The 576,716-nt window shown below is 38.4% G+C and overlaps 16 protein-coding genes and 1 long non-coding RNA gene across 65 annotated transcripts in view; 7 read left to right on the plus strand and 10 right to left on the minus strand.

Annotated features, from left to right (window-relative positions):
- Window positions 1-38,146: 38,146 nt before the first annotated feature.
- On the minus strand, window positions 38,147-40,143 carry LOC148653306 (uncharacterized). Its single transcript, XR_015941541.1, has 2 exons — window positions 39,988-40,143; window positions 38,147-38,714 (listed from the first exon to the last, which is right to left on the minus strand). It is a non-coding gene; the product is annotated as an uncharacterized LOC148653306 (long non-coding RNA).
- Window positions 40,144-58,512: 18,369 nt separating this feature from the next.
- dlk1 (delta like non-canonical Notch ligand 1) lies at window positions 58,513-65,976 on the minus strand. The gene is made up of 6 exons (XM_088648132.1): window positions 65,726-65,976; window positions 65,189-65,297; window positions 64,899-64,959; window positions 64,093-64,223; window positions 63,642-63,783; window positions 58,513-63,033 (listed from the first exon to the last, which is right to left on the minus strand). Exons 2-6 carry the CDS (start codon window positions 65,259-65,261, stop codon window positions 62,292-62,294), a joined length of 1,149 nt encoding a protein of 382 aa, XP_088504258.1. The 5' UTR covers window positions 65,262-65,297; window positions 65,726-65,976; the 3' UTR covers window positions 58,513-62,291.
- A 58,781-nt stretch (window positions 65,977-124,757) lies between these two features.
- begain (brain enriched guanylate kinase associated) lies at window positions 124,758-193,096 on the plus strand. 4 transcript variants are annotated; one of them, XM_088648136.1, is made up of 8 exons: window positions 130,408-130,450; window positions 130,774-130,802; window positions 147,552-147,780; window positions 162,038-162,199; window positions 164,356-164,422; window positions 180,755-180,862; window positions 187,400-187,483; window positions 189,732-193,096. In XM_088648136.1, the coding sequence occupies exons 3-8, from the start codon at window positions 147,710-147,712 to the stop codon at window positions 191,094-191,096; spliced, it is 1,857 nt and encodes a 618-aa protein (XP_088504262.1). In that variant the 5' UTR covers window positions 130,408-130,450; window positions 130,774-130,802; window positions 147,552-147,709; the 3' UTR covers window positions 191,097-193,096. The 4 variants fall into 4 exon arrangements, with proteins under 4 accessions (XP_088504260.1, XP_088504259.1, XP_088504262.1 ...); XM_088648133.1 differs by lacking the exons at window positions 130,408-130,450; window positions 147,552-147,780 and adding an exon at window positions 124,760-125,634; XM_088648135.1 differs by lacking the exon at window positions 130,408-130,450 and having other exon boundaries at window positions 130,480-130,802.
- A 3,413-nt stretch (window positions 193,097-196,509) lies between these two features.
- On the minus strand, window positions 196,510-234,889 carry wdr25 (WD repeat domain 25). 3 transcript variants are annotated; one of them, XM_088648138.1, is made up of 7 exons: window positions 234,815-234,889; window positions 233,132-234,003; window positions 211,269-211,416; window positions 200,150-200,280; window positions 198,144-198,314; window positions 197,601-197,741; window positions 196,510-197,228 (listed from the first exon to the last, which is right to left on the minus strand). In XM_088648138.1, exons 2-7 carry the CDS (start codon window positions 233,783-233,785, stop codon window positions 197,007-197,009), a joined length of 1,467 nt encoding a protein of 488 aa, XP_088504264.1. In that variant the 5' UTR covers window positions 233,786-234,003; window positions 234,815-234,889; the 3' UTR covers window positions 196,510-197,006. The 3 variants fall into 3 exon arrangements, with proteins under 3 accessions (XP_088504264.1, XP_088504263.1, XP_088504266.1); XM_088648137.1 differs by having other exon boundaries at window positions 234,784-234,882; XM_088648140.1 differs by having other exon boundaries at window positions 234,780-234,858.
- Window positions 234,890-235,069: 180 nt separating this feature from the next.
- On the plus strand, window positions 235,070-244,972 carry wars1 (tryptophanyl-tRNA synthetase 1). The gene is made up of 11 exons (XM_088648141.1): window positions 235,070-235,186; window positions 235,761-235,905; window positions 236,532-236,754; window positions 238,252-238,360; window positions 238,656-238,775; window positions 238,944-239,126; window positions 240,271-240,371; window positions 241,080-241,192; window positions 242,257-242,430; window positions 243,763-243,903; window positions 244,648-244,972. Exons 2-11 carry the CDS (start codon window positions 235,792-235,794, stop codon window positions 244,804-244,806), a joined length of 1,437 nt encoding a protein of 478 aa, XP_088504267.1. The 5' UTR covers window positions 235,070-235,186; window positions 235,761-235,791; the 3' UTR covers window positions 244,807-244,972.
- On the minus strand, window positions 243,645-251,172 carry slc25a47b (solute carrier family 25 member 47b). 2 transcript variants are annotated; one of them, XM_088648160.1, is made up of 6 exons: window positions 251,003-251,172; window positions 248,107-248,150; window positions 247,953-248,024; window positions 247,666-247,848; window positions 246,871-247,144; window positions 243,645-246,474 (listed from the first exon to the last, which is right to left on the minus strand). In XM_088648160.1, the coding sequence occupies exons 1-6, from the start codon at window positions 251,037-251,039 to the stop codon at window positions 246,197-246,199; spliced, it is 888 nt and encodes a 295-aa protein (XP_088504286.1). In that variant the 5' UTR covers window positions 251,040-251,172; the 3' UTR covers window positions 243,645-246,196. The 2 variants fall into 2 exon arrangements, with proteins under 2 accessions (XP_088504286.1, XP_088504285.1); XM_088648159.1 differs by lacking the exon at window positions 251,003-251,172 and adding an exon at window positions 250,263-250,666.
- A 4,876-nt stretch (window positions 251,173-256,048) lies between these two features.
- On the plus strand, window positions 256,049-272,082 carry slc25a29l (solute carrier family 25 member 29-like). Of its 15 annotated transcripts, none has more exons than XM_088648155.1 (6): window positions 256,052-256,459; window positions 263,312-263,355; window positions 264,285-264,361; window positions 265,318-265,352; window positions 265,694-265,777; window positions 268,905-272,082. In XM_088648155.1, exon 6 carries the CDS (start codon window positions 268,905-268,907, stop codon window positions 269,658-269,660), a length of 756 nt encoding a protein of 251 aa, XP_088504281.1. In that variant the 5' UTR covers window positions 256,052-256,459; window positions 263,312-263,355; window positions 264,285-264,361; window positions 265,318-265,352; window positions 265,694-265,777; the 3' UTR covers window positions 269,661-272,082. The 15 variants fall into 15 exon arrangements, with proteins under 15 accessions (XP_088504269.1, XP_088504283.1, XP_088504280.1 ...); XM_088648151.1 differs by having other exon boundaries at window positions 264,324-264,361; window positions 265,277-265,352; XM_088648153.1 differs by having other exon boundaries at window positions 264,324-264,361.
- A 4,995-nt stretch (window positions 272,083-277,077) lies between these two features.
- On the minus strand, window positions 277,078-290,839 carry yy1a (YY1 transcription factor a). Its single transcript, XM_088648142.1, has 5 exons — window positions 289,726-290,839; window positions 283,502-283,664; window positions 281,101-281,161; window positions 278,891-279,049; window positions 277,078-278,199 (listed from the first exon to the last, which is right to left on the minus strand). Exons 1-5 carry the CDS (start codon window positions 290,267-290,269, stop codon window positions 278,017-278,019), a joined length of 1,110 nt encoding a protein of 369 aa, XP_088504268.1. The 5' UTR covers window positions 290,270-290,839; the 3' UTR covers window positions 277,078-278,016.
- A 2,345-nt stretch (window positions 290,840-293,184) lies between these two features.
- On the plus strand, window positions 293,185-310,557 carry degs2 (delta(4)-desaturase, sphingolipid 2). The gene is made up of 3 exons (XM_088648181.1): window positions 293,185-293,344; window positions 302,640-303,382; window positions 308,204-310,557. Exons 1-3 carry the CDS (start codon window positions 293,263-293,265, stop codon window positions 308,345-308,347), a joined length of 969 nt encoding a protein of 322 aa, XP_088504307.1. The 5' UTR covers window positions 293,185-293,262; the 3' UTR covers window positions 308,348-310,557.
- evla (Enah/Vasp-like a) lies at window positions 310,409-399,388 on the minus strand. 18 transcript variants are annotated; one of them, XM_088648170.1, is made up of 16 exons: window positions 398,919-399,388; window positions 392,390-392,527; window positions 339,771-339,939; window positions 338,344-338,518; window positions 320,783-320,846; window positions 319,670-319,737; window positions 318,207-319,067; window positions 316,750-316,997; window positions 316,357-316,475; window positions 316,027-316,087; window positions 315,533-315,593; window positions 315,126-315,186; window positions 314,539-314,598; window positions 312,397-312,463; window positions 312,002-312,059; window positions 310,517-311,188 (listed from the first exon to the last, which is right to left on the minus strand). In XM_088648170.1, exons 3-16 carry the CDS (start codon window positions 339,903-339,905, stop codon window positions 311,151-311,153), a joined length of 2,076 nt encoding a protein of 691 aa, XP_088504296.1. In that variant the 5' UTR covers window positions 339,906-339,939; window positions 392,390-392,527; window positions 398,919-399,388; the 3' UTR covers window positions 310,517-311,150. The 18 variants fall into 18 exon arrangements, with proteins under 18 accessions (XP_088504299.1, XP_088504304.1, XP_088504296.1 ...); XM_088648162.1 differs by lacking the exons at window positions 392,390-392,527; window positions 398,919-399,388 and adding exons at window positions 383,770-383,802; window positions 384,012-384,521 and having other exon boundaries at window positions 319,670-319,734; XM_088648161.1 differs by lacking the exons at window positions 392,390-392,527; window positions 398,919-399,388 and adding exons at window positions 383,770-383,802; window positions 384,012-384,519.
- A 6,380-nt stretch (window positions 399,389-405,768) lies between these two features.
- eml1 (EMAP like 1) lies at window positions 405,769-482,787 on the minus strand. 10 transcript variants are annotated; one of them, XR_015941643.1, is made up of 25 exons: window positions 470,817-471,022; window positions 439,304-439,486; window positions 438,434-438,499; window positions 436,527-436,656; window positions 428,484-428,618; window positions 427,688-427,716; window positions 426,252-426,278; window positions 423,266-423,395; window positions 421,307-421,456; window positions 418,604-418,673; window positions 417,890-418,000; window positions 417,524-417,619; window positions 416,398-416,532; window positions 415,850-415,949; window positions 415,107-415,261; window positions 412,919-413,044; window positions 412,282-412,413; window positions 411,633-411,700; window positions 411,103-411,191; window positions 410,647-410,744; window positions 410,240-410,327; window positions 409,790-409,885; window positions 408,361-408,491; window positions 406,902-408,014; window positions 405,769-406,867 (listed from the first exon to the last, which is right to left on the minus strand). XR_015941643.1 is itself a non-coding variant. In XM_088648189.1 (24 exons), exons 1-24 carry the CDS (start codon window positions 482,601-482,603, stop codon window positions 407,889-407,891), a joined length of 2,499 nt encoding a protein of 832 aa, XP_088504315.1. In that variant the 5' UTR covers window positions 482,604-482,787; the 3' UTR covers window positions 405,769-407,888. The 10 variants fall into 10 exon arrangements, 9 of the variants coding, with proteins under 9 accessions (XP_088504315.1, XP_088504309.1, XP_088504308.1 ...); XM_088648189.1 differs by lacking the exon at window positions 470,817-471,022 and adding an exon at window positions 482,576-482,787 and having other exon boundaries at window positions 405,769-408,014; XM_088648183.1 differs by having other exon boundaries at window positions 405,769-408,014; window positions 417,890-417,997.
- A 14,047-nt stretch (window positions 482,788-496,834) lies between these two features.
- pkdccb (protein kinase domain containing, cytoplasmic b) lies at window positions 496,835-504,733 on the minus strand. Its single transcript, XM_088648192.1, has 7 exons — window positions 503,045-504,733; window positions 501,914-502,030; window positions 500,861-501,132; window positions 500,378-500,457; window positions 500,106-500,213; window positions 498,871-499,047; window positions 496,835-497,635 (listed from the first exon to the last, which is right to left on the minus strand). The coding sequence occupies exons 1-7, from the start codon at window positions 503,642-503,644 to the stop codon at window positions 497,532-497,534; spliced, it is 1,458 nt and encodes a 485-aa protein (XP_088504318.1). The 5' UTR covers window positions 503,645-504,733; the 3' UTR covers window positions 496,835-497,531.
- An 8,065-nt stretch (window positions 504,734-512,798) lies between these two features.
- disp2 (dispatched RND transporter family member 2) lies at window positions 512,799-535,700 on the plus strand. The gene is made up of 8 exons (XM_088648193.1): window positions 512,799-513,296; window positions 526,760-527,170; window positions 527,366-527,395; window positions 527,603-527,726; window positions 528,595-528,722; window positions 529,397-529,512; window positions 530,549-530,646; window positions 532,121-535,700. Exons 1-8 carry the CDS (start codon window positions 513,205-513,207, stop codon window positions 535,649-535,651), a joined length of 4,530 nt encoding a protein of 1,509 aa, XP_088504319.1. The 5' UTR covers window positions 512,799-513,204; the 3' UTR covers window positions 535,652-535,700.
- Window positions 535,701-536,643: 943 nt separating this feature from the next.
- rpusd2 (RNA pseudouridine synthase domain containing 2) lies at window positions 536,644-543,807 on the minus strand. The gene is made up of 3 exons (XM_088648195.1): window positions 542,733-543,807; window positions 541,932-542,228; window positions 536,644-541,583 (listed from the first exon to the last, which is right to left on the minus strand). The coding sequence occupies exons 1-3, from the start codon at window positions 543,366-543,368 to the stop codon at window positions 540,585-540,587; spliced, it is 1,932 nt and encodes a 643-aa protein (XP_088504321.1). The 5' UTR covers window positions 543,369-543,807; the 3' UTR covers window positions 536,644-540,584.
- Window positions 543,808-544,432: 625 nt separating this feature from the next.
- pcmtl (l-isoaspartyl protein carboxyl methyltransferase, like) lies at window positions 544,433-550,219 on the minus strand. 2 transcript variants are annotated; one of them, XM_088648196.1, is made up of 9 exons: window positions 550,104-550,219; window positions 548,994-549,130; window positions 548,541-548,645; window positions 548,215-548,246; window positions 547,702-547,806; window positions 547,205-547,325; window positions 546,176-546,261; window positions 545,528-545,697; window positions 544,433-544,933 (listed from the first exon to the last, which is right to left on the minus strand). In XM_088648196.1, the coding sequence occupies exons 2-9, from the start codon at window positions 549,109-549,111 to the stop codon at window positions 544,921-544,923; spliced, it is 750 nt and encodes a 249-aa protein (XP_088504322.1). In that variant the 5' UTR covers window positions 549,112-549,130; window positions 550,104-550,219; the 3' UTR covers window positions 544,433-544,920. The 2 variants fall into 2 exon arrangements, with proteins under 2 accessions (XP_088504322.1, XP_088504323.1); XM_088648197.1 differs by lacking the exon at window positions 550,104-550,219 and having other exon boundaries at window positions 548,868-548,995.
- A 120-nt stretch (window positions 550,220-550,339) lies between these two features.
- ccdc32 (coiled-coil domain containing 32) lies at window positions 550,340-553,939 on the plus strand. 2 transcript variants are annotated; one of them, XM_088648198.1, is made up of 4 exons: window positions 550,340-550,491; window positions 550,972-551,231; window positions 552,643-552,799; window positions 553,235-553,939. In XM_088648198.1, the coding sequence occupies exons 2-4, from the start codon at window positions 550,994-550,996 to the stop codon at window positions 553,413-553,415; spliced, it is 576 nt and encodes a 191-aa protein (XP_088504324.1). In that variant the 5' UTR covers window positions 550,340-550,491; window positions 550,972-550,993; the 3' UTR covers window positions 553,416-553,939. The 2 variants fall into 2 exon arrangements, with proteins under 2 accessions (XP_088504324.1, XP_088504325.1); XM_088648199.1 differs by having other exon boundaries at window positions 550,975-551,231.
- A 19,989-nt stretch (window positions 553,940-573,928) lies between these two features.
- prlh2r (prolactin releasing hormone 2 receptor) overlaps window positions 573,929-576,716 on the plus strand; it is a 5,324-nt gene continuing 2,536 nt past the window's right edge. The window contains exon 1 of the mRNA XM_088648200.1: window positions 573,929-576,716. This exon is cut by the window's right edge and continues 2,536 nt beyond it. Within this exon, the coding sequence (XP_088504326.1) occupies window positions 573,961-575,088 (1,128 nt within the window). The 5' untranslated portion in view covers window positions 573,929-573,960 and the 3' untranslated portion in view covers window positions 575,089-576,716.

A 576,716-nucleotide genomic window follows, 5' to 3' on the forward strand; every position in this document is an offset into this window, starting at 1 on the left:
GCTAATCCAGGCATAATTGATTTAAAGAAATATTTTGTAGAATTTCAGTGATCAGATAATCAAGAAAAGACAATTCAACAAATTACAATCTTGAGATGTAGCAGCAGAGGTATGATACCATATCTTCTAAATGCAGTGTGTTGGTCAATGTGCATTTGTGAATGTATTTGAAAATGATGCTGAGGGAGGAGTCCTTTTCTGAAGGTTGCCAGAGCAGAAGACAGGCCTGGATAAGTCCAGGTGTGAGATAAAGCGGGTCTATTATAGTCCTAAGTGGCTGTCTGAGCAGTAAGGTTACATAGTGCACAAACAATCGGGCTGGAAGGTTGCAGGTTCAAATCCCGCCGCCGGCAGAGGAATCCTTCTCTGTTGGGCTCCTGAGCAAGGCCCTTAACCCCAACTGCTCCAGGGGCACTGTACAATGGCAGACCCTCTGCTCTGACCCCAGGCTCTCTCCCTGTCTGTGTGTCTCATGGAGAGCAAGCTGGGGTATGTAAAAAGATAATTCCTAATGCAAGAAATTGTAAAGGGTTAATAAAGTAATGTTATATATATATAAACAAGCCTAGGTGTAATGGAAGAGAAATCAAACACCCAACATTTATAGATACAATGTTGGAATCCACCTGGGCCATACTGTTAAAATATAAGTCCAGAGAAGCAGTGACCAGGGCTTTCCAAAATATATTTAGAAAGGGAGATTCACCTAGAAAACGTCAGACGAATGAGGGTAAGGAATTTCTTAACAGGCCCCTCCAAACTTTTCAGAAACATGAAAACATTGTGCTTTTTGTGACCTTCACCGATTAAAAGGCTAATGTTGGAGAGAAGTTCAACAGAACTTAAAACTAAAATATGTATTTGACACTCAAAAACATACACGTATTTGGCATATACTGTACAGTAGATGTCATGCCAGACCTCGTTTACTCTTATCACAACGACCACTGAACAATCTTAACCCCAGCTTCTGTCACCTACGCCAGTGCACTCACTGTGTGGAAAACCATCTACACCATCTAGAGCATTTCAAATCTAAATTGTCAAAGTCTGTGTTTAAACAGGGTAATTACAAGAGGGTGATCCAAAATAAAGGGGAAGGTAGAAAAGGGTTATCAACAAACCTTTTTGGATGACATTCTTATCATTAAAGAGTGAGCCCCAGCCCACCCTCTTACAAACTGAAAGATTACCCTGCAGACACTATTAAAGGTTCTTTTGATGCCAATGAGCTACAGAAGATAAACCCGGAGACTGACAGCGTGCATTGCATTCAAGCATTTTTGGGGCTAAGGGTAATTGAAAAATGAATTCCACTTTATTTTACCCCTACTGAATTCCAGTGGATTTCTTTTCCTACTGAACAGAAATTCGCCATCAAAGATGTTTCCAAAGAACACCAGCTCCTGCTTCATGGAACATTTTGCAAAACCCCTTGACCTGGAGGTGAGCTGGGAAGTGGGGCTGGTAGAGATGCATTACCTGCATGTTAAAAAAGGAACGAACATAGTGACAAAGCATGGACCTGCACAAAACCCAGAGACTACGTAAACACTGAGCTGTATATAGCTGAGATGAGGTGTGCTGTGGAAGGACTCAATGTCAGAATGAAAATTTAAAATACAGTCCCATTAAGATGTCCATAAAGACTGCAGGGGGATACACGCCTGATCATGTTTATTCAGGGCCGTCTGTCAGGGTCCTGAGATCTAGTCACGATAAATCGCCACAGAAATGTAGTCACATCAAAATGAGCACATGTTATTGCCGTTTGGTAAGATCATCATCAAGTTGCATTTAGCTTCTGTGAAAGCAGCCAGCATTTAGAGGATGGCAGTAATTAACAGGCACAGGCATCCTTCTTCATACAGAAATGACTACAAATAGTGAGTGGGGTATGGATTACCCAGATCTTCTAGAATTCCAGTCTAATATGGTGCACATATTGGCAGAATATTCAGAGCCCTTTTAGACAAGCTGTACCGCTTTATTAGTTATGAATTGCCACTTTTCAAGAGCTGCGTAATAAAGCTTTTACCACAGTTTGAAGGCCCCAATGAAATATAGGAAAACTGATGCTGCAGCCTAATATTCATCGCCTCTAATGTCTGTTTGGTAGCGAGTAATAATTTTCGATGTGCCAATCCTTTTTCACAGGCACTGATCCCTGCTGTTCAATAGAAATGTGTTTAAATTCCCTGCCTGTCTGTAAGCAGCAAAGTTTAAAAATCAGCACCTTAAGACTATCAAAATTAATTGTTTCCTCACATGAGAAACCTGGGACCTGAAGCTCCCCGACTCCTTAGGACTATCAGAGAACAGCTGTAACTCACACTGGGGCTTGTCCAGGCCCATCTCCCATCCTGGCGACCTTCAAAAACGAACACCCACCTGAACATTATTTTCAAAGACTCTTGCGCATCTGCACCCTCAAACATGCCACCCAACCGTGATGTAGGGGATGAGGGGAATAGGCCCGAAGAAAATGCCCCTAATTAGGGTGTGTGGCTACCTGTCAAACTTTTTGATTACTTATGTATCTACCCACTACTGGGTAATCACACATTGAAGTGAAATACAAATAAAAGCACAAACGTGCACGTTCCCATTGCATTGTTGTCTTATTTTACAAAGCTGTTGTGGTCTTTGCTTAACATCCTTTTCCAACAAAGATCAGAATTTGTATTCTGTGACTTGAGCTTGTCATATGTGTGTAGCCACGTAAAACATCAGTGTCCTCTGTTTTAATTTGCATTAGTGTTGAAGCTAGCTCCAAGTTTGAGCCTTTATGTTACAGAGTTGCAAAGGTAATTGGAAAAGGAACAAAAATAACTGATGCTAAGATTTTTATCATTTTATCTGGATCTCTGGAAGGTCATGAGTTACATGTGGAATACCAAGGGTATTTTGCCATTACCATTTCAGAAACTCTTTTTAATTAAAATAAGCTTCTATAAAATGACAAAAAAAATGTCTCTAGGTAGTAATTTTGTAGTTTGAGAATTGGAACGCTTATATCCCTGAGGAGTGCTTGGCCAGACCTACTGTACAGTGCATAGGAAACCCCAATGTTAAAATCCAGAAATGCACAGCAGACAACTGGTTTGGGAACCAGCTCTTCCTGAAGTAAGTGTGGTTTATGCTTTTATGGAAAGTATCTTGCTGGCTTTCGCAAGCCCATGGGATGCATGGCTTAGGCCAATTCAATTCACATTGCCGCAGCAATTCAATCATACCAGCATCGCAGTGGCTGAGAGCAGTAGAGTTTGGACATTTGCATAAATGTTACTTACTTGTACATGCACAGTTCTTGTGGAAAAGCAGTTCTATATCACACAAATGGTATACACTTGAAACATGTTCAGTACAGTTCTGTACATAAATTATAAATTAGCCTTTAAATAGGACTGAAAATGCATCCAGGAAAATCCTTTGAGCATTTGTAAGCTAAATACTCATAAGAACATCTGTTCCTGCGGGTTTTTTTGCAACTGCTTTTAAATAGAACCATGATGCGCTACTTTTTCCCAGAAATTTTCTGTCTGTTTTTTTTGTTATTATTATTTATGTCTCAACTTAAAAAACTTTAATTCTCCATTTTGTACTCTTAAGCAAAGAGCTGTTCTTTTCCTTCTAGGAAATCTTTCCACCTCATAAATTTTTGTGCCTCTGCAGTCACACATTCTGCAGCCTAGTTTTTATGCTTCTAGTTCACTGGGGTTCCCTCATACCTCTTTCTGCTACATTAAGTTTTACAAGAATGTCTGGAGGCACAAACAAGAAGTGGCCACACAGGACTGCTTCATTTCTAACCTTAACGCAGAAGTATCTTATTTAAAGTAAGAACAGAATATGATACTGATGATATTGAATTTAGTACGCCACTGATTTGTCTGTGCTATTTGCACATTATTGTCAATGACTCACCAAGTGGATTAATTGACTGTCCAAAAATGGTTTTAATGCTTTTACCTCAAACATTTATTTAACCTCAAACATTTGTTTATTTTTTATCAAAGGTTCTGGTGATTTTTCAAGTATTTCAAAACTGGTGTAGGAGAATTTTATTGCTTTCTTGATGACTATTTAAAGCACTAATAGATTTAACTTAGACATATGTTTAATTTGTGATTTTCTTACAAATCCTCTTTATTTGTGATTACTCCAGTTTTATAACATGCTTCCAAAGATATCTTGCCATGAGATTTATCTTCTGCTGTTAGTTATACTGTATGTCCCTTCATTGTCAATAGTTTCATGCAATCTCTGGCTGGTGTGTAATCATGCTGGAGGTGTTTATTGTGTAAATTAAGTTAAAATTCAGACACACTCTCTATCTACATAGTGTGGGGGCAAAAATCTATATGTGTTTGCTATTCTTTATGACTACTTTTTCTTGTAACCCAAATATCGATAACATACTGTAGCAATACTGTAGTATTGTTAAATACTAGCAACGAGATTCAGATGTATTCATTATGGAAGTATGCCTAACCTGACAAAATATATATTTTTTCTAATATCAAAATGCCTCAATTCTAAGCTTAGTCCCTCATGTTATTGTTGTAGGTGAGTTCAGAAACTTAAACACCTGTTCAGAAACACATGACATTCTATTCTAAACTGTGTAGTTTAATGTAACATACAGTATAGACATTTATGTTAGATGGTTTCACATTCATCCACCCCTTAGTTTTTTACATACTGTATGTATGTTTCCTTTGCTTCCAAAATTAAAGTCTAGGAACCTCAAAGAAGTCTGATTTTTACTTCTCTAAGATGCTGTAAGAAAGGCAATATGAGCTACAGTACAACATCATAATATTTTTTAAATATACAGTTTTTAATATTTTTAATAAACATTTGTGTATACAGTTTAATACTGTAGTTGGACCGCTTGTCTCTGTATGATAATTTTATAATGTATTTCTCTCCATTTTCTACCTCATACACTTAAGCTTTTTCCAAAAAACAGCCTTAAAAAACTATACATTCCTAAAGTTTCAAAATGTCCCTCTATCATTTCTTACGTTTCCCCCAAGGATATTAGAGAGTCAACTTTCACAACCTTTGCTCTTCTAATTCTCCTACCTGCCCCCAAGCCCATCTACACTACACATGAGTGACAGGGCCTTCTCTAAAGTCACCTTCCCTAAATTCCTTCAAATCTACACTCAAAACCTTACTTAACTGGTTCTGTTCTTTACCCTTTTGCTCCTACTGTATTCAGTACCCCCATCTACTGTCTCCTCTCATTGTATATTCTCATTGTGCATACAGTATCTTGTGTATTTTTTTCATTGTTGTTGCTATCACTCTGTAAAGCGTTTTGAGAGGCCACCCTTATAGGGCTATATAAAGTAAAGTTGATTATTATTATATAAGGAAGTGTATTTTGAACACATAGTCTACATATACAATAGCATTGCTATTTAGAATAATTGCTATCTTTTATAGTAACTCAGTTTTGTAAAATGGGTTGGATGCATCTTTGCAAACATCGTTAAGAAACAAAGTTAAATGTTTGATATTTTACTATGTATTAAACTTTGAATTAGAAATTAAATTGCTTGCTTGCTACAGCATATACTGTAACATACAAGTGCAACCAAACGTACACACAGCTGAAGCATAAAACACTAAATATGGACTTTACTCCTTGAGGTACCAAGTGGGTTTTTATCTTTGGTTGTGGTGCTTTCACAAGCAAGGAAAGGTGGGAAACACACTGCGAGAATATGGCTTTAGAGCTTCTGTGTCAGAAAATAAAAACGGTATAGCCTCCAGCACCAGAGCAGGTCACCATTAACCCATTTGCTTTTCAGGTGAATTTAAAACAATACCAATGTCATGTTCTTTTCTGCAACAGTGGCATGGCCCGCTCCTCCCCCATCCTCAAATCTCAAATTAGCCGCAGGAAACATTGCTGTCACAAAGAATTTAATGCTTTGGATTTATCTAAAGAAGACGCAGACGATCCTCAGATGAACTCTTACGATGTAGCCATTTAGCAGATGGTGACCAAACATCCTTCTAGTTTAAGTGTGCAGGACAGTTGTTCAAGGAAATAACTTGAAGAATCTGCTGGGGACTCTAATTTGTGCAAGTCATTGCCATCTGAGTTGTCTGCCTCAGGCACCTCTTTCAACCAACATTAAAGCATTGAGAAGAAATTGTGGATAAATCACAGACCTTTCTCCAAGATGTCATTAACAAATTTATTTTTCCTAAGACAAGAACTGCATCTGTTAATAAACCTATTTTTACGGATGTTTTTGTTTTCTGATTAAGGTAACGTTTGAAAGTGAAAATGATTTTGAAAGCTGCTCTTATCTACTCGACAGCAGCCTCAAACACTCTAAATTAGATTGCCATTATAACTGCAGGTGTGAGGAAAAGTACAAAAATGAAAATCCCCGTTTTTTTAAAGGCTTTTGTAGCTTTGAGGACTTCTTTTTCTTCAGACTTTTATGAGCTGATTGATAGTCCTGCACTGTTTGAATGTATTAATACCAGCTCTCTAAATGAAGTAAGCTTGATCTTTTTATATTGTTCGGAAATAAACACCCTTGTTTTTGTGTTACCTTGGAGATAAAGCCCTTTGTCTCAAGCACGTCATTGGATCGCTATTTTGGCCATTAAAAGAAGCATAGGCTCACCTGTTATTTATGCAGATTGCAAGTTTTATCTTTCCTTCTCTTACGTTCAACTTGTTGCGTTTTCCAAAACCTCACTTTGAGAGGGGGCAGGGTGTGTGGGTATGAATTCATTCTGAGAAAAGTGTTTCAGTACTGCTTCATACTGTGTCCAGGCCATGTGCAAGGTTTGATCCTGAGGTAATGAGATGTGGTAAAAATGGGCCAGACGTTCAGACATTTCAACCAGAATATAATTTATTCTTACCTTTGAAAGGGAAATGTGAAGCCTTTAAATACAGTATGCTCTAGTAACAGAAGAACTTTTATTTTTACATTTCGGGTTAAACTGCAGGTTATGGTACACTTGACTAAAGAAACATTCATACTGATTACTGATTAGCTGCTGTGAAATAAATATGCTTGGGGAAGAAGAGTGAAGTGTGTGTGTTTATAAAATTATAAAACATGAGAGACTCATGAATCCAATTAAATTCTCTTTCTCTGACATGACCTGAGATATGAAACACCCACCAGATCCTACTGACAAGAAAAGAAAAAGAAAAGGCTGTGTGAACAATTAGGTTCAGATTTATACGTGAGGTACAGCAGAAATTGTGCTAAAATAATACTGTCAGAATTTGCATTGAAGTATTATTAATATTGCTTCTATTTGGTTTGACTAATGAAATGGGAAAGCAGTATTCACTTGGTGAATAGTTTTCATTTTTGGTTAACAATTTTCATTTAATGTGACTTGGTTATGGTTATAACTATATAGCGTAGATTGATATCTGAGGATCCTCAATATCATACAGTAACTCAAAAGGGTTTATTAAAATATGTTTTAAGTTGTCTGAACATCATAACAAGAACTCTGAGTTATGCTCACTGCTCAGTACTTACTGCTAATAATTTCCTCATCCAAATGTAAAACTAATTTAAAGTTCAGGACACTAACAATGTCTTTTCTAATATATGATTGATAGTTACACTTAAAGTTTTGTGCCTGTTTTTCCATTCCAAACATCCTATCTGGGATGACTCAGAAGCATGAAAATTAGACCTATGTTTCAGGACCATCTGCCAAGTAGCATTCTGAGACTTTGGACATTGTAATAGAAACTCCAATCACAGGGGGTGAGGATTGAGTCAGTGAAGCCATTTGTCTCAAGCCAGAAACACCTCTGATAAGATTTAGCATGTGAAAAAGGAGCACAATGAGAAAATGTTTAAATTAAACTGCTAACATTATGTTGAGCATCTGACAGATTCTTTTAGATTTATCCTAAAAACATCTTTGAGAAAATGAAGATACTACCATAAAAAAATGTCTATGGGAGTGCAAATGTTCCTACAAAGAATAATTTACTCAGATTAGAGTACTGTATGTATTATGGTGTTATACAATACCCAAATAGTTTAATATATTCCCAGGGTGCCTTCTTAGCTTTAATTCTGGACGTCAGAATTCCCAATGATTAGCACATAAAGAAGGACCGCTTCTGTGTTTTGTAGAAGACCGGGTTACAAAAATATTTGAGTGGAATATGGTTTGGTGAAATTAGGAGGAGATTTACGTCCTGTGTAATGAGGGGTTTATAGACTGGCATTGGCAGTTGTTACCTCCCTTTAAGCCGGCAATTGCTGAATGGAATTGTAGGAAAAAAAGAGGAAATATAAATATTCTCATTGAAGACTGTGTTGATCATAGAATCATTTAAAAATTGTCACCACAAGATTTGCAAAAACTGCACAACTGAACACAGGAAGAATGGGATCAAAAGAACATCCTGATACAAGTTGCTATCAGAACTCCATATAGGATAAGAAACATAAATAGGAGCAGATCTGGAGGTTGTGTTCAATCCTTTAAAAATTTGGTTGGGGCGAGTCAAAGGCGTCAAAGGCCTGGGTGGAAAATGCAGACTACTTTATACATTGCCAGTTACCTTCACACAAAAGAAGGAAGAAAAAACATTACTAAATGCTTTACAACAGACAGATCTATTTGAATCCCACATTGCTGTATCAAACCAATTACAACAGTAGTTACGTTTGATTATTTGAGTTTACATAATATTATATTTTTATGGGCTGTTTGGTTTCACAGTGGGTATTTTTCCAGCAGTGAGTTGTGGAGGTAGACCCTTGCTAATTTTCTTCAGCTGTTACAATGCAACTCCATGAGGGATGACTTGTTCATAGTAATTCTATAAAATCCACCCTACTCTAGATCATAGTATTTGAGAATAGGCAGAATTAGTTTTTTTTCTCTTTGCAGTTTTTTTTCCAGATATTCTGACATCTGCTCATTAATGTCTGAATAAATGAATGTTGTCAAGAGTCATTATAATATCACTGAGAACTTTTAAGGCTACTGTAAGCATCCATGATCAGAATTAAAACTAGATTGCATATCGGATAAAAAATAATCACTGTTTAAAAAGAAATGAACTGCAGATTAACAATTCCATATCTCAATTTAGGCAAGGCAAGAGAACGTGGATATGGGTCTATAGCTTTTAGGCCTAAATAATCATTCCCTTTGAAAAATCTGTTGAGATTTCAGCCCTTTTAAAAGTCAAACTGAATGAGTGGGCCAGAAGAGCAGACATTAGATTAGCAGCAAGTTTTATAAAAATAATTTTTAAATGACCAGTGCACTTATGTTATATTAATGTTAGTAGTATAAAAAGTATTACACAGCTGTTTTTTTTATTCAGTAACAAGCTGTATCATAAACTTAAATAGACAATAGAACATGGCTACATCAAAGCTCATATGAATCAGCACTTGTTACTTGTTAAGTATCGATTTATCATACTCACAACTTCCAATCAAAATGTTCACTGAATTGATTACCCATTTGATTTTTACAGCACTATTTTCTTAAATCCTTAAGGGTAATGATTTATTCTCTTTAAAATGTATCTAATCTTCAAAATGTTTTAGGGTCGCTTCAGAAGCCAGATAATGTGAAGTTTGTAATATTTTTTAGAGCTTCTAAGGGGTTGTGTGCATTTATTTAATTATTTTATGAAGAAAAACCAATCAGCCAATTCTCAGAAGCCCCAGCCGTTTGCCAAGCTCGATTTTGTGCTTAATTAAAGTTAAAAGCTTAAGGCTAAACCAAAGGCAATTGTGATTTCTAACTCTAAACCACATAATTGGTGCATTCTTGTTGACAGTGCTGCTTAAACAATCTTTTAAAAAAGTCACGCATCTTCAGTGACTGGTATGAGAAATGCTGTTCCAGTTTATTAAAGTCAGATTGTGTAGAAAAGCTTGATCATTTAAAATTCCTAAAATGTCCTTTAGGTAAAATCAAGGAGGGAAGATTATTTTTCAAGTTGCTTCAAACACATGCTATGAAACAGTGATCACTAAGATTCTTAAAACAATAATGTTGACTTAGTTTTAGTGAGTATGATGTCAAGCACAGTTAACTTGTTTAGTGCTTTAGAATGAGTTCTACTGTAGTTGGTCCAATTACAATCTGAACCCAGCTTAAATAATTTCAGTGTTTTTGTGATGATGTGAAAGAAGACGTTTTCTATAGCTGCCAGAAGAACATATTGTTAGTGTTGGTATCTTAAGGCATAACATATAAATTGATGATTATTATACCTAGTATAATGGAAGAAGTAGAATTTAATGGCACACTGAAAAATAAATCAAATGCAGTGTTTTGGTTATTTAGCCTTCATCACGCATGTGAATTAATCTTTGCTTAATTTCACACCGGCTGCTAGCAGGAGATCAAAGATTCTGCTTGACTATCTTTCATTAGTAGCAGGAACACATATAGCACCTATCCAAATACGGGCCCTTGATAATGCATGATAGAATGTTTGATAGCTCAGGCAGTTTATGTTGAATGTTCTCAAAACTCCCATGCAATTTGTCCAGCTATCCCCATACATGTAGGTACATCAATCTGTCTATTGTGCTGCTATTGTAGGTCCACAAACAGCAGTGAAAAATTTGCTTGTCTGGAACCTTCAACTACGGAGACACGTTTGTTGCAGAATCTGCATGTCAAAGTTGCTCAAGGGAATAAGAGCAGTAAATAGTATCAGATTCTGAACTTTCACTGCTTATCAAATTAGTTTGACAATTAAGCTGATCCACCGTGGGTCATATTATTAACATAAACATTCCAGGTGCAAGTGCTCCAGCTAGCGAAGGTATCTCCTGCAGGCATGCAATGCAGGCAGAACAATTTTCATTTCACTGCAATTGTCATTAAAACCACAATGTGTAATGAAAAACAACAGTTTAATTTTTCGATCAATATCTACTGGCAAATGCAAAGTCCTTCCTTTGATCTTTAAAGGAGTAAGAAATGCATTGCTTTCCAGTGGAAACTACTGATATTCTAGTATTTACAGTATATTTGTATAAGAAAAGAGGTACTGATTTTAAATTAGGAATACAAATTACTTAATTCTGAACCAGTGCCAGCATGCGTAGACTGCAAAGGATCAAGTACAGGTTTATTCCATGCTGAAAAGAGAAGGAAAAAAACACACTGTTTCGGCTGTGGAGCCTTCTTCAGGTGTGAAGCCAACTATAATAAATGCATTTGTGTCCCCCTAAATGAATCTGAATTTGATACTTTTTCCCCAGTCTGCTAAATCCACAATTTTAAATAACCATTTGTTAAGATAACCATCAGATTCCTGTATCATTGTTTGCAACATCATCTTTAAACATAGGAATTAACAGCCATATACATCCTACAGAAGATGAGGATATTGGTAATTCAGCTACTGCAATATTAGTTGCTTTTCTAAAGGATTATAAAGGATAATATATAGTAGGTAAATAACTACATATTCACTAGTGAATGCAAGCAACAGGCTTAAGAACTGTATCATACTGTATGTTACTCAGTTTACAAGAAACTAAACTGACAGTTCTCTAATATTTTCAGAATAAGGAGTACTATGAAATAGTTAATGTTCACTTTAGTTAATACCACTTCTCCATCTGTGTGCTGTAACAGCCCCATTTCCAAAACACAATTTAAATAACAGCGCCAGGTCACAATCTGCTTCACTGTAAGCAACTTGGGGAACTGTAATGCATTTTACAAAGGAAGGGTGACTTTTTTTCCTTTAACTGCTGAGACCATGGTCCCCCCGCCCCCCCCCCCCCAATCAGATCATGGCATTATAGCTGCAAAATTGTTTACAGTAATTATTGGGTTTTTTTTGTGCTAAATGCACAAACCAAGTGTGATGAAAAAATCTTTACGTTGTAAATTGGTGGAATGTAAGAAGCTGAAAATTAACTTCATACCATATGTTTCCATTATTTCATTGTGTGTGAATACCCACAGTCAAAATCACTGCCAAACAAGTATGGATGTACTGTATATGAAACATAGTATTTGTAGTGTACAATTGTTCACTTGTGCCCATGGGTCTGGGAAAATGTTGCTATAAAGCACTCCTGCAGAATACATAAACATTTTAGCAATTTTCATTTAAATCTTTTTGTAAACTGATAACAGAATGAGATCAGATGACAATCAAGAAATTTGGCGGTCCAATTGTCTTACAGGCTTTAAGCATTTTCAATTCATAGCTCATTGTTTGTAGGGGTTAGATGGAGAGGTGGATCAGCATGGGAGCTTAAAAGAAACTCCTATGAGATTATTCCATGCTGAAGAGGAAAAAAAAAGTTTCAGCTGTGGAGTCTTTTTCAGGGGCTTTTCTCCTTTGTTTCCATTGTTCAGCATTTGGGGGTTAATTATTATTTAGAATTATTAATGATCCGTTCTTATTTTTCCATTGTGAACTAAAATAAGAGCAACACATCTGCTTTTGATCAATTTGATGACAAGATTTGTTGATAAATGTGATTATGAAAAAAAGACTGTGCTAGAGAACTAAGGAAAAGTGGTACTTTGTATTCAGAATGTAGGAGGCTACTTTTAAAAGAGCACCATGCAAAAATGTACCAGTTTCCTGCTGGATATAGTAGTGGAAAGTCTGTTCATCTCAGACAATTTTGACATTGTGGAGACTGGCAAGGAAGTATTCATAAATTCTACAAAGCACTGTATACCATGTATTATGTTACATTATATCCACCTAGAATTTGCCAATAGCATAATAAATTTTTACAAATTTAAAATTAAAACTTCTTTCATGTTACTGTCTCACATTCCATGTATCTGCCCAGCAGTAAAATGGTATTTTTCCCTACGTGACTCTGTCTAGACCTTACCCAAGCCCACTTAAACCTGATTCAGCCAAGTGAATAATACAGTATGTGTAACATGGTTTAGAGGCACTGAGCCTGGCCCAGAAGATTTCAAGGCAGTGACCTGAGCTTCTATAAAATATTCTCTGCAAATTAGCCCTAATACAATACGCGTCATACCGCGTTTAACCGTGGCGTACCCCGCGCGTTTTGAATGGCTGCATCTGTATGTACCTTTCTAGGGTTGAGAAGTCATCCATCAAGATTCACCCGGTAGGAATATACTGCAAAAATACGAGTTTCTTTGTGATTGATTTATAGACTCCACAAGGCTGATTCATGGTGAACATTGTTTATTCCCCATAAAAAAGCAGTTTAGATCATCTGGAGTTGAAAAACAATCAATACCGGCAATTACATTCTCAAAGGATCAAATGCTACTGTTACAGTATGTCCCCTTGGGAAAATACGACTCTAATCAGGAAACGTCTCTCTTCTGTATTTTACAATGCAGTTTAGCAACAATCCTCTTGGGGCTGTTTAGAATGGGGCCTCTTTAAATATAAGCTCATTTTCTACATTTGAACTTAATCAGATTTGTGTAATACTTTTGTTTTCATTCAAAGGATAAAAAAAATTAGAATTAAATTTGGGAGCTCTTGTGAAGTCCTATGGTCTTGCTATTTATGGCCCTCCTGAAGTTTTGCCTTAATGAGCCGGTGTGGCTGTTCTCTAGATGAAAGTATTAAAATGCTTTAATTGTTGTTGGCATGTCCTGTTCATGAAATAAAAAGCTGGTGTGAAACTGCCAGCTCAGCAAACAGCCAATTGGAAAATGAATGGCACTCTTCAGTTCTGGGGTTAAATAAGGTCAGGATTAAGAATGACCTGCATGTCTGCAGCAGTTTTTTTTTAGTCAATGCTTTAGTTCACTTTTTAAAAAATGATCTCAGCAAGTCAATCTGTGACTATTGGCATTTTAGTTTCTTCTGTAACCACTGATAATTAGTTTTAATAAGAAAGGCAGTTTTCCATTTTATCTCCACACTTAATGTAATTGTGTGACTAAAGAAACACAGTGTAAATAGTTCTACATCATTGCAAAAATTAGAGTTTGCAAAACCGTCTTTAAAAAAACTAGAGGTCAAATCAAGTTATTGAGGCTTCACTTCCACATACAGTATCAATAAGCCACACTCTGTGCTAACTGTGGGTTTGATAAAGTTCCAAAAGGACCTCAGCAATTAAAGCGTGTGTTGTACTGTATAAGCAGACTGTGATAAAGTTTTATTTTGGTGTGTATTGTTCTTTTAAATCATAAGAACTAAAGGAACTTAACATAGATAAGGCCATTTACTGTAGTCCATCTAGTTCAATTGGCTGCTTGTTGGTTGCAAATCCAACCTCATAGCAGAGACCACCTCATCTACAGTATATAACCTACTTGTCCACTGTTCCCTTAACTGTCCTTAGCTGAGCTGTCAAACACTTTATGTTGCAACAGGAGACTCTGTATCACCCACAAATACATACAGTATTCAATAGCACACATTTATGCAGTATGGCACCTCTGACCAGTCCAAGATTACCTAGAGGGGACAATTTTTGTGCAACTCTTGCAGAAAGTGTCATTCCATGGCCAGGAGCCATATCACCCTACAACTCAAAACTGGCAAACAACTGAAGCTAAACAGGTGTGAGCCTGGTCAATACCTGGATGGGAGACCTGCTGGGAAAAACTAAGGATGGTGCTGTGTGGGTCCTAATGCCTCAGTATAGTGACAGGGACACTATACTGTAAATACACCATCCTTCGGATGAGATATAAAACCAAAGTACTGACTCACTGTTCATTAAAAGTCCCTGGTATCACCTGGGTATATGGTATAAACCTGGTATCCTGGCCAAATTTCCCATTGGCCTTTACCAATGATGGCTTTTTAATAATCCTCATCTCTGAATTGGCTTTATCACTCTGTTTCCTCCCCTCTAATAGCTGGTGTGTGGGGAGTGTTTTGGTGCACTATGGCTGCCGTTGCATCATCTACAGTAGGTGGGGCTGCACACTGGTGGTGGTGGAGGGGAGTCCCTATTACCTTAAAGCACTTTGCGTGGAGTGTCCAGAAAACTGCTATATACAGTAAGTATAATGGTACACCTTATTTAAATTTGTGAAACAGGAAGAACTCACAAATTTTAGAGAAAATTGAGGAGAAGTGAGAATTGGAGATCTCTTCAAGAAATTGAAACCCAAATTATCCTTGATTCAAACCTTCGTAGAATCTAGTTAGATTCTACTCCATTATGATTAAAAGACATAACTGCTGGATCTTTATTTATCTGACCCTCTAGACTGTGTGATGTGTCTGAGCAGATGTTTCAATATATATATATATATGCCATATTTGTGCTTTCATGTTCTACGTTAGGAATTGTTCTTTTCTTAACATGTCATTTATGATAATACAAAAGGCTTTTCATGCTGTTTCTGAAATATAAAAGCACAAAGAGATCACTTATGTTCAGAGTTAAGCAATGAGAGGAAGAGGGTGTGTTACTGCTTGTCTCTCTGTTGAGCCATTCGTAGTAACATCATTTCAAAACTGCGCTGCACTCCCAGGAAGTGCAATGTTACTGTCAGCATCCCTATACCTCCCCTCAACTTTATAAGATCTGAATCCTTCCATTCATTTAAAGATTTATTTACAAGGGTTGTACCGCGTGCACTGAAAAAACCTAATTCCAAATGACACTTTCAGAAAAAAATTATTCCCATTGTTTAACTTTTCACACTGATCATTGTCAGAAACAGCTGATCAGTGTCACATGCCTATTGCATGTGGGAACTGAGAAGAAATATTCAACACAGCAAAGACAAAATACTGAATTTACAAATTAATTTAAGTGGACTTTTAAAACCCCGTTATGTCTCAATGAGTCTCAGTGAACACATCCTGTCTTCTTAATTATGATTTATGTTTACCTTTGCAGCTGGTATTCCAGTGCCTTAGTAACTGAAAGAAATCTCATTTTCTTTATCCACAGTTCCAGGTTTAAAAGCTGAATGGAATCATCTGAATTAGGGTGAAACAGATGTAAGCTCATTAAAAAAAATGAACCCTCCTTTATTTAAGAAGCTAAATTTCACTGTATTCAATTTTGGCCCACAATTGTAGTACTTTCTCAAGTACCCTGCTACATGGAAACTCAAATCAAAACAAATGTATATACTCCCAGAGCAAACATCAAGGAAGGAGAATGTTAATTTTGGTCATGTTTTTTTTTATTTATACAGAAAACAGTTGAATTAAAATAGTTTGGGCAACTGTAGAACTGATTAATTAATCAGTACACTGTACTACATCTATGCAAATCACCATCTGGGGAGTTTTCTTTTGTCATGGATAATTGTTTAGCTTAACATATTCCATATGTGAAATGCATTAAAAAAGTCACTCCTTTCATTTTTTTCCTGCACACTCGATGAACCCTGTTCTTGGCCTTTCACATCTGTGCCAAATTATTTCAGCTTTTCCTTCTGCATTTTTACCATCAATTTGTTATTTGGCCATAAGAAAATTACTGTCTGAGAACAACAGTGTTGGAACTGAAGAGGATTTTTAGAACTGGGTTGAGTGAGTGCAGTCTTATCCAAGATTCATTTGTTTCAGGTCTGTCCTTTTCTCAAGCCATTGAAATATCAAACCAAAACAACAGTGAGTTCTGCAGGTTACATCCACCTGAAATGTACATGACCTGAAGTCAAAATAGGAAATCTTGGCTCATTTAATACTCGGGATATCTGTAGCATTGATAGCATTCCCCGAACTGTATCTGGCTTTTTGACCCCAATTATCCCCCTTCTGCTTGACATGATGCACACTGCCATTTAGAGAGGTTCATTTTGGAAGGATGCTGGTACTTTCATTATAACCATACGATTGAAAACAGGAAAAGTTCCCATACTTTGTGTGCGTCATTGACCCATCTCTCTGATTTGCTTTGACACCAAGCTTATGCTTTCATGCCAGCTGGGGGCATATATGACCAAATTAGTACACTGCGATTAGGTTTTGTTAAAGGGTGTCTTGTGTCTGATAATGTTCACAGCTTTTCCCCCTTTATCATAGCAGCTACAGACATTGCCTTTCTTTTGAGTTGTACTTTCCTTTGACTCTAAAAAGGCTTAGTAGCATTGCTTAAACAGTTAGACACTAATCTAGCACTTACCAAGACTATTGGAACAGCAAAGTTAAAACTGTAATTTTGGCTTTACAGTCAAGCAATTTGTATTTGTAAAAATGTAATGAATATGAAGGATCAGTTCCCATATGTTTTATATTTGGTTAATGACATACACCCATTTGATCATATTAAAACTAAAACATATTTTGTGTTCAACCCAGTGACTTCAAGTTACAGTAAGTTTTGTGACAAATTCACTTCAAGTTCATTTCAGCATTTAAAAGTCAGTATTTGGTTAGACATCACATTGAGCTTTCCATGCGCTGTAATTATTTGAGATTCATGCTTAATTCTGGGCTGTTCTGACTAAATGCAAAAAGCATTCACAATTGAATTTAATTTAACTTAAATCTGGATATTGACTTGACCTGTTAAAGATTTTCTACTGTTTTCTCCTGATGTACTCAACATATTCCGGTGGCTATCTGTTTCAAGTCTTTGTTGTGCTGCACTGCCCAATACGTATGTAAGCATTTTCTCCTTTTCTTCTAAGACAAAATGTTTCTTTAAACTTCTGCATTCATTCTACTGCTTTCATCATTATTTACATCATCATTAAAGATGAGTGAGCCAGTTCCAGAGAAGCCATGATTGATTACTTGATACTTAAATCTCTAAATTCATACATAAAGGGAAACGACTATGTATTATGATCTCCATTCTACATCATGAAAGGTCTGTGTGGGGTTTAGCTTTGCCAAGATTGAAATTTTATTTAAACTCACTTATTTATTGAGTACTGTCTGCTTGGTTTATCCTTGACACTTCTGTATATTGGCATTCATTTGAAATTCTGGTCTCTTCATACAGATTTCAAGAATTAATTTACTGTATACCACAGTTTCGTTCAGACACTGTAGATTGCATGTTACAGCTATAATTACATCCGTAATTAAACTTGGCAGTTAGGAAAAACGATTCTCAAAGTCTCAGATGACACGGCCTACCCATTCTACTCTTTTACATAACCATAAACCCTTTACAAGTAATTCCCCTTTCACTTTGGAGAAATAAAGTGATTCATGTTCTAGCAGCTACAGTATTTCTTTCAAGGGTGGTCTCTCTTTGTTCCAGGTCCTGCAAAGTTAATATAAGACTGCTGGCTCCTCTTTCTTTTGTTCCCTGAGAGTGGAGGGGGGAAGCTTTCCTACACCACCCTTTGCATAATCTGCTTGATTTCAGGTATAAATTTAGCAATTGGTTTCCTCTATTCATATTTTTTTTTTCCATAAGAGGATACATACAAACCTCTGACTGCTGTTACTTTAGGCTTGTGTTGTGTCCAGATGTGGTTACATTTTGGAAGCAGGTTTCTTCTGCTTGGTTCACTATTCCAAACATCCAAACAAGGATATTCCTTGGTGTCAGCAAGTACTTTGGCTGCAATCATGCCTCCACTCTTGGCCTCTTGCAGTAGAGGAAAGTGATCTGGATGGTTGATCAACCAGAAGAATGTTGGCACTGAGTGGGGAGCCTGGACCATCTTGACTTTATTTAGAAGGAGCACTCTACGGCTTGGATCCATGGAGCTTTTTGGGGGATACACGAGGATGCAGACACTAAGTGCTGCTGCTGACACAATCAAATACTTATTTACTGGACACTACTTCCGTCATCGCTCTCTGTCTTTATTTAAGAGAGCTTTTCATAGAAACTCGGAGTGGTGTACCACAGATAGAGGTGAAATTGGGAAGGTTTTTTTAATAAGGAATATTCTAGGTTGTTTTTCTCTGGTTTTGTCCTGTTTCTGGGAAAGCTTACAATTAATAAAACTGGTTTGCAAAAAATACGTTGGATTGATGTCAAGGAACACTGTTGTTTTATACACTATTGTATAGCATTGCAGAATAGGGCCGTATTCAAACTGGCAAGATGACAACGATCACAAATGAAAAAAAAAAAGCACAATCTGGATTGTGCTTTCAATTCATCAGTTGGCTGAGATACTGTATGTAATCACCACAACATTTTTCCCTTGGACACCTGGGACACAAATTACACTTACTTGTCTTACAAAGAGCCTGTTAAAAGATTTCCTATGTGGTGGCATGGAATTCTTAGTAGGAGCCGCCAAAGGAGTCGGTGGTGGAGCTGAGCAGGTGGTTTAATTGTACAAGAATGAAGCTTGATCCATTCATGTTCCTGCATTCCTTGAGTTTCTCCATGTCCTTCCTTAAACTTGAAAGAAAGTCTACCGTTTTCTTCTGCTTTCCAACATAGTATTTTATGTCATAATTGAATGGTTGTAATGACGAGTACCAGTGCGTTATGCAAGCTGTCAGTTTCAAAGGTGAATTTATGTCTTAATGGGTAATATATGTGTGAAGGTGCTGTGGCTGTGTGCTGTGTCTCAAAAAATGTTCCTGCATCCAAAAATTGAGTTGGGACACTCCAAATTACATTTAAAAAAATGTAATAGAAAACAATAGTTGGAAATTTTTGGGAGAGAAAGTTTTGCCCAGAAAATGTATCTCAAAAATTGATGGAAGGTATACCACAATGCAATTCACATATCACAATTCACAGTTAACACTTTTCTGGGTTTTAACCTTCCGGTCTTCAAGAAGGGAATTGAAGACAAGTACAAGTGCAAACACAATCATTTTCCATCCTCTATTTTTCCCTGTCTGAATGTGATTTAGGGGTGGAAATACCCTATTCTCCCATGTAGAAGATACCACTGTGTTCTGCAGAGTGGGGCTGTAGAGCTTCCATAACAACACGCTAAATTTAATGACTAATAGAAATGCTTTACAGCCCCTGTAAATCACAATGTGTAGTAATGTGTAGCAAATAACACACAAACACGGCACCAGATATGTCGAACACTCCGGATATGTGACGTAATCTTTAGAATGCTTTCCCCATTCATTACAACATAGTTCCCATAGTTTGGGAGGCTACCTAAAAAGAAATCATAGCAAGGCGTGTGCAAAATTTGACTGAAAATACAAATGTAATCGAAGTAAGCAGCACTAAAATGTTTTAGCACAGAATTCATTAGTCTTTGAAAAGTAGCTCAGGCTCCTTAAGGAAGCCCTTAAGCATTCTACAGCATATTGGGTATTCTGAAAGTGATCTCCTTTGCTTCAGGAGACAAGTTCAGAAGTTGGCAGCCTTTACAGAGATCTACAGCAGTGCAGTGCTTTTATATGCTCCCCCCTTAATTAGAATTTGAGTACATAACATAACTTTTTTTAATGCTTTTAAAATGCCACATATAATCATGCAAACTGAGTTTTATAACTGGGTATTTTTATGAGTTTTTCTTAAATTTATCAGCTTTTCTTCAATTCATTTTCCTGAAGGAATTCGTTTAGCTGTGTAAACATTTTAAAGCTTCTGTTCTCAAACAGGTATTTCCATAGCACATTTGTCACAAAGTGCAGATGCTTTGCAGCATTTTTTACTCAGTACCAAAACTTGTCTGGTCCATTCTTGACAAGTAACAAGATCAGATCATTGAATTTGTCTAAAATGTCAGTATAGGAGTACAAGACAGTTAGTTGATTTTTCATTTACAAGGTGTGCTGAAAATATTGAGATGCTATCCCACAGAAAAATGTGAAAGTTTGAGGGGCAAAGTCTTAGAAGACTTTGTTTTGAGCTGCGATTTTATTGTAGAATGGACAAGATAGATTCTAAATAATTTAATTAAAATATCCATATGTAATTAAGATTGTGCATGTGCTTAATGTATCCCATTTTTTACGTTTCGGTATTTTTAAAATCTATTCTGTAGCAATACAGGATGTGAGCTCCTCTAGTAAAAAAAAACCCATTCATTCATATTCATTTTACTGCGTGGTTGTTCTTTTTAATGTGTGCAATTTTATATACTGATTTCCCAAATGTTTGTTACAGTGTTCTCCATGGGAGTCCTAGTAGTACAAGGTGATAATCTGATATTCATTTACAGGTCAGTACTGTGCTGGGATATGTACAGTAACTGTTCTTCCTGGGGCACCACTGACATACCACACTGACATCTGCACTCTGACTAACCAGTGCGGTGTTTGGCATGGAGATGGCATGAAGAAAAGGAAAAACTGAATGAGTGGTGAGGTTTTGTGGAAACCATACAAGTAGTGAAATGTTCTGATGGTTTGCCAGTGTCCTGAACTGTCAGGTTCAGTTGCTTGCAGGTAAGTGGTCAGATCCAGAACGGCATTCTCTTTCTCTCATGCTGGATTGATCTAAATTGAATACTTTAACATATTTATATAAAAGTAATATAAAGTAATGTTTTAAGCATGAAGGGCAAGTTCAGTTGATAGAATTACTTACAGCTGGATTTACTTTAAAAACACTGATGTTTCTTTACAGTCAACAAAGTGCCTTTTCCTCAGGCTTCCCACAGGGTAAGCCCAGATGGATGGCGTTGCCATTCCTTATTTCTCAAGCTTTAAAACACTTTAATACAATCCAGGTGAGGCATGGACAGATATCAAAGTCTCCTCCCCTATTTGGATCACGATTTTGTTTTACTTGCTGAGTTTGCAAAAAAATGATTTAATATTAGAGTGCGTCCTTTCCATGGTTAAGTATTTTTTTATTTAAGTTTGTTTCTTGACTGATATTTTGATCTGTGTGTGCGTGTAGCCAGGAATTCGGTTTAATTTCTTTATTTAATCTCTGATTCATTTCTCTGCCATACTCTATGACAAGAAATGAATACATTCCCAGTCTCTTATTCAAACCTTTAGTCTTATGACCCTTTTCCACCAGATACAAGTTATTACAATGGCTTCCAGTTAACTGCATGAGTCAGCATTCCTCTTACTGGAACTGTTATCTTGAAATCTAGAAGATTGCCAGATGCATTGGATATAGCAAGTCCTGAACACAGGTCTGGGTTTAGTTCCAATGTAGTTTTTTTTAAATATGCAACATTCACAGAAAAGTTGTATCAAGCAAACTACATTTCTCTCTGCTCACTGCTGTTTTAGTGTACAGCTCCTGTTTTCTAAAGAAACAAATACCACAGGTCTGATAACACGTAACATGAGACTTATACAGTACACAGTAATATCACACTGCCTTCCAAGGACTACAAAGGCCAGTTGATTGACTTTTTAAATTAGCAGCCTTCTCTACCTTGTGTATGAGATAGTTGCACACTATACAAACTCATACTGCACTTATACCCACTGAATTCTTGGTCGGAAAACAGTACTCCACTAATGACATAACCCCAATCTGACCATTCCCACTTTATCTGTATTCTTATATGCATTACCATGAAAGCCTACAACTTAATAACAATGTTTTTTCATGAGCAGCTTCACCAAAAACGTTCTGCCAATCTTAATATCATATGCTCTATTCATATTCAGCACTTATCACTTATGCTGTTTGTTCAAAGACATTTTAAAAGTTAGTTAAGCAAGACTTAACTCAAAATCCCTGTTGACTATTGCTTATATTCCAGGTGGGTAGCTGCGTCAGCATGCGTAGGCTGCAAAGGAACGAGTAATAGGTTTATTCCATGCTGAAAAGAAGAAGAAAGAGAACACAAAGTTTCGGCCGTGGAGCCTTCTTCAGGTGTGAGAGAGACAGGGCAGTAGGCAAAGGTAAAGTAGCGGGAGAACAAAGGTTGGGAGGGAGGAGGAGTGAGAGGCGGGAGCAGGGGACAGAAAGAGAGGCCAATCAAGAGGTGTGAAGTCAGAATGGGTGCAGAGAGGTGTGAAATGAAACTTCCAATGAATGGAGAAAATTTAAAAGAACAGTAGTCTGTCGTTAAGGGAAGGGAGAATGTGTGATCCTAGCTGCAGAATAATTTTGGTTTCGGTGGTCTTTCTGATGTATGAGTTCGGAAAACTGCCTTTGAGAACACAGATGGAGAGATTAGAGTGGTCGTGGCCGTCAGAGGTGAAATGAGAAACAATGGGCTTGGAGAGATCTTTAATCTTCAAAGCCCTGACGTGTTCTCTGAAGCGGTCTCCGAGTCTCCTTCCTGTTTCTCCAATGTAGATGGCTGGGCATTTACTGCAAGAGATACAGTAAATAAGGTTGCTGGAGGTACAAGATGCTGTCTGGATGATCCGGAATTGTCCTGAGGGGCCTTGAATGAGTGTGGTGGTGGATGTGTACTTGCAGGTGATACAGCGAGCTCTGTTGCAAGGGAAAGTGCCTGGTGTGGATGGTTGTTGAGGGCGGTCAAGGGAGCTGTGAACAAGGAGGTTACGCAGATTAGGTGGTCGGCAATATGATAGGGTGATTAGAAAAGAGGGCCCCAATGGAGGGATCATCCTGTAGGATGGAAAAGTTGTGGTTAATGGTCCTGGGGATAGGAAGTGTGTTAGGGTGGTAATGAAGCACCAAAGGAATGCGGTTGTTACGGCGGGAGTTCCTGATCGGGTTGATGGTCCGGGGGGTGTTTTTGGCTCGGGCAAGGGCCCTGCCAATCACACTGCTGGGGTATCCTCTGTTGATGAAAAATGAGTACATTTCGAGGGCTTGGTTCTCGAAGTCGATGTCGCAGCTGTATAATCGTCGTAGCCTGAGGAACTGTGAAAAAGGAAGAGTTTTTAGTGTGGTTGGGGTGAAATGAGCTGTAAAGGAAGTATCTGTGTGAATCCGTGGGTTTGTAATAAACTGAAGTGGACAGTCGGGGGTAGTTGATGGAGAAGTTGATGTCTAAAAATGGAAGAGTAGTGGATGATATGTTAACCGTATATTTGAGGGACGGGTGGAAGTTGGTGAAATGGTGCAGGAAGAACTCAAGCTGATCGTTGGAGCATGTGGCGGCACCGACGCAGTCATCAGTATATCGTTTGTAGAGGTCAGAGACATAGCCAGTGTAGGAAGCGAAGAAGCGTTCTTCTATCCAGCCAACAAAAATATTGGCATAGTTGGGTCAGCTAGGATCACACATTCTCCCTTCTCTTTACGACAGACTACTGTTCTTTTAAATTTTCTCCATTCATTGGAAGTTTAATTTCACACCTCTCTGCATCCATTCTGACTTCACACCTCTTGACTGGCCTCTCTTTCTGTCCCCTGCTCCCGCCTCTCACTCCTCCTCCCCCCCAACCTTTGTTCTCCCACTACTTTACCTTTGCCTACTGTCCTGTCTCTCTCACACCTGAAGAAGGCTCCACAGCCGAAATGTTGTGTTCTCTTTCTTCTTTTTTTCAGCATGGAATAAACCTATTACTTGTTCCTTATTGCTTATATTGCCTTACAAATTATCCACGTGCGTAGCTATAACCCCCAATTATTCATTTTACATTTGTGCTCATGTAAAATGAATATGGATAAAATGAATGGATCCGTTTTATATTTTTATGAATGGATGCTACATTAACAATTTTCCAGTCAACGGGTACTGCCCCTGTCCAGGGGAAAATTCTATGAATGACATCTGTTGTTTTATTAAGTACAATTTGATGAATATCATAAAGCTTTGGTGATTTAATTTATCTTAAGTATGTCTGATACATCTAATAAACCTGACTCTCCTGTACCAATAATATTTAACATGGATCTTTGTCTCTGCTTAGCCTGTGGCATTTTGGCAATTGCTTCCTTGGTAATAAAGTATTCAATTTCACTTCAATGAAATATTAATTTAATTCATTTTCCTTTCATCATAACAAGGTTTGGCATGACTATTGTCACAACACCTTTGATTCTTGGATAATTGGTTCATCCTTGATTGTTGTTTTGCTTTTGTAATACTGAAAAATTATTTTGTCCTCCATTTTAGTTATTATTTTCTTTGTCTGACCTACTTTTCTATCTGAGCTTGGAATTTATTGTACTTCATCTCTTTAACTCATTCCTGTTCTTTAATTATTTAATAAATTGCTTTCTTCCTTTTATCTCATGTTTTTCTTAATTTATGAAAACATTTTGGCCTGTTTTCTTGGCTTTTATTTACACACTTCTAGGATGAATCTGTTATGTTCTTCAAGCAGAATGTCAAGATGTTGCCATCATTTCTCGACTAATTAAATTTCTATCCTATCCCATTTTATCTATTCATAACTTTCTTTCATAAAGACTGTTTGTTTTGGACAGTTTCAGAAGCATACTTCAAAGCACATATATGACTGATCCTACACTCGAGGAGAGTAGGCTCAGGGGTCAGCACATAAAACTCCCAATGTCTAAAATAAAGTTCAGGAGGTTATACGCAGTCCTTTTAAGACACAACAATAAAAACTCGACACTCAAAAATCCCAGCCCCTATTAACCCTGTGAACATCCTTTAAATACCAAACAAAGCCTTATTACACCCATGTGAGAGTGTGAATTTCTAAACTCTTTATCAGTTAATCAGGAATTACATCAGTCATCCCTACTGTGATTCAGCATGCCACCATATCATATTGTGATCGTAGTGAAATAGTTCTCTCACCTCTGCTTTTCTTGCTCAAACTTGATTGTTCAGAAAGGCCAGATCGATACATCTCCTCTTGTAGAATCCTGAGTCCAGTCACAACCCCCCTACCTATTGCACCATTCAGTGTGACTTTTATTCATTTCTTAGTTGACCGTTTCTGTATACAAGACAAATGCTTCATCTGTTTCATTTAGATATTTCATCTGGAAAACAACATTCCATCTTAATATGTTGTAGTTCTCTTTTTTCAATTGTATAATTTGTACTACAGTATTTATTTTATCAAACTGGACCTACCAAGAGCAACTACGGATTTGAATCTGCCACTGACAATGACTGGACCAATCTCCAGACAAAAACAATTCACTTTTGTGTCTGAGGATATTTTTTCTTCAAATGTATTCATCGCCTTCCTATTGTGTTCCATTTCATAAAATTCCAAAATGATGCATATGCACGTTTTTAAATATGTCAATATGTACTGTATATGTCGGCAAAATCGTAAGAGAAAAAACTGAAATATGTTGATTGCATAAGTATTGAGACACATGAGCTCAATATTTGGTAGAAGAACCTTTAGTCTCCATTACAGCTCCATGTCCTTTTGAGTACAGTAAGTCTCAACCAATTTGGTCTCATCTGACCACAACACTTTTGCAGATCTAGGCAGGGTCTGCATGCCATGATACACCTTCCATTTCTTGATGATTGAATCCATTTTCCTCCCAGAGATATTCAGAGACTATCTTTTGTACCCTTCTTCTAATCTGTGCCTTTCAATGATTTTATCCCTGACTTGCACGGATGGAGTCTTTGCTTAAAATTTACTACCCGACCATGGAACCTTACAGTCTTTATTCTGAAAACATGGGAACAACTGTTACTGCACACAAACAGAAGTTACTCAACTAATTGTGTGGCTCGTGAAGGTAATTTGTGCACCTACTGTAAATTAATTAAGGTTTGCCAACACAGAGGGTTGGAACACTTATGAAATCATGACTTTCCTAGTTTTTCCTTTATATCAATGACCTATTTACTTTTGGTTTATGCTTTGAATGTGTGGAGAAGATTGTGTGTATAACATGCATTAATTGAAACTTCAAAGTGACTGCAAGCTTTAAAGCAAAAAAAATGGAAAACTGTGCAAGGTTCTTAAAACGTTTTGCAAGATACTGCATTTCTTGGTTTTCTTTCATGATTTTGTCATCTGTGCCACATTGGTGTAAGCCTCCAGGCTAGGTGGCTGTCATGAATGAGAATTTTATCTCAACTGTCTAATCTGATTAAATAAAGGATTATTATTCTGTGCTGCTCTTTATGTGTGCTTGGCCAGTGCTCCTTAAAGAACTTAGCCACTGAGTCTCCTGCTCTCCCTCCTCCCCCATCCTTAAATCCTTGTGTGTCCTTCTTTGACCCAATTTAATGACTCAGCAGCCTTCCAGCTGGCTTTTTGGCAAATTTTCAGTCACTCTCTGTGAGACATTTTTTCCCAGAAGCACAGTTTTGCCTCTGTTTTGCAGTTATCAGCTGTCATGTAGTACAGCCAGTGTTATATTAACTGGAAACAATGGTTTAAATGTTGCAGGATGGAGGTAAAGGTTTGGCTCAAATGTGAACGTATTGAGAGGGTACAGGTGAATCTGACAAATGTCAGTGTTGGCATTTTTGTGATTGAAGTCTAACTCTACAAAAAGTGTTGGCACGTTTTATTGTCCAGCTGATCTAAAGAGCTCTGTTTTAAAAGAAAACGTGAAGGGAGAGCAATGCTTGAATTTAAAGTGTGTTTATTCTTAAAATGCTAAAGGTTTAGTTTCACACTATTATACAGGAGATGTTATGAGGACAGTGGCCTAAACGTACATCAGAATTTCACATTTGGAATCTCATTTTTTTAATTATCTTTTCAGTTTTTTATTTTAATTTCTTGCAAGTAATAATGGAACTGTCAGTTTGTGAACAGAGATCTTCTGTAAGAGCTGAAAAGCAACTGCTTTTAGTACACAGCTGGTTTCAAGAGGAGTATAATATTAAAAAAGATCATTCAAAAGTATTATAGTTCAGACAAAAAAGTGTGGCAGCTTATTTTCAAATGAAAAGCAATAAACAAACAGGACTTGAGGATTTTCACAAACCCGCTTGAACATTACTTGTTTCGTCTCATTTATTGCACGCAAAGGACAGTAAGGCAACAGATGTGATTGGATAGCCTGAGTAGTTGTAAAATCCATTACAAATGTTCCAGTCCATGTGCTTATTGAACAGCTGAGATTCAAAGCTGGGGTTTAGCAGCATTCCCCAGTGCAATGGGATTTGTATCAGTCTCACGGAAGTCAGCAAGGTTAAGAGCTGTTAAGTGCTGGTGTTTAAATCCCTGACCCATTAGTCTTGACCTATGGAAGGGGACCAGTCCTGCAAACTCACTTTACCTTGATAGGAAAGTGAGCAGCAAACAGAAACGAAGGTCACATTGCAAGTGGTGACAGACAAAAAGCAGACTTTGAAGAAGCCATAAAGGGTTGTCTATGATCCCACACTGATCATCCTAGACATCTTTTCCCAGATGTTAGCAGAATCTACAGTTGAAGTCAACATACTGTATCAGGATGGTCCAGGAGTGCATCAATAGCCTTTTTTAATTTAATCATATCCCAGTACAAACTCATTACACAAAGTATATGGAACTTCATATGAGTTTTAATAATGCAAAAATACAGTACTTTATATTGCATGTTAAAGTAAAAAAAAATAGCTCTGTCAGAAAAAATAAAGCTAAGTTTCCTCAGTATTTATGCCATCATAAGAAAGAGATAAATAAAGGAAAATGCATGTGGCCAGGATAGGACGTGTTCTGTTGGCATGTTAGACTTTCAAGTTATCATAAACACTGAGAGTAAAATCTGAAGAAATGTCCTGGTGAAACTAAGAACACCCAGAAAAAAAGGTAAGGATTTTTGTAAAAAAATATATATATAAATGGAACATAAATAAAACTACAGGATTCTACTTTTCTTCTTGTGCTGTTTAATAATTTGCAGTTATTTGGAGGTTAGCAAGCACCTGGAGACATCTCTTAATCTTAGGATGTGTAGTGATGCATATCCCATAATGCATGTCAGTACTATAAAGTCCTTATGGAAATACTGCAAAAAACTCAATGGTGCCTCTCTACAGTTTTTTTTTAAATATAGTATCTTGAGTCAGCGGCTGGGAGAAAAGAAATAATGACCAAGTCAAGTGATTGAGTAGATCTAGGTCTGGTAGCTCACTTGTCTCACTTATCCTTTTTCTATAATTACTACGCATTTATATACAGTAAGCTAGGGTGGCATTTGGGCACACTTTTAAAGTACACCACGTTTCTATTACTCTTAATAGCCATGATCCAACAGCCATATGATGCTCCTTTGGTTTTGATTAATCAAAGCTCAGTACAAATAAACAAGAAAAGAGTTCTGAGTTGCATAATGTACATGACTAGATTTGAAATACTGCCACACATTGACGTTGAGCCAAGCTTGAGGTTCCTCCAATGCTGTTTCTATTTGAAGTGGATTTCTCATTTTCTTTCGGGAGGGAACGTACAGTGACTGGGCTCACCAGCCAAGCGCTGATGCAGGGCAAAGGCAAAGAAGAACCAATTCACAGTTGCGCAGCTGTATCACATTAAATCTCCTTTTTAAAAGCAGGGGTTTTGTCACAGAAATTAGCAGCTCTGGAGAAATCAAACCTTGTGTGTTGAAGCCAATTTGGTCATCATTATCAAATAAAAATACCACATTGTGTTAATACAGTAATGCGGTACCCTAGATAGCACATGGAGAACTGGAAGCTTACCTCTATTTATAAGACACTATAAAAAGATTATTTTTATGCCAAGAAATGACATTTTCAAAAGGAAGCAAATGTTGAGATCTTTGCATCCCATGTGGATAAAGAACTGACTGTTGCGCTTTTTAGTTAAGCTATGTTTTTATTTTCAGCTCAAAGTTTTAGAAATCTGGCAATTACCACGTAAGTGGAATTGTGTTTTGCTGTATTATGCCAAAAACGACATCACGGTTTCTTGTCAACAAACTCAGATTGGTATCAAGACCTTGGCCTGTATCACTGAGGAAGGAAAGTCTCTGACCCCCGGTTTGGCTCGGCCAGTCAGGGGGAGCACAGACCAGGGTTGTAGAGGAGTAAATCTGCAGAACTAATTTAAACATACAGTCTGTTAGTACTTCAAAGATCTGTCCCACCAGTGGTATGGTTCGTTCTATAGGAAAACAAACGAAATACAGAATATGTGCACAGTCTGTAAATACTGTTAACAGTTAATCATGAAGCAGCACATTATAGAATTAGAAAAAAATAGATTGAACTTTACATGTACGTTAATTGCATGGGCTGCATGGTGATGCAGTGGTTAGAACTGGTGTCTTGCAGTGTTGGGGCCCTGGGTTCTGATGCGAACCTGAGGAGTCCAGAGCATGGACTTTATTTCTCCCCACGTTCACGTTGGGTGTCCTCCCAGAGTGCAAAGACATACTGCTAGGTTAACTGGCTTCTTGGAAAACGGGTCCTGGAGTGAGTGTGTGTTTGTGTCTGCGTGTGCCCTGAGATGGACCAGTGACCCATCCAGGATGTACCCTGTCAGGTGCCTGTACTTGCTGGGATAGTCTTTGGCTCCCCCGTGGCCCTGAATTGAATAAAGTGGAAAATAGAAGAATGTATTTGTATGTAAATCACAAAGGACTTTAACTTAAAGTTTAAGGATGAAAAGACAGGATCATAACCCTTACTGCATTCATGCTTCAATCTTTCTTGTTTCCTTACCCTAACTTAGATGAAAGCACATCGGAACAAAACCAGTATCTTTCATTCCCACATTCAAAGGGAAGCGGTGCAGTATACCCATGCTGAATTTAGTTTTCAGAACTTTGAACTCACTTTAAATGATTACATGAAATTTCAGACCCCTTTTGCATAGTCTATGAATTCTAAGACACTGTAACTACAGTATTTCATTTTAATTACATGTCTGTGACTAGCCTGCTATGGCACACTTTGATCTGTTTCAGTTAGGCTTTTCATGTTCAGAAAAGATATACATTTCTGTTCCGTGTTACCAACATTTGTGACAGTGAATCGGGTTGTTACTTAGCAGAGTAAACGTCACACCTCTTTCTAAACACATGGAAGACGAAGAAGAAATTTAATCATCACGTTTCTGTAACTATGGAAAGACTAGGTTTAGGAAAGGTTTGATAGGTCATGGAGATAATTGTAGAGTAAATATGAACACCATTACTATAGAGTAGAATGCAGTAGTCTCCCCTCAGCACTTTATCTACAGTAAAAAGTTCTGTATTTGTACTTGGCATGCAGTCAGTGTGTTATAGAAGATGCAATATCATATGCAAAAATAAGAATAAGAAATATGAATCTGCTCAGACAGCTGTGCCAAAAATCAAAATTAGCCCTTTGTGCATTGTCGTTAAATTACCTTTGCAGTGCAGGGAATTACTGTACATGTAAATATTATAAACTTAGTTTCAGAGCAGATTTCTAGAGGTGATATTTAAAAAAATCTTTTAAAGTTTTGGTATACTTTAAATAGAATACACAATCAAATCAAAGCTAATTTCTTTGTGATAAGCTTCATTCTTCAACTAGGTGTGTACTCCCAATGCATTCAGAAGTTTTTAATGTCAGTCTGATTCACAGTTTGACCAGAGTTATTAATGTAATGTATTAATGTACATAATGTATATTTAATTTCCAAAACCACTTTAAACACACACCAGCACACCCTCACAGATACATATACAGTGAACACAGTAATACATCTGTCCCTGTAAGAAAGGAAATAGTTAATGTACCACCCACACTTTGGAAAAATAGGTAAAAATAAACTTTGGACTGTATGAGGTGTACGTGCATTGTACAGCTGTTTACAAAAAAAATATCAACAACAAAAAAAGTTCACTGTGCAATAAAGATAAAAGTAGAAATAAGTTTTTATAAGCTGGAACACACTATCGAAGAACATGCCGAGCTTTGGAAAGCATAACACTTTTCAGCAGCTCCAAGTTCGATCAGGCAGTTGAAGTAATACAGATGAGAAGTTCACATACTCGTCCACTTGGACTGCTTCTGTGAAACTGATTCCAAATTACACTGCATTTTACTGGCCATGAAGTGGTGTGTGTTTTATTAGCAACCCCCTTTTCTGGAATTCTCTCCCCCAAAGGAACACATCCATGAAGAGCCAGGCAAATCATATTAAGGCCTTTTTTTTGTTATTTGAGGCACATTTTTTGGTTATTCTCTATATTGCCTTATTTTAGACATATAATATTTAACTCTGTTTACACCAGGTTCGCTCTTTTAGTGCCTCTTTTAACAACCACTTGTACTGTAGATAACATATATTAATAATTTACCGAGATATAGTATGGTATTTATTTGTTTCTCTTGTAAGTGTGACAGATTCCCTTTGTGACACATTGTACATAATATTCTTACCAGCAGAAACATAGCTCACATTAAGAATAAATTCAATAAATAGCCTTAAGAAAAATATTACTCAAAGGGTTGCACAGAATGTCAATATTTATACACAAGAGAGCTAAAGTGTGAGATTGTCTAACAATACCATTAATGACCATTACCTCAAAATTCTAGCTTATGTAACTGAACAATATTTTTCAACTTAATATCAGACCCTTTGAAAATATGGTAAACAGCCTGTAAATTAATGTATGTGACGAAAAGGTCATAACTTTACTTGTAGAGTGGCAGTGCATCAGTGTTTTATTTCCATCAAATATTAGTTTGTGTTTATATACTCAAACCTCTTTTGTTTCAACTCTGGTAGTTGTGTTAAATATAAAAAACCATGTTGTCAGCTCAACACATTTTAAAGTTATGATACTGACATATTTCCTGCTGATGTCAATATTGTAATAAAATCTGTCGCATACAGTACATTTAAGAAGATGTCACTTCTGTAATGAAGGGATTTTTTTATTTCTTGTGTAGCCATCGGGGCCATGCTATACCTAGCGATAAAAAAATCCTATTCTATTTGTGCTATGCTAAATGCTAAGGTTGCTGCTGGAAGAGGTGTTAGTGGGGCCAGCAGGGGGCGCTCACCCTGTGGTCCATGTGGGTCCTAATGCCCCAGTATAGTGACGGGGACACTATACTGTAAACAGGTGCCGTCCTTTGGGTGAGACGTAAAACCGAGGTCCTGACTCTCTGTGGTCATTAAAAATCCCAGGGCGTTTCTCGAAAAGAGTAGGGGTGTAACCCCGGCGTCCTGGCCAAATTTCCCATTGGCCCTTACCAATCATGGCCTCCTAATAATCCCCCTCTATGAATTGGCTACATTACTCTGCTCTCCTCCCCACTGATAGCTGATGTGTGGTGAGCGTTCTGGCGCACTATGGCTGCCGTCGCTTCATCCAGGTGGATGCTGCACATTGGTGGTGCTGGAAGGGAGTCCCCATTACCTGTAAAGCGCTTTGAGTGGCGTGTCCAGAAAAGCGCTATATAAGTGTAAGCAATTATTATTATTATGCAGAAAAAAAAACATTTGTGTGCCATAGGAGTGGAGGTGGAGAGACTGCATATTGCACCTTGGTGATGGGCAAAAAAAATAAACTAACCTTTTTTTTGTTAGTACTGTATACTTTTATATTAATTTCAAACACCCCATAAAATGGACATTTCAGAGGATGAAAAAGCAGGGCACATTTCTATCCTTTAACAGCACTGAAAGTGAGGCTGCCAGAGTTTTAGCCTGTATTTCAGCAGCAGGTTCTGCACACAATTTAAGGGCTTTAACAATTTCAAAAGACTGTCCTCATTTGGCCTTTGCATGATAACACAGAATCCCTCTGTAGCAAGAACCACATGGACATAAAAGAGGACAGGCAAGGGGGCAATACAGTGTTTAATCTTTACAAGGGCAAGTGCATGAAGCTGATTGGTGCTGACCCAACTTGAAAACATAACCTTGAACCATAAGGTCCAGTTTACTAGTATGTTTTACTTGGGTGACTCAGGTGATTGACCTTTAAGGAGCTCAATGAGTTCCCGCTGATCATTGATTTGTTTTTAAATTAATGTTTGTACCACTTTATCTCAATGTCAATGGCTTTGGAGCATTTCGTGAGTGCTGTGACATAAATATTTGTGAGAGGACACCTGAGGACAGAGGCTCACCTCCCATAACCATTCATTTGTATGTCAGGGTGTCCATGAGAATCTCTTTGGATTGTGGTTAGTTGAAAATTAACTTCTTCAGGTCAATGACCTCTTGCACTGAACTCACCCATAGATTTTTATTAGGAATGTAACTCTGAAACAATTCTTGCGGATGAAGTTTCCACTTCTCCTTTTCAGGTATATGAATTCCTTTTGAGTGAAAACTCAAATGCAAGGCTTATTTCTTCAATATTTTAATAATGTTTACAGCAAAATCCATAGAAATTAGGGCTCACAATTAATTGTACAGACAGATTTATTTTACTTGTGAAAGGAAATGTAAGGTTTACTTTAATGATAACACCTGACTGGCCACTTTAAGGTTTTATAAGCTATTCTCTTTCACAGAAGACATAGTAGTTTAAAATTGTATTTGATATCCTGTGCTGAATGAAGTACTGCTCACTTATTTTTAATGTCCCAATTCCATACAGAGAAATTGTGTGTTATGTTTAGAAGAAGCTATTGTAAGATAGCAAAAATGTAGCTATTTTAATTTCTTGGCACAGAAAAGTGACATATAAATCTCTTTCTCGTGTATATTTCACAATTCTTTTGAGAAACAATGATGAAAATTCACATGACACTGTTTTTCTATCTTTATTATTTTCATTGACAGCTTAATTTATCAAGGTTATTTTTTATCAACATTAGAATAAGCAAAGTTGTGCAACATAAGATGGACAGGTCCCTTTGAGGTAGTTAAGATCTTAAGAGAAAAACAGCCATGAAGTATTGAGTAATAACATGGAATTACAAACATATCTTTCTAAGTAAAGAAAAACAGGAAAAAAAACCCAACAAACATTGCGTAATCTTTGTCTTGAAAAAACAAAATCCCTGGAAGACAAACGTAGCCTTCTAATGTTGGTTTTCATGTATGGACATACTGTACATGGTTTGAAAGCAGGAGGATTTATCTTGTAAAATGTACTCCAGAACTCCACAGTGTTTATCTCACGTACATGTACTGTATCTGATGAAAGTAACACAGGCTGAGTGTGTTCCTTGCAATGGCCAAACAGGATTTGTAACAGTGTTTACACTCTTTAACGAAAACCTCAGATGAACTAAGAAAGGGACACCTAGCTATCAGCTTAAGCATTTAGCAAGTGCTTATTATATTGCAAGCATACTATCTAAATATCCTTTTACTGCTGTTTTTTAGTTATCTTGGCATTTCAACAATGGTTTATGCTACGTGACAGGCTGTAGTAGTGCTAGAGATTAAGCAATCCTGCTACTTTTGGGCACTCACTTATTCAAATCACGTGACTGAGATATGTGCCTCGCAAAGGATTTACTATAACGGATGTGATCAAACAATCTGGCTTAAACAATAACAGGAATCAAAATAGGCAGGACTGCTGCGACTGCCATGGCCATAATCATAGAGTATATCCTCTTGTTAATAAGAAAAGTAAAACTGTTCTATATTCCTCCCAACCAAACGGTCTTTTCCCAATTGCAAATATAATATTTGCAAAGACAGATTGAGGAAAAGCACCATGATCAGCTTTTTTTAGTCCTTAAAGTTGAATGGAGAAACTACTGTAGTTCCAGTCTGGGATACAGTTTTTGAAGTATCTATAATTATAGTGCCTTTAAATGAACATTTGTGACTGTATTTTAACTGCATTTTAAGTTAAACATTTTAAGTTTGAACAGCATTGCTTATACCATATTTCCTTAATTGTTATTCAGCTATACATCAATCCATCCTTTAGCCTCTTATTCCTCATAAGAGTTTCACCAATTCAGACCCTATCCCAGTATCATAGAGCAAGGCAAGGCTAATAGCCTTTTTTCACCATACTGTATGAACTGCATAGACTGGTAATTTGTACATGTTAAGAATGATAGCTTCTTTGCTTCTATGTGCATACTCTACAGTGTGATCTATTTTAACAATTTCCTCCTTTGTTAACCAGAAGGTTGTTGATTCAAGGATCTTGTCCTTTGAATCTGTTTCTGAAAGGCTTCCAGAGAATCAGTCTGAGCTGGAAGGTTGCTCTATACACTTACCATAACTGACAATTACTGTGTACTGTAGAGAATCGTTTGACTTTATTGTGGGCAAAGCCAGGATAGTACAGAAAAAAACTCTGTTGGGACATTTTGTTCATTCCCTTATTGTGTGTTTGATTTCTGACATTCATTCGAGATTTAGATTCAGAAAATTTTAATTGTTATCTGAATATATGAAGTCGTTGACTATTACTACAAGTAAAACATTTACATGTTTGAATTAATGAAAGGCTTTGTGGTATGCTCCATGCTTCTGGGTATCATAGCCCACAGAAGGCATACAACTAAGGAGTACAAAGACAAGAGAATGATGAGAAGGAACTTCTACACGAATAGTAGAAGATGAGATGACAACCGAGAAAAGATGATAGAATAGTGACAGGAGGTTCAGAGAGATGAAGAGAGCAGTAGGTAAAGGTAACGAAATCATATGAGCAAAGTAACAAGCATGAGTGCAGAATGTGCAGAAGAGAAGTTGCTTGTGAGACATGCTCTTGGAGAAACTAATGTGAATCACATCATTTTGGATGAGCTGAAGAAGGCTGGTTCCTGATGCAGGGAACCCAGTCAGGAGAGAGGTGCAGTAGTCCATTCTAGAGAAGACAAGAGTTTAGACCAGGAGCTGAATGAATTAGACTGTTGGGAAAAGGGTAGACCCCGCAGAGCAGCAGTTCCAAAAACAGTGGTAGGCATTTGTCACAGAAGAGATGTGCTGATGGCAGCAAAGGCAAGAGCAATACCACAGCTCCTGTGAGTGGACCAGGAGGACAGGGTGAGAGTAGAGAAACTGAAATACTGACATCACTATCTGAGGATGAAGAAGAATGGGTGATTTGTGTTTGATGTGATGTAAATGTCAACAGGAGATGGCTCACAGATATCCACAAAGAAATGTTTGAGCTACAGACAGAAAGGAAAAATCTGAACATCATTACAATATTTCTTTAAGTGGCCATGTGGTAAAACAGAAAAAAGCCTGCGATCCCATTCCCACATAATCACTTTTGAATTTAAAGAAGTGGGGGAAGGACTGCTGCCCATTTGAGAACTTTCTTCATGTAGATTTTAAATGAGTCATGGTTTTGCTATTTCTGGCTTTGAGCTCTTAATCTTTTCATAAATGTTTTAAAACAGGAAGCCAAGTGTTGTGGATCTGATTTCGCCTGCTCTTTATTGCTCTGAGCTACTTTATGTCACAACTTGTCATGTTATTTCTTGGAATATGTTCTCCTCAAATTTGTCCAATTCATTTCTCCCCAATTGTTTAATGTGTCTTCTTGTTCTTTTCATTGGCCTTGCAAACTTTCTTCTTGGGTAACATCTGTTTCTGATTATTTTCTGTTTTCTTCACAGTCTCCCTTTGTATAGAGAAATGTAGAAAACAGAATAAATATCTTATTGTTTTGCCAGGATTGCAGCAGTCTGAACAGTTGTTCTCGCTTATTTTAACTCTGATTATTTACTGTAGTAAGGGGACTTTGAATGTTGTAGGTCACTAACAGTCAGTCTTGACATTACGTCTCAAAACCAAGAGGAACAAACAACAACAGTGCTACACTGGACATTCTACATAAAATAAATAAATATTTTTTTAATACCAGAACTGTAACATTGCATAATATTTATTTTTCCATTTACGTAGTGGATGGAAACATTGTTGGTTTGCCTCATTGCATTTACAAAAGTACAAAAAGGGAAAAAACGAATCTCCTTTTGATTCTGTCATAAGTGCTGTGTTTACCACACATATAGAGTTCATGGCATGAACTCCACTGTTTTTGTTCCGCTTCATAGTTGATAAATTGCAAAGCTTTTGACCTTAGCTAAGAGTTATAAACAGAGCTTGTCATTAGAAGAAGAAGGTTGTTGGAGAGAAATTAGAGAGATTTTATTGAAGATTGATTGTTCTTTTTTCTTAGGCTCTTTGTTGTGTTTTTAAAAAACCTTCCATACCCTGCAAAAAATATTTTTCCATACGAAAATTAGTTTGACGTTGAATGGTTTGACTTGGTTTGTGATTTTTTGAGGTGTTACATTTATACTTTGGGACCAAGTGAGTTTGTTGGTGCAACATAAATTTCATATGTCATTGTTATTGTTTCTGTCAATGTAGGCCTTATGTTTTCATCATTGTATGGAGAGCCCAAAAACCACTAAAATACAAGTTGTGAAGCTGACAAATTGGTTTGGCTTCTAGTTCCTTGGATCACATATGCTGGAACAGCTGCATGTTATTATACATCTTTTATTGTTGCTGTTGCCAGTTGATAGACTGTGATACTACTGTGTAATGCTTTTGTTGCACCTATTTAATGTTTGTATTCAGGGAATCAATGTTTAGTTGAATTTTGTTCCTTCGTACTACTCAAAATAATACAAATATGTTCTGTAACAGAGGCACACTTTTACCAAACCCTTTTCTGCTGTTACTGTATTTATGTTTCATTTTGGCAAGTAAAGCACATTACTTCCATTGATAAACATTTATGTATTTGATCAGCTGAGCATATTTATGGGAGCCTTTATAGAAAACAAAATCGCTTTATACTGTACATATACATATATAGAATGTATCTGATATCTGTCTGTGTACAGGAAATTGGGCTGTTGCAGGAAAATTGGAAAATTGCAGGGACCAATGGGAAGGCATGGTTTGGATGTTTCCTGGAGCTGAGGAAGAGGTCAGTCTTGGACTATTACAATGATTCCCATCTGTGAATGTGCAGTTGGAACCTGGAAAGTCTGTCTTCTCTCATAGATGTATCTGGTTGAGTTGAAAAAGCCACTTCCCATGAATTATTTTTCTTTCAAGTTTTCTGTTCAGGATTACCGCAGGATTACTGTGGGGGGATATCTTCAGGGTAAGTGGCCAAGTTAGCACAGGCACCTTTGCTTCAGCTGGATGAGGATGATTGGCATTTTGACATGGTCAAGGACATTGGATAGGGTGACCTTCTCCTGTCAGGCGATTCCTCGGATGACTGAAAAGAAAAAGAGGTGGAAGCTGTTCAGATTCTTTTCTGGTTGCTGTTTGTCATCTACAGTACGTTTCATGCTAAGGACATGTGGAAAATTAGCATCTTTGACTTGTGGTAAACAGTAGACTGCATCTATTAACCAATATGGTGTAACAGTTAACCCTCCTCTTAAATGATTTCATCCAACATGGATTGGATTAGACCCATGAAAATCAATGCAAACAAATATCTGTCAAATATATACAGTAACACTTGTTTATGCACGGTCATATGCAGTCCAAAACAAGTGCACCACCATACACCATCCTCTCTGCCTGTCCCGTGCACAAGGTTATTGAACTTTTCTGAGGTTTTGATGACCTATTTTGACCATTTTTGGACTTTTGTTTTGGTTAATACCCATACAAAGCAAAATGGCACCAAAACCTGAAAGAGGGAGTGTAGAGAAAAAAGTACATAAGGTAATGATATTAGAGGACAAATAAATGACTGCCAAGCATCACCCAGATGGTTGCTGCACCACAGTGGTGAATGAAGTGGGTCACATAGTCAGAATGCTTTAGGATCCTTTGGAATGAAAACCACTATTAAATGCAAGGAGATGATATTAAAAATTAATTTCCCAATAAGCAATGGGCCAGAAAGCTGAAGAGAAACCTGTTGCCACTTTGCTTTCCACTAATCTTTGAGTATTCATTGTTATTACTGTGAAAATACAAGGGAATACAAATGATTTATAACCGTTCCTTAAGTTTGTTAATACAAAGGGGTATAATGAATCAGTGATTTTTGCTGAAGTGCTCCACTTTGGAAGCGTTAGTCTAAATATGTGTGATGACTCTTGCATAAATTGTCCAAATAAGGACTGCGCAATGTAATAGAGGTCAAAAACATAAAAAAAAACGTATTTATGTAACCTTAGCTTATGTAAATACAGTGATACTACAATTTATAGTTTCATTAACTACAATTAATAGTTTAACAACATTTTACACAGTTTAAGTTTTATAAAGCTATTATAATTAATGTGTATAATATTCATGTCTAATACTCACACCCCCAAATACAAAAAAGTATAAAGCATGATAATGTGAGTCTTTGGTAACTGACATTTTCTATGAGGATATAAACAGAACAGTATTATACCTTTAACACTCCTCTTCAGTCCTGAAGTCTCCTACAGTTTCTTTATCCTTAAAAACACCTGTCATCTAACCTATGGGGGTTGAATTAAAATTGCAAGTAGATACAAAAAAAAGTTTATATTTACACTTACTTGAATGCATCCCCTAAAACTGGAACTGGTGCTAAAAGCCAAGAGTAAAGTACTTAATGAAACATGATTAGAGAAATGTGAGTTAGAAATGTTGACAATGTTGATGGTGAACATCTGTTGGCAGGTTCTGTGAGAGTCTGCCCTCTGATGGGCCAATCCATTCAGTACATTTCAATTTAGGGGAAGGACATTTAGGAAGGGGCATTGCAAAAACATTCCCAGTCAGAATAACAAGCTGAATACTCTGAGAACCTTTTTCTACTGATTTTGTTTTGTGAACCAGTTTTTCTTGGTTTTAAATTGTCAAAAATGGGACACAGTGGTTTAGCACATAAGCAAGTACTGATTTTATATGTGACAGCAGCTGAAGGTTTTGCACTAAAACACCTTTGGGTGTGTTATTAAACGTTTGCATGAATTATACTTTAACAGCATAAGTACAGTAAGGTAACAAATGGTAACTGGCTATTCATCTAATCTTGTTCATTTGCTTGCCAAAAGAAGTTAAAACTGCACTCTTAGATTCTAGGATAGATCCTCCATTTATGTTTTGTTTTCATCTTGCTCTCTTTGTCAAGCTTTGTAATAATTTTGTGACTCATATTTAGGGTACATACTTTGAGCAAAACAGATGCTTAGTTTGGTCAAAATGGTTGTGCATGGAGGATATGGAGGTGAAATGCATATTAATTTTGTATTTTGTTCTATTTACAGAGATCCCCATCAGACGTTTTAGTTAATAAAATCTTGTACTTGGGAACAGTGTGATCATATGATCCCATGAATTGCATAATAACTCTAAAAAAAGCTTAATCTGGTAAACAATTTAATGGTCATGCCAAGGTTTCTAAACTTTGCACTCCTTTTCAGAGTTTGTATGCTAATTTTTTTTTTAAATGGAAGAGGTTTCAATAAATATGAGGCATTCACGCGGTTGTTATGGAAACATTTGTTCAAGTCATTTCAACGGGCTTTCACATGATCATGCAATCAGATTTTTACCAGTGCTCAGTCTGGTCCTTTGTAAAAAAAAGCAACAATATGTACAGTATGTCATTTCTTTTTTATACTATATCCTAATATTTTATGTAATAATGCACATAAAAAAAAAATAAAGGTAAAGCTCATTATAACAGTATTTACTGTACAGTATGTACTAATACTGTACATAAGCATTAAAGCTAAACCCAATGCTGGGAGGTTTGTTTTGTAAACTCTTATTGCAAGCTCTTTATCACTTTCTGCCAGACATTTAAGCAATTTACTAATGATTAGGATGAAAAGTCACGGGACAGTGGTAGCTGCTTAATATAACGCATTTAGATGTGTGAAGTGTTGTTTCACGTGGCAGGATGTTTACTGAGCACCATGAGGTGGAATGTTCCTCATTAAGTGAAGAATTATGCATGAAAATCGATAAACCACTTATACTCTTAATATGTTTCCTCAAGTATATTAGCTCATATTTATGCATGTCTGTCTAGATTATTTTGCTAACCCCGTTAAGATCGGTCATTCCTATTCTACTGATACTATAATTCTGAAGTGTAGCCTGGTGTGACGTTATTTTCTTTTAAATGACAAAAATAACTAGAAACAATTGTATTCACTTTGAATAAATTGTGTGGCCGGCAACAGGGAATAACTATTTGTACCAGACTCCAGCTAAATATGCTATACAGTAAGTGCTTTTGTTTCAGGTAGAAGTACATCAAGTAATTCAGTTAGTTTCTTGTAGTTGTTTGTTTGTTTGTTTGTTTGTTTGTTTGTTTGTTTGTTTGTTTGTTTGTTTGTTTGTTTGTTTGTTTTGGGGGGTGGGGCTTTTTTCCACCCACTCTCATCATAGTAGACACTTCCATAGCAGGGATAAGGTCTTTTTCAGTCAGTGTGATTTCCAATAACCATTCCAGCCCTCTGTTTCTATCACTTACTGGTTATGTTGGCAAATATCAATCCCATTTTACTTCAGTCATGCAAAGGCTTTGAGTCTTCGGAAAGGGAAACCAAATCCGAACTGTGGTGGCAGGATTCGTCCTTCTCTCACAAGAGCATAAAAAAAGTTAATAAGCATGGAGTTAACTGATCCAAGGATCTCATCCAGCTGTCTCTTAAAAGAATCTAGAGCATTGGCTTCAACCACATACTGTAGCTGGGCAACTTGCAGCTTGTTCCACAATCTCACAACATTTTAATCAGAGAAGTGCCTCCTGTTCTTAGTTTTAAATGCACTCTGTGTACTATAATTTCCACTTGTATCTCTTGTTCAGGTTTCACAGTTTGTAAAAATAAACCCTCTGAATTGGCTTTGGCAGTGCTTTTGAGCATATTGAATACTTCAAAATTAGGTCCTGTTCAAGGCTAAAAATGTTCATTTCTTTAAACCTGTCAGTTGCTTTTTTTTGTTCTGATTCCAGAGGAACAATAAATATTCTGTAATGTTTTATGTGTATTGCACTAATAAATATTGTACTGTATATATATATTAAATAGTAATAGTAAATATACTGTATATGTTTACGAATTAAATACACATAAAATTTGAACACATCAATCCTATATATAAATGTTATTCTTTTAAATATACTATACATCCTAACATTTTGTTTGCCTTATTAGATGCTTCGCCACTTTGTTTAGAAGATGTAAATAATGTGTCACGATAAATACCTAAGTTGTTTTCATGAGTAGTCTCTTTTATCTCTGTTTCCCATTTTTAATATATAATCAATATATTTTTGATACTTGCTTGCAAACCCTTGCACATCTTCATTAAACTGCCAGATGTTTGTACAGATTTGAGCAGAGGTCCTAGTTCAGATCACTGAAGTACTCCTAAATTTCCACAAGTTTGAGTACTTACCCTTTCTTCTCTTTTTTCTTTTTATTGATCAATTCTCAATCCTGACACTTATATCTCCATTAAAGCTGCTTGCAATTTGAGAATTCATGTTTAATGAGGAACTTTATCAAAGACCTACTGAAAATCTCAAGACCATGTCAGGTGCTATTTGTCTATCCAGCACTGTCCCTTCTCACCACCTACATGATATACTGTAGTGACTTTGATTCATGTCATGCAGCATTGAACCACTGAATAATATCAAAGTCCTAGGAGGCTACTCTGGTCATTTTTGCATACTGTTTGTGCATTGTTTTATGTGTTTTTCTGAAAACCTATTTTAATCTATAAAATTAAATAAAAACATTTAATTAAAGTGAACAGCTTTATCATCATATTTTGACACCCTACTTAATTTGGTGGTTTTGCACTACTTTTATGCACACATGTTCAGGATTCTAGATTCCAAAAGAATTTAGACATTTTTCTTTTAACAATTTTGTTTATTAAGTGTTAAAAGGTAATCACAGTAGGAACGGTGTTGTCACCCCCGACATCCCTCCCTAGAGGGCGCTCCACTGCTCCCATTATTGTTTGTGTGATTAAGCTCTCCAGGTGTACCCTGTTAGCGTTATTATTTAAAGATCAGCTCCTCCAGTCCTCGGGGCTCATCATTAGGGTAAGATGTCATGAGGCCCGCCTAGCACCAGGAAACCCTACGTCCGTCTCCTGAGGGCATAGGTCTCATCCCCGACACCTCCCGCTTCCTGAGCCCGGGGTCTGGAGGATCTCGCCCCATCACCCTTGGACCTCCATGTTTTGTCTGTCCGTGTGTTCCCCCCTCCCGGGGATTTTAACTTTGTCGCGTCCCAGGATGGATTTCTAGTTGATGGACTCTCGGACTGTGCTTTGACCTCCCCTTGGACCCGTTTGGATTTGGATGCCATTTTGTCTTCCCCGTACACTGTGTCACGGATTGTCACTATTATTTTGTGCACTATTAAACGCTTGTGTGTTCCCTTTTACCACGCTTCCTGTTTTCTCCAGCTCTTACCGCATCGCATAGGGTCTTCTACAAGATCTGACACGGATTTCAGTCCGTGTTCGTGACAGGTGTCGTCTAAAGGTTTTAGAAACCATTGTTACAAATAAATATTGGTCCCAAAGATCCCAGTAGGGCCCACATTGAACCTTTTTTCCTGTACTTCTCAGTAGTGGTTCTACAAAACATTAGGGATCAGGATAATCAGAATATAAATGAAACTGGTAAAAATTAAATGCATACTGGGTTGTGTCAAAGATTAGCACCCAATTGCATCCAATTGTGCAAATGCATGAATACCTTTGTCCATGCCTGAAATAATTTTGTGTAGTGTGTTTTTAATGTGTGTTATAAACTATTTGAGTTAGTTTATTGTCTTATTGATTTATTTGGTTTAACTTAAAGACAAAAGTATGAATTTATTGCACTCTGTTGTTATGTATTGTTTCTGCAGGAATGAAATGTTATTGTTGACTGTATCCTGTAAATGATAATCAGATTTGAACTATAAATAAAATTTGAGTACTGTGACATTTTTTTGAGGATTCAGAATTAATAAAACCTTCTTTTTATACCTGTTGAGAAGTAGGGTGCCTAGTTAACCAACTCAGATTATATAGCTCCTAAACTCTTGCATGATCGCATGCTGTTGTTAAATAAGGAAAGACATGCTGGGTTTTATTACTAAAGGGAACAAAGAACCCATTCAGGTTTTTGTTGTTAATAACTCCAAGTCCCCAATTCCTTGAATTTTAGTGGGGCTTCAGATAAGTGCTTCATTTTTAGCAATGGCTAAATAAGCATACATCTTTAATGAACAGGATCTATTTTTAGTTTCCTTAAAGAACATTGTTTTTAAATAATGAGCAAAAAGTGTTCTTTTTTGGTGCTTAAGTGGATAATTAGTGGATTAAAAAGATTTACTTGTCCCCACAATTTTAATGCAGCTAAAGGAGCTGATCAGTCTTGGGAAAGGAGCTGTGTGGTAGACTAATTAATGCTGGCAAGTACCTGAAGTCTTATCTAACGAAAGTATGGAACTAGGGTCATTTAAGGAGACTGCATGAAAAGCAAGGAAATCTCCATACTTTATAAAAGTTGTATACAGTACTGTATATATAGAATGGTGATACAGGATATACTTTTTGTGCAACATACTGTAAATACAAGCTGCCGACAGTGAAGACTTCAACACTGATGGGTTTGAATTGTTTACTTAATATTTGATTTAATTGCTTTGAGCAACACATTTGTTAAAATCAGTTCTTGTCTAAAAACATTTTAAAATATAGGTACAGTATTTTTAAAATTTATAGTTAGGAAATCAATCTCTGCATGTTCACACGTTAAAATCTATTAACATAAAGCTTTATAGTTTCTCATATGTCTGCTCAGCTGGTTAAAAAGAATGCAGTCTGTATTGCTATGTATTTCGTGCCAAAGTCCAGCTCAGCATTTTGGAATTGCTAAGCGTTCCCTTGACAAGCAAGTTAACCGAACAATTAGGAAGTGACCTTGTGCTGTACTTCAGACAGCTTTTGAATAGGAAATTCTACAACCCACAGAGCTACACTGTTTCAGTATGCTGACATTTCAGTTAGTAATTATATATATATTTAGATTATTCTTCATTAACCTGTTTTTTGTTAGTTGATTAAATCATCAGAGAAAGATAGGGAAAATGTATTTTTCTTTCTTTTCTTTGAGCAGTACTGTCTGACATTATGTGCTGTTGGCATTCTAACTGAGTCTGTGTCCAGATAATAAAAATACTTGAAGAGTCTTTAAATCTCTTGTGTGACCAGGAGACCAGGAGACCAGGAGAGGAAAGCTGGATTTTTCATGGTCTTAATGCCCGTGTTGCCCCGCCAACATAGAAGGAGTATTGTAATATGAAAAAACACAACACATTACTGGGCAACTGGCAAAGCTAAAATATATATAGATAAAATTTATATATATATATGTAATGCAACACTAATAATTATTCGGATGTGTTTTAAGCCTGAGAACTCAAAATTCAATATGAGCACCAGTTGGATAGAAATTGTTCAAACTAAAAATATGGCCAGCAGCCATATCACCGTGCAACTCACAACTGGCTGCCAATGAAGCTAAGCAGGTGTGAGCCTGGTCAGTACCTAAATGGGAGACCTGGGAAAAACCAAGGTTGTTGCTGGAAGAGGTGTTAGTGGGGCCAGCAGGGGGCACTTGCCCTGCAGTCCATATGGGTCCTAATGCCCCAGTATAGTGATGGGGACTACTGTAAACAGGTGCCGTCCTTCAGATGAGACGTAAAACCAAGGTCCTGATTCTCTGTGGTCATTAAAATCCCAGGTTGTTTCTCGAAAAGAGTAGGGGTGTAACCCTTGTGTCCTGGCCAAATTTCCCATTGGCCCTTACCAATCATGGCCTCCTAATAATCCACCTCTATGAATTGGCTTCACTACTCTGCTCTCCTCCCCACTGATAGCTGATGTATGGTGAGCGTTCTGGCACACTATGGCTGCTGTCGCATCATCCAGGTGGATGCTGCACATTGGTGGTGGTGGAGGGGAGTCCCCATTACCTGTATAGCGCTTTGAGTGGAGTGTCCAGAAAAGCACTATATAAGTGTAAGCAATTTTTATTATTATCTAAAACCTACATTCTTACTGCCATAAAGCACAAATATGTAAAAAATCTAATGCCAGTAGGTAAATAATAAAAAAGAGTATTGCTAGGTTAAAAGTGGTCCTTAATTTAATCTAGAGGAGTTTAGTCATACTACATAATTAAAGAGTTTTACATGGTTGATCATTTGTGATTATTTTTTGTGATTGTTTACCATCAGTCAGCAGGAAAATTAATATCATTTACTGTTTTGCAAACAGAAGACAATTTCATTATGTTTTATGATAAACGTACTCTAAGTTTTTATGATAAAGTGGCTGAACTGTGGGAGCTATGCTGATTTTTTTATTATACACCCATGCCTTTCATCTGGAAGTCATCTGCATGCTAGTAACTACAGTACACAGAAGAGATAAAGATCAGCATTAGTGATGTATGGGCCTACGCATGTATAGCTGTACATTGAACAAAAAATATGAAAATATCTGAAATTCTTGCATAGTATTGGCATGGGCAGTGCTTCAAAGTTAGAGGAATGGAGGTGTAAGGTCAGAAGTCATGGAAGAAAAAATCTGGTTTTGTTTCAGTGCTTTTTTTATGACTGCTAGAAAATTCAAGACAAGCTGAGAGTAATAAAAAAACGTCAATGGTGTTTCAAAATGGGCACCGTATGGAGTTTAATGATTTCTAGCTGTCTAGCCATTATATCAAAGGTTCAGTTCTTGCATTTCAGGGGAAAAATATCAAGGTAGTGCTTTTCTGTAGGTTTTCTGAGAAGCTTCAGTTGAAATTGGAATAACCTCAAGTGACAGCAACAAAGACATTTCAATTCCATGAGACATTATGCTATAGACCACAGGCGTATACGATTACACAGGCATGTAAGAGATATTTATGCCATTTGTTCTGCCTGCTCATAGTCATGCTAATTTATTGTTTCTCAATCCTTGTGCATCAGAATTGACAAAGAGATTTCTAATGTGTTCTGCAAACCAGAAACATACGGTCTAATGAAGTGACTATTTCCACTTAGTTTCTGTTCTAGTGTCTTGGCCCTGGCATTTGGGTTTATGGAAAGGGTTGGTAGGTCACTTTGTCATCATAGATGCTTCGATTGGGATCTTTAAAATGTGATTGCAGATGAACATTTCCAGTGAGTGGGATTTCATGCATGTGTCGTGGTAATACGGTCCTGTGTCCTTAATTTTGCTATTCTAAACTCAGGGTATCCCTTAGCTTTTCAGTTTCTTTAAAACCTCCTTTTAATCCTTCTTATTGTTGATATTGTTACTGTTAACACAGTTGTTGCAAGGTAGTCGGATGTAGGTGTTAAGGATAAAAGGACATGGATTTTAGAAACCTCATTCAGCTTCCTTCCTCTAAATATAATGAAAATTATGTCAGAGTTCTGGGAGTAAACTCACTACTGTTCTGCACCAGAGCTACTGAGGGTTTATTACTCCATGAAGGAACTTATTACTCCATGAAATACAGTAACTGTCATTTTTGTGGGGGGAATGTATTCATTTATGGAATTATGGAATGTACTTTATTAATTTGGCAGATGCTTAGAGACATACATTTATACAGCTGGGTATTTTACTGAACCAAATTAAGAACCTTTTTTAGGAGTATAACAGCAATGGTCCACTTGGAATTTGAGCCCTGAATTTTTCTGCTGGACCAGAGTCCTAACCAGTACTGCATACTGTTACCTTCCCTATTGGGTATCTCTGCTGATCAGTGGTCTCAGAAGACTCTTTTGCAGCAACTATACTGTAACTGATGTTGGAACTACTGTAGCTCAAATGCCTCTATCGTTGTTATTAGCCAGATCTTTCTCTGCTGGGCTACTAGGTGTGGAGGCATCTATTTGCTCAGAACACAGGTAGAAAGAGCTTTGGTTACATAGGTATCTGTCACGATTATAGTCCCTCCTCCTTAAGGGCGCTCTGGCCCTTTCACTTCGGACTTGAATTTCTGTACCTGTCCCCTGTTTCAGCCCGTTCCTAGTCCACCTTAAAACCCAGGCGCTGACATCAATCCGGGTTTTGCATCTGATTTCCGTATCGTGCGAGTCCGGGACCCGGAGGCTCCTGGTCCCGTTAAGGTTTTATTCTCTGTTCCCGTTCCCCTCCTGCCGATTCCAACCCGGTTCCAGTTTTTATCTTGTCTGTTCTTGGATGGACCCCCCGGCTTTGGACTTTGCTCATGTTTTCTTCCCCCGTTGGATTACCACTGGATTGTTTGCCCCGGACTCACCCCCCTGGACACCTGTGCACTTTGGACACGCCCCCCTGTTTTGATCCCCGTATTCCTGCATGACTTTTTCCTAGTGTTTCCTCACTCCATCCCGGATTGTGTCGTCTGCATAGGGTCTGGAAAGAACTGTTCGTTACAGGTATCATTGAGTTGGGTGTTACGCTCTGTGTTGTCAGACATGCAAACATGTCTATGACACTCAATGTTCAGTACCATATGACACCCATATGCTGAGATTGGATGGTTCCAACACCATTTGTCCTTCCATGAACATTCTTAATGAAGCTATAATGTGCAATTTTCTTGACAGGTCTAGTTCTCAATGATTTATCTCCTCTTAGTTGTCCTCCCATGCCTATAAACGAAGATGTTTGGTTTCTCAAGGTATTCAGTAATTTCCCATGAACTAAAAACTTAAAGCTAAAGCTAAAAACTTAAACTGCAAACTGCCTGTTTGGAAGGGAGGATCACCATGGTTCTCCATATGAAACAAACTTGGCATACAGTAATTTGCTACTTCCAATAGCAGAAAGACAGTGCAACTACTTCCATCACTTCATTATAGACTCAAACACAGCAACCCTTTTAATAACTCCAGTTGTCATTGTAAGCTTTTCCTAATGAAATGCCAAACACTTCCACTCCTTTGGGCTCTTCTTGTTGTTCTTGCTCTTCAAGGTGTACTAGAAGTCAACAGCCCATCCTAGCAGCCAGCAGCCATATCACCCTGCAACTCACAACTGGCAACCCACTGAAGCTCAAGCAGGTGTGAGCCTGGTCAGTACCTGGATGGGAGACCTCCTGGGAAAAACTAAGGTTGCTGCTGGAAGAGGTGTTAGTGGGGCCAGCAGGGGGAGCTCACCCTGCGGTCCATGTGGGTCCTTATGCCCCAGTATAGTGACGGGGACACTATACTGTAAACAGGCGCCGTCCTCCGGATGAGACGTAAAACCGAGGTCCTGACTCTCTGTGGTCATTAAAAATCCCAGGGCGCTTCTCGAAAAGAGTAGGGTTGTAACACAAGTGTCCTGGCCAAATTTCCAATTGGCCCTTACCAATCATGGCCTCCTAATAATCCCCCTCTATGAATTGGCTACATTACTCTGCTCTCCTCCCCACTGATAGCTGATGTGTGGTGAGCGTTCTGGCGCACTATGGCTGCCGTCGCATCATCCAGGTGGAGCTGCACATTGGTGGTGCTGGAGGGGAGTACCCATTACCTGTAAAGCGCTTTGAGTGGAGTGTTCAGAAAAGCGCTATATAAGTGTAAGCAATTATTATTATTAATTATCCCCATTGGCTTCTTAATTTGTGTTCATTCTCTGTGCATTATAGTTGTGGACACCCAGAAATAAAGGCCATCTCTGTGCACTGCTGTCACTTTGGGAACTCCCTTCTTTTACTGAACTTTAAGGCCTGGGGCTTGTTGTTGGTTATCATGACAAGGTCCTATGCCATAAATATACTACCCAAGCCTTGTAAATCCCCAGACTTAGTATTTAAGGTATCTTTATTGATTTTTGTATAACTCAGATTAGTAAACAATAATAACTTTGAGGCTCAGGGGTTTCTCAATTATCAGATATCGCCTGGAAGATGACTTCTCCAATCTGATAAGGAAAGGTGTTACATGCTATACATGTTTCCAAAGCTGTGCATCAAAAATGTTAAAGACTTTTGAAGTACTTTTCTGCATCCATTGCAAAGCTTTGTCCGTCTGCTAGAGCTGGTTTAAAAGGTAGGGTTGTGTTGAATGATAGGAGAAGAACTTGGTAATAATTGGTAATCTCATTTCTTTGTTTCTTTAATTTGCAAAGGGCCCAAGTTTCTTTACTTCACAAATCATCTCTCAATTTACTATTGCTCTTAAGCAAGGATTCAATGCTCACTATTTAGTACTCATTGCCTTTTGTTTTTGCCGCTGTGACTCATCACAGTTTCTGTTTCTTGCTCTGCAAGGATTATAAATACTGTTTTCATTCTACCTGTCGTATATGTCATATTCCAACAACAACACAAATTATTGAAGCTGAACCAAGATTAACTACACTGCTTAATGTCTCTTTCCTAGTGTTAATCTCGCATCAGCAGGGTCTGCTTGTTGGCACACCAGTCTCCATTTGGCGGTTTGAACCAAATCTTTGAGCTGACGTTGCCATTAACTGCAACCGATAATTACTCCAACCAGCGCGTCACTCTGCCTGCCGGGGGAAGAGAACAAAGTAATGTTACACCCCTACTCTTTTTGAGATTTGGCCGAGATTTTTCGAGAAGCACCCTGGGATTTTTAATGACCACAGAGAGTCAGGACCTCGGTTTTACGTCTCATCCGAAGGACGGCGCTTATTCACAGTATAGTGTCCCTGTCACTATACTGGGGCATTAGGACCCACCTGGACCACAGGTGGCCCCCTGCTGGCCTCACTAACACCTCTTCCAGCAGCAACCTTAGTTTTTCCCAGGAGGTCTCCCATCCAGGTACTGACCATGCTCACACCTGCTTAGCTTCAGTGGGTTGCCAGTTGTGAGTTGCAGGGTGACATGGCTTGTGGCTCTAACTACACTGCTTAATGTATTGCTGCATAAAGCTCTCACACTACGATAAAAACTGCATCATTGTTCTCCAGGGCATTCCACACGGTATATGCAGGAGCTTTTACTATTTAATATCAACTTGTTGTCTCTTGCTCAGATTAAGTTTCTATGTTATTCTGATGACACTCAACTTTACATGTACACAAAATCAATTACTGCTACTGTGGTATGTGCACTTGTTGATGTCTGTCCAATATTAACACATGACTGCAACTGAACTTTCTTAAACTAAACTGTGACATCAGTTTGTACTCTTGATAACACTTGCTGAAAGCAAACACATTTTGGAAATTAGAACTCTAACTTTTAATTTTGACCACGTTGTCATTTTGTAGCATTTTAGGAACAAGATTTCACCTATGTAACATTGTTCAGTTAAGACTCTTACCCTGATGCTGAAATACTAATGTATACTTTTATTTAATCAATGTTCATAAAGACTCTTACAACACCATTTACATACTGGGTATTGTTTTAAAGTACTTAATAGTCTTCAGTATGTTCAGAATCCTGGGTGTGTGTTACTTAAACTAAATAAGAATACAACTGTTCTGTATAGTGCAATGGCTCCCACTGAAATTCAGATTGGATTTCAGGTTCTTCTGCTCAAATTACTGTATAAAGCACTGAATGGTCTAGCTCCTGCGTTTAGAGAGTACTGTATTACACAGTCTAGGTATTAATCTGGCAGTTGATTCATACCAGGATCCACATATTGGTGATTATGGGAAACACGTTGTCCAATTAAAAGATCTGGCAGTCAATATTTTAAAAACTCGCTTAAAGACCAATGTTTTCTAAAAATCTTTTAAGAACACATTTTAAGAATACACAATTATAAGCTTTTTATAATAATACAAAGTTTCATTTCTTTAAATTTTTGTTCATTTGCATTCATGAGTATTTAGAACACTAAAAATAAATCAATGATTGTTAAAAGAAATCACAAAAAGCTGTCATTTTTGGACTGATACTTGCCAATTGAATTGAGTAAATATACGTTATCTCTGTATTAGTGTTCCAGAGCTGACTATTGCAACAAAAGAACTGTTTATGACAACTTCAGCAAAGCAAACAGAATGTTCTTTTCCCATGATGATGAAGACATTGTGCACTTATTAAACAAAAGTACACTGGAAAACACTAATTTCAGCCAAGTGCAATATTTGGCAAATGCCATTATATAGATTGCAAAATACACTGGAAATAAATATATAAGAAATACTTTCATGTCATACACCCTAACAAGGACCTCCACATTAAAAAAATCAATTCTACTCTATGTCTATAATTTCCATAAATTAAGAGACTATTTATCATAAAATTTAAACGAATACCTCCATGTTCATGGAACCAAAAGATCAAGACACCTGGATGGAAAACCTCTACATTAGTTTCGTTCCCTGTGAAGTGGAAGACAAAGTCACTTCAAAATTGTCAGTCATTTCAAAATGCGCTGCCAATGCTCTAATGTGTCTAACACATGTCTGTGTCCTCCCTAGTATAATCCTTTGATTTACAGTGTTCTTTATGCAATCGTGTTTTATGAACATACTGTCAGCATACAAACAGGAAAAAACCAGAATGCACACCCGGAAGTCACAGGGAATGCTGGCCAGCACAAAAAGCAGTGGAAAGAGTAGAGTCAGATGAATGCACACACTGTACTCCAAAACAGATTTTATTTAACAATCCTCAAGGGCACAATTGGTAAACAAATAAAATATACAAGATCTCCCTGGTCATGTGAAAGGAAGCCCTTCTTTCTTATTACAGTTAAATAAAATTCAATAAACCCATCTGGGCATATACTGTATTTTGCAATTAAAACACATACAGTATACTGTATAAAACGTCATTACTGGACAATATATAAATTACATATAAGTTGATTTACAGTGCATAGTACATTTAATAAATTCAAAACAAAACTCAATATTTTTTTTTAATAGGGGGCTTCCTATTATATGGAATGCCTGTAGTTAGCAAACTCTTGTGTATATGGTGAAAGATCTTTGTCTAGCCAATAGTATTTGCTCTGATGAAATACTGCTAGTTATGAAGCTTGGTGGAAGCAAAAGAAAATAAGGGGATGAATGTTGGAAATGTCAGAAAAGTGTGGTAGTGTGGTCTCTTTTTTCTACGTATTCATAGGTCACTGCTTCTTCACGAAGTTTGTGATCCAGTCTTGCTGAGACTGAAGTAAATCATGGAGTGGTGAGCTAAAGTGATATATGATTAAACAGCAATTTAATAATGCTTGTGATATTGGGTTTTAATTTAATTAATTAAAGAAGGTTAGTTGGAACCAATATCTTGGCTTCCTTCAAAGACACAGCTGGATGACACCCTGGGATCAATAATGTACTGACTTTGGCAGATGGGCCAGTGGGTCCGAATGGCTTCCTCTTATTTGAAAACACCTTTCTTAATTTCTTATGAGATTTCCTCTAATAAACACAGAAGGGGGGCATACATAGAGTATACTGTTTTTCGTATTAATGCACGAGACCTACAGTAATGTGTTTGGATTATAATGTCAGAATGACGGGCCAGTGCTGACATCTGTTGGAATAAAAAGACATGACATTCCACTTATAAGGTAAAATAATTCAATATGGCACATTGGCATACTGTATCTGCAAATTAAACTTGTAAAATTATAGCAAAAAGGCCAAAAAAGCAAATGAATGTATTTAAAATTGTTAAATTATAGAACACAGTAAATTTACAGTATGTTCAAACTACACTACAGTGCATATTTTTGTTCACTACAGTAAAGAATTAGAAAAATCAACATTGACTAAGCATTTGCTATATTAGGTTAAAAAGCATAAATACAATCATCTATCAAATAAGTGACAGCCTATAAAATGTAAATATATTCTAAGATTTCAGTTCATTCCTAATTTTGATGATTTAAAAATATATGAATGAAGCAATCTCATTGGAAATGCTTCTAATATTTTACTCAAGCAGCATAATAGTTGGGACTGCTGCTCTCTTCCCCATATCCCTGTGAGCTGTTTGATACCAAAACACTGTGATTAATGTGATTAATCGAACCACTGTAAATCTAGACTACCAATTAAATCACCAATTGCATTTAATTTAAATTCCACACTCAAAAGACATTGATAGAATTTTTGTTGACCATTGTAGGAAAAGAAATTGTAGTGTTTTGTATTTTTAAGGCAATCAGCATTCAATTAGCCCTTCAGTACATTCTGTAGGAGAAAGATGCTCTGCTTTCATTACACTGCTGTCTCATTATTGGATTATCACATTTTTTAATGTGATCTACAGCAACAAAACATACACAGCTTTGAACATGTGCCAATTTTGCCAGCTGGTTAAAACGCATTTGTAAAAAATAATTGGATGTCTAATTGACAGAATGAGTTCATCTGAATGCCTGCTTTCTGAGGAATTCACACATTCCAGCCAGGAGATGGAAGCAAAGACCACTGAATAAGACTCCTGCAATGGCATTTTCCTGACATTTTTGGGAGGCAGTGATCTAGCATGTTTGTAGGCAGAGATCTACTTTTTTCATGGCTAAGATATTCGAAGAGCAGAACTTGTGAAATACATATGTTTTAGATATCTCTAAAGATTTGACAGCATGTGCACTGATGTCTGGTGAACAATATTCATTGTACACAGAAAGTGCAATGTCTTAATTGTAGATACAAATTTAAAAGTAAATATTGCATCTCTCTTTTAATTATGTAAGTTCCTTATTATTTTGTTTCTGTGGCTTATTATTAGTTTTAATTATAATAAATGTGCTATAAACAAATGTGCATATGTACTCACTGGGGACATTTGTCTGATCTTGGAATGATGAATGGATGCAGATTCTGCCGTATTAGTTTGCATGTACAGTATTTCAGTTGCACATCTAACCTTACCGTGTGTCCTTGATGAGATGATACAGCTCAGTGCCACCTCACTTAAACTGATCTAGAGCTGTTCTCTACTCATAACAAATTCATTTATGCAATGGAGCTCTGAGCCAAGTTCATTCTTAATTGCTGCCATGCTGCATTTCATATCAGATGTGTAATATTATATTGGTTTGTTTGTGAAGGCTGCTTCTGGCAGACACAATATACATCTTCCTGATATACCAGAGATCTGCACACATATTGCTCAATAACAATTACAGTACCTGTGTTTACTTCCATTACTCATGTGTTTATTTCCTAACCATCAATAAATATGATAGCCAATGACACGTTTCTTACACAGCTTTTAAATATCCTCTAATAGGCATTTTTACAACCTGATTCACAAATACCTGAATGAACCACTAAATAATGAACTTGGAGTGTGTGATTATAATCTGTGAAATGATAGATGACATAGTCAGAAATTGGTATTTTGTGCTTTCACAGTAGAATGCATAAAAAGGTCCAGTATCAAGTATGTGTATAACTCATTTGCATATACAGTACTGTACCTGAGATCTGCAGATTTTCATTCTTCCAAAGAAACATACTATTTTTAGTGATTGTCTTAATTGGATCTATTTCAACACCTTACCCATAATAATCAGCTGCTGGAGATTGAAAAAACCTTCAGGGTTATAGTCTTTCAAATGCAGATTTGTAGATTCCTTGTGTATACCACATACTGTATTCTATACAATGCCCACCAGACATATTGGAACAACAATTAAAACTGTCATTATTGTTCTATAGTCCAGTGATTTGTATTTGTGATCATGTTTTAATTAATATTAATTATTATTAATATCAACATTGATATTAATCCATCCAGCTATTTCCTACCAACTCAAGGTCACAGGGGATCTGGAGCTCATTTCAGCAAACAAAGGCAGGTGCAGGGTGGGTACATTCTGGACAGGACAGTTATGGTTAAAGTTTGTATCTGAGCAATTACTGTGCAGTGTTCAGGTGCCAGCAGGGCACACATAAGGAGACTGGATATTACATGCTGGCCCGTGAAAGTTTCTGTGTGTGTCTGAAGAAACAAATCGGTTCAGTTTGTGACAGCAACTATTATGTGTCTTACCTTTATCTACATAACAATTGGCAACAAGGATGGCCGAATTTACCTTGACCCCTCCTCTTCCATTCCTACCACTGCCTGGAGAGCACCCAGTCCCTTGGAAATGCTGCTTGAGAGTATGGAGACATACTGGATCTAATACTGTAAGCCAAGGAACTGGAGCGTCTGACTGATGCCCGTAAACGTGCACAGCTCCTGTATGGCCTTGGGACTCGGGGACAATGCTTATTCAGATCGTTGAGGACTGCTGACTAATACACTGATGGAGCACGAGACCACGGTTTCAGAGATCCTGATGCGGTGCTTTACGTTTCAGCAGAGAAGCTAAATCCCAGGTGAATCTATTGACAGCAGTTGTCTGCAATGTGCAAACTGTAACTTAGGGATGCTGAAATGATAAGGGAGAAAACAACCAATGGTCAAGAACGTGACCGCTAGTTAATGGAAGCTGATGATTTCAGGCTAGCGAGAGCAATTGTAAAGGCTTGTCTTATCGAAAGTGCCACCCGGTGTGCGGCTCAGCTCACAGGAGCAGCAGTGCAGATGCCAGTGCAACACTGTAATCCTCTGTGCCCGATGGACTGTGGATTTGGATGGTGACCTGTAGTGAGGCCATACAACAGCTCACCTCCGCACCAGTGCTGGCTCACTTTGACCCTTTGACATCTCAGCCCTAGCGGTGGGGGCGTTTCTCTCACAGGTGCAGAGAGGTACAGAACGGCCAGTGGCTTCCACAATACACATGTTGAGTTCAGGTGAGCAGAACTATGCAGTGGAAGAGCAGGAAGCCCTGGCTTGTGAATTCTAGCATATGTGCTTGTACAGCTGACCATTCAGGCTCTGAAAAGAACGTTGAGCTCTCACAGCACTCATGTCTACTTCATGCATGGAGCACAGACTGCTTCGACTACACCCCCGGGCAGAACGCCAGCAACACCTGCAACACCACTTCCGGCTCCAGTTCACACCAGCTCATGACAATATGATTCCATTCTCTCACACTCTCTGCCACCACAGACAACTCAAGTACCACAGGAAGATGCAAACCCTGATGTCATCCAGAAGCTTCTTGAACTCGTCCAATCAGGTGTGTCGGAATGGAGGAGCCCCTCTTCTATAACCCAAGGCTGGCCAGCCCTGCATGTTGGGCGAATTTGCAACCAGTTGCCAGGGTGTGAAGGAAGAGCTGTTGTTGGAATGAGTCATGTCAAACACAGCGTTACCGGGAACTAGTGTAGTGGCCTGATATCGACTGCAACATCAAGACAATGTTGAAGGTCAGCACGGCCTGCCTGTTCAGAGGCAAGCTGGGACAGCCACCACCTCCACCTCTGCAACCTCCAACCTGGCCTTCACAGCCATGAGCCAAGTAGACATCTGCAGAGAGCTTCACAATGTACCTCAGCACTCCTGGTTTCTGTGGTAGTTCCATTCCAAATTGCTGGTGTATTCTGTGCCTTGAAAAAATATTCAGACTCACATTTTTCACATTTTGTGCTTCAAAATATACATTCACAATACTTTGAAGTAGAAATTAATATTTTGTATACATTTACCTTACTTACATTAAGAGTAAATTTGAATTCATGTAGGAGCACAAAATTATCCTAATGTTCCACACAGTTAGTTGAGTGCCCCTTCTCTATGTACAATAATAGTGGTTCACAAGATTTTAGAATAAAACCACTTGTGTTTATTAGGTTCTTCAGGCAGTTTGTGAATTTCAAGCAAATATTTAACCATGAAGACCAAGGAGCTTTCAAAATAACTTGGATAAAGCTGTACTGTATATACTGTAGGCACAGTTCAGGAGAAGTCTAAAATAATTTCAAAGATCTGTTAAGCATGGCAGAGTCAATTATTATTAAGAAGTGGAAGGCATCCAGACTGTGCCTAGATCACGTTGTCTTCCCACCATTGAGCAGTTGGTCAAGGCAGAAACATTAAGAGAACTACAGAGTTCAGTCACTGAGAAAATGTTCCGGGGTCAACAATACCCTGGTCACTCCCCAAAGGAGGCTTGTATGGAACCAAGGAAAAAACATCTAAAGCCTCTCGTAGGGTTTTCAAAAAAGCACATACTGTACATGATACTGCAAATATGTGAAAAAAGGATTTGTGGTCAGACAACACAAAATTGAAAGTGTTCATACTTCAGTTTATTTTTGTTACAAATAAGAACACCCAATAAATATTAAACACTGATTAATTACACTTGGAGCATAGTGCCATACAATATGTAATAAGAAATAATAATAACAACCTCACATAGAAAAGAGCAATGATTTTGCTTGTCACTTTTGCAAATCACTTGGCAAATGGGGAGCTATATTTAAGAAGATACATACAGTAGAGAGGGAAATTTTATACTGTAACTCAAGGGAAGAGAAAAGTGATTCTCCAGGGCTTTGCTTTCACTATGTTTTCACTTGTATTGTGAGACTCAGACATTCCCAGACAATCCTTACAATTTTCACAGATTCCATTTCCTCAATTATAATCATCAATGCAATAAATAACCTTGACATATATGTATTTTGTATAGTATCTTTGGGCAAAATCTGAATGTTAGAAATTATAAACCGTATTTGACATGTAGGTTAAAGTACACATCATTACAACTAAGTTTATAATGTTCATAGCATTACAGTGTAATTTAAGGCTGGTGGTAAAAATAAGATAAAAATAAATTTACACCTAAACCTGTTACCTGAAATAGTAAGGTAGTCCACAATCAGTGCTTATCATAGTCTGTGGAACAATACAATAGGATACATCATATTTACTTATTGTAAATAACTTGTAAAGCATTGTCTACTTACTGTTGAAGTAAAGTTTGATCTGGAACACAAAGCCTTACAAAAGTACATAGTGTTTTTGCAATGTACAGCTGTAGTTCATATACAGTATAATATATAGTAGCTGTAAAATACATAATTAAATGGGATAATGATATTGGTCCTTGAACCTTTCCAGGTAATGCAGTACAGTAGGTGTTGAATTCAATGGATTTTAGCAAACTATAAGAATTGTAGTACCTAATACATCAACAGGATTCATCTCGCTAGATAAAAATGTATTTTTAATTACCATTACTGCCATTTCTATTTCTTTTCTCCTAAACAGAAAAACAATTTTTGCTTCCTCCACATGACAGACTTCATAACAACAAGTAAACAGAAAGCCATTTTAGGCCCCCTCTTCACGAACTTAATGATTTTTTTCTTATCTTTCTCTTTTCGTAAAATGCAGCGACGTTGAAAAACTAAAATCTTCGGAACAGGTCATAAATCTTTTTTACATACAGTGTAAAACAGATCACAATGGTGCAGTAGTCTTAAAAGGTGAGCCTTATCAACATGTTTTTTTATTAACTTTGACATCAGGGAGTTCTTCAAGATCAAACTGCAAAGGAAAATAAATATTGCAAATGGAGGGATCGGGATCTAGTCACACTATATTAACAGCAAGCTTATATTTCATTCAGTTGGCAATGCTCACACAATTCATCATCTCACTCTGTCTTTTCTGAGATACCATTATATATTTATAAAATACATGCTGAGCTCACATTTGAAACAAAATAGTCAAAAGGGGGCTAAACATTTACATCACAACATTTAAAATATTTAGTAAGAGAATAAAAAGGAACCATGAATAAAAACACTCAAAATATCAAACAGTGTTAAAAAATAATTTAGATTAAGCACCAGGACTCCATTTGTCTGTGAATTGAGTGTAGCAATATCTAAAAGTGCTTTATTTGTGGGTTTTCCCTGCAGACATTCTGTTTTTTCTGTTGAATGAATGTACAGTAAAGAGTCCCTTTCAGGAAGGCTAAGAACAGTTGAAGTATATTCTTCCCAGTTGGCAATTTATATTAATATATTTCACACCCATAAAACAGGATGATTTATTCTGAGTGTTTTTATTAGAGTTGTTTTTGTTGGCAGCTTTATTTTGCTTTGACACACTTCACAAGCATAGAGCAATGAATCATATCTGTGTGAAATACAGTAAAACTGTTGGTCATTAACCATGCTATCATTAAGTCTAATTCATAAATTAACACTTCAGTTTTCTGCACTGATTGATGTTTTTTAATTACAATGGGTACTTATCCACTAAATGCTTCTCACTGATGTGACACTGCTGTCTGTCAGTTTGTCAAACTAGCACTGTTTTCATTCAAAAGGCTTATTCTTCAATTAGCAAAAAAATGATGAAACCCAAAACAGATGTGTCAGGATAATTCTACCAAAAACGCTTTTTTTATTGCTTTTTTCCTCCAGGGGCTTAGTTTGAAAATCCTATTTCAAATACCTACAACTCATACTTATAAACATACTGGTTTCATAGAAAAGTCGTGAAACCAAATTTAAATTTGTGAGTTTGATCCATCTCCGATTTGTATTTACTGTGTCATCCTAATCCCATTTGATCAAAGAATTCAGGAATTACAAATGCAAAGTCTAAATGGCACACATACAGTACTGATGCACAATAACAAATGCAACATTTTTATCTGTAGCTTATTGGACACATTCTGTACATGATGATATTTATATTTATAAAATGTTCATTTATTGTTTAAGTAGTATGGTTCCTTAGGATAAATCCACTCTTAGGAACAAGTATTCATCCTTGAGCTCAAGTTATGTGATTTACAAAAGAGCCAAGTAGATGTTCAGTGTTTGGTATTTGAATTAAAATTGCCACAATATGTTGATTAAGCATCTTTATTAAAAGCTAATCAAGAGATATGATTTTACTTAATGTAAGAATTGTGAAAGTTACAACCATGCCTTGTTGAAACGATGAAAATCTCTTTCCCTTAGCATGATTAAAGGCAGCCTGTCTGTGATACATGTCTTTATCCATAATTCTCAAAAGACTGCAGTGGCTGCATTGTTAGGAATTCCAAAAAGAATAACACATTAACAGAAGGACTGCAGGTCTCTACCTGTAAGAAAATGAACTGCATGTTCGGAAGACATTCAGGAATAATGTTGACAACTGAAAGAAGAAATTGCCATTGAACCTCTGAAGCAGTGGAAGAAGTAGTAGAGGCTGTAATTCACCATGATTGTTTAATTCTTGACAGACCTAACAGGAGCACAACATGTATGGATTTTTGTTAAGATTGTGTTGGGTATTGAGGTGATTAAGATGGCGAATGAAAGTGTGATGATGTGGGCTTTAAAACAAAAGCAGCTTTGACATACATTAAGGAGAACCTTACTGCTCAACGGCACATCAACAAAGTCCTTAAGTCAATAGGTTTTGTTGCTCCAAGTCAATCCAGAAGTGTACATTTTCAAGCAAGGTGTTACAATGATAGGAGTTCAACAACTCCCACAGTGGGAACGACTTGTCAATTCCATCAAAAAGAGACAACCACAAATGTCTCACCTTCGCCACCTGTCTTCAGACAGGAAGAGTGCCTGAACATCCAGTCTTTCCAGAGATATACAGTATCAGATCTATGAGTCAATGCTTCCAGTATTGTGTTAATGCTCAGGGAGCTGATATTGAAACCTAACTAAATATACCTGTTTTTGTTTTTGACAATATTTTATGATTATCAAAACTTATCAAGACTCTTTAATATGTATTTTTTCACTTTTTGTTATTGTGTTTGACATCACATCTTAAAATGTATTATTCAATAGACCTGACTGCTGCATTTCTTGTGTGCACCAGTATACTAATCAATTTTCATAATAAACAATATTTTTTATTTTACACCAGCAGAAAACTGTTTGTATTTTAGCTTTCAAATGCACAGTAAAACGCCAGTGCTCAGGAAAAGTTGTGCAGCCTCAATAAGTCTTGAGCTATTGCTATGAACATTTGCTTTTCAAATTATTGTACATAATTTGGATTTTTAAGAGGCAGCACAACCCGGTGGAGAGATCAGATTGACGTGTAATGTTTTCCATAGTTGGTCAATTTAATTTTCTCTGGCAAAATAATGTTCATGGAATGCTCCTCCCCATTGTTGGCTTTTAAGAAATGATTCCTCTGCTTTCGCACAAGCTGGCTGTACTTGGCATTGGCCATCCACATCTCACATTTGTTGAAGAAAACGATTCCAGTTGTGCCCAGAACAACAAGACAGGTCAGTAAACCCAACACAATGAAACAGATGACTTGGCTTTTGTTGATGAGGGAGTTGGAGCTGTGGACTGTTTCTTTCATGGTGATCTTCAGGACTTCACGATCCTGATGATGCAATATTTTGTGAAAGATGTGAGAAGGCAAGCTGTAGTGCTGAACATGGCTGGGCTCTTTATCAGAGGGTCTGGAAGCTTTGACCCTGTGGGAGCTGCAAGCTTTTCCTGTAAACCCTGGCTTGCAGACACAGTGGAAATCCCCATCTGGATGCTGTAGGCACCTCCCACCATTTTCACAGGGATGGCTGACACAAGGAACCAGAGTGTCATTGCAGTTTTTTCCACTGAATCTCCCAGGACAAAGGCAGGTGTAATCAGGCCCATGGTCTACACAGGTCCCACCATTCACACATGGGCTGGATTCACAGTCATCCAAATCAATTTCACAGAAATTTCCATTGAAACCCGGGGGGCACAAGCAGGAGGGGTGCAATGCAGACCCGTTATAATCTTGGCAGGTTCCTCCATTTTGGCACGGAGACCTAGGAGATGGGAGCTACAAGTTACAAATGCCAACTGAACAAGTGATCTGATTCTTTTTCATTTAATTTTGTGTGCATTTCTGAAATTGACTGTGTCAACACAGTGAAATTAAACGTGAAATAAAAATTAAACTTTTTGGGAAACACACTGCACTTTTCAGTCTGTTTATAATGCTAATAAAATAAGACTCATTAGTCTGATAATAATGAAGATGATTGTCACTTCCAGCAAACTTATCTGCAAAATAATCCAATTTATCAATTGGTCTATTAAGATATATTTATTGTCTAATATTATTGGGAAATGAAACCAAGGTTTCAGGAATGAAGTAAGAACACATTGTTATTTCCATTCTTAAAATCCATCAATCAAAACAGAAATATTTTATAATCAGCATCTATTCATTTCCAGGTATGGATTAAGCTGTTATATGTTTTAGTGCTATATATGGTTTTATAGAAATTGCCTTTGTCTCATATGCTCTTAGATTTCCTTTCTATGGGTCCCTATTTTTTATTTGAGTCAAGGGCAAATGAGATGAATGAGTACATAGTTCTCAGGTTAGGCTGTTGACCTAAATCACTGTCCCAGTGAAGCTGAAGGTTACCCGTTAGTGAAGCACGGTCCCATCTTCTGCTGACAGTTTTTCCCTGTGTACCCATGTGCGCATATACAGATGTATCCTCCGTTGCCAGTTTCAATGCATGTGGAGTTATTAGAACAGGGCTGTGACATACAGGAGTGGATGTCTACCACATAAAAGAAAAATAAGAGTGAGAGAATTCTGAAAATTATCACTGAATAAGAAACTTGTCTTTTGGTACTGAAAATTACAGGGTCTGAAATAATAATAATAATAATAATAATAATAATAATAATAATAATAATAATAATTATAAAATCATGCACTCAGTTTATTTTCATTTTCTCCTCTTCATTCTAGCTTGTTTGAATGCTGAGAACAAGACAAACTGTAGTATCATGGGACACAAAGACTGTTACTTTATTTATGCTGATTGCAGTTATTTAAAATTGCTGTGTAGAAAAAGAAGGCTTACTTCTGTCACACTGACTCCCCACCCATCCCTCTTCACATATGCACTGCCACGGTTTCTGGCAGGTCCCGTGTAAGCAGCCGGGGTACGGCACGCACTGATCGCAGGTCTGACCTCGCCACCCAGGTCTGCACCTGAAAGCGCCAGCCCTTCACATTTCATATTGGTAAACAGTACTGCCTAGTGACCATTCATTCACCCATCCATTCGTCCATTCAGTAGTCCATTCATCTATTCACCCTGTCTACCAAATTATCCATCTGCATTTAGAAAGAGACATCAAATATCCAAAGTTCCCTTTGAAGTGAGAAAAAATAGTTTTTAATTGAACCAGTGCCCTTTTTTTATTGCATTGCTCCCCCCCAGACACACACTGTTTACTTTGAAGCTTTTACAAGTGAGAAAGAACACAAAGATCTCTGGTGGTGTACATGAAATGAAATTTCAGATTCTGCACTCTCTCTTGGCAAAACATCGACTGTAGAGCTGACCACCCACAGGGAGTTAACCACCCCCCAGCAATATGAATACCAATGTCTGACCACCCACAGGGAGTTAACCACCCCCCAGCAATATGAATACCAATGTCGACATCCACAATAAAGGCACCAAAGTCCATGATCGTGATAGAAGTTGTTGAAGTCCCCAAGACATACACATTAAAAACGAGTGCTTTATTTTTTTAAAAAAAGAATTGGGTTTGCTTTAGAAATCTCAACAATGTTGCCGGTAAGTGTTTGTTGTGTTTTCTTTTCAGTATATAAAATGACGCAGACTAGTTGCTAAATAAAGAAAAAATCGTGCTGTACCTGCACTCTCCAGATGTCTCACAGAAGCCGTTCTCTGGATTGCAACCAATACATTCTGTACCTAAAGACATCGGGTATTTTATAAACTCAATTAAAAGAGAAATGTCTTAATCAAACTACAGTTCTGCAAGAAAGGGCCTTATTGTGGCGTATATTTAAACAGTTTAAATCTTATAAAATACTAGGTTCTGGTTCTCGAACTGTTTGCTTGAGTCAGAACGTGAACGTAAAGAATCGCATTGAATTACTGCTCCATTGTTAAGAGAACGGTAAAAACGATGTTATCTTACCATCGCTGATGCAGACTGTTAGAAGGAACAAAAGGCAGACTGCGAGTAGAGAGTGAAGAGTCGAAAAATCCATCCCGAGTCTCGGCTCTATGATTAAAAGCTCATTATCCTGCAGGAGAAACAATTTTCAGTTTACACAAGTGGACGCTGAATGAAGCGACCGTTTAGCGGAACTGTTGCTCTTTCTGAGCCTCAAGGAAGAAGTTCTGGACGCAGTTAATATATAGACACACAGGAGACCTTCCTTTCAGTTATAGTTTAACCTTCAGGTCAGTTTCGGAAGGTTAATATATGTAACAGTTCCATACAGCTTGGTGAATAACAATTACTTGTTCGACGAGTTTGGGACTTCGTTGTGTGAATACTAAATATACAGTACACAATGTAGAAACACTATATATACAGTATATCACAGACGTCCGAGACTTCGCCGTGTTTAACTGTAACTAAATAATGATTCAAACGTCTTAAAACTCCCCCACTCTCCATACAATATATTAACATCTAGCTTATATTCTTGAAATTTTAGAACAGTACCTGTTTTGACCCGTTGTTCCTCTTTCAGCGTGAAAATTGTATTTTCACTCCAGGATAATGTCAATGGAACGTTAAAGCCATAAAGTCATATTTGACATCTTTCACATGCAAAGAGAACCAAAACTTATTTTTACTTCATTTCAGTTTTGTCTCTTTAGTTACCACGTTTGCACTTCGGCTCAGGAGACAGACTGTGAAATGCGCCTTCACACTGCACTGTTTGGAGAAAGGAGCTGTCCAGCACTCGAACCTCCTGAACGCATGCGCCGCCGTGACAAACTGAGTGGGGCTATAAGAAAAGCAGGTTTAATTACAGCACCTCGACTGTCCGGTGATTAATTAAAACAAGGGTTGTATTGTTGTAAGAAAACAGTGGATTTCTAATTTAAAAAAAATACCATAGTCAAAACCAAACAAAAAAATTGTGATTGGGAACGCCACACTATAAAAAATGCCTTTTTTATTATTTGTACGTTCTGAAAATATTTGTGAGTAAAAAAAAACAATAAGGTGAAAAAGTAATCAAACGTTTAGTAACAGTTGATAGTTGTAGTTATTAAATGAGCTCATTATGCTCCATTCTTCTGGATTCTGAGATACAGAAGAATACTGAGCCCTACGTTTAAAAAAGTAAGCTTGGATCCCAGTTCTTGTACAAGACTCATTGCAAAAACGTTATTTTGTTACTGAAATTACTTAATCACATTAACATTTTATGTTCAATTTCGCGTTCGGCAGTGCTGGATTTTATTGTGCTACTTCAGTTCTGAGCATTGTCATTAAAATGTATACTATAAATATACATACTGCATTCAGTATAAGAGGGTGATATATATACAGTATACAGTAATAGTACTGGATATTCAGTCTCCGAGATTATCACATTATGGTGGGATAATTATATTCTTTACCTGAAATGTGTGGAAGTTCATTTTTACATCGGTAGGATTCGTTTTTGACAAATTAATTGGCGCATTCAATACAAAAATGGCTTTAAAAGCAGTTTTTTTCTTAAAAGAAGTAAAATCCTCTTTAGCACAGGCTGGCATATGCCTTTGGTGTTTTCAAAGATGTCAGAATACATTTTTCTTCAGACAGGAGAGGAACTGCATTTAATCTCTGCTGTCTGCTTTATATGAGTGATAGTGCTTCTTAATATTTTGTGATTCCAATCTAATCCCAGTGACACTGATACCCTTGTTGGCCTGAAAAACAGCAATACCAAACAAAATAAAAAAAAAAGATTTAAAGGCACCATATTCTAGAGGAACATTTCATATAGTATATAAATTGAATTCTAGTCTCTGTATTTTAATATGGAAAAGCAAAGAATGTTTTGTCAAATGTTTTCAGTCATTTATGTAGTATAGTCCCTGGGCTCATTTCTTCAAAGTTTCAGTAGAACTGTAGTTCCAATTGAAATCTGATTAATACAACATTAATTATTTATTGCACACATTATTACTGTTTATTTAGCAAGACTATGTTTTATAGGATTTGGTTAAACACAACTTAAAAATATAAATCTTTCACATACTGTATCTGAATGTTTCTATGGTAACACATAACTCATGAAAATTTAACAGGTGCCTTTCCATTTAAATGTCATTTAACTAACAGAGCCTCCATAATGTAATTCATTTTTCATTTTCCATCCAGAATGTTAAGGCTGGGGTGAAAACATGAAAGATTGCCTAGTATTCTGAAAATGAATCTGCTTTATTCTTTTATTGCACTTGGAATGCAGTTGTGTTTCTACTTTACTATTCCTTCTGTGCCTTTGTTTTCCTTCAGAATGATACAGTAAAGGAAGGATTGTCTCCAAGGCCTGAGTGTTGCAATACATACATTTTGATCAGATAGTAATGAATGATGTAGAAGAAAGTGTTTAACACACTCCCATCTTTTAGCTTGCCTCCCTGTTGAGATACCTCCCAAACCCTGCACTTAGAAGTAGTTTGTGCAGTATTAGAATACAAAAGTAGGCAGAAACCTTTCTTGTCTAGTGATTATTATGCATAAATTTTAGTCAGGGTGATCTTAGAACAGAATGTGCGATAAATAACAATAAATTATAAATAACATTTACTAACTTGACCCTTTTGAATAATGTTTTCAAATGTACCAGATAAATGAGCTGCTCATGAAAGATGAGTACCAATTAGACTACAGTAGCTACAGATGGGCAGTATTTTTAGCATCTTTTTCAATAGTCTTCAGTCTGTCTTAACCTGTCTTCTTGCATAGTCCAGCTGGATTTAAACCCAGGCCTATCAAATCTGAAAAGCTAGAAATCTACTCAGCGTCAGCAAAATATATTTAACGTCAATTTTCTAATAGAACACTAGCCAAAATGTAATGAATTTGAATTGAAAACTTTTGATAGTCTCATGTTTTTGTAGTACTAGTCTTGTCTTGTTGACTGCCCTCTATAGGTTTCAGTGGCTTTTATTACATTTTTATTTCTTAATCAACATACTATTATAGTTTTATAGACTTCCTTCCTTCCTTTATTGTCCCCGATGGGAATTTTGCTTTGCAGGCAGGTACAAAAATAACACAATACATAATACATTTAACAGAACATGAACCCATTAACAAGTGAGAAATATGCATGCTTAAGATGAGAAAAAATAAACTAGCTCCATGAAAGGGTAAAATAAAGGGAAAAGAATAAAGGGAAATTCTTCAACCATACTACTACTACTACTACTACTACTACTACTACTACTACTACTACTACTACTACTAATAATAATAATAATAATAATAATAATAATAATAATAATAATTGCTTACACTTATACAGCGCTTTTCTGGACACTCCACTCAAAGCGCTTGACAGGTAATGGGGACTCCCCTCCACCACCACCAATTTGCAGCATCCACCTGGATGATGTGATGGCAGCCATAGTGCGCCAGAACGCTCACCACACATCAGCTATCAGTTGGGAGGAGAGCATGTACAGTATGATTCAGAAGTGATACAATACTAGTTTACTGTAGTGAGCAATCCTATAGAGACAGCAAGCAGAAAACATAATTTCTTATGAATGCACAGCAGTACATTTTAGTTTTAGAAATAAAATCACATTTCTCCCATATGGTCCTTTGAAATATGTATTACAGTTTCAGAGTTCTCTTCCTCCAGTACCCTAAGGCTTGGATTCTTGCAGAAACAGCATTGTATTGACGAGATGAGGAATGTGGAATATACAGTAGTGACTTAGAATAATTAGGTTACCATTTGAACGTAAACCCATCTCATTATACCTGAAAAGGAACAGTGAAGATCTATTCATTTTGACATCTGGCTTTTTATGTATACAGTACTGGAATTGAGGAATATTATTTTTTTTCCTTGTAAAAGAAGCCTAATTTTTTTTAAATATAGCGGAATACAGTATAAAAGTACTGTACATTCACAAAGCCGGGGAGTTCTAAAGGCTTTCTTTTAATTTTTAATTATTTTAATAGAAGTTTAATTAAATAATAATGTAATAAAATAAAATAATTTATGATTAAAAATGTAAAAGATAATTATGGGGGGGGGGGGTGATTTTGTGCATAGGATGTGATCTCAACCTTAAAATCCATATACTGTACATTTGAAAGAGACAAGCAAGGAAGAAAAAAATCCACAGAGGAGATGATGAGCGCCAGTACATTTTGCTGTTTCTATAGTTATATCTCTATAATCTTCTGATATATCTCCAAAATCCACAGCAGGCATTAACAGGCGCAAAGAAATAAAAGAAATACGAAGAAATCCATGCAGATTTGAGGGATGCAAACAATACCGTTCAATTGTTTTCCTCTTTGTTTTTGATTCACATGATTGGCTTCACAGGTACTGTAAGTGCTGAACAAGCGACCCAGTTCGCAGGTTAGCAAGTTATGCTTTGTTCGATTGAAACCTGCAAACTGAAACCAGAAGATCGTTTGTATCGAAGTCACCACAGGATCAAAGATGACACGATCAATTACCCTTTCCGCTGTGTAATTTTTCCTCATGCCGTAAAATGTTAAGTTTAAAAAGAAGTTGTTTTGGGAGAGGTCTGGTTGTTAATTTTAAGCAGTAGCACTTGCTGTCAAAATGCACGACTTTCCTTGCAGAAAATCTGACCTTTCCGCAAGGTGACTCACAGGCCTATGGATTTACTTCCATCCAAGTAACATTTCTGATGGCTAGCTTGATGTTTTAGAGATAAAACACTCAGTTCTGCTTTCTTAGCTATCCAGTGCTGAAACCTAAAGTGAGTGTGTGACAGCTAAAAAAGGTAGTAATGGAATCTTTCAATAATTTTACATCAGAGATGCAGTGTCCTTTCATACCAACCCATACTGTACTACTACTGTAACTACTGTACCACCATAACTGGTGAAAATGTCCCTTCCCTCTTTTAACTTTTTTCCTTTTACATCACTATTCTTCTGTGAAGAAGTATTTATTTAAGACATAGATTCCCTTCCATAATCTAGCATATTTTTGAGTGACTTTATAGAAGTATATATAGTCAATTCATTCATCCATCATCAAAAAGTAGCTTATCCCTTATTATTTAGTGGCAGTCATAGAAAACTGGAGTCTGTTCCAGAAAACCAGGGTGTAAGGAGGGAAAACTCCTTGGATGGGACCCCAGTCCATTTCACGGCACACAAGCACCTTCAACAGTAATAACTTTTAATATCTAAAAAAAAACCTTAGGCCAATATAGTGCACAATGTTGACTATTAACAATGAACCTAGCCAGCATGTCTACGGGAGGTGATAGGAACACGGAGCCCTAGAGAAAACCCTTATAGACTCAGGGAGAACATGCAGACTCTCCATGGATGGTACTCTTATCCACAATTGAAAACCCAGGATTCAGCAGCTGTGAGACAGCAGCGCCACAAGCTGCTTTGTATTTGTGGGAAATAAGCCAGCCGAAAAAACTGTGATGGTCTCAATAGCTGCTTTTCTGAAAATGACTTATTTGCTTGACTTACCACTATAACCGCTGTATTATGCAGAGGGAAAATTAGAACCCATGCATGGAGAACCCTATCATGTTCTCCTGCCAGTGTCATTCATCATTTGATGTACTGCAAGATCCACAGTACCTTCCTGCATAAATAGTACCAACTAAAGGAGTGATTTGTTGATGAATTAAATTAGGCACACAGCACATTTCAGGGGTTACTAGCTGGGTTACAGGGGTTTACAGTAAATGTGAGCTCCTCCCATCAGGGTATTTATTTAGACTTCCAAGATTTAAGTTTTGTACAGTAGAACTAGGTTATCTTTTATTCCACAATAAAATTTGAGTTTCACTGTGCTCTATTTCCACAAGTAATTCATTTATTGTCATATTTTGTTTTCATCATGTACTTATCTTACAATACATCTCTTCCATTCACTGACAACCCAACTTTTTACTTATTTAATTTGAACTGTGCAGATTATTTAAAGTTTGTGACTCTTTTGTCATGTACTGTATGTTTTTTTTTGTATTTTGTTAATGGATTCTTGTTTTTGTTAAATGTATCATGTATTGTGTCCTGACATACACATATTAATTTTTATAGAAATTTTACTTTCTGACCTTTTCTTCTTCTTCCTGTTTTTTGAGGTACAGTATATCGTTTACAACGCAGTAGTGCATTAGGGACTGTATCTCTAATCAGACTCTATGCAGGTGCACCATTCATTTGCTCCTGGCAGGAGATTATTTCAGTCTAATAAGAGAAAGCTTTTCTGTTGCCAGGAGGTTTATAATTCTCGTGTAAATCTACGTGTCTTACAGAGGTTTTTACTTAGAGCCCTATAAGCCTTTTCTCTTGAGGGTAGCACCGGCTCAGGCTAAAATTAGAAGTTCTTTTGAACTCTACGAAAGACACAAATCGTTACAGGAGGGGAATAATCAATTTTTCCCGGCACAGCATCCCTACAGGACAGCAAAATAACATCAGAAGCTGATAGATGACCACCTTCTGTGACAGATTCCTTCCAAGCAGATGGTTCTGACATCAACAAAAGATTGGTTCCTTACTGTTACAGGGCATGCTGTTACTCTGCTCACTCACTCCAGAGCTGTAGGAGTCCCATGTCACCTCCTGATAGATGTATTGTTTAATGGGCATCTGAGTGCCAGGCTATCAGAATACATTCCATTGGCCTGACAGGACTAATCTCTCTAGTGCACAAAGGTTGGGCAGCTTTTGTATATGAACGTATTCCTTTGTATTGGTCCATCAGTAAATTGCTTTGCAGGTCTGGGCTCTATTATTTCAGAATTTTTTAAAAATCTAGATAGTCATCTAGACAGTCAAGCATTTAAAATTCATTAAAATCAAGCATATCTTAACATAACCTGTATGTTTAGCTTTCTGGAGTCATGCAGAAAATTAGCAGATCCTGTCAGTGCAAACAGTGATGGAATTTAGTGAGAGGAACACTTCTCGTGGGCACTGAATTCTGGCAGGCAGATGATAAACTTGTGGTTTTGTTGGGAATTCCAATGAAAGGAAACTTGACATCAAAGGTCACAATCCACATTGTGCACTACATTGACCTGAGAATATTATTTGACATTTTAAAGTTATTACTGCAGAAGAGTTTACAGAACATCCACAAATACAGCATGATTTACAAAAAGCATACATATTGCACTGACAGTATTCCTGAATAAGGGTACATTTTGTTATTAAAACACAATCAAATACAGAAAGGAAAAACGTATCTATTGATTTTATGTTTTGTTTTACTGCTTTTCATCTAGCCAAGAAAAATTGCTTCTCAGGGATACTTGAGACTTGATTAAATGTTTAAAAGGTCCTCTTCTGAGCTTTGATTAATTACAGAAGGCATTGCTAGGATTTATCTGTAGGGATGCTTGTGTTTGAGGACCTGATCTGAAGGTTAAAACTGTAATCTGTAGCACCTTTTCTTTCTTGTTTGCTGTAAAACCTTTTACAAACACAAATTAAAATTAAAGCTAATTAGTTTTAAGGAAGGATTAAGAGCACAGTAGTGTATTCTAAACACTTGGGATCTGGTTAACGGCCTGGCATAGTGTTTTGACAATGTAATGATATTCTGTGAATTGCATATTCACTATCTTTAGCATTTTAATTTTTCTGTTTTTTGAAGCACTTTGAAATCTTTTTCAATTTACATTATAATAATATTTTACATGATTGAATTTCTTCATTAAACAGCAAATAATCTCAAATGACAGAATGCAAGATTTGTAATGTTAACAATATTCTAATCTTCTGCAGTTTATTTTTACCGAGATATTACCTTGCTTTTTTGTTTGTCTGTCATTGGGTCAATATGCTATATAGTACATGTCCCCATTTGTCACCTCAATTTATGTAGAAGATAAGATAAGATCGCTTTATTAGCCATTTACAATTTCTTGTATTAGGAATTTGTCTTTTTGCATACCCCAACTTGCTCTCCATGAGACACACACACAGACAGGGAGAGAAGCTTGGGGTCAGAGCACAATGTTAGCCATTATACAGTGCCCCTGGAGCAGTTGGGGTTAAGGGCCTTGCTCAGGAGCCCAACAGAGTAGGATTCCTCTGCCAGCTGTGGGACTTGAGCCAGCAACCTTCCAGCTACAGGCACAGATCCTTAGCCACAGTGCCGCTGCTCTGCCCCAGAAGGCTACAAGTTGTGAATAAAAGGGACAGAAAGGCATCCGATTCAATGAAAAATGAGGGACCTTTAATCAAACCTCTGCAGCAATTTAAAACACAGATAAAACCACAGATAAACCTTGAGATTAAATGAGAGCTGACATGAAATGTATCCGTTAAAATATTTATAATATCCCGCAAACTTATTGGAATGAGTATCTTGCATGAATTGATCAAATCAGCTACTACTAGTTGCTGGTTTCAGGGTTGAAGGGCTAGGAAGTGTTCTCTATTGCTGTAGTGGGTTATTCAGTGAAAACACTTTGGGAGTGGCTCTTTGAGTAGTTTCAATAAAAACCTACACAAAAACAAGGATGCAGTTCCACATGAACATTGACCATTATGCATGATATATTTCATGCTTGTGACTTCCCTTTAGTTTAAAGTGTCTTTAGTTTATCTGTGATTTGTATGTGCCATAAAACAACAGTGTCTGTTCTCCCAACAAACAAGTGTTGCTTGTCTTCATCACCTAGATTTTTTCCCAGAAATGATCTTGTGGTAAAGAGATACTATTGAAGACCAATGTCTCTAGAAGAGCCCTCTTATCTTAGTAAAACATATGTGGAAATCTAAAGAGATTTTGCTAAACTGCCTTTTTGGAAACTGAAAATAATTAAAAAATGTATTTTTTTTTCTTATTGTATGGCAAACTTTTTTTCTTCAGGTTTGACTTTGTAATTCACAAATCTGAGGTCTGGCCTAGGGTATTAGAATGCTGCTGAGTGAAGGGTAGTTTTTTCTGTGGGAACTGTACACTGTATTGTGCATTTGCATACTAGGCAGGACAGATTCTCAGAGGATTTTTTTCCACTCCTTGGCAGTGTGTGCCTTCCCTCAGAGCCCCCTCCTTCTGGTAGACATTATCTCAACAGTGTCCCCTAATTGGGTTCACTGGACAAAAATAGGATTTGGCTGGACGAGACGAGATTGGAAAGCACACAGATTGATTGAATGATGCTTTCATTTGTTGTACAGCAGCAAAGCTGGTATTTAATTCCAGTTATCAAGCAGCAGGAACTCACAACGATCGGAGGTGGAGAGGAAAGGGGGGGGGGGAGAAAGCAGAGAGGAAGCATAATGAGACAGGGAAATGAAATGAAAACCCACATGCAATGTTTTGCAAACAAATTAAAAAAATGTAGCCTCCTGTATGTGATCCAATACAGCATCTCCCCACAGAAGAAAAAAATAATTTGATAAGGCCAATAAATGATTGAATAAGATAAAACTAAATTGCGTGGAAGCTCCAGAATAAGAGAATATATCGCCGATTTTTCTTGTAAGCTTCACCATTCATTTAAAGGAACTGGTAGACAGGTGGAGGGAATGGGTAAAGGATCAGATCTGTCAGCATTCTTTTACAGTATCCACATGGGGTTTCCTAAGCGGATCTTCTCACTCGCCAGCTGCTGCTGGCCACGCACCCCCTTTCCTCTTGCCTGAGAAACACAGCCTGTTTTCCCTGATTTCACCTGGCATACGTTATAGGAAGCTGAATTCATCTGACAATGCTCATGCAACTCCTCACTCACATTTTTGCAGGCATTCATTTAGCTTTAATATAAACCAATAAAGTGGAAGTGCAAAACGACTTTCAAATTGCAGATATTAAAAATAGTCAGGAATGGCTGATGTGCATATAATAAATTGTGGTGATATTAAGTTTGTAACGCTCAGTTCTTTCCGGACCCTATGCGGACGACACAATCCGACGAAGTGGGGAAACACTAGGGAAAACGTCATGCAGGAATACGGGGCTGAAGACAGGGGGGCGTGTCCAAGGTGCGCTGGTGCACGGGGGAGGTGTGGCCGAGGCGAACAATCCAAAAGAGTAATCCTTAGAGTATCCAAAAACACACGAGTAAGTCCAAAACCAGGAGATCCATCAAAACTCGGAATTAAAACACGAAGGCCGGGTCGGAACCGGCGGACAGGGAACAGGAACGGGAACCGAGGTTAAAACCTTAAAGGGACCAGGCGCTTCCAGGTCCCGGACTTGCACGATACGGAAATCAGATGCAGAGCCCGGATGAGCGTCAGCGCCTGGCTTTTAAGGTGGGCTGGGAATAGGAAACAGGTGCACAGAATAAAGTCTCACGTGAAAGGGCTGGAGCACCCTTAAGGATGGGGGACTATAATCGTGACAAAATTGTATTAATCTTTGACAAAATTACATTTGAACCGACCACAAACAGTCCATGTGGGACTCAGGTGTGAAATTGAAAAAACAGCCATTGGTTTTTGATCCGTTGCACTACCAAGGGCTACATGACAGACAGAGCTTTCTTTAATCAGGGTAATGGAAAGACCTCAGTGGGCAGTGTTTACAAAAGAAAAGTTTTTAAAGAACGCTAAAGGAATACATGAAATGACCCTCTGTCATACAGAAGCAACTTCATGTGACAAAGACTGAGCAATCATTTTTCCTTCACAGTTTCCACTCCAAATAAAATAATAGAGCCAAGCCAAGGGCTTCAGCTGTGTTTGTGAACTCTGCAGAAGATTTAACACAGAACTACAATAGAGCTTGAACATGTAATATGTAATTATGTTTTAAAATATCATAATATTTATAACAAAAAATTGGGTAATATTTCTCTCTCTCTGCTCTCATGCATAGTTTATTTCCCGGAAACATGTGATACGCCACAGAAGCAACTCTAGTTTGTGTATCACGTAAAGTACTTTGAAGAAGGAATTGGTATGCAATTTAATACTTTTTCTTTTTCTCAGACATCCATTCACCCACGTTCTAAACTGCAGCAGAGGCTGGCGGGCAAGCCGGAGCTAGGAACGAGGCAGGGCACACCCTGGACGGGACATCAGTCCATAACAGGAAAGACACAAACATGCACAGACTTGCACTAGGGCCTGTTTTTTTTTTTGTGATATAGTTGATTTTTTTTCAATCTTTTATGTTTATCATGTTGTATTTGCTGGAGACCCCTTGTTTAGGGCTTGATGTGATTTGCTTGCAAACATGGTGCCATTTTTAGATATATCTGAAGTATAAAATACATGTAGTATAATCTTCTGTAAGAACTGTAGCAGCATGTCAGAATTATATTTCTAATCCATGAGGACTGCTATTGCTAAATTAAAGGCTACCAAATGCCAAAGGTGCACCAACCACATCTTAGTGCTTGGTAAAATTATAAAAAATACTTTTGTTTCCCATAGGGTTTCTGATTGGAAACTCATAGCTCATTTCAAGTAATATGTGAGTGTTACTTTATGGAGCCTTATTCTGTACAGCGAAAAGCTGAGAACACAGCTTGAATTATTTGTTGTTCTTCATTGGTGTGCCTAGCAGGGAGTGCACAATTGTAATAACACAAAGCCAGCAAAATAACATCTGTTCCTCCCTTTGGCTTAGTTTCTTTCTCTTTTAAATTGGAGGGTAGAGTCTCTAGGGGCTTCATTTCTTGAAGCGTTATCAGCATGCCACCTCTTTAAAGGTAACAATTAAATCGTTCTGAAAAACCAAGGCAACTGACAAATTTTATATTTTTTTTGTCTGGGTACAGTTTTTGTTATGCAAATTGTGTCAAGTTTCAGGATGAACCAAACCCTCTCACCATAGAAATTGCAGCCATGTGAGTATTGAAAGAAGGTACTTCACAAGTGGACAAAGAAAGGTATTCAGAAGCTGATTATATAATCCTATTCAAATCAGTGAGGAGAGGAAGTTTGTCATGATCCCCTGTTTTTAAGTGCAATTACATGTTCTGTTTAGAGTGAATATTATCAGCTTGGTTTCTTTGTGTGAAAATGACAGAACAACCTGCACAAAGAAGCCATCATCTCATATCAAAAATTGTTACAGACACAAATCTCCCCTTGTTTTTTAGTAACTAGTACCTCATATACTGTGCATATGTACAGTACATATTGCTATATGCTGTTACTAATAAAGTATGTGCAGTATACAGAACACTTTTAATATGTAACACATATATTTCAGTCATACATACTGTTAGTTATAGGTATATACTCATACAATTAGAATAATCATGCAGTATATTAATATTACTTAGACATACATATGCTGTGCAGTACATATATTGTACATAACCTTCATTTTAAAGAAATTACAGAGATTTTTGTTAAGAGGACCCTGTACAGGGTCCAAAAATTGTCTTAAAGTTTTAAAGATTTACACCAGGTGCAAAATAAAAGTGAGTTTAGAAAGCTAATATAAAAACATTCTTCACAAAAAATGAGAGCCAACATGGCTTCAATGGAGAAAATAAAAAATCCTGAATATATTATCAAAAAGTATTGAGTTTTGAAGACAGATGCCTTTCAATACATAATCATGTCAAGTAGACAACAGAAAAAAAAACAGGCACTTCATGCAAAACAAAAATCAACCACTGACCTTCATCTCAATGAAAGCTCTAGCAAACTGTACAAAATAAAAACATTTAGACTAATATTCTTCAAATGGCAGGACGTAGGGTTGCAACTTGTACTAGAAAATTGAAATGGAAAGAAGGCATTAACTAAATAAATTATATATAAAAAAGAAAGCTCAGAAATGTAATCTAATGTGAGAAGGTTAAACTATATCAATTATTTATATTCCTGTAAGTGAAAAAGTGCTAAGTTAAATACTATTCATTTCTGTTCAAATGTGAAACATAAGCTTAAAAATTAGGAAGGTAGTCCTGATGGTTCATGAAACCATGCCTTATAGAGTGTTTTAAACTAGAAATTGTGGATTTCCAGGGGAGAGCAGTCAAAAAATGAGTACAAGTGGTGTCTCACAAGTCTAAAATATGCAACCTATCCTATTATACTGTACCACAGACAAAAGACCTAACATTTATTTTCTGGGGGGAGGAGGCTACCTTAAATTGGACAGTTCTCAAGAACACATACATTCGTCTGGATCTGCTAGATATGCCAGACAGAGACGAGACCTTCTCGCAAAAAAGGTCCTGGCATGTTCCATTGGGTTTGGACGTGGCAACGTTCCAGGTCACTTGGCAATGGGGATTGTCTGAGTCTCATGAAAACATCGAACAGCCTGGCTTACCAGAGAACCAAGAGCTGCTGTAAATGGATGAGTAATGGGCAGATGTACAGTACGACCCTGGTAAAGATGTGGATATATGGGTAACCATTGTAATATACCAACAGAAGAGCATCTTCCAAAGACCAGCACTTGAAAATGCAGTTACAGTTAGTCACAGTTAGTCTCCTGCCCCCCAATTAACGACATAATGTCTTACTAGGTATTTAAAGAGGTCTTTGCATGACTAAAGTAACATGCCTGTATTTTGTGCTGAATACCTGAATTATGTCAATTCACATGATTTACTGTTGGCTGACTTTCCTCCGCAACATTAGAAAACTTGTTACTAGACACAAACTACTGTAGCTCTCTGTGAAACATAGATTTGTAGAATACAGTTACTGCTTTCCAACAAAAATGACATTGATATCTTGATACTACTTAATTTGTTATGCTTATGTCTTTTGAATTTACTGTCTATTAATATTTTCTAAAAGCCATACAATTTTAAAACAATTTGCCTGTTATTTGCATGGAGTGGTAATTCAGTAGTACTGTAAGTAGCTTTGGCTCAAATGTTTCATAGACAAAGTAGCTTTCCTCATTGAGGTTTTCTTTCACCAATTCAGCAGAAACTGGCCATCCCCTGGCCAATTGCTGCTCAGCATTTCCATGCTTTGCCTGTTCAATTCTGTCTTTCACTAAGGGGATAGATTTCTTTGTTTTCTGAGATGATCGTATTTGTCCAAATTCTAACGTAACATTTTTTTCAATCTAATATAAAATTAAGGATACATTTGTTTGATTTTCAACATTAGTAATAACATCTGTGTCAATTAATTAATTTTAATTAATGTTACTGACAAAAATAGATTTCGTACTCCACAATATTCATAGTGTCCACAGTCAGCTTTAAAAATAACATTTTCAGTTTTGCAGACAAGTAAAGCAAACACAAGACATTATGACATAATCTGAACCAGAACACATGATAAAAATGCTGCTTAATATTGAAAGGTATAACAAAGATCACCATAGACAGTTTCAGTGAAAAGTGTCTATTTCTATTTGATCCATTTCTGGAAGACAGATAAAATCCTGTAATGTTTTATTTGACAATGGAAAGTCTCCGCTGTCATTTTCTTTCTATTATTTTGGACTCACTAGTTACTGCAACACCTGACTGAGTCAAGATCATTTTGTATTACACTTCAGGTGTTAACCTTGACTCTCCTGTGTTACTCAAAGCACTTTCATAGTTCCAGAAATAAAACCTTCTATTCTAAAAATGATTTTGGATAAAACGTGAAGTAGTAAAGTACTTTAAAAACTAAAAAGTACAGCTTCAAAATATGGAGCTGTTACTTTAATATTGCTGAATTATCTTTGGTTGGATTCCAGTCTGTAGGGATACTTTTACCAGTTTTATGCTCTGTCATTCCATGTCTCTCTTGGTTTGTGTTTATATAAAATTCTAAGTTTGCTTGATTTCTATCCATGAGCAGAAGAATACGAACAGCTCTGTTTGCTGACATAAATATTGTTTGCAATTAACAGAGTAGTACTGTAAGTGAAATGCTGTGATTTGATCCATGAGGGTTCTCCCTTTCTTAATATTTGTTTTAATCCTAGGAAACAAGTTATAGGATGTTAATTTGTTCCACTTGCTAATATACTTTTGCAAATTTAGTGTTATTGGGTAACTAAGAATTGCTTGGCAAATAGAAATACCATTAATATTATACAGTATTTTCTGTGTTACTTCACATTCATGTGATTAGGCATTAAGACAAACTGAAAAGACTTCACTGTTCTCACTCTGGATGAAAAAGATAATCATTGAAAATGTGTACAGCGATGTCAGGAACTTGGGTGGTTTCATAGACATGAAATGAAGATACTTGTGTTTAATGAGTGTGGCCAGTCAGCATCCCTATTTTCCTAGGTGTGATGCCCTTATAGCTGACAGTTTGCTGGCAAATGGAGAGGACCTATCAGCCAATGCACATTTAATTGGACTCTGAAGTGGCCACATAAGGATTTTCCTAATGCTGTCTGCACTGGGAGTCCTGTAACATATCTGGCTCAGGCATGAAAACTTTTTGCTGAGTACTGTTAAAAAGGAATTGTTCAATAATTATTACTCCAGAGACTTCCTCAGCAGAAAACCTTAAGTCCACTTTAATCCTACCTCTCAGTCAGAGATCTGCATCAAACACACACGTGTATCTGGCACAAGAAACCCAGCTGTATCTCTCTCCTCTCAGGTAGGTTTTTCTGTGTATTCACATACATTACATAGCTCAGGACATCAACAGTGTTCAAACAGGAACAAATCTGTACTCATTGTTACCCTGTACAATGACGATATCTGGGAGTCCCCTGCCACAGTTTTCGTACTTCACGCTGAAGTAAAGTTGTAAATATTAGAGCTCTGCTATGGAGATTGAGAATTTACTTCTTTACTATAATATGAAACTAACAAGGACGAAAACAGCAATTATTTCTTAATGTTGTACCATCCTACTCCACAATTTTTTTAAAAAATATAATCAAATATATATGTCATGTGGCAATGTGACATTTGTTAAGTCTGAAACAAGCCAATTTATGATTATGGATTGGTATTCTACAGCTAATGACATGCACAACACACAGCATAAGAAATTGTTCAAGTTCTTTGATTGGTTCTGGATTTATAGAGAGCACTGACTAGTCAGGAATTGGTGTCTAGGATGTCAGATGTTATCCAGGCTTCTCCAGTTCTGCTGCAAAGTTAAAGTCCTTTAATGTGGAAGAACTTGATTATAAAAAAACTTCTCAAAGGCATTTAATACTGCTTAGTTCATTTAGCCTTCAAGGTCGTGCAAAACGACTGGTTGTGCGAAATGGTTGGGAGGCTTTTAAACATTACCAAAAGATGTGTCATGTGTAAGAAAAGAAATACCAGACTTGCTACTGATTAAAAGCTATTAGTGCCTAAACTAAAGAAAATTAATATTAATATTAAGCTTAAGCTTAATATTTGAGCTCAGAATGGAATTTCCCAAAGCTTTACATACCTGTAGGAATATCAGTCCTTGAAAGAAAACCGTGTACCTTAATTTTACATGAACAAATTCCCACTTTTATTTTAATCATTTCTGTCATTTAAAAATCTTTGTATTTATATGACAGGTATCAATTTTGAAACTTGTCTAGTTTGTTGCCAGTTTTGCAATTATATGTTTCATCAAAATACTTTAGAATATGTAGAATGTTATGAGATGGCACAGTGATAATATGTATAAAAAGGGGGGAAATTATACTGTACATGTATACTATTGAATACTATTACTTTTAATTGTACATCTAATGTATGACTCCTGGATTGTGCCCATGGAAATATCTGGCCTGTTGTCTTTGGGGCATGAATGCATCCATACAGTATAATGTATGTTGGTTGTGTCTGCATTTCTTAGATTTGATGTATAATTAAAGAACTAGTTTCTGAGCTGAATAATTCCTTGTGGAATGGATAAAAAGCATGACTCACTGCACAAAATATCAAAGACGGAGAAAAGAGGTATTTTTAACGAGATTTCTGCAGTTAATAATTTCGTACCCATCCTTTTTAATCTAGTAGTTCCCTGCTTTCACTCTCAGTAATGGTTTGGAAGCCATTAATGTTTTCGCCTCTCTTCCTAGTTCCTAGTTAAAGGCTGAAAAAGTAAAGACTTTCTTTTATGTGACATGACTCGTTAACCAAAGGCTTAAATTTCAGGGTATTTTAAGCAAGTCTGCATCCTGTCTGTGTAATCAGTGTTATAGCCTCAGAGCAAAAATAGAAATAAAGTGCAATTCACAGTGAAGTGTGTTCATCATTCCACAGTCGAAATACATGCCTGGCTATTTCTAAGTTTATGTCTATGCAGGACTATTGTAAATGTTTGTTGGGCTGCAGCAACTGGTCAGGTAAAACCTCAGACCTTTTTCACACACTGAGTTCTTATTTTGCTTTGACCTTGCGTGCCCTGCTCTTCCAGACTGGACCCCGCTAAATAGGGTAAGTCCAGTCTGGTCACCGCTGTGTAAAGTGGTTCCTTTTTCCCAGGCTGGACCTCGTTAAATAGGGTAAGCCCAGCATGGATGTCATGATGCACAGACTTTTGTGTTGAACAGAACATCTGCTTTTGAATTATCATTAGCAAAAGAAAAAAATGTCTACACCTTTCTTTTTATCATCAGTTGATTTCCTTTTGAGTTTGAAGGGAAAATTAATGCAAAAATGCTGGAATAATAAGACTGAGCCAAACTTTTATGCCACTTACAGAATGAGCTGGGAACTCCATCCCTCCAGTGTCAGGATACCTCTTGTTCCTGGAGAGTGTACAATAGCAGCAACCCTGACTACCTGTGAAGTACAGGGCACAGGACACGACCACACCCTGGACAGGACACAAGTCCATCACAGGGTTCATACACAAGCACACAGGGACAAATCAGAGACATCAATGGACCTAGTAAAGTAAATGAAAGGTAAATATCAACCCTAACAACATTATCTGAACTGTTTAAAAGCTAAGAGTTTTTTTTTTAAATCATCAGGCAGGGATTGCTTTCGAATGCAAACCCAAGATACATCAGTTAAGTTGAACGTATTTGGAATCAGTGAATCATGTTCCCAGACAAAGAAAGCTAACTTTGGACAAAGGAATATTCACTGGAGAGAGATTTTGATTTTTTCTCCAAATTCGAGGTCTCTCCTAGCTCGTTTTCTTTCCAGAATGATACACTACAGATGGATAGAGAAACACTGTAATTTGTGTCCTTGCTTGCCTTGTCTGGGCTTGAAAACAATTAGTGTACTTAAAGAAGACACTGTTCTAACCATCGTTCTGTAACCTTCCAGAGTAAATAATTCAGTCCAGGTGTATTTTTTTTTGCTTCAGACAAAAGAATCAATATGAATACAAGCCAGATTGTTTAATGCGAGGCAAAGTCTCCCACCCATTCCATTAGTCATTTCACCACTGCCACTTTCAGCACATCTGATCTGACAGCTCGTGCTGGGTACTGATCGATGGGTTTTCACTGCATCACAATATCACTGTGAGATGGAGCCTATGGACAGGGGCACACACCATGCTTTTTCTGTTCTTTATGTAAAGCAATTATAAAGCAATTACTGTATATACAGTATATTGTCTCAGAAGTGTCAAAATGAAAAATAAGGGCAACAGGCAATTAAGCATTGTCTAGTTCATACTCCTTTTTATTTTAAAGGAGCTAAGGGAAATTAGGAAAATGGATATGCTACTCCAATCAATAATTGCTTTTTTTGTTTTTAAAATAAAACTTCGGTAATATTCTTGACAATAAATACGGATTTAGTGGTATTCAGCTGTTTGCTGCCTTATTTATTTTTTATGTCAAACACTAAGCATTTTTTATGAAAGACTTCAGCAGAACTCATTTCCATTCATGTCTCACTTAGTTTCACTGTCATAGGTATTGTAGCTTGTTCTGCGAACACCAAAGTGTGACAAGATGCATTTACAGTCAAAATCTGTTTAAATAAATTTGGGATTTGCAAATCTTCTTTGCATAGCTGTCTATCTTTAGGCATGTACAGTACATCTAAGATCCTTGTAATTTTTAGGAATAATTTAGCTAAATGAAATCAGATTAAGGCTTACAGTACATTGAGCCATTTTACAAGCATGGAATGAATTATTTTAGTTGGAAAAGCAAGAAAAATATAAATATGTTATGAAAAGCGTTTAAAATGAATGGTTGGACCAAAAAGATTTAACAAAATATCAATTGTTTTTTTAGTTACACACCCTTTTAAAATATGCATGTGTTTAGACAGTAATAAGAGAAGAGAAAGTGTGTCACAGGAAAATGTATATTGTTCATGTAAAACAGATTTCTATTGGCAGACTGTATTTAGACAAGTTTGCTGCCACCGGTCTGGTGTGCAGACAGACATCCAAGGAGATGTACAAGGTTATAAGTGATATAAATAAAGTCCCTCTTGTCACTTATGAGGTGGTGTGTCTACTGTTGTCTGGTATCACGTGTTATTTCTGATAGATGTTTTTACACAACAGAAGATGAGAAAGGTCTAGAAGAATGAAACTTTGACTATATTGATCCTCCATTGGTTATGCATCAACTTACTAAGCTTAATTAGGATGCAAAATTCAAACACACATTGTTCCTATGAATCTTTTACCCGAAAGAAGGGTGTTTTTTGTATTAATTATTCATTATTTTTGCCAGTAGCTGAAGTCTTGTTTGGATGGTGGTGCTCTTTTTTATTAATCCTTGGAATTCAACATTAGCCAAAACGGGAGTTTGTACAGCTATTGCCAGAATGTTTTGCCCATTTGCGTGTTTTTTTTTCACTGTCATCTTTAATAAAATTCTTCCTCCAAGGGTTTTGTACAACTAAATGCTGCAAGCGTTATAGATCTATTTTCTCCCTATGTTGATTAGCTCTTGTTTTAATTTTAGACACATTACTGAAATCACGTAAATAAAACACAGAAATGTACAGTGTATAGTAAATGTACCCATCCATCTAATTTCTAACTTCTTTATCCAATACAGAGTGACAAGGAAGCAGGACCCTATCCCAGCAAGCAATGTAAATATAGGAATGTTTTAAATACTGTATATTAATTCATTAAGGTTTTGTTGTTTTCTTTGGACCTTGCATTCCTCGGTATTAAACTACAACCATTTTGTTTTGGAAATCACTCATATGATAAAGCTTACTTAAGTAAGATAAAATGCAGTTTTGTTTTTAAAGCCTAAATTGTTATTTGTCTAATTCCTCAGACATTGACACCATAACATCACATTTATTATTCGGACCATAATTTTTTTCTTTCTTTGAAATACAAAACCGTCATAGCACTAATTCCTGTACTAACAAGAAGCCCAGAGCATGGAGTGTCATCAGTGAGCTGTAATAAAAAGAACAGCACTCTGAGATTGACAGACAGCCTGTGCTTATCTGTATTAGTCCAACAATTACTTTCTTTCTTATAGGCAAATAGCAGCACTCCCACTGCCAGTTCAAATACAAATCATCCTGTCTCTGTCAATTCAAGGAAGGAGCTGATACTGAGTTTCTTTATGTTAAATATATGTAATATATACATTATATTGTTATGTGTATGCCAAACATAATGCAAATGAGATTTTTGTTCCATTTATAATCATCTAATTAATTTAGCAGGTCATCAACCTGGAACGTTAACAAAGAAACTCATTAACATGACAAAATACAGATAATTCAAAACTAGTTCAGGTGGGTAGCTGCGTCAGCATGTGTAGGCTGCAAAGGAAAAAGTAATAAGTTTATTCTATGCTAAAGAGAAGAAACAAAAAACAATGTTACGGCTGTGGAGCCTTGTTCAGGTGTAATGCAAAACTATCTGTGCAGATTCCTTATTCTAATTATGACTAATTCCATCATTCTTTCCTGAGTAACAGTTTTAAATAACTTGTTCAAGGAGACATTAGAAATAGACTATTTTTGGATGACTTGCTACAGTATCTAATACTGTGAAATTGCTAACAAATCAGATTTACTAAACTGTAATTACTATTATTAATTATTTATAATGATACCATATTCAAAGGGAAGACAAGATCAAAATCAGTTCTTCTGTAATTTCCTTTTTGGTGCTGTTTATTTCTCTTTTATGTTTTCTTCTTTGCTTTTGCTGAAGCATATAATAATCTGCTCAGTGAAGAACAGGGGTGTCCTGTGCTTCCTAACTAATAGATTCCATTGTATCTGTTGAGGCCTCTAGAGATGTTTTTTGTGACTAAAAGTTAAAAGAATCTGATAAAGGCTGTTATGCTCAGCTCAGGAGCTACATGAAATCCTGCTATAATGCTTTAATTTCTTCTCAGCAAGAAGGAAGATAAATCAACAATAACTCAACCATTCCTGATTCGTAGGTGACAAAACAGTTGCCATGGTAACCAAGACGTTTTTGATGCTGCAGCCTGTATTTCCTGATTTAACTGATGGATTAGAGAGTGACTGAAAGCTGTCAGTCCCAGAGGACATAACTGAATCCTAGTAATGCATGATTAGTAAATGCCCTTTCTGTTTTAATGAATTCTAATTTTAATGATCTCTACAAGTCTGTTTAAGAGTCTTTGCAAGTTTAAAAATTTAGAATTTAGAAACTAAATTCGAATCCTAAACTCATTCTTCAGCTCTTGCCAGTTTCAATTTAAAGAATATTGTAATTGTTGGCTTGCTTGTGGTGAGAAATAAGCACACTGTTGCTTAATCCTTTTTAGGGAAATGTGGAACCACACATTGGGATTTTTTTCTCTTCATTTGTCATTGGAGTAGCTGTGTATGGCTTTTGTAAAATATAACCTATAAATAAAAGTAAAATCCACAAGTGCAATATGCACAGAAAGGGATTGTCTGTGAATTATAGTGGATTTGTGTGCATAAAAAATCTCTCATTGCAAAGCACATTTACAGATTGCATTCTGAAAGCATATTATTAAGAACTGTATTGAAAAGGTCTTCATTACATTTTTTCATGGTTCCATTAACCTTGTAATACATACTGTACACTGTATTCCAAGCAAAATGAAATGTTTATTTTGTTAGGATAGGATATATTTACTTTAGGATATATTGTATAGGATATATTTAGATTCAATATTATACATTTAAATTTAATTTATCATATGCCATACAGTTACACTTCTTGTGCATCGTACTGATTTTTAAAATCAAAGTTCTTTTTCTGTAAAAATTATGTTCGAGTGGGACCCTCAATAAATACAGGATCTATTGTTGCCATTTCGAATTAATAGAAGACTGTGCAGTATCTGATCACCTGTATCAAGTCCCATAGATATGAATGATGATAATATTCCATATTATCTGAAGTTTACTCTTTGTGATTGCTTCTTCACACCACATATTTGAAGATCAAACACAAAATGAAACAGAGAAGAAACACTGTGCTGAAACTTCAGTTTCAAAGTGTTCAATGCCTCAGCAAGAGTGTGATTTACAGGCATGAAACAGTGTTCATTTACTGTACAGTGATTTTTCATGTACAGTAAGAGCATACTGTATATTGTATGTAACAGCATTAGTACTGTTCACATCTGTATGTACTGTATCTGTCTGTATTTTCCTACTCTTAGTTTCTTTCTTGCCTGTACTATACATTATATAAATTCAAGTATTTCTGTAAAATTGATATCCTGCATACATTTGTATAGTGAAAAGGGCAAAAGCAGTACTTCTCTGGGAAATACAACCTTATTGTTTTCTAAATGAAGCGATGACTGTAAATCAGGTAGTGAGATTTTGCTATGCTGTGCTGTGCTACAATTCTTCTAGAGGCTGACATGAACCCAACTCTGACCACTCTGGAATGTGTGCTCAAGGGTTGTGTTGGAATTGCAGTTTCAGGTGAAATATTGCTCACTTATCTTTTTAAACTAGATAAAAGTTTTATTTACCCATGTCATAAAAAGTAATTGCTTTCATTCTTTAAACACAGCTACCCTTTTGTTTTCTAACCTTTTTATTGAGCCAAGAAGTCAATTGACCTACAAGTAGGTCTTTGGACTGTGAACACCTGGAGGAAACCTACTGTATATGGGAATGGGGAGAACATACAACCTCAACACAGATAGCACCAAAGGTCAGGCATTGAACCCAGGGCCCCAACGAATTTGAGGTAACAATGCTTACCACTGGACCACCAAGCCTCCCTGAAAACAAGACCAAAATACATACTGTATTCAACAACTTCAGCTTCAGTTGAAAAACTTGAACATAGACCATCACTTCCTGAATACATTTGTATTTTGAAGCGGTTTTTAAAGTAAACATTTAAATTATTTCTCTGTTATATTTTATGGTTGGTTAATGGTTGGTTTAAGCATGTACAATCACATACTGTATAAAATATCATTTTAGCAGCATCATAAAATATGCAATACAACATCTTTCCAGGACCTGTAGATTTAAATGATTGAGTATGATTTAAAACACATTCACAACAGATTAAACAGAACCTGTGATGTGACTGTGATGGTGTAGTTTTATACACACATACACAATAACTCTGTTATAGTCTGAAGCTGAATATCCCCCTGATTTTCAGGAAGAACTCTACTTAGTGATCTCAGACACAACCTGTTGCTGATGATTGTCCTCGAAATAAATTTAAAACCAGCATTATGTGAGTGTGCCCACTTTTTCATCACATTTGCACCTTTGTTTAAAATTTCCCATGTGAATACGAAGAAGTGGCCTCAAGGTTGGTATTTAAATTTTAAACTGATTTCATATTCTGTGCACACCCGATTGTCCATTGCTAACTAAAAGAATTAATTCATTAGAAGCTCTTTGCTCTCTGCATGGATGCACATGTCTGTGTCTCTTCAAATAAAACCTTTCAAATTTAAAATTCAGCTCTCAAAAAGAAGGTGGTTAATTCATTAAAATTAAAAAATGTAAACTAAAGAGCTCTGTTTCTTGCTTAGTTACATAAATTAAGTGCTTGTATTAGAGAAGGCTGATTGAGATACATTGGCCTGTTTCTCTAAATCATGTTTAATAACTGATGGTATAAAGAGGAAGCACACTTTGTTTTTTTCCACATCTCACACATTCTATGTATTTTGCACCACTACTGTACTTACTGTGATCACTGATCACTGATTTCCTGGCTTTGGCGATCTCAGAATGGGGTCTCATACAAAATTTTAAAGTAGCTTCCAGTAGACCCACTGGTGAGATTCTGTAACAGGAGTGTTTGTTTTACTTCAAGCCTCTCTGATTCCCGGCCAAGGTCAGTGTCTCGTCCTTCAGCGAATATTATTTACAGTACTTCTGTAAGCAAGAGCAGTGCAATAATATGTTGGCTCTTTCTCCATTCCTCGCCTGTGAGACACTTCAAATTCCCTTGACTCTGTTTCATTATACGAACACTTTGCAAGCCCTTCAACTAACGGATTCAGCACTGAAATAAACACTGAACCCCATTCCCTTCAGATAGATATTTAAAATACAAAACCTGAATAATTATATCTGCTACTTTTAAACTAACCACATGGCTGAAGGAGAAGATTTTTTGGGGTACAGTTTCTATTCAGTACTACACAATCAGTATAAATAGTACTCCTGCATGAACATAGGCTATTTTTAGAGATCACTCCCTCATGTTACTGTGATGAAGCCTTTCATTTATGCAAATAGCCCTTCTGCATTTTCCACTGGGAAATTGTTTGTTTTCCACTAGGAAAACAAACACATCTGAGTAGAAAGAAATTAATATATAAAATAATTAAACTGTCACCTGACATACATTGCTTGAGGAGATGTAATTGCTATTTCAAGCTTCAGGACAAGAAAGAAATATGTAGACTTTTCATTTTGTATATTGTGGACATACAGTTTATTATATAGTATGAAATGGGAGGTGGACAATTTAAGGAGATTTCATCCAATATCATGTCACGATTTGAAAGTAATTTGAAATCAATATAATGCGTAGGGTTTATCTTGCAGTGATTCAATTCAAATGTATGTATATGATATGTATATAATCTGTTCTATCACTTTTGGTGCTCTGCACTATTGAAGCTGAAAGTTACGTACTGTACTGTACAGTATATAGAAACATATTTTGTTCTGAGTCAATGCATGAATATTCATTTGTTTTACAAATGCCCCCCATCAATTTAGATATAACTGGAATTACTGAAATGGCTACCAGAGAGTAATTTTCATTCCAAAGAAACAGAAAGACTGAATAGTTATGCCATGTGTGCCACTGTACATCAAAAAAGTGGCTTTCAGGCACACTGTTAATTTAACATTCAAAGGGCATAGTGTTAGGACAACAGATGTAAATGTAATATTGTTACAGTATGTTGCAAAATCAGGGAGGTACAGTAGGTGTAAATTAAAAAGACCAGTTGAGATCGTAGTTTTCCTCACATACTGTAAATTGTGAAAGACCATCAGGGTTGTCTGCACCTGTTAACAATTGCTTCTTTCCTCAGTTTGTCAGAATATCTACAGGGGGAAAGTCTTTATTTATCTAGTCTTTTGAAACAATCAAGAAGAGGGTGAAAGAGAGACACGAGAGCACCAGTCAGAAACTGCGATCTGTCATCAGTATGGGATGCTTTGAAATACATTTTGAAGTATACTTCAACCAGGGTCTTAAACCAAAGTTAACAATTTCAGGAAAGCAGAATATGACAGAATGAAAATAATGAGACTGGGTTTAAGAGCTAGAAGGAAGATAACAGAAATATGACATCTATATTAAAAGGAAGGCAACTGTTAAAGATATTCTGTTCGAAGCTCAGAATAGATTAATCCCAAATGTGAGTCAAAGACAAGGAAGCTGTAAAAGTGTCCCAGATGAATCACTAAATCAATTAAGTAATTAACATTAAGGAGAAAGACAGCATTTTATGTAATAATTTAAAAATAACATTTGTGACAGAAACTATGTAAAATAAATTGTATGAAGAAATAGGGAGGTGTTAGCAAGACCTACAGAGAAAAATATAATATAGGACTGGAGGCTAAAATAAAAAGCAGCAGATTTTTGGTAATAAAATGGCAAAAGACAGAGTGAAAACGCAAAGACTAAGTTCTATTGTTTATTAAATGTTATGAGCTTAAAGAGGCAGATATGTTACAGGTATTAGAAGCTCTTAACATAAAGAAATCTTTATGACCTGATAGTATTTTAACAGTTGTATGTAAAATACATTAATTACACTAGTACTGTATGTTAATCTTAGACCATTATCAAAATGGTTCCAGTTGTAACTTAGGACAAGGGTTATATCTGTTGACTGGAAAATTACTAATGTAGCACCCTGACGATAAAAATCCAAATAATGATAGACCAATGTGTCTTCAAATACTATACGGCAGTTTATGGAAACAAATAACCTAGAGCATCACCTGTGTGGAAGTAGTTTTCTAGGGATTATTAAAAATCGTTTTAAAAAGGAAAATCTTCCTTAATTAAGTTGTCTGAGTTCTAACAAACAGAAAACATTTTTGAGGCTTTTGATAAAGTTGGAGGCTGAATGGAGTAGGAAGTATCTGGAGCCCAAACGGGTGGGTTGTGGTTTCCAGGCCCTGGTGTGGTACCATGAGTGAGGTACAGTACTTCACCACATTGCTCAAGTCCACTCAGCAGTTTAAATCGGAAACCGCACTCCTGGTGGGTAATACCTGCGATGGCCCAGGGTTGGGGGGTGTGATTGACTCCGGAGAAACCAGGATAACCTCTGGCCTGTAAAGCTGCTGCTGTTTGAATATGGAATATGGAAATTCCCTACTAATGATAGGTAAATGGCATCCTATCAGGAAATGAAGTGTCTAGTATTTATTTGTGATAGCCTGTGTAAAATTTTGTTTTATAGCATTCAGTATCGGTAGTTGCGTGGTTTGCATGGCAGGGATGGTGGAAATGGAAGGCTGTATTGTTTATATTTAAATAGTTTTCTTCCCTTTTTTGTAATTTTCTTAGACAGTATCTCAGTGTTAGGTCTAGGCAAGCACATCTCTCAGATGTTTTACTGAGTTTGTTTTCATTTTGTTTCTCTCAAACTGCATGTTCTGTGTTCCCAGAATAATACTTTATATCATCAGCTGCATGCATGAATGAACAGACTTTGCATATTTTCATAAAGGTATTTGTTACTGTTACTTACCTGAGGGCTTGTGTACCGCATTAAGAGCTTTCATGTTTAGGTCTTTTTTTCACAACTTACCAACCCTTTCTGTTAAATCTAGTTTGATCACAATAACCTGCTCCTCTGCTCTTTAAAGTTTTTTTCAAACGGCTAGATTCTTATATAAAGATGTGTGAACACTGGCACTTCCTTTCATGTTTTGAAGAAGTGGTGTTTCACTTGCAGTGATTGACTCATTTACAATATCACTTTTGATCATATCATATGCATTGGTAAAATGTGAGGCAGATTAACCAGTTACAAGAGAGAGGAAGACATTTGTCCCATATTGCCTGTTGATTGATACAAGGGCCTCATCGAGACGTTTCTTGAAAGAAGCCAGGCGACTGGCTTTTGCTCAATTGTTGGGCATCTTGTTCCATACTCCCACATCCCTTTGTGTAAGTAAGCATTCACATGTTTTAATTGCAATTCCACATGTTTCACTGTTCTGTCTAAGGAAATCCACTGGGCTGACTTTATCAATGTCTTTCATTTCTGAAATACTGACATTCAAAGAAATGTTCATCTTATGGAAAGAAGGGCCATCTGTGATCCAGAGGCAGTGTAAACACTCACAAAATCAAGAGGTAGGTCGCCTACTGACACACGTTCCAACACAGGGACATGAGCTGCTTTTTAAAATTCTCTTTTAATTTTTAATAAAGACCCAATTAAGGTTGGCATTAAATACGTTCTATTGGGAATGATTGTTCCACTTTCATGACTTTCATTTTTTCTTCCTTATGCAGTTGTTCAGTTGCTCAAGGTACTGTAGATGGTAACCACATGAAAGTCAACAGTTAGTGCAGCTGCACTTCCCACAGGAAGCAGTGCAAGGACTTCGGGAGAACAAAGTTTGATCAGGTTTAAGACAACAGAATTGCAACAGTGGCTAACTGGTGCAACTGTATTATGCAGTATGGGTATATAAAAGTATTATCCATTTATGTAGTTCAGGTGGGTAGCTGCATCAGCATGCATAGGCTGCAAAGGAACAAGTAATAGCTTTATTCCATGCTGAAAAAAATAAAAAAAGAAAACACATCATTTCGGCCGTGGAGCCTTCTTCACACCTGAAGAAGGCTCCATGGCCGAAACATTGTGTTTTCTTTTTTTCAGCATGGAATAAACCTATTACTTGTTCCTTATCCATTTGTGGGTTATTGAGAGAGAGAGAGACAAAGTTGCTGCCTTAAAGTTCTTTTTTTAAACGTTTTTGGTTGACATATTAATATATTCCATTTACATATACATATTACATTATAAATATTGCTATTTATTGCTATCATATTGCTATCAATATAACAAGATATATAGTTTGTGTATCAATTCTCTGTATCTCTCTCTCAGTGCTTACTCTTTTCAGCTGTCTTTTGATCCTTTGTAAGGCTAGATTATGTTTCTAAAAGTCTGTGGCCAAAGATAAGACTGATTTAAATTTTTAACCAAGTGTATAACAGCATGTCCTGTGTCAGAGACAGTCTTCACAAGCTCCTGATGCTTCAGGAAATTAATAAAGAAATATTTGTTTTCTCTTCTATTTTTCTTTCATCACAAGTGTCTACATTACAGGGCTTGAGATTGATATCCTAATTATGTTTGTGTGGCTCTCCATAACCAGCCAAAGACAACTCTTTTACATTACTTCCAATTTAATTTACATAAGATCGGATCGGAAGTTAACTGAGCTTTAATATGATACACTGGAACAATGCCTGCAACAATATTTTCCACCTCCATCAACCAGGTGCAAATTGATTGACTTGCTTGTGGAATGATGATGCCACATTCCTCCTGCAGTATTCCAGACACTGGTAGACACTATTCCACATTGCACACAATCCATACTGGTCACATGTGGTAACCCAAAATCCTGTTAAATGGCATTTTTTGCCTACTGTCTATAAATATACAGTGCCTTGCGAAAGTATTCGGCCCCCTTGAACTTTTCAACCTTTTGCCACATTTCAGGCTTCAAACATAAAGATATAAATTTTTTATTTTATGTGAAGAATCACCAACAAGTGGGACACAATTGTGAAGTGGAACGAAATCTATTGGATTTTTGAAACTTTTTTAACTAATAAAAAAATGAAAAGTGGGGCGTGCAAAATTATTCGGCCCCCTTGCGTTAATACTTTGTAGAGCCACCTTTTGCTGCGATTACAGCTGCAAGTCGCTTGGGGTATGTCTCTATCAGTTTTGCACATCGAGAGACTGAAATCCTTGCCCATTCTTCCTTGCAAAACAGCTCGAGCTCAGTGAGGTTGGATGGAGAGCGTTTGTGAACAGCAGTTTTCAGCTCTTTCCACAGATTCTCGATTGGATTCAGGTCTGGACTTTGACTTGGCCATTCAAACACCTGGATACGTTTATTTGTGAACCATTCCTTTGTAGATTTTGCTGTATGTTTGGGATCATTGTCTTGTTGGAAGATAAATCTCCGTCCCAGTTTCAGGTCTTTTGCAGACTCCAACAGGTTTTCATCCAGAATGGTCCTGTATTTGGCTGCATCCATCTTCCCCTCAATTTTAACCATCTTCCCTGTCCCTGCTGAAGAAAAGCAGGCCCAAACCATGATGCTGCCACCACCATGTTTGACAGTGGGGATGGTGTGTTGAGGGTGATGAGCTGTGTTGCTTTTACGCCAAACATATCATTTTGCATTGTGGCCAAAAAGTTCGATTTTGGTTTCATCTGACCAAAGCACCTTCTTCCACATGTTTGGGGTGTCTCCCAGGTGGCTTGTGGCAAACTTTAGACGAGACTTTTTATGGATATCTTTGAGAAATGGCTTTCTTCTTGCCACTCTTCCATAAAGGCCAGATTTGTGCAGTGTAAGACTGATTGTTGTCCTATGGACAGACTCTCCCACCTCAGCTGTAGTTCTCTGCAGTTCATCCAGAGTGATCATGGGCCTCTTGGCTGCATCTCTGATCAGTCTTCTCCTTGTCTGAGCTGAAAGTTTAGAGGGACGGCCAGGTCTTGGTAGATTTGCAGTGGTCTGATACTCCTTCCATTTCAAGATGATCGCTTGCACAGTGCTCCTTGGGATGTTTGAAGCTTGGGAAATCTTTTTGTATCCAAATCCGGCTTTAAACTTCTCCACAACAGTATTACGGACCTGCCTGGTGTGTTCCTTGGTCTTCATGATGCTCTCTGCGCTTTCAACAGAACCTTGAGACTATCACAGAGCAGGTGCATTTATACAGAGACTTGATTACACACAGGTGGATTCTATTTATCACCATCAGTCATTTAGGACAACATTGGATCATTCAGAGATCCTCGCTGAACTTCTGGAGTGAGTTTGCTGCACTGAAAGTAAAGGGGCCGAATAATTTTGCACGCCCCACTTTTCATTTTTTTATTAGTTAAAAAAGTTTCAAAAATCCAATAGATTTCGTTCCACTTCACAATTGTGTCCCACTTGTTGGTGATTCTTCACATAAAATAAAAAATTTATATCTTTATGTTTGAAGCCTGAAATGTGGCAAAAGGTTGAAAAGTTCAAGGGGGCCGAATACTTTCGCAAGGCACTGTATACTGTACAATACGTGCTTGCTTTTAAAATACACCATAACCATGAAATATTTTCCTTGTAAGACATATACTGTACCGTATATACTGTCTCTCATCACGTTTCACAGTGACGTGCCCTAATTTAAGGTAGAATAGGTGTTTTTAAGGTTGTCCACTTTAACTTTAGATATACTGTAGCAAGCGGAATTAGAAGCCTATCTAGATACAGGTGGTTCTGGTTTCAGTGTTGTCAAACTGTGAGGACTAATTAAAACATATTCCTATCTTGCATACATTCTGCATTTGCTTGGGACCTTAAAAGTGTGAAGCAGAACAGCAGGAGCCTTTCTGTATACAAACATACAAATGTTCACACATACAAGGAGTTTGGTTACCATGGGAACAGTGTCTGTGTTACCAATACGTATTATTGCCTTGTGGGTTTAACACTGGGTCAGTACACTATCACACACTGTCATCACAGACCATTCTGGAAGTCATTCAGTATGCTTAGAGGGAGTGTTCTGTAAAGGGAGGTTTCACTCAACTGTGGCCATTAGGAAATCGAACTCTCACCTGTTCTGCAGGTTATCTCTGTCAGGATATGCAAATATGCATCTGGACAGAAGCCAAACCCATCATTTTCGAGGCAGCTGCATTAAACTGTTGTAATGTATTGTGTTCCCATTAATTTCTACTTTTGTTTCCTAACTGTATGTTTTTTTCTTTAAGCCTGTGACAGATCTTTTCTTTAACTGCTGCCCTCTGTTGACTTTATTGTTAATTAAAGTATGAATAATCCTGAGCATTTTGATTCCATGCCAATATTGTAATGAGATATTTCTTTTGATTTATGCATATCATTATGAGTGTAATGATGAATGAGGCCAGTGTATGCCTTAGAGATCTGAAGGAAATTAGACTGCAGTTCATGCTTAAAAGGCAACTTTTAAAAGCATATTTTTTATATAAAAAGACGACAGTATACACTGCACTAGCATGCAAATGTTTTTGATCTGGAAAATGAACCTGCTTAACCAAATTCTTATGGATCAGAACGCATTCACATTTTTAAAAAATATCTTCATTTGCATAAGGTTAATTAAACACAGAGCCAACAATTAAAATGAAGGATTACACCGTGGCACTGAGAAAAATTTATGTACATTAATTTTTTCTTCATCAAATCTGACTTTAGCCTCTCACTTATTAATACTTCATATATATGCAGTGTGCTGTACAGGTATAATGATTATCGAACTAAAACATGAAAAGGAAAAAAATTGTTGAAAACACTTTCCATTTCAGCATTTCAGCAATCATTATGATGAGTCTTCAGCTTTACCTGCTAGACATAAAGCTATGTCATGCCATGTCTTATAGAACTATAGGAACTATACAACAACAATTTAAATCAGGTGAGTGTGTGACCCCAGGTGTGGTCCTGTGTTCCTCTGATATTAGTAGCACAGGACTGGAGAGACTGGAAAGTACAGTGCTGCAGCACTGGCAGTGACTGGAATACAAATGTCCAGCTGGAGGCTTACTGAATGATGGAAACACTTGTGAATGGCAATTAAGCACTAATGTTGTCTTGTAAGAGACCTCACTACAATCTTCCTGGTCACTTTTTCGGGCTTTTTTTTTCAAATAAATAAGTAAATCCATGAAAACGTAAACCACATGTAGAATGTTTAATCTTGTTTTTGACATATTATTTCTCCTCTTCAGAATGTGATCGTGACATTAAAACAAGAGTTCAGTCCCCTGAGGATGCACGTGTGAATTGCTGCCAGCTCGGACCCTGGGCCTACAGTCAAAACCTTTCCATACATCTGTTAATGGATCTCTAAGATCAAGGGCATTTTTAAACATCCTGCACAGCAAATGTTTTTGATTCACTGTGACCCAATGAACTTGATGAACCAATTGTTTTCTGGGTTCTATAATTTGTAAACTAAGCCCAGTCTGTTAGGAGATTGGATGAATGTCATGGCAGCCTCTCAACTTGTTATTGATTTCTTTTTTCCTGAAAACAACAGTCTTTATTATATTAGATCAATATTCCGGTACACCTCCAAGGCTTAAGTGAATGCGGAGTTACTTGACAGAATTGATTGAACATGAAACATGAAAACATTGGAGCCACTTCACTGTTGCCAAGTGGTCTCAAGTTCACCTTTGGAAACAGCTACTGAGGAGTCATTAAGGACCATTGTTGATAAAGAAAAATTGTTACTTCTCCTTCCAAAAATAGTTGCTTTTCTCAGAACAATCATGTCTTCATTAAAGGCAAGCCTCTGAAAAAAAACATTAACCTGGTAATAAAAGCAATTTATTTTGATTTAAAATAAATCACACGGGAAAAGAAGCCTGGAGCCCATTTACTCTAGTTTTTTTCACCGTTAAAATTACTGCACATCCATTTTAAACTCATCAGCTAAACTGGCTCCATTTAGAAGACATGTCTTTCGTCACATTAACCTCCCATCAGTTATCTCATCAAAAGCAAACATTCCTCAGGAATTGACATTATTATGTTCATGTCATTCCCAGACCACTGGATGCTCAGGAAGTGCTACAGTATATGCACCACTGTACAAACCAGAATTTTGTGTTTAAATTCAATGTAAAGAATAACTGGATTTTTTATAAAAGCCAGTCCTACTGAAAGTGGTAACAGAAAAAAACGTTTTTATTTAACAGAACCTTTCATTAGATTTGCAACTGTGAACAAGTTATCCATAAATCTTTTAGTGTCCCTCCCTACTTTACTGTAACAGCGCCTAATAATGCTGTTACTTTGTACAGTAAGTGACAATCTATCTTATTTTCATTGTTTTTTTATATTTTCCAAACTTTTAAGATTCTGTTACAGCGTCCATATATTGGTAAAACAGCAAACCTGATTTGTTCATTTTACAGGACCCTGGTTCCCACCTTGACCCACTGTAGTTCGTATATACACAGTTTAGCCTCTCATAAAAACAGAAATCATTACTCATTAAACTATAAATCAGAACTAGTGTACAAATGCAGCCATTCAAACTGTGTGGTACAAACTCGTACTGCACGCAATTACCTACGTCATACCGCGGTACGTGATTGGCTAGCCAAAATGACCGACAGGGGCACTCGTGGTTCATTGGTTGGTTAATTAATCATTTAATCTCTTTAATTATCTTTTAATCCGCTTAGTATTGAATATTTATATGCAATTTTACAATTAAAGGGAAATTTTAGTAGCTGAGCATAAAAAGAAATGATAAACGATAAACTATATTAATTTAGGAACATAAACATATCATGTAAACTGTATCTGGCTGGTATTGGTAGTTTAAAGAAAAAATACGCACCATTATTCCACTTTCCCCCTAAACATTTTGAGCATCAAAGTCTTACATGTGGTTATTTCAGAAACGTTTTTACTGTACTTGCTCCTTCTGACCATATTAAGTGTATATACTTTGTGAAAAGTGATAATGTTTTAACTTTTTCTGCGAATATGCTCGTAATCGGAGTAAACAAAAGTATACTTGTAGAATTTGATTAATACAGAATATAATATGGAATCACGTATCAAAAGAAATTAATAACTATATAATTATCAACAACTTAATATCGCACTTAAAGAAAAGCTCTTTAGCCAACATAGTTTATGCTGGCCCTTTTCATTTGCTTCTATCATACGTTTGAATCTTGAAGGAAATAGATACACCATGCAGGGCTAGAAATGTGTTTTAACACCTGTGAGTGCTCTAAGGAGGAATCACACCATGTCCCAGCAAACTATGGGATGATGTAATTGCTGTTGCTGAACTATTTTGATTATTAGATGGGGTGAGCCATAATTCAGAGAAACAGGCTGGACTTCAGTTCAGGACTGCAAATATGATATGTCCCACTGTGTGTGATTAGTAGCCCACAGACGCCAGGTGTCACATCAGATAATTAGGTAACTTGTGTAATTAAGTAACATCATGCTTACTGTATTTTCTTCATTGCATGATTAGATTTTTGAAATAGTTTAGCCTTTAGCCCTGGAAATGAAACCTCTTCAGAGCCTCTACAGTACAGTATTTGAAATATTCTATTGAAAAGGTGTGTTTTTTTTCTATAGGCTCCATTATGCAGAAGAGAAGACATGTCTTGCACTGAACTAATTTACTCTCGCGAATGGAATACATTTGCCATCTTTGAGTTCTAACTGAAGACTGCAGATCATTTCATTCACAAAAAATACAATATGACTGTACATGGAATTTAAAGAGTGACTAAGTGAAGTTTCAGCATTACCAGATTTAGTAAGTTTTACTTACCCATTCACTGTTTGACTTATAAACTATTCAGAAAAAAAAACACTTCTTTTAAGGTCATAGTCAATACTGAGTCTCCTGTTCGATATTACATTAGTGCTTTCCCCACATTATTAAAGCCCATAACATTTGAGCAACTAATATTTTATAGTTAATGGATGGAGATACCTGTAAATCCATCTGAAAGCTAAATGTGTACTTTGTTGAATTCGTGTTTTGTGCTTAACAGGTATAAGCCAGAATGGATGAATGAATTATTTTTTTCCCTGATAATGGGACAAATTGATCAAATCTGGCTCATTTCAACCAAACGTATAGAACATTTTGGTACATAATGTATTGCATCAGTAATTACAGTATATAGTAATTACAGTGCAATTTTTGTTAATATTTTGTTTATTTTCAAGTGTATTTAGTTTGTTGGCTTTCTTGTTTTGTTCTAAATAATGTTGGACAATTTTGCACTTTGGAAATAAAATCATGAGTTATGTAAAGAATGAAAAATAAATTCTAATTAATTTAGTACTTATAATTTTGGAATTTCTATGTTTGTGAAAACGTAGAAGTACTCCTAAAGATAAAGATGCAAGCTCTACGTTTTCTATAGCCACCTTTCCCATGTGTGATATGTCAGACAACCAGACTGATGTTATACAGTAATTGTAAAATTACAGTACCATTAAAAAGGCACATCAAGGAGGAATAAAAACTGTTTTTAAGCCTTTTTGCTGAAACAACTTTTTTATTTGTTTTTAGCAAAGTTAATGGCAAGATACACAGCAGTTATTAATTATAAGAGCACCCTACCACCAGCCACAGCATGAAACACTACATTAAAGCAACATCTACAGACAGATGCACAGCTAACTATTATTTATGGTGCACAGGAGAAAGTATAGAGAGGAAAGTATAGTGAAGGGCACATCTGAGCCGTGCCGACACAATGCAATTTAAACGAATCCTAGTTTGTTACTCAGCTTCATTCTCCAGCAAATAAAGGTTGCAAGAATTAAAAGAAACATTGCTTCAAATTGATGTTCATGCAAGCCCAGAAGCATTGCTCTGTCATTTTTACTTTTACATAACAGAAGTTATCGTTTCAAAGATCAAGGAATCAAACAGTGCATCTGTTTATTGCTATAGTGTTCCAGTGATAATGAAGTTAAACTGGCATTTTACTGAAATCACGCAGGACCATAATGTTTGTCTGGCAAAGTCAAGAAAAATGAAGACTTCTGGAGCCTTGGGAGCACATATCCTCTGCAGAATGCAGTCTGTGGAAGATATTACACTGTTTCATGGATTGCACCTCTCATGAACAAACAGAGGTGTCCCCATTGCTCCTGTTATAGAAAGATTTTAATATACTGCACTAACATACTGTATGAATATAAGATATTAAAGAAGATTAAGCTAAACACTGCTTTTCTGATATGTGTTTTAAATCCACATTAACAAGACATAAATTATTTTTGTTGTTTTGAGAAGTTTTACATTATTTTATTAAACCATTCTTTTTAATTCTCTCATTTATAATCATCCAGTTAAGGTAATTAAAGCACAGCAGGTGCCTGGAAGAGCTGGAACGAGTGTATTAATGATTTGTAATTCATCGCAACTGCAGCACTTCATAATAAAAATAATTTTAGGGTATTGTTAAATCATAAAGATACTTAATAAGATAACAGGGGGACTCAGATCTTCTCTTTAACACTACGCCTCTCATTATGCATGCATAACCCCTTTTCCAGTTCATTCACAACACAATTTGTTGTGTTTGTAATGTAACATGATGGGAAAAGAAAAAGGAATTCCTTTTGGCTTTGATCTCCTTAACACCATGGATTAAATTAAGGCACAGCACTTCCCACAAAAGGGGTAATGACCTCAGTCATTTGACTGGTGATGCCTTATCTTCCTACCTCCGTGTTGACTGGACACACCCTGCTCTGTAACTGATACATTTTCCATTTTCTTTATTTTATCGTTTAAAATTACAAAAGAATCTTAATTTATGTTGGGTTTTTTATTTGAACAGATCTCACTAATTATACCATTGTCTGTAGTTTGAACTGTATGATTAATATTTTGTGTTATTTGGCTGACACTTTTATCCAAAGTGATTTAGACTTGGGCACTGATGTTATATACTGTGATGTTATGTACTGTATAGTCAGATTGCTTCAGTAAAATATCCACCTATATATTCACCCCAGTATGGCTTTTACGTAAAACCTAGACTGTTGCATGTTCAATGTGCATCAGCATATTGTTACTTGATATGAGAAAATACGAACATATAATGACTTGCATATTATGATTTCAGGTAAAACTGGTAGGCACTCTGTGCTTTGTATTTGAGTTGAGTAAAAATTGTCGAAATGAGATGATCAAGAATCTATATAAGCAGCCATTCAAAAACACCTGATTTTAGTTAATGCAAGAACAGCCAAAGATACTGTATGACCATGCCTGTACTTTGTAAGATCACCTGGGTGCCAGGGTCAAAGGTTGTGAGAAAAGTTGCCTGAAGAACGAGATAATTTTGCTTCTTAGCGATCAGCAAACTAACCTGGACAGTCAAGGAGACTAGCTATGAAAGGGACAGGCCATGTCCTGGTACAGTAGGTATTGGGTCCGCGCACTGTTTTCAGACAGCAGTGACTATGGCAGAGCAGCAGAATGGCTTCCTTGCAGGCATGGAAATGATTTGTACTTATATGAAGTCGTAGACGTAGAGAGAGTCGTACGTTTTATTCACCAATGAATGGCATTTTGCTCTTCACAGACCTGCCAGAAGAAAATGTTAGGATAGATATTTGTGCTATTATGCTGACTGCAGCATCACTCAAACTAACCATTGGAGGAAGTATGATCCTATGAGGAGGAATCTCCTTTAACACAAGCATATCTTTGGTGCAGATTGAGGGAATGTTACTGTTTAGTGATATATTGACAAAGTCTTTGAGTTCTCCAAGCCTATTGGGATGTGCTAAAGTACCAGAAATGCAATGGAAGACAAAACAGCACTAGGATTACAAAGGAGAGATTTCAAGACATCAATATTGATGCAGTAGAAAACCGTTTGACCTGATCTAAGTCCTGCAGATCACTACTGTCATCAGCTGTTTAAAGAACTCTAACAAGTAACAAAAAAGGCTTGTCTTTTTGAAAATAATACATTTCAATATAAATGATGCTGTAGTTTAGTTCTAATGCAATGGACTCTAATCTAATGCAATGGACTCTGCATGCAATGGAAGTAAGATTTATTATCTGGAATTACTTTGTGATTATTTTTCTCACCCTTTTTGTCTATGGGAATGTAGCCACTTTCTCTGGTATATGTTTTGCTGAGGTCCCATACTGTAGGTCTTGTGTGAGTTAAAAACGTTTGCTAAGGAATTCTATATTTTTTTGTTTTTCTTTAGGTACAATTGGTAAATACCATCAGGCCCTGGAGAGTGTTTTTAATCTGAAGTACTACTAATACCTGTAATTTTAATTAATATAGAACCCTATATTTCCTCAGCCTGAGGCATGTTGCTGATTTCTTCATTTGAGCACATATAAGCGAAACATTCGTACAGTATTCATATTCAGTTGGTAATATTTATTACGTTAGCTATTTCTCTTTCATTATTAAAATGTTTTCTGTTTTTACCTCCGAGACACTTTGTCCTTCACTGTTTTTTTTACCCTGCGATACAGAAAAAAACTGTCTTTATTATTTATTTTTGCCTTCGTTGTACTATTATTTTTGCCTCTCTTATGGTTGTTGTATGTCCTGTTCTATCTCTAATGTCCTGCTCTATCTCTACTTGCAGTTCATTATACACCTTTTCCCGAAAGGGACCCTTTACTTTTTAAGTATTTAATTAAATGTTTTCTTTCTCTTTATATTTTTCTTGATTTATTAAACCATTTGCACCACTGCCTTCTAGCCTTTGATTTGTGTGCTCTTCAGATTCATCTATTCTGTGCTTCAGGCAGAAAATCTTTAATCCGTTGCCTTCTCTTCCCTACTGTTTCCACATATATCCTATGCTGTCCCTCTTAAATGCTCTTTCATAGTTTGCTTTCTTGAAAATGATTTTTTATCACCTGTTATTTTCAAGGGTTATCATTATGTAATCGACAAGTGCCTGTAAAAACTTCAGGTGTCTGTAAAATATCTTGCATGGTCCTTCCCTGTTCAAGGATGTTTGAGATAGTTGTCCTAGACCTGAATCAAAATATATTAAAATTAAACAAAGTTACATAGAAAAGGTTATTAAAATATAAAATTGGACATTACGACCACTAGATAGTGCTGTTGAGTGATGGTATTAACACAAATTTAAAAAGTGAAAATGAAGCCCTTTTGCTTCTTTATATCACAGCAACTGTTGTTGCCAGGAGACATATCTTTTTTTTCTGAAGGAAGGAGGTGTGAGCTTTATATTTCATCATTCCTTTTTGTCACAGAGAGATTAAAGTTTAATCAGCACTGAAATTCAGTTTGGCACAAAGACAAATACTGATAAACTGCACTGCAGTGCTAAAATCGACAGACGTACCACCATTACACCACAGAGGAGCTATTAATAAATGAAAAACTGGGCGGCTAGATCAATTGAGTTTGTGCTGCAGTGATGTGAGGTTTTGAACAAGGAAGTGTAATACTGTAAATACATATTGATGAGGTGTTTGTGCAGTTCTCCTCTTAATTAATCCCCTCCAGAACGGTATGGGAGATCGAAATGGACTTTGTTTCTTGCAAATGCAACTAGTGGTGCATTTAAGGGGGTATTGTACCTAACACACTTTCTTCATGGAATTCATTCATTAGAGAAGCTTTCCTACTGGATATAGCCAGAAATGACTAAGGGACAATGCTTTGTGTTTCATAGTAGTTCAGGTGGGTAGCTGCGTCAGCATGCGTAGGCTGCAAAGGAACAAGGAATAGATTTGCTCACACCCGAAGAAGGCTCCACGTCCCAAAAGTTGTGATTTCTTTCTTCTCCTTTCAGCATGGAATAAACCTATTACTTGTCCCTTTGTGTTTCGTATACCATACTACAGTCCATTTAACAAGGGTAATTTATTTTTCCACTGAAGAGGTCCAAGCTTAGGTTTCCATCTGTAGGTAATATGATGTATTTTCAACATCTCTAGGAAGAACTATTTTAATTAAAAAGGATAAACAATCTCCCAGTAATATCAATAAAAATCACACAAAAAAACTTTCTGGGACTCTTAAATTCAGCAAACTGAATGATTCCTTCCTTGAGAAAAACAGGTGTAAACTGAAAATGTTTTAACAAAAACCAAGGCCAGACTTCTGAAAGACGATGACTAAAGTTAAGATTCTAAATGTCTATTAAGCATTATTGTACATTTATGATTACAATAAGTTGTAAGGAAACATGGTGGTTATACATTAATTAACCATATAAGTGAATACAGTATTTTGTTGTTTATTTTTAAAATGTTTATAACTACACCTTTACATGGCATGATTATGCATGACTGAAATGCTCCGAGACAGGGGTTAAATCCTCAAACAAAAATAGAACTTTGAATTACAGCCAGTGGGTTGAGTTGCACCCATTTACACTCACAGATTGGAAATCTGTTGTTGAGTAAAGTGGAGTCATGGATAAAGTAGAGTAACATAATGGCAGTGTGACGAATGGCAGTCTCATAAGGTCTTTCACATTTACACCTACATGGTTGACTCACCTGTTCCATATTGTTGCTATCCAGGTGTATTTCTCATCCCAGAGCACATGGAGAGAAAAGGACACTATCATTAGTACCAGTCATCTTCATAGCTGTTACTCTGTTTTTTATTTTTTTGCGCATTTTTGCACCTCTTTTTTATTTTCTGTGCATGCGGTGACTTTTGTGACCATCCCAAGGCAGTTTTGTCACAGTAACCATACAAATTGTAGTAGAAAATTTCCTGAAAGTTATATCATGAGTGCTGACTATTTTCTTTTTCTAAATAGTGCTTTCAAGCAACTTGTAGGTTGCTGAAGCAATACTTGTAGAAATGTTAAGGGAAACATTTTTTTTAATTGCTTGGCATTTCAATACTGAGCTTGGGGTTTTTTAACACCAGACTACATTATTCCACAAATGTGTCTTGCTGTTGCTACGGTGATAAATGCATTCACTAGAGAATTTCTGATACTTTGCTTGTATTAAAGATACATGATTGAAAACTAAAGATTGTATTGTCCAATACAGAACACAGAACCACAAAGGGAGTGCAATAAGATATGAACTTACATTTTCTCCTGTCCTCTTTAGTAAATGCAGCCTCTTACCTGCATACCAATGTGAGTCAGTGCTATGTTTTCCACATGGCTGAAACATACGGTGAAGAGTACAGGTGTCTATAAATATGAATGAGTTGCTCTTATTTGAAATGCCAGTCATTCCTGTTCAGGACTACTGTGCTTACGGAGGAGATAAGCAGGCTTCACTGTTCAGAAGCCACACAATGAGACTTGCTAATAGAGAAGGATAATTTATCCTGCTTGCTGATTTCTTTATATTAAAATTTAATCTCGAGGATACTGTCTGTGTGCATTTTAGATCATTACCTGCTTAGCCATGTAGGGTTTCCCACTGTATCAATTCACCAAGATTGTTATATAACCTACCAGTTTCTACACAAGCATAACATGATTTAATGAAACCTATGAGAAAGGGGAGTGTTTTCTTTCAAACCTCATGTAATTTCAGACTTTTCTGATATGAGTACAGTGTACTTTTTATTTTAAAACTAACAAGGTCATTTTTCCAAACATTTTATCAAGCCCAGTGGGTTTAAACATGCTTGTTTGTGACTACTGCTGTGTAAATTACCTCCTATGACCAAGTGAGCAAACATCAGTGTTCAGGTGGGTAGCTGCGTCAGCATGCGTAGGCTGCAAAGGAACAAGTAATAGGTTTATTCCATGCTGAAAAAAAGAAGAAAGAGAACACAACGTTTCGGCCGTGGAGCCTTCTTCAGGTGTGCAATAGAACATCAGTGTTCTATCAACAGAATGAGCTGTACTGAAAACCCTTGAGACTCAAGGTCTCATATTCACTCATGACTCTGCAGTACACCAACATTAAGAGTTTGAGCACACGTCTTACACATTTTAAAAGCTAAACTTTGATGTCTTGCTGTACTGGCTTTTCATCAGTGGTTTTCAGCCATTTTATGAGAACTTTACAATGCATCCTGTACTAATATGTCAAATCTGTTTTGATTTGTATGACAATATGATGTTAAATCGAAACAGGTAACTGTTCATCTCTCATTATCACTCATAATGCAGTTTACAATTTTTAATAAAAGGATATATCTGTAGTAAAGAAACATTAAATATGATCACTTGCAAAGATTCCATTAGTCCCTGAAATTCTTATGCATAATCTCAAAATACAGTAGTAATATAAAGTAGGCGACAGATGTCTGTTCCATAAGATGTTATTTAAGAAGTTCAATAACCCTACAAGACATGTAAAACAAGTAGATGTTAAACTTAGGAAAGCATGTATTTTGAAAATGAAATATTCAGTACTATAGAGCATATCTATGCAGCACTAAAAAAAACAAACAAATTAAACAATCTTACATTATTGGAAGACTTTTAAGTGCATTCTCCTGGGAGCCATTAGCAGCAAATCTCCATCTTAATGAAAATCAATATGCAGTACCTTTTTTGTCAGTGTGCTGTGGAGAGTAGAGTCGCATGTACTGTTCGTGAAATTCTTAGGGGTGTAGGTTGAAGTTTTATAACTGGAAAGGTTCTGTTTTTACTTAAGTCCTGGGGGAGTAGTAACTTGATCATGTGTTCAGACCATGGAACTGAAATCACACCAGCCGACCATAAAATTCGAAGAGCAGCATCAAAGTGCTTGAAATGTGAAAAAATATCCAGAGGTTATACAAGCATATCACTAAAGTCATGCACAACATATTTGTGCTTTATTCACAGCATTGTTTGATCTTATTTCCTGGTCCATTAAGATGGCTGGTGTTCATTTTCCACCCAGACCACTTTCTCATGATTCTGTATGACTGTACAGACTTTATTCTTCATTACTGTTTTCCATTTCAAATTATTAACCCTCATACTACCCATTCATGGAATTAGTATACAATGGCAAAGGTATGGTAGCATCCGATTCAAGTAGGATCAATGGTATTCCTAACATTGATGAATTGTAACTGAAAGTAGATTTAAAAAAGAAACTACAGGTGTGCATCAAACTACATGTACAGACATTCAGGCTATTCTTTTTTAGAATTAATATATAGTGGTTTTGGATTTAATTTTAATTTTTGATTTAGACTTGGATTAGAATTTTAATCCAGTAACTGGTTCTTTCTTAAATTGAAAACTGGTTACTGGGTATAAAACAGAGTATATATCAGTGGTATCTGCTCAAGTTGATATGATGGAAATAGTGAAGTACCACAATGTAATTATTGTATCAATGTTCTAAACTCTGCTGTAGTAGTACACCAAACACTTCTGCAAAATATATTAATAATGAAGACTGGCAAAACACCGACGATGCAAAGAAAATTGAACATGAAATAAATAAATTCAAAGCCCATACAGGCAAACTGAGGTTGCAAGATTACTGTAAGTCAGTGATTTTCATAGGAATTCTGACTGCACTATGCAAAGTTGACCAACTGTAAAAGTTCATTGGAAATGTAAACTTAACATATGCCTGAGGATGTGGTGTACTGAAGACCACTGGAAACCTTTACATGGTGAAGGGTATCAGTATAACTGCAAAGGATTATATCTGAACAAACTGGTAACCAAACAGCAAGGAACACTGTAAATAATTTTGTACAATAAACCTCAGACTGGGCAGATAATCAAGGGCGAGAAGGCAAACAGCTCTATGAGCAAGCAGCACACTGTTTGCAGCAAGCAACAGAGGCAGACTGATGAACATAGGCAAGCATGGAACAAGCAAACACAGTACAGGGCATAATCTATGTTCCCTCTATTTTGTTTCTGCTGAGCAGATGACATAACCTGAGTGGCGTAGAAAAGCTGTAGTGCAGGATGCACAGGGCTTCAAAATGGTCCCATGGGAGAACTCAGTGATCGACGGAAAAGACCTAAGGCAAAGTCCAAGGGGCATAATGACATGTACTGCTGTTGCTGATTTTGTGAAAGTTTGCAATAGTTTGGCAGCTAAACCAAAGCAAGTATCTACTATATATATATATATTTTTTAAAGGCCTTTTCTAAGTACTACCTATTGAGTTGACCGATAGTTTATTGCAAAACTGTATTTAACCACTCCCATGAAGGCCTACTTGTTTTGCCACATTATCTGAATTTTCGATTGATTGTTTGCTGTTCAGTAACGTCATTAATTATGCGTGAACCGCACCTCCCGAATGATAAAAAAACTTATGAAGTTCTTGAAGATTCCATTTCCAACGTGCAATTTTTTTTTCTTATATTTCGTTTGATGTTTGTTGAACAGTTGATTGATGTAAATTTCAATAAACCGCTTACTTGTATACTTAGTATTGTGCACGCTAATGCAGTTTTACCACGGACTTTTTTTATTCACAACATGCAACTGTAATGCAAATCATGCATTGCATACCTTTAACTTCGACAGTTAAGTTCAACAGTTCACTAATCACTATAAAAAAAGCAAGTCAGTATGTCACTGAAAATTATAGAAGTCTTCACTTCTATCCTACCAACTGAAGTTTAAATCTAACTCGTGCTGTACACAGCCATACTGTATATTGTTCAGTTATGATTTCTGGCGTCTGTCTTTCAATGACAACCATCGTGTTTACACCTTGTCGAGATTAATATTCTGTCCATTGCTTTGGTACAATTTAATTTTCATGAGCATGTCTAAATGTAACTCTTCCAGACGGTTTTCGAGACTGTGTTTATATAATGCTGCTGTCATTGACTGTACGCTTAACTGACGTTCAGACATAACAGTGATTAACGGAAAGAAATAAATTGAAATAACATGAATGTAATACGGTTCAAATATTATACAATTGTCTCTCTACGCAACTCCTCTCAATGAGGCTACACATTATAAATAGGAAATTACAAAACCATAATATAGTGCGCTATCTTGTCAAAGAAAGTAAATAAGTAAGACTTTAGACACAATCGTAGATACACGTTTGTGTTTGTGTCTCTGGCATTAGCGGGAAAATGGCAACATTCACAGTCACAGTCAAAATATTTTCTGCACAAATTTGTGTTACTTCCCTCTGATTTTGCTGCGCGGCAGTTTAAAAAAAGGTGCGCGGCCGCGTAGTCGCACAGCTTAGAGCAGGGGTGCCCAACCAAAAATAAATGGGTCAAATGATATTTTGATTTTCGATAGCCTAGAACTTCATTCAGATCTGTGCATGTAATGTCGTACATTTTACTGCCCTCGTGTGTGTTTAACCCTTGTCGAATGGGTTGTAAAAGTCTCTTCCCTGAGTGCTGGCTGACACTGGAGAAAAAGGCTGCAGGAGCTCCGTAAATAGTGTTGTGTCGCTTCTTAAGAACGTTCTCTTGGTTATTGCCGCACAAACCCCCATTCGCTACAGTGCATAGTGGAGCGAAACAGACTGGCCTGCAGTTTGATACGTTTGAGTACCTATTTGATAGTTGTAGTATTTGAGCGAAAATGTTGAAGCAAAGAGGCCGAAATTTACCGTTACCACAAGGAATGGGAACATGATTATTTTTCTATACTATCGCATTCGAATCTGCAATGCTAGCGTCAACGTCAAAAAGGGAAATATAGAACAACATTTCAAAACTGCACACAAAATTGAGAGTGGAAAAACTAAAATCTCAACTAGCAGCAGTCGGTTTTCAAGAGGCCTAATACAAGAGGGAAAGCGGCAATCATCTCATCGTTCCGTGTGAGCCATGTCCTGGCTAAACACAAAAACTCATTCAGGGATCGAGAAGTTATTTAAAAAGCGTTTTCTGAGGCTGCTGACTTTCTGTTTGGAGATTTAAAAAACAAACATGTTTGGCGAGGTTCAGACAGCTGTTGTCTGAAATCAAAGAGTTTCTCAAGTCGTCTAAACATTGTGAATATGCCCAATTAGAGGATGACCAGTGGCTTTTGGATTTAGCATTCCTCACAGATTTGACTGAACTTCTGATTGAGCTGAATGTGGAGCTGCAGGGACAAAATAAAAATGTCATCGACATGATCAGCAGTGTCAACACGTTAAAATCTCAAGCTAGGTATTCAGTGCCAGTGCGCACATTAAGGTAGGATATTTTTTTCCTAAAATAGGTAACACTCACTGTAGCATGAGTCACTTGCTTTTATTTGCTGTCATTTTAGTGATGGGTACCGTTATTGTACTGATGTGCCCACAGTCTGTTTTTCCTATATCAGAGGTTCAAATTCATACTAGTAGATCGCGCTTAACTGGAAAATGAAAAAGTAGATTTTACATTAAAAAAGGTTGGGCACCCGTGGTTTAGATTACACAAACCTGTGGTTGTAATGTACTGTATGTAAAATCACCGTGATTGCAAGATCTATGATTTTTATTTTCTAAGGCACGTTTTCTTTTCTTTCCCTACCATGACACGCTGTTCCCAAACGTGTAACTGTGGAATACCATTGCGACAAGACCTCCGCAGCATGTCATGATAGGGACCTCATGTATATCGCATGTACTGTATATTGCGGCAGTGTATATTACCACTGGCGCCTTGGTTCCATACCACCCTGGCACCACTGTCGCAACAAAGGTCTCATATCAGGACATGATATACCCAGATAGGATGTGTTGCGATATATGGACTTTTTGTCGCGACACAGTGTCAGCATATCCAGTCAGGGTTTGTCCTATCGCGATATAGGGGCTTCATGTCGCGACATGGGTGTGACCGTTTTTGTCACTTCGCGATATATGGACTCATGTCGCGACATGGGGCGGGGCGCTTTTGCCAGGGTATATCATATCGCGATATGCAGTATCCATGTCGCGACGGGGGGGGGGGGGGGTGCATTTTGTCGCGGTATGTCATATCGCGATATATGGATATATGACAGTGATGCGCAGGTCGCAATGGGTATCGTAATGCCATCACTCGTGACATGCTATCAGAGTCGTGAACGCGCTGTGGACATTTGCCTGCTATTCAGTTTTGACCTCAGTGCGACTTCTCTTAGATTGATCAGTAATTGGAAACCAAAGAATGTGTTACTGTATATCCAGCGTGCTCATACAGCACACACGGTACACACAGAACTTCCGCTGTGGCGATTTACCCAATCAGAGTGTCGATTCTCACTCTTCACCCAATCACGGCCCGAGCTGTTCGGGGGTTTAGCCAATCACGGGTCTGGTAGCTTTTCCTGCTAGCAGCGCCGGGTGGATCGGCTTGTTTACTGTCAATGAGAATCTACTTTTAAAAAGCTTTACTTATTTGCAAAATAACTACATCGGCTTATTTTAAAATCGTATTTATTGATTCACAATGTCTCTTCGAAATAAATACATTTTTTTGCAATATAAATGTCTCCGCTGCTTTCTGTAATAAATACATGGTATTTGAACACTTTTAATCGTATATTTAAGGTAGGGGAAACACCTTCTGCTTGTACTTCAAAAATGAATAGAAATATAAAGTCTGTGATCATTATATTATTATGGTCGTGCTTTCAATTTTGTTTTTTATTGTTAAATTATATTGATCTTGAAACTAATACGTAAAAATGTGAATATGGGCTCTCGTGTTGTACCAGCGGTAATTTGGAAACTGGTGTCTCTTCACCAATGAAAGGAGTACACAAGCAATACATTTTCGAGAACATGGTTAAAATTAAAAGAAAACACCTAACCAATGAACTAACATAATAACTGCTCCCTAAATGTAAGACTGTTTATTCGTGTAAAGGCTGCAAAGTCTGGGGTCAACTGATCAAAAGATCACAACTGAAAGATCTGATGGTCGTGACTTTGCTATTTTGTACGTCACAGGGTGACGTCACAGCCAGTAAAAGAAGGCGCTATAATGAAATATATTGAACCATCCACCCCACCCGACCAGACTCAGAAAACAAATTGCCCCCATTGTTTTTATCACAATCAGGAGTTCAAGTACCGAGTTTGTTGGTACTGTCCCTGTAAACTTCTTTGTAGATAGTCACGTGATTACACGAAAAAACAAGGCGTTATTTCTCGGAAACGAAAGCAGCGCAAACGCTACTTACAGCGACACAAACCGGCACAAACGATTGCGGTGAGTTTTTTGCTCTTTCTGATTAGAAAGCTCATTCTAACACATTAGTGTGACGTTGATTACTATAAGGCATTGTTAAATTGAAATACAGAAGCTCTGGTCAACATATTGTAACGTTTACGGCCGACAGGCACTGTGTAAGAGCCGGCGTACCAGAGCAGGTGACGTCACCGCCCTTCCCTGTGATAGGAGGAGTACAGCTACTGGGCTGTAGAGAGATAACTCTTTGGCTCACCGGGCTGGGTCGCTGCTGAGAGACGCGGGAGTCCCGGGTTCGAGCCCCCCGTTGCGTTACAATATCTAAAACACATATGTTTGCAGAATTAAAGTAAAGGTATGTCTAGTTTTACTTAGTTGATATCGCATAGGTAAGGTAGTGCTACTGAAGATATGCACCAGTAAAATACTGTGCTTTATTTTTGTAAGGGTTCAGTGAGTGTCCTTGACATTGTATAATCACATTTCCCATTACAAATCTAACAGATTATTTCAATTTTGTTGGAAGTCTATTTGATTAGAAGCACAAATGAGACAGAAGTAAGTGATTGTTGCCAAAGGCACAAATAATTATTTTATATTGCTTTTTACTACTAACATCCATTCTATAGAAGCCTAGCTGCCACATTGCTTTACAATAGCATTTCACAACAGTGACCTTTGTTGATGCTTTGTGGTTTTCTTATTATTGAAGACTCAAATAATTCTGAGGCATTATTTCTCTGCTACTAACAATCATGCCCAGAAAACTGAAAAGGCTTTTCTATAGTGTGTCATGACAATAGTACTGTATATCCTGGGAAGCCATCAAAACTGCCTGCAGGTTTGCATGTATTTATCATTTCTGAGAAGGGATCAAAACCTGTTTCCATGTGCAAAATGGCTTAATATTAATACCATCTAACAGATGGCAGATGGAACAGTGGCTTCAACAAGAAGGCAAAAAAGTAACTGACATGAGGTCTGTGTGCTGAGGAAGGCTGAAAGGCAGGAAAGCAGATTGCCACTCCATTTGTTAAACAGACAGACACCCTGTAGAGGTTCACGTGTTAGTATTTTATGAATATCTGCTGAATAACTCATTTCTTATCAGCTGTCACCCAAGGTGCCATAGACCTATCTTGCACAGGGTTTTAAATTGCCTAATGAAATGAATCACAAGTATTCAAAGATCTATTTTTCATTTTATACAGGGTGATGTTAATTGCCACACTATTCACATAATACTCAAGGCTTTTGGAAAGAATTACAGTACTGGAATTAAATGTCATTCTTCTATTGTAAAGATTAAATGCGATTAAGTCATTGGCAGATCTAGAGAGTCAGAGGAACCTGAAAATATTTGAATAGAAAAATATAAGAATCTCCTGGAAAGAAGGACCATTAATTAGTGATCTACTATAGTGTCTACATAGTTTTTGCAATTTTAATAAACTTAAAGTACTGTATATGTATCTGAAAAGTCTACTATTATATCGTGTTTACGACTGTAATGACCGCAGGGTTTGGTACGGAATGGAGTAGGACTCACGAAAAGGGGTTGAACAACACATTTATTAACCAGAACCGGGGAATGGTACACACACAGGGACAGGGGTTACAGCACTGCACCTACACTAACACAGACACGAAGGGAAGAGTACGCCTCACAGCCCCTGCCCCCTTATAGACAGTTTGGTTTCCCCCAGTCCCCTATTCCCAGCCTGCCCTGCGTGCACATGGCGAGAGGGGACGGAGCAGCCGTTAAAGCGCCCAACATGGGTGCTACAATACTGATTGTTCATTAACAGATTTTGATCCCAATACATCTTCATGTTCTGTGTCAAATTTTTGCCTTTGCAGTATGTATATGGAACATTCCAAAGAACTCATTGATTTAGGTGATGCTGACAGGATAATAAATAAAGCTTTGATGATCTCTAACTGATTTAGAGTGCTTAGCTCAGAATGAATTATGTTAGAAAAGAAAGCAATTTCAGGAGAGACTTTTTTATTTATTTCTTTAATCACATATTGAAAAATATATGTCTTGTCCAATCTTCTGGATATGAGTAGCATTTTTAAAATCTTCTAGCCCCAGTCTTGTGAGAGGAAACACTTCCTCTGGTTGCTAGGCTTGTGGGCTGCTCAGATACTGATTCCTGACATGAGTCTAAGAATGTGGGATGCTCCCTCAGATGCCCTTATCTGCCTGATCCTCCCAGACAATATTAATGAGATGATTTTCTACTCAGTCACAGGAGACCAGTGAAGGATTCCCAGGTCAGGCAGCTAGAATGCTATGTTTTGACTAGAGCCAGTGGTTTGTGGATGTACAGGGGTGAATTCACAGTGAGCACAAGATGGATAAGATGCCCTTTAAGCTCTTTGGGATCCACTGCCAATTGAGAACAGAGTCAGTAAGAATTTGAAATTGTGCTGTAAGAGGCTGCATCCTTCAGATGACATATTAACCATAGGTTCTGATCATTTGCCATTAAAGATCACATGTATAGAATGAGCTAGGATGTTAATTCTGTATAATTTTCCTCTCTGAGCTTCTATGCTCTGACCTTCCTAGTGTTCCCCATTAATTCAATTATTACAGCAATTTATCACTTCTTTACTTGACCTACTGTGCAGTGGGGCAGTTGGCATAAAATGGCTGCTGCTTGTCACCCACGTGGGTGCTGTACTCCAGTTTTAAATGAAGTGAGTCTCCTCCTAAATGCAATAATACTTTTTAGATCATTTCAGGTGAAAAATACTATAAAAGACATGGAAGCATTAAGCAAATTGATTTATTGTATTTTAATTGTACATCAGTTAAAATTAGGATGGATTTTCATCGGCATGTAGGCATTTTGGAAGCCAATACTGTATATCAGTCAATCAGTGCAGTCACTGATTTTGGATTTTATTACAATATAACAGATCATGCAAGTCTAGGTATCAAAAGCTAGTCCTAAATTTGACATGCTATCAGTGCTAATTAATTTCTTCTATTTCAACCACATTAACTGCCAAAAACACAATCAGTGGTTATTTGTTTACATTTCTTTGCTGCAGTGTATTGCAAAATTACTTGCAGTACTGTATTCTTTTCATTATAGCATCCTTTGTCTGGAATCAGAACTCATTGAAAAGTGGTCTAACATATCAAATAATTGTAAGGATCAAAAAGACTGGTAAAAAAATTACATATAGGATTGACCCCAAATATAATTGAGTTTTCTACTGATCACGATTTTCATGCTTGGTGGAGCAGAGGTGATGATCTGGTGTTTATTTTAATCATATTTAGAGAAATTAAATAAGAACCAAATGTACAGTATCAGATTTGCCTACAAATGCTGATACTTAAAGTACAAGCATGACTTATTTTACCTCATTTTACTAGAACTGTCAAATTCATGAACATATATATATATATATTATGAATATACTATTTAGCTTGTAAATCGAAGGGTTGTTTTCTCCTTCCTTATCTGGGTAGATCCTCTCCACCCGTTTCCTGGCATACTCTGGCTTGACCTGCCCAATAACGTAAGCCATGTCCAGCCCAGCTCAGAACCTCCTGCACTGTTCTGTGCCAACCCACCTACTGCCCAGGTACCACCTTTGAGACTCTGCTTCAGCCTGCCAGCTGACTGCCTGCCCCTTCTCCTGACCTGTTCCTGGAGCTCTGCAATGGATCCGGTTCTCCGTAGACCCACTGCTTGGCCCAGTCCAGGACCCATCTGAGGTAAATCCGATTCGCTCAGGTCCTGGTGCATTCCCAGTTGACTGTGCTGGCAATGAGCCTGCTGTCTCCTCTGTCCTAGGTGTGGACCGACCTATCCTGTCCCTGGTTCTCCATCCAGTGTCTGGTCTTGTGAAGCAGAGCCCAATCTGGAGCCCGCCTGAACTGTGAATGCTTGTGGGTCTGTAACACGTCCTGGCCCTCTGTCGCCTTCCAGGTGGGCAGCGCGGCCTAACGAGCAGTGCAATATTCGAATGCTTTCCACCTCTAAATGCTACACAAAAGCACACATGATACAAACTAAAGGCAAAAGGGACATTGGGGGAAAAGCACAGCACACTGTTGTGTTGACCAAAAGTGAAGTGATCCATGGAAACATGTTCATGCAGTCCAGTAGGAAGCCATCATAGAGAGTATCAATGGGTCTCTTTCAGTGCTGTGTCTCTGTCTAAAGGTGTTGGAAGCATTCAAGTTCCAGAGTCTTTCCAAGAAAGGACAAATTGGAAATGCGGTTTTAAAGGCAGTTGTTAAGTATTTGGGTGTACTGGCCAAATTGTTTTAAAACATGCATGATAGCAGGAGCCTTGAAGCTTACAGTGGGCAGACCAGATTTCAGACCTACAGGTAGCTGTAATTTTAGCCATCAACTTTGCTTCACAATCAGTATCAACAGCCATAATATGAGAGAAACTCCAACCTCTCGAACTGGTCCAATAAAGCTGGGCAGGTCATAGTTACTGGCTAGACGGATGTGTGCTGAGGAGGTGCAGGAGTGACAGATATTTCAGTTCTGAAATCCCCAGGTAGTTTTTTCCACCATTGAGGTGTAATGGATCTGGAAGATGGAGAACATAAGGAAGCAAGGCCTAGTCTGCCAGCAGAAGAATGGAGGGAGTGAGAGAGGGTGTGGTAGGTGTCTGAAGATAGGAAGGACTAGAGTGAGTGAGACAGCATAAAGAATTAGAGTTTTAAGATGTGCATGACCGATCATAGTAGGGAGCATAGAAGGTGAGTGGTTTGGGAGATATAGAAAGGAGAGGAAAGGGAAGAAGAGGCATTTAGATTTCGAAAGATAGAGTTTGAGATGACATTCAAAACAATATGGCTGAAAGGAGGAAATATGGAATGAGACATTGGGGTGTGTGAGGAACAAACAAGGGAGGAGGATCTGAGCATTGGCATATAAAATGTAAATGAAAAATAAAACTGATGATAGGTGACATTTGAAAAGCAGAGGGAATGTTACCAATGACAGGCAAAGGAAGAAGAAAAAACTGCAACCTAGACTGAAATAACCGGCAGACATGCAAATCTGTCAGACACATTGAACCAAAAACGAGAGAGTCCAGACTATTTGAAAGCTGGTAAAGGACAATACTTGTGAGAAAATAGATACAGCTTCCTCAATGATTTTAATGAGAATCTGGATTTCACACATCATTTAACATTCTACAAGCAGAAATTGCTGATGACAGCTACCTGCTGATGGGACATTAAGAGCCCTTAAGTGCAAATACAAGCTAGGCAGAAAGACAGGAAACAGAAACCTGACCTTTAAGCAAACAGCAGCAAATACAGTATGTCAGTAGAAGAAAAGGCAGTGTCAGAGTCCAATCATGCTTTCCTTTTGTTGTCCATTCTCTTTTTCTCCTTTCTTCTGTATCATGTCTCTCTGAACAAAACATTTTCAGACTGACCAGACAGGTTTTCATCACCCTGGTTGACGTAGGTCATATTGCTACTGTATGACATTCACAAAGCTAATGAAAAGGCTGAATGTAATGGTGGCAGAGTGAAAGACGCAATCTATCATTTTTAAAGATCTTGAAGGTTACAGAGGTGAGGAGGACCATCAAACCTTTTCGGTTACTAGTAGCTAATTGGTCCAACCATTTCTTGAAAAAGACCACAGCACTAAATTGGACAATATGGCTGAGTAGCACATTCAGGACTCCAATGGCTGTTCATGCCTGTTTTCAGATTTAAAGGTACTTTACTGTACTTTCCATTTGTGTTCTCTAGTTTGTGCTTTCCTGTTGATCCTGAAAAAGACCATTGGGATTTACTTTGTAAAAAGCCCCTTGAGGATTTAGAATACTTGAATCAAGTCCTCTCATAATCTTCTCTGTCTGATCAAGACTAAACAGGCTGTTGTTTTAGCCTCTGCATGTAGGACATTCCTTAATCCTGAAAATGTTCCTAGTTGCTCATTTCTGGGTTGATGCCAGAGTGACAGTGAGTCCCTGTAAAATATTTGTTCCATGCCACAATCCATGGAATTGTGGGATTGTTAAAATATATATAAACATCTGGCAGAAATATACATTGTGCTAGTTCAACGTCACCTTTGTTGTTGCATTTGTCTAACAATAAATGCAATGTTAACAACAAATACAACCATGCTAATTTCTGAGAAGGTAAAATTAAATTAATTGTTGCTACCTGTGCGAATAAACACAGAATATTTACTGGACTTGTAGAACACTAAAGACATTAAAGTTATATTATTAATAATTATAGGATACTAGACCAGAAATATTTTTTTCAGGAAGTTGTATAAATATGCACCCATAGAATCTCTATAAACAAATGGACTACTGAAATCAATGTGACCCTATATTAAAGAAGTCATAGAGTTACCAAAGATTTTAATTTTAAATTTCTGGTGCAGAAAATATTAAAAGAAATAAGCAGTAGTGTATGTTCCTTTTCTTTTTAAACAGCATACAGATACTTAGAGTATTTTGCTTTATTGTGGACATAGGTGTATGAAAATAATACAGCATTAATACTTTCCCAAACTGTCAAGAACACCTCAAGTGCATAACCAAACCCTGTTGCAATACTGTATGCAGTGTTTACAATATATTGTTAGCAGTTGTTAAGTTTCTTTAACACTATTTCTGAAGTACCTTCAAACAGTTTTTCATTCAGAAAGCCCTAAATATTTTATGTCACCTTTATTACATTGAATTACTCTGACATCATTCAAAGAAATAAAAAAAATCCATGAGTTTGTTCGTCTCTATGTTCATGTGAAGTTGACATCTTAAGTAAAAAAAATAGCATTGAAAATGTGCAGGTTTGAAGACTTCTTTGAACTGGCAGGTTTGATTTAAAAATATTTGAGTCTCTTAAGGCTTATGTGGATTTTTCAGTTCTTTTCCAGAAAGCCCTTAACAAGAACCTCTCGAGCACATCCTTCATAGCAGTGTATCTCCCAGTGCATTATAAAACCTCGGAAAGCAGAACTGAAATCTCACAGCAAAATGGGGAGAAGGTACAGTAAGTCCACAGAAAGCTTTGGCACCAGTTAGACTGTCACTCATATTGCCAGGACAGGAACCAGGACAAGGTCAGATTATGGCTTGTCCACAAATTGTGCCTCAAACTCTGGGAAATTGTTGGTGCCTGCTGGCTGAGCATGTGGCCAAGCAATACAAAACCATCTGGGATCTTGGCTGAGTGAGCTGAAAGACAGGAAACAAAGAGCAGTGCTTTCAGACCCATCACTAATAGCCACCACTGAGACTGTAGGAAAACATGCCTGTGCACACAGCAAACATGCATTGTATTTCTGGGGGTTTTTTCATCAGCTTAGCTACTCAGAGGTTGGTCATCCTGTTAGATGAATAGCTGCTTAATTGGAGACTGGAGATTTGCAGTTCAGCTCTCATTATAATTTTGTTTCCAGCCAGAGAGCCCTGGTTTTTTCCATTTACTTTTTTTTGTTTTGGTTCAAACTGAAGCCAATGTCACACAGCCTACAATCTGCTTAGGGTCCATATGAAAGTACTGGGAATTCTTAATGACATTGATCAAAGATCAAAGATCATCACTTTCTACATACAGTAGGATGATTTGCTGTCCACATATTAAACAATGCAGTTAATTTTACTCTGCGAATTAGGATTTTTAACTCAGTTGTTTTACAATAATTGTTCTTTTATTAATAATTCAGAAAAAGTATACAAAAATGAAAAAAAGATAGGGAAACAGCTGTTATAGACAAAGTTGCCTACATATTTTTAATATATATAATATAAAATATCTTTTTCAAGTTTATTGGCCTGGTCGATGATATATCTAAAAGTGCTTGATTCAGTGATTAGACTACACCTATAAACAAAGATTAAATTATATATTACTGCAACTGTTGTTCATACAGAAGAAGCTGAAAATTCCTGGCAGAGGAAAACATACAGTACCTGCACCTACTGCCTGTGGAAAGTTTCAAGGAGGCCATTGACTCAGCCAGCAAATCAATTATGGTTTTCCATCCCAGATCACAACACATTACTAAATCATTCATGCATGTTCCTATCTGAAAGCTCCCTGAGGTCCTTCTGTTTGTTGTTTTGTTAATTAGCTTTGATAATAACCTACTTGTTGTACAACCGTAATTAATTCTATGCATATTTTCTTAAGGTAAAATATATTGGCATACACATGCCCCCTCCTCAGTGCAAAAAGTGGTTTTCTCATAGCAAGGTATATACTATGATATCACAATGAAATGTGATATCATAGTATATACTATTTTCAGCAAGGTACAGCAATAGTTGCATGGTAATTGGAAAACAGTGCTGTAATGGTTATTACAGCTGTGACAAGTGTTTATGAAGAGTATTAAAGTAAGGAAAACCGGATGTGTTTGTACTCTCATTATCCCACAGTACCCCCCACAAATACACTGTTCAATCACTGTTCAAGATGACATTGTTGTTGTTTACACAGATGCCTTTTTTACATGTGTGTTAAATGGTTTCATGTCTGTCTCTGAAATCTTTAATACTGCCTCCAAAAAAATAAAAAGTGTTTGATGTCTGAGGAGCTTTAGTTTATACTCTGCCCTTTATTTGCTCATATAACACAGCAGTTCTATATTTCTGTTCTGTTGTATTACTTACATGCATTTAATATACAGCAGAGGTTGGTTCAACTTACTGTAGATTTACACCATTATAGTAATACTTTCCAGCCCCAAATCTAGCATTATCCTTTAGATTAGGGTCTGATCATTTCAAGTGTAATTCTTTAAAACCAGTGAAAATTAACAGACCATTGAGAGAGTGTAGGAACATGAAGAAACTGACCCTTACTAATGTTTCATTTCTTGATTATTAATAAAGGTTAGATTTATAAATGCTTCATTTATGGATACTTCACTGTTACTAACTTTGTTAGGCATTCATAAAGTGAAATGAGCAATCCCTAAACTAAGGATAAGCTTTTACAGTTTTGGAAAGAGTTTTTCTGAGAGATTCCTTCAGTGATTCTAATGTTGTTTCTGGATATTTTGACTATTAATAATGTCTTTATTACTACTCAAAGGAAGAATTACTGGGTAATGAATGTTTGTTTCTGAGACTGGAATAAATAGTATCAATCTAACTAACGTGCTGATTACAGTGTATTTAAAATGCAATTTTTATCCAAGAAAAGATTTAAGGAGAGTGACTATATGCACAGTGTTTGTTCTTTGATTTTTAATAGTTTCAATTTAGTCATTTTCAATATCACATTCAAACAGTTACATATTGATTGCATTAGATATTGTTTTGATCCTGCTGTAATCAAATGCAATTAAATCAAAGTGCAAGTTGTAAGTAGGGTGGCAAGAGATTAGAAATTCAAGGATATTTTAGAATATATTTGCCATATTCAAAACAAATTTAACACACAGAATTTTCTCCAGCATTAGAGCCTGTGTAGACAATATATATTTAAGAGTATTAATGGATACCTTTCCATAACCAGCTTTCATTTTTATTTCTCTGAACTTGTACTATGAAACAACAAATATTCAATATACCCTACCTATATTGTAATCTGTTATACAGTAATGAACCCACATCAAGAGTATTCCAGAATATTGCATGTCAATTAAAAGGTCAAAATTTAATTTCACTTTCAGTTCAAAACACAGATTACAGTCTTTTTAAGTATGTCATGACATTATAGTCAATAATGTGCATGTCCCTTCCTTGTTAAAGCCAGGGGCTGACTCAGCATTGGTCAAAGAGCCTGAGACCCCTTATTGCCTGTCAGCAGCAGAGCCTCGTTGGAGGAAAACACAATCTTCTTGCCTTCACTACATTACAGAATGCCATGCATTCTGCTGCCTTTGGTGTGTTGCTAGTTTCATGGTCGCTATGACAACACTGGAAGGCCAAGGTGCATAAAGGCAATATTGTGTTGTTAACATCTGAACTACTGGCAGAGTCGCTAAACACAGATTTTACCTTTACTAGCATTAAGAATGTGAGAGGAGAGAAAAACAGAGAGAGGTGTGTGGTATATTTAATTTATATACAGTATGTTACATAATGAATCTGCTATTAGATTTATTTAAGAATTCTGTATGTAACAAACTGCATACTGTATTAACAGCAATAGACATCATTAATCGTTTATACAGTAGATGTTTCTCTAAAACAACCTGCATTTAATTAACAACATAATAAGATGTTCAAAAATGATTTATGACTGTTTCACCTTTTGACATGGAAAGGTCTAGAAATGCAAACAAGCCACATACAGTATGCAATACTTGTTGTGTTAGTACAGAAAAAAAATAACAAAACACCAGATGGTCAGCTGTTTCAGGTGGCTTGCTAACTGTTCGTCTTTATTTTAACTTAATTTTCTTGACAGTATTTCTAAATTAAATATCAGTTATGCAGCACTATGAAGTTGTGATTGTTTCACTGCCATGTTTCATTGCCCTGCAATTATGTGACAATAGCAAAATCAGGGAATAGAATTAATAAGCAGGTTATGTATAGACTTTAAAACCAGTTCATTTGTATTATGTTTTTGCACTCTGGTTTAATACAAGCATGTAAACACATGTAAAAAACATCTGACATAATATACAGTACTATACACTATACTGTATACAATGTACTGTATGTGTTTAATAGGTCTTAATAGTGTGTGAGAGGGGTAGATGTATATACCATCCTACCCACTACAACACATCCTGTGAACTTGTTACCCCTAGGAACTGCACCTATGATGAGGTGAATTGTTTGACCTGTCATCTTGAGACATAGAACTCCCTCAACACTTTACAAGATATTAATGGCTCCATCAATGGCATTTTAATACGCCTGAACCAGGACAGATGATTTCTGTCGCAGACAATAAACAACACTCACTGCATGTCACTGAACTCCATAACTACATTTCTAGCCATTGATTTATAGCACTCTAATTCCGCTTCACCACTCACATCCAAAAAATACCATGTGGCATCTACAATCAATATCCCATACCGTGGAGCCACTGACCTAGAAAACCTACTGTTTTTTGTTGTATCACATATCAATAGGCTGCCTAATTAGCAAATGCAGAGAGAAAAATAGTATATTTTTGATTGATCCCTTGTGTCATTTTAAAATAGATACATATAGTATAAAAATTCACAAAGCCATAAAATGGTCTTTCCTTTTTTTTTCCAAAACAGTGAACTGTGTGGCTTTGTTTTTGGCAATGAAGAAGGTAGAGTCAGCATGGGAGAGGTAATGGGTTTGTGCCCATTTGGAAATTCAGAACAAGTACCGTATGTGATTGGGTGAATAACGCTTTAAAAACAGTGACGCTCACTGAACCATGATTCAGTTGTCAATTCACACAATTAGTGATTGCACATCTCTAACCCCAAAATGCAGAGCCGCTCAGTCAGAGTGGCCAAAGTGGCTTCTGGTGCCCCTCGTCAGCAATGCAGACCAGGGACAGCAGGCAGTAGGCAGGATACAGCCTCTTCCTGCTCATCCTCTTCCTGTTCGCCATTTACAGATGCTGGCAGTGACAGGGAGAACTCCCTTCACTATCACCCGGGTTTCTTCTTCACCACCAGGAGACCAAAAAATTGCAGCTCCAGTGAAGAGGACAGTCAATGTGATACAAACAGTGCCGATTCAGAAGTCACATGCCTCATTAGGAGCTCCACTGAAAGGAACAACAGGGAGATCTTTAGAGGTCATCTAAAGTCTAGCAGGGAATTTTGCAGCTCATGCCCCAGTACAGGCAGAAGGGGCTGCGCTGGGTCCGAGTGCCGGGAAGAGACAGAGAGGGCTGGGAGTGGTTCTGAGCAGAGCTTGACCTCCAGTCAGGGTTCTGATGCCACGTCAGCGGTGCTAGAGCAAAAGATCGAAGCCAAACTTAAGTTCTCCCAGTTCCTGGATGAGGTGACCTTCAGAGTGCTGGATCCCCAAAGCCTGAAAGCCTTCAGGGTTCTGGACAAGAAGGACTCCCATGTTCAGTCAACAACGCCACTGTCTGTCTGCCGATTCTCTGAGGAAACTGAAAGCATGAGAAGGGCGCAGGAAGCTGGGAACCAGCAAGAGCCTGCTGGGAAGGCTTACCTCGAGACTGACATAGACAGCGTAAGGAGCGAGGACACCCCTGAAGCAGCCAGTCCAAAGGGAATCGAAAAGGATGCTCCACAAGAGAGGGAACAAGCAGGTACATCCTCCACGAATGAGATCCAGGAAGAGCCTGAAAAGATGAGGTCCCCCAGTCCAATCTTCAACAGACATCAAGGCATTCAAAAATTGCCTTTCAGGTCTACTTCTTTGCCAAGGGGCTTAAGCTTGGTGAGTACATGCTCTTGGATGTACAGTATGAAACACAACCCCTCTCAGAAAATTGCATACCCTCTCAGCCTTTGAGAAACTGCACTTAAAGATCATCTTGAACCACTTGTAAAACTATTTATTTTGTTCAAAACAGGACATTCCTGCACTTACTGTATTAATGCCTACACAGCACTTTATTTTGGAAACTGAAATACCTGTAATGTATCAAGCTTTCAAAGAAACATCTCATGTACTGTATCTTGATGTGAAATAAATGTAGGAACTAGAAGTGGATCTGATGTTTTGAGGACATCCCTTTTTCCTTTTTCCTTGTTGAATAGTTTTAAAGCTTGCTTACAGACACTGATTACATTTTCTTTATCAATTATTTGCTTTATATCAGCTTTCATCCGTCCTTTGACCTTTCAGATATATCCCTTTCAAAAATGTTTGCAACTCAGCAACAAATGTAGGGCATATTTATTTTTTATTGATTAAAATAATGCTCAGGCTATAATCTTGATGTTATCTATCAACAAGCTCCATTAATTAATAACTATGTTACACAAAAATAAATGCATGTATATACTGTATTCTTAAAACTGCAATATCTGCAAAAAATACATTAGCGCAAATTGCTGTAGCAGGAATGACAATATGAAGTCTTTGACAATGATTAAGTATTATAACTTTTTCCTTTCCGGCCCTTTAAATAACTGTTTTTTGACCTCCTTATCTGGACAAGTTATCGTTAATTCCTGGAGAAAAATTTGACCCAAGCATATTAATTAACCCACTGAGCTCACTTGCCTGAAGTCTTTCATTATCTTGGATGTGTTTTCAATTCTATTCTCAATCGGGGCGCTTATATCTTGGTGCTGTGCTTGCTGTGTGCAAATTTCATTCCTTTCTAAAAGCAGTTCAAAAATATGCAGAAAAATGAATGACAAGCTCTCTTTCTCCTGCAGAGGGGGCGTAGAGGGAGGTACTCATAGTCTTTTCTTAAAGCCTCAAGCAGATCTGCTTTCTTGCGCCAGAGTGAGAGATTGAGTATGTCCCACAATCAGAAGCATGCCTCTGAAAGCACACTACATTAATAATGCACATCTAGTGCATTTCTTTTTTCTGATCTTTTGTTGTGATTTTTAAATACCATCAGCTAGATGTAATTTTTTGGCAGCTGGATTACCTCATTATGTAGGACATAGACATGAAGTAAATGATGAAGTAAAAATGGAACGTCTCTCTTGTTTCTGCTAAGAATTCAGTTTTTTCTATCACCTTAGCAACTGTTCGAGGGACTGAGAAAATGCCTGCACAACCAGTTATATACAGCGAACACCATACCATACTTTTCCCGTGTCTGAGTGAAATGCTTCAACTGCATCCTTCATGCAAATGAATAAAATATGAAGATAGAAATGTGCTTGGGGTATAGAGAGTGCCCCAATGCTGCAGTAAACATTGTGGATGCCTGCATCAGAACACTGTGTGTGCGTGTGTGTGTGTGAGCGCGTGTGGGTGGATGTGTGTGGGTGGATGTGTGTGTGTGCGTTCAGTATTTGCAGACATGACCAGTTGTTTCATAGTCCGTTCTCACTCATGACTGAGAAGCAGCTATACTGTAAATGTGAAAAAAAGACATTCTAAGACAAAATTTGCTCAGGTAGAAAAGTAAAGGTCAGAATAAAATCTTTGTCAGGCAGACAAATTGCAGCCCTTGACCTCAGCTGCTGGATTTTCTCATGTCCATTCACCGATTTGCCTTGTTTATTGTTTTTTTAATTCAGTCTTGCTGAAGGATAAACGTCTGGGTTTTCTTTCACTAGTGCCTAAACGTAATTCGAAATGCAAAACCATTGGATAGATGTTCAGTAACTGAAACTGCCCCCTTCAAAAAAAGGGAAAGTTAAAATCTCAGTAATGTTATCCTTAAATTTTAGTGAAAGTCAATATCGGGAGCACTTCAAACTTGTAATTGTAACGTGAATGTTTTGGTCTTTAAATGCAACACTGGCATTCGCTGCAGGTTTGTTTCAAAGCTGTGATTGCATCATTATTTCTGCCACACTAGTGGTCAGGATGTCGGAATAAAACGTAATCTTAACATTAATGAGCTGTCCTGAGTATAGAATAACAGGAAAACCCCATTCCTTGCCACAGACAGCCAACACTGGATCCCAGTGGTCCCCCCATGGAGCCTGGGTCAAATAATGACTAGCATTGCTCTTTGAAGCTGTAAAACCAGGAAGGATGATAAAATAACATGAAATGAAAAATGACCATATCCTCGGCTAAAAACAAATCAGCAGAGTCAAGCCCTGGGCATTTATCAAGCACTGGATGTCAAATGCTTCTGTTCTACCTCTGTGCTGGTTTAGAGGCATGAGCCCATGAAGTGAGCACAGCTCCCGTCTAATAAAAGGCCGTCATCCAGTGAGAGTTCCTGACATTACCGAGCAGTCTCTGTTGTCATCTTCAAAGATACCTACACGTGAAAGTAAACTGCAGACACACATTTCCAGGTATCGACACCGTAAGAGTTTTTTTTTTTATTCTTGGAGGAAACAATATAGTGCTGGCCTGAATGTTCTGACCCACATCAAACAAGGACATTTATCTACATAATTTCTTCTGTTTCCAAAACTGTATTGGACTCTACACAGTAACATCAATTCAGATCAATCCCTTCCAATACAAATGGCAAAGAATCTAGCACCTTACAGGGCAGGATTCATTTTTTCAACAGTAATCTAACAGTAATGGTAATGATTGGAAAACAATAATATCTGCCCAGCAGACAAGAGTCTTTTACTTTGTAAGCAATTAATTCAAAGATGTCAGCTAATGCTAAACCTTCAGCTCATAGATCTATGTGGCTTGATTGAATCCTATTCCATGAAAATCTATGCCTTCTTAAACAAATGCTAATGCAGTATTGGTTTTGCCGCAATATAAACTTTCCATTCATTTTCTTAGTACAAGTTTGATGGTGTACGGCTCTAGGGAGCTCTTCAACCTCTGCACAGCACAAAAGCTATTTTGCCAACCTAGCCCTCTGAAAAATGTTAAGGTGTTGCACTAAAACCAATCTGCCTGTGAAACTGGTAAGTTGAAGGTTATTATGGGGATCCAACAGAAGCATAAATATCTCAATTTCATCTCTCATTTTCATATTTCTTATAATCCCTGTCACCTGAGCACATTTTGTTTCTTTTCTGTACAACCTACCCAGTAAACTACCTTCATGATTGTCCAGTGGTGTGGGAAGGGGAAATGTGTCAATAAATGTATTTAAAAAGCATTAATGTCTGCAAAGCATTGATGCCTCGCAGCACTGGAGCCGCGGGTTCTTTTCCAGAACTGAGGTGCTTTCTGTGCAGATTTTGGATGTTCTCCCTGCAGTCACATGGGTTTTCTACAGGTGTTCATTTTCCTCCCACAGTGCAAAGAAATACCAGTAGGTAAATTGACTTCAGGGAACATTGGCCCTGGCGGGAATATCTGTCCTGCGAGGTACTGGAGTCCATCGCAGTCCGTCACGTTTTAAAAAACTAAACAAATAGCTTTAAAATATCCCAGGTTGTACACCTGTTCTCCAGAACCAGTACAGTACCTGATACCACTTCCAACAAAATAAAAACGGGAAAAAGATATAAAGTTTTTTCATTTTTATTGAATTGGTTGCTCTGGGGGGTTTCTGGACTGGGTACACACTGAGCACTTATGCAGGCTGTACCCTGCCTGTTGCCCATTGCTTACCAGGGTGGGCTCCAGCTTCCCAGCACCCTGTACAATGATAAAGCAGCTGGATCGAATATTGATATAGCAAAAGCTGTCTAGCTGGTTAAACTTCACGCAGCTGTAGTGAATGTTGCTTGCCCCACTTGAATCCACAACGGGGGGCTGATAATAGGATCCACATGTTTATTCTGTATGTGGACACATTTTTTCCATATATTTTCTCTCAGGTTTGAGTGGAACCTCCTGCACCTGTCCAGGTGCTGTTCCTTGACAGGGGGCAGAATGTCACAATGCCTAAGTGACAAATCACATTCTGTCCCCAGGAATAATGTACCATTGTAATGCTTTTGAGGTGGGTAGTATACGAAAAATCCGAAACCTTTTAGAACACTTCAGGTATGAAAAGCCTGGTATTTACAACTATGTAAATGAATGTCTTCGCAAAGTGGGCTGAGTGTCAACAAATCCTGGAGCAGAAACTGTCTCACAATCAATCATCTCACAGTCATTAATCATACTATGCTATACCAATGACACTTATTTTCAGTATAGTATATTAGAGTTTTTCTTTAGGGGACATTGATGTAATCAGTGAAGGCTTTCTGGATGTGTGTTGTGTCATTTGTTTATGTTTGTTAATAGTTTGTTATATACTTTAACAATAAATTATTTAAGTACCAGCTGCTGTTATAATAATAAGGAACAAGTAATAGGTTTATTCCATGCTGAAAAGAGAAGAAAGAAAACACAATGTTTCGGCTGTGGAGCCTTCTTTGGGTGAGCCTTCTTCGGTTATTATTAGTATTAATAATAATAATAAGTGGTTTAGTGGTTTCCTTATGTTTAAAATAGCGAGGAACTGGTCAAAACTAAGGCTAACACAACAAAATACATAAAGAATCAACGTCTTAGTATATTTGTAATGACTCAATTTTCCATTGGCTCAATGCTGAATTAGTGCAAACACAAACAGAATGGAAATGTAAATGCAACTTGCATAATACCATCCCTATGCATAATGTATGAGGAAAAAAAAACAACCAGTATTCTTCACTACACAAATCACTGTTTAAGGAAAAAAACATAGTTGGTGAGAACAGCATTATTTTCTATGTGTGAAATTCAACAGATACTATTACCTGTTACTTGCTATTCTCTCTTCTTTTTTCCTCTTCAGTGCAGCAACTGAGTCATTCGTTGCCTATGGCCCTTGGGTATAGTGTGTTTCTGCAGTCTGCTGCGATTTTTTCTCGGAGTTAATCTGTCAATTTTTTTCTGCTAATGCAGATGTAGATTTGTTTACTGACGCTATGTAGATACTTGTCCAAAATCATTTGTTAAGGCTGATCTCCGCATGCATCTGCAGGATGAACCTTCTCTTTTATTCATTTAATCTGATTTGGTTCTTTTCAGGCCTCTGACAGCGAGATGCATAAAATAAGGTAAGCTACACTCTTTACTTTTCTGCTGTGCTGATCTTTTCTTCCTCCTTCCTTTTATAACTACACTGCTAAGTGCTTATTAATTCTATTTAAGCTCTTTGTAATCTGTTAGCATTTTCAATGAATGCAGGTCTCAGAGAGAGGCAAGGAAGGGGATACTGTGTAATGATCAATAGAAATGAATTTTTATCCTAATGAAAGGTTGAGAAAATGAACTAAAAAAAGCATGCATTTAGCTTTAGGTTATGTCTTTTTTTTAAAAAAATACAGAGAAATGCTTTGTTAATGTTGCTGGGAATCGCTGATTATATGGCTTGATAGTAAACCCCTCTAGTAAAGCAATTAGCACGCAAAATTGTGAGGGATTCCAGTACATTGAGATTGCTTTTTGTGCTTAAGACAACACAGAGAAAGAAAAAAACAAGCTCTGGATAAGCTCTATACCCTGAGCCCTTTGTTATGGAAAGCTAAGAGTATTGAATGATGTGTAAAAGAAAATGAAACGGGTTTGTTTAAAGACAGCTGTTTAACAGAAGCTTGGAACACACAACATTTTATCTTTATATAATTTGAAGTTACATAAATACTGTATACTGTATATCATTTTTTCTGAAATCCCTCATCTTATGGTGGGTACTAAATGTACAGTAGGTGAGGTGCACAAGTTGTTTAACAAAGGCGTATATAAATCGCTTCTACAGACCCCCTGTCACTAAACCACAAAACTTAAATGCGTTATTTTACAAAAAGGGGGTGTGGTAATGTTACTGTAAGAGTTTTTAAACCACTTTCTGAAAAAGGCAGTAACAACTCTCTGAGGGGAATCTGTTTGCTATTATGAATGTGCATGGGCGTGAAAATGTGAAAGTTACTGTACCTTGTGGAAATTATGAATAAGGAAAAATGTTTTTGTTTCTCTACGCTTGCAAAAGCAGTCATTAGTATTATTGATGTTATTATTAGTAGTATTTTTTGTAAATTCCAAAGGGAACATTATAATTACAATAATCACAACTTGTTACTAAAGCTGCAAGAAAAGTGAACTCTAATATCCTGTATACCTTGGGAATATTAGCAGTCTTTGAAGTTTTCAAAGGGCCTTAAGTGCAGTCAGTCTATCCCCTAGATAAATTTAGCATTGAAAAAATCAGTTTCAGTTATACTACTACAATTGTCCTTGATTAGCTAGACCAATAAATGCATAAGGAATATTATGGGAAGTATATTATGACTGTGTGCATTAATATCGTAAATGGTGCTTGAGAATTTAAACTTTGAACAGTTACAAGAAACTGCTCAGCCATACAAACACCTTTCACAACAGCAAAAGATGCATTGAATATTGTTTTGTCTAAACACTGAGGAAGTGTTAGCTTCTGGCATTGTGCCTGCATTTAATTATATGTAGATTAAGTCCAATATCCCTTCATGCTTGTGTTTTAATTCACAGTTGGAAGACTTCTACCCACTCGGTTGAGTACTAAACCTGTTTGTCAAACCTTGCAAAATGTCTCTAACAGGAGTATTTTTCTCACATACAGTACTTTAAGAATTTCACATTAGTGTATGTAAAATCCATGATTTTGCATTCAGTAGGTCTCCAGAAATGTATCTTTTTGGATTTGATTTCATAGGTTTATCAGTGTACGTCCTATTTCTTTCCTGGGCCAAAAGGAAATATGAATTCTCGAGAAGGGAAATGTGCAAAACACTGCACTTTTTTCAAATCTGGCAAAACTATAAATGGGGTCAAAATATTTTGTGACCTCTTGACTGGGTGGCATAAGAATTTTCACTGCTATTTCATCTAACCTGAACTGTACACAACAACACTAAACTGAAAATGACTCCAGGGTACTGTATTGCATAAAATGATAGCACATACTCTATGTACTGTTGTGCAAAGTAATTTTATGTATATAAATCATTGGAATAATTAACTTTATATATTGAGAGGAATTAGAAATGTAACCAATGTGTCTCAGAACAAATAGCATTTGTTCATTTTTCATGCCTTTTAATATGTATTAAAATTTAAAAAGAATCCAATAAATATCCACTGAAGTGTATCTTCCAGTTAAAGTTCTGTTACAAGTGTTACATTCCTTACAATTGGATTTGTTTAATTTAATTTAACAGAAATATACCTAGATATACCTAAACTCTTCATATGTTTATTGGAAATCAGAGGTTACATGTTATTTATTCAGTAATTTGCTATAATCACAGTAATATGCAGTTACATAATGATAGTACATTGTAATAGAAGAAAGTGGGTTTGTGAAGAATCTACTTTAAATAAACTAGGAGGAGTACTGATCAATCAAAAGGATTTCTGTAGAGTCACTTTCAAAAAGGAAATGAGCACAGGAAGGTTAACTTGCTTAGGTTAACACACATGATGAGTCAATGACTTGACCCAGACAGCTCCTGTTAATAAGCCCTTAACTTGGACTATAATGTCTCAGTATATATAATTTTGTACACTGTATTGAGAGTATTCAGTTATATTTACTTTTTTTCTTCATCACTATTTCTCCATTTGGGTTCTTTGAAAATTCTCAATTCTTTAAGAAGTTAAAGGTGAGGAAAATAGTTTTTTATAAAAGGTATCTAGCTGTCAGTCAACAGGAGACTCTCCTCAGATGTTTGCAAGTTTGCATACCAGACGTTAGTGGGAACGCGCAGGACGTTCTCTATGGAAATTCACTTGCTCATTATAATATCTTTCATTCTACCTTTTTGCAACAAGTATATGAGCTCCAGAAAGTCTGACGAAAAATAACATGAATTAAAATTTAAAAACATGCGTTGTGTCTTCTGGGGGTGATGACAATTCAGAATGGGAATAGCTGTTATAAATTAATTTATCTGTAGATTTAGGCTTTAACCCCCAATAACTGTCCATTAAGTGCAGGTTACATTACATTTTTTTTAAATTAACTATGTGGGCAATGTTTTATAATTGCAAATAGAAATTGAAATCAACATGAGAAAAGCATAATCCCCAAAGTATAGAATTTGGATTTTTTTCTAAGCTTTTCTACAGTGTTAAGAAGTTTCAACCAATATATAAGAAGTCATTTTGACATTTGTAAAATAATAATTGCTGTCTTTCAAACCATGAGCAGGATGGCAGACATCCTCCGGGTTCTTGCCATTATTGCTATATTCAAGGTCAATTAACATTTGAATCCACATAAAACAGAGCTGATTTTAAAAATCAGGAAATCAAAAATAATATCACGTGATGTCCATAAATCTATCAAAAATTGGTTTTCAAGATTTTAACATGTATAGGTCTGTTCTATCTTCTCTCTTTGATGTATATCTCGGCACACCCTCTTTTCACAATACAGTGCAAAAAAACTTTTCTCTTCATTGTTACAATGACAGTGCATTCTCCTCTTGACAACTAGCCACAGCAATGAAACCACAGCTGTCATTACTGGAATCCAATATTATGATGACTTTGAAAGATACTTTGAAAAATCCCCACTGCTTTGAGCATGGACTGAGAGATATAATGATGTTTCTGGGCAAAATAGATTTTCAGAGAACACCTTCAAATTCCACAGGAACTCAAAGGTAGATTTTTGCTTTGAACATCAGCTCTTTATTCATACCACACATCTTAACCACAGTTTGAGCGAAATAGTTTAGATATTGCAGTAAACACTATATTTTATTGCGACTAGTTATTGTGTAATTAATATTTACAGGTATAAAAATGACCATTTGAAACTGTGTTATAGAAAGTCTATATTTCATCTTATTGTAATTTGTTGTTCAGTATGATTGTTTGAGTCCATAAAGAGAAGGAAGGGTCTCTGTGACACATTATAAGTGAACAAATAGGAAATAAAAGTTAGAAGGAGCGAGGAAAGAGTAACCGTACCCCAACAACAAGCAGACTGAAAATGGTTGGATGGAAAAGGAGTACAGTAAGTAAAGGCTATAGAGCTTTAGATAAGCGGTTTCTGAGAGGTTTACCCTAAGCCTTACCATCCCGATGCAGGATTGGTATTGCTACAGTACTGTAGATTGGTGTGCTGTTTAGTAATTATGAATTAGTAAGAAGATTGTTTAAAAGGATGACTCAGACTCTAAAAAGAAAACAACAATCATTTGGATACTTAAAATGAAGATGGGAAGACAGACAAAGTTCTTTGCAGTTAAACACTAGAATGCTATGGTCTGGTACTTCAGTGTCAGCCTAAAGTAGTTTTAACCAACTGTAATTGTTTTTTTGGGAGGAAAGGGTTAGAAGCTGTTAATATGGTTTTCTGGTTCCCAGACTAAAAAATTTGTCTTGGTAAAATCCTGCATCTTGCTATATTGTGCTAAAAAATTACAATTCAATTGGGAATGGTTTATATCAAAGGTCATCCCACTGATTTAGTCATTTAGCTGGTTAACTGTCGGCGCATAGCTCAAGATTGCTATTCAAAATGGCCTAGTTTAGCAAATCCTAAAAGTGCATCAATTCAATTAGAGTATCAGTCAATTATGATGTCAATGCTTTCATCATGTGATGAAGACGGCATTTGTTGAAAGAATGTACAATATGAGTTCCTAAATTGTCTGTTTATGAATATGTATCAGTGCTGTTCAAGATTAATAATTTTAACTTAATAGATGTCCTCCTTTGAAAAATTAGGTATACTGTAGCTAGATGGATGAATAATGAGGAGATTATGCTCAATAAATGGAAATACAAGCCTTGCACTCACAGTATAAAGTTACTGTACATTAATATAAATCGTCTGGTTTCCTGTTTCTTTAAGATAATCCTAGATTTTATTTGATGTTAACTAAATGAAACGTCATATTGTTACCAAAAGGGCTCAGAATTGTGCATTTTGTGATCAAAGGCTTGGAAATAGCAAAAAATGTCACAGCGCAGGACAAGTGCTGTGAAGATTTGTGTTAGATGCTGAACAACAAGCATACAATTTACACTATCTGGACTTGTTTTCTATGATTACACCCTATAGTAGAGATGACCATTGGCATGTAATGGTAGATTTTGGAATATGTTGATGTAAGTTATACGTTAAGACAACAGTACTATCCTATAGCTGCCTTCAACTTTAGAACAGATTTCACACATTTATTGTTTTCTAATATTTTTAATTATCTAACATAGCTGGACAATTGATGTATTATTTCACATTGTAATACTGTAAATAACAACATGGAGTCCTTAAAAAACTCAATTGAAAGTTAATGCTGGATAGAAACCATTTTACAGGTGACCATCCAGGCACAATGCAAATCAAACACTGCAAGTCATTTCTTAAAATGTCTTATTCACTTTTTATGGTGAATTACAATAAACCACCCTCCCCTTTTGTCTTTTGATTTGTAGAGGACATCAACCATTTTCATTCTAATGCACTACATTCCAAAAAATAGTACAGTCAAATTCGTATTATGAAGAAACAGGCTGATGAATATAATGGGATAGCATAATTAAATGTACTGGTTATGGGCATTAACTTGCATGGCGGAGGAAATTACGTGTCCATTACGACTCCCTCTAATGTATGAGAAATATACTGTACTAGGGAGGAATGAACTAAGGAGGCAGCTGCAAGTGTGAAAGCCGGGTGGAGGGAGAGGAGCTAGAAAAGAACTTATTTGTGGATAGCAGATGAATATTTATACAGAAGAGATCTGATGTGTGAGATTACAACTTGCCCTCTTCACAAACATCTGTTAAACCACCCTGTATGTTTAATACATTTCTATAAAATTATCAGTTTCTCTTATAATTAAATAAAATATCTAAGTATAGCAATTCCTGCTGTGAGTTGTTGAAATTCAGCTGATTAAATTGAATTTTCTGACTTTCCAATAAGCTACAAGGAGCTTTGTACATTAATTTAATTAGGAATTCATTTACATAAATTTTACCAGGCCAATTTGAACTGGACAGTAGCTCATCTCATGACCATCTCATGACCAGTTCACCCACGGAACTGCTCTTTAGAGATTGAACCTTTAACAGTATTGCAGAACTGTTTTTCTTTAGTCTTTAGCTTTCTCTGCAAAATATATTTATCTTTTCTGCTCAAAAAATATATTTATCTTTTCAGGTAGCTGATGAATTTCAAAATGTACTTTCTGATTTATGTGATTTAGTTTCCCCCTACTTAATTTTGTCTCAGCTCTTTTCTTCAAATAGTTTTGCTTCATATTACTTCAAGACTTACTTTCCTAGTCTCTCCTGTTTTCTCTTCTTTTCTCTTTCTCAAGTTGGAGATTGTCATCTGTAAAAAGTGCAACAAACTAAACAACTTCAAATATCCCAGATGGGGGCAATGAATTAGTGTTAGAAGTTTTTTCTGGAAGTTTTTGAACAGTTATTTTTTTCTAACTAATTATTAATGTAATGTTACCCTAATGTTATCTACAGATCTCCAAGTGCATGTAATGTACTCCAAGATCTCTGAGTACATGTAATGCTAATGTATCCATGTAATACAAATTATTGATATTAATTAATTTCCTAAATGCTCCTATTTAAAAAAAAAATCAGACTGTTCATTAACTTCCCAATAAGTTACAGTATATACATGTACTGTAATAAACTGAAGAGGTTCCTTTCTTTTTTAAATGAAATTATTTTATACTTGCTAAACTTTATAGTAACATGTCATTTTCTGGATATCTTTTTTTCAACAGGGACATTAGCAATAATAAGCAAAAACATTAATAAGCCTTTTAGTGCAGAAATGGTTAACAGACGTATTAATTGGTGCAAGATTATCCCCACTGTGTTTATCCACCTGCCATAATAATATTGAGTGAATCTGTACTTTGAAAATGAAAAATCCTGTAATAAGAGGAAAATCACCTTAAGGCAAATGTTATAACTTTTATTAGATCTTAGATTCATTAGTGTTAAGGCCATGGTGAGGTGCATATCCAATCTGTTACATTTAGCATATATGTTTGGGTCAAAATGGAAACCAAGGAATTAATGAATCCCAGTCATGAAAGGCCAATTAATCTACCATCTGAAAGGGTGGTCATTGCTTGTGCTATGGACCGTTTCCTGATGAAAGCAGTGACCACCCCTAACCAAGGAAGCATCCATAACACAATGTAGCTCACAGTTTTATACATTCAAATAGAAGCTCAAAGAACCAAGCATAACAAATTTAAGTATATAAAACTAAGAAGTACTACATACCAAGCCAGGCAAAAGGATTAGACAGAAAGCTGCCTATGAGCTAATTTGTCTGAAGATGGGAACTGCTGTCATTCTTCATATACTTAATAATGACAAAATGCATTGGAATAGAGCATTGCAGGGTATTTATACAGTACTATCTTGGTTATGGTACTGGAAAAGATTAATGTTAGCAGGGTAAAGTTCATTCTGATTGTATACCTTCCCGATTTTAACTGATTTCCTCAGTATAATTATTCCTTCCTAAGACGGCATAAACCCCCATATAGCGATATTCTCTCCTCACCTTCACTTCACATAAATTACAGTAATATCTTCACAGCAGCTCACTCTTACCTCTGCTCACAGGTTTAGATTTACCACATGTTACACACAAAGACATTTTTCATTGGTGTTATCCCAGCTGCAACTTTTCAGTCCGTCAATAAGACGAGGAGTGGAATTTGTTTCCAGGAAGGTGCACAAACTGTTGTTGATTTGTTGACTCTGAAGAAAGTAACTGCAGTGAGTAGAAACAAGCTCATCTGAAACCTGGGACATTCAGTACAGACCTGATGTAAGGTGGTATCTGATGGATAATTTATTCTTTAAAATAGACAGTTTAGGCCTTAATCTGATACACATACTAGGTTGTCGTATTGTACATCTACTATGCTTGTGTGATACTTCTGTGTTTCTCTGTTGTAATTTGGTTAGTAAACACCAGATATTCCTTTATACTTCCTATGGAATGGGAAAAGGCAGGAGAGAGAAGGAGTAATGGTCTGTCAGGATTCACAGCAGGCTGTGCATCTATCGCCCACTCTCTATTAGCAGGGCAGCAGCTGCAAACTATGGAAACCACAGTCACCAACGCTGTGGAATAGTGGAAAGGGCTGTAACCATGTTGCTAGAGGTTGATAGGTTTGCATCCAAGGTGGGGCACGTCTATGGGTATTTACACAAATTGTTTCAGTAAAAATTTCAGTTGTATAAATGGGGAGAGTTATTAGTCGCATTGGATATAGGTGTCAGCTACAATCATAAAAACAAAATATACAATGTCTTCTTCTGATGGCCACAGAGAGTTGAATAAAACGGCTGGTGTTGCACAGTGTCCCATGAATCCCAATGTCACTTAATTAAAAATAAACTTTACTTATACTATCATGTTTTTTGCATTATTTCTTGAATACACCGTCATTCTGAACTAAGTAATAACAGATCTTTTTAATCAATGACCAGATATCATTTATATTATCAGATATAATTTAATCAATTATATTTATAATTCACAGGTCTAAATTATCAGGGGCGAAAAGGAACAGTGGGGCCCCAGTAAAGGATTGTTAGGACTGTTCTATCCATGTGATATACAGGTCATGCAGGTCACTTCATTAGTCGTGCAGTACAGTATGTACATTTATTTGGCATGTGTAAAGCTGGATAAGATCGGTTAGTTCTGAATATGAAGGACAGAGGTCTATAATCCACCATTCACTACTTTAACTTACAGTACAGGCAGTATGTCCTTAAGGTTGTGCCTTATTTCACACTAATTCATGCTGATATTTGAAGTTGAGCTGGACAGTGATGACTTGAGATAGCTACTGTAGATGTTCATCTGTCAGTGTCTATCAGAGTTCTCACTACTGTGAGCTGATGATAGAATGCACGTAAGGAAGGCCTTTAAATATGCTGAGAGACAGAATGTTTTCATTTTAACATGCAGTGTTGCGCCAGTATGAGGATGTATAACTTATTTTTAAATAAACTCTTAAAAGCGGTACCCACCATTTCTCTTTCGGTCATTTTTATACTTATTTTGCTTGTAACTTTTAATGAGCTTCAACAAGGCTGGTTAAAATGTTCATTGGATTTCTCTATATAGGTAGAAAAAATGTAGATTAAGATTTTGTTTTTTATTTAAATTACATGAAATACATTATATAGCCATGTAAATAAATTATCCACTTTATTTGGAGGTACAGGCAGAGCTATAAGCTTAAACTGAAATTAACTCAACTACTGTATTCCTGCCTATTTTTATCAGTAACAAAAATGTTCCATAGGTACCAATGTACCAGTGTTAGCACTATTCACCATTTATTATTGCCATTCACCATTATTTATTATTTTGAGAAAACTAGCTTCTTGTTCATCACCAACCCCCTTTCAATGGCACTAGATATAAGCTCCAATTCTGTCTTGAGACAAATATTTTTAAGAAGAGTTTTATTTTATTTTCGAAAGGCTTTGAATTTAGAATTGGTCATGGGTATGGGCTCTGAAAAGAGGTTCAATCTTCGTTCTTCACAACCTCAGGAGATTTTCAGTATCTTTATGTGAGTCGTATAAATACACTCTTCCATTTTCTCACCAGCAGTTGTTCAGTATGCATCTTTAAGACAGAAACTCTGGGCAGGGATAGGCTTAGTCTCTGGAGTGCTCGGGGCTCTGGTGTTGTTCCTGTGTAATGTGATTTAAACAGGATTCATGACTCAACCATGAAGAGGTGTGATTAAATTATCCCTTTTCCGTGGTCAGGAAGTGGAACTATACTGTCAAGATTCCTGCTCCATCTGACAGGTCTTGTATATTACTATGAAAGAGGAGATTATGAGAAAAAATAGCAAATTCCTTCAACGTCTTTGTTTTGCAACTTATGAACTTCCTGTTTTGAGAACTCTCATTCGTTTTCTTGAACCAACTAGACTAAAGCAATGGAATATTTGATTAAATGTCTGTGTATAGATGTGTACTCTACATACTTCCTAGATGTTTCTAACAAGGACATATTTAGTCTCCAGAATTAATTCATCCTGCTTCTATAAGAAACAGTGAAGTTCCTCTTTAACAATGTGACAAGAAACCTAGAGATGAAAGGCATGTAGTTTACAGCAGATGACAGCTTTGCATCTTTCTCTAAAGGGCTTCATTGTAAATGGCCATCTGTCTTTATTCCCTGGGCTCCCTTTCCCTGTGGCTACATGAGTAATTTACTAATAGCAGCCAATTAGAGCTTTTCTACTTTCAGCTGAATTTCAGCACTTACGTATGGCACATAGGCACACATTTGCACACACACCTATCTTTGCTTTTTTGGCAAGGAACCATTGGAACCAAGTTTTATTTTTTAAAACAATTTTCCTTATCCTCACAGGGATACAATTTTGAGTTTTTTTGGCTGCTGAAGTCTTTTGAGTTGCCAGTTCTGCATAAACTTTTAATAAAGGGATTATCTTCTAATGAGCAGCAGGGTCTCGCTTGGGCTGTTTGGCTCAGTAAAGTGAAATGGAGCTTTCTACCTTTGGGCTGGGAATGGAGCCCTGGACACAAATTGTTACAGTTCCAATCCTGTCCAATTAAAAACTGCTTAGACAACTGCTTAATATCCTGCTACTGATTTTTCTTCTTGACTCATGTCCTATGGATTTGTTGAGAATGTTATCCATCATGCTATCATATTAATCCAGTAAAACATGCCTTTGAAGAAACTTACATTACTATTACTGAACAGCTGTCAGTATTCTAAAGCATTGTGACTCCTTGATGTCAGTCACCCTTCCTGAGTAGTTAATTTTTATTTTCCTACTTCATTTTGTCTAAAAATAGTATCCCATTCTTAGTTTTAACTGAACTTCCGCATAGTTTTCACTTGTGTCCTCTAGTTTGTGTTTACCAGTTTATTCAAAAGAAGGCCACTGGGTCCACTGTGCCTTTTGGTGATTTTGAAGACTAAACATTTAAAATGTTCATAACATTCAGCTTGTCAGTGCAGGAAAATGTTTTAAGACACAGAGTGTATTCGATTACTCTTCTCTGGACTGAGTACAAAACAGAAAAAATGTTTTTTTTTTTAATTGGTGACCTAAATTGTATACAATATTCTTGTCCTAAATAAGGACTTGATAGTGCATTGTAAAAATTAATATTACATACTTTTTTTTAATTCTACACTTTTATTCGCCTTTTTATTGTTTCCCTGCAATTCCTAGAAGATGTAAATGATATGTTCAAATAAACAATTACGTTTTTTCCCCAAAAAGAGCTTCTTCATTTTCTGTGCTTCTCGTTTTGTATTTTTAGTTTATGTTTCTGCTACCTGCATGAAATACTCTGCACTTGTCCACATTAAGCATCATTTACCAATGTTTGACAAGTCTTGAATTTTATCTAAAATTTTTAACTTTATTTCCTCCTTCTAAAGTGTTTGCTAATCTTCCATTTTGGTATTGTCTTCCAACTTCATTATAATACTAACCATGCCATAATCTAGATTGTGGATATAAATTAATAATAGCAGTTGTCCTAGTACTGATCCTTTTAGAAATCAAGTGTACAGTATGTTTTGTGCAGAGAGAGGAAAATGGGTTTAACTTAAAATACAAGAGCTGCCATTACTGGAATGTAAGGGGGCTGTAAGTAGAAGGTGAGGGTCTCTGTTATTCAGTAAATTGTGATCACGCTATGGCAAAGGCACATTTACTGTGGTTATTTGAAATGCCATGAACTTTTTATATTTCAATAGTTCGTCCACCAAAGTGGAACAGAAACACTATTGTGTTGAAATTAAAGAAGAAGAATATCCCCCTAAAAAAAACAATGAATAAACAAAGTAAGGAAGACATTGAACCATCTGTTTCCTAGTCTGGTCATGCAATAAGGACTGTGTACAGTTTTCCAATATTCCAAAAGTTGTTTTGAAGATTACAAAGCTTTTCATTCATAACTAAAGAATGGCTAGTCTAGGTACAGCAGTCTAGGCTCAACTCCACAAAAGCAGTTTGGTGTGATTGTCCTTTTCGTAAGCATGCTGTGAGAACATGTATTGTCAGCCTTTTGCAAGATCTGGGCTTATGCCCCACTTCTTCTTAGCAGGCTGCCAGGTGAGGCATTAAGCTGAGCAGAGAGGAGCTTCTCCATCTGCACTGTAGGAGCCAGGGAAACCTTTAGTCCTCACCTTCTCCTCTGTCACTCAAGCACCAACACCTGGCTCCTCTGTTTCTCGTAGATAAGACACTGCTGGCTGATGTGTGCAGTGCACTTTTACCTTTTGTTTTGTTTAGTACATTGGTAATAGAAGATAAAAGGGTTGTAACTGCAAAAGGCTGACAGCCTCAGTTCATCCACGCCAACCAACACCCAGTGAACCCCCAGCATTGCACATACTATTGGCAGGACTTGATTACGTAGATAAAGGCATCTCACAGAAGTTACACTGTTTACTGCTCTTTAAGTGGTAACTTTATGGACTTTTGTATGAGGATATTAGGGACTAATTGTTTGTTCCTTTGTCATATTTAAAAGATGCAGTCTATGATTACCATTTTTACTTGTTAAGAATTTGATGTGGGAAAAATATATTTGGAAAGAATTTACATTACAGATACTTTAACTGCACTGTAACTGCTTAGTATTTGCACTAAGACAGAATGTTTCAATCACAATGTATTTGAGAGTTTGAAGGTATTAAGCTTATTGTGTATCTGCTCTTCCAGTTAAGATATATTAATACACTGGTAGTAACAACACCTTTTTCCATTCTAACTAGAAGGAAACCGTTGAGAAAATGAAAGTATTGTTCTATACTATGACATACCATTTTTCAGAAATTTCTTGATAAACCTATATTCTCACAACTCTCACTAGTACGAGCTTACTAAAAACGGGCTAGAAATGGGTGAATGGCAATATGTTGGGAATTCATCTGCTGGTTTGCTGTAATGTACCTCATTCAGATTAGCGTGTCAGAACTGTATTTAATTATTCCTCTGTGATTCATGGGACTGACACGCATTGAAAAGCATCTTTAACCTGAAAGCTCTGAGGCTAAAAAACAGATGCTGGCTTTCGTAGTCAAGGAAGACATCCATGTTTCTATAAAAAAAAGGGCAAGAGAAGAACCTCTGGGATTCCTTCCGTCAGAATCGCTTGTTTCTCAGTTTTCCATTTCCATTTGGCTGTTGTGTGTATGTTTCCATCAGTGTGAATCACCAGGGGCTGAGGTTTGCCTTTCATGCAAAGTCAAGGCTTGAGATTTGGGATTCCCTCTGTGTTAATCTGCTCAGTGCATTGTATAGGAGAGGAGAGGAGATTCACAGAGCTATAGGATAAGATCAAGGGCTGTATGTCAGCTACTTCATATCCTGTAAGAAGAGGATTATCACAATGGACTGTGAAAAGGTTTGTGCAGTTCCCCACTACACCTGTTTCTTGCTTTGTTGTTGCAATTTAACATTAGGTACTGGCCAAAAAGAACTTGGTATTAGGAAACCAGGGCACATGCCCAATGTATATACAGTATCTAAACAAAGTCCTTTCTAAAGCAATGTCACACAAGTGCTGCTGAAAATGAGTTAAAATTCTCAGTGATTATAGCTGATTTCCAAAAATTGTGATTATCACCATTAGGTTTGTTTTGTTGGCTTAGGCTGCAGTGCTGCTTGAAAATTATTTTTTCTTCTCTCCATCTGTCTTAATCTGCCTGCATCACATCAGTCTGATCGTGTTGAAGAGTGGATGGGCTTTGTCCATCTCTTTCAACTGAGCCAGTCAGAATGTTTTGCCAGTGTGTCTAGCTTTCTCTTGTTGTATTCATTATTTTTAGTCAAAACCACTATTTGTTGTCAGAAATATCATTGGTGTCTAGCCCCACAACAGTTTGGACTGTTTACTTGGGGGATGTCTAGTATTCCCTCTTGGAACATAGGAAAAGAACACCTGCTAAATGTGGGGGAGAGCAGAGAAGGCAACAGCATGCATGATTAACTGTACAGAGCTAGGAAAAGCTGTCAATGTTTAGAGTAATCAGTTTAGCAGTGAGTCATGTCTCTTGGCAAGGCAAGGAACCAGCAAATCCATCTTTCTGTGGAAAACATGCAAGTGGCTCCATTTACACTTAAGGTCCTTGTTGTGTGTGTTTTTACCATGATAGTCTCCTCATTGCTAAAAAAAAGCAATGTGCTAAGCAATATTGAGAACTTTTAGGTACCAGCTTGGTGCAGGATTCACAGTACGTTTTTGTAAAATGAATCCTTGAGTGGCCCGAACAGATCAGTTGATCTAAACCGACACTTCACTTGTCTGAGCTGGCTGGGATAACTACATCAATCTTTTTGCATGTAACTGGAATATGCATTTCATTTCATTTTTCAGTGCAGTGTTGAGTATTGGTATTGCTAAGAGTTACTCTTTTGAGGTTGGATTTTATATGGCCAGGCAGCGTGTGTAAAGAGAATCCATAGGTGATAGAGTAACAATGACAATACCTGCTGGGTGCAAAGAAAAAGTTTGAGGCCCTTAGACTGGTCTGAATTTTCACATATTTTAGACTTGTAATTAGAGCTTCATTAGTCTAAATAAAACATGAAGGTGACCTGATTAAATGTACTACACAAAAACATAAGATATATTTGGAATATTTAATTAATAAAATGAATTAAGGAGTTCTGATATTATTTTACATTCACATATTCTTAATTATCAATTTTTTACCTCATAAACCATTATATCTAAAAAAATAAATAAAAACCTTTCTGGGTTAAAAGACAGGTTTCAATTAAATAAAGGAATTATAGTAAGAAATTGCTTTTCTTTGCACGATATGTTTCTTATGTATAAATAACACTAACATCATAATGGATGAAACAAACTAATCCACAATATCAAGAACTATAGGTTGCACAGAAGCAGATTTTCATTATCTCAGATTATATTTATTCGATTGTATATAATTCCATTTATATTAAGTAGTATGTACAGTATGTCGCATTATCACTGTAACTGAAAATTCTGAGGGAGTCCTGCTCTTTATTATAAGACGTCTGCCTTGCTGAAATTCAGTGTGTTCCACAACCTCAAAGACAAATAATATGATTTATATGAAGTTTAAGTGGTGACAATAGAAGAGTCTGACACTAGTCTGGCAAAGTTTAAATCAGTGGCCAGCATAATGTTTATGGTCACAGAGGCATATTTTAATGATACTGCTACTTCAAAAACATTGCCTTTGTCTTCTTGATTGGCTTTCTTTTCCTACAGTACGGTATGTGTTCATAAGGTAGATGTGCATAGATATTAATTCCTTGAGGAACGTTTATGTTTAAACTCAGGGTGACCAAGTTAGAATATAGGCAGCGGTGTTTCTTCTTTGCAAGGGTGTAGGACTTTTAGGATATAATTCACTTTGGTTCCGCACTTCCCTTTAATGACATCTACATTTACCCAACAGACTTCCATTTACGGTAGCCTAAATAACCTTTTGGAAAGACTGCAGGGATGTTAAAGTTCAATATCTTTCAGGTCTTACACAACCATTAATCTTTAATGTCAGCTGAGAAGGAGAGCAATGAATCAACACTTTATTTGTGTCAGTTTAGTGGAAGATTATGAGGCAGATCTATATTTCTGAAATAGCTACCCAGGTGATTTCATCATTGCAGAGCTTTACTGAATAGCCTGTAGTTTGCTGCCAAGACTGTGGTGTTGGATAACAGCCCCTCTCTCATACTCGCTGATATTCAACAGACGGCTCCACTTAGCGTTGGAATTATTATTATACCATCTTTAAGATGGATTAATCTTCTAGACATGAAGCCATTCACAAGTCATCTTGATAAAATAGTTTTAATACATCCTAATTATGGGTTTTCCAAAAAGATCACATTATAGCTCAAAAACTTTTAATTAGAGAAACTATTTTTTGGAAAGCGATTATACGTACAAAGTAGAATAGTTTGTCTTGATCTTCGGTCTACATCCAGCTGTGTAGTGTTAAGGCACTAATAGCAGTACATCTAAACTGCATTAACCTTTTTCAACTTTCCTTAGTTACTTCAAGAAGTGTCCGGGTTCCATTCTATTCTATAAGTAATGCATTATTATTCCAAGGCAATGTACAATAAAAACAAATAAAAAACGATAAAACATGCTCTTTATTCTCAGTTTATGTTATAATGTCATGCATTAGTTTCTTATGGTTCGCATATTAGCACCAAATGCATCATGAATTGCAAAATGAACGTATTACTTCATCGTACCCATAAATGACTAATATATGTTTTTGAAGTAAACTGCAAAGGATACCAAAGCAATATAGTTTAACAGAAACATGCACTAGAATTAACTAAAACTTAAAGATGCTGGAGATCTAATCTTTCATCTGAGCTCCTCCTATTTCTGCTGCTAGTGCATGCAGCTAAAATCTGCTGGTGAATCTAAAAGTGTACCAATGCAAACAGAGAACTGGATTAGAACCTAATCTACGACCTATGGAAAGGTAGTACAAGTTTGTGGGTTTTGCAGCAAAGGTATTTTGGGGTATTCTTTGTGCATGCTGGAATGGAAGATGTTTTAACACTATGCTTCATTTTTTACATTCCTTTACAGTGTTGTTGAAGATAATAATTTTCTTTGTTTTTCTTAATGTATATCTTTAAAGCTATACAGAAGAAAAAGGAAGTGTTGCCATTGATCAAAATAATACAAACTGATAGAAATGGAATAATAATACCGTGGACGGGATTTATTTTGGTGACCGGAAACCTGTTTTTCTACTCTGTTGGCAGGATCAACACACCAGGTAGACAGCTTCTCCCTGAATCCACAGGGAAAACATAATCCCTTAGCAAAAGGAAGGGAAGGGGCGGAATTTAGAGCAGAGGTCTGACTTCAGCTGGCTGTCTGGAAAGTACACACACATGAAACTGAGAGAAAAAAGAGAAACATGAAAAAAATATATATTGGGAAAACGGCACTAAAAAACTCCAGAAATGGTTGTAAGCATCAGAAAAAAAGGTAAGAGCAATCTCAAAATTCCATCTTCAACAAGCCTCATTTTGGTTCACGGTTTTCCAAACACAACATAAAATTACAGAAGCAAATGACATCTGGAGACACCCGTTCACACATTTCATCGCTTCAGTAACTCACAGTTTCCATTGAGCAAAAGCAACAAAAATGGACCTCGAACCCTTTTCAAATTTATGGGAAACATTTTCTGTCAAGAATGTCTGTGTAACTCTGGTTTAGAAATACCCAGAAGCATTTGTTTTAAAATGAGCCAAACTGTCTTGAGGATAATCAGATCAGACCTGATCAGAACTTCATCTTACTTGTGTCCCTCATGCAATACAGTGTCACTGACGAGATGATCATTAAGATCATAGCCATGTGAATTGACCAAGGACCTCTCACAAGGGCAAATCTGTTTCTACAGTTTGCCTTAAAGACCAAGCTGGAATTGTTCCCTTGAATGTTAGGAAGTAGGCAAGAAGTAGGACAGACATTATCTGCTGAATGCAGAATGCTGATTGATTACTCACTCGCATGTGGACTGCAGTGGTAAAGGAAATCTGATTTCCTTTCTAAAAAATGAAAAAGAGTAGAAGAGAGAAAAAAGGAAGCCGAGTTCGAAAATACACTTAATTCCATTTTATTAATGCATGAAATATGCTACCATCATAGTTGAAATTCATTATGCCCATGGGGTCGAGTTTTCAAATTGTCCTGTAGCACCACTGCTAGAATTCCATTCTGCTTGAATACATCTGTAAATCCGGCAAATCAAACAATTTTGCTTTGAACTCAAAAAGAATAGAAACCAGTGTCTCATGTAGAGGTGATGAACGTTGGAATGCTTAAAAATTATCTTTGCATATTTAGGTATCCATCTTTTTGGACATAAATTCTGTATGTAATTTATTATGCAGATATTTATTGGACCAGAATAAATGAAAATATTTTCTAAAGAATAATGTGGGCTTATCTTAAGCATTTGTCAGGACTACCAGAAAGCTTTCTTGTAAACTGTAAATCCAGAACTCATTATAGTCTAATCACTGTAAAAGAAAGTAAAGGAGCTTGGTTGACCTTGCATTCATAATCTAATTTTTCTCAACTAGGAGACATTTGAATTTAGATTTAAATTATTTCTTGTCAAAATGAAGTGTAAACCACACAGGCAGGTCTACTGAGGCTTCAGACCTTCTTAGACACGAAACATAATATTACAGATAGAGCAATAATAGTGCTCCTGCTAAATGAGTAATATGTTTTACTCCATTGCCTACTTCTGTTCTGTACAAAGAAAAAAGGTCACTTAATCCCTAATTATCTTGGATTTTTCACTTCTGAATTGGATTTAAGTGAATGCAACCAGGACTGATTGTGTGAGACACTGTGCTATTGAATCACTTCAGGGTAAGTGTCCTGAGCCAGAATCCATCACAGCCTCCAGACACTTCCATTTCTGTACATCAGATTATTTCTTCTCTCCCCTTCTCTCCAGCTGCCCCACATTTATGTTGACCAACATCAAATCGCTCAGTATTTCAGATTCATGCATAGACCACTCACACAAACCTGTGCACAGCACAACAACAGGCACTCCCATACACTGTCTCACTGGTGCACACTCTCAATCACAATGAATTCCAGAGTTCCCCATTAGCATAGAACCTTGTTCCGTACTTCGTCAAATTTCATATTTCTTATTTAGAAAAATTGGAATTTCACTTTTTTGGTGGGGTTTATTTCCCTGTGACCATCACTTTTTTACCATGCCATCAATCAAAAGTCATTATCATTCTACAGATTTTGTCAGTGCAGACCAATTGTTTTGTCTTGATGAATGACTTATAAAACTGAAGTCAGGTGTAAATGTTGATTGGTATTTCCCTGCAGGAATATTTGTCTGTTGGAATTTATAAAATTCCTGTTGTTAATTTTTACAGTGATTTTTACACTGATTTCCTTGTCTTAAGAAGAGTGACATAAAATTGGTATGAACATAAGTCCTTGTTTAACATTGCTTTTAGATGTTCCATACTATAGCGGGATTTATCTGTGTTTAGAAAAATGTGTAAATTAATTATGCAACTGTCACAAAAAGGAGAAATTGTTCATGTACAATAAGACAGAGGTTTGCCTTATTATGGTTTTGCTAAATTAAATCTTGGGCATATATATAACTTCTTAGTATTTCACGTTCTTAAATAGTAACAGTTTGATAGCTCATCTGTTGTGTGAAAAGAGGAATAAGACATTTTTTTTACATGCTTTGCATTCAGTTGTGTACAGCACCATTTGTGCTTGGCTCATTTATGAAGCATTGGCTGGGTTGTGTTAACAGCTTGACAAAATAGCTCAGTTAAGCTGTCTGGAAAATCTTTTAAACAATGACAGAGAAACTTGAAGATGTAAGAAGAGTTACGAAACCACCTGGTGTGAAGATCGATGTGATATTAGAACATAACACAATCGGGATCTTTTGGTTTTGGAAAATTGGGAATTGCCACCTATTTTCCTTTCCCACAACCCCAGTTTGAAATTGGTAATTGTCAGCAACAGCATCAGCATAGCGGAGACGAGGCCTGCGTTCTCATTCCTCCTTTTCTCAGAGTTACAAACCGATTTGTTGCACTAAAAGTCCAAAAGCATCTAAAGGAGAGTTGGCGTTGATTGGAGGGAGGGACATAATGACTCTAAGTGAGAGCACCTCGATCTCAGAGGCATGCCAGACAGAGTGGCTGCTGCTACACGGTAGGTGGCAAAACTGCAAATAACCTGCTCAGCTCAAAACACTGGTTGCAATTGACCAGACCTAGCCTGAGCAGTATAGCATGGTCACACTTCGCTGATAGTATCGCCCACATTCAAGCTCTCAATGTCTGGACTATAAAGGAACAGTCTCACTGATGCTTGTACCATACATGTATAGCCCTCTGATCCATAGCAGAACCCCTTAAAGATATATCTCTAGGATAAGACTAAATCTAGATCCTCCTTGCACTATAAGCAGTTTCCATGAAAGCACTCTTTTGTGGAAACATGTATGCTAACACTGATGCTGCATTCATACAGTGCATGATGTTAGAGCCTTTCTTTAATTTGTGGTAGGAAAATGTAAGTACAACTAATTGTTCGATAATTTCACAATGTCGATTCCAGTAAAGGTTTGTGAAAGATGCAGTCTTTTATAGTGTTCTAGGACCTGCAAGCGCATTGAAGTGTGCTTTTTACTTTCTATACAACACTTTTCAGGGCTGATTGATTCTCAGGAGCATTTATTGAGAGCACACTAAAATATTTAGTGAATTCCTAATTAGTTTCAAATCTATTACGAGCCAAGTACTCATGCTTAAAAAAAGGTTTCCAGAGCACTGAACTGCTTGGCTGAGACTTTAAAATGTAATGGTTGTGGCATTGATGAATTAGCATCTTTTTAGATTCCTGGATTATGAAAAAAATGATGTTTAGTAATTAAAATGTTAAAAAAATCTAAATAACCACACATTTTTTTAATACAAAGCACTGGTCTTTAAATTGCTCATCCTTGAATTGTTTCCTGGTTATGATTTGAAACGACCCATTACATGTGAATGAGTGTAACAAAAAATATTCTTTGTTATCAAAGGTTTCAGGTACAGCCTTGTGGAATGTGATTTCAGAAACGTGTACTAGGCAGGTTTACTAAAACAGTCCTAGCATTGCAACAGTAATAATTGTTGATGGGAGATTTATAATTTTACCAATTAGTGTACAGAGCCATAGTGACAGTCTGGGAGAGTTCTTCCTTTTCTTCACAGTTTATTAATCTTGTCACAGAACCTACTATTACTTGAACCCTATCCTCAGCAGTAACCCTGGAGACTCCAGCTGTACATGAAAACCTTCTCGACTTCAATAACTAGGATAGCTCCCCCATCCAATTAAGGTCCACTGAAAATCTGAAACAAAACCTTGACAGCCAGGGAAAAAAAAGTGGTGTAATCAGAATGTATGCCTCTCCGCTCTTCTTTTGTGATTCACGTTTTGTGCCACTGCTGCCTGCTATGTAAAGAGCTGTGTTAATGATGAGAGTAGACAGTGGTATGATATATCTACACTGAGCACGTGCAAAGGGCTGCTATAAATCACTTGAGTGGTATTTTGCAAGGCACACAGATATCGTTATAGTGCCTTTCCCTTACAAATTGCCTCATGGAAATGATATTAATCTAAGGACACGGGATGGTGGTTTGTAAAACAGTGATGAAAATAATTGCACACCTGCTGTTGGAAATGGAGAGATTAACTATGCTACACATTTACAATATGGCAGTGCTGGCAACAACAACAATCCCCCTTGGGTTTCAGGCAGTGATATTTTTGACTCAGTGTGAGCCCTGGACCATTGACCCTCTTCAGCTTTAGAACACAAACTTGAAATCTAGTAATAACAGTCAGCTGGAGACCTGAACTCTCAGCTCTGTGCAGTCAACTCCTGGCTCCTAATGTTATAGAACAGAGCAGTTTGCTCAGAGCATTCTGGACTTTTAGACTGGCTGCAATCCTCCGGTGGATTTGTTTATTCTAAAGATATGACAATTGTTACTAATTAATTAATAAAATGTATCATATATCACTTTTAGTGCTTCTGCAGGTACCAGTGGTATAACGTGTTCTGTGTTTCCATTTTAGTAATATTTGTACTTCACTGGCATTCATACATTATTATTCTGCAAAGTAGGGGCTTTTGTTTGATGTAAGAGAAAGATATTGCCAAAAAGCAGCTCAAAAAGACTTACACTCAGTCACAACATGCTTTTGGAAAATGCTGAGTTCATTGAAGTGAAAATAATGGATTGCTGAAGAATTGTGAAGCAAAAGAGTGGGCTTTTTGTTTTTCATTACAGCTGGGACTTAGGAAAAGCACCTAAACCCAATTTTGTATTTCACTTCCTACAATAAATCACTGAGATTAAGTTGTCAGGCTGAGGTGTCCATTTAATTGCAAGAGGGCAAGTCCTAACCTGGTGTGTCACTACTTTTTGGTTTGTTTCATACAGTATACATAGGTGCACTGGGTGATTAATTTAACAAGCTTTAAAATTTTAGAAAGAAACCGATATATCAGAGACCATAAAACCCAAAGTCTGTTTTATCATAGTGGTAAAGACTTGTCTTGTTCTGTCTTATTCTGGCTATGAAAAGGCTATGAAAAGGCTTTATTGGTATGGTAGTTACAATCCTGTCAAAATGCCCCATTTCCCACATTTGCATACAACAAAAATGATTCTGGAAAGAAACTGATGATAATAAATGGATTTTACCAGCATGTAAAATACCATGTACAATATTCAACTCCTGGCAGTAACGAAATAGTTATTTAATGTAGTTGATAAATAATTAATGTAGTTTTATTACATTTCCATGTGATCAATGTGTTGGTCTATCATGATATTTGAAATCAATGTTATTTTATGGTATGCAGTATGTGTAATTGTATCAGTGGTGTATTATAGGGAATTCTGGGAGTGATTTTTAATTTGTTACACTAATCCAAACTCATAATACAGTTATAATCAAGGTTTTTAAAATTAAAAAAGGGTATTTATCAATGTATCAATTTAATAGGCCCTATATTTAAAGTACAAAATAACTCCTAATCTGTTTCTGATTTTGTTCCATCACAGCAAGAAGCTTACATCTACGATGCTGTACTTTGCTGTATTGTGCAGTTCCTGTGCTTGCAAAATTATGCTGTACTTATTATGAACCTAATATTTTGACATCACTCTCCTGGGTTTTTAAGAGTTTTCAATCCCCACCACCACCACACACTTACACCGGCCTTACATATACAGTAACAGAATTGATGCTCACATCAGGATGTTGCCTTCATTGTATCTTTCTGCTCTGTCTGAGCTTTCTTAGTATTGGCTATGCTTCTCGTAGAACATGCTGTCTTCATCGACCCTCAGGCTGGTGTAATCGGGCTATTTTTCAACAATGGGCACTAAAGGTTTTGTCTCTTGTCACTGACAGTCCAGTGATTTTGGGTTAAGTGCATAGATCTGTATCTACACAGTACATCTGTGCTATGTGCTACTTCTTGTTTTTTATATAGCTTTCAAACAAAGAGCTTTGGATTGTAGCACAGGATTAGTATTTGATAGTACTGAGGTGGTGTTATTCTTCTACATTTTAGCATTTGCAGTTCAAGTCAGAATGCCAGCTTTCTGAATATGACATAGAATTAACCATTGTATGACAAAATTAATATTGCATATACTGAAACTGAGACGGCACACAATTAAATGATTATCATATGTTGTATTACAAAATAAATGTGAAAAGAATCGGGTGCATCTCTTGTGAAAACGAATATGCAGTGTGCTGATTTGATACCACATGCTGAAGCCAAAATTAATGGCTCTCATATATGACATAATTAAATAGTATGTACTGAAATGTAATGTAAAAGCTTAAATGGATCAAATGGGGGCACTATGTTGGCGCAGTGGTTAGTGTTGCTTCCTTGTAGGCTCCCCAAGGAGCCTTGGGTTTTATAACTGAGGTGCTAGAGTATATGTGTGATGTTTGTTTGTTCTCCCTGTAATTGTGTGGGTTTCCTCCAGGTGCTCCGGTTTCCTCTCACTGCCCAGATACATACTGGTAGATTAATTGGCTTCTGGGAAAACTGCCTTTGGCATGAGAGTGTGTGTGTTTGTGTCTGTGTGTGCCCTGTGATGGACAGGGTGCACCCTGCCTTGCGCCTGTTGCTTGTCAGGATAGGCTCTGGCTCCCCTGCGACCCTGTATTGGAGACAAATTTTCTGGTTTGGAATTGGTTCCTCCAGCTAGATAAAGAATAAAGACTGTTGTACACGTGTATCTGATAACGGTCAAGGCAGAAGACTTTCATGAATATACCCTTATACAAAACCTTTGCTGTACTAGGGGGGAAGGAGTTGTGTTTTCTTTTGATATTCATGTTTTTAGAACATTTAAAGGCCACTTAAATTAGATCTCCAGACCAGGATCAACAGTTTTTACCTGTTCTCTGACAACTGGCTTTTCTGAACCTTTTTTTTAAATTGTGATGTTGACAGGCCAAAGTAAGTTTTTCTTCCATTTGTTTATTACATGAAAAAAAGAAATTATGAAAAAGAAGTAACCACAAAACAAGCAAAAAAAGTGTAGTGAATGTGAATATTAATTTGGTCAAAGCAAACTATGTCACCCTTGCGCTATATTAGGATGAAACAGCTGTCTGTGTCCATTTATTTTGTCTTGTTTATATTTAATTTATAAGTCTTTTTAGATGATTTTAGTTTAGAGAATTTTTTAATATTTAGAGCTAATTAACATTCAACAATGGCACAGTTCATTGCAACATTCTTGCTTTTAAAAACCATCATAACTCTGAAAGATGTACAGTACATTGTAAAATACAGGTGTAACATTATTCCTTATAATACTTATACTCCTAAGCATAGATTTTTTTTACACATAAGATTGCTTATTTCAAGACCTGTTTTTGTTCCCTTGCACAAACACAACATAAAAGAGTTACTAAAACTTTAGTATCTCTAGTAAACTTTTTCTAGTAAACTAATAAAACTTTACAATCTCTAGTAAACAAATATGGTAAGGTTTTGACTTGATTTGGAGGTAAAAAAGAAAAGAAACACTTTATGACTACAGTCTGTGTGTCTGATAAGATTTTCACACACTTCTGCCAAAACATTTGCTTTGGTTCATTGTTTCTGGAGAAAGGATGCAGCATTTGCCAGAGCATTAACTTTCCAAATAGCAACTTCCTAACATAGGTGTTTGAACTCAATTAATTTAAAAGACTTAAACATAAAGATAATCTTATAATCTTCAAAAAAGTTCTGACATCTGTGATGAAGATGTTAAGTTCAGAGAGTCTGGAATAAGCTACCCAGCCAGTGGTTGAGACTGGTGCCCTGCCTTCCTTCATGAAATGGCTGGATGAGATCTTCAGATTAATTGGCTACTAACTACTAAGTTGCCTACATGAACCAAATGGCCTCTTTTTGTAACTTTTCTTCTGATCTTAGGTGTTGTAGATACCTAATATAAATACCTAATAATAAAAATTGTGTTCAAGAAAGCCTAACCCACCAGGCATTTGGTGTGTGGTACATAAATAAAGAATAAGAAGGACACAGCAAAGTCTGGATCATACAGTTAGGACAGCTCATCAACAAAGGGCCATTACACATATAGTAGGTAGTGTTCTACAACCAAATAACATGCACAGTAACAGCACATACTGTACCAGCTGTGTATCTTCATATCACTTTTTCTTATTTTTTATACGACGAGGATTGTAGTATGGTGACATTTATGTATTGTTTGACCTCTGTGTTCGACCAGGAAAAACAACAATGTTGTCATAATTATGGATTCAGTGTTCGTAGCAAATTTCAAATTGCTGACTTAGTTGTAAATTTGGAGAATTGTATATGGGGTAAAGTTTGAGAAGGTAGCTACATCAGCATGTGTAGGCTGTAAAGGAACAGGCAATGGTTTATTCCCTGCTAAAAGGAAAAGAGAATAAACAATGTTTCAGATGTGGAGCCTTCTTCACCTGAAGAAGGTTTCACCATGAAACCTGTTCCAAAAAAAACACTAGAATAAAAAATATCAACATAGCATTGGCTCACTTGAATCCTTTATTATGAAGGTCAATAAGCATTAACCAACCGACTGAATGACAGAACAGCACACATCTTCGTGGACTGTTTTATCCCACAGTGTGAATCGGTCTTATTATTCCCTAGATGCGTGCTTCCATTCTGAATGGATGCACGTGTCCTTAGGTGTGGCAGCCTTGTGACTGTTGGGATTCTTGGCCCAACCTATACTACTCTAAAAACTGCAGTCATTGATTAGTTCTAAAAATAATTAAGGACTCTCTAAGCAAAGCAGTATTCAGTTAAAACTAAAATTGAATTTGAAGACTGAGTCTGTTAAAGATAAGAACACTGAGAATGGGTGCAAATGAGAGGAGGCTATTTGGTTCTTGTAGCTCATTTGATATTAAGAATTACCGTATGTAAGAACAGTGTTACTGTACTTCCGAACCCTGGGCAGGTCTCCAGGCGAGGTCTGGAAGCTGAGGTATCCAAGGCGGGTGACGAGGTAGAGTGGTCGGTTATTCCAGGCTGGGTCAAGTCCAGGTAATGGGCACAAAGAGAGGCAAACAAAGCCGAAAGGGGCGAGACAGGAGTGTGAAATCCAAAACCAAAGAGTCAACGTTGAAGGAGTCCAGACGAAGTAGAAAAGGTTTTTTAGGAAGAAAGGGCGAGGTGAGCTCAGGAGGCGATGGAGATCCTAATACCAAGTGATGTTACAGGGTGAACTGAGGGTTCATATAGTGAAGGAAGGGGTGTGTAAGGGAAATTGGATAATGAGGGGCTAACAGAGGCCAGCTGCAGTCGTAACACTGTAGTGTCCAAACAGGACAGGCAACTGGGCTGAACGCCTCCTGCAGTGTGAAAGATGTAAAGGACAAAGTACCAATGTTGCCATTTCAGGTACCCAATCTTAATATACTGTAAAAATATTGTGTTACAACAAACAGTATGTGCTTTATAGAGGTGTCCAATAGTGGTCTTGCAAAACAGCTGTCAGCAGATTTGCAAGATTTTTTTTGCAGCAGTAGCAGCTGAAGAGCTGGAAGATACTGGTGAAGGTAAGCCAGCAATTGTCTGATTTAGCTTTTTAGCTAATGAGTTGAGTTGGAATGAAAACCCATTCTAGCCCTCTTGGAACAGGCTGGACAGTCCATAACCTCAAAGACTCAAGAGAAAATGCAATCGTTCCTGTTCTTTGAAGTTCAAGCTTAACACACTTCCAAGAATGGCACTACTCTAATCTATAGTATTCTTGCAAAATAATGTTATTAACAGAATGTTAAATATAAAGTAATAAGCTGCTTATATCATAACTGCAATTGATGTTTTCTCCTTTCAGGAAAATTGGCAATAACTTCACGCTCATATCTTGGAGATTTGTGTTTCATGGCTGAATAGATGGCTTCAGCAGAAATGTGATTTATGTCAAGACTTCTACAAACAATCTTGCAGCAACAGCACTGCAATTCTTTAAGCAAGGGGCATTGAGGTTTGGACCATTATGGGTAATAGGAAATACGGGTGTTGAAAATGTTGACATAGCAGATTACATGATTAGCTCAAGGGGAGCTAACTGGCGCAACTTCATAAAAAGTCAAAATGTTCATAACCCACACATTGAACATTTATGGCTACAGTAGTATTTGTGGCTTTAAAGATTTCTTTCCATGGCTGGAAAAAAGGAATGTTTGAACCACACAATGTCATCTCTATGTGCTATATTTTGTATATTTATGAATCATCGTTATCATGTTTTTTTAATATAGCACTATAGTTTGTTATACATATATTTTAAAAAGGTGATCAACATTTTTCCCCAAAATAGATTTCTCATTATTTTTTTTCAAGCTATCAATTAATTTTATACCTAGAATTAAATAGTGTGCTTCATTAAGCCAAGAAACACTGAGTAGACTAAGGCTAAATAGAGGGAGGATAAATAAACATCTGGATGGTCCAAGCCTATTCACATAAAACCTTCAACAAAACTAGGCACAACCAGATTTTGGTAAATTCCAAAAGCAAAAATCAATTTAACTTCCGATAGCTTGTGAATAGCTTTTTGAAAGAGGCAGCCTCCACTTCCACAAATATTTACCTCTACTTGTTACTTGAAAAGTCATTATTTCCATTCTTAGTCTGGATAATTTTAATTGAAGAATGAGGATCAGAACCAAGTGGGATTATCTGATTAAATCCAGATACAAAATAAAGTCATTAAATCGCATCTTCTATTCCTGCGATGAAACCATAATTTTATTGTACATGCAGTAAACAAGGTATGCGTATGGCATTCCTTTCTTGGCAATTTGAAAAGAAAAATGCTATAAATTATGCACAATCAATTAGCCATAATACAGTACATTTGCCAATATCTCTCCTGAATTAGGTGCCATTTTCTTTGAACTGATTTCTTTCAACTGATTGAAATATAGCCTGCAAGTGTCTGTGGGTTTCATACACTGGTTCATTAAGCATTTCTACAGAGGCTCTATTAATGAATTCCATTAAAAACATATGACTAAATATTTCAAATTTCTTCACTTATTCATATCCCAAGCTAAAATTTTGCATCTGCACATAATGTAAAACTTGATTACACATCCTTTAAAGCCACATCACCACCATACCAAATTAAAAAATACAGCATAATTACACATTTACCCGTGTACTGTGTCCTTGCAGAATAAATTAAAGTGCAACTGGCAGAATAACCTACAGTTTGGTTAATATACAGCATATATAATGATGCATTATATACATTTATCATTAAAGACATGGTCCCCAGGCTTATGTGTGAATAATTTGACAGCGCCATTACCACCTTATCACCTCATCTGATCACATGTGCAGAAGATAAGCAAGGCGGGGTCTGACTAGTACCTAGGTGGGACACCTCTAAGGAAAATCATGGTGTTGCTGCACCAGAAGGAGAACTTTTCTCTATGGACCTGAATTTCTAAACCATTGGTGAAGTGGTGATTGGACACACTGCAGGAGGTGTAACATTAAACTAAGGACCTACTGTATCTGCTTTGGAAATTATTATTAGTAGTAGTAGGGCCAGTAGTACGTATATTATTAATGATGCCAAGGTGCTGTTCCTAAGCATAAGATTCTTAATTTTGGCTAAATTCAGCTTCACACAAGCTCAATCTGGCCTAGAAATTCTCTAGATTTCATGCAGTCTTCATACTTTTTGTGTAAGAACAACTTTCTTGCAAGATGGGCATTTTGTAGTTACAGTATGTTATGGGTGCCCTACATTCCAGGTTTGAGCCCTACGTACTTTAACATTTGTGAAATGAGATAGAATGACCTGTGGCACCTAGGGCCCAGAGATGCATGAATAGTTATATACTTGTCCAGTATCTGTATCCTGGTGTAAATCAGGTATTGCAGATGTTCTGATAGTACACTTCTGACAGTGGCTATATATGCTGATATCTTTTGGTGACCACATTGATGGCAAAGTCATCAAAATTAATATATTATAATATGGGCCATAAACATGCAAGAGTGGGTATAGAACAGCTCATTTATTAATCAGAATGACATAAATTTGCTATCCTTCAGCCAGTAAGAAGAAATATAACGTGAAGGGGTGGGGGTTTAGGGTGGCAACCTCAGACCACAGACCAGGATGGGGAAACATGGGACAGCCACACATGTACACTCACATAACATGTACACTCACATAACATGTACACAAACCCCTGTCCTTCCCGCCAAGTCCAAGAAGTTAACAATGTCCATGATAATTCCCAAGTATCCCAGAAAAGTTCCCATCTTTCCCAGCATGCTCTCCTGGGGCTGACATCACCTGGCCCAATGCTTGTCTGCCTGGTGTCCCATCACTGCCTGATCAGGGTGCTACATTATCTACATGTCTGTTAAATAAAATAGTTCAGTGCTTCTCCTGGAAAATAAATATTATTTTCCTGACATACATAATGGATTTCTGTACTTGCTGACAAAAACATACAGCATTTGCACAGCCTTGTTAGAAAAAAATAATAGTGTTGATAAAAGTATAACTGAATATAGTACAATTTTAAAATGTGTTCTAACATTGTGTTCTTTGCATTCCATTTGTCACCACTACAAATGAGAATTTAACAATATCATACATTAATGAAAATACCAATGTACTTCAATGAAACATTAGCCATGCTGCTTACTGTTAATACATGTACCAATACTATGTGAATAATCCTAAATACTACAGAGTAAATGTCAAATGCTGAAAAGTATCTAAATGAATGCCTGCTTGCAATTCACTTCAAATTGTGAGCCCATTGAAATGATAGCTTGCTTTTATGTGGCTTGGTAGGTAGAATCTTTTAATGCATGCAGAGTAATTGTAATTTCAGCTTTGTTCACAGTGTGGTTTACAGTAATGTTTTGTGAAGCCCATCAAGGGAGCAGTCATAATTGTGATTCCTTGCCAGCAGAGAAAATCACATGTTTTTCACTTTCAGCCTCTTGGTTGGGAAAACTCCAGGAAAACTCCTCATAAGTTACGGCTGTTTGAGTTTCATAATTAAATGATAAGCTATGCCTGAAATAAGTGATGACTGGGGGACAAACCAAACCATTTCCCCTTCCAGAGACAGTATAGGTTATAGCAGGGACATTTTTCAACAGTATCTACAGGTAATGTGTATTCCTCAGTAACCGCAACACTATCCTCTGTAAGGAATTTCCAAATTAAGAGATCCTGTGCAGATGCAGGAGTAGGTAGGTGTTGAGGCAAGCGAACAATCCGGTACGCCAGGTGCATTCGTGGTCAAAAGGAGAAACGAGAAACGAGAGGCAAGGTCCAAAGTCAAGAGCCAAAGGGGAAGTCCAGAATGCAGAAGATTGCGAGGAACAGAATGAACGCCAGGTAGAGCTCTCAAAGAGTAGACTCAATACCAAGCAGCAAGAAGCAGGTTTGAATGACTTAAATACTGCAGCCGGCCGCACGGTAGGGCGTCTGGTGTTGAGTTAACACATGCGGCGGCGCTTGTAATTATCGCCCCGCTGCTGGCACTGGTGAGCTCTCTTGGGGGCTGGTCTGGGCAGGTTGGCAGTCATGACATCTTCATTCTTGAAGAAGTTAGGAGTTTTGCATCTGACCTTTAGGAGATTTCAGAGGCCAGAGAAAATCTGATATGCTCATACATAAAGCTAATATATACCATTCAGTGTACGGTATGTAATGTTCCTTTCGGTACTCAGTTCCTTATGATTTTTATGTCATTATGTGATATTACTTTCATTGCATGTCACACTAGTTTCACCGTTTCTCATACTCTTTCATTGAATGTCACTCATTTCAATAAATGTTATACTGATTCTGTTATGTGACTAATTCATTCTGTGTCATTTTCAAAAAAGCTGACATTTTGAATTGAGCGGGCCCTCTCATACTGTTATCAGAACTTGGTATGATCAAGTGGAGTTGCCATTGAAATTGAGAGTCATTATAAAAACCCTTGCAGGATTGCTCATTCATCCATTTCTTCAAGGATACAGCCACTTAGGCAGTCGTTCTGGGAATAGTGCGTATAGCCCCTGGTTCTCAGTGCAGCAGAGACCACTTGTTACCTGACTTTGTCTTGTTGGTTGGTGGTGCAGTTCCCTGCAGGAGCAGAAGGAGGATCTGCGGAAGCGCCTAACCTACACGACCCACAAGCTGGAGCTGCTGGAGACAGAGTTCGACTCCACGCGGCAGTACCTAGAGACCGAGCTGCGGCGGGCCCAGGAGGAGCTGGAGAAACTCACGGAGAAACTCCGCAGGTCAGCCATGTCTGCTTGGAAAGCAAGAGCAGGGATGGTCAGCATGCATTACAATGATGAAAAGAGTGCACTGTAAGCACGATGCCCCATGTTAAAACTAGAAAATAATTGCCGCTGCTCTTCTGGTCCTGCGCTTTCAAACTTTATTTTGGAAAGGTATGTTTCAGTGTCCTGGCTAACGTCCATCATGGGCTTGCACAAACTGGTTAACTAAGATTTCACCCATAATTCAACTTATGGAATGGTTGATCACTTCTCTGCCAGACCTGCAATGTAGTGGTGGTGCTGGCTTTTCACATCTGGTCTGTGGTGGTGAAGTGTTTTGGGATCCTTTAGGATGAAAAAAGCTATACATAAAAGCTGGAAATTATTTTTTTTTCTCATTTGGCCTCTGGGCAGTAGCACCAGTATATAATCTTTTGGCTGATCCAATGGGTAGACCCACTTTATAAGTTGTAGGCACATTAACGTACTACAGTATGTTGAAACAGTAAAGCAGAAGTCATGTTTATGCAATTTGCTGTAGGCTGAAGGATGACCTCTTCTGTTCTCACTCCCTTCTTTACCCAGTGGAAGAACTGCAGTTTCAGCAGCTGCCTCATGAGAAGAATAGAGATAGGGGATATTGGTTCATTGCCGAGCTGCATAAATGGCTACTAATGTGCTGTTGCTTTGGATAAAAGCATCAACCAAATAAATTAATAAGAAATTGCATGATCTACTGATACTTTCCAATCACTGTCATTTAGAGAAGAAACTCTAAGCTCCAGTCTTGGGCTCTGGGACAATTCTTGTTGTGAAAAACTTTTCATCTTGTATCCAGAACAGCATGACGATGCAGAATACTGTATCCTCTCATTCTGTCTCTGTGTGTCTAGTCATCCCTCTTATGCTTCCAGATCTCAGCTTTGGCAGCATAAACAACATAAAAAAAATTGAAAAGTCATGTACTTGTGTTTTCTTGCTCAGAGGGCACAGACAGCATGGAGGCATACCTGGGCTATATTTAAAAAATGTCTGTGAACCTATTCTGCTGTCTGCTTTGGTGATCAACATAAACTTCCAAATTCCATCTTGCAGACTCTGTTTGTTACTGGTGTTTCCAGTATTTCCTTTTCTTATTAAAGATAAAGGTAAATGTCCAGCAATCCCTGCAATCCCATGTGAATATTTTTTTTATTTCTTAGCTACTTGCCCTGAACTTTTTAACGATTCAAAACATTTCTGAATAGTGAGATAATTAGAAAGGCATTTTAAACAGGGCTTGGTTTGATGTTTTAGGTCACACAAGGATTACAGAGAGGCAACACATTTCATTAATTTAAACTGTTCTGTCTTTGGCTCTCCAGGGGCTAATAAGCTTGAGGAACAAATTACAAATTCAGTTAAATTCGCTTAAATTTTTCTGCCTTTTTTCTTCACTAAATCTTTAGTAGTACTGCTTTCATGGCTTATGGCTATTTCTAAACAACAAAGATAGTCCCTCCACCTTCCTCCACATCTCTGTTATATTATTAATGTATACAAAACCTCTTGGCTATTCAAGATAGAGCAGAATACAGCAGAAATACAGAAGTTAACCTTTAAAAGGCACAAAACATGGTTTGAAGAAATTGAATAGACCTTAATGGATTCTTTATTCCCATAAAGCCAGGTGATTATGGGAATAAGAAGCCTCTAATGATGACCAAGTTGCTGGTGTAAGTGGACCAGTGGATCAGTAGGTGACACTCTATGGACCCAAATGTCCCAGAATAAAGGCAGGCAACACTGAGTTGAAGATGTTAAATCTAGAGGCTGACTATTTGCTCAATTAAGATCCCATGTTACTGTTTACAAGAGTAGGAGTGATAATCCTTGTCTCCTGGTTAAATTCTGCTTTGGGCTTGCTCAATCTGGCCTACCTATTTTTCCTCCTAAACCCAATGGGTAATGCAATTTGAGCATCTGTATCTTACCTTTTGTGTAGTGAGGCTCCAGGCAAATAAAGTCTCCCACAGAATAATCCCAAGGACTATTACATTTTTTCAGAATTGTCCTTCCTTTTTTAATGAAAGAGAGAAACCTAAGCACAGGCTGTCCATGATATCTGTTTTTAGAATGATTGTTGTCTTTCATTAAAACTGAACAAGACTACTATTTCTTATATTTTCCAGAATACAAAACAGCTATGCAGCATTGCAGAGGATCAATCAGGACCTGGAGGAGAAGATCCACAGGACGGTAGGTGGTGTGGCAGACGTCATAGTATCCAGAACAGTGCGCAGAGGCTGCCGAGAGGGAACAGGGACTAATCGAGCAAATGTGAAATCCAGACAATCAAAGGCAGTCTGACTTTTGTGCTGCTACAGTATGTTAGAATGGCCTGTGGTCTAATAAGAGACGAACTGACCTTATTTCAGAGGTTTTCTTTAATATTCTCTTTTCATGCTAAGGAGCCTAAGCAGAAAGCATGCCTTGCAATTTGGATCACACAGAACAGATGTTCTGATGCTTACCTAGAGCAATTATTAGAAAAACAAATCCTTATATAGTTAGTTTTATTTTATTGATTTCAGATGATAATAAATCACACAAAATAGGTCACACAGCTGAGAATGATCTATTGCAGCTCATGCCAGATTTGTGCTATTAATGATAACTTTGTGTATCCCATTGTCATTGCTGTTTTTAAGATCAGTATTCTTTATAAACAATTCGACACTGATGTCAAGATACCTAGAAGACCTCACAAATTAGGTTATACAGGTGATCTCATACAGTTGCAGATGCGTTTGCTTTAAGGTGGGATGTACACCTGCTCTGGATGGGCCCATTGCACGTTACAGCCTGGTTCAGACTGCTTAGCCAAGTGCTCTTATCTCAAACAACTAATGCTACTTCTGTATATCCCCTAGTTAAAGGTTTCGATATACTGTATAGTACATAATGACAGCATTTTTTCTGCAAATCAAAATTAAAGAGTATTTCGGTTTTTAATTTGTTCTTTAGTTTTTGTTCTTTATATCAAATTTTTTAGATACTTATTTTAACTCAATTATGTCTGCATTGAAACTTGCTTTTTTGCAAGTGTTCTTATACTTTGCTATTGTTCCAGTTCAATAATGCAAATCCAACTCATTTGCTGACGGATGGAAGTTGTAGAGGCAGAGATGATAAAAAGGGTCAGGGAGTGATTTTAGTTACTCCTTTCACTGTTCGTCTTTTTTGCTCCTGTGGCATAACAGTACATCTCTAAAGAGCAATGGTGTTTTGTAAAGTTTTTATCAGCTCTGTCACAATATGTCATTGTGCAGAGATTAAAACTGGGAAACTTTAGCTGATACAGAAGGATTCACACTAAAATCTACATGGAATACAAGAGCCCTTCCAAATCTGATAATGTGCATCTTCATTCATTTGCAATCTTTGAAGTCAGTGACACCTGGCTTGGGAGCCAGAGCCCAGTGAATTAGATCCATCTCCTTCTTTTCTGCCTGCTGGCATGACAGCTTCAAACCTGCTTTGGTGCAGGAAATGTACTTTATTATGGCTAGTTAACATCCCCAGCTGAGACTGCTCCGATCTGTGATTCCATGGTAAATTATGTGTTACAAAAATATGCATATTGCAGTATAACATCACGGATTCATACTGAAACAAAAAGGGTTTGGTTGGAATGTTGAAAATGATAAAATAACACTAAAATGTGAATGCTCATTTGCCATATGAGGAAGAGCATGTTTCGTTAGAGGTTAGTAATATTGACTTTAAAATTAAAGTTTGACTTAAGATGTACAATGCACATAAAATATGTACCCCCAATTTTTTTAACCTATAAACAAAACTGATCTGTCTATTAATATGCTCCAAATGCACAGATACAGTGCATGCATTTTTTAACCTTTTGAGAGCTTTCACATTTTACCGTCTATTATTTATTATACTTACCAGCAGGTTACATACTGCAATTATTGGATCTGGATTTATTTAATGATGATGCAAAAATGAGAGTGTTGCTTTTACATTTGCAGGGTACATCAAGTGTGATTATAGAATCAGAGTTCCATAAATAATATTTGATCAATTTAAAATACATTTTTATCTTATTACAGTATTACAGTTTTGTAAATTTGACATTCTTACATACCACAAGAAAGATGATTAAGTAAATTAGATCTGCTGTAATAAGTATGCAGTCTCTCTTAGTCGTAGTTCTTATTTGCATAGATATTTGCAAATACTCATTACTCTCATTTGCATTTTATTACATATGGACAGGTGTTGTTATTCTGAACTCTCGTTGTGCACATTTGTTGCAACTATTTTTGTGCAAAGACAATTCTCGTTTCATTACAATATGTCTAGTTTAATGTTTCTGTGTTAGCTTAGCCTATTCATATGCTCACATCGAGTTTTTAATACCCATTTTTTTCTACTTGCTATATTACATGTGCTTTTTATTTCCCTGGTTTTCATGCATAAGATGGTGGTGTATATTTAGGTCCAGTAGGAAAAACTCTGCATAAAATGAACGGTCATTCAGGCGTTTGTATTTAAGTACAGCAGATATATTACATTTTATTCATAACTTCACATACTCACTCTTAATAAATCTTCAATGATACTGATAGAAGCCTCATCTGTTCAGATATTTCAACATCTGTTTCCGTGAGAGTTCTGTCTCAGCTGTTATGAAGACAGATATTCAATACTTTATTGCTGGAACATTTTTTCAGGCCTTACTAAAAGCATTTTACCACTGTATTCAGGTGACAGAGATGGAGGCTGGAGGACAGCCTTCACTGTATTGCAGACAATTTATAAAACATAAAAGAGATGCCCCCCCTCCACTGTCAAACACTCCAAATGTTAAGTTATCAGTTTAATAACCGGAAAACTGAGCATTTGATATGGACGTGACGAGAACATGCTGTCTAGAATATGAAGTTGTGACATTTGCTTTGGACATTTTGTATTCCACAGAGAACTCGCAATCTGCTGTTTGTTTTTAAATTAAATATGAATACCGTCTTCAAGTCCTCAAGGCAAAAACAGAACTGATTCTGCCCCATGGCCCATGCGACCAAAATGTGTCTTCACAATAAAAATTACAGAAAATTCATTTAATAATTTGAGTTTAGCTCAGGAGAAAACGGGGGTTAATGAATGTCACAGGGAACTGAAGGGAATGGCAGATGGCTTTGTTTCTTTTGATGATGTCCTCTAGCCAAGTCATGACTTGGACTGTCACTAGTAACGCCCCCCCCCCCCCCCCCCCATACTGGTTAGGTGCCAGAAACAGAGCTCAAGTCCATCTTTTACTGTTTTTCATTTCAGACTCCTTTTTTAAGCTAGCCTGAAAGCTACATGGATGACATCAGGGAATTTTGAAATCAACATAAATGTGCCAGCCAGGACATCAAGCAACAGTTTAACATAACGGAACCTGTACACATCAGGAGCTTATAGCCAACAGCATGCACAGCAGAGGAACCATCACATTTTTGTTACATACAGTGCCTCCAAGCAGTTGTGTGCCATTTATTCATGTATTTATACAATTTTTACTAAAAGATCGCCAATCACACAGACAGTGGTATAAGATTTGGTCATATAACTCTGACTTTACAATTGTGGTATATAAACAGTTTGAACAATAAGTACAATATATAAAGAGGCAGAGAATCTCCTCTGCATTCTGTATTTGCTCAAATGATAAGTAGAAAAGTACTCAGGGTTGAAAATGTAAAAAGAGCCTTGTGCTCCCCACTTGAAGTCCAACACTTCTGAATTGTTTGAGTTCATAGATAGCACTTGCACTGAAGCATTGCATTGTTTTATGAATATTGTGCACTTGACATTAAATAGACTTAGAAGGAGCCAACTTCCCTGTAGGCATTTCCTGTCTTATATTTTATTTTCTGAATCAGTGAGCAGTGTACATACACTGGTACACATACACGTAAACATACATTTTAGCATTTTGATTTTTCTTTCTTTTGCACTTTGTCCAGAATGTCCTTTAATGTTCACATTTTCTTCTGACATTTGCTAGGTTCTAATTTCAGTCATAATAACAGTTACAGTATTTTGTCAAAATAACTTGTGCATCATATACAGTACAGAACAGTGTTTTTACAGATAAAAAAACAAACATTAAAAGATTTCTGCACAGAGAGTTCTGTCCTTCCTAGTCAATCTGCAATCTCTTTATCGCAGTCCATGGTGTGTAATGTTCCAAAATTTCCATAACACATCAAGTGCACCTTTGATGGTCTGGGAGCTCTTAAAATGAATGTTCATCTGCTTGCCAACCATGACAGGATGATAAAAATTGAGCCTGCTGACTTGTGTTAGTAACATTTTGTGAAATAGGTCATAATTACATGTCTTGTTTACAATTTGCATTTTTTCTTCGTACAAAAAAACTGAGTTATCCTCCATAAGGTGATTAATCTGGAAAACAGTTACAAGATGACAGTTTTGCTGTGAGTCCTGACAAAGCTTCACTATAGAAGAGATGGGCTACAAAAAATTCTGTCACTGTATTCAACGTACGAAAACTCCTTTTCATCAGTAGTCATACTGTATCAAAACCATACTTAAACTTTGCAGTAGCCTGCAATATAAATCAGCCCCCAAATAATCTATAATGGGGGCTGTATAATGGCTGTTTTTTTTTCATCTTGGCTCTTAAATACTACTGATTTATTTATGCACCTGGAGACTGTATAATGGAATACAAAATTACATAATTGGGTGGAAGAGTAGAATTCAGTATTGATTCTACCTTTGTTTCAGCAGAGACCACTCTCAACCCATTGCTTATCAGGTCTAACTGAACTGTTACCATGTTCAAAGCAATTACATAATCGAAGAATGACACAATTGATGCCACAAACAATTTGCCTTTCCATGAAACCTTGTTAAATAATTGTTATTCCAAACAAGACAGATATATCCAAGGAATCATATTGTTCAAAGAGAAGTTGATCTGTTGAAGGTCTCCAGAAATGAGAAGAACATACCCAATAAACAATACCTAACAACAGACATCATAGTATAAAAGTAACTGACCCTTTGCTCTTCTCCAAAAATACATTATTTTAAATATGCTTTTAACACAGACTGTATTTTATGGAACACATGAGAAGCCTGCTGCTTTATTGGAAATAATTTTTGGGGCAGACATTCTGAACTGAATGCATGTATGCTAATACTGAGAAAATGATTCAATGAAGGGCTTTCTTGATTCTGTAGTGCTTTACATTAGAGGCAAACTGAAAGCCGTTTATTACTGCTTAATTACTGAATCACAGCATGATGAGTGGTAGTAAATGAACAATTCATGCATAATTCATACCTTATTAGTGAAACATGTAGGGTATGTTTTAGCTATTAGTAAAAACAGGTAATAACTACCTACTGTAGCTATGCTTCATATGGGAATGGCCATTATTGTTGTTAAGTACTAGACTGTCAGTTCTAAAGAGCTAACAGTGGGCTTTCAGGCTACTTTTAAAATAGTGGTGTCATTAAATCCTCTTTCACCAGCCCTCTTGGATTATACCTTAGGATCAAAATAGTATTTCCATTCATGCTGATTTATAGGGGGGTACATTGTCATTCCTCCACCAAATTTGAAGTTGCATTGTTTAAGACAGAACTACATGTGAACATTTCTAGAATGTTTCTGCTGAGAAAAGCCCCGCTAAGCAACAGAAGATTAGTAACCCAGATTTGCATAAAATCCATGGTAAATTCTCTTTCACTATAATTTGAAAGAGTATAGTGACAACAATATAGTTTACCTTCAGCCATTCTGGATTATTTTTATAGACAGGCAAATGTCTTAACATTGCTTTAATACACAGTAGCACTGTGGCATGGAAGATAGCACTGCCTCCTTACAGCTCCAGTGTCTTGGATTCAATTCTGGCCTCAGGCATGTGGAGTTTGCATTTATGCTCCCCAAGTGCTCCACCATCTTCCCTCCTCCCATGGATAGATTTGATTGCCCCTTTCTGTGATGATTTTGATGGACCAGCATCACATCCAGGTGGAGGTGCTGTTATATGATCAGTCCTGCTTTATGGCCCTCGCTTTTGGGATCCAGCATGGGCCCTCGCATGGATCTGTAAGTTACTAATCGCGTATGGATTCTTTTATGTTTTCTGTTAGAATCATTTTGTTGTGTTTCGTTTTTTACCGTGTCACTTTAAGACTTATTATAAAACATTGCACAGAATCTTCCTATGTAGCACTGAGATACATTAGGTCCAGAGTTTACAGACGTTCCTTTGCAATAAGACACCTTTGTGATCAATCACAGATACAAATTAGACGTTGGCTACTCATTAAAGAATGAATGCATGAAAAAAAAGGTTTGCTTATGATCACTCCCTGTGATTTTATTTATAACAGATATTTCTAATCTAAAATGCACTGAGGGTCATGCTGAGCACAAACCCTTGCAAAGGAAGCTGGATCCATCAAATAATTGAAATGCTGTTAATCAAAAGGGTCTGTTTCAGCAGCAGATCTCTCTCTGTACAGAACTGAATGCTCTTTTTATTCTCAGGATGGGTCCATGGTGTAAGTTAAAGTACAAACATATCTGGAGTAATTAAAGTTGATGAATTTCATTTCAAGCTGTGGGCAATGGTTCATTTTAAGACATGGCATCTTATAGCAAAGCTGCTAGAAGGAAAATTAATTTATATTTCGAGGATGCCTCGCTATAGGTGATCTGTAAATGGATTGCACAGCTTGTGCTGGAATTGAGAAGAATGCATTAATGTTTGGCAGTTCATTATCAGATGAATCTCAGCAACAGACCATGGCAAGCAGTACATATATTCAGCATGTTCTTTATGAGCTTATTTAGTGATTAGAAAAGCAGCTATTAAATTCCAATCAAATCCTCAGCACTCCGGGCATTTAAAAAAAAATGTAGGCAATCGCTATATAGAAAAAACGCCATGACAATTATTTTGATTATTATTTCTTCTGTAAGCCTCACATCTGGCAGCTAACACCACATGAATTGCATCCAGTTATTCTCTAGGAACACTACCTTATTTTTTGTGAACATTTGTTTTATATTATCTGAAGGAACACGTGGTATACCTTTTCCTTGAGTGTTAGCTATTTTTTGTAGTGACATTTATTTTGTACAAATGTCTTCGTTATCTCCTCCAAAATGCACAATGCTTGTAGCTTAATCTTTTGATTTTCGTTAGATTTGTCATCATCTTCTTTTTTTAATTCCTCCATGGTAATATGAAGCACACCTATGATTCAAGTTGTACTGTATATGAGCATATACTAATTATTTCAAAGCAAATAAACCTCATGCTTTACAAGGCATTTCTTATAATTTGCTCATTACTGGATTCGGTCCGCTACAATTTGTATTATTTCTTTTAATGACGGCAATATTTTAGATGTTATTAAAGAACAATGTGACATTCCTATTAGAATAATATGGAAGCAGGATGAAGTAGGGAGGACTTGGGGTTTAGAATGCAGTTGTATAATAGGATTTAGCAACAAAGTACAATAATTAAGGCTCAATTAAAAGCATTCACAACATCAAAGGCTCAATTTCATCTCTTCCTACAGCCTAGCTTATTTCATAGTTGTTTCATCTGGGCACACTAAATTTCTGTCAAATGTGTTTTTAAATTTATCTTTATTAAATGTGTCTTTAGAGACCCATGTGTATTTTATGCACTGGTCTTAAAACATCCCCCCATCCCAGCATAGTCATTAAAGAAAAGACTACAAGATCACAAAGTTGATCCACAGGCTCCTATTAGGTTTCAATTATCGATGTGTATTTCAAAACAATATGACTAGGAAATCCATGTTCAAAAAGCATGCCCATTCGTTTAAAGAAATACACAGGGCTTTGTTAGATAGTGCACTCTCTCTGCTATTTATCTTGCTATATTCATTTATTTCATTCTCATCCTGACTTACATTTGTGTCCTATTTTCTGAAAATACACAATAAATGAATATAGATGAAATAGTAAAGCAACCTAAAGCATTAAATTATATATACCCTCTATCTTTCAATAAAGGGTCAAGCAACAGAAAGAGATAGAAATAGAGAAATTGTTATTGCTTAAACAGTTGTAAGATCATGCTTTTAAAAACATAAACTTGCTTCAGTAGGACCCAGTTTAGAAAGATGCACAAAGGCAACCCAATTTGGCTCTATTTTTATTTATAAAAAGTAGAGAATGATGTTAAATGTTATCCTAAAATTATCCTATTGAAAAATTAACAACTAAGGTGAAAGCCAACACAGAAATAAAATCTGTTTTCCAGAATCATATTTGAATTATTTGAAGAATATCTGTGATTTAAGTACGATATAATTGGTCTTTGCTCTTTCTCTGTATGGAAATTGTAGGACTTTGGAGTAGAGCAGGCAATGCTGTCTGTGGTGCTGAAAAGGTGAGATTTGCATAAATTAGTACCAAGGTTAACATACAGAACAGATGCTTGCTCAAAATAATGAGCCCTGTCTTTCACTCTCCTAAAGAAAACTTTTTCAGATTTTTTTATCCACTGGATAAGAAAAAACAAGCCTAAAAAGTTCCTAAAAACAGGCAAACCTGCATCCATCAGCTATAAGCTGTTTCAATCGGCTTTCCTAGCAAGGGTCATTGCACAAACAAATGTAATTTTGTTTTAGGATAAATGTGGTATCCTAGCAATAGAAGCTTCAGTTATTTCGAGGTTGGATTTGTAGATAACTGTGTTGCTAAGACTATATAACCTGTTCTTTTATGCTTGAGAGACCCAGAAATGATTAGCTTTGAAACAGTTTTCATAGTAACCAGCCTTGTATGTTTAACTGTTTTGCTAATTGCAGGCATCATTGAAATATGCAGTACACAAAAGTTTATGGTGATGTTAGTTTCCGAGCATTAGTATTCTCAAAGTAGTGCTTGTTGTTTTCTCATTAGTTTATGTTTTTTATTGACGTGAAAATTACACTCATGGGATATCATTAGAGCAAGAATGCTCAAATTGTGTTATTGTTCTAATAATTAGGCTTTGTTCTTCACAATTTTACATGCTTAAATTTTTTTAAACTTTATGTATGGTTTACATGAATGTTGGCTGTTTCGTGTTTGAATTGCTTCTGTATATGGATTTTTTTCCTTTATATATTTGACTGGTGTAAGAAATTACAATAGCACATCATACTGTAGAGGTACCTGGGATTGATGAAGTAAAGCTTTCATCTTTTATACTACAATATAATATAATAATAACATAAATGTAGTCTAATTTGTAGATGAAAACTTATGATGTTGTTCACTCTTTACTTTGACCAAAGTATAGCTTGTTTGTTACTGCTTGGTTTCAATAAAGTACAATGTTTGTTGGAATCAATGTATATAAACTGCAAACCATTTTTACTCTCCCAGAGAAGTTGCATCAATTATTCTTTCTGGAATATACATATTTCCCCCTCAGGTTAATTCGCAGTCAGCATAACAGTCCCTGGCTGTTATTGTCTATTACTATTACTGGGGAATTCATTATCATATGAGTGACCTACAAAGAGCTGATTAATTGAACAACTAAGGAGGGAAAAACCCTTGATCACTTCTTCAGCACAACAAGGTATGCATACCACACTTTACCTCATACACCACAGAGAAATTCTTATTACGCTATGTTTCAGTTAATATCCACATGTAAACAGAAACTGAAATTAGCCAAGTTTGAGTTGAGCCACTGAAGCCATTGAGAGACTACAAGACTGTTTTGACTCAGCAGACTGGAGTGTGCTCCAAGAGGGAAGAGACAGCACTGATGATATATACAGATATCTGCTGCGAAGAAGCTTGTATTCTAACAAAATCTTGTGTCAGGTACAATACTGATGAGCCTCAGTTTACTAAAGAGTTAAGAAGCCTGCTTACAATAAAAGAAGAGGTTTGTAAGAATTGAGACAGTGAGAACTACAGAAGAGCTAAATGTCAACTCCACAAAGCAATCAGACATGCAAAAGCCCAGTATACTGTAGGAATAAATTAGAACAGCAGTTGGCAAATAATGACTCCACTACTCTTTGGGGGAGCCTTCAGATTATCACAAATTATTAAAGAAACCTCCCAATGTTATAGCAGACTCCCTCTGCCAGAGAGTCTAAACAGGGTTTATTGTAGGTCTAGAAAACAGAGGTTGCTTAATAATGATCATAGTTCATACATTCTTCAGATTCTACTACCTCATTGTCCTCTTCCATTCAGCCACAGCTAGCGCTCAAGTTCTCGGTTTGTTCCTTTTCTTCTTCAGCCTCCCCTAATTATCAAAGAAAAGGAAGTCCCTGGTGTTCACTGATATATTTAATCAGTCTCTGGATCAGTGTAACAATCCCGCCTGCTTTAAATCTGCCATTATTGTTCCTGTACCAAAGAAGGACAAAATAACTTGTCTTAATGACTAGAAATTAGTTGATCTTACTTCCATTATGATAAACTTTTGAACATATGCTACTTCATTATCTTGAAATTATTACAGATTTCATGTAGTGCAAAAGGGTCACTGGATGATGCTGTTAACATGGGCCTTCACTGTATTTCGCATTATCTTGGCACGTATGCATGTATTATTTTTGTGTATTTTGATTCTGTATTTAATACTACTATTCCAGAACTCCTTTACAATTGTTACAGGTGAATGTCTCATTTTCCATCTGCCTGTGGATTTTCAACTTCCTCACAGATAGAAGTCAGCAGGTGTGTCTCAGCCCTTATTTGTCAGACTGTCTGATTGAATTCTGGTGTACTGTACCTCAAAGATGTGTGCTTTCCCCATTCTTCCTTGTACACCAACATCTGCACCTCCAGTCACATCAGACTAAGTTTTGGCGATTACATCACCCCCCGTAGGTATTATCACTAATGATGATGAGACCAGGTACAGAAGGAAGATGAGTCTTCTGGTACCCTTAAAACAGTGAAAATGGTGATTGATTTCCAGAAATATTCTCTAAAATCTCTCTCCCTGGTAATCGATGATGTGGCTGTGAATGTGTTGGAGTCCATTATGTTTCGGAATTTCGGATGTGTTTCGGAGCTCTAATACCCTTAAATGGGTCATGAATATCACCAGTACCACAAAGAAAACACAGCAGGGAATGTAATTTTTTGCACCACTGAAAAACCTAAGAGTCTCTCAACCAATTCTAACACAGTATAACAAAGCCCTTCTGGCTGCCTCTATAACCGATTTGGCAAACAGCAGTGTGTTGCTCGCTCCGCAAGAGGGTCGCTGGCTGTCAGCTACCCTCCATTCATGATTTATACAATTATAATAGATGGTGAGGTAAGATGGCTAATGACCCCTCCCATCAGTACAGCAGACTAATAGTTAATAGCACGTTGCACTTACAAAAATACAGGTAGGCTGTTTTTTTCTTCTGGCTATGATGATTAATATACTGACTTTTTAAAGATTTCTTTGCAGTTCCCGTGCCTAGTATTTGACTCTTCTCATTCCACCAAAAAGTTTTATGTAACATTTATTTCTCTCAGTAGAGAAAACAGTTGATTCTGTAAAAATTAAATTTTTAAGCTTCCTCACTTTCTCTTTATCCTAAGAATTTTAGAACTAGAAGAAAATTGAATATGTATATATAACATATTCAATTTTCTTCTAGTCCTAAAATTCTTTAACAAATCGATTTAACTTTATTAAGTAAATACATCTCTTTTGTTAAGCATTTTGACAATGCAATAGCTCATACAATTTTCATTAGAACCTAAACTCTGGGAACTGTTGCCATGGGAAAAAATCCTGTAATTAAATTAAAAGGGAAAGCTGCTGATTACACTGGTGGCCTTTCGGAGCTCAAGGCTTAGTAACAGCCTGCTGCAGCAATAGCTATTCCGTAGCTGAGTCCTGCAACAAGTCTAAAGAGGTTAAGAAAAATAGGTTTCAGTGAAGGCTATCATCATCTCTGTCAAACCACGAGGCGTGTTAAAGGAAATGACAAATCTTGCTGCCTGCATGTTTTGCCTCTCTCCAACATTGGCAGTAGGTGTCATTCTCATCAGGCATATGCTGTAAAACAAATTTTGTCATATGAATTCGGCTCAAGGTAAAATGCAGCATGTGGTAAGCAGATACAAAACACTGCTCACATGAACAAAGTCTGCATGCTACATGCTGGTGAGCTCCAGTCAGGACTGCAGTGTGGTCCGGACACTCCCAGCACATCGAGTAACAGCTGCATGCCTCCAGGTACTGTAACTACCAGTGTTGTCAATTTAAACTGTTGCACCATGCAAAGCACTTAGAAAGCTTTTACAGCTCCAAAGCAGCAAGGTATTGTCCTGCTTAAAAGATTGTGAAAACGATGCATCACAGAAGTACAGTAAATGCATATTGTTTTTGTAGAGATGCATGTTGTAAGTCACAGCTAAAGCTCTGAATAGAGAATCATGCATTATTGAAATATTTCAGTATTTTCAGGTTGCTTGTTGGACAGCATCCACCATAAATTTCAGTATGCTGGCTACTTCAAAGCTTCATCATTCTCGGTAAATTTGTATTAAAGTCTTTTGTTGTGTTGTAAAGATAAGGCAAGTCTCATTCCCTGGCCAATTAATAAAACAATGGAATGTGAATGGAGTGCTAAAAATAGGTTTCCCTATGTACTGTCTTTGCAGAGAAAATAGAAGGTGTGTATAAAAAGAGAAAATAAAGGATTAGGTGGTGCTGTTCTAACAAGAAACAAGTAATGAATAGTCCTTGGCAGTAGAAGGATTTATATATTATAGATTCCATATGCCTTCTGTGTGAAACACTAAAAGCACTTATCTCTAATGATCATGGGGAGCTTCTTAGATTGTAATTTTCAAATGATGTAGTGCAGACAGCAGGAAGCTAAATTAGATTCTCTTCACCAGCTTTAAGGGCCATAGTGGAAATTGTGCAGTGACTTCAAGGGGGCTGAACGATATTAAAACTGTTGAAGCTTAAACATGATGTGATGACTAATATAGTGTTTGTGTACTGAAATTAAAGTTTAAAATGGTCCTCGCTTAGGAAAATGTTGCTGCCTACATTTATCTAATGAAAATTCCTTCTGTATTGAAATGCACTTGTTTATTCTAGTCACTGGTGATTGAATATTTTAATTCGAGCTATTGTCTGCCCTGGGTCTTGTCTATTGTAAATGAAATTCAGCTGGAAGAGACTGACATTCAAATGGCCACAAGTAGTACATGAGGCATCGATCAGAAAATGTTTAACAATGTCGCTCCCTTATAACATTAAGATGTAGAAGTTCTGGAATCAACCATAGTGTCTAACGGCACCCATTTCAATATTGAATTATTCAAAAAATGATGAAGACACTAATCATCAGTATTTTTGTTACAGGAAATTACCATGAGCTAAATTGTCAATGTGAATTTTCGTATCAATTTGAATTGAAAAATAAATGCCTACAAAACCCAAATAAAAGAATTGAAATGTGGATTTAGGTATTTATTTTAAAACTATAACTTAAGAAGTCACACTGCCTTTACAGAGTGGTTATACTGTATACAGTATGTTCAGTGAGCAATGAATATTTAAAATGTCATTTTACAATACCTGCATTAAAAGGCCAGTTCTATTAACAACTACTGTATATCAAACTGTCCGTTGACTCATTCTATAGGAGCAAGAATTCAGCAGGGAGAGAACTGTTAGCCCACATTCTGTTTGGATACATTATGTGTCGGCAGTGAGGGGAAGTGACCTTTCACTGCATTAATTGTGCATATCTAAGAGGCCAGGCTACATCCCTGTAATAAAACCAATACAAGCATTTCACACCAAGACTCATAAGAAGACCCCACCATGTTCCTATCCAAGTATGCATACTTGTTATCAGTAACCCACTCCTTGTGGTTTTAATTTCATTTTCAGTGTATATTGTACTTTAGTTTATATGCTTCACAGTTTGGAATCATAACTTTAAAACCTGGCTAATGGCAGTGACTCCTATACTAGAAGGTGGGAATGTGGACCTGCGGAACTGCTCACCAGTTAGAGACCTTTACCTCTTTGAAACTGCAGGTTCTACAAGTTATCATGTCTCTCACTAGGGTCACTGCAAGTACTTTACTAGTCACAGGAGTAGTCATCTATCCCTGACTAAGTAATGTACATCCAGCACTGAATATACTCTGCTCATGATTCATTTGGGAGAATCCTAGTCACTACGCCTAGTAATATCCCAGGTACTATAGGGCCCTGTCAGTATCCTTAGTGAGCATCTCTACTGGTTGAGCTACTTCGAAATCCTTATTTGTGTTTTTAAATAGATTAATTATCAACAGTTGAAAATCTATTATATTATCCAAAAAAATCTGTTATATTTAAGGCAAATTGCTTTTTGATCATCTAGTGCTTTCTTTCTGTCTTTTACTTCCAATAAAGAAATATTTTGGGTTCTTTTTTATGAGGTAATAAGTTATTTTTACATGATATTCATGTTAAAAAATGTTAAATGTCATGTTAAAAAAATTGAAACACATAATATACACCCCCGGTCCAAAAATAAGTTAAAGCTGTTGGAAATAGAACCCAAAAATCAAGCTTGCATACCAAGAATGCCTGTGACAGTAACAATTCATTTACAGGACAAGCATGTTAAAGTACATCTTTATTGATTTTGATGGACATTTCTCATAATCACACTCTGTGTATAGTAACAACAATAGGTTGTAATAATAACTGACTTGTCTAGAAGAGATTAATAGTTCTCTGGATAGTTCTTGATAGTGATGATAGTTATTTGATCCTAGATCTTGTTTAAAAGAAATAAAGAGACAGATCCAACAACCCACTATGAAGACTACATGTAGACTACAGCCTTCCTGGCTATTTTCACAAGAACAGGTCCCATATAAAAATGGGAAAATCTTTTTTTATCCTGATTTCCTGGAAAGGATACTCCACATACAGTATATTTGATGTAGCTCTTTTGACATTTCTAGTGGAAAATGTCAGTCTCAGTCATTTAATTTTTTTACTGTTTTATGACCTGCTTAACACTTTCCCATAGACTGATTTTTTTAAAAAGTCATAATTATTAATGAATTGTTTTTCAATAACTTATTTAACCCGAAAAAAAAAATCATCCAAAAATACAATGATCCCTTTAAATAGAGATGACAGGCATGGATCTGAAGAGATCTGTAAGTCACGTTGAGAGCTATGTTAAGGAAACCCTACAAAAATTAACATTTAAAATGTCACATAATTTACTGCAATCCCACTCTGTTGGAAAGCATCACAGCTGGGCTGAGGATGGCAAACCATAAGTATTGTTCAATGTGACTGAAAGATAAGGGGTTAGTGTCTAGTAACATGTCGCAGGAGATTTATGAAAGCTAAGTGTTTGCATTTTAATACCATTACTTTGCTCTTACTCCAGATATTGACATTAGACATTTAATTATAGCTTATTGCAGTCCCTCCTCCCTTTGCACCCAACCAACCATTAAATGAGAGAACCTGAGTGGCAGTAATAGACACATTTTACAGATGTGCCTTTTTCAGATTCAGCATTTCAAACGCAATTCTGGATGGTATCCAAAAAACAGAATGTTACATTTTAAAATAAAAAGCCATACAACCTTATTGTTTTGGCCATCGTCCATTTCAGACAAGACTATGATGTAGCTGTCAATTGTGTCAACAGAGCAGCAATTGATTAACAGGAAAGTTATTTGAACAGTGATCTTAAATAAAAGTATAATACATGATGTCAAAAACCATTATAGTTGAGAATCAATAACATACCATAGAAGTACCTAGCAACAAACAACATAACCTTGCAGGTCAGTGTGCTTATTTATATATTTGTGTAATAAAAAGCCATGGTGACGTGTATTTTCTGTCCTTAAAAGTTATTTATTAATGTAGGCATTGATTTCTGATGGTCCTATGCTGAACTGTACATCCTCCAGGAGTAATGAACCCCATATTTGTGGTATAAAGAGTTAATATGCTTCCCCTTGATTTTGTTAAATGAAGTTCTAATGAAAGTTTGGGAGGGATGAGGGCAGCCGAACTAATTAAGCTCAGCTGTCGCAACCCAAAAGTATTCCTCACGTAATTTCTAAAAATACCAAATACTCCACGTCACTCTCTCCTCTTCTTCGCTCATTTTGCATCCCTCCTCCACCCCATCTCCACCTTTCCAGTGGTCACTTGGTTGCCTTTTCACTTGATATGGGTGTCCTAGCCTCCCCTATGTCCTTTGACTGAGATGTTGGCCCTCAGCCAAGAGGGATAAGCCAAGATTTCACAAACGCAATAAATGATTCCACTTTCACACAATCTTCAGTTGTCCTTCTGAACAGGAGCAAGTGAGCTTGTGCCACTAGTTCTGTGCAAGACTGTATTCTTTTGCACTCAGTTTTAAAATGCCCATTTTCATATGCTGTTATTGCTACACCATGAACCAATATTACAGTGACTTGGGCATGAAAGTTGATTTTTTTCTCTGGTACTGAATTGTCATTCTTTCCGCCTTCAGACTCAGCACCATGATGAGGAGAAGCGAGCGCTCAGCCACGAGATCATTGTCCTCAACAATCACTTGATGGAGGCCAAGATTACCATTGACAAACTTCGAGAGGATAATGTGAGTATTATTGTCCAATTCCAGTGGCTTTTGTCCTCTAGAGAGCTGATTTTACTGATTTCCTGACAAGGCTCATACAGGCCCTTAGAGAACCTACTGTAAACACAAGCAATTGCTCATCTGATTCACTGCGACTTTTGACTTTAGTGAGATTTCTTTCTTTTACTGCCACTTCATTGTCCTGAGGGAGTTGGAAAACTTTTTTATTAATGTGTTTTACTTTTTCTTAAAAGTTAAGAAGCTGTTATGGTGTAGACTAAATTACAGGCAGAGGGGACATCACTACCCCTTCATAGTAAGACAAAAAGAATATAGTTAGTGTGCAAAGATTCTAACATAATTAAATCAAAATCTTTCCTTGCATACAGTGTATATAATTTCCCCCTTCTCTGGTATCTGTAATCTGTTGCTAGCAGATATACTGCACGAGGGTTTCTACAGTCCTAACTGTGTATGCATTCTTAATACAGAGAACAATATATTATAGAAAGATATGATGCTACTTTACAGAAAAAAAAATGTTTAAGTTTTCTTTATAAGAGTTTTTATTCCAGGTGTGTTTCTGAACTAACACAACTGTTAAAATATGTATACCCTTCACCAGACATTTCAGATAAGATCACTTTATTAGCATATACAATTTCTTGCATTAGGAATTCATCTTTTTGCATACCCCAGCTTGCTCTCCATGAGACACACAGACAGGGAGAAGCTTGGGGTCAGAGCACAGGGTCAGCCATTGTACAGCACCCCTGGAGAAGTTGGGGTTCAGGGCCTTGCTCAAAGGCCCAAAGGAGTAGGATTCCTCTGACCGCCATGGGAATTGAACTGGCAACCTTTCATCCACAGGTGCAGATCCTTAGCCACAGAACCACCGCACCACCCCATTTGACCCTGAATAAAAGCTTTTTGTGCTATTTAAAAACTTAACACTTATCACTGAGACCATTTCTAAAACTGTTAAAAAGACCTTGGTATCAAATGATGTGTTAATTTTGAAGCAGAACCTGTTTGCAATTACCCAGCCTGCTGAAATATTCCCCTCAGGATTGCATGGGAGTCTGCCTAAAGACCCTCTAGGCTCCGTCTATACGGATACGTCTTTGAAGCTAAAGGTCTGGTTCTCTATGGAAGCAGTAGCTTATTCCTCTTCTAGAGACATGTAGGGTAGGACTTTAGAAATCTACTGATGTTGAAAAGCACAGACTAGGGTCAACTTTTGCTGAGGTGTCATTTATCAGGTACAGTTTCCCTAGAGTGCTGGTCAGAGATCTGTGGAGTAGAGGGGGATGTGCTCATTAAATGAGTCCACAAGGCATTATGAAAAGAAAGCATTTATTTTTAAAAAATGAAGGGGTTGGAATACATAGTTTTTTTTAGACAAACCAATACACATTGCTATTGACTTGTATTTTATAGTATAAAGTAGCCTTTTATCTGCATGGATACGCATGAGAGGAACAAATGATTTTACCATAATGGTGATACACAGATGACAAAAGACTCAAATTAGGTTTGAATAGCAAATGTGATGGATTAGCCTTCACTAGACTATTATATTAGCTACCCCTGTATTGTTTACTTTGAGTTGTGTGAGATTCACACAAAGTAAGTATTGATATTATTGTTAACTTAAAATACATAAAATTCGTTTTAAGAATAAGTACAATGATGAATAATGCAGGTATACTAAGGTAACAATATGGTTTTTGTGACAATTTATTACATTTTACAGGGAGGGATAACAAGATCAACATAAGTACAGTATATACTGTATATCCAGGGGGAAGTGAATACAAGGGAATTCCACATGAAAAATAAAAAATAAAAATAAAATAAAACAAGCATACCCCAGTGAAGATCTCTGCCCCACCCTGTACTCCTCCCTCCCTCTTACCTAAAAATTTGTTTAAACCCATTCCTTTTCAACAATACTAATCACAATTGATACTTTCATGATGATATTACTCTCCCTTATTGGTACACTATAAACCAAAGAATTCCAACAAGCTGCATACATATACCTCCCTTCATTGGGTTGTTAGAATCGAATACCATCGAACACCATAATAGCAGTTAATTTTATAACATGTGCTTAGGGGAAAAATAAGGTTCCAGTAATAAATGTATTACTTTGAAGTCTCTCTTGACTAGTCTACATCACATGAGGAAGTTAAGACCCTTACTGGCTTACAAAAAAGACAAGTAAGTTAGGGGCTTACTAGTTTAAAAAATTGGATGGGAAGGGGGGATGGTAATCAGACTAGAAAACTTGCTATTTCTGTCCCATGTTTCATACAGTATTTCACTAAGGGGTGCTTCTCACAATCAATTATGCTTGAGCTGAACTCCTTTAGGGGACATGCATCTGTGATTTCAAAGTTCCAAATTAATTATCACTAGAGAAGTGTCTGCATCTTATACCATCCCACTCAGGCAATATGCACCTACAGCAGCAATAAAAAATAATCATAATTGCCACTTACAGATCTTTTCTTTATAAATAAACTCTCAAAAAACAAAATGCACTGCTAGAGAATCATTCAAGGTCTTAGTGAGTCCTCTCAGAAAATCGCAGCCCCTTTCAGGATTTGATATTATATCTTGTTGACTCAGGTTAAAATGTTTTTTGTTCTCTTCAAAATGCTTTGGAGATTGAAGTATGAGCTTTGTGACCTAGCTCGGATTGTGATAACATCTCAAGGTGTTCCCATGGAAGCACTAAAGCATGTGAAAGTGAAAAACTACTTTAATAACTTCTCAAAGGAGCTGTGGTATCTCAGACGGCAAGAGCATCTAGCTCCTGACTGGAAGGTTCAATCCCAGTAGGGGCAGGTGATGTAGCTTGCTCTAATTCCTTCCAGACGGCTCCCAGGTCCACTCAGCCTGCTTTCCAAATGAGTACCGGGGGCTAATCCTGCTGGGGGTAATAGGCAGGCTGGAGCGTGATGCTGACCTAAGCCCAGACATAGCTCCACATTTGAATGTTTTCTTTTGCCATGTTTACATCATACCTGTCATCAGTCAGAGCAGCACTGTTTTTTATTTTGCTGTTAGCTCTCCTGTGTGAGGTAGGTTTGAGCTCACAGCATTTCAAATGACTAATGGCTCTTAGATGTGGGCATATTGTAAAAGTTCATACACAAGTCTTCATTGCTTTCGCCTCGGGCAGGACAGTGGATGAAGTGGAAGGCCACGTTGAATAAAAATGAAACTTTCAAATTAGGTAGATATAAAACTGAAAATGTAATTACATTAATAACAAAACTTCTCTAGCAGCATCTGGCATAAGGAAGGGGAATATGAAGGCAGTGGGAAACAGCTCCCAGGACAGGGGGATGAAAAGGTTAAGACAATAAATCTAATCTCTTCATCTCTACTGTCCTGGCATTTCCTGAAAACAGCTTGGCTGGCTCTGAAGCTGTGGTCTCTGAGGAAGACTGAAAACTGCTTTTAGAATGAAAGCTCACCTCTTTCTCACATAGTGGTGAACTTTCATTCCCAATCCAGTGATCACTTTGCTACCCCAGATGCTTTGAGGTAAATACTGTAGATTCCCACAGAGAATTGTCAAGCAGCAACAGACAAAACATTACGCAGTAAGTGGTAATATCAGTCTCTAAGCAGGCATGATTTGATTTTTCTATCAGTATTTGGTTTCTCAACACTGGAGCACGTAGCCTGAATATTACTCATCTCGAGCTGGGCCAAAGGACAGTCTCCCCAAGCCCCAGAACACATCAACCCTGCAGAGCTTCACTAACTTAAAATCACATTCAGAAATCACATTAAAGGATTTCAGAACACTTTTTTCTGTTTGTTTTATACTTGATTTATGAAAGGTGTACTGTGTCTGTGGCAGGTGTGGATTTTTGTTGTAGTGCTGCAAGAATGTTAGCAAAGAATGAACACATTCTAATGCTCATGCTCAGGTAGGGTTATTTCCAGTTTACATAGCACTACAACTGGTAGTCAATCACCTAATCAATCTGCCTGTTTTAGTGGCAAAACTTACCTTGTTCACAGCAAGATATTTATACCCACTTCACTGACATTATGGTTCTCAGTCCTATCACTAGCTCCTGTGACCATGAGCTTTCTTGTTTGTTATTTCTTTCCTGTGTTTGAATTCCATTCTTGCTTGACTCTCTGCTTGTTCCATCAACCCCAGTTCCTGAATTTCCCTCTAGCTTTGTTTAAGTCGTTCTGTACTTCACTCAGATTGCCCAACTTTCTCCAGTGTTTGGACCTCACACCTGTTCTTCTTTGTCAAGGAGTAAGATGGCATGCATCAACTATCAGAGCTTGAACCAGATCACCATCAAGAACTGATATCCCCTTTCATTAATATCCTCATTCTTGGAGAGGTCCAGTCAGGCGATGATTTTCTGTAAAACTGATCTGAGAAAGGCTTATAATCTGGCGTGAATCAGATAAGGGAATAAGTGCAAGAAACCTCCCTCCATTATGAATATCTGGTGGCCCTTTGGTCTCTCTAATGCTTCTGCCATCATCCAAAATCTCATTAACGATACATTCCAGGATTTTGTGGACAAATTTATGGTTATCTACATAGATGACATCTTGTTTCAGGTGCCTGAGGTAACAGTCCTGGGTAATTACATCTCCTCTCAAGAGATCCAAATGGATCTTTCTCCTGAGAAGTTCTCAATGGAACACAACTAGCAGACTCCCACCTTGCTGAAAGCGTTTTCTTCAGCGTTTCTTGGAATTTGTACATTTCTATCACAAATTAATGTGCAACTTCAGTTCAGTATTGGCCTCCATCAGAGCCTTCACCAAGAAGGGTTCTGGTCAGGGAAGAGTGAGTCCAGGTGCACAGAGGGCTTTCAAAGTGCTGATGTACCGCTTCACCATGGCTTCTTCATTACAATATGGCTGCATCTGATGTGAGAGTTGTTTTGTCTTATCTCAATGGTCAGGTCCATAGGCTGCCCATTTAATCCAAAGTTGCTATCCACTTCTCACAGATGTCTTTGTGAAGGAAGTATTCCGACTTCGTGGCTTTCTATCCAACATTACTTCTTACTGGGGGCCAATTTATCTCCAGATTCTGGTGGGAATTTTGCAGATGACCGAGGATCAAGGTTAACCTCTCCTCTGGATACCAAGAAGAAAGGCAACGGGTGTTAACCAGGACATGGAGACATACCTTCGTTGTCATGTCTCCACTTTTCAGAAAGACAAAGCTCAAGCACTTCCTTAGGCAGATTTTTTGAGGAACATTTTAATCAACTTGTCCACTGGAACATCACACTTCATGTGTGAACAGCTACCAACCTCCTTACCTGACCCTGCAGCCTGGAGCTGCTGATATGCCTGCTTCTACAGGATCCAATACTCTGTAATTTAGTGAAGGCTTCTAAAAGGCAGAAGAGGTTTGCGGACTGCCACATACACTCCATACCTACTTTTTTTTCTAGGAAGAAGGTGGTCATCCAAATACTTTTGTTTACAGGTTCCTTAGCTGAAACTTGTTCTCTTATTCATAGGTTCCTTAAAGATCCTTTAACGGATCAACGTAGTCACCTAAAGGCTGGATCTACCTCATCGACTTGGAAAGTGCCTCTCCCCGGCCTTCCATGTGTTGCTTCTCAAGCCCAGTACTGCGTGCTTCTTGTCACCCTCTTCCACAGGACCAACAGTTCCCCCTCTGGACACTTTTCAGGAACCTATTCCCCAGCAGATCCTGGATCCCCACTGAGTTCAGGGCAGTCTGTGGTACCTGATTCACTGTGGGCCTGATGAAAGATCCTGGGTGCCTGCCCCAATGTTTAGGGCCCCTCACCAGAGCAAGTCCTTTCTGCGGCGCTTGGGCCTCTCGCCCGCTCGACCATTCTATTTGGATTTCTCTTTGAGACCTTTCATCTTCACGACACACATGCAGTTCTTCAACTGCTGTGTGGCTGCGTTGGCTGCACTGCTGCATCATGCCTGTGTCTGCCTGCCTGCCTGCCTGCTTGCTCTCGCACCACCACTGTCTGTATTGCCTTCCCGGAGCTCTGCACCTGTCTTCTCCTGCACCAGGGTCCTTTTTTCAACACGGACGGCCGCCCTTTTCAGGATCAGTCAGCAATCTATTATGCACATATTAAAGAATTTACTGCATCTAATGTATTGCAATTAAAAAATGACTTATTTTTATTGTTCAATAGTTTCCATAAACATAAATGTTTTAAATGCCAACACTGTGTTTCTGCTGTCTGTATAGCTGTTAACGTTTAATGCACCGAGAAAGGGATAACCCCCACTTCCCCTCCCCAAATCCCTTTAGATAGAGATTGAACGTACGGAATAACAAGACACTGTAGTCAACAACAATATAGAGCTGGCGGATTCCTTTTGAACCCATCCTCCCAGGAAGATGTCTACCTGGAACGGACCAGTGAAATTAAAATCCCAAGCATTTATTAATTTAATCTGTCTCAGACCAGGTGTCACTGATCTTCCAGATATAGTAAATTGCACATTTACGTCTCTGTGTTGGTGTTAATGCCTAACATCTTCTTTTCCTAGGACCTTTACAGAAAGGACTGCAATTTGGCTGCTCAGCTGCTCCAGTGTAGCAAGTCCCATTACAGAGCCCACAAGCTGTCCGAGGTGATTGTATTCTCTTTCAATTAGCACATTTAAACGGAGCTGTCAAGTGTTAGTATCAAAGCTCTGGGTGGCTGTCAGGTGGATGAGGCCTCTCAGCATTTTAATGACTATCGTGTAGGAAGAACAAGACTGGGAAGTGGCCTTTACTTACTGAATTGATTTAATTGACTTTGTGGACTCTGGGGTGTATAGTTCTCATCTGAACCCACCACAGTGGTGTCACAAATCACGAAAAGCCACCCCAAATATTGAATGTTTAATCAGCTTTCCAGTTTCCTACATAATATAAAAATGTCAAAGTCCACAACTTCTAAATGATTCCTGTAGAATCAGTCCATTATAACCATCTTTCATTTCCATTAGACCAAATATGCCATTGCTTGAATACAGTGTTGACATATTGGGCATGATCATCAAGGATGATTCTGTGTTGCTATTTTAATATATGCATAAGTTTTAGTTTAAAAAAGTAGTATTAATTACTTCGCCCCTGCATAGTGCAATTCTTTTCACCTATCAAGCTGCCAAGAAATAGACAGCAGCTGACATTAATCTATAAATCTGCTTGAAATATAACCTTATATATATATTAAATATAATCCCTAATCATAAATATATACATTATATATCCTTCAGCAATCATTCAAGCACAGTTTAGATGCTTTAAAAAAGCTAGCCCACTTAGCAAAAAAAATAATTTTGTTTTTCTTAACACAGTCCCAGATCCAGAATATGTAAAGGGCTGACAAGCAAATGCAAAAACCAAACAGATATTTGCTAGTAAAGTACCATTACAACCTCAGAAGCTTGCAACATCATAACTTGTCACACTTTAGCCAAAGTTTGCATTGTGTGAAACATGGGATGCAAATATTGACAGGGCAAACAAGAGATGCACTCAGTTCAATCCAACCTCTATTATACCCTGAGGGAAGTTAGTTTTATGGCACAGTCCAATTCAACAATACAAGGACAGACAAACATTACCAACAGGGAATACCATACAGTGTTACAGGAGATAAGAGAGAAAATAGTTACTTTACATTGTTTGGAGAGATATTGTAGTGGTCATGAAAAATTTCCTGAGTCTGTTACTTTTACACTTAGGGACAAACATCTCTCAGATGGGAGGAGTGTAAATTCACAAATTCAGAAACATCCTTTGTTTGTAAAGATTATTTAGGTCGATTTGATTAGCCCCAAATATTGTGCTATTTAATTTCAACATTTTCCCTATCTTTGAAATGAACGATATTGATGTTGAGTACCAGCAAGGGAGGTTCAATAAAATCGCTGGTCCCATGCTCTCCTGGTCCTTCAGTGTGGTGGTCCTTCTTCACTGCCTAGGAAGCGGTGCTATGCATGCTTAGAGCCTGAAAGTGACTGGGATTCAATCGTGGCAGGATGAACCACACCAATCACATAAGAATTACCTACGTAGTGACACTGTGTAAGACACATCTCACTTAATAAATGAAGCAAAATATATAATTTACTGTATGTATGATATATTATGCATTCTTTCATGCTGATACATTTGATTATTTGCTATATATATGTGGATCACATTACCTTCTTCATTATGTTTTCTTATTAGTAACATTAGTAGTTTAATGTTATGCATTGTGCAATTTAAACAATAGAAATGCATTCCAAGAATAGTACAGGAAGGATTGAGCCACACCCACCCCTTAATGTAATGGGGTTAATCCCAAAATGACCCTAAAGCCTAACTCAGAAATTATGTTTGGGCTGAATCAAGGTCTAAAAATATCACAAAACATCGAACCCCATATTTTTTGCCAAGCAACCGGATTTCTCCTAAGACTGTGATTCTTTTTTTCCTTCTAAAAAAAAAACTGTTTGTATAATTGGAATCCTAGCTGCTCCCGGGTAGGAGCTGTGTGTTTGATGGTGCTATAAAAGACACCTAGAGAAACTCTGTGCTGACAGGGAGGATTTCAGTGGCCTTGTGCTAAAAATGAGAAATAAGGTGATCTACCACTCATCTAATGATAAATGGTTAGTACAGCTTTTACAATTAATCTGTGATAACTGTATGAGATGCAATATAGATATGCATTTGCTTTTTGTGTTATTGGTAATGAAGCTGTCAGTGATGCCACTTGTGCAATCTCTGGATTCTCCCCTAACAACAGGAGACACCTTTGGTCTCCAAGTTCTCATTGTGTCTCCTTTGGCCCCTGTTCCATCCATGTATTGATGTGCATTTCTCTCCTTGCCGCAGTTGCCCACAGAGTTTCAGGAGCGAATCAGCCTTCACATGGAGAAGCACGGCTGTGGAGTATCTCTGCCACTGTGTCACTCCCCATACTCTGACTCTGTACCCACATCTATCATCGCCAAGCTGCTGGAAAAGCCAGAGCCCAACAGCATGCCTTGCTCGCGTGCCTCTAGCCCACAGTCCCGTGAGACCAGCTTTGTGCACAACAATATGGGCAGCACAGAGAAGTTGAACCGCAGGACGGCCTACAAGGGGGATCTGTACTGTAGCGACACCGCGCTGTACTGCCCTGACGAGCGCCGCAGAGAGAGGCGGCAAAGTGTGGACCTGCACATGCAAGACCCCGGCATGTTTCGGCAGCAGAACTCCATGGACAGCAACACCGAAGAGGATGGCTTCCACTCCAGCTTCTCCCACGAGCCCTTCACTGAGTTCGTCACCTCCCTGCCGGCCTCCAGCTCCTACTCCAGCTTCAGCGTTGCGTCAGATGAGAAAGGGAATGCCCCCAGCAGCACCCTCTCGTCCTCCCACCAGGCTATCTACATGGACTGGAGAGAGGAGAACTATGATAGAAAGAGCAACTCGTCCTACGAAAAGGACAGCCCTGGCTTCCCAAAGTCCCACAGCTTCCAGCACATGGCGCATGGGCACCAAAATGGCACCTCACCTGTTTACACTAGAACTATCCCCACATGTTACAGTGAGCCCTACCACTCACCACGCCTGACATCATCTCACAGCATGGGTTCCTCTAAGCTCTATGGGGACAGCAGAAGCACCATCCACATTCCAGAAGAAGACCTCACTGGCCGCTGGAGGCAACTTAGCGTGGAGGATATAAATGCCTATTCCTATAGAAACCCAGGCAGGGTCTCACCTTACAGTTTCTCAGAGCAGCACTTTGCAATTGGTCCTTCTAAGGCCAAGCTGGGCACCCTCTACAGCAGCTTCCAAGAAGGAGATGATGTGTACCGCAGCAGGATCCTGGACCCCTGTTTCATGACCACAAGCCCCAGCTCAGAGCACGACATCGGGATATGCAGTCCAGACAAGGTGCACATGTACAGGACCAAGGAAGACAGCCAGGAATCTGACAGGAGCCTGTTTCACTCTGGTAGCTCAAAGGACAAAGAGAGCACACCTGGCAGCATGAAAAAAGAGTATGTTGACGTCAGCCCCAATAGCTCTGCAGAATCTTTAAACCAAAGTTCACTGGAAGCATCAGAGATGCAGCACTATCAAACAGAGCATGAGAGTCTTTCTGTTCTAAGCAAAAATCAACCACAGTACCAAAAATTTGGGACAACGGGACTTTGCAGGAAAGACAGTCTTACAAAGGCACAGTTGTATGGCACACTGCTCAATTGAAAAGCTTTGTCTTTTTCAGTGGAAGAAACAGTAAATGATTTAGTTCACAATGTTGCTAATTTATCCCAGTAATAACTGGGAGGAACAAATGGCTTTGAACTTTAGCACAGAATGATAGGAGAGTTGTAATGCAACAGAAGGGTTCTCAGGCACATGGTTTTGAATGCATAGCAGAGTTGTAATGCAACAGAAGGGTTCTCAGGCACATGGTTTTGAATGCATAGTTGAACAAGTATGCTTGTCTTAGCACCCAGTGACATAAGCCGGGGAGCCTGGCAGCTTTTCACTGTTATTCTTCACACTTTAGGTTCTCTGGAGATATTTTGACATGTCGTTGCTATGCTCATAGAGAACAAGCATTTCAGACAGGGGTCAAGATTAGTTCATGAGCTGGAGTGCATTGCAGAAGGAGCAGATCACACCATTTTTGAAGGTTTCTTTTTCACACTGATCATTTAAAATGTTTAAAGGATTGTATGGTATGAAGGTACCATATTAGGACTCTTCAAAATGTGTCAGGCATTTTGAAAGCAATAACAGATTAAAACAGTGCTGGATATAGTATAGGATTTGATGGTACAATTATTATAATACAGTTTGTCTGGGCACAGAGAAAGGCAGCTTTGAATATGACTGTTAAAACAATATATACATATATGTATATGGAATGTGTTAAATTCAGATTAGATGCCTCAAACACACCATTTCAAAAACCATTTGTCATAGATAACTATTTCTTACAGGACCTGATTTCTCTCACACTGTTTCCTCTTTTCATGTTATTATTATTTAACCTATTTAACTTTGGAAATCTTAGCTGAACTAGTGGATCCCAAGGAGCCATTCTGATAAGGAGCTCAACTTAAAATGTCAAAAATTAATAGACTAGGCATGCATGGTAGACCAGTGCTTAGAGTTCAGGACTCATAACCGGAAGATTATGGGTTTAAACCCCAGGTGAGAGTGTTGTTAGCTTTGAGCAAGACAATTTACCCAAATTGTTCCAGTGGAATACCTACATGGATAAATGGGTACAAACTTAAGTTGCTTTGAATAAAAGTGTGAGCCAAATAAGTTAGTTCTAACATCGGATTTGGTGGATTCAAGATTCATGGATAACATTCTACTCTTTTTGCTTTTATTAAACTCTTTACTGACATTCCACACTAAATTATTTCCAATTTTTTTTGTAATTGCCTGCACAATTCCCAGTACATTTTGCCTTAATTTTTCTATTTTAGCTGCCAGTTCTGCTCCTAATTTCACATTTTCAGACAGGTAGTGTAAATATCTGTACAGTCCTGGGTACACATGGATTTTAGGCAGGCCAGGATAATCCTCTTTCTCTATGTTGTACATTTCTGAGGATATCTGCATGGGCCATATAGACCTAATACAGGTACCCTGCTATGGCAATTTATCTCACTGTGGTGTTTCTGCAATGCCTTCCCATATAATCCTAGATTGCTTATAAGGTTCTCAGACCTTCACTTGTAAAGCCCTACTCTCAAGCTGCTAACTTGAGAATCGACAGACTGCTCCTGTTGTCATCAATAGGTGACTGAAAGATGATTCAGTATATTGCACCTATGTGCATAGGCATCACTGTAGCTCCTCCATGAGATTTTTATTAATGCAGATGTCTGTTGGAATAGCACAGAATTTGCAGTTGTAACAGAAGGAAGTTACAGTGCAGGAGTAGAGCAGCTCATCTATAAAAAGCAGAAGTTGAAAAAGGAGGGTTTTCATAAACAGACACTTTTTGTTGTATATATTAATTATTCAATTAAGGAAGGATTGGTATTATTTTCCTGTTATGTTGATGTACTTTAGTTTTAGCCTTCCAAATGTTTTCCTGTCCTGTTCTACCTCAGATTTGATTAACATTTTACCATGGAACCATGATTCAGCTGTTTATATTTACATTATAATGCATGTTTTCACATTTTTTGTTGTATGTTACTTTACATAATAAAGAACAATGTTACACTCACACTAAAGCCTACTGTAATAGGAACCCTTGCAATTTTTTCATAAGTATCGAAGCACTGATAGCAGAAGAAGTTGCTCATCACGTGCTAAAGGAATATATAGCAAGTTATTGACTGAACGGTGGTCTCTGGTACAATCACTGGTTAAGCCAAACTCCCAGTTCAAATCAAAGGTGCGCTTGAAGAAAGGAAATTAAGACAAACATTTTTAATTAACATTATTTACAGTAAATGTAAAAGTAGCTTTATGACAAATGATTTTTAATTAAGAGCAGAAATCAATGCTGTACCATTTTTTTATCATGAGAAGGACTTCCATCTTCTAAGGTTAATGGATGACTCTTTTCAATTGCACACACCTCAAGAAGTTAAATACCAGGGAAATGCAATATCTAGCAAATCTTCTGAATCCTCTTCGTATATATAAAACGTAACCATCACACTTAATGGTGACATTGAGCGCTGAATAGCATTACATTTTAAAATATATATATATTTTTAAATAAGCTTTTTTTTTCTAGAGTGCCTAGCTTTTGGAATGTTAGTGTGAGACATCTGCCAAATGAAGAAAAAAAAAAGCTTTACAAATAAATTGCAAGTGAAGGTTGTTTCATAAAACATCTTTTGAATGAAAGAACTTTACTTTGGCCTATCATGCATCCTCCTACAGAGCTTTTCTGCTACACTACATTGAAAGACTGTTCTTTAATTCAATATCAATCCAACTGACAAACTGGCATAACCTCACAGCGTGGGTGTAGGAAAAATATTTCCCTATCAATGAAAAAGATCTATTATGTGTAGGCTTCTCTAAAAGATTAAAATTAATTTTCCTAAATGTAATTATCTCCTTGAAACTTTTTACTGAGAAGATGTGAGGAACTAAACAATTCTGTGACCTGCAATTTCAGCTTCACTGGTTTTGTCCAACATAAAATCCTGGTGGAAGCAAACTTGTGCTAAAGAAAAAAAAGTAAACATTGAGTTGTTCTCCAATTAGGTCGGTTTCTGACTATGGCAGATAAGAGTGCATGCTCATTAATTTTGATAATGAATTTACAAAGACAGTACAGTTTACCCTTTGAAATGTTAATTAACAAAGCAGGCTTTGATCTTTCCCCACTATGCCTTTAATGTGCCTTGACTATTTTGTTTAAAAAATAATTTTGAAGAAGATGCTCTAAAACAAAAAAAGAAAATCCTTTGAAAGTGACATGGTATAAAATGTCATTCTGAAGAGTTTCAGTGTTTCATGATGTTTACCGTCATGTTCAATGTCATTTTTATTCTTTTGTCCAGAATTATAAGGCTGATACATGCTTCTTTACACAAGCCTTCACAATCCTACCAGGGCTTATGTTCTTATACATCTACTCTAGTGAGAGTACACTAAATACTTTTTAGTGAAGAACTTAGTGATATTGCTAACATTCTTTTATTATATTAGCTCACTTCTTCATGAAGTTTACACTGTAAGCAAGTGTTGTATATTTTGTATGCTCATACAGGTGTATCAATGCAATTACTAAGCATTTCATTTCACAGAATCTATCTTTGCTCATTGATGTCCTTATGAAATGGTTTTGGATTTCTGATAGAAGTAGAGAAACTATTTAATGCAGTTCATTTTTTTCTGTTCCATTATACATATATGTCTATTATTTTTGAAGGGTTTGTGTTGTGTTAAAAGTATTGTGTATTGGGTTACGCCTTTTACCTGCCAGCAAAGCAGGAAGGTTTTGTTGCAAACCTGCAAAATTTTCTTTCTGGGACAATAAAAGCAAGTAAACAGTCGGGCAGCTTCAAAGGCTTTCCAGAGATGAGAGGCCTCATCGCCCAGTTCCCACTGACCTTATAGAGACACTATGATAGCATTATGATCACACTCTAATGTCACATCCACAGTGTGAGACCAAAAACTACAACTAAAACAGCAAGTGAAAAAGATAATGTGCTTCTCTTCGAAAGATTAATGTGAAATTGTACAGGAGAGAGGGAAAAGAACAATTTCAGAAGTCTGAAAACATTGGTCTGAGGACAGACCCTAGTGATGGTTATAACACATAAGGACAGTGTAACCTTCAGCGAGATTAATTAGGTAAGAATCAATCATTATGGGATTTTTAAAGAGAAAAATCTCTACAGACAAGGTGATACATAAATCCCCCACACGCTGAATAGTGAATCCACTAAAACTGAATCAAATGAGCGTAAATAGAACCTGAAGGAAAAACCAGACCAACCAGACCAAGGCAACCATACCTAGACATGGCAGTGTAGTCCATCTTGGGATGCATGCAAAGCATTTTTTCGATACAGATATTCATATATTTGGTTTTCCTTTTAATCCAGGCATTATCTCTTAAGAGTGTGTATGCATTCTTTAAGAAATGAACACCTGTTTAGTTATTTTTGAGTCTACCCAAGGACATGGGCAATTACAAATCCAACTGCCAGTTGTGACATTTAGAAAACTGTCATTGCAATGTACCTTTGATGTTTGTAAATTAAATTTATAGAACAAGCAATTAAAAAACTTTGTCAAAATTGTGAATAATAATGACATATTGGACAATCGTATCAGATGCACATTTTTATATAGTCTTTGTTTTTTTAGGGGGGAGACAGTCCATTTCACATATTATCTAATTTATTCCAACACAATGTTACAGCTCCTAGGATGCATCGAGGTGTTTCAGAAGCATGGACGGGGTGGTTCAGCCTTTGTAAAGTGAGTTAGCTCTTTCACGGACACAATGGGGTTCTTAATGTGATGGCAGAGTCCATTTCTATGGAGAAAAATAATATTCCAAAGGCACACAGAATTCAAAGGAGTCATTATATTAGGTATGGCAGAAACTGAGATTCTTCTTGTGCTTAAAATAAACTCTCCTGCCATATATCTGGAGCCCGGACTGTACTGTCACCAGAGCCGGATCAGATGGAAGATGGTCTGGCATTCTGCCACTGGCATCAAAAGCCATCTGCATGAAAGTAAAAGAAGGGCTGAACACAGGCAAGGAAAACAACTGTTAAACCTCACAGGTACTTCAGTTGGGTTCTGAAAAAGCTGTCACGCAAGATATCTTTTTTTGTTTCTTGCTGCCTATGATGCTCCCAGAACAGCACATAGAGTAAAGCATAGCCGTTGCCAGTTCACAGCCAGGTGATGCTGCTAGCAAACTATTTCCTGAATCCCCAGAGAGTGGTGTTCAACAGCCGGAGCATAAAGAAAACTGGAGCATACTGACTTCAAAGCTTGAGCCAGAAGTCTCACAGTCAATTCCACAGAGCTGAGGCTTTGTTAGAGTCCTCTAGTCTGGTATCTTCTGGTTATTGTACACCACAAGCTCTCAGTTACATTGTAAAGTATTGATCTAACATAAAATAAATACATAATTTTTACCAGGTTCAGAGTTGGTTTTATGGATAATGGTACCTTTACTGAACTGAATGGTTTGAATGATCAACTGTTAAGAACCTTAAGAAAAACTCTATGTATGGATAACCAAGAAAATAATTAATCATTTAAGAGACTCGGTCTCAAACAAAAAGCAGAAGATACTAGGTCTTCTGGAAACTGATTTGAGATCAGGGGATTGAATTCATTTTCAGATTACAGTCATTTCAATACCTCTTTGGGAAGGTTTTCCTTTCTGTGTACTGTGCAGCTAAACCATCTTTCTGTAAATCCCCATGAGATTTAACTCTGTGGACACAGTAAGGTGTGGGCAGTAAATTAAAAGACACAATCAGAAAAAACTCAATCATAAAACTCTTCCTAGATGGCCTTAAAAATGAATAACACTCTTATAAGAGAAAACTCTTGCAGCCCTCCTCCTCAGCCCCAAAGGAAGTGTGAGTTTGTGAGCATGTCTAATCCTCAGTGGCAGTGCTCCAATTGCTCCTGTCAAAACATTCAGTGCCAGATATTGATTTCTCCACTCCAGTCACATGTAGCCGCTACAGCTGGCATCACAGGGTGGAAAGTCACGCAGACGCAGGCCTGTTTGTGTGCAGACAGAGTCTTGATCAGCCTGGAGCTCTGATAGTTATAGAAATGTACCGTGCCACTAGAACTCCCAGTGACCAGGAACAATCCGTCTGAGGAGAATTCACAGCCTACAGCATACCCCTCCACCTGGAATACACAACACAGCACAGCTCAGATGAGCCTCACTGCACATCTCATGCAACAAGCCTGCTAGTACGGACATTTTTTATAAAGATGTGACTGAAAGGCAATAACTTAAGTTACACGTGTGCTGATGATTAAGGACTGGAAAGCTACTTTGTGTTCATGGTATACATGTATTTGAGTTCATCTAGGATGGTGGGAGTTCCTAAATTGTTATCCACTGCAGAATTTTATTTGCTGCAGAAGTTTTATTTTTGGATGTTATCAACTGTACTGAGTTATTCAAGCAATTTAATTCTCTTGAATTCTGTGCTCGGTAATTTGACACACACGTGGAAATTGTATTTGTCTTGCTAATATTGCAGCAATCCCAACCTTGTGGCCTTCATAGCGTTTCCTTTTGTTCATCCTATAAGGCCGCTGTGCTGAAAAAAGTGCTATGTAGTTTCCATTTGTCTGTGCAACGAAAGAATCTTCTTGCGGGTGCAGAGCAAGGCTGGGGCATGTATACCGCTCCTACAGAGAAAGAAAAAAAGTGACTGCTGCTCAGTTCTATGTAGTTTTATATTGTATATGCAACCACAATTGAAGAATTGAAGAAACCTTATTTTCACAAATGTGGACATTCTTGCTGGTTTTTGATTTATAATTATTGATCCTCTGAACAACTACAGAACAAACCCTGTCTACCGAATTAAGTCAGAATTCCATGTCTTAAACAAACAACTGGAAGGCCTTTTTTTAAGGCTCCTGTGATGTCGAATTCATGTTTTGCAAAGTTTTTTTCAAAAATTAACTTTTTCAGATGTTTCTTAGAAAAAGCATCCATAAACCTCTGATCCCACCGGATTTTATTTGTTCTGTTCAGCCTACGTTGATGTACACTGTTGGCCAAACTATATATTGCATTTAACTCACGTGGTAAATCTGATTGGACACTTTCGCTGTGGTTTGAAAATCCCAGGCAATAAGAGTGCGGTCAGCCGAGTCCCTGCTGACAGAGTCTGTGCTCGTCACAAAATCCTGCCCTCCGGCAAGGAACTGAATATCCAATGTCTGCTGAACCCCAGCCTGGTATCCGCGGACAACCTGCTGGGACAGAAGGCCACAAGTCTCAGCCCAATCTTGACAGGCCGTACACAGCACTGCAGGTCAGGCACTGTGTTGATTTGGGTTCAATCAAAATCCTATCTAAATTTGCATACTGTAAGTAGCAAAACAAACCACAGCAGTATTAGAAACAATAAAAGCAGAACAGATTGCCTTATCTACCTAAACAATGGTCTGGGGATGTTTCATGCTCATATCCAATCAGGTTAGCTGTTTTCCACTGCTGAAAAGCTTAAAAAAACTATCCATTCTGTATGCATGTGTGATGGATTACCCCTGTAGAACTAAAGAGAGGGGCTGCAATGATAACAGGACTGCCATACGGGGCAGTCAATGTGGTAGAGGAGAGAACGTATATACAGTTAATTTGTTTTATATAATTGATTTTAACAGTGCGTAGCTGAGTTAAGCTGACTTGCACAAGGGTTTTATTCTATCAGCCATATTGTTGAAGCTGATACCTGGGCTTTCTTTAGGAAACAGCTGGGGAAGTCCTTGAATCAATAAGACACCAACTATCAAATAAACTAAATAGACTGAAAGGGTGCCTCTTATTTGTAACATGTCTAATGTTGTTATTTAGTAAGTGGTGTAAGTAGTGTCTTTGTCCTTCATAGTTGCCTGTAGAGCACAACAGTTTGATGAAGATCATCATGTGTGGCAGGCTAGTCTTTCATGGTAATGGTAAAGTTGGCAACAGTTGGCCTACCACCAGAGGCTGTCAAAGACCACTATCACCTGTAAATAGACACACTTGGTGTAAATGTGCTAATTATGCTACTTGAGAGGGAAAGATTACACATTCTGAAATGGGTGTTAATTAGTGAAGAGTTACATAAAAAGCTTTGGGTTTTCATTGTGTTAGCGGTTGTTGAGTCTAGAGAGTGTTTTGATGTACAGGAAGGTGTTTCTCTCATGAGTCTTTGTTGTGTAAGAAGTACTATTCTGCAATTAAGGTTGTAAATTTCTGTGTTTTTGTGTTCAACTACGTTTTTTATATTATGCTACAACAGGTTGTCCAGGATCCAGGACTCCGGCACAATATGTTTGTACAAGAGACAGTAAATACAACCAATAAACCACAATCCACTTTGTTAACACTGGTTTAACACTGCTTTTCTATAAAAATAGACTTCAGCATTTTTAATATTGCTTCTCAGCTTCCTTACACAGGAGAAACTGCCGAATTATTCCCAATCCACAAAAGAATTCTTGAAAAAGAAAAGAGCTGTACTAAAGTGCTAAGGCCCATAAATCCCTTTTAAGGTGTGTAGAAAGGAAATGTTTGGCTTCACAGCAGGAGAGGATGATTTTGGCTGCTTGCACTAGCACTAATGTTGCTACTCAACACTCTGTCTCAGTACTGAAATCATCAAAACCTTCTGGCAGGAGCAGTCATCTTTCCATTATGATATAACCCACTAGGGACTATCTTTTATCTACACTCAAGATTCACCTCCCACCCCTGTAAATACAAGAAAGGCTCTTTGGTTCTTTTAGAAATGAACAAACAGGGTTTTTCAGAGCAATTACATTAAAGTGGCAGTGATCCGATATCCAAGACCCTGCAAACGCATGGTAAGTGCATTAGGGTTAGCTCACTGGAGCTAAAAGGTAAAAAAGCTTGACCACTATGACTCCACAGAATGGCAGTTTTTGGCTCTACAAAGTACAGACAGAGTTGGCTCTTTAAAAGCCGCTAATAATTTGGTCGCTTGAGCCAGGAGGTAAAATAAGCCAGCACTAAAACGGATACAATAAATTACTATACATAATCCAATGAAATTAAAAAAGAAATCTTATTTGAAGATGACCTTGCAGCTTCTGACATCCCAGGCTTTGACTTCAGGGCTGAACCCCCCACAAAGAAAAACATTGGGGTCCCGGGGATGGAAGGCAAGACAGGTCACTTTAAACTGGCTCCGGAGGTTGGCTACCTGCTGTCCTGCGGACACAAACAAAAACACCACATGAACGAACAGAAAACAGCAGATCAAGCAATTATAGAGCATAAATTCAAATCGATCTGAAGATTTGTGATTGTGAAACAGGCCTGCATCTTGTCAGATGCAATAAGTATTAGAGAGAGCTATGTCTAGTCTATTCATTTCTTAAAAAAGGGTTTGCATTCTACCTATTCGCACTGTAATTAACTGCAGGATCTATCGGCAAACTCATTTCTAGATTCGGATTTACAGTGAAGTTGTATTTGAAATAATACCTTATAAGACTACAATGTGACACATTATAACACTGAATTTTCTGTATGTGCACTGTGATACATATTCTTGCATTTATTAATTGAAATGACACATATCTAGTTTTCCAGCACAGCAATACAATTCCCAACTGGATTCATAATTGTCCAGCAATTTTTCAGTAATTAACAATCAATCATTTATGCTCTTTAGAAGCAATGACTGACATTTTTCTATCTAGAACAGAGGCAACATTAAGCAGCTAATTCAACAGCAATCTTCATTAAGATTGTGCATGTGATTATTTTTAGCATACCCCAGCTTTTCGGAGTTCACAGTGAGCCAATATATTATATTGAGGATCACTCATTTTGAGTTTCACACCAAAATGTTAAATAGGCTGTGGTCAGTAAAACACATAAGTGTCTATTAATTATTTTAAGCATCCTTTGCTAAACTGTCCATGCATAAGCTTACATTTCCATTAATTATTTGGATTTAATATTTTTGACAGCAATAATAATAACAACATTTTATACCCAGTGAGTTTATTTTTGTATTCCCATCCAAAGTAAAGAGTATTACACAAGAAGAGTTAGAAATAACACTTGTTATAAAGGTTAGAAACATCAACATGTTTTCAGTCACATTGATGAGGCCAACACAGTACACTGGTTTCTTTCTAGAAACACCTAGATGAGATCCTCAGATCAATAAGGTACTAACTCCAAAAAAGTGGAACTATCTACCTACCACAGTCAGAACCATTCATCATTTTCCTCACCCCAGAAGCCCGTGACTAACTCTTACTTACTGTCTGTGCTCATATGTTCTTATTCCTGTCACGAGGCACTGAATCTCCAAGCACTTCATGCAACTGTTCGACGGACCCTTAGATTTTTTTACTTTGGATAAAAGTGTCAGCCAAATGAATAAATATAAATGAAACGAAACGGGCCAGAAGACAGCATGGTGGCACAGTCATTAGCATTGGTGCCTTTCCGCACTGAGTCCCTGGGTTTAATTCCAGACTTGGGGTGCTGTCTATGTGGAGTTTACATGGGTTTCCTCTGAGTGCACTGATTTCCTCCCACAGTCAAATAAACGTACTGGTAGGCTTCTGGGAAAACTGGCCCACTTTGGCGTCTTGTCCATGCCTTGTGCCCACCGCTTATTGACACTGACTATAAATATTAGTTAGTTTAACAACCCTTAAACCATAAGTAACAGTGAATGCATACTAATAAAATGCCACCATAACCATGGAGGGTGCTCCTTGTAAGTTGTAAAAGATAATATACAAGTACTGTATATTATGTTACTGTACTGTATCTGACTTGCAGTCACTCCTTCTTCTCTTTCTGTTGAGATATATACATACTATATATGCCAGAGTGTGTCAGATATTGGAAAGTACATTTTTATCTGTTTTTTGATAATAAACACAACTCCCCAAAACATTCACACATTGCCACTGTTCTTTCCTTAATCTGGCCTCCTGATCCTAAATTCGGCAGGCAATTATCTTGTCAGTAGTCTTGTAACGGTACTTGGACCTGATTGCCATGCTGACAGCTAAATTTACATTCTGTGTTATACAATGAAAGGGCTCCACTCCCAAGCACTTGAACATGTAGACAGATTCCCAGCATTTAATAGTACAGCCTGAGAGGAGAGCAATTTTATTCAATATGCAAGAAACAACATAAAAATGTTCAACCATTCTGGCAAATTACATGTTTTGTGTTGATTAGACAGCTGAGCAATTATGGCAAACTTCAACAAATGACAAGCAAGCTCCTTCTCGTGACTTGTGATGTGCATTCTCTACAGTTTGGAAGGACAAAATGGCAAGCTGTGAAGTAACCTTTATTTGGCATAATCTTCCACTTCTACAAGCAGCACCATGGATTGTCGAGCAAATTACTTTGTAGCTGTCTGTCTCACCACATGTTTTCAGACTAACACATTTGATTGATGTGTCCAACCATACATTACTGTTAAAACAGTAGTGTGCATTTTCGACTCTTCAAATAAAATGTTCATAATGTCACCCCACACAACTACTTATAAGAGCAACACTGAGCGTGGGAGCTAAGGGGTGGACACTAAATGTGTTTCACATGAAATGACTGTGACATTCACAGTAACATCAAGTGATCCCTTTTGCACCACATGGCTTAATATTTAAAGTCAGAAGGTTTTCTCTGTACAAATTGCTGTAACCTCCTAAAGGTAACCATTCTTCTTTAGTCTGAACTATTAAATATTTAAATTGAAAGATTTAGAGGAATTCAAGAGAAAAAGTCTGGTTTATTTTAATCAAGAGAGAAATCCCGTTTTACAAAGATGCACATAATATAAACAGAAGCTGCCATTCCTCCACCTAAAATGCACAAATCTTTTAAATCTGCTTAGCTCTCAGGAAATTGTTACATGTAACCGTGCAGAATGAAATGCTTACTAGCATGGTATTTGTCACATGACAAATGACATAACACTGACATAGAAATTGACATAACAAATGACAACACAAATTGTTGGAAACGGGGACATGGTAGCAGCTGTAATCGTATGCAACATTAAATTAGCAGTGGGACATGAAATTGAAGTAATGGCAGTATTTTGACTTCAATGCAAAAGCAGTGTAAGAGGGGGTAGAAGGATTTAAAAGGTGGAGTTTAGGTGTCTTACTGCTGTGGGGTAGAAGCTTTCTTTAAACCCAGAGGTTCGGGATTTTATACTCTAAAATCTGGCTGAAGATTTAGGTAGCTACTCAAGGTATGGTAGCTGCTTTGCAGCATAGTGAACTGCAGTGTACAAACGACAGACTTTAAAAATATTTTTATGCTGTGGACAGAGTTAATACAATTAAAAAATCATAATGTTCAGGACGTCTCTAAACATTAACGGTCAGCTACTTTCTAAACAGGTTAAGAAGAAGCAATTTTAGTGTCATGCAGTGCTACACCCTGTATCTGTTTACTTCACTGTGGGAAGTAACAACAGAAAGAAGAAGAATATGACATCTCCCTTCTAAAGCACACATGACCACCTGCTCGAGCAAGCAAGCCTCATGTTACACAGCAACCAACATGAACCCACTTAATCGTCTGTGGAATTAAAAACCTTTCCCTCTTGATGAGAAACAAGCACTTAAGACATCCCCAGTCCTTATCCTTGAGACTCAGTGAGTTTGCTGAATGCAGGTGTCGTCACAGTCTCTTCACTTTAACACTGGGCTTACAATCCTTACTGCTACCTGAAGCCTGCCTGCTACATTTGTGTGCTTCAGTGGCTGCTGCATTAGACTGTTCACATCTTTACCACCTGAGCACTATCACATGATAGACAGAGAAAATGACAGACAGAGACGAATGGATGTTTTATGCTTTATGGGTAGTTTTTTATGCCCTTATTTGACTGCCATCAGTAGTTTGCAAATCATGCTAAAAAGGGCTGAATGTTGATAACCTGGATGCAGCCTGCACATTTGGTAAGCAGCTACTGAATAAGTGAAGCAGTCATATCTTTTTACTAGATATATAACCAGTTTATGTAAAGAATCATTGTACTGTATATCATTACCTCAGTAAATGTGGCCATTCTAATGTTCCCAATGTTTAAATGAAAGCAGTTCAGACTTTCCTGCATCAGCTCAGCTCTCTCAATCCCAGCTTTTCTGTTATTAACCAGGATAGATGCCAGCAAACTCTCAACTGATTTACTTACTCTTTATACCTAAAATCTTCATAAAGATTTTTTTTAGATTTTACATCCAAATGAAAAATGATTCTAGATAAAGTAATTTCAAATCGCATAGATGTGAACTATGATAAAATGACTGCACCTTATCTCAAGGTTTGCTGTTACTTCTATACACCAATGCCCTGTTATTTTAGAGTAGTACAGACAATACTGCCATTCTCCAGAGACTTTACGAACACATGCTGAAGCGACGCACCTTAAGCTCATTCTGTTCCTGACAGACTACAATCAATATGTTTTTCAGATTGAATTAATTGTCAAACAGAGATGTTTTGCTGTGCTCAGGATGTGAGGCATCTCAAAACTGCGTGCTGAAGTGGATGTATGAGTTACTGAATATGGCTCTATGTTCTTTCTCATGGTAAAGTGTGTTGCTCTCTCCAGGGCACTTCAAAGAAATGGGCTGAGACACCTCGACGATACAAGCACTTTTGTAGAAAATGTTTGGAGTCAAATGTTTCTGGTGCTGATGCAAGCAAGCTAAAAGAAAAAAAAAACTTTTTTCAGTCTGACAACAGACATCTAGATTTGCATGATTGCTTTCATCTTTTTTTAAATCTAGGTCACTGCTAAGCAAGCCAATGAAACTGAGCTAAGCAAGCCAATGAAATCCAAGTTCCTTGTTATGCATAATTAGGAAGTCTTCTTTATGTACCAATAACCAGCATCCTTTAGCACAGGAGAGAACAATGATTTGTGACAGAAGAGGAAAATATTCAGAAGAAGTGATGAAATATAAAAGCCATACATCTCCTAATAAGACGAATCATGCTCTTACAATTATTAATCAAATTGGTTTGAGTTGCCTTCTTCAAAAATGCAATATTTGTTACAAATCAATCTCTTAATTTTTTTCTTCACAGAAAGAAATAAATCCTCACTATGGCACTCCACACCAAAATACAGCCAATAAATAAAATCCCTTTTTACTGTTTAACTTTGCACGTGAACTTTTCTGCCATTTTCTTTTATTTTCAAGTAATGGCGAATTCCATTAATCCTATCATAGAGTGATTTAGTGGCCGTGATAATTAGCTAGCTTTCCAAGTCACATTGCAGGTGTAGACATCCCAGAGCCTAACTGTATGTCTGATGTACCATTACATCACAGATCACCTTATTTTGGAACACCCTATCATGAACAACCAAGTAGTTTATTTCACTCCATACATTAATGAAATGTTATAGAGCTTATAGAGTTATAGAGTTCTAAATTAATAAAGGCTATGGAAATCTGAAAAGCAGATGTGTGTGTCTTTCAGAATTCTACCCACACAGTCATCTGATGAGGAAACAAGGAAATCCTCAAGGATAAGTTGCATGTAAGGCCAAAGACACTGCTGGGGTTCAACTTCAGAGCCACACGCAAGCTGTCTTCTGACATCTGTCGGTTGAAGCATGACAAGCATCTTGCAGCACAGCAGATGGTGCTTGTGAACAAACTCCATGGGTCTCCACCACCCGCGTCTAGTGTCCTCTCTCCCTCTCAGCAGAGTGACCGCTGTCAGCAAGACAGTATGTCCCCACAGCAGTGAGACTGCCTGAGCAAGTTCTCGTTTTCCCCACCCTACACTTCAACTGTTTTAGAACTGTGCTGCCATTGGTAATCTTGATCCTAAACTGTACAACAGTTGAAACAAATTCACTTGGGTGATAAATATTAAAACATCAGAGAACCCACCTCGTTATATATATTGTACAAAGGAGGCATATCTGTAAGCCAATGCCAAACAGAAGACAAAAAACACCATATACAGTAAATACATACAATTACACATGGAAAAGAAACCGAATCGTACAATTCAACCTTTAACACATTTATAATTAGCTGAAGAAAATCAGACAAAAACAGTGGGGCACAATTAGGATTAAGCTACAGGAGGTAAAAAGAAACAGGCAGATGTACTCAGTGGCAGAAGCCCAGCATTTTCATCCAGTTCTTTAAGCAACAATACCAGGCAGACAGCACAGAGCCTGCTCCCCACGACCAGAATGCAAATGCAACTATCCTGTTTCATGGCTGAGTGCCTTTGCAATACAGGGGTGCTTCAAAAACCTGTGAAGGAAAACATATCCTGTCCTAATGGTAAAACAAGGAGTGCCAATCCCCAAAACCTACGTCTACTCAAGCTACTACATAATTTTAAATATATACAGTATAAATCTGAGATTGACTGGATTGGAAGAAGTCCTTCATTCTGTATGAAGCATTTGTTTTCATTTTTTCTATATCAAAATCAAATAAGGCTCTGCTGGAGGAATGGTGTGGGTTTCTTACAATATACTCTGAGGAGAGCACACGGAAGATGGTTCCCAAAAGTAACCATTCCCGACAAGATAGCAGGGTTTAATTAAACAACAAAAGTGTTTGTTTTTTTTTTTCACAGAAAACAATTCACTCTATAGAAAAAAGAAAAACAACATGAAAAACAGACATATTTAATAATATATGCACAAACCCATTCATCAGTATGGGAAATTATTAAAGCAACACTAATAATGTAGTTATTATAACAGACACTTGGGCAGGATAAAAGATTAGGAAATCAGAGCCTAGATCACAACTTCTAATGGACATGAATCTGCATCATTTAATCTAGCAGTAGATCACTTAAAATGAACCATGAATCCATACTTTAAGTATAATTTTCTATGCAGATGTTATACCTTACATTAACATTTTCCATTACATTGCAGAAAAAAACACTGAAATCAACAGGGATTAATTCAGGCATATTTGTGGGACAGCGCTGTTAAAGCAGCGGGGAACCCCTCATCAAGTGCTGCACTGTAGAAAGGTCTCAGGTGTGCCGCAGAATCAGATGAGATCATGTTTCAAAACTGCCGATCAGGACCTTTGCTCAGCTCCTTCCAGCAAGATGGCGGGCTTACTTTATTTGGATAATTAGTTTTGTTTTCTGATGTGGGGGACTGGGAGCACTGTAAATAGACTGCACTTGTTTGCTTGGGTGCTTTTGCGGTGGAGCCAGTTTGGAAAAAACGGATCTACTTTGGCCTTGCTCAGGCCACCATAAGCTGACTCACCCCAGAAGTACTGACACCAAACAAACAGTGAGTAACATCCATTTTGAGAGCGCTCTCCATTCACACCACAATACTCACTCATACCTGTGTTTAAGTATTTGAATGTATGTGAAATTAGGTATGTTTACCTAATTAGGTATGTTTATGTACGTGAATGTATATGAAATTAAGTAATAATAGTTACTAGTCAAGCCCTGAGTGTGCACCCTCAGGAACTTATCTAGCAACCACTCAATGGAAGGTGTATTTTGTATATATAATGTTGTATTTTCTGTGCTATCTGTACCCCGTGACAGACTCCTCTGTCACACAGCACCAAACCAAAAGATAAACCTACATTCACTGAAACAAGCTCACGGCCAGGATGGGGAACCCCTGCTGTGAAGGACTGAGAGCAGACACTTTGAAAATGAATGAAATGAACATTTTTTTTTAAATCACACAGTAGACCCAGACTTTTAATCTCGACACCGTACTATGAATTGCCCTTTCAAACAAGTGTCCCATTCGCATTTTCAGTGCCAGCAACAGACGTTCACTTAAAAGAAAGAATTGGCAATTTATTGACAATGCATGAGTCACAACAGTACATGGAGAGTGACAGACAAGATTAAAATTAGATTAAGTCACTGGGCAGAGAGCAGTGGGTTGCCTGAAGCAATATAGTCTGTATTGATTCCCTCCTGGAACTGCTGTAATATTTAATAGGTCTGTGGAAACAATTATGCAGGGAATTTAAAAGAAGAACTGATAAAAATAAAGCGGAAAAACACAGAACACGGTCATAGTTTCTAGTGCCTAGAACACAATGTTATGTTTTATGTTAATGTTTTTACAGGATTTTGTGGCTAATTGTGTGTGCAAACAGAGTCCTAATTTGTGAAGAATAGTATTATCACTGGTGTAACATGATCAAATCAGCACACTGGGACTGATATTGTAGCACTCAACTTTACACTTGGCACTAATTAGCTTAATTTGATTTTTAATTACATTTATATTAGATTTTTAAGCAACGCAGATTATCCAGACCACTGGTTCTCAGATTTGGAAACAAAATGCTTTTAATTAAACACAAGCCACTGCAAGCACTACAACAAAGTTATGACGTAATTAAAGACAGATAGAAAGGCATCATAAAGCCCCCAAATCCAACAACAAATGTTGTCCTTCCTTACATAGATGTCCCATAGGTACAGTCCCATATAAATGTGCAGCACACAAGACAAAAACACTTGACTTGTTTGCAAAATTAAATTAAGTGTAGTGACAAGCCAAACCAATACAGATATAGCTTATAATGTCAAATATAAAAGCAGAGATACAGAATATCTAATAATATTAGCAGAACTTATGGGAGAATGTGTGCAGATACCCCATAGACCAAATTTCTAGGCAAAATGTGAAAAGAAGATGACTTGATGATGCAGACTTTTTTAGTCTGCTTCCCCTCTCCAGACTGCTGGCATGATTCGGGCTGTACAATACGTAATAACCTGCCCTTTTAAATTATACCCTACGTACAGTATACTTATATAATATAAAATTATACTGTATATACTGTATATACTAATAGGTATGGATATATTAATATATGAATAAAATATTAACTTTTTTTACATACAAAGCCAAAATAGTTTGTGAACATTACAATATTCAGCAACTAATTTCAAAGAACTCAAACCCTTCCTTTGTTGTACCTAATGTTGCCAGGGATATGTCTGAACAACTTAAGTAATCAATCACCATGAAGAGGAGCACTTTGGTTCATTTTTCCTTCGGGAAAGAACAATTAATCTTAATCGCTGCAGTGAGTCTCTGAGCTGCATGAGAGCACTCATCGTCCCTCTAAATTCCCAGTGGGGGCGCGGGAGGACTACGCAAAGCCTTCCAGGAACGCTGAAGTTCTGGAACAATTTCTTCTTTTTAAAAGAAAAGCAAAAAATAAATAAAACAATAATAATAAACTCAACCTTTTTTAAAACAGGGCATTAAGAGATGCATGCACAGGGTTGAGTAAATTAATTCTATGCGCTTTTAAGCTGTTCAATAGTTGGGCTGAACCCAAGAGAAGAGAAGTGCGGACCTGTCAGAGCGTCTCTGTGGCTGCTGATAATGAGCAGAGACAGTGTGACGTGCACCCCCCCCACCCCCGGCAGCCCAGGGAGCAGAGAGATTCACTAATGAAAATCTGCTGAATTTTTTAAAGCGTTTTTAACCTTTAGCTAATTCTGATCTGCTAAAGCCTTCAGATAATATCAAATAAAGCCTCCGAACAGCCTCAGATTAATCGCATTTCATAAATGATGCAGAGGGTGAGGTGACCATCTGAACTCTTTAACCCATTGCACTGAGAAAAAAAAAGACTGAAATTGATTTGTATTTTAAATTTGCTCTAAAACTGTTTCTTCAAACATTATTATGAATTCATTTGTACCATTTAATTAGAATTCTGGGATTTGACCTTGGCTATTTATTAGCAGTAAATGCACATGCTAAAGTACTTTTAACACCAAATATAAAGCACTTCATTTACCAGAGCAATATTCACAAACATTTATTCCGTGCTGAAAGGAAAAGAAATGACACAAGGTTTTTGGCTGCAGAGCCTCCTTCAGGAAGCCTTCTTCACACCTGAAAAAGGCTCCACAGCTGAAACATTGTCTCTTTTTTCTTTTCCTTTCAGCATGGAAGAAACAATTACCTGTTCCTTTGTAGCCAAAGCATGCTGACGCAGCTGCCTACTTGAACTTTCACAAACATTTGCCAACTAAGACTTATTGTGCAAAGCATAGTCATCCAACACACTTAAGCTTCAGTTTTCTCTTCACTCTTAATGACGGCCAACTAAATCAGCTGGACTTCACTGAGTTTGCTACATATTGTAGCGCTCACGTGGGGCACTGTAGACATGCGCACGCAAGGCAAGCTGGGAACGGCGGCTGAGGGGCAGGACTACCCGCCCGTATATAGTGGGACGAGGGCTGGAGACGCCCTCTTCCCTCTTGTGTCTGTGTAGGTGTATATCCCTGTCTCTGTGTGTGTAACCCCCCTCAGCGTCTTTAATGAATGTCCTGCCAACCCGTGCCAGAGCCTCCGGCCTGTTTCTTTCTGTCGGCGAACCCCGTGAGCGTTACAATATTGTAGCGCCACACTGGGCGCTTAAGCCATGCGCACGCAAGGCGGGCTGAGAACAGCGCCTGGGGGCGGGGCTACGGGACTGTATATAGTTGGCGGAGACTGGGAGACAGTCTCTTCCCTTAGTGTGTTTTTATGTTAGTGTAGGTGCAGCGCTGTAACCCCTGCGGGGCCGACCGTAAGCGGCAACGGCAAGGGCGCCCGCCAGAACCCCGAAGCGTTACATTGGCGTCAGAAGCGGGGTGGGATAGCCCTTTACCGAGGACGGCGAGTTAAGCAGGGGAGAGTGTAACGCATATGGCCGACAGGCACTGTGTAAGAGCCGGCTTACCAGAGCGGTGACATCATCGCCCTTCCCTGTAATAGCAGGACTACAGCCACTGGGCTGTAGAGAGATCTCTCTTTAGCTCACCGGGCTGGGTCCCTGTTGAGTGATGCCAGAGTCCTGGGTTCGAGCCCCCGATGGTGCGGGGCCGACCTGATGCAGCAAGGGCGCCCGCCTGAACCCCATAGCGTTACAATATCCATCCAAACATTTTCAAACCGTACATACATTTTCTAACCACTTTAATCTAATATGGGGCCGCAGGGGAGCCGAAGCGTATCCCAGGAAGCCACAGGCGCAAGGCAGGATACGTCGCAGTCCATCGCATGGCACAACTGTATTTTATTTTGCACACAGACGTAGTTCTTTTTCTATACTTCGCTGTTTTTGTCATTTTCGAACACTCAATTTCGGAGAATGTAACAGTTAGCCGGTGGCCTGTCAATCAGTCCCACTTACCTGTTTCCACATCGGTCAGCTGTGCCGTGGAATCAAAAGAGCCGCTAAGGACGTATCTCCCGCCGGGAGCCCAGCACGCATCCCGCACCGCCCCGGTGTGAGAGGAGCAGCGACGTAAGAGGCGGCCACTTCCGGCTCCGTCCCAGACCTGTGGACCGCACACAGCAAACCCAGTCAGCCACTTCTCCGCTCCCACAAACCCCCCCCCGGGCTCAGCTTCAGACAAAATAAAAACAGTCTTGAGATCACCAGCTTTCAAACATTATGGCAGATGAGCAGAACCCAAAAAGGGAATACACAACTCGTTGCCAAGTTAATGATGACTAGAGTCACTGGGCGTGGACCGCCACAATCCAACCATTTCTGTAGGTCAGGTTTAACAGTAAGGATGTACTCGAATTGTTCTAAAAACCTAGTGAATTATCTGTATGACCCAAATTGGATGACACTTACAAACGCCTTATAACCCAGTATAAATGAAAAGCACAGTAACAAGTGTTCCGGTGTCAATACCACATAAAGACGTGGAACAAATCAAATTCTTCTCATAAATATCGCCAGTTAATTATCTGCTCAAGCCCAGAGTGGCTCTCTTTGATCCTACAGGTTGTGGTTTCACTCCAAATATTCTCTAAAATTGGCTGGTTGAAACAAACTACACACTCTTACAGTAAAAAAATATTTTTTTCCACATCTTTAGAAATTAATATTTTAATCCCATCTCTTATGCACTGAGATTGATCTAAAGTAAGCATATAAATAGAAATGAATGTGGCTGTTCTTTTGAGCTTTTCTCCCATAATGACCCTATGCTCTTTGTCTGAAATCAAATGTATTTCCCCAGATAATCTTTGTCCAGTATCCTACTTCTCTGAAGCAACATTTTTCACATTTCCATTAAATAGGAGGCATCTCTTCTTGCTCTCTCTGAATTTGTACAGCAGATCTCCCCTAGAGGATTTAACAAGCCAGTGCAGGACTTCAGTGTTCATTGACAGTCTGCCCATCCTGTGAATTTGTTATATATAATTACACTGAAATATAATTACACTGAAAAAGACTGCGAAATGCAGATACATTTCTTTCTGTTTCACATAACAAACTGAGACTCTCCCTGAGAGGCAGTGTGAAAGAGTGCTTGAAATAAAAACAGTTTACTGGCTTTCATGTTTTACAATGCCAGGCAAGCACTACAAAAATATGAGGGTCTAATTTTACTTTCCCGTTTAGACAGGTGCATGAAATGTAACAACAAAACCCTGACTGATACAATAGCAGGCTTCTGGTTGGGTATTAGATGTAGAGAAATGATTGCACAAGGCAGAGCCTAAAAACCTCCACTGAAAGAGGGCAAAAACTCATACTTTGCAGCTGGTTCAAGGCTCGAGACTGGTGGTTTTTGGTTGACAAAAGAGACACTCTCTCTAACTGGTTTGCATTCACAGCATATACTGCCGCTGCAAAAAAGACTGATTCCTTGGGATCTGTCTTTTCAATCCCCTGCCTCCCATCTAAATTACAACACAGCTTTGAGTGAGCCAGGCTGTGTTGTTCTTTTCTTCACCAATCCCCCAGTACCTTGATTCATTCAGCAGAAAGCAGGTTCTCTATACTGGAGAGACATTAAACTAACTAAATCATCAATGGTTTGGTCCTCTAGAACTTAAAGGTAATAACACAAATTAACTAAATCAAACTGTTGGTGAATCCCCGTGGTGTCCCTGTGATTAAAGTGAAAGGTGTAGAAAACACAGCTTTGCGCTGTAAACAGCATCTCATCAATATGTCACTAGGTGGCAGTATTCTACAAATCTCTTTAAATTTAATACAATATTAGCATTACAAATAATGGTGCATACTGATTCCTTGAATTTTTTCATCTTGAAAAAGTCTGCATTTTTAAAATACAACACTTTTAGTAGCTCATACTAAAAGAAAAAATCATTGGCTGCCTCACTTCTGAAGAGAGATATTCCTTGTTTCTAAATGACAGCAAATTGCTGTTGTTACTGAAAGTGAAACGGTGATAATATGATAAAGGTGGTCTTTTTCCACCCAGAAGAGTTGCCCAGTGTGAGTCACACACTGATAATGATTTGCAGGCCTGAGAGAGAGAAGAAACAAACACATTAGAAATTGTTTCCTCCTGTCTTACAGAAAAAAATCATACCATATTTTTAAACGTATACGCAACTGTGGTATCCAGTCTTGAAGATAAGAACACGTACAGCAGGTTGTACATTTTTTCTGATGGCTACAGGAACTCTGTCACGGATCACAATATATGGAATGGAGGTCACTGAGCGGCTTCTTATTTTAAGCTGGTGAGATTTAAAAAGCAGCTCCTGTCAAGCTGCATCCCTTTATACTTGATAGAGCTCCAGGGAGGGCTATGTTAAATTGCATTAGTTCTCCCTGCCCCTGGGGGTCTGTCCATTCCCTGCTTCGTTTACCTGCCACAGACGTCATCACACAATCACACACCACACAATCCCATTATCCCCAGTAATAACCAGGACTCAGAGTTTCGGCCGGGGTGCTGTTATACGCTCAGAATCTTAATGTTCTAAATTCCTTTTTACCATTCTGCACAACTCCACATCAAAAGGCAGTGACTTTCTCATCACAATATTTTTAGCCCCCTTTCCAGAGGATATAGTAATTTTCTTGTGGGGAAAAAAATTTCAAGAAATACGATTTTTTCCCCCCATTTTCAAAATTTTATTTTTGACGGAATATGAAACATTGGTGCTATCTTAGGAATTCCCCAGACTCAAACAGTCCTAATTATTAACAAGAAGTGATGTGCTGAATGTGAGAGAGCTACAAGATTGCAAATCATCTGTAGGCATGGGAAATGTGTTGTAATCACTACATAATTATCTCAGACATATTTGACATTAACATCAGCTACCAGGAATTTCTAACAGCTTAGAGCCTTAATGTTAAACACTGAGCATAAACAGATTAAAAAGGTTTCTTTTTTTATCAGTCCTAATAAAACACAGTTTAATTAATAAAAACGTTGCAGATATTTCATAACCTGGTTAAAAAGGAACTATTTTTCTTGTTTTTAGAATATTAGGTGCCTAACTTTAAATGTTAAGTAAAATAATTTTTGGGTTTTGTACAGAAATGTATGAAAGTGAAAGGAAAAAAAATGTAACTCCACAATGACCTGTCTCTAAAGTAAGTTTTTTTAATCCCCTAGACAGCGGAGTTACGAGTTTTACTCCTTTTGTAATTTAAGTGCCCTTGCTGTTCCTCATTATCTTTCTCTAAAAGGGTAAAAATCATTATATAAAGGGATAAATGATAAATACACAATGTATCATGGATATTCAGCCCTGGTCTTAGTAAATCATTGAGTGTCATCAACTGACTAGGAACACAGCATAAAAACGAGCCGGTACAGAGAAAGAAAAAGAGAGAGAAACACACAGAGGACAGGAGAAGAAGACTGAAGATGAGAGCTCCTTGTCCAGATCATCCAGAAAGACCAGAGTTTGAACCTTGTAAAGAGAGCTTGCTATTTTGTTGACTTTAAGAAACTCTGATTTCTTATATGGAGGAGCCCTTATTACAAACATCCTCTCCTGGTATATGGGTGCATTTCTTGGAACAGGAAATAGGTTTCCCATTCAATTTGTAACATACAGATTTACAGAGAAAGAGATTTAACAGTAGGTCACAGTCTGTTGGTTTAGAAGGTAGCTTTATTTTGGCCCTTGTAGGCTTTATATTAGAGCATGTGAATACTTGGTAACAGTCTGGGTTTTTTGGGGGTGGTTAGGATGTTATGCCTCAGGGACACCTTATTTGAAAATCTGTACAAAGTTTAACTTGTTGTATGTTTATGTTGTGTGTAGTTTAGTGTGTGTATTGCCATTGTAAATACATATTTGTTTAACCCATTGCACCCGAGTTAATACTCTTTTCACCAAAGCTGTACCAGAGAACAAAGAACTGTAAACATACCAAATGTTCTGGTATTTTCTTGGCAAAACTCATTATAAGTTGGGGGTTATGAATATTTAATTTACTCACTGATTAATCCACACAGTCTATTCTTTGTATACTTTCGTAAAGCCTTTTTGTAGCAATATACAGTATGAAGCTTTTCACCCACATGCTCTAGAAATCTTATATTTAAGAGGCCTAAAGAAACAAATTTGTTGGATTAGTACTGTTGGATTTGCTTTAAAACAAAAAAAATGATCACCAAAAATATTAGATACATCCAATAAAGAAAGACACAAAAATACAAGAAAAGGCAGCCAGTGATAAATGAGGGGATTCACATACTGTCAATAAAGCTGTTTTTACTGCTGTGCAAGCGAAGAAAACACTTTTCTTTCACTTTACCAGCAACCACCGTCACTTGCTAAACAAGAAACTGATGACTATTCATAACTGCTACAGCAAATTGTCTGCAACTTCCTAATGTCCAATAGGATTATCAATCACATTTGTATGTGTATTCAAGGGGTGGTTAAAGCATATCTTGTGCAGCATTAGATCAGGATTTTTTATTTTCTAATGGTGGCAGTGCTTAACTTCACAGGTACAGGAAAAAAAACTGAAATAATAAGAATGCAAAGCAAGATGTAATAACAGTGGTATTATCTGTAATTAGGAAATTACATTAATTAGAAGGAATATACAAACTTTGTTGGCCCATTCAAATAACTTCATTGTAAAAAGTGTGCATCATGGAACTAGGACATCTGGTGCATGCTGGGTTCAATAGAACCATCTGGAACAATTTTTTTGAGCTGGACGAACCGAATGCCACCTTCTTTTCAAATCTGGACAACCCTGACACACAACACAGCATAGGGCATCATTCCCAATAACTACAAGATGTCATACCCTAGGACACAAGTGATATTGATGTCATCAAGTACAGTGCTTCACAGACTGTGCAGCGGAATCTAATGAGATCATGTTTAACAAGTGTGGATCAAGAGCTCTGACCCTCTCTTTCCAGCACCACACCATATATTCTGTCCACCGAAACAAGCTCACAATTCACACTGAAATTCTAGTAAAGAAAGTGAAGCCAAATGTTTCTCTTTAAAATGATAGTATGTTTCCAATTTAAAAGAAATGTGTGTTTATTTAAACATAAGTACAATATGTTGTGCTGGCTATTTTAAAGTCTTTTGGTGAGCCACAGGCTGACAAGTACAATAGATCAGAAGCACTGATCTAATGTTTTTATTGATTTCCATGACAACAGGTTCTTCATAGTCCCACATGTATAGGTGGTAAATGTCATTGCTCTACAATGCGCTGTTTTCACAATACACTGTTTCAATGGGCAAACTTAATTTACAAGCACTGCTTGTAAAATCCTCATCATCAGAAGCAGCATCCTTTGTTAATTCCTGATGAAGGCCTCTCCTGGAATCGCCCATAATCTCTACCTTCATAGATACAGTTGATTTAAATATATGCACACACTGAGTAATTATATTTGAATTGTAGTGGAGCAGAAACCTGTTGTAAAAAACAGTACATGGATAACTCAAAAAAATAAACAGTCTCTCCCGGGCTTGTTTTCCTGCCTCCAGACAGAGAATTAATTGAAGCAATGCTGATGCTTCTGCACCTTCTATGCTGAGCTGCAAAAAAAAAAATCTCTGACATTTCTGACAGGCGTAGAAGTCATTACCACACACAATAGCCATACCTGGAGCTTGGCCACTCAGCCACTGACAGCTCTGGAAGAAAGTGTACTAGTTGTGTGTAGCAGAGGGAAATCTCAGCTGGAGACAGTGAGAAACTGACCACATTCGTTCACAGCAAGAATCCTAATGTATCCTGAACAGCCACTGAGTGACATACTGCAGCTTATTGGTCTATCCAAGGCTTTCCCAGCCCTTCTGCAGCGAACCCACACACCTGCTTCTGTTTTCATTCCTGCTGAACGTTGCATTTAATTGAATCCTTAATAAAATAAACAAGTTCATAATTAGAATCCCCGCATTTTTGCTAAGGTTTAAAGTCTTGAGAATCCTTAATAAAATAAACAAGTTCATAATTAGAATCCCCGCATTTTTGCTAAGGTTTAAAGTCTTGAGTTACGTATGAAACACAATAGTTAAAAGGCAATATAAAACATGTTTGGGAACTTAACGGAATTAAAACGTTCATATTAATCTGTTTGTTGGGTCAATTAAGGCTTCAAGAACGTAACAAGACTCAGCAGTAAAAAAGGTGTGTAGTTCCCCTGACCTCTGACCTAAAGTTAGAAGCCTCTTAGACATGATAGAATGTTATTTTACAGAAATCAAGAATAGGTGCTGAATTATTTTACTGTGCCTGATATTTGCAACAGACAAAATACTTGTTTGCTTTTGAAAATAAACAACATCGACATATACACACACAAACAGAATCCTTATACACCTACAGAGAGCCACACATAAACCTCGGGCTCTCTGCCTCTCTGACACCCTGAAGGACCTTGACAAAGACAAACAGTGTGTGCCTGAAGACTATAACGGGATCGCCTAGTCTCACATGATCTGCAATAAATAACAAAACATTTCTTCTGTGATAGTCTTTCGTCTTTTTTTTCCCCCTGAACACAGAAGCATCTTGTGCCCACCTAACGTTACGGAATTTCACAGTCTGTGCTTTGTAATCTATACCATTGTTTTCTAGAAGACCTTCCTGAGCCGCTGGTCTTTAATAAATCAAATGTATATTTATGTTAAAAAAAATACAGCTGCCCAGCTATGTAACAATTGCAGTCCTAAAAGGAAGAAAATCCATCCTACATTCTACTAGTAGTGACAGGAAATCAATAGATCAGAAGCTAATACCTGAATTTAAAACATACATTTTTACTAGGAGGGCACAATGGTATTTTGAAAAACAGCTCGGACGCTCTTTGTGATTTACAATATGATACCGTCTATTTCCACCGCCTGACTTGCTGTTAAACCTTGCTCACATGAAAAATAAGAGGAGGAAATTTAATTAAGTGGTGAAAAGCTTTGTTAATGTGAGGACTAGAGGAAAACAGATATGATGCAAAATGAACATTTGCCCATCCGTGGGTCCACAATTATGATGAAATGAAGGAATGATGACCCAAACTTAAACCTCTCTCACACAGAATAAACAGGTATTCAGACTAGCGAGAAACTAAGCACTGGGAAGTCTTCACCAAGCCTCACAGGGTTTAACAATAAGGGAGTAATGGGATGATTTTGTAAAGCTGCTTGACAGGCAACATCTATCAAGGGTCAACTGCAATAATGAGAAATTTCCCTTCCAACCTCCTCTTCCCCCAGCACACATGCTTTGCAGTACTTCCTTGGATATTAAACCATTAAAAATAAATACAAGCCCATTAGTATTACAAGAGGCTAAGAACTGCTGTTGTGAGAATTAGGCCTTAGGTTGTATTTGTAAATGCAGAGCGCGTACCAAATGTTACATTTTATCACATGACAAAAACAGAATGCTTTTGAACACTTCTACAGCAGAAGGCAACAAGACTTCTGTTGGGAAATTCATTTGGGCTAGCATGGACAGTCAACCATTATCACAATGATTTTAAACATTTAAGATCCATGATATTTCACAGGCTACCTAAGAAGAAAACCAGGAATGTGGATGGGGTAGTATTGTCACATTTCATATATTCATAGGTCACAGAGACCTATGAATGCTGCAATATTGTCTAGAAAAAATGAAGCTCCAGTATCTCTAATCTCCTCCTTACACCTTTTGAAATTAAGCATGCACGTGATCTGCATCATGTAATGTTGGTAAAGTTAATTAAATAGCCAATTCTCGCAGAAGCCAATTAACCAGCATGCCTTTGGGCCATGGGAGGAAACCGGAGCACCTGGAGGAAACCTATGTGAACACAGGGGAAAACATACAAACTCCACACAGATAACAGCCCAGGAATTGAAACCAGGATCCCAGCACTGTGAGGCAGCAATGCTAACCAATGCACCATTGTGAACAAATTGTGCGAGACTGAATTCTGACACTTAGATATTCATTGTTAATTCATTTTTATAAGACCTTGAACGCTGAGACTTTGAATGGTGTTATACACCATTCTTGTTGGCATCTTGAACGTGAAATAAAAGATTTGAAATAGCTTTAATTACTTTAAAAGTACTTGTTATAGTCTACATTGTAACAAATTGATACAAATTATCCAGGTTTAACAATAACAATAAAATTAATATTGTTTCAACTTTTATACTGCAGTTCTAAAGACTTCTTTAAGTTGTACAACCACCTTCAAACTCCAAGTCACGAAATTATAACCAAGCTTCAGGCCATCCTGTTTAACTCCAGTGACAGTTCCACGAAAATGCAATTAGTGAGCTTCCCAGACTACTTTAAATTCAGTCATAGCAGAAATTCCAGTCACAGCACAAAGCTATAATAAACTTATAAAAAATCAATTTGCTGGTAGGGAGTTACTGTATGTTTATGCATGCATATCATCTGAATAATCTATGGGTCATTTGATTTGCTAAACAACTGTATGAAAGGATGTCAGCTGACTAAAGGAGTGACTGTGGCAAAACTGTCTACAGCCTGATACCTCTAGGACAATTATGAATTACTACAGATCACTACATCACCTCCAGCACAGAGCCATATTACTACAGATCACTACATCACCTCCAGCACAGAGCCATATTACTACAGATCACATCAACTTATATTGAACTCTTACAGTATTTTCTAGTGGTGACAAGCTGCTCTCTGTTGCAAATGAATCAGTTGGCCACTAATTAAAAAATAGTAAAAACGATTACCCCTCTAAAAACAAATTAAGTTTAACTGTTTTTATGAAGACATTCCCGCTTTATTGATGTACTTGTCCATGTGTCCATGCATAGTATATATTTTTTTTTAATCAAGGAATTCAGGAAACAAGGAAGTAGTATAGGACTGGAAAAGTGCCAACAGACTAATTTATTTTGCAATCAGTAATATGTTGAAGCACTGCACTGTAACTGGGTAAAAACATTTTGGTTTGTTTTATGGTTTAATTGGTACTTAAGAGTCCTTAAGTGCCATTATGCTTCCACTTTTGCTAATTTTTGGTCATTTTCTTCACATTTTGTCAACACAAGCACAGTCCTTAAGGAACAAAATATTTTTTGTGTTTTTCAAAATGATATGCTAAACAAAAATATTCTTCTTATACAGTAGTCTTAACATTTTGCACGATAAATCCTTTAGTCAAATCATTTCTCAGGGTTCAATTTTAGTCAAGTAACATGCTTTATTGCTATTTTATGTAATGTATAAGAACTAAAATTATCATAAGAGAAGCTGCAGAATAAAAGCAAGCTACTGAAAACAACCACACTGTTGTACACATTATGAAAGTACATGCATCCAGGTTAGTGTTAAATGTAAACCACACTTTTTTAGAACTGATGGTAGAGAGGTTCTGGGCTTCTGTGTTTATAGAGCATCCACCTTTTATTTTCTCGGACATTCCCATTATAAGAAAAACGTGGACCTACATAATGATGAGGAGGTTACAATCTTTGATAACTCAGACCTAGCACATTGATGGCACATTTTGGAATCACGCAAGTCTTAAGACCAGCTAAAAGAATACAAATGTACGTTTTATTCATGCTGTGTTAAGCATCTGGGGAAATGCCAGAGGCTTCAATTCAAAGGTAACTCTGTACTGTTTACCAAAAGATTTATTTCAATATCCATTCTACATTTCCTTGTAGCATGTTACTAGGCATACCAAAGATCAGCTGTCCAATGATTTATCCAACATTAAGGTTAAGTCACAGAAAAAAAAAGAACACAGAGGAGTTTGTAAAACAAAGGCATCATCTAATGAAAATATGACAAACAACAGCTAACTGCTTTCTTAAGTTAACTGTTTTTCATGCTCTGAAACCACATTTGCAAGCAAACATGATTAAAATGATTGCCCTGGGGTTGAAAGTAAATTTTGATTCCTGATTCCATGACTGCCAGTGACAGTCCACTAAATCACTGCAGATAATGCGCCCACAACAGCCCCACTTTATTATGCTTTTAATGAAGGGACATAGGGGCAAATGACACCATTAAACCATAGGCAGGCAATAAGGAATTATTAAAGATACTAATAAAAGCAGCATGCTATAGACTACTACAGATAATTATAGCATTTTCAGAGATGGAAGACGTGCTATTCTTCAGTGCCTGAACTCCACATTAGACACTGACTCCTGTTACATTGTGCTTTAATAAACTTTAGGCTTCAAGAGCTACAAGCTCTTTTTATCAATTATGGAGATGAAAGAAACATCTTTCATGACTTTTTGAGTTTTTCTGATAATATACTAAAAGTTTCATAGCTAGAAATATCCCATTCCCTGGTGTTGACTTATTTTAAATTTTGTAAAGCCTGAAATGGACGAATGGGGATGAATAAAGAATTTTGAACTGAAATGAAATTGCTTTGTAATGGGATCTTACCTGTTTCTTGCATTTAGTTTTTTTTTCAGAAACTATACCTATGATAACGATATTATGTAGTATCTTTTTTAAAAAAAGTGAAAATCTTTTGGATATAAAATGTTATTTCCTCCAATCAGGAATTCCTGAAGTATGGAGCAAGAAAAATGTAAATGCATTTAATGATCTCAACTTACCTCCTAGATACTAATATAAGACAGCTTATGAAAAGACAGTAACTAGCATATCTCAAGAAAGTCTCATACAAAAAGATTGATGGGAATAGAGACTGAAATACTCCAGACTCTGACAAGGGACTCGTCAGATTCCTCAAGGGTCAGTTGGCTGAGGCACACACAGCCTGCCTGTACTGGTCCTGAAATGCAGGTAAATGGACTCTACAGCTTTAAACATCAGCACATAATCTGTTAACTGTCTAACAGCATTTGATTTATGATATGCACATAGCACGGTGCATAAAAAATCATCCCAAGTACAATAAAGCTTGGGATAATAAAGCACAATATAAATGTGTATAGCAGCCGATATGACAGTCAATGAATGACGTTGTAGTCACATTGATACATATGGGACGGGATACTTACCTGGAATATTAAAATGCCACTTTTGACACAGGAAACTAATTCATTTCTATCTTTTGACTAAACAAGAGATGTCAGCTAAGCTGCACTCGCACACTTGTTTAAGTTTTAGTTAACAACATAAACAAGTAGAAATTATGCATTTTGGCTCATATAGCCTGTTTAATAGTAGAAAATTGATCTAAGGATCTTATATAGCTGTTTCGTGAAAGAAGCCAGGGTAATGGCTTCAGCAACATAGCAGAGTACCTTGTTCCCTGCTCCCACAACCCTTGGCATACAGAAGTTCCTGTTCTCATGCATCAGGTTGCATGCAAAACATGCATCATCATTGAGATTAAAAGGGAATGTATTCCTCTAAGTAATAACTGCTTTATTTATTAATAGAATGATGCTATATAAGCAATCAAGTTTAATTTGAAAACTAATTCCAAACAACTTCTAAAACAGGAGTAAAATATTGCAGAGCAAAGGAAATTTTAACCATGCATTTAAGATGGTGAGAATTATCATTGATGACTTTCATAATTTAGGAATGATTCATTTTTTAATTCTTTTTAATCTATTAAAAATGACTTTTTGTTTAAAAGATGTACATGATTATGATATTAGTTGACTTATTGCTAAAAGCGAACAGTGCCATCTACTGCTCAGGAAATAAAAAAATGTTATCATGTGATACCATAATATATGCAGAATGTAAACGTACATATGTAAAACTTATGGTATTAAAGTGAAGCTTTTTCAGCATCTCGCTTTTGAAAAACATTATCCACATCTAAAGCTACTTAGCTACAGTACCACAATAAGGTCACATGTTGTTTATCTGTCTGGCACACAGCAATGCAGAGGAGTTTTTAAATCCTAGGTAGGAGATATGTACACTACTGCTGTGCTATGATTCACTGGCTCCATTATAGAAGTGTTTTCTATGATTAAATGTAAAAGCACCTGCTAAACAAGAGCTTTAAGTAACATCCCTAATGATGATAAACACCCCTTTTAACGGTAAATAGCACACACTACCTTTCTCAGAATGTTCAAGCAACATTTCATGTTATTGGCTGAAAAACACACAACTGCTCGACCTCACTTTGTCCCCCTTTTATTGGTTCTGTCTTTATTTTTTACTCTAAAAAGACAATCACGGCGGTAATCTGTTAAAAGCATCTAGATGAGCTTATTTAAGGACATAAGGAACTTTACACACAAATAGGGGACATTCATCCCATCTAGTCTGGATGATTGAAACACCTGGACACATCAGTGATCGAACTCAGGGCCTCACACATGCAAAGCTTACACTGTACCACTGAGCTACATCTCTGACACCCGGTTTAATTGGCTGTCTGCTTTGACAAATTAAGACTGCTGCACTGACTACCTTGCACAATAATCCTGGTGTTCCATCTGTTGCATAAAACATGATGTAACATTCTCATGCTGTACCATACATTCCTCCACTTAGTCTCATGCAGTGTCATCTACTTTGCAAAACCTAATGTGACTGATTAATTATTTATGATGACTGCTGTTGCAATGATAAATACCACTATTTTGTCTCTACTTAGGAATGGACCAATCCACCTAGGTACAGTGTAGTACACGTAAATCCATTTTAACATATGAATGTTTACTGTTTTATCATAAATATCACAAAAATCTGCTCTGTACAACAATAACAACACAATGGTTTCTGTGATCCTCAGTGCTCTGCCTTTACTCTACCTCATGTTTCAGATTAAAATAGCTTGGCTTTTTATTCTTCGTTGCATCATTTTAAAGACATGCTGTAATCTGTTTTCTCATATTTTATCTCCTGCTGGTAAATCACACATTATTCTACTTTTTATCTGTGTCCTCAGGTACGCAGAGTAATTAGAATGGGAATTAGTTTCAGTGTTATCACCCTAAACCGCTGTGAACAAGTTTCTAATCCAGGGGAGCTCCAGAAATACTGGAGCTGAAATAAACATCCTGAATTTTTTCACAGAAGCACATATAGAAAAGTGAGCGTTTGTCAGTGTCATACCTATGGGCAACCCCAGCGAACACCAGACTAAGAGAACGTTATCAACAATAAGTATCGCTTAGACTGAGAAATCATGATCCACGTTTTGCACTCCTGATCCCGTGTGTGTGAGGGGGCAGGGAAGTCTGGGGGGGGGTAACTTGTCTTACTGATAGCACAGTGAGCACTTGAACCCAAAGGAAAACATTTATTTAGATGGCCCTTTTCAAGCTTGAAGTTTTAAAAATGTTGCTTAGAATGTATAACATGTATCAGGTATATAGCTGCTGCAAATGTCATGAATCGAGTCTTTTGGGTGATTGCTTTGCAAACATATGCTTTGCCCTGACTGGATTTGCTGTCCTGACGAGGATTATTTTATTCTACACAGAGTAGCAGGTTATAAATGAATGACATTCTCCCCTTTTGAATATTAATAGGGAATTAGAACACCAGTAGGAGGTTGTGTTGCCCCACAGAAAGCAGCTAATCAAAACTTGGCTCCTCGACAGTCATCAGCAGCATGTGCAATAATAATTATTATCAGTCTTATCTTCAGCGCTAAGAGGGTAATGAGAAAGATACATTTAATTTACACTTGAATGCCTGAAACAATTCCAGCAGCTCTCCACAGTATGACAGTGGAGACTTTTCATTCTTTCTTTGAAAAGGAACAGAGGAAACAAATATAAACACAGGCTTAAATGTACACATATGTTCTTCATGGGTAGGGAGAGTGATAGCAGGCTGTGCAGGAGCTGAATGGATTCAGATAACGTCATGGGAGAGCAGACACCGAGACCGAGGGAACATCAGAACCTGAATTTTAAATAGCACAAAGACACAAAACACCACTTTTTCCTGATGACAGCATGAGTTTTTGGTGCTATTAAAATAAGTCTCCGACCTTTCCACACTGACCTCTAACCTCTGCACCTGTATGTTAACCCTGTTAATTACAACTGCTCCATCTCACAGCATGTAGCACACTATCATTTATGTGCAGTTCAAAGCTTAAAGTTATTTTTTTTATATCAGGATACTGATATATTGAATTTTGATCATTTGAGATGAAGTTGAAGGCTGTCTGCTATAATTGCATTATATGTAATAACTGCATCCTTCCATTTGTCTTGCTGCTCTGTTCAACTCTTTCCAGAATCTGTCATCGCACCAGGAGCTCCATAATGTAAAGCACATTACTGTTAATGATAATAGAGTGTAGTAAATTAAATCCGGGGAAAGTCTGTCAACAACTGAAAGACTTTGGTGCTGACCCTCACTGCAATGCTAGGAGCCCAAGATGAATGTAAACCACATTTTTATTTCTACTGATATTTCATATTCCCCTCTGAAGTCATGGAATAACTAGACCTACAGGATACTGCATCAGTCTTTGCACACCAGCCCATGGTTCATACTGAATTTTTGCACAGAAAGAAACAAAAGCCTGACATTTCTGAAACAGCATGCTCACTATTCCAAGCTGTTGAAGTGTGTCAAACGCTTTTTATTTTATCAGGAAGAAAAAAAAAATGCCTTAAATTAGTGCTAAACAAGATTTCAATTACAGATACCAGAGAACCAGAAAACAGTGAAAGTGCTGTTGAGAAAGGCTCATTCAAAGCATTTTATTTTTAAGATGTAAAATAACTTGTTAAATAACATTAGCTTTGTTATTTTACATGTTACTTTGTTATTAACTTTGATTCTCCTTTTACTAAATGATCATTTTTGTTAACAGCAGTCACTCTTGTTTTCCTGTGGGTCCCTATAACCTGCTTTAATTACACAAAGTCTCCTAACAAAATGCTATTGTGACTGGATAACAGCATAAATATGCACAGGCAGTGTTTTGCGCTAGGCTCACTTGGGTGGATGTGAGCGACAGTTTGAGCCTAGTGAGGTTTTAATGAAGCATGACTCTTAAGACACCTTTTTCTTAATTCACCAACTCTTGAGTTTCATGGAATGTACTCACAAAAGAGAAAACACATACAAAAACATTGTTTCAGAATATTCCAAAGATGTGCACTTTGTAAAAAAGAAACTGATTTTCCTCCTGAACAAGACAGAGAATATTTTCTAGAACTCAGTAATTTAGCACTCCCAGATCCGAGTGAATCATTTTAGACACAACAACAGCTTTTTATTACAGGGTGACTGATGAACTCTCACGTTAACAGACTCGTGTACTAAGCCTACACTACTCTTCACTAACACTAAAATCATTTAACACATTGGGTTGTACTGACCTCTGTTGGACTACAGCTTCACAACCAAAAACATGTCTGTTCCACCTGTTTTTATTTACTGAGTTTCCCTTCCTAAGAGAAATATAAATTATTTTGCAATCTACATCTGGAAAATTTAACTCCATGCCAAGTACACAGGACATCAGGTTTGCAGTACTAAGGTCTATCTAATCTCAGTAAGATGACACCTTTGAACACATTGTAGCTGCGAGGCTTATTAATAAGGCAGAATTAAGTGTTTCTGAGCTTTCCCAAATTAGGCCCCATTTCTCTGTTCATCTCTGTGGTGCAGCCACAGAGAGGCTATTCATGCAGGGTGATTTAAGGTCCTAGGACAGCTCCCAAAGGGGGATGCACTTAGCTAAGCCTGGCTATCATGATCAATGGTCATCCATTGGCGCCTATCTGTCTAGGGAGTGCCAGATGGACATCTGGACTGCATTCCTAAGTGTCAGGAGTAAGTGACTCATAACTCACCTTGATCAACCAATCAGGGACTGGTAGGGCCGAGTAACCCACGTGGGACTCTGATGCCCATGGAACTTTCAGCCAATCAATGAGCTGAAGTTCCTCCAGGTAAAAACAGGCAACACAGAGATTCAGAAGGGAAGATTCAGTAAGATTCAGTAAGATTCTGGAGAGGATTCTGTGGACTGTTCTAAAGGGAATTCAAAGGAGAATTCCAGGGCAGGACGGCCCAGGAGCAGAAGGCTCCCAAGGGCAGGACATTCTCGCAGCGCGCCTCCTGACCATCCTGAGACTCAGCCCGGACAACCACGGAACGGCCAGTGTGTCCGAGTGCCAGAACTTTCCTTTGTTCTAAGAGTCTAGAGTGGAGGTTGCCAGAGAGTAACCAGCAGCAGGCCTCGTGAACAGGTCGGAACTGGGGACAGCTGAATCACTATTCAGAACTAGCTCTTCACCAGGAACGAACCAGTCCTCTTCCTGACTTGCTGGGACCCACAGTCATCTTTTCTCCTGTGCACAAACTTTGCTAACTAGCCGGTCAGTGAGCATCAGCAGCGCACCGTCGCAAGCCGCACAGCGCAGCCTGGCACTGAGCCAGAGAGCGCGGATTGGACAGCAACAGCCTGCAACTGTTTCTTTGTGCCCGCAGGAGATCTGAATCCCCAGAAATTGGATGAGTATTCAACTTCAATGCATTACAGCTCGAGAATTCAATTGTTATCCCAACCAGTTGATATCAATTTAATTCCTAAGAGTTATGTACTTGTTTCGAGTATCTAATGTAGAAGTTATAACCAAGTTCATTTACGAAACGGTCTAAATGAATGATATACTGAACGTATGTCCTCTTGATATGTGTAACACTTTGTAACTGACTGAATATATACCTTTTGTATTCTGATAACCCTCTCGATAAGATCTGTTAGGTTTAAGGCATATTCTATGTATTAATAAATGTATTCTCGTGTATTAGTACCTGTGTGTGTGCGTTGTTTGAGTTATGTCGCATGGTTGGACTCTAAAGCCATCAAAAGAATCAACTTTGTGATTTACTGCTACAATTAATAATTGTCTCAGTAAATGCCCAAACCCTACAGAACCGGTGCCTTCAGAGAGCCACTACATTACATTTTGGCTATGGCAACGTTACATATTTGGCGTCCCTGAACGGCTATGAATCATTACAACATTAAAATAATTGGTAGCACAGTTGAGGCTTCATGTAAAGCAACTACAATGAGCATTTCACACTTATTTCAGAAACACATAGCCCCCACGAGCACAGAAATGAACACTGAAAAGCAATAAAATTAATTACAGCTGACCATGCCAAACTGTCACTGACTCTTCAGATGGGTTACTGTGAAACAAACTGGAATTTGTAGGAACGATAAACACCACTACAGAAAATGGAAACTGTCTTTCACATGCTGAGTATATTTATTGAAACTGAGTGCCTTTAGACATCTCTGTGTTTCTTTTGCTGTGTGTGTTGTTGATGCAGTGCTATAGAGAGGGCACCTCATCCTGTTTAGAACCATTTCATCGTATCATCCATTGCGTGTGAGGCAGATCATGACGGACAGGAAAAACACTCCCAAAAATAGATGAAGAGTCTTTCAGAGCTGATTAACTTGGACAGGTCAGCAGATCTGGAAAATGAGCCATTTCTCCAAGCGTAAAGGACATAAAAAAGAAGATATGTTACATTATCAGACAAAAAAAAAACAGATAACCTTCGGCTTTCTTTGAAATGAGACTTGCTGATCTCCTTCCAGCACAATCTGCTCTCAGAACACTTTCTGAAAGACAGCATACATAAAGTCATAAAGACTGAAGGATGTGGGGAACAATCTTTAGCTTTCTGTTTAAGCATCCATTTCCACAGTCATCAAAAGACATCACACAAATACTACTGGACACTCTTCCCTTGCTCTTCCGGATTTGCTGTACAATACTTCAGACAGGTTGCTGAGAGTTGTTACCAAACAGAAGACGCATACAAGTTCTTAAAATTTAGAGGCTGTGAATTTCACATTTCTGAATACAGAACGCATAGGATCTAAAATAAAATAAAAATGCAGATCCTCCATTAGAGTGCAGGGATGAATTTATCCTTTCAGGGCAGCATCACAAGAAAAAACTGGTTGTGAGGATTCTAGCTACTTGGATGTGAAAGCAGTCAACTCACATGAGGTGTGAGATAGATAAGGACAAGAGTAGTACAGCATGTACAAACTCCAGGAGGGAGCAGAAATGGAAAACGAAGGTATTATAATAATTATAATAATTGCTTACACTTATATAGTGCTTTTCTGGACACTCCACTCAAAGCGCTTTACAGGTAATGGGGACTCCCCTCCACCACCACCAATGTGTAGCATCCACCTGGATGATGCGACGGCAGCCATAGTGCGCCAGAACGCTCACCATATATCAGCTATCAGTGGGGAGGAGAGCAGAGTAATGTAGCCAATTCATAGAGGGGGAGTATTAGGAGGCCATGATTGGTAAGGGCCAATTGGAAATTTGGCCAGGACACCGGGGTTACACCCCTACTCTTTTCGAGAAGCGCCCTGGGATTTTTAATGACCACAGAGAGTCAGGACCTCGGTTTTACGTCTCATCCGAAGGACGGCGCCTGTTTACAGTATAGTGTCCCCATCACTATACTGGGGCATTAGGACCCACATGGACCACAGGGTGAGCGCCCCCTGCTGGCCCCACTAACACCTCTTCCAGCAGCAACCTTAGTTTTTCCCAGGAGGTCTCCCATCCAGGTACTGACCAGGCTCACACCTGCTGAGCTTCAGTGGGCTGCCAGTTGTGAGTTGCAGGGTGATATGGCTGCTGGCTTATCACCCTGTATTGTGTCCTTGGCCTGTAAAACCTAAAGCCATCCTTCTCAATGATCATACTGGTTGTTGAAAGCAGAACAATAACTGCCTTTGCTGAAAATAGGGGGGAAAAAAAATAGACAGCCAGTCTAGAAACCAACCACTCAATCTTCATTCACAGCAACCCTACAGACATGAGTGAGGATTCTGAGAATGAAATCAGTGATGCGTTAAGTTTGATAATCTGTATTTCGTGCAAAAAAAAACAACAATTGTTGACTTTGTCTCCTTTGAGGGGAAAAACATTTATTCCCCATACCTGTAACCTTTCCAGGACTTTAACACCTATTCTTTTCTTATTCCCTTCTTCCTGATGCTGTTTAAGATTAACTCATGATGACAGTGATGATAAAAAATTGTAACCAAATGATGTAAGTTAATTGCAAAAATTGAGGAATTTCCTTTGAATTCCAAAGAAGAAACCATCTCAAACTTAAGGACTGTCAGAAATAAAGCAATCATCTATCCACACAAAAAACAAAAAGGCTGATGAAGAATGCAATAAAAATCATCAACAGAACAACAGTATGTTCTCCTATGTGAGTTAACTGTAGCTGTACTTACAACATATTAACTTGATGACGCTACTGTATGTCACAAAGCTCAGCACTCAAGAAGATGTGCAGATGTATTGTACTATTCCAAGTTAAATTTTCATGCCTTTTCTGTGAGAATATAGTGAAGCTAATTTCCAAATCAATACTCAGAGGAAAGTGGGGGTTGACTTTTTACTTTATGAAAATCTGCTATGGCTTCAAAGCACTGTATTTAATTAAAAAGGCTGTAAATGGGAGGAGAGAGATACAATGTAAAGCGATCTGTCATACAGGGCTTTAATTACAGCTTTGAAGCTCAGTCTCTAGAGCTCTTATTAAATACTGTAACCTAACAGAAGGTCAGTTAACCTTTATCTAATTACTGACCTAGTATCTCGGGGATGTAAAAGAGCTTTCTAAAGGAGTAGAAAAAAACTGTTATAGAGCGAACATGAATGCAATGTCATGGACAAAATCCAGTCCTGTGAAAGAATTAAACACAAGGGGAAATAAAGAAAATATACACACTGTCATAGTTCAAACTCTAAACATAATAGATTACACTCTCCTTCAAACAAGAGGTCCACGAGACAAAAGGACAGTAAATGCATGCGACATTCAAAGAGCAAACAGGACACTTCATCTACTTAATGATCTAAAATATTTAAAAGCAGAATGGGTGTCTTTTACAGCACGTTTTCCATGTGCCTGCTATTATTTACCAAGGGCAGCCACAGTAAAATACTTGAGGCAACAAGAACATCCCCCGCTCATTAAGCCTTGTAGCAACTCCAGGGATTGTGAGAGGGAGTTGTGCTTTATCGGCCTTGAGAAGATGCTGCACCGCAAAAGATGTTAATTCTCCTCTGTAGTCCACCTATTGACATTTCACACTTGATCAATTCATTACTTTTCCTCTGTCGCCACGCTTTACAATGAAATGCCTTCGCTACACAAATCAAAGGAGTAGTATCAAAACACTATCGAATGCTAAGTTATACATCTGCATGTGTTAACCTGAGGTTCAGGAGTGTCACCATGGATCAACAAAGCCAGTAACACGCCAGATACAGATGATTAAGGCAGAAATCACTCGGCACATCTAGAAATTGTCATTGACTTGCTTTAAAAAATAATACATTTCATGGGTGGTTTTAACTAGCCTTAATACATCTTAGTGGAGAATTCCTTAAATTCTTGAAGTCATGAAACCATGAAGTACTCTGGACTATCTGACAGCACCATGGGTGTGTAATTTTTTGCAATGGCATTTAAATGTGCCATTTCATGTTTAATAGTAAAATACACAATGCATGTGCTTTGCTATTATATTAAAAACAACAAAGATGGCAGCTACAATGGCTGTCTGGCAGCATCAGCCACTATTACTGGCATAAATATTTGACATTATCCACACGGCACCTGCAATAATAGCCTGGGAGCCCCTGAAATGCCAAGTCCTTAGAGAAACATCTGTGTTGCCTCAGTAGGAAACTGCCAGGCTGCTACACTATTAAATTAATTCACTGAGGGCTCAGATGGAGTGGAAATCAGAAATATGTAGTTCTTGAAGACCCCAGCTGGCCACCGCTGTCTTAGTTTACAGCCACAGTTATTTTGATTATGCCCTTATGGATTTATTACAAACTTATTGTCTGCTTTATTCAGACTAGAAAGTATTCATTTGGTTTTATATTTCTGTGGGGCACAATACAGTGTAATAAACAGCTTGATGTTTCATGTAGTTCAGGCTTAGGTCTGTAGGTTTCTGTGCAGTTTCGGAAGGCTGTATAATCAATTGAATTAATCATACATGTTGTTGCCACAACAGCTAAAGGGAATCAGGGCAACAACACAGTGCCATCTCCACCATCTGCTCTACAAGCTCTACAACCTTGAATTAGCTGGAGCTGATGCATTTCCATTCGTTTTAACAAGGAGCCTGATCATGAATTTTAGATGTTTCATTAACCAGCACCCGCTCTCCATTTTACAAGTGCAGTGTTCGACAACATTTTAAAGTTACAATCATCAACCGTCAATCATGACAAAAGTATTCTATTTATCTATGCATGCATCACTTAACCTTTTCAATATGAATAATGTATTTTACTCTGACAAGCTGCAATGTGGCTGCCACATTCCTTAGAGTAGAAAATGAAGCACAAGAGACATACGGAAACATGAAAAAATATATATTGCTTGTCTTCTTAATGATATTTTGAGCATTATAGGTCAATCTTTCAGGCTTTTTTAAACTTTACCATGACATTGATGAGCGTGTTGAAGATGAGCTTATGTTCTACTAATGATTATAATATCTTATTAATAATAGTAATTGTATTATATTGTCTGTATACACATATAAATAACAATAGCAGTGGTTCTTAGTAGCAGATCATGGATTGATTTTTCTTATTTCTGTACAATGTTTGAGAAGTGTCGCACTCCAGTTCACCAAAGGTTTCAAAGCAATAATCAGGGAGCTTATTGCCTGTACAGGCATTCACTACAGCGTAACCACTGTGTTGACATTTTCAAGCAATGTCGTTGTGTGGATTCAACAGCTCTAATAGCTCTGGAGTCAGGCCTAATAACTACCCGAGGACCTCAGGTGAAAAGGTTACCTTCACAGTTTTGTCCATGGAGGCAGACAGCAGGAGGTGACTGAACTGTGGTACTGGGCACCACTGCACAGTGTTCACAGGTCCCTGATGAGCCTGGATATGGAGCCGGGCATGTCTCGGGAGTTCTGTTCTGCCGGGCTTTCGTCCCAGATACGGCCGGACGCTATCAGACACCTCAGTGAGCAGCTTGGAGTCTGTGGCCCCTGCTGCAGGAATCTCAGTCTGTAGGGCTGTCTCTGTGTCATGCTCAGGCATCTGTCCCATCCTCTGCCTCTTGGGCACGTATGGCTTCACGGCTCCCACTGCAACCTGAGGCCTCTTCCGAGCAATCGCGCCCCCCAAGTCCCGAGACAGCAGAGCAGAGGACTGCAATCCCTGAGTGCTGCTTTTCAAACCCACTGGAGCAGCCCAGGGGGTAGAACTGATCTCCTGGGGCCAGTCAGGAGGGAGGTCCCTGTCTGGTATTTCTGTCCCTCTAGGCTGGAGGGCGGATGCTGAACAAAAAGCGTCTCCATGACTTACTGCCTTGACGTCCGTCTTTGAAAAGTGAGAAGCACAGGGCAGCTGGGAATCCACACTTGCACTTTTAGGGAGCGCAGCCTGTGTCAAGTCATCGTCACTGTCAGAATCTTCGTATGCTACAAGGGAACTCATAGCCCCCTACTGAGGTGGATGAAAGGTGCCCTCTCTCTTTACTTCAGTTGCAGAACACAGCCTGCGCAAGTAGGCTGTTCACCAGCATGCCACTAAACACTCCTGGAATAACCAGTCGACAGGCTTAGTGCAAAAGGTAGGGGCCGCAGATGTTCAGAGGCCATGTGGAAATTAAACGTAAATCTTCTTATCCTGTCACAGCTGCTAAGCACAGAGCTCTGAAAATAAAAAAGTAGCATTAAATACAAAATAGTGTGGCAACCATTGCAGGTCCTCCTGAATTTCTGTAGAGATCACAGAACGGTTACAGAATTTATTACAATGGGCACACATCGTTAAAGCTAACTTTGAAGTTTGATAGCTCTTATTTTGCGACTGGGACGAAAGAGGTTGTATTAGTGTTACATTCAAAAACTATTCTAATGCCGAAAAACGAAACCTCTATGTCCTGTTCACTCTTAAGATTTGTTGTACATATAGCACGACCGCCATCTGCTGCATTTTTTCAATATGACATTCCTGCTGCTGCCAGTGACAAAACATTTTTTGCCATTTTTGTGAAATCAAATGTTTTGTATTGCTATATTTTATATACTACATCAGAGACATTTTAAATGAAGTCTGCCCACACAGATCGTCTATATTACGCGGCCGATATATCATCACTTAGCCAATAATATTTAAATGAATGTGCCTGTGCCTAATTATTGTACATTCTGTTCAGCTGCTTCAAGTACTCAAGAGCAAATCTTCAAATTATTCAATGCATGAAGGAGGTCTTGTTTTAAAATTATTTCTGGTCTCCACTTGCGCATGTTTGTGTTTTCAACTCATGAAACATTGAACATTGCAGAAACTCTAAAAAAATGGAAAATGTTTCCAATACATAAATTGTTTGAAAGAAAAGTTTTTTAAAATATAATAAACTAAGCCACTGGAACTTTACATTTAAGTGAGTGAAAACAATAAATTAGTCGTGTCAATCATACAGTACCTACATGCGCTTATGAGACTGAAATTTGGACTAACCGGAGACGCTGCACGCTCGAATCACTCAACCACACGTAACTTCACTTCCTGGTTCAGCCGGGTTTATGTGCTCTACCAGAAACTCTGCAACATTTCCCCGGAACAAGAGATACCCACCTGCTAGTTCTCGCAGTATAGATTTTAAAAAGGGTGTAAAGTCTATAAAATGTATGTTTTATTAATAAAAAAATCAAAATAGATTTATCTGATTTAACTATGAATAGCATGGGCTTTGTCATATTTTATTCACATCATCTTTTCTTTTTCAAAGAAGGTTTGTTTCCTGGAAGACAGTTTAGCTGGTTGCTCGTCTCTTCTGATGCAATTTGAATGAGTGGACTTGAAACCGGTCGCTAAAAACAGTTCTCTGCGGTAAGTTAATTCTGAAAACACAGTCGGATAAAAACGGCAGTTTAATATGTCGAACAATAAGTATGACATGTGGAATCTGAAACGTTTGCTTATCTTGCTGTCCTGCGTTGATGCCATGCCTACTTTTCGACACCAGGCGAGGAGTCAGAAATACTAGCATATGTGGAATCTGACAACCTGTATGTGAAACTATGAAATATTTCATTACCAGAATACAGCCATCCTTAGTATTCATGAAAATGTTGACATTCTCTCTGTTGGCTAATTGATCAGTCTTAAGTATGTTATGGCCTGTAGATGCTTTTTAAGGTGCCTGCTTTTACCATAAAAAGGCATGGTGACGGCTGATACTGCCTGATTTCTTGTCGTTCCCTAGAATCATAGCACAGTAGAGCCAAGGCACTCTTCCAAATCGGCTACAACTGCAAATGATGGAGACTATAGTGTGTAAATTTACAGTCATAAAATAATGTGTATCAAAAAATTTAGGATTCAGAACGAAAGCTTTGAGAGTGGCTGTGGCTGTTATAGTTTCACTTCTATGTTCTTAAAGTTGTGTGTGTATTGTCAACAGGTGCGACTGTGGACTAAGTCGGATTCTGGAAATGACAGACAGTCAGACAGATGGCCCAGCAGGAAGGACTCCAGTAGAGCTGTATGAGAAGGTGACAGCACAGGGAGAGAAAGTCAGATCCCTGAAAGCAGAGAAAGCTCCTAAGGTACGGATAACTCATTTTACCAGCATTGTTTGGTACTCCGAATTCAAGGATAGATTATTCAAAAACAGATTTTGTGATTGTGATTTATCCATCCATCTATTTTCCAACAGCTTTTTCCAATCCAGGGTTGTTGCGGGGGAGCCAGAGCCTATCCCAGCAAGCAACAGGTGCAGAGCCGGGTGCACCCTAGTCAGGATGACATCTTAATCATTTTTCCAAATTAAAGTTTTCAGACTTTTTTTAAGTGGGGATCTTCAAAGATATTGGACCCAGGGATGAGCGGTGGCTCTGTGGCTAAGGATCTGCGCCTGTGGCTGGAAGGTTGCCGGTTCAAATCCTGCGGTCGCCAGAGAAATCCTACTCCGTTGGGCCCCTGAGCAAGGCCCTTAACCCCAACTGCTCCAACGGCTGACCCTGCGCTCTAACCCCAAGTTTTTCTCCCTGTGTGTGTGTCTGTGTCTCATGGAGAGCAAGCCGGGGTATGTGAAAAGATGAATTCCTAATGCAAGAAATTGTATAGGACTAATAAAGTGATGTTATGTTTTTATGAAAGGAAGGAAAACCATTTTCAGGTGTTCACTTCCACTGGGACAGCAGTAAAGTCGCTCTTTGCTTTGTTTTGTTAGGCGGATATTGAAGCTGCAGTGAAGCAGCTGTTGCAGCTGAAAGGAGACTATAAGACAGTTACAGGGCAGGACTACAAAGCCGGCTGCCCGCCCAGCGATGCTCCTGCCCCACAAGACAATGGGCCCTCACCTGGCGAGGGCGAAGGCGAAGGCGAGGACGTGGTGGACCCCTGGAACGTGTCCACCTCGAGCGCTAAAGGGGTGGATTACGACAAACTGATTGGTGAGAGACTCAGCTCTACTAAAGCACAGGAACATGTGCGAGCTGCTGCGCCTTCAATCAGCCTTCACAAACAGCCGTACACTTGGAGGAAGTTGAGTTTAATTATACGGTTTCTCTCTCTCTTTTTCCACTGAATGAAAGAGAACATTTCCAATTGATTCAAAAGAAAAAAAATGTGTTTTTTGGGTGTGGGGGTGGACTTCATCTACCCTAGTGTAGAATTGGTCATTCTTTTGAAGCTTCTTTTCAATGCTAACACCGATGGAGGGCAATCTTTACAGACAGTAGTACTCAGTGGTCAGTCTGCAGAGGTTGTGGAGAGTTTTAAATATCTGAGAACACGTATTGAGGCTGAGTTACACTGAGAATATAGACTACACTTATTAAGAAAGCAAATCAGAGGCTGTTTTTAATGAAAAAACTCAAGAACTTTGATGTTAGTCAAACTGTCCTAGAGATGGCATATAAAAGCCTTGTTGAGAGCATCCTGGCTTTTAACATCCAGGCTTTATACAGTTTGGTATAGAAACCTGGGGTTGAAAACTAAACTGTCCAGGATTGTGAAAATGGCAGGAAAAATAATTGGGAAACAGTAGCACCAGCTCTGCGACTTGTATAATAATACAGTTCTCGAAACATCCCAGCTGATTCCACACACCCACTCCACTCTCAATTCATAATGCTCCCATCAGGAAAGCGTACAGGGTACCAAATTCAAATTCCAAAATTCTGCAATAAAACTCAATGAAGGTATGTAAATGTATCCCCCCCCCCACGTATTTAATTATCCATCTATTTATGCATCACATACTGTTGTTGAGATTTCATGAGATTTTATATGACTATTATGTTTTGCTTGTGTGTTTTGTACTTCTGTGGGAGAAGCCGAAGACAAATTTCCACAGCAGTGGACAATAAAGTATAATCTATTCTTTCTATGTATTCTTCATCTGCTTGACACATCACAGCCCCTCTCTTGTCTTGGAGAGATGACTATTGTATAAGCATTCTCTTGCTTTATAACGTTGTGAACCCACAGCTCCACAGGAAGAACCGGAGCATCAGAGAAAGGATATCTTACGTTAGTAACACTACATGATAAGGCACAAGAAACACAGGAAGCACCCTAAGTAATGTACCCAAAGCTGGGGGGTGCTGGCCACATTTGAGCTTTAAACTAGCAAGATTGGACTTTTTGGGTTCAAAATGCACTTTACATCAGCCCCCTGTCTCAGCCACCTCAGTACCTCCCCTTTAAAAGTACTGTTTGATCAGAAGTTTTCATGTTTTGATGTTGTATTCTGGAAAAAGAATACGCCATATAGAACATTCAGGCTATGTCAATGCAATGAAGGTTTAATATTTTGTGCTATGAAATAAGCTTTGCTGCAATTTAGGCAGTGTAAAGACAAGAATCCCTGCTTCAGTGGTGCTGGAGTGTCCAGAGGTTGAGCTCTGTGCTGTGTGTGACACGAGTCTGTGCCTATGATGTTTCAGTGCGGTTTGGCAGCAGTAAGATTGACCAGGATCTCGTGGATCGGATAGAGAGAGTCACAGGACAGAGACCCCATCACTTCCTTCGCAGGGGCATCTTCTTCTCTCACAGGTGACAACAGATACCCCCTTTCCTATCTGCATTATTTCGAGCTGTATTCTCTTTTTCTTTGTCCTCTCAATGTTTTATTATCATTATGTTGGTCTTCCTTTTAAAAGCTGTTCAGCCACATCATTGGTTTGACTTGAGTGATGTATGGTTTTTGTTTTGATTTTTTTTCCCGGTTTTGGGAAAAAGCAGGCTGTTGTGAGAAAAGGTCTCTCCCTGAATGAACACAGTCTGTCAGTAGGCCAGTTCCCTAGACACGTGGGGGGATGATGGCTATAATTATGTTTTTATTTTGCAGAGACATGCACCAAATCCTGGATGCCTATGAAAACAAGAAGTCCTTTTACCTGTATACAGGCAGGGGTCCCTCCTCTGAGGCCATGCATGTGGGTCACCTCATACCTTTCATCTTCACAAAGTGAGTCCGCCTCTCCATCACTGGACCAGTGAGTTTGTGGCTTAACTTTCACCTTCTTTTACTCCTTTCTGTCATCTGCAAGTGCGTATTTTATTACGGCCTACACATTCCATTTACATGACCTGATCTAGATAGCAGGAAAATAACAGTCCCTCTCTGTTCTCCCAGGTGGTTGCAGGATGTGTTTGATGTCCCCCTGGTCATTCAGATGACGGACGATGAGAAGTATCTGTGGAAAGACCTGTCCCTGGAGGAGTGTCATCGGTATGCTATGGAGAATGCCAAGGACATCATTGCCTGCGGTTTTGACATCAACAAGACCTTCATCTTCTCTGACCTGGACTACATGGGGTATGATCAGCTTTCCAGTTCCACTCAATTTTAAGGAGATCTGAACTACTTTGCTTCTTGCGTTACATTGCCGTAACTGTAGCACGCACTCTCTGTAAGTTAGATTTGTAGAGTCCAGACTTTGTCCAGAAACTGAATTCAGAGCATGTCAACTGCACTAAACCAGAGGTTCCCAAAGGTTTACCCCTTTCATTCATTGACGTCTTAAATCTCAACAGCCTCCTTTGACATTAAGACTTTACTTAAAAAGGAATTCTGTAGAGAACTTACAATTTATTATGGCTATGATTAATCAGAAAACTTTCACAGTAAAAGTCTACAGTACACACAATCTTAATCATATAGGTACTTGCGATTTTCCTTTAACATGCTTGCTGAAACCTCAGTTTTTGTCTCATACAATCCAAATTCTCTCAGGTGCTGTGTCTTTGGGATCACAACACCTTGCACAACACGACAGCTGTTTCCCAAGTGGTGATCGACACTGACCAAACTGTATGACTGGTCAACAGGGCACTGCTGAGAGTGATTGAATGGCCAGGTCCTAACCTCGGGCTCTGAAGCCAGGTGGCGCTGTTTCAAAGCTGTGCCGTGACACATTTTTTAATTGTATGTACAAACACAGCCGGGCTTCCCAATGTTGAATGAATAACACTTTAACTACATTTGTAATGTGGCAGAGAAGCACTGTTTTACAAGTACACTATTTGTTCTTTTGTTTGCAAGAAATACTATATTTTTTTCATTAAAAAAACTCACTTCCCTCGAAAGTTGCTCCCCTTAAAAACTTGGAAACCCTAGACAAGGGCTTGTACTAGAGTAGTAGCTGATTTGTAACCCACAGGCTCATTCAGGGGTAACTGTTCAATAATAAATACCCTTGTATAAACGTGACCACTCCAAGGCAGATCCTAAATCCCTGTTTACTGACCCTTTAAACTGTCCTCTTCACTGTGTCAAATTCAGCTTTACTATAAGTGAATGCCAAATTTACACTTGGGTGAGTCCCAGGGCATTGGTAATGCATGAGTGCAGAATTAAATCAGTATTTTGTTTCTGGCTGTCAAGTTGTTACTAGGTTTTGTGTTGGAATCCAATATTCTGCCTACATATAAAGTGTGCCTTTGATTTTTCTAATCCACAGAATAAGCCCAGGCTTTTACAGGAATGTGGTAAAAATCCAGAAGCATGTAACATTCAACCAAGTAAAAGGAATCTTTGGATTTACAGACAGCGACTGCATCGGTAAGCCAAGCAACCATGTCTGACAAAAACATTTTTCTGACCTGTTATACTTGTTATCCCAAAAGTAAGGCTTGCATGCTATCAATGTTTTTTAAAAACGTCATTTGACACGCCAAGCATTTACCAGTGCACCACTCCTCTTTCTCGGAAGAAGTATAATTTCACATACATGCTGTGTTTAAAAAATAGTTTTCTTTTGATAATCAGTTTCTGTTTTTGCTAAAATGGGTTAAAGAATAGTTGATAGAGTAGATAGTAGATGATGACGTTAACTGCACAGGGGGCAGGCTGGGCATGGTCCTGTTACTGTTGCAGGGCCCACTGTAATGTGATTTGCACCAGGAAAATTGGAGAGGACAGCATCGTTTTTTAAAGTGACCTCTTCAGATGACAGGCTGAATATTACAAAGATGTAGTTTTTAAAATGCTTTCATGCTTTCCAAATGTGTCTTTGCAATCATACTGATAATTATATATTTGAGAGAAACAACTAACACCAGTTTTCACATGATGTTATTGATTTGTGTCTGGAAACCAATAATCTTTACACTATGAAAACAGCAGTGATAAGAACATGCGTAGAAAGGATATGCAGATCAGAGGAAGAAAACACTGGAATATGTTAATTTGAGAATATGCAAGAAAATAGCGTTATATGGATTCTTTTACTTGAAACGGGTTCCTCTAATGCTGCTTTTTTGTCCCTAGGAAAGATCAGCTTCCCCGCTATTCAGGCTGCTCCCTCTTTTAGTACATCATTCCCACACATCTTCAGCACCAGGAAGGATGTACAGTGTCTCATCCCCTGTGCTATTGATCAGGTCAGAAACAGAAAACCTCAGAATCAGCAGCTTGCCCTAAATTACACTGTTTAAAATGTATAACCTCCTGCGTAGTTATGTTTTTTTAGGTGCAGCATAATCTACAATTGCTCATATTATTGTAGAATGCCACAGAAAATACCAAATGTTATGGGAAACTGCTTGATTGATGCATAAGGTGTATCTTATTTTGCTGCTCTTGTGATCACAGAGTTTATTATTAATCTTTCCCACAACAACTCTCATATTACCTTGGCATGGATGAGATCTTCTCAGTCAGAATTATCCAATATTTCCCAACTAGCACCTCCAGCAGAGGAGGTGATGGCAAGAGTGATGTTTCTCACACGGAGGACACTGTAACATCACAGGAACCCCAGAGCTCAAAAGGGGTCAACTGCAGTGCTAGCTGATTCAAGCCCACACAGATGATATTTAGCCAATTGAGCATCACCTGGGTAATTGCAGTCACAAACAGCTAATTACATAGCCCAGACTCAAAACAGCAGTGTCTGGACTACAGACCTCTACCTACCTATGAATTACTTGTTACCCCACAAAGGCTCCCTTTCATTGGCTGCATTTTAAGAGTGGGATAAAACTAATACAGACAGACTGAGACTGAGATTACAACAGTATTTGAAATTCTGCATGGCTTATTTTTACCGTGAGGTTTAAATACCACATAATTCTCTAGGTTTTCCTTTGAAGAATTGAATTAACGTGTATAACTAAAGCAACCTTCAAAGGTACTGTAAGTAACAAGAGACAACCATTTGCTACAACTGATTGACAACTTTCGTAACTCTTTAACGTGGGAAAAAATCAGTCTTGTATTATTAAAGAAATAGAAGTGTTTCTGCCAGAGCTGGTGACCATTTCTTTAATTTTCATTACAAGATCTGCATGGTTCCTAACAAAAGGTTTTGTTTTATTAAACATGTTTGTAACGTCTGTAATTGTACTTTCATTTTCAAGGATGGCAGTCCTATTGGCATTTATTTAGAGTAGCTGTGCGTTTTCTAGAAGCTGCATGTGTTACTGATGCTGCTCCTTGGTCACAGGACCCCTATTTCAGGATGACCCGAGATGTGGCGCCCCGGATTGGGTATCCCAAACCTGTTCTGCTGCATTCCACCTTCTTCCCAGCCCTGCAGGGAGCCCAAACCAAAATGAGTGCCAGTGACCCTAACTCCTCCATCTTCCTCACAGACACAGCCAAGCAGATAAAGAACAAGGTACAGTACTTGTACTACATACAGTATAGGTGTTCACAGGCCCTTACTGCTTGCCCGCGAACTTTATCCGAATAATCAGAGCTAATGTTTGTGACAGTTATTGAAATATGTGTAGTATTCTTAATGAAAGCCATGATCATGTTACCATAGCAATGAGACAACTTTCCATGCTGGAAGAAGAAATGAGTTGTCTGTATTGTACAGTATGTGTCACAATGATACTGACGTCCTGGAGTATTTTCAGATGTGAGGACTGTTCAGCCAGACGTGAGAATGAAGTGATTATCACCTCACAGAATATTTTGCAGATGCCAGTCTTTTAATTTTAGAGCATACTCACTCTAGTTTCTTTTCAAACAAATTGAAATCAAGTTAAAGTTTGCTAGCTGTTCATACTTGCTTAGTTCAGCTGTCATAAGATCCTTTCAGAGGTGGACTGCAGTAATCCCATGAATTCAGTTCCCTTTAGATTGGATTTTTTTTTACATTGTTAGTTACATTAGCTACATTGTAATCAGCAAAAAAGTGTAATTAGTGTAAAGGCTAAAGTGGTACATTAAACGGAAGAGTATGTTAAACTGGTTCTGGGAGGATTGGGGATCAGCATCACTCCTGATTTACTCTCAAGGTGAAGCTCACTGATCTTATGATGTTAAGTGAAGTGCAGCCCACCTTATTTACTTACAGATTTTTAACGACCAAAGGTAAGTTTCTGGTGATGCCAGGTAATAAGAAAATGCAAAAAATGTCCCGTGCACTACATACATTCTTAAATTCATTTTTCTAGGCATGTCTTGTTTTGAAATACATGTCGTTCATCACTGCCTCTTATAAACCCTTTTTCTTTCAGGGTTTTGAGATAAAAACAGATTTTGTATTTTGTTTTTTATCAACCACTATCTGAACTGCGCTCACCCGACCATATTTCTCTCTCATCTCCTCTTGTATCGCATAATGGGTTTGCTGTAATGCTGTGAGCTGTTGCCATATATTATATTACCTGTTTGCTAATAAAGTCCCTGTGATTTCATTCACATTCAAGTTTCTAATGCTAACTATACCCTTCTTTTCAAGGTGGACATGGTTTGTGATTGAACTTTGCCATTTGCACAGACCTCTAAACTAACCAGACAGTTAGGGCTAGATAACACCATATTGTGAACAGGGCCTTAGATCCATTCAAAGACAGGAATTATAAAAAAGACAATCTGGTATTTTAAGTAGAACTCTGTTTTAATTATTCTTTCCCTGAACATGCAGAGATAATAGCAGATGTACAACAAGAAATAGTACCTCAGTGTATATAACTTAATTTATTAACATTCACAATAGATCAACAAGCATGCCTTCTCTGGTGGCAAAGACACGATTGAAGAGCACAGAAAATATGGAGGCAACCCTGATGTGGATGTGTCTTTCATGTACCTGACTTTCTTCCTGGAAGATGACGAACGGCTGGAGAAAATTAGACAGGTGAGAAGGAGGTTTGATCATCCCCAAGCACTCCTGTCAGTATTTCAAGCAGTTAGCCAACAGCTTTTCTGACATTCTGGCCCTCTTATGAGGAATGAGTCTGAATGAACATTGAACCTTTTAACGGCTTATCATGAGGAAAGCACTAATTCTGTTTTGTAACACATTCTCATCCCTAAACTAGTTATGGATTCAGGGACAACTTAGTTGTGAATGTCTGTGACCCTTACTAAACATTATCTACTCCCTGATGATACAGATGTGCTTTGCAGTTGAGTTTAACGAGAAATGTGACAAATACTATTTTTGCAATCTAAAGTAGCAGTGCGTGTACAGAATACAATTTTGGTTAAAAAATAGTGCAGTACAAGCATCTCCTTTGTGCTTTTAGCAATCCTTCAAATTGTCCAACAATCATTTAGGTTTCTGTTTTCTGAAGGTTAAGTAGAGAACGTATGGAATTTTCCTTAAAGAACTGAGGTGCCATTTAATTGGCCTCAACATGTTCCTAAACATTAGGTGCTTAAAATGCTACAGTTTCTAATGAAAACAGTATTTTAACTTGAACAATACAAATATAATGCATCACGCCATTAACACATCTGCAATGTGTTGTTTCATTATGACTGATTCTGGGGCATGATTATTCTGGAAAAACCGGTGATCACATGTTGGTGAGCTAAAAGATCACATGATAGACCTGATCATCGGTTGCATGAACATGAGCTTCTCGTGTTTTTTCAGGACTATACAAGCGGAGCCCTTCTGACAGGAGAACTGAAGAAATGCTTGATAGAGACCTTACAGCCCATGATCTCAGCCCACCAAGAGAGACGCAAACTAGTAACAGATGAGACTGTGCTGCAGTTCATGACTCCCAGGAAACTGGCTTTTGACTACTAATACAAGAAGACTCCCATCTCTTAAGTATATTATTAACCCTGAGGCAAATTGTGGTTTTCAAATCCAAGGAGAGACCATCACACTGCATCAAAGACTACAGCTAAACGTGAATCGATCATGTCATCCAATGCATGGTACATGTTCAATAAAAAAGCCCATTAAATGTGCTGCTGTCATTAATTACAAGAGAAGTTCCTAATTCAGTTTCTGGGGTGTTTATTTGTTGTGGTTGTGACTGAGCAACATAGAAGTGAGTAACTGAAATAACAGAAGTCGCTGGTAGACCTCAGTGCGGTGCATTCAATGCATAATTAACAAATGGAAAGCAACTGATTTACCATGACTAAGTCACATTTGGGAAGTACAGCAATGTTATCTGCCTCAATGAAATGTCATTTTTTTTTAATTTATACAAGCACATTCATAGCAAATAAAGCCTGACAGGAGATCAAAGGCTTTTTAAAAACTTAGTTGAATGCATTTCATCCCATCAATGTTTTACATTGAATTAGGATTATTTAAAAATCTACAAATAAATGTAATCTTGCACAGTGTGTACAATTTGTGATAAGTCATGTCACAAAACATAGGCTAAAACACATATGTGAAATGCCAGCTATTTCTGAGAGCTATGTGAAGGTCAGAGGAGCCAAAACAGCACAAAACGTAAAACCCTTATTAATCCCCCTCTGTATACCCATACGTAAGGCTTTTGGCTACAGAGAGAACATTTCCACAACATAAGGAATCTGCTTCCAGCTTTGTGCCGTCTGATAGCACTTGCAAATACAGTACTGCACTGCTTTTATCTATTTGATCTTATTTTGGTTTACATGGAAATCAAAAAGAAAATGCCCACCTTGTGAAGAAAAGGTGATGAATCACACTGTAATCAGTTTTATTATTTGTATAATAAACTAACTGTAGTAGTCTTAGTGTTTACAATTAAAACAAAAATGGGTATTGCAGCTATGAAAGGCTTGCAGGCAGACTGGAGCAAAGAGGCATCACTGAGTCTGTGAATTCCCTTTCCCAGCTATGCTGTAAGCATTTCGGATTCCCTTTTAGTCAACAGATGGAATGGCCAGACCAGAAACCAGAAAGCCATCAGGACAAGAATCACAGTACCAGACCTGCGTTCGTTCATTTGTTTTGCAGAGCTTGGGTTATTATTTTGGTGCCTTGCACTCCAATGTGCCTCAGCTGAAGACATGCTGGTTTTGCATTAAGAGAACGTGCTCATTCTATTAAAAAATAAAACTTCTTTAGTGCCTCGAAGGGCTGTCTCATATTATTTCCAGTGTCTTTCCTTGTTTTTCCTGCTACAAGGAGTTCTAAGAAAAGCTGTTGACTTGATACCCTCCAGATTCTGACTTGGCCATTCCCTGGTCTACAAAGACTTGTGGAGGAGCTGTATGACCATCTCGTATGCTGCAAACACCACCATGTTGACTGGGAAGGCGCGGAGGCAGTTGAGGCCCAGGCCTTTGAAGAGGACCGTCAACCCCTCCTTCTGGATGCTTTCGGAGATGCAATGCACCATTCCGTTGTATCTTTTTTTCCTCACCCCATCCACCTGTAGCCGGGATTTGATCACGTCCATAGGAGTGCCAATGGACCAGCCACACATTCCTGCACAACCTCCTGCCACCAAAACCGCCCACCACTCTGCAAGAGAACACACAGAACCCATATCGTTAAAGAATCACACCACACGTCTCACTTGAGGTACAGGTTAATTCTAAAAGTGGGTTAGCGCAAGACTACACTTCATGTTTTTGAGCTAGGAAAGTCAACTGGCATGTAAGACAAAAGAAACTTTCCACTAAACCTCTATGTAAAGTTTTCTTTTTCATTCCTAGACAGAGTTCCATGATTTGGATGAAATGCACATCCCCTTGTCTCTTTTCTGTGTTATACTCTTTGCTGAAGTTCTGGTAACTACAGAAGCCTCTTATTGTTGAGGGTTCCTGACTGAGACAGAACAAGCAATCCTGCCAATAATTTAGAATATCCATAGCTCTTACTTATTGTTTCCTGGTAGGTTTTCAAGAGATGCTTTACCTGGCTGGTTTTTCCCAGCTGGTGTCAGCCAGTCACAGAAAACCGAGTAGGTCAGGAAGTATGTAGCAAAGGAGGGGCCATCCCGGAGACACAGAGCTGTGGCGCCCTTGTAAAGTCCCAGCATGCCTTCTTCCCTGGCGATGGTGAGCAAGCAGTGCACAGGGCCATGGTATTTGGGTTTGGAGAGCAAACCTGAGCCTTGAACAGGCCGATAAGGCTCCGTCTGACACTGAAGGCGCACTTTCACGATGTCTGCTGGAGACATCACCGATACCTTAACAGGTTAAAATAAAGATAGAGATTGTTATGCTCATAACCAGAGGCTGCTTATCAAACAGTCAAAACAAGCCACAGAAAAAAATGTTTTTCTTAAACAATTCCCCAGTAGTACATACAGAACTTATGTAATGCCTTCCTGTTAGTAAGCCTGGTCTAATTTAGATAATAAAAATAATTTTAATGTATCCCCTGTAACCGGGACCACCTAATTGTTCAGGATTCCAACAACCTACCCAACCTGAATGCTGATTTCCTGTACTTAGATTTTGTGTTTCGAGATTACTGTTACTATTACTAATTCCTAAACTTTAAAATCCAAAGAGAAAGCAAAAGAGATAGATAGAGCAGGAAGTCTAATTTTAGTTAGCTAAAAAAAATGTCAAAATGAAAAAGGATACAAGGAATGTTGCCATTTTCGCCAAAAAATAAAAGCAAAAGCCCCATGTGTCGGAGGTGCCGTATGAGTAAAGACTGCAAGTCTTTCCACAGACCAGACCCCACATGTGTGTTCTCTACCTGTGCCACACCTGCCACCAGCCCAGCCAGGAAAATGTCACTCTTGGAGGTGGGGGCTTCCAGACTGCCACAGCGCACCTGACGCAGACACTGCAGGCAGTTCCTGTAGGTGCCGAAGGTCACAGAAGAGCTGATGGACACCGTGATCAAAGGCATTGTTAGGCCTTTGAAAAACCCATTGACCTGCACAAGAGTGAGAGCCCTGGATTAGGCACTGGATGCTGTGTCACCTGTTTGATGCAGTAGAGCCATTTTTATTATCAGGTGCAGAATGCTATGGTGCTCACCCCTTCTTTTTTCACAATGGTGTGAATGCATTGCCATGCCCCCAACAATTTTCTTTCCGTTTGTATTCTCACCTGAAGAACAGAGTTTATTTTACTACACTGAAGAACAGGCACAACAACCACAATATGTCTCCCATGAGAATGCAGGATATACCTTAACCGTGTCCAGGGGATAACCCACAACCACTCCGAGGGCTCCTACGGAAAAGTGAAAGTTAATATACAGCACAATCCATCTTAGTAAATGCCCCAACCACAAGTGTAAAGAAGATCCTTTCTCACATACTGTAAATCACTACAGAGGTTTATATATAGATCTTACAACTGCATTTCCTCAATCTCATTTTAGACACATTTTTGAACGTTCCTTAAACAACTTCCATAAATTTATAATTTAGGTCAGGGTGCTTCAACTGACCTGGAGAGCCTCAGGCCACTATGTTTTGTAGGTCACCATAATCCTCCACTTTCTGAGGATATGGAACAGTTCTACTGAAATCAATTAAACAGGTGGTTTGTTAAATTAAGTAGACTGGGGCTCCCCAGGACCAGGGTGGGATGTAATATGGTTTAGGTAATGTCTTCTGAAGATGCTTTTAATTAAAGCAGGAACACTTTGAAAAATACTGATGCAACAAATGTTACTCCAACCATGACTTATGTTTACTGACACTTGTCTGGAAAAGGTCCAGTAGTGTCCAGATTTCCATCGGTTTAGCCTCCTTTCAACCTTTCCCTCCCTTATTTTCACATTTTCCTCAACCCCCCTTTTGCCCCATATTGCTGCTCTCTTGGTCCTACCTACATTTCTGCCTTTGACATCAGTTTTCTTTTTTTTCAGTGCGTAATTAACCTCTACTTGTCTTCAGCAGCTTGTGCACTAACTGGGGAGTGGAGAGCTCAAGTCTTTTAAATTGTCCCGGTTTCTGTCTGAGCCCTTGAATCACACAGCTTTAATTGGATTGATTGTACAGCCTCTCTGACTGAGAAAGCATTTAGAGACTTCATAGCAGGAAATTAAATTCCTTCATTCCACAATAGAAGTGATATAATTGTATGTACTGTCGTAGATCCTTACACTGTTGAGGGCTTGGAATAATGTACAGTCTGTGCAACAATAATGAATCTCAGACTTTTACAAAATGAGATGTCAGAAAATAGTGGACTAAGAATGACATGCTAAAAATATACTGGAAAAATGCACTGCCTTTTTTATGGATAACACAAATAAGAAACTTGAGGGAATTAAATCAAAGAAACACAATATAAGATTGAACGAGTCTCTCCTAGTTGGAAGCCTCTGTTATTTATTTTGAAATGTTTCCATAAACACCTGCCACTACATGGACTTCAATGGAAAAAAGGAAAGCAAGAGGTTTGCGATTATAAACATTGCTTCAAACCCTTTCCAACCCATTACAGTGTAAATACCTAAGGGTAAATAAGGAGCAATTCAGGGCACGTAATAAAGGTTCTATAATGTTAACCAAAACAAGTAATGAAGACCTGCTGATTTACATTCCAAAGCAAGGAAAGGATTTAACAAATGCCAACACCACATACTCCGTTTTAAAAGTGATAAGGCTTACCAGACCACAGTATCGCCAGCCTTTAATGTCGCATGCCATCTAACACCGTCTATAAATTAATCCTATGAAATCGTGGTCTGTTGACCTGTTCAAGGTCATCAGCATTTGTCTGTGTTGTACACCACTCGCCAACCACCAAACAGAAATTATCGACTAGGCCTGTTTCAACACCTGTATTGTATCACGAGTTGTCCAATCCCGTGGTCCTTGTGACTGAGACAAAATGCGGTCGTCACGATCAGAAATTAAATACAGTCGTTAAATTTCATTTTCTCTTGAATCGGATGATAAAAAACTCCCAAATCCCCAAGGTCCGAGTGAACACTAGGGAATAGCAAAATAATCTCGACTCGAACGCCATAATGTTGAAAAATTACACTGCATGCTTTTTGTTTTACCGATGTTATTTATTTCCTGGTGTTTAGAAAAAAGAAGAAGAATATATGGGAAGAATATACAATGGGGTTATTTTTAATTTTAAAACGTTACAGAATACACGACTGATTGAACGATACACAAGGCTGACGCAAATATTTGTATAAACATATCTGTCACAAAAGGTGTCTTGACCTCTACAGTGAGCTATTAGTATTACATTTATGCGGTAACTTCATATTACGTTACATTTCCAAGAACAAATGAAAGGCAAATAAAAGAAAATCAATTTTCAACTATCAATAACAGGCTATTGCATAAAACTGGTAACAGAATGCCGCTTTACCTCCAACAGACCCGGCTAAAAAATCGACTACATGCATCGCTCTTCCTCCCAAAGAAACACTGAGCTTGTCTTTTGCTTAATGTAACTAGCTTCAAGCTACTGGTCTTTCGCGTATGCAAACCGGAAAAAAATATACGTATACTAAACTACACAGGATGCTAAAACGGCTTTCTTTTGATTAGGCCGCTGTTCATCATAGTTTAGAAAAAGCGTATCTTTGATAACAGCAGAAAGCAACTGCTTTTGGGGCATAATAAGCCCTTTTAAAATGAATAATTAGGGCTGAAAAATTCTGATACCGGCTCCTCCGAACACTGCTTGTTACAAAACAGCACTTACGACTATTGCCGGAAAGTGCCGAGGCAGTTCGTTCGTATGCCATCGTCTAAAAAAAAACACCCAAGTAAATCGCTTTTTTTTCTTTTAACCCTTCATCGACCGATTCTGTTACCTATTCTAATGATCCGGAACGGACTGCCACCAGAAGGTCTATTACGGCAAAATGCATGGATTCCGCTAAAAAGAACTCACACGGTGTTTTTAAATGTATTTAAATATATACAGTCCACTGAATAAACATAATGTGCGGACGTATACTGTATACGTTAATGAGCTGGAGTTGTTATCCTAGCTGAATTCCTCTTCTTTACGAATACAGCAATGTAAACGTACGTAGTTCAAGTGGGTAGCTGCGTCAGCATGCGTAGACTGCAAAGGAACAAGTAATAGGTTTAACTTACTATGTGAAAAGGGTGGAAGTAAAGAAAACCGGGTCATGGGGTTCACTGAATTGACGATGGTCTCTTACAAACGTACAGTTAATTTTCCAAACATATTAACAAAAACAGGAAAACAATAACAATGCGAGCATTAGCTTGGGACGTCTTCTCACAGTTTGTTGGAGCAAGGAGAATGCATTTCAACAAAAACATCCTGCTCCCCCCTTTTCAGCGTTTTTGGTAAACAACAGTGCCACGTGTTCAAAAGGCTTACACTGATTCTATGTTTGCATCGGGCACTTTCAGCATACCAGTCTGCATTCAGGAAAGTGCAAAACAGCCGGAAGAACTGAACTCTTTCTTTGTTTTACAGAAACAAGAACCTCACTGTGTCTGCCATTTGCTTAATCAAACCAACATATTGTTCATTAGTATTATTTCATTAGGGACAACAACATCGAAGGACTTTGCATACTTGGTGAGAAAAGGCTGGCTCAGCCCATTGGGTTAATGTTAAGCTCCTGGCCACAGGATAAGACGGCTTGAACCCCCTCTTCAGAGAAGAGTTAACCAGAGATACTTGCAAGAGGGAGACGAGATGCTTGAGACAAATGCAAAAAGAGGCATTTGAGTTCTGTTTATGTAGCTAGTTTGGTGGTGATGGTGATGAGGTGCAGCTGTGTGATATTGGCTTTTTATTATCCCTCCTGAAGGTCAGTTAATAACTTCCATACAGTAAATTAAGCCTTCAGTTTGAAATAGTGTGTGGTAACAGCAAAGATACTCCTCTGAAATTCATTCCCAACCATAATTTAACGGATTTGTGTAAAACACAAATTATGAAGCTTTTGTTTATTGAACTACTGTTTGTGTATTGCCAGAAGGGTCCTTTGGGTGAAGAAATAATCTTATAATGCTGACCAAAGAACTAAGGTTATATGTTCTCTTGAGTTTGAACTAGTCACAATTTAACAAATCTTGCTTCACTTTGCTGGGTTACAAAAGGTGCAACTAACAACTAAAAGCAAGACACAGTAGTCAGCTAAAACCAGAATTACCCTTTCTGTTGTATCAACCAAGGCCCAACAAATAAACTAACCAACCCCCTTGTTGCTACTGTACACCTGCAGGTAATTGCAGTATGGAACAGGTAGGCACAGATTTTTAAGGTTCAAGTAGGAATTAATTTAAGAAAAAAAAACCCTGTTTATATCAATGGTTAAAAAGTATCAAACATAGAAACTCCATCGCTTTATGATCATCTATTCCTCCAGCTAGTAGACAATAAAGGACTTATTGTGCAAAATGCAGAAGAGGTGCACATCGGACAGCTGGTGAATTTCCAGCTCCTGAGGGCTTGCTGTATCACTAAAGCATCTTGTTTTTGAAGGTGTGGGACCTGAGTCAGAAGCTGCTTTCAGCATTCAAACCTGATTCTTTATTTTTAATGATAAATATATTTCATGTAGCACTTCTTATGTCAGGACATTAGAAAGCACTTTACAACAGGGTAACAAATCAACAGTAACAAGATAGAAAGAGAAAGAGCATACTGAGACAAAATACAGCATTTTGTATCAAAATTCAGGAAAATTTAGGAAATGCTCTGTTTCCTGTAAAAATGGTTATAAATGACTTTTGAAGACAGATAGAGACAGGGAAGCCTCAGTCTCTGGTAGAGTGGTCCACATCTGGGATTGTCTAAAAAACAAAACTTAAACTGTGGTGTAGCATCTTGTCACTAAAACACAGGAAGAAAGTATGTAAAGATTGGATATGTGCATAATAGTCCAGCAAATCCTTGAAACAAAGCAGGAGAAGGAATTTTAACATCACTTTATTAACCCTTTACAATTTCTTGCATTAGGAATTCTCTTTTCACATACCCCAGCTTGCTCTCCATGAGACACACAGATTGGGAGAGAGCCTGGGGTTAGAGCACAGGGTCTCCCATTGTACAGCACCCCTGGAGCAGTTGGGGTTAAGGGCCTTGCTCAGGAGCCCAATGGAGTAGGATTCCTCTGCCAGCTGTGGGATATGAACTGGCAACCTTCTAGCCACAGGCACAGATCCTTAGCCACAGAGCCACCACTCTGCCCCAAATTTGAAGTCTGTCGTAAATGACACTAAGAACTCATGTGGGAATGCTTGGGCAGGAATGGTTTTAATTGGGACTTCGATCTGGTTAAGATTCTAGCAGCTGAAGTTTGAACATCTTAAAGTCTGTTGGCAGCATGCTTAGAAGAATGAGAATGCAGTGCATTACATTAGTCCAATCTAGAGAAAATGAAGTCATGAGTCTTAAATGAGGCAACCTGGGCAATGGGTCTGGTGTCTAAGCAATTGATCACCATGTTAAAGGCATCTATGTTGTGCAATTGATGTGGTATCTCCAGAAAAATCACCTCTGTCTTGTCACTATTGAGTATCACAATTTTTTTACATCCTGATTTTAATACTTGATAAGCAGTGTATAAGATTAGTGGCATCTAGATCTCTGTCTGTCTTAGTCTGCATATATATTTGAGAGCCATCAGTGTAACAGTGGAAGTTATAATATAATGACACATGATTTGGCCAAGCGGTAACGCACACATACTAAAAAAGAGGGAGGCCCTGAACTGGGCCTTGTGGAACACCAGAATTCATTAAAGAGGTGTCATAGGCTGTTTATCCATTTATCATTATTTGCTTTTCATCAGAATGAATGGAGCAAAACCAATTATAAGCAACCACAGACATGCCAACATAGGCCTCTAAGCACTTTAGAAGGATTAACAGAGTCAAAGGCAGCACTAAGGTCCAGTGGAACAAGGATAGACAATTATCCTGAGTCTGTAGCCCTGATAAGATTATTAGTCACCAGGGCTTTCCAGTATTATGGAACTGTCTGAAGACTGAGGCTGAAGTCATCTCTCATTAAATGGACTTGCATTTGGGATTTTACCATATGCTCTAAAACTATGATCATAAAGATCTGAAATTGATCTATAGTTAGTATGAAATGAAAAATATTTTTAGCACAGGTGTAAACTACAAAGTAAAGATGGCACAATTCATAGCCATAATGATTTGTTGATCATAACTGAAAAACTGTAACACTGAGGTAGTAATGGGATCAAAGCAAAAGGTTATAGAGCACATTTTCTGTGGTTTAAGATACCTTATCAAAACATATAGGAGGAATCCTAGTGAACTCAGGAGAAGATTTTACCACACAATTACTCTGGGTCACTGGGAAAATCTGATTTCTGGTATTGTTTACTTTGCTCTGGAAGAATAGTAAAAACAACATTACATTGATCTTTTGAAGCAGACAAAGTGGATATGTTGTTTGGCTTTAACGTGCATTAAACCATTGAGAACAGTTTCAATGTCTGGACTGTCTTATATGTGTATTGAAGCTGATTTCAGGCCTGCTAATGATCAGTGAGACCAGTGTTCCCCCACCTACACTGTTTCGGAATTAGCAGCTTTGAATAAAAAAGTATATAAATCTTTATATACTATATGTAAAGTATTGCTCAGGTAATGAATATAATCAGGCATGATTTATGCAATAAACATAAAGTGCTTTATTTGGGTCATTTTTATCCATAGGACTTATTATAATAAAAATGGCAATAATTAACTGAAAGTCCTATTTTTGTAACCTTTCTTTTGATTTACATACAGCAAATAATCTTTATTCATTTTTGCACACGTAAAGTACAATATTGAGATGATTAACATGCTTAACATGACAGCTTGGCAGGCACAGTGTTCTAAGACGATACAAGTATCCTTCCTGATGTCCAGCAATGACCCTGCATGTCAGCTAGGCTTGTGTTTAATAGCATGTAGATTAGTCTTCACAACAGAATAGAGTGTGTGGTTGGCTGTTGGTCGTAAGCCACGTATTAACATGTCAGATGTGCTAATATTAGTAAGGCTAAGACTTGTCACTAGTGTTTATGTACTCCAGTGACAATATTCCAGTCAATGACGCTTGTAGAGATGAAGAGATTAAACTTAAATAACCTGTCTGCTCTAGCACTGTCTTCTTTATTCTGTTTTCCTTCATCTAAGTGGTCGCTTCACGCCTAGTTTAGGGCGCTGGACTCTGACCATGTGATTTATCACAAAAGAAAGGAGAAGGTCATGTGCTTGCAGCTTTAACATAAACAAATACCAATCCAGTACCTGCTGTACTGTTCCTATTCCTCACTGAAGATAGATTGGGCGCTACCTTATTTTGTGCGTGTTAGTAATACCTTTACTATGCACGTGCTTAAGGCAGATTGGATGTCACATGTACCTACTAGCCCACAGTAGCCTACTGTTTTTTCAAAGACATGCTGGCCTCTTTCCTCAATTTATCACTGAAGTGTTGAAACCTTGTTGGTCACATCACCTGGAACGCGTTGCTGTCAAGGATAGTGAACGAATGGAATGTCAGATGTTGACTGACGAGAGTCTGTAAGTCTGAAGTCATAAAAAGCAGAAACTCTGTATAGAGAGGGCAGCACAAGAGCATTTCTGTACTGAGAACCGCTGTGGCGACGTTTTTCAGATACGCTGAAACATGCAGACCCAGCTTCCTCGAATCCGACGTATATGATAAACCCAATCCTTTCAGAAGTAATGTGTTCAAAAACAACAAACCAAACAACACTTGTTTACTTCACTTTATGTCGATGTGTTTCAGAGTTTCGGTTTTCAGAAACCACATGGTGCAAACTCTCCCTTCAACCCCCCCCTGACCATAAGAGGATTGAGCTCTCGTTTCAGCTTTCAGCTAGCAGCAATATATCAGGTGGCATACCCATGATTGCTATGCATGATATTTGACAAACAGGAATCTGAAAATTGAAAGTTAAAAACGAAAACACGTCTGTAGATCGGGATTTAACTATCTCCCTTCACCACTTGCCGGTACGGAACCGAGAGACGTGCTCTTTTTTCTCAATGGTCCTCCCTTCCCTGCAGAGCCTCAACGCGCCTGCGCGCCTTCAGACGTCAGGCCCAATGGCTGAAAGGGGAGGACTACACGTGGGGGAGTTGTCTTCCTAGCGACGCAGCGGTTGGACGGCCGGTTGCTCTATAATAGGATATTCTGTATACCTCCTGTTTCAGAAATAGAAAGAGCTAGAAAGGTGGCGGGAGGTTAATTTGAGTCGCCGGTTTAGGGGAAACGGATAAAGTATTTAATAAGGGGATAACACTTTTAAAAAGGGGGGGTATTTTACACCAGTTTCCATCGCAGTGTGCAGGGAAATACTATCGACTGAAACCCATGGTAAGGGATTAAACGGTGACGCAGAAGGAATTAAGTTGGGATCCCATCGGTAGGAGCGCATAACGCAATACTAGTCGCCGCGTTGCAGCAACCTGTGTGGACGAAAAGAGAGACTCACGTCTGTAAAAAATCTACGAGCAGTCAGATACACGAGTTGTAGAAGGGAATGGCATTGGACTTCGTAGCTGGATGTCTCGGAGGTAAGCTGAGATATGAACGTTTTTACTGGAAAAGAATGCAGCCTTTGTGAGCTTTGTGGGTAGCTGATGATGGACTTTTTTTTTTCTCCACGGGGCTTGCAAAGAGAGAGCGCGCTGTGATTGGTCCAGATGTGAGATTAATCGCATGCGTTTTATTTAGGGATCCCATGATACATTATAAGGTCAGTTTTCCACGTTTTCTTTACGAACGACGGTGGATCGAAATGTGCATAACCGTCACGTTGTCCGGGGAGGCGCAGTGAACTCCCTTTACAGGTTTGTTGGGGAACGAGCGGTACGTTTCAGAAGTAGTCAAAAGTTTTGCATGGTGTCAGTTTTGCCTGGAGTTTATATCTGCGGATTTTCTGAGACAGAGTAGATATCGGTGACAAGTCGCGACCAAGTGCCTCGTCTGTGAAGAAAGGTAAGACAGCAATGTACTACGGTATAATAATTTGATGACGAGGGACGAATAAGCCAAGATCATGAGTTTGCATCCTGAATTTTCAGTGGGTGGTAGAATACATTAATAGTATATGCATTGGCTTACGTACCTTTTCCAGGAAAGTGACTGTTTAGTAGTTTTGTAACTCTGAATTTCAGGAAGAGTTAATGATGATGTGAGCTTTTTTTAATCACTCCAAGAACTAAGGTATAAAATCTTATCTGCTAAACAATCTACCGATGGTGACGCGCAATCGGTAAATTGCGTTGTTGCGTACTGGATTACAAGCATTGTGACCACGTCTTCATTGAAGATTAAAAGTTATTTTTTAACATCGATATAAACATGAACTTAGATTTAGATTTATGAAAATGCCATATGAACGATGGACGTTTAATTTTTCGGAGATATGCTGGGCTGACAGACATTTGTATTTCTGTAAATCAACCGAGTCTGGTCTGTGGTGGAGGATAGTAATGCGGAAGTGATTTTTATTCAGATGCTGGATGCAGACAAAACTGAAGCGTTAAAAGTCGACGCTTTTCCGGTTTGTTGCGTTTTTCCCTGGGGCTGGCAGGAACAATGCAGAGACCTGGATCGTGGAGCTCCCTGGTGTGAGAAAGTTGCCAGGACCTCCTCACCCTGCCCCCCCCAAATGTATGTGGGTTTATTTTAAAGAAATGTCTTGGAATTGTGCCTATTCCTGAACGGGGTCCTTATCAAGATGTACAGTCGTGTCTGAAAATTGGAGGGGTTGGAAGGGCAACAGTGGCATCCAGTCTGTGTTGCTCAAATATTACCATGTATGGGAAGTTTGCGCGGCGATAGAACTGGAGTTCAGGCTTATTCGTAATAACTTCTTTCACCTCCGAGTTGCAGACTGACGCATGTATACATATATTAAGGTATTTCTAAAATAATCGCTATGCACATCTCCGGTATTTATGGATTTTGTCCGGTATGATTGGTTTCCTTTGCAAACTCGGCAGTCGAAGTGAAAATCAAGAGGCTGTTGTACTGCGGAACCTATCGTTAACATCTCAGTAAGGGGGTTGAATTCGTATGAATTATGCATCGCAGGTTTACTGGTAAGAGTCCTGGAAAAAGTACAACCCGGCTGTCGCCGTGTGACCTGCTTTCTCTATGACCTATTTCGCTTTTTTATTTTCTCGTGTTTCTGCCATTTTATTGTTTTTATTCTTTTGTTTCTAAAATATAAAAAAGTGAAATTTGCCATGGAAAAAAAATAGAATACCCCCTTCAACAGGGACTTCATGATACCAGGTTTATCTTTTCGATCAGGTCGATTCAGCTGGAACAGAACTGGAGATTTGCCCTTGCCCATACACATGTAAAGATTTATACAACATGAGCACAAGCAGAGCTGTCTTCGACTGTATCTTAATTTCAAAACTTTGCATACTCTCAGCTGTTTATTAGATCTGACTTCCCATTGTGAGCACCATCTCATAGAATAGGTCAGGTTAGATGTAAACGTTATGTTAAATTTTTAGATGGTCAAATGAAGGTGTTCAAGAGTTTCTTTGTAAATGGTGGTGATTGTTAGCGTTCTACTCTCGTCTGTTTTTGAGTATATGTGCACAGGCTACTAGCAGTCTTTTTGCTTTGCAAAAGATGGGATCCTCTTTGACAATGTGATTCAAGTCTTTGTCAAATTTGGGCTAGTTCATGGACTGTTGTTAAATTTTAAAATGGTATGGTACAAGAAAGAAGAGAAAGGTTACACAAACATGACAAGAGGTACAAGTCAGGAGCAAAGCATGTCGTAGTCATCTGGTTATTCATATCCAAGGGATATTTGGATTACCTTTGTGAGTGGTAATTAAATTAAGAGGACAGATTGTAGCTTGCAATTTTGAAAAATTAACATCCAAACGCTTGGTAAGATATCAATGAGATCTTTCACATTTTTGTATAATATGTACTACATACACCATGGCACTGTGCTGTTCGGTAAAGACATGCTTTACACAGTCAACCAAGTTACTGTCATTTATAATTTGTTGCTGTTTATTGCTCGTGAATGGATCAAGTGCTGTAATGACAAAGTATGAGCTTCCTATTTTATTCTGAGATGTTTTTTGTTCTAAGTATAATTTGGCTCCTTGATTATCAAAGCCAGTCCCTGTTTTCTGCTTGTACACATTCATTGTACTGTATGAATAACCGGATATACTACATGTGCAAATTAAAATTCTATGGTCCATTTCAGTGTTAAGAACAGTGTTAAATTGAAAGATGTTTTAATTCTCATTAAATTAAATCTAAGTGCACATGATTTAATGAAGGTAGGCTACCACAGCCAGGTGTATCACAGTGTCGCCATATATATAAAATCACATGATCTGTTTTAATCAGTGAGATTGGCAAGGTTGCTGTGATCTTTGCTGTGGGATGTAGTACTTTTGTATCGCATGACTAGGTATTGCTTAAAAACTAAATCTGTACAAATAATATGCAATGGTAGCATTCTGTGCCTCCCTCTTGTACAAATAAAACTTGACCCTAAAGACCTATCATCTAGATTGTACAGTACGTATTGCACAGTACCGCAAATGTGACTCAAATTCACGTACTCTTAGACTGCTGCAGAGGGCAGCTGATCATCTGCTGAAAAACTCTTACAAACTCAGTAGATGAGGTCACTGATTGAGGGTGGAGTCTGTCTGTAATTGGCCAGCACGGACGAGCCCCCTTGCATACTTGCAGGCACAGTTATTTTTACAGGCTTGGGAAACATTGGCAAATGGTGAGAACAGATTAGAAACATGCCCTATCTTTATTCATTATTTATTCATAAATGGTAGGCTTGAGTACTAGAGAACCAGGCCATACAGAAGCATAACACTTGGTAAACATTATATAAAGAGCTTCTAGATGATTAGCGGATATCCCATAAGAAGTGTTCAGGTCGTGGAAGGCTGTTTTTCTGCAAACCATTTTTTTTCATTTAAAATTGTTCTAGAAACAGAGTGGGCAGAGACTGTTGTACTGTTTGTTCTATCACATATGTGGTACTCCTCATAGATCAGGTACCCCAAAAATATTCAGATAGCTACGATAATATAATGCAGTAAGGATTTAACTACATCAATAGTAGCCCTTCATGTGCCCTGTCCACCTCATAAGCTCCTTATAAAATAGGGCAGGATTTACTAGGGAGGGAATGCGGTGGCTCTCTGCAAAATCTTTTTATTGGCGTTAAAAACAACCAGCCAGATCCATTTCTTCTGCTGTATGAAGCCAGGATCTGAGTTATCCTTCAGCATGAGTATTTGAAGAGCACTGAGACGGGAGTAGTGGTGAACAAAGAAGAAACCTATTTCCAGTACTTGACTGTCATGCCTGTCCTTGAGGGGGCTGTGTGGAGAAGGCTAGTTCTACTGTGGCAGCCTGTCATTGCTCTCCCACCTGTCAGTCAGGCCAGTTGCCATGGAAATGCAATTAGACAGTTTGTAGGTAATATACCACACCCTATTTTAAATACTAGCAGCTGCTAAATGTTTGTAGGGAGCATCTAATATAAGAAGCTAAATAAAAGGGATTGTCTTTTTCTTTTGTACTGAAATCCTTCAGATTATGAATAGGGCGTGTATGCGGTTCTACATGCTAGGATTTGCCACAGATGGTTTAAATCTGCTTTAAATCTGAAATATGTTCAGCATGTAGAAGGTCTGGATTTTTTTTCTTCTATCATGCTTTTAGTTGAAATGCAAAGGTATGTATGGGTTAAGGTAGATATTCTGGGTCAGTCCTATACATAACTATCCATTAGTCATCATTAACAGCAAGCCAGTCTTGGAAGCATGGAGTGCAGGGAGGGCCTGAGAGCAGATGACAGCCTGGACAGTTTATCAGTCCATTGGAGAAGTGTGGAGATTTGTACAATATTAGTTTTTGCTTTGTGAGAGCCTAGAACAAGTGACCCAACCGTGTTTTCAAAGCCGATGCTGTTGATTCTCTCAGAAAATGCCTAGGTAAGATTCTTGACTAGGTTAACTATCGGAAACCAAACAAGCTAGATGGACCAATTGCACTTCTCTTGTTGGCAAACCTATTTTTAATTTACATTGGGAATATGAGCCACCAAACCTAGTCACTATATTTCTGTAAAGTGAAAGGAACTAGAGTACTTGCTCACACACTGGCACAATAACCGTGACCATGGAGCTGTGAAGCCACCACTCAGGCTTCACAGTGAAGCTAATGGTAGGGTGTTAGTGTACTTGGGTTACAATACCTTTTGACAGAGACTGAACATTTGTTTTCAGTGCCTGTTTTATATATAAAGGTGAGAATACTTCCCACAGGTTTCTCTTTTCAGTGCTTGTGGTAATGCCAGCCATTTACTGATCTTCTGGAAGCAGATCCCACAGTGATCGTGGGGGAGCTGGGATGTGTTTGTGAAACAAATGACATGTAGTGTGTGTGCAGACACTGGCATTGTGGCACACAGGTGCCATAAGCTGCCAAGGTTTCTTTCATCTTCAAAACAGACAACAGTGGGTTGGGGTTATAAACCCAGACTAAATCATAACTAACTTTCCTATCAATGGCAAACTATAAGACCAGAATTTGAGGGAGGATTTTATACAGGTAGAATAAAGAGATTTGTAAAAGACAAAGCTTGACAGTAAAATTGTTTTTGGGTGGTATGTCACCATGAAAAGACCCTGCATAAAAATTCTCAGCAATGTCAAGTGTTATATGGGACCATGCCTTTGAGTCAGCCGAGTAAAATAAGTCTTCAGATTCATTCAAAAGTGCACTGAGAACATGTTACACAACAGAGTAAATGACTGAGGCCCATGTATCCTTTGTCTGTTTTCCAAGTAACTTCAAATAACGCCCAGTTTGCACGCAAACCACGAATGTCGCCAACTCCAGACCGTATTTCTTTAATCTTCACTCCCCCATTGTTTTCTAGGCCATTGAGACGAGGCAAGATTTTTTTGTATGATTCTGTAAATGGGTGTCTTTCTATACCTTAAAGTAAAGCATTGGCACCCCAGATGCCGCTGGACATAAACTAGCACTTCTTTATAGCAGGGCTACTCCATATGCAACATCCACTGCTGTACTTTGATACTCTGATAATTATCAACGTGTAAAAAACAGGGACTAGTTGAAGCAGACTTCTGCAGTGGGGTGATAGGAGGTAATCCAGGCTACAGGCACCTTCCAATCCTAGTCTTATCCTGTTCATCTTTCTGTGGCATTTTGTACCCTGTGCTTGACCAAGTTCACTTGACATAGTTCAGGCCCTTTACTGTAGAATCTCTCAAATACTAAAGAACCTGGTTTAGATCTTATTATTTCAATGATGAACTACAGACCAACTTCTAATTTACCATTTCTATGTAAGGTTTTAGAACTTGTGGTTACACATCAATTACAGGGTCACATGATAGCTAATGATTTGTTCGAACCATTCCAGTCCTGTTTTTTCAGTAATCATAGCAGTGAGAGTGTTCTGATCAGGGCTGTGAATGATTTTCTTGTGTCTGACTTAAGGGCTATAAATATTCGTATGCTGCTTGATCTTAGTGCTGCTTTTAATACAGTAAATCAATCAATGTTGCTCATACTTGTCTATCAATGACTGTGCTTTTAACAGGTTCTGCTCATATCTGACTGGCAGGCAGCTTTTTGTTCCTCATAGTTTTTTTTTTTTGGTCCTCATAACTCCTACATGGCCCCACTTAAATATCGTGTGCCACAACAGGGTTTGGTCTTTGGGCCCAAAGCTTTTTATTATTTATATGCAAACATGGTCTTCAGTTTCCTTGTTATGTGAATAATACTCAGATTTACGTTAAAACCCAGTAAGGTGCAATATGTCCAAAACTCTGCAGCTCTACTTCTAACTCACCAGACCCTGGCATATCACTCCTACATTTTAAATCTCTGTTGGTTGCCACTAAAGTCACATATTTCATGTAAGATCTTGTCAACTGACTTTTAAGGCTAAATAATTTGGGTCCATCATGTTTATGCAGCCTTCCGTAGGCTCTGCTCAGTTGAGGCTGGTCCTTTGCTCACTGTACCTAGACCTAGATGTTGGACGTTTGGTGACTGATTTCTCTGTCACAGCTCTTTTGTTTTAGAAATGCTCTTCATCCAACTCTTCAAGAGGCAAAATCATTGACTATTTTCATATCTAAACTTAAAACTTTTAAGTTCATTTTTTTACTTATATTTTTATCTTTTTCTTGTCACTATTTATAGTGTTCTACAATGGTGATTCATAAATAAAGGTTATCATTTTATTTGTAAGAAGAAGAGAGAGATGTACCTACCCCCAAACCTGTAAAATGGTATTGTGGGTAGTCTGTGTGCATACTGACCAGTGTACAATTAATGGTTTCTCTTCTGTTCTGTTTCAGGTTCTGCTGGTGTCCTAGTAGGACACCCGTTTGACACTGTCAAGGTGGGTTCAAAACCTAAATGTTTGATTACCTGGATTTAAATTTTATAGTATCTGTGTAACTATGTTCTATGAAACATTTCTGGAATTAAATAAAAATAACATTTTCTCCCTTATTAGGTCAGTGAAGAATCTGTTGTATTTCTTTACATGTGAATATATGATTGCAGGAAGCATGCCTTAATAGAGCTAGAAATGTCAAATAGCCTTATATTGTATGTGAACTCTCAAAATTATCTGAAAGAAATGAATGCTTGCTTTCCAAATTGAACCAAATAAAAATCAAAAGCACTCGGATGCTATTCTGAAGTATTGACATTGACTCTTGTCTTTTGGCCATAGGCTGAATGTTAGCACAGCTACATTGTAGAACAGTTACTTCATCTTATAGACGGTTTTGTGATGGTTTACTGTGCTCATGTCATATAATAAGAATGTCTCGCATAGTGTTCTCTTTTTATTCTACATTAACAAAAACACTGTTGAGGTCAAGGTCTGGTATAATTTTCACAATATGAGCTGTTTCTGTTTTATTAAACAATATTATACTGCATGCAGTCCCTTAATAGCTATGACACAAGTTTCTCTGAACTGGTGAACATAATGGAATGCATCTTATATTACAGCACTTAATATCATATTATGTATATACTGTATAATTCAGATGCCTAGACAATAATAACTGCATGGTAAAGTTATCATGTGATTTACAGTGAAAACACTTAATCAGCTTGTTTAAAGAACCAAGAAATATACCTAAAGGTCTTCTTCCTAATACCCTCCCTTGTCCTCCCAGGAATAACCAGCCAACTAACATGCAAACTGGACTATGTGTAAATTTACCATTAGCAGATGCCACTTCACTATCTGTTGTTGAAAAGTTTAGTGCAAGTGCGCTACTTTGTCTTCTCTATTTCTCTTAACATTTTTAGGGGTCTGTATTTTTGAATGTTATGTTTTGTTAACTCCAGGACTCCTCTGTATACAAGATGCCCCACCAGACTTTCCGGTAAAATTAATTTTAAATAACAGAGTATTTTGTTTGTTTTTTGTACAGAAATTTTAAAGGCGAAATGCTATGAGGCAAAAACATTAAAAAAACTAAATATAATATAGAAATCTTTGACAACGCCACCTTTATAGTTGTACCTGTGGTTTAAAAATGCAGATTCTAAAGCTCTCCCGAAATAACTAGTTTTTGTTGTGAAAGTGCTGAGTTCTGCAGGGCTGTTAAAGGCACTAGTTCAGTTTCTAGGTCCACTTAGGACTGCTTTGTTCTGCTGACTGGCAGCTATGAGGAGTGTTTTCCTATTCTCTTCTTCCTCAGTCTGGGGTTTTGTTAAGCACGTGGTGTATGTGCAAGGGGTCAAGGGGGCTGTTAGTATTTTTGGTACTAAGTATTACAATACATTAGATGAATGTGCTCCAGGTGAACATGAGCTCTTTAAGTTAAGAGGAGAAATAAATAAAACACCTCACTTCAGTGTGGTTTTATTACAACCCAATACACTGCATTTCGGCAGTTTTAAGTGATGAGCTCACTGAAAGCTTAATGATTCTGATGTTGTGTTCCTTAGGCAATCTGATGCTGGAATACTTGAATTGGGACGGTACCGTCCTGAAATATTTAACTTTCATAGGATGCCTTCCTCCAGCTGAGCAGAGCCACAGAAATTCATGTCGTAATCCCCAGACTGAGGGTAGAGACTGGTGTACACGGAGGTGTAAAGATGTAGCGCCAATGAAATTGCAACCTTGTTGCTTTTCTTAAAAAAGCCAAGGTTAAGAATTGTACCTAGCTTGAGAGTAGAAATTAAAACGGGATCAGGCATATTCCTTGACCTACTGATGCAATGTATCATGTTTATTTTATTTTTGTCCCATTTTGCTTTTTTGCCTTTAACTGCCTTTATCTCTGAGCCAGGGGCTGTCTTCGTTAACAGCAAAAGTGTTACTTTGTTGTAGATGAGGGATAAACCTCTTCACGGGAGTGTAACCTAGTAAGTACAGTCAAGGTCAATCCTTCTGTTTCTCTCAGTCTTGATTGTGTGGCCAAAAAACAAAAACCAAACACACAAGACCCAGAAGTAGTTACAACCCATAAACCTGTTTCAGTTAAATAAAACTAAGAACCTCACTTTTTTGAAAGGACATCTTAGATTCCATCCACATTCACTTCATTTTAAGCCTAGATATTGACTCATTTCTGATTTTTTTTTCTCTGCTAAGTTGCTTAGAAAAAATAGTTTCAGTTCTTGTGACAAATTGAAGTGCTGGTTGTAAAAAGGCGTTGTTCTCCCTTGGCTGATTCTTTACTAACACAGGGCTCTTTATTTTGCAGGTTAGACTCCAGGTTCAGAATGTTGACAAGCCTCTGTATCGGGGGACTTTTCACTGTTTCCAGTCTATTATAAGACAGGAGTCTGTAAGTATGAAAATAAATATTTTTCCAGAGTATTAATTTCATTTTGTCTTTATATATTCTTTGTTTTGACTTCTGTCCTCCTACTAAAGTCTAACAAAGACTGAATTAATAAGGAGTGAGGATGTAAAGTTGTTTTGCAGAAACTGTATATTTTCTTTTGTGCAGAATTTGGTCTTGTATTTGTTGCTAAGTTGGGATCAGAGCATTAAAGCATTAGATTGCATCAGAAGGTTACAATGTGAGAATGTTATAACGGCCCTGATAGGAACGTGATCTACTGTATCTTGTGATTTATGGGCTTGTGTGACTGCAGGGAGCACAGCAAAGACAGAAGAGACATCAGGCTTGGTTCCAGTGGGGAGAGTGCAGTATGGATAAACACTATAGACTTACTGAAGCTGGAAAAAATATGTACTTTCAATATCTAGATGGGCTGTGGTGACCTGTCAAGTAAACATAGTTACTGTGCTTGGCAGCCCATTTTATTAAATATTAATTATTGCATTTCTCAGCTATTGCATATTATAGATCCATGAGTACCTCCTTTAATTGTTTTTTTGTTCTTTGAGAACTGATTTAATTGAATTAATAAAAATGTTTAATGCCAATCATCTTTCTTAATAATCTTAATTATTAATAAGATCTTAATAAGGTGCTAAATAAAAAGTTAATGTAATATTTGCTAGATGTTACCTACCCTGGTTTGTGTTCATTTTCTTTATGCGGCTGTGTAGAGACCACAATAGAATCACATGGGCTAAGAAGTAATTGTAATTCTATTGTTTTAATACTCTGATTAAAAAAATAGTGATGGAGATGAGTCTGACTGATAAAGCCGAGCCAGAGTTGAGCAGCAATGCTCTTTTCTACTACACAAACATGTATCGAATAGATCCTGTATGTATTGTTGTCAAAGGATGATTGTGAGGAATACATCTTCAAAATTTTCATTGACTGTCTTAGTGCAGCATTATTTCAAATTGTACTTTTTTATTTTCTCCTTGTAAGCCTTTGTAGTTAGGGGGGGCCATATGCTGGTCTTGGATCACATCTTATGTTTCTGTGTGACTGAAATGCGAGTCACAGGGCACTTGCTCTTAGCTGTGAAGAAACCCGAGAAGCCTCTAGGAGAATGTACATGATACAGTAAGCTGAAAAGTACAGTGTCAACCATTTGAAATACTGTTTGATGTAAATGGGACACTGCCTAAAACTGCAAAGTACTTTCCAACCTCTGACCTCATCTCCTGAGCTGGATAATTATGGACTGGTCAGTGAGTAGTAGGAGGCTGATTTATGAAACTTATGGGGCAGTGGTGCCCACCTTCAGACCTCAAGGGTCAGATTCCAGGAGGTTTTTCTAGGTCTCTTTAAATCAACAACAGCTGAAGGCCATGGAAAAGTGTTAAATGGGTCCAGTTAAGTTAGTGATTAACTCAATTATGGTCTTCAGAGTGGAGGTAGAACAGGAGCCCTCCTGGACTGGGATTGTGCATCATAGTTACAGGAGAAGGTGACCTTTTTAACTTAACACCTTGAGGTCTGTATAAACCTTTTGGGGTATTTTAGTTTTTGAAAGACTAACTGAACCTCCTGACTGTATTGGATTAATTGTTGGATAGTTGTACATTAACAAACTTGGGCCATTGTTTATATGTAAAAAATCAAAGTGTTTAAAATCTGAAGTGTTGCATTTTCTGCATTAGATTTGCTCCTAACCCTAACATCATATAGTTGAACATCCCAACTAAGATTTGCATAATCTGTTTGTTTGCTATGTATTTGGACTCCTCTTCAGGTATCCTATGACCTAGATTTACCTGTGCTGTGGCCCTGACAGCATGGCTTCCTGTAAGTGAGGTCTCTGCTCAGCTGTGGTTTAAGGACCTTGCTGTGATGATTGGCAGGAGTGGTGGCCTCATAGTGAAAGAACCAGGGGGCACACCAGATGTAATATGAGCCATGCTATAGGATCCTGTTTGAACGTAAGGATGCAAATAGACTGTGATATTTATAGAGGAAACTATTTTGCAACAAATTATACTTATGCTAAAACTTTAACTTTATCATCCCCCAGTTTGAAATGTGCTGTTGTTTTTGGACTGATCTATTGTATATCTTATCAACGTATTTGTGGATGTATTCATGGTCTTTGAATGATTTTGAGAGAAAAGTCTGGAATGCAAAGAAAATAGGCTATACTATCATTTAAACAGTGCTTAGAATCACTTGAATAGAAGGATATTTATGACAAGCTGTGAAAGAGATCACACTAGAAACTGCTTCCCATTTACAACCTGACCTTTAGAAACTCACAGATAATGTGAAGACTGGGCGTCTTGCTGAATCGCATTTGTTGTCAGCTTTGAAAAGGCACCCACATTTCAAGGAATGAGTTGGATTTGTTCTGAAAGCAAATATTTTTTTCACATCTTAAAAGTTTTAATAAGACTTAATACTTTTTTATAATATCGCTTGAATATGATGCACATTGTAAACTTATAGATTTGGTTTTATAAGGGAAGATTTAATTACTAGGAAGGAAAGGGGATCTTTACTGCTCCAGATTTATTTTGAGTTTGTAGGACATCACTATGTATATTTCACATTCCTATATTGTTAATAGGAGCACTAAGTCTACATTAATTATGAGGTAAATTAAGTTTTGGAATTAATGATCGTCAGTTCTCTGTTCTGCTGAAGAACGGCAATGCTTTTGTTATAGTAAATTGAATGTGAAAACAATATTCAATATCAGCAGACAGTAGTTTATTCAGTTTGATCCATAAAATCACTGACAGCCTTATTGATTATTAATTAATTTCTGCTGAACACAAGTGAATCATAAGATAGCTAATGGAATAGTTCTGAAAGTAAGGCCCTACTTGTCCAGAACTAAATAGTTCTATTTAGTAGAACTAATAGAAGTCCTAAAACAAGTATGCAGTAATGGAATGGACTTCAGTCAGTCTGATACAGAGAATCTAAAGGCTCCAAGTTTAGTCAGGTTTAGCAAAATTCCAAAAATATAACGGTATAACAATACTACAAGATCCAGTTTATTAATTTGCATTCAAATAATACTGTGTTTTTCCCTCACTCATCCCCTCCCCATGTGTGTCTACAGATGTTTGGGCTGTACAAAGGCATTGGCTCACCCATGATGGGGCTGACCTTCATCAACGCCATTGTGTTTGGTGTGCAAGGTAATGCAATGCGGCGGCTGGGCCAGGACACCCCGCTGAACCAGTTTCTGGCTGGCTCAGCAGCAGGGGCTATCCAGTGCATTATCTGCTGTCCGATGGAACTAGCCAAGACTCGGATGCAACTGCAGGGCACGGGAGAGAAGAAGTCCAAGAAGCGCCTGTACAAGAATTCCCTGGACTGCCTGGTGAGGATCTACAAGAAGGAGGGGGTACGGGGCATCAACCGGGGCATGCTTACCACATTGATCCGAGAGACCCCAGCCTTCGGGTTCTACTTCCTCACTTACGACATCCTGACGCGGTCCCTGGGCTGTGAGCCCGAAGACCGTTTCATGATCCCTAAGCTGCTATTCGCCGGCGGCATGTCGGGCATCGCCTCCTGGCTCTCCACCTACCCTGCCGACGTGATCAAGTCCCGACTGCAGGCCGACGGGGTCGGGGGGGTCAACCAGTACAACGGCATCGCGGACTGCGTGCGCCAGAGCTGGCAGAAAGAAGGCTGGAGGGTGTTCACGCGAGGGCTCACCTCCACTCTGCTGCGTGCCTTCCCCGTCAACGCCGCCACGTTCGCCACTGTGACTCTGTTCCTCATGTACATGAGGGGAGAGGACGAGGGGCTGAAGGACTGCGAGCCGGCTCCCGCCCTACAGCAGCAGCAGCAGCCCTCAAGCCTGTGACTGGCGCCCCCGTCCTGGCCCTCTCCAACACCACATCGAGCCCCTTCCACGAGCTGCGCTAGCCAGGCTGACCTCCAGAGCTTTTACCCAACTAATGGCTTTTTGATGGAGTCTATTTTTATAAAGTGCAAATGGGGAGTGAAATGGTGATGTAAATAGTCTCTCCTTTGTTGCTTTTGTTTCCCATATAAAGCAGCCTTTTTTTTATTCATAGTTCTCATCTCATATTGAAAGTTTTTTTTTTTCTATTTTTGCCTTATTTAGAATATAAACAATTTACTGGAAAACAAAAGCCAGCCCCAGCTTGTATACAGGTATTTCAGGGTTCTCTGCCTGTTCTTTTATCAATGTTGCGTTCTTTCTTCTATTAAGAAGAAATGTAATCTAGTCAAAAACTCTTAGCTACAAAGCAGCTATAAGGTGTTACTTAAATGTATTTTTTCTGAAAAGACAAAATATTAGGATATATCACATATGTAGTTCCTCTTTTATCACACTCTAAAATTCCACTAATGCAGCATGAAGGAATCCTAGTAGTTCCCCCAGATACTTGACTTGGAAAGCTCCCCTCTGACAAAATGTGCAGTGTTGAGCAGGCTCAAGTGACTGCATTTTTATTTTGTTCCATTTCATCTGACGGATGCAATTAAACACCACTTTGTACATTTTTATGTATGAATTCTCTATTAAGTCAGGCACTCCCCAGCTCAGGGCAGTGTAATCTGAATAGACTTCATTTGCCCATTTATGCCACAGTGGTCATATGGTAACAGTACAGGGGCTGAAATGTCTCTTAAAGGCATTGTTAAAATTGTGCTTGAATTTTAAAAGATTTGAGTTTAGCTTTCCAGAAATCTCTACAGTTCTCATCCATGTCCATCTACTGCATTCCTCAGACACAGCTGTTTCTTACTCATGCTTTGCAATGATCACAATTCCACTTTTTCTGGTAAACTATTATCAAATTAGTCCCCTCTTGAACAACATTTAGTGTTTTAATGGAATTTCATTGCTCCCAGGAGTATGCATTCCTGGGTTGGGTTTGGTCTAAAGTGGGAGCAAGAAACTGTATCATTGAGTTCTCTGTTTCTCTGTATTTAACTAAAAAAACAACAACCTTCAAAACCACAGTTGAACTGCAAAAATAAGACATTCTTAATTAAAAATCACAGAATTGTTTGAAAGTCTCAGGAATTGTATATCCTGTTAAACTATGTGCAAAGGTATAAAAAATTATCCTAGGATTATGACTTTCACTATCTAGACCTGCATCTTTGTTTCTGTCCATATACTATGGATGTGGGTAGTTGTCTTAATATTGGGGGCTCTCCCAAAGAGGCGCACACTGATATAGACACTGATGCATTTTACAAGTTGAATGTTACCATTGAAACAAACTCACAACAGCCATACTTCAGTTGCCCTTGAGTTCTAGCTCTGCTTTTTTTCTAATTGGAGACAATATACCATGGTAAATTACCAATTTCACACAATGTAATGAATGGTGCTCTTTAAAAATATTGATCAGTGTGTTGTATATTGTAAATATCAGGTTGAGGACTATCATCACTTTTTTTCAAAATTATAGTTAAGACTATAACTATATAGAATTCAAGCATTGTATCTTTTATGTAGTTCGATGAACTATGTAAAGAATACATACATGAGAGTTCTGGTTTAGGTACATGGTTTGAGAAGAATGCTGAGTTACAATGTTTTCTGTTATATAAACAATAACAGAATTTAATATTATACAAAGCTTTTCAATTTATTTCCCTTTGATATTTCTGCCTTTTTGGTTGGGGTTAAAACTGGAATTGAATCCAGACCATCAAGGCTGCAACTGTGAAATTAAAAGGATTCAGATTGTTCTCTGTAGAATCAGAGGCCACTGCAGTTAGTTACTGTCGAGTATGTGGATGCTATACAGTGGGGTCTGTGGTTGATAGTTGATTGAAGGATGAAATTCTCTGGACTATATGTGGTTCAGGGAAAGGTGCAATATGTCCAAGTGGTCAACTTCTGTTTGTGTGCGTGTGCTGCTTTTATATATTTAAGGGTAATTGTAAGGGAAGAAGCTGTAAAAACAATAGAGCGTATATTTTTCAAAATCAGCTGTTAAATGTACTAGCACTTTTGAACTGTGATTTTTGAATTTAAGAGTTCTGGTCTCCTGTTACTGTGGGGATAGTTTATTTTAACCCTTTTTAATGTTTTTAAAATTGCAATAATTCCAGTGGGCTGAATTGATACGGGGAGACCACTGATACTGTACATGCATCTCAGTTGGATTTTGTTCATGGACATTGAATGTTTGGCAAGAATGACAATGTACTAAAAGTTTAAAACGCCTTGTACCAAAGTATTGTATAAAGCCCAGGTAAAAAAGGTGAAATAAAATGGAAAATTGTTTCTGAACTGATTTGCTTTCATGACTTAAATTATTGAAAGTGCACAGTGTCAGAGATCAGGAAACAAACCTTGTGCTATTTTTAAAGCTGCAATATTTTCAAAACCATTGTAGCATCATTGAGTCTTAAAGTTTTTAAATATTAAATGAGGTTGACGCTTCCAAGTAGCCCCAAATTCAAAGAGCACTGTTTTTTAATTGTAATGTATCTCGACTAGGTGAGAATGTTGCACATTTAAAGCACAGGAACGTGTAGGTGAAGCTCTAAAAAAAAAGATGTTCCAATTTGCTTGGAAATGAGATCCAGGCTGGTCTCGGGAGCCAGAGAACCTACATTCCTTGCAAACAATTCCTTTCTGTCTCATACCCACACACAGTTACAGTTCCATGTGCCTAGATGACCCTGTTGCTGGGATTTCCCCAGCAAATCACACTGCATTTTTTGAAACGCAGTATTGAACTATGGTAATCAAGAAGAGGACATCGAATGAAGAATACAACAGTAAAAAACATTGAGAACCCAATAATGTTGAACATGGTTATGCATTTTTTTTCTCTGTCAGGTAAGCTTCTTGTAACAGTGCAACAAAAACACCCAACGTGCAGTTCCATTACCTATTTCTCCACTTATACTCAAATGTCACTTCCTAAATAAGGTGCAATTCACTTTTCACAGCAGCGTGGACTTGAAATTATTGGAGTTAAAGGTCATAGTTAATCAGAATCCCATCTACTGTCAGAACTTTACTCACGCCTGATAAGGGCAGGGCAACCCAGCTCCTCTCCCAGAATTATAGGACACAAGGTGGGACCATAACCTGGATAAGAAGCCTGTACCCTTGCAGGGTACATGCAGAGTAAACTTCACCTACCCAACACCTGGGAGGCTGAAAGAAACTGGATCATCTAGAAAAAAATCTAAGTGGACAATGTGAGAACATGCAAACTCCACATGGCATGCACCTCAGTCCAGAATATAGAACAGCTATGAGGCAGCTGTACTATATTTCAACTTGCTGGTCTCCTGTTGGTTTGAAAACTTGCTGCTACAGAACATTTTAAGCATTGTTGAGAGACAGACAATTAACAAATATGCATGTTTCTTACTATTCAAAGGCATTTCAGTATTTTTTTATTTATAGGATATTAAACATATGTCACAGTTAATAAGCAAGCACTGTCAAGTTCTACATTGCACATCAATACTGAATTGTGATTTAGTTCAAAAGGTTGAGCAAACCTGAGAAAATAAGCAGCCTTGTGTGACATTCAAAGCTTAAAAAATACCAAATTTATCAAGATTCCTGTACTCTACTATAAACACAAAACAATCACTTAAATTTCTGGAACCCTCTCCCCTATACTCATACTGGATAAATAATGAATAACTAATCCAGGCCTAAAGAGGAGAATTAAACTACAACGCAGAAGGCAGGATTAAAGCAGTGATTTTTTATCTTTGATGTAGCAGCTGTAATCCAAAATAATTGGGAGACTGATACATTAAAAAACTGAAGCAGAGAGATCTGAAAAAATAATGTGTAAAAGTAGGCTAATAAATCAACTCGGAAAAGATAGCCATTCGATTATTTTTCATGTATAAAGTCCAGCGCAGGCGAGTCTGTACGTAAGGGCAACGATTTCTATCCATTTGACCGTAACTTGTGCGGTTCTGGCCATTGTGTAGTTTGCTTAAAGCGGCAGTGGCCTCTAGCGGCAGGAAAGGGAGGCACTACTTAAGAGTTTTTTCCAAAGTTCAGTACTACATTATCTGAGACCTGTTCAGGCTATCGGCCTTTTTACATTTGAGATTATGACCTTAAAACAAAGAAATATATTACTTTACCTTATTTTAATTCCACACAGCACAAAGCAATTATTTTATTTATACAAGAAAATCTGATCAAAGGCTCCCACACCTCTGACGTACTGTATGGCTTGTGCAAAAAAAAATCCAAGTCCTGTTCAGTGGATAAAAAAAAACAAAAATACATGACACACCAATGATCATACAGGACAAAAACATACTGAGAGCAAAAGATGCATGATATTTACGTTCTCTCACACACATACTATGTATAAACAAAAATGTAACCTCCCTACTGAGTCTTGCATCATTCTAACCTAAATGGAATTTGACTCAAGCAAAATAATCCAGTCCAATGCCAGTTTAATGCCTGCTTGCTGCCACACTGCTGAAATGAACATTCAGACACAGACTCCATAGGACATGGTCTTATCTCACAGGGGGTAGATGGGCTTCAGAGCCTGCAGTTACATTAAAACGGTACTTAAATGAGTCAAACAGTTATACCATGTTGCAAAGGAACAAGTAATAGGTTTATTCCATGCCGAAAAAAAGAAAGAGAACAACGTTTCGGCCGTGAACACGGCCGAAACGTTGTGTTCTCTTTCTTCTTTTTTTCAGCATGGAATAAACCTATTACTTGTTCCTTTGCAGCCTACGCATGCTGACGCAGCTACCCACCTGAACAGTTATACCATGTTGTCAAGTAGTGTAACACCCTGTACCAAGCCTTCAGCTTTCCCACTCTCTCCCACACATGACCTTTTTGTGATAAAAAGCCAGGCACAAACAGCATACGGTTATACAGGCAATACTAATACGCAAGTACCTTTATACCAACGCCCACACTTATCAGTTGCTTACAGATTAAAGATTTTTATAGCCCCCTTGACATAGCCGCTTATCAATAAAGGTGCCAGAGGAAAAAAAGACAGGGTTTTGCAATTGCTTTGGAGGCCAGTCTCTTTACATTTTTGCATCCATCCAATCTTTTGTTTTTAGATGGTGAGCTTCACTCCCCACTCAATGGGCAGATAAAGGTACAAAGACTGGTAACGGTTGTTTCAACGTCAACCTAAAAAGCACAAGATCCCAACCCTTTTTTTCCCATGATTAGCATGGTCTTAAGCACTTTGCAAAGCAAGGTTACAACAGCACAAGAAAAGTACAGCATGCTTGTCATAAAGCAGTCGCTATTCTCTGCAGATTTATTTCTGAGTTAGTGTGGTGCTATTTAAACACCACAGAGAACATTGGACAGAATTCTATGCATTTTAACCTTTTTGCACTTTCACAAGTTTTACGGCTACAACACATACAAAGGCAGTCAAAAAGTATTACTGATTCAATAGAGCTCTGGAGCAGTCTGTGCCGTCTTGCAGATAATCCTAAATTCTGCAAGGGCCAGGAAGAAACCTCAGCATGAAAGAGCAGTTACAAGCTTATCAATGGTTAAGATCACTGAGTGAATTCTTAAGATTTCGACTACAGAAGAGTTTCAGAACTAAAGTTTAGAATCAACCAGTAAGTGAGCTTATTGGCACTCAAATTAAAAAAAAATTCCCCCCAAATTGAAATTTGAAAAATATCACTGACATTTAGAACCTTTGAAAGCATGTGCACAAAAATAATATACAGTGGTAATGTAGGGAGAGTAAGGAGTAACCTTCAAACTCATCGTGTCGTTGGAGTGTGCTGGGACTATCTCTTGTAGAGCACAGTTTAAGTATCTGAAAGAAAAAAACAATGGGATAGCAATTGGGTTTAAACCAGGCCTATCCTTGCAAAGAGGGAGGCTCATTTCAGAAAACCACTGCTCCACACAGGTCAGCAAAGTAGTGCAGGTAGTCAGGACTGAGGGAATTCTGCTGTCCACGTTTAGCTGCTGATGAAGTGTTCATTTGTAGTTTCAGGGTTCTGATACAGCTGGAAACCAGTCTTAAGTTTCAAGAAGTTAGTTTCAGCATATCATTTTATCTGTCAAGGCAATAGCAAACATCTGAACCTTAATGCTAAAGAGGAAAAAAGTCAGGAGAGAATATCAGCATAAATAATGATAACTCCTGTGCAGATCTTTTGTATACATTAAAGATGCATGCTGAGGGCTGGCAGGAATCACACCCGCCTCAAGTTCACCTCCAAAAACCATTGAACTCTGAGAAGCAGAAGGCGGATGATCTCGGCGTCCACTGCAGGCTGACAGTATAACTGGGAGACAAATGGAATTGGCGTCAAGCAGAGAAAATATAGCACATCTGTAAAATGGAACCTTGCTGTATTTCAATGTTACCCTGAATGAATAACAGATATTAATGCTAAAATGAGAGGCAGATTGGTGGGTCCCGTTACCCCTCAGTGTTGACAATTTTCTGACAATTACGAATTTTTAAAATGAGACTTAGCTACTTCTGCTAATGCCTGTGTTCCTTTAGCTTTCAGCCTCCAACATTTCAAGATGTGCATCTTGTTTGGTTGAATCCACTGAGGTCTTGAAAGGGCGACTGACCCAATGATGCTTGGCAGGATTGGAGTAGTTATAAAGCACAGCCATCTTCAACAAATGTTGAACAGTCAACAGAGAAAGAGGAAGAACTTAGTGCATGGTTGCAAGACACTCAGTCCACAGTCACAGAAATTAGCTGTTTTTATTAGGCACAAGATCCACAGGGATGCTAATCAGGAAACTTAACCACAGCAGGTTTTCTCATTACACCCCTTCAGTCACCATTGTAATCTCTGTAACCCTATTCTCCAAGGCAGACCACTCATTCCTTAGTGCTCTGCCTTTTCTTTACATCTATAAAACCTGTCCTTGTTGTTTCCAAAAATCTGCTGAACCACACAAACATAACTAATGCTTAAATTAGGCAAGAGTGGGGTCTGCAACAAAGGAGGACAGGAAAGCACTCATTGTAACACTTCTGACAACAAGTGGGCTCACTCTCTTCAACAAAGATGCTACTGAACTGAGATACTGGAGCTTTCAGAAACCTTTCATATGCTATTAGGCTTCTTTTTGCAGCCACATTGAGACAGTCCTCATGTTAAAAACAATACATTCAAGAACACCACAACATGGACCATTTCAGAGGAAATGCGATTAGTAGCAGACAAGCAAATTGATTCTCCATCCACATCAGACTCATTTTCTAGCCTGTACAACTCCTAACATTCTTAAAAATTAAATTTCTACTAAGTGCTTGCTTTGGGACCACCATTTTATTGTTGGCCTCATTAAGTACATGGGATGTACATATTAACAGGAATTAAAGGTTGACGCCTGTACAATACATTCTACAAATGCAACCGAGCACCACGTTTTTTTATGTGTTTGTGTAACGTATCTGAGACAGGCTTTGAAGTGAAGTACATTAGACAACTTAGCAACTGGCAGTACATGTCAGGAAAAATAAAGTAAATGTTGTGACTAAAATGGTTTTAATTGATTAACACTATTTAAATCACATTGCTATTAGAGTCTACATGATTTCAATACAGCTGTACGGTACAATTATACAAAATGAGTTAACAGTGAAGAATACAACCAAATTAAGGAGCAAAAAAAAACTAACTTTTTACAGAAAAAAATACTTTTGAAGTATGCATGTAGTACAGTAACTGCCAATTCTCTTCCAAGAAGATCTATTACAAGCAGATTTCAATCTTCAGAAAAAAATCACACATAGCATTACGAAGCATATCCCAAAATAAGTGTACAATATGCACACTTGGAAAAATACAAAATTAAAAAGCAAATGGTTTTCTATGCAGACAAGTGAAAATTATACTTCTTTGATATGAAAATCAGTCCCAATTTTTCTCTTTTAGCGCAGTTGTATAAAGAATAGTCTTTAAATGAAAGTCCGTGAGTGTGCCTTCCTGAATGGACCATTATTTACCAGTTGGCTTTACAGAACACCACCGTGTTCTCAAATCAGTACTAAAGGTGATAAACTGTTTAGCTTCATCCTTAAAGTTTTTTTTCCTTTTTCTCATCTCCTTACTTATCAAAAAGTCCGTTAAGTAATTTTCTTTTAAAACTTTTTTTTCCTAGAAACAATATACAAAGGGTATTTCAATGAACATTTGCGTTAAGATGCCATCGTGTGGAGGATTGGCTGGGAGGCGTCTCCGCACTTTTACTGGTTGTTTTTGGCTTTAGCGTGTGTTAGGATGTGAGACTTCAGGTTGGTGGACTGAGCAAACTTCTTATTGCAGCCGTCGAAGGGGCAGACGTAGGGGCGGTCTCCGGTGTGAATCCGCACATGAGTGCGCAAGTTAAAGTCCAGGGAGAACCGCTTCCCACAGCCCTCGAACGTACACTGCAGGGGGGAAAGAGAAGAAAACAGGCTCACGCTCTCCTGCGCTGCAATCGACTCAACGTTTAAATCCAACGACATTAAGGCTTTATCTTCAATGCTGGAAACACAAACTGCTTGCAATAACCGGAGCTTCAGTGCAACAGAACAGGGAAAACACAAAATACCTAAAGCTGTCAGTAAAAAGGACTGTAAAGGTGTTAAATACTGGATTTCTGCAGAACAATGGAGACCTGTCATGTGGATTCAAATACACTTTAAATCTGGCTCTTAAATACTTACTGCAGTATATGGAGTTGCATTTGTTCAAACACAGTATACTTCTGGGTTATCTCTACTACATGTCAATTATTCAGAAACTAGCCTATTAAACAACAGTTAAATCTGTGCCTTTTATAAAGCACCCAACCTTAAGGAAATAAAAAAAAACAGTTCTCCTCATCTTATTTTTGCAGCGTGCATATCCTAGTAAGACATGCTCAGCCAACAGGGAGAAGTAGTGCTTACACTCTGAACCCAAAATTCAAAGGGTGGGCACCTGCATTGCACCCTTGAGCAAAATACTTCATTCAATGTCTGTAAAATAGCCAGCTGTATAAATGGGAACAAATTTCAGCAACACAATTGGCTTTGGATAAAAGCCTAAATAAATTAGTAATAATAAAAATAATAATAATAATAAAGGACAACACACCTGGAAAGGCTTCTCTCCAGTGTGAACAAGTTGATGTCTCTTCAGTTTGGAGCTTTCCACAAACGCCTTCCCACACTCCGCACAGACGTGAACTCGTGGCCCGTGAGTGTGCAAGTGCTTCCTCATGGCGGAGTTGTCCCTGAACATTTTTGTGCATCCCTGGGCAGAAGGAGACAAGAATACAACTGCTTAGACCACATGAACCCAACCGATAGTGTTAGCAACAAGAGCAGCTGACAGGCAGGAATTAGATCATTTCAAGTTCAACACACCACAGATGAATAATGATTAAATGCTTGCAACTTAGCCATTCTCCAGTAGTACACCTGTATGTTACCGACTATTAATCTGTCAGAAGAAACTAAGAACTAACAAAGCTTAGTCAATCTTTGCCTGGTTACCTCCCGAGTTTTCAGCTCACCTTGCAATACTTCACTGTTTTGCCATTATACCTCTTGTTCGTGGATTTAACTAGGAAGCAGTGAAACAAGGCTTGAACTACATCCTCTGCACTCCAAGCCACTATCCCCCCCCTCAACTGCATCATGGATCTGAGCATTTTAAGTTCCATTTAATGAATACCCAGGGAGGTCATTATTCCCAAGACAGGGAATGCAGAGGCTCTCAATGTAGTGCCAGTAGGCTTTTAGATGTAGTTCAGCTAAGTGGTATGTTTCAGCTGCATAGAGGGGTGCAGATTAGAACCATCATCCAGGAAGCTTTAAGAGCGATTGTTCCAGTTTAGAGTAAAAGATAAGCAAGAACCACGTTCTACAAAACTATAAAAAACTTCTAAACATCTAGGAACTACCTTCATATGATGCGGTTGTAAACAGGAAATCACATTTATGTGTCAGAATTTTATTTCCCAAATATTGTCCCAGGAAATGGCCTGATTTGCAACACATAAAATCCCTATTCAGATGGTAACAGTTGCTAAATATTAATATGATGCCTCCAATAAAAAGACACAAAAAGGGAGGATAAAAAAAGAAGGATATGCTCCTAGGGACCGACTCTCTGCTCAGGAGATGTCACAGGCACGCACTGCAGAACACAGGCTTAAGTACAGCTGGAAAGAGCCAGCAAATTTGAACTTCAAGTGCTGAAGTGAATGAAGCCCACCAGCAGTAAAAAAGTACCTATAAAAGCCTTTGTCCCCAAAACATGAAGACAGAGAATTTTTGATTATGTAAAACAGCAAAATGAGATGTGACTTTGAAATCTTTCCAATGAATGCCAAATCTTAGTTTACTGGTAATGAAGGAGCCAAAACATTATCAAGTAGTCTCTGGTTGTGATCTTGCCATATAGACTTCAAGATGTTTCTTTATGTGCATGCTAAGATATAGCAATGTCAGGGTTAAACCAAACACACAACTAATACCAGCTGAAAAACATTTACAAGCCAATACACGCACTTCTCAGGAAAACAGATTCTTTCACTGAAAGGTGGAAACGTACAAAAATATGTCTAAACTGTAATCCAGCAAGGAGTTTGACAAATGACTTAATATGTCAGCTCCACTCTAAGAGGGATGTTTTGCTCTGCTTTTTGCCACACACACTAACACAGCCAGTAAATTGTAGCCAGTGGAAGATTATGGAGACCAGGAGACTGGAAATGTTTCTTGTCTGAGAAGCTCCTCAGTAATTAATTTCTAGTAAATAAATTACAAAGGTAAATAAAATCACAAAGGCACCAGCAGCAAGTCTTGGCAAATGGCTCTAAAGTGTTTGTTAGGGCTGTTCCCATTACTGAGACCTGTGTGAGCTGTTTCTTAGTCAATCCTCAAACACAGAGGAAACTCAGATGACAAGGTTATGGTTTAAACCATAAGCACCTGAAATCAGTAAATGGACAAACAGTTAGTGAATTTTATGAAATGGAATTGATAACGCATAGAATAAGGAATTAGAACAAGCTTTTTGAAGATAGATGGGAGAAAATTAGAAGGATTAATACTAGGTGAAGCGATTTATTTTAAGTAATGAAAAATAAAGGTCATAATTGTTTAATCATACATGAATATATCTACACCTTTTCAGCAGTACTCTGCTTTTTTTGGGCAAGGGGTTGTGAGGCAAAAGAGGATCTTTTTTGTGTGTGTATTATATTTTATAACTTTACTATTTATTATTTATAAGATAATTGTGGAAAATATTGGACGACAATAAAATGAACATAAAAAAGCACAGAGAAAACTCACTTTGTGGGGACAGGCTATCGTCCTGGGGGCGTCATCTTCCTTTATTTTTCGTGGCTTCATCCTGCAAGGTACAACAAGGCCTGTAGGTGTGGCATTGACACCCACTTCAAATACATTCAGTTAAGACCTATTCTATGTAATACCTCTTCGGATAGTCTTTTTCACCTAAAGAAAGCCAAAAGGTCTTCTTCCTTCTTTTTACTTTCCACCAGAGGGATTAACCTCGCTTGCACAGCTCTGCAAGCGAACCTAAGCTTTGCACTGTTGATGCCAAAGATGTTTCATACACGGTTTCCAGAAGGGTGGCATGTAGAACTGCTAGTTTTCACATTAAGCCCATGAGAAAACTGGCAACAGATTAAACCTTTTGCACAACTCATGAAATTACAAAACCACACAAAATGCACGTTTCCATTTTCTAAACAAAATATCCAATCCAGGGTCACAGGAGAGCTGGAGCCCATCCCAGCAAGCATCATGGATGGGACACCTAATAAAACTAGAAATATGGTATACTTTAGACTGATAAGAAAATCACAAAGTGAATGTGTCTTCTTATAATGTATAGTAGTAATCTGTAATACCCAAAACAACACAAGATGTAAGTGTGTGTGTGGAAAATCAGTATTTTCAGTGTTTCACAAACTGATACACCCCAAGATGTTCTAACAAGAACCTTCATTTCCATTAAGATGTAATTTATCAAGTGCTCCAAAAAATGCAGTTCTTTCAATAGAAGCTTAAAATTAAATGGGGGGAAAAAAACCTTCAAAATAACATTCTTTTAACAATGCAGGTTTAAACAAAAGACAAGTTGAAGCAAGTTAACACAAATGGATTATGCCCAGGCCTACAAAGCAGATATACACTTTCTTCCTACTCGGCTTTCCTTAGAAACATCAGAATTACGGTATGAATCACTTCTTTGCAAGTAAACACCAATGTTATTTTGTGGTTTATGCCTCTATCAACACCACTGGAGGAAAGCAATAGCAGACTCCAAGCTCACCTATACTACTTCTGGTTTACTGCTCACTGAGTCTCTGGCCACTGAAATGATCATGTGAGTTACCGCAAACAAGACCCCCACACTGAAGACAAAGGCATCGCACTTTATAGACCTACACACAAACATTGAGAGAGCATGCTGCACTGTGTATTGCTCAAATGGCTCCTTCTGCAAGGAACATAGGTGGATCAGCTACTGACTATTAAAACCAGTATTCCCCTCCTCCCTCCAAATCCTTTGGTTGTCTTTTCTTATCTTCTGTGAAACCAGGTGGGTTGTTTTCAAGGAAAAGGAAGCCTTAACCTCACTATTAAACCAGATCTAACAGATACAAAAGCTGCTGATCCACAGTTGGAGACCTCAGAAATAACACTCTTCTCACAATTCAGACACAACATGGCAGCATTTAATATGCACAGGAGGTGATAAAATACTGCCGCCACTAGAATAACATTGCTGCTTATTATTGCTGAATAAAATATAGGTGTTTTTATCATAAAAAAATAAATCTTAAGTAGACTGTTACCCTTTTATTACATACCATGCCAATCATAAGCTTGTTTCCTTTATCTTAATATTGTGATGAAAATGTCCTCAGCTTAATATCAAAATCTCCAGAGCTCAGACCACTGGGCTCAGTCAATTCACAATCTTTCATTTGGATTAGCTTTACTAGATATTACTGTGCAACCTGATACTGCACTGTATGTTTTACAGTTTACAGTCAATCATGTCCAGGGAACTATAATTGCAAGTCACTGCAAAGCATCAGTGAATCTGCAATACAGGACCCTGCTCTGACCACATGCTAGAATGCTAGAAAACGTACATCCAACTTTGCTATATGTTACTTTGCCATTCTGGGTCCGAAACATAACAAAAAAAAATATCCCCACCTAAAGTTAAAATGTACCTCTTGTTTTTGCCTAAAGGGTAAGTAATTAATTTCAGTGTTTACTGATGCTGTAAATCTTCAATTCATTTGATTTGACACCCAACGTTATAAACAAATTCATGAAGCTACTATGAATGAATCATCTGAAGGCTACTTCTCCATGCTCTTTGGCATGATCAGCTCACTTCACATTACACACTAGCACAGGACTCTGGAGACCCCGAGCAAAACCCAAGAGAAAGAGACAAACCCCTGATCTTTTAACAGACCTATCTAACAGATAACCACAACAAGCCACGTGCAATTGGTGCTAATGCATTTTTTACAGAATGTAAATTCCGTTTCTGTAACAAAAAAAATCAGATACTCCGAGGTATGTTTTTCGTGAGAACAGCAAGATAAAAAGAAGGAAGTGTAAATCCCAGCTGGCACCAGTGAGGGCCAGATCATGCAGAAACGCAGCGAGGCCGCATGCGGAGCACTGATGCTCGGTTTACCTGGCGAACTCCGCTAGCTGCTTGGGGTCCGAGAGGTCGATCCCAGGGATGCCTCCAGGAGGAAGTTTCTTCCCAGTCATGTACTCGGAATAATCCGGAGGGGAGTTCTCTCCGATGATTTGCTCCTCCACCACTGTCTCATGATCAATATCCTTTTTGTCATCTGCAACAGAGCACCAGAAGCGCAGCTTTAACACCTACATTCTTGTTGTTCCAGGGCTGCATTCCTATCCGATGAGAAACCGTGTACTTTTTAATGCGGTAAATTGTTGTCCAAAGAATTGAAATTTAGATCAGCTGACGTTTAAAGAGAGGCCAGTGTCACATAGACATGAACATAAAAATATACAGACTGCACAGCAGAAGTCTTACGAGACAGTACACATCTAAAAACTATTGCTAGGCTTGATTCAGAGTGTGTACTACACTTGCAAGGACTATAGATGAAAACATCAAAATTAATGTTCATTTAGAATATTAAATGTAAACCAGAAGATGGTAATTCTTTGGCACATAAATCCTTAAGGAACAGAAGTATTCCTTAAGGAATATCTCTCGAAAAAGGTTGGCCCGATGCAATTTTAACAAATTTAATTTTAAGGGATACTGAACATTCCTTTCTCACTGTATCCCCTAAAATTAAATTCTCAGTGCAGATATGAGGTTTATCAAGAAACAAGATGCAAACAAAAAATAGGTTGCTATTTCATACTATAGATTCAAGACACCAATAGTAATTAAAACTCACAAGCCCCCCCCCCAGAAAAAATTACACTACACTATTCACTATTATCAGTAGTAACCTTAACTAATGTTATTGTTCTTCTACATAAGAGCACATTTGTTTCCATTTGTGGCTATCTTATCTGAGAAGTTATTAACCGTATTAGTAACAGTAGCCACATTTGGAACTAATCCACTTCGAGGAGAACAGATTGGAGGGAGAATCCTCTATTTCATAAAAGTCATCACAGAAAAAAGAACTATCTTCTGTGCTGGTGACACAGACCTACAGACACAAAGGCAGAATCTTTAAGGCTGGCTCATCAAACTGCATTGATTTGTTTTTTTAAACTTTGTTTTAATATACCTTGGCTATATCAATCAGTTTACCTATCAATGTAGATACAGAACACCTGGCTCCCTAGGCTAGAGTTGGAGTAGATCTGGGAACAGTTAAGCAAACAATGCTTTTAATTAAACTTCTATTGTACTTGTATTTACTATTGTGATAATAATTGGCCATCTTAAGAGATGTTTATAAAAGTGTCACACAAAAACTGTACTTAGTTATTTTCTTAACATGTCAAATTTAAAATTATACGATCATTCCAATGTTTATTTATAACAAATTGCCAACATGCATTCATTTAAAAGCTGGGGAGTTGTTTTTGTTGATTTTTACTGTTCACAAATCCCCCTGAACATCCCAACTATAATTCAAATATATGATGTTTAGCAGATAAGACAGGCTGTTATCACTGTTAAATGTCTGCACTTTATTTTCCTCATAAAATGGAAAACAATAAAAAACTGATTTGAATAGAAAAGGTCAAACCTTGTTTGAGAGTGTAAGGCATGTGGTGGTTATCAGTCCATCCAGAGAAAACACCTGCTGTTTCTCAGAGATAACCTGGAAACTCTTCAGCAATCTGTATTCTCTACCCGATATCCAGAACACCTGGCAGCCTCAGAAACCCGCCCTGAGCCAAACCTCTCTGGTACAAGACATCAGTGCACACAAGGCCTCCAGCAGGGAAAACTTTAAATACTCATCATTTAATTTTAGAGACAGCTTATGCTTACTTCAACACTCCTTGCCTAAACTGCTGATTTCCATACATCTCCCCATGTTTAAGAAAGCAGGGGAGATTACACTTCTCTTTGCAGTTCTTGCTTTCCACAGGTTCCGAGGAGCATTTAGGGGTGAGAATGGAGTTAGTATACTTGCGGCAACTTCAGCTGATAACCATCAGACATTGAACCTCACAGGCACAAATTCAACTGAAACATTACTTGCAGAAAATGTTCCTTACCTATTCTTCCGTTGCAGACCTGATAAACAGAATGGTATCTTCAAAACGCACTTAGGACACAAGGTTAAAAAAGTAAAAGGAGTTAAAAAGTAATGAAAGGCACATCAGTGCTTTCGCTACAGTGGAGTCATTATAGTTCTCTGGCTGACATCCAATACAACAGCTACATGTGAAAAGTCACAAGGCAAGATGCCAGCAAGAGCATTCAACTGCTCTGTGGATAGTGCTTTGGACTGCTGGTTCGCTCACACCACTAGAGGGAACAACTGGCTGTTTTTTCACACTAAAAAAAAAATAGCTTACACTTATATAGCGCTTTTCTGGACACTCCACTCAAAGCGCTTTACAGGTAATGGGAACTCCCCTCCACCACCACCAATGTGCAGCATCCACCTGGATGATGCGACGGCAGCCATAGTGCGCCAGAACGCTCACCACACATCAGCTATCGGTGGGGAGGAGAGCAGAGTAATGAAGCCAATTTATAGATGGGGATTATTAGGAGGCCATGATTGGTAAGGGCCAATGGGGAATTTGGCCAGGACGCCGGGGTTACACCCCTACTCTTTTCGAGAAACGCCCTGGGATTTTTAATGACCACAGAGAGTCAGGACCTCGGTTTTACGTCTCATCCGAAGGACGGCGCCTGTTTACAGTATAGTGTCCCCGTCACTATACTGGGGCATTAGGACCCACATGGACCACAGGGTGAGCACCCCCTGCTGGCCTCACTAACACCTCTTCCAGCAGCACACAGGCTAAGTTCAACATGGTCCTTTAATTCAGTGCTTCCCAAACTTTTCTCCTTCAAAGTATATTTTAACGTTCCAAACATCTTTACACAAGATGTGGAAGAAGGTAAAACGCAACCCAGCCATGCTACTTAAGTAGCTACTAACTACCAAACCAGCCAAATGGCCTCCAATTTGTATGTCAACTCTTCTGATCCAAAAGAAACATGCACTGCCAACTTACTGACTTAGTAAGCAGGACTGAGGCACACATACTACAGACTAGATTCCACACACCAGCTCGAGAAAACCCTGTAAATTTCACCACTCCGCCCTAAAAAATTCTTATGACAATCTATTTAGCTGTGGTGCACTACCTTAGATCATGATCTGAAAATAACAGTGACAAATTTCAGCATTTTTCACTATTTACTGTGCTTGCATTTACTTAAGAGATTGCTCAACAAAATTCAACATTTGCATAAGACATCAAAAGGACATACAGCCTGCTCTGGCAGAACCATACTATTAATAGGCTGATGGTGCAGCAGGGAAAGTTTAAGGTGCCTTCATCAATAAACAGAAACTGACCACTGAGTACCCACGCAATAAATACTTCAGCTCTGTAATTGTTATGCTATCAGAATACAGATTAAGTAATTCAATAAAATGTTTTAATGTTTTCTCTACAGACTCTACAGCTCTCAACAGAAATGGGAATCCCCTTTTAACAATTAACTAAAATATCTCTTCTCACGACCCTTCACAAGTATACAGCCACATCGAATGAACACCCCAAGCCCTTGCCTACTATTTTGGATCGCCTGTGCCTGACCTCTCTCTCCCCTCATCAGCTCCCACACATCTGAGCACTAACCTGCTATACAAGACTAGTGTGGAGCATCGTGTATGGAAAACAGATTAGAAGCCAGGAATGACAGCCCTGCCCCAGTCACGTCACATTTAGCTGAAGGACTCTACAGCAGACCCACACGCCTGCACAGAAGCACAGCTTTGCAACGTGACAGGTCCAGAGCTTGCAATTTATTAGACAACATTCCTCCTGCTACCAGTCTCTTTTAGGCCATCATTACTGTGAAACAAATTATCATCTTGTACCTCTCAACAAAGTCTAGCAATTACACACCCAAATTCTACCTCAGCTAGCATATTTCCAGTCTTCCAGAATCTATTACCATACGCCTTATTCAATCCACACTGCCACAGGCAATTTTAAATGGGTTTTACTCTCAATCCTCCTGTTTATAAAGCTCCTTGGAGAACAATGTAAAAAAAACTAAACCAGCGTTTCGTGCTTTATATTCAATGCAGATAACTGTATTCCGTTTCATTCATCTGCATCATATCGCAAGGTGCACATAAATAAATCGATTTTTCCCCATGTCGTTGCTTGACGCTTTGCATAACAATTTGCCTTTCAACCCTACCTGCTAAAAGCCGGAAGAAAAGAGCTCTGCTTCCACTGTTGCACACTGACAGTCGCCACATAATCACAAATCCGACTGCATGTACAGCGAGCAGAGGAGGAGAAAGAAGGCTCTCTCATACAGAACAGTACGTTTCTTTACCCGGTCTGGAGTTTCTGATTTTTTTGACAAACTAGAACGTCGCTGACATTCTAAGTCCTTTCAAAACATATAACCGGAAAACTACAGGTATCAGCAGAACTAACTGGAGCATGAATGAATGAAACCACCAGGCACTGAATTATTAAAGAGACACAATGAACGCTATTCTTGAGTGAGTTTCACCTTACAACAGCGGTTTACTTGAAGCGTCGGTTATACATGTATAATCTAAATAATATGCATTTTCCTTTATAGATGGCTTAAGTGCAGAATAATAATAACATGCAGTGTTTAAGACACTAAAAACCAGGCCAGCATGGAGGATTAGCGTTTTGGACACTTTAGCTGTTGCTCGGTTCCTCTGGAACTTTTTTCAACAGGACACTGAGAATGATGCTACTTTAGAAAGCGGGGGATGCAGATTGCATTGCCTGACCTCTCAAAGCAAACCGAAACAAATGCATTAAACCATGCCGTTTCAACGCAAATGAAAGGTACCGCACGGAGACCCAAATGACTACAATTTCACGAAGTAGCACTTTCATTATACATTTAATTTTAAAAAGCACCTCAGTTCGCCCATTTTTAAATCAAATTATGACATGGAAAATATTGAAACTAGGACTAAGTTTCACGATTCTGCAAAGCTCGTCATCAAGCCTTTGAGCGAACTAAATATAACCACCCCACAGTAGAAAACAGTGATCGTCTGCAGCTTTTACAAAAACGTAATGCCATTTTTTAACCAGTGAATTTATTTGGGAACTACGTTTTACCAGACAGCCATATTTGGAGTTTCTCATATCAGTAGTTGTTTCCAAACATCGTGCACCACCAGGGTCACAGAGTCTTCACATAACTGCAAAAATATATTCTAAAATACCCATTTGCTCGCCTGAGCAACGGTGCAAGGCTGCATGTTTGCATTTTCGGCAAACTGTCCTAAAATGCGGTTTAACATCACACACAGTTACATCCTAAACAAAAACTGAATACCACCAAGCGCATGCTTTTCATCGACACACGGACACATGAAACCTATCTAGAACGGTCTCCTGGCTCAACCTTAACGTCAATCTTAAAATCAGCTGATAGACATTCGACACAGTTCGCCCCACTTCAGGAATAAAGGAGACAAGGTGCATTCGTGAGATACTCGATTTCAGAAGTGCGCCGAATTAGATTAATTGCGTGTATTTTGCTTTCAAAGTGTGATGTGAAATAACTGCCTAACTGACATCTGCTCCAACGAATAGGCAGCTGTAACCAAGCGCCTTTGCAATAAATTATTCCCTCAAAACCCACTGCCAGATTTCGACATTTTCTAACTTTAATGCACCTCAGATTTAATGCGAGCCAACTGCTGCCCCAAAACCGCACATCAGACAAGCAGCTTTCATGCACGGGCCGACGCCTGACCGAGCGCTCAGCGAGGCGGCTCGCTCGCAGTCCGACGCTCCCCCTCCCCCTCCCGTGTCTGCCTGTATCCTGTGAGTGTAACTGCGCCATTGCGGCCTACTCCCAGAGCCAGCAGCAGCGCGCTCGCTCCCGCACCCGCCGCCATCTTCCCCCGGCCGCACCAACGCCATTTTTTCGGGCCGCCATACTGGACCGGGGGAACATGGCGGCGCCCATCAACACATAAAAAACATGGCTTCCCTTCAAAACAAAAACATTTCAACCGGGCTCCATTCAAGCCTGGACTCGGAACTTAGAAAAACACTCCAGACACCGGGTTATACAACGGCGCGAAAAGCTGGGCTGCCAGAGGAGGACAACGCCCTTGCAAGGCCCGCTTTGTTAGGAATGAGGGGAGAACAATGCAGAGAGGAAAGCGGCCGCTGTTTTCAATCAAATCACACACTTACCAGAAGCCCACATCGTGACTGAAAACTCCCCTTCCAGAGTCTTTATTTGGACTTGCTTCTGCTCCCATTTTCTGCCGCTGGTCTCGGCCGCACTCAGGTAGCTCTTTTTACCCGCTTTCTTCCCGCTGCCGCCTCCCCCTTTCTTCATCCGCCCCGCCGAAGAGGAGCTACTCTTCCCGGCTACAGTCACCAGAGTCTGCTCGATGTACTCCTCCTCGGCAGCCGGGGCCGGGACTGGGATGAGGATTTGGTCCTCGAAGCCGTCATCCGCCCGGAGGTCCGAGTCGTCCCCGCCGACCACCTCCTCCCGGGTCTGCACTAAGATCACCTCTTGGTGGTGGTGAACCTGGCTCGGATCGTCTGTAACCAGCGGCTGCAGGGCGATCATGGGCTGGTGGTGCTCGTCGTCATCGTCCCCCCCGACCACCGTGGTCTCGATAGTCTCCACAGGGATGGTCTCCACTTCGATTTCGTGGAGCTCGACTATCTCGGCTGGCATCTCCGAGCCATCGGTTTCAATGTAGAGGGTATCGCCCGATGCCATATTGGATTCCCCCGGATTGCTCTCACACTCGCTCTGTTCTGTTGCCGATGTAACCCCCCCCCCTGCTCCGGTCTCCTTTCCCTTCCTCCTTCTTCGACAACACAAATAACTCAACTCCGGCCCACACCAACTCCCGTCGCCACACTGCTCACTTTCACAGTCTCGCGAGACGTGCGGCGCTCCAGGCCTGCGGCGGCTGCAGCGGGCGAGCCGGCGACTTCTCTCGGCACTTTGTGCTCTTTCAGGCGGTTTTATTATCGATGTCGTTCTTATTTTTTGTTTTTTTCGACCCCTCCGAAATCGACGGGACGGTGCAGCTCCGCGCGTTTGTGGGATTTTAGAAGGAACGGCGGTTTTTTGTTTTTATTTTTTAATGGCGTTCGTTTTGTTCGTGATTTAGGGTGCCGGCGTCGCGATGTGCGGTACTTAAATACTAACAATACTACCGGGAAACACAGTGAATAGCTTATTTGCAGTTGGCTTTCAGTATGGACTTGTTTGTTGTAGTTGATCGAAAGATGGAATGTGTTGGTAGGATGTTAATGTGGCGCCTGGCGTACACATACAAACAGCCGGGCGTGCTACATGAACCGAATGGCCTCCTCTTGTTTGTAGGTTTCTTACGTTCAGATGTATACGTAGTTAACGTCCGCAATAGAGTTACTTCATTTTAGTAAAGGTGTAGTGAAAAATCTACATATGTTGATAGTGATTAAGTATGTCTTGGCTTTTGTGCAGCTGCGCTGATACTGGGTTATATGGACAGTTGTACGTGTTCACTCTCTCTCCCCGCTTGTCAGGATACAGCCGTAAGGTACGTTTCAGTACAATAACATCACTTTATGAACACTATACAATTTCTTGCATTAGGAATGAAACAAGAAGCGCAGGTGAACTTGTATTGCTAAAAGGTTTGCTGTTCTGTTTGTTTTTTTTTATGACAAATGTATGTGGGAATCTTTAATAAACTAAAAGAAAGTGGTACATTCTCTTGTTTTCTTTTTGCCAACTGCTCTGCAGAAGGTTAATTGAAATGCAAAAAAAAAAACAGAAAGGTACCTGAGGATTTTGAGTTTCGATACGTTGTGTAGTTCTAACCGGGGGGTGTGTTACTGTAGCACAGAAACCAAGTAGTGTATTTTGTAAGTGATCACAAAATGAACAATGTTCTAATTGTGTTCTTATGAGGTTTTGCATCAGCAAGAAAAGGTGTCCCCCAACTTAATTTATCTTCCGTTATTTTAATTATTAGGATTACAAAAAACTACGACCACACAAATTCCATCAACATGTATTCTCAAACTGTGCAGAAATTGTGACACAAGACGTTATGGTCGCTTCAATAATTAAAATATCCCCGTGACTTGTCAGCAATAACCTTTCTTAATTTTTAGTATTTCGTAAGCTGTTTTTCTTCTGCATTGCTCTTCCTCTTCCCCAGAGAATATTCAGGCTGATCCATTTCACTGCTAAAAGGGGTCTTGCTTTCCAAGAATTAGATTCCTGTCTTTTTAATGACTGTAACTGATTTTTAGTTTAGCCACGTTCTAAGAGTTGTGTGAAAAGACACCTAAAGCCTGCGAGTGTGGACCAATTAGTTGCGTTTCAGTACTATTTTCAAGTAGCCGTCATCCTATCACATGATCTGCGTTAACACATTGTGTATATAAAACTGTTTGTACCTGAAAACAATCGGGAGTGTGCGACGCTATTATTCGAAAAAGTGAAAAACGTGTTGTAAGTGACGTCTGTGTTTACAATGGTAACGGTGGTCACCGGTTAGAGTCTGTAACTCGACGTTTATACTCCGTTTCCTGGCAACCGCTTCAGTGATTCCATCCAAGATAACAAACCGCAATTAGTAAAACAGACGCCTATATGAATTGTCTGTTGCTGAGAGTTCTGGAAGCTTTCTTCAGTTGCAGCAGGTGTTCTTCACTGTAAATCCGTGACACCTTGTGTGCATTTGCCAGTGCTGTCCACTAGGGGGGGGGGGGGTCACCATAAAATTGCCATTTATTTTATACCATGTGCGCTATTGGAAGTATACATAGAATAGTTTCTGAAGAAAATTATCCCCTGACTTGTTAAAAGACGCTTATATTGGTAAATTCAGAAAGATGTGTTCTAAAATTAAAATGGTGTAAAGTGGCTTCTTCTGTATGCCATGCGGTAAATTATTTGATACAAAGTTTGTCGCCATCTTTATCATGAGGTATCTCAAAACCTTAATAATCTCCCATAGCTTCAATGGTATCTTCTGTTTGTGCCTTAAAAAAACACTCATGTTACATTCATTTTTTGTAATATGTTGAACAAAATTGAAAGCTTCTGGCTTTGTACTGACTTAATAAACAGTTTCAATAAATGGTGGTCACTTGGTTTCTTATGTGTTTGAAATAAACATCCAAACTTTTGCATTTTAGAAATTATGTTATATTATTAAAGAGCTAGTAGCGCTTTTGTAAGGGAAATCTATTTTGGTGTTACTTTAAAGACTTTTCAGAAGTGATGTACAGGTCTACAATTACTATCTGGCTTTCTTGCAACCCCCCGTTGAAACATGTTAAAAATGCCACAACTTTTAAAATTATTTTTTCAATTCCGAACTACCGGTACCGGCATTTATTCGATTTCATTTGGAAATAGTTCTACCAGCGCTGGGACAAGATGTTTTGTTTTGCATCTGAGCATAGGAGGTCATTTTCATACCTGTACCGAGCGTTTGTTTGTTTTGTTTTGTTTTGTTTTGTTTTGTTATTTGAAATGTCTTGGGTGGGGGTGATCGAGGAGATCAATTTCACCGACCAAAATGGATGTGTAACGGGGAGCGCGAAATGACCAGCGAGGTGAGTTCACACAATTGGTATTGTGCTATGACTCCTGGAGGGAGGAGCCTTCCCTCACATCTTCCACCTTGGGCAGAAGTTGTACCTGTGCAGTAGTGTGTGCGGGGAGCAGGTGTACACTGTGAAAAGCGAGCAGAAGTGGCTATGGGGAGTAAAACCGGGAGAGAGGACTTTGAATGGGTCTACACAGACCAACCGCACACCTCGAGAAGAAGGGAGATTTTAGGTACGTTATACAAATACCTTTCTCATCTCGGGTGGGTGTCTTACAGATTTCTTTCCTGAAGTTCAGTGCGACAAGGATTTGCTATTCAGACAACGAATAAGAAGACCCGTAAAGTTAAAATGACAACGGAAGGGTATTGCGTCCGTTTTATTTTGTAGTGGTAGGAAATGTTAAAGAATTGTCGTTTAAACGAGAATGTAACTACTTGTTTTTTTAAACTACGTGTAAAAAGTAATTTCAAAATGACACGGTGAGGAACTTTATTATAAGATGTAATTCAACACCAACCCCCCTTTTTTTACATTTATCTGGATGTTTTTACTAGTGGTTATAAATGTCAGGGGTAATATGTTTGGGGGTAATTGTGCTTTACAGTTACAGAATGGTTCTGTAGACTGATTCGGACGACACAAGGTTCAGCGTTTTAAATACGGGAAATCTATTAATCGAGTGATTAATAGGAATATTTCCTGGTTTCATTCAAATGTGTGTGTAAACATGGAAAGGGCTGTTTTTTTTCTTCATTTGTGATACAAAGGCGTATTCATTATATTATGGTAAGATATGATTGATCCCCTTTAAATGTGTTGCGCGTTATTTGTCCAAGTCGGGCGGTTTGGAGCGAGGGGCTGCAACACAGCTTTGTGAAGTTGTCAACCAGTAGGTTGAGGAGTAGGAGTAGGACCAGGAGTAGTGTCCAGTCCTGGTCCTGGACGATGGGAGACCCGTGTCTGCTGGTGTTCATTCCAGCTGAGCCGGTTGTTACTGATACTTAGTGACGCCTTTAATGCAATCTCCGTGGTCTTTAAAACCTTTGTTTACCGGCTTCTTCACTCAGCCCTTGGTTTCAGAAGTGCTCTGCCGCAAGCAGATTGTTCCAACAACTAAAGTTCACAGACCTCTATGCTTTCACTCCTAAACAAAAATGATGAATTTGCGACTGTCTAAATAACTCCTGATCGGTGATAAATATAGGATTAAGGGTAAAATCGAGAGTGGATCAAACACATTAAAAATTACCTGAATGTCAGGTGCTGAAACTCAAGACTTAAAAGGCTGAAGCCAGTGACAAATCACCTTCGATTTTTTTTTTCAGAGCTAACAACATTTTTGACGCCTCAAATAGAAAATTGAAATCGGCCAATAAACAGAAGGCAAAAGTGTTTCCCTGGACCAGGGTCGATGGTCAAGACTAGTGTATACCAGTGTGGTGATTCATTCGCTTTCTGTTAATAATAATTATAACCACTTTATTAACCCTTTACGATTTCTTGCATTAGGAATTGTCTTTTCGTAAACCCCAGCTTGCTCTCCAGACACACAGGCAGGGAGAGAGCGCAGGGTCAGCCATTGTACGGTGCCCCTGGAGCAGTTGGGGTTAAGGGCCTTGCTCAGGGGCCCAATGGAGCAGGATTCCTCTGCCGGCTGCGGGATTTGAACCGGCAACCTTCCAGCCACAGGCGCAGATCCTTAGCCACAGAGAACTTAATATTCTCACATGCATTTGAAAACATATTCATATCTGTATTGTAATGTTTTAAAGTCCAGTTGTCCTGATGTAAGGTCAATGCACCATATCAGAAAGTAAAGGCTTGCAGAATTTTAATTAAATGTAGTCAACATTGGTTAAAACATGGTCCCATATTTATGTCAAGTTGCTTATTATTTACCAGTTACCTGCTTTGATTTCAGAGTATTGATACAGGTTTGCATGCTGAGTTTATTTAGTGTTTATAACATAATGTCACTGTAGGTCACACCATTAGGGATAAGTTCCTGTGACACTTTTGAGCACATTTAAGACTGTTCCTGTGTTGCTCCTGTGTTGAGCAGCTCTAAGTAAGCTTCTAGAGTTACTTGGATGTACTGTAATAATAATAATAATAATAATAATAATAATAATAATAATAGCTTACACTTATATAGCGCTTTTCTGGACACTCCATTCAAAACGCTTTACAGGTAATGGGGACTCCCCTCCACCACCACCGATGTGCAGCATCCACCTGGATGATGCGACGGCAGCCATAATGCGCCAGAACGCTCACCAGACACCAGCTATTAGTGAGGAGGAGAGCAGAGTAATGAAGCCAATTGATATATGGGGATTATTAGGAGGCCATGATTGGTAAATGCCAATGGGAAATTTGGCCAGGACGCCAGGGTTACACCCCTACTCTTTACAAGAAACACCCTGGGATTTTTAATGACCACAGAGAGTCAGGACCTCGATTTTACATCTCATCCGAAGGACGACACCTGTTTACAGTACAGTGTCCCCGTCACTATACTGGGGTATTAGGACCCACATGGACCGCTGGGTGAGCGCCCCCTGCTGGCCTCACTAACACCTCTTCCAGCAGAAAGCTAAGTTTTTCCCAGGAGGCCTGGGTACTGACCAGGCTCACACCTGCTTAGCTTCAGTGGGTTGCCAGTTGTGAGTTGCAGAGTGATATGGCTGCTGGCCCTATCAAAATCATCTACAACACAGCTGAGTAGTTTGTACCAGACTCCTACAACCCTTTGTGCAAAAGAAATACCCCCTGTTCTTAGTTTTAAATGCTCTTGTTGTAAATTTCAGAGGACACATCAAGCATGAGAGACATTCATTTGGATGTAATCTCACACTCCATCAATATGGCACATTGCACTCATGTCTGCAGCTCTCTTTCAGAATGTTCAAAGTCAGCAGGGGAATCCTGTCGTTCCCAGAAAGTGAAAAAGTTCTAAGATCACACTCCATGGGGCTTTAAATCTCACTTTGAGAAGCATTAGACCTTAGCAGTTATGGGTTTGTATTTCACTGTTGGTTCTGAAGACGTCCATTGGGTTGACTTTGTCAATGCCTTTGAAGATTTTGCACAATTTAATCAGGTCCCCTCACCGTTGTGTTTGTTCAAGTCTAAACAGACTGTTTTTTTTTTGTATCCTATCAGACCAAAATGTACTTGGTTAAACTTCTTTGTATTTTTCCAGAACAGGAATGCTTTTTTTTGTAACAGTTTTTAAGGAACACATCTGAATCCAAATCCTCTGCTGTTCAGTAATCAGATAATTAAAACAGATGTTTTGCTACAGTATATGATAAATATATAGCTGGAATGTTACATCTAGGAATCTACCTATTGTGTTACCTGATGAGTGGGTTGCATACACATGACATTGAAGTTATAAGTCTATCCATTAAGTGCCTCATTATGAAAACATTTTAATGTCTTGAAATCAATGCATTTCACAACCTTTCAGTGTGGAGTTTACAGTGCAATTTGATAAGTGGCACTTCGACTATACTTCATATCAAAAACCGATGTGTGTAAGGATAAGCCACTGAGCCCCAGCCACTCAAAACCAAGTTCTTATTATTAATTGAAAAGACCAGGCTACATTCCATCTGAGTGCTGGACTTACCTTGAAATAAAAAAATGTTTAGTACAGCATCATCGGCCTTTCTATGACTAAGTCTTGGAAAACGGGGTTAGTTGTTTTTTCTCTGGCACCAGCTGTTGTTGTTTTCGAGATGTATGGTTTTTGGATGGGGTCTGACATCTAATCCAACATTCACGGTTTCATTAAGGCACGACCATGTCTGCTTCTTATGTTTCAGCAAAATGAATGGAGGCTAATTTGGACTGTCTAGGCTGTGCTCACATGCAAAGATAAATGGCAGCACCTATTGTGCTACCAAGGTATGAGCTTGGCAGGGCATTATTGAAAAGATTAGCTTCATAACTTGCAGCTGGCCTTGTGACTGAATATGTAAACATTAGACAATATATTTCCTCGGTGACATCTTAATGTAATGAAACCTTTAAAAAAAGCAAGACCTGTAGAGCCAATCATTGCAATCTACTGAAGGATGCCAAGTGCATTAATTAAAAAAAAAACACACTGAGTTCTGTTGCTTTTTTTAAAAGGCATGAAGAATATCATTTTAATGCAGAGGACCATGTGAAATGGCCATCTTAACCATTACACCTTCCAGAACTATCAAGATAAAAGTATGATGCTTTTACTGAGTTAATAGGACAATGGCAGATTTTCTCAAGTAAATATGGCTTTTGCAAAATTCGGCATGTTTATTCTTCAAGTCTGATGTGACTCTAATAAATTGCATTAGTACAGTATGTTCTCTGTAGGTTGAATGACGTTATTTGTCTTGTGATGAAGATTTTTAATTGTTCAATTGAGAGACTTAATAAAATTCAGTCGCATGTTTAAAAAAGTGAGAAAAACGGAATGTGTTTGTTATTTCTTACATGTTATTTTGATTAATATCATGAAGTGGCATTAAGCATTGCTGCCACACAGTTCTTGTGTCCTGGGTATAATTTTAGACTGGAGAACCATTGGTTAGGAGTTTGCATGTTCCCCTCAAGTCTGCTTGGGTTTTCTTCATGTGCTCTGGTATCCTGCTTTCAAAAAACATGCCATCTAGCTTATGTGGAGTCTCTTAATTATCAGTTTTAGTGCTCATAATAAGTGTGTAACTGGCTTTCTAATGATCGATGGATGTTATAACTCACACAGTCATATACTGTACATTACAACTCCCACTGACATTAAAAGACTTTGATAAGGTTTTAGTATTGTGTGAAATAACTCACTGTCTTGAAGCTTATGATGCAATATTTCCTACCAAAGATATTCCACTTAACCCAGTCTCATTAAATGTGTTCATTTTTCTTTCTCTTTAGAGTTGGCATGAATCAGGATGGTTATTGTGGTCTTTGAAGAATGTATTTATGAACTTTCACATATTAATAGGCAGACTCCCATCATTAACAATGTGCTAATCAGTCATGGACATAGTGCCCTTCCATTCATTGTAAGAAAACACATCTTATAAGAAGACAGAGGAAGAAGTTGCTTTGTAGTCTTAAATTGTACAAAGTTCTTCTGGATTATTAATTTGATTCTTATGTTGTCCCTTCTTTAATATAATTACTCTTTGTTGAAAATTTGAAAAGGCATCGAGTTTCTTGAGATGGAAGATGAAAAGAGCTATATGAGAGATTTGGTGAACCATCTTTAGGTTTGTCTTCTTAACATCGTATGTGAATAACACAGGAAAGCTGAAATAGAATCTGAACGTTTTTAATAATAAACTAGTATGTATATAAACACAAGCAATTTTATGTTCTGAGATTGCATGACAGCTTCATATTTCAGCTATACTGCTTGTTTTTACATGGAATGAGATTACCTTCACACTTGTTGCAGTGAGAAAAATAACTTAAAAAACCCAGCTACCAATCCCCAAGTGCTGCAGTAGAGACACAGGTGAGGAAAAATAACAACGTGAGGCTAAGGATTAATAATTTGAACAGCTGCTTTCATTGGCTGGTTTGCTTTTAAATCTTCATTTGCTGTTGTGAAAATTAAGGGTCACACATTAGAGTCTGCATTAGGGTGCTAGTTTAAGACAGAGTATTACAGCGAATCATGCAAGTATATCGCCTACAATTCAACGTATTTGTGAGCATATATGGTTTGGCATTTTACTAAACTAGGACTGAGGTTCAGTTTTTTATAAAATATTATTTCCAGGGGAAGTTTTTAGCAATGTAACTGCAAAACTCCATTTGCATTTAAAGCAGATTAAATGGTCTCACACAAAGTGGAGCTTGATGGTCCCATTTATAATGCCTGGTTACTGATTAATCTTGGCCAGGATCACCTTTTGGCTAAATTACAGTCATGGAAGTTTACAGCAACAGCTATTTCAAATACCAGTGATACTCAACATTTCTGACAAAACTGAAACATTTTACACAATACTTTATTCCTTGTGTGTACAAGACAACATTATCAATATACAAAACAATTGCCACAATCATGCTGTTTTATACCAGTAGTGTTCCTGGTTTTACCATGTGATTATGGACTCTAAGCATATCAATTTCATTACAATGTGCTATATTTTAATCTTTAACTTAATAAAATAGCACCTAAACTAGTTTCCACCATGCAGCATCTTGGACAGAAACAAAACATACCTTAAACGCCCCAGAACATCTAAGGACTTCATAGGATTAACCAAGAGCTTTATTAGAATATACAAGATTATTCATATGTTGATAAGAGAATAAGAGGAAGGTTAGATTTGCAGTTGTGTCTATAAGGTGCTGGATATAAATTGGGATTCCAGATTCACTCCTCTTACTTTTTTTAAATTCATTAAATTGTTTGCCCAAGTCAGAGAAGGTTGTGCTGTGAACCCTTCTGTAAACAAACACCATGCCATAGTGCTTTAAACATCTGTTGTGCCTCAGTTGCCAGAACACTACAGTGTTTGTGTTACTGTGTTGTTACCTACCCAACAACACACAATGGTGCGTGCACAATGGACAACCATCAGCCTAATTCTTTAGTTTGCACGTGCATTTGTAAGATAAACAAATGAACACTATGTGTAATTATTTTTCATACATATATGCACATCACAAAATCCTAAATACAATCCTTAATACCTGAATAAGTATAATCTTCCGTGAAATTCCAGGTATGACATTCTGTCTATAATGTATATAATGGACGATTTAGGTTTCGACATCCTTATACAGAAGTGACAGCTTTCAAATTCCATGCAAATTAGCTGACGACATTTTGTAGCTCGTCCTGCATACTGCAACCACACACACCAATTAACCACAAAAAGACAGGGCTTTATAGCGTATTATTTTTTGCTCTATAAATGAAAAACATTTTCAAACAGGCCATCTACAAAACCTTACCAAGATACATAGAGCTTGGACCGAATCGTTTGTGTTTTGCGGCATATTAAATTTCTCCATCTTTTGTACCCTATCGTGTTGTTACAGCGACGGTGTACAAAGGGAACGTCTGCAAGTGGAAAGTTTTAGTGAGCAGTTGTGAATGGATGACTTGGAATAGATTTGCATGACCCAAATTCACATGCAGCGGGCTTGCAGACTTCTGATGTTTACTCAATGGCATGCAGTCGCCGCAATAGAGGTTTTTCCTATGGAATAATATAATGAAAGGAGCCAGAATAGGATTGCGCTGAATAACCTGGGAAAATTAAAAGAAGAGCTAATACCGTAGGATTGTACATATCGACATTAGAACATCGTCCGTCTCCACACACACAGGGTTTCTAATCCCATCACAGTATGTCTGGCACGTATGCGCTTGCGCTGTCAGAGACCGTGCTTGAATCGCTCGACTTGGCGTGTACAGTATATGCTATTACTCCTATGCTTCCCAACCTTTTTGAAACGTTGCCTCCGGGACGTTTGCACCGATCGTGCATTTTCCATCTAGAACAGCCCTCTGAAAGTTATTTTAAGTGTGGGTGAATACGTACACGCAAAAAGAAGCATCCATCCCTCACCTAATTGTTTCATTTAGTAATTCATGTGCACGTAACAACGGCTACGAAGGATAGAAGGCCGTTTGGTGTTTCAAACGAGTTTTTAATGGCGAATGCAGTATGTTAGTTTTATGTGGAATAAATATTAATACATATTTTTAATTAATAACCGTCATACACATAGCTCTTAGTTTTCGTAGCTTTGATTGGTCATTTGTACGCCGGTGTACTGTATATGTACGTGAGAGTCGAAAATATTTTTTAAAAAGCGGAGCTAAACTCCACTTGAACTGAATTAGAGACCAAATATTATTGCCCTCTGTAAGGGGTAGCAATTCTAACGAGTTTTAAGAGGATCACGAGAAATAACAGTGATGAATTAATGGCTTTTGCTGTTCAGGCTAATATTGAAGTATTATGTTGTTATTCTATTATAAAAAATGACAACTGTTGCTGATGTAGCAATTCGTGATATTATACTGTTTTTGGTCGTACATTACAAAACAAATGATATGATATTGTTTTCTGTTGGAATTCATGTAAGCCACCCGAATAAGTTAATTTGTAAGACGGTAGGTTTTAATTATCCAATGCACTATACAGTACTGATAGGTATTCGTATGGAAAATTATGTAACATTTCTTAAGTCATTTTTGCAGGCTTCCATACCATCCATGTTGATTGTGTTGCAACTTGGGGTTGGTTACGGTGTGCACACCATTTATTATCATTTATCATGTTACTGAAATTTTTAATTAACGATGACCAAGACACTAGTCTTCACAGTATTTACGTTTCGTTAATGGGGCCCTGTGTTTGTTTTACATTAAAAAGCCGTTCAGATAATGTGAGCTCTGAAGGCTGTGTTTCATATTTCATCAGAGGGACCTGCATGTTGCATCTTAAAACATACAAATGAAGTAGGGAAATACGGACTATGCACACCATGTGAATTAAATGTGGCCGAAGCTGTTCGTTATCCAAGCTAGCAATAATAATGAAGTGATACAATGTATGACTCATTAGATATGGATTTGTGCTGAAAGTGATTGACTGAATTATGCGTGTAACAGGGACTGTCTGGAGCAATTAAAAACAACTTTAATTTGCCCTATATTTTTCATATATTTTGTGCATATCAGTTTACATGAGCCTTGAGCGGTGAACGTTGTGTTGTGATGTGAGAGGCTGTTTTCGTGCCGCACTACTTTCTTAAGTAATAGATACACAGCACATTTCCAGAGTCAGAGGTGAAAATAACCGTTTTTGGTGTGTTTTATGTGTTAGTGCTGTAAATCACAAGGCTGTTTTGTTGCGACTTTTGATGTGTCAGCGTTGTACAAGAATTCCCCCGGTTGTTCCTTCGCCCAACACCTTCCGTTCTTTCAAACGGCTAAACAATGTGTTCTCCATTTAAAGGACGATTGTAGAGACTGGTTCCACCCCAGGAGGGGGAACATTAAGCTTTGCTTCAGTTAACATAATTGCTGAGTTACAGCCATAATACTGCCATTCACAGTAATGTTTGTTTGTTGATCCCCTCGGCCATTTAACACAATACACTGTCAAGAACCCTATTAAAGTAGATCCCTTAATTATTTTAATGAAAGGGCAAATTAAAGATTATGCGTTTAGAATAGAAAAATCTCTTACCCCATTTATCAGTGGAGGTTATTACACAGTCACAGCAGAGCGAAAAAGACTGTGAATATTAGTATATAGGTTATGATGCAGAGGAAGTACCCGAGTTGTAATAATGGCAACATCATTGACCAGGACCAATATTGTTAATATATAGTAATCTGTAAGAAGTATGCTTGATTGCAGATGCACACCTACAATGGCCAGCCTGACCTGCAATTCAATTTTTTAATCTGCCAAACTGTATGGAATATGGAAGGAACCATATTACCAAAAAAAGTGGAGGAACATATTAAATAGTTTGCACCTTTGTTTCCCCAGCTAAGTACCCCGAGATCAAGTCCCTGATGGGCCCCGACCCCCTGTTGAAGTGGATCGTTTCAGGGATGGTCATCGTGCAGCTGCTGGCGTGTTACCTGGTGCGTGGGCTCTCCTGGAAGTGGGTCCTGTTCTGCGCCTACGCGTTTGGGGGCTGCATCAACCACTCCCTGACCCTGGCCATCCATGACATCTCCCACAACGTGGCCTTCGGCAACAAGCAGGCCAAGTGGAACCGCTGGTTCGCAATGTTTGCCAACCTGCCTGTCGGCATGCCGTACTCGGCCTCCTTCAAGAAGTACCACATCGACCACCACCGGTACTTGGGGGGGGATGGGCTGGACGTTGACGTGCCTACCAATCTGGAGGGTTGGTTCTTCTGCACGCCGCTTCGCAAGGTCGTGTGGCTCTTCTTACAGCCTTTCTTCTACGCCCTGCGCCCGCTCTGTGTCAATCCGAAGCCTGTCACCCAGATGGAAGTGGCCAACGCTATGGTCCAGTTGTCTGCTGACTTTGTCATCTACTACCTGTGGGGCCTGAAGCCGGTGGTGTACCTACTGGCTGGGTCCATACTGTGTATGGGCCTGCACCCCATCTCAGGGCACTTTATTGCAGAGCACTACATGTTCCTCAAGGGGCACGAAACATACTCCTACTACGGCCCCCTCAACTTCATCACCTTCAATGTGGGATACCACATGGAGCACCACGACTTCCCCAGCATCCCTGGCAGCAAGTTGCCATTGGTAAAATTCTTTCCATTATTAAATCCCATTTATATTTTTGCCTTTTTATTACTAATTATTATGATTATTATGATTTATTGTTATCAATAATAACAAATTTATTATTATGGTTATTAGTACACTTATATGACAGGTAATGGGGACTCCCCTCCACCAGTGTGCAGGCCCAACCTGGATGATGCGTTGGCAGCCAGTGTGCTCCAGTATGCTCACCACACATTGGCTACTGGTGGGGAGGAGAGCAGAGTAATGAAGCCCTTTCAGAGATGGGGATTATAAGGTGGCCATGATTGATAAAGGCCAGGGCCCTTTTGATAAATTTGGTCCTACCTCTTTTAGATTTTTAATGACCATGGAGAGTCAAGACCTTGGTTTTTTGCCTCATCCGATGGATGGCACCTTTTTGCTGTATAGCATCTCCATCACTACACTGGCTCACAGACCACAGGGTGAGGACCCCCTACTGGTCCCCCTAACACCTCTTCCAGGAGCAACCTTAGCTTTCCCAGGAGGTCTCCCATCCAGGTAGTGACCAGGTTCACACCTGCTTATCTTCAGTGGTTTTCCAGCTGTAAGTTGCAGGGTGATATAGCTGCTTGCTTCTTGATACACATAACATTATATCCGAAACAATCAAGTCTGATGCCCATGAAATTATTTTTTGTTTATTCTTAACGTTTCTTGGCTCAACTTTTATTTTATCATTGCACGCTCAGAAACATCTTGCTCCCATTGTTGTGTTAGAAGAACGGTCTCTTTGAATGCGACTGGAGAAACCTGTTAGGCAATCCATTAAACAGTACAGGCTTCATCATGTGGGCTCTGTCACTGTTACAAAAGCTTCAAAATGTTATGTATATGTACCCTGCACTTGTGTTATTTTGTCCGGTAACCTTTTGCACAGGAAGATAGTCCCTAACGTTATAGTTAAGAGAATAGAAACACAACTTAGAGTTTTTATTTTATTTTGGCTCACTTTATACTTACACATTTACTTATTTTAATATTGAGGCTTTACACTTTCTTATATGTAATTCACATGTACATTGCCAAAGACACAATATAGTTGCTGTAACAGTCTGTATGCTTTTCACTTGGACGTTGGTGGAAACGATTTATCATATAAGATATCAGGGAGCGGCTGATCGGCTGGAGTGCAAGGAACTGAAACAGAACTTGGGTGTGATTGTTCTGAGGCAGTGTGTTTTTTGGATTGAGCCAAGGTTAGAATTAGGGCCCAGTTGTCACAGTCCTGATTCCTCTAGCTTTTCCATACCTGCTTCAGAAAGTAACTGAATGATCGCTTATTTAATGGGGGGTTGCTGTAATTTGTGCTAAGCAACAAAGCCCTCATTAAGCCAGTTTAAATTGTCATTCAAAGCTAAGCACTTAATATTTCAATGGACATAGATGTTAGAATAAGAAGCTGAGTGGATCATGACACTCTGTCTTCATATATATTCTGTATATTATTCAGGTTATACAGCATCTGTGGTCTGTGGTTGTGCCCCAGATTCATACTGCAATCTCTCAAGCTCTACCTTACATTACTGTATCTACCTTGGTCACAGACATGCTCACCAGAACAAAAGGCCATCTTTCTGATGCAGTGGGTTTGAGGACTTTCAAGAGTGCTGGCGAGGGAATACCACAGTAACACTCTCATTTTACACTTGGAAAGCAATGTTTCTGCAATTTCAGTTGGACCTCCTATCACAGTTTACCTGTGGAACTGAAAATAGCTGATATATTGTAACTGATACGATTCACCAGTGGGAAACCTGATATGGAAGAATTGCCTCTTATCCCTTTGCAGTTAAACAGATTTCATGGTGAGTCATGAGTTTGTGAAAAAGACAGCTTTTTCTTTGAGGTTAGGTCTGTAGTCTTTGATGTACTCTTAAACCAGTGGTTTTCAAGCCTTTTCATCTGATAACACACCAGTATAGGCAAATACCAAACCTGGAGAAAATGGCATATGCCATAAGCAGTATCTCTTGTGCTATCTTTAAGTACTCATACCAGAATTACTGTACAGTATATCAAAGTAGTTTTTTGCATTACCGAGGTATACAGTAACTTACCTGATCTTGTGTTATAACCCACTATCCCAACTCATGTCTTAAAACACTGATCTCTGGAATGGTGCACCTTTAGTCCTTTCTGACTTGGCCCTAAAAGCAAAGAGAAGTTTGTTTACTTCTCTCTACGCGTGGAGAAGAGGAGTTTAGAGGAATTTGTGCAACAGAGAAGAGTGCAAATTCCTGAAAAACTCATCAATAAGTAGATGAAATTTAATGTTTTTCCATTATAAAATAATCATGCAAGGATCATTTAAATAATTCTTTGAAAGGGGAATTTAAACTCTGTTGTAATGTAGCAGAAGGTTTTGTTTTCATAATGTGCATTCTATCATGACTGGGCGTTTCTGAGTGAAACTCTACACTTGAATTAGAAATTGCCTTTCCTCTTTTTTTTAGATAAGAAAAGTTAATACAAGGTTCATGAGGTATTTTATTCTATTAAAACTGAATTTTGGACCTTGGATCTTTAAAGAATTATAAGTGAAGTTGAATCGTTCTTTTCTGACACACACAAATACTGCCTCAGTCACAGGGTAATGAGTCCCTTATTGCCTACAGTCAGGTGTTTAATATGTAACCTATCAGGGTGAGAGGCTGAAATCAACACATAATTATGGACCTTTAAGTTCACCCTGTGTGAGCTCAATGGATTTGTGCTTTTGCAAGTACTATTCAGGTACAGACTGAAAGCAAGAAGTTATAATCAGCCTACTTCACAATCAGCAGGGTTGCAGTTGAAAACTACTTTAAAAAATGATGGCTTTGCATTGATATTACAAGGTGTCTCCCACACTTCTGTCTCATTAACAGCACACGCAGCACACACAGAGAAGACCCATGTACCATTAAAAACTGTGCTATGTATCGTGGAAAATACCAAGACTGAACTTTATAACTGAATCTGTGCTCAAGTTTTGGCTTAAAATGAGGAGAGTGAAAAGAAGTCTCTGTGTTAAAAATAAGATCTCTGCAGCCAGGACTGCTGTTGTGATTGGGACTACTTTGCCACTTATTTTGCGGTGAATTGGTTGCGAGGTGAAGTTTGATGCAGCACCAGTTATTAATTATTGCAGTGAATCCAGCAGGTGGCACTCTTTTCTTAGGGCCAGAAAATAAAAACAACGAATCCATTCTTTAAAAACAAAATAACTTTTTCAAATGTGACACTTACATTTGTTCATTTAAATGTTATTCGATTTTAAAAGCTAGCTGATCCAAAGATTTCAACTAGACACTTCTTGAAAGTAGCTAATAAGCGTGTTCCAGACTCCCACCACCCACAATTCTTTGTGTAACAAATTACCTCCTGTTACCAGTTTCAAATACACCTCCCTTTCGGCACTTTAGTCTTCTCTAGTCCTTGTGCCCTCTGATTTGTCTTTTATTATGGTTCTGAAGAGGTTCGTTTGACTTGGTCATGTGATGTTTTTGCTTACTTGACTCAGGTTCCCTCATAATCTTCTCAATTCTACCTTTGAGCCTAGGAACATAACTGGTTGCTTTTTACTATGTATTCTACCATTGTTTGCTTTGCTGTCCCACATTATTTAGTGAATGAAAATGGTGTGTCTGTATAAACACCTAAGGCTCATAAGTAGCTTCTTCTCATTTTTTATTTTTCTTTATATTTTTGCTGCTTGCATGTAAAACTCTTCTGCCAGATGTTTTCCAGAAAGAGCTGTATCGTCCTTGTATAGATCCCAATGCTTCTGCATTGATTTCATTACCCAAATTTAAATATCCATACTTTATTGTACTCTCTGTTTTCTGTCATTAACTAGTTCTTAATCCAAATACATGTATTTTTTAATGCTTCTTGTAATTTAAGAATTAATCTTTTACAAGGAACTTTATTGAAAGATTTCAGAGTATTAAATTAACAATTAAAAATGCTTTGTATCCACAGCCTGATGTACTTTAACAGGGCCTGCTTTTCCTAAACCTAAAAAAGCTTTTTCCTAAAAAAAAATGTAGTCTTTCCTTAGAATCTTTTTGACATACTAATGATCCTCTAGTTTAGTTTCAATTAATGTTTCCTTAATCTTACATGTAATAAAAGTAAAATTTATGGGTTTATAATTACTTGGTCACCCTTTTTGACGGATGGGCGAAACAGTCAGTTTTCCAGTCATTGCCCGGGTTGTGTGACTTGTGAAAGACTTTTGCTGACTGTGAATAATACAGTATCTCAATTCAATCCAATTAATCAAATACCATCAGGACCTGGAGATTTCTTTTTCTTAGGTGTCTCTAGTACCTATAACATGTCTGCCTTTTCTGTGTATTATAAAACTTGTACATGTCGATGGTTTCTTCCTTGGTAAACACCTGAGAAAAAATAACCTACATTTCCCATTTCCATTTCATCTAAAAGTTTCCCATTTTATCTCTTGAGACATTTTTTCGTAGTACCAGAAATAAGGTTTGTTCACTGTTAATATTCAAAATTAAAGATTGCACAACTGAGTCATGCAGAAGGTTAATGTGTGTGTACTAGTCCAGTCATTATTCTGTCATTCTGGTATTGAAGGGCATTTAGGATAGTCCCTGAGGCACTATTAAGATAATTGAATCAAGTATAATTGAATCCATTTACCAAACTATAAAGCAGGTAATAATTTAAAGAGACCAACACATTTTCTGTACTTCAGTCCCTGGGTACCAGAGTTGAGGCACACGGCGCTGGTTCGGAGAGTCCTGGTGACTGACACTGCTCCCTCTTCTTTGGCTCTGGCAGGTGAAGAAGATTGCAGCGGAGTACTATGACGCACTGCCTCAGCACACCTCCTGGGTCAGAGTGCTGTGGGACTTTGTATTTGATGACAGCATTGGGCCTTACGCCAGGATAAAGAGGGAGTACCAACTGGCCAAAGAAGACTGACCAGACCATCTGCTAACTACAGCAAATGCAAGTTCCATCAATCCTTATACCCACAATTCCTAGCTGCATTTTTTTGCCGAGTTCCACAAACCAGTAGAAATGCAAGGAAACTTTTTGTTGTTGTCATTTTACAAAGTGCGCAGCAGTTTTTCTGAGAAGACTAACATCAATCCGGACATTGCAACAGTACAATGAGGAGAACCCTGTCTTCAGTGAAGTCTCTTGCTGTTCATTTTGCTCTTCTGACTAATCTCATTACAAAGAATTGGATCTGTGGCATTGCTGCTGTGAAAAATATTTAAAATAACATTGTCACCATCATTTTCAATCATCCCTTAGACAGCATAATTCTTATATTTGTTTTAGACTGATGCTCAATTCCTCTTATTTAGCATCCTTTTTATTTCAATATAATATAAATGACCAGTCAGACTTAATGAAAGACTTGACTGCTTTTTTCAGTGTTTTGCATGTTCTGAATAGTCATTAAGTATACTGGATACGAAAAAGGTACATTCTTGAGTTTTTGTGTTGAAGATTTATACAATTGTTCTATAATAATAACAATAATTATTTAACAGACTTCAGAAGTTACTGTATTTTAATTCTTAAAATGGATATATTTGTGAAAAAAGCTTGCTTTGCTTAATTAGGTGACCTATATAAAAATATCTAAAGAAATAGATGGTCTTATAAATATGAATGAGTATTTTGAAATAAAAATGTGAACTTGTGCAGCAGAACTAAAATCCATCCAGTTTTGATTTGCTCCATATTCAATTATAGAAGATGTTTTACATTCAAAATGCTTAAAACCCTATTGGAAACAATAGTGATTTTAGGACCATACTATTTTTAACTATAGGACCCGGTGATTTCACCAATCTGAATGCAGTCTTGCTCTAAAATCAGATTTTCTGGCCAACCATAGATTACCTGGTGAATATACCATGGCAGATATCTTGTTTTTTGAACTCTGGAAATTGAAAGTAGTCAGGTGGGGAGTCATAACTTCAATATGGCTCGATCTATGTAGCTGTAAGCCGTTTCCTATATGAGGATACATGACAATATCTGCGTCCTAATTTCAGACACATCATGAGGGTTTTTCACAGGACTGTTCTCGTTGATTAGGTGCAGTAAATTTGAACGAATTAGGTTTTGGGCATATATTTATGCACAAGCTCAAAAACATTCTAGGGCAGGGCTTCCAATCCATCTCCCTGAGTCAACAGAGAAGCAGCTTAATCATCAACAGCTTAAACCTGTGTAGGAGATCTAATTTAACAATCTTCCTGAGAGTTCAATGAAGATTGAACATGAAGACCTAGAGAAACTACTGGTCTATTAGTCTTGAGGGTCTGGATTTAGAGAATTACTGACTTCCCACTTTTAAAGTCACCATCTGCTGTAGTCACAGGACAGGTTTGTTTAATGCTTACTTATATCCTGTTTTAAATGATGGATATGACAGCATTTTATATAACAAACTGCATTTGTTAGATACAATTATTTGTATGGTGATCCACACTTTTCCACAATAAAGGAAAGCACAGCTTTCCACTCAACCAATAGCACAATATCAAACGAGATTAACCGCCTGTGCATTTAAGTCAGCACACTGAACAAACACAGGAAAGTTTGTTTTTAAAGGCTAAACGCTGTCAGGTACTACCACACATACCATATTTGTGTTCTCAATTCATTCTGCAATGTTCACACCTCCAGGTTAAATATTTACCTTTTACGAACAAGCAACCCCAAAATGGCACAAGATATTGTCCATGCACTGTAGAATTAATGGAAGTAAGGAAACCAAAAATAGATGGTATGTGTTTATATAATGCTGTAAGGGAGGAATATGACATTTTCAAAGCGCATTGCACTGACCAGATCAGGTGAAGCAGCAGTTGCTTTAATCCAGCTGTAAATCAAGTGATAACAGGGTTTATAGGTGACCATCAGATGAAAGTACTGAGAAGACATGTGAAAACTAAACAACCTAAAGACCAGAACGTAACATTTTTAACCTCTTTCAACAAAAACTTCGTACAACAAATACATTGTTCACAGTTTTATTTAAATGGATTTAAAACTCAGTGTATTTTTTTAAACCAGGAAGCACTTGGTCAAAAAGGGAAATAAAATGAACAATACTTCACCAAATCCTTGCAGTCAATAAACATTTTTATTAACAACATGATCACAAATACTGTGGTGTATTGATGTACTGTTTATAAGGTTGCAATATTTTAAAGAGCAACAGTTTCTATTCTTCCACAACTAGTTCAGGTTCAAACTTTTTTTTTTCAGTGATTTCAAACATCATCTGTGTTGGCAAAGGATAAAAACTCTTAAACATAAAAAATGATGCAGAGGTCATGTAACTATAATGCAAATTGTGTATTTACTTATCATCGTATCTTTAACAACCCAAGAAAAATAATAATAATACCAATATAAAATATAAAAGACTGACATAAAATGGTGTGCAATGTTTGTTTGAAAAATAATATATTATAATAATTATAAACAAAGTAAAACAAAAAATCCTAGAAAACAAATCTGTAATTTCAATTTCTTCCAAACTTAAGACTTTTAACATTATGTAGACTGAAAGCAGCAGGCTGCAATCTGGGCTGAGTCTCTAAATTTACAGAGAAGAAAAGGTCGGTAATACAGACATATCAGTGCGGGTGTCCTCTGGCGTGGTCTTCTTCGCCTCACTCTTCCTCCTCCTCTCCGTCACTACTTCCCTCAGAACGCAGCATGCTTCCTGCTGTCTCATTTGTGTTTGCCGATATTATGTTGTACTAATTCTACTAAGTTCTTGTCTAATGGCTGGGAAAGAAGAACAAGAGCAAAGTGTTTTCATGTCCAAAGACGCGATGCAGTATTTCTTTTATAATCAGACCTACAGTATGCACTATTTAGTTTTTACAATTATGGCTCTACATCTCTTGCAGTGAGTAGTAAATGTAAAGTAGACTGTGAAGACGCAGTACCACTGTGTCCTAAAATGAAGATGCAGCCGTTACACAACTTAGTGGCCTTCAAAAATTAATTTCATACTCGATAAAATGTTATATATGATAACATTTATTCCTAAAGAGCCAGTATTATGTAATACATGTTTCAGATCAGGGTTAAATTGGGCTGTCTGTAGAAGAATGAAAGAGTCATAGTATTGCTGTGTTAGCAAAGATTAGATCATTTAAGCTCTAGTGACGAGTACACAGTGATGTTTTTCTATCATACAGGCTAAAAAACAAACAAAATGCATAAAGAACTAGTAAAATTATGATTCCTTTCAATTATTTACTGTACAGAGCCTGTTCTCTTTGTAATACCTGAATAAAATACCACACAATTAGTATGTACACTTCCTAACAGATCTAGGTGTGCTTTCATCAAAACTGTTTTTTTTTTCTAAAAGTGAAAAATAACAATATTAAACAAGGAGGAATTTTAGGTAGTTCAGATTATGCAAGCCTAGGATTAACACCCCCATCTTAATATCATAGGATATTTAATGACATGGTAAGGACCCCCTGGTTTAACACCTTATCTGAAGGCTGATACAGAATTGATCTGGAAAATCCGATCCAGTGGGGAGAGTGCCTCCTACTGGTTGACAAAAGCAAAAGCTCTTACCATCAATTATCTCATCCTTCACCTTGTGCAATTCACGTACAACTTCCTCCAATATTTCCTGTGTCAGAGAAGTGTAAACAAGGTTCTGTCAGCTCCTCAGCCCTTTCCCAGTGCAGCTAACAGCAAATATTAGACCCACAATACATTACCAATGATGTTTTAATGGAGTGCCTAAGTGCAAAATTGTTGATCTCTCCCACATCTGTGGTTTTCCCCAAATGCGCTAACATCTCTCTCTCTTTGATAAGGAGGTTGAAGGCTATTTGATAAAATCATTTAATCAGCCTTCAAAACGAGTTGCAGACTATGTTTCACTAAAATCTTGTTCCATTACCCAAGACATCATTCAAGGTTTGCGTTTTGCCATTTGTATTTCTGTACATTACTGCCCATACCTGCTTCATTCTGTCAAAGTCTAAGGCATCTGTGGGCATGTCGTTGGTGCTGCCGACAGGTTTCACCCTGCAGACACAACATAAGAATAATGAGCCCGCAGAAATGCACAGCATCCGCCTGACAAAATTGCCCCTGTGCCTGTGTGGTCTGTAGGGAGGGCACTGACAACCAATGGGGGTGTTTTCATGCTACCTTTACACGTGGCAGCGCACGTGCATCACGGACAGCTCAAGAGCATCAGGCTTGTGTCAGACAGAGACGGCTACAGTGAGGGGAAAAAGGTCCATTCCATTTATTCATGAGAATGGTGTAAAGCATAGGGAAAAGCGCACCCGTTTTCACATGGAAAGCCACATTGCACATCCCATCTCGCCCATGAGAGCATGTGTGGGAGGACCCTGAGAACACAGTTCTACATGTCTGCCAGTTTTCTGTCACAGGGAACCCGCTGGGTTGCACACCTTCATTTTACACTTCCAGGTTAAGTGTTTGTCCTGCAATTCAAAATGCTATGGATTTAATTAGTTGAGCTCATTCACATTTAAAAATGCATTCCACACATCCAGTGTATTTTCAAAGCTTGTGTTACACTAAAAAAAGTGTACCAAGCACAAAACATTTCAGATCGTCACTCAGACAAGGCTTTGCTTTACACAACATGTATTTTCTGGTGGGCTTCTCCATTGCTCTCCCTGTGCCTAGAAACCAGTTGTGGTAACATTTCAGAGAAACAGGTGAGGGCATTACACATGGCAAATCTGCATACCAGCTCCAGCCTTCCTCTTTCAACATCATGATGTAAGGGTGGAAAAGGAGCTTTCGAAGGTAAAATGGTGTGATAAAATAACAGTCTGGCAGTGGAGAGAATCATTGCTCGTTTAGCTGGATAAATGATCTCGGGCAAAGTTAAATCATGTGCAAATGCCCCCAGTGCTATATTAATCTAATTGAACTGCCTGAATAAAGGTGCTTTTAATTGTGGATTAAGCAGAACATATGAAAAGATTCACATTTCATAAGCACAAATGACTAAATTTAGCATTAACATGATTAATTAAAATCCCAAGCACCTGCTCCCATTGATTCTTCATCACTAATCACTAAGAACGAACCAGAATAATCAGTATTTTACATTCCTGAGATCTTAATGGAGAAATCTACATTTCCAGCTTCTTTTAAATATCAAAATATTGCATTTCCCGATCTTTATAATTTATTGCATGGATCCTTTAGTAACGAAGGCCTCCCATACTCTCAGATTAGCTTGTTGCTGATATGTATCGCAGATTGGAGCCGAGTATGGTAACACAATTTCTGCGTGGGCGAGTTGGTCAGTGTCCTGACAAATGCCCCTTTAAGACCGAAGATGGGAAGACTGCACAACTGTGCAACTATCCACCAAAGAAAATATACAAGGCCTGCTGAAAAAGGCATCACTAGCACCACCTATCTGCTTTTTTAAATAACACACCTATATTAATCAAGGCACATGTTTGATCAGTGGGTATGCACATCAGAAAGGATATATAAACACACGCCCTTCACTGTTTTTTCCTCCTCATATTATTTGCTAGTTGTAAAAAATATATGGAGAAATGAAAAATAATGAGAGGTTCTTTTCCTCACAGAGCGGATTTTTACAATTGTGCACTTTCTTTTTCAGGCATCTTTATTAAAATCCTAAAATGCTGCCACCAAAAACTTGTATGGGTTACCCCACATGTAGAAGATACACTTATATAGCGCTTTTCTGGACACTCCACTCAAAGCGCTTTACAGGTAATGGGGACTTCCCTCCACCACCACCAATGTGCAGTACCCACCTGGATGCTTAATTTGTTCAAGTAAATTCAAGTAAATTGCTTAAACCGTGAAAGGCTAAAAATGTTTATCCTTTTTTTAATCAATATCGCTTGTTCTTGAATTATTTTTGCTCCAGCCTTGAAGGCGTAACACCAACAGGAAGCAGAAAGCTGAAAGCACAATGCATGAGCAGCTGGAGTTGTTCCCTGTAGTTTGTGGTTGTTTGCATTGCGGTGGGACCAGTTTCACAGAGCTGCACATTGAAATGAAAGCCACAGCAGCATCGGCATAAGGAGCTGCAGTATAGCTGGCCTGAACGGACAGGACCATAGTGGTACCTAGTACTTAATGGGTGTGAGTTGCTCTTAACTTCAGGACTCTTCAGCGCCAATGGACTTCTGCATCAATGGGAATGAAATGATCAGTGACACATAAAAACATCACTCCTTCTCAGAGTTTCTTCTGTTTTTCATCATGAACATCCTATACTTTTTTATTGTTCTGTGTTCCCTAATGACACTCATGCCAACATGGGTGTCATTACTTTGTGACACCAGCATTGAAATGTGTCAGGAATCATGTTACTTATTAATCAACTGCAATCAGTAATTCCAATGGAATGTGGAAAATGTCATATCAGTTTTAACAATAGTTTCTGAGGTTATACCACTACCGTGCAATAAGAAAGATTATTTCTAGAGACAGGTGCATATGTAGCTTGTATTGGTCTTGCTGTCTTTTGATGCTCAGATTATATACTGTAACTCTCCCCAGTGATCTGCATGACAAGAGTTTAATCTTACTGTACTACAGAACCATGTTAATGGTTCATATTCATTTTTAGTATCCCATGAATTATATGTGTGTACGAATGTGCTATGAGTATGAGCATCATACAGTCACTTCCACATTATTAGATCCTCACCTTGATACCAATGAAGACTTGTCTGCAGAATTGGCTCGATCCCATGGCTTTTTCAGAGGATCTGCCAGAAGTACAAGACAGTTACTACCTTTACTGTTGAGACAGTTTTATTTCAGAAACCAGCCCTGCCCCAGCCCACACACTCTAATTTTTACAGAAACTGGAAACCAACCCTGAAACAACCCACCAGTAAGCTGGACACATTTATACTTAATTGTAACAAAAGGTGTATTGTAAGTAGTAGAGTTTGTGGTGTTCTATTCACGTCATAATGAGAGTTTAATCTCCAGCAATCTAATGTTTATCTGCTCTCATATTCCTGCTGGCCTTGTGAATTTGGCAGCTGGTTGTCCGGTGACCCCAAAATAGACTGCAGGCTATATTGAAGCTGGTCCAGACTGGGTTACCTGTGGAGTTCTGCTGTCCTGGCCCACGGGTGACAGGTGATGGAGACAGGCTGGAATCCTCCTACAAAGCATATTGTTTGTTTAATAATCACTGTATCATGAAATAATAATTGATATTTTTCTTAAAATGGAGTTAAATGTAATATAAATATATGATTTATATACACTGTGCAAGGCAGTGAAATATTTTTATTTGCCTTTGAATATTTCACTACCAAAGGAAATTTTCCTTCAGAAAAAAAGGAAGAGATTTCCTACCTTTGACCCTAAAATATAAAACTCTACAAGAATGCAGGGACCATCTTAACCCTAGCTAGGAATTTCAAGAGGGGATATGTGCTAACAGGTGAGAGATGGCAGGGAGCTGGCATGATTCACAGTGTAGCTGATTACATTACAGCAAGTTTGACGCATTAACAACAAGATGGATTGCCTGTTCTCACCTCTCCAGGGTTACTGGACACTTGGTTTTCAAAAAGACCTTTCTCACTCACGTTTTGGCTTTCTTCCTCTTTCTTGTCACTGGATTTCTCTGTCTGTGTAGCCGCTTTCCTTCTGTTAAAAAAAGTAAACTGTAAACATATATAGACCCGTACCGGAAACACATACGTTTAAGTAACAACGGCAGCGCTGTCAGTGATCGAATGAATTACTTGCACTGTCAAAGCACCTGGTGGGGTCTGCTTAATCAGTGTCAAACAATGAAGATGGCAGGGGGAAGATATGCTGTTCATTTGTTCACTTTGCTCATGCGGGATGGCGAGGAATTGTGAGTCTGAAGGCGGCCGCGCGTATGGAAATAAAATAACTCCCTGCAGTCTTACTCTAACCTTCGTGCCAGCAGGGCATTCATCTCCTGCATCAGCCCCCCTCCTCCACTCGTCCGGTTGGCATCGTTCTTCGCTGCACCGCCCGGGCTGGTGCCTCCGGACGCGTCTTCAGACTGTGAGCACAAACGGAGAGCGTCAGGACGAACTGTGCAAACAGCTCTTCTCTGGCAGCTGGGGCTCCTGGCAACTACAGTACTAAAGGATTATAATTTCTTAGGCCTGATTTTAAAAAGAGGAGGCCAGTCCCTGGTGTGATGTTGTCTTTGCAAGCCACAGGGGATTTCCAACCATCCCCAGGCTCCAGGTCTCCTGGGATTGGCAGAAGGTGTGGTCCCTGCTGCTGTCAGTGACAGGAGCGGACGATCCTAGACGATCCTAGACACTCACTCGTTGCACTTTGCGCAGTTTGGCTCCCGCCAGTGCCGCTGCCAGCCCTGAACCCGGGCTCTCGTCTCCTGCCCCGCCAGGACCTCCACCAGCCGGCAGCGGAGGCGGAGGGGGAGGAGCCCCAGTGGAGGGGGGAGGGGGCCCAGGAGGGGGCGGGGGAGGAGGCGGACCTCCCCCAGAGGCCGGGGCTGCAGTGGGAGGAGCTACAGAGAGCACTGAAGAAGGATGCCCAGGCGGGAGGGGAGGACCTGTGTGAAAACAGGGACAGAAACAGGTGGTCTGTCACACTCAACACCAAAGCCCAGGACACAGGGCAGTGGTAAGCAATCAAGCAGCAGCACAGCCCCAGTGCCGATAACCCCTCAAAGAACTGTGAGATAGAAACAACTAACTAATACATCAGGCTTTGGGAGACGCTGACATGCACTAAATTTACACACGGAGAAAACAGTCAGTCATATTTTTGCTACAGATCTGTTCTAACTCTTGAGTGCTTTCAAGGTCATTTTTGAAAATGTTTTTTCCTCAACAGTGATGAGAACTGGAGAAGAAAATTGCTCGGTGTCTTTAAATATAACATAGATATATCTTGCTATTACTTTTATAATGTATGCAAATGAAGACTTTTTACACTTTACAAGCTTTGAAATCGCAGAGCAAAAAAATAAATAAAGACAAACTAGGAAACCAATACATCCTCTAAAAACATGTTTTCCACCCACAGGCAGCCATTAAATGGGATTCCATTTTCAAACACAAGCATGCACACTCAGTACACAGCAGGTTTCAAAGGAAATACCCTGAGATAATGTATAAATAAGGAGCAGACACAGAGGTCCGGTTGTTAGAGACGTGAAGGCAGTTTAACAAGAGGCTGGAGGCAGTATGTCAGTGCTGCAGAGGCACACTGCTTGGCATACCTTAAACTTTGTTAAATGTCAGGGCATGTATGTGCAATACAGACTGGCTTTCCTCCGCGTGTCCAATACAAATTTCAGAAACATCTTAAAACTAAACCACTAAACGAACAGTAAGCCAATCTTGTATTATTTCTAGTACATAATACAACTCCATGAAACCGAAACCGTAAAAATATAACAAATATTAAAGTTTGCAAAAAAGGATGTGGAATGTCTAGATGAATCTAGATCTGGGGAACAGAGAGATGCATACTCTCACAATTACTGTACATGTCATGCTCTCAATGCATGGGACACATAGACCAATAAATACTTTAATATTTAAAATATCTTAAATTATATCCAGATTTTGCTCTCCTGCTGGAATGCTTTTTGCTTTTTATTTTTTATTTCATTTTTTTATTACCAGAGCATCCCACAGGCCCTGAGGGTCTGAGGAGTAGCCCATGAGACATGGCATCTGTGTGCAAAGCCCCACACAAAGCGATCTGAGCCAGCTGCAACACTGCCCTGCTTGCGGGGCTTTGAGGTACTTACTGGAGTGGGGTACGGCAGCCTGAGAAGGAGAAGGGGGGGTCTTCTTGGGCAGAGTCCCTTCGGACAGAGCAGTGTAAGAGGGGGGTGAGGAGCTGATAGGGGGGACAGATGGGTACAGCTGTTGCAGGTGGTAAGATGGGAAGTGGGACTGGTGGGTGGGGCCTGTAACTGGATGACCAATCAGAGTGGGCAGGGGGTGTGACTCATAACATGGAGCGAATGAGCCATCAGGATGTTTGTAGAGGACAGGATGGGAGGCGGAGCCAGAAGAACAATGCATCTGGTGTTGGTTAAGGCAATAATCTTCCAGGTGATCACTGGAGTACTCTGCCCCATGCTGAAACAATGAAAGGTCTGCAGGTCCTTTGCCCCGGCCATTGTGAACAGGCAGCAAGGGATGGGCAACAGGGAGCATAGGCTGGGGGCAGACCTGCTTCAAAGGGGCTAGAGCCATCACCACAGGGGGTGAGGGGGGCAGAGGCGAGAACATATGTGGGGAGGACCATGCACCAGACTTGGGGGGAAGCAAAGGGGCCTGGGAAGCTGCCAGCGGGGGAGAGATGGGGATCTGGCGGACATTTCGGGACAATGTCCCTACTCCAGGCTGCACTGGGGAAAAAGCAGAGGCAAGGGATGTTGAAAGCTGTGAGGCAACGGGGTTTTTTCTCTGGGGAGAGTCAGAGGTCCCATCTGCCTGCAAGGAGGCACAGCCACCTTCGCCGTCCCGAGAGGAGGGGGAAGAGGAGGTAACCTTGGCGTAGGAGGGGGGAGGCATGGCCCCCGCTCGACAGTGACTATATTCAGGAGGGGGGGACTGAGACCGAGAAGGGGAGGGAGACACTTTGATCTGAAGGGTGGAAACTAAAGGGAAACAGACAAATAGTCAACAAAGAAGAAAGAGTCAGAATGCAGAAGGGAAAGAAAAAGAAAGAATATAACTCACAAAAATAACAGCAATGGAACATGAGACAAACAATGTGTGAGAACTCCTTATTTTGCCAAAAAATAAACATGATTAAAGAAAGGAAAGAAAATGTAGACATACGTTAATACCTCCCCTTCCCCTTCCTCTCCCCCAAGGTTATCCAGGAAAGATGTCTAAGGTCCCCACAGAAGCAAATGTACAAAACACAGCTCCTTACAAGCTTAGGCTACTGCTAGAGAAAAGATGTGTAGACCGATATTCCTGCAGGGACTAGTAAATGGATAGACTGAAGTACTAGTGTACTGCATGTAGGTGTTTGAAATCTCTGCAAACTGTCGAAGGTGGAAGAGAGCTAGAAGTTCTCATGTGCTGCTGTGTACCCATTGGAAAACCATGACATCAGGTGGAAGACAGCCAGAGGCTCTCATGGGCAACAGCAGGACATTGGAAAACCATGACATCAGATGGCAGACAGCCGCTGGGTCTCCTATCCCATTGCACGGCCAATTCTGTGATCTGAAGGGTGCTGGACGCTTACCTGAGGTGGATGCCCTTCGATCCCTCTCTATCTGTGCCTGTAGCTGCTGCTGCTCCATCATCTGCCTGCTGAAACAACACACAGGGAACTCCGGTTCAGTCAGCTTTCATGCTGTGCCACAGGAACTAATCTTTACCTTTGTCTACGCTTTGGGAAGCTCAAGTGTTGTACCAGAAAGGCCCTGCAACAAAGTGCGCTGTATATAGGACATTTATGCAGTGATTTACCAGTGAAGGGGACAAAGAGACCTTTTGCTAGTCAACAAAACTCAAGAAATTGAAACTGTGGCATAGTGATTTTCTTTTGGGTCATTTCCTTCACTGATGTCAATGGCTGGCGTCTGTGAAGAATAACATATGCAATGCAAGCAAATGTCTTTTTATGCAATTGAATACAAACAATAGCTGACAGATAAAACTGGCAATTGAATGGAATGGTGTGCCCACATTGGAAGCCTGCAAGACCAAAAACATAACTGACATAATTTGGCTTGGGACTGTAGCACCTGGAAGGGTCTGGAAGGGGAGCTGATGCAGTTGTCTAACCCTATTTAAGCCACACTTCTCAGTATTCTAGTTTGTTTTGTGCCACCCAGCTGGAGTCATTCATGTTAGGGTAGTGCAGTGGCCCATGGAGAATGCAGTGTTATCATGCCTCTTTATACCACTAGAGGGAAGCATTGAGTCACACATAAGACAGATCCCTCCGAAGCAAGATTCTAATTTTCCCAGAAAAAAACATCTGGATGAACACCATAAGGAGGTGGTTCCATTAACTGTAGCTACTAGATTTATAATTCTCTTAGGTCTAAGTAATGGAAAAAAAATATTTGAAGGGATGGAATTCATAACCATTTTTAGCTTTCAAAGAGTTTGCACCTAAAGAAAGTCACAGAAATCACAAAATGTGTATCAAGGGCTCCAGCAAATGCTACCTTTGACCTCTACAAAAATGACCAATCTCATTTTTTGCTTTTCATTTGATCTAACACATCTGTCTCACAGGGACAAGGGGTCACAGGAATCACTATTAACTGAAGGTCACAGTTTCTTTTTAATTCAATTAACAGCAAAGAAAGCCAAGGACTGTCAAATAAGTTTCTTGCATTTTTACCTTCTCTGCATGTCCATGTCATCTGCAGATGGCCCATTCTGTACCTGGCGCTGGACAGCTGGACCTGAGAAGACAAACAAGCTGGTAAAGACCCAGATAAATGTCAAAATGCTACACCACAGAACTCACATTGTAAAAATATGTGATTCCAAGCAACTAATTTTCTAAAAGGTAAGCAAGTTGCTAGGAACAGAGAATCATAACCACTGACCCTGTGGGAAAACAGTCTGCAGTTCGAACACTTAATTGCTTCTAGGAGGTTTTGCCATTTTCCCTTCAGAAATCAATTTTACAGGCTCAGCTCTGTTGACAGGTGGTATTGTACCTCAAAGCACATTACAGTAGAGACGTGCAGAAATTGTGGTGTATGACAGCACTGAATGTTGCAAACGGGCTTATCCAACATTTATCAAAAAGTGGTTTAAAAGAGAGGAGTACTAGTATAAAAATGAAAACATTACATCTCTACAAATTGTTTTTATTTGTGCTTCCTTTTTAATGTTAAGCTCCAGAGATGAATTTGGGGATATCTGCGAACCAATGGCATTGTCAGTTGATTTGCAGTTCATCCTGGGAATTAAAACAAACATCCACTGGAATATATCCTAAACACATTAACACACAGTCAGATTTAAATGAAGTATTTGCTCATGTCCCTAACTTCAGAATGAGGAGAGAATGTATTTGAGAGGACTGTACAAACTCGTGCCGTCATTCAAGAATATCTGAGTTCATGTGAATGCGGCTTGTGTCACAGGTCTGTCTCTGATTAGTCAGCCATCATCAATCATATCTACAGTATAGCAGCCATGCAGTCCCTAAAATTCAAGTGGGGGATGTTTTAGTCTTTTTGTCCATTAATTAAAACCCATTTGAACTGATTTATTTTTTAATTACTATTCTTAATTCTTAAAGTGATTACAGTGCCTTGCGAAAGTATTCGGCCCCCTTGAACTTTTCAACCTTTTGCCACATTTCAGGCTTCAAACATAAAGATATAATTTTTTTATTTTATGTGAAGAATCACCAACAAGTGGGACACAATTGTGAAGTGGAACGAAATCTATTGGATTTTTGAAACTTTTTTAACTAATAAAAAAATGAAAAGTGGGGCGTGCAAAATTATTCGGCCCCCTTGCGTTAATACTTTGTAGAGCCACCTTTTGCTGCGATTACAGCTGCAAGTCGCTTGGGGTATGTCTCTATCAGTTTTGCACATCGAGAGACTGAAATTCTTGCCCATTCTTCCTTGCAAAACAGCTCGAGCTCAGTGAGGTTGGATGGAGAGCGTTTGTGAACAGCAGTTTTCAGCTCTTTCCACAGATTCTCGATTGGATTCAGGTCTGGACTTTGACTTGGCCATTCAAACACCTGGATACGTTTATTTGTGAACCATTCCTTTGTAGATTTTGCTGTATGTTTGGGATCATTGTCTTGTTGGAAGATAAATCTCCGTCCCAGTTTCAGGTCTTTTGCAGACTCCAACAGGTTTTCATCCAGAATGGTCCTGTATTTGGCTGCATCCATCTTCCCCTCAATTTTAACCATCTTCCCTGTCCCTGCTGAAGAAAAGCAGGCCCAAACCATGATGCTGCCACCACCATGTTTGACAGTGGGGATGGTGTGTTGAGGGTGATGAGCTGTGTTGCTTTTACGCCAAACATATCGTTTTGCATTGTGGCCAAAAAGTTCGATTTTGGTTTCATCTGACCAGAGCACCTTCTTCCACATGTTTGGGGTGTCTCCCAGGTGGCTTGTGGCAAACTTTAGACGAGACTTTTTATGGATATCTTTGAGAAATGGCTTTCTTCTTGCCACTCTTCCATAAAGGCCAGATTTGTGCAGTGTAAGACTGATTGTTGTCCTATGGACAGACTCTCCCACCTCAGCTGTAGTTCTCTGCAGTTCATCCAGAGTGATCATGGGCCTCTTGGCTGCATCTCTGATCAGTCTTCTCCTTGTCTGAGCTGAAAGTTTAGAGGGACGGCCAGGTCTTGGTAGATTTGCAGTGGTCTGATACTCCTTCCATTTCAAGATGATCGCTTGCACAGTGCTCCTTGGGATGTTTGAAGCTTGGGAAATCTTTTTGTATCCAAATCCGGCTTTAAACTTCTCCACAACAGTATTACGGACCTGCCTGGTGTGTTCCTTGGTCTTCATGATGCTCTCTGCGCTTTCAACAGAACCTTGAGACTATCACAGAGCAGGTGCATTTATACAGAGACTTGATTACACACAGGTGGATTCTATTTATCACCATCAGTCATTTAGGACAACATTGGATCATTCAGAGATCCTCGCTGAACTTCTGGAGTGAGTTTGCTGCACTGAAAGTAAAGGGGCCGAATAATTTTGCACGCCCCACTTTTCATTTTTTTATTAGTTAAAAAAGTTTCAAAAATCCAATAGATTTCGTTCCACTTCACAATTGTGTCCCACTTGTTGGTGATTCTTCACATAAAATAAAAAAATTATATCTTTATGTTTGAAGCCTGAAATGTGGCAAAAGGTTGAAAAGTTCAAGGGGGCCGAATACTTTCGCAAGGCACTGTATGGTGTCCCTGGGGAATGTAATGAAATTTTTTATTTACCACTCTGCATTGCACCTGAATCTCTGATAACACACCGTGAAGTGGCATGCCCTTTGTGAAATAACAAGTTTACTTTTGTAGGGAACATGTTTCAACTCAATAGCTGAAGATTAATGCACCAAACCATGTTACTGCAAAATCTGTTGGAAGTTAGGAAAAAAGCTAAACTCTAGATTGTGCTTCACCTCTACCAAGAGCACTGTTATTGAGCATTTCATGATTATACCGCACTAGATTATTCTAGAGAATAAAAGTGATTACAAAAGCAATTGACTGTAACAGGGACATACAGCAGCAGAGAGATGGTAAGCATTGCAAAAGTATTAAAATATTACTGCACAGCTGTCATATAATGTAAAACCCTTCACAGAAGTGCATTCTTATAAAAAAAAAAACAGATATATTGTTTCAGTCATCAAAGTGCAACAACTCCTGTAGCATGGCAGTGGCTAGACTGAAGTAATTCTCCAGTGCCTTCTACTACAGTATGTACTATAATTATTGTGGCCATTTCTCTACTGGACATTTAGCTACATTATGTTGGATAAAATATCGTACAACAAATAGCTGTAGTAGCAGTCTCTGATTAGGCAGCCATCATCAATCATATCTACAGTATAGCAGCCATGCAGTCCCTAAAATTCAAGTGGGGGATGTTTTAGTCTTTTTGTCCATTAATTAAAACCCATTTGAACTGATTTATTTTTTAATTACTATTCTTAATTTCCAAACTGAGTTTTAAACTCAACTCAAATACCTGGCATTTTTACAGTCACAAAACATGAACCCAGTATTTTATCACAAGAAACAATACTGCTGAACCAACAAACCTATCTGCGCTCTATTTAAAATGTAAATAACAGCGTGTATGTGTTCAGTGAGCTATTGATGTAAAATCCAGACTGTGCTTTCTCACTGTGCATCAGTGTCACTGATACACGTCACTGCTATCAAAGACATATGATATATCCCCATTTACTTTGAAATCCATGCACACTACCGAAAGATAAGCAAAGCAGGCAGAAAGTGTATGAATGTTCCAAACAGTGCATCTTATTACCTATTATTAGGAAATATATATTATCTTCTATCTAACATGTAACATACAATTTTCACTTTGCAAGCTTGCCTCTGGTGACAGTTGATTCTTAGCTGCTTCTCGACTCGAGTATTGGTTGTTCGGGTTGCAGCTCCTGCGTATAAACATGAATCTCTGGTTACAGGACAAGGTTCCCCCCTCTCACATGACATTCTGTGGAAACTGGTGAGCCCTCCGCAAAACCCAAGCCACGACAGACTATCTTTCATCCGTCTACCGTGCTTCAGTAATGGAGTTTATAGTGAAAGTTCGGGAGGGATGACAACAGCCAAGTTCAATCATCTTCAGCTGTCAGTAATTTGTAATTAATCATGATGTCACTTCCTCTCTTAAACATCACATACTGTACATCAGCCCCTTGATCACTCCCTGCTCTACATGGGGGTCCCAGACGCCTCATCCGATAGCAAGGAGGTTAGCCCTCAGACAAGTGGGTAAGACAAATTATTATAACTTTAAATACTCAATAAACCTTTTAATACTTTAATTCTTGGCTATTGTCATTCCTAGTGAAATGTTTTTGCTCAGAATATGGCATGGGCCACAAATTATTAAAGGTGACATTAACCTGCCTTTCATTTTTAAGCTTATTTCTCTGCAAAATCCGAGTTCCAGGTACTCTTCCTACCCTGAGAGCGTTAGTCCTCCTCCAGGAAACTCTATATGCTGTGTTTTTGGTTGCCTTCCACCTTGTGTTCCTCATCCCTGATGTAATCATCTATCTCTGATTCCTTGGTCTTTTATTTGAGAATGGTTTAAAGTGATTATGTTGTCCCTGGGGAATGTAATGAATTTTTTTATTTACCACTCTGCATTGCACCTGAATCTCTGATAACACACCGTGAAGTGGCATGCCCTTTGTGAAATAACAAGTTTACTTTTGTAGGGAACATGTTTCAACTCAATAGCTGAAGATTAATGCACCAAACCATGTTACTGCAAAATCTGTTGGAAGTTAGGAAAAAAGCTAAACTCTAGATTGTGCTTCACCTCTACCAAGAGCACTGTTATTGAGCATTTCATGATTATACCGCACTAGATTATTCTAGAGAATAAAAGTGATTACAAAGCAATTGACTGTAACAGGGACATACAGCAGCAGAGAGATGGTAAGCATTGCAAAAGTATTAAAATATTACTGCACAGCTGTCATATAATGTAAAACCCTTCACAGAAGTGCATTCTTATTAAAAAAAAACAGATACATTGTTTCAGTCATCAAAGTGCAACAACTCCTGTAGCATGGCAGTGGCTAGACTGAAGTAATTCTCCAGTGCCTTCTACTACAGTATGTACTATAATTATTGTGGCCATTTCTCTACTGGACATTTAGCTACATTATGTTGGATAAAATATCGTACAACAAATAGCTGTAGTAGCAGTTTTGTTTGGTTGTAGCTTTTCTAAATCTCTTTGGAAGCTTAATGCTAAAGTACATACTGGTTTCACTTGTTGCAAGCTTTATTGCCTACACTGTTCCCACCTCATTCCATCAATAACAAGTCTGGCAATGTCTTGCACTTTCCTGCAAGAAATGCAGAGACAAAAATCCAGAGTCAAAAATTGCAGTGGTTCACAGTCAAAAATCAACCAGGTTTTAGGTGTGAAATATTAAGATTGGTCTGCTTACTTATGTTAGCAGTGCAAACAGCGCTGATAGCTTGCAATACTGGAGCAGAACCGTGAACTCAAAAGCAGTTTTTGGAATCAGACAAAAACCTAGGAGCAGTTTTAACAGGCTGTGACTGCAGGAAGTGTGCTTCCTATTGCGTCCATGTAGCTCCAATATAAAGTAAACTGACACCATTTATTCACACAAAGAATTAGTTATTAAAACAGTTCCTTCATTCTTATTTATTATTCTTCTGTTGTTTCTAAACTACAAAGCATTTTGGGAGCTTCCTCAATCATAGCTGTTTGATCACTTCACACTGACAGATGAGGCCTTATCAATCTACCATCTGTTGTGATTATCCACAGAAGCACTGAGAGAAAACAGACAGGTTGTGAACTTCACCCTGTCTATGTCCCCTGGAAACAGCTCTTCAGAGGTTGCTAGAACAATCTTTTTCATAAAGTACAGTTGTCTCATCTGAGTGGAGTGAAAAAATATGCTACAGACAATTTTCTAATTAATACTAACTCCAACTAAAACATGGTGTGCCAGTATTATGATGGGCATGTCATTCAGTCTTGTGGTAACTTTTATAATAAATACCAAATGTTTTCTTTCGGTTTTATAAACAGCTGATGGGGGAGGTGGAGTAAAGAGATATGGTAGGGGGTTGGAGAAGTAAGGAAATATAAAAAGGTCTGATGTGTTGCTGCCCCTGAAAAAAAAATATATTTTTTTCTAATAAACACTTCATGACTGAAAAACCACAGGCTTTGAAACAGGAAACCTCAGTACAATAGGGCCTATAGCACATCATCCCAGAATAAACAGTGCATGCCTCTGTATCTGCATCATTCTGTGTGTGGTGTACCCTCAGAGTGGGTCTAATTTTACTACAAGAGACACTGCTACAAGTCCTAATGATGAATATAATAAAACAGCACACTTATTTTTATGTGATGGAACTTTTAAGCACACAATCACACAATTGTGCATTGAAACATTAACAGTGTACGTGCTTAGCTACAGTATACAGCATTTCAGGGACCTTTTAAAAACACTTTACCTTGCTTTACAGCATTCAATCTTGTTTTTTTCAATTTGTCAGAATTATAAACAAGAAATATAATAAAAGGACAAACCCTTCAGCAGATTTCTGGAGCACAACTCAACCTATTTATGTGATTTGTTAGCATTTTAAAGGTGAACTTCAAAAGCTGTACACTTAAAATGTACAGTATATTGGAATTGATACAATGATGAGTTGGAAGAAAATACTGTATTAATGTAATGTCACCACATACCACAGAAGCAGTCCACTGGATACAGATGACTTAAATAACTAAAGATATTTCAGACATTTCAAGATACAAATAGTGTGCTTTGAATTGAGCTGCTATTTCCACGAACGTGTCAACAGCCTCACTGAGCCTCTCACTCTTACCAATGCACTATAAAATAATCACTTACCTCTGGTAAAGAAGGTTTATGTGTTAACTAAGAAGTAAATAAGAACATCTATCCATCCACTTTCTACCTGCTTTATCTAATACAGGGTTGCGGGGGAGCTGGAACTTATCACAGCAAGCATTGGCTGCAAGGCAGGATACACCCAGGACAGGATGCCAGTCCATTGCAGGACACACAGACACTCACACACACCTTGGCTAGTTTTCTCAGAAGCCAGTTAAGCTACCAGTATGTCTTAGGACTGTGCAACGGAACAGGGAAAAACATACATACAAATTTCACACAGATAGCACCTCGGGAACTGAACACTGGACCCCAGCAGTGCGGAACAAATGCTAACCACTGCACCACTGTTCCCCCCTGAATGATCATTATATTATAAATTTATAAAGCATTTTTTACATTAAAAACTTTAATTATCTAGTTTGTATTCCTTCATAATTTGCTGTTGCAAACTGGTAATAAACTCTGGTTAGTGCTACACTGTCAACAGTAAATGAAAGACCTCTTTCAGGTAACAGACCCAGAAGAGCAGTTTCCCAGCCCTTGATGTTACAGAGATTATCTGTGATGTACAGTAATTAATGTCCCACAAACTCATTGCCTGAATGGGGGTACCCATCAGGCCTGGGAAGTTTATTTTCTCCCACTGTGAGTTTTTATTTTCCTCTCCTGTGTACCCACATGCTCTACTTAATATTGCACTCTCTATTAAAGAAATCTAGATTTATTGATTGATATGCCTGCACTCTTCCCTCACATATCTGTTATTTAACACAGTGCAAGTTTCACTGTGAGCAAGAGCCAGCACCAGTGGGAAGATGGCGAGCCTTTTCCAAAAAACACGGTCACCTAACCTAAACCTGGGCAAGTCCTCCACTCATGCAGGGAGGGCTAGGAACACCTGGATGACTCCTACTCATCTACACCTGGCAGCCTTTGGCCAATTTCATGATGCTGTTTGGGGTATTGGAGTCACAGATGGTTAACAACACAGCCCAGAGTTTAACCAGCAATGTGTGGTTAACCAGGTTAACCTCAGCCTGCTCCTTAAGCCAATCCCTTAACTGGTTGAGCCACTTATGAGCCCCTAAAATATACAAAAATGAACCAGAATAACCCCTGGAAGAGCAGAAACCTGTGGGGAGGGTGATGTGTATGAGCCACCTCTTAAACATCCCACTTCACTTCCAATCCCTTAGATTTAAATCATGCTGACTTGTCCTTCCAGTGGGTGATCGCCATCACCAGGAAGCCTTTTATAGCTCCCAGTACTTACATTTTCATTTCAGAAACAGAACAGACAAAAGTGGTGAAAGGTAAGAACACCATTCAGAAAATGGAATGCGATCTCTGTAGCCCTCAATCTTTTATTGATGACCACACCTGTGCCATTATGTAATGAATGACACCACTGCCATGGCTCCACTATCTCTCTCCATACAACAGTATATTTAAAAAGCAAGCCCAATTTCCAGAAAGGTACAGATTCACACTACATCTCACAATAGATTCAACCATTATAAATAACTTAAGACACTTAAACAAACAAAAAGTCAAAAAGATTTCAACTTCATTTCCAGAATCCATAAAATAATAAAATTTTAGGTAGCATTATCAGTTTTTTTTTTCTAAAAAGGACATTTTAAAAATATTTCTAACAGCATTATTTTGTTCTGATCTGGACACCTAGACATGTTGCCCTGACAAAACCCCTGCGTACAAGACACCACTCACACCAGACACAGTCACCAGTTATATCTCACACATATAATTATATTGCTAACCACATGCCTCACTGCTGACAAGCATGCATGAAACAAAAGCTGGGTTACCTACAGGACATCCTGCACAAGAAGAAGCGGCTACAGTGGCAGAAGCAGAAGCACTGGCAGACCCACTCCCTGCTGACCATAGTGAGCCCAGACCTCCCTCTCCCTCACCTCTGCACACCTTCATCAGCATCCCAAGACACAGCCTTGTCACACGGATCAGGTTCCACCACCCGTAACCAATACTGCCGCACCAGCAGGGAAGTGTTCAGCTCACATTCAATAATTCATTATAGGACCATGAACACACAGGCCATTCCATCTCGGGGCCCTGGTTATAGTCAAGGGCCCAGACTGCCCTGCCCTTGCCTGTCAGCTCTGAATGCTCAACGGTGGCCAAGTTGTGGGCAGGCCACCCAGTTATGTGGAAAGCTGCCAGATCTAGGATTTCTATGTAGCACCATCCTAGTAGTCAGGTATGTATGAGGTATTAAGTCAAGCTAATCTAATTAAGGTCCACAGTTGTTTACACCCCCTATACCAGGGATGGTCAAACAAAATGGGGTCAGACGGTCAGGAGCTGTGAGAATTTCACAGCTACCTTTGAGGCCCACTAGATAGTCCTGATTAAAGAAATTATCAGGACACTAAAAACAACCTACAAGCAAAGTGGTAAATCCACAACATGTTGAAAAAAAAACACAAAAGAAGGCTCCACAGCCAACATGTTGTGTTTCTTTTCTTCTCTTTTCAGCGTGGAATAAACCTTTACTTGTTCCTTCGTAGCCTACGCATGCTGACACAGCCACCTACTTGAACTATGACATGATATGAAGAGCTGACTGAAACCTGCAATGATTTGAAAACTAGCTTGAGTAAATATTATATGAATTGTCTTTTATGTATTTCAGAAGTTATTGCTATGTGCTGGGCCACTGCTATAGATGTACCAGAGATAAAGGAAATGTGACCTTCCATTATTTTAAGAAAAGGGGTTGTAGGGTACATTCTCCCTAATTACCTTAATTGTTTGCTTTTTATTGTATGCAATTACATTGATACTGCTCAGTGGATCTCCATTTATTGATCCTTAATTATTTCAGTTTACCCATGCTAAGCTTCCTATCCCGGTAGAAGCATACAGACAGAGAATTTAATATGGGTCTAAAATACTTTCACAGACTACATGCTGACAAACTGCTTTTTTAAATTCTCCTGTTTTCTCACAGAAGAATTCTATGTAGAAATCCAGACCATACCAATCTGGACAAGGAGTTTTTCAGAAACATGTATGCATGATCCAGGTGGACTTGAGAATGAGGTCAGAAGATACTACTTACACCAGGTGTTCTCCTACTCATGAGGATTTAAACTGGTCAGTGGACTCTGACCTAGGCTTTCATTAATCATCTACTGCAAAATAGAATATTCTCTGCCATAACATTAAAAGACAAGATGAAATCCATGCATGTTTCTAACAAAAATCCTTCCAAGAAGGAAAACAAATCCAGAATCCATCAATTAAGAATAATGTAACACTACATTGTAATATTTCCTATCCAGCAGATTAACTCAAAATGCCTTATCAAGTCAGCTCTATTACTCTTCACAGGCCCTTGGGATTTTCCTATTTTTGCATTGAAATATGTGCATTTTTTAATTTACTTGATTTTTCTAAATTTAATAACGTTGCAGCCCCCCCACCATACTAAGTGCCTAAGATCCTGACTACCTGACAGGCTGAAGTGTTGTTTTTCTTTTCACTGAAATTAGAGTGAATATGGTTAGAAAAATCTGTATTTATTCATAACTTTTAAAGTGTTTAAGCTTCTGTCAAAGTGTCATCCTTCAAAAGTTTAGAGGTGTAGATGGAATGCGACAATAATGATGACACAGCCACAATTGCAAAGAAATGAAATGGTGTTTATTATGAGGAACTGTGTTACCAAAGTCCACACCCCCCCAAAAAAAAACAAAGCAAAAAATACAAACTAACCAAGGGAAAAAAAACCATAGTAAAATAATATATACATTGATTGATTGATTTAAAAAAATAGGTTGTTGTAGGCAGCTTCTACTCTACTACACGACTACCAGCTTCTTCCTATTTCTCTTCTCCTATCTTGAGGAGCTCCTTTTATAGGTTAAACTCCTCTCCCTAGAATATTCACTATAAAGCAAAAAATAATTCTACAAAATAATAATAAGAATTCTGATATACACCTTTCTCCAGTGAGTACACAATTAAACAATGAACACATTATTAACAAGAATAAAATGTTATTAGTCATCTTATGTACTATTTATGCAATATTTAAAAGAAAATACTACCCCCACTTAATGGTATCTTCTTACAAATTGATCCACGCATGCGCAAACTTGGAACAGGCACTACTAAGCTAGCCCATGTTGCCATGCCAAGATTTGGGTCCTACTGGTTGTGGGAGAAATCATTTTGCCGGTGAGAAATCAAAACAAGGTATTTGAAACACGTGAGTTAAACACCAATTTAGTTAATTTCACCAAAAAGGGGTGTTTGGTTTGAGTTAATGTTTAATTTTGACCATACGTGAACAGTCTTACTTTACTCGGTGTGTGCACCCACGTTTATTTACGTTTGAAATCAGATTTATCGCCTTTGGATAGTAAAATGTTTACATATGTGTATGTGTGTGTACATGTGGACACCTCACAAGTGCCATGTGATCTGAAAATGGAGTCTCCAGTCACAGTTTACATTCCTGTTTCAGAAAGAAAGTGCATTGAAATGTGTAAAATATATATGATTTGCAAAATCAAGCTGATATTGCAGATACGAGTTGTTTGTTTGATAATGCTGCTGCTAATAGCAGAGCCACAAGAGAGAGAGATACTGATCTATGCAAGTTTCATTCTCATGCTGAACCTCTATAGATAGCAAACTTGTATTCCCTTAGAGAGAAGTCTGATGCTGAGCAGAAATGTAGAGCACTATTCTAAGCAAGCTATTAAAAGTGCCATCAGGGGAAACGATAATTTCCTATCAAAATACCAGCCAGTAAGTTTTAATTCCCACTTAGAATTTATATTATATCCCCTTTAAGAGGTAGTATGCATGGGATTATTTTTAATGTACATCTACCTACTTACAAATACAGAGATTTCATTTTATGCAGACTATTGTTTTCTTTAGTTTTCTTACCAGGAGATACATGCAAAGAATTTTTCACTCCTTCAATCCAAGTCCTCAATTTTGGACATTAAACACCCAGCTAAGTGTGCTCATTTTCTTAAATGCTGGCAAGTGTCATGAACACTGTGGGAACTAACCCTTTCACTTGCTAGTACACACAAAAACATTTTTAATGTTGTTTATTCAAATTTGGAATATCAGCACTAAAGGGCTGTATGGGCTGTATGATAATGTAATAGCACCTAATTTCACAGAACACTTTTGAGTCAAACGCTTTGTTTCTTTGATATTCTGGCAACATGAGTCAATTTTGTTAATCCTTCATTATTATCACATCAAAATCATTTTGCAATTTGTCCTCTACTAGTACACAGCAATGCCTATTAATCACTTGCTTTAACCTGGTTTTATACAGTGTATATGATATCTTTGCCATGCTTTACAACACCTGGATACAGTTTGTACAATACCTTTACTATTATCTATTACCTACCTATATTGCCTTTACTATTACCTTTACTGTTCTTTTCAGTTTTTACCATAGAACACCACAGTCCATGTAGGATAAAGCAAGCAGTCTTAATGTTTGTGCTGTTCCTGCTAGCTGTTCTACTGTATGCTAAATCAGGATCTCTGCAGGTACCCACCCATTTGTTTGCTTAGAGAAAAGTGTTGTGCCATGATACAATCCAGGAACATCTCATACCTTTGCATGAAGGCAGGTTACAATATAACATATCTGTAATGAATTTAAATGATTCTCTCGATTTCCCAGTCAGTTCTTAAACTCTGTACTGGGGCTGGGTAAAGTCTTAGTGAGGAATGCAGGAGTTTCTCTATGACAGAGAAGCACTGTGCAAAACAAAATCCAAAACACAAAAGGAATGTATAACTTATTAAACACAGGCTTTTGTGGTTCAGAGATGGAGCACTAGTAAGAATGCAGCTCTCTAAGCAGCAACGGAGCCGAAGCAGCCTCCTGCCATGAGCACTGTGGTCAGCCAGGATTTAAAGCTAGACTTTTGGAGCCACCCACAATCTGAAGCCAGAGCACTGCCAACACTACTGAACAAAAAACTAGGCCTGTAAACTCGTCCTTTTTGAAGTTACACTCTGTATAGCTTGGGCCATCACACAAATTTGTTGTCACCATCACCTTCAAAACAAAAGCGAAGCTACTTAAGAACAATTCACTGGCATAAGTTCTCTTCTTTAAAGAGCTTGTCTGATTACAGTTTATCCAGAGAGGACTAAGACTTTATACGATCACTGTAAGTGAGCTAAAACAAGAAGAATCTGAAGTTCTTATCGAGCCATTGATGCACTTTGATCTCCACGCGATCTCTCTCAAGAAGGAAGGCACACACCAATTTGTACCTTCCACACACTTCTTACAGGCTGTCAGTGTAACAGCCTGTTCCACAGCAATATGTGGTAAGTGCAGTGCCCTGAGAGGGATGCAACATAGACAGAGAAGAGAGTAAGAAAGAGAGGAAGGTTGGGGAGCAACTTCATCTTTATCCTAACAAGCAGAGAAGATCTGAACTGAAATCCATCCATCACCTATGCTCATCACTATCTTTGCCCACGAAGAAGCCAGCCATTCCCTCAGTGTTCATTTTACAATGAAGCTGAAATCCTCATAAATAAAGAAGGGAAACAACTTAATTGTGTATGTGTCTGAATTGTGTACGTGAATTCTCTGCGTTATTAAGTTGTTAAAAGGGCCCTGTCTTAGTTTGTACAGTGTGGTCTGTGGTTTCTTACAGTTACTGAATATAATTTAGTTCACAGAATTATCCTGTATACCAATTTTCAGAAAACAACCAGTTTGCAATACAAACTTTGAACATTTCTCTTATCTTTTTATCTGCCACAAGCAATGTCTCAATTTTGTACAGAAAAACAAGCACACTGCAATATTAGATGGATCTTCTATCCTTAATGCAGCACAGGTGTCACAGAGATGCCAGACAGATATATAATGAGACTTAAAAAGATGGAAACGTGTTTTTGTTTATGCTAAGAAAATGAATGCTTAACGGGTGCAATTATAACAGAAACTAGACACTTTCAGGGCAGTTAAGAAAAAATGTTGTTTTTAAAATATTATACATATTGATTATGTGGTGAAGTAGAATTGAGAAGTTTCAAGAACCAAATAGAAAAACTGAAAGCGGTGAAAGGTTATGTAAGTACATTTCAGCTATGTAAGTGACGAACAGTAAAATTTGGATTTGAAAATTCAAATCAAGTAAGTTGAAATGTTTTCTGGACACGAGAGGAAATCATGTCACTTCCTCACTAGGGGCAAGTAAGCTAGTGAGAAGAAGACAGTTGTCCCAGATTGGCTGACCAGTTGTAAGGAGTTGTTTCCATGGTGAATTGGTCATAAAGGAATTAGGTCTGCCAGGAAGTTTCATGATTTCATCCTGGCTGAGGCGAGGTCATTCTGCACCCTCCTGGGAGATTGGTCCTGACTGCCCCAGCATCAAGACGCATGGCAAAGGGACTTCCTCTCTTTGATTCTGCTCAAATATCTCTAGTTACATTTATAAGCATGTAAAAAAATGCAGAAAAACACCTGGTTCATGAAGCAACTTTAAAGACTGAATCTTTAGACTCCCGAGTAACAGGAGAGTTTGCACAGCAATACCTTATGCGACCTCATGCGTGTTTAGCCTTTTATGAAATGTGCTTAGAAAACAATTTGAAAAACCAAATGCTTCCCTCTCACTGCCAAAAGGCAAATCAAATTCCAACATTATGCTCTCCGGTTTGAATTAATGAGGAAAACAAAAAGACACACAAGCAGTGCTTTCACCATGCAGTAGACCAAATACAGGCTTTGTTGCTTGGTAAAAGAATTGCTGTCCTCTTATCGCATGAACATTCTTGTACATTTGTTTGCAGTACTTACTAATGATTTTGATAACAGCCGAACTGACTCTTCTGGACTGCACTGGTGGAAACTGCTGGCCAGGCATCTTGGGTTTGTGTCTTGTAAAAGCGGAATTTATTATGACACGTTTGATGAAGCTGCTCCTTCAAGCCAGAGCCTGGCAGGGGATGGCGACACGTGATCGTTGCCTGTCTTTCCAGCATTGGTGAGTGAGGAGGACTCACTGGGGTCTAGAGCTGACGCGCGCATCAGGCGAGAGAGAAGGGGAACGTGTGGCTAAGGCAGCGGGAGACACGGCTCGCGGTGTGCGGTGCCCCATGCAGCCCAACCTGCTTTAGCCATCCCCGCATTTTAAAAAAAGAAAAGGAAAAGCCCAGCCTGGAACAGCAGCCAAGGCTGCAAGACTCCATGGATATTTTAGCCTGAGGACTTGACCAATGAGAGCGGTAGAGACTGGGCCTATTGACACTGGCGCCCTCCCCCCCTCCCCGGACCAAATAAGTACCAGGGCAAGCTGCAGTGAGGGACTGAAACTGGAGAAGAGGGAGCTCTGGACGCAGACGGGCCATGTGTCACTTGTCACATTAGAGTGTAGCTGGACAGCACAGAAACCGGATCACATGGTCAGTTTGGACTGGGGATTTAACAGGTTGCTCTGGGCAGCCCCAGGTCTGTATGTACTGTAAGTGGTGTCGGCTTTCTGCACTGTGGTACTCTTTATACCTATCCATCTACAGTTTTTCATCCTCTGTAATATTCGATTCAGCGAAACAACTCATGGAAGGTGAGAGAAAACATCTTGTTTATTTTTTTTCAAGTATGACTTCATTTTGCCAGCTCCTGTGAAATTAGCTTATGGCCAAACAATTCAAAGCTGCATAGCAGGGCATGTTTTAGTAGCTGGTGGGACAAAGTGTCACATAAAGAATGCAGAATCTCTGGACAATATTTTTTGAACGCATGACAAGAGGAAAATGAGTGATGGAGAATATGAAGGTAGTGTGTGGTGATTGTGCTTTGTGATTGTGGTGAGCAGACTGGCTCTTAAACAGCAGGTTGCAGTTGCAAGTTCCAAAAACTGTTGTACTTACTCACTGCATCAATTCCGGTAGATGTTTAAAGAAAAGTTATGCACAGAACAGGAAAATGCAAATCTTCACCCTTTTAAATGAAATGGATGACTGCTCGTTTGATCTTTTCCAGATACACAGTGCTAAGATGAAAAGAGCTGAAGCAGAATTTTCATTAAAGAGCTTGATGAGAAGCAGAGGCAGATTTCCATTACAGTTCTACTACTGTCACCTAAGTAGACAGAAGCTGTTTTTGTTCCATCTCCCTTTCATAATTGTCAAGCAAAGATGGATTTGTTTAACGTTTTAACACAGTGCCCAAGGGAGTGTTCTTCAATGTCACACATTAATTAAAATTCCCAATAACAGAAACACACAGTCTGCTATTAATAAGTTATAACTGAAGATCTTTTTTCAGATCGGCTATTAAGACGTATGTGTGAGCTTAGTCAGGGAGAGCCTTACTGCAATGTGGTGTGCAGATTGATTGCTTTTCAGTTATCATCTACAGACCAATTAAACCTTTGTATATACATGTGTGGAAATGGCATCCAACAGACTGAATCAAGAAATATCTTCTCAGCACAGTGAGAAACTGTTAACTATTGTATTATTCAATAAATACCATCTTTTTAAATGTGAACATATCAATTGGTTCAATTTTTCACTTTTTGTTTCCTGATTTTTTTTATAAAACCCAGATACCTTTGTCTCAAGCTTCTTGAATTTCTGATTCTTAAATCCAACTTTTAACTTTCCTCTGAGGGAGGACAGGCCATGACTATTGAAGATAATGTCACCCGAAGAAGGCACCATAGCCGAAACGTTGTGTTTTCTTCTCTTTTCAGCATGGAATAAACCTATTACTTGTTCCTTTGCAGCCTACACATGCTGACGCAGCTACCCACCTGAACTACTGAAGATAATGTCAACCTATAGGGTCTCACTCTAAACATCACTTTTAAATAGTATTCAAACACTTCTGCTTATTTTCGATAGGGAGAGTTGTAGCTTAAAATGTTAATACACTCCAGCACTGAAAATAAAGAAGGGTGACTGTATCCAAGAATATCATAACATAATGCAATTGTTTCAAATCTGTAATATGTTCTTTTTGAAACCCTTAGCTGGACAACTTAAGATAATTATGAAAACCCATGACATTCTTTTTGAATAAGCTCTTCCATTGTTAAATAATTGTCATAAATTCCTGCTGACACACATTAGAGATTGTTTTGGGAGAATTCTGTTTAACCATTGAAGGGCATTCCCACAGGGACAAACAAACATTTAGTGACAAATGCCTTAGAAATTAGCACTATATTTAGACTAACAAAATAATTAAAAAAACGTATGTGCTATTGGCTTTTGCAATCATCTAATTATTTTAAAATTAAATTAAAGTGTTTATATAAGCAGGTCAACAATGGATGGAGAATGTGCAACAGAATGGCCTAAAAAGGAGCTGCAATAACAGTCAACCTGCCAACAGAGGGAGCCAAAGGCACCAAAAGATCTGCAAATAAGTTCACTGGGTGCCAGTTTAATAATTCATAATAGTATTGTTGACAGGGAAGAAATGCACATTCTCGCATGGGTTAAATTAGTAGAATTTTGGTATATAAGGGACTATATATAATGGCAGCAGTAGGAAATGTGTTTAAAGGATCGAAAGCAGGCTTAAACGACTGGATTAGAGGTTGATTGAGATAGTTTTGGTTGACATAGCTGAGTACCATAATGCCTGCTGGACTCTACTATAACGGTTTTGTGTACAGATGCGATCTCCCTTGCCAAGAATGGGGTTGGGTCTGTTACTGTGTTAAATGAAGAAGCAGCTGAAGAGAGAGCTACTGATTAGGGTCCTCACCTGCATCCTGTGACAGCACGTTCAGGGCGAAGAGCATGGCGTTGGAGAAGGTGGTGGCTTCCTCCTTGCTGGCGAAGTTTAGCCCATAGACCTGCCGGGCATCGCGCCACTGGTGGAAGGTGGGTGTGGCCTGGTTGTACTTCAGTCCTTTAACAATTGAATAATTTATAACGACCTGCAAGCAAAGGGCAGCTGGTAGTCAAAATCCAAGGTTTCCATGTGCATCGCAATTGGCTAGGGTACTAGGTTCACCAGAAACCTGACTTGTGTTCAGTTGCAGAAAGTCTTCCCAGAAGACTTCATACATCAAAGGCCTGGTGTAAAAAAAACTGAAGACTATGATCCTAGTTTGAAGACTATCCATAGGATTTTTATATTGCTCTACTTCATATATGTTAGAATTTTACCTTAACTATGTACTGTATTAAGGGTTGAGTTTTCCTTCCTCTATATAGGATCTCCAGTTTGTATCAGACACACTAACTTCATTTAGTTAGGCAAGCGTGGCTTCATCCTCTGTATGAGTGGCTGTGATTCCATGTGAAGAAAATTTAATTTCAATTGGTATACTGCAAGCATAGCACACTGCAGCCAGGAAGAGTTCATTATGCACTCCCTCCAAAACAAAGTCTTTACGCAGACCTTCACAAGTCCTAGTCTTTCCCCCATAAAAGGATTTAAAAAAATAATAATTTGCCCTTAATTCCCCATTCTGTGACATTTTTGGGTGTTGTGTCACAATTGGCTAGAATTTTTCCGTTGTCTTCAGGAATAATTTAAATTATTCACAAATGTATATTTCTAAATGATTACTATTTACACTTCCAACATGGGACAAGCTGCTACTAATGTCAACTACTGTAAGTCCCTAGCTGAGTCCCTAGCTCCCTTTCAACTCTCAAACCTATCTTTGTGCTCTATTGTTCCTTGAGCAGCAAAAGCATCTGAGATTCAGATTTTCCTAACAGCCTCTTTTATACCTTGAAAAGGAATCACCCACAGCTGAGCCTCAACACACAGGACTCCAGCTAATCAGTCTTCCCTTACCTGCCTGGAAATGTAGTATCGTCACTGGAACAGGACAGAGGAAAATGCAGACTTTAGCAGACAGAATTATCGTGGAATAATGCTTCCCAAAACTCTTGATTCAAAATATATTTACTTTATAACCCTGCCCTGCATTGACACAATCCAAATCTTTAGTACAGAGACAATAAACATAGTATGTTCCAAATCTGGTATTTAATTACATAATAGAATAAAGCAGCGGCAGTAGGTACAATAATTGAAGAGCTAAACTCATTTTGAGGTGAAAAGAATTTGGAGGTCCAGAGGCTGAATACTCCTGCCCTAGTGCTGTTTGTAATAGGAGTGCCCCGTTGTACCCATGCTCATAAAATGGTGCTCAGCTGCAGTGCTTCTCTCACCTGCTGGTCCTGCAGTTTCACGCCCACCACGCGGAAAGTGTTGTTGGCAGTATTGTGGTAGATGTTGATTCGGCTGAATCCCTGCTGGCCCGGCTTAATTGGCACCCATTTCTTGCTGGTATCATCGTAGACCATCACGGAGGCCCTGGCCTGGCAGATACTCTGTTCACTGCAGGGGCAGATACAACACACCAATAAAATCCTTTGAAAATAAAATGATATAATACCATTTCTTCTAAAGATGACATGAAGTTAGCCTTATTCATAGTTTCATTCTATATTTATAATGAATGCAGATACATTTAGGTAGTTGCACATTCACAAAGGTTGGAGATGTGCCTAATACAAAGTAAATAAAGGAGAATTCTTTACACACAAAGGAAATACTCCATATTTGGAACATGCACCTTTCAAGTACATATGTAATAGGCCACTTTTAAATTGTTAATTTGATGTATAAAAGTACATGAATGATTAACTGAAGGCTTAAGGATTTTAAATACATCTAGGCTGAAATATATGATGGAATTAAATTTCAAATTAATTTTAGAAAAAGGACATTAATCTGGTCATACATAACGACTCTGTGTAGCCTTTACTCTTTCTCTGGCAAAGCACCATTGACCTTAGTGTGATCTCCATTGGTACCCAGCAGTCCTGCATCACAGTACAAGCAGCCCCCTTTCTGTGTCCCCTTTAATCAGCTCCTGTTCCCTTTGTCACATACAATCACGGAGTAATTACAATAATAATCCGAGCAGCTGCCCCCTCCACTTGACAAGAAACGCGTGCTAATTCGAAGAGGGCTCTGTCATTGCTGCTTTGTCTGGGGCATCTGCATCCTGCTCCTAACAGCGCACGGCAATTAAAAACTGGCAGCGCACAGAAACTGCACATTACAGAACTACAACAACAACAAAGAAATGTCGTGGGTTCTGATAAACGAGGGAGGGAATCTAATTTTAGTCTCTCAGGAAAAGCTTTTAGAAGTTTCAATGTTTGGATTTAAATATTGCCATGGCTGTGGAAGTCTCCCCCCCCTCCTTGCAGCACAGTGCTCTCTGCTTTTGTCCTGTGGAGCTTCACGCACGTGGCCAAGTCAATCGCACTGTTGCTATGGGATGTGTCAAAAGTCAGACTCCTCATGCTTACAACTAAGCCTGGGTCTCAAAAGTCGTCGCTAGGCATTTTGACTCTTCTGCGCAATCCCACTTGCGAAACACAAGTGAGAAGGCCAAGGCATTTATTGACCTGCAGGAGGCCAAGAGGCAACAAATCCCGGGAAATGTATGAATTTACATTTTATTGTCCTAGTAGTCAAACAAGAAGACATAATAGCTCTTTAATCTGTAGATTTCAGAGGCCTGACGTTTCTAATAATTGTTAGGCATCCAACAGCCACAGCTGGCTCATGTGGGAAAGCTGGATCATGTGCCGGACAAGTGTGAAAAGCTGCCAGAACCCACTACTGTAAATGCTTTCTCTTCAGAAAGAGGATGTAAACAAGCGCTCTGTTGTGAAACTGTATATAATATTGCTGCAAACCACTGTTTTTGTAGCCTGGACATTTGAAACACCTGGGGTGGGGGGTGGGGGTTTTATTACCCACCCTGGTGATTTTAATTACAAAAAAAATTAACAAGGTCTCATGCTGTATGACCAATGGGCTACTAATAGCCGAAAAGACGGGCAGTACTGTAAAGGAGGAAGTTTGAAAATACCAAGAGGCAGACAGATGGGTAAAAGAAGAAAGCCAGCTGCGATTAGAGAATTGATTCATTTTGAAAGTAGTAATAATTATTTCTTAATTTATTGCATTTACATAGAGTCTTTCACTCCAAAGGATCATAAAGCTCTTTACAAAAACTAGGGGACACTTCATCTACTACTGAAGTCCAACACCCACCTAGGCAATATAGATTGATATAGGTATATAGGTGGAGACATGAGAAACTGCTTCACTAGTTGAATTCAGGGGGAACTACGCAGTGGGTAAGCCACACTATGCAGGCCAAGAGCGGAACTTAGCCTTCACCTCAGGGTTAATACCCCTAACCTTTTGAAAAGTGCCACGAGATATTGGATGATCAAGAAGTTAGCATGTCTATTCTGAAGGGATGACACATCCTACAGTACAGTGTCCCCTATTACTCTGCTGGGGCATTAATTTAAAAAATCCCCTGTCACCATGCTGGGGCATTGATTTTAAAAGCGGTGCCACCTACTGGACAATATGCAGCAGCACACATTGAATGACGACATAACGAAGACAACAAGGACAGATAAGTCATTTAATTCATTTACTGACAATTATTCTAACTTTGATAACCCAATACTGAGAAAGTCTCTTTGCAAAGATTTGAACAAGACATAACGCTTATGCCTTCAGAGTCAATATAAATAAAATTACTTCTGACTTAGAAATGCAACACTTCCCTTAAACACATAATCAGTTTTACTTTAAATTACATGACACAGATCACACATAATTGTCAACATATATTGGTAAGATGGTAAAACATATTACTGAGATAAAAATAAGTGACACAAACTTCTACAAGTACTTTGTATAAGTACTGAATTATGTAGACAGAGAAAATCAGTGGAATCAGTGGGGTCTGCATGCTTAGACAACATAATTCATACTCCAAAAAAATAGCCGCTAAAGAGAGACTAGTGACTTTAGACTATTGTCTAAAGCTGTAAGAAAGATGTAAGTTTAGGTAGGATTGTGCTGTGCTAATATTTTGCAAGGCTGTTTTAGTGAACAACAATGAGAAAGTAATAATTCTCAGACTGAAAAAAAAACAGTGTAGAAATCTTTGCTCAGCAATAGTAAAGGCAGTTGGGTGAGAAGATCGATATTCCAGATTATTATAACCCCTGTGGTAGCCTTCTGCTTAGTGCAATTAAGTACTCTATACACATAATATGTATGGAATATATATGGGTTATTCATTACATTAAGTAGTGCTATATGAATGTAATACAAATTACAGTGAAAGAACAATATTAAAATAAAATGTGAAAATTACATAGTTAACTTGATATAAAAGTTACATCCATCCTATTCTTAAAGTCTTGGTTATTTTTCTATAAAAATGCAGCTCTCCCCATAGTTCCAATGTACTTCACTGCAGGCCCTTCAGACTCAATGATTATTGATCTGATGGCGAATCTACTGAATTAAATAATTACACAGCGACGGTAACAAAGTTTGCTGTGCATTGGAAATCCCTTGATTCTGTTGATAAACCACAGCAGTTAAACTCCTTGTTACAGTAGATAGTACATACTGTATCTGTTGGGTTGCTGGTCAGCTGCTAAGACACCTTACGTTAGGGGCGGAGCGGTGGCTCTGTGGCTAAGGATCTGCGCCTGTGACTGGAAGGTTGCCGGTTTAAATCCCGCGGCTGGCAGAGGAATCCTACTCTGTTGGGCTCCTGAGCAAGGCCCTAACTGCTCCAGGGACGCCATACAATGGCAGACCCTGCACTCTGACCCCAAGCTTCTCTTCCTGTCTGTGTCTCCATGGAGAAAAGCTAGGGTATGCAAAAAGACAAATTCCTAATGCAAGACATTGTATAGGGCTAATAAAGAAACATTAAATGTAAAAAACATTAATTAAATGTAACAATACATACAAGTTTCTGGCACACAGCAATCTTATATATAATGACAACAGTTTTCTGCAATGGATGCTTATGGTATCATAATTCTGAAGAATGTTTTTCATCCTATACAGCTAAGGGCTTCTTACAACCCTGCTGTGACCTATAAATCGAGGTCTCTTGTCTGAACCACCACAACCTGTACAAATTCGTTGACGTTTCAGCTTGTTGCTTGAGCCGTCTGCAGCACCAAGTGTTATAAAAAGGGGGCTGTCAGCTTCCCTAATGCTGTTTTATGCTGGCGTGATTATGCTTCATGTGGTTAAGTGTCTGAAAACTCTTTTCTCAGAATGCCTTTTGCTGAATGCAGGGCTTGACGTTTCGAACTCTGAAAACCACAAGCACAAACATTTCAAAGGTGACATTAAGCTGGGTGCAGTATTTTAGCTAATTTCCATTCCATGTCCGTTAGTAAAATGAAGCAACATGTCGGAGTCCTGCTTAAAACCACACAGCTCAAATCAATAAATCATCTCTGAGCTCCTGGTCTTAGGTCTGGACTGGATGTACTGATTCTACAAGAAGTTCTGCTCTAGTCCTTTCTCAGTGGTGAGGGCATTTGAGGATTACATTGACCCATGTATTGTCCATACATTGGGAAGAAGAACTATGGATCTATTCACCATAGTTCTCTAGAATGCAATACTTATTGAATTCTAGCTTATCATATAGAGAAATCTGTGGAGTAAAAAGAAATACACAGTAAAAACTCTGATGACACGTTTTTATCAGTTTCTCTGATGTAAAGGTAATGGATGAACAAGTCTTAACCAGGACAATTGCATCACTTGCTATAAAGCTTTTTAGTACTGAATTAAATTATTTCAAAGTCTGCCAGTCCATATCACAAAAAAACAGGCAGTGTCTAATATTCACACAGATACAAACCTGACAAAATACAGCTAACACATTTGTCAGTCATGGTAATTGAACGAAAGCGTACCGTGAGAAACAGCTATCTTGATTTGACAGACTAACTTAATGAGTAGCAAATTCAAGTGGTAACACATTTTTTTCCTTGGGCACAAAAAAAATCTTAATTTATGTTTTATTTGTATAAGAACATTTTTTACATTGTCTAATGTGACGCCTACAGGACCCCACCACTTCTGCCAAATTAAAATCTGTGCCGTTGTGTAGAGTAGCACTAATGAATCTGGCCTTTTGACTGGAAGGTTGCAGGTTCAAGTCCAGGGTGGGACACCTCTGCTGTCCAGTAAATGCTTTTGCAGATTACTGTGCAAGAGAATGTGTTCTAAATAAATAAGAGATGTACTCAGGCAGAGGCAGTCTCACCTGTGTACACTCCTTGTAACAGATTTCCTCAGGGTAGCAGATGCTGAGCTCTTTGACAGGAATACAGAGTGAGTTAGAAATGGTGCACAGCCACCTGGGTAGCTTTGTGATTGGCATCTATGTGTGAAATACTATTAAGTTGTCTTTGAGATGAGACAATATTTTCCCCCTTGAGGGTAACAATGTTTCAGATCTTGCAATGGTGTTTGACATTTTCTAATGGCGCTGCTCGGATGAGGTCTGCCACAGTCATGTTTACTCAAGTACTTCCAGTTCTGATACTTGTTAATGTCCAGAACATTAAAAACACAGGCTTTTGTTAAGAACTCTTTGATGAAGCAAATATGACTATATTACAGGTTGGTATGGACAGATACCAGCCGTTGATGAAATAAGTGACTGGTGCTATTAGTCTCACCAGCTGTGTACGCAGAAAAAAAATGTTAGACTTTCTCAATAAAAACAGAAACAAAAATTCCAGTTTGGTAATTAAAAACTCAGAGCAGAAGGAAAACCAAAGTGATCCCAAGCCTAGGCCAAGAATGACAATTATTTCTCTTTTCATTAAAAATCATATAGTATACTGTATGTAGGAGATACACACATTAAAAAACCTTTAGCAAGAAAAAGGTCAGAGTTCTTTGTAAAGCCCCTGTACTGGATCTACGAGGAAAGGATCTAAGAAGAAAGTTTTCAGTAAAAATCTAACATTTGCTGCACTGCATTGAAAAATTCCTATTTTCAGATGGCAAATACCTTTTTAGCTAGCCACCTTATCCATTTCTTTCTGATTTTTACTAGTTTCTTGCTTTTCAAACAACTACAATCATTGTTTAAAAACATCAAGCAACTGTGAAACACAAAAGAGTAATGAATATTGGATTAATAAAGATCTAGTATTACAACTAAATGTACCAAACGTATTCTTGTTGACCATTGCTCTTTACTCACAGCTCTCGTTTCTCTTGGCTCTCTGAATCCTGGCTGTTGGTCTAAGTCATCCCTAATTTTCAAACACCAAGACATGATCTATCTCTGAACCCTACGTTTCGTCTCCCAAAGAAAATGGACACAGCTCAGTTCCAGCAGTAATTCACACATCAGTAAAAGTCCTCAAGCACATTGCGGGATAATAGGAATGCAGCTAATCCAAACAGTTTTTTACTTAATAATTTTAATATTTTTTTAATTAAATAATTTTAATTAATAATTAATAATTCCTACTGTTTACCTAATTTATGTACTGTAAATGTGCCAATACATTTGGTTAAAATCACATCAGCCACGTCACTAGTTTTACCCATGCACAAAAACACAGTGCCAATTGTTATTACATGAGCCTCTCCCATCTATGTCCTTCAAGATGCATCAACTGGTGACCCTGTGTTTCTGCATTGCCTGGCCACAGCAGACACCTGATCTCAGTCAAACTACTGCATGTGGTGAGTATGGCATGCTTTCGCCAATAACATTCTCACATCACACCCCATAATGGTTTATATATTTTCTAAAAAACCCCTAAAACATTGTTTTTCTACCTGTCCATAGCTCAGTCTGTAATCTATAATACCATAGATCAGATAGCTATAATCTGCCCACAAGCTGTATTATCTGGGACTGTTAATTTTGTTGGGAAAAAATAATAACACATTTTAGTATATAACCAGAAGACAGGTATTCAGAGCTCTAAGCTATAGTGATAAGTTTTTAGGAAGGGCTTTGGTTTACTCCCAGAGCGTCTTGTGGGTCTTCTGCATGCTTGATTAACTTGAGCTGCTATACTTGTTAAAATAACTCCACCACAGACCTGTTAGAGACTTTGCAAACAGAACATTGCCACACTGCTACTTTTGCATCAGATGAATTTAGATAAAAATAAACCAAAAGTGAAGCACTGATATTGCCATTGTAGAGCCATGCTAACAGATAGTTTTTAATTAATAAAAACATTTAATCATAACTGTCGAAGCAATAAGCTTACTAACAGATAGTGCGAATGTTAAACTAGGCATCTAGGTGCTGCTGCAAATAATATCTGATGTCTTGGAGTCAAATATCCCATTTCATTACATCAAATGATTTGGGACTGAAAACTGAACAAAATTCAGTAAAGCAGAATACCAGAGACTATTTCTGGCATTGAGATTAATTGATATATTTAACTGAACTTTTCAAAACTGCTCAGCATGTCAGTTCAACTACAGTTGCAAAAATCTTCAAACATTTACTTTTTCAGCAAAATGAAAAAATATATTTCAACACTGTCACCTTCCTACCAAAAGCACAAAAAAAACAACAAACAAGAACAGTACTCTCACATGAATTAGATACTTGTAAATGAGGTTTGTCAGTTTCATGTCTAATTTATGAACAGGAATTAAGGAGTTAACAGGCTACTGTGTGACTGTGTGAAGTTTTTGTAAAGCATTTTAACTCACCCAGAAGATGCCATAACTCTTGTTCTGGAGAACAATGTTGTTTCTTACAAAGGGTATATATTAACAGCTGAATGAAACAGAGGTATCAGGATGGACAGGTCTTTGTGTCTTAATACATCTTGATAAAAGCACAACAATCACTTGTACTTAACAGGAAGTTCAAGGGAGAACAGGAAGCTGCTTTGGTTTAACTTGAAACTACTGGTTAAAAAAGGCTAAATCTTTCTATGGTTTTTGCACAGGCTGCAGTTTAACCAAGTGCCTATGCAGAAAAAAAAGGTTGCATTATTTAAAAAAAAGTCATTCTGCATGATAAGATACAGATTTGTCACCAGAAGCTGTATTATCTTATGGTTTCTCAATAAATAAAATGCAACACTAAAATAAAAAAAAATGACTTCTGGAGTGTAGTACTTAGTAGTCTGAGAGAAAAACACTATGTACACTACAAAAAATACTATTTTTAAACTATATCTGTTGCGCTATTCCCCACTGTCAGGACCAACCATGCCCTCTTAGGGAGCTAACTGTAATAGCAGTTTCAAATAATTTTAGCAGATGATGCGTCTGCTTGAGTGATCTGACAGAGTGTTTGCCATGCTCTGATCTGCCTTTCACTTCCCTAGGGCGGTTGGAAAAAGGGTGTGTATTGGTTATGGGACACTGTCGATTTCACTTCTTCTATCTCAGTTCACATCTTTAAGTGCTGGAAGTGTCATTAATGAGTCTACGGTGTTAACAAAAGATCCCCCCCCCTCATTCTTCTCCAGCACTTACGAGAACCACAACATCTGCTGTTAGCACTACTACAATACAGTTACAACAACTGATAACATTAGCACTATTACTTCTGACTTTCAAACCTATTTCTAAAACTACTGAAACCATAAATGTAAAAGTCCAAAAGTGGGAGCATCACAGGACTCTCTAACCACAAGATTAAAGGTCACATAGTTTATCATCATGTGGGACCCTGAGCTCATCTTGGTATAAGTCATTTGATATTAAGAACATGTATGAGCCTGTAAATAGGCATCTATAAATATCCTGATTCTGAATACAGTCTATGAGATAAACTTCTTCGGCAGCTATAGAATAGAACAAATTGGAAAACTATTTGAATTTCGGACACCTAGCTATGTTTTCTTGCCTGACTCTCCCCTCTTGTATTGATTACATTAGCATCAGCACAATGTCAAGAAAGATACGCTAGTTGTTGTGTATAACAGACTGATCCAAGAAAGGGTCCATTGATGATGTGGGTGGGGCTGCCTGGTTGCTTCAGAACTCCTCTTGCACTGATGGACCTCATCTGCTGCCCTTTCTTAAGGGTCATCCTGACATGACAACATTCCAGCAGGACAGCACACTTCCTCATGCTGCTTGTGTTAACACTGGCTTTCTTGAGATATGGGAAATATGACCATTCTGCCATGGAAGCCCTACTAATCAAATCTGAGCTCCATTGAAGGTTTGTGGTCCTGTTCAGGGCTGATCATGAAAAACACTTCATGTGCTGTACACACATATATACTAGGTTGCATATCATATAAATAAAACATTTAAGCTGGACCAAACTTGTGGTAACAATAATTCCCATAAGGAACCACATAAAAATCCAATGTGTAAATCAAAATTATGAATTAATTTAATTTGAAGAAGTGTGAAAACAGTTTACTGACCAAAATAGTAAATATGACTGCAACCCAGAATACAGAAGACTATGTATTAGTTTGGAAGTTTATTTCATCACTGATTGCTTTGCACTGCTTTTCAAATAGAACACCACTCTAATCAACTGTTGTATAATCCTTGAAGTCAGCCAAATCTGTAACATGCTCATATTCTGATAAACCCTACCAGCAGGACTCAGCACAGCAGACTGTCCGAACATCTGAAACTGGGAAACCAACATGAAAGTTTATTTAGAAATATTTGCAGCACAGAAAAGTGTGATGGCCATGAATGTTCTATATGCTCCAATATATGAATAATATTTCCTATTATTCTGCTGTACACAGTATACTGGAGTAAGGCAAAGTGAAGGTTTTTCATCACAGAATGAAGTTCTGCAGTTTATAGCTATCAGAATGCCTGAAAAACAGCACTTTCTCATCACTGGGTTTTAATTAAATTATTAATAACAATTCAGTACTTGCAGCAACTTTTGCAGCACACTATTGCTTTTGTAACAAAAAATCATACTTAAACTCTGAGTGAATGTAGTCTGTGGGTCAGGTTCATACTAAATTGGATGCAATTGTGTACATCAAAACCACAGCCTGCTTCAAATTATAAAACAGCCTTTGAAAGATGTACCTGTAAATACTGTTTTATAATTTATAAAGAAAGACAATAAAATTTGAAATCAGCAACACTTTATGCTCAAAGACATTTACAGATTTTTTAGATGCTGGAAGACACCAGCACATAAGAATGGTTGAGTCAGTTCTATTTTTTTACAGTATCATTGTCAATATCCGATTCATACTACACCAGTTTCTTAACCTTGATGACAATCCAGTTATGAAAAGTCTCATTTAATCATTATTAAAAAAAAACATTATCTGCAGAGTGGAACAACAGGGAATTCTTGCATGCAAAAAGGTCAAATGGGAGGCTTTGTGGAAGAGATTAATGGTGTTGAGGTTCCCAGGGTTCCTCAAGAAACAAACCCGGTTCTAAAACTCTTCCTTCTAAAAAGAATAGTGGGGCTTTGCTGTGCTGTGTGCATTCTGCAGCTCAAATGACACAGAGGCCACAATGTCTCCAGGCACATTATGCAGGAGGACAGTCCTTTGTTTAGGCAGTTTATTAGGTAAGAGAAACAGACTGCACCAGTTTGCATAGTAAAACAGCTGAGTTGTTGCATGAAAGTGAGAGTGGGATGTGAAACGGAAGCTTTCTCACTAATGAGATAAACAAAAGGTGGCCCCATCTGCCTGCTCATGGTGCAGCAGAGCACTAAAATTAAGAACACGCCTCCCAGCTGAACAGGAGAGGCAGTGCCAACATATATAGTCAAAAACCTTCTTTTGGAAAAAAGAGAAATGATTGCTTTTCTATTTATAATTGAAAGAAAAATGATTACAGTATCACATATATAGTCGTTTCCATTAAGGGCCACAGGCTTCTTCGAGCTTTTTTGCATTGATACAAACCGGCCCGAGGTCTCAATAGTATCAGCCACTTCACCTTGTTAGACGGAGCCAAGGAAACAGGATGTTGACTGAGGAGGAGCTGACTGCAAAGCTGCAGCATGATTTATTGCTAGAGGTGGCCTTATAAATCCTTTCTGTGATAAAGGGCCAGTGCACACCCTCACAACATGACCTCTACTGAGGTCTATTATAACCTTTCCTCTTATTTACTCAGTGTCATTATACTCTAACAAGTTATCCTCTTTGTATTTTGATGTGATTATGGTAAACAAGTTAATGTACGGTATGTATTAGTTGTTGTCTTATCTGTTGTGGATCCACAGTCTTGTCCTTATCTGTTTGTTCCACTATGTTGTGTCAGGGTTACAGGGTCTGTCTTACCCCAATATTAAATAAAGGCTTGCATGTCCATTAATTGTAGCCAGGAGCACAGTTTAAATAATTTAGCCTGGTACTCATGGTATAGAAAGTAATTTCTGGTTGAAAGTTTCATAGTGAGGCCTGTTTATTATATATTGTCTGTGACAAGTCTTGAAACTGCTATTGGGGACTTTCCGTGAAACACTGCAAGAATGTTTTATTAGATTTTTGCTGAATGTTATTTTTCTTTTTTTGTGTAAATAATTTTCAACACAAAGCACATTTTGGTAAACACCTTTATGCACAATCTTTTTGGCGGTGTTGTTCATGATTCCTGTGACCACCCCTAGATCTACTTTCAGGTGATATTTTCCTTCTCATTCATTTAGAAGCCAGTATATCACCCTGCAACTCACAATTAGCAACCCTCTGAAGCTAAGCAGGTGTGAGCCTGGCCAGTACCTGGATGAGACATCTCTTGGCAAAGATAAGGTTGTTGGATGAGGTATTATAGGGGCCAGTGGGGGGCATTCCCCGATTGCTTCGTTATAGTGACAGGACACTATACTGTAAAAAGGCATCGTCCTTTGGATGAGGTGTAAAACTGAGGTCCTGACTCTCTGTGGTCATTAAAAGTCCCAGGGTGTGTCTCGAAATGAGCAGGGCTGTTATCCCAGCATACTGGCCAAATTTCCCATTGGCCTTCACCAATCACGGCCTGCTAATAATCCCCTTCTATGAACTGGTTTCATCAATCTGTTCTCCTCCCCACTGATAGCTGGTGTGTGCTGATGCACTATGGCTGCCATCGCATCATCCAGGTGGGTGCTGCACATTGCTGGTGGTGGGGGGGATGCCACATTATCTGTAAAGCGCTTTGAGTGAAGTGTGCTATATAAGTGTAAGGATTATTATTAATAAAACTGATTATGAAATATGTGCTACTTACTCTTCCCGCAGCCTCGTAATGTAGCATGGAACTGGCTTACAGTATATGCCTGCTTTAGTTTTCTTGTATGTCAGAGAAAAAAGTGAATTTCCAGAACCATCACTTCATTTTTTTAAAAGAAATGTTTCAGTATGTCATTACATTTGCTGTTCTGCAGAGCTCAGATTGCAACCTCTGGTTCTCACCTGTACACTCATTTCATCTCCATATTTGCGCATCTAAACGCAATTTTGAATACACAGACAAGGTTCAATAGATAAGGATCTCCATCCCCACCCCACCCCCAGCTCCCAAAACTGAAAATTAGTCAAGCTTGTGGAAAGCAAAAAAGGTTGTGCTTCCTCTTCCCAAATGACGCACTATTTTTATTTAAAACAGTGATGAGGACTGGAGTCTAAGACCCTTCCTGTGTTTCGACTCATTATGCCATGTACATACAGTATCATCACAAGCTATTTTTACACAGCTGCAGACGAAGTAGAAAGCAAAGTTATTTCTTGGAGTACAAAAACACATAATGGTTTGAGATAATGGAAAAGATAAATCAAATTGCATGACAGAAATTTCTTTTTTTTTATAAGTGTAGCATTGTCACAGCTATAGAGATTTTTTTCCAATAAAATATAGCTCATTAAAGGGAATAAAAAATAAATTATATGCAGTAGTTGCAATATTCTGAAAATATTTCAGTATAACTTTAAAGCACAGTTAAAACAGTTAAAACTCAAAGTTAATTCTAGAAATATGGTACTTTTGTGTATTTTTCATTCTTCAAGAAAGATCTTCACAGTGCAGACCTGGAGCACTAGTGTTCTAAAACCTAGAGTTTGATCAACATATTTTTTGACAGTACAACCATATATACTGTTATCCTTTTAATTAAGTATTGTGGAGTTCTAACAGAAGTTTGGGAGGAATGAAGATTAAGTTGAGTTGATGCAACCCACAACTAATCCTGATGTAATTTCTCAGACTCCCATATATACCACTTGTCACCTCCTCTTCTTCACTCGTTGTGCATCCCACCTCCCATCTCCACCTTTGTAGCCACCCCTGGGTCACCTTTCACCGAGCAAGGGGTCTTAGCCTCCCCTTAATGTCCTATAGCAAGGAGATTGACCCTCTAGAAACTCAATAAATGATTCTACTTTCACACACTCCTACCCTCATGCCTCATGCATTTGATTTAAAACAAAAGCTTTTCAACCATTTGAAAAGACAAATTGCTGATTCATAGACAGCAAAGGGGATCTGAATTTACTGAAATAAAAGCTTGCAATACAGGCTGGCTTCCTGGAAAGATCAATAGTCATGCCCAAGGGTGGAGCACGATTCTAGATGTTTATTTCAAACCCTTTAGTCAAGTGCAGTTTTGTTGAAGAACGCAGGGCTTTGCTCTTCATCTCCAATTTGAAATGAAACAGATCCAGTCAGCCTAGATTACATGCTAGACTGGGTCCATTAAAAAACAAGAGCAATCTAGAAATTAGTGTTATTAATTATACAGTTTTAAACACCTTGAAATGTCTTAAATATATAAAAAATCATCTGCTGGATCGTGCTCTGTGTCTGTTGCACATTTGGTGCACATTATAGTAACCCATTCTACATCCTGTGTTTTTTGAGAGACCCATTTCATTTTAGAATAGAACTGTAAAATGGTTAATTAAAAAAATACATTAAATGCGTAAATAAATGGAAAAATGAATTAATTGTTCTGCCTAAGGAAAAGATTTACCAATGTGCATCACATTTACTTATGTAAAAAAGACCATTGCAATATGTGGCTTGAAATATAGATTTAACACTTCTTATTTTTTATATTATTGGTGAATCTGACCAGAATTTTGTGGACATAGCTGCTTTCTGTGGGCCAGTTCCATAACAGACTCTTGTCAACAAGATGCTGGAGTAAAATCCTATTTTTGCTCAATAATTTTCATCTGTTTGCTTTAGCCAGCAATTAATAATTTATTTTTTCAAGCCAAGTGCTTGCTGTGCAACACATCACTATGCATAAAATACACATACAGTATATAAACCAGTGTTAAAAGCTTATTCTTCAAACAGTTCATCTTGTATAGACTTCTATGATAAAGTGACTACTCAATGTTCAATTTTGTAAAATGACAATGGGGTAAAAACCTTACCGACTTTCACTAATTCAGCAAATTTCAATCATTTCTGTTTTACATGATTCCTGTCTTTGGGTTCACCTGCTTAGCAATGTGAACATTTACATAAACATGTATTATAATGAGAAGCTTTAAACAAACCATCAAGTAGACTACTTCATCAGATTTAAACATAATTATATAATAATTATAATAATAATTCCCAAGTGAGAATTGGGTGATGGGTAGTTATAAGCAGAGCTCACTGGCATCAGTAATACACACAAGCAGATACTCTAGTGTCCTTTAATAAAAATAGATAAAAGTAGAGATCAATCCTACCCTGAGCATTAGAAAAAGAGTGAGCACTCTGAGCTTATACTCGAAAAAGACTCTTTTATTTCTGTTTTTTTTATTTGTATCTGTTCCTTTGCAGGGTGCACACTAACCTGTAAACTCTCCAGTTGAACCTGAATTTCTAAAGATGGCAATGCAGGTCTGACAGACTTAGTGTGCTAATTAGACCACTAGTGATCTTGAATTTTTTCAGGCATAAAGCAAGCATTTATGTTGCCAGAAGGCTACCTGTCAATGCTTCTAAAGATCACAGAGCACACAGCCTGGCAAACTGTGCCTCCTAGTATTGTACTGTCTATGTCTTTCATGTATAATTCAGCAACCCTGATATCAATGTTAATGCAAACTGTTCATCCTTTGAACACAAACATGGTCAAACAGGAACGTTCCTTAAGTAAGTTTGATAAAGCTCAATTTGGTGTTCTAATCTGGTTCATGCCAGGGTCAGTTTTGGGTCAGTTTCCACCAGCGTGTGTGAACCCATATATTACTAACGCCAAAATGAATCTGGTAAGCCCTATCGGAGGGGCTATCGGAAAAAAAGGTTGTTACTATTTTGTTAAGGATGATAAAGGGCAGGCTAAATATGGCATTTGCTCAGTTGAAAACAGAAAAAATAACTGTTTTCTCTAACCAGAGTTGGCGGAACCATACCATCAAATGGATTAAAGAAAATTAGCAAAAAGAATCATACCACTTTAATCATAACAACACCTTGCCTGGAACAAAACAGAATGTTAATATCAGTTGAAACCTAGTACTAACTTTGCTGAAATACAAAAGCCAAGAATTTCCATAACTGATAAGGGAAAACGGAGAGGCACTCATGCTTGACCTTACTACACAACATCTCAAATCACATTTTGTGTCCACCTGTTATGAATATTTAATTAACTGGGCAGAGGTATAATGAGGACAATTTTTCACTGCTGATATGGAACCTAACCCCTTCCGCTGTCCTTGCAAAACATCACAGAGACCGACTCAGGGCCACGCAGTTGGTCTTTTGTTTCGAGCCTGATTGTATTGAACTGCAGGTTCACTGGAACATACTGGAACTGTTTGCCTTTCTCTGTGCTTTAATAGAGGGTACAATGAATGCCATACTCTTAGCCAACCTGAATTAATGTACTTGTGTTCAGGGGGATACAAATGCAAACTACGTGATTGTGCATTTGAAACCTAGAACATCAGGCATTTCTTTATGGGGAGGGTCAGGGAAATATGGAACAAACTATCTAGCCAAATTGTAGAAGCCAGTACCCTTGTTTCTTTCAAGAAATGAATGAATGAGATCCTTGGAACAATTAGATACTAACTACCAAAAAGATCAGATGGGCAGAATGACTTCCTCTTGTTCATAGCCTTTTTATGTTCTAACCAGTCAGGGTTTTATTTGTACGTCTTTATTGGAGATGTTTTGGAGTGTACTGGACAGCCAATGTGTTTTTTTTTGTTTAATATGTGACTTTAACTCATCATATACAGTATACTTAGATTCGCATTGGTTTCTGAATACATTAATTTTTTAAAAACATGAAAACCAAGGATGTCTTTCTAAATATTTATCCCTCAGGTACCATGTGTAATCCATGGAAATGACATCAAAGGGAAATAATTAAGTATTCACCCACATAACTGCTATCGCTGTGAGTAATTGAAACTTAAAAAATGACTCTAAATGAGTTGCCAATACAAATCAATGTGTTCCAAAACACCAAATAATCATTATAGTCTCAGCTGTATTATTGCTAATATTTTCTGAAAAAGGTAATGTGCTTTGATAAATCAGCATGTCATCCATCTGTACACTGCATTAATAAAGTAATGGCAAGGATGCATAAACATATTGGGTAGGTTGGAATAAAAAACACGATCCTATTTGCCCTGATGAAGACCTAGAAACATAGTCTAGAGATCCATGAAAAAAAAACACATTACTTTGAGGAATCCACTGGTGTGATAAAAGTCTGGGTGTCTCTAAGACTTCTTAGATCTTAACTCCAGATGTTAGTCCAAGTATTATTTCGATGGATATTATTTTACAAAAGTGTAGTTGTTTATTTCACATATTTATACCCACTGTTGTAATGTGAGAACAGTTGCCAACATTCATCTGTGATCTCCAGCACTGTAAACAATATTACTCAGTTGATAAAAAATGCATTCCAGAAAAACTGCTCCCTGTTTGCCAATAAACAGATTCATTTACTTTTTAAAATGCCTGGTATTTAATTGGTATCATATATTGTAGATTGCTCGTTTTACTCCTGCCTCTGCTCTGTCGGTACAATGCCCTGACTGCCTTTAGCTCTGGAGTCAGAACAAAAGGCGACACCTTTCTGCGGCACAATCACTCTTCCTTGACAGGAACAAAGACACAACCACAAGTAGGTCACAGGGATTCCCTACATGTGCACCTGTCAGTGATTATGGACTGTTCAACCTAAATGCTCTGCAGAAATGAGGTTTTTGGATTTATGGAGTACTTCCCTTATTCCTGAATGACTACCTACCTACTCGTATTAACCACACAAACCCAATAGTATAGGCACACAACATGAATGAATAGATTAGCAAACTAAGTGTTTTCAAATATTTTCATTCTATAAAAACTTTTGTTACTTCTAGGTTACTGGTAGATACAGTACCGGGTCAGCTAAACATAGACAGTCTGTTATAGATGGCCATTTTGCAGTCATGGAGAACAACCCTTGATTCATTTCAATACTGGAGAGTCAACTAACCCCAAATGAGTGCTGGCATTGCCCCTGAACCGCTTCCTGGGCACCTGCATTACAAATAAATACCCACTCTAGTGCCAGTACTCAGATAAGATGAAAAGAAATGCCGTCCCACGTCTCCCAGGTGATTTGCAAGGCCTGGAGAAGAGACAGTATTAGGAAGCAGGGGCTTTAGCTGAGCTGGCAGTGATACCGAATTCCCGTCAGAGCGACAGACTTAATTAAACATCAATCATTATGTCTTTCCATGCTGACATCCCTGGGGTTAGCTCATACTTGTTTTAATACATTTCCTTTCCATGTCATAAAAACATAAGTGAGCTGAAATCTGCAGAGTTTACTGTAACACTATCCCTGCCCTACCTTTTACCTTTCATTTTTTTATAACTTAAACATCTGCAATTTGGCCACAGAACATATTGTGACTTGTTACAAATAATAAAACAAAACATTACATCTCAATACACAATTAAATGGGGAACAACAAAAGCAATACTGTTCAATGTCTTACTACACGTCTTACGTCCTGAAATTAGACCTGAAGCAATCAAAATACGTATAGAATTCCCTTAACCATTTAAAACAATAATTGAAAAATAAATTTGCTTATATTAAATCACAATTCTAAAACAGACTAAAAGGGCACTGTGTTACTATGTCCATGATATGCACTTACTGTACTTACTGTATTTCAGCCTTTGAAATCCTGTGTAGCGGTGAGGCTTAATAATAATGCAGAATTAAGTGTTTCTGAGCTTTCCCAAATTAGGCCTCATTTCTCTGTTCATCTCTGTGGTGCAGCCACAGAGAAACCATTCATGCAAGGTGATTTAAGGTCCAAGGACAGCTCCCAAAGGGGGATGCACTTAGCTAAGCCTGGCTATCATGATCAATGGTCACCCATTGGCGCCTATCTGTCTAGGGAGTGCGAGTTGGACATCTGGATTGCATTCCTAAGTGTCAGGACTAAGTGACTCATATCTCACCTTGATCAACCAATCAGGGACTGGTGGGGCCGAGTAACCCACGTGGGACTCTGATGCCCATGGAACTTTCAGCCAATCAATGAGCTGAAGTTCCTCCAGGTAAAAACAGGCAACACAGAGAGCCTGGGAGATTCAGATTCAGATTCAGATTCAACAATTCTAAAGGGAATTCAAAGGAGAATCCCAAGGGCAGGACATTCTCGCAGCGCGCCTCCTGACCATCCTGAGACTCAGCCCGGACAACCACGGAACGGCCAGTGTGTCCGAGTGCCAGAACTTTCCTTTGTTCTAAGAGTCTAGAGTTGAGGTTGCCAGAGAGTAACCAGCAGCAGGCCTCGTGAACAGGTCGGAACTGTGGACAGCTGAATCACTATTCAGAACTAGCTCTTCATCATAAACGAACTGGTCCTCTTCCTGACTTGCTGGGACCCACAGTCATCTTTTCTCCTGTGCACAAACTTTGCTAGTTAAAGCCAACAGTGAGCATCAGCAGCGCACCGTCGCAAGCCGCACATCACAGCCTGGCACGGAGCCAGAGAGCGCGGATTGGACAGCAACAGCCTGCAACTGTTTCTTTGTGCCCGCAGGAGATCTGAATCCCCAGAGATTGGATGAGTATTCAACTTCAATGCATTACAGCTCGAGAATTCAATTGTTATCCCAACCAGTTGATATCAATTTAATTCCTAAGAGTTATGTACTTGTTTGAGTATCTAATGTAGAAGTTGTAACCAAGTTCACTTTACGAAACGGTCTTAATGAATGATATACTGAACGTATGTCCTCTTGATATGTGTAACTCTTTGTAACTGATTGAATATATATCTTTTGTATTCTGATAACCCTCTCGATAAGATCTGTTAGGTTTATATGCATATTTTATGTATTAATAAATGTATCCTCGTGTATTAGTACCTGTGTGTGCGCGTTGTTTGAGTTATGTCGCATGGTTGGATTCTAAAGCCACCAAAAGAATCAACTTTGTGATTTACTGCTACAATTAATAATTGTCTCAGTAAATGCCCAAACCCTACAGAACTGGTGCCTTCAGAGAGCCACTAACAATACATATTTGGCGTCCCTGAACCGGCATAATCTACATTATTTTGGCGTCCCTGGGTGGGCTTAATCTACATTATTTGGCGTCCCTGGCACGGGCGTGGCAAGACTGAAATGAGTCAACCAAGCGAATAATTCATATAAAACGCCGCGGGTTTCATACACGACAATACAGTGTGCTGAAAGCCGAAAAGAAAAAAAAGTTCCCCTTGCTCTTTAAGCAGTGCTTGATTGTTTTGTGATCTTTTGCGATCTACCGGGTTGATTGCATACTTGATCTTGTGGTTTTCTGTGGTAAAACTGTAATTTCGTACTTAAAAGTAATACTCTTTAAGTTTAACGATGGTTGCTAAAAGGTCTGAATTCGAGTCGCTATTAAGCACTCTCTCTAGCAGCGACAGGTCTGACCACGATCTCTTCCATATCTCCGTCAGCGGAGAAGCTAGAATAAATCTCCATTCTCTGAGAGAGCTAGCGAAGGACATAGAGAGATTTGACCCCGCAGTGTCAGAGAATAATATCGAGAGTTATATTCAAGACCTCAGGTATACCCTGCAGTACCTGCCAAACGCCACAGAACAGGAGAAAGTGTTTCTGGTCAGGAAAACTACCAGCAGAGCTGTACATGAGTGGATGGCTAGGCAGATGAAAGAAGTCTGTAATGACTTTGAGCAGCTTTGTCAAGCACTTATCGAAGAATACAGTGCGTTTATTGACCCGACTGCTGCGATAGCCGCCGCTCTTAACATTAAGCACGGGAGAGCAGAGTCCCCTCGCGAATATTACGAGAGACTTAGACGAACTTATTTTGCAGGGCGAAATGATGAGGGTTGCGAAGAGAACACACATTTCAAGGGTTTATTCATTGCGAATCTCCACCCATCAGTCAGAAAGATGATCTTAATGCATACAGATGCACAGACCATGAAAATGACTGATATTAAGAGATTCGTGCAGAAAGCCTGGGAGTATGATGTCCAAAGTCGCTCTGAGAAAAAAGCTGTTAAAGCGACTGTGTTCGCCGTCAGAGCCAGCAGGGTTAACTCCCTCCTGCTCGAAGGAGCACAGGTTCCTGAGCTGGCTAAGCCCCGTTCCAAAGCACTCACACAGGACCGCATCCAGCGTCCTAAGTGCCATGAGAACACCGGGGGAGGGAAAGGGCTAGATAAAGCTGAACAAAAGGATTCAGTAGCCGCCCGCCTGGCCAGGCTTGAACAAGCTTTATTAAGACAGGGACAACCGCTCCCCAAGGCTGCCAAAAACGTGAATGAGCTGATACTCTCCACTGGAGGAGGCGGAGACCCGCCCCCTCTCCCTCCCTCAGTCTATCTGATTGAGCGGAAGAGTTCCTGCCTGGATAAGGTCAGCCACTCCCAAGCGAGTGCTGACTCCACCCCTGAAGTCACAGAGCAGGCAGTAAAACAGAGAGGAAAAGCAGGAAGCTTTTACCTCAAGGCTGCCATGGGAGATGTCTTACCCAGTGAGACACTGATTGACACTGAGGTTGAAAGGTGTTTGATGTCACACGGCAAGCTCAAACGGGTAGAAAAAGAAAAGGGCATGCGACTCAGAGAGGAACCTTTGGTGGATCACCAGAAAGGCAAAGTGTGGAAACAGGTCAAGGCTCCTAAGTCTTCTGTACAGAAGGAAAGGGGGGCCAAGAGGCACACTGTGCTCACACAGTGCCCACCGAACACAGAAGCCCATGCGGAGATTCCTTCTGTTCCCTCTGGACAAGAAATAAAAATATTTTCTTGTTCCCCGAATATACAGGGAAGTCGTGTCCCGGCCGAGGTCTCAACAGCCTCCCTGCCACAGGAGCGGTGCTCCAAGCAGCCGCCTGATCCACCAGGTAAAGCACACACCTTTTACATCCCTAAAGAGGAGCAGATCTCCCCACCTGGCGATGAAAAGGAGCTTTCCCTGTGCACCCTGGCACCCAAGAGGGGTCAGGACCACCACTCCGCAGTGGTGGAAAGGATCCAGATGGCAGGAGAGCAGGTTGGTGATGTAGCCCTCACCCTTAGCCCTGAGAGGTCCTCTATTAGTGAGGATCTGCTTGAGCAGCTGTCACAGGGCCACCGCCAGGTGCCCCTGGTGCAACATTCACAGGTTAGACAGGAGGTCCAGCTGGACGCTGAGACTACTGCGCTGTGGACACACCTGATCCCAGATGCCGATTCCCTCTGCTTTGACCCAGGGAACCTGCAGTCAGGTAACATTATTTCTCATAACTACCAGGTAGTGAGTGAGACTGACCTGATTGTTCCTGCCTCAACAGCAGGGTTTCCAACACACCCAGTCCCCCAGAAGGGACAGGGAATGAAAGCCGAGCCGGTTTTCTTACAGCCACCAGCTCAGTCTGTCAGTCTGAGTCTGACCAACAGTGGTTCAGCCAGACTGGAGCTGGATGGTCAAGTCACCTGCCTGCCAGTGCAGGACATCGCAAAGAGGGGTATCAGAATCCCCGCCTGCACTGACATGGGCCTGGTGAGTGATAGTAAGTTCAAAGACAGTGAACTAGCTATCCCAGTGCTGGGGCAGCTCCCTGAACCCCTAGCGAGGGAAGGGGGGAGCGAGCAGGTGTCCTACACCTACCCCCAGCAAACGATTGTAAACATGCCGATAGAGGGATTCCTCAATCAGGAAGTGTGCAGGGTGGACCTGAACAGTGAGAATGGGATAACAATCCCAGATCACTCAGGTGCTCCAGATGACCACTCAGCCGAGGGTCAGGCATGCTCAACCGCTGCACCGCCCCCTGCAGGGTTCCTAGAGCACAGGCATGAACAAATCGAAAAAGCAGATGCCCTGGAAAAGGAGGAGCAGCATCAGCCGCTGCGTCAGATCTCCCCAGATTTCCAGGATGTTGGTGCCCAAGATGCCACAGGGCATACTGAGAAAGACACCATGTACATGCTGCGCCAGCTTAGAAAGGCAACAGTCACTCAGAAGGAGATGACTGGGATCAGCCACCCGAAAAGACTTTTGGGAGGACTGATTGCTGCCACCACTGTTGTGCATTTGCTATTTCTGGTAGGTTTGTGTGCTACTGGCACTCTCACCCTGACTGCCCCAAGAAGGCAGGTGTCAGAGATGCCAGAGGGTAGTGACAGACTGTATCAACAGCAGCAAAAGTTGGAAAGCTTAGGGAAAACCCTAAAGGCAACTTCCTATGCAACAGGGTTAAACCTTATTCCCCAACCAGTGGACATGATTGCCGGTGTTATACAGTGGGTTTATGCTTGTGTGCAACAGGCCAGAATGTTGACACAAGACCTGTTAAGGGAGTTTAGTGCCACTGTAGCCAGTCTAACCACGGCACAAATCCCAACCCACTTGATTCCACTCTTCTCAGTAGAGGAGCATGTGACATTAACCCCATCGCTCATAGCTCACCCAGAAGGCAATCCAAGATTGAATTCGGTTCCAAATCTTGAGATGGGTATGGCTACCAAAGCTATCCATTGGCTGTGTCTAAACGATTCACCAATGAAGGGGGTAAAGCTACTGACGAGCAGAGGGAGGTTAATGAACCCCATGAAGAGCAGGTGGGAAGTAAATGGCTGGTCAGCACACCACATTTAACTGACACTATGACTTGTGACGGGCATGATACAGCTACCACAATGCAGCTACCTAACCAATAGTTTTCCCGAGGAGGCCATAGTACAGCATGGTAACTTAACACTGTACGGTCTGGAACCAGACAACATAAGACCAAACTTGAGGTCTAAGATGCCTTCAGGTGCCACAGTATTCAATTGGATAGAAATCCAAGAAACAGTAAGCCCTGAAGAGGTACAGGTAGTTAGTTTGCTTTAATGGAACAAACCTCCAAATCACCCTAGCAGATACCCAACACAGGTGTTGTGGTTTATCGGGGGGCTGGGAACAGGAACTGTTGTTATTGTAACACTACTGCCAGGTAGCTGGATCATGACTGACAGTGTACTCTGAATGATGTAGTCTCACATCAAGATGTACTCTGGGTAGCATGAATGAGTCAAAGGTAGCATGCCAAAAGAAAGGAAGTTACTTCTTCCCAAATATCTACTACAGAGGTATCAGATATTGACAGTGAACTTCCTGATGTGTAATTCCTAGACTTAGATAATGTCTCCTACCATGTTTATACATACTCCAGATGTTATTCATCCTGTTTGTATCCAATGCTGGTTCCAGTATGAATTCTCGAGGAGTAATGTGGACATTTAAGGTTAATGTTCTAATGGCAAGGGACATCACTTAACTCTGTTTTGTTTTGAAGGCAACAATGCCTCGGGACCTCGTGGTCTTCAAAAAGGGGGGATATGTAGCGGTGAGGCTTAATAATAATGCAGAATTAAGTGTTTCTGAGCTTTCCCAAATTAGGCCTCATTTCTCTGTTCATCTCTGTGGTGCAGCCACAGAGAAACCATTCATGCAAGGTGATTTAAGGTCCAAGGACAGCTCCCAAAGGGGGATGCACTTAGCTAAGCCTGGCTATCATGATCAATGGTCACCCATTGGCGCCTATCTGTCTAGGGAGTGCGAGTTGGACATCTGGATTGCATTCCTAAGTGTCAGGACTAAGTGACTCATATCTCACCTTGATCAACCAATCAGGGACTGGTGGGGCCGAGTAACCCACGTGGGACTCTGATGCCCATGGAACTTTCAGCCAATCAATGAGCTGAAGTTCCTCCAGGTAAAAACAGGCAACACAGAGAGCCTGGGAGATTCAGATTCAGATTCAGATTCAACAATTCTAAAGGGAATTCAAAGGAGAATCCCAAGGGCAGGACATTCTCGCAGCACGCCTCCTGACCATCCTGAGACTCAGCCCGGACAACCACGGAACGGCCAGTGTGTCCGAGTGCCAGAACTTTCCTTTGTTCTAAGAGTCTAGAGTTGAGGTTGCCAGAGAGTAACCAGCAGCAGGCCTCGTGAACAGGTCGGAACTGTGGACAGCTGAATCACTATTCAGAACTAGCTCTTCATCATAAACGAACTGGTCCTCTTCCTGACTTGCTGGGACCCACAGTCATCTTTTCTCCTGTGCACAAACTTTGCTAGTTAAAGCCAACAGTGAGCATCAGCAGCGCACCGTCGCAAGCCGCACATCACAGCCTGGCATGGAGCCAGAGAGCGCGGATTGGACAGCAACAGCCTGCAACTGTTTCTTTGTGCCCGCAGGAGATCTGAATCCCCAGAGATTGGATGAGTATTCAACTTCAATGCATTACAGCTCGAGAATTCAATTGTTATCCCAACCAGTTGATATCAATTTAATTCCTAAGAGTTATGTACTTGTTTGAGTATCTAATGTAGAAGTTGTAACCAAGTTCACTTTACGAAACGGTCTTAATGAATGATATACTGAACGTATGTCCTCTTGATATGTGTAACTCTTTGTAACTGATTGAATATATATCTTTTGTATTCTGATAACCCTCTCGATAAGATCTGTTAGGTTTATATGCATATTTTATGTATTAATAAATGTATCCTCGTGTATTAGTACCTGTGTGTGCGCGTTGTTTGAGTTATGTCGCATGGTTGGATTCTAAAGCCACCAAAAGAATCAACTTTGTGATTTACTGCTACAATTAATAATTGTCTCAGTAAATGCCCAAACCCTACAGAACTGGTGCCTTCAGAGAGCCACTAACAATACATATTTGGCGTCCCTGAACCGGCATAATCTACACCTGATCAGACACTTTTATTTCAAATCATTTCTGTTTTTTTTGCAAATGCTTTCAAAACTGAGACCCTATTTCATAATAATAATAAAACAATTTTCTACATCAAATTAAGTCAATTGTTGATTTTCAGTTAATTGTACTTGTTATACTGATAAAAAAGAAACAATGTTCTTACTTGTGAAACTGTTGCCAACAAGCCTAATGGAAGTATCATACACTGATGAACAGCTTTGATTTCCTTATTCTTTCTGATCCTGCTCTAGGGAAATCAAAGGATGGAGTCTGACTCATGTTGGCCTGCTGTTACTGCAGCTCCTGTATTTTATTTTGTTTTTTTTTCCCTCCTCTGCTGAAAGTGTGCAAGATAGGACTCCTGTGGAGCTGAATCAGCTGGCTTGACTAAAGTCTACCAGGATGGCCATAAATGGTCTGGGAGAGACTCGTTCCAGACTGGTTCATCTTCAAAATCCTTCTCTGAGCAGGAGCTTTCAGAGGTCCACCAGTCATACTACTGTATTTGAGTCAATGACGTATAGAAGTGTTTGGAGACCTACGTGCTCACTGGCGACATGGAGTTACATTAAATCAGAGAATGGTGAAATATGGCAGCTTCATCTGCCTCCTGAACCATTTGTATTTGGTTCTGCTGCAGAACATTAAGCTGCAATTAAAAAAAGCCTTCAAGCTGGTAAAGGTTAATTCAGTACACCACAACTACCTCCAAGTAAAATGACAGGGGGACACTGTCATGACCAAAAGATGGCAGATTACTAAAAAATGCAGTATATTACAAGCTTGATTTGTGAATCATATTATCAAGTGATTTTTAAAAAATAATATATTAATATGAAATAATTAAACTTTTATCACTGTAGTGATAAAAGCAAAATCTGTATAATAAAATGTTGTTAAAACTGTGTATTTCAAAAATCACAGAGACCCTCACTTTGTGATATCAGGTATCTTCTCTTACTTCTGAAATGATAATGAAATATTAAACCCAAGGACATTAAAACATAAAGCAAAGGGACGGTTACAAAGAAGAGGAAGCCATTTGGGCCATCTGGCTTATTTGGTAGGAAGTAACTAATTCATCTGGAGATCTTATCCAACCATTTCTTGAAAGCAGCCAGTGTATTTGTTTCAACAACATAGCTCTTAAGCTTGTTCCAGACTCCCACAACCTTTGGGTAAAGAAGGGACCCACTTTTTATCTTCAAAAAGACAGAGGAACACTTGAGGCAATCTCCACCACTGTAGGCTCATACAAATTCATCAGCCGTTCTTTATATAAATTCTTGGAAAACTAGCTATCCACTGCCATAACATTCCATAGCAAACCAGCTACAGTACTTACAGATCTCCAGTATATCCAGTAATTCAGTGTATTAAGAAATATGTTCGTGATGTGCTGCATTAAGAACTAGTCAATTCCAAAATGTAAAAAGATATGCCCAGTTCAGTGGTGCTCTGGGTTTAATTCTGGGCCTGGGGTGTCTGATGATGACCTGCCTGATGTTTGTATGGTTTTCCATGTGTTTGTGTTGGTTTCCTCTGGGTGCTCCAGTAACTTCCCACAGTCTAAAGACATGCTGGTAAGTCAATTGACTTCTGGGAAAATTGGCTCTGGTGTGAGTGTGGGCTCGTCTGTTTTTGTGTCCTGTCCATGGTAACCTGCCTTGTGCCCCTTGTATAATGGAATAGGCTCTGGCTTCCCCTGCGACCCTGATCTGACATTAGCGGTCAGAAAATGGATGGGTTAGGGTTAGTGATCAGTAATGGGAAGAGGGTCTAAAGACAACCAGAGGTTTTTGTTCTCTGCTGCTGGCCAGCACCACGCTTGTGAATCATTGCAGTAAACACTGTAGCAGTTTCTCCACTCATCATCCGCTTTACAATGGGGCCCACCTGATCAGGCCAACAGTTCAACTGTTTAACAGGCTACAACAACAACAAACACCTTACTGCAAAAACTGCCTTCAGCCGATGGTTGCCTTGTGTTGTTTCGCCAGGAGTATTTTTTCCCTAATAAGAGTTTGCATTCATGATTTCCTTCATTGTGAGATAAACTATGGAAAATAACTTTGGCATGAACCTCAGAAAACTAAAGACCTGTGGTCAAAAGTGCATTGCAATAAATGTAACATTTTTTTTGTTAAGTATCACTGGGAAGCTGGCCAACACAACATGACACTGAAGACTCTGCTGCAAAGTTAACAGCTACACTATTTGCTTTGGTCAACCTCCTCTGACTGTTGCTATCTCTTTCTGTAGGACAACAGAAAAATAGTGGTGAAAGCAAAACGTCTCAAGATCACACAGTTCTGTGGCTGACAGTTCAGTTCAGCAATGCGGTGAAGGGATGGTACAGATATTCTGAATGACAATGTAGTAGGAAACGGAAAATAAGAAGTCATTTTCTTTCCAAAAATTATTTTGGTATAACATAGTAAAACAGTAAAGCATAAAAAACAATAACATTGTGATATAAAGATGATGAACTACTGTATACAGAGTATTGTAAATAATGTAAACACTCTATTTATTTATGGAAATTCACAATGGTAAACCTTCAGAAATGTCAATTTTCTAACAAAACTGTGAATAACGGAAAGTGTTAAAATTAATGGTACCTGCTACTGACGTTCATCACAAAACAAGATTGTACTGCTAAAGACTGCTCTGAAGTATATATAATCTGCTGTATATAGTCTAAAACAATAGATTTTTACTAAAATATATTAACAAAAATGTGAACAGTGGATATAATTCTTTAGTGGATATAATTCAGTCTTTCTTAAAGAATAAAATCATTGAAAAGATGTAATTACAAACTTTTTCTGAAAAGGGGTATCTTTTTTGTAAGTTAAGATGTTAGCTTACAAACTTTTACCTGCATGTTGCCTTTGTTTTTCATTATAACAATATACTGGATTTTCCAGTTATTTTACATAAGATGTGGGGTATGTAAATATTTCAGTATCCAAGTGACAACAGCTCTTTGGGCCAAAGCTTATCCTAGTTTCCATGCTGTTAAGCAGAGATCTCAAGTGACTGTCCCCTGAACCTCCCGGGATGAGACACTAGTCCACTGCTGGGATTATCCACCATATAATGTCTGCAACAAGGTCATGATCCCAGACTTACCCACTATTCAATGCTACACTTCTATGCTAAGCTAAGGTGTGATGAGCAAAAAAAATAGCCCATGTCGTCTCTCTACCTTCTGACACAGTAATGACAAGACTGAGAACTGACGGGTTTCTGAGATACAGTAACAAATTGCATGAACCTTAAGTTGCATTTGCTGTTAGTTTTTCCTTTAAATGGAATTTCTTGAGTGTACAAAACAGCTAAACATATTGAAGTCAGTACCTTGTTTAAGGGACATTTTATTATTTAAGATTTACTATTCCTTTCTGTTACTAATTTTCTGTGTGTGTCAGATATTGGGATATCTTTGTAACTGAGAATTTATTGGTTCTGTAAAAGCTTGGGCCCAGGTACTTTTATTGTAAACATTTGTAAATATCTGTATTTTTTGTCTGTGATTTTGCAAACAAACCATGGCCAGATAATGTAACATTTGATAAGGAATCTGAATTATTTAACAGCAAAGTGGAGATTTATTACTCACTGATTGAAATTGGATTTGTGCAACCTAAGAATATGGCAAAAGTCACAAACACATCAAGACAGTTTTTTTTAGCTGCAGTTGACTTTGAAACTAGCACTGTTCATGACTGAACGTACTAATCTTTTACAAGTGCTTGTTTCTCCAGCACTCTATCTTTCTTGGTGATCTTTGCTACTTATTTGCAGTTGGAAAAGAGAACTGCTGAGAGCCATGACTACAGCCAAAGAAAATAGGAAACTTTGTTCCCTAAAGCCTCACAAACAATGCGCTTTCCAAAAAAACATCTGAGTCAGCCATTTTTCAGGAGGTTACTTATAAAAAACCATTGTACCCTTTTTAGGTTCTTCAGTGCAATGAGAAGCCAAATGAAGATGAAAGCAGGAAACCTCTGAAATGTTCTGACTCAACGACACCTCAGTAATGTCCACAACAGCAGCACAAACCACAGTCGAAACAGGAATTTGTGAAGGCAGGTCTGCAAGTGGAAGACAAATACAGCAGCAACACATGGCAACAGACACAAAAACAAACTCAACTCTTAACATTGTGTTGATATCTAGGAAAAACATTTGGAGGAACCATAAATTTAAAGTCCAGGAAGAAGCACAGGGAATCAAAAAAGAAGGATTATCCTCTACCAGACACTGAGAACTGAAGCTACACAGCGAACCCAACTACACAGACTCCCGCAACAGTCCAGGAGACTCCAGGCTGCAGATAGCAGCTGCACATTAACAAGGTCCCACATTACAAAAGGCACAGACACCTGCACCACAGCAGATGAGGAGGCACACAGACAGGCAGGCCTGAGCCTTGATAGGGACAAGTGGCAGAACGGTACTGAAAAAGTTTGAATAAAAAAACAGCAGTATAGTGGCAGCCATGCTGCTGCCTTCCAAGGAGAGACAAACTCAGATGCTCCAAAGTAAATCAAAAACCATGCAAAAAATACAAAAATGAATTAAATTATAAGGACTTAGTTCTTTGAGACGTGGCAGCAAGATTCATAACTGTGTCCTTTCTCTGGAACAGGAAAAGATTATTGTTATAACCCTCATGCATAAGATGAAAGTGAGTGCGTTCATCTTTACACTTGGAGCCTGAGTGCAAGAGTCAAATGAGCCAGCCACGGGGAATATCTCCTTTTAGTCTCACTTAACATGTCTCTGCCCTTTCCAAAGATGCAGTCCATGAATTTTACCAGCTGGAAAAACAGTCTGAATTGCTGCAGAGCAGAATTTACAGTTCATGACTTTAAGAGATTGTGTGCAGTATTAGAAATATTACTAAACTTCTTTGCATGTTCTTTACAATTCTAATTTATAACTATTCAGGGAACTTGGATTATAGCATTCTGAATAACAACTGATATTAAAATCAATAAGAAAACCAGGCAGTCAGAACAGGTGAAAACCTTAAGTTCTGAGTCCAACACTTGTAAAATTGTTAGGCTTGCAAGTAACAATTTGCTTCGTTCAGACACTACGGCTAAGAGAGAACTTAACTTGCTAAAGTTCATTAATATTTGCTTTAGATATAAATAGTTCTCGGGCCACCTAAGCCAAAGGCAATGGAAATGCAGTTCAAGATCATGATTTGACATTTTTCAAAATGTTTCTGTTGAGACATGAATACTCTCAACAACAAAATGAGCAGTCAATAATAACCCTCTAGCTTCCTCTTATCTGAAGAGGCTAATCAAATTAGAGCCAGGCTGTATAAGAGCCTGGTACTTTCAGTCTAGACTGTCTCTCACAGAAGCTTCACCTGTTAAGAGATGTGGACACAATGGCTGGAATGAACAAGTTGTGAGAGGGACAACTGGAGAAATTTAAATCCCAGCTGAGGCATGCTGGACTACTGAAATAGCAGCCAAAACACCAAAAGCTGATATTGCAAAACCTGATGCTAGATATGAATAATATGGCACCATTTCCGCTGAATTAAAATAAATTTGCACAGCAGAAAATACTGCTGGCAACACAGCAGAACACTATATGGAGCAATATTTCCTATGTAAAAAGTGTCCAAGCAAGCTAACAATGAGACTAAGAATAGTTACAAATGAGAAGAAGGCATCTGGCAGGCTAGCAGCTAAATTGATCCGAGGATCCAATCCAGCCATTTCTTGAAAATATCAAAATAATGGGGAACTTCCTCTTTACCAGAAGCACAGTGTCCGTCTTATAAACAGGAGGATGGGGTTTCAAAATCCTAGCCAAGACAGGAAATACAGAAGTCCTCACAACCTATTTATACCACTGGTAAAACTTTTGATGAGTTAAACATTGTATCTTAAGGAACAAAGATTAAAACTGCCCAGTGAGCAGAACTGAAGACATAAAACTACCGAGCAGAGGCTGTTTTAATAATCTGGGAGCTTTGTAGAAAACTAGTGCTTCTAAGTGGATATCCAACATGGCATCAGGCTGCTCCTGTGCCTTGCACTGCAAACTGCTCCTGTGTCTTATGCTCATAGACCTGGAAGTGACTGCACTTCTGAAGAGTGTAAGTCTCACTTCAGTGAATAAGCGACGCTAGGTAATGCCAATCTGTTGGCATGACAACTGGAGTGGAATATCCACTTGGCCTAGGAAAAAATGCTGAAAAAAAGTGAATAAGCCTTTGTGATGCAATGAGTAGCAGAGGTTTAAAAGGTCTGTCTTTCTACTTGACATTTGTATTAAAAGGCATATTTGAATTACAAATGCTAAATTAAAAATATTGCATGTGTATGTGTGTGAAGAAAAAGTTAGACTAGAACAACTAAGACCCTCTCTACCATCATAAGAAAACTCAATAACCCACCACTGTGTGACACATTTTCAGAATGGGAGAAGGACATTTTTGTAAAAGTGGCCCTAGTAATTCTAAACTTGGTAAATAAAAACACCATGTCTTTCCTCCATACAAAGCATTTCCATCTCTATACAATTCCCATCACCCTCTCAAGAGACCAATGTTCCCACAATAAAAAGTGTGATACTGCATTTAAAGCTTTCAGAAAAAATGTGTCTATCTGTTACAAACTTTGATGGAATACCTCATAGCTTTTGCATGAAGACTAAGGATGTGTGCTCCACACATTGCAAAACTCATGATGCAGCTGTTTTATGATAATGTATACAGCAAAAAATTAAACATACAGAACAAATATAAATGAATGTTTGCTAATAATTTTATTTAGATAGTGTGTTGACGTAGAAACGTAGAGCTTGAGAAACAGCGCAAACCATTTAAAGATCTGTTGTCTCAATTAGTCTTATAAAATTCAAATAAGAATTTTGCACATAACAGATAGAGAGAATACCATCAAATAGCCTAGGTTTATGTGTAGCTCAGGGTTTGTACATTAAATAATTGTACTTACAGTAATGGGCCATTCACAACAGGCAGCTTCTCAATCACCTTCTATTGTATATCTGTTCACACATTGCTATTTGGCTAGAACATTGAGAAATGTCTTGGCACACAGTGCTACTGTGCTACAGGATAGCCAAAAGAAATACAACACAGGCCGACTCTTCTGTCCAAAGTCAAAGGTAATGCATGAGACTGTTTCACAGAAAACACAACCCAGTTTCAACTCATTTATTCGGCAGTGGCTTGTTACATGATGAAATAAGATTTACTATATATTTTAATAAGAGAGCAATTTGGCAGAACTTGAGACTATATGATATTCTAAATGATATTCTATCAGTGTTGCAAATCACCAAGTCGCTTACATACTGTAATCCTAGTAAATTTGCATTGTTTTCATTAAGTTACACAAATTCACCAAAAGTAAATCTTCATAAATACAACATATTCTCATCATTACAGCTAGGCCAAACACAGGGAGCACGATGGGAGATTCCAGGAACTGTAAAGTACGCTCTAGTAGTTAAAAAGAGGACTTGCGATTTTACTTTTTATGCTTCTGTAAACCAGACCACCCAGTTCTGCTCCAGAAGCAATACAATTCCACCTCTTTTTTTGTATATGTTTAAATCATATAGCAGGTTTATATAGTTATAGTTGTTTATATGGTATACAGTAACTGAAAAAATTACAATATTTTCCTCACCTTCAAAACTGCTAAAACCATAGCCATGATGCATTAAAAATACTTGCACGTTACAGCCAGAAAATGAGTGTTAAGATAATAATCATCTCTGTTTTAATGAAAAAGGATATGATAAAAGACAACAAATATGTCTCTCTGCATTGCACTAAAGAAGGCGACTGAAGCTAACTGTATCACAAAAATTGGAGTTGTTTGATAGAGAAAAAAAACAATTAGTTAGTTTATCAAATCACTTTAAATGTACAAGTTATCCATGCCTGGTCAGACATAGAAAACCGTTAACCAGTGTCAGAGCTGTCTTGAAGAAAACAAATATCATTAGAATATGATTAGTGTGCTTATAAAATATAAGTCAAAGAGCAGAACTTCAAACAATGTGCAACATGAAATCAGCACAGGGGTTTCAGTCTTTAAGCGAGTAACTTGCATGTTACTTACCTATACAATTAACAGTTCCTGGATAAGAAAAAAACAATTTTATTCATGACTGACAGATGTTGCCTTAAGCAGAACAAAGGCAAACGTTCTTGCCACCATGACAAGCATAAAGCACTACTTATTACGTTATTTCCCGGAGAATACAAGGAATGACCTCAAGCTCATTAACGTATATACAGTATAACTAATACAGATCTTTGCCTCTAGGCACCTGGAACATGATTTCTTATACAATGAAATCCCAGGGTGAGGCAATAGAGCTTCTTTTCCATTTCAAGGCTTATTTTTGTTCTATGTCAAGGACAAGATCCAAGACAATATCTAAGACCTCTAAAGATATAAGAGGAAAGGCATTTGTTCATATCAACACGAAGATGAAAAAAGCAAACACACTGCAAAATGTAGAGTTCAATAAGGAATTACTGATAGGATGTGATCTGTCACCTAAGTTCATTAATCAATCCTCATAGTGGTCACAGTGGAGACTGGAAAGTGGTACCATGAAAGAGATATAAAGATGTCTTCATTGGCTAGTTTATAGATTATAAAACTATATTATCAGACTAAATCATTTTTTTGTGATGGCTGAATTCCTTCATATTTTTAGCTAATCTGATTCAATTTCGTCTGTACATTCGGAGATTTGCCAAGGCGAAAGCATTGGGCTTCTCGGCTCTGTTGATTTGATTTATGAAATAAAAAAGCATCCTAAAAAAAGACATGATTTAAAAAATGTTTGGTAAACAGAGCAGCTCTTACAATAACCACAGGTATTTCTAGAATGAAAAGTCCAATTAAAAACAGAAATTTCTAAATGTTGCAAAGAAGCCAAGATATAAATCAACTACTGAAAGGACTGCAGGAAGATATGACAGTGGATTATACTGTGAGTCTTTTTTTCACCCCCAGACCCTCTGCACCCACTTTCAGCAAAGTAAATTACTTCATGTTAAAGAGCACTCCATCTGACACAAGATGTCTCAGATGTGGGATTACAGAAGGCTTTGAAGGAGATCATTAACTTGTTCCGGTTTAAAACCCAAATTAACCAGGATTTAACTCTCCTGAAAGGCCATAATCTCCAAACAGTGAAAACAGAATTGCAAGACAAACATATCATAAGAAACTGATGGGAATTTTTAAACTGGTTTGCTGTCTATCCCTCTCAGGCAGATGTTTCTTCTGGGGTGGATCAGGTAGTACAAACAAAGTGACAGGCAGTCAATGCTTCAAGTGCATCAAAAATGCACATCTGGAATATGCTACAACGGGAAAACTAATCTCTCTTCATAAACTAGAGAATCAACACTCCTTTGGGATTTCACTTACAAATTTCACAACACATTATTACTAGAAAGACTGGTCTCCAGTTAGAAAGTTAACAAGGGCTGGAATGAACAGTTCATAAATATGATGGAAATTTAAATACATAAAAATGGTTTCTACAGGAATTTCTACCAAATACATAAATAGTAAAACACACTGTACAGCTTTCTAATACAGTCACAAAAGCTTGAACCGAAAGAAGGCACCGAAAATGTAGTTCAGCACAGTTTAACACCTAAGAATCAAAAGGCAGAGATGAAAAAAGAGGGAGTGAAAAGGATTAATTTTGGGGCCAGTGTGTACAGCATTTGAAATTGCTGTGAAATGTTCTTGTATTTCTTTCTTACAGAAACATGTATTTGCATACATACACATCTTCTCATGACAAATTTCCTGAGAGGAGGAACTGTTAACCTCAAATAACAATGAGGTTTCAGGAAATGAAAGTGAAAATCTTAAATCATTCCCTAGGCATTTCAAAAGTTATATTTTTATATATAATTCTCTAGTTAACTCTTCACTTCCTACATAATAAGTACCGCCCTTGTACTTCTAATAGTTTGTAAACCTATTCAGTACCCGCTGGTCATAATGGTCTATTTTTGCCACTTATTTAAAGTTCTTAAAATTTTATAGGAAGAATACTTCCTCTGAGCACAAACAGTTCATGTGGGGACCATTTATTTGTGGTGCCATATTAACTGTGTATTCTGAAAAAATGGTTATCACAGACCTTGTTATTTCTGGAACAACAAAGCAAGCCATTGAAACTCAAGGCACTGCAGCAATGTTAGATCAACTGTATATACAGACAGTCTTTCTTTTCAAATTAAAACAAGGGTATGCTTTGCCTTTTATCTACTGTACCTTACTACCAGAATGACCCCAGATAAAGCACCATCTCTCCTCTGCTACCTCCTGCCTGAACTAGGCCAGGGATCCCCACAGAGATCCATTTCCTGAAACTAACAATAGGCTAAATAACAACTACCCCTGCCAGTTTTACACTAAAGACTGGATCAAGCAAAATAATAGATTTGAATCTTAAGCTCCTGTGAATTTGAATGTCTGCTGTCACTGAATAACATGCCTAAAGTGATGGTGTGCATAAAATGGAAGTACTTTTTATAAATATAAACTGCTTTTGTTATAAGGTGCCAGCTGAGTTAGTAATCAACAGGAATCCAGGAATCCAGTCAGTGAACACTTGTTCTATTATCACTCCCTAGCTATATGAAACGAAGACTATGCAGCAGGAAAAGATTAAGCAGTACACCATAGGACAGGGAGGTATGGTGCTGGTTATTGTAAGCTGTGTTCATGTCACATGCAATGCTTATGGATGACTGCAGCTGTGATAAGGGCATCTCTTCCCGAAACTGGCATAAATACCTGCCTTCAAGCTATGCAGATGTTGGTGTAGTCAACCTTATTTACATGGTATTAGAATCCCCCCCCCCCCCCCCTTCTCAGCTCTATCATTATTCTCATTATTAAACCATGGCCATAGCACACTACTGTCACGATTGTAGTCCCTCCCCCTTAAGGCCGCTCCGGCTCTTTCACATTTGAGTTGATTTTGTGCACCTGCTCCCGGTTCCTGTCTCCCTACTTAAGCCAGCCGCTCACTCTCTGCATTGGTTTCCAGTACCAGCCGAGTCCAGGACCTGGAGTGCGTGGTCCCGTCCCCCTTTTTACCCATGACACTTCGCCGGATCCTGCTCCAGTTTTTAACTTTGTCATGTCGGTCTACAACCCCTCGCCGGATTCCGCTCCGGCTTTTAACTTTATTTTGTTCGTCTTGGATGGACCACCCGGCTCTGGACATTTGCCTCGTCAAGGATTTCCCTATGGACACTCTTTGAACTGTTTGCCTTGGACTCAACCCCCAGAACAGTGCACCATGGACATGCCCCCTCTTTTCCTTCCAGCCCCCTTGCATGCTTTTCCCCCCGTGTTTTCCTCATTCTTCCCCAGATTGTGTTGTCTGCATAGGGTCCTGAAAGAATGCTTTCGTTACAACTACACTACACAAATAAACATGTACTGGGTACATTTTCATAAAAAGCATGTAATTTTAATCTAATCTGCCTGTGTAATTTTAGGAACCTAAATGACAGAATGTCAACTATTTCCACCTATCAACAGGAAGCCATTGTAGAGAGTACAAATTGCAGAGAACAATGGTAGCCTCTAGGAAAGTGTTTGGCTTTACAATGAAGTCCACAACATGCAAGTTGTTGTGGCAACAAAGGCAATATGAGTTACTCTAAATGAATAATCATTAAAGAGACTGTTTTTCTCTAACTACTGAAAAGAAAAATCATGAACCAGTGCAGCAGAGCCAAATGAGCCCACAGAGCAAGAAGCCCACACTGAAGCCTGAAACTAGAATAGTCTTATCATGTCAAGTGTACCCAACATGTATAAAGACATTTGTCTGCAGATTTGTCACGACATTGGAAAACAGTAATAGTGCACAGTACCTGAAGATTATTTTTAGTGAGGCAGAAACAAGACATTGAAGAGAATTCAGGAGCAGCTGAAGTAATACACTGTAATCATTAGAAGGTATACAACAAAACCACTGTCTTTTGATTTCAGGTAAAAAAGAACAACTGTGAAATGGATAAAAGTACATTTGTTTTTGTAAAAGTCTATTTTCTCAGGATACATTAAAAATGGGCATGACCAAGCCCATCATTCAAAGTTTTACTTGCCCTTTGGGATCTAGATGCCTGTTTCTCAGCGATAGAAGGCTAGTCCCTAATGGGATATCGCTCACCCCAGCGCCCATTTAGTGCTCAGCTGTTATGTCTTTTCCACAATAGAAGAAAATTTACAAACAATACATTTGGAGGACAATATTTCATGGATGTAGACGAGTGATCATGACAGGTCATTTTCTGTATCATAAGCAGTATTGCAATGCAGACTGTTTCTTTCATTCAGGCTCTTCTATTCTGTCTACTGAGTGACCCCCACAGTCATCTACTAACAAAGTAGTTGCCATTACAAATGGTGATCTTTTCAATTGTCTGCATTGCATTGCTGGCTGACCTTTTTACGCAGCTTATAGCCGGCACTGTCTGCAACACAATACAGTCTCCACTGTTTTTTCTGAATTACAAAATAAACTATTTGAGTTTATCTTTTATATTTGTGAACATGCGAGAGATTTATTTAATCTGAGATGCTAAGACTCCTTACTGTGATAAAATAGGTACACCTGTTCCTCAATTTGCCAGATGTAGTTGTGACATGAGATAAAGTTGATGGTAAAGCAATACTTCTAAGCTAATAAGGTGATAGGAAAATCAGGTACATTGTTTTATTGCATCATATTGTTGTTGTTTCATACAAATTTGTAATTAGTATTTCTTAATGTAGTGGACTCTGTGAGCCCAGTGCACCAATTAAAGATGATCAGAGGAAGGACAGATACAGCTCTCATCAGCACCTTTAAAAGCTCACAGTTGAGGATATCTTGACTGACTCATACAAATCTATCCTGGCAATGGTCAGTCTTGGTCAGAGTGAGCTAATAAAATATCATAATATCTGCACGACTGGGTCAAGCCTACAATCCAGACAGGTGCTTTGGCTGATAAAACAAGTGGGAGGTCAAGCTGGACTACTGGAAACAGTAGCAAGAACATCTTTCTTGCACATTTACACACAATCACTATTCTGCAAAAAAATGTTACGCCATTTTCTCTGAGAAAATGTTACGGCATAAAAATACATGGCAAAATAACACCACGCTTGTGAACACACCTTAATCCTGTTACTATAGTGAAATAGACACTTCTCTGCAGAAAATTAGAATGCTAATAGAATTTGTTTGTGTACTGTACTTAAGTTAGATAATTATGTAATAATAATGTATTATTAAAATAATGTTATACCCACAACTAAAGTAAATATATAATAATAATAATAACAACAGTTTCCTTCACACTATTAACTTTAATCTCTACAGACAGTAAATGTCCTGTTCTGTACACCCTGTTTCACAAAGTAGTATAAAGGCTTGTGTGCAAGCTGAAATATTGTGCACTGTATAGCATATTCCCACTTTTATCCTGTTATTTCTTTAATGTCAGATCACAGCCACAGGCACTCTGAGAGAGCTCCGTGCAGCTGAGCAGAATTCTAGAATTCTTTGCAAAAGCACTCCTGATGGAATGCTTTCCGCATTGCCATTCCCCTCGCTCTCCCTCCCTAGCAAAATGACTCATGCAGACGAAACATCTCTCTCTGCACACCTCCAGCATCTCTCTCTCTCCTTCTCTGTGCTGATAACCTTGTTATTGACTGCACTGCCTGAGTCTGTGCCTAATTTGTAGCTTACTCATTTGTTATCCGCTTTAATATAAACACCAAGGTTCATCTTCCATCATCCTCACAAAGTAAATGTATGGTGGTTTAGGGAAACTATGCTATTTGGGTTGAAACCTTTTTTACTAGAGTGTAGTAAAGTAGTGTGTAATGCATTCAGGCATAATACAAATGTGGTGCTGCAGTTTCTGGGGTTGTTGGTAGAGATAGCAAGGTAGTAACTCCAGAATAACACCTACAGTATAAGTAAGCAAGTAAGACATGGAAATGTCTGAAAGATTGATCCCACAAATATTACACACACTTATATTTGGTACTATTTTACATTGATCTACCTTACTACCCTACTTTCAAATCTCTATCTCTCCATTTCAGTAATCAGCACCACAAATGCACAGAAAGAGAAAGAGCAGAGTTATTTACCTAGAGGTCTCATGGTATGTCTGTTGAGCTGTTCACAATCTGAAGAAATCAATGAAATATTGTGAAGAAAATTGATTTAACATACTAAAAAAGACACATTACTTTTCTTACATCTCTAAAGATATAAATATTTTCTTTCCTATTTTTATTATTCAGCCAGGTATCTCATCTCTAAATGTGTCATAGTCACGAGTGCAATGACCCCAAAGAAGAATCAGAGGTCTAACATTCACTAAGATATGATTTTTACATCATTCTATTACAACATTTCCAGAATACAGCAGCAGAGAGATGCAGTTAAAAGGAACTGGAAACTGGAGATGCAGGAAAAGGAACATTGTCAATGGGACAGCCAAGTACCAAAGATATACACATCATGCCCTAACAGTAATATTTATTCAATGCCAGTGTTCAGTGTCTCTAAACTATGCAGCCAAATGCAATAATCTTCTAACAGTCTTTCCATTGCAGCCAGAATTTGTAAACAGAACTGTACATTTGGAGAAGCAGGCAAGTCAGCCAAATTCACTAAAAAAGACCAGACAGTTATTTTGTTCATGTTGGAATTAAAGTGTATTTAAATGCATTTATTACCAATAACTAGCAAAACCTGAAAGGAATGCAAACCAATCAAAATTTAATTGAGCACCAAGATAATGTATCATTCCAGTTGAAAAGCTCTTGAAAATCATTTCCTGAGATATGTTTAGTTTTTGAATTTACATCATCAAGCTCAAAGTGCCTTTGGTAAATTTCATGGATTACTGTGAAATTAAATCTCATTTCCCCCTCTTTCCTCCTATCACAATCTCACTCTCTTCCCTAGAATAGCAGCAGAACATGAAAAACTCTTCTGGCTTTGACTCCAACAATTTCTTTTCACAATCTAAATAATAAGCAACAGTAAGAAGATAAACACTTTCTTCCACATTCCCTAATAAATATATGCCAAATTTCAATTTAACACAGTGCCAGAAAAACTTATAAAAATACTTAAGAAATGCTTTTCTGTGATATTATGTTGTAATATACCCTACACTGCACAAAACACTGATTACCAAAATGGATTATAAATATTCTCTAATCACACTGTTTAGTGAAATCTGCTATCCATGACATTACAGTAATAGTGAAACTAGCCAATGTGATCCCAGTTGCGTTTTATAGTTTTGTACATCTCTTCGGTTTAGGTTGTCTTTGCTACACAGCTTTGTTAGTTTATAAGAACAGCATAGTCCAAAGTCCAAAGGTAGCATAATCCAAAGGTAGGTGAAGTGGTGTACAGTAGGTGACAACATGTATAGCTGCAAACTGAGAGACAGTAGGCATACTGCCATCTTCAAACCACTATAAATCAATCCAGTTTTAAAAGTAGAAGATTTTGCACAGCAGGAAATCTAGTAAGACATGAAAGGATTTATACTGTAAGGGTAAACACTTTAAAAATAGATTTTCCTGTTTTGAATTTTGGAAAAAAAAATAGATCGGACTACAAAGATGTCTGTGGAACTGTGTGTTTTTTTAGCTACAGTAATCCTGCCTTTCTTTGAAACTCAATGTACTTGCTTTGCTAACCAGTGACGAGAAGTGATCCAGATACAGTACACAGTAAAGCTTGGAAATGTAAAACCTGTCACATTGCTGGACAGAAAATTAATTTTGAGGTAACATATCACAAAATAGTTTTAATTAACGTCACTTCTCTCTCTGTTACAGTCCTTTCACTAAGAAAAGAACACCCAGTGCCCAGTCTTGGTCTTTAACCATGACAGTGCAAAATAGAGCTTTTCAGCATCTCTACGTTACATGTCCACATCTACACTGAAGACACACTAACCTATTTCCAAAATTCCTATGAGGATTATGAACTAAGAATGGAAAAAATAACTGTCTAAAAGGGACAAAAGACAAATCAATCTTTTTTTTTATTAGCCTGGATGGCTGATGTCTGAGAAAAGAGCAACTCATTCTTAAACATCAAATGAAATCAATCTATGCCTATCTCAAAGCCAAATAAGAACTAGTTGTTGTAATACACAACAAAGCTGGAGAATGCAATGCATCTAAAGCCATGCAGCAACCAGAGATCACCTTTTTCCTGTATTCTGTATAATCTTTTCCTCCTCCCAGTCCCAGATAACACAACTCTGTGAGAAAAAAGCTCTGGGGGAAGCTGGTAGCCATATCATCACTTGGCTGCCCAAGACAGGACACAAGTCACAGCGTCACACCACCAGGTACGAGCCCTCCTCTGTGTCCTCAAGATCAGGTAATTAAAAAGCATGTTGTGGAGATCCAACAGCAATGAGATGCATGTTCTAGTCCGTTTCTTTTCGTCATCTTTATTGTGATATACACAAAACGCTTTTGCAAAAGGTAGGGGTTTAGCTGGGTGGAGCCATGCAGTCATTTAGTTTATTTTTCCTCTTTCAGGCTCGATTGAGGTCCTTATCGCAAACATTTACTTCTGTGGAAGTCAGGTCAGGTGGGAACACAGACTAAATTTTGCCATCTGCATTAACAAGAACAAACAATTTTAGAAGAAAATCATAATTTTGTGGTCATCTCTTATTTCACAATGCAAATGGGGGATTAAACTGAATGTGGCAGGGCATTTTAGATGAAGTCAGTGCAACCAAAATTATCTGAGCAAGTGCATCACCCAGGTTTAATCAGGCTTGGAGAAAATGTTGAAATCTGTGCCATTGCTAGAGGCTGGTTTTGAACATTCGAGTCCCTCTGAGTTAAAGAGTTTTAAACAGCGCTGAAGGGTTTCTGTTCCATTGAACTTCTGACTACTGTTTGGGTGTGCCTCTTACAGTACATTTTGTTTCATCTTCTAATGCTAGAAGCCACTTAAGTAGCAAAAACAAATGGAACTCTAAAAGCTGGAGTGATAATTCTCAAAAGGAAAGTAATCCACCATAGCCCTCTAAAGCAAATCTTGAAATTGGATTCACTGACGGCATTCTAGCTTCTCTATTAGCGAGTCTGTCACTGTGCTGTGTGCCTGAAGCAGACATCTGTTTCGAAGAGGAAATATTGGGCCTGATTCATTGCACATTAACACATGAGGTTTCTAACCCTTTCACTCCTGGAATTCCTGAATTAAGAAGGAACATTTACTTGTATATACTTTCCCCTTTTCTCTCCCTCCAAAAAACATGTCCTTTTAAATATTCTATTAATAAAAAACAACCAGAAAAGCACAGCTGGGAAAAAAACCAAGCTGCTCATTACACACTGTAGGCAAACTCACATTCTCGCATAATGAATGAGGATAAAAAATAAAAGGAAAACCTTCATAAGCCTATGAGTACTTGAAATACTTTTTTAAACGTAATGTAAATAATGTATTTTGATAATGCCAGGTACACTGAGATCAGGTGTCATCAGAACTGAAAATTATTAAAAAGCTATATATTCAAGTTCAAGTCAAGTTTATTTAAGTATAAGTATATTTAAACAGCAAATACCTATAACGCCTTGGTACAGTACAAATAAATCAGTTGAAAGCTCTAATTTTACCATCTTACTTATAGGTGCAGTGCACAGAAGCCGCATGTTTCTTACTACACACTTATTCTGTCTGAATTCCTTCGATTTTATTGCTATTTCTCTGTGGAATATGAACAGAGGAGCTGCAGAAAAAAAACCTGAAAAGATAATTTAATCTTCAGAGTGTCTTTCGAAGAAGAGACATGGTCCAGGTGTTAATAAGAGCCAGAGCACAGCCAGCAGAGGAGAAGGGTAGAGACACATGGCAACAGCCCTTCCCCCACTGCGATCCACAGCGCTGTACAGCAGGATTCCGCTTCATTGTGGATCTCATCCTAATCCTTAAAGGGACACACTTCCATTTATGAATGGGGTATTTCCATTGAAGCCCAATGTCAGGGTGGTAACAGTACAAAAGCAGGCTACTGCCCACCACACTCCCGCTCTCTCTTTCAGGTGCAGCTCTGCCTGACCAACCTGCTCACACACAGCTTGGTGCAAGAAAAGGGCGAAGGAGAAGGAGGAGAGAGAGAGAGAGATTGGGGAAGACAGAGAGAGTAAAGGCTGCAGACAGCTGTCTCTAAGCTGATCTCTCCACAGGTTTAGAGACGCTTTCCAAGGTCAGGGACTAGAAGCCCTTGAGAGCTGGAGAAAAAGAAACATCCGAGACAGCCAATAATGTCATCTAAATCATCTATCAGTCACTCCCTTGCTGCTTCATGCGGTTCTTGGGGCGGGGGGAGAAGGGGGAGGGGTTGGGTCTGGGAGTAAAAAATCGCAGGCTGATATGAGTTTGAATGAAACGAGTGATGGCATGTTCTGCTGAGAGACATCACATCACAGATCTAAACCAGGAGTGCTTGCAACTCTCAGGTTTCCCCCCCATCCAGAATGCCACCTACGGCCAGGTTTAAAATTTCTACATTTTAAATAAAACAATATATCTGGAATTCTGCTACAGGACTATCCCAGTTTAGATTAGGGATTACACAGGATGAGCCCGCAGCAATTTAAACACCATTACATTAACCTAAACATCAGGATTCAAAAACATACAAAGCTCAAGCCTTCCCTCCTTTATTCATATCAATTCACAAAGCCACAGATTATTGTTAAGTGAAGTGTTGTTTCCATTTTCATTGCATCTTACAAAATATGGTCCATTTAAAGCCTTTGATTATTTCTGGCCATAACCATGCTTAGAATATATGCATGTATGACATTTAATTTATTTGTCACTATTTAAATAAGCAACAGAAGCCTATACAGTCATTTATCTTGACAGTTATTAACCTGCTGTCACAGCCAAGTGTACACAGCTAATCACACAATTCCTTTATGAGAAAAAAAAGCTACAGTGAGCAGAGTGCTCTGCAGATGTCTTTGCTGGCTGATATTTGAACTCTGCTAGCCTTTGATGAAAAGCCTGCAAAAATGCTCACCAAAAACATGCAAACTGGGCCGTCTGTCTGCAGCTGCAGAAAAAAAAGGCAAAAGGAAAACATAATAATGCACGAACAGAAAGAGAATAAAAACAATAAAGCTCTACTCTACACACACCACTATCTATGCAGTTAGGTTTGTCTTTTACAGACATTGCAGCACTGCATTGCACATACAACACGGTAAAACACTGCAAAAAAAGAGATCATTTTTCCACATCGAGAAAAAGCAATATTCTTACCCAAATTCATCGAATGAATACATGGTCTGTCAGCTTCTTAAGAAAATAAAGCAATCCTTTGGAAATGAGAAAGCTAATAAAAACAACTGCAGAAGGCTCAGGTTCAGGCTATCAGTGAATGGAGAGGATGCATACTGCACGTTTCTCCCAAATCTCCAGCACGGTGGAATATGGTAATACCGGCCTGCAGTACTCCAGCTTGGCGGAGCAGGCTGTGTTCAGGCAGGCAAAGCAGCAGTGAGAGGAGAGGCAGCCCTGGGACCATGTGACCATGCCAGCCCAGTCCCATTAATGCACTGAATTGCTCATCCACTCAAAAGGATTGAAGAGCTTCAGCAAGGCACAGCACAGCCCCGTCAGCCAGCTCGTTGCTCTTTCAATCCCACTTCTACACACACAGCTCTGCTTGTTATTTTAATTCCACACATACAGGAGAGGCAGAAGACAAGGGGAGAACTGCAAATGAAGGCTCTCTAATGTTGCACAGACACAATAATCTCCGCCATCCTGCAGATCAGACTGGCAAGAGTAAGGATGGCAGATCCATTGTTGCCTGATAACACTGGCCTTGTGCAGACGTCATGGTAACGCCCACCAAAGTGCCGCCAGCATATATGTAGCACTGTCAAAAGCAAACAGCTGTAATGTTAGTGGATTCATAACATGCTGTTAACAGTTACATTTTATAATAGTAATGGTATCACTTTTTATAATATTTATTTTATTTATTGTTACTAATGATGTCTTCAGCTCTATTTTTAAAAATCACTTTGAATGACACCGATATCATTTAAAAAAATATATTTTAGGTCTCTTAGCAAAAATATGAAACAGGTTCCCATATAGCCCACAAAGACATCTAGAGCACCGTTTTCCTTGCTCTAAAGATGACCGTCATGCTGGAAAGTTGTGAAACATGGACTTTTAAATATAACTCACATAGTGATTCTAACAGAGAGGTCTTAGAAAGGTATCTGAAAGACAGCTAGTGCCTGCAGTTTTTGCCTTCCTCTGTATGAATGCCAATTATGTAAGAGGCACCTTTAAGATTTAAATCTCCCTTCAACCTTTGTCCTAGCTAAAAGTAAGAGTTCCTGCAATAGTGAATCGATGGGCTTAGCTTCCTGTAGTTCAGAGCTCTCTGAAACTGCAAGAAAGGAGACAGAAGTGCTGTATGGTATTTTAAGAGCTACTTAGATAGCAGTGGACTTCTGTATTCTATGTAGTAAAAAATGCTTTCAGGGTCACCTTCTTATTCTTCCTAGCAAGGACAATAGCTTCATCCTACTGTAGTCAAGCACACAGGCAACAATATGCTAAATAAGGGCTACCAAACTTCATTAAAACATAATAAGAGAACTGCTTCATAACACATATGTTACCATGAAGCAACTAGTCATCAACACGTTATTTACAGGGCATTAGTATAAAGTGCATCCATTCCAAACAATAAATGCTTATAAGCAAACTGCAGACTAAAGGCACTATTACATAAATCAGGAGGGAAATGGAAACACCTTAACCATATCTAATGATGTTAGAATGGAGAGCAGTGGACTCAGATCTGCATAGGAACATGTAGAGAGAACTTCCATGCTGAAAAACTGGAGGAAAAAAGCAAAAATACAACACTGGTTGCAAAAACACACATTTGAAGAATGCTCCGCAGCTTAAACTTTGTGTTTGTTGTTTCTTATTTCAGTATGGGATTAATCTTTACATATAGCCAATGTTGTTTCTTTATCTTTAGGTAGCCTTGTGATTTCAGTAGCCATAAGGTAACATTTAAAGACACTGACCTACCACGCCATACAGTTTTGTTTTTCTCTGGTGAAAGTGCATAGAGATTGCAACACTTGAGAGCCAAGTTAATCAAATCAAAGATGGCCGAAGCCAAATGAGACAGCAGTGAGAAATGTAGGGGGATGGATGGCACTACAGATTTTCTGGCGATCAAATCAACGTGGTAAAGTCAAGATGCCATAGATCTCATATAGAAAATCCAAAAGGAGAAACACCCAAATATTTGACAAATATTTTAAACTTTTGGCACCATTATCCATTGCACACAGAATAACCTGCCACAGCTAATGTGCCTTGCACTGTAAGTTGGCTTCTTCTGCAATTGGATTCCATCTGGCCGATGCTAACTTAGCTTGATAAGCCGCTTTCCTCCAGCGAGGTCATTGAACCAAAAACCTTTCTCATCTCAGAAAAGGAGCTTCTCAAGGGTTTAGCCAACTGAGCTACACAAATGTATAATTAGTATGTTCAGATCATTCAATCAAACCTTTTGAGAAGTCAAAAAAGTTCATAACAGGTGTGGGTAACTGCATTTAAACCTGAGCACTGGGCCCTTTTGACTTATTTGTTTTGATTGAATTTCACTACTTAAAACTGAAAGAGCAAGAATGCAGTTCACTCTGTTACAAGCTCATTTAAATGGGTTGTTTCTTATCCTGAACATCATCAAATGTCTGTTTCACCTCATGGTGATTGCATGTCTGTCTAAGTACGGTATGATTAAAGCATGCATCACGTTGAGGCTACACAAAATTATTTAGCAATGCTTTGGACATTATATCTATTTCATCTGTAAATACGCTATCAGTACTAATAACTGGAGTATTATAAATGTGACAGAATATCAACTGTATTACAACACTCATTTCTTGTATTATTATTTTGAAATATATTTATTGCTGTTAATGCTAAATTCAATTACGTTTATAGACTGTTTATAATCCTTTGCAATGGATTCCTAATAGATAACCTGGAATCCTTCCACAATACATCATTCTACACAAATTAATGTGTGTTGCAGAACAAAGTGATGAATTAAATGCTGATGGAACAAATACATTTAAACAAACAGGTTACTATATGAAATATAATCTAATTTATATTTGGTGGTAATGAGGGGTATCTCACCACGGCCTCTCCCCTGCCACCTGCACTGTCACCATCCTGTTTACAAGGAGGGCCTAAATTTGTACTAGGACTTCTGAGAAGTGAAACCAATCTCAGTATGAATAAGGATTTCGTTTTATTTTTAAAATGCACCCCCTCCTGTTATATAAAGAAATCAGCAGCTGACCCACATTTTCTGTCTATACTGCTTGCAGATAAATGAATCACTCAGCATATTCCTATCCATCTTTCTACCTTGGAACTTATGACTCACCATGTAAACAGTTTAAAAGCTAGAGCTGCCATTCTGTATTCAAAGTTTTGATTTACATTACAATATACTCATTTTGAGGTTTATATAGGCTTCATAAACAATACACAGAGAGACAGACAGACGTGTCTCACAAGGAAAACTTTTCAGGGTTATGGAGTGTTTAAAACAGTGAAATATGAAAAACTGGTATGAATATTTACTCTTACCAATTTAAATCATCTAGATAAATAGATGATGTTCATACATACTGTACCTCTTTATACCAATTCATGTAATAAATAGATGTACAGTATATCATATCTACACCTTGCATATTTGTTTATTTCTTGCTCCATATTGTGCATAATTTAAAACTCCCTTCTGGTGTTGTGTGACAGAACAACTTAAGGCACTGCATGTCAAACACATAAGGGAGATACAGAAAATATTTTTTTGCATTTCAGGCAATGGTACATGTTTTAAATGTTCTGGGTCTGGTCAATAAAATTTGTTCTTGTGCTATGTTTGCTTTTTATTCATAGCTTGTGACATAAGAAATGCCAGTGTAAGAAAAAATGTCTGCATTTTAATACTGTAAGTGCATTACAGTTGGTTACAGGTTTTAATTAAAGTGTCAGCTTTCCTGGTATTTAATCTAAAACGGTTCATACCTCTGGGGTAGGATATGAATGCAGAGCATGATGACAGTAATAGCCCCTAGACACAGATTCATGGCAGGCACTCAAGTGCTGTAGAAACCCTGAACCCGGAAAAAATTGGGAACCTTCTCCTCAGTGCAGACCGTCAAAGATGAAGAAATTAAATCTCGAATAATTAAAGCAGAAGAAAAAGAGGACTGGACTACTACGCAAAATTACTTTTCAGGTTTCTGATTGTTTTTAAAGCTGTAAGGTGAATCTGAAGTGCATTCATGTACTCATATTTTTAAAAAATGCAGTTGTAAGTTGAACTGGAAGTGTTTTCATAATTGTGCTGACACACATCACACTGTAGAAAAACAGTACTATCATTTTTTAAGTTAGTCAGCCTTGTATTAAGGACGTTTTTCCAACGAGACAATATAATTATACAGCTGAAAGTGTGTTAAGAACAAACCCATTATTGCTGCTGTATCTGTACAGTGAATGTATACTTGCACGCATCTGCTTTTAAAGTATCTTCACATTCTAAATCGTCTGTTGTTGACATGCCAAAGAGAAGCTGTGCTGCAGCTACTACTTATATAAAATTAGAAACATTTTGCACTGCTAACAAAAATAGTAGCGCCAGTGTAGGTGGAAATATGCCGGCACAAATCTTTATAGCCTGGAGGACAGCTGTATACATAAAATCCTCAATATGATTCAACACTCTTCCCTCATCATTTTAATCATTATTGCTAAAAAGACTGTGTCCTAATTGTTCATTTATATGCCCATTCATACTTTAATTATAATATATGTACTGTATATATATATATTAGGATTATATAAAACACATGTAATGTTTTTTTTTTCTGGATGAAGGTGATTAGATTAACTAATCACATAACACTCCCTACACAAAAACAATCTATTTGGTAAAAACTGATAGGAATCTGTATCGACACATTCAAATAGACATCCCAATGCAGTTGTTTTAGTGAATGCACTCTCACTCATAATGCATTGGCAAAGGACACTGCAGGCTGTCTAAACATCTAGTACTGCCCTGAGAACTATGAAGGACACTGCAGGCTGTCTAAACATCTAGTACTGCCTCGTGGAAGCTCTTTTTATCATTACACAGACCTGCGCAGCACAGGCATCTGGAAACGTACAGTAGCTCAATGCAAAGAACTCACAATCCTGCATCTCACTGGCCTGGAGACCAATCCACTGAATAAGCACTGATCTCTCTTTATCACTGCTGAAAAAGGCGAACAACTTTTTGGACCCTTCTTGTGGAAAAGAAACAGTGCTCATTGGCATCTAAACTAAGAACTCCTTGAAGAGCATGTTTAGGACTTTAATCAAAGGATTTTCATGATGACAGGCTTGATATAGTACTGTGCTTCAGGATTTGGCTATAATAAGTTCAGCAGTTTCTCAAGGTTTAGGTTCTAAAAAGAGCTTTTGTTTTACTATATTAATCTTGTCCTTGTATATTAAGTGTTGCAGATGTTTTTGGAAGCATATCTATGACCTTATAAGGCTAAAATCCTGTAATCATCAAAACAAGTGTAAAATTAGTGAGGTTTCTCTCTCCTTGCAGCAAAGTTGCAGCAAAGGGACAGTCCACTATGATATTGAGTGTTTTGTAATTAATTATGTTATAGCTATATAATACACTTTATATGTATGTATACATCATACAGTAGATACATTTTCTTATGTTGTTCTCAGCAGACATGGGGATTGAACATTTGTAAGACTGTTATGCCAGAGAACACCAGGTTATTCTTTAGGGCTGTGAACACATTTTGTGGTTACAGGTGTTCTTCTCTTCAGTTAAAGAGATCAGCTGCTCAGCTGTGTTGTACATTTTGTCAGAGGTAATTTTGATTATGTTGATGTTATTCTTTTTCAAAGTGAATTTGCTAAAATATTACAGCTTTTATTTAAGATTTCATCTGTTCTCGTTTATATTCATACAGTATGCAGTATATATTATATTCATATTGAATTGCAGTGTAAAACAAAATATTGAACATTTATTTTTGTGAAACATACAACACAGAAACATTTTTTTCCTATTGAGTCTCACTCACTTTGAGCATTATAAAGAGATATACAAGAAGACTTGTAAACAGCAAATTACAACAATTCAAGTCTCTTATTAATACAAAATGTTTTTTATTGTGTAAATGTAATTCATTTTTGTGAAATAATGTTTTTATTTTATGAACAGGTTCAACAGAGCATTTGCAAAGCAACTAGTACCGTTTTATTCCACACTGAAAAATAGAAAGAAAATATCATAGTGTTAATCCTTTATATACGGTTTACTTCTTTACACTTCTTTGTAAAGCTATATAAAAGCAGATGATAAACAATACAGCAGAACAGTAGAACAGATTGTACCTGCAATGCTGTAAATACAGGCTCTTAGAAATTTCTGCAAGAACAAGAGCATAATATAAATAATGTAATAAGTCTAGGGTAAGGATAGAGAAAGAGGTAATAATTATAAAACAAGAAAAGCAACTCAATACGAATATCAGTTCCTGACATTACATTTATAAAAGTTACCAATTCTACACCCCCTGTAGCCAGAGAATACCAAGCACATCATAGTTTTGTTTAGTTCAATGGCATAATAGTAATAAAGTAATAACCAGTGGCAAAAGGTGAAAAAGACAAATATTTATTCACAATAAATTACAAACAACATTCATTACCACTATGTACATGTATTTACAAATCTCTGAATATTAAAGCCCTGTCTTCCACTGATGAAGAAAATAGATCTCACCCTGTAACTGAGTAACAGATACTATAAAGGGGGAGAAAAGGGGGAACCTGTGTCTCATCAAATAAAACACTCAGGACTGAATATCTCATTAAACAGATGCTAAACAAATTGTAACTTATTTTAAATAATGCATCACTAACAAAAGGCAAAATCTTTCTAGCCTAGTGAACATCACAAATAGGAAACTCTTATTTCCATAATTATAAGTCAATATGTCCCCTGCTTAAAACAAAAAGTCAGTCTTCTTAGTGCTTAGATAACCTAGAAGTTCTGTAGTCCCAGGCTATGAAGGACGATACTCCAATTGAACTAAATGCTTCTAATCTCACTTCTGCTCTTTTCTCTCCTACCATGTTTCTGTGTTTTTTATCCTGTCTTCTTTATTGATCCCCTAAGGCTGACTTAAATATTAAACCACAATTTGTTTTGTTTAGTTTAACAATTACTACAATTGATTGGCCATCCGGATCTTTGGCCATTGTGGCTGCCTCAATGACACAATAAAATAAGGACACAGTTCCACAAATACTCCCCAAAGATGCCCATTGTTTTAACAGAAATGTAAATATCTGGATAACCCTCTACATGTATAACAATAAGAATACACAATATACTTATGAACATCAAACACATCACTTATGCACATTCTTAAATACAGTATTTATGGCCAGATATCTAAAGCCCATATCAAACACATCTGCATATACAGTACACTGTCTAAGGGTGTACCAACACATGTTAGTCTAAAGCCTGAAAAAAAGTTATATTTCCTCTCATACGTCTTTGTCTTGTTATGAAAATGTAGGGCTCTGTACCCACCTGCTTCACAGTTCCTCCTCAGTATGTGGTACACCATTACAGAGCATTACTGTAACACTCAGCACTGGCAGAAAAGCATACAGTACAAATAATACAGAGGAAGAGGTACACACTTTAATTATAAAAAGAGGATTTTTAGCTATATGGATGAAAGCCAAGCAGAGCCCAAGATGTAAGATTCAGCAAGCAGTGGGACAGTCTATTGTATTAACTCCTTTTATCAGTGTGAAAGCATACAAAGTAAGATCTTGTTTCTGAGGTTCAAATAATTTCCTAAAACAACATATGTGTATTTACAGTATGAAATAATCGAACATATCAACAAGCAAAAAAAACCCCGTAAATGAATACTGGCAGGATAACTTTGGATAGTACAAAATATAAACAAACCACAATAAAAAGAAAGTATAAAAGTCCAATGGAAACCACTGCAGACATGTAGGATGACCTTAATCTCCTGCATTTCACAGAAGCATCTTTCTCCCCAGCCACACACAGCTGTAATAACTACAATACAGTCTGGCCAGTCTGCCTAATGCCTTCAATTCATCACTTTTAAAGCAATAATCTCACTGCACTGTAATAACAGCAATAAAGGGAAACTCTTCACTTTGTGTGTATGTATCAAACTGGCAAGGCTGTAATGGAGGTCACGCTGAATCCAAATCAGTAAATGGCAAAGTCCTAAGTGTGTTAGATCAATAGGAAAAAAACAATCATATTTATTCAGAACCATGGAATACATTAATTTAGCATGTTAGAAGAGTTTACACAAGAACTAAGCTAGCATTAAAGACAAACTTTATCAAACTGATTCTACTGACAGAACCTGCCCCTCAACACTGAAGTATTTATCATGATATGCTGAATTCATCACCCTGTCCATCTCCTATGAGAGGTTTTATTTTAAATATAAATTAGGTGGTTTTGTGGTTGCACTTACTTAATGTAAAATGACTCCCATTTCTATCTGCAAAGTGCACCCGTGCGTTTCATCAGTACCTCATGCCCAGTGGCACAGAGACTCAAGCTGAGACCACTGCCACTCAGTCCCAGCTCTGAGAGGCTGGCCAGAACACAGCTGTGGAAGCAACAGAGAAGGAGAGCTCAGAGCTGGGAAGTGCTTGGACCAATGTGCCATGACTGATAACTACTGTTTCAGAGGTACTAAGATATAAAGGTTTGGTTTTGAACAATAACTGCAACTTACCTTTTGAAACCAAATAATCTGATCAGGCAAACCCATGGTTTTCTCGGGATTAAACAGAGCAGATTCACAAAGGAAAGAGGAACTCAGATAAACGGGACTAGGCGGACTAGAGCTGTAATTGCAAAGGGATAGTCTACACTATTTCACAGCAAAGCATCAGCAGGACTTCATAACAGCAATTTCATAACAGTGAGGAATCCCCCACAGGTTTCCTGAATCCCCTGTATTTAGGATAATCCCCAGATAACAGCATGTAGGCTCTTAATCAAAATGCTAGGACTCCTACTGCTGTAAAACAGATTCACCAGTCCCATTCCTATCAGAAAATAGGTAGATACTGTTAATTGTTAACTGTTAACCCATACTATATTTCCAATTGCTTATCCACTAATACATGACAGGATATTTTACACACAAAAGTATTCCTGTATATGTTACTTACTTATTCCACACTGGTCTTTGATATTTTATGCATCCAGACTTGAATCAAGGATATAGATTACTTTGTTAAAAGAGTACACAGACTCCCAAAGCTTTCACGAAAGGCAGATCAAAATTTCTAAAAGTCAGAATTTGCATGGAGCAGTGGTGTTGCTGTCTACACTAAGGAAATATATGTTTCTCTACACACTACACCCCAAGAATGGGGGCTTGCCATTAAGAATCTTGCAATGGCCTAATGAAAACCAGGAAGACAAATTCTAACACAAAACAAGAAAGGGAAAGCACTTATGCCCCTATTGCAAACTGCAATAAATTAGTCCCACAACCTCTTGCTATTGACAACTACACTAATGCAGAACCATGCCATGTGAGTAACAGTGCTGCAGGCAAACTTCACCTTTGGTTATGAAAGTCTGTATTATGCCTCCCACTGATATTTGGAAGGGTGTAACATTAGTTATACATCTATAATACCTTAATTTTGTTGTAAGGTGTACTTACTGTAATTGTTCAGCTGTTAATCTAGCTATAGTAAGTAATCTCTGCTCTCTTTATATCATTACAAACCCTGAACTATTGACAAGTGTTTTGTACTTTAATTAACTGATCCACACCTTTAAAATAGCTAATCTTTTTTGTTCAGTGGAGCCTTCAGAATAAATATGGTAAAAGAATTGGTTTTATCTTACTAGGACTAATGACTTGGGAGAATAATAAAGTCTGATTTGAGCTGGTTGGAGCCAAGCCAAATATTTTACCAAGACTACCAGTTTGAATTATAAACTCATCCTTCCTAAACTACAGTATATTGCCTGTGGAACCTGAAGCATTGGATGAAACCTGGCAATTACATAAGGAAGCAGGAAAAATGTGGAATTTGGGAGTTTTGCATTAGTTTGTTAAAAGTACTGTATTATTTTTTACTATTGCTTCTACAGATTCAAAAAGGCTGAGTACATAAATGTAATCTAATCTACAGTACATAAAGACTTGACTGAAGGGGGAGAAAAAAGTTATATGTGTTCACTAGAAACCTGTTAGGAATGTTCACTGTTCTGCTTGTTCTGTTTTTACTGTTACTGACTGACTCCTTTAACATTTCATTTGTGTTCTGTTTCCATCAAAATATTCTATAAATCATCTTTTATAAGTTTACATTTTAGGCGACGTACAATAACCCAAGTAAGCATGTTTTCCTGTGGGAACCCAGACAAACGTTTTCAGGTCTAATTATTGCATGGGGACATTCCATATCCCCAGCTGAACACTATTTTTGTGGAAGTTAAATAAAGTTTTTCAATTTGGCTCCCCAAATGCCCCTTGACTTCATATGACCTCCTCAGATACCATTTAGACTCTGGTGCACCTTAAAGTTTTGAACAGGTCACTGCAGTTAAAAGAGATTTGAACAGCGATTAAACTTTAATTGTTCAACTGGCAACTGAGCAACAATTCTACGTTCAAGCAAGTAGCTGCATCAGCATGTGTAGGCTGCAAAGAAACAGGTAAAGGTTTATTCACTGTTGAAAGCAGAATGGTTTGGCTGTGGATCCTTCTTCAGGTGTGGCTCCATAGCCAAAATGTTGTGTCTCTTTCCTTTTCCTTTCAGCATGGAATAAATCTTTACATGTTCCTTTGCAACTCTTTAAGTTTCAGTTCTATTCCCCAGGTGCTGGAGGATTTAATATGAATACTTCCTTACTGACAGTTTTGTGAGTTTTGTCTATAGCCATGCTGGAACCAACAGTGTGCATCAGTTGTCATCTAAGTACCTTTCATTTCCATTAGTCAACATAATGAATAAATCAGAGGTTTTTAGTAAAAAATGTTTTCGATGGGATAGAAATAAGCATGAGTAAGAACTAACTTAATGGCAGCAGATAAAAACTTTAGAATTTTAACAATTAGCACAAAGATCATTTGCACTTCAGAAATAAAAAATCTTATTTTCCAGTCCTCTGTAAAATGTTTTTTAAATGCTTTGTTGAAGAAATTTCCTTTTACCGTATGGTTAACTCACAACTGAGGATGGTTTACACAGCTAGGGAGGGATGCACATCTATTTATACTTGCGGTAAAAAATCAAATAGCTCTTTTGCTTGCTCTGTTCCATTTAGAGGTGGTTGAGCCTTTCATAACATGATAGGAAGCCGATAATACTTATCAATCGTGAAAAGGAGTCAAAGCAATTACTAACATTTTTTTGCAGAAATATAATCCAGTTTAAAAGCTTCCATTTTTAAGTTACCAAAACAGCTTTTTAATATATTTTGTACAAGAATTCAGCAGCAGAGACAAAAATAAAAGAAACCATAAAAATGTGTAAAATGAAAGGATAAGAAAAAGCTCACTTAATCAATGAGCATCAGTCCTGTGGGTAACCGATTTTTTTCTTTAGAGATGAAGGTGATGGGAACCTCCTGGAGAGTTTTCATGCTAAAAAGGCATCCATCTAATCATTCCTAATACATTTATTCCATTTTACAAAAAACAACATAGGCTGATTTTACTGTAGCTCTTTGAGCTATGGTACAGATGTATTTACGTTTCCAAAACTACAATGTCCTTGTTGTTCCAGAAGCCCTTCTTAAATGTTTCCATTGAGACAGTCTCCCAAGTCAGAAATGTTCAAAGTCCCATTCTTAGAACTACTGGTAACAGATAACCTTATACTTATCTCAAACAACAGGCTGTCTAGGCCCATTAAGAGTCATTAGAGGTCAGCCAAGAACCTACAGTAGTAATATGTTGTAACTATCCTTATAAAGCAGGTAGCAAGAAAAACAAACAGATTTTTTTAGATGAGGCACTGTTTTGCACATCATCAACAATTCTTGTAGTAATGTCCAGCATGTAGTAATGTGTGGTTACAATATGGTAGTATGACTTAGCAAATGCAAAACATCAATGTAAAATATTAATAACGCACTCAAGTCACTAGTGACTGAACTGAAACTATTTTCAGTCGATTATTGCTAAAGACCGTTCTTCACATGTGTAAGCGGTGTTTCCTCTGCAGACACTTCCTTAAGATTTGAAGAATCTCAGGGAAATACAAAACTGGACAAGCAGGCATGTCTAGACTACAAACTGACCCTCATCCCCTGCTCTAGTCCTAATAGCAATCAGTAATTGCAGCATAAGCTTAATGCAAATATACTGTGCACAAGTCCCCTTTAAATGTTTCGGGATGTAAAACGATATCGCTTTCCTCTTGGCAGGAAAAAATACCATGTGTTTTCAAACCACTGTAAAATTATTTGGTATGCAGAAGCTAGTTTTCCTTTTGTATAGCCAAAAGTGGCCATAAACCTGATTCTAATTTTACAGTATGCAATATGTTCCTAATTTTAAGAAAGACAATTGTTTTGTTTTGCAAAACAATTGCTGTCCTGCTACCAAAGTCATTTAGCCTCAACTTTGCAAATTAAAGGTGAGTACTGTAGACAGACATACATTGAATTTGAGGTTGAAAATAGAATTGTGTCCTGCCATATAGACTGTAACATTAAGCAAAGAAACCAGTGAGCATCCCAGTGATAGACTGAATATGACATCACATCACTGACATTTGAAAATGTCATTTTGATGTAGCTCTTTTTAAACAGCCTAGTCAATACATTAAGGAAAATCTCATGAGAATGTTATGTAAAGCTCATTACATGGTGTAAGCTTAAATCTTTCTAGAAATGCACACATATTTATAAAATGGTAATTGAGACATCTTATATATTAAAAGATACAGAATCAAGCAAAGTGATTTCGGTAGTGAAGTTAAATACCTTGGTAACATTGTGGCACACAGGCTGAGAGAGATTGTTAAAGGGGAACTGCAATGCTATTTTTATGTTTCGGGGTTAGAAAGAATGTGCATTGATGAGTGCATTTAAAATCACAATGAAAGTAAAATGTACACATTTTACATAACAAATGTCCAATTTACATAAAAATTAGACAAAATGTCCAGGTATGCATAGTGCCATATTCTGCAATTCAAAACGAGGCAACAAAATGTCCGGTGACGTGAAGTGGTTGTAAACAAGCAGGCTTGTGAATACATCTCTTTTAATACAATAGAAATATCGCACTCAACTTTAAGATGGTGTCGCCAACAAATACTACTTACTTGTTAACTCTACATTCAGATCACTTGGGAACATTCCTGCGGGGAAATGTCTGCTAAACAGCCTGTGTTTTTTCGCTTGTACATCACATTACATTAGACACTACAGTGACTAGTGAGCAGGAAGGGCCACTTCACACTGCAATTTGCAAGAACTCTTGCTCTCGTCCGTAGTGGGGGTAGGGCTTTGCAACAACAGTGGAGATCATGCAGTACTTTCACAAAGTTCACAGTTTTGTGCTTAATTTGGAATTGTAACATTTTGCAATACAGTCAAATTATTTATTTTGTTACTGAAAATTAGTGACATGTCTGAGAAATTGGGACTGCAGTTCCCCTTTAAAACACTATGATGTACATTTTAGAACACAATGGTACACCAATAGACTCTGAGCTTTAATGAAAAAAGACCCTTGATCGGAATCATACTCTTAGATATAAAACACAACAGTTAGGAACTGACAATATATGTAGCTGTACTGTACTCAGTGGTTAATGACATTTCTAAAACCCCAAAATAATTAAAGAAGGTATAACTAGTAAAATTGTACTTAACTGAACGGGGAAGTCCCGATTCTTCCACTTTAAACTCACTTCTTATTCGTAAAGTTAAAATTCGCATCGTTTATTATTTTCCATTTTTAGCTTCAGCTGACATTATGGCTTTATCCCCAGGAGCCAGGAAAGTGTGTCATCGGAGGCAGCCGGGGACAGTGAAGGGGAGAAAGAGCCGTGGTGACGCGGCCTCGCCGGTGGAGGTGGTGTGCCTCACACAACCCTTCAATCTCCAGGAGTCTCAAAAAACCTTCAGCACAGAGCTAAGCCGCCAGCGCCTGAGCTCTCGTTCATTACACATGGCCATATCTTAAAAACGCACTGACACGGCTAGTGAAGCAGTAAATCTCCATTTCTGAATTTAAAGTTTCTGTTTAGTAAATTCGGTAAAAGTGACAGTCATCATAATCTGACAAAAGGGCACGTCGTTTACAAAATGCTTTTCTTGCAGTAAAAGACAAACTGCAGTTCACATGCATTTTTATCGTTATTTCATTACTAGTGCTATCCTAAAGTGAAGCATGAGATGGTTTCAGAATCGAATCGTCTGTAAAAGATCATTTTTATTTTTTGAGAGCACTTGATTCATGCTTTAAGGGCTTAGAAATAAATGTGTAGTCTCGTTTCCATGACAACACAGTCCGTCTCTTCCCAGCAGACCACTCGCTCAATGACACCACAAAACGCCTCTCGTGTTTTTATTTGTTCCGATTCCAACAGCACAGCACTCTTCGCAGGAGAGGAGCAGCGACAATGTGCTTCAGCACAGAGTATGAGAGGTCTAAACTGAAACGTTTACGCTAGCGTTCAAAACAGAGAATGCTACTTTTCCCCACTGGTAACTGAAAAATATATTATTCAATTGACAATAATATCCCATTTTGTAGTAGCTCCACCTTCGAGTTTGTACCTTACACAAAACGAGTCATCTTAACATATTTTGCTGAACCCCCTAACCTCTGTTCAAAACCGCCACCTTGACAATGAGCCACTCTGTTGTCAAATCAAAAACCGGTCACAATTTGTTTAATCGTTTCTCATAGACGGTAAATGAAACTGTCCTGAAAATAATCAACTCTTCTGAAAGATTAAAGTAGAACATTTCATTCGCCGATTAATCATGTGTCGCTTACCCCTTACCTCATTTTCGTCTTTCCTTTCGAAAGAAGGATTAAGCGCTATGCAGTCTGTTTTTTTCTCTCAATCTCCGAAGGGCAGGCTCGAAGTAAACAAGGTTGACACTGACAGTTAATAGATTTATGTATTACTGTAATAACACGAGTATGGATACTATCCCGGTGTTAATTATTAAATCTGTCAGGGAATGCAGTGTTGTCAATCTTGCGGATGCTGTTGAGCATAAAATCGCTACACACGAGGATCCCAATATTTTTCTCGATTTGCTCTTTAACCCGTTTGCATTCCACTTTCTCTCTCGCTGCTTCCGAGTCTTCTTAATTCCATGATCGAGAGATGCTATCCGTCGCCTTTCTGAAAACGCAGATATCTGCAGTTGACAGTTGCCCGAGAGTTGCCATCTTCCACCTTCCTCTCCTCCCCACAGTGTTAAAGAGACGGGTACTAATTATATACAAAGCCAGGGGAGCTCTGCTGCCCACTGCTGACACTCAGGCACTTCGTTCTCTAAGCCCTGGTGAAAAAATAACACCAGTGAAGCCACGCTTCTTACTTCGCTCTGCTGGGGCCTCTCTGTCGTGCTATTTAAAAGCTCCGACCGTGAGCTGAGATTTTCTTAAATTGTATCTGTGTTACGAATAACGTCTCCTATTTCCTTTCCACCCTTAGACAAAAATGATAAATCTTGTCTAAATAAAGTGAAAGAAAAAAAATCCTGCAAATAAGTGAAATTAAGTAAAATAAAAAAGGGGGGTTAAAATGTCATAACCTCGTCATATTCAGATGAAAACTTGAATGTCAACTCTAGTTTTAATATGTAAGTAAGCTTTTACTTTTTAATGTTAATGTGGATTGTTTTGTGTTCATAAATTACAAACATTTGGACAGTGTTCTAAATACTTAGTGAATGATTTGAAAATTGCTACATAATTTTAATCCAATATAGAAATGACATTTAATAAGTATTTTTATTAAATGTTATGTACCATATATCACATACCATATATCACTTAAGAGTACAATATAATACAGTACTTGTATATAAAGTACTATACATTGACTGTAAATATAGATTGTCTGTATAGTCAATCCAAAATAAATGTGTATTTGAAGAGCTTCATCTCTCCTGGGTCAGGCTCGCAACTCTTAGATCTAACCTCTCTACAAAAACCTGATAACAAGTAGGCTAAGCAAAACAGAAATGTACTTCTCATGTTAGATGCATTTCAGCAGCAGGTTAGGGTTAGAATTAGGGTTAGGGTTAGGGTTTAAGCAAGAACTAGCCAGTTCCTGATGCATTTCCCGTGCTTTAGAATGCATTTGGAAAGCAGGGAAAGTGTTGTTTTGTTGTTACCTAGAGAATGAAATTTGGTCGGATTTTGCAGTTTTTGCTAAGCCGCGCGCCTGTCGCTCAAAAATGGTCAAAAATCGAAAGGTTGAAACCACACTTTCTATGTTGGGAAATTCGCTCGTGTTTTCCATCTGAATCCAAATCAAATCATATTTTTAGCCATATGACAGTGATGACTGTAATACTAACCCACAAATGTCTCCAGAAAATGTTCATTTTAGATGCATTTCAGCAGCAGGTTAGGGTTAGAATTAGGGTTAGGGTTTAAGCAAGAACTAGCCAGTTCCTGATACATTTCCCGTGCTTTAGAATGCATTTGGAAAGCAGGGAAAGTGTTGTTTTGTTGTTACCTAGAGAATGAAATTTGGTCGGATTTTGCAGTTTTTGCTAAGCCGCGCGCCTGTCGCTCAAAAATGGTCAAAAATCGAAAGGTTGAAACCACACTTTCTATGTTGGGAAATTCGCTCGTGTTTTCCATCTGAATCCAAATCAAATCATATTTTTAGCCATATGACAGTGATGACTGTAATACTAACCCACAAATGTCTCCAGAAAATGTTCATTTTAGAAGCATTTCAGCAGCAGGTTAGGGTTAGAATTAGGGTTAGGGTATAAGCAAGAACTATCCAGTTCCTGATGCATTTCCCGTGCTTTAGAATGCATTTGGAAAGCAGGGAAAGTGTTGTTTTGTTGTTACCTGGAGAATGAAATTTGGTCGGATTTTGCACTTTTTGCTAAACCGCCCGCGCGCCTGTCGCTCAAAAATGGTCAAAAATCGAAAGGTTGAAACAACACTTTCTATGTTTGGAAATTCGCTTGTGTTTTCCGTCTGAATCCAAATCAAATCATATTTTTAGCCATATGACAGTGATGACTACAATACTAACCCACAAATGTCACCAGAAAATGCTCATTTTAGATGAATTTCAGAAGCAGATTAGGGTTAGAATTAGGGTTAGGGTTAGGGTTTAAGCAAGAACTAGCCAGTTCCTGATGCATTTCCCGTGCTTTAGAATGCATTTGGAAAGCAGGGAAAGTGTTGTTTTGTTGTTACCTAGAGAATGAAATTTGGTCGGATTTTGCAGTTTTTGCTAAGCCGCCCGCGCGCCTGTCGCTCAAAAATGGTCAAAAATCGAAAGGTTGAAACCACACTTTCTATGTTGGGAAATTCGCTCGTGTTTTCCATCTGAATCCAAATCAAATCATATTTTTAGCCATATAGCAGTGATGACTGTAATACTAACCCACAAATGTCACCAGAAAATGCTCATTTTAGATGAATTTCAGAAGCAGATTAGGGTTAGAATTAGGGTTAGGGTTTAAGCAAGAACTAGCCAGTTCCTGATGCATTTCCCGTGCTTTAGAATGCATTTGGAAAGCAGGGAAAGTGTTGTTTTGTTGTTACCTAGAGAATGAAATTTGGTCGGATTTTGCAGTTTTTGCTAAGCCGCGCGCGCCTGTCGCTCAAAAATGGTCAAAAATCGAAAGGTTGAAACCACACTTTCTATGTTGGGAAATTCGCTCTTGTTTTCCATCTGAATCCAAATCAAATCATATTTTTAGCCATATGACAGTGATGACTGTAATACTAACCCACAAATGTCTCCAGAAAATGTTCATTTTAGATGCATTTCAGCAGCAGGTTAGGGTTAGAATTAGGGTTAGGGTTTAAGCAAGAACTAGCCAGTTCCTGATGCATTTCCCGTGCTTTAGAATGCATTTGGAAAGCACGGAAAGTGTTGTTTTGTTGTTACCTAGAGAATGAAATTTGGTCGGATTTTGCAGTTTTTGCTAAGCCGCGCGCCTGTCGCTCAAAAATGGTCAAAAATCGAAAGGTTGAAACCAAACCTTCTATGTTTGGAAATTCGCTCGTGTTTTCCATCTGAATCCCAATCAAATCATATTTTTAGCCATATGACAGTGATGACTGTAATACTAACCCACAAATGTCTCCAGAAAATGTTCATTTTAGAAGCATTTCAGCAGCAGGTTAGGGTTAGAATTAGGGTTAGGGTTAGGGTTTAAGGAAGAACTAGCCAGTTCCTGATGCGTTTCCTGTGCTTTAGAATGATTTTGGAAAGCAGGGAAAGTGTTGTTTTGTTGTTACCTAGAGAATGAAATTTGGTCGGATTTTGCAGATTTTGCTAAGCCGCTCGCCTGTCGCTCAAAAATGGTCAAAAATCGAAAGGTTGAAACCACACTTTCTATGTTGGGAAATTCGCTCGTGTTTTCCATCTGAATCCAAATCAAATCATATTTTTAGCCATATAGCAGTGATGACTGTAATACTAACCCACAAATGTCTCCAGAAAATGTTCATTTTAGATGCATTTCAGCAGCAGGTTAGGGTTAGAATTAGGGTTAGGGTTAGGGTTTAAGCAAGAACTACCCAGTTCCTGATGCATTTCCCGTGCTTTAGAATGCATTTGGAAAGCAGGGAAAGTGTTGTTTTGTTGTTACCTAGAGAATGAAATTTGGTCGGATTTTGCAGTTAATGCTAAGCCGCGCGTCTGTCGCTCAAAAATGGTCAAAAATCGAAAGGTTGAAACCACACTTTCTATGTTGGGAAATTCGCTCGAGTTTTCCATCTGAATCCAAATCAAATCATATTTTTAGCCATATAGCAGTGATGACTGTAATACTAACTCACAAATGTCACCAAAAAATGCTCATTTTAGATGCATTTCAGCAGCAGGTTAGGGTTAGAATTAGGGTTAGGGTATAAGCAAGAACTATCCAGTTCCTGATGCATTTCCCGTGCTTTAGAATGCATTTGGAAAGCAGGGAAAGTGTTGTTTTGTTGTTACCTAGAGAATGAAATTTGGTCGGATTTTGCAGTTTTTGCTAAGCCGCGCGCCTGTCGCTCAAAAATGGTCAAAAATCGAAAGGTTGAAACCACACTTTCTATGTTGGGAAATTTGCTCGTGTTTTCCATCTGAATCCAAATCAAATCATAGTTTTAGCCATATGACAGTGATGACTACAATACTAACCCACAAATGTCTCCAGAAAATTCTCATTTTAGATGCATTTCAGCAGCAGGTTAGGATTAGAATTAGGGTTAGGGTTAGGGTTTAAGCAAGAACTAGCCAGTTCCTGATGCATTTCCCGTGCTTTAGAATGCATTTGGAAAGCAGGGAAAGTGTTGTTTTGTTGTTACCTAGAGAATGAAATTTGGTCGGATTTTGCAGTTTTTGCTAAGCCGCCCGCGCGCCTGTCGCTCAAAAATGGTCAAAAATCGAAAGGTTGAAACCACACTTTCTATGTTGGGAAATTTGCTCGTGTTTTCCAACTGAATCCAAATCAAATCATATTTTTAGCCATATAGCAGTGATGACTGTAATACTAACTCACAAATGTCACCAAAAAATGCTCATTTTAGATGCATTTCAGCAGCAGGTTAGGGTTAGAATTAGGGTTAGGTTATAAGCAAGAACTATCCAGATCCTGATGCATTTCCCGTGCTTTAGAATGCATTTGGAAAGCAGGGAAAGTGTTGTTTTGTTGTTACCTGGAGAATGAAATTTGGTCGGATTTTGCACTTTTTGCTAAACCGCCCGCGCACCTGTCGCTCAAAAATGGTCAAAAATCGAAAGGTTGAAACCAAACCTTCTATGTTTGGAAATTCGCTCGTGTTTTCCATCTGAATCCCAATCAAATCATATTTTTAGCCATATGACAGTGATGACTGTAATACTAACCCACAAATGTCTCCAGAAAATGCTCATTTTAGATGCATTTCAGCAGCAGGTTAGGGTTAGAATTAGGGTTAGGGTTAGGGTTTAAGCAAGAACAAGCCAGTTCCTGATGCATTTCCCGTGCTTTAGAATGCATTTGGAAAGCAGGGAAAGTGTTGTTTTGTTGTTACCTAGAGAACGAAATTTGGTCGGATTTTGCAGTTTTTGCTAAGCTGCGCACCTGTCGCTCAAAAAATGGTCAAATATCGAAAGGTTGAAACCACACTTTCTATGTTCGGAAATTCGCTTGTGTTTTCCATCTGAATCCAAATCAAATCATATTTTTAGCCATATAGCAGTGATATCTGTAGTAGTAATCCACAAATGTCTCCTGAAAATGCTCATTTTAGATGCATTTCAGCAGCAGGTTAGGGTTAGAATTAGGGTTAGGGATACGGTTTAAGCAAGAACTAGCCAGTTCCTGATGCATTTCCCGTGCTTTAGAATGCATTTGGAAAGCAGGGAAAGTTTTGTTTTGCTGTTACCTAGAGAACGAAATTTGGTCGGATTTTGCAGTTTTTGCTAAGCTGCGCACCTGTCGCTCAAAAAATGGTCAAATATCGAAAGGTTGAAACTACACTTTCTATGTTCGGAAATTCGCTTGTGTTATCCATCTGAATCCAAATCAAATCATATTTTTAGCCATATAGCAGTGATATCTGTAGTACTAACCCACAAATGTCACCAGAAAATGCTCATTTTAGATGGCATTTCAGCAGCAGGTTTGGGTTAGAATTAGGGTTAGGTTTTAAGCAAGAACCAGCCAGTTCCTTATGCATTTCCTGTGCTTTAGAATGCATTTGGAAAGCAGGGAAAGTATTGTTTTGTCATTACCTAGAGAATGAAATTTGGTCGGATTTTGCAGTTTTTGCTAAGCTGTGCGCCTGCCGAGAAGGTCAAACATCACAAGTTTGTAAAGACACTGTATACATGCTCAAATCTGTTTCTTTTTGCATTTTATTCCAAATAAAATTATCAATTTAGCCAGATTTCAGTCGTATTTCAAATCCCAACCAGTCAACCACACAAAACATGCTTATTTTCGACACCATTTTCCGCAGGTTACAACAGAAATTATTGTTTGGGTTTTCATGCAGATACACTGCAGACACATTTCAAGTACTGGAAACTGTTACTTTAATTGTGTCTGTCTAATTTGGAGTCATTTGGGTGACTTTCTAATCGTGGCTGACTAAGGGAGTGTTTTGGGTACGTGTTCCAGGGGGCCCGAGCTAGGGTTAGGGTTTGGATTTCAACACCACCGAGACATTTCAGTCTCATTATTGCTTAGGTTTTCAAGCAGATTCATTTCAAATACTTAAAACTGTGTCGTGTTTTGCATTTAAAACCAAATTGGAATTCAACACAGTGGGGTATTACTGGAAGTGGATCAATACTTTCCTATAGCGGTGTATACATCTGCATAATAGTAAAACTGAAATCAAGGTTAATCAATGCATTAATGCTTAAATGTAGAACCATAAACGGGTATAATATTCTTCATGTTTATTTTCAAATAAATTAGTTCCTCACTTTAAACTTCCAAGGCATACCAGGTGTGCTTCTGATCTTAAGGCTTACTCACTTCAGGCCAATGTGTCATGATTGCATAATGAACTCTACCCTTCAGAAACAATGACAATTATATAAATAATTCAGGTACAAAACAAATACCAATGCGCTTCTATGATCCCATGTTAACTTCTTGCAGTCACTATGTATAAGAAGGGGTGTCACCTGTCAGACAAGAATATGAAACCAGCAATGTTGTAATTGATAGTTTAATTTGTGCAATATTTGTAATGAACAAGTTTTCAGACCAGAGCTGTTATGTGATGTTGACTGTTAAAATAAATGTTTCATTCCGCGAGTGTGCCGGCGTGATGAACACCAGGTGGCTTGCACATAAAAACACACCAGAAGCTCTTGGTTTCTCATATTTGTAATTGGACGGTAACATTTAAATCCTTTAGTTTTGCCTAATACCTGTATTACCTGATGATACTTAAAAATTCACAAAGTAAATATTATTAATAGGCATTCAACCTGGAATGGCTATTAGAAATGGAAGCTTTTATGGTCTTAAGATTCATGAGTACTGCAGCCATACATGTTTTATAAGTTTAATACATATTTACTGTCAAACACAAATGATAGTTGTATTAGTGATAAAATGGAAACTACCATGTTAACCATATGTCATTTCTACATACATTCCCCATTGTAAACAATACATTGCAATTTCTTTTTTTTTTGTTTCCCGACAGTCAACACTGGTTGTGTTTCTTCTTGTTTCCACTTCAAACCTTTTTAAAATCACACTACCTCTTCTGACTGAGCATTGCACACAGTGACCAGACCTTGCACACATCAAAGAGGTGCTATTACAGTTATATTTTTATACCACTGTAGGTAAATAGTGCAACAATAATGTTCATGTACTGTATGTACAACTCAATCAAGAACTGAGCCGTCTTTTGTTCTGAAATGCCGACAAAACAAAATGGCTTCTTGTAGTATTAAAAACATTAGTTTAATTTATACAGTTCCCCTGCCGCTTTTGTGAAGCTCTGGATGTAGTTTCCTGTTTGCTGAAAGCATTATCCCTGTTTAAGATAGTAATTTATTTATAATACCCATTAGTGATAAATCTGAGAAAGATAACCAAAATATAACAAAGACATATATCATGTGTTTTCTCTTGGTCAAGGGCTGTGTTCTGCTTGCTATACAAGAAAGGCATCTCAGAGTTAATGACCTACAGTATATAAGATGTGTACATTTAGCACTTTTTATTTACTTCATAGTCCATGGACACAGTATTCAACTGTAAGTTGCAGTGTTCCACATGGCAGTGATATAACCTGCAAGAAGAAAATGAATAGAGGAGCTTTCAGCCTTTCACTACTAAATGTTTTCTCGAAGTCCATTGTAAAAGTAAACTGTTTTACTGCATATAGCTTGTTTAGGTATTGTACATTGCTTGACCTTTCAGAATATGCACATGTATGCATACAATTTTTATTGATTTTTGTAAGACTTCGTAGAAAAAGGTGTCCTTATATAGGAAACTTCATAAGGACTCAGCGTTACCATGAAGACACACTCACTGGATATTCTTAAGTCAAAACATATTCTGCTACATATAATGATGATGCCATGCACTTATTCCAAATTTCATTTGCTACTTTTTTTAAATAAAATACTTTATAGTAAATCATCTTTTGTGAATTATAGGCTTGAAGTTAAAGAGGGGCAGAGATTAAAATGTGATGAAAGGAAAACACAGTTGAATTGGTCAGGATAGAGTCCTGCAGTTTAGTAGGCACCATTAACCGATCCGGTGAAAATAGCCAGCACTGTCTCAGGACTCAGGAAGAGATGGACCTGCACTGATCTTCCAGCTGTACTCGCCACATTCAGTGACATTAAAAAAAAAATATTTACAGTTTCTAAAAGGCATTAGTGCAGTACAGGATAACACAGTTACAGGACTTAAACTGGATAACTCATGACCTCTATCTTTGCTGGCATAAATACACATGAAATACAAGTCTGTGAGCATAACTTTTGTCCTAAAATATTATTGGCAAAAAAATGAAAATCCTGTTTATCTTTCACCCCAGAAAGGAAACTTGTTTGAAATCATACTGTAGTGTTACAATAGGAGGAGCACTGTCTAGGAATTTTAATAAAATCTGTTTGCTTTGTTGTTTCCTGAGCTGTGAAAAAAAAAACATCAGGTTTGATTCCAACGCCTCATCCATTCTGCCATTGTTGCTAGTGTTGTGCCTTTGCATTTGCCTCTTTAGCTCCATGTGCAGTACAGACTTCTGGGATGGTCTGTTTTCTTCACAGAGTGGGCACTCTGCCCCCCTGAGACTCCTACACAACTCGCCACTGCATGATGCTCATGTCCTTTCCTCCAGTGGAAATGAGGTAACTGTCATCAAACAGGAAGTTCACATTGGTCACATGACTGCTGTGTCCTCCGTATATGTGACTTGGAGCCTGAAAGGGGAGAGAACATAGCACATCCATTATTAAAAATGTGAATAGTTTGGTTATTATGGAATTACCTTCAGAGTCTTCCAAGACTAAATGGAGAAAAAAATATATTTTGCCCACATTTATTATAATGTACTCAAGAGGTTTCCATGCTGTAACTTGAATCACTAAGCGAATTCCTACATGCATCTACGCACTTTAAATATTTACATCATAAATAATACACATGATATATACATGACAAATAATATAAAATGCATGTACAAGAAGTCTTTTACCAATTCAATTTTCAATTACAATTACAATGGGCTCAGCAATGAAAAATAGTTAAGGATGATTTCTATCTTACTCTGAATTGTGAGCAGGGATATGAGAAGAGATGGACTTTTCCAAAATCATCTCCTGTAACAAGGAGCTTCTTTTGATGTGATCTGCAGACAGCATTGATATCTGTGCCATCTGAGCCTTCTGGCCATAGACCTGTGAAACAGAATGAAAACCTCATTATAAAATATTGATAAAGTTTGATCAGATGTTTAACAGTGGCCAATTAAATGGATCTAAAACAAAAACAAATCAATGATTTTCATTCTGACTCTTTTTATTAAAAAACAAAGATGAATATTGTTACAGGCTGAGGTAGGTGACAACAGTGGTGTATAAGAATCTAGATAAGGTGTGTAACACCTGGCAGTGGAAATATTTCTAGCTTCAAAGCAGAGGGGATGTTTGCTGAGATATTAGGTTTCCAGAGTCTGTGATCAAACCAATTATAAAATGTATCATGGTTTGCCTTAGTTAATTACATTCTGGGTAAATGATTGAGTGCCAATCAGCAGTCCAGAAAATAGACCATATAGGATCAAATCAGAAGGAAGAAGAAAAAAAAGAAGTGTGTGGAGAGAAATGTGTGTCACTGTCATTGATATAATATTTGTTTAACCAAGTTTGCCTCTTTTCATCAAAGCTGCAAAAGAGAACAAAGAATTCAAGTGCCTATAACTATACTAACCACTCAGGTATATTATTGGAGAAATATTTACAAGTAAGGTGTTATATTTATTTTATATTTGACTGATCACTATGTCAGTTTCCTGACTTTCTCCATTTTAAATCCCCATTTGTAGTAACATGAAGAACATTTTAAAGGCTTTCTGGTCTACCAGACAATGTGTAAGGCAGCAAAAGATTATGTGGGAGAAAAGTCAGTTTTAACATTTTAAAATGTTTGCTACAGTAACAGGTACCACAGCGGCACAGTGGTTAGCATTGCTGCACTGGGGCCCAGTGTTCAAATCCACACCTAGAGTGGTATTTTCATGGAGTTTGTATATTTTCTCCCCGTGTTTGTGTGACTGGGCTCCCGGTGCTCCAGGTTACTGCCACAGTCCAAAGACTACTGGTAGGTTAATTGATTTCTGGCAAAACTGGCCCTGGCGTGTATGTGTGTGTTTTACTGTCTGTCTTTGTATGCCCCGAGATGGACTGATGTCCCATCCAGGGTGTACCCCGTCTTGTGCCCATTGCTTTTCAAGACATGTACAGGCTCCCCCATAATCCTGAACTGGATGAAGCAGTTAGAGAATGGATGGATGGATTGATTGGAGACAGGATCCTGGATCTCCTATGCAAAGGCCTTCCTAATCCATATATTTTCACCACACCAAAAAAGGGATTTATTAAACAGGGTTCACATACTGTAAATAATCAAGTAAACAGCAATAGTGTATTGGCAAACACAGTACATTAAAACTCTAACTACTTATCCTACAACTTACCAAAGACATGGAAGCCAAGTGTACAAGTGCATGTGTCCCATTCTATATCTCTTGTTGTTTCCACACTGACAACCTGCTTGCATGCAGATGGAATCCCTATTGGTGGAGAAGACAGATCAGGACTTTCGCAGAGTTAGTTAAAAAGTGTAACCACTACTGATAAATCTTTCTTATGTTCAAAGTTATGTCTAAATAATAAATAAAATAACAATAATTCCAATTATGAAAAAGCCACATGATAATCTAACACTGGTTTACAGTAAAATAAAGTAAGCATCCACTTCATCATATGCCATAGGCACTGAGGAAAAAAAGCTATAAAGTTTTATTTATAAATATAGACTATTAGTACTAGGCTATTACTACTACTAGGCTATAAAGACTATCAGTAAGACTTATTAGTAAGACTAAGAATGTCATATTTGTTTACATCCACAGAGTATTACTTACAGTACAAAATTTCATAATCCCCTGAATTTGACATTAGGTACTGTGAGTCAACTGACCAGTCCAGGTGTGTGATGAAGCTGGAGTGACCCTAAGAGAAAACAAGAGAGGTGATCAAAGCCCTATTTATCTTGCAGCACAATTGGACAGCATTCTTGATTGAGAAGGTTCTGCAAAGGATGCGTTCCATTAGGATTCTTATAGTCCATCTTTTTCATGGATACTGCTGTAGAGCAGAAATACTCACATTAGTCTCCTGAATTTTTTGCAAAAACTGTATGTACTGTAGCTAAAACCTGGTCCATTCAAAAAACACTGTGATGTGCAGATCAACACCAATGATACAGGAAAACCAAAGCAGAATAAAGTTCTGACTACTTCAGAATATCCAAAAGAATTTGGACACATACCGAACACTTTCCAACCCGACTGTATTTCCTGCCATTCTCGTTAACTCCGTAGATATAAATGTAATTGTCATGTGATCCAATTGCCAAGAAATTACCATCTGAAAACAAAGAAAGTGAATGTGAAACTGCATTAACAGTTCATAAAGACTATTAATACATTAAGTATGCATAAAGATATCTGATCAAAATTACATTATAGTACCAGAGTCATTTTAAGAAAATGAATCTTTACACTGCAGACCAAAGAGCTATCAAATAGTTTGGAATACAAACAGCTCAGAGTTCACATGATGTATAATTAACATGCTGCAAGCCCTGTATTTAAAACCCATACAATACAGATAATGTATACTGCACCAGTACCTTCTACAAAGAATTTTACAATTTCATGACCTGCATGAGCAATGCTTGAGTTCAGAAAGTGAGAGAGCAGGAGAAAACAGCTTTCCTGCTAACCTGGTGAAAAGCGCATAACAGACAACTGCTCATTTCCATCAGTGTGAACAGTCACCAGGTCCTTGGATTCGGTGTCCAGAACGAGCCACCTGCACGAGATAAAAGGCACAGTCACACACAGACACACTCCCAGCCCTCATTCCACATAAAAATCTGCTAGCACATAAAGCAGTTGCCAAATTTAGAAACTGCTTTTAATTGCCTCAACAAATATTACATTAGTAACTGGTCATCATTAATACTTGGGAGGTTCTAAAGATGTTTCCTACTGTCTTATGTTAATTTATACCTTTGTTCTTAGCAATGACTCTAGCTGTTAGTTGAAATGAAAGACAAAATAGTAGTGTGAATACAAGAAAGATTTGGCTACACTGTTACTGTACGTTAATGTAACCCACATTCTAGTCCTATTCTGTATGTGCTTTAGTGGCCAGCAGGTGTCACCCTTGCTCCACAAACTAGACCACTCAGTGGCCACAGAGCACACAATTCTCATGAACAATGAGGAGTGCCAATCAGACATACAGTACCTGCCAGTCTGTGTTCCTATAGCAACAACGGATCCAGATGGATGGAAACCCGCTGATTGTGCTGCATCCTGCCAAGTTCAGGGGTAAAGAGAGGTGTTCAGACATGGGCACCAGACTGCTAATACAAGTGTGGTCAAGTCTTTTAACAGCTCATAATGAACTCTGCCAAGGATCACCTAGTTTTAGAGTAATGTAAACCATAATTACTGTACAATTAAACTTCAATTAAACTAAAGTCATATTATTTTCATATTGTTAGATAACTACATAACTATTCATAATGTCAACCACAGTTCAGGTCAGTCTTAATTTTCCCACACTCACTTAATTATTAATACCATAGCACATCTATAGTAATATTAACATAAATACATAACATTATAGTGTACTTATGGGTACATTAACTAGCAAATATTGCATAATTGGTTGGACAAAATTAGCCACAAACTTTAAAGCTTTGAAATGTATGCTAATAATTAGGTAAGTAGCTGCTTTCCAGGAAAAAAATACAAACAGATTAAAGCTTTCTGCATTTGAAAAACACTTTTAAGAGTAAATTTGCATTCTTATTATTAACAATACTGTGGGCATGCTGGTGACGTTGAGCAATGCGTGGAGCAGTAAGAGGCAGATGTTAGGGCCTACATACATCCATGGTTTTGCTCCAGATGGGCTGGTGTGTGATGGAGTCCCAGAGGCTGATGTGCTTGTCATGTCCACAGGTCAGGAAGTTTGGTTTCCAAGGATGCACTGCTAGGCCCCACAGCTCGTCAGTGTGGCCCTGAAACATGTTTGTTCTACATTACTGACTCTTTTGATGACAACTGAGCATGGTTTAATTCCTCACCACTTAAAAAGAGGATGAAGAAGGTTTTTGAGGATCTAAAGACTCTCCGACCCCAAGACAGCATGGGCAGTACTCAAAATCTTGGGATATGGTTTGGAATTCCTCACAGTGAGCTGAGCCTCATATGCATGCACTAGACTAGGGGATTCCAGTAGCACACAGACACACAAGACCAAAGTACAATATTATTACAACAGCCTGCACAACTCTTCCTTATCATTTTCTTAGACAGATCTGCAGTGAACTCCTAAAGAGAGTAAAATATTTACAACCCATATCCTTGCTTTGATCATCTGGTATGTATATTGCCCATCCCAGCTTTTTCATATTGGTAGAAAGTGGACAGATAGTTTAAAGTTATCTTACTATCAAAATACCTTACTACTGTATATGCAGAAATATGGGACAACATTGTACTGCCCTGGATTGATGTTCCCACCTGGGTAATTGGGATGAAGTCCCCGAATAAAGTGCCTTGTAAAACGTAGTTTCGGGTGGTGCCGATGAGCACGCAGTCCCCTTTGCCTTCGGCCACTGTACGAACAGGTCCATATGGCTCAGGGATCTGTGCATGGGGATAACAAGGTTTCTTAGTCAACAAAATACAAAGGCATTACCTAAACAGTTTATTAAAGTTATGTTTAATAAGTAACTAATAAGTAAGCAGTAAATGATCAGTAAGTAGGCTACCAGTGGTTTGAACTAAACAAGGTGGGTTTGAGGAGTCCGTGCTGATGTGAACTGTAATACAATAATGTTTATATGTTGGGCCAAGTAACACTTTAAGAACCAATTATGTAAAATTGCAGTATATAATGGATCTATTCATCCATGGGTTTCTCATTGTATTATTTCAGCTTTGTGATGGAGGTGCTACAGTACATCTCCATACTTATATGAAGTCTATTTTCTTTCCTCTCACCTTAATCATTCACTTATACAAGACCCCAGTCTTTATATGTTTACATCTGGTATTTCTGTAAGCACAAATGGGTGTTTAGTCCATCTTCAGAACTGAGCTAATTTAAATAATTTATTAACTTTAACATTTTTATCCAGATAATTTGCTGTCCCTGACTCAAAACCCACATTAAGACCTACAGGAATAGCCAATACCTTTCTGTTAACCAGAAAGCAATTGCTCACAATAACATGTCAGTGTAAAGTCTGAGTAATGAAACGGGTCTCATTCAGACAGGCCACTGTTCCTCTGCAGAAATGTTCTATACTTGATTTACTTAATCCCATACCATATGTGACCCACTGGCCTCTGAAGTAAAATACTGAAGTATTTTTTTTCAATAATTAGCACCAGCTGGGATAGAAATTAAACTTTTCTTTGGAATAGCCAGTATGAAAAAGCTGCAGTTGGGAAACAGATCACTGAGATCTGCTTTCTGTTTTGCAACAGCTCAGTCTCATTGCCCAAAACAGGCCACTGAAAACACTTTAAATTACAGGTTTTCTCTGTGTAGATTTACAGTATACTGTTATTCCCTCACACTGTAAAAGGACAACCTATTTGGGTGACTGATTTGGACACCTCGGGCCAAAAGCAACACCTTTTCATAAAATTTGCAGTTCACCAGAGCATGTTTGTCTGATAATCCTTAACCATAGTAATCTGGTATACAGGCAGGAAACAAGGTATTTGAAATGTAGCATCAATGAAATAACTGCAACAAACAACAAGTTGTGAGTTATGAATAACAGGAGGAACACATTGCAAGCGTTCAGTCATCCAAACGATTGTATCATTCATCCATAAATCGTAAATTGATCTTTACGGGAAGTTTAATGAACACTAAAGAATAAATAGTCCTGTCAATTTTTATGTTATCTATGGGGTGCCACTGTGAAAGACTGATTAAAAATGTTTTTAAAAACTTGCCCAGATAGTCCCATGGCGTACAATTTTGCTTTATTTTTAATAATTTAAACTTACCTGAAAACCCTCTGTAACAAACTACCAGACCCATATATTAAAGCTCAGTATTTGAGGAGCTGCAGGATAACAGATGAACTTAGATCAAGTATTTTGGAAAGATTTTTAGTTGTACACAAATATTTCAATTTCACTATTCACAAAGCAAAGGGACTCTACTGGAGTGGTGTTATACGGGAGCCAGCCTCTCTGCTCCAGAGTCAGGCTTGCATATTTCCAATGAATATAAAGTCTTCCGAGGTCCCAACTGGTAAATGCAATCAGCTGAGCACAGGCTGAGCTCCAGTATCAAGGATTTGAACCTGGGTCATGTCTTTAGCTTGTGACTGAGATTCCCCACTCTACATAGCAGAATTGACTGAGTGTTGCTGAGGACAGGGTGGGATTATTCTGCCTCCTGGGTGGTTGCCGGCATGACATGCTGTTAGTGTGGTACGGGCATATCCTCCAGTGGGAGCTGAACCTCCAGTATGAGACTGGGACGTTACAAGCCAAGTAACTCAAATTTGGGCAGTCAGGAATCTGCCTAAACTATATTCTCCACTGTATTCGGTAGCACATTAAGTAGCTGAGAGCCAAAATGTGTAAAACACAACTGGCTATTCCAAATCGGGAAGAGGAGGTAATAATGATTATAAGTTATAAAAAAAGAAATGCGAGACACTGGTAGTTATGCCCTCACCTCCACAGCCTGTATCTTCTGGTAGTTTCCATCCCAAGAGATGAGCTTGCGGTCTTTTCCACCTCCTGACACTAAAGTGCCATTGCGTAACATACAAAGTGCAAAGATGCCTCCTTCATGTGCCCCTTGAATGGCATAGGTAATCCGATTAGTACCTGCAAAACAAAAAAAGATAGAAGACAGAAAAAAATGTTCAAAGGTGTGATGAGTGTAGCTCTCCTCTGCCCTGCTCGTATTTGATTCTTGGCTCCTGACATGTCCAGATTTCAGAGAAGGGTGACATCACATCTGAACTTGCTCAGTGCACTGAGCACTGCTTCTGGCAAAGAAAAAGACAGCTGGGACATGAGCTGTGGGTTTAAAAAGCAAACCTTTTCTGAGACACAGACACATACAGTATTGCTTGTTACATTAGAACAATTCCCGTAGTCCTTTCCTAGAGCATAGCCAGAATCACTATACAAACACACCACGTGTGCATTTGTAGATACAGGTTTTTTTAATCTGCTATGGAAACAAATCCTTATTGCAATCATGGTATTTTGCATTAAAGTGGCATCATACACTTACAGTACAGTACTTTGCAATCCACACTAAAAGCTCCCAAAATGAAGGCTTATAAACTGAATAAGACTGAGTCTATCGCATGTTAAGGAATGATAAAAGCTTAGTGCTATATTGATCCAAGCATATTGCACTCAGTTTTAAAAACAGAGTTAGATGTCAGGTGCATATTCTTTTACCTTTTCCCCATACCAGGATATTGCCACTAGAGTCTCCAGTTATTGTGTCTCCATTTTCTGAAAAAGTCACACACAAGACAAACTTGGGCTTCTCTTGTTTCTGCAAGAAACATAAATATTTCCTGGTTTACTATTTGTAGAATTAGAAAACAAATGTTAGAAAAAATGTTCATACAGAGAACATAAAAGCTCATTGCAAACTTAATAATAGTTTGGAGGCTAAATCTAATAGGTTTATGGCTATAGGTTATAGGTAATAGGCTTTGGTAAAATTGTCACATTCAAAAACATGTGCAAAAGCCAAGTTAAAATGTGAAAACAATGAAGCACGTTGTACTGTATGTCTGCTCCATCAGCGTTCTCTTTCTGTACCAAAAGCGAATTCCATCAACTATTGTTGTGTGCCAATAAAAAATTCTAATCTAATTTTAGATATAGACATTATTGTATTTTTTCGGCATCACTTTCTAAAATATATTCTGCCAGAGATGTTCAAACTCTTTTTAAATTAAAAGTATTCGAATCTCATTCCAGTGAAGTGATTTTACCTCGAACAATCCTTGCTTCTTGATCAAGGAGCCTCCTTCTAAAGTCCAGAAGTACAGGTGAGATTTTCCACAGGTAACGATGATGTTGGTATCAGTGGGATGGAAATCTGCTGCAAACACTGCCTCATTGGAGCACTGAGTGAGAAAACATTAATGTGATGTCAACACAGACCACTGGGAAACCTATGAAATAAGCACACTGGTCACACAGAACTTAACTGTTAAAAGGGAACTGCAGTCCCAATATCTCACACCGGCTATTAAATCTCAGTAACAAATAAATTAATTGATGATTGTCTTGCCAGGGGTTAGAGTGAGAGTTCCCACAAACTTTGACATGATGTGGTCCTTCCTGCTCACTAGTCATAACTAAGAACTAATGTAATGCAAAGTAGAAGTGAGTAAGTACAGGTTGTGCAGCAGACACTTCACCGCAGGGATGTTCCAATGTGATTTGCATGCAGAAATAACAAGTAGTAATTGTCAATAAAACCGTCTCAATGTTGTGAACAATATTTCTACTGGATTAAAAGAGATGTATTCAGAAGCCTGCTTGTTTACAATGCAATAAGGCCACTTCACCTCACCAGAAGTTTCATTGCCTCATTCTGAATCACAGAACATAGATTGTGATTTGTGATTTTACAAATTACTATGTACATTTTACTGTTATTGTGGTTTGAAATGCACTGATCAACGCTGATTCTTTCCAACCCTGAAATTTAAAATAGAGATGCTGTTCCAGTTTAAATTAGGTACATCCACTATTACTGATATTTTAGCTAATATATACATACTGTATATAACTAAATGTGCTTTGCATGTTGTTTGTCAAGTCTAATTTAAAGTAAAATCTTCATATTTATATTTTAATAAAATATCTAGGAAGAATTTCTATTAAATTAACAACAGTACACATACAGTAACACACTTTTATCTATGTCCTGCTTATTATAACATAGAACTTTAGAGATTTATCTTGTGACTGGTATCAAGCCAAGCAGATACATAAAGCAGATGCTCCTCAGTTATTTTGATGTTCCATTTCTGTTTTTCCTGCTTTACTGGAGGTTTAACTAAACCCAGCTGTTTGTGTCTTTAAGGTTTTTGGTGAATGCTCCAGTACCTTGACATCAGCGAGCCTCTCCTCTCTCTGCCACTCCCACACCGATAGGACATGGTCATTGGAGTCGTCCACCACACACAGGGTGCTGCCTCCATTCTGCACACAGACCGAGAGTCAGAGATGGAACAGAGCCTTTTCCTTTCTTAAAGGACTAAAAGTGCACCAAAACAATAAGTAGAGTAACCCTGACAATAAGCTCCACAATCCCAACCTCACAAATTAAGTGACTAATTTCTTAAGTGCAGGTCAATGGGGTTATTTGAGCCTCTGTGAATGATTAGTTTGGTCTCCCAACAGTGTACACCAATACTCAAAGGGACTGATAGAAATGCAGTAATGACAAAGACAACTTATAATTGGACTCACCGATTTGGAAAACGCAATGCAGGCCAGCGCCCGGTCAAAGAACCCAGTCCCAATGACGTGCAGTGTGTTGAGACTCACAGAGTCCCAGACCCGCACGTGAGGGGGAAGCTGCTGCAAAGACAGAGAAAAACGCTCTTACTGTCCTTGCCTAGACCCACTAAACACACTGCAAGGCCCCAGCTTGAAGCCATACAGTTATCATCAGCTCATGCTGCTTACAGCACTCTGTGCAAATCGACTGGGTAATTGTGAAAGGGAAGGCGGGACAGGCGGCATTCTTAATTTAAGGTGGGCCCATGTTGTAAGGGGGCAGTGGATCCTTAAATGGCAGTGACAGTTGATTGCTTCAGATGAAGAATAAAAACTAGATAGTTCTATTGATATTACTATTAATTCAAACCATGTTATGCCACGTGGTAAAAAAAAATTCTAAAAGTAAAACTAAAATTATTTTTTAGAATCAAAGGGAATACCCTTCAGCAGGCAGTAAGGCATTTTAATTTCATAATCTGCTTTAGCTACCTTGCTGATGGACCATATTACTGATGACTGATCTTGCACTGTGGTGCAAAAACCCATACATCTCTGGCTAAGAAACGCTGGACTTGAGTACACAGGCATGTCAGGTTGTGTTTCAGCCCAAATGGGCTGAGATGTACTGGGATGAGGGAAGACTGAGTGTTCCTGTAATGTCATGAAAGAAGAGTCACTTACTCGGCCATCAGTGGATGTACCTGCGACCTGCCCTGTTGCTATTGTGATTTTGTCCGGGTGGACTGCTAGGCTGCCGAACACACAAGAGAGATGTGGGCAAAAAATCAGTAGGATCATTAAAAACCTGAAATGAACAATTAATCCTAAAACAATAATATGGAGAAAAGTTAGCAGTCACCAATGAAAATGTCAAACACTGGAACCAAGGATGTTCATGTGAGAAAAACATTTAATTTTTTTAAAAGTTGAACAAGCCTGTTACTCTATTACTACAACGAGCTAATGAGCTGCAGTTATCACACACACTGGTATACAAGACTTCCTTCTGACGAAAAGAGCAGAGACAACCTATCCAGAGTTGTTCTGCCAGTCTGTGATGTAGTCAGCACTGCCCAGCAGGAGATAGTACAGGCCAGTGAACTGTGCTCCTGCTACTCTCTAGAGACACAAAAACTCTGCTCCCGGCCAAACACACAGAGCAGAGCCAGACATGTGATGACATTTTTAAGAGGTTACTAGAAACAAGGATGTTCCGCCAACGCCATAGTTTATAGATGAGGAAATCAACTGCATTTGCTACATTTACTTAACCTTAAACAGTAACAGTAACAACAATAATAATCATGGTAATCATAATTTTCATATTATAGCAGTTCAGGTGGGTAGCTGCGTCAGCATGCGTAGTCTGCAAAGGAACAAGTAATAGGTTTATTCCATGCTGAAAAGAGAAGAGAGAAAACACAATGTTTCGGCCGAAACTTTGTTTTCTCCCTTCTCTTTTCAGCATGGAATAAACCTATTACTTGTTCATTTTCATATTATTTTTGCCACATTTCCGTTTATGTGATAATTAACGTTTATATTTATATTTTATAGCAAGTAACTGCATCTTAAGTTCTGTTGCATAAATTTCTGGAGGTAGTTAACATTACTTTCCAAATGTACAAAGAGAGTCAAATTATAGCAGTAGACAACATGATGATACAGAATATCCACAAAAGGTCAATTATTTACATATTAATTCTTCAATAATAGCTATATTAAAACAATGAATCAGATAACATTGTTATGTATTAAACATCAGTTCAAAACTAAAAGAATAATTTCCCTTAAAAGCTGCGATTTACAGTAATCAGGAAAATGCTGAATATAACTTGTTCAGTGACAAACTAATCAGCGATCCATAACAATAGTATATCTTTCAAAGTCTGCCTTACAGTATGCAAGTTCTCTGTTGCTGGTAATATGTTTATTCTGAGACACACAATTATTCACCAATACTCTATCTGCACTTACACCAGGGAAACATTTACATAGTACAGAAATAAGTACAGGTATGAAATGTTATGTGAATTCCTGATAACAAAGGCATATTGTCAATTCTGGGCTACATGTAAATAATGCTGTATTAATCTCTCTGGTGCAGCAAACCTGGAAAACAAAACAGGTGCATTTACACCAAAACACTGAGACATTGACAGATATAAGAAATCAAATGTTAAATAACACATCAAGAAACAAAAGGTTACTTTACACTTAATTAAGCACTTGAAGCTACATTTTGTTCTATTAGCAACCTACTGTACCACTAGAGAGTGAGAGAGTGCATGCTTAACGTGTCATTCTTCCAAGGGCACATTCTTTCAAGACTATCCTGTCAATAGCATAAACCCTACAACACTGATGATGAATGCATTAAATAATATACCAGTTTTAGACTCATACCATCACGATGACAACTGCTCTTAAATATATTAACTCCACAAAGAAACAACTACATTGAGTAAATGATAAGTGATCTCTGGTATTCTGAACATAAATGGAATATGATGTTGTAACTGACATTTATAAAACCCTCAGTCTAGCAACACAAACATGGAATAATGTGAAAAGGCTGAAAGAGAAGATATGATGAGAGTGAGAGGGAGGTGAGAAAGAGGCATGGGGAGAGGGAGGGAATGAGACGGCATATAAACTGATGTTACCTTATCTCTTCTCCACTTGCCATGTTCGCTTATTAAATTCATAAGCTGTAGTTATGCCTTTTGAGATTTTGAAAGGTGTCTAATCAATAATGTGAGCTATATAATGGGTTTTCATGGTCAACTTAATTCTACTATAGCAACGCTTCTGGTGTTCCAGTTACACTGTGGACGTATTAACCTTTCAGCTGCTGCCTTCTATTAGTTTGGTGAATTTAAACAGGCTACATAATTTACTCTATTGTTATATATGTTTGTCTGGCTCTAAAACACATACCAGCTTCTCAATTGTTTTAACCCCCCTTTTGTCTTTTGTTTTGTCAGAAGAAAGTGAACCTTAAAAATACAGTAACCAGAATTTCAGTACCCTGCCGTGAAATGTCATCAACTGAAAAACCTTTTGTCGTATCTGCATTTTGTATTCCCAGACTGAAGTGATGATATTCATTGTCAAGACAGACAATACATTTACTCCAAATAAGAATGTGATCATGACATCCAACCTTTTCTTGTTAGCAAAATGAAATGTTCATTCTTTGGTATGATTAACTGCTGTCAGCTCTCTTTGAAGATGCAAGAATGTCACCTGCCATAATTAAAGTATCATACTTCCCAGAAACAATTAAACATGGCTATGAATAAAACTCTTCTAAATGAGTCAAAGAATAATAGGCAAGAGACCTACATTAAAATGGAAATGACACATTCTTCCAGGCCTTACCACTTGACATCATCGGTGTGCCCCGTGTAGTGTCTCTGGAGCTGCTCCTCCACATTGTAAAGCACCACCACAGAGGCAATAAAGTAGACCGTCTCACCAGTGGGGAGGAGATACAGGTTGGAGCGACAGTCTCGACCCCTGTATCCATAACTGCAGCTTTGTCAAGAAGCAAAACCAAGCAACATAGTAGTACAAATGCAGCATAATACAGGTGGTACTGTACAGTATGTACAGTTTTAAAAAGTAGAACTAAGAAATAGGTCATAGAGCACATTATGCTACCGTACATATTAAATCCTGAAAAGGGCTAAAAAGCTACACTTAGCTCAAAAGGAATAGCAGTTAATATTTCCACTCAAGTTAATAAGCATTGTATTTCTTGGGATGAATTGCTAGAGCAGTCATAGAATCAATAAGGCCAGCGGCATGTATCTGTTATGGAAGGCAACCATGTAGTTCTCTGGTAAAAAGCAGGATAAACAGAAAAATAAAGAAGCCATGTTAAAAATTAAGTGCACACTATAGGTTATTCAAGACACGTTTTTGTAAGGGAATACAGAAACCATTTCAGTGCCGTGTTTCAACTTTACAGGTTATGCGATTCCTCTAAACTTTCTTAGCAAACTCGGGTATTGAGATTTCAATTACTGGTTTATTGCCTTTCTTTCTTCACTCAAAAAAGAAAATCAAGTGCTTCTGTGTGAGAACAAAATTTCACTCACTCAGTGTAGTATGCTTTCATCAAATTCTAATTGGGTAACAGCTCACAATTTGACATGTCCCCAGAAACCTTTAAATTAGTTTTTGTCCTCCCATAAAAGAGGAGTTCTCTTAGTTCTCTTAGATAACATCTGCACTGACAACTTGTACAGAGGTGTAAGTGGCATAATGTGAAATTGCAAAAAGTACTACCCACAAAATGCAAGTGCTTCTAATCTTGTCTTTCTCACTCATGTCTCACACTATCAATCCTTTTTATAAACTTGAGTATGAAACTGCACCCACCAGTTTGGGCACCAGCTCATCTCAACTAAGGATAATGTGATTCCTGAAAAAGGATGGATGGATAAAACTGGAAAAGAGATTCTTCTGCTTCTTATTTGTGATGAAAAGCACCTTCAGATGAAACCGATACTGTTTTTCTAAGTCAACAGGAAAAAAAGCAAGACTTTGTCTCTCTATAAATTATGACCTACAATAGTCACACTCGGTACCAGTCTAGCTGAGCGCCTACTGGAAGAGACAATGACTCAGCCTTCTGTCTCACCAGTAAAATCAAATGCTGATGTGGAGAAGGATAGTTGTTTGTTTCTGAAGAAAATTAAGTGCAGGAAATGAACCTCATATTTATTTTTGTTTCCTAAAGGATTTTCTCATCTAAAAAACACCATATCCATTGAATATACAAGCAGTGCACTCTGTGCTGTTAACCAAACATTTTAAGCAAGTACTGAATTACCAAGCTGTATTTCACTTTTATTTAGCAAATTATATGTTTCATTAACAGAAGGATTACAATAACCTATAAACAACATAACTTATTACTATAATCTTAAAGAATCAGTGACCATGGCTTTAGAAAAAATGAAAAGAACATTCTCTTCAGTGTTCTCTAATTTTGCAGAAACAACAGTAATTTGTTTTTATTTCCCCACTGTAGCAGTTGGGAAAAACAAAGCAATTATACTATGTTATTTAAAAACAGATTAAAATGAAATCGACACCAATGGCAAATTAGAAATCTGGTATCTGGTGACTTTTATTGTTTGTAAATAAAACAAGGAAATCCGTGCTTGCTTAAATTTTATAACAACGAATCTAACTACCTCTCAGTTATGAACTCAGACGCATGCTATTCAATTAAAACCTGCATCTAAATTGCTCTCAGACTTGAGTTAAATCAAAGTGTTGCAGAAAAAAGCAAGTTTACAGATGTGTTTTTTCAACACAAAAGGATACACCCAGTCCAGTTTGAGCTTCTTGGCCGGCAGATCCGATTTTGCTTCCAGGCTATAGGATTCCACTTGGTCTTTAGGCATGTACATGGTAACGGGACGGCCTCTCAAATACATTTTCACATACCCTTCCTCTATAAAAGGACAGAGAGCTTCAAAAGGCTGATCTGCTCTTTTAATCAGTAAGCAAGCAGGGCGTACAAGAAGAGGAGTAAATAATGAAATGTGAAGAAGAAATGATGGTTCAATAGACACAGGAATGCGGGCTTTTAATTAATTTTATTAGCCATTTAAAATACAGTCTTAGAACATGCAGCTATTGACAAGGCAGTGAATAGAAAGCAGTTTGTCTTGTTAGCTAGCTTGACAATGTTTAAATGTGAATCATGCAGTTGAAAGACTAGAATGAATACAAGACAAGAAAAAAAACAGATGCTTAAGATGTTGAAGCCAAAAAGAGCAAAAATAAAACCCACAAAATGGTGCACAGCCATCAGAACAGCAGGACACAGAAAAGCTTTGCAAAGAGATAAATTTAAAAAAAGTCAAACAAAAAGGTGGAAAAATGTTGACAAAATCTTTACATTTATTTTTTCATTAATAACTGTTACAATAACACAGACACTTCTTTTAAAAATAATTTCTTCCATTTTGATTAAGAAACTATAGCTAGTAGCAAATCTGGAAATACTGGCTAGGAGATTTGAGAGGGCTTTTAAAGCTGGGAGAGCGAGACATTTCAAGCACTGTCTGGCTGGGGCTCTTTGGGAAGGGTAGTATGAAAGATGGGGCCTTCCGAACTCCAGTTTTGACTGAGGATTGTTCAGATGTGGTCCCCAAATCAGGGGTCATGCACTTGGTCTGGGTAGTCAGCACCCCTGTGATCGGGGACTGGGCCTCAGAAGATCCAATCCTTTTTTGCGGGTGGCTCAGAAATATCTGTACAGTTACTAGGTAAAGTGGTCAAGTTGGAAAGGGATGGGGAGGTGGGGAGTGGAGAGGGCAGGGCAGAATTGATACAGAGCAGTTACGAGTCAATATGATAGCAAACAACACCTTAAAAAAAAACAAAGACAACATATTTACTGCTAATATAATCTCCCTTGTAAATGTGTACTTTGGCATAGTAATATATAATATAGTGTAGCATTAAAGTGCAGTACACAGGAATGAATTAACCATAAAGCATGAAGAGGTATGGTAAGCCATTGAAAGAAGCATGGTAAGCAAAAGTAAAAGGAAATGTAACAAGAATAGGAAACTAAAAAAATGAATTTCTATTTACAGCAACAAACCCTCATAAAGGCTTTAACTACTATTCAAAAATGACACTATAGGCAGACAGACAAAGGAAGTCTACATACACAAGAACGGGACAAGCTATCTATCACTAATGTGATGCAAAAAACCCCAGGTTATTTCAAAGGTCTGCTTCATTGTGCGTACAGGCTTAACACCCAAGTGACAAAAATACTGTAGTGGTAATAATATAAACGTACTTATGTAACTATGTACAAATACATACAACCCAAAGGCTTTTGCCTAGGTTTCAAATTTACTTTATAAAATACTGGAGGCAACAAATAATCCTAACAAATTGTTCTGCTCTAAAATTGTATGTTAATTCTGTTATTCTGACCACATAAACAGTTTTCTAGACGTGCATAGCTTAGAATACTATACTTATTTAGTCAGAGCTGGGCGAAATTGTGAAGTGGTGATTTGTCAGCAGTATATTTTGGTCTCTAAACGGATTAGAGCCCTGGATACAGGGAGGAGAGACACTGGGCAGGCTGTATATAATCCACCTTGTTTTGCCTGGGCCTAACCCTTGTTTTAGAAAAATATATTGTGCAAAAAAGTTTGGTAGCAAATCTCAGGCAAGAGTTTATAATAGAAGAACATGCCCCCACATTGACCCCAGATTTCAGACAGTATTTTAATATTTAATCCTGTTATTTTCTCCTTCTTTTTGCTTACTCTTTACATATGCCTCTGTTACAAATTTAAACTAACAGCTGACTTTCAGGACAGAGACGTGCTATATCAGCCAAGTTAGATGAGCTGCCTGCTCTAATCTCCTCTGTGAACTTTCTGTTGTTCTTGTGTATTTATTATTCAAAGTGAAAACTAATTGAGAATAAGTGGCGAACCCAAAACAACCTTCTGTTCAGTCTAGAAAAACAACATGATGAGAACCACTATCAAAAGAATAAGATTATACTTAAATGCTAAATATACAGCCTAGTTTGTTTTTCCTTCAATGAAAACAAATTGTTCTGATGTAAATAATAATGGCTTAAAAATAGCATTAAGCAGCATGAAATACTGCTTTTTAGTGAAGTAATTAAATTGAGCAGCATCAAGAAAATATCAATGCTTTGTAGGGGTGCTATTGTAATTGTAGAAATACAAAGGAGCTTTTTATAGAGGACTAATAAATCTAGTTGAAAAGCACTATGCAACTACAGTATCAAACTAATGCAATAACAGAGGACAAAAACAAGTACATTAAAGTGTGAGTGGGTGTTAGAGAAAACCAAACATTAGTCCGCAGTGGGGAACTGGGGAAACGTGGGGAAAGAGGTTACTTTCACACACAACCATGTGCCTAGCACAATACTGTGCATCATACCCGTGACTCACAAAATCCAGGGAGACTGGGCAGGTTCATTAGTCAGTCTCCCCCGTACTTCCAGTCCCAACCTACTTCCAGAACCGTTGTATTTTAAGTATGCATCTACTGATTTTTCCAAATCAGTAAGATCTTTCTAAAATTCAAAGGGGCCTAATGCCCATGAGAACATTTTCAAAAGTTTGAAATTTGTTTTAGAGTTGATCCTGATCAGATAGCCATTCTCCACCCTGTTCTGCAGGACGAGGCTGGGAGGTGAGGCGTTAGAAGGGCTTTTTGCCAAATTGCAAAGGCCACTTGCCCCAGCAAAGGGCAACGTTTCAAAAGCTGGATGGGGTTGAGAAACGAGGCCTACCTTTGCAGTGTGTCACCCGTCGCATCCCTTGGGGTTATAGAGACAGAGACAGAATGAGGAAGTGAAGATGTGCAAGAGGAATGCACTCATGCTTACCTAGTACTTTGTTAAACCCATTACAGTAACCTGTATTTCAATGTTCCTTCTAGGCAGCTGGAGATGAGAAGAGTATTCTCTTCAAGCTACCCCATAACTCCAAGTGATCACTAACTATGACTCTGTGCCAACCAGACTAACAAGTTCCACCACATTCACTCACATGGAATGCATGATGGAACGCAAATACTTCATTCCCATCTGACTTCTTTGGTCGTCTCTATTAACTGTAACCCCTTTACAAGAGCAGGGCTGAGAGGGCTAACAATTCCACAAACAGCGCATACATTACACCTCCGTTAATGTCTCCCTACATTATTCATCTGCTTTGTTCTCCTGCCCGAGTCTCTGCAACACAAGAAATCTGCCATCAGAATATCAAGGCAAACTCGGATCTTGTGTTTCAGTGCCTTAGTGGCCTCCTCTCACTTCTTTCAACAAGACAGCAAAGGATGAGCAAAGACAAAGGAAAGAGAATGATAAAAAGATAAGAATTATAAAAGACTTTTCACAGATAAAGAGAGGATCAAACACTGACACCACAGGAATGTAAAGGTGTGTGTTTTATATCCTAACAGTACGAGAGATGTCTTTCCATTAAAATTTTTTTTTTTAAAAATGGGTGGATTTTAAGTTTATTTGCTTTATTTTTTCCTGACACAATCTCATACCACCTACACTGTCATTATAGAACCAAGCTGGTGGGTATTTGTTCTTGCCCAAACAGAGCAGACCACAGGCAGACTATCATGAGCCAACAATTCTAATTTAGCTTCCCCTGTGAGAGTTACAAATCCGTTACTTGATATAAAACTAAAGTTCATGAATGTATCCATCAATTTAAAAAGGTATATATAATTATATATACTATATAAATAATATATAAAAGAGTAAGGTGTGCCTTTGTTTTATTTTATACCATACTAATACTGCATCCACACAAAATAAAATCAATGAAATGAAATGCTGCACAAAATGAGAAATTAAATTATAAAAACATGGCAGATTATGTAGGGTCTTCTGAAACACAGGCCATATGTTCAACAGCTTAAAACAGCATGATTTCCAATTTAGCACATATTTATTTAATCTCTAATCAATAACATTAAATGCCGCCTAATGGATGCTACTTTTGATGAATTCTTGCATAAACATTAAATTATCAGCAATAGACTCCTTATAGGCTTCCTAGTGAAAATAAACAGCAGGAAAACAGATGGCCATGAAAAATGGCAACAGAACTGATGAGCAAATTGAGTGTGCTTTTGCTTTCAAGAATGGAACCAGCCACTACAGCAAATGAGCCATCACAGTACATTACAAAACAATAACATCCTTACCTGCACTGAACACAGGCTCCTTCGGTTTGCTGTGACAAGGTAAAAACATCCGTGAGCAGGTCAGAAGATTTACGACAAAGTGCAATATACAGTATTAAGGATTTTATTAATGCACCTTTCCAAAAAGAATGTCATTTTCCAATGAGTTGAAGGGTTTCCAACATCAAATCACATGCAATGATGTAGCATTATACACAGATAACAGGTATAAATATATTTCTTTCACATTTTCATATCTAAATGTATATTGGTATTTGTTAAACCCCTACTCTTTTCGAGAAACGCCCTGGGATTTTTAATGACCACAGAGAGTCAGGACCTCGGTTTAACGTCTAATCCGAAGGACGGCACCTGTTTACAGTATAATGTCCCCATCACTATACTGGGGCATTAGGACCCACGTGGACCACAGGGTGAGCGCCCCCTGCTGGCCCCACTAACATCTCTTCCAGTAGCAACCTTTTTCCCAGGAGGTCTCCCATCCAGGTACTGACCAGGCTCACACCTGCTTAGCTTCAGTGGGTTGCCAGTTGTGAGTTGCAGGGTCATATCACCCTGCAACATAGAGCATAGTTGCTCTAGCCCACCCAGTTTTACAGTATATAATGTATGAGGACCAGTAAGGACCAGCAGGGAGTAGCCCCTGCAACCGGTGTCTTATGTTGTCTCAGTCCACTTAACGTTCAGGCAACCAGGAGGAGTTCTAACCTGAGGAGGCACAGTGGATATGCCATGGATTTTACCCGGTCAGCCAGACACCAGTTCCCATCAGACCCCTCCCTCCCTTCCTCTCTACCTTTCACTGTTCTTCTTTCCGCTGGAGTTGCTGCTGGTGGATCCGGCACGGGTACGGCTGCTTTTGGACTCCCCAGTGCTCTCTCTCCGTGCCAGAGTCCCAACGCGCTCTGTTGAGCTTGTTCTCTTCACAGTACTACAGCACGGAGGGAAGGAGGGAGAAGCATTACAGTGCAGTGATGCAGAGTTGACTTCTCATTGTCAAGCAACTGGAAATATACCCCCACACACACACTTACAATTTCTCACTACTGATTGGGAAACAGAAATGGGTCTAACTGAATCTCAACCCCTGAAATGTAAGACGTTAGTTCAAAGAGCCTCTAAACCCAACTTGAGCAAACTTTTGAATTTTACACTACAAGGACAGGGACATTCAAAGGTATGTGACCATGTTAATGATAGAAAGAAATGTTGTGCCAGGACAAGAGACTCAAAGAGCACCACATATTGGAGTATAAGAAACTAGTATTCGACATGGTATCTCTAAACTTACTAATTTGACACTACATAAATCTATTGAATAGAGAAAACTATGAAGAAAAAAAAATATATCAACATATATGAGAGACTCAGTCTTTTTCTTCCTACATTTCACAATCCCAGCTCACCTAGCACTGTAGGTAGGTCCCTTTTCAGGCCAAAAGGGCCCATTGGGGAATGGGGGCCCAAGGGCCGCCATTTTTCTCGACTATCCAACATCAGAAGTGGAGGTGATGTGGTCAGCATTACGCTCCGGCTGTCCTCTTACCCCCGGAAGGAGTAACCTCATTTGGAAAGCAGGCTGAGTAGACCTGGGAGCCATCTGGAAGGAATTAGAGCAAGCTACATCGCTTGCCCCTAACCGGGATTGAACCCGGGACCTTCCGGTCAGGAGCTAGACGCCCTTGGCATCTGAGCTACCACGGCTCCCACCTAGCATTGTACTCTTCTGAATGGGGTGGTTATTGAAGGGCTTCTCAGGTAATGAGATAACGAAATCAAGAAAAAGTGCATTTTTAAAAAAGAATTCAAGATGTCTTAAGATTTAAATCCAGAGTTAATCAAATAAATCATTACTCTGTTTATCCCAGATGGTGCCTTGACAGTGTTCATTATACACTGTACCTGCCCTCTCTGTAGCTGTGACAGGAAGTGTACATTCCCAGCCCAAAATGCACTATTCCACACTGGCAGTGGAATCTCTCCCTTTCCCACCATCTCCAGGAAGCACAGTTACAGCACTTCTGCGCCTAGTACTGAACTAATACAGCCATAACAGTAAGAAAAAAACTCGATAAACACTGGTAATATACCTCATACTGTTCAAAAACTGTAGCTTGATCATAGTATGTTGTAGTGACTGATACCTGAGATTTAGTCAACTGATTGATTGAATGCATAACCAGAGCTACAGAATTTTTATTTTTCCATTTCAGTAGTATTCTAGGAACAATAACATTGCATTTGAAAAATAGTTCTAATAATACTGTGTGAGAAAAATATTTAGCAGAAATAAGTATATTGTTTTGTTTCACAGCAGGAAACTCTTTTATGTACTCCATCATTCACAAAAAATAAACATTTGATGTTGACAGGAAGCGGATTCATGAAGATAACATTTTCCAAGTACTCGTCCGTCTTCTGCCATGTTGTGACAAACGTCAATTGTCATATTATCTTTTTGTTGTATAAAATGACTGCTAAAAAACAACAGGAAATGACACAGGAGAAGTTAAATAAAGTATTTTTAGAATTATGTTTGGTGAGGTTTTGTTCTTGTTAGATAAGACTAATTAGGTCCCAATGTAAAAAGCTTAGAGACTGGGGCTGGCTGCCCTTTTGCATGAGCACATGATTTCTGACAATGAAACAGCCTTGTCAGCAGCTGAATGTAGAACAGGCTGCGATTTAATCCAAACCATGAAAGTTAAAGTCCATTCAACGGCCTACTGATATTGTCCCGATGGAGACACAATCCCATGTGATGTATTTGTTAAAGGTCATTATTGTTAATAATGGTACTGGAGCCATGGTACTGCCACAACATGAATTTAATAGGTATTAGTGGGACGTTAAACTAACTGGCTTGCAATGTTCTTACTGGCATGCTATTGTCAAGTGGCTACAACCCCTGACTTCTGGGTGACCTGTGATTTTGAGAGCCGACAGGAGAGGCTGACACAGTAGAAATTGGTAGCTTTCAAATGCAGGCCCTTCTTTATGGACAGCTGCACAGACGAGTTAAAACCTGGGACTGTGCTTGCACTGCTATCATTATTGGCAGTACTACTACCATTTATATCCTATCTCATTTCAAAGGTGAGTGTAACTTTCTCTACATTTGATATTAAAGTTATTGTTTTGTGCTCTAGTAACACATCATAATAAACAAGCATTATTACATCAAAGATTTAGAATGTAGACTAGAGATGACAGGCAAGAAAAAGACAATTAGACTTTTTAAAATCAATGTCACAAGACAGAAAATGCACAGAGAAAATCACATATAGAGTACCTACTAAAGACAAAATGATAGTGAGGGATACGTCACAGCACTGAAGCACAAAAGAAACACTGAAAGTTTGCAAAACTGAAATAAAGCATTTCACTGCCTACAACACCACTGTATGCTGTACTGTTCGTGCATTGATAAATAAACCTTGATTGATTGGTTGATTTCCATTAATGAGCTGATATCTAATTTGGAACAGAGAAGAAAAAAGGCACTTATCTTACTTGAACAATTGCACTGCACAGATAAGATCACTCCTACTTGATAATACCTTACAGCTATTGCAAGCATAATGGATTAGCTATATCTTGTGCAAAAATTCCAAGCATTTATTTTTTTGGTACAGCAAAGCATAAAGTCGTCCTTCATCTTTAATTGGTTTAGTGTCTGCGTCTTTTACTGCCTAATGTAGTGAAGACCCAAGCAGTTTGCAGTATCATGTGATAATCATCAAACAAAACAATTTAGAGGTCTATATCTGAGGTACAGTATGCTTTGCTAAGAGGCAGTGAAGATGTTAAGCATTTGCATGGATAATATGATAAAATGGATAAGTACTGTACATATGATATGGATTGAGACATCTTGAGAAATTCTGGAATTAACACCAGCTCTGACCGCAATGGATTTAGGGAGTTAAATTCAGAGCCCAGGGATTTGGTGGTAAATCTCTAGTATAACCAGGCTAACATCACATCATTCCGGCCTGAGTTGATATGTGTCAGAAGTGGCATGAGAGAGATGCAAAGCAGAACGCTTGAATGATTACCCGTTTCAAATCCTGGCATCTAGACAGTGGTAAAACAGAGTAGGAATAAAGTCCTGGGTTGAGTAGAGAATAATTGTTCATTCTTATCTTGGAAGAAAATCTTAATCTATGACAGCAAACGTCTGTTGGAAACAACAGGTACTACAAAGGTGAAGTCACATTGGGGGGATATACGACAAACCTTGGAGACATTCAGAGTCTGGATAAGCTTCAGAGATCATAGCAACACAGGATACAAGACATGCAGAGCAGAAGAGAGAAGAGGAAGTGTTTAATGAGTGAATTAAATAAGGAAAAGCTCCAGACTCCCAGCACCGGGCAGAAAGAAAGACAAGAAACTGGACTCACATGAGCACATACATCAGAAATGCTCCGATGATAAAGATGACTATGAATATTCTACCCGAATCCAAAGACACTGTGGAACATTTTAGAAAACAGAAAATAATGGACTATAAGGATCCACAGGCTGCTCTTCAAGATTGTTAATTTCTATAGTGTTTTACTGCTCCATTCAAAAATAGCCTTAATTGATGTGACATCTGTTTCATCTAAGCAAAAAATGCATTCAAGCAGATGGATCACAGACGAATTATGCTAATAAGTCACTTGTTCTCAATGATCCTTCATTTTTAGTACATTTTTAAGCTTGCACTTAATGTATAATATTGGTGAAGAACACCTAGAGTACAAACTTTCTTTTGCGAAAGAGCCGTCAAAAGAGTCATTCAGTTTAACAGCGGATAGCAGTGTGGAAACGTAGATGGGAAGTTATGGGGTCCTGAACTTCTGAGCAAGGTACTGTACGTCACTTGAATTTCTTCAGTAAAGTTCCCAGCTGTATAAACCTGGTGTAAATGTATTGTTATGGCCCTTTAGAATAAAAAAAAAAGAAATCTACCACAACTACTTGTTGCAATAAATCAAGAGTAAATGAATTATGGGTATATTATTTCTCTAGGACAATTTACAGCTGCAGTTGCATCATAACTCAAATAGTTCTTTTTTCTTTTGAGGAGATGCTAAGTTGATATTAGGTAAGAAATAGAACCACAGTCCTCCCAGGAGAAAATGATCTGAACATAAATTCTATTCTTCGCTGTGCAACACAAGTGGCTCAGAATATCTCAGTCTGTACCGTATATCAGGCTAAGAACCCGCCTCACCATATGCAAAGTTTGAGGATTAAAAACAAAGACTGAAACGTATGTTTTAGCCCTTCCTCTCGGGAGCTCATAGCAAGCACTCAGAAACGCACAGCAGATTTCGCCCTCTGTTCCAGCTGTTGAGGATTAATACATGGTGCAAGCAAATGTTATAGTGGTTCTCCCAGGCTCGTCTGGATTAGTCATGGATTTCAGATGAGACTAGGGAGGGGCTAACAGGGGGGATGGGGGAGGGTGCCATTCCAGTGCACACCTCTCTTTTGTACTGTATACAGAATTTTGTTTAAAGGAAGCAAACTCTTGTTTTAGCAAAAAACAAACGCTGAATGAGATAAAACTATATTTTTATATTTTGTTCTTCCTTAGCCAGGATCTAATAGGTGTTAAAATACAAAAAATAAACAACATTCCCCCTCTCAGTTGTCAGGACACCAGTGGAAAAAAACTACTAAAGCTATCAAGTTTGAAAATGAGCTTCACCATAAGATGTTTCAGAGATGACATGAGAAAAAAATTGTCACCCCAATCGGGAACACAGCTTGCTGGTCTCCACATGTATGTCTGAGCTTCCTTTGGAGTTACTTAATCAAGCCATAACTCAAACAGCAGAGCAGCATGTCAGGAGCATGAAGACAAGGCTCTCCCTTTGTTTATTAGTCATAAACAGTGGCATTTTTTTCCATGAGAAGGCAGGTTGTGAAAAAGAAGCAGTAATCCATTTCTTTACAGCACCAGCTGGAATTCAGCACAATAAAAACAAACAGGAGCTGCTGGGAGAGATAGACCTACTTACTGGAGTTGAAATTATCCCCCCCCCCCCCAGCACACACACAAGCACACAAAACGGGCGCCAAGATGCTTATTGACCATTCACATAAAGAGATCAAGCTTCTCTAAGGGGAACCCGTTTAATTCTGAAGTGTGGAGAATCAGGAGCTGAAAGGAAAATAATAACTAGCACTGTGTGAAGTCAAGTCTAGTTTGAAAGGCTCTTAGTCATCAACAGAAAACTGTTAATCATCATAACTGCCTCTATGTACTTTGGCAACATGCAATTAGTGCTAATTAAAGCTTTTTAATCAAACAGAAGAATAGCAGATGAATTTTATATTGTTTACTTCCATTTTTAGCTAGAATGTTTGCATACTCAGGTTTTACCATAAAAGCTGATGTTGTTCAAATAAAGGATAATAGTTTCATATTTACACAAATATAAATTAGGTGACAAGCATTGTAAATACATGAATACTGTGAATGTTAGAGAGTGCGTGGAATATGTGGTTGGAGGCATGTTTTTATCATTCTGTTTATCCTACTGGCATGGACTGTTCAATACGTCTTTGGGCATATTCTGACACACAATAGCTTCTTCTATCAGATCCATGTGATATATTTAATGAGTAGGTCATAGAACACGTGTACCAACAGCCAACATACAGTACCTTGCAAAACTATTCAAATCCCTGCACAGTTTTTACATACTGTTGCTCTAAAACTAAAAATGTCTTCAGTTTGAGCATTCAGATTCTAAACAAAATGTTCATTTAAAAATGTGTCCCATCATTTTGTAATTTCACAGAATAAAAAACATCATAGGAACAATCTGAATATTTTTGCAAGGCACTGTAAGTGTCCTTTATATAAGTATGTGATTGTATGCCAAGGAAGCATATTTAATTCCACCAAGACATGGTACAGTAATAGCTGATACAATTTGATCTGAGAATCTTATAAAGGCATTTTTTGAAGAATTTTCTCTTCAACAATATGGCCAGGTATCTTGTTCAGGGTTCTCACAACCTTTTGAGTAAATAAGTGGAAAGAGTTCTTACATTAAATCTGACAAGGTTCTCGTGAAGATCTCCTTAACCACAAAAAGGATTAAATGCTTTAAACTACTTTTGACTGAGCTTTCCATTAAGCACTTATGATGCAATTTAACCCCTCTTTTTACAAATTTAAGCCTTCTTTTCAAAAACTGTCACATTTTGCAAGGTTATTTTTAAAAATGCCCTTGTCTGCATGAACAGATTTAAAAGCATGGTTGGTAACAAGAGAATCTATTACTTCAATGACAGATATTATGTTCACAGCTGCTTTTGTCTTGCAGCAAGAAATTGAATTGAAAGCTTCATTAATCTGACACAACTCTGCCCAAGACCCTTCCAGACTGAGCATCACAGCCAAGCCATTCTGCACTGATTGCCAAAACTTCTTAGTCCAACGTGGAAAGGTTGCCATCACCCATTATATTAAACATGATCACTGCCAGTCAGCCAAATGAAATACTGTGAATATTTAAGTTACAATTACATAATCCACACATGCCAATTTTACTAAGGATATTTAAGAAATTCACACTCCTGGGAGATATCTTCAGTGGTGAAAGCATAACCACCAGGAGTCAACCAGCTTATGCTGCTGACATGTGAAGAGTCTTAATTTCAAATAGTTATCACAGCTCTGACAGAATTCTGCTCGGTTGAAGAAACACAGCAAAGCATTCAACACACACACCCCCTTCCAACATGTATTTAAACATCTACCAGCAGGTGTTAATTTAAAGCCTTTTCAACTTTCAAATATGATTTTTCTACAGGAAAACTAATACATGCTGCTTTAGAGGATTGGATAAATGGTCTAATGGTTATGACAAACCTTAGTCATTACAGTTTCCAGGGTAAACTTATTAGGCATAAAAACTATTGTTCCAATAACACATTTTGGTATTTACTCAGAACTGGACAACTGTAATGCAGAAACGTTTGCTAAAACTTTGTCCATTGTCTGCTCAAACAATTGTGACAATAAACAAAATCATATTATAGGCAATACATGATACATTTTCACTAAGTGAACTCTAAACAAAAATGTCTAGGTAACAGTTCTAAACCTGTTATTATTAAGTTTCTTACTACTTAAAATACCATGTTTCTGCTAATAAAGTCCCACATTTTACAGAGCGTCTTATATGTACTGTAAAATAACTTCTGGAATCAATCTTTTCTTCACGTCAGCCAATTGCCTACTCACACATTAACCAAATAGAATAACCTGTGCTCCTCTGCTGAATCTGTTGATCAATTTTTCCACAGATGTAAAACGCACGTGTATGTAATGAGGCTTCAGCAGAACTGAAGAGGAATAAGTGGCATTAAAGACCACAAGAACCAAGCATACTGAAATATGTCCCTAGTTCTTGCAGTAGCAGCAAAGCCCATGCTCTGATTTTTTGGCTGTGAGTGTGATTTAGCAAATCTAAGTGCGACATGCAGGGAGTGACAAAAACTTCAGCTCTTCCGTTCTGCTTCTTTTCTGTTTTAATCTGCCTTTTGAGTCTCTGGTTAATGGCAAAATAGCTTTGCCTTTATAAGGCCAAGAGCTGCATTACAAACTAAATGGAATCATGAAGAAGAAATGGAAGAGACTGAACATGTGTTCTGTCTCTCCCACAGGTTGGCTTTCTGATCTGGCTGGTTGAAGACCACAGAGTCATTTGAAGACATTTTGCTTTGTTTCTACTGCCCATGTAGGGATGTGGAATGTCACTCAATTGGGAGTTATCAGTCCAGGGTCTTTCACTCCAGTCTTACACTTCTTCCAAGGCAGTCCTACCTCTTGGTTGCTGGTGATGAGGTGTCCTTCCTTGTGCCAGAGGGAGATGGCAATGTGCTGGTTTTCTTTGGTAGGACTGTGCCATTGTTTACGGTCGGCCTCAAGGGCAACCCCTGCATCAGGGGTCTGGCTGCAAAACAGAGGAAGAGCAAAAAAACAAATTACAAATGTGACAGCAGCAATTTTGTACTCGGTGGCTAATGCTAATTTAATCTTGATAACTTTTTATGTAAAACCACAAAGAATGGATAATAAATGAAGGCCAGATCAGTTGGTTGTGCAGTTGTGAAAGTATAAAAACAACACAGTTCAGAATGCATTAGAGTACAAAGGGATTAACCAGCTATGACTCCCAGACATTTTCTTGTTTACTAAGAACCAAGGCGCCTCACATCACCTCCTGTACAGAATGTTTGTCAGTGGAGAAATGATTGAACTTGGGTGATGGGAGCACAGGCTTTCAATCTTCCACTACTGGTTCTCACAGCAATGCACAGAAAAAAAAAACCTACACATAAAGGCACAATAGCAATTAATCACTCTGTGGTCCCTCTCTGGGACTTTACTGTCAAAGGAAAACACAGAACACATTGTTAAGCACTCAACAATTTCAGGGGAGAAATGCAAGCTTAAAACGTGAGGCTTTTGGTATCCCAGGGGAACTCTGCATATGAAAAATGTGATTTGTTTGATGCACTGGAATACCCCAAAAGTCCATTTCAGCATAAAAATAAGGTAGCATAAGGCAGTGACTAACAGATAATTTAATTTATTTTTTAATAATCCCTGCACTTGGAATGTCATGAATAGCAAACAGTGTGCGACTGGATTTGCCCATTTCTAGATTTTACTGTGGCATATCTGAACTTTGTTCTAGAGGAACTGGGCACAACAGCTAACATTTTTTTCTCATCTCAGTACGCTTTTGTATTTTTATGAAGCAGAGTTAGAGAACAGAAGGAAACAGATTTACCTCCAAACTGAGTGAGAGACACAGAGAGTGAACAAGCTGATGTGAAGAAGAGCTTCTGTAATTTTCAGGTGCCCCTCTCAATTCTAATTTACTAAATGCAATCCATATTTATTAATATCTCAAGACAAGAAAATAATCTCTATTTAACTTCAAAAAGACTCTGTCCCAATGTAAACCTACATTTTCAAACACTTTGGAACTGTTAAAAATTGTGGTGTCATTCACAATTGAGATCACTATGAAACTGCCTTTCACACATGCAGAAGCTTTTCATTGCAAAATGGGAATTATTGTATATTACTGTATACTGTATGTTTAAATAAATACCTACTCTTCAGCACAAGCTGCTTACACTGATAAGGTCTGTTACTTTAAAATCATAGACTCTCCATTCTTTGTCCAATATAAACAGATTTATTATATATACATCTCTTCAAAAAGTCCCCTTTAGAGCATTATTCTTATTTTGTTTGGCTGATATCCAAAGCACCTGAAATTTACAACCTTCTATAAAGCTGGACATGGTTACTGGAGCAAACTGAGTGAAGTACCTTAATAAAGCATACAACAGCAGTGCACCACCCAGGAACAGAACCCTAACAACCATTCCACAGTGCTGCCGGATTGTGGCGTGAAAAACCTATTTGTGTTATTAGTACATGCACAGTTTGTGGTAAAGTCAGGCAAGACACCTCCCAAGATGACAGAAAGAATCACAACCTTGGCAACACTTCACCTAGGATTGAAGCATCAATAACACAATACTTTAACAAGTTAAATGCCTAAATTCTGGACATGCCTTTATTATCTGCAGGACATACACCTCTCATTTGCAGTTACTATTTGTATTAATAGCGAGTGGACGATGCAGAGACAGGCCCAAAGGTTGTGAAGTCACAGAACAACAGGCAGAACTATTGGGGATGCTTCTTACCTGGCTTGTCAGTACTGCCTGATTTAGCACTCTCTGTAGGAGTGGATTTTTTCACAGCGGTCTGGTCTAAAGAGGCCAAGAGTTAGCAAGGAAAGAGAAAAAGAAGAAGGAAGAAGGAAATGGAAGAGAACTGAAGAGAAAAACTGAATGGGGGAGGAGCAAGACCCAAAGAAGGGAATGGGGTACAACTGGAATGAATACAAGAGCTTCTCATTTTGCCAATTTGAAAAAAAAAAAACAGGGTATAGTTTGATATCCTTTGTGAGACGCATTGAGGCCACCAGCTTGTGACCAATGCTCTCCATGCTTGAGTTGAACAGCTCCTTGGCCATAAAAGCATCCTCAGATCAGACTGTCTCAGGCAATACTAAATTTCAATTTAATTTCAATTTTGATGATCCAATGTGGCATAGAAAATACAAATTGCTCTGCATCACAGACACTGAAATTAGTAAAAAGCTGTTGTATGAATGTGTGGGAGGCAGGGGAATTCACGTTTATGCTAATACACTGCCTGCCAGTCCTTTACTTTTATAAATGAAAATTAAGACTATTGCCTTAATTAGACATTTGTATGGACGGACTTTTTTATTAAATGTTTATATTCTAAACACAACAGATTCCTGAGTGTCAAGAATATTACTAAAAGAGCTCAAGAGAATGCATTTTGCTTGTGAACCACAATGTGATGAAGAGTGTTCTCGAAAATATTAGGGCTAAAGGTGTACATACATATCATCTTCACTGTTTCATGAAGAAAGCTTTTCTCAGTTTAGTGAGGCAAAAATAAAATTTCCCAGGATATGGGGGAACACACTAGCGCTCCCGAGAGAAAAGCAGTGGAAGACAAGTGTAGAACAGGGAGGATACCTTTGGTGGGTCCTTTTCTGTTCAGCATGGCCTGCTGCTCCTCAGAAATGTTGAGCCGCCTGACAACATCAGCCAACGCCGACTTCAACAGCTGGATTTCATCCTCCTGCATCTGGACGCGCTGCTCCAGGGAGGCGATGCGGTCCGTGACCTCCATGCTGCTGGCAGCCGAAGCACTGTCATCTGTGTAGAGACACAGCAGAAACAGGGGGAGTTCAGCTAGTGCTCAGGACGGAGAGCCAGGAACCGCGGCACACAAAGAAACCAATGGCTCAACTCTGAATATAGTGAGCAATTCAGATGATGGTGATGTGTACAGAAGCACCAGAGTGAAGGAGACAGCCTAATTAAATAAACAACGAGGCACTGCAGCCGTAAACAAGACAGATCATTGGTGTCTTTAAAGTGTTCCTCTGAAACAAGGCACTGTTGTAACAGCCTTCTGTACAAAACAAATCACAAACTACAAGACTCTGAAACACCAATTAGGCAGCTTTTTTAGTTAGGTTCTGTGCAAAAGAACAGTTATCAACTCAAATTCCAGTTTCTTCTTCATTTACATAGAAAGACAAAAAAACATGACACAGCTGCCTGTATTCTGGAATGGAAGCTATATGCATAAACTAACAATATACATTCATTTAAAAATAATAAATAAATAAAAGTCTTAAAGAGAGATTAGTGGAATCAGATTGCATTAATTGCACCAAAAGTAAATCATCAAATGGAACTCTGGTTTTTCTTATCCACAGTGAAGTAATGCAACTGACATCCCAATCAAGTTGTATTTGAATACATTAGTGCAGCAAGAGGGTTTAATACTTGTCAGGGGAAAGTGCCAGAGTCAAGGAGTACAGGTGACAGGCAGCCCTCGAGAAGGAAAGGGGTGGTTCTGCAATCGAGATGTAAAGGAGAACTCAGAGAAGCTCCTTCAGACATCCAACCAGAAATTCAAATGGTCCAGCTCAAACTGTATGTCTAAAGAAGAAATACAGTCTGGCAACAAGCATTCTGCCATGTGTCCTTTAGAAAAGTGGTGTTGTGTTTGCTAGCAGTATATGCTTACGTTTTGCAGAAATATAACCTGAGCAATTAGAAAACTGTAAGACGTATCACCTTTACCTGAGTGAGCAAAACCTGCAGATGACTTGAGCTGCATTTAAGTCATTCTAATTAAAAATTAATAGAAAGAAGAGTTCAGATTGCTCAAGAGACAAACATCAGAAGAAAATAGCAATAAATAATGAATCAGTAGGATGCTACCGATAGTTTGTGCAACTAGAATAATATTTTCAATTTTTACAATGATTATGATGGCATGTAAATATCAAACATTTAAACAACTAAGTACTGTACTGATGCCATTTGTAGCCTGATAGCAACACAAATGATCTACTGTACTACAGTTATTAAATTCAGAAATTAAAGACTGTTAGCCTTTCTTAAGGAAAAAGAGATAAGCAGAATCCTATAGTAAAGGTTGACAGGGTCACTAAACAGTTGACACCTTTAGTAACTCCTGTACCTCATGAAATGGAACAAAATGGTAATTTAATTTGCACAACTAAATACATTTCATTGGGAATTTGTTACAGCATCATTTCATCATTTCCATTTGTGTGGAATTGTATTTCTCACACTGAGAGCCCACTGTGGTTAAGAAACCATCTTCATATAATACTGTATGTATGCACATTATTGTTTGGTTAGTCCTGCGCAGTTTAATTAATTTAGTTACACGCTATTGTCCTGCATTCAGTATGTTCACCATATTGACTATAAAACCTGATGAATGTCAGGTTGGTGGGCTGAATTTATAGACACAGGGATGCCTTTAATTGACACCTAAGATTATCCATCTGTTTATCCCTTTTCCATCCACCTTATCTAGTACAGGGTTGCAGGGGAGGTGGAGCCTAACCCGGCAAGTAATGGACACAAGGCAGGATACGACCTACATGTGACCCCCAATCCATGGCAGATCACACAGAGGCAAAAACATACACACCAGGGCCAGTAGTTTACAGAAGCATGCGTGCAAGTTATGTCTTTGGACTGTAGGAGGAAATCAGAGCATCCAGAGTAAAACCTGTGTAAAAACTAAAAGAAAATATAATCTCTACTCAGACAGCACCCCAGGAATTGCACCCAGGACCCCAGTGCTGCACGGCAGCAATGCTAACCTCTGTGCCACCGTTCTGCACACCTGAAAGCATAATTAAAATGATATTTTACAGGTAGAAACACACATTCCACAATGCTGACAAACTCACTTAGAGATTCCAAACATATGGTTGGAAAATTGCTTAAACAAAATGTGATCAACACCTCCTAGCCAAACACAAATGACAACTTCAGGCCTGAAATCAATGCTGCACACAAGATCTATTAGTTACATAAACATTTGTCAGAATGTAGCTAATGGAAAAACAATCATATGTGAGTCAACCCTTGCTACTACTATTCTGCAGACCTGCCATATTAATCTAAACGTCCCTGGACCTAAGACAAAGCCCACAAAGGATGAGCTGAAAATGATCCAAAATAATAAAAAAAAAAATCTAACTAGACAAATGAATCCACTGCCTTCGACATCAGCAACCTCTTCCCAGACCCCCACTACGCCTCAGCTCACTTTAAATTCCGACTGGACAGCCACTCTAGTCAGAACCATTAACTTCCCCTTGTGATTAATGTCCTGTTCTAGATAAGCTTTGTGATGTTACAGAATTTCATCCTTGTAGATACCATTTGACGGCCACCACACCTTTAGACACAACGCCTTATTGTAACAGAAGATTAATTTTGACGCAGATGGGAAATTTAGACAGAGGTGAAAGAGGTGAAGTCAGCACAGGCTCAGCTATATCTGCAGCTCTATTGGGCTTCTAATTAAGAAACGAGTTTAGAGTTTGGCACGCAGGGAATTTCCCCGATTCTACTCCCCTACCACTGCCAACTTCCTCATCATTGAGTGCAAGAAGTCTCAGCACCACGCTGCAATCCCTTTGGTGATTTGTCTTTAACAGAAGGGGATATTCCCACCTTCTAGGCAAGCATCCTAAAAAACAGCTTGATACTGTACATCAGGAGCAGTAACCACTCAAGATTCCCCTGCCTGCCTTTGTTCACAAACTAGACCCTGTTCCAAACTGACTGCCTGCCTGCTACAGTTTTGTAGAAGAAAAAACAGATTGACAGCTTATATGGCATGGCCCGGCTAAACTAGCTAAATGCTGCTGGAATTACATTTACATTTTACTTACAAACACAAATGATTCAGACGAAATTGCAAAGGAAGTACACTGAATACTGAATACCTTTAATATGATAGCATGCAAATGCTGTGGGAAAGACAGCAAGGATTATTTCCTTCAGATATCTCCCAGCTGATGTACCAGTGAACTTGTCAACATTGCACAAAAGAGTGAAAAAAATGTGTGTAGGAGATACTGGCCTCCACAGCACTGTTCCAGAGATTAACAAAAAATTAATATGCCTAGTAAAAAGCACAAACACTGGAAATCGGGAGGGAAAGTTGCTCAGTTTCGTTTCCGAACAGAAAAATTTCCATGCATTTTTGCACATTACATAATCCCCCTATTTTATAGCGAAGATACAGTTCCGTCATACTAGCATGGGAAAAATCAGTTACTGAAAAAATACAGTAAAGTTGGTTATTGGAGATGTGGCATCAGGAAGGTCTTTATCTTAATTAATTTCGAATACAAGTTATTTGAAAAATGATCTGGACTCTATATTGGTCATCTACAATAGTCTACATAAACTGCAACAGTGTGTGTGCAGAAAAGGAACAAGTAGAGGTTAATTCAGTGGTAAGAAAAAGAAAAACAGTTTCAGCTGCTGAGCCTTCTTTGGGAGCGAGCACACCTTCATCTCAACAGCTGAAACACTCCGTTTTCTCTTTCGGTTTTTCGGCATGGAATTAACTTCTGCTTAATCCCATATATTTTATTATAGGTCAATCTTTTGCAGCCTCCTTCATGACCCTATGAGGGCTGTTGTCCATTCTGAGAGGAACATTAACGCACTCAGCAGACTAACATCACCTCAACAAGACATTGCTTTGCACCCACAACTAGATGGATATCCGACATCCTATCTCACCCAATTAGAACAGCAGCTCCCAGTGGAAATCAGATGGGAAAACACACTTCATCTAAAAAACTCCAACCCAATATGTCAACAGCATCGTACAAGAGTGTCCACTTACCATGTGTCATGTCAAGCATGTGTGGCCCATTTAGTTGGATATCTACTGGACCTAAATCATCTTGAATTCAATTTATATAAAATGTAGTTCTGTAGTGGACCACATCTTTTGCACTATAAAAATGTTTCAATAATACACACATGTAGATGTTGTCTGAGAATATAAAATTACACTTCCACAGCAGTGAAACCTCAAACCCAGTCCATTTTCCTTAAAAAGATTTCTTCCGTAAATAATGAAATAAGAAAAAAGGCTAAGTTACATTTATGTGCTTAATGGAATTAGTGTGTCTGTGGAAGATTGTTTAGGTTATTTGCAAGGCCCATTAAGTTCTTCAGTGTAAGGCATTAACAAATTAACATCAGCAAATGGTTATAGGTCTTAAAAGTTATATTCATGCCATAGTCATTGCTTTCATGCCTTCAGGGTAACAGTATAGTAGAGCAGATACAAAAAGTAGCAGGAGGAGGATTTATACAAGGCAGCAGCAAAGATAAATAGGCTATAGTAATTCTTTAATCATGAGCTTAATGCGCTTCATGTAATTGTTTATATCTGCTGTTCCTGTCTTTTTAACAAGTGAGCTTTGGCTTGTTAGCAGTCTGAGAGGCACATTAATAATAGAGGGGCTGTCCAGAGAGCAAAGCGAAAGGCTATAAAGTCACATCTTTCCTTTTCACTCGCTACCCAACTGAAAGAGTTCCTGGGTTTGAAAATGGGCTCATTGCACAGACAAGAGAACGGCAATATTTCAGTGCCCTTAAAACTTTCAAATGCTCATCACTGTGTCAGTGTATGTATAGTAAATATCAGGTCTTGCATTATAACTTGTCATGGCAGCTACTACTGTTGATTCATACGCACTAAACAGAAATGCAATGAATCACAAGGTTTGTCTCAAAATTACATTTACCAAAGTACTAATTATTCTTCTGTAGTTTATTAGCTTTAGCATTTTCTGGCCTACATTCACTAATTATGATGACTTGCAGATAAAGCCTGCCTTAAGACCCGTTCATTTTACAAAATCATACTGGTCAGGTATTTTTTCTCTCTTGCAGTAAACTGAGTCAAAAAACTAATAAACAGGTGAAACTCAGTCAGACTCAGAAAGCCTATATAATATTCCAATCAACTCCTCACATCACAGAAGGTCAGTGGCTACTGCCTCATTTCTGGTATAATCCCAATATTACCTTGGACTCAATATTGTCCCAACTTTAAAGTGCCAAAAAACGCCAATTGAAAATTCCCCAAAACATGTTTAAAATTTCATTAATATACAATGAATAATTAAGATTCTTAAAAATATATATATTTATAAATTCAATAATGCTTTCATTCACACATACAGTATTGCTTGTCTATTCGGAACATTCAGAGAAAAGGCTGGAGCTGTTGAACATTCTATTGCGGATCTCATCACCCAGGAGAAATTATGTTCAGTTTCATTAAGGACCCCTGGTCCAGAATTATCTGCAGACTGCTTCAGTGTTTTAACTTTGACTGAATAATTAAAAAGTGCAGAGTTAGCTGACAGGCGATTGATCATGAATTAGGTCAAAAAGCTCTTGGCATCTGGGCTTCGTGTTCTATTTCTAGCGACTGGTAGTGTAAAACTTTCCTTATCCTTAGTTTTGTTCTGTGGCCACAGTATGGGACTGCTACAGTTGAAATTGTATTGACATTAAAATGTTTGCAGTTAGATATGTTACACTGCTCTCGCTTTTCACTGTTTAGACTCTTTTAAAAATTTCAGTACAAGGTGAGATTTAACTTTGTGGATTATGCTAAAGACTCTGCTGTCTCACGCTGGCGCCACGTACTTCACCTTGATTGTTCTAAGCTTTCCAACAGTTGCTCCATTCCACCCAGTCCTAAAAACAATTAATGCCAGTGTGGATGGTAACCCTGTGATGGACTAGTGCCACAGAAGTGCCATGTACCCTCAACCCACTTAATGCTATAGACACGGGGATAGGCTCTGTCTTCATGAGCCTCTAGGCTCAGATATGGCCCTTTTTTAACAACTACATTAACAAAATAATACTGTATATACACTTCATTCTGGCATACTGTATGCAATCACTACTACTAAACATATTTGTCCCTGACTGTGACAAAATGCTCAAGTGTCTGAAATTAAGTTTGACACCACTACTGAACTTCAACCAATCACAAAGATTATTAAACGTTGACAGAGTTTGATGTCAGCGAGGTCAGCCATGAGTGAGAATGCAATGGAGAGTGTTTTCGATTTAGAAAGTTTGGTCAGCGAAAAGCTACATCTAAAAAGATCTTAAGTGGCAAATAATGGTCTGGTGGTAAATTAAATTTGAAAAATGCTTTATATAAAATACTAGGATTCATTATTAAACATTCTTATTAAATCTCAGAGGCTTTATTATTCATAAGATTAACATGAAAGTCAGCAAACATTTTAAAAACTGTTTTTGAAAAATGCCTCAGGGTGTTACACTTGAATGTGCGAATATTAATAGATTAGGATCTACCATGTGTCACATGCCGTTTACTATTCTTTTAAGCATCCTAAACAGAGTTGGGTTTTATCTTGCTAATACTCAAAAAGCACCTACAGTACTGTGAATCGCCTAAATATTTGTATAATGCAGTAGTGCATTATACAAACATCACCATGGTATACAAAACAGTAACAATATATTGAATTTTAAGTGGTATTTTGCAGCAGGGATCTCAAAATAATTTTTCCTGAGCTATTTATTTTGTTTAAATCTGTTTATCCCACAGGTATGTAAGATGAGAATTGATGGAATTCATTTGATATGTTTGATTAAAAAGGAAAAAAAATGATTAATACAAACATTGCTTAATATAAGAAAAAACGCAACATGTTGTTATTAATGAGATTTTGCATTCTACGTCTCATAACTCGTGATGATTTTTTAGATTTCAGCTTGAGCACATGGCTCCTTTGTACGTGCTTCGACAAAAAATGTCTCTTTACCCCTGCACCTCACTGTCTCTCAGGACACCAACCCATTATGCCTGTCCCTTTCTGCTCACTTCCTCTTTGCTTTTGTGCCTTTTCTGCCTGGGACCAGTCAATACTCATGAGCTAGCAAATACATCACTTTCTCCATCCACGCCTGTTCTGACTCTTTTGCTTTATGAGCCTCTCTCTGAGTCATGTCATTCCAAGGATCCTGTTTACTGCCATAAAACCCAAGCTCTTCAGCCACAGCGCAGCGACTGAACACTTTACTTCGGATTGTTGCTTGATGAACCGAGTGTCACGGGACAGTAAAAGCAGTGTGAAAAGGTAGCAGCCCTTTCTTCTTTCAAGCCGTCATGTCTCACATCAAACAGCTCGGCAGACTGATCTCATTTCAATTGATATTTCCCCTCCCTTGAAAAGCATGATTTCATTCCTCCACAAGTAAACGGGGGAGGGGGCTTCTGAATCTTAAATACTTGCTGTATTAATCACACATTTCTTGGTGACTATGTCCGATGATTAATACAGCTAACAAATGTTTTGTTTTCAAACAAATGATGGGAGAAAGATGGCAAAAACATAAAATGAGGCAAAGGAACGTTGAATATGGGGAACCAAAAGACCCTTTTAAACACATCCTCGAAAAATTCATGCCCAGTATCACTAGACTTTAATCAAGACAGCAGTCCCTAACTAAACCACATAGATCAAACAAACATATGATTGGTCAGTTTTACAAAGCAAAAGCTTGAAACTGCAGGATCATGAACGATAATAATTGGTAAGCCCTGTGACTACTGTTTACACATTAATTCATAATCATATGGTGATTATATTATATTCATCTTGTGTTTGAACAGGAAAGCTAGAGCTGACCTCCAGAAGCCAGCTATGTTTTCAAACTCTGCTGCTGAATTATCCTAGGGGGTGGTTCAACTGTCAGAAAGCATTAAAGAACGTTCCTCCAGTGAAACTGCATTGCACAGCACATTTGTAAAAAACAAAACAGGAATGCAAATGCCTCTGATTGTGGAGCTATGCCAAGTTGCATCCACTTTCGCAGTGATTTCCCAGTAAAAAGGGAGAAAGGGCACGATTCAACAGTTACCGTAGGCACAACATATTTCAGTTTGCCTGAGTGTCTCACATTCTCCCTCTCCATTCCGGCACATCCCTCCACATTGAAGAATGAAGACAGGAAGTGAGAGAAGCTCTGCCTTTCTTGCGAGTTGCCTTAGAGCTTGTTGACACAAGTCACAGTCGATCAAGGACCCAGAACCGCTCTCCAATTATCTTTCAGAGTATCAAACCACAGTGAGTTCAAAAAGGGAGAAAAGAGAAGAAAAAACCCCAGAAAGCAATCTGGTTTAATCCCAGCTGTCACAAAGCAGTGGGATGCCTGAAAGAAGCTTATTAGCTAATGAACTAGCAGATTACAGGGACTTGTAAAGGTTTTAGTTCCCATAAATAGATCTGGATGAGCACTGCGATTTTAAGAACTATGTCCGTGGCCTCTCTAAAACATGACATCCTGCTAAACGAATACATGTTTTACACGTCTGTTTTACATTACTGTATCAAATTTCATAGTTGGCTGACATGTCTGATTAGCACAACATGTGGTTTGCTCCGTCCACCGGGGAACAGCGAGCTCAGTGAAAGACAATACTACACAGGTCTGTTTAAATCTGTTTAAAATGCCAGACATTCAAGTGCGTTCAGTCCAGAAACCATGTGTGTGCACCAGCAGCTATAGCAGGGTCTCCCAATTCTCAGGGTCTGGGACCTGTAGGTTTTCTGTGTCTCTTTAAATTGGCAACAGTTTAGTGCTATGCAGAAGGGATGAATTGGTCCCATTATACCTTAATTGAATCAATTTAACATGTCTCTCAAGAGCCGTTCATAACCCAAGGAGACATACTGTAGAAAACCTGCTGGATTCCAAACCTTGAGGACCAGAGCTAGGAAAACTTGACCTAGAGTGTGTAACGTACACAGAAACAAGTCTATTTCTGCGAAAAAGTTGAATATGTTGAGTCACTCAAGTCGAGTGCCATTCCACAATTCAACATATTCTTATTTACACATACTTGATACTTGAAGCTGTTCTGCAGGCTATCCTCTCCCTTCTTGTCCACACCTGCAGCCTTGACTGGCTTGGAGGCAAGTTGAACTGGGAAGCTCATAACATGCTGGGGAATAATATTAGCATGCAAGCAGCTCCTTTTCTGCACACAAGTGGGACGCCGCTAACTCCGCGATAGAGCATCAGTCTTCTATGGTCACTGCATCACATTTTGACATTGACAAGTTTCATAAAGCCCTGTGAGAAGCCTCAGTGAATGAAAAGCACTATATAAATGTAATGACTATTGTTCAGCAGATAATCCTCTAGTCTCTGTCAGAGCAGACTGGGTCCTCGGTGCCAGTCCATAGAAGGGGATGGCTGCTGGGCCCCCAGCAATCTGAGGTGGCACAGGAAGAAAGGGCATGCAATTCAGAAGATGATGCTATTTATCTTCAAAGCCTTATTCAGGACAGAAATTGGCACATTGCACGGAGAGGATTAGTGGGATATTGAGCCGACATCTTTCAGCACACTGGTTATCTTAAACCTCGGGGCTTCATAGAGGGATTAGTGCTCTTTTAAATTCAGGTGTTTAGTTTTATCGGCATAACAGAAATTTCTTGGACTAACAACACATTGGGGGTCATTGAGTCATGATATTACTATATTTCTTGAGCTGGATTCCTTCATTTTTAATTCTTCATTCTTAACGTTTGCATTTCGGGTGGGATGCAGTTCTAGAAGGTGAAAAATCAACATTCATTTCAGTGCAAAAAGTTATGCTTTATTTTCAAAAACCATCAAAAACACATAGTAGTAAACTGAAAATGTTGAAATTGTTAGCTTTGGGAAAATTAAAACATGATAATTAAAAAAACATCAGTATCTAAAAATATCTGTTCCAATTCAACCTCCTACCTGAGTCAGAAACAACTAAAATTTACCTCTTAAAACAATAAACAATTTAGGAGGATACACTGCTGCTATTTTACATCTACACCAAAGAAAACTGATCTTGAAAACGTGATTGTATTCAATGGAAAGAATCAATTGCACACCATTACTGCACAGACAGTGCAGAAGGAAAACAACAGAGAAAACACAAAAATTTTGAGGATTATTCAGGGCAGTGAATAAAAGATGCAGTTAAGCATCACAGCTTTGCATCTCCTTCTGCTGTTCTAAATCAATATGATTTCAAGATGGAGAACCTAAACTTACATAGCAGTTTGTCCATAGCAGGCTTTAAAACAGAACAATGAAAAACCCCAGTGCTCTGTTCACACCTCATCTCTACTATCCTTATGCCATTTGGTTTTCAGAAGCCCTATTTCACAGCAAACAGGCAGACACACCAGTGCAGCTTAATAATAATAATAATAATTGCTTACACTTATATAGCGCTTTTCTGGACACTCCACTCAAAGCGCTTTACAGGTAATGGGGACTCCCCTCCACCACCACCAATGTGCAGCATCCACCTGGATGATGCGACGGCAGCCATAGTGCGCCAGAACGCTCACCACACATCAGCTATCAGTGGGGAGGAGAGCAGAGTAATGTAGCCAATTCATAGAGGGGGATTATTAGGAGGCCATGATTAGAGGGGGATTATTAGGAGGCCATGATTAGTAAGGGCCAATTGGAAATTTGGCCAGGACACCGGGGTACACCCCTACTCTTTTCGAGAAGAGCCCTGGGATTTTTAATGACCACAGAGAGTCAGGACCTCGGTTTTACGTCTCATCTGAAGGACGGCGCCTGTTTACAGTATAGTGTCCCCATCACTATACTGGGGCATTAGGACCCACATGGACCACAGGGTGAGCGCCCCCTGCTGGCCCCACTAACACCTCTTCCAGCAGCAACCTTAGTTTTTTTCCCAGGAGGTCTCCCATCCAGGTACTGACCAGGCTCACACCTGCTTAGCTTCAGTGGGTTGCCAGTTGTGAGTTGCAGGGTGATATGGCTGCTGGCGTATGCACAGAGACAGGGAATAGGGAAACTAGACGCAACAAAACACAAACCACCAACACTATGACACCTTTGTTAAAATGGTAACAGACCAGGAAGAGACCTAAATTTTAAATCACTCATTCAGGAAAATGCGAGGAAGAGAATAACTGTATCATGAACTTTGAAGGAGAATACACGTATAGTATATGAGTTTGCTCAAAAAACTTGTATGTTTCAGTAGGTTTAAAATCAATAATAAAAGCAGTCATTTAAAGGTCTGAAAAAGAAACTAAAATGATGTGCAAAAATGGCAAAAGTATTTGATGCAGACTGTTTTGGGTCCTATGTACAAATTGTATCCTGAGGCAAACAATAGCCCCATTTAATTTCTTATGTTTATTTTATTGATTAGGTAAAAGAAATGAACAGAGCCTTCACTGATAACTCATTGAAGTGGTTGTTTGCAGAATGTGCACATAGCTTGCATCTGTTCTGTGAGACCTTGCTTGCTTACCCAACAAGCACAGCATTATGCATGTAGTATAAACAGTATAAAACAAAAGGGTGTGTCTTTTCCAAATACGGAAATGACTTATTGTTGTTTTTTTATTTTAAATATCAAGATTTTGATCTCAAAGTGTCCATGAATAAATGCAAACTTCCAAATCACAATATCAAAAACTTTTAACTACTAGCATTTTCTTAGAAGACCACAATCAAAAATGTCAGCATGTTTTAAATGTGGTGAAATGGAACACTCTCCAAATCCACTACCTTCACATCATATTTAAGAAAGAAAAACCAGAATACAGCAATTGGAAGACTAGGTGTCCCTCTCCCTACATTTTTTCAATGATTTGTATTTCATAACTATGGCTCCAAAATGATTCATTCTTACTACAAATCTCTCCACAGCATTGACATGCTGTTCACTATCTCTGTTCTGTGGTAACCTTCTTCTAGTTTCATTTTCACATTATCCTCTGTGATTGGGTACCCCTGTGACTGTGCTGATGGACACTGCATTGTTACTCTGTTTCAGGTCAATGTAATTACAAGACAATCATTCTCCCCTCTGAAAATGAGATTCTTGGCTCAGGGGATTACAACAGGCTTGAGTGAAAAGGAAAGTTTTGTTTTTATGGAAACTTTGCTGAAGATAAACAGTTGCACACCCAAGAAGATGGTAATGAAAATGGTAAACAAAGTATTTAAAAAATGTTACCAAAATCAAATTTAATAAAGGCTGCATTAGGACATTGTCAAGACATTTAAGCAGATTTGGTTTCACCAAGAAGACAGTTTAAAAAAATCCACGAATTTGTAGGAAGACCTCTCCAGAAGAAGAAAAAGAAAACTCTGGAGTAATAATTTACTTTGTGGCACATTATAAGATAAGAACATAAGAAAGAAAACACAAAAGGAGGCCATTTGGCCCATCTACTCGGATGATAATACACGTATTATTGATCCAAGGATGTCATCCTGATCTCTTGATAGAAACCAGTATGTTTCCTTAATATGCTTAACCATGAACATTGTACTATGCTGTACTGCCGTTGTATATAAAGGTATGTCATAGCACTGCTTTCCCCAACACATTTCTAATCTAGATGTCATTTAATCTTCTGCCATTTAAGGCACAGTAGACTTTATGTTTTTCGGGGCAAAATGGAATTTGTTTTTATCAAAGTAATTTATATCAAGGGTTTGTTGAGTTATTTTACAAACTTTTTAAAAAACTTAATTAACAATTATTCATAAAAATATAATAAACATTCGACCCTATTATTATAAAAAGAAAAATTTGACCACAGGCACAATACGGTATCAGTACAAACTTTGATTCTCAAACCTAAACCTGGAGAAAAGAAAACAGCAAAACCTCCTTTGCAAGGTTACAGATTTGGACCAGTCAGTCCATGCTTTGCAATCTGCTTATTCAAAAATATTCGAAGTTTCATGAACTTTAAAAATATGAATATTCAGCAAATAGTTTAGCTATTTTGTTCTCCCTTGCCTCTCTCATAACGGCTTTTATAGGACAGTGAACACTAAATTTTTAATATTTATTTCATGCACCAGTAGACATTTTTTCTTAAATTAGCACTTGAGGCTAAGCAAGAATATTTTCATATGCCTTCCATGTTAAATATATTCTTTAATTCCTCAATTCCTCAGCAGGGCCTGAGGACCTATACTTGTTTTGGCCAGATTTGCCAATTAATACAAGCATGTCCACTTTACATCTGGGAGTCTTTTATCATTGTTTTATGACAAGAAGCAATTATGAATCACTAAATATAGCACAAGGTATCTATTAGACCAGCCAGATTTAACTCTGCTTTCTTTAAATTAGGTTCAAATGGAAGAACTACACCCTACCTATATAATCCTTAAAAGACAACCAACACAGCCACTGGGATCTTCCAGTGCATCCCAGATCTTTGCTATTCGTGCTGCTTTCACAGACTTTCTCTGGGGATATCACTGCAGTAGGCTAGCGTGGTCTTTGCTAAAGCGATCAGTCTCTTAACTATTTAGCATCATTAACATCTTCACATTCAGAAAACCTCTCAGCTACATTTCATCCTTAAAGGTTCCTTCTGCTATTTCATTTAGCTGCTGGTATACTCAAGCAAAGTCACAGGGTATTACTTCATGCATTGTGACCATCTTAGTTACACTAAGAGACAAGTTGCACGACTGCCTTTCACCAGATTTCTGCTCAGTTTTTGCAGATTAATTTTAAGTACATAATATGTCAGTAATTCAACTCAGATTTCTATAAACCGCTTTCTGGACACAGTACAGAATGTTAATTCATGATTTATAAAGAATTCAACATGGAACTAAATGAACCTCAATCTGAGGTTCTCTTTAAACAACTGCATGCACACATCTTTGTGGCTACTGAGGCAGGTGAAGAGTATAGCATGCAGCTTTTGAAAATGTCTTACACACCAAGAGTCCTCAATCCACATCTGTTCAAAGCACCAGCCCCTGAAGACCTGGGAGAAGCTGTTAAACGTATCCAATTAAGCCAAAAGGGTGTGTCTTTTCCAAATACGGAAATGACTTATTGTTGTTTTTTTATTTTAAATATCAAGATTTTGATCTCAAAGTGTCCATGAATAAATGCAAACTTCCAAATCACAATATCAAAAACTTTTAACTACTAGCATTTTCTTAGAAGACCACAATCAAAAATGTCAGCATGTTTTAAATGTGTTGAAATGGAACACTCTCCAAATCCACTACCTTCACATCATATTTAAGAAAGAAAAACCAGAATACAGCAATAGGAAGACTAGGTGTCCCTCTCCCTACATTTTTTTCAATGATTTGTATTTCATAACTATGGCTCCAAAATGATTCATTCTTACTACAAATCTCTTACAGGCCCAGTTAGAGCAAATACTGCAAACATACTTATCCTTCAGAACCAGGTGTGGGGACCCAAACAATGTTATGACATTGTTATAACTATTGTTATGTAGAGTATGTAGAAGCTTCAGGAGGGATGACAGCAGCCAGAGGTCTCCCACTCCTCTGCAACTCTAATGCATAATTGTCCATGAAGTCACTTCCTGAAAAACTATAAATACTATACATGAACCCCTTCTCTCCTTCACATTTGTCTCCTGCATCCCTCCTCTCAACCTGTGCAGCTCCCCTCTGGTTAACCTCTCTCTCTTTATTGGAGACCTGACTTCCTCATCATACAGTTGATCCTCATCAAGCAAGTTAAGCCTACCTTTCTCATACCTAACTCCTCGATAAACACTCCTGAAGGCATTTTCTCATTGGATGAGGTTATTCCTTACAAAATATTACGCACCATTTGTGTGTAATTTGTGTCTTTATTTCTGCAATTTATAGAAAGTGTAACCATCTGTTTTGTATTTGTAACCGAAAGAGAGCTGGACTTCCTCAAAGGACCAAACTGCATCAGAGAATGTGAACACCTGCTCACCAGCTGAGAAAAATAAAGAAAAAGTATCTAGTTAAGTGTGCAGATCTGTACTCTTCCGTTTGCCCGTTTTTTAAAGCATGAAGATCTTTTTGAACAGTTGTATAATTAGATTGGTTGAGTCACTGCTTGAGGTCACAATGTCATGTTCTGTGATCTATGATGCAGTCTGGTCCTTTGAACAAACAGCAGGTACACTTCATCTCTGAAATGTAAAGCATGATTACATTTACTGGTCATTTAAAATTGCCCTTTACAATGAACATTTTTGGAAAATGAAACATTAAATTTGGGGATCCTGATAATTAATAAATTACATTTAATATTATATTGACAGGTGTAATAACATGCCTGCAAGAAGACAGCATGTGCCATGTTTTATCACAACTGTTGCACAGGTCCTCCGTACTCAACTGCCACAGTTGAAGGGGTGATATACATAAAAAAAGGGCTGTCTGCTTCTTCAAAGGAAATAAAAACCTACTTTATAATCAGAGGTACAGTAGCCTCGACTCAGTATAACTTAGCTAGTACAACAATCTAACACACTGGATTTCACCACTCCTGTTTTAGACTGAAAAATCCCACATTTTGTCCATAACAGCAGAAATAAATGTCAGTAATGTGTTTAAGTTTATGCTTACAATTGCCCTGCACTTGGCTCAAATCCACATGCGTGTCCACTTTTTTAACCCCATAAAATGCACATGCAGCCCTTAGCTAGTTGTCAAAGGTCATTGTTCTCCACTTCCATAATTCACTTCTCTCCCCTGTGTCTGGCCTTTATTATTACCCTGCTGTCATTTGTTTTATTTCTCCTGCTGTCTCCAGGACATTTTATTGCATCTTTGGTAAGGGCCTAGGACACTATAATTCTTTGTCTAGCAAAGCATTAACCTTGCTGCAAGGGTGCTCAGGGTCAGCACTTTTAAGAAAGACATGTATAGTCCACCACATGAGCCCTTCTCATCTTTTGCCAGTAACCAAGGCTGTAAGCATGCAAAGCCTCTAAGTCAAGGACCGAGACTGGGCCCAATAGATCACAAGAAATTCTTTGCCTTCCTCAATCTCCTGTTGTGTCAATTGTCCTCAGAAGTACACTAAATCAGTATGAAGTCAACTAGGCTTATAAGCTGTATATTACTAGAATGTTCTGCATTTCTATGTACTACAAAGGTATTGATAAATATATAGTCTACACTGTACTGTACTATGTGCCTTACAATCTTCAAAATATCCCTCTGCTGTGCTATGGGTTATAACGTTTTCAGATTTTATCATCACAAAACCTCATGATATTACATCTACTACTCCAGTTACTACAACATGGCTATATAAGAATAAAGCAAAAAAACCTCCAGAGTGCAAGAATCTGTGCCAAAAAGAAATGAGAGAGAGCTAAACCCTGGGTTGAACAAGCCTGTATCACAGAACTCTTCAGAATTAAAAATAGCTATTGTAATACCAGGCACATGATTGCTGGTACTGCAAGCTGGTAAATCCCCTGGCAACATCCCCCTGCAACAGCGTGGAATCACCAATCAGGCATGGCAATAAACAAAGAGAGCACAACCAGTGCAGGAAAGCCGATGCAGTTTATCACCAACCGAGAGGAGCCCTGCTCCTGTGATCCGAGGAATCAGGACAGGGGAAGGACTGTAAAGATGAAAACGGAACAATAAGCTGGATCTGTCTTTTAAATGATGTAACCAGCCTTCCCTCCTTATCGTTCCCTTTCACCTACTTTTTTTAGCCAGATGCTCCGCTTCTTTTTCTTTTTAATATAAAATGTCTTCCTCAAGATCAATATTAGATCAATATAATATAATAATATTATATCCATACATAGTATCATCTGTCAATCTCCTTGGATGCCTGCTACCCACATAATTCCAGTGTGAAAGGTATTCTACTTCTGATCACATTTCAAACATGAATACAATGAGATTTTTTAAAAATTGTAAAAAGAAGAATAAACGGGCCCCAAGCTTTTCCCCCCCCAATTGCTCCTAACAAAAAACAGCTGGAGATCAAATCGATGTGATAATACACAATAAATAAATTCACTTTTTAAATAGCTCTCTCATAACAATCAATAGTGTATGAAAAAGGAAAAACTCATCATTGTAGACAGAGGATATTCCAGTAGTGACAGACAGAACAGAGGAAACAATTACAAAACTGTGTAACAATGGGGAGTGGTAAGCACTTTTGAAAACACTTACATTCATTTAATTATTTAATATTTAATTATTTAATAACTAAAACATTATTTACATTATTTAAGAGCTACATTACACCTTCATTTATTTATGTAGTGAATGGAGAGAGGGATTTTTTAAATAAAAGGCACAAGACATCTTACAAGAGAATTGTACTTTTGTTTTATTCTGTTGAGTATCATGGACTGATTTTGTTTACTTCAAAACAGAAGGTCTTCTGTTTTATCTGAAAAAAGATCATATAGTCTGAATGACATGACAGAAAATAAAAAGATTTTGTGGTAAGCTATGTTTTTCTAAAGTAAACAGTATGAAACTAATGGACAATGATAATTCCCGAGTGAAGGGCTGGAGCAATTTCAGAGACTGCTTTTTACTGTATATACTGTGAGTAGTTACAGTATTGAAAATCCTAGCTCTGACTCAGCATGGATGCACTGCCAAAAGTGCTTAGTTTTAGGCTGTAATATAAGCAGAGGGTTAATGCTAATCTCTCCACAAATCTAGGCTAACAATTGACCATGGGCCTGTTAATGCCTTGAGATTGCTAGGCTCTGTGACACATCAGCTAATGAGTGAAGAGCAGAGTAGGTTGGAAAGGAACACCTGGGAACATTTGGTAAGTACTGTATGTTCCAGGATACCTCAAGCAGAGAGTCAAAATTTGTTTGGGTATTGATTGTATTGAATATGTGTTTATTGTATGGTGGTTCCCAATCCTGGTTCTGGTGACCCACACACCTGTTGGTTTTTGTTCCTGCTGAGCCCTCAGTTACAAAACCAAACCTTTCATAGACTTACAGTAATAGCAAAATTAATCTAGACTGTTTGGTCCTAGCTCTTGAACATGTTGGAGCTTTAACCGTATTTTTTTCTGTAAAATAAAATCCCAAACTTGTGACAAGAAACAAAATGCAAATATTCCAATGAAGCAATGTCTTAGATTAATTAAGGCCTCGATAGTATGATTAAGGTGGGATGGAATGAAAACCAGCATAGCTGATGCAACCTATGCTTCTAGATTCACAACACATGAATCATGTATCTGGTCTATCTTCTTAATGTTTCTACATGTGGAAAAAATATTTGCATATTTCTTAGGTTCTGAAAGATGGGTGCTAACATGATTTCCATTCACTGCACAAGCACTTAGTAATTAAGTAATATAGTGTCATGTGAGTGTGTGCGTCCCCATCCAAACAGATGTGACTTACTGTACAAGACACGTCTAAAGACCTTCACAGGAAAGCTGTCAAACCCATATCAAGAGGTCAACTGAAAAATTGTACAGTCAGCAATGACATCACACACAGCTTAATACCTGCAACAGAACACAAACCATCTTACAGATCTGAGCACATTCTTGGCAAGTAATCTATCCTAGTGAAAGGAACTGGAATCATTTCCAAAGTCTTTGAAATGAAACAAATTGTAGAGTTCTGTGTTTGCACTACTCCTGTGAAGACACCACTTTTTCTTTTTTTCTGTTTTCTGATTAAACAGCTGCTCTTTGGAATTTTCTCCCTCAGGATGTAAGATGCATTTCTTCACTATCTCATTTCAATTGTATTTCAGTGCTATCCAATTTGACCTGCAATCACAAATTTCTTCATCAGTATGACACAAAACCAACGCTTTTAATTTGCAGGTCTGTCTTCAGTTGAGATAAAGAATCACTGAAATGTGCATCATTTGTAAACATTTTCTTTTGAATAGATATTTAATTATTCCTCAACCTAAATGCACAGCACACATCGATAAAAATATAAACACCTCAATGTCTGACCATAAAGTAAAATGTCATTTCACTCCAGCTTTCTTTGTAATTAAGAAATAGACAATCTAATGAGAAACTCATAAATTGAGTTATTTAGCATCACAATAAACTGAGTAGTTTGTGTATTCTAAAATATTGATTTTTAACACGTAATTAGGTAAAGGGAATGCCAACCCACTCAATCGGAAAAGAGTATAGTGTATTAAAATAATGGCCATGGAAGGTATTCATCTAGATTAATAGGTCAACTATAGTAGTTCTGCCACAGATGCCACAGAGTGTTCTCTTTCCTGACCTGGTGCACCACAGACTGATGTTTCATGGGAGAAAACTATCTACAGTGCACTGCTGTATAGAATTAAGAAAGGCAATAGCATTCTACTGAACAAGAAGATGCATTCCAGGAGAATCGTGGAACAAATATAGTATATTACTTTTAGAAGAAGCTGCCATGTGCTTTCAGGGATCCGTTTATATTTAAATATTTAAATTTAAATATATTTAAATTGTATGATTCTTAGCTAGTTCTATTTTCTCTTAAAAAAACAATAAATAGCAAAGTGACTAATGTCCCTTTAAAGATCTATCAATCTACCTATATTATACAAGTCCAATTTATTGTACTGCTGGAACACTTCAATGCCTCTCCAATTCCTAGCCCACTCAATATAGTTTTTAAGATGTTCATCTATAATTTACCAGACATCCAGAATTCTGCACCGATGACATGGTTTATAAGACGCATTAGAAACTTTAATATGACAACTCCACAGACTAAAGGGACTAAACCTCAGGAAAATGGTGCTTTGATTGAGGATTTTGATCTGAGCCCTTTAAATAACCCAGTTCACCCAAAACTATCCAGAGGGGATTCTGATCTCAAACTTGCATCATTTTAGGAAAAACAAAGCAGACATTCACGCTGGTGGCCATATTTCTGTGCCAGACACCCCCGCCTTTCCACACATACAGAACTGATGTAGAAGGGCTTCATGGGAAAAATAAATCTCAGGTCTCAAGATGTGCCCAAACACAGTGCTGAAATGTAATGAGGACTCAAGAACTGTGAGGTGGGGGAGTACAAGACCTAATTAATAGACAGCTTCTGGAGACACCTTTCAACAAGCATTATTCACTTGTTTACAGAAATCCGGGCAGCCCAAGGACAAGGAACAATGTAAATACATAATTTATACTATTGCCATTATTAATTGATATTACTACTAAAAATGTTACCAGCAATTCATGCATTAGTGGTTGAAGTAGTAGAGTTAATGTCAGTAGAAGTCATTTCTTTTAACCTTTTTAGATCATCTTGAGAGCTATAACACAGCAACAAGACAGAATTATAACATTTTCAAATTATGGGCTTTAATACATAAGAAATGACACATAACTGCTTTTCTATTGAAGGTAAACTTCAACAGAATCGAGATTGAATACAAACTCAACAAATATATAGGATCAGTTTTTGTCTCCTTCATACAAGTTCACACCTGTACTTACACCTGTTTTTCTGGTTGTCCAGGTACTGTAAGATGCCTTACATTTCTGAAAACCAGCAGTTGCATCAGGTCAGGACAAACTCCACAGCTGAAGCAACAGCACTCTGTCACATATAGTAGGTGTGCTGCCTAAGTTTGTTATTTAAGTACACAGTCATAAAATGTTTAACAAATGAGAGGTGAACCAACATTTTGATGCAGTTTTTCTGTGTTATACGTAACACAGATCATGCCATAATTCTGATGTTAGGTACACAGGTCAATTTCTTTCTTACGATACTTTTGTAAAAACATTCTGAAATCTTGAAATTTTATATTAGACTTTCAACATTTATCAAGCTGTGGTTATTATCATGGTCTGTTAAACATTTAAACTTTGTTTTATCACACTTGTGAATAAACATTGCTTTTATTACAAGAAGTGTACTGATATCAGTTTTGCAAACAGAAAAGTAACGAGCAATTGTTTTCACTCATTCTATTTGCTCTGTTGTTTTACAGGCTATAATGAAGATGAATGAGCCTTCACTGAATATCTTCACAATAACCCCACAGTAGTCTTATGTAAGAGAACCAAACTTACAAAGACAATAAAACCAATATATGCTCCCACAAATTCATGCCCTCATCACCTATGCACTCGGATATTAACTAGAAATCCGTGTATAACAGCAAAGATCCACTAAGCTTAACTTAATATGTTCTTAATGACGACAGAGCCAGAGAGTGTGACAGGAAGGAGAAAAAAACAAAAATTAAACAGCACTTTGCATGTATACATGACCGACACAAGATAGAGACTCACTAAACTGCTCACACTAGACAAAGAAGATACTAATACTGAATTCGGAATCTTTGAAAGATAACTAAAAAAGGACAAACCAACTCTTTTTTATATTATTAGAACATAATCTTTATCCACATGACCATGCCTGTATTTGTGAAATAACGATAACATTAAAGTACATTCCTTAAACTAACATTTTTCTACGACCAGCTGCAACCCTTTATCCAGCCTAACATTGTTAAAACTGTATGTAACAAAACACTCTCCTTAATTAAAAGCTCCCATTTGCTTCATTCATTTTATATATTCAACTGAAAACAATAGTACTGAATAAATTCAAGGAACCACACGCAGATTCAAGAAAGGTAAAATAATACAGCAACCTAATATCAATTTAATTTATTATTAAAGATTCTGAAAACACCAGATGGCTTCTAATTAAAAGGCTGAAAGCTGGAAAAATTTCATCAGTTTAACAAGACTCCATTACTGTGTTTAAATCATTTTGCTCCCATAGGGATGAAATTAAAATGTATTTCGTCATACACTATTCATGCCAAAAATACAACTTGCTGCACAGTTTTTCAAAATGCGCAAGCCAAACAGGACTGTTTTTCAAGTTTTCCTTTTGTCGTTAAAGCTCACAGAATTGGTTCCAAAACAAAGCTTTTAACCACAGAGAAAAAAAAAAGTTTCATTCTCTCAAAACAAAAAACAAAATTAAGAAGTACAGCAAAATCTGTGAGCGGGGCTATGTCTTGCGCTTTGGCAAAAACAGCCCTGCTGAACTGAACTCTGGTGTCCAGTTTTTTTTTTAAGCAGGAACAGACTCCTGTCAGCCAGAGAAAAGGGAGGAAAAAAAATTCGGTAAGGCAAAAGTGTGTAGTTACCATTGCAGAACTGGAGCAGCGACGAAGTGTCATACAGACTGCTATAGCTGGAAAACCCGTCCTCCATTCTAGACCTCCAGTCTCCCTCTCTCCCGTGACACTCCGTTACTTTAGTTTGCCTGCCACCGCAGCTCTTCCTCCATTCAACATCCAGCTTTCTTGGGTCGACCTGCCAGTGTCAGTTACCATGGCAACCCCTTCACTCCGATTATGTCATGTGAACACAACCTTCTTTCTGAATGGAGTGTGGTTGGTGGTGGAGACAGAGGAGTGGGGGGAAAGTTAAAAAGAGCGTCTCTTTCTTTTTCAGGTTTTCTTCTCTCCCCCCCACCCTCCCTTTGATCCTTCCCCGTTTCGCTGTCCGCAGCTGTGCAGCGTTAAACCGTGTACTGATCTGTACAAGGAAACAAGCTTTGGAAGGCTTGGCTATAAGGAGGGCTGGCTCAGAGATTTGAGTGTGTGTCAGAGTGCCTGTGTTGGTGTGTGTGTATATATAATGCCTCAGACACTCTGAAGAGCTGCCAAACAGCCTTCTCCAGTTCCGGCCTGACAGTAAATTTGGACCAGTAATAACTCAGTACTGAATTCCTTTCAAAATACAACCCCTCTGCCATGTACCAATGAGCACAAAATACACACCAGCAACTCACTACCTAATGAAAAACGGGCGGGGGAAGCGCAAATAAAAATAGTGCATGGAAAAAAAAATGTAGCCAAGACTGGAAACGGGAGGAAGATGGAATTTAAAGCAAAACTCCACTACTCTTGAATTATACTGTAGATTTATTTAAAATACATGCGATCTACAGAGGGGAGATTGTCAAGACAGAATATTAATGACAAGACAGCACAGGGATCAGTATAGGCGTTCACCTTTTTTGGAGATGCTTCTTGTGTTATGTGAAATTATACATAGGGAACTTTTTTTTCCATTTGTAAATAGTGTCTTAACTCAAACTTTATTTTCTTCAGTTAATTTAAAGTATACAAGAAGTTTCCTGATGCATCCACACAGAGAATGAAGATGATTAAGCAGCCAAACCTGTAGCAAGAACAGCTCCTCAACCAGTCCTGACAGGATGATATCTACCTACACGTAAATACACCCGACTATTCCCAGCTTTAGAACACCACGTTATCTCTGAATGCCAAAGCTAGGGTTCAGTTCACTTTGTTTTGTGAACAGCATCTTAAAACTGCTCTGTTAAAAGGAAACTTTAAAAACTACTGTTTTTCCCCACTGGCGAGAGAATGGGAAAGGCAGAAGGTGGAGAGAGACATGTGGCAGAAAAAAAAAGGACGGAGGAATGGGTTGTTATAAAGAATGAAATAAAACGCAAACGTCGGACAGAGGTAAAGGAAACAAGGCGTTGAGGAGGTGACAAGCCGAATCAGGAGATAAGACGACCAAGTAACAGGAAGACGTTTTCCTGTTTTTGAATAATTTTAACCGCTTGATTCTAATTAAAGCGCAAAACAGAATACACAATGTAGAAAAAATGGGTGCTCAGAAAAACCGAGAAAAGGGAATGAAAATAACAGGGACTCTTATTGCAGAATAGTCTCACGTACTGTGTTCTAGCCAGAAATCCCTGCGAGTCATTAGGCAGTCCCAGAGACTTGGCGGAGAAGAGGGGCTTAGAATATTTTGGACTTTTTTAAGCGATAAAAAAGCAACATCTTATCCCCATACAAAATAAAATAAAAAAACAATATGAGTCTGTCCAAAAACAATCATATCCTGTAGCCTTATCTGTTCTTAAACAGACGTCTTTTTCAATGTAAACACCAAAGGAAAGAAAAAAATCAGGCTCTCCATTCGGGTGGTGAGTCTACAGAAGAAGCCACCGGGGAAAACCACTTTAAATTATTCATAGCCTCAGCACGGGTGGAAATATGCATAATGATAACTACATGGCCTATATTTACTCTTCAAACATTGTTCTTCCTTTCCAGACAACAAAAAGACACAACGCACATCCTGAGATAGAGATGTAATTCTGCTCATTTCTGACATGTCCTGCTGTCCGTACAGCAGGGTGTGTTGCACTTTGGATAGCTCAGTGCAGGCTCACTTCCACAAGACTCTCTCTAATTAATTCTCTAATTCAGTTTGTTGCGTGAAAAGGCTTAGGGCTTCTGGCTCAGTATGGAAGCTCTTTGTACACTGAGTGGCAGTCAGAAGCAACACATGTGGTATAAACCCCATAATGTATTAATGAGGCAGACTGCACACAGGACAGGCATGTTCACAGAACCCACACTGTGCCACGCAGGGATTAATTGCTTCTCTTCGCTATTCGCTATTTACTGGGGCACACCAAGTAATGGTTACAGTATAGAACCCATTAAACATTTTAATCTATGGATTATATCTGAATAGTAATGCAAACGCTATCTGTAATATTTTAGATTTTGTCCACTTGCTACATGCTTCCACCTTCAATTTCATCCTCCATTATTATACACGGTGACACCTGTAAAAAATGGGATTAATTTAAAAATAACAAGTGATTAGAATTTATACAGAATTTAAACTTTATCAGAATCCTTTAGCAGAATGTAGATATGAAATACAGAGCTAGAGGCGGGATTATTTTCCAAGCAGAACCTAATAACCTACAGTAGGTAAGAGGATGGTGGTGACAACACAATCCTGAAGGTCAAGACGTTAATGCTGAGAAGCACTGTAACCTTTTCTACACTAAAGATTATCCAGGCTTCTTAAGGGCCTAGGTGCAGAGGCAGCTGTAATTGACAGTGGTGTGGAGCAGTGGCTAGGGTTCTGCACCTATAACTGTAAGGTTGTGGGTTCAAATCTCAGGTGGGATCATGTTATTGTAACCTAGAGCAGGACATGTCACTAAAATCGTTCCTGCGAAATACCCATCTGTATAAACTGGGTGCAAAACTGCCAAATACATTAGTAAGGACTAAACTGTTCACGTCCTGTGTGTCTTTCAGCCAATTTAAAAGAAAAGATGTTCAGCATTAATTCAAATTAGGAAAAAGATTAAATGTCAGATGCTGCCAAGGCTCTGTTAATTACCTTTATCAAATACCACTCCCTAATTTGATAGTCGTGTTTAAACCACACTGAACGTGGCAGCTATGCATCAATATTCCTTGACAACCCTGGGAATTCCAAGGAGCAGCAACAGCAAGTTGCAAATTTAGAAAAAGTCTGATTTCTTTGAGGAATTTCACAGGGTAACTCATGAAACCTTACAGCTGCTGTGCCGGAACATCACTCAGCCTTTACCTTGAGAGTGTTCGAAGTTCACAGGTGTTCCTCTGGCAGTGTGTGAGCCATTCGATTCTCTGGCTGATGGCTGGTGGTGTGAACAGAGATGCCTACTCACCCTCCCATTGTTCAGAGCTGCGGCTGGCTGCCTTCCAGCACAGCACTAGACAAACATAGCTCAGCACACAGGAGAAAAAACCACTGAACTATTTTGACTTTTGAATTTGCCAAGCAGAGCAGCATATGCCACAGTACATATCCTAATACTAATACTATAGGCTATCTGTCCCTATAGAAATATATATACACACACACTATATATTGCTATAGTAATCCACAAATGGACATAAACCCATAATTTTTCAGAAAACTAATTGAAAAAGGGATGATTAATTCTTATTTTCACAATTCTTCTAATATTAAATCCTGTTAAGAACAGTACTTCAAAGGAGTAACCGAAAGTGGTTCAACTGGTAAAGGCCTTGTCCAGGTGAGCTCTATGATATCCAAGCATTATGGGATTGAACCTCAGTCATACCACTAGCCAGTGACTGGGATTCCCAAAGCGACAGTGTGCAACTGGCTGAAGGCCACTGAGGGAAGGGAGGGAGAGTGATCAACTGGCCAGGGTACTCTAGGCTCTCAGGAACACAGTGACCACCATGGCCTCGTCATTAAGGAGAGCACCTTTCCTCCAGTCAGCACAGGGCCTGGTGCACAGGGTCAAGCTCACAACGCCTTGATTAATAGATGGGTGGCTTGAAAGCGGGCACTTCAGAAAAGTCTGCCAACACAGAGAAGGTTATTTTACTTTATGCACAGTCATGGGGATCACAGTCGCGAGCCAAGACAAGAAAAACCACACAAGTGGGTATAAAAGAAAATAACTGGATATTCGAAATTCTAAAAAAAAAAAAATAGATTTAGTTATTTTAGCTAGTCAGAGTAGGACTTTCTATTAAGTACAAGAATATATGTTTGCTCTTTTCAGGACTGCTTCCAGAGCAGATATACCATTAGAGGAACCTGGAACCACACCTGCACACAATATTACAAAAAAGGTCTTACTAGTGTTTCAGACATTTTAACCCACCATTTTTTTGCCTTTTTTATTTCTTTACCACACAACATTTAAAAAAAGTAAATACTGAAACATAAAACACCTGTTTCATAAATAGCTTGCTCAGCTTTTTTCATTTTAGACCTACAGTTGTTTTTACTACCCGCATGAAATGTTCTCTACATGTCTACATTAAATGTCATATGCCAGATGCTTGCCCAGTCTTGAAGGTTGTCTAAATCTTTTGAATTTTCTCTACATCTTCTACAGTGCTTAATAACCCTATTTTACCATCAACAGCAAGAGTGACTCATTTACTAACTTTATCAGAATCTAGACCATTGCTATAAATTAGAAAGATGTGTTCCTTATACAGATTCCAGTGGTACCCCACCAGTTACTTCACCCTATTTTATGCAATCACCCCTTATCTGTACACTGTTTTCTATCCAAGTCTTAGTTCAAGTCCATATATAACATTGAAGGCCTACTGCCTACTAAGAATTCATCCTTTATAGTGTATAACCAGAAAATCCATAAATCCAAAAACAAATTATGCTTGTAACTAGATTTGTTTTTATCTTCTTTTGTTCTAAATGTATGATTTATCTTAAAACATGTTTTTAATCCTGTGTTCATGTTTCAAAGGTTTTGCTTCTTATTAGTATTCTAGAAAACCACCATCCTATATTGACCCATTAAAGCACTAGCAGGTAAAGAACTCCCGCTAAGAAAGTCTAAGAAAAAAGGGTTCAAAAAGAAGGCAGCCCAGCCCCTAGCTGTTTTTCAGTGTTTCATACAGCAACGTTCCTGTATAATCTATTTTTGTCTCATCTCAGCTGCAGTAATAGGATTGTGAAAGCAATAATGTTGTTGACAGTAGGTCATCACCCTCCTGCTTGATAGTAATCAGATCTAAAGAAGAAGAAAAAAGGAAATCAGCAGCCATAAGAGACAGCATCTTACCTGACGTCATAGCATGATCTTTGATTTTATTGAATAAGTTGCATCTCTAGAATGATCAGCATCATGAAGATCTAAACAATATCATCTCTAACACGATGGGGCCATTGCTTTTTTGGACAGGGGGTGGGAGGGAAAGGAGCACTCCCTGTTTTAACTTACTTTTACGCTCAAAAACAGCTGAGTCATGGACATTTAGTACCCAATCCAGAGCACTTTCTTTTTCAGCGCTAAGTGAAATCTAACACAAAACCAAAGTGCAATGCTAATCTATTTGGAAACAATGTTGACATAACTTTTTCACCCACCAACAGCTCTTTTGCAACCCCTAGTCAATCCAGGGAAGAATATTTTTGGAATTAACAGCTGCCAAAATGGGATCTAATTCACTTCACAATGGCTCAAGATTTGGAATGGCCTCCAGATGAAACAGGACCAGAAAACCAAGAATCTCTGCAGGAATTTCATAGTATAGGATTCAGTATAACTGCATATCATTGACTTAGATTGAACTTGGCCATGAGGAAGACTTGAGAATCCTTTTTCAAGGGAAGAGATGAGAATGAGACTTTGCAATGACAAGCCCAATTATCACCATTTTAAATCACCTATTGCAACACCATGGACTTTTACTCTTGCATTATTTATTTTTTTATCTCAAAGCTATGCTATCTATCGCTTTACCCAGTCCTTGGTACATTCCATCAACCTTTCATAATCAAATCTCAAGACACCATTTTTTGTCCATAGAAAGGAATGCATTTGCAAATTGAACAAGGGCTTGAAAAAGTTATGAAAAATGTGCTGCATTTTTAGCAGGAAACATTCATTCCCTATATTTAGAATTTACAAATGAAATCCTGAGCGGTGTTCTCTGGTTCTGCAACATGGTTCATCTTGCTTGCAGCAAATAATATTTGTTGTGTGTGTAACATAGCAACCAGCATCATCCATAAAAACTCAGAGCCCATAGAATATTTATCACTATGGATTTTAGAAGGCAAAAATAACATTAAGGGCAACAGTGTTTGGCACAACAAGCACAACATCAGCAAATTGATCTTTTAAATGTTTGTTTTTCTGTGTTTCTTACTTATCTTACATTTCTGTTATATCCAGGTGTCAGACAAATATTTTCATAAACCTAAATTTGTTTTTAGACCCACAGTAAATTTTACAAGAGCAGAAAGATTTCAAAATTTGCTGTTCTCAATCCTTAAATGTATTGAATTTTCTGTTTCTATTGAATTAAGCTATATTGAACAGCTTAATTTCAAAGATTATTTTCTAAAATACAGAGCAAGGAGGCACGACAGAATAGTGTGATTTAGTGTAGAGAATTTGGGTTTGTCAGACACAGTTCTTAGGCCAATATGCAATGATATACCATAGATGAGGACTAGCCATGCCCTCTCCAGGTCTTGAAGAGCCACAAACCAGCAGGTTTTACAGGTTAATTCACCCATTTCTAAATGCCTGGAACAAATTCATTTTAACCACTTAAACAGCTAATTTTGTTCAATTAGGCAGTTTAGAGATCATTTGAAATGAAAATACCAATGTAGCTGTAGCTCCCAGGGACCACAAATGGTCATTCCTGAATTAAGAACCAAATAATTTACTAGATTGATCAAAATTAATGTTTCAACTCATAACAAATTGATGATTTAAGGGTGACCTGTTAACCCCACATCATTGTCTCTGTCCGTTGTGGGGTATGGCAGTTTAGCCATTTTAAATCCTTGTACTTGCTGCAAAATAAAATGATGTAAACCAACACTGCATAAGCTATTTTGCAGGGAAAGTGTGAATTTCACCTGTAAGTCTAAAGGCAGCCAATGGGTTCCCCTTGAGCTTGTTGTTCTCTCTGGCTCAGAGTGAATCCTTCAACAGCATTCACCCACACCTCTGTGATGTGCCACCTATAAAGTGTTATCTGTCCTTGGAATTAAAATAGCACTTAATCCTCTGGCTACAGAAGGGTATTAACAAGTATATATCCAGTATTAACCAGGATATGTTCAGCCATTACATCACCACATAGGCAGACATATGTAAAACTGTCCTCCAACCTAAACTCTATAAGTTCATTCTCATTTTTCACATCTCACAGGATTCCTTAGTTTTTTTTTCTGTAGACAGAATACTATGTCAATATTAAAAAGGCAAAACAGTCACAAGAGCATATTAATCTCAGGATATGCCCTTACTAAGAAACTGCTGTTATAATTTTTCTAATTCTATTTACTGTTTTGGTTGGATCATGCTGTACTTGTTTAAAATAGATACCACTTCTGGTCTTCCGAAGATGTTTTTCCTGGAACTATTATATTTAGGCCAAAGGAAAAACTGTTTGGTAAACAGTGGACAATGAAAGCTTGTGTGTGTTTTCATCATCATTCTCCTGAAGACAGAGTGAAGGGACCATGTGCTGTACAGCCAGGGGTTCTTTCCACAAAGGCAGGGACAGCTCTACAGTAACCTAGGAAAGACACCTACTGTGTTTCTCTGCAAATCAACCCTAACGTTAGGTGTAAATCACAGGCATCAAGGGGTCAAATGTCCATAGCGCAGAAGGCCAGGTTGTGTACAGAAGAAAGAACAGAACAAGGTGGTCTTATATTAGACCCTCTCCTCCAGAAATCTCTGCAGGATATTCTCAAGAATGCAAGTTCAGCAAGGTCAAAGAGGACATAAATTTAATACAAAAAAGAACAGACTACGTATATACTCCTAGCCCTATTTAGCACATTTATTTTAAAAAATTACTAGATTTCCCTAAAATATTATAATATAGAACTAAAAAAACAATGCTGTGCAACAGTTCCTTTCTGCCATTTCAGAATCAGAGCTCGCAGGTGCAGCAGGTCTGCAGTAGTGCCTTATGAATAAGGCAAGAGTCAAATGACACGGAGAGAAACTAGAAGGACATCATAAGCACCCCATATTTTAAAGACAACATATGCTACACAAATAGTACAGTAATGTGAAACATAGCAATTGCAAGTCTCTCTTTCATTACTTAAAAGTAGACTTTCAAACTTCTAGCAAGAGCTGACGTTCATTTCAAAGCAGTAACCCCCTCCCAAAACCTACATACTAGAAAGGCTTAAGACCTCTGATAACGTAATACAAATTTTAAATTTTTGCTAATAACTACCCTTAGCTGGCATTCCAAGATTAAGTAGCTTAATGCATTACTTAAAGTGTTAAAGTGCTTTAGTGTGTAAGAAAGCATCCACTAAGCGTCCTTGTTGTGATCTTGGCTTTCTTACTTCAGTGTAGATCAGGTGAGGAATGTACTTGCCTTTAACTGCAGACTAAAACACCTTGTAACCTTCATCAGTCAGTTTAGCCACTTACAACAGTCCATGTGAGAACAGTACTGTCTAAGTCTATATTATTATTCTGGTTCACTGCTGAATGCCATGCCCTGCATACAGTTTTCTGAGTAAAAAAGGTCTTTCATATCTCAGAACAGTTTGAACGTAATATCAAACAGATTGAACCATATATTACATTGGGCAATTCAATACACCAGTAACTGTTCACGCAATTTAGTTGACTGCTTATGTGGCATTCTTTTGGGGTTGTAAACAATTAGAAATAACTTGTCACGTAAGAAAGGGAGCCTTAGAAGAATTTATATTAAGCATTACAACATACTCACAACAACACATCACAGAATAGCACAACGTGAGAAGAAGTTCAGTGCACAAACATTCCCCTCTCAGGCCACACACCCGCTAGCTGATAAAGAACATCACATCTTGTCTGCAAAAGCCATCAATCATACCCCTCTCCTCTGCAGCAGGCCGGAGAGACGTGCCTTGGGGTTATGTATGAGCAACACTGACCAACAATGGAGAAGGCCTCAGGGCAGGCCAGGTGATCGCAGGGAACGGCCTCCTCAGGAATGGGCTTCATGGTCATCCCAATGGGGCTGGCTGATGTGGCTGCCACACCATTCTCCACAGCTACGGAGGTCTGCATGAGTGCTCTAAGCCCTTCGGTCCCTCCTCAAGATGAAAGTGTTGCACACAGCTAGCGGCCAGCAGATGAACGCTCCTATTCTAATACCCTCCTGCTCCCAAGCACACAATCTGGATGATGTCATTAAGAACAAGATTAGGGACCGTAAGCCATCTGAAGCTTTGATTAGGCAGTCAGTTTCAAATTTGATGAAACAGTTTTTTTAACTTTACGGCCTCATAGTGTAAAAGCATCCTACTTTAACAGCCTATGAGATTACCGACAAAAACTTATATTGAGATGGCATTATGTAAAAATGGCTTGCACATGCGTATAGGAAGAGCCTTCTGAAGTATTACACCCAGTTAAACATTCAGCTGCCATTTATGTAAGAATCCCCTTCTGAGATGTACGTTTTATTGCAGGTTTATCTTTATATAGATCATGTATAGATCATATAGAACATGTAACATTTAGCAAGATAAGTAGTGTAACCTTCACTACATGATCATGTAACATGAAGATCATGTAGTGAAGGTTACACTACTTGTTAAACACAGCAATTCCAAGTGTATGATATATTTACAGATCACCTATTTTGGTGTGCCCATACAAAAACAAATTATGGATGTGAAGCAATAAAGACATATTTACAACGAAAGAGAGGGACTGACGTGATACCCAGAAGTAACCTGCACAATAAAAACCTTAATGAAATCAGCTAATAAGACAGAAAATTAGCTCTTGAGAATATTACTTTATTTAGGCAAATGCAGCAGGGAATGTTCATACCATCATCAATAATATGTAATTAGTGTTTAATAAGACTTTACTGGATTAAGCTACTTGAGAAGAATTTCAACACAGACCGTTCTAGGGTGTAACACCAATATACTTTACTAATGCAGTTCTTTGCTGGTGAGAGTCAGTGAATGCTCTCTTTCACAAATCCAAGAGGTACCTAGCTCAGCAGTGCAAGTCTATGTACTAGAACCACTTGTCACACGTGTGTTAGAGTTGCTCACCCAGCTTCCAGAAGCATATTGAATTGCTCTTTCAAATCCCAGAAAGACTTAAAAGACTCCCAACAAATTAAAATATCTCAATATTCCACTATTCACAAACTCTCATATTCTGAATTTAATGCATAATTTTTACATCATGGAAAACAAAGAGCTGAGTGTTCATTTTTATATAAATCCAACAACATACTTGCACCTATCTTAACACTGCACACTTCTTTATGATACCTCACAGCAAACCTGGAAGAGAGTCTTTCTGTAGGAAAAAGTAACTGCTTTCTGCCATGCTTCAAAGTGCAGGTGTCTATCAATCAGACTTAATCACATTCTACAGCTCAGACAGCAAGTCCTGAGAATAGAGATCTTACCACATTAACCAAAGTCTGTTTTAGCCCACTGCTGTACAAATGTACGACTGGACATTTTTCTAATTCTCATTACTGTGCTTGAACAGACAAAAATGTGCACCATTATGTTCCTTATTTTATCAAAGATCAAAGGCTTTTGAGTTCATCATGATTGTTTGATGTAATTTTAAATGTATGACTAATTAGGCCCCTCAAAAAGCTTGACAGTGGCATATTTTCCGTATACAACCCTAGTCTCTTAAAAGGCTCCTATGATGTTCTGTTTTGTACATTAGTCTTTCCAGGGAGAGCATCTGTGTTTCACTTTTGAAATGACAGGCATCTGCTTACATTTATTGTATAAAGCTTCTAAAATTGTCTTCCACAATCAAAATAATGAACCCATATTAATTTTTTTGGAATCCTGACAAGAGGTACCGTATTTCATATAACATTGGTAGCTGTATAGGAGCCATATAATACAACTCTGTGCTCCCTATAGTATTGGTGGACATTCAACACTAATTGCAGATGCTGTGGGAGAGGGAGGACAGTGTTAAAGGTTCAGTACTTACAACTACATGGACATTTCCAGCAAGATCTAATTTCAAATATAATTCAATTGAAGCTCAATTATCACTACAGGTCTAAAATGAAGAGTGCTTACTCTTCTCGTTAGTACTAGTCGATTATAACGTTATTACTTTAAAAATGCTAAATGAAAGTAATGATGCAGGACACTTATACATTTCCTTCTAATTGTACATGTTCATTCAGTAATTCTGGGTTCAGGAAAATCACAGAGTTAGGTTTCAGGTCAAGTGATGACTGTGACTAGATTAGTGTAAAGACATTTAAACTCAAATGTGATGCCAAAAGGAAAATATTACTCAAGAGCAATAAAGTTAATTAAGTTTAGAGTCTGAAAGCAAAGCATGATTTATACTCCACAGTTTGAACACAGACTGCTTAAAATACACTTGCGCACTTACATGGTACAAGTAATTCACCACCAATCTTATTAAAGCTTTAACGAGTGCAGCTGTTTTTTTTTTTTTTACAATCTCCCTTTAGGAACACAGAATCAAAATGGCAGCATTACATTTACTTAACAGATGGCCAGTGAAAAAACAATCATAATAAAATACTAGGAATAATAAAAGTAAGGTAAGGAACATCACAGGCAAATACTGTATATAAGAGTGTTCTGCCTCTAATTTAATGTTAAACCTGATGATGAGACAGGATTCTTGACAATTCTGTACTTCTTATAATGTTTTTTGTAAAGTGCTGTGAATGTCACATGAACAAATGTCAAAAGTGTCTGCAATTCCTGGAATAATCACAACACCTCACAGCCCACAGACACTCATATATACAACTCGCATGTTCACATTCACACAGTGCATGTACACATGCACATACCAGGAGAAACAGAGCCTTATGACTGGATAGTGATTGTTCCAAACTATAGGGGTCTCGGGGTGTGTGCACCCAGAGAGAGAGATCAGGTTTCCCCTAGAACTGCAATATGTATCCTCCTTTTTTTCCCTACAGTATGTTTAGCCATTTCACTAACACAATAAAGCACTTGATGAGGTCCACCTGGGCTTGTAGAAATGAACTGCACTAAACACTATCTCTATCCAAAATGTGTATATTCAATGGAGCAATCAAACACAGCAACATACAGCGAGCCAATTTACACATTTACACATGTACGGTACAGTGTGTTCAATTGCTAGCTGTTTGAAATTACACCACAAGCCTTGCTTCCAAGCAACCAAGCTACAGTTGGCCAGTTTCTGAGAGAGCTTTCATCCCCTAATGAATTCAGCACTGAACCCAAGACCATCTCCACTGAGAAGAAAAGATTTTCCATTTCTCTGGACCACAACCTCCAGTAGTACACATAAGCTTCTGCCAGAGTGAGATAAAGAGCTTTCACCAATGCACTTCACATCATGAGGATAGACAGAAGTACATATGTCAGAAGGCAAAACACAAATGTGGAATGATTACAATATGGGATAAGAAATCAACTACCCCCATCAAACTCAGAAGTAAATAAGAGTGCTCTTTATTGTGGATGTGGAGTTGTCATTTTTCATCAATGGAACAATTTATCTCCATTAGGAGGAGCAGCACCCACGGGGTCTATGCCTCCGTACACAGCAGCTCACTTAAAAATCTGTGTGCACAGCATGCCATGGCATTTTGTAATGCCCAATTACCCAAACTCTGGGTGATCCTTGCTGGGACATCAGATATTCATGGAAGACATTCTGCATTGCCAATAGTGACTCTAAATTCTGAGTCAGAGAAGGAGCATAGACAGAAGTATTGGGTTCTCCCTTTAGTTAACAGTTTTGACTACACAGCATCATGCTTGTTAGCAGACGGGAGAAAGCCTAGACCTAATCCTATAAACTGTCTAATCACAAGGGAAGGGTGAGCCACCCAACTCACCATTCTCTCTCACAGCGTGATTGAGACTGAATGTCTCACTCAACAACTTACCCCACTAAAGGGCACCAGAATTTGTAAAATGTCATTGGAAATGGTCTATGTCAAGTACTGAAATTTTAAGATCTCTTTACTATTAAACAGTAAGTCTAGAGTTTGTGGTCATAAATGTAAATGTTACTGTTCAAATACTACACATACAAGATATAAAGTAATCAAATCACTTTGTCTCGTCCATGACTCTTCATAACCTTTTCTTTCTTTAATTAGAAATACCGAACAAGCTGACCCAGCCGCCCAGGACTCAGCTGCATGACCAGCAATTGATTTAGAAAATTACAAGTTTACTTCCTAAAATTAATGTCAAAATCTTCTATTGGTTGGCATCCATTATGCTAAGGGGAACAATATATTTCAGACGATGACACCTTATAAAACCAGAACAATAAAACTGATATACGACTTATCTTACGTTGAACATCATTTGAAAGTGCAACACCCATCATGGAGTGTGTATAGACAAAGTCTGTTAACGAAATGAAGCAGAGAAAGCATTGCTGCACAAAGGTCCGGTGGTTGTGAAAATTGTATTAGAGATTCATGTATTTTTTTAACATGACACACCTATTCACATCTACATATTAAAATTTTGTACTTCATGGAAAACAGCATCAGCCTTGTAGAAAATTAATTTCGATCTTGCCATTTTACCTTTGGCTTTTCTTTAAGAATATACACTGTAGCTGCCGGGTATTGATCGGAATGAATGAAATACTGCAGCTCTTTTCTGACCCTTGGAATGTACTTGATCAGGTGCAAGAAGGCCAGCACAGAGCCCTCTTACACGCTAGCGTAAGATGTTGAAATGTGAATTCCATTTTTTTATTAATAAAATGTATCTAAAAGTGTGATTTTTTTAATGGGAGGGGGGCAAGGGCACACTTAAATCTTCCTGAGGCCCAGAGCTATTACAAAAACAAAAGCAACACACTCCTTGGGCTACAGAGCCACAGGACTGTTCAAACATGCTAGAGTGATCACCAACCAAAACTCAGTTTAACAGTTTTAGCTGAGATTTCAGATAGTAGGGATAGCTTTTAAAAGTCTTCGACACACCAACATTAAAAAAGTGGAACATTAAAACTTTGCCGTATGTCTTCAATCAAAAGTGTCAAGGATCAGGCTATAGGAAGCAAAGGACACAGACTGCACAATGACAATGCTCTGAGATAAGGTAGAATCGCTCCAGTGCGCCCAAGTAATAAGCAGTGCCTGGTGAAACACTAGCAAGAGGCTAAACATTCGCTTGCTTAGTTCTGATTGAGTGCATCATGCGAAAGAGTCAAGAGTATGTCCGTGTGGCATGGTAATTAACCCACAATGCAGTGATGCGTGTTGCATCTTAATAGTGGTCCTAAAGGGTTTTAATAAGAGATACAGTAGAAACAGCAGACAATTCCTTTTACAGTTACCCTAATGTATCACCCTAACACTGGGCATCAGAGTTTCCACATGCCTAGAGAATGCAGTTAACAGAGAATATTGTCCTGAAGGAAACACTTTAGCAGGATGAATACGAAGTCCTGAGAAGAATGCAGACATGGAGACCCCTCCTGTTAATGAGCGTAGTATATTCCACAAAAATGGCCATTAGTAACACACCATGCCCTGTTCCTTATTCTACAGCTCACAATTACACACACTTTCATTGCTTGAAGTTTATTTTGCCAAAAAGACCAATTCAATAAGATAAATTCCTGGTAACTTTTCTCAAGACTGTGCTTTATGTGCACTATATCGTGTAATTCCCATGATTCATTGTTATGACATTGAGATATTAACACACAAAATCTGATGATATATAAACAATGTTCATGCATAAGGACCTCGATTATTAAAACGTGTTCTCGAAACTGACCAAAATACTGCTGTTGGGCTGGATCTGGGCTGTGATTTTTTTTATATTGCTTCAAATGTTTTGTTTTACATTCATTTTAGTTAGCTGATAAGAAAAGCAAAAAAGGGATATCCTATATGGTGTGCAAATAACTAAACGACAGCAATCAACAATCAGTAGTCCCATAGTGTTAAGAAAAATTGCACTATAATACAGAGAGCTACCCTGACACCTAGTGGATTTAAAAAGCTATCATTATTTTCTGGATAACCATTTATCCAGCAATTTTAAAAGCAAAAGTAGGATTTGTTTTTATATAAAAGACACTCACACTCACAAATAAAACACCATAAATGGGCCATTCTACTCTATCTCCACCAGAAAAGGGGTTTTTGTTTCCAATCATATTTTATTACTGGGGCTCTTATGCATTAACTATTCGGAAATCTGGAATATTTAAATTTCTGCTATTCCCGTCAGCTATCATAGCCAAGCACAAACTTAGTGATGAACTATTTAGTATTTATGATGCAATCACGGAGACCGAACTATCTCAAATCAGGCATAAAAGGCCATAAAAATAAATTGGATTTGCACATGAGTGCTTCCAAATTTCTTGCTTCTTCAAATGATAAGCAATTGAGGGAAGAATGCAAATTTTGCTGAAGGTAATATCATAGTGCCCCCTGAAGAGAGGGGGCAGGCATTTCACTATATTATACCTATCAACAAATAATTTGAAAACGAAGATTGGAAAATGGGACAGAAAGAAAAGGCCGCTGCAGTGTCGACAACGCAAAGAAACGCCGGATAAGTGGGAAATGTAGAATAATCTCATACAGTATATAATATTTAGAAACCAGTACTAAATCCTATGTATAGCCCATTCCTTTTTCCATGCATAGTCAACAGCAACCAAAGATATACCGGCTAAATGCTGATGAGATCTATAGGAATCAAGAACATAATAGCGTCCACAAATTTTGTATTTCTGGTAGCCTCATATTTTATCAAAATTAGCCCAATTCACAGTCTTAATAACATCTGGTCTCAATGTGCACAAGATATATGCGAGTGATCTTTGAAGTCCCCTTTAAGGCCTAAATTGATTTAAAATCATAAATAATTTCAAAAATTGTTTATGACTGTAGGGATCTTGAACTCAAAAGATCTTCAGGACCCCTGACCCAAGGATTTTTAAAACAATCCCAACATTTCAGACCCAGATGCCCTTCAGATTAAAGGATTAAACAGAAGCTGAGGTAAAATGTTTCATTTAGCCCTCATCTGGCAACCTGCCAAGGTGCACTGGGGCCCCTGATATTTTTTTTCCCCTCATAAGTGCCATTCATTGTGAGTCAGTCGAGTTACTTAAACATGATTGCAGTGGTTAGGTTGAGACGATGTTTTATTTGTCTGGTCAAAGGACATTTTTCACTTTAGAGTAACATTTGCCAGACCACAGCTGTGAAAGATCAATTTAAAAAATGAGCATTAATGGAATAAATAGAAAATTCAGTTTTGTCTATATTTACATATGCAAAGAAAGCAGAAGTGAGCCCCTGTTGCAACAATATATAATAATTGTTTAATATATTAAAACATTGCAGATCTTTTAACAACGTTTAATGACATGATAAAAATCACTGATACTTTCACTGATATTGAAGTAGGACACATCCAAGGAAAGTTATGGAGAAAATACTAACAATGACATATTTAGTAGAGGTTTATGAATCTATAATTATGTGCTGTGAGCAATATAAAAATTGTTCTTGCTCTGCACTTTGAAAAGCCTAAGGTACTGTAAAACTGCAAGACTAATGAGGTCCTGTACATAACAGGGCTGCATTTTTAAATCATTAAAGAAAGTGATACTATTTTAATCTAAAGATACTGGAATGGCTTTTATTTCAAGGTACATGCAGTCCCTGAGTCCCTTGAGAAAACAAATGGAGCGAAAGCGCCCTGGTAGATAACCATTAGAAGCCTTCATATTGGAATAGAGCTAATTGATTCTAAGAAGGTTTCTATCCATTCATTTTCTAGCTACTTTAGCCAATTCAGGGTGATGGAGCAACTGAAGCCTATCCTGGGCAAGCAAAGGGCACAAGGCAGGAGAGATCCTGGACACAGACACACAGACACACAGACACACAGACACACAGACACACAGACACACAGACACACAGACACACAGACACACAGACACACAGACACATTAGACAATTAGTGGCTATTTAACCCACCAGCACGTCTTTCAACTGTGGGAGGAAATTAGAGCATCCAGAGGAAACCCTCATGAACATGACGAGAACATACAAATGCCAAGCAGATAGCAACCCAGGTCTGGAACTGAATACAGGGCCCCAGCACTGCTCACCTATGTGCCGCCGGGCTGCCCCAACAGGAGTCCTGTTGAAATTAAAATGAAAAGTTGGATTCAAACTATGCACTTGAAATATAAGGCCATGTCTAAGCACATAGCATATCTTTTATCTGCTTGAGCTCTGTAATGCATGAAACTCCGTATGTGTGGGTGCACATCTTGAGAACAAGACAAAATCTGCCACATGCTTTCTGTGCTCCTGCATGTCTAAAGTGGTATCTTAACTTTGACAAGTATGACACTAATCAGGGATTTTTTAAAGTTGTGAAAAACACCCCTTTCCTTTACATGGATTATGCAAGTATCATTTTCTTCAGTGTGGTCATTCAAATCACAATAAAAATAGAACTGCTATTCAACAAACAGCACAGTAAACTGAGGATTCAATATTATTTTATTATTTCTCCATTCTATAATAACTAATATTTTTGAAAAGAATAAGAAAATTCTCACTTATGTGAAACTACAAAGTACTCTGGATCAAAGACCTTCCATTAAAATAACTACTGATGCCTCACCTCGGTAACACGTAGAGAAAACAGCAGCCATGTAGCTACTGGAATCACTGAAGTACAGCTTGTGCATGCGGACAGTCTCAAAGAAGGGTAATGGAATGGGAGACAGACTATATGCACTAATAATTCATTTTGGGACAACAAATGTTAGCAGTAAATCAAACAGCATGGAGTATGAAAACCCTCTCCATTGCACAAGCACCTCCCCTGAGGCCCTTTAAGTTTTTGTTTTCCTGGCATCAGCAGCACCACTGAAAAACAGCGCCCTCTGTGGGTTGAGAAGAACCGCCTTCCCCCGGACATTGCCAGCCCTGCGCCGCTGGAAGGATGGGCCAATGATGTACTACTGCCATACGCTGCGAAAGATTAAATGATTCATAAAGCCGTGCAGTTCGAAGTAGACAGGGGTCTTACAGAAACATGATCTGTTCTTGCTTCTGTTGGGCCTGCTCCCAGTTTAATTGCCGAGAGCCCAGAGTTATGAATGACACTCAAGGTTACTTGATCAGTTCAATTCCAGGAAATAATTTTTATTTTTACACAGCCAATTCTGATGTGGTACGATGGTATCAAAGTAAGGCATATTTTTTAAAAAGTGAAACATAATACAGTTTTATTACGGTAGATGAATGCAGGCTGCCTCTTCTGAGCTGTTTGTAAGTGAGCCCAGGCAGGGCTGGTTGGTTTAAGATTATGTTGTTACAGCTTTTAAAGGTACTGCAGGATTTTAAACATTTTAAATTGCTTGCAGATTGATGAAGAGTGAGAATAAACCATTTCCTGGCATACCTGAATGTACCCGATCACTACAGCAGCAGAATGAAGCTCAGCCAAGCCTGAGCCATGCACTCTGGAGTACACATTATATACACACACATTGGCTCCATGAACAGAAGCCAGGCATTAAACTTTAATGAGGGCTTTGTACAGAGCTGCATTTCTTATACTGACCTCCAAATTTACATTTACTGTGCACATTTTATTCTGATTCATACTTCAGAATGAGAATCTTCTGAGACAAATAGACTTAAGATCTAATCACAAACTAAATTTCCTGAAATCAAGAAGTGGCATTTCCACTATAAACATTCTGCACATTGTGTCCTTAGTTATTTGACTCTTATGACCCATTTTCTTCTCTGAAAGATGCAGTTCGTTCTCTAATGTGTTTCATTGTTTATTAACAGCTTCATGTTGTAAGAAACTCTAGTCTATCTACCAACTGCAAGGCAAACGTGTCAATACAAAATTCTCTCTTTCCTTATAAATGTATAAGGGCATTGATAGATTACTTTCTTTAGTTTTGTTTATGACTCTAAAAGAAGATTATTAATAAAGGCTGTTAATCTTTTTAATGAATAAGTAAAAAATTAATGTATATACAGTATATAATCCTGCTCATTGAAGTAAACCATGGAAAATTAGAACAAGATCATGCCAGAGTCTGCAAGATTACCAAAGCAGCTTGGACGGCATCCAAACACTACAGTAACCTCCATGTAATCAATGATGCAGGATGCTGCACTGCGTATAAACTGTGACAGATTTTCCATACTGAAAATGGACTCCGAAGGTGTGTTGAACTAAAATAAATTTAGAAAATAAAAAATTATCCTTGAAAAATCTGGTCTTTTCACACTATAGACAAAAATACTAAATAATAGGTTGTATTATTATAATAATAATAACATTTCAGCAAGTTTACTTTAACACATTTGCCGTCAGCAAAATGCCTGTGGCGAGAGCTAAGGGCGAGTACTGAGCAGAACTAAGAGTTTCCAGAGAAGCATGTCAGGCTCTGTTTACAGGAGCTCAGATTATGCGGCATCATAGATAGATGGAGAGAGAGAGAGAGAGAATATAAGCAGGCTTGCCAATGAGAGGAGGTCATTTAGACCCTCCAGTTCATTTGGCTTTCAGTAGCTAATTGATCAGAAGATCCCATCCAGCTGTTCTTGAACAAAGTGATGGAAACACGTGTTCCAGACTTTCGCAACCTTTTACTGAAAAAAGTATTTCCTGTTCCCACTTTTTGAAGTAATTTCTCTTTGCTTCCACTTGTGTCCTGGTTCGAGTCCACGGTTGGTTCTAAGGATGTCCGTAGGGCTACCAAAACCCCAAGGTTAACACTGTCCATGTTTTTGAGGATTTTGAATACTTGATTGAGGTCCCCTCATAGTGTTCACTGCTCAAGACAAAACAGATTGTATCATATCAGGGAAGAATATTCCTTTGAATTCAGGAATGTTGCTCTTTCTGAACGGGTCATTTTTGGACTGCAGTGCCCAAGATTGAACACAATATTCTAAATTAGATCTTACTAGGATCATGTACAATTTTAACCTAACAGCACTGGATTTCACATCTATGCTTGTAACTAGATAGCCAAACATTCCATTTGCCTTTTTATTGCTCCCCTGCATGTTGCCTACAACATAAAATTATGTGTTGACATAAATATAAACGTTGCCCTCACATTAACCTGAAAAAAATGAACCAACTGGCTTGCTGAGAGGAGCAATAGGCTGGTCTTAAAAGCTGAAAGTTATTTATAGTCGATTGTGTTGTTTTCTTCACCTAGTGTCGGCACATGCCATTTAATTTCAGCACTGCTTATAAGGATCTAGGCTTCATGCAGATCTTTTCAATAGATTACTATTACATTACTGCACATTTTGGCAGTGTAACATGGGTTTCAAATCAATGGTTTAGCAAACTGTACGTGTCAGAATCCTAAATGTTTCTGCTTCCCTCACACAACTCTTCTGCTTATATGTAAAGTTAAACTTCATGGCCTTTCCAGGGTTTACATTCTGCCACCTATTAAGAGGTTTATATTTAGTAAGTTTCAAAAAACAGATCTTAAAGCTATTTCATTTCAATGACAACCCATTAGAACAGATGTAGAAGAAATGAGCTGATCTGCTTCCTTATTGACTGTTAGGATGGGTGGTCCAGGAAAGCACAGCATACTCCAGGAGGAATAAAGACAAACACTAGGCACTCACCCATTGTCAGTCCCTCACAGTCTGACATCGTTTGGGGGAAAAAAAAAGTTCTTCCCTGCTTGCTCCAGAAACAACGAGGACTCTCAGCCCACAAGTTCTTGTTTTTTTAAATAAAAGGGCAGAGTTTAAATTGCAAACATATGCAGCTAAACATCCAATATGCCTTAACCCACCCACAGAGTTGCAGCAGTTCCTCACTCCAGTCCACTTTTGATTATGGGATGCAAAGAATGTATTCTAACGGCACAAGGCCAAGCCTCTATTGGCGGATAAATTTGTTTGCTTCCCTCCCCTCCCCCCCCCCCACTCTACTCCAGGTCACTCTCTCATCGGACTGCTGCTCCAGTAATAACGAGAGGCTTTCCTTCCTGTCACAGGCTGCCTCGCTGAAACTGATACTGCAGTACGAGCGTCAGGACCCTGAGAGACACCAGAGGCGTCTCCACCTTGAAACAAAGGGCAGATGCAGCCTGGCTGCTCATAGCAGAGCATATGACACTACTGTGCTCAGCATGGACAGACCCCATCCACACCAGTACTGCCCCTGGGGCCCTGCTGTAAGAAACCTCAGAGGGGCTTAAAATCTGCTGCTTGAAATCTGATCTAATGCACAGCCCAACAAATCACATTGAGCAGCTTCTGACTTCACAGCGGAGATGTTAGCCACCATTTTAATTTTTGACTTGCAGGTATGATCCTCAAAGCAGGGGCTATAAGAATTCCAAAATTGTTTCATGTAGCTTTCACATGATCAAAGATGCATGCTTCTGCACAGAGAACACAGGCCTTGAGATGCAGAAATGACAGGATGCATTCACACGGCACTGACAGCTGTGCTTTGAGAAGGATAAGGAGAAAAAATGTTTCACACCAATACCCTGGGAGATTTACACCAGGACTACTGGTGGTCTGCATGTTTGCAAAATTTTTATTGGGATCTATTATCAGCCAAACCTTCTTTTCTCTTTATACTAATAAGTCTTTATGGATTACTTCAGATTCTGAACTTCGGAATTAATTTTCCTGTTGGCTTCTCTAGGTATCTAATAGTATACAACAAAATATTAATTAAGTAGGAATAGCCCATGTTATACAAAGGCAAATTGTGACCTTCCCTGGCTTCCTTTAAGTAACAGCTGGATGAAATCCCTGGCTCAAAAAGCAACTAACTGGATAGTCTCCTGCAGAACACAAAGAAACACCGTAAAAGCTCAGAGACCCATAGCCTCACCCTGCTATGTCCTACCACAAAAATATGCAAAATATAGAATGCAGAAAAAATAATTCAGGCCTTGTGGCTAAACGAGCAGTATCTCTCCTCTAAATAAAAAAAGAAAATGACCTCTCTCTTACCTTCAAGTACTGTAATTAAGTAACTGTACTCTTTATAATACAGCATTAACTGAGAGAAATATTAAAAGGATAGTTAAAAAATAAACAAGTAGAATAAAAATATAAAATGTGATGTCAAAATATCCCTGTATGCTTCCTTGATAGACACATGGAAACATGATGCACAAATGGGTGAGTCTGTGTCATGGTGAAAGCCATAAATAGCATGATTCTCTAATTCCCTTGCTGGGAAGCTCACACAGCACAAAAATCATATTTATAGCTGCTGATGAGATGGAGCAGCCCGTGTTTCCTCAGTCTCCTTATACAAAGAATCTTCTCTTCAAGGAGGACCTCTCCAAGTTTTTTTTTTTTTGCATTGCCTACTGTTCAGAGATTCGTAATTAGTTCACGGTTTCTTAAACAGAACCTATCACTCCATGTATTCCCCTTTTCTGATTATTTTTGTCAAACGAGCCTGTTTTGAAACACATTGCCAAAGAGCATTGTTTGATGTTTGAGCCAATATGTACACTACTCTGAACTAAACTCCTTCCAGGCCATTTCATACCATCATGTGACAGTGCTGCTTCTGCTAATTACTTTTCTTCTGAACTGAAAGTTCCTGCATATTCTCAGAGCTCCTGTCACATACAGACATTTAAGATATCCAATCTATTATGTGATAGCAACCAGGTAGCAGGTATTTAAACTTAAAGAGACTCAATTACCAAACTTCATGCATGATAGCTTATGACTTCTGTTGCTTTCATACCAAATCAAGAATCCTTTATAGTAGGATAGACAGGTCTAATAGCTTTAAACATTTTAAGCATTGACAAAGGTAGGAATTCTGTTTAACTATACAACATGCTTTGTCAGGAGGATTGATGTAAAGCACAGCTCTCGTTCGAATCTCTATTTTCTAAAACGGGAATACTGACATCCCAATAACAAGTTTTACAATCCCTGATGTTGGACTGCAATATGTTATTTCGGATAAACAAATCGAAGAGCATAGTAAAAATACACTACAGAGTATATATCTTAGTTTGTGAAAACAGTTTGTTTTAATCACACGGGATTAGTTTGATGACTGTGTTCATGTAATTTAAACACGTACAGAGTGAGCTTCATTAAATAATTTTAATGCAAACCTTGTCTCAAATAAACTGCCAAAATTCTCGAATGTAGACCATAAGCGTGACTTGTTTCTTGATTTTTAAATACCTTGTTGTGTTTGAACTTCGATGGCCCTCTGTTCCACATACGGCAAGCGCTAGTGACACCATACACAGCTGGAGAATCACCAGGTCAAAGAATCACAAAGCTACTTTAAAATTCCTGTGTGCAATGGCTCCCTCTGGAGTTCAAAACGGAAATATCAGTAGAAATGTGTCTTACCTTAACTGTTGACATGAAAAAATATTCGAAACAATTTTGAATTCCCATCATTTCAATTTATATTCTAATTGGACTGTTACGCTTTTCGAAAGCATACTAAAGATAACTTGGTGAACAAAACGAAACGGCGAAAAAAACAATTTTACTAAATTTGGGGAACTAAATTATTGGTATGAAGAGATAGCCACAAGATAGATACTTTATTGATCCCGTGAGGGAAATTGAAGAAAAGATATATGCAAGAAAAGATATTGCCGATCCACCGTAATTCAGTCGTTAATATAAAATATAAATATACAATTATTATAGCCAAAAGGTATAGCAGACATCTCAAGTCGTCTCCCGGAAGTTCTGGGAATCTCCTGGAAATCAGCATCTCCACCGTGACTCCCGCAATTGATCCATAGTCTCCTGGAAATTGCCGTCCGCTCCCACATTTTCCCAAGTTTGCTATGCAAGCCGCATGTCTGTACTACGGAAGTTTACAAAGAACGTGAGATTATTCAACTGGACTGTTGAGTTATAGTATTTATAGTGTATTGCATATATATTACAGTATCTATAGTAATCTAGAATTGTTTAATTATATAGTTGTGGTTTTATTTCAAGGGGGAATTTAGTTTAGTTTTAAATGATCTAAATTTCTTAATTAAACAAATCACCTGTTTCATTGATCATATTGAAATTGTTCAGTATCTTTAAAAAGTGGTGACTTCATGGTTACCTGCAGCACCTTCTGGATTGGGGTTCTCTGTTTTACCCTGTAACAGGATGCCGCCTGTCCTACACCTGTCCTCGTCCAGGAGACCCACACGTCTGCTGGTTTTTGTTCCAGCTCATGTACATAAACAAGAAACATTTAAGTATAAAGAAAGCTTGTAAATATACCCATCGAAGAAGCTGTTAGTTCAATTAAAACTCCAGTTGAGTAATTATGTTGAATTGGAATGAAAACCACCGGATGTGTGTTATACTGGGAATAACCAAAGCAAAATTACTCTTAAGTGAGTACCTTTATTAATTAATATGAGGATGTGTTCAGGTCCTTTCATAAGAAGATAAAAGCTACAAGCAAAATAAGACCATTTAGCCCATTTAGTTGCCAAGTGATTCAAGGCAGAGTTTTATGTTCGACAATGTGGCTGTGCAACTTTCTGATGAACAATTTTACTACTGAGCTGGAATTCCGAACTTTAACCCTTGAAGAATAATCGGGGGTTTGAGATTTCCAAAGCAGGGGACTAAATGAATAAAAAGTGGCCTTTGGGAATCAGGTCACAAAATACAGTTTTGAGATAAAAAATGCTGTTCTACTAATCCTGCACTACCAGATAATGCAGAGCAAGTCTATTTTGATCCACTGAAGTTTTTACTGCTGAAAAGAGTGGTTTCTATGGTAGTCATTACTCCATTAATTTCAAATTGGGGACCAAATACCACAGTGTAATGTTTGATCTATATGAGCATGCTGAATACATACAGAAGATTAATTGTTCCCAGTCTGTAAAATGTTGGCATTAAAAACAATAACTGTTCTCTTGTTTAAAAATGATGTAAATATTCAGGGTTGAAGCTGTTTAGTAATTGTCTAAAGAGATTTCACATGTGGTGAACTCTACACTGGAGAAAACACTCAATAAATCCTTTTGGTTATTTATTGTGTGTTCTGGGTGTTATTCTATATTCCCTGAAAGCTTACTCTGTAGTATAAACAGAATAGTTTCCCTGTCTTTATTTGACACATTTGAATTAAAATACACAAGGTTGCAAAACATTGATTTTCTAAAAACACCTCTTCATATTATATCTATATGAATTTAAAAATATATTACGTATATCTATGTTCAAATTTGAGTACACACACACAAATCAATTTAGTGCAGCCTTGATTAAACAATGCTGACAGAAGATTATAATATTGCCTTGTTGTATGATGAATTGCGGACCTCAATCCAATATTTCAAAGTTTGGTTACTTCATTTTGTTCATATGTATAAATTAAGATGCTCTCAGGCCTTTTTTGTTACTGAATGCAAATGGCCTATGTGCCAGTTTGTGAATCAAAAGCAAATGTCTCTAATGATGCATAATTCATCATATTCTCTTTAGCGTTACTAACTGTGGCTGTCGAGGCCAATCTCATTAGGGGCATGGCTGGGGTCCATTCAGTAAACATTAACTAGGAAACAGAGAGCTAAAGCTATATGTCTGAATGTAACCTAGTCAGTCTTCATCTTAATAGCATTGCTTTGGCTCTCTTGCTGCCTGTATGTAGGAGAAAGCTGCCCTTTTAATAAATTGTTTGTTTTTTTAATGATCGTGACAAGCAGCCTTGGAACTGTATATACCTAGTTTTCTTTACTTAGTTTGAATCTTTATTACAAGTAATCAGTTCCTATATTCATGGCTGTTTAACCTCTTTAACCTTTGCAGCTCCTCACTTATGTTAGAATAATGCAAGGCTCATTGTGACAGAATGAAAATGTGTGACAGAGGTCAACGGGCCAAAGTGTAATTGTCATTAATGATGCTAAACAGCGGGGTGTTCCATTCAGAAGTTCAAAACCCCTAGCAAGGCCCACTCTGCGCTCTGCAGGGGTGTGAGAGAAGGGTGGGGAGGGGAGCCAGTGGAAGATGCTCCTCTTTCTTTCTAATGGATTCATTTCCTGCAGCTGGTTTTCCCTTACAGCTTCACTGACAGTGCCTGACAGAAGGCAAGGCTAGATCTGAGACACCACAGGTTCAGGACTCAGAGTCTTTCCCAGTGAAAATCAACTACTGTCAAAAGTGCTGTTACAAAGCCTTCCCAAGATGGAATGAGTCTTATGTGCAAGAAAGGGAACACAATCTTCTCACACTGGTTCTAGGAGAAATGTGTCAAGCCACTGTGGATTTGGGGAGACCAAGATACCCCATTGCTCTGGTCTGTACATAAAGGTCAGACGTACCTTCTGCCTCACTCTCTGACTTCAGCACGAGGTCAGGCTCAGAGTAATCCCGGGGAAGGACAGACATACAGCTGTGATTGCAAAGGGGCAAATCCCATCAAGTCCCAGCATCAGGGGCACAGCATGGCTTCACATCATAAATGCATAAGAAGAAACTGTTAATTAATTCTGCTAATGTTTGTATAAGATGAATGGCCACTTCCTGAATGTCTATTGAATGGTTTATGAAGTGTGTCTGTTTTATTATTATTTATTTCACTTTATTTACTTTTATTTTATGCCCTGGTATGTCCTGCATTATTCTTACTGTACTGGCCCTGCCAGTCTCACTATAAACACCTCATACCAAAAACATCTATGATGATTTGATCTGAAACTTTTTTTGAAACTCAGGAATCAAAACATAATACATAAGTTTGTTCATGAAAATACAGGTATTTGAACCTTTTTGCAGAGGGATGAATGTGTTGAGTGGGAAAAGCAACATTCCAACGTGGGGCTGCCAGCCTGTGGGATCCGACAAGATCTTCCCCTAAAAGCTTCACACAAGGTTCACATATGAGCATTCTGCAGTACTGATGCTGCCTAAGAAACTTCAGCAGATTTGTTATGCCTCTAAATAACTATGGTAAGCCAATCAAACAACATCAGAGCACAGCAAAAGGAGAAAAGGATAGAGCACTGAGAGGAAGGAGGAAAAGAATGAAGAACTATTCTAAAGCATTGCTTGTGATGTCAACAAAGATGGAAAGAAACCTCTGGTTTGGCCTGATGTTTTACAGTCAGGAGCCCGACTGAGCTCGACCCCTGCTGTGGAGTGAAGTCATGCGGCCGTGCCGAGGTTGGGCTGGCAGACGCCGGCACACTAATCCGTTCAGTGCGGGCCTCAACCACAGCCGGCCCCATTTCGCCAACACAGCAAATGTTACAAGCATCTCCTGACCTTGCTAAAAAGACAGAAAAAGTCACACAAAACTCGACAGGAACCCTTTCCCCTTGGCGATATCTGTTTCTCAATTACTTTCTCTGAAGTTTTTGTGACAGAACAGGGAGGCTGCTGCAGGTTACATTTGTGCTCTGTTCCCTTCCTCCAAAGATTCCCTATGATTCAGACCTCTGGACACAGTTTTCTCCTGCAGAGAAGTAAGGCAGTGCGCTAGAGATACTGGTATAGTATAATATACACTCTATATGCATCCTTAACTGAAATCAGTGAAAGCACACCTTTAAATCAAACCTTTCTTTCAAATTCCTCATGGCCAATGCAGACAGAAAAGGGGGTTGTCTTTTGTTATTTGAAGAAATATAGAAAGTTTTAGTGGCAAAAGAAAGTTGAATAAAAAACTACCATTTGGATCCCTGAGTTATATACACCTCTGGATTGAGTGCACAAACTTCTCACAGCCCAGAACAGCTTCTCTCCAGGCAGTTCAGGGTTAAAATTATTAAGATGGATGGAGTTAGAAGCTGTGATTCAGACCGCCTGACTCAGCACTCAAAGCCTCTTTCATGTTAGCAGAGAGAGGGGTGATTAACATCAGCTGCCTCTGGGAAGGAGGAACAGTTATAAAAAGTTAAATTATAAAAAAGAAACTAATTGATCTGCACTTCACCAAATGCATGCACATTTTTAATCATGCACATCATGCTTTTTTTAAAGGTTGGGTTTTTAAAGTGATCAAAAAACAAAACTATGTTTTTTCAGATTCCCAAGTCCAGAATCTGTTAATGTACTTTAATCACAAAGCCTGATATCTTTTTTTAAAATAATTTAATAATTTTCAAATTCTTTAATCTCATTTTAAAAATATGTTCTGTAATCTGCATTTATACAACCTGCAAATAGAAAATCACATTCTGATTCATTAGTATAAAACTCTGTTAAAGGAATGAGTGTTTTCAGTCACCATAGTTGCTTTAAACTGAAAAGCATTCTACAAAAAAGATGTAAAAAAAAATATTTTTTATGTGTTCAGCTCATATGTTTAATCAATTGAGAGCCTTGGAAGGAACAGTCCGACATTACTGATGAGAAGGAATTTTGAGATTAGGGTTCTTCGACTGTCTCAGAGGATCCTACTCAGTTAGGGCTGTGAGACTAGGCCTACTCCTTTCTGTAGTCCCCTCTAATGAGGTATTTTGACTTCAGAAATGCTCTCTGCTATTTCATTGACAATTATTAGGATTGGTAACGGTGTTTAAGTTGCTGGTTGTTTCAAAATAATGCGATGGAGTGCAGTGGAAATGACCCCATGTTGAGAAGCTGTAGCACAGAATATGAAATAGACACAGTTAGGGGGGATCCCCCTGAGTGTGTGAGAATAATAACCACAGGCACCCCACACACCCCCGAGCAGCTCTCTCAGATGGGCTGTTGACTCTCCCTTGGTGAAGCCAGGCCTCCCCATCCCCCGCCCCCATCCCCCAGGTCCACAGGCTTTGAAGTCAAGACCCTGTTTGCTAAACAGCTCCATGGTGCATTTTCACAGACCCCAGTTCAATGTGGGCTCTCCACAGAGAATCCTGAACCCCCTGCCTGACCTATTATTACTCCAGCCACAGTCTGGCAGGACAGAACTGAACTGCTTCTTTTACAAATTTGTTGGGGAGAAATAAGTATTCTTTCCCAACTGCAATTTTGAGTTGCAAAAATTTGCTGGTGGGCTGCAGTAAATTGTTTTACAAACTAGTGTACGTTCTATTTGCTGTGCAGAAATAAAAGGTTACAAGGAAGGGAAAGACCTGTTACCTGCTACAGGAGATGTTCATCCTAACTGGCGAGGTTAAAGTTAGCTCAGCTAAAGTTGTCTGAAATTAACAGTTAGGACAAGGGTCTTTGGAGCCAGACGTATGACTCATTAGGTCTAGTGCTCATATTTACTTTTTATTCTTGTGGATTCAGAGATACATGGTTCAATTAACTACTAATGGTGCTGAAATTGACATCCTTCTTGAATGCGTCCTTAACAGTTTTATGATCTTCAAGACATTAAACTAATTAGTAACTTACTGCTCTATGCATCCTTCACAAGTCTTTGTTAACGACCATTATAAACTCATTAAACTCCTGTGCAAGGCAATTCAAAGTGAAATAATTAAAACACAATAAATACATTTTGAGAGTTCCTAAACTTTTAATATCATTAATATTCTCGATATAGCCTGATTTTACTTTCATTAAATATAAACAGTTAAGAAGGAATTGTTTATTCTCTTACCAGGATTATAGAGTTGATACCATTTTTCATTTCCACAAATTATTGAACATCCTGTTCTGTATCTATATGCTGAATCTTTATTGTCATGCTTATGCTTTAAAACTAAACAGAATTATGTTAGCCCATTGCATCCAATAATGGTCACTATAGCTAGATAATGAGAAAATGTATCCATAGCAATTTTAATTCCATTCTTTCAGGGCATTGTTCTTTCATGCTATCATGCTCATGCTTTGTCTCCTAGCAAACAGTATTAAATTAATTTTAATTACTTATATTTGCATAGTACTTTACAACCCAATGGATCCCAGAGTGCTTTACATTAAGGAAGGGAGTCAACGAATCCACCACCACTATAGTGCAGCCATTATGTGCCTGCAGCCCCACTTAGAGCAGATCAGGTGGAAAAATAAGGAATTACTGTACTTTCCAAGCAGAATTATGGGGACAGATTTAGCAGTCCAGATTGTGCAGGGCTAGGCAGGACACTGGAGTTAACACCCATTCTCTTACGAACAGTGCCTCAGGACCAGTAATCACCAAGTAGTTAAAACCTCAACATAATATCTCGTGGAAAAGCACCTCCTATTGCACAGTGTCCCTTGCCCTTATAGTGGGACACTGGTTCCAGAATTCAGGCCCAATGGGAACAATGTCTCTTTCTAGCACACTGATACCACTGAGAGTGACATCCTATCTTAGAGGTCTCACATCACAGGACTAACCAGGCCCGTCCTTGCTTAGTTGATGAGATCTGACAAGTTCGGGTAAGAGGGTCTGTAGCTTCTGTGATGAAAAAGAATGTGTAACTGACCTTGATTAGAGTTTTGGATGCAACTGCATCCATATTGGCCTCACAGCCAAAAACAATTTTTCACAGTAAGATCTGAAGTCAGTCTGTTCACATCATTTAATCTATTTTGAATGCTGAAAGCAAGTAAACAGATTTTATAATGGTGGAACAGGGAAATCTAATTAGGTTGCTCCTTGTTAATGCATGCAAATTGAATTTAATAGTGAGGAGTGTTAATGTAAGCATGTCGCCAATCTACATTGTTTACGGTGAGTAACATAAAAGTATTTGTTAGAATTCAGATTTCTTTTCACAGGGCAGTTTTTTAGAAGGGAAAGTAACATTAATCTTCTATTAAAATGACTAGAAATCCCTAAGTACATACACAATAATAAAAGCATTAATCTGTAAACACTTATTTTCTTGATGATGATTCTGCACTAGATTAGCAGCAACTCAAAAAGTATGTATCTATGAATAGGATAGTTACTGTACATGGTATTTATATATGGATACACATCTAGATGTGTAGGTACGTCTGAGCATTCACATTTCCTTTGATTTGTAAATACAAAACTGGTCTGAAAGTATAAAGTTTAAATATGTCCACTTGCAAAGGAGGTTAATAAGGACCAGACGTTGCTTCAAAGTTCCATGGTGAATGGATTCTGTTTGAACACCGAGGAAGACAGGCTGAGGGTAAAAGGGCAGGTCAGCTGTTTAAAATCTTCATGACAATAGCAGTGCTGAAGGCTTATACTATTGAGAAATGACAGAAAAAGACAGGTAGGGTTAATTGAGACATAAAGATGTCTGAACAAAAGGCAATCTTTTTCCTGCCAGCAGGAACCAGCCAGGTCCCCACAGAGCATAACTGCCCTCACATCAGAGAACCACATTCTCCCTCCCCCAAAGCTGTGGGCTCTGGGGGAAGAAGAGTGCGCTGATTTACAGGGAGGGAGAAAACAGCAGTCTTGACCCCAGCCGATCTGCACAGGTCTCCTCCAGGCTGTCCTGGGCAGGCCCCTCTGGAGTCTGATGGATGGAGCTTCTTCAAAGAGCAGGCTCTCAGGTTTTGGAGTTGCGGGTGACAGTGACCTGGCACGGACTGCTCTTTCATGGTTCAATGGGAGTCTTCTGTCATTAGCGCCATTAATCCAGTACTTTTTCTCTGCTTCCAGACTGAGGGGGCTGACAAAGGGCTGGCAAGCTTTATACTTCCTGGTGCTTCAAACCAGATGCCTGAAAGGAAAAGAATATCCTTTGATTATCCCTCCACCACCGCATTCTGCAGTAAGCACTGGAGTATTGAGCACAGGCTCAGCCGGGTTAAAGGCATCTCTTTGAAATACATGCAGTCAGGGCCATGTTCCTGCAGGGGAACGCTGTCAAACCAATTTAGCCTTTTTTCTGGAGCAACACTGTCTCACCAGTAAGCAGAAATTGTTATGTGTCTGAAGTTCAAAACAGATGGGGCTGAAGGAATGGCCAATGGCATCGGAAATACATTGTCAAAGACAGAAAATTTCTAACTGTAAAAAGAGCTGGAAGAGAAAGTCACCATCAATAGTTTTCTGTCTTTTTGACATTTTTATATGACATTGTTTTACAGGTGCTATCCCAGATTCAAGGAAATTAGTAGATAAGAAATTTATTCTTTTAGTTTTACTATTATTTCTTCTTCAGTAAAACAAAACTTTTCACAAGAGAGTTTAATGGCCATTTACATTATGGTGCATTCAAGTAAAAAAATAAACAATCCTTGATAAACCAGGCATCATCACACAAACAAGCTTGTACAGTATATGATTCAGGCAGAGGTGTTTGATTCAGACCACAGGGGTGTTCTCCCGAAAATCTGTAAACAACACTGATGAACAAACACTTTTTTACGTTGGGTGGCCATGATGAATGTGCTTACCCAGTGCAACCCACAGGTTGTTGACTGGGTAACGAGATGAACGAAAAAACAAGCCAATGCATGACCTAGATCACAGATTAAAGCAAAAGTTCTTGAGTGACCCTTGCCATGTGGCTGTGTGATTCACAAATTACAATGGTGGATATAAGTCCAAAAACCTGAACAACATAAAGCTTTGTAGTGAGAACATTAATGACAAAACCAAGCCATTATCTAAAGATGGAAGCAATTGCCCCCATAAAGGTAGGCACAATGAACCTTTCAAAGCTTACGGTAGTAGGAGTGTCTGTATAGCACACTGGCAGGTCTGAGTCATCTAGTGACTGCAATCATATATATGTTAACAGCCACAGCTGCAGTCATGTAAAGGCAAAGTTACCCCTCCTGAGTTATTACACGGTGCTGACTAGGTCTGGGTCAGTCTTAAGTGATTCCTGTGAGCTGGTACCTTTTCTGAAGACTTGTGACAATTGAGCTTTCTGTTCCTCTTTCTCTTTCACTGAGCCACAGCATCGTCGCACTGTGATTGGTTTTGGCCATTGCAAAAATCAGCGTCACACCTGCAAAACACGTTCTGTTTCATGTGTGTATTGTCACACTTTTTCCACTTTGTACTCTGAAGATAATTCCCAAGGACATTTTATTTTCAGCCTGATTGTCATGAAGAAAAAGTGAACGATAAACGAAATTAGAGAAACAAAAAAGTGCAGTCATTGAAAGAGTTTGTACATACAGCTCTCCTACAAATGAAAATGCATGCACAGCTATCATTTGTACCTGTTGAATGAGGAACTTGTGATAATGAGCAAAAAAAGAAAGTTAACAAGTGTGAGTGACTAACTTTCCTCAGACTTATAAAGCCTTCTTCAGCTTTGGGTCCACTATATGCAGGGCTCAGTCCTAAGAATCCTCTGCAACTTTATTTCTGTATAAACCTATCTGCTGCCTTACTGCAGGCTACTACAAACATCAAGGGATTTTAATATTTTTAGCTTTTGATTTCTACTTCATTTCCTGTTTGCACTTCAATTATCTTATCAGTTTTATCACTTTTTTGTATGCTTATCTGCATGGACATTTGACTTTCTAAACAAAAACCATGTTAAACCAAACCAAAGATAATGAATAATACATTTTCTGGCCAGCAATGGAATGTGTAATCTACCATGCTGCTACACACATCAAACGAAACCAGAGAAATTATTAACGTGCCCATGCAAAGGCTAGGGTAAACTATCTGGAAGGAATATAATCATTGCAGCAGCAAAACAAAAACTATGAGAAAATAATTCAAACTATTATTTAATGTTTTTTAAATCTTATTTTCTTTCTGGTTGTAAACTGTACCCACAGTACAAAACCTCTGCTAGTTTTCCATTAATGTGAGATATTAAGTGATGAATGTGGACAGTACCTACAGCTAAGGAGACAGAATTGAAAAAACTTGATGAGAAGTCAAAGCAGACTCTGCAGTTTCATAGACTAGAATATGACTTGAGAGCATGACAATATAACACTGCCTTAAGAGATAAACGTTCAACACATCATCAAAATGTTACATTATTACAAAAGACAAGCAACAAAAAAATGATAATCTGAGATTAAATTTTAAATCCTTCACTCTTCAAGTAATCCCCACCCAGTTGTGACCAGAGAAAACCACAATACAGGGACATTGCCCTTTAATGTCAGAAACAAGAAAACCAGTTCGTGTACACCCAAGATTCATCAGCATGTCTCCATTGGGCTGAGTATCACCATCCACTCAGTTGACTGTTTCATATATTGACATGAAAACACCCTTATCGGTAACCCCATGCCCAGAAACTGGGGGGGGCTACTGGGAAACAATAGTTTGCTCCAGCCTGGCCTGTGGCCACCCTTGCTTATCACTGGATCGCACTAATGCATTAAGTGAATGCTAAATCCTTAAAAGGCAGATGGGTTACCATTCATGTGCTAAAAAGACATTTACTTTAATTGTTCTGGCTGTAATCTGGCATTATGCTAGGAGTCAATTATCCATGACAAAAGGTTTCAGTTGAAACAGCATTTAAATGGAATAATTAACTTTTAATGACGCTACAGGTGACAATTTGCATGGATTCCTGCTCTCTCAGTTTTGTGCACATAATGGCAGGGTTTCACCCTTTTGGGATCATCTCATTCCTGAATGAGGTTGAGAAAAACATTTTTTCCCCACTTAAAAAATTAGAATGAAAGGAAGATGGACCATTTTTATACTTCCTAATCGTGTCGAGGCTTTTATAATAATGAAAATGTATTCGGTGAAAACAGTTGAGGAAAAAAAGGAATTTTGTATTTGTAATAAGAATGACATCTTAGCTAGCTCTTCCCAGGCTGTCAGAGGCCTGTTTCTGTTTGATTACATTTTTTGAAATCTAACATAGGTGTATTGAAATGAAAGGAATTGCAAAAATGTGTTTTTTATTCACTACTGTTAGGACAAAATATGAAGCAAAGGAACAAGCAATAGGTTTATTCCATGCTGAAAAAAAGAAGAAAGAGAACACAACGTTTCGGCCGTGGAGCCTTCTTCAGGTAGTGAATAAAAACTACTTTGAAGTCTTCAAAATATGAAGCGACCAGTTCCTTAAATTTATGACACAAAAGCAACACCTGTTTCATACAGGAAATTTTATTCTCGTTCTTTACAAAATTCTCCATACAGTTACATACTCAGTTCAATAAATAAGATCTCTTTCTCTGAAAGAATTGACAATTCAAACCTATAAGATCAATAGCACCCACAAGGTGCAATTATGTTACTGCTGCACATTCAGACAGACACACAGTATACTGTATAGTACATCAACAGCACTTTGCCTTGAAAATGGCAGTTAACCATGTCAATTAAATATGTGATTGTGTTGCTCTTATTGGGCCCTTTGTACCCATCACTTTCGATTATTTTGGGTGCTGATCTTTCATGCTCATTAAGAAAAGTACACTTGTTTTTTTTCCTTTTATGTATCAAAAGTCCAGCACAAGGGTTCAGATCTCATAAAGATCAAAGTGGATTTGTGCATTTGTTTTTCAGGCTTTGAAATCTTTCAATTTTAGTTTGTCCTTAAAGTTGCAACACCAAGTATGGAACAACTATATCATAAATCCAACAACAAAATAGCACAACATTTGAGCCAGCAGGGTTTTGTTAATTATATACCTCAAGGGAGATCCCTTAACAGTCTCTGGCAACCGAAATATTGGCATGGAGATCAAACAACTGGAGTGCAAATACTTATAAATATATCTTATTAATTTACTTCAAACATTTCAGTCCCAGCTCTCCTTTCCCTTCTGATCCCATTTCTTTTCTTTATGCCACTGCCTCAGAGCCACAGACTTTCTTCACATACAGAGCAGATTTAACATCTGGTATCAGATCTCTGAAACCACTTCTAAACGATGCTAGGTACCGCCCTGCAGAAAAGGGGAAAAAAACACAATCACACTTAATATACTTAAATGCATTAAATGTAATTAATCTGCATTGTGACCTTAAGTATGTTCAAATGTTAATGTATGCTTCACCATCAAACACTTTTTATTTCCAGGGACTTGAGGAGTTGTAATTTTCTCTGTGGTTGATTTTAGGGGGAGGCTGACTCTGAAATCACAACTGCAGTCATCTTTAATATGAAAACCTTTGCAGTATTAAAAGGCTCCTTCACACTTTAAAAGACCAGATCTAAGCTTCAGGCTGCTTTGCAGAACCACACAAATACACAAGTGAGAGAAGAGACTTTCAGCTTAAAGAAGACATTTAGTAAATTATATCATTGCAACATAAGGCTGAAATTAAAAGTTTAAGTACAATTATGTGATAGCAGGAATGCTTTAAGAAGAATCCAAAGAGCTTTTGCTCAAAGCCATTAAAGCAAAGATCAAACAATCAAGAATGTGAATGATGTTAAGCTTTATTTCCAAAAAAGTCAGGAGTAATCTTGTTGTTCTTTGCTTCCGCTCCTTATGTTTGTGAAGAAATATGTCTTGGAAGTTAAACTGACATTAATACATGGCATAAAACCGTCATGGTTTCTTATGATAAGGGGTAACACACAGACACACTGGCAGCAAATACCCATTGCAAGGCTGCTACACAAAACCCCTGAGTGAAAAAAAAGCCCCTGCCATTCCACTGTGGGCCCCTGCTAAGCAAAAGTGCATGAATGTGTGTTGGTGCTACTAGAGGAACTACTGCCAGCTGGAGCGAACTGTATCTGTGGCTTGACTTGCTATAATTGCCCCCCTACGCCCCCAATGCAGCCTTCATTACTGCGTAGCAAAACAATTATTAACCACTATGGATTAGCCAGACCAGTGACTCTCAAGACAAATTCCATGCGGTCCCCAAGCTACAGTGCCCACTTTTTACAGGAAGCTGCACTGTCGTTTTCCTTTGTCAATGCATTCGGTCAAAAATGGAAAGTTTGATTAGGAAACAGATCGGGGCAGTGTGCTACATCACTTTCTCATTTTTAGAAAACTAACCAAAGGGGTCTAAAGCTGCCCCATAGTATATTTGGCTTTTTTCCATACCATTTACAGGATTTTACTGCACTTCTAAGTTGTTACATCACACCATGAGAAACACTGCCCTCGATTGTTCTGAAAGTAGTGAGAGAATTCTTTCCTTCTGCCCTACGGGAGCTCACCTGTCCACGTCCTCTGGCTGCTCACAGAAAAGCTGGTACACTGGGGGTGGGAGCTGCAGATGTGCGCTGCCTCCCTGGCACTGTGCACAGACAACACGCATCCCTGGTGGTTGTAAGATGGCCAACATCTGTAATCAACACTATCCACTGGCCTCTTCCCCTTCACTAGCGTGTAACCTAGAAGAAGAATAAGAAGAACTTGTCTCAAATTAGCCTGCGTGGCAAATTCATCTGCAAAATATTACCAGGCCATTAAATAGAAAACTTAACAGAGGTCTTCTTAGTAATGGTCAGAATAGCAGCTAGGGTGTTGTATTACATACTGGCATGCACTCACCCTAAGTGTTCAGTGGGAAATGTGCAGGGGAATACTAATGGAAAACAAACGCTCCACCAAGTAATTTTCTGCAAACAGTAAGCTGCTTCAGAGTGAGAAATGAGGGCCGTCTACCAAACTGTGACTGGCTTTTAGTGGACTTTCAGTCTCACACTGTGCTTCTATTAAAAAATGTCTTATAAAAACACACATACATACCATCTTTCTTTACCCAAAGACGTCTTGCTGCTGAGTTCTTAACATTAATATTGTCTTCATGACTACTTGCTGGTACGATATGAGAAACAGGCAGGTATGCACTGATTCCCAGGGGAAACTACTAAAATTATCACCTATCCCTTCTCAATCTGTCAGTCATAAATACCACACGACAGGGGGAAAAAAATCACTTGGTCACCATAATTTTCAGCATCTACTTTCCTCCTTTATGTCGTGCTTTAAGACATGTGGTGAAAAGTTAATGATTTTTGTTAGTTCTTCACATATGCTAAACAGGGGCTAAGAAAATGGAGGGCTTTTCATTTATATATTAAGTGCAGCCATTACTTGAACAATTAGACATGAATATTCTACTTTGAGACAAAACTAATCCAAGGAGGATGAATAAAACACATTTTTGGCACATCGGAACAGCATCCAGACATAAAAACTGGTTTGAAATTTGTAGTGAATGGAAAATATGACACTCCTCATAATATCTAATGCTCCAAAGGGCAATGTATAATTGTTCTCTTTTCCTGAGCTGGTTTACAGCAATAAAGTAAAAGGGAATTTATTATTTTTAAGTGCTCCTCACAGTTATGAGCAGTAATTACTTTAAGGGTTATGCCAGAGGCCATTGTTGCCAAGAATCATGAATACAGGATGTTAAATATACGAGTATTTCACCAAGATTTACCTCTTAATAAAGATGGTGGCAGGTTGTTCAGGTATCGCCCAGACTTGTACATCTGTAATATTTCTTCAAACCCTTCGAGAGTTTCATTTATGCCACTCCTCAGCTCTCCTATAAAACAGAACACCAGTGAAGCAGTTAAATTGAAATGGAATTTTGACTGATGAGATCACAGGACTTTCTTAAAATAAAAATCTTGCATCTGCTCTCCTGGTTTCTGCCAAGTTCAGATTTTTTCACATCGAAAAGGACAAGAAAGTTCATTTTTTTCTTACCTGTTGAATTCATGATTTTATCAATGAGATGCTGTAGGGTTGGGGGCGCACGATGAGGCAGTAGATATGTGAAAAAATACCTGGAACACAAACACCATTCTCTGTTTAAAACACGGTTATAATAATGACAGCAGGCAATGTTCAGGCACAGAGGCATGACCCTCTTAACACCAAACCTGGTATCTACTGTAAAGAAACTTCACGATTCGCACATCTGTGCACCTTAAAACTATTAAAAATGAAAATGTACAGTCAGTGTGACAATATACAAAGCAGTCTTCCAACAGGAGCAACAAAGCAAGAAGACTACACACTTCATAAGCAATTAACAAAAACTACAATTAAGGACTGTGTTGGAAACATCGTGTGCAATGAGCAAAAAAAAGTGAAGAGTTTTTTGAGTTTCAAGTGATTAATATGCAAAGCTCTAATCATTCAATTTCCTCTTCCCTCACAGAAAAATAACTAACTGAACTGCAATACCTGTAGGCATTGTACAGGTTAGTCTTTTCATTCAGCCCCTCACAGATCCCTCCTGCAGCACAGGGAAAGGTGAAGTTTCTGTGCGGAAAGGTAAGGGTGCAGTCGCTGTCTGTTCTGCAGGATCTCTCCTCTGTGCTTGCATCATCCAGGTCTGTCAATTTCAGCTCCCCAGACACCACCACAAACTGCCTGGGCTGGAAGTCCAGGAGAGCCACAGAGCCCAGGGGGGAGATGGACAGGTAGTGGAGCAGCCTCACCAGACTCAGGCAGATCTGAAACCAGAGAACCAGTCAGAGGCCTTTGTCAGGAAAGGAACATTAGAGAACGTCAGTCAGAGTGAAAAATCAGGCACTTATGTCAAGGTACAAAAATGCCTTTGTCGGACTGGAGGCACAGCTGAGCCACTGAGTAACTCGTTAAGATTTACTCCCTTCTATCTTTTCAAAATCTCAATCAGACCAATACGGAGCAGAGATGACTGAAACTAAATACATTTGAAAAATGCTATTATTCCAGTTTGTAGGAAGATTTTACTTGCTAAACCTAAGTCAATCTTGGTCATGAAACAACTTTTTTTTTGTCTTATTCTTGAGCGCATTCGGTTCAGTGTGTGAGAAAAGCCCTGACTTGTCCCAGTCATTTCTCAAACATGACAGTTAAAAAGATGGATAAAATGCAGAAAGTGAATCTATCGCATTGTAAGGCTTGGCTAGCATTCTTCCAGGATTAATAAAAATAGCCTATAAAAGAGGTACATACTAGAGTAGGTTATTCAGTCCGTCTCGCTCGCATGTTTTCTCATTTTTATATGCTCTGTGATTTTATATCAGCTTCGGATAAAGCACGGAATCACAGTTTACTAGACTCTCTGGGGACCATCTGCCCCTGTCTGTGTTTGATCAGTACCTGACCCGACTCTAGGCTCCAGGCGGATGGGGGAAGGGGTTTGGTTAATGGTCTTCAGGCAATGCATGCCCTCTGCTCCCCCAGGTCCACTCAGCAGGACGGATTAATACCCCAGGGAGTGCGAGAAGGGGGCTGTTGTTGTCTTACCCGAAAGCGCTCCTCCCAGGGGCTCTGGAGAAGCTGGATCATCTGCAGCGGAGAGCCCAGCTCCAGGGCTGCGGTGACTCCGCTGCCCCAGTCCCTGCCTTGGCAGTGACCCTGGAGCTGCAGGGAGAGAAGAGGAGCAAGACCCAGGGATTGAAAGCACTGAGCTGCATGCCCCTAACCCTGCCCACCCCGAGAAATGCAAACAGTGCTTCTACCAGCCTCACTGCAACAGACATTATTTTGCGTCACCATTATTCCTTTTTTTCAGTTTAATGATCTGGATTGTATACTCTGCATATAAAAAAAGAACTGATCGAATAAGATAAGGAAAATATATCAGTTTCTAATAAATTACCTACACATACATGGGTAGTCAGGCAGGCAGAAAGAGACAAAGAAAGCAAGAGACTTCAATAAGGAATCCTTTGAAAGTGATGTATTTCTTAGGTTTTCACAAAGTGCCAAGATGAGATAATGTGATTATTGACATTTCTCTACCTAGCAAACCGGTTTTTAAGCACCCTACTCCGTAATGTGGAGTTTAAAACACATTGTAATATAATCAGAACACATTTAAACAGGCGGACATTGGAACGACAGGAAATGCCCTTGTAAAGAAATGTTATTTAATGTGTTTAAATTAGTGATGGAGGCCTTAAATGTAATTTGTCGAAAGTAGGTATCTTGATTTGCAGTCTGCTAAAGAGAATTACCTAAAATGGGTGCAGTGTCTTTAACAGACCCCGAATCCTCATTGTTGTTTGGCTTGTTAATTGTTTTGGAGACGGGGCGTAACTGCAAACAGAATTTGCCAAAGTGGGTGATAATTAAATTACACTAAAGCAATCTCGTGTTCCGGACAAGAAGACGCCCGCAAATTACATTTAAATAATTTTAAGGTATTCGATAAGCGATCGCGCGATCTTTTTAACAGAAAGAAACTTTGCTTTCGACACTCTCTAGATCACTACAATTCTTATTGACCGCTGACAAATTTTTGATCAGTTATGAATATTTTGGTTTTTACTTACAGCTATGACTAACTTCAAAGTGCTAAGAAAAAGTATCGACAATTCACTTAGTTCTACACAGGTAATAGATCTGAAGTGAATGTATCTTGACGACACCCACCTTAATGATATTGGGATGTTGAAGCCTTTGTAACAACATGATTTCTTTTATCAGCTTGTAGGACACCAGCTCGTAGCAGCCTTCCACGTCTCCAAAGTCTTCCAGACATCTTTTCATGTCAGTACCTCTGTCGTTCACGGATTTGAGGGCAACGGGTAAACCTTCAGGAGAAACAGCCTTCAAAACTGCCTTAGTATATCCCGAGCCCAGAAAATCCACGTTTTTGAAATAATGGAGCTGCACGCAACCAATCATCCCGGTACCAGCGCTTTCTTCCACATCCAGAATATCTTTCGCCTTCGTCCAGGCCAGCTCGTGTTTCGTTAATGAATTGGAGTCACCGTCTCCTCGCTCTTTCCACTGGACTTTCAGAAATTTTTCTTTCGTGGATTCCGTATAGTAAGGCAACAGTTCCCTGTGTTTTTCTTTGATTTCTTTTAGGATGGGACTTTGCTGTGAGACAGGAGCCGAACCGGACGCGCCACTGACAGAATCCCCCTCGTCAACGTGCAAGTGTCTGCTATCCGAGAAAAACCTGGAAGCCGTAAATAAGAAAACAGTAAGTGCTGCAGCACAGAAAGGGATGCTAAGACTATACATCTCGTGCAATTAGATGATATTATTATTGTATATATGTTTACAGTCTGGACAGATCCAGGCGATCTCCTTCTCTCTCTGAGTCTCTAATAATGTTAACCTGAAGACTTGCTTGTCACTGCAAGCTTCAAGCAACACCCCGAGAAGGCGTGACTTCTCTCTAATTAACTCTGGCGCCTCCCAGTCCACAGCACAGCCGCCCATCTACGCATACACTATGCCAGTGTCATTGCTGCAGCAATGAAAAAGGTACATTTAACAAAATTGAACACATTGCAGTTTCTCTACAATAATGTGCAGTTTTTTTTTCTATTTGACTTTACCTTTAAATACATCTGCTTTGGAAATATGCGAGCTTGTGTAGATTTGTGCAAAGGTATATATTCGGTCGAGTATTGTCCGATAAGTATTACAAGAACAACCTACCACTCCCACTGGTAGCGCTGCTCTTGTCTTTCAGACAAAACTTCACCTCATACCATACCATACCTTGGCATGAAGAAGACTTTTTAGAAACGGATAAAATCCAAATATTAAGCACGTTGCTGCTGTTTCTTGGCGAGCACCTCAGTATATCCAAAGAGAGAATATCCAAATATATTGCAACACCTGCAAAATTTTAAATTTTAAAAAGCACTGATAACATCTGCATTATTTTTCATCGGTACAGTCGCACCTCAGGCATAGATACATAATGGTTTACATTTTGTATACCACCTTAAGAAGAAAACCCAAATTCTCCTAACATTTTTCCAAGTAATTCATAATTTTAGATATGTGGTACATGTGATCAGTACTGGATTACAGTTGTGTACGTTTATATGTATATACAAATTTAAACCTGCAAGAAAGCATCCACGTTTTGAAGATTTTTTTAAATGTCACGGTCAAGAAAAAAAATGAAAATTGTGGCGGTTGGAATTTACCGGTTTGGTTGTCGCTGGGCTTTCGGGCCTTATGTGCTTCACACAAGTATATTACTAGAAACCCATTGCACAGACCAATAACTCAAGTATCAGTAGATGAAATGTATAATGTCCATCTACACACCTTTTAAAACGACTTACTTTAAAGCATGACTGTTCCATTACAGTTATTTTAACGGTACTGTTTTACCAGACAAGAAAGTTTATTTTACTTACGACGATCTACACCAGTCTGTTGCCTCCCTTTCATTGTGGTCTGTGTATCTATGACATTGCTGCGGTGGCGGGCGCCCCCTAGAGCCAACGATCTCTCTCCCCTCTGTCTTGTATAGAGCTCTGCCCACAACAGCTGCAGAGCTCCCTCGCTTTAACAATTTAACAGTTGTAGAGGATAAAAATTAAGATACGGTTAATGTTAGGCTTATGTTAATGATGTTGTTTGACCCACTGCTTGTTTCTTGGTAACATAACCTATTATTTCAACATATCATCATAAATAATTCTACTGAACATATTTGCAGGGTAGTTGCACGTACAGTAAGATTCGAACATTTTTTTCAATGTGCGTTTGTTTTTTAAAATTAATTCAAAATAATGGTCATTATCAGATCTTGAGACGAGTTCATAAAGTTGGAATCAACTTGATTCCCGTTGCAAATTTCCGTAATGCTATCTAGCTATTTACATAATTAATATGGTCAAATTCTATATCACCAAATACCTAATACCTAAATCTAACATCTGTTTTGAGCAGTAGTGTACACTATAAAGATTCATTTTCTCTTTCACTCACTCTTTAAAGTGTAGACGTGTTCAATTTACTCAAAAAGGATAATTCCAGCATAAGCAGTAATTAACTCATATTAACGTGCTTTCATGTACTCTTAATGACGCTGGTTACTTTTATTAAGCGAACAAACTTGATTTTCCACTCTGCTCCTTCTTTTTTCTAAATCGTTATTTATTAAACTATCCGAGGAAAACACCAAATAACAGTCGATAAGGGCAAATCGGAAATTGTCGGGGCTTCTCACCAAGCATTAAAAACTGTAATCAATTTTGATTGCAACAATAAAGATAAACCTAAAGATCAACCCCGGATGAGAAATCCACAATCCTTTCAATCAAGTTATGGAAATTAGCAGGGGTGTTACAACCGGTGTTCTGGCCAAATTTCCACCAGGCCTTTACCAGTCATAGCCTCCTAATAATACCCATCTATGAATTGGCTTTCTTACTGTGTGCTCCTTCCCTCTGATAGCTGACGTGTAGTGAGCGTACGTTGACAGCCGTCGCATAATCCAGGTGGGTGCAGGTGAGCGGAGTGACAGAAAAGGGCTATATAGTAGTAGTAATAATACATGACCGAAAGAACCAATTAAATGTTAAGCAGTCTTGAGACCGTTTTGGCGACGTCTAGCGGTAGATAGGAGTCATCACAGACCTCTCAGATTGAGCAACTTGGCGACAGCATATACATTATGGGAAAACGTCTGTATATTATTGTGATTTTCTTTCTGTTTTTCATTTAAATGCAATAATCACCGGATATTTCAATGTACACATTTAAAAATAGCAATCGGAGTTTATTATAAGTGCCCTTAATATAGAAACATTAATACTAATATTTTATACAGATACCTTTAAATTAGCGGTTTTCGCTGCTTTTTTAATATACTGTAATGTGGATCATTTGTTTGTAATTTCCGAATGTTTCTGTACCCCCTCTTCATTTAATCACAAAAGTGTGAATAACACCTCCACTTGTGATAAAGCTCCGTTTTGCAGTTTCAAAGCAGATCTTGGCGCTTTTGCTACATTTCCTGCGGACGAATTCTCTTAACAATTAGGTTATAGTAAATGAAATAATTCTAATACAGTTAACTGTGAAAACGATAATGGTCGTGAATAAAAGTTAATGGATTCAATTGTGAATTGACGGTACAAATCTTCAATTGTCGAGGTTTTTAAAGTTTAATTTGTTGTAGATTGTTTCTGTGCTCTATCTTTCTGAGTAATTTCATGTTAAACGTATAAAATTTGCCCATGGATTAATGGGCATGAGAGAAATATATTTTACATTATACATTTCTTGTATGTGATTTTCATGTCAATAAGTTATCTTAATTGCTACAACTTTATTTTCTGTATTATTTTAATCATTTTATTCGAATTTATTTGGTGCTACCGTAACAATCTAATGATAAAAATCAACCATTTGTCTTAGCATGTTCCCCAACAACATATAGACCATAATAAATTTGGGTGAAGCGTGAGAATCGACACTCTGATTGGGTAAAGCGCCACAGCGGAAGTTCTGTATGTACCGTGTGTGCTGTATGAGCACGCTGGATATACAGTAACACATCCACTGGTTTCCAATTACTGATCAAACTAAGAGAAGTCGCACTGAGGTCAAAACTGAATAGCAGACAAAGAATGTCATGGTATCCACAGCGCATTCACGACTCCGATAGTCACGATAGGAGTGCGCGCATCACGATCACATCGCGACACCCATTGTGACTGGTGCATCACTGTCGTGGTACCACTGTCTCAACATTAAGTCCATATATCGCTATATGACATACCCCGACAAAACGCCCCTCCCCATGTCGCAATATGGAGTCCACATATCGCGATATAATATACCCCCCCCCCGCAAAAGTGCCCGCCCCCATGTCACGACATGAAATGCCCTATATCGCGATATGACATACACTGGCAAAACGCCCCCGCCCCCCATGTCGCGACATGGAGTCTATATATCGCGATATGACAAAAATTGTCACGCCCATGTCGCGACATGAAGCCCGTATATCGGGACACTTACTATCTGGGTATATCATATCCTGATATGCGACCTTTGTTGCGACAGCGGTGCCAGGGTGGCATGGAAGCAAGGCACCAGTCGTGATAGACACTGCCGCGATATACATGGGGTCCCTATCATGACATGCTGCAGAGGTCTTGTCACACTGGTATCCCACAGTAACGCGTCTGGCAACAGCGTGTCATGGTAGGGAAAGAAAAGGAAAATGTGCACTAGAAAATAAAATCCATAGATCTTACAGTCACGGTGAATTTCATACATTACAACCACATGTTTATGTCATAGATGGTTAACTTGCTGGCACGTCATAGTATTATTCACATTTAAGGAGGCTCATTAGTTTATGGATATTGATTGTCTTTAAAATGTTAAGCGTACGAGCTAAACTGTAACAGAGCGCTTGAACTCGGCAAACGGGGTCACTGGAGGTGAAATGGTCACGTGATCACCGGAAAAACAAGGCGTTTTATCTCGGGAAAGAAAGCAGCAAACGTAGCACTAACGAATGAAACCGGTCTGGTTTCCCTACAACATTGTAGGGGGGGTGAGTGACGTATATATCTATAAATTACATCTCGGAAACGAAAGCAGCACAAACGCCAATTTCAACGGCACAAACCAGCACAAACGAATGAGGCGGCTTTCGTCGTTTGTGCTGTCTGTAGGGGGGCCAACTTGCCAGAAGCTTGCCAGAACTGTCGGTATGGAGCTCTCCAGGGTGCTGAAGAGTAACTTGTCTATGCTGTTACTATAAAACCTCACTGTTGGATTAAACTCTGTAAAGAAGGGAAACGGGTAAATCCGTTCTAGACAGTATATGAGCACGCTAATACCCTGACGCCCCATTCATATGAATGGCGAATTCTGAAGCTAATGTATTATTTCCGGGCTCTAGGCCGAACAGGAGACGTATTTGCAAAGAAAAAATACCCAATTTTAATGTACCAATATGCAACAGTCAGTAGTAGAACACAAAGGAAAAGAAAAGAGATACAACATTTCGACTGTGGAGCCTTCTTCAAGTATGTGAAGGTGTTACTTTCAGACACCTGCGACGTTGTGTCTCTTTTCACTTTCTTTAAGCATAGAATAAACCTTTAACTGTTCCTTTGTAGCCTATGCAGCTGATGCAGCCACCTACTTGAATGTCTTCATTAGCAGAATACTCTCAACTGCAGTCAAACATCAGCAATTCAGCAGTCCAGTCCTTTTGTTGCACTCTGAATTCCATCTTGATGTGACCATGACCAAAAATATAAAAGCATTATAGCATAAATAAATATAAGTTATATACTGTTATTATAATATAAATGCATTGTCTACTAGTATATTCATATTTTGCATAGTGTATTTTATATTTTTGTACAATAAGCTTTTGTTGCTCACATCTGAAGCAAACTCAACAGCTGAAACATATATTTTTCTTTCTACTTTGCAGGGTGAAATTAACCTTTATTTGTTCCTTTAAATTTAGCTAACTAAAATTTAACTAAATTTGGCTAAATTAGCTAACTAATGCTGACAACTTCCCACATGAGCGAATTACCAGACAAATGATGGAGACTATCCCTTAAGACAGAGATGATGTTGAATGATCATCTCCTCCTTTATACTTTATAAAAACAATACAATACAAATCTACAGCTCTGGTACATTACTGGTCTTTGTGCATTACACTATTTGAATATGTTTCATATGTTTCCAATGTTCGATATTGTTCCCTCTGAGAACTTTCTGATTCATTAATATATTCATGTAAAAATAAGTATTCTATAGGGAAAAAAATAACCAAGATTTAAAGTGTGGATTCATTGTGCCAAGTATAATAACAATCAAGTACACTCAAGTATTTACAACATACAGCAGTAGTTCCAATAGCACCCAAGTGAGGAAATGATCATCAGATGTGTAGGTTGTCCTGCCAAGACACGTGAGCCAATTCTGTGTCTATAACCCCTCACATGAAATGAGAATTGGCAGTTTTCCTGTGGGTCACTTCCCTGTGCTTCTCCACTAAAATCAAAGCTCAGCTCAATCTGTGAGTGGTTACTGGGCCATGAATAAACTAGTTAAGCACGCCTCACCACTCTGTCTGGAAATAATCCACTAGTGAATAACAGCAGATGTTGCTTTGAACCCTGACCTTTAATCCAACAGGCATTAGCTCAAAGTCCAATACACAGACACCAGAGAGATTAAAATAAAGGAAAATCACCTTTTTCCTTGAAAGACAAAGAATTAAGTGTTCTGCAGTGAACACCGACAACTGCTGAAAAGACCAAGTCTCATTTGGAAGATTCATCATTTGATGCATACTAGAATTTCAGTGAAAAGGCTATAAGATTCCTGGTACTGCCACTGTATGACAGAGAGGAAAACTCTTCCCTCTCACAAGGTGACTTGTTTAGATATCATGTATGAAGTGAAACTCCCAGGACACAGACTTAATTAAAAAAAAAAGAAAATTTAATCTCTTGTGATTTTGACAGAGAGATTATTGGATAGTGATGAAAAAATATTTCTACTTAAAAGGTCGGGAATTGTCCCTGTGCATGAAGAATGCAAGAAATATCTCATGTTGGATGGAATCTGGATGGATGTCCTTATTTGTATTTTTTTTCTTGTTTTATTATTGGTAGTTGCATTTTTAAATTTCTAGACAGGCATTTTCTTGTAGTGTGAAAGCAGACCTCAAAATGAAAATCGAAATATTCTTGTTTACTGTAGTCATCCATGAAAAGTTAGAAAGGTTAAAAAAACGTCTTTGGTCTTGTGCTCCATAGCAGAAAAAGATGGGTTGACATGCTTTCAGGTCACTCCAAGACAGCCCAGGACAAACAGAGTTTAAACCAGCAACTCTGGAAAAGATGCATCTTAAAAGTCAAGGACACATATTTTTGGTCAAATCCCTCTATTCTCTGAAATTACTGTGATTACAGCTTCATTCAGCCATCACAAACCACACAAAAATGTCAGTAAGAGCATATGAAATAATTAGTATTGACATGAATACAAATGGATAGTCCAAGAGAGCTGAACATTAAAGAGCACTTGAGAAACATTGCAACACAGCTGAGTTTCCAGCACAACACAGTGTGCTTTGGAGGAGTGATGGCTCTTATGGTTGAGTGTTTTAAATGATAGATTAGGTTCAAAAAAGAGGAGATGTAAATGTAATTTCTGGGAATAGAGGTTAATGTGTTCTCTGGTTCAAGCGCAGTAATTACAGTGTTTAGTCTGTTGAAAGTACTCAAAAAGCAGACATGGGCCAAGTGCAATATAATTAAACTAGTTTTAAAATTCACTATCATTTCACAGTATTTTTTTAGAATCTCCTTCCATTTTTGTTGTCTTCTTTCATAGAAAGTTCTGTGTCGTTGGGTGTGACCAGCCTAAGAGGTTGTATTTACTTCCTGAAGTCAAGCGTGTTGTAATTTATCAATAAACTATCAGTGACAAACTGAGCTGAAAACAGGAAAGGCAAATATTCTTCTCTTTCATTCTGAAAGGTCATGTTTTGTTCCTATCTCCTGGAAACCTGGTTATTGAATCCAGGTCTGTGAGTCTAGTTGAGCTATACTCCAAATATGACACCATGTGGTTTAATGTACCCCCGCTCCTAGAGAATGGAGGAGTTTTCAGTACCTGGATAAGTGACGGTATAGGGTGATGGCTAATATGAGCCTCTATCCTATGGATCTTTAGCAGGGAAATGGTATTTAGTGGAATAATACCAATTTCCACTAGGGAGAGAAAAACAGTTGTTTGAAGGGGTCTTTCCACACCGGTGACCACCACCACATCAGTGAAGCATTTATTTTCAACAGAGCCCGACTGTCTGAATGCTACTGTATGCTCCTGTATTCATCCAGTTTAAATGAAGGATATGGCCATAGCCTTGACAGAAAACCTCAGAAGCTGAGATATGAAAACAGTGGTAGCGTAACTAATAAAACAAAGGTATCAAACTACTCGCGGTTATCCTGTGGCACATAGGCTGCATTGTTTTTATTGACGACACCACAGCCACTGTCCATTAATTACAAACATTTGTTTCCAATTCCTTCAGTGGCCACCAGAAATGTAATAACCACTTCTTCAAGCATCCCTGTAACATCTATCATCGCCATGGAGACCGGCAAAATGTTGGAGGTATCAGACTTCCATACTAGCCATCTGTCTTTCATCGGCATTAATTTCCTTGGGGTTTCAAGCTAAGTCACAAAAAGATGGACTGTTGTTCAGCAGAAGATATTTCTATCATCGTCTGTTACAGTGGTGTCTGGAGAACACAGCAGAAGGAAAGAGGAGAACAAAAGGAAAATTCAAAGAGCGAGGAATCTAGCATCATGTAGGAAAAAAATTGGGGAGGAAGTTTTATTAATGAAGAAAGCATCCTACTAATTCCAGTATACCCATCAATTTATTTTCTAACCTCTTCATCCAATATGGGGTTGCAGGGGAGCCAGAGCCAATCCCAGCAAGTAACAGGCGCAAGGCATGACTCACCCTGGATGGCACGTGATATTAGTATATCTATTTGTGACAGGATACATTGTTTACTCCAGGGACTGTGGATTTCTTGAACAAGTTACCCTGGTGTGTTGCTGAAGCAGATTCCTTACAATTCCTCAACAAATGGCTTTGTGAGTTCCTTGAATCATTAAAGTACAAACAACCAAATGGGAAGGATGGACCAAATGAACTCCTTTTGCCTGCAATGGTTCCTCATTTTCTAAAGTTCTAGTGTGATTATGTTTTACTTGCATGCTGCTTGAGTGAGCTGGGCTATTTTCTGAGCTGGACTCTGGCAACAGAACGTATCTGGACACGGAACTAATAATGCCTAATGTAAAATCCTAATCCATTTCGTACTTTTTTCCATAATCTTATTTTCCCCAATATCAGATTAATCTAAGTGACATGCTAGCCCTATCCAAAACCCAGTGCTCACATAAGCAAATCCCTATAATAAAAATATGTTTTGCATCAGATTATAACAGCAGACTATATATAGCCCTGAGATATACAATTTGACTTTTTTCTTACATGGAGACTTCAACCTTAAGAGTAACTCAGAATAATGAAATAACTGCTTACAGTGTGATTATCTGTGTGTTTACCCATCGTTAGTTACAAAGTGAAAATTCGTTGCTTTTACCACTTTTGCTTTCATGTTTGTATTACCAAGTTTGTAAATTGAACGAAACTGTCGGTCGTAGCACATTTCACGTTGCACACAATTATTCGTTTAATGTAACCGTTTTTCATTTCAAGACAAAAACATGTTAAGCAAATTTTACCCATGTATTATGATGAAGGTCGCCTCGGTAGTGCTTTCGTCACACGCGAACTATTGTATAACAATGTATGACACTAAGATTAATTAAAAACACTAATCTTCGCAATTTTCCAATTTCATAACTTGTTTCAAATAAACAAAACCGATGCTGTTATCAATAATATCAAGTATAACAATACTGTTGCTCTATACTGCCTTAATCTGAACCCTCCGCTAGCACCACCCTCAGTTGAACAGCGACCGCCGAAGACCCGGTCAACTTAAACGGCTCTACTGCGAAGCCAGCAGTCACCAGTGCAGATGCGCCCAATAGCAGACAAGGGAAAGCTAGACGTGTATTCGGCTTTGCAAAATTAAAAAAGATCGAGAATTTAATCTGTTATTTTAACCGAAAAACATAATCCTTAAATTTTAATTTCAATTATTTACGTTCAGTACACAATACGCCTAATTTTCTTTTTCGTTGCCGGGTGTTTCTGAAAGTGTTTGGAAGGAAACGGTTATGGACGCTTGCTCTGTTTCTGAAGAAAATGCCCATGTTATAATAATGGATTCGAGTCCTGCTGAGGGACCTGAACAGGAAACCTCACTAAGGTAAGAACTGCTCTTTTAATATAGTACTTGACAGTTACTAAAAACGACATTAATTCTAATTTGAACAGTGAACAGAATCTTGCTTCTAAGCACTTTTTTCTGTTTTGTTTTCCTTTCACTTTTTTTTTGTCCTTGCGGTTTTTTTTTTGCTATTATATTCGGTCCGACCTTTTTGTTTCGTATAAAGGATGACTTTATGCTTTCTTAAAATCTTTTATTAAGAGCAACGTTTTCAAAAAATATCACTGTTATCACCTGTTTTTCAGACGCTTTTGGAATAACGACAGATACGCTACCATGCGTACAAAAACAGCGAACGTCTAGGAAAGAACAACATATAACACTATGATTTAAATGTCCGTACAGTTTCTCTCCTATGGAGATCAATATATTCTTAATTATTTAAAAATGAAACACCGACAGAAAAATAATACGAAAAATTCGATGTGAATGGTCACCTAAACGTAATAATAATTATTATTATAATGAAACGACCTTTTCAGTCATTGCAGAAAAACAGCCCTGCATGATAACAGTTCGGAATAAAGAAAACAAATGGTGTAGCTGACACCCAGAGCTTCACGTAGCTCCTTTATTCATGTACCCAAGTCATTGTGTTACGCGTTCTCCAGGAGTATTGCTGAATTTGCTGCCTGATTTATGTAAATATAAGAATAGAAGACCTAGCTTACCTGTTAGTGGTAACTCCAATAAACAACCCCAAATCTCAGTTAGCATTCAAGAGCGATGGCAAGGATACATAAAACTGAATATTATTTGTAGTAGAAGAACAAAAGCATAAATCACATACAGTATACTGTACGTGATGGTTGTCAATGTATTACTGTTTATCAATTCATTTAGTTGACACAGAATGTCACTTCTGCTAACGGATTTGAAGGTCTCGGGTAACATATCACATTCTAATGCTTCTTTGTGAATTCTCCGGCTGAGTTATTTTTCAGCAGGTCTAAGTGTACTTTGTTGAAGTCAGCGGTATAATAAATATATGCCTTAAACTGAAATACATACAATGTACTATGTTGCTAAGAAAACCTCACCCGTTTCCCTGAAAAACAAAGTAGATAATAGAAATAAAAATCTAATATATATATATAATTAAAAACATGCAGCACATCATATTTTTATTTCATATTTTAAGTGTACCTACATGTTATTAATCTTACAACATTCAGCACACCCCTACAGGTAAACCTAAATGTAAAATTCAAGTATTATTCTTTGTTTTAATCTTGTGCTGAATCATAATTTATGGAATACTCCATATGAACCACGGTATAAAGTTAGACCTCTGTTTTGGAGGTGCATTATTACAGTTCTGTATTCGAACATTAGAATATGGCAACTGAGACTAGGCTACTTTCCCATTATGCTCATTTTGTCTGAAGAAGCTTCTAAAAGGCAATGTGTACTGCTTCCTCCAAGCCAAGCAGCAATGAGACCAATGTCTTCTGACACATGTCATCTCAAGGCAGGTTCTGCCAGCTTGATTTGCACATTAACATTTTCAATCACAAAAGAGGGACACAAATTCCTGCCCACAGTCTCACCACAATGGCCTGGTTTCCATTTCTGATTTAAAGAATCTTGTTGGTGTTGTTCTTCTTGGAATACATGTCACACTTTGGGTAACAATTGCATTACTTTTCTGATAGATGCAAAATTGATCCTGCTTCTTAAAAGGAAAAATCTATATGTTCAGAACTTAGCATTGCTAAGTTGAATGTCCTTCCTTATTACTGACCAGAGTTAAAAAAATAAGTGCTTTATGGCATGAAATATGGATACCATTTTTCTTGCCAAGTCCCAACAAGAATATATGGAGAAAGAAAGTATGCACTACTGTATGCTGAGTAAAGTTAATTTTTGTTTTAAAGTTATGCAAGATGTACAGCCCAGGTTACGGCTTCTCTAGGAACCTATGGGTAGCTTATTTGAAATGCAGCAATGGTGCTAAGGGGTCACTTGTCTTTTTCAGGCTTAAGAGCATAAACAAACTATTCAGACTAATACATTCCATGTGTATTTCTAAAATGCCACATACAGGAATTGCTTTCATCTGAAGCACATCTGAACACCTTATAATTGAATTCAGAATGTAGTGCTTTATACAGTTCTATGGCAGTAAAATATAATTCTTAAATATTTTTGGAGCAGAAGTGAATTTAGATTAATAAAATGCGAATCCACACAACCAGAAGATCAAAAGCAAACTAAACATTCACTGCCATAAATAAATAGGGATAAATGTGCTTTAAAGTGGCTTGAAGATTTTGGCCTTCTGAAACTCTATTCTTCTGCAGGCTTTTCAATTTTTCAAGAAAACAGCTTTAGGCAAGCAACCTGTGTGCATGGAAAATATTACACATTTATTGCATTGTCTCCTAGTAACCTTTACATAGTGAAACACTGCTGCTACCTCTTCTAGAAGTAATTAACTTCCTCCTAGTTTAATTAATGTTTTACAACCACAGCAATAACTTTGATCCTTTGGGACAAGGTACACAGCAACTTTCCCATTACCTCAAGTACCCCAGCATCTTCTTTTCTCAATCCATAAGGTTGAGAAATCAATCCACAGATATTTACAATATTGAATTCAATGGTGCTGCAAACTACAGTATTTGTGATGTGCTTTGATATCTCCATATCTACACTCCATATCAACTGTTCCTGTGTGCTTAAATGAAGCTTTACAGAACTGGCCCACCAGTTTAGGCCACCTGCTTACAATTCAGTTTGTTCAATAAGCTGCTCGTGCTTCCATTCCTAGTCTCAAATAGTTGTTCTGACTCTCAGTTTTATAGTCTCATGAGGACTTTGATTTGCTTTCCAGTTGTCAAGGGGAATGTAGGCTACTTCCACTGAGTACAGCAAGCGGCATTTTTGCTTAAGCTGTATGACTTGTAATTGCACAGGGCTAAACACACAGGGTGAGTAGCCTTTTTTGATCCAATTGCAGGGATCTCTTCAGCTGCCACAACCAGTCTGTACTAATGTAGACAATAAATAAGCTGTAATTGCATGGTTTGTAATTCAAAATAATATTGTGACAGATGATCAAATGGTGCATTTTGGTAAGTTACTATTTTAGTATGGCACAGTAGGTACCAATTTGTCATACAGAGCTATCAATGTTTGGTCAGTACATTTGATTCCAAATGCTAGGCAGACTGAGGACCTTCAGATTTTGAGGCCTATGAGCTTTGAAATAGGTTCATGGTGGACTCTTCAATGTCTCAGCTCAGTTCAAAAAGAAATCTATAATAGTGTTAATAGTGTTATAATAGTCTTACCTTACACTCTTGTGCAGAAACCATTGCAATGACTCTTTAGTGAGCTGTGAATTAGAGGTATGCATTTTACACTTGGTGAAATAACACCATTCAAGTGCTAGGAAGGCTAAATATCTTTTGCAAAGAGGTACTTAAACTTAGTTAAGTAGTTTTGCCTGTATCTATTCTTTTCAAAGTAATGAACATGAAATGAGAATTCATGAAACGAAAAGACCAATGAGTAAGAATTAGATCAATACAATTGCATAAAAAACATGACTTTATAAACTGACTACATTCTACAGTATATCAATGCACTCTGGCCAAACATTTAACTCTCTCTTACAGGTTCAAAACAGTCACATGTACTAAAACATTAGGTTCATACATAAAATAAACACTTCTCGAAAGCAGCTTTTATGTCCATAGCTGTACAGCCTAAACCAATGGTTTCTAAATACATTTTCAGCATCATGAAATTTCCATAATTATTTCAATATTTTTTTATTAGAAATACATAGCAGTGTAATTTTAACTGTGTGCCAATCCAAGATATAGACAGCTGGTGTCTTATGCAGTATTTGCTAATGTTTCACAGAGCAGCAGAAAAGAACAACAATAATGTTAGCTGTAATAGACCATAAACAGCAGGACTTATTGTAGGCTCGGTGTTGCTCAGGAAAATCTTTTTTCTTCCTAGAATATTTGTAATAGAGTATTTTGCTGCTTTTCATTTGTAGAGAGAGAGAATAAAGTCTTAACAGAGGGTGATGTAGAAAGAAGTACTAAATGAAGAGACCAGCACATTCTTATACAACATTCCTATCTTGACAACACAATGGACACAATGGAATGCAAGAGCAGGAGTTTCCATTTCTTCTCTGAGGGTTTATTGACCTTCAGTATTGTTTTAGCAATACTGGTGATCCCTATGCCTCTCATGAGATTTTTAAAAATCTGCAGTAATAAAGTAGATGGAAAAAGTACAGAAATGCATTGCTAAAAACTGCTCACACCTAATTTATATTTACCTCATTAGAATATATAACTGTTTAAAACATCTTGTTTTATGGCTTACACAAAGGACCAATCAAAGCTTCCAGGTTTATAACTCTTATTTCAATGAAAAAATCTGGACCAAGATAATATAAATCATATAAATCAGTATTTGCACAGGTACTGCATTTCATGTTTCTCATCTAGTTCCCACCACAGCCGAGGAATAACAGTGTGGCATAGAAGAGGAGGAGTGGGGTATTGTCAGAGAAAGCTTATGGTTTCTCAGTCCATTAGTAATATGACCTGATAAAAAAATATCTATCATCACTGAGAACATTCTGCTCTGTTGGCAATGCTGTTCATGGCCTTAAGACTGGACAGTGGTGTTGTACATAAATGTATTGATCAAGTGCATAAACTGATTTTAAAAACAAAAAAGGTAATGGAACCCATATAATTTTAACAGGTTACGTAAGTTATATTGTTATTTAGCAGTAGGAAATGTACAACAAATCAGATATTTAGGATAGGTGAACTGTGATCCATTGGGAGTTTAAAATGCAAAATTTTAAAGAAAGCTTGGTGCTCTTTTTGCAGGGGTGAACTTTCACACAAGCAAACTGCAAGATGTAAATAACAAGCTCTGTCAATGATTTTATATAGCACGCGTTTATAGCTACCATCATCCCTTTAAGATCTGAATCCACTGCTGTACTGTGCTGTAGTTCCAGGGTGAAGCCTGGATTAAAATGGGGTGATGGTAATGAGGGAGACGGCGGCCTTGTACAAATGCAATACGTGGGCTCTGATCTCAGGACTAGGCTGCCAGGCTCTCTTGAATCCTCCCCCACATTGTCTGTTTTCTTAAGAGCAGCAAATTACCATGATTAATACAGAAATGCCTTGTAGGGAGCTTGTATGTTCACTGTCTCCAGCCTATGGCAACAGGAAAAAGCTGGCACGCTGATGCTTGTCCTCAAAGCGTTAAACAGAGCTGTTTCCAGCTCTCCGGGCTGGCGTTCAAGCTAACTGTCTCCTTCGCAGAAAAGAGAACAGGGACAAACAATCCTCGAGACGGGCTACTGAAGTCACAGGGTATCATCTCCCTGCTTCTCCTGGATCTTTAAAACCTGCTTTCTAGGATTCCAGAGCCAAACTGATCATATGTATTACCAGAATCCCCAAACTGACAAAATAATGCAATAATTTCCCTTTTTTTTTACAATACTTATTAGACATCAATCTAGCTGTTCCGGTTTCAGATAGCTCTGTTTCAGATAGTTCACCTCATTCTATGTCGGAATTCACAAGTGTTCCATTCACACATGTTGTTGAGGTTACATTGCTGATCATTCAATCAACTTCTTGTCTGCTAAATCGCAATTCTGTTTTCTTAGTTTGCTCTACTTTCTTTGATCTTTGCCCATTGGTGACTAACATCATCAATGAGTCCTTGATTATTGGAGTTATACCTCCTGCATTAAACCTGCTGTTATTACACCAAAGCCTATACAGTGTAGTGTAGTAAGTGACAATAAAAGTTAATTTCAAATTTCAGATGGTCCACAGTACTGAAACAGTCCTTGTCAAAGCTTTGATTAAGATTCTAATGGCCTCTGATTCTGGTTTCCTTTGTAAATTATGTAACTGGACCTAAGTCCTCACTTATTGTTAGTAAGATACTGTCAATCAAAATATTTAGTGGATATGTTTGGTTATCTCTGGTAATGGGCTTAGCTGGTTCAGAATTCATTGTTTTGAGAGATAGCATTTTTTTTCATTAGCGGGTTTATGTCCAGCTTTATGCTGATGACACCGCAATCTATTTATAAACTAAACCTGACAATGAGGCAGCAGTCTCTGTGCTGGCTGTAGATCTGATATGCCAATTTATTGAAGCAAAATGTTTGCAAAAAGTGTGACAAGACTAAGGAAATGATGCTATGGTTTGCATAGCTCAGTTCTTAGTTATTACTCATTGTTATTGCTTGAGGCTCAATTAACAGAGTATGCTTTTCTCCATAATGAAAACTCTTGTTGTTAACTGTAGTCTCACTGCTGGACTGCTCGGATCATTACTAGAATGTCCTTTCTCTTTCTAGAGATTAATGCACTCTCCCCTTCTCTGTTTGTTCCTGGAGAGACTACTGTAGTATCATCTTTAACTGTAGCAGCTAGAACCTAGTAGCTAATACCTGGTCTTCCATTCTGGAATGTCTGCACTGGCTTCCATTTCAGTCTAGAATTGACTTTAAATTCCTACTTCTGGCTTTTTAGGTTTAAATGATGTTTACCCTTACTTACAAATCCAGTCCTAATCTTTGAATATTTGTTACTGGTCTTCTCTGTCCCCCAAATCAGATTGCGGATCATGGGTGATAGGGTTTTCTGTGTCTAAACACCTAGGCTTTGTAACTTCCACATAGTATTAAGGAATCTAACTCATCTAATGTTTCAAGCCACACCTCAAAATACATTTGTTTGAGTCCGACTTAATTAATGCTTAGTTTTCCCAAATCCTTTTTGTTTCCAGATTTTATGTACAGCACTTTGAGATCTCCTCATGAAAGGTGCTATCTTAAAAAAGTATTATCATTAATTATTATTATTGCTGTATATATATCTAAAAACAAAGCCAGCACTACCCCAGGACTAGCAGCATAATGGATTGATTGGCTGTGTTTTTCTAGAAAAAAGAAACATCTTGCTTATATATACTATTTCTTCTTATAACTCAGTTGGCGTTGTCTGTTCATTTTAGTCCTGACACAAGACTAATAATCACCGTTTCATTTGTGTTGAGAGAAAAATGTCCCCAGTTCTACAAAACCCAACCCAGCAAGAAACCAAATGGTATAAAGTACAGTATACTGACATTGTTTATAGCTATTAGCATAATGACAGTGTAGCAAACACCCTCAGAACATTAATGCACGGTAAGATATTCCCTAAACAGATTCAGATCTTTATGCCACTGTTTGTGGGTGTTATTGCATCAACTCATTAAACCTAGATTTACTGCTCTGAGGGAACACTGACTTCCACAACTTGAAAAAGATGTTTTTGTTGTTCATATTTACTTAGGAGAGGAGGATCACTTCCTATACCCATCTCAATAAACACAAACATAAATATAGAAAGCTTTATTTTCCCACCTGCGCCAATTAGTCTATTAATTTGTATTCTTGTCACAGCACCATTAATTCTAATTGAACATCAAGAAGCTGCATACTGTAGTTCAGTTACATGGCAGCACATGCAGTGGTTTCTTGAATGATGTCATTCAAGAGAAGTCTAGAATAGGTCTTAGCAATGAACACTGCAGTGGTTTGACTCAGTGTTTCATTATTATTCTGCTTGTACTTTAATGCAGTGCACGTGTGACTTGAAGCAATAGCTCAGATAGATCCTGTGCATTTAATCTCATTTAATGTTTTAGAACAAATTATAATTTATCACCTTCAGTATCACTGCTGCTTTCTAAAACTAGTTCTGGCTGTCTCAATTTTAACGCATACTGTACTGGGCTGGGTAAGGCTGAAAGGAAGGTCCTGCTACCACATTGCAAGCAATAATGCTCTCTTGTCTGCTGATGACCTCTAGCACCTAGTTTAGGGTCCAGGATGTAGATCTTGAGAATTAGATGTAAACCAGAGAACACAAAGAGAAGACACCTGAGAATACTGAGCAAATGCAAGAAATGTTCTAAGCATTGGCACAAACTTGCCTACCCAGTGTGCAGCCTTCTGTTCAGCGCTTTGCCTCACTCCAAAACACAAAGGCCTGGCATCCAGCCTGTCTGTTCAGCACGACAGTTAATGCAAAAAGATGAACACCGAGAGCCATAGACTTACTGCACCATTTGTCATGGATTTTAATATACAACCAACAACGGCTATTAAATACCATCTGAAAAGTATTTAAGGATTGATTTTCTTTGTGCTCTGGCCTTTGGAACCCCCCAAAAATTGGTATTTTGTGGGAGTAAGGCAAGGTATGCTGAGCTGAGGATAGGAGCACAAAATAATCAACAGCCTTAAAATTACATTTGAAACATTATTGGGGAGGAGCAGGGGGATTTTAATTTCTAAAGGCAATTAAAAACCCTTTCAAATTCTGTACCCATCTGTAATCACAGCATTTCATAGCTTAATTAATTTATGCTTGTTATTCAAGAAAGCTTGATTTGTAAGAAATTGTGCAGCGAGGCGGGAACTATGTGGTGTGGCATAAGTCATTCTGAGGCTTTGTAGAGGTTACACCACTGTTACTGGCTTTCTCAATTGTACACATCCTGTTCCCTTACATAGAGCAATGTGTACAACACATATCACATATAATGTGCATTTGTGTGTTATGACAAAATACAAGATAAAACTTGATGTGCCTATTATGTTAATTGTAATTTTATTTTTTTGTCAGTGTCAGTACCCTTTATGCAGTCACCTGAATATTAGGATTGCGAAGTTCCACACATCAATGGAGTAGATTTGTGAATTTAGGACAAAAAAAAACCCACGAGAGCCAACGTTGTGAATCATTTGATGGCTCACAGAAAAAAAGTTAAAAAATGTAGATTAGAATACCTCAGGAATTGTATCAAACAGCTTCCAAATTCAAATCCCACATTAAAGCAATGAATCTGTTCATTTTCTAAGACTGATAAGAGGTCTGGATTACACTGTATGGGATACAGTTTGAGATGGACTATTCAATTATTAAATTGTATTATTAGAACTTGCAGTGGCCATGCCTCTGAGGAAGGAAACTGGTGTGCCAAGTCAATGGATAATATTAGTATTACGTCCCTTAGCAACAAAACACATTGCAGAGCTGCAGTTCAAACACCTGCCATTAACACGAAGGGACTGCACAAGCTGTCAGCACAGCTTGCAGAACACCATGCTGTAGCAATGGAGATTTGGCTCTGGCTAACTGGGCAGCAGAGTATGCGTTGCTTTGCAGGCAGGGACAAGTGAACAGCTGAGGATATGTGCAAGCTAGTGGTGCAACCTGCCAGCAATCTACAATGTGGCAAACCATCTGAGGATGTGCAATTTAGAGGGGGCGTAAAACATGTAAGGTTAGCATCTGTACAGTATCATATTTTTCTTAACATTTCCATAACCACTAAAATTTAGATTTTTTATTCTATTTGAACAGAAGGCAGTTGTCATCAGATTGCATTAGATACTTCTGAGGTAATGATTTCTTCAGAATGTCTGTTAGTCAGACATTTCTTGGATAACATAATACCAGACTGGGGTTTGACATTCAATTTAGTTTTAACTATGAGTATCTATTTTGGTCTCTGGGATCAAGTGCTATATATTGATTTTAACTGGTTTACACAGTACTTGGTTATCATTAGTTTTCTTTCAGATTGCATTGTGAGGTTTTTATTTACAGATAAGCCCAATTGGTCCAATTTAAAAAAAACGAGTTCAGCTTTGTATTCTGATGATAAATGGGACGTTTTCTTCTGGAGATTAATGCATTGCTTTTATTGGTTGTTAAGCCAAAAATCCTTGAACTGAATCACAGTTCCTTTTCAAGAACCTGTTATAATGAACAGCAGACCATTAATTATTTAGTCATTCACACCACCCTTCCACCTCCCAAATGCAGTAAATGCAAATGCAGCTTTTGAACACAGTGTTGTGTTTGAAATTAATATGAATTGTCCAATTGTTTATTCGTCCCGTCTCCTTGGAGACGAGGAAACAAATGGCACAGGCTGTTGTGCTCGGTAGCAGTCTTGTTCTCCTCTGCAGACTGCAGATAAACAGCCCTTCCTGAACTGCAGACTGCACAGCAGCAATCCTGTCTTGGAAAGAAAGAAACCAAACCAAACAAAAACAACCTGTTTCAGTTGAAGGTCCAAAACACCTCCTGGTATTTATTTTGCTTATATTTGACATTGCCATTCTGTCTGTCCATTCTTGCTAATGTAACGAATATACCCCTGCATATAACAGGGATCTCAGCCGCCTGGGCTGAGGGAGCTCTCCTTTAGCTCAGCTGGCAAGTTCCCTGTTGTGTGACGCCGGAGACCCGGGTTCACGCCCAGGCAGTGAGGGATGAGCTGGCAGGGCAGGAGCGGCAAGGGTGGAGACCACAAGAACCGTTATACTAACCTGACCCCTTTTAAGGACATGAATGAAAGCTTTAACCTTTCCACTGAAATCAGTACCAAAGATACGCAGAGCATGTATATTCAAAAAAGACAGATCAAGGCTAAACTCATTGAAGCAAAAAATCATTTGAATATGTATAACCATCTTAATGCATTACATTGCCCTCATATAAATGCTCCTCCTTAATCAAGTGATCTTAAATGCTGATTTAATCACATATAAACAGGTGGAACAATTTTGTTTTCTTTTAACTTATTAAAATAATTTCCCTTGCTGCCACGTTTGAGTGTTGTTTTAAAGAGAAATGTCAGTCACATTTTCCCTCTTTTAAGCCTACCAATGTGCACCAGCCCATTACAGTTTTACCAAACTCACCAACCACTAAAACCCCTCAACTAGCACATGAAAGATGAAGACAGCATGCACACCCTCTTCAAAATCAACATTGACAAGACACCCACATCTTTACATACTGTGTGCTCAGAATATAAACAGCAGAACTCTTCAGCAGTAGGGCAGACTGATGCAGTTCTCTTCAACTGTACTTCAAATCCACATGTTCTCCAGCTTGGTATTGGAGTCATTAGTGTGCACAGAGCAAATAATCCCACCACCACTGGCTTCTCCCCCATTCAGCTCATGGCCTGGATAATTGTCAGCTGTACTGTTGTCAAGTGTCAGTTGTCGAGAAAGGACCAGTCTGGATTTGAACCAGTGATCTCTACTCTAGGGCGCATACTGGAATCTGGACTCTTATTTATTTACTTTTCCTTTATGCATGACTATGCTGAGAATTTTTGTGATTTATACTCTAGTTGAGACAGAAACATATTAGCATATGCTTTCATTATGTTCCCAGGTTATCAGTCGTATTTTAGGGCTGTCAGACAAGACCTGTAGTAAAAGTCCTTCCAAACAAGCTTTTGGCTGGTTTTTATTATTTGTTTACATTGTGGATAGCACAGGTGGTTAACTCTACTACCTCACAGGTCTTGGGTCTTGGGTTTGATTCTGGTGCATCTCCTGTGGGAGGTTTGCTTGTTCTCCCCAAGTTTGTGTAATTCTACTATGGATGGTGAAGTTTCTCTCATCTTCCAAAGACATGTCAACTAGGATATTAAGTGTCTTTAAATTGCCTGTGCGCATGTGTGCCCTACAACGGACTGGCATCCTGTCAAATGTGTAGTTCCTCCTTGTGCCCAGTGCTTCAGGGTTATGCTACAGGATCATACAGCTTCCTCTATATGGATGAATTTAAACATGATAAATTCTATGAGAAAATAATTTTTAATATGAAGCTTATTTTTTTAAGACTGCTTCCAAAGCTCTGCAGAAAATACAGGGATGAAGAGGGCACTATACAATTCCTTTCACCAGGGTACTTTCAAAAGTAGTGGATCAAGGAAATTTAATTCCTTATTTAATTTAATTCAAAGTCATACTTTGAGCCCTCTTACCGAGTGTTCTGCAAAAATCTCTCCACCATTTGTCATGAATTTGAGCACATGAATTTGCTTTGTGATGACACCAAGTGAAAAGAAACTATGAAGGGAAACACTGTGCTGTCCTGATAATCTATATATAGACAAGAACAAAATTATCTCCATACTCCAAACCATCACAAATTCCTGCAAAGGAGGACAATCTATCTCCAAGTAGCAGAGACTCTGGTTCTGGTTTTTCCACAGAGAGAAGAGGCAGCCTTTTGACATGATTCCTTGTCACACCCCCTCCCTTTGATTGTAGCGTAGCAAGGGGACCTGCACATGTAATCAACCCTAACATGGGAGATCAAACAGCTGAGAAAACCACCCTGATGTTACACTTCCTCCTCTACCCTTTAGTCATCCCTAAACACATGTTCAACTCCATGTCAGAAATGAGTAGCAGTGAAAAAACCTCACTCAGTCGATCGATCCCATTTAGGCCAGTCCGTTCTCACCCATCTTCCTTCTTACCAGCAGGCAGGCACAGCAACGATCAAGGCTGCTGCTACTAATTAAGATAACTTGCTCTTGAGCTTGCTTTTATGTCCAAACGGAGTACTTTCAAACCTTATTAGAGTTTCCCCAAAGGATCTGACCCCCAGATCGTGTAATCTCCCTGTCCCAAAGTGACCGTGAGGGTCTGGTTAGACGTCCTCTGTCTCATCAGTGAGTACTTTTATAAAGAACTGTCAGCTTCAGGTGCAGCCAATTCCCTAATTACCTCATTAGAATGCAAGGAATGTGTTACTGTGACAGTCTTAACACCACACTGGTGGTTCAGCCCTGTTTCTACAGTGCCATACTGGCTGCTCTATTACAGTCCTGTATACTCATTCATTTAGATAAATGAACTTTTGACAAATGTGCACAAAAACCTAAAAGAAGGACAATGCATGCTTGGGAAAAATAATGTCTGCCCATCAAATGATGAATTTTTCAAGTGCACGTCTCCGCTGCCATACGTGCTTTCTGCTAACATGTTGAATTCATTGATACCAAAATTTCTGGAAGTGCAGGAAATTCCCACGTGCACAAAGTCTAAAGTAGTGTTGATCAATATGTCGGGGCATCTATGCTTGTGCACGCCCAGCACCTTCTTCCCTGAAAACCCATCAAAGCGTTTTTTTTTTTGCTTTGGTCACTCAATACTGTTCCTCCTACATTTTCACAGTATTTTATGATTGCCCTCATCTTTTTTAAACTAAAAATCATGGCTCCTGAATGTTATGACCAAGAAAGTCAATAGTGTTGCAAAGTGTTCATTTTTGTGACGACTTTAGAAAACAGATGCATTGGATGTAATTACTGTATATTGTACATTACTGTGTATGTATCCAAGAAAAAAATGGGGGGTTAATTTTAAGATTTACGAGTCAAATGCTGGCCTGTGAACCTAACCTCCATTTTTCATGAAGCTAAGGATTCGTTACACTTTATTTTCCTCCACCACGAGGGTTTCTAGTGAGGAAACTCCTGTGTAAAACAAGGGAATGTTGTATATCAAACTAGCCTTCAATTATGAATCAATTTCTTGTGCATTGCAGTGAGATACCAGAGGTGGCACTATGCCCTCCAGAGAGCCCAGATAGGGAGCCAAGGCTGACCTTGATCCACACAGATGGGGATCGTCTCAGCAGCCCAGGTCACCCGAGGACAGCCTCCCTCTCCCAGCTCTATCACCAGGTGTCACAGGGCTGCTCCCACCAATCTCCACTCCTCAAGAGGTGCCGCTATTGTGGGCATCGGCAACCAGTTACAAGCAGCCTCTGCCCTGAGCGCCACTCAGGCCCAGCCAGCCCCCGACCAGACTGCTCCTCCGCCACCGTCAAGACCGCCGACAGCTGTAGCCCTTCCCATGTGCCCTCATGTCATGACACTATTCATTGCCATTGGCTGCAGGGATCACATGATGCTGGCAATCACCAAGCAATGCAGCACCACGTGGTGACCGTCAGGTACAAGCTTCTATCTCCAATTTCCATTTAATGGCACATGATACAGGTTTCTAGTTGACAATACAAGGTCTGTTGTTCTGTTTGCCTTGTCAATGCCAAGAATTCTCAGTCACAAATTATATTTGTTACCTATTACTGAATGCCAAGCCAAATGTCTAATGATGAAGTACACCTGACTATTTTTTCCCATTTTAGACACGAAAGACTCTACAGAATCCCCAGAAGGTCAGTGTTGTCATTTTTCATATTTAGACTTGTTTTATGGAAATAAAATGCTTATTTATGTTTGCAGTATAGATTTGATTACGAATTGATTAAATGTAATTTTAAGAATTAAACTATGTGGTATTGAAATTTGTTAGTCTTTACATATCAAATACCACATTGAACAGCATGCTCACAGACATCCTGACCTTTCTGATTGGTTGACAGTTACTCACAGTTGGTTGCCGATTGTCCAGTGGCACTGCTTATTACTTGTGCTGTGGTCTTCCTGGGATGTTCCCTAGCTGGGATTTTGACTGGTCCGCTACCAGACTTCTCTGACCCCCTCTCCGTGAGTACCTTGTTCTTCTTTGCTGTGTTCTTGGGGCCCACCAGACAGAACTCTTCTCCATTTGAGCAATCCTCAATCTTGGTCTGGGCTACAGTTCTCACCCTCCTAATTAAACCTCATTAGAAACCAAAAAATGACTCAAACTGCAACTATTGAACAGTAATCACATGCATACTTGCTGTCTCTGGTTGACAAACATATATTGTTTCAACACAATTACAGACCTAGCCACCAGTCAGCCAGCCTAAAATAGCAATATGAGATGGAAGATTAAATATAATCCAGAAACTATTAGAATAAATTGGTGGAAAATTGACACACGGCTTGTGGAAAACAAATAGAGAGCTCTGAACAGCTTTCCAGACTTTTGATGTTGTATAGCCTTTATAATTGTCCATCAAGTATTGCATGGATCATTGTTTCAACAAATGTTTTTATAATAGCTGCACTAGACATGCCCAGGTTTGAAATATGCTCATAGAATGCTTAAAGCCCTGCCGTTCTATCATGAGGAACCATATTATTTTCTTGTGGTTAGGAAGCAGTGTTTATTTAACATAAAAATCTAAAAGACCTATTACAAATTGTCTGTTCAGACAAAAAATTGAATGATCAGGTGGTAATCCACAGAACACAACCCAGAGCATTAAAAACAATGTCATTAACTGTCTGCACATCATTAGTTTTGTAAAGTGCTGTTGCAAAGCAGGGAATATCAGAAAACATCTCTCAGCACCAACAGTTACAGAAGTTAGAGTCTTGTACTGTGTTTACAAAATGTGCAAAGAAAGCATTTCTGTACTGCTTTGGTTTGGGATATAATAGAGGCTGCAGCAAAAGTGTCAAAGAGTTTTGATATGACCCGCAGGGATTTGAGCCTCGTGGGACAGAAATCGGGAGACGGCTGTCAGCCTGGAACAGGCTACAGGAGAACACAGGGCCCGAGAAAACATTGTCCCTGTCCCCTCGGCAACTCACAGAGCAGAGAGTAATCAGGTAACGAGCTGTCACAAACACAAAGCAGAACTAGCATTACAGTAGCCCTTGTCAGGTACCTGCAATGCACTTTATATGGTATAATTAGTGCTAATTATATGAAGTTCAAAGTGCTGGAATAGTGGTAAGGGCTGTAGCCTCTAGACCTGAAGGTCATTGGTTTGAACGAAGCTGTTGTGCTCCTGATCAAAGAATTTCACTCCAGATTTCTCCAGTAAAAGCCCTGCTGTACTGTGAACAGTATATAGGTCCTCCCTCAGTTGTCACTGCGAATGAGATTTTCTTCTCAATTGACTGAGCTGGTTACATAAAGAGCAATGACTCGCACTTTGTCCAAAAAATTAAATGATATTATCTCCCTTCATTTGCAGTCTCTTATAAGATATGATTGGTTTCATTTTATACTATACGATAACTGTTTAAAAAACTAGAGAGAAAATAAGTAACCTCATGGCAGTGTAGTGAGAGATTCTGAGCAGATGGATGTGACTAGACTGAATAAATTGTATAATCAGATGTTGCATTGCTCATGCTGTCTCTAAAGCTCTCAAGACCCCTAGATGCAAACAGTGGTGCTTGCAGCACAGGTAGCTTGCTCAGCAGGCACCGTGCGGCTCTCACTGTGGGCCTATAAGAGCTTACCTTTGGTGATATTCCATATTCCTTCTGTAAAGTTATGATGAGGAGGGTGGAGGAGGCACTGGGAAGAGCCGTGACTGGCCAAGCCCACGACAGAGGAGAATGCTGGACTGGGATTTCACTCAGGACACCTTCTTCTGTGACTCTCCAGGTAAGTGTTGGAAAGTGACCTCCTGAGACACACAGACTGAAAGGCAACTCAGCCTTCTTGACACTATCCCCCTTGCTAATCTATGCTATCCATCATGCAAAGATGAAAATACTTTACAGGGAGAAAAGAACAGAACTTAGTTATATGACAGTAATTTCTTTAAGGGTTTAAAGCTTAAATGACAACAGAGGTAATAGCTCTTTTTACAACGGGTATTTATATTTATGCACTTGAATTTGGCACACATTATTGCTAGAATTACAGCCTTCACTAGAGGGAAAAAAACAGTCTAAAGATCTTCTGTGTAAAATTACAGGGGATCAAGAATATAAGCTTTTTTCTTGTAACATGCTCTGAAGTCATAGTTACGTGTAAAACTGGGCTTATCCAAATAATATATATCTTAACTATGCATATGTATTGTTTTAAATCCATCCATTATTGAAAAGCCCCATATTCCTGATTAGGATTGTCTGGATGGCAACCCAGAGCTTCTCCCAGAAGCACAGGTAAGGTAGGAAAACACTGTGAAGGAGATACCAGTCCATAGCGGGGCACAGACACACACACAGACAATGCAGAGACACCAATTAACCTAGCAGGCAAAACCACAAAAGCTGGGTAAACATGTAAGGTCCACACAGAAAGCTTAGACTATGCAATAAAACCCAGGATGCAGGAGCTGACACACAACAGTAATAACCATGCTGCCCTACCGTTTTGTGCAATCAGAAGTAGTACATACCACAACGTGACCATGTTGCTCCCTTAACTTACATAAGATGTCTTTTTAAATGAGACAGAGTGCCTTCGCTTGTTTTCAGTTGCTCCATACTAGTTTTTAGGTGAGCATACAGGAATTGTAAGGATTTTAACAACAGAGGATGAAATAGCATCATCTGGAAAACCTTAAAGCTGTTGAAAATGCATTGAGATTTATCACTTTGAATGTGACAAAAAGCAACAACACAGCTTAATCAATGAATGTTCCTTGGCTTGGTGATTGATGTAACACATTCTCTCCGCGGTACTACAGGAGAGAAGTATGCTCAGCTGGTGTTTCGCTCAGGGAACTCAGCCAGCCTCTGGAGTTTGCAAGCCATACACTCCATGTGTGAGATGGAACAGGCAAGGGTGAGTCCATCTGCGCTTTCCCTTCAGAACAGCAATATGAGTTACTGAGGCCAAGTGCTTTATACAGAAAGGAGAATGCACTTACAGTAGTCCATAACTGAAGTGCAGCAGCCACCTGGATAAATTGCGGAACCCAGTAGATCAACTGGGGCAGTGAGAGAAATTACTTCACCAATTAAATCAAAGGAGAAATTGAGGGAGGCCAGACTGCAGAGGCCCAGAGTGGTATTCACACCCCTTATTTCTTTTTAAATTGGTTGATACTGTAACTGTTGTACTGTAACAGATTATGAGCTGTGCAGTAAGCATGTAAGTAAGTAACGGAAAGCCAGTCTGAACAGTGAAAGCCTCATACCAAATTTAACTTCAATATTGAGACCATAAATTCCCATTGAGAGGACATGGGATGAAGCCATTTTTTAATATTGTTTATTACACATAATTCCATCATGCTGTATCTTGCAACGTAACTGTCTGCCAGATTATGCTGCATATCACTTGAAATTTACTAATTTTGTGTTTCAGTTCTTTCTGTTACTGATTTGGTTCTAAGGCAAATTGGCTACATTTTTGTTTATGTCTGTAAAAGGTGCCAAATTAAAAACTAATCTGCATAATAAAATACTCATAGAGACAGCGGTGTGAAAAGCTTACTCCGGCTGTAGTCAAGCTGCCAACACTGTTAATATCGCTGCAGTCTAATCTAGCTCAGCTCCACTGGGCCGAAACGTGCCCAGGAAATCTCTTCATTCGAAAAGCACATCTGTTTATTCTTCCAACAGACAGCCCACCTTTTATACAGAGCTTGATATTCACACACATGGGGGCCTCATTTTGCTTCTATTCAGATATTTTTTTCACAAAGCATTTGAAGTATCACAATTTCTTTTTTCTGCAACTTAGTAAAAGATCCAGAAAAAAGACCTATTTTATTATGAGAAATATATCACAAGGAACAAGCAAGAAGCATAGAGACAGAAATTGAAAGAGAGAGTCACATCTGTGTACATTTGTATAAATGTATAAAAAATACAGCTGTCATCTTTTCACAGAATCAACATTAGCTATTAATCTGTATAACATTTTACTGGGCAATCATCTGCATGGTTGCTACAGCTTTTCTCAAGGTATATCAGACTCTAAACTGCATCTGAAATCTTCTACCTGAGAGGTGATTGTATACTTCCATCATTAAATTTTCTTTTGAAAAGGGCAATAAACCTTTGCAAACAGTACATCAAAGACTTAAGCATAGCTGTCATTTCTTTGTGTACTAGGTACAAAAGTAACACACTTGGGCACAGCTAAATCTGTCCTTGATTTTATACATTCTAAAAAAATGAATGCTTATGTACATATACATTAACATTTATACATTACAGGTTTCAATGTGTACCTCCAGGGTTACCAATAGAGCACAGACAAGCATGGCAGTTTTCTGACCAGCTGAAGCTCTTCTCTCCCTGTGTTGCAGATTCGCTCCCATGCCCTCTTCCAAGACCTCTGTAAGCACCGTGGTGGGGAAGATGGGGAAGGAGACACAGGAATGCGGGAATGCTGCCCGAGCTGGTCCCTGGGGAACAACCTAGCTGTTTTGAGCAATGCCACCTCTTGCCTTGGTCTGAGTGCAGCTCAGGTTTCCGAAAGTCTACAACTACTCCGCCAGTGTGCCCCTTACTACCATGATGGAAGCCTGGCCCCAGCCTGTGCAGAGAAGGGAAAGCTAGGCCAATGTTCCACTGTGCCATCCCAGTGCAAGCACTCTAGTGCCATCTATCAAATATTGCATTACTTGGTAGATAAGGATTTCCTCGGACCTCAGACTATAGGATATAAGGTGCCTTCACTGAAGTACAGTCTCTTGTTTCTGCCTGTGGAGAAGGGCGATCATATGATGGATATGTATCTCGATAACCTTGAGGGTCGTGATCTAACTAATGATAACACTACCATCACAGGCATGGACTTGGGGATCAAAAAGCAGCTTTTCCAATATTATTTGGCAAGGGATTCGGTGTACCCTGTCCTAGCAGTAGTCATGCTTTTTCTCACTATGGCTTTCTATCTTCATTCATTGTTCCTGTCAGCAATGTCTCTAGCAGCAATCTTGGGTTCCCTTATGTCCTCCTACTTCTTTTACAAGGTTGCTTTCCGGCTGACATTTTTCCCTTTTCTAAACCTTGCTGCACTATTGGTCCTGTTGGGCAGCTGTGCCAACCAGGCATTTATTTTTGCTGACCTCTGGTCCCTCCAGCTGTCTCAGAAGCCCCCTGCATCACTGGAAAAAAGGGTGAAGCGGGCTCTCCAGGAAGCGGGATACCTGATATTGGTGTCAGGTTTGACCTCCAGTGCTGCATTTTACTCAGGGTACATGAGTAGCATCACGGCAGTCAGATGCTTTGCAGTGTACCTTGGTACAGCTACTCTGATCAGCTCTCTCTCTTCCCTGGTTTGGTTGCCCTGCATCCTGATTTTGCACGAGCGCTATGCCGTTGCAGCTGCTGCTGTTGAAGCTCCGGCTGGAAAAACCTGTTGTGCCCTAAGCCCAGGTGGATTCTGGGATACAAGTTCACGAAAACGTTGCCTTTTCTCGCTAGCACAGAAGCTAAGGGGGTTAAGACGTGGACTGACTGACACCTCTGATTTACTCTTCATAAAGATCCTGCCATGTGGAGTGGTCAAGTTCCGTTACATCTGGGTCTGCTGGTTTGCTGTACTGGCAGCAGGAGGCACCTACATAACCTGCGTCGACCCCGGCATGAAACTCCCAACTTTAGAGAGCAAGGCAGCCCAGCTGTTCCGCTCTAGTCACCCCTTTGAGCGATACGATGCAGAGTACAGCCATCAATTCATGTTTGAGCGTTTGAAGAGTGGGGAGGAGAAACCTATGACAATTACTCTTGTTTGGGGGGTGCTCCCCACAGATAATGGAGATCAATTGGACCCCAAAAGCAATGGTTCATTAGTACTGGACCCAGAATTTAACATGAGCAGCCCAGACGCTCAATCGTGGCTGAGAGAGCTTTGTCCAAGAATACAAAATCAGAGCTTTTATCTGCCTATTTCATCATCCTCTGAAGAGGAGAAGCAGGGAGACAGCGTGTGTTTTGTGGAGCGGCTCTTACGATGGGTGTCGATTAGACAGTGCTCTGAAAGCGAGGGTGCCTATAGTCTTTGCTGCAATGATATTCTTTTCCCTTACCTTCCAGGTGTTTTTGAACACTGCCTCGGTATGATGGCAGCTGAGAAGGAAGCAGAGGGCTTCCTCTTTGACACTGGAGGGCCACGGTTTGACTCAGAGGGACGAATTACAGCCCTGATTCTCGAGTTCACGACCACTCACCTCCATAGTTATAATTACAGTCAATCTGCTCATTTCTATCAGCAAATTGAGGCCTGGTTCCACAGAGAAATTTCTGGGGCTCCGCCAGGCCTGCGCAATGGTTGGTTTGTGAGCCAGTTAGCCCTCTATGATCTTCAGCAATGTCTAAGCTCTGAGACCCTGGTTGTGACAGGGTTTTCGGTAGCTCTCGTGTTTGCCATGCTTCTCCTGACAACCTGGAACATTCCCCTGAGCATCTATGGATCTGCTGCAGTAGGGGGGAGTGTTTTTGTCACAGAAGGCCTGTTGGTGCTCCTTGAATGGCAATTGAGTGGCTTAGAAGCTCTTTTCATCTCGGCAGCCGCAGGGCTTTCTGTAGACTTTGCTGCCAACTACTGTGTTTCCTATAGCCTCTCCCCACACCCTGACCGTCTTGGAAGGGTAGCGCACTCCCTGAAGAGAATGGGCTGTCCGGCAGCCATAGGTGCTGGGGCTTTCTTCTGCATGGGTATCATCATGCTGCCTGCCACGGCATTGCTATTCCGTAAACTGGGCATCTTCTTGCTGCTTGTGAAGTGTGTGGCTTGTGGATTTGCCACCTTCTTCTTTCAATCTCTCTGCTGCTTTTTTGGGCCCCAGAAGAACTGCGGGCAGATCTTTTGGCCTTGCACAACAGCAAGTGGGCACTATAAGGCAGATTCAGAGTCTGGAAATCTTCTCTCTACTGCAGCAGCAGGATCCTCCAATTCTGCTGCCAATGGGGCTTTTGGGTGTGGAGGAAGGTCCAGGGTGAGGAGGAGTTTTGGAAAAGCAGAGGGAGGAGGGCAGCTCTGCCCGAGTCAACAGCGCCAAAGGCAAAGACAGGGAGGCGGAGGAGGCAGGGAGTCTGAACAGTACGAGTTGCAGCCGCTTGCCTGTCAGCTCAGTGACAGTTTTGAAAATAGCACCTGTACAAGCAAGCTGTCCAACAGACCCTCTGTGCTGTCTGAGGAGATACAGTTCCGCAGCCTGAGCCCCAGAAAAGACTTAGAGGAGTTTAATACAGAGGATGACAGTGAGGAATTAACCAGCAGGCACCTCAAAACCTTCCCACCTCCCCCAGCACTGCAGACCTCATCACCATACAAGGAGAACACCCTACGTCCTGTGGTAGTACCCCCCAGTGAAATGGTCCAGGAAAGGCTCTTGTGTAGGAGGTGCAGGGGCCAGGCTGGAGGCATTAAGCACTGGAACGTCTCACTGTCGTCCTCCTCCAGTATGGAAGATATCATCATCAGCAGTCAGCCCCCAGACATGGACCATCGGCACTCCCTTTCCATTGAAGGGGCAACGAGTAGCCCTTTTAAACGCCATCCCCATCGACGTCTTCTTTCATCCCAGTCTCAGAGCTCTTTTGAGGGGCTGGAGGACTCAAATGAGACGTGCTTAAGTGATGTTGAACCTGGACCTGCTACCCCACAGCCCACAACTGAGGCTCAAGCAGAATCGCAACCAGGATACCTCAATGGCAAGAGGGACACACTGCGCCTTTCCTTGAAGGAGACCGTGTTTGAGGCTTCATCCCAAGGCATCGGAAGAGGAAGGACAAGCCAGGGGGAGCTGCCTGTAATCTTGCCTAACAGCAAACCAGACCTTCCAGATGTGTGGATCAAGAGGGAAGGACGAAGTGGGGATGGTAGCTGATAATGATGGTTTACAATATGTTTATGTTCATATACAGCATTTAAGCCACTATTGTGTTGGATTCAGTATGGGCAAGTTTATTTTACTCGATGGTACTTTTTGGGTTGCCAACACCCCCCCAAGCCAACCAGTGTCTGCTGTATTGAGTAAAATTACCAGCTTAGGCGATCAACACTACTTCTGGTGGACAGAAGAAAATTCTCTTTTTCTGAATACTACACCTTGAAAACCCTGGTTCCAATGCACCTGAAGTTCTCAAACAGCACGGCATTTTAGTGACACAAGGAAGAAGACCACTCACAACTGTTTGGAGGAATCTGATGTTCTGGTGAGTTTATTAGCCAGTACAAAAGGAGTTAAAAGTTCAACTACATCAGTCAATACCCAAGTAATGTAATAAAATACTTCACTAAAGCCAGACAGCATTTAGATTTGTGAGAACTCAAATATCTAAAGGTTTAGAAGACTTAAATATTTTTCCAAGCTACTCATGCCTTATTGATGTAGTAGTAAAAGGTTTTTACTTTCTGAACTATTTTTGGTATTCCAGACCTTACTGAAAGGGTAAAAAATATAAACTGCATTTAATAGATTCCTGCATGTTGCCCCTCACCTTTGTGTTTTCCTAACTTGGATGCTGGTACGATGTAGACCCAAAGACATACAGTACACATGATGGATATTGGTTATAATCCTACAGTAAACACCTGAAGAAGGCTGTACAGCCGAAACATTGTGTTTTCTTTCTTCTCTTTTCAGCATGGAATAAACCTATTACTTATCCTACAGTATGACTAAATACTGACAAGACCTCCTATAATTAGACTGGATGCCACATGTGATGTCTCTATTTATTTATTTTAGAAATCAAGCTGTTATTTCAATTTGAGCATTTTCATTAATTTCCCAGTTAACCAGCCTAAACCTCCTCCAAGTAACATTCCTGTCCTACACATGTGAGCATACCCTTGTACAAAACTCATTTGAAGCTCTCAATATGCAACATTTTATTTGCTGAAAGTGTTGTTGCAAGCCCTAATCAAACATTTCCAAATAACCTTAGCTTTATTTTCATGCTTGTATATTTAGCAGACACAGTTCACACAAAAGCAATAACCTGGAAATCAGTAAATGGCTCCAAAAAGTCAATATAACCCATAATTTGAAGCATCTATCTACATATACAGAATATAGCAACAATCTGACTCTACACAGAGTAGTCCCTAATTGTATCACATTCCCCCTTCTTTCTGTGAAGTCAACCTCTGCAACCATTGTAAAAGCCATCATTTCGGCAAGTAGCTAGATTCATGATGATCAATAAGCCAGGCAACATTCATAAGACATTTATTTCTAAGCAGGGTATTGACATCAGAGAATTGTTAGCACATTTTCCAGCTTTAACTAATGTTAAAGATTCACATTTTCAAATGTTCAGATTTTGAGTTGACAGAGTCCCAAGGCTGCCACCTCCTGGCTGTCCTTTGTATTATTTCATATCAAACAGATAAAAAAAATATTTTTTTTTAATTGTAGAAATTGAAATAATTGATACAGTATACATAACACATAGTACTGTTTTATACCGAAAATGTTTAAGTGAATAGATTTGCCCAGTAACTGTTAGCTGTACAATACCTACTGTACAGGATGTGTCTATGTTATTATTTGTATATCAGTGTACATGTGCCAAAGTGGATCCTAATACTTAAAACCCCTTTTTGTATGTACGACGGTCCACTTTTTAACTTTTTAACACAAGATAGATAATATTTACTCTCCATTTCCTACAAATGATGGTTCAGGCCAAAAAAAGGTGAATTTATCTTCGTGCAAATGAATCAATAGTATTATTAAAAAAACCATTAGAGGCTATGTTTTTTATTAACAAAACGTGTTTAGGTTTAAATATATTTTTCATAAACTGAATATATATATTCTGAATTAAAATGATACCACACAAAGATGGTGCTTTGTGATAAGTAAAACTAAATATTCCATAGACATGTCAGCTGATGTGGAAAATTCATATTTCACTCTTATAAATTTTATGAAAGGACTCTACCTCAGTTTTCATTTCTCTGACCCCTTGCCATTATCAGCAGGAAATTCTCATCAATGCAACGCAATAGCAACTCGCTCTGAGCTTACAAAGATTTTCTAAATCCTCTCCCTGGCTCTTTTGAAAAGGCTTCCATTCGTTTTTTTCAGCTGACACCTTGTGCAGCATGACTAAGAAAAGACTGTAAAGGGAGAAAGAAATTATTCAAATATGAAGAGTGTATTCCCCTTTTCAAAACAAGCTTCCTTTTAAATGGGTTTGTTGAAATTAAAACATCTTTTTAAGCTTTTAAAATAGTAGCATTTCTAATAATGTACTGCAGACATAAAATAGCCATTATGCTTGTTTTAGAATGTAATGCTGAAATTTCCCAAATTAGGGACTTGCATGATCATTAAGTCCGCTGTTTTGCAACACTGGTCCTGTACCATCTGGTTTTTGTTCCTGGGTAGTAAACCATGGGCTAATTGATTTTTTAAAAAACAATATGCTTCTCAAAAAGTTGAACGGGATTTGTATGTGGCAACAATTTCTGGTGATTTTATATCAAACACTAGTTAAATATTGCCCAATGTTTAACCAGACAGACCTCTGTGTTTGATACACTGTCGTTCCCACCCGTGTATGTCCATAACATTTAAGAAAGCTTACGAGAGAATGATTATGCTTCTGTATGATAAAAAAAATCCCAAAGTTCAATATTTTTTAAACTAAGGCCTGGGTACAGAAGCAGGAAAACAAAAAGCAAAAGTAAATCATTTAAAGGCATCAATTAGCACCAGTAATTCAAAGCTCAGTTCTAATGAAAACCAGGAGACACAAGAGTCGCCCAGGTCCAAGGTTGAGAACTCCTAGATTAAGTCATTCAACATATTTTGATAAAGAGAATGCGTGATTCTTAAGAAATGTTATTTGTGTCAAAGGTTTGCATTTAATATGTTCTGAATGTATTCTAAAAACATGATGTTAGTTTGGTAGCTTTTTTAATCATAAAAATGTATCTTGCATAGATATGCTGAACAAGGACCATTAAAAAACTGGCACAATTGAACTAGTCTGAGAAGCTAGTTTCCTTAATATAATTTCAGCTGATGCAGTGCACAGGAATCCACTATGTATGGAATAAGTATGTTATGCAATGTCCTGTTCACACTGGGTGAATGCATGGCTACAACAAGTACACAATTTTGATGTTCAAAAAGCAAGCCTTAGTACTTCCCTGGTTGGTGCAGTTTTATTTTAACGCAACGGATCTGCAAAAAGTACTGGATCATGCTGTACTCCTGAACCTAAGCACCACATAATTTGCATTTCTGAGACACAAATCAATCGTATGAACATACGCAGTTACATTCGTCAGCAAAACTGTTTCTTTTTTCCAAATCGGTATGGATTTCAAGAATATATAGTACAAGTGAGAGCGCAGCGTGCAATGTTTCTGCAGTAACTTAAGTCATCATTCCGAAAAAAGAGTGAGGTTTAGATTCTGCCAATGTCCATGAATGCTTTGTGCACATTAATTTTGTATTGCCCTAGTTAAGTCTAACATGTAGGCTTTTGATCTGCCTGAAATAAAACAACGAAAACCAGAGCCTTAGAAATATGGGGAAAATAAACAAAAGTCAAAACTTAAGCTTGCTTAAGGTAGTGAAAGCTGGCTTGATCATACTTTTCTTGGTGTAATCTAATCTCCAGGTGCTTCCTACATTCTGTAGGTGATACCCGAGTTCCGCTTATTTTTTAAAAGCTTTAGTTTAATATACACCGAGCAACTTATCACTTACAAAAGCAATTAATTCAAAAGGTTATCATCTGGAAAAGGATTATTTTGTAATAAGTGCATTTAGTATTTTACCGATCAAACAGGACAAGTACATTTGCTATGCTGATGAACTCTGGTCAATCAAGTGGGGGTCACTGTGAAAGTCAAATCATCAATTAATTTAAATTTAATTAATATCTAAATTAAATATTTTATTTATATTAAAATATAGATTCATACATTGTTATGTTTCCTTTTGATGCTCAGTATTATTTGCAGAAGAAGATGTTAAAACACGTTAGTTTTTTTAAACAAATGTGTCAGATTCAGTTGATTATTTTTAATATTGTAATGCTTATACTGAACTGTCAAAATAAAAGGTATTTTCTTGCAAAACAAAGTATGTGTTTTATCATCATTCAAAGTAAAATTTGGAGCAAACAAAACCCAGGTTTTAAGAGAAAACTAGAATTTAAACATAAGCAGCAAATCAGTAAGATTTAAACTACAATAAATCAAGCAAAAAAAACATTTTTTTTTGGTAATTTATTGGATAGTGAAACTTGATATTATTAGAATTATACACATATTAATCAATTTCTTATGCCCGGCCCAGAGCAAATCAGGAAAATTCAGTAAAAGTTTAATGTTTCAAAAAATTTGTACCAGTTTGGACTGATTTTAGGGTACTATAAAATGAAAAAAATAAAATCCTGTACATTTCTTTAGTGCCAGAGCCAATATTAAAATAAAAACATATAATCAACCCTAAACAGTTAAATTTAGTATACCACTAATTCAATTAAATGTAGTTTTATACAAGTGGCATTGGCTTGCTAGTGAAATAAAAATTAGAAGGATATGGCCTGATGAAATCCAGGGAAGAACATATTATGGGGAAAATCACACTGAATACTGTATTAATTTTAGTGGGATTTACACAGGACTTTCAATATGGTTGGCACTGTACAGATTAAGGACACAAATGTCATTGCGGAATTGGTAACTATTCATATAGCAGTGTTAATTCCCGACAACCTTCTTACATTCCCAAAAAGAAAACAAATGTGCTTCTATATCCAAGTATTGACACACACAAACACATCTCTTCAGTCCTCCTGCCATTCCTCCTTGGCCCAGTCAGGCAATCGGGTGGAGTACTCAAAGTTAGGGCCTTTATACTTCAGGGCATGAAGGTACATTATCAGCTCCTTTTCTGTAGGATCTTTCCGCACAATTTTACACTCACTACATAAGGGGTCTTTAACAACTTTAGGAGATTCTGATCTCGTACCAGTATCATCCAGTTCTTCTCTTTGTACATTCTCTTTGTTCTTTGTACATCCTCTCTCTGAGCCCAAATTATCTGCAAGATCTTCTCTCACTTTGCTGTGCCCCACTTCCACAGTGGTATCACACTGAGGTTCAGCAGCAGAAAATCCTGAATGATTCCCAGGCACACTGTCTGTGCTTTGAATACTCTCATTGGCACTATTAGTTAAAAACTGACTTTTTCTTTCAGTTGTGCAACTGTCATCCTTGTGTAAATTAGACAGCTCTGCTTTGGGGAAATGACAGACACTTACCACCTCAGCCTTTTCATCGGATCTACAACTTTTCTTGTCTGCCCCACACTTACTTTCAGCCACGTCACAGCTACTCACATGTGCCACACCTTCCTTCCCCTGCATCAGCGCGCCACCAGGCAGATCCTCTTCGGTGATGTCCAGAAGATGAAGGCTCTCCTTGGCCCGATGTTCCTCCACCAGGGCCCTGAGGAGCTGCTCGTCATCCACACCGATGTGGCCCCCCTTGCCTCTCTCAGGCCCCCACGCCACCGAGCAGTATATGGGGTCGTTGAGGATGGGGTGACCCAGGAACTGCAAGTGGACGCGGATCTGGTGGGTACGCCCAGTCAGAGGCCGGCATTGCACCACGCTGGAGCGGCCGTCGGTGCGGAGCCTGTGGAACACCGTGCGGCAGGGCTTCCCCCGCGGGTCCACGCGGCACACGCCCACTTTGTAGGAAACCACCAAGATCGGCTCCTCGCACACCAGCTCTCCCTCCGGGAACACCCCCGACACCCGGCACACATACTCCTTTTCCAGCTGCAAGACAAGAGCACGCCCCTGAGCCTCACTGGGGATAACCTCCAAACCCTCCACGTCTCCCCGACTCATTTAAAATATTCCCATTCACTACTCGGAGGTTGCGCTTCAATCACAGTCGCAAAAACATACTGTGATAGCAAAACGTGGATAACTACGTTCATAGGTTTATTAAAAAAACTCAGCTCATCTGTAAATCTAGTTTGAACCCTAGTTTGACATACTGACAATGCAGTAAAGCTCCGCAGAGCAGCAGAGGACGGAACAGATTTCTGATGCCAGCAAAACAAAATTTGCAACTGTCCTAAGGGTACGACAGCAGTAGAAGGCGATGTGCCCCTGACTCACCTGCCTGTCGCGCACCAGCTGGTCCAGTCGTTGCGAGGCCTCCAGTGTGCGGGCGAACAGCAGCACGCCCGAGGTCAGGCGGTCCAGCCGGTGCACTGTGTGCAGGCTGCTCAGCCCCCGCTCCTTCCCCAAGATGAAGATCACGGTGTTGTGGCGGAAGCGGCCGCAGGGATGAACAGGCAGCGAGGCCGGCTTGTCCACCACCAGCAGCTCTCCGTCATCGACCAGGATCTCCATGGGCTTGGCACTCACTGGCGGCTCATGGCGGTGCACGGTGTTCCTGAGGAAGTCGTTGTTCTGCAAGCGAGTCGGGGGCAGACAACAGCCTTTACTGACTTGCTGAAGGATACAGATCAGGGCATCAAAGCAACACAGTGTAGTGAAGTCAGTTACCTGCTGGAATGTAGCCAGGGATGATATTGCTGCAGTAAATAAGACTGAATGACTTGATCATTTTTTTAAAAGCAACTAATTTAAAGCTAATTCAACAGAGGGATGGAAAAATGCTCAATTGTCTGAATTCAGGGCTTATTTACTACAGTTTTTTTTTGTGTTTAGTAAGTTAAAGAGGGTAGAGTTGCCAGTAAAACCTAGAGATTTCTTTTCCCTTTTCTGAGATGTCTTGGAACAGTGCACTATTAAAGCCAAAATTCAACGACAGGCTATTAACTTCAGAGTGCAAAACGTACTGCTGGCGTGATTTCTCCCTGTACCTGAGAAAGGGTGCTATTCGTTTGAGTTTATTTTCATTACAGTAGAATAAAACATGATGAAACATCATATGCACCATAGAAGACTTACCTTAAGAATTATATTAAGGTCCTCAACAGGCTTCTCATTCAGTCTGATTCGGCCTTTCTTGGCAGCCTGTATATAATACTCCAAAGGTTCAGCGCGAAACTCGGTACGAAACACTTCAAGCAAGCTTTTACCAACCCAGCGGCCCTTGCAGTAGGTCTGGAAGTCGAAATAATAGGGGTAGACCTTCCGGAGACCCCCCTCGAAGTAGTAACTTGTCTCTTTAAAATGCTCTTGGCTGAAGCTGACGCCGGGGTTTCGCTTCTGAGGCGGAGGCACATACCTCTCTCCCGGCGGAAGCTTCTTTCCTCCTCCGCCTCGTCGCTTCTTTCTACGACTGCCGTGTTCAGGCTCCTCGATCTCGGCGATTTTCCGTTTTGTTATTTCTGTTTTGCCTGAAGCCGCGGTACCACTGTCCGCTTCACCTTTTCTTTCTACGGGATTACTTGTATCCATTTTCCCAAATGGATGAACTGAGTTATGATGAATTGCAAGACTTTGTTTCAACCTTTTCCGGGGACAGCTGGAAACCATGCAGCTTTTCGTTACTAGACTCCACACATTTTTGTAACTGATTGGTACCGTCAAGACAGAAGAAAAAAACCGTTGAATCCGACCTATTTTAGTCCAGTGTTGCATGTACGAATACTTACGTTTTGATGTCCATTTACACGAAATGCATAGCTCGATACCCTGTTCGTGGTAGACAAGTTATATACTGCAATACTTAAGTTCAGTCGTGGTTATATTATGTTTAAAACTGAAAACAGTTTTTCGTATGCGGTTCTGAATACAGTTCTGGACATGAGATTCACGTGTTCTCTTTCCCAAAAGATGTTCCAAGGTCCTAGTAGCAGTAGGAGTAGATGTCGCAGTGTAATTACGTCATCAAGGAATATGTAGCTACGCCTTAAAAAAAAAAGAACGTAGGAAAATTTACAAACCGTTGGATGCCGTTCAACCCAGCTAGCAACTTTGGTTGCTAGTAGTTAATTATCCGATAATCTAAATGTTTGTTCAAATACATTTCTTCAACAAGTTGTTTGGGTAATTTATTCCAGACTTCAGAAATCTTTTTGTAAAGCATCTCCTCAAATTCTTAATTTTAAATTTACTATCGCCTAGTTCCTGATACTCGGTTGATTCTAATCTGTCAGACTACCTTTGTCAATTTTGATTGAGATTTTTGAATACTGAATGAGGTCCCTTTATAGTTTTCTCAAAACTAAAAATGTTTAGTTTTTGTTCTTGGAATGTCTCCGTGGTGGACATTCCTTTAATTGTGGGAAAGTATCGGGTTGCTCTTTAGTAATATTTAGTCATTATTCTACATGGAGTCTTACAGGCGTTACTGATGTACAATTTTAACACAAATTTGTACAATGTTAATGTAATATCCATTGATTTAAAGTCTTATTGGTTTTATCTATACCGTTTGCTTTTTAATTTCTTCCCACATCTTTCAGATGTAAATTGTATCAATACAAACAACTTTTTATTAAGTACCTTCTTAAATCATTTTTTTTTACCCGGATGTAATACTTCACATTTGTCTGCATATGAAATGTCATCTACCATGTGTTTACACAGCCTATTTCAGTGAAACACTTCAATTCCTAAGGCACAAAAACAAAAAGACTGAAATTCGTGAAGAACAAGACAGAGTGAAGAGGTCTTGATTAGAAATGGGGAAATAACTGGAAAACCTTTAGATGTTTTTATTGACATATATTACAGTTGTATGTACAATTAGTATGCATGGTTTAAGATACTATAAACCAAAACCAACAGATGCAGATGCTGCAATCTTAATAATCCGGACTCAAACGAATTTTCTCATTGTTTAAGATTCTGTTAGTCTTACTCTTTAATTGAGTTTCTGATCTATCCTGTTCTCCAAGAACACTTGGGTGTCCCTTTAAAAAATCAGAACACCGCTATTGTTTTCTCACTCTCATTCCTATCCACATCACATCCATTGCCCAAAAAGCAAAGTATTAAGCCTTGTTACTATGGTTAATCTGAAATTAGTTTCAGAAATTGGAGGCAGCTGGCAAGAATTCTGCATGTCATCCCACTGGAGTTAAGGGGGGGCGTAACACATTGTAGTCAGTGGTTGCAATAGTTTCCCTTCAGCAACTGCAGCACCAGAACCCCTCCCTGCAGAACCCCCCTCCGAAGGATATGTCTGTCAGAGCTCTCCTCTGCAGAAAGAAACACATAATAGATTGCCCATCTTGTAATGTAACACACAAACAGCAGCATATAGAAAAGAACAAACTAGCAAACACAGATAGGAGTCTGTCATGACTGATGCTTTCTGAACATCACTTATGATCTCTGACTTTTGTTTTTTTTATCACCGAGGTGAAAGAAGCATCTGTACACAACAGCAGTATGTTCATGTAGAAGAATGAAAAACTGTCCATTTTGAAGCAGGTCAGTGGTAGGACTTTTAAGTCAGCTGATGGGAAAAATGTTTCCACCAGCTTGAAAGTGGTCATGCTGAATACACTGATTTGTAATGAGCATATTGTGATTCACCTTATATGTATCAAACACAACTTACTACTGCAGATAAATGTAAGATACAAATTCATTAATTTAACTCGGATAAAAGATTAATCAGATTGATTATGTGAATATGAACAGAAGAACAACAATCAAGAGAGACCAAGGATACATATGGAGGACAGATGGACTGCTGAAGGGTTGTATTTCTGAGCTCATGACGCTGACAGATGCAGCGCTCACAGCACGCATGAAAAGCACAGATTTACACAGTTCCATCATCATACCTGGGCCATTGATGATCCTTGTCAGTGAGGGGAACATAGATGACTCCCATCAGGGCCTTCCTGGAGAAGGAGCCATCACTCTGTCTGTCATACTGCTCCAGCACCTGGCTTCCTCCCTCGGGACCCACAGGCAGGACCAACCTCCCCCCTGGCTTCAGCTGGGCCAACAGCTGCCACAGGGCACACAATGGGTCATTTCTTCCCTCACAATATTTTCATAACTGTCTGTATATGTCGACTGAAATACACCGTCTTTCTTCAGTTCATATCCCTAATGGTGACAGTCTGCAAAAATCTTCACCTACCCACTGCTGCCCACAGGTAAATCCTAAACTGCTACAGAAAAGCTACAGGAGGGTTTGCTCCCAAGCCTAAACACAGCTGTATGTGTCGCTCCAATACGAGAAGAAAGACATCCTGCTTAATTAAGGTGAGGTGGAACTGATGATGGGGGAGTACAGTGAGTTTATTAGTTTGGCTAAAATATTGTTTCACCAGGTGAAGACCATTACCCTGCATTGGAATAAGTGCAATCGACATAAATCCATCTTGCTGAATGTTGCCTAATTGTGCTCATTTTAACTCCATGGCAAAGCCTGCACAGGTCCACAAACCACTACTTCTAATTCCCCTCAGCCCAGTTCTTACTGCTTTGGGAACTGCAGCGGCTGCCGCGCCCACATGGATGGCATCATACGGGGCTCCCTCTGGGAAACCCTGCCGACCATCTGCCACTGGAAAAGATAAAGCGATCATAAGAAATGAGAGTCCAAGAGCTTGATCAGGTTTCTGGCTGCCGATCACACTGAATATTATGACCCTGTATAACATGACGTTTTTCTTGCAATAGAATAGCAGGATGTATCACATGTCTCCATCTACCATTCATTTTAGTTACTTTAAACAAAGGCAACTGGAAAAACTGAAAAGACAACACAATCCTGTTGTCTCACTGTGCAGCTACCTCTAAGAATTTAAATTAAGTTATTTAAGTTATCATGGTATATTAGTGCCACAGATGGGGGTTATGTCACGCTGCAACTCACAACTGGCAACCCACTGATGCTAAGCAGATGTGAGCCTGGTCATTACCTGGATAGGAGACCACTTCGGAAAAACTAAGGTTGCTGCTGGATGAGGTGTTAGTGGGGCCAGCAGAGGGCGCTCACCCTGTGGTCCATGTGGGACCTAATGCCCCAGTATAGTGATGGGGACACTATACTATAAACAGGCGCCATCCTTCGGGTGAGACGTAAAACCGAGGTCCTGACTCTCTGTGTTCATTAAAAATCCCAGGATACTTCTCGTAAAGAGTACATGTGTAACACCGGCATCCTGGCAAAATTTCCCATTGGCCCTTACCAATCATGGCCTCCTAATAATCCCATCTATGAATTGGCTTCATTACTCTGCTCTCCTCCACACTGATAGCTGATGTGTGGTGAGCGTTCTGGTGGAGGTGGAGGGGAATCCCCATTACCTGTAAAGTGCTTTGAGTGGAGTGTCCAGAAAAGTGCTATATAAGTGTAAGCAATTATTATTATTATTATTATTATTATTATTATTATTATTATTACTTGAGACATCAGGGTAAGAAGAGCCACTCTCACACAGGGTACAGATTAGCTGCAAAAGCAATTACATATGCCCTCCTAGGCAAGAGATTCCTGTTCTTACCAAGAAGCTTAACCCGTCCAGAGGTGAGCAGCTCCGGGTCATCGGCTTGGACATTTCGAATGGATTCCTCCACAAGCTCAGCAATGTGCTCAATTCCAATCAACCTCCCCGAACGACCCACCTGACCAGGGACAGAACACCCAGGGAGAGAAGGGTATGCTGAGAACACATACTGCATAACGAGCAGAAATTAAACTGGATAACAAAGATCCTCTGTTTTTCAAAGATCCCCCGACCACCTAACCTACGTAACCTTGACAATCGAAGAAGGATCCACAGCTGAAACGTTGTGTTTTCTTTCTTCTCTTTTCAGCAAGGAATAAACCTATTACTTGTTCCTTTGCAGCCTATGCATGCTGTCGTAGCTACACACCTGAATGACTTATCAAAAAATATTAATTTATCTGAAGATGTTGCTTCAGATAGGCAGAGTTAGGGCCCCAGAAGGAAGGTACTGTAATAATACTTTCAAAGGCAGCAGTGAACTTTCAACATACCATTCTTGCAAAGCAGGCAGTGAGATAGCCACTGCCCGAGCCCACATCCAGGGCTGTGGCTCCTTCAGTCAGCTTGTCTCTCAGCACCTCCAAAGCATGGGCATGCTGCACAAGACAAACACACACACACGTGCCGTTAACTTAATCTGAATGAAAGCCAAGGCAGAATACAGTATTTAAGAGACTTAAAACCAATTGCTGCCAAGATGTTTGTCCCTTTTCTCTAAAAAAGAAAAAAGGCTGAAAACATAACATCATCAAAAATAAACTCCCACTTGAGGAATGTCAAACATTTAAAGTCGAGACAAAGGCATTCCATTATGTCTTATATGAACCACTGAATGCATTCAATAAGTTTTTCATGATCCAATATACTGTAACATAACAAAGTGACAAACAATACAGGTTAAGCTATACAGAAAGCATAGGTTGTCACAATGTTTTTTATTTTTACTTCAATCATTACAGTAACACTTACAATACCTTCACGATTTGTGATGGTATTTGACTTACCATGTGTGGGGCACTAATGGTAGCCTTGTACCCTGCGACAACAAATATAAAGTCAATTAGTCACCGGTGCCTGTAATAGGGCTCCATTCAACTACCTAGATACAGTATGTAAATGTAGAGATTACTTGGTATGGAGAAACATGGATTTCTAAATAAAACATATTTCATACTTTTCAATTACTATTAACCTTTAAAATCACAATTTGCAAATAAGTCTCATAGCTAAAATTTACAGAAATTCGTACTACATCTCAAAGAGCGAAGCTAATAAACCAGTCATACAGTATGTAATCTGCAAAGCTCATCTGTGTAATTGTAAAGTATACCTATAGACTGTGGTGCATCCATATAGGGGAAGTCTTTAGTGTAGTGCCCACGGTCTGTGGCCAGCATCACATTAAACACGCTGTCAGATGTAATAACTCCGCGATCTTAAGAAAAAGATGTAAAAAACAAACAATGAAATAAACACACAAACAAAAAGGAAGAATCCTGTTGTCTTTTACTGAACAGTGAAGACACCCCTTCTTCCAAAGAGGCCCCAATCCATGTGTACATGTATCTCTGTACATCCCTTAATGAAAAGGACTCAACAATGCATAGATCAGCATGCAACAAGTACACAAAAGAGCTGTTTGAACAACATACTGTACATTACGTCAAATAACACTGCGCTACTTGTCGAGGTGCGATTGTAATTTAGAGGCAATCTCAAAACCAAGTGGTAAGGTTATTTCCTTTTCTATCAGGACAATCATGCAGTGGTAATTCCAGGTTACCCCTGAGCCGGGTGATGAGCTCTGCATGTGTTCTGCCATTGGACAGGCGCGCCATGGTCCTGGACAGCAGCACACCCATTGGGAAAGCTACTGTAGCCAAGAGACTAACAAGTCGCATTTCCCACACTGAGTCAGCCCTGCCAAGCACACAAAACCAACAGTCAGAAACGTTAAGACAGAAATCTGAGACCTGCCCAATGACCTTGAAATAATCAATTTCCCCCTTCCCCGACACCGAAAAACAGTTTGTGGGCATGTTCACTGTATGAAGACCTTACTGACACAATAAATGCTTTTATTGACACATTTCATCACATGGTTAGTTAATAAACTATATGGGATTTGTACATGTTTAAACAAAATCAAACACAAAAGCATCATAAGTGTAAATTATTCTTTCTGATTTTACTGTGTATTGCTCACGTCTAATTTTAAATGCTTGGATCTCTTACAATACATCTCAAAAGAAAATAAATCACATAGCCTTACTGGGTATTTCTGTCTACATTGATGATGATCCAGAACAGCAAAAAAACAGAACTATCAAATAGACTTCTAACTGCGATGTGCTTATTGTGATACGTTGTCAAGTGTTTCCCATACACATACTGGATCACGGACAGATGATACAACATATCTGAAGTCGCAGGATGGCTGTTTTGCCACAGTAGGTCTCAGCGTGCACAGCTAACTTTGAACAGCAAATGTGTTATGCGAGACCATGTCATGATGTAACTATATAAACTGTGTAACTTGAAACGAAGTTTCCAGCCAGTCGATATCAATTTTAACCGTCACGCAGAACTTGTACAATTTTTTAACGAAATAGTATTTTAAGTAATTCCCCATTAACGATATAGTAAGCATTAGACTGTTGGTACCTATGGTAAAATTTTACACAACGAGCTAGGAAAAAATTAAAATGACATTGTAATATTCGAAGAATATAAAGACGTAACGATACATCGCTGAAGTAAAACCGAGGATAAAATCAGTTTGAAACACCGGAAACGGACACTGAAAAAATACCACCGGTACTTCGTAAATAAACTGATGTCAAAGGTGAATATTCTCCCACTACCAGTCACATTTCTGATGCGGACACCTCACCTGCACAGCTGAGCTGAGCTGAGCTGAACTCCGCTTCAACTCGCCAACACTTTGTAATACTTTACGGCACTGAATCTCCTTGGAAGGGGTGGGAAATGTTGCCTAAGAAAACTATTTTAGCCAATAGCGTTACAGCTTCAAGTTAAAGTGACAGACAAAGCGCCAAATCAGATTACCAAAAGTACCACAACCTCCTACCTGATTGGTTGCTTGGAATGTCATTCTACCCCTTCCCTGAGATATGCTAAATCATTTTGCGGGCAGATAACAGGAAGAAGGATTTCATTTAACATAAATAGAAAAGATGCTTCCTTTGCAGTAGAATTGCTGGATTTTTGTCTTTGTTGTTTTATTATTAAACAAAGATATCTTAAATTGCTAACAGGAGGTAATTTTCGCTTTGTGTGTTTTTTTCTGTTACAATGGAAGTAAGAAAAAAAGCTCTACATTTCAGGTTAGCTATACTGATAGTTGCGATTGCTTCAAAACGATATTTTTATAATGCTTTTTTCATTTTGATATATATTTAAAATATTCTCGGAAGATCACTGCGATGTGGTTAAACGCTTACCGTCACACTTTTGCAGCTGGATAACTTAGCGATAAAGACGACAGACCTATTTTGCTCTTACATTATTTGTAATGTTTATCTCGACGTTTCACGTTACACGCAAAAAGATAAGTAGAGATGTGCATCCACATTTGAAGTACATCAGATATCAGCCACTTTTTACATACATGCAAATAAATATGCAGGTTATTCAAAACGATGTTAAAATTAAGTGTTACAGATCAAATTCGAAATCCACAATTGTGAGGGATTCGTGGGGAAAATGCTGACAGAATTCTGCCCTTTCTTGTGATCTAGTAGACCCCGAAAGAGCGAGGGCATGATCGACAGTCTGGAGACGCAGCAGCCGCGCTCCAGCGGCGATCTCTGGTCGGAGATCTGCTCGGGGCTGCCCGGTCACGAGGCCGGGGGTCAGGCAGGGGCAGAGTTCACAGATTCTTTCGAACCGCAGCCGCACGAGAATCTGCAGCACCCCGTCGCTAACGGGACCGAGAACGCCCCCCGTCCCAGCGCATGGGCGCCCATGGCTGACTCCGAAGTGTACATTGCCAGTCTGGGTAAGTGGGGTGGGATCTTAAGACACCATGCACCGAGACGAGTTGCCCACTTACTGTAGATGACCGAGGGGAAAGTAAAAAAACAAACTAGTCTTTCGTTCGTATCTATGTATATACACTCCTACCCCGGTATCCGAACCTAATTCGTTCGTGGAAATCTGTTCGGAAGGCGGGAGATCATAAATCGAAAATTAAAATTCCATAATTTCTTATAGTAATAATAATTGCTTACACTTATATAGCACTTTTCTGGACACTCCACTCAAAGCGCTTTACAGGTAATGGGGACTCCCCTCAACCACCACCAATGTGCAGCATCCACCTTGATGATGCAACAGCAGCCTTAGTGCGCCAGACAACTCACCACACACCAGCTATCTAGAGCAAAGTAATGTAGCCGATTCATAGAGGGGGATTATTAGGAGGCCACGATTGGTAAGGGCCAATGGGAAATTTGGCCCTACTCTTTTCGAGAAACGCCCTGGGATTTTTAATTACCACAGAGAGTCAGGACCTCAGTTTTACGTCTCATCTGAAGGACAGCGCCTGTTTACAGTATAGTGTCCCCATCACTGTACTGTGGCATTAGGACCCACATGGACCGCAGGGTGAACTAAGCAGCAACCTTAGTTTTTCCCAGGAGGTCTCCCATCCAGGTACTGACCAGTCTCACACCTGCTTAGCTTCAGTGGGTTGCCAGTTGTGAGTTGCAGGGTGACATAACCCCCATCTGAGTTGCAGGGTGATATGGCTGCTGGCTATGGGGAAAATTCCACCCTGTTCCGAACCGAAGACAAGTTCAGTCCACCTTAAACATATAATACCATACAGACCATTATAGCAAGCTTAGTGAACAATGCAGTTCTTCACCAAATAAGCCAACTATAGCTGTAAAATAATATCATATTTACATTTTTCATTTTGTAGAAGATCGCTATCCAAACAATCAGCTAGAACAATGTGCACGCTGTTGTTGAATATTACGCTAAATAACCTTTTTCTCTCCCTTAAGACCCCATAATGAACAGCAACTACAAAACAAACACAAAAAACACTTTGAAAATGAGAGCGCAAGCTTTCGCTGTGATCATAAACAAAGCGCTTAACACCAATGTCTTGCACTCGCGCAGAAACAGACAGCTGTTGGTGGCGCTGAACTCAACTGTTCGCAGAAGATTCTCGGACAAAATCGGTCACTTTCGAACTTCTAAATTGGGATTAGCGAAATTAAGTTTTTATAACGAATTACAAATTACACATTCTTCATGTTCGGATTGGCGAACATTTGTATACCGAACGTTCTTATACCAGGGTATAAGTGTACTTTGTTTTTCTGCCTTTTTTTAAACAGTTGTGCTGCATTAGTGCTGTCTTTTGTGTCTTTTTTTTATCTCCTGTCTTCTATCTCAAGAAAACCGTCTACGCAGAATTAAGGGCCAGTCGCAGGAAGTGACGTCACGTGAAATGCTTTGCACCCTCTCTCAAGCCAGGAAGGAATGCTGGGATAGATTCCTCCAGGACGAACAAATCTCAGATCTCTTTCAGGAAGGCAGTGACTTTGACCAGAGGTGAGTGGACAGTGGGAGTGTACCCGGCCTTTAACCTCTAATGACTAGCTCGCAGATTTTAAACCACTGGCATTTGAAACTAAATGTACTAAAATAACTGGGTTTTTTCCATCTGGCTGGTTGATTCTAGTCAATCTAGATCCAAAACAGAGTTTTGAACAATCTCAGTATTCCTAGGACAGATAGTTCATGCCTGTCGACTTTGTGTTCTTCTGTTTTGTTTTTTCATGAAGGAATCAAAGTTCTAACTTGTATTAAAAAGTATTCATCATCATGAATCATCTTTGCTAGCTATTGATATACATTTTATATATGTGAAACGTGGCAGGATTTTTTCGAACCATCATGGCGCTGAGTACTGTAGGTTAACACTCCAGGCTAGTACCTGAGGCATGAGTGAACAGTGTGCAAACAGTCTTTCTCCTTTGTGCACAGTGCCCTGGAGCAGCTAAAACGCTGGCTCCAGCCAGAGAAAGTGGCCATCAGCGCTGAAGAGCTGCAGTACCTCTTATTACCAGAGGAGCCCAGAGAGACAGCAGGCACGGAGGAGGGGCTGAGAGGAGCTGAGGCAGAGGAGCAAGATGAAGACGAAGAGAACCAGGCACCAGAAAAATAAGCATTATCTTGCCGGACTGCTGAACCGTCCTTCCAGTGATCAGTGTTACCATGTTCTGGCCAGGTGAAGAAAATTTAAATGAGCAGCAGACTCACTGCGGCTCTCAAACTGAAGGTTGACACAAAAGAATTTTAGCAATTCACATCCCTGTCGCTTCTTTCATCATTAGGCTTGCATAATTAAATTGTGTACATACTGTATAACTGTTGAATCCCAATTCTATGACACTACAAGATTCTTCTATTACAGCCAGAGATAGTAAAAATCATTTTCAGGAAAGCTGTGGCATGTGCGGAGATTGAGGTACAGTAGATCAATTGGTATGGACAGACAGTATAGTACAATAGAATTTCAATTGACAAACTATAATAGATAGTTTTCAAAAACGATCCCGTCCTACTGTACTGTTGGTAAAACTCAACTCAGATGTCTTTCTGTACTGTACCATTTTACTGGAGCTCTACAGATGGAGGTAGAACCGAAACGAATGTTATGCTTTTGTTAAAGTAAAATACTAGAAGGTGGCTTGATATTCAATGAAACAGATGTGCAGATGCACATTACATTACAGCTCCATGGAAACAACACCCAGCCTTCTAACTTTCCTGGTGATTTTAAGGGGCTTAGTCATAGATGAGTCATTCTAGCATCCAGAGAGCTCCAAACTGAACTGGTGGAAGGGATACTGTGCAGAACGAATATGGTCAAATCGCTGCACTCTGAATCATATTTAAAACCTGACAGGACATACTTAATTTCTGCATTATTACGTATGAAACATACTTCATACACAATTTCTGTATATATTACATATATATAAGTTATGTAATATGCATTTGTATTTCAAACCAAAATGTGATTCCTTCCGGGCAGATGAGATGAAACTTGGAATGATATACAGTAAATAACACACTTATACTGAGCATCAGAATCAGATTGACTCTTATAATTGTGCCAAATTCACAAACTCAACAGGAAAATTGCAACTGGTGGTTTAGTGGTTCACTGACATTTAATTGAAGAGATGTGACACATGCAAATCAATTCTTTGAGCTTATTAAAATGATCAACTAGCGGGTGTGCTGTGTAAGTTACAGGCTAGTATGCTGTGTGGACCACACAGGAAGCAATATAACCTGTATAGCCGAAAACAGTGCTTTTCATCCTTTCTGGTCCTGTCAATCAGACGTGGACCTCGCCATTGATCGGTCTGTTGAACACAACAATCAGCATCCTTCCACATGTCTACCCCACACTCACTGATATCAAAACCTGGATTCATCGCTGGTTGCTTTCAGTCTTTTTGTTTCACCAGTTTTTTAACCATTCAACAAATCAGGTCACCTCATCACCTTTGCAGAATCAAAACTCTCACTAATGAGTTGATTTTGTGCTTACAGTATATAACCAAGGCAGCCGAGTGTACAATATCACAGTCAGTCATGAATCATCAATTATAATGCCATCAAAACATTTAATATCCAAAATCCATAATTTTATTTTTCTAAAGACAGACATGTATGGATAAAATTTCTTTTGATGCTCTTTGTGTAATAATCAGATTCAGGATACGGAGAACTCTCATAAAGGTCTTCCACATGAATTGTTCATTGGGAATTGGGATTCATGAATCTTTCAAAGTTTCACAGAAATACATTTATTATTACAGATTGTTTTTTGTATCAAAACTAATTATGGATTATAACTTATTTTGGAATTATGAAAATCATACATTTGGTTTCATATACTGAAAGGGAATCGTTGCTGGTTTTGGTCTGTTGATCCCACTGACACACTGGAAAGGATCATCTAATTTAACCTATTGAAAACATATGTTGAGATGCTGTCTCGTTGTACAATGCACACATGATTTGTCAGCTGTTTTAAAATGTTGGGTCATAATGATTCATGTGCCCAAGAAGTCAGTGTTTCCCCTTTCTTTATCAATAATTGTGTAATTTCACAACACTAGACACTCAGTTTGCTGTCCTTTAGTTTGCCACCAGGTGGCAGCGTACTTGAGCAAGAACTGTAGTAATGCCTAATCCCAGTACTGTAGGTGATTTGTGACTATAACTTGTAAATGGACAGATTGTCTCCATTTCACTTTCAATTCTCAAATTGATACAAGAATAAAAGTGATAATTCAGAATCCTTGTTCTCCTAGGCCCTGGGGTATGTGGGCCTTTGTTTTTTTATTTTTTTGCCCTGTGCTGAAACACTAGGAGGTGCCTTTGACATACAATTCACCCTTTTCCCAATGGTTTTTGATTGATTTGCACAATACCCTGTCTGAGTCATCCTAGCTGCTGTGTTGAAGTTAAGAAAAGTAGGAATACTGTATACTGTATGTTTTCTTTGAAATACAAAAAAGAACTTGTATTTCTTTTTTTAAGCATGAGTGTTTTCAATCTTCACAAAATGCATTCTTGATAAAAAGAGACTGGAGAGGTGAAATAGTAGATGTGGGGCATAAGAAGACTGAGGGTGAGGGGGGAGGTGAAGAATTTTTTTACTGAACCTGTGTTGATTAACTGATAACCAGCAGGATCAATACAGGAATCAAGGAGCTTCTTGTTTCGAAATTCTGCGATGTAACAGATTGAAAGGTTCCATCTTTACTTGCCTTTGTAACGTCTTTAAAGTGCAACATATGCAACCTGTGTTATATGAGAAAGAGTAGTGTTACCCATTTCTTTGAACTTGGAATATCCCTGTATCTTCTGGTTTATCATTCCAACTTGGGTCCTAATGAAGCTTTATTAACTCTTAACTAAACCAACTTTGATTTTAACTGTTTTTTACACTTCGTATTTAGTCACCCAAATAACATTTTTGTGTGCCATTTCCAAGAAATATACACAGCAGAACTTGTTATCTTTCTGACAACTCTTAGACTTAGGTGTTTATGTTGACACTCAATTTACATGTTTTAGACAATGTGGGAAAGCAATTAAATAGTCAAACAGTATGCTAGCGTATACAGTAAAATTTAAATCAACAAATGTTTTGTGCATAATATAATAGACTTGTAATGCCTTATTTACAATATTGTGTAAACTTTTTGACACCACATTATAGAAAAGATACTGGTGCTCTGGAATCCGTCCAGAGAAGAGCAACCAGATACATTCGAGGGGTTAAGGGAATAATCATGGACATACATTTAAAACCAAGGACCGGAGGCACTTCTATTCCAAAAGGACTGTGGGAGCCCTGAACATGCATCACAGCCATGTTGTTGAAGCCAATAGCCTGTCGTCTTCCAAAACATGGCTGGATAAGATCCTAAAGTCAATTAACTATTACTAACTAGTAGTAGTAGGTAGGTAGGCCCCCTTTTCAGGCCATAAAGGCCCATGGGGGAATGGGGGGCCCTTGCCATCTGAGCTACCAGAGCTCAGTAGGAGCAGTAGCAGTAGCAGTAGCAGTAGCAGTAGCAGTAGTTACTACTAACTACCAAAGGGATTAGATTAGCTGCATCTCTGCATGCTCTCATTTGTAGCCAATATTATATTTTTATTATTTTTATTATAATGGTGTGCAGTCACTGCAGGACATCCCACAATAATGATCATGTTGTCCCTTTAGATAAATTCACCTAAATCATTGAAGCTATACACCTCAGTGAGAGGAGAACTGCAACTCATTATCTGACCATGGGTCCGTGTCAGTTTGTACCATGAGAACATACAGTATGTTACACACTACATGAGGCCATTCGGTCCATCTACATGTGGTTTAATTTAAGAATGGAAAAGATTTAAAAAAATGAACAGACAGTTCAATTAGCGGTATTTGATGAGTCAAACTATCGAAGTGCAGTTTGGATGAGAACCAAGAAAGACAGGAAGTGAGAAATCCCAAGACCGCAAAAAGGAAGAGGAAGAGGAGGGTGGGGAGGAGCTGGCTGCTTACAGTTAATTTCCGGGTGGTTCCCCAAACCATGGGCCCCTAGTCCTGGTCCAGGAGGCCTACTCACCCTAAGCCTAACCCTAATCACCCGCTGATTTCCCTGCCAGCTGAGCTTGATTTATTACATCAATCAATTAACCAATTAAACCTGCAAGCAGTTTGTTCAGAATAATTGCAAGGTTAAAGATGATTTCGCTTGCGAAATGAAACGGAAGGCAACTTCCAACATGTTTAAGAGCTGAAAATAATCAACCTGGCAAAATGTATCCAACTTTTAAGTCTATTAAGGGTTAAATATCTGAGAGCTCAGCTAGAAAGAAAACCACGAACCTCTGCCCTTTTCCAATGTGAACTAGATGTACAAGTTGTTGTTTTTTAATTTTATTTATCATAAAAAACTAATCAAGTGTTACTGTAAGATGTGGATTGCCCTTTACCAGTCTAAAAACAAAATGATGCTTTCTGGATTAATTTGAAACACGCTCTAATGTTGCTGCCTAACAGTTAACATTAACCTAAAGACCAAAAAAGCACTTCAACCTGTATCCATTTAGAGGTATAAAAAGTTTTCCTGGGCAGAGTGGTGTGGGCTTGAAAAGGTCTCTTCAGTGCCAGTGTTAATTACTCGTTGTCAATGTACCAGTGAATTATTTTAAATACTATCGAAAATCTATCTTGAAAATAAAATTGGTGATAATTACAGTAATACTTGTAATTGAATTACCTTACCTACCCTGATAACTGGGAGGGCACAAACCTACACAGATCTCCCAATCTGCAGTACATCGGCTGTTATAGCATCTTCTTATTTAAAATATCTTTATAGAGATTTACATAGGTAACTCAGGATTTTCACCTACACTTATTTGCTCAATTTTCTACTGCGCTATTAAAGCGAATTAAACATGGAAAGTTCAAAAACCATTATGGGAAACCTTAAGATCAACATTTTTTTCTCGTCATTTGCATTTTGAACTTGATTAGATATTTAAACAGCTTTGAGATGAAGTGCTGTAAGCAGGGGCGTAGCCAGGAATAGATTTTTGGGTGGGCCTGTGCAAAAGTGGGTGGCCCAGACTCTAACTGACCGTCCTGCCAGCATAGGGGTACCCCTCCAATTTATCAATTAATCCTCGAGCTATATAATCAAACACCATAACACCATAATTAACGGAACCTCATATATATTCTCTCACACACAGACACACAGACAGGCAACAATTACCTAGGCTGCCGAACGCTACTGTGCCACGACGGACACACAATCAGTGCCTACCTCTGTTGTGAGGTTTTGGCCTTCTAGATCAGACGCAGGCGTCGGGGCTTGGAATTGAATATGGCGATAATATCGTCACTGTCTAGAGAGTCGGCAAATTCACGTTCAAATGACAGCTAGTTTGCAAAGGCCTCTCATATAAGGGCTTTGTCTTTAGCTAAAGAAAAGCTGCAAGAGCTAATTTTCACTTGTTGCTTGTAACAGTTCTAAGTATTTCGTTTGTCTGCTTTTAGATTGTTCAGTAGTTTTACGAGTTATTCTGAAGTTAATATTTTATTCCAAAACACAATGAACACAAGGCAAAAGGCAAGATTCAAAATCCGTCCAAAATATTGTATTCAAAATACTATGCAGGGTTTACCTTGAGCTCCGTGATGTTGGCCCCCCTACAGTTAGTGTTGCGTTTTTGCCGGTTCGTGCTGTTGAAAGTAGCGTTTGTGCTGCTTTCGTTCCCGAGATATAGCGCCTTGGTTTTCCCTTGATCACGTGACCATGCACGGTGCCTTTGACCTCCAGTGACCCGGTCTACCGAGCTCAAGCGTCTGTTACCGGTGCGAGAGTAACAGTTCTGCAATTGTTCCTCTGTTTGCCCGGGTGGGAGGCGGCGGTGGATTTTGCATTTAATATCAGTGTCTTCTGTGCGTTTGTGTGAGCAGGAAAATTAAATTTGTCTAGTATGTCACATACCCTAATCAGAAGAGTGTAGTCTCAAAAAGCGAACACTAGAAAACAATTGCATGTTCTTACTAAGAGGCATTAACGAGCATGTCTTAATACTTCGTAGCGGTGTGCTTTTTAAAAAATCTGACGAAGTGATCAGTTTCTCACTGTCTCCTTAAATAAACACGCGCACCAAGGGACGTGTTCAAAAAGGCTTGAATCTGCAACTTAAAGAACAAGACCACTGTTTTACTTCTTATACAAAGCACATTCGTTAAAGTAAAAAAGAACCAAGGTGTTTTTTTAAGGGGCACTACATACAAGGTTGTCGCGGGTAGTAAATAACACATCCGAGAAACAACACCGGAAAGTCCACCGTTTCCCACCTGCGAACCGCGGCAATATTGGAAAAATATTTTTTTTTATTTTCACATAACAGAAATTAACATATATCTGAATTCTTTAATAAACTGTCATTATCCGTGTGTTTGTATTTACATGGGTCTTATGCGCAAACATGAAGCGATGAGCTCACAGTCCTTTTATCTTTGCCTTTGTGCCGGTTTGTGTCGCTGTAAGTAGCGTTTGTGCGGCTTTCGTTTCTGAGATACAGCGCCTTGTTTTTTCGGGTAATCACATGACTACCTACAAGGAAGTTCAAAGGTACCAAGAAATTCGGTACTTGAACTCCTGATTGTGATGAAAACAATGGGGGCAATTTGTTTTCCGAGTCCTTCTGGTAGTGGGTGGATGTTTCAATATATTTCAATATGGCCCTTTCTTTTCCTGGCTGTGATATCACTCTGTGATGTACAAAACAGCAACTTCACGACCACCAGATCTTTCAGTTGTGCTCTTTTGATCAGTTGACCACAGACTTTGCAGCCTTTACACGAATAAACAGTCTTACATTAAGGGAGGAGTTACTATGTTAGCTCATTGGGTTCGGTGTTTTCTTTTAATTTTTAACCATGTTCTCGAAAATGTATTGCTTGTGTACTCCTTTCATTGGTGAAAAGACACTAGTTTCCAAATTACCGCTGGTACAACACGAGAGCCCATATTCACATTTTTAGGTATTAGTTTCAAGATCGATATAATTTAACAATAAAAAAACAAAACTGAAACACGAGCATAATAATATAATGATCATAGACTTTACATTTCTATTCATTTTTAAGTACAAAGCAGAAGGTGTTTCCCCTACCTTAAATATACGATTAAAAGTGTTCAAATACCATGTACTCATTACAGAAAGCAGCGTAGACAGTTATATTGCAAATAAAAATGTATTTATTTCGAAGACAACTGAACATTGTGAATCAATAAAGACGTTTAAAAAATAAGACGATGTAGTTATTCTGCAAATAAGAAAAGCATTTTAAAAGTAGATTCTCATTGACAGTAAACAAGCCGATCCACCCGGCGCTGCTAGCTTGAACAGCTCTCAGACCCGTGATTGGCTAAACCCCCGAACAGCTCGGGCCGCGATTGGGTGAAGAGTGAGAATCGACACTCTGATTGGGTAAAGCGCCACAGCGGAAGTTCTGTGTGTACCGTGTGTGCTGTATAAGCACGCTGGATATACAGTAACACATCCATTTGTTTCCAATTACTGATTAATCTAAGAGCAGTCGCACTGAGGTCAAAACTGAAAAGCAGATAAAGAATGTCATGGCATCCACAGCGCCTTCATGACTCCGATAGCATGTCACCATAGGAGTGCGCGCATCACCATTGCCACTGGCGCATCAGTGTCATGGCGCCACTGTTGTGACATTACATACATCGCGATATGGCATACCCAGGCAAAACGCCCACCCCCATATCGCAACACGGAGTCCACATATCGCGATATGACATACTCCGACAAAATGCCCCGCCCCTATGTCGCGACATGAAGCCCGTATATCGCGATATGAAATACCCCGACAAAATGCCCCGCCCCCTATGTCGCGACATGAAGCCCGTATATCGCGATATGAAATACCCCGACAAAATGCCCCGCCCCCTATGTCGCGACATGAAGCCCGTATATCGCGATATGACATACCCCGACAAAATGCCCCGCCCCCATGTCGCGACATGAAGCCCGCATATCGCGATATGACATACCCTGACATAATATGCTGACCCCATGTTCTGATACAAAGTCCATATATCGCGACACTTCCTATCTGGGTATTTCATGTCCTGATATGAGACCTTTGTTGCGACAGCTGTGCCAGGGTGGATGGAAGCAAGGTGCCAGTCGTGATAGACACTGCCGCGCTATACATGGGGTCCCTATCATGACATGCTGCGGAGGTCTTGTCACGATGGTATCCCACAGTAACGCGTCTGGCAACAGCCTGTCACGGTAGGGAAAGGAAAAGGAAAACGTGCACTAGAAAGTAAAAACCATAGATCTTACAATCACAGTGGTTTTACATACATTACAACCACAGGGTTATGTCATAGATAGTTAACTTGTTGGCATGCGTGCTCATGTCATAGTATTATTCAGATCTAAGGAGGCTCATGTTTATGGAGATTGATTGTCTTTAAAATGTTAAGGATACGAGCTAAACTGTAACAGCGCTTGAACTCGACAGACGGGGGTCACTGGAGGTCAAAGTCACCGTGCATGGTCACGTGATCACGACTGTGACGTCACAAAACCGAAAACACAAGGCAGAAATACAAATTTCAGAAACGAAAGCAGCACAAACGCTACTTTCAACGGCACAAACGTAGCTCTAACGAATGAGGTGGGTTTCATTGTTTGTGCTGGCTGTAGGAGGGACAACTTCACGGAGCTTTTACTTTGCCTTTAAATATTCAGCGGACTTGAGCATGACATACCAGAAAACGTGCACGCACGTCTGGGTTTCAGAGGTTGGAGTAAATGCATCGTCCCAAGGGTAATATCGAGTGAGGCGCCATGAGAATAAAAACTGCGAAGGTATTAAAATATTAAGTTCTGAAGATCTTGTTTGATCCTTCATGATGCTTTTAAACTTGAATGAAACCCACGAAATTAGTAGAATATTTTCGATGCTAAAAGACACCCGATTTGGAAATTCCTGACTTAACACTGAATTGTTATAATCGCATTACAGTGCTAACCAATTCATCTTACCTTTAATTGCCAGAATGGTCTGCTAATAAACACGCCAAATACATACTTTGGATGTATTTGCTCTGTAAACGTCGTTCACTTTAAAATACTGCAGGGCATTTAGAGGGAATCTGAATAGTTATCTGTAAAATGCACACTCGAATCTAACCGTCAGTATTATCTTAGTGTTATTCATGCATTCCAAAACTTGTAATTTCTTTACAGGAGTAATTTTAGAACCTCTTCGTGCTGAACTCAAAGCGTGCACCTCCCCTTGCGTTCCAAAACTTGTATTCGGGAAGCCAGGTTGTACTCCTTAAAACCCAAGATGTCTGTAGCGTCTCATGCGTCTTTATTTGTTTCGGGACTGGTCTGCTCATCTACAGGCGGCTTTTTGAAAAACGCAGATACATGCATTTGTTTTGCCATGTTGGCTAATCAACCCAAAACCTAGCGCTAGTTAGCTCTGAGAGTCTGACGACAACGATAGCCAATTAAGCTACGGCTACGCGTGCACCGCCCCACTACATTTACATCATTTTCTTATTGGTCACAAAAGATACAGCGAGCCAATAGCAAATCACAAACGATGATTAAAACGATCAAATTAAAAAGCAAATCATGTAACGAAAATAAGAGAAAAAAATCTTAAATTACTTTGCATGAATGGGTAGGCCTAGGATCAATCAGGGTGGGCCTGGGCAGCCCCTGGCTGTAAGTACCCTGAACTGCCGTATAGCATAACCTGTAGAATCCAAAATAAAATAATAAAAATCCGTGAGTTTCTTGCAGTAGTTTCTGAATAAGTTTAGATTTCTAAGTTGTTTTACAATGCGTGCACAACAAAGTTGTTGACAAAATAAATATTACAAATCAAAGGAATTATAGCAAGCACGCGCCGGCAGATGGGGCTGCTGTACAGTGACAGCCTGAGTGACACCCGCATTTGCATAAAACAACAAAAAAGTTTGATAGAATATTCCGATTGCCCAGTTAGCGATGTCGCGTGTGCAAGTTCTGTGTTAAGTGTTGATCTAATTGTATGCACTGTTTATGCGGAGCTCTTACGGAGTATAGAAGGGTATTTGGGAAATGATGGAGCTGTCTCACGGGAGACATCGCTATGCCAGCTCGACGCCGGAGTTCAGTTTTACTCAGAGAAGATTAATAACATTGCAGAAACGGATCTTGAGCAAATGCTCATTTGCTTCATTTCTCTGGTCTTACGCAGGGTTCAATAAATGTTACGATATTATACATGGTTTCCAAAGAAAACAATATTTAATTACTAAAAACTTTGATCTGCACAAAAGGTTTTACGGAGATTTATTGGGTATTGAACTTCTTCAACTAACTTGTCCTTCAGAACGAAGTCGGACCATTTATCCTTCTCAGGTGGCTCAGGTGGCATCTGACAATATCCCGTTAATGCTGACAATTCAGCATTTCAATCATTAGAGAATGATAGTAGATTAAATATATTCCGTACTGAAGTACACTTTTCTAGGTGACGATATCAGAAATAAAATAACCTTCTGCCTTTTCGTACAGAGCCTATCATCACCCCCAGCTCGGGAATCCATTAAGAACCGGACAGCTGTCAGCAGAATTCAGTGATATCTGTGATGTGAGAAAAAAAAGGCTGCAAATGAGACGCCCTAAGAAAGAAACTACCGCCTCAGGTGGTGACTCACCTATAGTCCGCTGAAAAAGTTGTTAATTATTTCCCTGGCGTGCTTATTACAACGGTAAAGATGCTTTTTTTTCCTTATGGCCAACGAAGCCAGAGCCAGAACCTCGATAAGTTGCATTGGTGTTGAGTCTCGCACGATGGATGCAATTAACTATCAGCTCCACAAGTTGGTAGAGTCTTTCGTCACAGTTGTCAGATCAGCACCAAGAGTGCAGACAGCTCCTCGACCCCAGCTCTAGGCACTGAAGATAAAGCAGATTCAGACACCTCTACTTGACTAGCAGGTAGATGTTTTTTATTATTATTTGAACTTCAAAAAACTCTTAAAGGCTCTTTATAAAAATGGTTTGTTTCAAAAGTAAAATGCCTTTCGGATTCGAACATTTAAATTTATACCGTGCGGCATTCTGCAAGTGGCTGTGAAATTCGACGAATCAAAAGACAATTGAGAGCATCTTGAAGGTAAAACTTTCCCCTTGTTTTTCTACTGTATATGCTTGCATGCATTTCAAGCGCGGTAGATTTTAAAGATCTGATCGGTTCCACTTAAGTTTTATGCAAAGAATATGTTAGTCGAACCCGAATGCAAGAATAATGGAGAATTCTAGAATATAATCCATCGTTTAATTCTAATTCATAACTAGGTGCTTCGAATACTCGTTTCAATTCCAATCGTTGACAACTATTGAACCGTCTATTGCCCTTATTAATAAGGACCGTCTGAGTTGTGACATAAGGTTTTAAGGCGTTGAATTAGTTTGCTAATCAACTGAGGCTCTGATGTTTTGCTGAATTTATCAATTTAATAGAGAAAATGGTTTTAACGAGTCGCAGATGTATGATACTTCCATTTTGTCTGCATAAATTAAAGTGTGATCGGTATTTTACCCACAAAAGCTAATGATAAAACAACAGTTCTGGTATTAAAGTCAGAGAAGCAGAAGAAACACATAATAATCAGGGGAAAAAATCTATGCTAAATAATAACTACGACGAGTATGGTAAAAGCTTGCATTCAGTAAAGCACATTTCCTATCCCAGAATCGTGAAAATACGGTGCTCAGAAGAAATACAGCTGTTCATTCTAGGAACGTATGTAAAACTTGGGAAAACAGGGAGGTTAAAATTTTGTCTTGTGCTTGTCTTCCAACAACATGCTCACTTATGCTGAGGACAGTGCATCTCACACAATAATAATAAAAACTGTCTTTTTTTTATTACTAACACAGATACAGACAGTCCCATCTTCCAGAGTCTTGATGTCAGAGTCATTTTTCATTGTTTATCATTAATTCCTGCATACTGGACCAGATCATAGCCCACAATATGACAAATAGACCACTTATTGAAAGTAAGGTTTTTATTTTAGTTAGTAAGGACATTCAGTCACAATTTCTGCACTAGACAATGTAACACAAATGTCTAAAGAAAACCACCATCTTCACACAGGATTGTTACAGCACAATTTTATTAATCTAGTTTTGAATTTAAAGTGTGCTGTGATGATGTTAAAAGGTAGCTGCTACTGTAACCAAAATAGTCTACATTACTTCAAATAAACAATGAACTAAAAACAATTGTGCTGATGTACCATTTAAAATCAGAAAGTGCCTGTAAGAAATATTTTTCTGCAAATTAGAAATCTACATTATGTAGAAGTTTAAATCTAATTTTATTATAGAATCATAAATAATGTTTTTATGAGGTGCTTTTTATGGCATCTTCAGAATAATACTGCTTCATATCAAAGTGCTCTAGTCTCATCTGAGCTAAAAGCCTAGCACTATACATGTACATTGTAATGCCAAGGTGTTCTACTGAACTATTGTTCAGGCACATCCTTTGAGAAAAAGTTTATAATGAAAACCTAAATTATGCAGCTTCCAGGATAAGAAAAACTCTTTCTTGATTGTGAGATTTCTTATAACCAAAGATATGAAAGCAATAACCCTGTGAATTAAAATACTTTCACAAAGAACACCTATAATAAACGTAATGTATACATCTTCACCATGGACAGGAAATCAAACATCTCCAGAGCAATGCTGATTTCATTAAATGAAGATGTAACAAGATACTGTAAACACACACGTAAGCATCAGTGGATTAATAAGTCTCCCTCAGTAGTAAAACTTATAAAATTGAGAAAATACAAACAGCACATTTCTCCCTTGAATATATGCCTTTTTAATGAAGGTATACTGTTGTGTTACATAATGATATTCACTCCAGTTTCTGGAGAGGTGCCGTGTCTTCTTGTTTCCGTTGAAACTTGGACTGACTTGATTTGCGTCAATTGTTCAAGTATTCTATATTACCACTGCTTCTCACTAATGATTAGACACTACCTATAAATCCTAGTGGACTGTGACCTTCCAGTGCCAGGAGAGAATATCACCAATTTATGTGTTTATTTGTATGCCATGTTTGACGTACAGATTTCAAAGTGTTTAAAATAAATTAAATACACTTCATTAAAACTTGTACAAGCCAGTTACACAGTTAATTCAATAGAACAAAATACATTCAGGTTATAGTAGGAGCTTATTTACTGTGATTCCTTAAAACACACTTTAATAAGACTTGGATCATTAGACTACTGGTAATCGAGTTAACAAGATGGGCCTTCTCTCTTTTAAATCCTCGTATTGTAACAGGCTCACAGTGCTACATTCTTATGTATACAGGATAAAAATATTGGGCACACCCAGAAGCCAATTGCCATAACAGGAGTCTTTTCTAGGTGAGAGACAAGCTGAATAAATTAAATCATAAATCAGGTAATCAAAATAAAGCAGTAGTCCTTCTTTTACAGTGTGAGAAAACTTACAAAACCCTGCTTTTCTCTAGATACACTTCTTTGAGTGTCCCTCTCTGTAAACAGCCAGGCACCAAGGCTGCTGACCAGCTTCCAAAAGACAAAGTCTATCTCCAAAGAGTCTTTTAAAAGATTCTTCTAGAACGAACTCATACTTCAATAATTTGCCCACAAGCTCATCACTCACTTCCTTCCTTCCTTTTTTGTTCCCTTCTCTCTCCGGCACAGCATACAGTAGAGGATCTGTTGGCATCCTAGGGATCTCCTAGCAATGAGTCTTGAACATTTCTGCTTCCTTGTTTTTAAAGGTTACCCAATCAATTGCCTTCCTTCATTTAATCAGATGATTGAAGATGGCAGGTCATTTGCCGCTGCTTTCTGGGCACCGTGATTCAGATAAGAAATACCATCTTCTCTGAAGTTACTGCTCTCTATAATTATTTTGATTTAAATTTCAGAATGATAGAGTTCCTTCTTTCCACATGAAAAAGCATGGACATTGAGCCTGTGAGCTCTTCCCTTAAGTGTTCCATCTGTAGCAGTGACACAACAGGCTAATACGACATCCGTCTCACCAGAGTCATGTTTATTCAATGCACTCTTATTACACTAAATGCAGAAGGTGTTTACACATAATTGGTCAATGTAGATGCACCAAGTGCTCTGCCACACATTTTCTCAAGCAATGAGTTACAATGAGATGGTCTGGGAAAAAGCATTAGTCAACAATTAGCCAGTAGACATTAATATCTAACAAACATGTAATATTAAAGAACATTCTATAGACAGACATAATGGATATTTGGAAGTTTTTTATTTGTTCCTTTAACTTTCTATATTTATTGTTCCATGTTTGTCATTCTGTTATACCTGTTTCTTATTCAACAAAACAATCACCAAAACATCACCATGACAAACTGCGTATCTGTTTCTCAGTAAAAGCCACTAGTTCTAGCTTTCATGGCCTTGTGTAGTTTGTGGATACAATGTGATTTATGTTTCTAAAATGAATTGCTAAATGAGTACATCTATGTTAGGCCAAAAGAAGTGGTCCATTAAATTAAAATGGTAAGCAGCACAGTCACACTAGTGGAATTATTTTTAAATTTTCCCTAATGAATAACAGGATAGCAGATGGAGGAAAAATTAACCGGTCAACTTCGTAACATATCACTGCAGCCTATCAATCAAATTCTGTTGACGGGGTAGCTGTGTGTGGGGAGTTGGCAATGGGTTCATGCGAGAACAATGTTGGCAAATTACATGTGTCACTCCAGAAAAGGAGAGAAAACGTGTTGTCATGAAACATCTGTGCCAGTGATGGGTAAATAACTCACTCAGAGCTCCATATGGTTACAGCAGAAGTATGACTGCCCTGTCAGGGCAGACACTGCAACTATAATAGTGTGTCAGTGTTATACTCTGAAGACGTGCTCACGGTTTAGCCCTGGAATTTATCTTCCAGGCCTGGCATAAACACCACTTTTACTGTCACTCACATCTCTCACTACTCAATCATCCTCTTGTTATTGATCTCAGTCTTGTATTAAAAAAGTAAATAAATATTTTCCACTCACCCAACACCATAAATGAACTGCAAGCATACATCAGGTCAGTTTTAGACTTAATTTATTTTAAGGGATAAGACTACATATTTTATATTACAACACAATATTTTAGAATCTCCTGGGAACATTCAGCAAATGTGTATCCTTGCATGTAAAGAGGAAGAATGAATAGTGTCATAACACAAAATAGGTTTACTGCTGCTTTTATGGAATCTGAAGCCTGGCCAGTACCTGGATGGGAGACCTCCTGGGGAAGCTTAGGTTGCTGCTGGAAGGTGTTAGTGGGACCAGTAGGAAGAACTCACCCCGTGGTCTGTGTGGGTCCTAATGTCCCAGTATGGTGGGTGCTGCATAGTGGTGGTGGTGGAGGGGAGCTGTTACCTGTAAAACTCATTGAATAGAGTGTCAAGAAAAAAGCTACTGTATATAAGTGTAGGCAATTATTATTATTAACTTTAAAGTTTCCTTTTCTTCAATATCAACTTGCTGCTGTAGTTTAAACAAGCCCTGGAAATAATACAAGTCACCGATGACTCAATAGTGATACATGGTCAGATTTGCAGAGTGGCACAGCTTCTTACAGATTCCCCTAGGCCAGATCTACAGTGGTCCAAGAAAAATGTCCTGTTTCTAAACAAATCCATTTAAGTCATTCTTGTGGCAAGGGAAATAAAACTGCTCTCCACAATACGGCTTGGAGAAATTCCAGTCCATGCAAAAGTGTTAAATCATGTCACAAATAAGTTAGAAATGTAATGAGCATTTCTTACATGTTCAAAATTAAATACAAGCTTAAAAACCACATCCAAGCTTATGAACCCCCTTTATTAAATTAATATATTCCAGTATTAATTTAGCAAAAATGTAAAAGGCTTCATCAGAGCATTATATTCACATATCAGATTTTCTTCATGCCCACTAACAAATGTATTACTAATTGACTGCTAACTGAAATTCCCAAAATGTGTAACTTCACTTCAGTACTTATTTAATCAGCCAATTAGCCATGAAAATTGTATTCAAATCTCTTTATATATGACAATATAGAAACATTTTTCACATATACAGTACAATATTCATAATTGAAAATCATAGATACCCTTTAAGGAATATTTAACAGCCAGACATTACAAAAAGAGAAACAACCCTACTTCTTACCCAAATCAACAAAAAAGGTCTAAGATGGTGTTACAAACCAGTCACATTCATTTTCCAATAGTGTACCTAATATTTGGCATACGTTATTTTAGCAAAAGATATAGTACACCTTCTAAAAACATACATATAAGGTATAATACATATGTATTGGAAATAAATATTATCTCATAAATCCAAACCTTGAAACCCTTAGACTTAAAATCATACATTTTGAACAGCTACTACACTCCATTATATAAAATGGTTTGACAATACTGTCATCATTTTTTATTAATCAGACAATACTTTCTTTTCTCCTGAAGACAGGTTAGACAGCATAATAAGGCTTTTCTCAAGAAGCTTTTTATTATTTCTGCAAAAAATGTGAATGTTGCATATTGCAGTGTGCAGGAGTTTTTTTTATGTCCTGACTTCAGAGACATCTAAAAACACTGAAACGTCGGTTTCAATTTTTTTAGCATTGATAATCTCAGAAGAAAAGAAATCAGACTTTGCATTAACAATTCCAGTTTCCAATAAATGTTACTCTGTTCAAATCAGTTAAAGTTAGTATCTGACTTAGTATGGGGTCCACAGACTTAGGTCTACCATTAAGAGTAATTTACTACTTACGAGTAATTTACTACTATTTAGAGTAAGTATAGGTATATGGGGCTAGAATTAGAATTAGGCTTAGTGAACAGACTAGAGTTAGCCAAACAAAGACTACAAGTTAAAAAAGCTATTTATCACATAGTTAGTTTGTGTAACATTTTACTTCTTCATTCTTCACTTCTTGAGTTTCCTTGTTTTCATATTTAGCTGAAACAGTTCCATATAATTGTCCAAATAGTGAACACTGTCTGTGTTCTACAAATGTATTGTGTGAACACCACTACAGTTTGCACTTAGCTAAATAAGAAGATCACAGTACCATTGCATACTGTGATAAGTACTCATGGCCATGTTTGAATAGCACACTACTATCTATCCCCATGCCTGAAACTAATACAATTCTGTGGCCATGGTATTTTGCCTAATTTACATATGGCAGCACAAATAAACATTAGCATAATCAGATATTACCAGACAAAATGTAATTGTTTCTTATAAAGAATTGAATCCCAAGGGTATGCATCAGATCAAAGAATACTTAGGACTTTCAGTAGTTCTAAGGTCAAAGCTCAGTTGATTGTCTTATTAACATTACAAAGAAAGTTATCAGAATGACCGCCGAAAAGCATCTTCCATCTTTTTATCACAATCCTTATTAGCAAATTAATTTTCCCATGTTTTCCAACCCTCAACCCACAGTCAGGAGTTTCACATTAGATTAATTAAGTTAACCAAAACTGTATATTAAAAGTCTATATTTAATAATGTGCTGCATCTGTAAAATTAAGTATTAAGCATGTAATGTTTTCAAAAATGACACTGGATGGATATGGACTGTGTTACCCAAATTGTTAGTGGAGCCTTCAGGAAAGAAAATTGTTAATGGTTACAGTGAAACTTTGCCAAAATAATTTTTAGTATTGAGATGGAAAGCTACGATTTCTAGAATTACAGTCTAGATATGAAAATAATGAGGTGGAGAACTGGAACAGAATAGACTCAGACAACACCTGGATCTCTGAACAAAATCACATTTTTTATACCGTTAACATATGATTGAAAACCTGTAAAAGAATAAATTGAAGTAGTTCAAGTACAGTAGGTAGCGGTGTCAGCAAGTGTAGGCTACAAAGCAACAAGTAAAGGTTTATTCCATGCTGAAAAGAGAAGAAATGGAACACCTTCTTTGAACAAGGCTCCACAGCCAAAATTATGTGTTTCTTTTCTTCTCTTTTCAGCCTGGAATAATCCTTTACTTGGTCCTTACAAGAATAAATGTTGACCATGAATAACCTCATGCACTTCTTTATATGTGTTGAAATGCTGCAGATCGTTTAGAAACCTAGAAATGTCAAATAGCTGCTTGGACCATAAAAGTATGCAACAACCAAGTAATTTGGTCAACAGAACAAAAATGTATATCTTTAAATGGCTTGGCTCAACTGAAGTATATGCTATATTCCGATTCACAAATGTAAAATGCATATTGTTTATTAAGTGATTATTTAGCTCAAGGATTTCTCAAGCATAATGACAGGGAACAACTTTTAATATTACTTAATTTTTTAATGAATTGATATTCTTTTAGGATAAACATGCGATTGATCATTAGTGAAGGTTAATTTGGGTTATTAACACTTAATTTTCAGTTTACTGTATATAACACATATTCAAGAATATAAGCAGCCTTTAAAATGCCTTAAATGGAGTGATACTCAAAACTGTTACAGCAATCTCAGTATCGGTATCAAAGTTAAAACAAATATGAGAATATTAGTATAACACAGTGTATTTATATCGATTTCTGCAAATTATGGATCACGTTCGTCCAAGAGAGTTTATCATGTTGTTCTGAGAGTATTCATGACAGTGAAAAATTCTCCATAGAGAATTGTGTCAGTCTTAAAATGTCAGTGCATTAAAATTCAAAACACTTTGGACTTCAAGCAACATTAATAAACTGGACACAAGTAAGAAAAAATATATCTGGAGTTGAATATAAAAAGGGTAACTACAGAAGCGTACACTGCGATAGATCACTCATTTTTCCAAGCAATCAGATAAAGACACACTGGTAATACCTAATAAGAAAATAAAAAAGGTGAAGATAAGAATGTTTTTCTTGGTGTCTTGAGTAGCAGAAACAGTGCTGATCACAGGATTGGACCTTGTTACAACATATCAGTACAAAAAACACACAAACTTACCCTCTAATTAGCACATGAATTTGCCATGTTTCTACAGAGTGAAAAGATATAAACTCAAAATATATACATTCAATTAACAAGGCTCAAAATAGCCTTCAAAAAACAAACTCACTTTTTCTGCAAAAAGCTTCTCTAAGAAGCTCAATTACTTTATAGTTTTAAACCAAGTTCAGTTTCCCAAAGGTGTTACCATTACATTAAAAGGTTTCTGAAAATCTTATCACATTTTGCAAATGCAAATAAGTATACCATGTCAGTGATCAAATTTTTTTTATATATATTTTCATGCATACAGATTTCTTTATACCAAGGAATGTATTACAAATTTACAAAAAAATGTAGTCACGAATCCATTTTTTTTCTTGTTAAAACAGCTGTTTAATTTATGGTCATGCTGTAATAATTCATGCTTACATTCCGAACCAGCAGAGGCATATAACCACATTTCCCTAAATGTGTATTTTTCTAAATATCAAATATCTGCTAATATGGAACAATTAAAGGTTTATTCCATGCCGAAAAGAAGACACAAAGTTCAGTGTAGAGCCTTCTTCAGGTGTGTCATAACAGCAAACAGATGTGTGTCACACACCTGAAGAAGGCTCCACAGCCAAAACGTAGTGTCTCTTTTCTTTTCAGCATGGAATAAACCATTACTTGTTCCTTTGAAGCCTACACATGCTGATGCAGCTTCCTGCTTGAACTTCTTCTGCTTGCTAATATGTCAGTCCATTCAGTCTGACAGACGGATATCCATTTGCAATAATGGACAGTGATGGTCCTCCTGCCTTCTTCTCTTTAAGCTGTCTTCCAATCTAAGAAGAAAACATTCTGTAAAACCTAAAATGCGATGTGATGTTTGCCTTAATCCTAAACTCTTTAGCTAATTTATCCATTTACTCTTGCACTCCTTATTATTATAGTACAAAAAACCCATTTCATGTTGCTGAATTGATTTCAATCAGATGTTGCCTGAATTTATGCGATACATCTCTCTACTTAAGAGAGTAAGAGTAAGAGATTTAAAGTACTGAAGGTACTGAAAACATCGAGAGCTTTGTGAATCTATAAACGGATATCAATCCCACTGATGGATTACAGTACTTTCAGTCTTTCTTGGGTAGCTAAGAGATTTGAGCAACTTATTTAAGGAGTATAAAAAGGGCTCATCACAAATATATTAGTTTATCTGAATGTTTCCTGTACTTTAAAGTATTAAAATCAAGACACAGCGAGAGATGATATGGATGAGAACATTTAGCTGTGGCCTTGTCAACATTTCAACTAACGCTTATGTGTAGATATTCCTTACTAATGGGAATCACTACAAATATTAAGTTAATCATTGCTGCACACAAAGTATGACCAAGACTTTTAAAATGTGATACTTTTGAGTCACATTTGTTTTTCAGTGACTCCACATTCTTTATAACTTTCAATGGTTGATCTTGTGTTTTGTTAACATATTACACTTTTTTAATGTAAGTTTTATTTTATGTTGTATTCTAGGCAGGTGTTACCAATTTCCTTTTCACCTGGGCAGCAGAGGGAGTGTCATGATGGAACTGGGTTTGCTTAGAAATGAGTCCCAAGAAAACACTTCCCTCTCTTCTTCCTCCTTCGCTGGTCTGGACCTCCTTTTTGACCTGAAGCCTGTCTTCATACCGCTGTATGCATTGCTGGTACTGGTTGCCTGCTGTGGGAACCTCCTGCTCATCGTGCTCATTGCCATTAATAGGAAGCTGCACAGCACCACCAATTTCCTCATCGGGAACCTGGCGCTCGCTGACCTGGTCATGTGTCTCTTCTGCGTCCCGCTCACTGCCTCCTACGCCTTTGAGCTGCACGGCTGGCTTTATGGGAGCTTCATGTGTCATTTTGTCATGCTCATGCAGTCCACCACCGTGTTTGTGGCCGTGCTGTCCCTCACTGCCATTGCAGTGGATCGCTACGTGGTTGTGGCGTATCCCATTCGAAGACGAATTGGCTGGCGCTGCTGCATCTATTTGGTTGGTACGATATGGCTTTGCTCCTTGGCCCTCTCGTCCCCAACCTTTCTGCACACCAGCTACCTAGATCTGAGCACTACAGGACACACCATGGCAATCTGTGAGGAGTTCTGGAGAGACCAAGAACAGCAAAGGCTGATCTACTCCTGTTTTGTACTCCTGCTGTCCTACTTTATCCCTCTCTCTGCAGTCTCTATCTCTTACTGTGCCATCTCCAACCATCTGCGCAAACGGAGCATGCCAGGGGCTGCCGTAGCAGCTTCCTCCAACCGAGAGAAGTGGGCGCACAAGAAACACAAGACCTTCCGACTCCTGCTGGTGTCTGTGCTCTGCTTTGCTTTCTCCTGGCTCCCCCTGCAAGTGGTTAATCTCATCAGGGATCTGGATTCAGACTTCACCATTCTGGGGAAGAATTACATCAATGTGATCCAAGTCTCCTGCCATCTGGTGGCCATGAGCTCTGCCTGCTACAACCCTTTCATCTATGCCTCGCTGCACGATAAGTTCCGCCTCTACCTGGGAAGATATTTCTACCCACGCCAGCGGCACAGCGGAGGGAGCAGTGTCCACACCTCCCAGCGCATCCCACGTGTTCACACGTGCTCCACCCTAGCAGACATACCGATGGTCATCACAGACAAGCTGGTACTGGAGGGACGCTTCTCATTTAACTAGAGCCTCCACCCCAGCAAAAAACAGCCATTTGGGTTAACCACTTACCACCAGGACAACACTTTATTGAAAGAATTGTAAAGGGTTAAAAATAATCGAAAAATTTGAAAACATTACAAAGGAGACTTTTTGTGATATTCTGATGGCTTCAAAGCTCAAGAAACGTTTAGGTCAAAATTCTTTTGAGATGCGCTGTGCATTCCAAGCTGAGACAGGAGCCGAACCATTTTTCATGAAATGCTGAATACCAGTAATTGAAAATTCTGTTTCTGCATCTCTCATTGTAGTGGCTAATAGCCTGAACATTCAAGAGCAGCAGTGAGAGGAAAAGCCAGTATTGACTGCAGGAAGCAAAGTGGTGAGGCTACTGACCCAAGCTGACTTTACTGGAAGGAAACTGAGGACCTTAACAGCTCTGTGTGAAACCTATAGGAAAAACATTGAACTACTGTGACAATTTAAAAGAGAATGACGCAAGCTTTTAAGGACAGAATTTCAGGTTAGTCAATCACAGTGTTGTGCTCCGACACGTATACTGTGCGTATTTTGATTGGATCTCAGAAAATGTAATGTGGGATGTTACTTGTTAAAAGCAAATTGTGCCTTATTAATTAAAAATGAGTGTATTCTACAGTGCAAAGCATTACAAAAATCAGTGCAAACAATGATTAAAGGACAGTTTAACAATTAATTATATTAAGTGTTATTAGTGTAATTGACATTTATAAGTGTGCTAGTAAGTGTGCTACCACAACAATTGCAACCATAGGCTATAGGAAATTGGTTTAATCTGTACATCTCTTATCACAATCAGCCTGTGACACACAACACTAGGAATACACAACCAGCTGTTTACCATGTTTCTGTTGTCCAGCTTTCTAACATGATTCTAACTTGTCTGTTGTATTAAGATGCAACATCTTAATACTGTCTTATTTATCATGACTACAGGACCACTGTACTTAAAATATTTAGCATCCAATACAAGAATACTTAGACCAAAAGTGCAAAACACTACATATCATCTACAGCTAAAGATGTTATTTAAAAAAAGTTAAATAATTCACAGATGTATTAGGATTGTTCAATTGTAGACAATCCCGTAAAGCAAAGAATAACAAAAAAGATCAATTTGAAAGCTAATTATTTGCCTATATTATTCAAAAGCACACAGTCAAAGTTTCTAGAAATAAATTGGTATTTCTACCAGGAACTAAATTCCAGAGTATCTTAAAATGTGTTTACAACCTACTATCCAAGTTCAACAGTCAAATTGTAATTATGAATTTACAATAAAATTTGAAACAAACTTATCTAGCTGAAAATGTTTCAGTGTGTCCTCTAGTGTATTTTAGTGCTTGGTTCATTGTATTATGTACAAGTTTAACTACTTTAGGAAAAATAGTTTGAGCACTCTGGTACTTATACTTTTCTGTTTTACTAAAGGTATGCTAAACAGAAAACTTTTAATTTGAATGCAGATCTTGTAAAGAAAACACAAAACTCACTGGGAACTTTCTCAATTATAATTGTACTTTCCATGGATATTGTTGTGTGAATGTGAACGGGTAGCTTTACCATTTTTATACAGCAAGAAAGTACAAATTACATCACTGGGGGTGAGTGTGGTT

Source organism: Lepisosteus platostomus, chromosome 10 (assembly GCF_059453375.1).
Source record: "Lepisosteus platostomus isolate fLepPlt1 chromosome 10, fLepPlt1.hap1, whole genome shotgun sequence".
Lineage (NCBI taxonomy): Eukaryota > Metazoa > Chordata > Actinopteri > Semionotiformes > Lepisosteidae > Lepisosteus > Lepisosteus platostomus.

Coding starts and splice junctions, on each gene's coding strand:
- dlk1 (XM_088648132.1), bottom strand. CDS start 65,261: ATGGATTTTTCGACTCTTCACTCTCTACTCGCAGTCTGCCTTTTGTTC. Junction 63,784..64,092: donor GGGGAGTCAGTGTGACAGAA/GTAAGCCTTCTT, acceptor TTTATGTGGTAG/ACATCCACTCCTGTATGTCA. Junction 63,034..63,641: donor GGACCGTGCTTCACTAACGG/GTAACCTTCAGC, acceptor CCCATCTCCTAG/GTCTCCGTGCCAAAATGGAG.
- begain (XM_088648133.1), top strand. CDS start 125,350: ATGAGAAGGGCGCAGGAAGCTGGGAACCAGCAAGAGCCTGCTGGGAAG. Junction 125,635..130,773: donor TGCCAAGGGGCTTAAGCTTG/GTGAGTACATGC, acceptor GGTTCTTTTCAG/GCCTCTGACAGCGAGATGCA. Junction 187,484..189,731: donor GAGCCCACAAGCTGTCCGAG/GTGATTGTATTC, acceptor TCCTTGCCGCAG/TTGCCCACAGAGTTTCAGGA.
- wdr25 (XM_088648138.1), bottom strand. CDS start 233,785: ATGAGTTCCCTTGTAGCATACGAAGATTCTGACAGTGACGATGACTTG. Junction 211,417..233,131: donor CCATGGACAAAACTGTGAAG/GTAACCTTTTCA, acceptor TGCGGTCCACAG/GTCTGGGACGGAGCCGGAAG. Junction 200,281..211,268: donor GCTGACCGATGTGGAAACAG/GTAAGTGGGACT, acceptor TTGTGTCCGCAG/GACAGCAGGTAGCCAACCTC.
- wars1 (XM_088648141.1), top strand. CDS start 235,792: ATGACAGACAGTCAGACAGATGGCCCAGCAGGAAGGACTCCAGTAGAG. Junction 241,193..242,256: donor TCCCCTGTGCTATTGATCAG/GTCAGAAACAGA, acceptor CCTTGGTCACAG/GACCCCTATTTCAGGATGAC. Junction 243,904..244,647: donor GGCTGGAGAAAATTAGACAG/GTGAGAAGGAGG, acceptor GTGTTTTTTCAG/GACTATACAAGCGGAGCCCT.
- slc25a47b (XM_088648160.1), bottom strand. CDS start 251,039: ATGACCCGGTTTTCTTTACTTCCACCCTTTTCACATA. Junction 248,151..251,002: donor ACTTCCACCCTTTTCACATA/GTAAGTTAAACC, acceptor ACTTTTCCGTAG/GAGCCCTCGGAGTGGTTGTG. Junction 247,145..247,665: donor TGGTGGCAGGTGTGGCACAG/GTAGAGAACACA, acceptor TAACCTGTTAAG/GTATCGGTGATGTCTCCAGC.
- slc25a29l (XM_088648143.1), top strand. CDS start 256,426: ATGGCATTGGACTTCGTAGCTGGATGTCTCGGAG. Junction 256,460..263,311: donor CGTAGCTGGATGTCTCGGAG/GTAAGCTGAGAT, acceptor GTTCTGTTTCAG/GTTCTGCTGGTGTCCTAGTA. Junction 265,778..268,904: donor CTATTATAAGACAGGAGTCT/GTAAGTATGAAA, acceptor GTGTGTCTACAG/ATGTTTGGGCTGTACAAAGG.
- yy1a (XM_088648142.1), bottom strand. CDS start 290,269: ATGGCATCGGGCGATACCCTCTACATTGAAACCGATGGCTCGGAGATG. Junction 283,665..289,725: donor AGTCACGATGTGGGCTTCTG/GTAAGTGTGTGA, acceptor GCTCTGTTGCAG/ATGACAAAAAGGATATTGAT. Junction 281,162..283,501: donor CAGCTAGCGGAGTTCGCCAG/GTAAACCGAGCA, acceptor TGTACCTTGCAG/GATGAAGCCACGAAAAATAA.
- degs2 (XM_088648181.1), top strand. CDS start 293,263: ATGGGGAGTAAAACCGGGAGAGAGGACTTTGAATGGGTCTACACAGAC. Junction 293,345..302,639: donor GAGAAGAAGGGAGATTTTAG/GTACGTTATACA, acceptor TTGTTTCCCCAG/CTAAGTACCCCGAGATCAAG. Junction 303,383..308,203: donor CTGGCAGCAAGTTGCCATTG/GTAAAATTCTTT, acceptor TGGCTCTGGCAG/GTGAAGAAGATTGCAGCGGA.
- evla (XM_088648161.1), bottom strand. CDS start 384,034: ATGTATTCATTCGATGAATTTGG. Junction 315,187..315,532: donor AGGACAGCAGAACTCCACAG/GTAACCCAGTCT, acceptor TACTTCTGGCAG/ATCCTCTGAAAAAGCCATGG. Junction 314,599..315,125: donor AAGTCTTCATTGGTATCAAG/GTGAGGATCTAA, acceptor CCATTGATGCAG/AAGTCCATTGGCGCTGAAGA.
- eml1 (XM_088648182.1), bottom strand. CDS start 470,952: ATGCAGACCTCCGTAGCTGTGGAGAATGGTGTGGCAGCCACATCAGCC. Junction 418,674..421,306: donor CACACCGATGATGTCAAGTG/GTAAGGCCTGGA, acceptor TGTGTTCGGCAG/CCTAGCAGTCCACCCGGACA. Junction 415,950..416,397: donor AGAAGCAAGGATTGTTCGAG/GTAAAATCACTT, acceptor TGTTTCTTGCAG/AAACAAGAGAAGCCCAAGTT.
- pkdccb (XM_088648192.1), bottom strand. CDS start 503,644: ATGTATAGTCTTAGCATCCCTTTCTGTGCTGCAGCACTTACTGTTTTC. Junction 502,031..503,044: donor AACATCCCAATATCATTAAG/GTGGGTGTCGTC, acceptor CTCTCCCTGCAG/CTCCAGGGTCACTGCCAAGG. Junction 497,636..498,870: donor CAGCCAGAGGACGTGGACAG/GTGAGCTCCCGT, acceptor CCTTTTCTGCAG/GGCGGTACCTAGCATCGTTT.
- disp2 (XM_088648193.1), top strand. CDS start 513,205: ATGGACGCTTGCTCTGTTTCTGAAGAAAATGCCCATGTTATAATAATG. Junction 513,297..526,759: donor GAACAGGAAACCTCACTAAG/GTAAGAACTGCT, acceptor TGTGCATTGCAG/TGAGATACCAGAGGTGGCAC. Junction 528,723..529,396: donor ACAGAGCAGAGAGTAATCAG/GTAACGAGCTGT, acceptor CCTTCTGTAAAG/TTATGATGAGGAGGGTGGAG.
- rpusd2 (XM_088648195.1), bottom strand. CDS start 543,368: ATGCAACACTGGACTAAAATAGGTCGGATTCAACGGTTTTTTTCTTCT. Junction 542,229..542,732: donor ACCTTAATATAATTCTTAAG/GTAAGTCTTCTA, acceptor ACTCGCTTGCAG/AACAACGACTTCCTCAGGAA. Junction 541,584..541,931: donor AGCTGGTGCGCGACAGGCAG/GTGAGTCAGGGG, acceptor CTTGTCTTGCAG/CTGGAAAAGGAGTATGTGTG.
- pcmtl (XM_088648196.1), bottom strand. CDS start 549,111: ATGCGACTTGTTAGTCTCTTGGCTACAGTAGCTTTCCCAATGGGTGTG. Junction 546,262..547,204: donor TGGACGGGTTAAGCTTCTTG/GTAAGAACAGGA, acceptor TATCTTTTCCAG/TGGCAGATGGTCGGCAGGGT. Junction 545,698..546,175: donor CCGCTGCAGTTCCCAAAGCA/GTAAGAACTGGG, acceptor GCCCTGTGGCAG/CTGTTGGCCCAGCTGAAGCC.
- ccdc32 (XM_088648198.1), top strand. CDS start 550,994: ATGATCGACAGTCTGGAGACGCAGCAGCCGCGCTCCAGCGGCGATCTC. Junction 551,232..552,642: donor AGTGTACATTGCCAGTCTGG/GTAAGTGGGGTG, acceptor TTCTATCTCAAG/AAAACCGTCTACGCAGAATT. Junction 552,800..553,234: donor GGCAGTGACTTTGACCAGAG/GTGAGTGGACAG, acceptor CTTTGTGCACAG/TGCCCTGGAGCAGCTAAAAC.